Source organism: Lissotriton helveticus, chromosome 6 (assembly GCF_964261635.1).
Source record: "Lissotriton helveticus chromosome 6, aLisHel1.1, whole genome shotgun sequence".
NCBI classification, from domain to species: domain Eukaryota; kingdom Metazoa; phylum Chordata; class Amphibia; order Caudata; family Salamandridae; genus Lissotriton; species Lissotriton helveticus.
In genome coordinates, this window is record NC_136067.1 from 1,114,859,283 (window position 1) to 1,115,435,998 (window position 576,716).

The following is a 576,716-nucleotide window of genomic DNA, read 5'->3' on the forward strand; positions in this document are numbered from 1 at the left end:
CCTTATTAAATGCCCATGTGGCATGACATACATTGGAAAAACGGAAAGGAAAATAAAGACTCGCATCAACGAGCACAAGTCCAACATCAGAACACGGAATCCGAAATCCAATGTGGCCGTGTATTTCACAGAATCCCGACACAATGTCTTACAGCTTAAATTTTTGATACTTGAGACAGTAGAAAAAGTTGAAGGAAAGGATAACAACAAAGAACTCTTAAGAAGAGAGATGGCATGGATTTTTAGATTACAGTCCATGGAGCCAATGGGACTGAATGATCGTTTGGAATTTGCATGTTACTTTTAAAGGCACCACCAGGGTGCTTGTCGCCTACAGACCTTCTTACAGTGCAACTGTGTAGCCATTCATCTATTTTCATGCCTATTTTTTATGTGATTTGTTCATGTGATTTTTTATGTAATTTTCCCATGTGATTACACACTTCCATTTTTATTTCTTTGTCACCGTTATGTTTTGCAATCTTCAGCACACACCACCTGTTTAACCCACCCTTTTAGCTATTCGGCACAGTACTCACTTAAGATGGCCGCCACTTCACCTTTTTTCTATTTCTATCACTCGGAATCGCGCAATCACTTACTCACTTCCTGGTTCCCCGGGAGAGGAGAAGACCGACACAGACGCCGCTTGAAACCGCTGCACACCCTAAACTTAAGTAAGTGCTGTTTTGGATACTTGCAAAACAGAGCTGGATAGGCGCGTGACGCGCAATCCACAAACTAACCTGGTTTACCGATTGTAACATCCCGTGACCATTTATTTTTTTTATAGACGCCAAGCATCACAGGATACACGTGAGTGCCCCGCACGAAGGTTTCCTACCGTATATAGGCACATAACTACACTTCCGAGCACCTAGCTGAATTAAGTTCTTATCTGATCACCTTTATGCTGACACAATGAGCACAATATAATTCACATGTTTGAAGGTTAGACACATTTTTATGATGAGCCGAGCACTTCATCTCACCAGCCCTTCCCGCATGTTACGTTAATCACAACATCTTACACACACCCTGAGCCATATCCTCTTTCATGTTGTCCACAGGAGCTCCCCGACGAAGGGTTCGGTACCCGAAATGCATTGGAGCCACTAAATGAGATGTGCAATCAATTGAATGAACGCAATTAACCCACATTGAAAAGAGTCATGAAGTTAATGACACAAATGTGAATACATTTTCAAAAGTTTATCTTCATGGAAGCTTGTTTTTCAAGCACCAAAGGTGTGCACAAAACACAGGGATGTCATCAAATTGCATGGTGACACATCCACAATATTCATTATAAACGTGTGTTGGACGGACAGACTACCTGTTTGTAGCACCCAACCATTCGAAACAACAAAATAGCACGCAAAAACGACTCGACAACATAAGCTGTGCATCCCCTACCCATACTATGAAGTGCCACTTCTAGACATTGGTGTGTGTGTGCAGTGAATGTGCTGGCGTGTGATTGGCTGGAGCTGGCTGGGGTGCCAGGCTCCGTGAGTCATGATGGGTCTGCCCGGTGGAGAGTGGAGAGATTAGCATGAGTGATGTGAGGGAGGGGTGCACCTGGGTCCTGAATACGGCTTGGCTTTCCCCACACAATGCTGGCTCTGCCCCCTGTGATGCGTCTAATGTCCCTAGCCCTGCCAGTGAATGGAGTGAGGGGCTGAGCACATCAAGAGTGCTCACAAACCAGCTGCGACTGGTTTTTCCCCTCACCCTGAGCAAAGAAAAAGGATTTTACAGTATAAGAAGGGGCTGTGCCCCCTTACAATTTGTTCTCTTCCAGGATCCTATCTGAGGGGGGCTGCTGCTGCTGCTGGGCACCAGGAGGACCGCCACTTGGACTGCCTCCCTGCCTGGAGGCCCAGTGAGCTGGCTCTGGGCCCAGCCTTGCACCCCTGCCTGCCTCCAGAACTTTGCTAGAGCTCTAACTTGCTGATAGCGCCTGGGAGCGCTTTATTTTACTGATAGCGCTTGGGAGCGCTTGATTCGGCCCCTAAGCGCTTGGTAGCGGTTTTATTCCTCTTTCTCATCAGCCCACGCTGCGTGTTGCCGTGTGCCTGCCCTTTGTTGACCCCTGACGGGTGCCCACCCCGCCAGGGATGGTGCCGGCATCATTATTTATATAATTCGAGGGAGCCCACTCCTCGTTTAGCCAGAATAAATCACCGCCGCCGGATTCTCAGTGAGGCGCTGTCCCGCCTCACCACCCCAGGGCCGTACTGCTATTGGCCGCAGCCGCAACCCCGGGCCGCGCTGCGATTGGTGCAAGAGCCCCGGAGCCAGGAGGCTCATCGGAAGGGCTGCGTAGGGATTGGCAGCCCCGCCCGCCGCACCAGAGAGAGGTTCGCGAGGGGAGCGAGGCCTCGGAGAGGAGGAGCCCCGCCCGCCAGCGGAGGAGAGCCCAGTGTGCAGCTGTTTCCTGCCACCACGAGACAGCAGACCCCAGGGAGACCCGGTGAGTGTGACGGGCCAGGGGGAAGCTCCGGGGGCCATTGAAGTCCGAGGGAGGTGACGGGGCACATTGCCGGTGCCCGCCCTCCCCCAGTGTGCTCCCTCCGTGCGGGTATTAGGTATTTAGAGCCTGTCGAGGCTCTGCTGGCGCCTTATTTGTAAGAGTCCCAGAGCGGGACACCAAGAGGGCACATTTGTGACGAGCCCCGAGAGGCTCACGGGGCATAGTTGCTTCGAGTCCGCGAGGGACTCCAACGAGGGCCATATTCCTCTTACAAGCTCTGAGAGGCTCAGGGCGCCGCAGTTGTTTTGAGAGGCCACGAGGCTCGTGGGGACATAGTCGTTTTAGAGCCTGAGAGGCTTCCCATCGCCCCAGTTGTTCTTGAGTCCCACGAGAGGGACTCCAACGTAATTGGGGGCCTTGTACATTGTTCCTTGTGTGGTAGAGTGGCCCCAGCAGTCAGCGGGCCGCTACCACTCGCCCCCCCCCAGTTGTTCTACAGCCACGAGACTCACAAGTGCTTTGGTGGCCAGAGCCTGCGAGGCTCCACCGTGTTGGCCACATCTTGTCTACTACAGCTGCCCAGCACTTAGTGGGCAACTGCCACGTTTAGGTTTGTTCTTTGCTGCCTGCGCAGCCTGCCCTGACATTTTGGGACTAAGGGCATTTCAGCCCTTGCGAGGCCAGTGGCCTGAGGGACAGTTCTAGTGTTGTGCCTATGTGCACCTTGCGCAATTTGTGATGTACGTGCCAATGTGATTTCTGCGCAATTGTTATTACCTGCACCTCTGAGTGTGTTTTTATGCATCATGTGTTTTGCTTCTTTCCCTTTGCTATGTGTTTGATGCTTAGGTGAGTGTTTTTCCTTCTAAAGGTCCTGCTAGTAAGGTCCTAGATCCCTGCGTGATTTTCCTAAGGTGGTTAGGGTTGCGTAGGAGGTATTTACCCTTTACCAGTAATTACTGGCTGTGTGCTACATGTACTATTTTGGTGCTACAGTCATTATATGTTCTATGTGCTAAGTGTTATACCTACAAGAATTATTATTCCTACAAAGTGCTAATTACAACAAGTGCTAGTTCTAAAAGTGCATACCCCTGACAGTGGTCCAGGTGGCCCTGTCCTGTACATAATCCCCTGTAAATTCTGCCCGTGCCTGTTGGCACATTGTAAAGTGTGTGTTTTTATCTAATGTGTTTTACTATAACACAAAGGCTATTGTTTATATAACCTTGTGTGGAGTTTCCTTTGTGGTGGGCCTTGGGTGTTGTTGCTGGGTGCGCGTGCAAACGCTTTACACATCGCCTCCGAGATCAGCCTTGCTGCTCGCGTCACGTTACCTAGAGGGTGAGCAGGGGTTATCTTGGTGTGTAACTCCCTTGCCCTGACTTGGGAATGGTGATCTCTGACTGACTTTGGCGCAAGCCTTGGCCAGCCAGGGACCCCGTTTCTAACAGGGTGGAAGACTGTATGGAACTTCTGTTTGATCCCTAATCCTTTCAGGACATACTCGACTACATGCACAATAAAATTAAGTCCGTTGTCACTCCACAAAAGCTTACAAACACCATATCCAGGGAAATACTCCTTCAGAAGCACTTTTGCTGTAGTAAGAGCAGTGTTATCCTTCGTAGGGTATGCCTCTATCCATTTACTAAAAGCACATACCACCACTAGGACATACTTTACATTATTGCAGCGTTTAAGTTGGATGTAATCCATCTGCAAGACTTCAAAAGGTGCAGTTGGTGTAGCAAACCCTCCTGTGGGAGTCCGTGTCCCTTTTCCAGGATTATACTGCCAACAGATCAAACAGGACTGTACCACTCTTTTAGCTGTGCTGGTAATTTCAGGATGCTCCCAAACTTGTGTAAGCAATTTAGTTATTGCTAGAGCTCCAACATGTGCCAGCCCATGTGCCATTTGAACCATAGGTTGTAAATAGGCTGCAGGCAATTTCCATTTATTAATTTCTTTGTTACGCCAACAGCCCTCATCGTCTAACATTCCTTCTTTAGACCATTTCTCAAGCTCTTCCACAGAGGCAGATCTCTGTATATCCAATACTTTCTCTCTAGCATCATGCCAATGCTCAGCTTGTGATTTCACTACGTACATAGATGTAGTGCTTCGTTGCATCGCAGTTTCACGAGTTACGCGTTCTGCAAAGGCATTGCCTTGTCCTACTTTGTCAATGATTTTCTTGTGTGCGCTACACTTCATAATAGCAACTTTCTTTGGGTATGTAAGTGCAGTCAAGAGGTTATGTACTAATTCTCAGTGCATTATCTGCATCCCGTCGGATGTAAGAAAGCCTCTTTCTTTCCAGAGTAGGCCAAAATCATGAACCACTCCAAAAGCATAGCGGCTATCCGTGTAATTGTTCACACACAAGTCAGTGCTAAGTTCACACGCTCGTGTCAAAGCTATTAGTTCAGCTGCTTGAGCCAATTTCTGAGGTATGTGAGCTGTTTCCACTACTGTCTCAAGTGTCGTGATTGCATAAGCAGCTGAAGTCGTGCCATATGGTAACTTCAAACAGGACCCATCAAACCATAGTTTCCCATCTACATCTGGAAGGGGCGTATCTTGAAAATTGATGCGACCCTTTGTCTGTTCCTCAGTAAGGAATATACAATCGTGAGGTTCCTTTGATTGGGACTGAGTCACAGGATATGGCAACAATGTGGCTGAGTTCAATGTCTCGCACCTCTTCAAGGTAATATGAGGTGCTAACAGTGTCAATTTGTATCCTGTCAGACGAGCACTAGTTAAATGTTGTGTTTTAGTCTGATTCAAAAGGGCATCTACTGCATGGGGTACTAGCACCAACAGTTTGTGTGGAAAACCAACCCTTCACTCTGACGTATGGACACAGCTGTTGCTGCAACTGAACGGAAGCATCCAGGCAACGCACGAGTAACAGCATCAAGAACTGCAGAAAAATATGCACTAGGGCGCGACTTATCACTGTGTGTCTGTACTAAAACTGACAATGCACACCCATCTTTCTTGTGTACATAGAGTGTAAAAGCTTTCGTATAATCTGGTGTGCCTAACACTGGTGCAGAACAAAGAGCTTATCTTAACTGACGAAAAGCATTTTGGCATTCATATGTCCATGGAAGGGGGATCGGAGTGTTTTTAGTCAAAAGCGTTAGCAGGGGTTTAACAATGTGTGAAAAGCCCAATATCCATTGCCTACAAAACAAAGTCAAACCAATAAATGCACGGACATCTTTCTGTGTGGAAGGTACTGGGGTGTCTAAAATTGCTTGAATGCGATCTGGTATAAGTGCACGGCCCTCCTTAGACATAAGGTGTCCTAAATAGGTCACCTTCGGTCTACAATATTGCAATTTCTTTCGGGACACTTTATAATGGTGTGTAGCAAGAAAAGAAAGCAAAGACAAGGTACATTGTTCACACTGCTTAGGTGTATCAGCTGCGAACAAGATGTCATCAACATATTGTATGAGAGCCACTCCTTCAGACAAAGTAAAGGAATCGAGTTGTCGTTTTAAGACTTGACTATAAATTCTTGGACTCTCAGTATAGCCTTGAGGAACTCCACAAAATCTGTATGATTTATTATTCAAAGTGAAACCGAACATATATCGGCTATCAGGATGAATAGGAATTGAGAAGAAAGCATTCTTCAAATCGATTACAGAAAATGTAGTTGTTTTCGGAGGGACCAGGGTATGCAATGTCGTTATGTCAGATACTACAGGGTACTGCGGTACTACAATCTTGTTGACTTCTCTCAAATCGAAGATAAATCTATAAATCCTAGTGTCAGTATCTTTTTTCAAAATGGGAAGAATCTGACTATTGCAAACATTGTAAGGAACTTCTTCCACAACCCCCACCTTAATCAAATCTTGCACAATGCGTGTGAGTGCTTCTTCTCCTTCTCAAGAAATCTTATACTGAGGCAGTCTTGGCAATGAAGCACCCTCCTTGACACTAATAAGCACTGGTGGAATAACCATTTGCCCTACATCGGTGTCTGAAGTAGCCCACAAGGTATAGGGGAGTGAAGCTAGTGCAATGTCCTCTTTTACAATACAAGAGCTCTCAATCACAGGGTAATTGTCATTCAAAATAACCCGTACTCCTTCCGGAGAACATCGTTTTATAGCCCTGAAGTATTTCAGCATATCAAGACCCACAATATTGTCTGGTGTGTATGGAGAAAGCAAAAACGGACATGGAGCAGTAAACTTGTCAACATGGAATGCGAGTGGTTGTGATAATGGGCTAAGGGAAGGTGTTCCATTAAAACCTATCGATATAATGGCTAAGCCAGAGAGGGGAGTTCTTGGAACCAATTTTTTAGACAAGGCGCTACGAGTAGCTCCTGTATCAACCAGAAACTGATCAGTAGAACCCAAAACATGTGCTGTAACATAGGGACCCCTCTGATCTACGGGAACTTCAACTGATTCCTTACCCCATCCTAGGCAATCCTATGCATAAGCAGAATCTTGCAAATCAGACGGCACATATTCGGATATTTGATATTGGTTCCGCCTATCAAAAGCATTAGACCCATCCTGCCCACGTGTATTTGCATCAAACCTAGCGCGATCATTTGTGCTTCCTCTAGGCCCTGAATATCCTGAACGATTTCTCATTTGTCCCCGACCACGTGAACCCTGCTGAGCACGCAGTACTGGACAGTCAGAATGCCAATGTCCAAATTTCTTGCAGTACGCACACTGATCAACAGACAAATTCGTATAAGGAGGAAAAGATGAACCATAAGATCCACGTCCGCCTCTATAATTACCTCTAGACGGTGGGCCATAAGCTTAAGCCAGCATAACCTTTGTTTTCAACTCTTTAGACTTTTTATCCTCATTATTTTTAGCTTCTAATTATTGTCGCTCATAATACTGAGCCATAGTTAGAAGAGAAACCGGAGAAGAGGTAGTCCATGAACTCTCACTGCCCTTTAGGCGACTAGCTATTCCTAGCAAAAGGTTTGCAACATATTTATCGACAAACAGATGCCTACCCGTGTCATCTGTCAATGACTGGCCACTAAAATCGTGGAATGCCTCTTCAAAGCGTGTAAAGAAATCTGAAACGATTCGTCTGCCTTTTGCTTACACAACGCTAATACAGTCCAATTTATCTTTTTAGGGGGAATAATCATTTTTAACTTAACTAATATAGTTGCCGGAAGATGTAAAATTAATTGACACGGTTTCTGTGCAGGTTCTCTGTCTTCATCTAACTGCTCTAAATCTTTCCATAATGCTCCAAATGTCGCCCGGTCATCAATTTTACGCACAGCTCTCCACATATCAGGTGGTAATATTAGCCCAAAAAACAAATCAATATCAGGCAAAGTCATAGTGCAAGAACTAATTGCACCCTCAACTTCCTCATTAAAAGCTGCTGGATTCTTTCGCGGATCAGGCAATGCATTTTTAAGGGCCATAGCATCTGCTCTATTCCAAGGAGTGTAAACCCAATTATAAATAAATACCCTTTAGCATCTACAGAAGTCTTATCATCATTTGTACCCGTTCCTTTAGAAGGAACATATAAAGGTGCGGCTTCCCGCATGGGTTTCACATTAATTACAACATTCTTATCTGTTTCAAGAGTAGAAGTTCGTGCCATGCTGATCTGAGATGTTGGTGCAGCTGAGTCTGCTGCCTTTTTCTCCTCTCGCAAACGGGCTGCGTCAACACGCATTTTAACCAAGCGTCTGATCATGTCAGGCACCTGGGAAAAGACAAAAAGACCGTCACGTAATTGTTTACAATCAGCTGCTATATCATCGGGCTCCATTTCTACCAAATGTTTCCTAAATCGTTCAATAACTTCTACAGCAAATACCTCAGTAATATATATCTGCTCCCTTTCCTGCCAACTTTCTATACTATCTAGAAGTTCAGAAGCAGTAGTAGTACTACGAACAGCTTTACGCGCAGCAGACCTAATCTGAGACGCACGTTCAGCAGATAACATTGAGCGAGTTTCTCTAGCTTTATCCTGATCGGTAGAAGAGTCCTCATCTGACTCATAAGGAGCAGAAGGAAGAGTATACGGAGGTGGACAACGAATTAATAAGAGAAAGTCATCTTGGGGTTTATTAAGAATAGGATAAAGAGGTCTACGAACAGCGTATTGGCCATTTACCTGTAAATGACGCTCCCTATCTTCCCTCTCTTTAATTTTTTGAATTTCCAATGCTTTCGCATGGATACTCTTTCGCTGTTCTTTTTCAATCAAGGCTTGCTCACGCTTCATTCGTTCACGCACTTCTTTCTCCCACATTCGTACACAGTCAAACATATCTTGCCTAGCCTTTCGCTTAAACATCTGTTGCTCCACATAGTGAATCTTTCGCAAATCAAATGACCCATGCGTAGGCCAACGCAACTCAGGATCTTTACTAGTATATTTATTCCATAACGTGCTGTACATTATGGAAGAAATACCATACTTAACATACATGTCCCTATTAGGCGTCCCCTCCGGGGGGGGGCGGTTGTGCTTCGTCGAGTTTCAAATTGGTACCACTACAAAAGCAACACATCCTACGAAGAGTGCTGGAAACAGTCATGTCAAAAATAGTGCAAAATATGCAGTATTATGATCAAAGTAGCGCCTAAAGTACTCTTTGTACGTTGCACCATTCAAACAAATTAAAATAGAGAGAAAAATCTCCTCATTACCTCCCTATATGTATTGCAACACATATATAATTGTCAAACAGAGTTCAATATTGGCCAATCATACAAAGAAAGCCGCAGTAAGTGTTACTAAACTACCTTACCAGTCAAAGGCATCAAAAAACAACAGCAAGTGCCGCAAAACGGCTCTTACCAATCAAATGGTGTCCAGGTTCCAACTGCCAAATTCTCAAATCGACCAAATGGTCACTGCACGGCAAATCAACAGAAGAGATCTCAGTCGAGGACTGGCGCCACCTGGATGGTCAGATCAGAAAGAAAGGAAAACGGCCGTGGGTGCCAAGATTCGGGTCTCCTCAGGCAGCAATCGCGTCCAATAGTGAGATTCCAATGCTTCGTCTCGACCAGTCCTTCGGGCATCCGAGTCGCCGATGAGCCCCACGTTGGAAGCACCAATTTGTGGTGGTGAGCCTCAGCAAGGCCTACCAGTGCAAGGGATTCGCCCTTCTCTGCACAGAGTCCTCAGACCAATAGGAAGAAGTTGGCACAGAAACTGGAATAGAAAGTACAGAGTTTATTAAACCTCATGATGTGGAACCACATTCACACAACACCCTTCGGTAGTGTATGACGTAGCACACTGACTGGAAGGAGCTTGGTCCTTTTATACCCACATAGGGGCTCAAATGAAGGCGGTACAAGTACAGAATGCTGGTTGTAGTTGCATATTAGGTCATACAGAAAGTGTACAGGCAACAAGTGGGAGGGGATGACAGTTAGCTAATTCTGGTGGACACATCCTGACAGTTACAAGTTGAGGACAGCTGTAAGCTCAACTGAGCATGTGCGAAGCAGAAGAGGCTAAACATATCTCGTCTCTAGGCAGATTTCAAGAGCAGTTAACAGGAAGGTAGGACAGAGCACATGGTGAGCACAAGGCAAACAAAATGGCTGACAGAAATACAAAATGGATTCCACACAACGGACAAGATAGTTTCTAAATACAAGATGTCTTCTGCTAATGCTTAACCTAATTGCTGCTAAATTACAACACCATCATTATTTTGCTTGCCACTTCATCCCAGTATGGATCCAGCCATATGCAAATCAGTCTTGACCTTGCCCCCCAAGGGAACAATCTGGCCCAAACTGCCTGGCCAAGTCCTCCCTGGACCTGAAACAAGCATCCTGGGACCGGGTTCGGGGTTTCACCCCTCATCAGCTAGGATAGCTTGAGTTAAGTGGCACTGCGAGCAAGGGACCAACATCGGGGCATACCCTTTTTTTATATGTGTATATTACAGCAGTGAAACTCACTGCTTGGTCAAACATACACAATAGAGGGAATAAGAGCTGTTTAGGAAAAATACATTAAAGAAAAAAATGACTGCAGTCAAGCAGGTTTTTTTTAATTGATAACAGCTCATCTCTATTCTTAGCAACGCTTAATTCGATTTGATCTTTACTGGAATCGTTGGTTGGGGGTGTTCCCTTAACATCACTTACTTGCAGTGAGTGCATAATTAGTGTGTGATCTCCAGACACTGTGTCGAATAGGTGAGTTCTCTGAAACGATGATGAGGGGCAAATTCATCCACTGGGAAACAGAACTTAGGTGGTCACTCATATGAATGCTCTAAAAGTCCCCACACTGTTTTTTCCAAATATAAGTAACTAATTAGAACTAATTTTTTACAGGCGTTGTTAGATCTGGGGATCTCTAGCTGGCAATGGTATGCACCTTTGTCCAAATAGGGACCCTTACTTCTAAGTCAGTATAAGGTGATTACACTCCTTAATAACCCCTGCTCACCCCCTTAGTAGCTTGGCACGAGCAAACTGGCTTATCTCAGAGGCAGTGTGTTAAGCATTTGTGAATATACACAGTAATACAGTGAAAACACCACAGATGGACACAACACAGGTTTTATAAAAATAAGTATTCTTTATATAGACTTAAACACAAGACCACAAACGACAAAAATCCACAATACTACACTTAAGATTGCTTAAAAGATGATTAAAGTTGCTTAGTTCAAGTTGACGGTAAATGCGACAAAGTTCTCAACAAAGTACCTGGATGCGTAACGCAAAGAAAACAAAAGGCTCGCACAAGGGGAGATGAGTCGGTTCCGTGATCCGGGGAAGATGATGCGTCGTGCCTCAATGCTTGCTCAGAGTAGGGGATGCGTCGTGATCCTTACCGGTGCGGAGGTGATGCGTAGATTCTCGGTCTGCGGGCCCGTTGCGGTGCGCAAGATGGCGCCTTGATGCAATGATCCGGTTGCGATGCGAGAAGATGGCGCCCTTGATGCGGCATTAATTGCTTAAAAGATTATTAAAGTTGCTTAGTTCAAGTTGCTGGTAAATGCGACCCCAAAATCCTTTCTTCTCTGAAGGCAGAGAGACCTCTGCCTAGTCCAGACCAGTTCCTGAGCACTTTGTTTACATGACCCTCTTCTTCCTTGCACTGTGCAGGGCACATACATCAGCAGCCCCACAGGAGGTGGAGCCAGCACAGGGGAGGGAAGATACAGCTCTGGAGCACTCTGTTGACATGATTCCTCCTCTCCTTTCACAGTGCAGGGCAGAGACATCAGACAAGCCACAGGAGGTGGAGCCAGCATTGTAGAGGGAAGGCCCAGCCCTATTCAGGTCCCAGATGCAACTCCTCCCTCCCATCTAGATGCAGATCTCTCTATTCACCACCGGGCTGTCCCAGCCTGTCTCCTGGAATCCCCCAGCCCTATCACTCACAAACCCAGACAAGGAATACACTACCTAGCAGAGGCAGGTCTGGACAGTTAGGCAAGAAAATACCTACTTTCTAAAAGTGGTATTTTCAAACACAGTATATTAAAACCAACTTTACTAAATAATGTATTTTATTATTCTGAGTTCAGGAATACTAAAATTTCTACCATGTTCCCTGAGTCAGTTAGGATTATAACAATGTAATAATCTACTTCCCATTCTGGACTATGGAGAAAAGGTAGCCTTCAATAGTGAAAAACGAAAATGGTTGTAATTCACTATTAGAACATGCTACACCGATCAGAGCATGTCCTACCTTATATTTACAATGCACCGTGCCCTTGGGTATACCATAGGGGTGTCTAATATGAAGCAAAGGGAAGGTTTTAGGAACTGGCAAGTGGATGCACTTGGCCAAGTTGACATGGCAGTGCTCGACTGAACACAGTCCTTGCAATGGCAGGCCTGAGACACACTTTACAAGCTGCTTCTGTGGGTGGCACAACCAGTGCTGCAGGCCCACCAGCAGCATTTGATTTACAAGCCCTGGGCACAGATGGTGCACTGTACTAGGGGCTGACAGATAAATAGAATAACCCAATCATGGAATAACCAATTAGTGCATAAATTTAACATAGGGAGCACTTGGACTGTGGCACTGATTAGCAGTGGCACAGTGCCCAAAGCATAAAACCAGCAAAAACATATCAAAACAGAGGAGGCAATCCGTCAAAATGGAAGGGAGACTCACGCCAATGATGCCAGGTCTAACACGTCTCCCCTCCAGCTGAAATGTGGGGAGAACTACCCTTCCCCATGGGAGTTCTCTTTACTAAGGCGGAAAAATCTGGACAGACCATCACCGTTGGCGTGTTCTGTACAAGGGCGGTGTTCCACCGTAAAGTCCATAAACTGTAGGAAAATGGACCACCTCAACAACTTTGAGTTCTCTCTCCTCATCTGCACCAGCCTTCTGAGGGGCCTGTGGTCAGTCCGAACCAGGAAGTGAGTGCCAAGCAAGTATGGTCTCAACTTCTTCAGTGCCCAGACCACAGCAAATGCCTCACGCTCAATTGAACTCCTCCTCTGTTCCCGTGGAAGTAACCTCCTACTGTTGAAGGCTACAGGTTGGTCTAGGCCCTCTTCATTAATCTGTGACAGAACAGTCCCCACACCATGCTCTGAAGCGTCTGTCTTTACAATGAATTATTTTGAAAAGTTGGGCGCCTGAAGCATGGGTGCTGTGCACATGGCAGTCTTCAGGGCGTCAAAAGACTTCTGACAGGTGTCAGTCCAGTTCACTTTCTTGTGCTGCTTCCTGGAAGTCAGCTCAGTCAAGGGTGCAACAATGTTTCCATACCCCTTGTCAAACCTCCTGTAGTACCCCGTGAGTCCTAAAAAGGCTCTCACCCTTGTCTGAGTCTTTGGGGGTTCCCATGCCAGGATGGTATCAATCTTGGGTTGTAGGGGCGCCACCTGGCCACTTCCTACCTGGTGACCCAAGTACACCACGGAACCCTGCCCGATCTGGCACTTACTCACCTTGATCGTGAGGCCTGCCTTGCGCAGTTCCATCAAAACTTCTCAGAGGTGCTGCAAATATTCTTCCCAACTGGCGCTGAACACTGCAATGTCATCCAGGTAGGCGGCACTGAAATCCTCCAGTCCAGCCAAAACCTGGTTGACCAACCTCTGAAAGGTGGCAGGTGCATTCTTCATCCCAAAGGGCATAACCCGGAATTGGTAGTGCCCATCTGGTGTGGAGAAAGCTGACCTCTCCTTAGCCCCATCAGTCAAGGTGATCTGCCAGTACCCAGATGTCAAATCAAACGTGCTGAGGTACCGTGCAGCCCCTAACCAATCCATTTTTATTTATTTTTATTTATTTAATGCATTTTTATAAAGCGCAAACTTTACCCGAAGGTGTCAGAGCACTGTACAATAGAACCAGTTACGTTACATGAGAGAACTGTTGCAGGAATAAAACAAACAAAAATAGCAGGCCATAGAATCGGAGCGACGCAGGCAAAAGGCACACAATCTGAAGCACAGCATGAACAGATTGTACAAGCAAAAATAAGAATAAATATGACAAATTATACAATGACTAAAGAACATCCTGGCAAACAATAGCAGGCCATAGAATCAAAACAATGCAGGCAAAAGGAACACAATATCAAACACAGAAGCACAGGATGTACAAACAAAAATAAAAATATTTGTGGCAAATTTACAATGACTAAAGAACTTCCTAGTGGGGTCTGAGAAGGAGGGAATTAGTTCTGAAAGTGTCTTTGGAATAAAAGAGATTTGAGGTCCGCTTTGAAGATCTGAATGGAGGTGATGGCACGGAGCGAAGGAGGGAGAGAGTTCTCACTGCATTACCTGAGAACGATTGTGCCAACAATCTTTCCCTTTTGAAGGAGGGGGGTTCAAGAAGGAACTTTTTCGCATTCCGAGAAGGTCTTGAGCCTCCAGACAGTTAGAGTTTATTCACCAGATAGCGAGGGGAGGAAGAGTGCAAAGCTTTGTGAGTGATGCACGCTGTTTTGTAGATAGCTCTAGCCTTGATGGGAAGCCATCGGAGAGAAGACAGGATAGGAGTGATGTGGTCACCACGTTTGGACCCTGTAATGAAGTGAGCTGCTGAATAGAGGACGGATTTGAGGGGGGAGAGGTGAGATTTGGGAAGGCCAGTCAGAAGAGAATTACAATAATCCAGTCTAGAGAGAACTAGCGATTGGACCAAGGTTTTTAGGTCCTTCTCCGGGAAGAACCGACAAATCCCCCATAAAAGGCGCAGTTGATAACGTGCGCTCTTGGCCATGGAGTTGATGTGTGAGATTAGGTTGAGTCTTTTGTCAAGTATGACACCTAAGGATTTAGCGCAGTCCAAAATGATGGGTTTACTGTTGAGTAGATTCGATTGATCCATCCAGGATTGAACAGGAGGCGGAGAGAGAGAGCTAGATAAGAGGAGGAATTCTGTTTTGGAGGGATTGAAAATGAGTTGGTGAACTAACATCCAGTTGTGAATAGTATTGCGAGTAGAGCTGAGTAGTGAGAGATCATGAGAGGAAGACACCTTGAGGTAGATTTGGGTGTCATCCGCATAGAGATGGTAGCGGATTTCAGATTTGCTTAAAAGGTTCCCTAATGGTTCCAGATAGAGATTGAACAGAGTGGGAGCAAGGATAGAACCTTGAGGGACACCTTGACCAACCACCAGTGGAGAAGAGAAACTGTTTGCAATCTTGATCATTTGGGATCTGTCCGAGAGGAAAGAGGCAAACCATTTGAGTACTGTGCCTTCCACGCCCATTCTCTGTTGAAGAATGTTAAGGAGGGTGTTGTGATTAACAGTGTCAAAAGCTGCAGAGAGGTCAAGAAGAATCAGAAGGCACGATTCCCCCGAGTCGAGAATATACAGTGCATCATCGATCACTTGCAGCAGGGTTGTTTCTGTGCTGCAGTTTTGAATAAAGCCCGACTGGAACATGTCGAGGAGATTATTGTCCATAATGTGTTAGGAGAGTTGTTTTGCAACACATTTTTCTGTGATCTTTGAAAGAAAAGGGAGATTGGTGATGGGGCGGAAGTTATTGAGGTAATTTGCATCTGCAGAGGTTTTTTTTAGAAGGGGGGTAACCTGTCCTGTTTTGAGGACAATTGGGAGGGATCCTTGACTGAGGAAGAGATTGACCAGCCTGGTCCAGTAGGAGAGAGTGTTAGTATAGAAATCAATGGTGATGCCACTGGGAATGGGGTCGGAGGAATGGTTGGAGGGTTTAATTTCGCGGATGCATTTGAGGAGATCAACCTCTGAGATGGTGGCAAAGTTCTGCCAAGTGACTACGGATTTTCGCTCCTCGATGGGGGTGGGGTGGTTGACCTGTTCCACCAGAGATTTTACCTTTTGATCGAAGAATATAGCGAACTCAGTTGCTTTCTTAGAAGCATCCTCAGGCTTGATGGTTTGGGGAGAACAATCAGGGTTTTTGATGAGGTCGAAAGGTTTTTTGGGTCTGTTTTTAGCTGAACCGAGGAGGGATCTGAAATGTGATGTTTTTTCCTGGAAGAAGTGCTTGTGTTATATGCATCTTGCTGAACGTAAAAGAGAGAGGTTGGGGTGAATGGAGATTGTCTCCAGTGCTTCTCCAAGATTCTAAGGTTTTTCCTTTCGTCATAAAGAGCTTTGTTGAACCAAGGAGCTGATGGGGTGGGTCTTTTCCTTTTGCTTTGGAGTGGAGCAACCTTGTCGATTTCAACTGCAAGGATTGAGAGGCAAAGGGGAGTGAGATCGTTGACATCCGTATTGGGGTCTAGACTAGGAAGAGACTGCATAGCAGAATCACATAGAGTCTCAAGATCAATGTTTTTTGTGTTGCGGAACCATGTAGAGGCTCTTTTGGGTTGGCCGAGAGTTAAAATGTGAGAGAGTTGAAAACAGAAGGGAATGAGGAAATGGTCAGACCAGTCAACACGGATGGGTGAAGCAGTGGTAATCTGGTCTGATTTGGAAATCACAAGGTCCAGAATTAAGCCCTTGGCATGTGTAATTTCCGAGCAGTGTTGTGCAAGATCGTTAGCTGAGAGAAATATTGCAAGCTTGTTGGCAGCCGAGTGTGCTGGGTGTGCATCAGTCCTGGTGACTGAATTGAGCCCTCTGTAGCCACTCATAACCGGAGTTCAGGTGTGGCACCTGGCGAGGCAGCCTTTGGGACTAAGACCACTGGGCTGGCCCAAGGACTGTTTGAGGACCCAATGACCCCTAAAGCAAACATCTTAGAGATTTCCTCCTTAATGTAAGCCCTAACCTTGTGAGTCATTCTGTAAGCCTTGTGGTTCACAGGAGGACTAACTCCAGTGTACACATCATGGACGCACCACTTTGTGACACTAGGAACCAAGGAAAATAGATCAGAGAATTGCCCCAACAGTTGGTGACAATCTTGCTGCTGATCAGGGGTCAGTGTGGCAGAGAGGCGGACAACATCCACTGACCCATCTTGCTCTGTTGCAGACAGGAGGTCAGGAAGAGGCTCAGTCTCCTCCATTCCATCATCTGTCGCTAGGAGCATGCCCACTTCGGACCTTTCTAAGTGGGGCTTGAGGCGGTTCACATGCAGGACCCGCAAGGGGTTCCTGGGAGACTGCAAGTCCACCAGGTAAGTGACATCACTCTTGCGCTCCACCACCTCATATGGACCGGTCCACCTGTCCTGGAGCACACAAGGCTCCACAGGGGCCATGACCCAAACTTTCTGTCCAGGCTGAAGCTCAATCAGAGTGGCATTCTGATCGTACCACCGCTTCATCTCCTCCTGCCTGGCTTCCAGATTCGCCTGAGCGAGATCTCTGAAACGAACGCCGAGTCTGGTTCCTGAAGGCCAGCATGTAACTATATACATCCTGGGAAGGTTTCCTGGGAGATTGCTCCCAGCCTTCCTTGACCAAACTCAAAGGTCCTCTTACCAGGTGACCATACAAAAGCTCAAAGGGGCTTAACCCTAGAGACTTTTGTGGTACCTCTCGGTAGGCAAACAGAAGGCATGGCAAGAGGACGCCCCACCTACGCCTCATTGGTTCTTCAAGACCGATGATCATGCCTTTAAGGGTCCGGTTGAATCCTTCAACCAGCCCATTTCCTTATGGGCAGTAAGGAGTGGTGAACTTGTAGGTAACACCACACTCCTTCCACAGAGACTTCATGTAATTAGAAATGAAGTTTGTACCACGGTCAGACACCACCTTTCTGGGGAACCCCACATGGTAGAAGATCCCCACCAGTGCACGTCCCACCACGAGACCGTCACTGTCCTGAGCGGAATGGCTTCCGGGTACCGGGTAGCATGGTCCACCAAAACCAGGATAAACCTGTTACCCATGGCTGTCTTGGGGTTCAGTGGCCCCACAATGTCACTCCTCACCCGTTCAAAGGGGGTACTGACTACAGGGAATGGTTGGAGAGGGGCCTTGTGCCTTCTTCCACTTTTCCCACTTGCCTGGCAAGTTTGACAGGTCCTACAATGAGTATCTGAACTCTTCCGCATCTGGGGCCAATAAAAGTGGGAGAAAAGCCTTTCAAAGGTCTTGTTCTGCCCCAGATGACCAGCTAAAGGAACATCATGAGCCAAACCCAGTAGGAAGGCTCTGAAGTGCTGGGGTAACACCAGCACACAGGCTGCTCAGGCTCAGCAACATTAGGCTCGCTATATAGGAGACCGTTCTCCCAGTAAATCCAATGTGATCCAGACTGATCACCTGCTGCCTGGTTTGTGGCCTGTTGCCTCAAACCCACAAGAGAAGGACACTTCTGCTGCTCTTCACAAAATTCCTCTCTGGAGGGACCCCACCTTGCTGCCAATGGGTCAGCTCAGGTAGGTTCCCCAGTTCAGAAACTTGCTCCCCTATAGGTTCCAGGGCATCCCCCTCAAGGTCTGCCTCGCCTGGACTGTGGGAACAATGGGGGCTGGTTTCCCACGCCCCTACCTCTTCTCTTCAAGGCAGGTACCAGGGCCATACTTTCAGGCCCCAGGATTTCTTGAACACCCTTAGCTGCCATAGACTGAGTGGTCACACAAGCCCACTCAGGCAGACCCAACATCTCTAAATGCGCCTTCCTCTCCACCTTAGCCCAAGGGGAGCTTTCTAAATCATTGCCTAAGAGACAATCAATAGGCATGGATGGCCTCACAGCTACTTGAAGAGTACCAGAGAGCCCAACCCACTCAAAGGGAACTTGAGCCACCTTGCAATGGCTCTCTGTGTTGTCAGCGGCAACAACTGGGAAGAATGCATGAGGGACTACCTGCTCTTCAGACACCAAGTGACACTTGACAGCTGTCACACTTGCTCCAGTGTCTCTCAGAGCCTCCACTCAATGGCCATTGATGGTCACCCACTGCCTGTATTTCTTAGTGTTATCAGGCAGCTGAGTTCTAGGGACCATCTCAAAGTCTCCTAATGAGACAAGGAACATTTCTGCGGGATCCCACCCAACTTGGGCACCCATCTCCTCCCCACCCAGGGCTACACAGGCCATCTGACGGGGTGATGCACGGGGTGGCACATGCTGACCCTTTTGGGGACATTGGGGGTCATACCAACGGTGTTCCACCTGCTTACACTGAAAGCAGGTAACAGGCCCCCTATGAACAGGTTTAACTGTTGGGGGTCCTGACTTCTTCTCAGGGGGAGGCTGAGAACCCTTACCTTGGTTCCCTTGGGAATTACTTTGGGGACCTTTTTGGAACTCCCTCTGTTTACCCTTGTCCCCCCCCACTCTTCTGCTGGGGACCCTGCCCACCTTTGGCGGAGTCTCCCACAAGACCCTTGTGGACCCTGATTCTGAACCAGGGGTCCGTCTCTTCAGCAAGCTTTCTAGGGTTAGTCAACTTGCTATCAATAAAGTGCTGGATATAGCTCTGGAAAACAATTAGCGGACAAGTGCTCCCTAGCAATCAAATCATAGAGCACTTGAAAATTATCAACATAGAAACCCCTCACCCAACCATCCATAGCTCTGCAAAAGAAAGACACATATTCTACCCAAGTGGTTCCCTCCAGCTTCTTACAATTACTGAACCTCTGTCTATAGAGTTCTAGTGTTAAACCATACCTTGTCATCAGTGCTTCCTTCAGGTGGGCATAAGACATCCTATCATCACTGGGTACGTCTAATAAAGTATCCCTACCTTCAGTTAAAAAGCAGCCCCACAACCCCGCTCCCCGATCCTTCTCAGGGACCCAGTGGGCCAGCATTGCTATCTCATAGGCTGCAAACTACTGCCCAATATCTTCATTTTTGTGGAAATCTTTGATGACATCCTTGGGAATATGTACCCTGCCTTCTAAAGGCACAGGCGGTGTGCTGCCACCAGAGGGATTCATTTCTAAGCCCTTGGCCTTGATCTCTAACTCCCTCAACATTTTCTCATGCTCCATTCTCATTCTCTCCCTTTCCAAGGACAACCTATTATTCTCTGTTTCCCATTTTAAGCTTAGCCAACTCCAGCTTCAGTGCCCTATTTCTCTCCCTGTCTTCCAACTCTCTGGGGGACAGGCCTTTGGGAGAGATACTGCCGCCAGGTGGAGAGAGTGCCCCTCCCCTAGCTGAAAACACTGGCCTCTCAATAGGCCCATCTACATCCACAACTGGCTCCACCACAAGATCATGGGGCATTTCTTGCTTCTAACCAGGCCCTCAGCGCCTTTTGGTAGACTTCCTTTTTTAGAAATTCCTGGTGTAGCAACTTTCAATTTCCTGCACAGATGTTTGATCTGTTTCACAGTGTAGGTATCCAACCTCTCTTCCTCAAATTCAAGATCCATAGTTGCAACAGATGCTGGTTTACTCATGGTAGTAAAAAGTGGGAGTTTTCAGGAAAAACTAACAGTCCAAGGAAAAAGATTGTAAAAAAAACAAAGTATGTGGTCGCGTTAGGTCTGCCCTCACTAGTAGTGTACACCAATCACTGTATATGAAACACAAATGCAAAGTCCAAATCCTCACCGCTGACCACCAATGTTAAATTGGGGGTCTCTAGTTGGCAATGGTATTCACCTTTGTCCAAATAGGGACCCTTACTTCTAAGTAAGGATAAGGGGATTACACTCCTTAATAGCCCCTGCTCACCCCCTTAGTAGCTTGGCACGAGCAGACAGGCTTATCTCAGAGGCAGTGTGTTAAGCATTTGTGAATATACACAGTAATACAGTGAAAACACTACAGATGAACACAACACAGGTTTTATAAAAATAAATATTTTTTATATGGACTTAAACTCAAGACCACAAACAACAAAAATCCACAATACTACACTTAAAGATTGCTTAAAAGATGATTAAAGTTGCGTAGTTCAAGTTGCTGGTAAATGCAACAAAGTTCTCAACAAAGTACCTGGATGCGTAACACAAACTAAACAAAAAAGGCTTGCAAAAGTGGAGATGCGTTGGTTCTGTGATCCGGGGGAGATGATGCGTCGTGCCTCAATGCTTGTGCAGAGTAGGGGATGCGTCGTGATCCTTACCGGTGGGGAGGTGATGAGTAGATCCTCGGCCTGCGAGCCCGTTGCGGTGCGCAAGATGGCGCCTTGATGTGATGCGATGATTCTATTGCGATGCAAGAAGATGGCGCCCTTGATGCGGCGATGCGATGACGATGCGATGACGCCTTGGCAGCCTTGCGACGACTCTGTACTTTGGAGCCGCGACACGCTTCTCCGGTGATGCGATGGCGACTCTCACGATGGAGTCACGCTTCTCCGGTGATGCGATAGCAGGCAGCTTCGATGAACACAAGCTTCCAGGGTGATGCGGCGAAGGCTCGCTTCTCCGGCGATGCGACGATTTCAGCTGTGTTGGCAACACACTTCTTCTCGATGCGTCGCGCTTCTCGCTCCCAGCGGCACACAAGTATCTGGAGTCAGAATTCCCAGCAAGGAAATTCAGTGGGGAGCTGGAGGTGAAGTCTTTTGTCCCTGAGGCTTCAGCAGGAAGCAAGCACAGTTCAAGCCCTTGGAGAATATTCTGTAGATGAAAGTCCTTACAAAGTTCTTTCTCCTTTCCCTTGGCAATGAAGCAACGACTGCAGGCCAACCCAGCAAACAGCACACTGGAGGCAGAGGGGCAGTACAACTCCTGCAGCTTCCTTGGTTCTTCTCCTTGGCAGAAAGGTTTCTTGTCCAGAAGTGATCTACTTTCTTGGGATAAGGGTCCCATTATTTATACCCCAAAATCCTTTGTTCTCTGAAGGCAGAGAGGCCTCTGCCTAGTCCAAACCAGTTCATGAGCACGTTGTTTACATGACTCTCTTCTTCCTTTCACTGTGCAGGGCAGAGACATCAGCCGCCCCACAGGAGTTGGAGCCAGCACAGGGGAGGGAAGATTCAGATCTGGAGCACTCTGTTGACATGATTTCAGGTGCCAGGTGTAACTCCTCCCTCCCATCTAGATGCAGATCTCTCTATTCACCACAGGGCTGCCCTAGCCGGTCTCCTGGAATCCCCCAGCCCTGTCACTCACAAACCCAGACAAGGAATACACAACCTAGCAGAGGCAGGCCTGGAAAGTTAGGCAAGAAAATACCTACTTTCTAAAAGTGGTATTTTCAAACACAGAATATTAAAACCAACTTTACTAAAAGATGTATTTTATTATTCTGAGTTCAGGCATACTAAATTCGAATTCTTACCATGTTCCCTGAGTCAGTTAGGATTATAAGAATGTAATAATCTAACTGCCCATTCTGGCCTATGGAGAAAAGTTAGCCTTCAATAGTGAAAAAAACGAAAATGGCTGTAATTCACTATTAGAACATGCTACACACATCAGAGCATGTCCTACCTTATACTTACAATGCACCCTGCCCTTGGGCCTACCGTAGGGGTGCCTAATATGAAGCAAAGGGAAGGTTTTATGGACTGGCAAGTGGGTGCACTTGGCCCAGTCGACATGGCAGTGCTAGATTGCACACAGGCCTTGCAATGGCAGGCCTGAGACACACTTTACAAGCTGCATCTGTGGCTGGCACAACCAGTGCTGCAGGCCCACCATCAGCATTTGATTTACAAGCCCTGGGCACACATGGTGCACTGTACTAGGGGCAGATAAATCAAATAAATCAATCATGGAATAACCAATTACTACATAAGTTTAACATAGGGAGCACTTGCACTGTGGCACTGATTAGCAGTGACACATTGCCCAAAGCATAAAGCCAGCAAAAACATATCAAAACAGAGGAGGCAATCCGTCAAAATGGAAGGGAGACTCACGCCAATGATGCCAGGTCTAACAGGTGTGCTGATCAGTCTTTGAAGATCTGTTATTTATGAACTATTCTCTTTGATTTGGCATTATTGTATACAATAGTTTTTTCTGGCCTGTATATTTCCAAAGAGTGTGTGTTTCCTTCAACATTAATGTTACTTTGACATAATTCTTGGTGTTTTAACACTTGAACTCCGCTGCTGTACACTTCTAGTCACGCTGCCCTGATCGCAGATGCAGCCTTCAGAAATTGTCAATTGGTAAATTAAAAAATACATTCTGACCTATCTGAGGGACACCATGCTGTAGAGTACTTTAGATTTACTTAACATTTGGACTGAATTTCTTCAAGGAATATTATTACAGCAAACAAAATGAAGATATTTGAGAGAGCAACTTGGCAGCTGTTCCTCTGAAAGTGAATATATGATATAATAGAGCACTTTTATGATTGTGTGATGTCTGTAATGAGAAATGATATTCACCCACATCTTTGTCGGTGGAGAATCTGAGTCATGGAAACTAGTAATAATGTGGGTCTGAACAAATAACCTATGTTGAATATGCCTTCTAGATGCCCCTAATGCCACTACAAACCAATCTATTTTTGGGATATGAAACAGTAGAGAAATGTTAATGTATTGTAAGCTGTTTGGTGTATTATATCGGACTTTCTAAAAAGAGGTGCTTTACATTTGTGGGGTTGGAGTTTGGCTTCTGACTAGACCAAACGTGGCTAAGGTTGGCACGGCTAGTTCCACAGTGTCCCTACTCAGAAGGTGCGTGCAGTAAGATACACCTTCACAATAAGCAGTAGCTATAGCAGCAGCGGTGGTTTGATGTATAATTTTCTTCCCTTAAGGGTAAAACCAAAACCCAAGAGAGATCGGACTAGGCACACATTGGCAAACAAAAATAATTCTATCCCCTTTAGCCTTTTATTCAGTGCTTAATTTGTGCTGTGAAGGGGACCTGCACTCATTTTGAGGGCCAAGACATATTTTTCATCAAAGTTTAACCCAGGGCAAGAGAATGAAAGGTACAAAGAGAGAAAGAAATAGCAAAAGATAGGTGAAAAGTAACAAAAAGGCGAAGCTGCGACTGATATAAAGAGATGGGTGGTGGAATAAAGAGGCAAGAGTTGAATCAAGAAAACCCCCAGAACTTATTTTAATACAATATAAACACTGCTTTCACCCCCCTGAAGTTAATAAATTGGGTAGAATAAAAAAAAATGGCAGTAGTAACATTTGTTAAATGGGGAAACTGCTGAAGCAAACCATGTATAATAAGCATTTGCAATGCAACAGATCTCACATGTACTCGAGTTTGAGCTATTGGCATTTTAAATTACAATGCCTTTTAGTTTTGTTTTTAAAACATAAATAAAAGGCATTGTCATTTACAATGCCAGTAGCTTAAACTCGCGTAAATGCGAGACCTATTGCATTGCAAATGCTTGTTTTAGGCAGGGTGGGATTAAGTGGTTTGCCCAGAATCACAGGATGTTGAACCTGCTCGGACAAGTTCCTTATAGTTTCAAAGTCAGCAGTTGTGGGTATTGGCACCTCCTACGCACTTAAAAAGATACTACATACGCACAAGAAACAAATCCGTCTGAAAATATAGCCAGACCATAACTTTCTCAAGACTCCATTCTAATTCAGGGTGTAACAAACATGCTGTATCGCGGAGATCGAGTAAGGATAGCCCCTGGGTTTGGCATTGCTGAACAGTCCGTCTTCTCTATGGATGGCGCTGAGACGGGCGCGCGCTCTGTGCTTCCTTATGTATGTACCGTGTTGTCGTGGAGACACGGATGACGCTTAAATACAATACAGGGAGGCTCTACGGGTGCTGCCCTGAGCTCGCACTCGATCCTGTGCCGGCGCTGCGTTGCCCTGGGATCCCGCGCGTTACAAAAGCATGAGCGAGATCAGCAGCATCGCCAGTGGGGCAGCAGCCAGCGGCGCAGTCCGAGCCGAAGCCTCCAGTGCAGCCAGGATCATCGATGCTAACAGTAACGTCGCCTTCCGTTGCTACTCTCCCAGCATTTCTCCTTGGAGGAGCTACACTGAGGTAACACGCCGAGCAACCATCCCTACTCACGGCCCCGCTAGCATGCCCGTCGCCTTCAACACCTGGTCAACTGCAGGCCAAGTCACAAAGTCGCAGGCTGTGCCCTCTTCCACAGCCCCCCCACCCCACACACACACAAACCCAATGAGTGGTGATCTCGGTTAATCCGGACATGGTTTGTTTTCATCCCATTTCGATACTTCGACTTTGGTTTTAAAAGTAGTTATACTCAGGGCATTAAGTGGGATGAAAAACTGGGGGGCGGGGTGTCTCTCAAAGGGGCGTGGCTGATGTACGTAAGGGCGTGCCGTGGCTTAAAAATACATAAACTAAAAATCTGTGCTTAGTATAGTGTGCTGCTCGACTGGTATCTTGCTGCTTTTCTGACTGAATCCAGATGAATTATACATCATTAACATCACACGTTCAACAGGCCAGGGCTATTGGTTTTGTCAATGGTTGTTCGTTGTATTAGTCAAATAAGCAACAACTACGGTCACGTTGTATATAACAATGAACATGTTTCATTTCAGACATGATGAGATTGTGAAAGAACTATAATGAGCCTCTTTGAAGTTACCTCAAAGGCAGTGAAGGGTGGCACTGATGCAGAGCTAAGACTTGTTTTCAACCGGAGGGTGAGGGCGAAATTGGAGAGCCCGATAGGGACCCCTCTCAGCACCTGCTTTTTAGAACTGCCGGTGCGGAGCACTAGCATGACCCGGCCCGCTTAAAGCCCTCGTTATACGCCTCTCTGTCACCTGTCCCTCCCATCACCCTAACCCCACTCTTTGCGCCTGCTGCCCTGCATGAGTATGTGTGATGCTCCCAGAGTGACAATAAGAGACAATTTCTTGCATCCCAAAGACCGGCTGTAAACAGCCTGTGCTTTTCTTTATCTGGTGGACTGTTGCAGAAAACCTGTACATGGCTATAGGGCAGTGTATAAACACTATCAACATGTGCTAAACATGCCTGCACCGAGCTCTTGTATGTTCTGATGACTGGACCGTCACCGACCTGACAGGCACCGGGCAGTGTGAGACTCGCGTTTGCCCATTAATGCTTGTATTCATTTCACAATATACTTTCTAATTTTCTACAATTTTATTTCAGGTGCCAGAGCAGGGTTACCCAATTAGGAGACAGATGGATGAAAACGAAGATTTCACTATGACCCGCAGGGCAGGAAGGTCTGTATACTGTTTAAGTAAATTAAGCGAAATAGTAGAAGTTCCCAGAGTTCTTAGATACTTACTGTGATAGTCTTTTGGAATCTTACTCTTAATTACATGCAAACCTTTCCACCTGTGCCTACATATGCTATGACCCGTTGTTGTCTTCAAATGCCTCATACCATTCAGAACTCAGTGGCCAGAGTCACTCATCCTCCCACGCTGCACTCACATCACACCACGTCCGAAGGAGCTCCACTGGCCCCTCATTCACAAACCATCACCATTCAAACTCCTCACCCACACTTTTATGGCACTACATAACACTGGCCCAGCATACCTCAACAATCCTATCTTCATTAACAATCCTCCTAGACACCTTTCCTCCTAAAGCATAGAATGCAATGGCGGCCCCTCCGCTAAGGCAGAGGAGCGTCTCCCAACTACTCATTGAGCAGTGCAAAAGGCAAATAAAATAATAGTAAGAAGAAGCTATTATCGTTTTATTTTTCGTTGCTCCAACCAGTTCGGGCGGAGCGGGGCTGGCTCGCCGCAGAAGGAGCAAGAGTGCTTTGCAGTCACATGCATATGACGGCTTCACTGGCCCTCTAGGTGCGGCCAAACCGTCATGCGCACCATTGGGCTGCATTGCACAGCCCATGGAGAACATGCCCGGCCTCCCAGGCACTGCCTGAGCAGTCAAACAGGCCGTTCAGACCAATCACGGCACTGCTCAGGCAGCGTTGTGATTGGCTGGAGGAGTGTGGAAGCCTGGGTGCTTCCGGTGCTACCAGCAAACGTAGGAGAGGCGTGCTGCTGTGGGAGAGGCGTGCAGCAACTGAAAAGGTATGTTTTTTTCCAGCCTCCACCCCTCCTACTCACCACCCCACTGCCACTGATATCATGATCTGCCATTTCACATAAGAGCCTCATCTTCACTTCTTGAATTCCGCAAGAATATGAACTCGTGGCTTTTTGAGTAGTCCCACTAGGTGTGTCTAGACACACCTTCTCAGCACCAGGATACCCTCTCAGGTGATAATGCTCTCTACAAATCTGTATAACATAACATACTGAGTCCTCTAGATCAGGGTGTGAAGACAACCAAACAGCCTATCAATGCCATATCAATGGCAGTACAGTGCTGTACAAATCTGTGTTAAAATATAACATAGAGCAAATCTATCTACAAAGGAATGGACTGCTGTAAAAAACAGGAAGCTCATCTATGTGCATCTTTTCTGCTATGTAGCACAGAGGGTACAAAGTTCCCCGAAAGTGTCTAAAGACGAAGAAAGGTGAGGGAAAGGGGAAGGAGTGTGCAACCCAAAGCGGGTGGAGTCAGGGAGCGGAGGGCTCCCTTGTTAGAACTCAGAGGCCTCACACACCCAGCGAGCTAGATGTCAAGCTTCATCATTGGCCTCTTGCTCCTCGTCAGGCTGGCGCTGCAATGCCTGACGGGCGCCTCAAGGGCGCTCTTTGTCGGAGATCTTCAGTTCAAGCCAACGGTTGTGTGCGTGTGAGGGGGAGACAAGGGGGTGTAGTCATGTGGGGAATGTGAAATTAAAAAAGGTGAACCAATTCACAAGGATTTTTATTGGCGTGACTGATTCCCTTGGTTAAAAGGTGGGAGGGGAGATAGAAGCTGTAGGGGGCACAGTGGTACTACCTCAACCCTCAGATCAGGTCGACATGTTTCTTGCTTAATGGCGCAATTCTTCAGGACCTCAAATAATCTGTACTACACAGTGAAAAAAACAAAAGTGAAAAAGAAACGATACAACCTCTCTGGGTCTGTAAAGGTGCAGGCCAAGTGGTTCTGCATTGAGGGGTTGACCTAGAAGAAACATGAGAAAACCAGCCACAGGGTTTATACTGGCACCATCATCTCATATAATAGTAGGTAACACTCAAATCTTAATGTAGAATATGCACACTCCAAAGAAGGTTAAAAGCAGAGGCCCTGTCAAAAAACAAGGCCTTAGCACGTTAAAATATAAATCATGACGATGACAACAACACAAACGGCTGAAAGCATAGGCTGATGCTTACCCCAAAGGAAGTCCCTATTGGGCCTCGCAGTCTGTTCCCGTGGGGCAGCACAAAAGGTAAGGTACCCTAGGGGGGAAAAAATAATCGAAAAACACACTGGTTCAAGGTAGTGGGAAAAGGGGAACTGGGAGGACCAATGTGAAAGGAAAGGCTATGGGAGCTCCACGGTATCAGGTGGTCAGGCGGTGACAGCGCCAAAACCGGAGCCCGACATCCGGAGCATCCCAAGCCAGATCCGAGCCCATCGGACCCCCCTGGTATAAGGGTAACGTGCAGTACGGCCCCAAAGGTAAGCATGTTAGCACCAGGAGCATGCCGCTATGGCACAAGTGTCCACAGAGCCTTACTTCTTACTTCAGCACAAATTACAGGATAGAGGTTACCCCACTAAGCTTATTCGGGACTCACGTAAAAGGGCTCTCAACAATCCCAGAGAGGCACTGCTGGAAACATACCCAAAAGAACGTGATAATTTGATTACCTGTGTGACCTGTTTCACAAAAAACTCGGCCTTCTTTAAAAAGACTGTGAATAGTAGCCCCTGATCACCCTAGTTGAAATCGGCTTAAAAATTTGTAATACTATGCTGTGGTTTATTGTTATGATTTTTGTTGCCCATTGTCCTGATGAGGCCTGAAACTGCTTGACAGGCCGAAACGCGTCGACAGTTATCACCAATTTCAACACCTCCTTTGATTTGGAAATTGCTTTGATATAATCCCTAGGAGCATTACTGTGATTAGAAGCCAAAAAGACATTGATTATTGCTTCTTATGCTCCTTGTTACTTTGGTGTTCGAAAAGGAAATAAGGCCAAGAAAAGACATTGCCAGTATTTTCCTTGTATATAAATTATTGGGCTTCTTACACAACCCATGAATTAAGGGTTCACAACAAAAAGATATTGTGTTTCTTGGATCTTGAAAAGTACTTTCACACAAGATTAAATATTGCGTGATGAGTTGATTTGTATTTATGATGTAAAAATGAAAAAGGATTTCTAAAAGAAAATTACAATTTATAATTATTGTTTGTGTTTTCTTTTTCTTGTTTTAGTTGGTGTTAATAGCCACTAGATGAACGTTATAAATTGACAATAGATTGATACAATACAATTTATGATGTGATGAGACAGATAATTAGTAGTATCTGTCCCTATAAATAACCTTCCTTAAGAAAATACCGTTGGCATCCTCTGTTCTTTAGTTAGCTGTATTCACCCAGATGCCTATTGGTTTACCGGGTACCCCCTGTTGTTAATAATGCTTCCCACTTATGGCAAGGACCAGTGATTAGAACACCTGGGCTAGTTGGCTAACCTCCTGGTAATCTTCAGGGACACAAAAGCTAAAACGCCCTGCATCTGCAAGAGCCCAACTGACCAGCAACAATGGGACTGGCCCTGGCGTCCACTAGTGCACTCTAGGAGATCGAGTTCTAGCCCCCCACAAGGCACCTAGAAGGTCCCAGGTCCGTGGTTGCCGCTAAAGTGTACTCTTATCCCTGGAAGGACTGCAACTTGTGAGCCTGGAGCACAATTATAATGGTGTTTGACAGAGAACCAGATGCTCATTGTTAGACCTGGCATCCTTGGCATTGTATTCCCCCAAACCTTTTGCCTTGACTCCCTGATTTTTGGGTGAACTAATTTTAGCTGGGATTAGGACTGTATGTTTCCCCTCCTATCCAGTGGCAACCTGCTTTGCTTTATCCTTCAAGGATGGTAAAATTGAACTGCACCTAATTTACACATTTAAAGTACTTGAAGGTCCCTAGAAAATGACATTACATATACACACAGCTTGTAAATTAAATGCTACTAGTGAGCAGCAGCACTCATTGTGCTACTCAGTGAAGTAGCCTTTAAAAACATGCCTTAGGCCTGCCACTGCAGCCTGTTGTGCAGTTTAAAAAAATACTTTTTTATTTGTTTCTGCACAAAGGCAAACACAATAACAATGCACCAGTTAAGCTTATTTTTCCACTGCACATTATGCAAATTAAAACGGCATTCCCAAATGGTTGTTGAGATATGTGACATGTTAATATTATTTCCCTCCTGGAGGGTAGTGTTTTACAGTTTGTGGCATTAAATCTTGTAAATGATAACCTTTAGCTCCATATATTTTTACATTTCCCTGTGCATCCACAGGATTTGTTACTGTGACCTCTGCTAGGGTACAGTAGTCCATATCACAGAGATATTCTGTTTGAAGGAGCTGTGGGTGAGCGCCAGAGCTCAGCAATGGCCATTTTAGCCACTAAGAAGCCAATGTTATACAGTGTTTTGTCTCCATTTCACCCTTCCCGACCTTGGGGTATACCTAGAAGGGCCCTGCGAGAATTGGGTGCCTCTGGGAAACCAAAAATACATTGTACTGTGGTCTGGGCCCTTAACCAATATTTTTAAATTTGAGGGCAGTCCCAGATCATATGCAACAAAGTTCCCACCCCTGGCCCACAGAGGGGGCATACATCAGTTGGGGATTTATGCATTTTCTCAGGAGTGTAATAGATTCAGTGACATTTTCTAAATTGCACCAGGTGCAGCCTTGCTGAGATTGCCTGAGACTTAGCTGACATCTTGGATTCTAGTCAGTCAAAGTCATCTATAGTCCGGAGGTCTGTTAACCAATGCTCCCTCATTAGCAGGAGTGGGTCCAACACATTTATCACTAGTATCCTGTAAAGTCTTGAGATTTCTTTAACTCTTTATCACCTGAAGAGCCAGGTTGGCCTCAAGTGGGCTGTGATCTGGAATTGGATTGAGTGGCCTCTTTGTACCCCTCCAGCATGTGACTTAGCTGGAGAACCTGAAAGAATTTGATTTGTGGAGATCATATACAGCACCCAATTCTGCATATAATTTCATGTGTGAGGCGAACCACACATCTCACAGTGTGGATATTCCTATACTACCCCAGGGCTCAAGTCCCTGAAGATGTGAAACTGAGGTTATTTATTCTCCCACCCACAGGTGAGTTACCCGGGTCCATCATTTCAGCCATTCAATGTATGTTAGGGCCATGTACCAATAATAATTTACTAACTTTGTAACTGGAGAACGTCTTCCAGGAGATCTGGAACCATACAGAAGGGCTAACACCCCATATCTTTCAACCTCTCTCAGTTCCAGGTGGGTCTTGGGGTTGTCTCTGTCGATGTATAGCCAGTCATTGTTAGGAAGCGTATGCGCAGCCCAGTGATATAATTGAATGTCTGTTACCCCCAGTCAGCCATACCATGGTGACTGTACAATTTTCGCAAATGCTTCTTGCAGAGGGCCACCTCCCCATATGTAGGAAGTAAGAGTAGCATGTAAGCCGCTGAAGAAGGGGTGAGGCAACAAGTACAGATTATTTTGGTAGATGAAGAGCAGCAGCGAAAGGGAAATTATTTTCTTCGGAGCCACTTTACCCATATTGAAACTGGTAATTTACCCCACGCTGTCAGATGATACTTAAGTTTACGCAGCTGTGGCTGTATGTTCAGTCCCCAGTACTCTTCCTGTCTCAGCAAGATATACAAGCAAACATACCAAAAAGGAACCAATGACTGCTGGAGAGCTGGGATCGAGGGCAGGACCACCTCCTTGGTCATCCCCACTAGGACCAGAAGTGACTTGTCCCAGTTGGCTTCCCCATATATTGTTAGGATTTTGAATATTTGGCGGATCAACAGTTGTAGGCACTCTAAATATAACGATATGTTGTCTGCATAAAGAGAGGCATGGTCCTAGATGCCCTTCTCCCCAATCCATTTTCCACATCTTGCTGTCACCTCTGATCCATAGTGCCAAAGGTTCAATTGTCAAGGCCAATTGGAGTGGGGAAAGTGGGCAACCCGACCTTGTTCCCATCTCTATCAGGAAAGAATGTGAAATTATGCCATTGATGCACATTTGGGCCCAGGAAGAGAAGTAAAAAAAGCCAGACCAATGAAAAAACCTCATTGCAAAGCTCATTTTCTGTAGTACCTTAAACATAATCGGCCAAGACAATAAGTCAAACACCTTTTAAAAATATTGAGCTAACACAGCAGCTGGTTGCGGTGATCCATGAATGGAGGCAAGGGCAATGTGGAGTTACCTAATGCTGTGCCTGGTTCTACACAATCGCATATAGCCATTTTGGTCAGCACATTGGCTACAATTTTTGCTTCAGTGTTAATAAGGAAGATAGGTCGGTACAAGGCACAGTCTCTGGGGTCCTTCCCCGGTTTAGGAATAATCACTAATGTCACCTGCCCAAGTTTTGTGGCCTGTTGTGGGTTTGGAGAGCTTCTCTATACATGACTTCCAATGGGCCCTCTAAGAGAGTGGAACATTTCTTGTAAAGCTCTGGCGGAAAGCCATTGTGTCTGTGAATTGTCCCAGAGGGCATAGTGCTAACTGCTGCATGAATCTCTGTTGCTGACATAGGCAGATCTAGTGAGTCCCTGTCTGCTGGTTGTAGTGTAGTCAAGGGGAGGTCTTGTATAATGAGGTTCTCACTTTCCACAGTGGGGAATGGCGAGCAACCCATATTACCGCTGTACTAGTCAGCAAATATTTCCGGGATTGTTGTGGATTTGGTCACTAGAGTGCCTAAGGGGTTGCGGACACTGGAAACTAGTCTGTGCTCCATTTCACTGTGAGCTAGTCAATAAAGGAGTCTTACTCCCATGTCATATAGTCGATGTTCGGAGGAAACTCATTGTCAATTTGCCCTCTCATTCATCGTCACTCCAACCACTTCCAATTCTCATAGGGCCTCATCTCCCCATCTGCCTGGAATGTTGCTTCCATACCTTAGAATCTGAAGCCTAGTTCCATTATGTCTCTGCCTTTGTCTCTAAGGTGGCCAACAGTGGGGGAGATGATGTGTCCCTGGAAGGTCACCTTAAGTGCCTCCCATAGTGTTACTGCTGGGGGTGTTGAGGCTGCATTGAAAGTCCTCAGTACCCTTGTAGATCTGGTCTGTAAACTGACCTTCTGTCATCCAGTAAGAATATAGTCACCATTTTCTTTCCTTGGTCAAGGGGAGCCATTGATTCTCACCTTCACCAGAGAAAGTTCGGAGAGGCATTTGGGTGCAGCACTCCAATCAAGTCCGCTGCTGGGAGGACGAAGAAGTCTAACCTGGAGTATGACCCATGGACAACCGAATAGAAGGTGTAAGACTGCATATATGGGTGATGTCTTCTCCATGCATCCGACAGCCTAGTATGGAAGCCCAATCTGGCAAGGCAGTCGACCGGACTCTGTTGCCCAGTGTCCAGCTGTCCAAATCTGGATTCATGGTGGTATTAAAATTACCTCCAATGAGCAGTTTGCCCATGGGGAACTCAAGGGCAAAGCCGGAGAGGGCTTTTAGTGTGTTATCAACTAGTGCCGATCGTACAAAGGCATTCACAATGTACCCGTAGTCACCTTCTAGCAGGCCTGTCATGCCGAACTAGTGGATCAATGCATACTCAGGTGACTGCATAAGGAAATAAGCCATGGAGGAGAACTGCCACCCCTCTGGAGCCAGAGTTAAATCACACATGATAGACCATAGAGTATGTGCGTTTACCCAGAAACCCATTTGGAAACTAGCAAATGGGCTTTTTACATTAATATGCGCTGGGGGCAAAGTTTGTGTGGTGTTGTGAAACTGCACTCCTCTTCACCTTATTATTCAGTACATTCACATTGGAAGATAACATTTTAAAGTCAGTTAACACTGTGTATGATATAGTGGGAATTCTGCTGTAGGAATGTGTATACCTCCTTGATAAATCTGGCTTGATACTGTCTGTAAACTAAATGAACCAAAACCCTCCTCTCCAACCCCCCAACAATCCCTCCATCCCGTAATTCCCAACTAGAAACATCTTTGGCCCCAACTCCAACTGTGTGATCTCCTTCTGGGCTATACAACTAAAGTCACCAGCTACAAAACAACTGATGCTCAAGGTCCCTCGGTGGCAGTGCCCCCAGCCCCAGAATAAATCTCTGTCTCTCTGGTCGCCTGACCACCACCTTCCCTGAGGGTGCCTTCATCTCCTCAACACTCCGAAGACTCAAACTCCATGACTCCAACCTCTCTCTGTCTTCTCAATCTGCGCCTTGTTTGTTGTCTGGTCTCCGGTCAGGAACGGCACAGCAGTCTCTCCATTGCCCTCTGGAGGACATCTGTCATTAATGCTGGCTTTCAACAGTAGCCCTCGGACATCGACATGTTCCTCAGCTCATTCCCACATGCTGTTGGATGATTTGAAGTAGTGCGCTTTCTCTTGATGTATGACTTTTAGTTTTGTGGGATAGAGTAGTATATCTTGACGTTCCATGGCCCTAAATTTTGCTTCACCTCCACAAAAGATCTGCATTGCTGCTGTACCGTGGCAATATAGTCTGAGAAGATTAGGATTTTAAAAGCGCTTTTAGTATTGTTTATACATTATGATATGTGTCAAAAATGAAAAACAATATAAACAAAACTAATATATGTTGTTATAGAGATGATTGTTTTTAGGAAATTCTGTGTTTTTTATGTATTGATGAAATAAAAGAAACAAGTATAACTATGGTGAGACAACAATAATACCTGCAATAAAAAAAGGTTGATAAGAAATACAACATGTCTTAGAATACATTTCTTTCTAATAGCCCTATTGGAGCAGACATTGCCCTTGTACAAAACAAAAGAGATCAAGTGGGAGGTTTTTCTATTAGTTCAGCAACCTCCAACTGCAGCTCAATCCATACAGAGTTTTGTTTAAGTTTAAGGAACTCTGCTGTAAGAGTGTCAAGCTGATCCTCCATGGAGGAGATGCAATTCTCAGCCTCCTTTGTATGGTTAAACAGGTTGTGTAAGTCTTGGTGCAGGAGGAACATTGCCACTGCGTCTCCCCCATATCCTGTCCTCCAAAGTGACCCAGGTATTCTGTATTGCCTGAAGGACCATTTTCTGATGGGGATCTATCTCTTCTCGTGTCGTGATTGCAGTACAAGAAGCCTTTGTATATTTGTCAGTTCTAGTCTGTTGGCACAGCTCCGAGTTCGGAACCATTAAATGTGTGCCCTTCTTGAAGGGGGGGGGGGGGCGGTGCAAATGTCCTGACCTACTCTGGTTTGAAGAGTTTCAAGCCAGGTTCAACCCGGTGGACGAGTACAGCAGGGGCTTTGGTAGTGGTCGGTGGTCCAAAGTCAGTCCCTCTCTTGCCTTATCCATGGCTGGTGCCGCATGTGCCAGTCCTGGCCTCTGGCCTCTCCGGTGGAGGGTGGGCATCTTCTGAAGGTGCAAACAGACAGGGAAGGAAGTATCACAGTCTGTGAACGCTGGGCAGATGCCCATGAGTTCCCCTACTCTGTCGCTCATTGGTTCAGGACAGCCAGGCCCACGGTAATCCCTTGGGAATCATGTGACTTAGGGCAGGTCTCTCTGTGGGGTACCCAGCACGCTGAGTGGATGGATGGGTCAGGCATTCCAGATCCCCAGCCACCTGTGACTCCAGATTCTAGAAGTCAACAGTCGGGGTCAGCAGCGGCCTCCTGGGTGGCTAGGAGTCCCCTCAGCAGCTTCTTCCCTCTTCGGAAGCCAGCTTGGCCACGTCTGATGGTGGGCTACAACACTTCCTCATGGGTGTAATTTGAGGGGGCAAATAGGCGGGGGAGGAAAGGCCTGGTTGGTGCATGCTTGACAGACGCCTACGAGGCCACATCCTCTGCTGCTTAAGAGTTAATGTCCGAGACAGGCCCGCAGTAAACTCTATGACCTCAGGAAAGTCTCTCAGTGGGCTGCCCAGCTCCCTGAGTGGATAGCTGGATTGGGTCCTCTTATTCTCTGGCCTCCTGTATCTTCAGGTCCCAACGGTCGATAGTCTGGATTGTCAGTGGCCTCTTCAGCACAGGGGGACCCCCCAGCAGTCTTCCCCCCTCTTCAGCAGCCTGCCTAGCCATATCTTATGGCCGGTCTCCCACACTCTCCCGCAGGCATGGTTTCAGCTGCCATACACTTTAACCACTGTCAGTGTCAGCCTTCATTTTCCCTCTGAAGGCGGATCTTTGTTGTCTACGGATCCCTCTTGTGTGCGGGGTGCCGGGCCCTGCGGCACAGAGTATGCTGCGTCCCATCAGCCAAAACCAGCAGAGCTCGCCTGCTGTTGCACCTGCTGTGTGTAGAGGAGGCCAAAGTCCCTGTGGGCTCAGACATCAGAGTAGGGCCTGAAAGGGACTCCCTTTGTCACAGATGAACACCAGTATAGAGGATAAAAGTAGCATTGAGGGGAGCCGATCAGAGCTGCTCTAACGTGCTTCTACCATCGTGCCTGTAGTGCAGTTTTAAACTGCAATTTCAACCTGGCAAAACAAACTGTCTGTCAGGCCTAAGCCTTCCTTTTTAATACTTACAGGTCACCCCTAAGGTAGGTCCTAAAGGCTCATAGAGCAGGGTGCATGGGGTTTAAAAAGTAGGACATATGTGTTTTTAAGTTGTACAGGTTCTGACAGTGAAAACTCCTACATTCTTTTTTCACTGAGTTAAGGCCTGTCTCTCCCATTGGCTAACACTGAGTTACCTTATTACATTTAATAAGTGCTTAATGTCAGATTGGGAGCAGATAGATAAATTATGTGTACACTAAAATATTTTTTTATTGAAAATCCTTTTTTATTGGGAAAACTGGATATTAGATTTTAATTTAGAAAATGCCACTTTTAGCAAGTTTGCATTTCCTTCTCAAAGTGTCTGAGGCCTTGGTCTGTCAATGGTTCTCCCATTAAGGATGTATATTGAGCTTAGACAGTGAACAATGGGACCTGGGTGTAGTGGGAGAGGGTTTTCCTGGAAGGATGGCTTGGGAGTAGCTGTTCCATGCCCTGATTAAATTTCAAAGGGACCTTGCCCACTGCATACACTAAGGAACCTGACACCAGGCAGTCCCTTGCCCATGTCACCCTAGACAGTTTGAAGCCAGAATCAGCAGAAGAGGAGGAACAGTTTTGTTGGTAGGTCAGGGAAGTCCCCCACACAAAGGTGGTACCAGGTATAAAAAGAGGACATTCAGGCCCATTTATCAGAACACTCCGGGACCTTTAGAAGATTGAGAAGAAGCACTACCCTGCTGCCAGAAGGACTGCCCTGCTTCCTTGACCCCAGGCTATCCAGAGTTACTCCAATGGTCGGTTGACCAGCTGCAAGTGGGCCTGCCTGGTCCTGCCTGTGCACTGCTGCTGGCCTTTGCTGTAGTGAGGTCTGATCCCCATTATGTAGCCCTCAGGTCCTGAACTCTTGGTTGGCATCCGGGAGAGCTCCTCCTGAATTAACAGGAGAAAATTCTGAAGTTTGGGCTCCTTTCGACTGCAAACAGGTCAGTTTATGGCATGTAACTGCAGCCTGTGACGAACACCAATTCGAAGCTCTGGTGAGACCTGCTCTTTGTGACATAGTGACCCTCTGCAACAGCTGGTAACATGAGACCTGCACTTCACGCTACAGGCAACATGAAACTCCAGCTACAATTGGCTCTTTGCACTTCAACAACGACTGTCTGCAACGCTTAAACTGCTCTTTGTAATGAAAGTCTCCTCCTCCAACATGAATGGGACGAACTAGAAAAGGTAACATTTCAGTGCGCTAACCTGGTTCCTGTATACGGTTTGTGTTCCATCACAGTCGGTCTGAGATTGTGACTTTCCCATGGTCAAGCGCGGCCAGATAACCTTAAAAGGCGCCATATAACAGCAAATGGCTCTTCTTCTTGGTGTATTTTCATTAAAACCTTTACAACTCTTTGCCTACGGTTCTACTGATTGGATTTTTGTCATTCTGATATCATTTTATATATATAAGAAATACTCTATTATTCTGAATTGGTTTGGGATTTTTCTTGTACTCTGTTTTCACTTTATGACTGTTTTAGTGCTGCTTACATACTTTACACATTGCTTCTAGGTTAAGCCTGACTGCTTTTGTGCCAAGCTACCTGAGGGTTAATCACAGGTTGATTTAGTGTTTTATCTGGTTCACCCTGACACGGATTGTGGTTGTTGCCTGAGTAGGGCTTTCACCGCCTCTTCACCAGTTACCCATTTTATTACAGCTAGGTTGCGTAGATTATTCAAATAAATAGACCGGCATTTGTGGTAGCATTATTATGATTATTTGTGACCTGTGCAGAGTCTGTGTGTCTCTCCAGAAGTGTGGCCATGGAAATGAGCAATCCCTCCTTTGTGGACATTCCTGGATAATTTCAGGATTTGGTCCTATATGTGAGGATGTTAATTTACCAAAACACAGGGCGACAAATGTGACATACGCAACCTTTAACTGCTGATGTTGTGAAAGTTTTGACTCCTTGTCACGTCCATAGTCTCTCAGCAGCCTCATTTTTTACTGCTGAGAGGTTAGGGGCTGCCAATGGCTGAATGTTACAGAATTTAAATAGGGCTCTTAATTGTTTGATTGCTGTTGGATCTTTTGACTGCATGGGTAGCAAAAGCAATATCAAAGAGCAATCCTTCTCTACTTGAATCCAATGCATTTAAGCACTTATAAAACAACAGCACAGGTCTCCTTTAGATTAAATATATATATTCATTAAAGCTAAAATGGCATTCTCCAGCTATTCTTCAATTAACTCCTACTTTAAATCTTGCTTGTTAATGACCGTGGGTGAGTCAGTAGGATTTGTTGCCTACTTGGCACTGGAATGTGTTAAGAACACGGCAAGATAGGCTCAGTTTGTCTTTTCTTTTTTTTGGGAGAGGCTCATACTTTCAGTAATGAAAGAAATATTTCAGTTACTCAATGCATGCTAAAAATATGTGTATGCCACATTTGTCGTCCCTAGTGTTTGGTAAATCCGCACATATAGGACTTTATCCTGAAATTATTCAGGACTGTCTTAAGTGCAATTAATAAGATCAGGGTGAGTGGGAGAGTTGAGACACCTATACTATGATAAGATGATGACGGGAAGGGGTAGAGAGACAGAGACCTTGTGGTGAAGGGAGAGACATGGTTAATGCCATGACCTATCATCTGAAGGAATAGAGTGGCAGAGTGAGCATAAACGGGGAGAGTGCAAACTTGTGATAAATGGGGTAACAGGCAGAGGGAGGTGAAACCACAAGCCTGTGTGAAATGAAGGAACAAGGCAAAGAGAGAAGACAAGAGCAACTGTGTGTAGGGAATGCAAGTGAACAGTGAAAAGTACACGAAAGACCGAGCAGCCAGGGCATAACACAAGCTCCTGCAGCCCCTGCAGCACAGGGGAGGCCCCAAATCCTCAAGGGCTCCCCAGTAATTAACTGGGGCTCCCATTTATAGTGAGCCACCCGGCTCATACACTACAATGTATCCACCTCAGCTCCCTGGGCCGGGCGCAGCCCAGGGTGTATATAATAAATGTGACGTCAGTGCTCGTGGCTAGCGGCACAGACCAATACTGGTGTGTCGTAGTGCTTGTGTGTGTCCATAGTTATTCTAGGCCCCAATTTCCCATAGCCCCTCCCAAACCCCTCAAGTGGCCCCCTTAAGCTCAAGCATCACATTGGCGACGAGGCGGAGTACCTTACGGCGTGCCATTGCAACGGGAGATCGCCATTGAAGGCAACCGCTTCAGAAGCCGTGAGTCAGGCAGAGCGGGAGACGGCGACTCGCGACGCCGTGGTTGTGTGCGGTCAGTTGGTGTGACTGTGGCATCGGGGTGGTGAGGAGTGGAGCAACATTACGGTGGGAAGAGTGCTGCAGCAGTGGCCCCTGTTGGTGTGTGTCACATTTGCGGCTATTGCCTTTCCCCGCCACACACATACAGAAAGCCGGGATACTCACTTTCGGGCGGAAGTCGAGTCCCGGTCCAGTCTTTCGCTGCTGACCTTTCCTCACCGAAGGACTTCTGGGGGAAACGCTTAAACATCGCGTTTCCCGCCGGCTCAGTGCTTCGGATTTCTTCCTCCATTCCGGATACGCTACTTGTCTTCGGAGCCCGGGAGACGTATTTCGAAAAGCTGCAGACCTTCACCGCGCAGGAGCGCAAACCGGTTTTCTTGTTCTCGCCGCGCAGGAGCGCAAACTGGTTTTCTTGTTTTCGCCACGCTGGAGCGCTATTCTGGGGTTTTAAGACACTTTGGTCCTTCACCCTCGCCACGCAGGAGCGCTTGTTTTTTTTCTTGCCTTTTTCTCGCGCAGGAGCGCTAAGTTGGTTCCGTTGGACCACACCGCGCTGGAGCGCTATTCTGGGGGTTTGAAACACTTTGGTCCTTAACCCTCGCCACGCAAGAGCGCTGTCCTGGGGTTAAAGTACACTGCGCAGGAGCGCTGCATTTGGTTTCTCCTTTCTATTGTGAATTACCTCACCACGCAGGAGCGCAGCATTGGGGTACAGTTCCTTATGAGCAGGAGCATTATTCTTGATTTACTTTCGCCACCCAGGCATACCACATTATTGTTGTACCTAAACACTTGCATTGTGCATTATAGCGCAGGAGCGCTTTACCTTGGTTTCTCCCTTTGGAGCTTCGTTGGTTTCTTGGTACAGAGGTCTTTTCCTGTTTCCCCAGTTGGCACCACATACCCACCCAACTCCACACCCACACCAAGCCTCTACGTTCCTTTCTGGCTCCCTTCCCTGCTTCCATCTCATCCCTGCTGGGTACTACAGTCCACAAGGGTCAGCTGGGTACAGGGGCGGTGGTTCTTGTCGTCTTTGCGGAATTGCTTCACAAGCAGAAGTAAGTCTTGTGGGGCATCTGACAGAATCCGAAGCCCACGTAAACTATTCCGCCCAGACGACATGGGCGAACAGGAGGTCACCTTGCAAGACATAGCTGTCATGCTGGCTGCCATGCAGGCAGAGAACCTTAGTCTACGCCATGACATGACTGCCCTACAGGGCCAGATGGCAGCTAGTGTTACCAGTCCTTGGGGAACCACCCCTAGCCCCAGAGTCAGACAAGAAGGCCTGTTGAGACAGCCTACGTTCACCTTTGGGGGTCCTCCGCTACCACCAATCAGGACACAGCTATACAAGTCGTCACCCCCCATCCGGTGCAGCTGGTACCACCCGAACGCTTCTACGGTGACAGTACCAAGTATGGCGTGTTCATCCATCAATGCCACCTACATTTCATGGCCAGAACGTCGGCCTTTCCCGATGATGCATCTAAGGTCGCGTTCATTCTGTCATACGTGGGCGGGGACGCTGCTCAGTGGTCTATTGCGTTGGTAGAAAACAACGATCCCATGCTTAACCACCTGCCGACATTCAAGGAAGCCATGCGGCGAATGTTCGCTCGTCACACCTTTGTGCAAGCCGCAGACAACGAGTTGCTCAACTTGAAACAAGGCAACCACGACTTGCTTCACTACATCACCATGTTCAGCAGGTTCGTTATCGAGGCCCATTGACCTGAAGATAAGAAAGTATCAGTGTTCTATCGGGGATTGCGTGATGACCTGAAGGACCTCATATCACAGCTACCCAATCCGCCTAACGAAATAGGCCCTTTCATCGACTTGGTGGTCAAAATGAACTTCCGATTACAGGAAAGAAGAACCGAAAAGGGAAAAGGCAGCGACAACCGCTTCCTGTCCTTTGGGGACAAGGGTGCCGAAAAAGTCAAGGAAGAAACCGCTCCCCAGGGCGACGCCCCTGAACCAATGCAGATAGGCGGCGTCAGAGGTCCCTTGACTAGCCAAGAAAGAGAAAAAAGGAGGAAGCAGAACCAGTGCTTGTATTGCGGCAAAAGCGGACACTTCGTTAGGGAGTGTCCGGTGAAACCTGCCAAACCTCGGGGCAGAAGGCCCTTTGCGATGCCCATCACCAAGTCGGGAAATGAGACAACCCAGTAGACAAAGGGGTCCGTCCTCTGGGTTTTTCTTCCGGCACCTCAGCGATCCCTGCAGTATTCGACGGCAGTCACCACGTAGGCGTGGAAGTGACCCTACAGAACCAAGCAGGCAGTACTTGGCTGGTGACCGCTATGTTGGACTCGGGTGCAACCGGCAGCTTCATTGATACCGCCTATTCACACGCCTTGGGGATGAGCACGGTATCTAAAGCACAACCAGAAACGGTCAAGGCTGTTGACGGAACGGACTTGACTTCCAGCCCCATCAGGCATCGAACCGACGACATGACTATGACCTTGGCAAACCACCATGCCGAATCCATCAGCTTTGACGTCATTGACGCCCCTCAATTCAAGGTCATATTGGGTTTACCATGGTTAGTAAACCACAATCCCCGCATCGATTGGGTGTCCAGGATTATACGCCTGGATTCGGAACATTGCTGCAAGACCTGTTATGCAAAGGACGACCTACTGGGTACTCGTACCGTACAAGCACGCTCGCTACCCTTACAAGGCATGGGGATGATTTCCCAAGCAATTATACCTAAGGTCTATCAGGATCTAGCGGATGTGTTCGACAAAAAGGGAGCCAACACTCTGCCACCACATCGTTCATTCGACTGCCGAATAGACTTGATACCCGGCTCCACGTTGCCATGCAGCAGGATATATTCCCTCACGGAGAAGGAGAACATCCATCTTCGCTCCTACCTGGACGAGTATTTGGACAACGGGTTCATCCGCCATTCCAGGTCTCCGGTGTCCTCTCCTCTTTTCTTCGTGTCAAAGAAGGAAGGTGATTTGAGGACCACCTAGTCAGAGTCCGGAAGGGTGACGAATGGAAGACCGCCTTCCGGACGAAATTTGGTCTGTTCGAATACCAGGTCATGCCTTTCGGACTCTACAATGCCCCCGCAGCGTTCCAGTACTTCATCGATGAGGTGTTAAGGGACTACATAGATGTCTTCTGTATTGTCTACATAGACCATATCTTGATATATTCACAGACCATCACAGAACACGTTCAGCATGTGCGTTCCGTCCTCCAACAGCTGGGAAAGCATTGCTTGAACGTGAAGCTGGAGAAGAGCGTTTTTCACGTTACCTCTGTTAAGTTCCTGGGGCACATCATCACTCCAGCTGGCGTTCAAATGGACGATAAAAAGGTAGAAGCCATCCTCTCGTGGCCTACCACAGAGTCCGTTAAAGGGGTCCAGAGGTTCCTGGGGTTTTCCAACTACTACGGTCGGTTTATCACCGGCTTCTCTGAGATGGTGGCTCCTATCCCACACTTGTTGCGCAAGGGGGTGCGCTTTTGTTGGGATCAGAAAGCAGACAACGCATTCCAAGAACTAAAAAGGCAATTCACCACAGCACCTGTTCTGGTGCATCCAGATACCGAGCAGCCCTTCATAGTGGAAGCAGACGCCTCAAAGGACGCACTAGGGGGCGTATTGTCACAAAGGGATACCAGCACAGGACAGCTCCACCCAGTGGCTTTTTACTCCAAGAAGCTCCAACCCGCTGAACGCAACTATACCGTGTCCGACCGGGAGCTCCTGGCGATCAAGACGGCGTTCGAGGAATGGCGCCACTACCTAAAAGACGCCAGACACACCGTGACCATCTATACAGACCACAGGAACCTTCAGTTCCTCCGCTCAGCACAGGCCCTCACTGCCCGACAGCTACGTTGGACCGTGTTCTTCAACGAGTACAATTTCGTGATCACGTTCCGGCCCGGAAAGGAAAATGCCAAAGCGGACGCCCTTTCACGGCTGGATGAAACCGATGAAGACGCTGGCACGAGCGAGCCTGTTCCCATCATATCAGAACAACACTTCCAGGGCGTGGTGGCGTCCTCCGAGTTCATATCTCTGGTGCAAAAAGATACAAATCTAACCGATCCTGCTGACCTACCTGAAGGACAGAAGAGTGTGAGTCGTGTGAACGGGTTGCTGTACAAGGGAGACAAGCTCTACCTACCTGGGGTGCCTTGTCAGAAACAAGCTATCCGCATGTGCCACGACCATGTTCTCTCCGGCCACCCTGGCTACCACAAGACGCTTGATCTCGTACAGCGACAGTTCTGGTGGCCTACGATGGTGACACAAGAACCCGTGTGTCGAGCTGTGCCGTTTGTCTGCAGGGCAAGAACTGTTCAGAGCCTTCTGGTGGTCTTCTGCATCCCATTCCTGTGCCACCGTATCCGTGGCACACCATCTCCATGGATTTCGTAGTCGAACTCCCGCTCACCAAGACCGGTCACACCACGGTGCTCACCGTAGTGGACCACCTTTCCAAGATGGCTCATTTTGTGCACTTGGTGAAGTTACCCACGGCAGCTGAACTGGCTTTGGTCTTCGTGCACAACGTGGTTCGCCTCCACGGCATTCCATCGATGGTAATTACGGACCGGGGGTCGCAATTCGTGTCCCGCTTCTGGAAGAAGGTGTGCAGGATTCTCGAGATGGACGTACGACTTTCCTTCGCGTACCATCCCCAGACGGACGGGAAGGCTGAAAGAACGAACCACACCATGGAACAGTACCTCCGCTGTTTGCTGCTTATGGTTGAGAAGGAATGGTCTGATGTGATATGGATGGCGGAATACGCGTACAACAACAGCAAGCATTCGGCCATCAGCATGTCCCCTTTCTTTTGCCTCCACGGGCGTCACCCTCGCACCACTGCTTGGGAGGAACCCCTGGACAGCCAGTTGCCAACGGTACGGGCTTATCATGATTCCCTATGCAGACTCTGGCAGCAAGCCCGGTTCGAGTTAGCCAAGTCAAAGGACACCTACAAAGCGCATGCAGACGCACATAGGCAGAAGGAACCCGTATATCGCATGGGTGACAAGGTGTGGCTTTCGATTTGGCATCTCAAGGTGCATGGCCCTAAAAAACTGTTGCCCCGTTTTGTGGGTCCTTTTGTCATCGAGAAGGTGATCAACCCCGTTGCTATGAAGCTCTCGCTTCCTCCACACATGAAGGTACACCCGGTCTTCCATGTATCCCTTCTGCATGCTGTCCATCCTGACAGCGCTGTTCCTTCTCCTCCTTCCCCGGTGGTGGCGGAGGACCATATTGAGTATGAGGTTAGGGCCATCTTGGGTTCTCGTCGTTCCAGGGGCAAGCTTTTCTACCTGGTGGACTGGAAAGGGTACGGTCCCGATGAGAGGTCATGGGAGCCCTTGTCCCATGTGCGTCATGCTCCCGTTCTGGTCCGTGCTTTTTGCCTGAGTCACCCTCTTAGCCCTCGCCCTGCCTCCCCTCTTTGATTCCGGGAGTGTTGGGGGGTTCTGTCTTAGGGGGGGGGGTACTGTCACAATTGCGGCTATTGCCGTTCCCCGCCACACACATACAGAAATCCGGGATACTCACTTCCGGGCGGAAGTCGAGTCCCGGTTCAGTCTTTCGCTGCTGATCTTTTTCTCACCGAAGCACTTCCGGGGGAAACGCTTAAACATCGCGTTTCCCGCCGGCTCAGTGCTTCAGATTCCTTCCTGCATTCCGGATACGCTACTTCTCTTCGGAGCCCGGGAGACGTATTGCGAAAAGCTGCAGACCCTCGCCGCGCAGGAGCGCAAACTGGTTTTCTTGTTCTCGCCGCGCAGGAGCGCAAACTGGTTTTCTTGTTTTCGCCGCGCTGGAGCGCTATTCTGGGGGTTTAAGACACTTTGGTCCTTCACCCTCGCCGCGCAGGAGCGCTTGTTTGTTTTCTTCCCTTTTTCCCGCGCAGGAGCGCTAAGTTGGTTCCGTTGGACTACACTGCGCTGGAGCGCTATTCTGGGGGTTTGAAACACTTTGGTCCATAACCCTCGCCGCGCAAAAGCGCTGTCCTGGGGTTAAAGTACACCGCGCAGGAGCGCTGCATTTGGTTTCTCCTTACTGTTGTGAATTACCTCACCGCGCAGGAGCGCAGCATTGGGGTACAGTTCCTCATGAGCAGGAGCATTATTCTTGATTTACTTTCGCCACCCAGGCATACCACATTATTGCTGTACCTAAACGCTTGAATTGTGCACTATAGGGCAGAAGCGCTTTACCTTGGTTTTCTCTTTGGAGCTTTGTTGGTTTCTTGGTACAGAGGTCTTTTCCTGTTTCCCCAGTTGGCACCACGATCCCACCCAAGCTCCACACCCACACCAAGCCTCTACGTTCCTTTCTGGCTCCCTTCCCTGCTTCCATCTCATTCCTTCTGGGTACTACAGTCCACAAGGGTCAGGTGGGTACAGGGGCGGTGGCTCTTGTCGTCTCTGCGGAATTGCTTCACAAGCAGAGGTAAGTCTTGTGGGGCATCTGACAGTGAGTGCGCGACCCCCGTGCACGTGTAGAAGGATGGCTTCATCCAGGCCCCTGCGCGAGGCTGAAGGCTGCGAGGGCAGAGGCAGCACACGTGTCGTGCTCTGTACTCTTGGGGAGAGGCACGAAGAGGAGAGAAGCCAACAGAAGGGCGAAATCCTAGAGGGAGCCACAGAGAGTGTCAAGGACCCTCACTGAAGGAGGGGCAGACACGCGACAGCAAGGCCAGGAAAGTCCCGGGGCACAGCCAGCAGCTAACACAGCTACCAAGTCAGAAAAGGGGCCACCAGGTGAAGTGAACACACTGGTAAACACAGGAAGGCGTGGAGAGAAGGGGCGCACAGCGTGAAGGCATGGAGTCAGAGGCACCTGCATCAGACGTGCAGAGAGTCAAAGTGCATGTAAAAATGTCAGTGCAAGCAGAGGCAGGTGAAGAAGTGCCTGGAGACACTAGCTCACCCACATTCTTGAATGCGCTACCGCCATTCAGCCAACTGGCTGACCCAGTGACGGCTGCACCAAGGTGGCGTAAATGGATTGGACAGTTGTAAAATTACTTCATTGCTGTGCACGAAACCGATGGCGCAGTTAAACGGTCCACGATGTTGCATATGGGAGAGGATGAGTTGTATGAACTGTTCCAGGATCTAATGGAGACAGGAGACAAAAATGACTACAACAAAGCAGTAAGGGCTTTAGATCGCTACTTTGACCCGCAGGTCAACCTTGATTTTGAACATTTTAAATTGCGGCAGGCAGGCAAAACAAAAGGAAGAAGAAACTGTAGATATGTTTTTCGCATGCCTAAGGAAACTAGCAAGCTCCTGTACGGAAATCGACAATCCGCTCGAGATTAGGGCACAACTAATCCAATGGTGCAAGTCATCAAATTTGTGCAAACTGATTTTGAGACAGCCAGGCATTTCACTAGATGACTTTTTGGTGCTGCGGAAATATCATGAGCTGGCAGATGCCAGGGTGTGAAAGATGGAGACAGCACTGGGGAAAAGATCGACTGGACCTCACTCGTCATTTCCGGGTGCAATCAAGGAAGAGCGGGTTGATGTGATCCGAAAGGTAGTTGGCCGAAGGCGAGGAGGTGTGAGTGGCCGACCAGGAAGTAAAGAATGTCGAAACTGTGGTCTGGATAGCCATCCACTGAGGAGACATCTGGGGCAAAGTAAACCTTGCTTGTGGTGTGGCGAGTTTGGGCACTTCGCCAAAGTATGCATGAGTGCGTCAAGGCCGACAGAAGGTGGAAACAGGCAGAAGAAGCCAGGACCCAGCAGACACATGGTACATGCAGCGGGGGCTACAGAGGAAGTCGAAAGCATGTGTCAGAGGATGAACATCATGGAAGATGATGAGGAGAACGAAGTGTTCATCATATCATACACGGGGAGAACAAACATGAGGAAGAGACCACCACCAATGGGCCAAATCAACATTGGAGAAAACAGAATCATGGCATTAATAGACATTGGAGCCTCTGTAAACATTTGGGATGCTGAACAATATGAGGGACTCACCCCCAAACCACCTCTCCTCAACACGAACGCACAAATCTTCACCTATGGAGGGAACAACCCCATTCCACTCCAAGGCGTGATAGAAGTAAAGGTCACCCACGGGGCCACGTCGGCAGTCGCAAGATTCCATGTGACCAAAGACAGTGCGGGGACTCTATTGGGCTGCCACTCGGCAGAAGATCTGCAATTAGTGATGTTTGCGAAACAAATCCACCAGTCACATGCCAAAGAAATCATTGCGGAATTTCCTGAACTGTTCAGAGGCCTGGGCTGTCTAAAAGGTGTAAAGTGTAAACTCCACATCGACAAAACAGTGGCGCTGCGGAACAGCCGAGTGCCTTTTCACCTGAGAACCCTGGTGGAGGCAGAGTTGGATCCGCTGGAAAAAACAGGTGTAATTGAAAAGGTGTCCGGTCCTACTCCATGGGTGTTACCGCTGGTAATTGCACCAAAACCAAAACAGCCAGGAGCAATTCTTCTATGCGTGGACATGCTTTTGCCGAAAAAAGCGATTAAAAGAGAGCAGCACATAACACCGACCATTGATCAAATAGTTGCCGATATCAACAGGGCGTAATGGTTTTCTAAAATAGACCTAAACTCAGGATATCACCAGCTACTGCTCGACGATAACAGTCGATACATAATCATGTTTTCCACCCATGTGGGGCTGAGAAGATTCAAGCGGCTCGGTTTTGGGGTATCGTTGATGGCAGCGGTATTCCAGGATGCCATTAGGGAAGCCCTGTTGGGCCTGATTGGAGTAATAAACGCCAGCGACGATGTGCTAATTTTCTCGAAGTCCTTGGAGGAACACCACGTACGCCTGTGAGCAACACTAAAGAGGCTCGTGGATCAAGGACTGACCTTGCACAAAGAAAAGTGCACGTTTTACACCAATTCATTTGAGTTCTTCGGGTACAGGTTTCCACACACGGGTTGCAAGTGGATCCAGCAAAGGTAGAAGCCATCTGTGCAGTGGCTACACCCCAGAACCAAACGGAAGTAAGAAGCTTCCTGGGGATGGCAAACTACTGAGGCCGTTTTATCCTGCACATGGCCACCATATCAGAACCGCTGAGAGCACTCACCAAAAAGGATGTAAAGTGGCAATGTTCCAGCGCAGCAGCCAATGCTTTTACAGAAATCAAAGGAGCACTCTTGAAGGGGGTGACAGTGTTGTATTTCAAACATGGGAATCTGACGGAGTTAGTTGTCGACACCAGCTCGGTGGGGGCAGTACTCTTGCAGTAGGATGGCAGTGATGAGTGGGTGCCAATCCCATATGCCAGCCAAGCCCTCACAGCGGTAGAAACCCGGTATGCTCAGATTGAAAGAGAGGTGCTAGCCATCCGATGGGCGTGTCAAAATTTCGATAAATATCTCTGTGGACAGAGATTCAAGGTAGTCACGGACCATAAACCTTTTGTCCCACTGTTTGGAGGTACGGCAAGGAGCGGGCCACCACGGATTGAAATATGGGCGGTGCAAGTTCAACATTACAACTTTGAGATGGTGTACAGACCGGGTGTAAATAACCCGGCAGTCTATCTGTTGCGGCATCCGATGGCCCTCATTCCCGAATCTCACACGGAGGTAGACGACAGTGGCAAGTCATTCATCAATCAGATTGTCGAAATGGCCTGTCCAAGAGGCATATCCCTAGAGGAAATTGTAATGGCAACGGGAGAAGATGCCTGCCGAATGGCAGTCAAAGAGACACTGCAGAACCACCAGTGGAAGACTGGGACGGATCTGGGAAAATAACGGATGAAGAACGAGAAGCGCCTCTGGGGTTGTGGAAGTGTAGAGATGAACTAAATAAAGGTCGTGAAGGAGTAGTCCTGCGGGGGACAAAAATAGTGTTGCCATCCAAATTATGAAAGTGGACGGTAGATCTAGCTCACCAGGGCCACCAAGGAATTGAGAAGACCAAAGCTTGCATCAGGTCGAATGTGTGGCTCCCCAGGATTGATTGTATTGTGGAGGAAAAAGTCAGGAGTTGCCACACGTGTTTGATAATAGGAGTGGACACCCCAGTTCCACTCGTGATCACGGAACCGCCCAGCACCAAACCATGGACCACCATTCCATGGACTTTGGGAGTTTTCTGGTTGGGAGGCACACAGTGGTCATGGTGGACAGTTATTCGAAGTTCCCCGTGGTGGAAGTTGTGACCTCTACGTCATTTGAGACCATCAAACCTGTGCTGGAAAAAATGTTTGCTCTATTGGACATGCCAGGCGAAATACGCACAGATAACGATCCCCCTTTCAGGGACTAGAATTTAGTGATTACATGGAGCTCTACAACATACGTCACTGGACGATAACAACTCAATGGCCCTAGGCGAATGTCGATGTTGAGAAGTTCATGCAAACCACCAATAAGTCATTGAGAATTGGAGTTGCCCAACGAGAAGACCTGGAAGGGTGCCTACACGTGTTTTTGAGGGCGTATCGTGAAACACCTCACAGTACGACGGGATGTGCACCTAGTGATCATCTAATGCAGAGAGCAGTACGTAACGTTGTACCTGTGAGTGAACAATGGGTGCCAGGAAAACTGAACCGTGCGATGGCTCAGGCCAAATGGAAAAAGAACAATGACAAGGCCAGCCACAGAAGGAGAGAAAGAGACATAGCCACCTGGAGAGGAGATCATGTGGTGCTGATTGACAGACATCTGGGGTGGAAATTCAGGACGCCCTTTGAGAAAGAGCCATGGGAAGTGGTCCAGGTGCAAGGAGCAATGGTCACGGTAGTGGAAAATAGCGAGAAATGCATCATGGTTCAAGAAGGTGATGTCACCAATGTTGGTAGCTGCCGGAGAGGAAGAACAGAGGAGCATTTCAAACACTCAAGAAATATATAATGGTACAGGAGTGCAAGCAAGAGACGAGCCTCTAGATGAAAGTGAAGAAACCACTGAGCAGGAGCAACAGCGAACAGGGAACCCCCGAACGTCAGAGGATGTCATGCCCCGGGGGACACATCCATACAGTCTGAGAGACAATCCAAGGCCCAGTCAGAAGCTGAAAAACTTCATGTGCTAAATATTTGGTACCAGAGACTCTGCCACATTCCCAGTGGCTCTTGCTATGTTAGTTTATTTTGTTGCTTTTATTATTTTCACTTATTGTTTGAATCCACTTCAACTCCCTGGGCGGGGTGCGGGCCGGGGAGTATATTATAAACGTGACGTCAGTGCTTGTGGCTGGCGGGACAGACCAATACTGGTGTGTCATAGTGCTTGTGTGTGTCCGTAGTTATACTAGGCCCCAATTTCCCGTAGCCCCTCACAAACCCCTCGAGTGTCCCCTTACCCCCAAGCATCACACCATTCAATCCCAAGGTCACTGAATATCAATGAGGCTAAGAGTCCCTCTTCACAGACGCAGGGGGGGACATTATTTTGCGTTTCGCCACTGAGACCGAGAGTTAGTGATGAGCAGCTAAACATCACGAGGGGAGAATGAGTGGCCATATAATGAATAGACAAGCACGGTGAGATGGAGGAGAGACACACCAAGCCGTAATGTATGGAGAAACAACGTGACAATGGAGACGACTATTTGTATTTAAATGTATGGCGAAGTTGATGAGAGAAGTTCTGCAAGTAGCATCATGAGTTACAGGAAATAATTAGCAGATTAGTGGCGGTTACACCGAGGTAGCCCTATAGATGGTACATGAATAAAAGATTAGTCAGATGCAGACCTAACAGAATTCGTTTACCACGGATAAACTTTTCCTCGAATAATTGCGTGGTGACGTCATACGTCGTTAAGAGAAAACGGCATTTTTTTCCGATTTCTCTTTAACGACGCTGACGCCGACGTGACTTATGGTGAGTTGTTTTATTTGGGGGGGGAGACCCCCCCAAGCCCCCCTTTTTTTCTTTTTACCTTTACCACATATGCCTTTACTACAAACATCGTAGTAAAGGTATGCGTGGTAAAGGCATTAGTGGTAACCACGCATGCGTTGTACTGCATGCGTGGTTAAAGATTTCGGGGAAACGGCTTCGTTGTAAAGGCCGTTTCCCGTTAGTGAAACAAGGATGTGGACACAACTCAATACGACAGCCACATATTTCGATACAACATAGACCTCTTGCTTATAGTTGGCCTGGGCTCTCCCCTCTCTTCATCGCGGTCGGCCCCTCCCTCTCTAGGAGCTGGTGACCCAGAGCTTCTAATGCGCCCTGGCAGCTAGCTACATGTTAGGTTCAAAAGCCACTAACCCTAAACCCTGCTGGTAAGCTACTTCCCAACAATCAGAACACACCTTTGTTAACACAAAGACACTGCTCCTTTGCAAGTTACAAGGTGCATTATTGCGTTTGCTTTGTTTCTGCTTATTTTTATGTGTTTACAAATAGGACAGTTATGAACATCGAATATATTTTCTAAAAGGTTCTGTTCCTTTAGCTCCCTGAGAGTCAGACCTGAACATACTGAACACAACATATGGCCACGAAAAATAAATAGAAACATCTATGCCCACAAACAAAAACAAGTCTTTAAATGTTTCTAGGATTAGCTATGAATAACACTGGCTGTTGAACGCTGATATATTTTCCTGCGGGTGTAATTTACATTTTCTTCTTGAAAGGGTCTACCTGAAATATATCCTGTCTATCAAAGCCAACTCACTTGTCACATATTTAAAAATGTGTTGTTTTTTTCGTAGAAAGAAGAGCAGAAATGAAGCCCAGAAGGTTAGTGAATCATTTTATAGCTCAATTGTTTTCGATTGGTAATTTTAATCCAAAGTGATTTAAGATCACCCAAACTCAAGGATGAGTAGAAACCTAACAAACTAAAATGAATGATGGAATGCAACAAACATTTAAAAAATGTATGATTGCTATGATTTAGTAAGCCTCACGGACACATTACTATGCCCATCAATTCACCCAACATACACATTGTACTGCATGGTAACTGGCTTCACGCTTCATATATAATAAGTACCCATAGTATTCTCTGCAAAATAATAAAGACCCTGTTTGTTGGCCTGCTGCCATCCATACACAATATTAGTGTTGCGGGGGGCAGAATGAGAATGTATCAGGGGTATTGGTTGAAGCAGAAAACAGCTTTGTATGCTGCCATTGAATTTGTTGATGGTAAAATCTATTGGTGATATTTTAATTTGCCATCCAAAATTGTATTTATTGAAATTCAAATGGAAGCCGAGAAAATATATGGTGCAGAACAGTGCTGACATTAAGCAGGTCACAGTTTACTTCCAACGCATAAAAAAGCAGCTGGCAAAATTAAAATACCATTGATAAGAAGTACCTCCTTATCTGCAGAACTGGTTTTTGCCACACATACTTGTAACTATGCAGAAGCTACACTTTACCAGAGCAGAATATTCAATGTGGAAACTGAATGCACATCATGTTGAGTAAATACTTTGGCAGGTGAATACAACTGAAAATTCTTCCCACTCATTCACAAGTCTCGTAGTTCTTGATGGGGCTGGTAACCCTGTTGCCGGTCCGCTCAAGAATTCTGAAGTCCATAGTTAGTACAGGCCTCTCGTAAGCCACAGAGATTTCAGTTGTTAAAATCAGGGAGAACAGTGGGGGGAATGAGGAATTACCTAGGGATTCATGCCCAGAATTTACATACATTTCCCTAGTATTAATTAACCCATAATCTTTGTTCATTCCAGTGGGAATGACCATCTTTTTTTGTGGTGTACCCCCAGAATTTTGCTATGACTGTTTTTGCTGGCTGTAAAACTTTATCCCTGCTAACTTGTGGTACACTTTGTACCATAGGCTGGGGACTTATATCTAAAGTGAATAACCAATTAGGAGTCTGCCAATTTATATTGTTGAAATGCTGATCACAAGCAATTTAGCGCAAAATATCAAGTTTATAGTGCACTGAGTTTTAGAGGCAGAAAAAATAGGGTTCGGCAGAAAAGACAGAAAATCTAAGGTGACGCTGCAGAAAGAGCAAATCTCTTTCACTCAGCATCACAAATCTGAAGAGGATGGGCAAGAAGAAGAAGAAGGCTAGTGAAGAAGTCAAGAAAAGGTACTATAAGATTGCCTTCAGAGCTTGGGAGGAAGTACCTATTCTTCAGTCCACCACACATGAGTAAATGGATGAGGAAGAGAAGGTGGAGGAAATAGGGGAAGAAGAGTAAGATGACATTGCAAGGAGAACAGTGCCAGATGATGACAGCTCCCAGGGAGTAGCATCACCCACTTTGTCCAGAGTAGGGAGCAGCATGTTCTCTCACAGTCTGAACCAATTTAGAGAGGGAGAACAGACAGTCAGAGAGGGATTCACCTTCTCTACAGCTGCTGAAAAGAAGGCTGCTGCAACCAACTTTGTAGTTACGTTAGGGTATTTTTTGTGTTTTTGTGCTATTACCAGCACCTTCACCTCTTCTTTCTGCACTATGCAAGCACTCATTCACCATTCATTCATCAATTCTTGCACTCAGGCACTCACCTATTAATTCTTTCATTCACTTATCCATTCATTCAACTATTGAGTTGACAATTACCCACCCCCAAGTCACACAGCCCCACCAACATTATTGACGTTCAAAGAACCACTTTTTATCATCAAATTGCAAAATTAACCACTTATGGTTAGCTACTAAAACAGACCTTTCTTTCCCAAATACTATTTTTGTGACCTTAAGCATAACTTAACAAATGACATCACTTATGTCATAACATATAACAATATGACTTCACCAACTGCATCATCAATGATGCATACCATCACCAATGTACCAGATGCTTCCATTTGCAGCTGGCATATGAGAAAAGGTTGTTGAGATAAGAGTAGTAATAAGTAGGGGAGAGAAAGAATAAATAGGACTGGTGTTAGAAATGTGGTTTTTGGTTGAGGGGTGTATGAACTTCCCCCAAGCAACAATCACAGTCCCTATCAGGGTGAAACGAAATGTCACAAAATTAACCTGTGCTTAATCCTCTGGTAGCATGGCACAGAAGCAGTCAGGCTTAACTTAGGGGTAATGCATGCAATATTTATACAGCCCTTAAACAGTAATAACATGACAACAACATAAGAAAAATCCCTCACAAATTAGAAAAATATAGTAAATTCTAATAAATTATTGGACACCATAATGATACAAAATTCAATTAGTAGAACCTGAGTTATGAGATTTTAAAGTTAAAAGTGAAAAAAGTGCCTTAAAGATCAAGAGCCATTTGAGGACATCTAGTCAAATGAAATCGTGGCAAAGTCCAAAGTTATGGCCGACCGCGATGGAGTATGGTTCAGATACACAAAGTAGATTGGCCCAGTCTCGGTTTACTTTTGAACTTAAAAGAATTTTCAAAGAACAATGACTGAGCAGGGAAAGTTCAGTGGGGCAAGATGGCCGGTTGCATTCAAGGATGAGGCATCATCATCACAGAGCCGCTGGATGAAGTCACAGTTAAGGTTTCTAAGTTTGGACATAGTGTCTTTTCTGGAAGTCGAAAATTTCAAGCAGGACAAAGCTGCAGGTTGATCTGATGAGAGCTCCATTAGGCCAAATAGACAACCTGCGAGGGGTGACTGAAAAGGATTTGCTGCTGTGGAGAAGAACATAGTGGGATATACTGCCAAATGGTGATGCTCCTTGGATGGGTCAGCAAGCAAGTAAGTCCCGACATCCTCTCATTTTCAGGGCACTTTTTGGCTTTAGAACCACTTCCAAGGGTGTGCAGACCTGGAGTGGCACCACTTGGGGAGGGGGGGGGGTTAGGGGGGGGTCAGGACTCACTCAGGCAGGGTGCAGGTGATGGTTCAATATGGTTGGAGACTTTTCTATCCCTGAAGCTCTGATCAGGAGAGTAGCCAATTAGAACTTGGAGTCACTCTGGAAGTTTTGGTTTCAAGTAAGAAAGTAGGTCTCACACAGCAGGACATCCCTCGGAGGACATCAGACTGGCTTCAGGCAGCAGGGCAGTCCTCTTGGTGCAGCAGGTCAGTCCTCTGAGATACACAGTATGCCATAGGCAGCAGGAAAGGTCTCTGAGAGTCCCTCTGCAGGTCCATAAGTGACTGAAGAGTGGGTCTGAGGGTCCTACTTTTATACCTAGGGCCAGATTTGAATTGGAAGAAACTTCTAGAGTTTTCCCCTCACCGAAGTGTTTGAAATTTCCTGCCTCCCTGCCCAGGTCCCAGTCTGCCTGGGGGCACAGTTGTCTAGTTTGAAGTTCTTTATTTGTGAGCTGAGTCAGGGTCTTTAAAGTGCAATGGGGATGTGCAGAACGCTGCACCCCATTGTGTTCGAATGCTCCATCCTACCAACTCCCAATGCCTCTGTTGTAGCATTTTCAGAATTGTACCTTAAATCCAACTTTATCATTAAACATTTTAAATTACAATTCTTTAGACACCAATTTTGTACCTGCTCCCAAACAAAAGTTTTCACTTAATAAATGGAATATGGTGACCCAATGTTATCCTGCGAGGAAGGTAGGCATCACCGCAGTAAAAAACAAATTTGCGAGATTTTCACTACCAGGACATTTAAAACCTAAAAGTACATGTCCAACTTTTTAGGTCTAGTCTGGGCAGGCCATGCACTGCTCTGCGAGGTGTGCTGTATTCGAGTATGGACTTGAGGCTCCGCCTACTCTCTACCCATATTTTACATTGGCTTGTGTTACTGTCCTATGTAAATGCTGCCTTCTGATTCTTTAATAGGCTGGTTAGTCCCACCTTAGTACCGCCTTGTCTTCATTTGTAACCACCCCTAGGAAGACTGGCTCTTTTACTTTTGTTGTTACATTGTACATCTTATTTAGTCTGTAAGTACTATTTTCTTTAATGAGTTTCTCCTACTGCAGGCATGACATTCTTTCCTGCAAAATTCAGCGCAACATGCGTGCTTTCACTTTCCAAGCAGCCTGGGACAATGGTGGCCGTTTCTTTGAAATGAAATAGGTCTTGCATTTACAAGAGTTTGAGCTATTGGCATTGCAAATGACCATGCCTTTTATTTATGTGTTAATTATCAAAATAAATAAAAGGCATTGTCAATTACAATGACAATAGCTTAAATTCCCGCAAATGCGAAACCTATTGCATTGCAAATGCTTGTTAAATACAATGAACTCTGCCCTATAGGCAGTTGAGAGATTCTTTAGAGGTGACATGCATGTAATAAAAATTGATTTTGTGTTGAATTAGCAGTTTAAGACTGCATACAGGGTGCCCTGACAAGTCTTAGACATGTTTGAAGTAGCTACTGAAGTGGGTGGCACAATAAGTGTTCCATGCCCACTAGTATCATTTAGTTTACCAACCCTGGGTATATAGTATACCACATTACTAGGGACTTATACATTAATTACATTTGCCAATCAGGTGTAAACCAATTTTACCATGTTAAAAAGAGAGAGCACATGCACTGGTTAGCAGAGGTAACCTACACAGAGTCCTAGGGCCAACAAATACAAATTCAGCAAAACAGATGGAAAGAAGGTGGCAAAAAGTATTAGGGAAGACCACCATAAGGCTAGCAGGTTTATTATGTGTCTCCTCCAGCTGAAAGTGGGGAGAACTACTTAACCTCCTGGGAGTTCTCATCACTAAAGGCTTAAGAACCTGTACAGACCAACAGCATTTTGTGTGGTCCGACCCAGGGTGTTGTTCCACCATAAAGTGTATTCCCTGTTGGGAGATGGACCACCTCAACAGTTTAAGATTCTCACCCCTCATTTACATGAGCCATCTGAGGGGCATGTGGTCTGTTTGAACATGGTAGTGAGTCCCAAACAGGTATGGTCTCAGCTTCTTCAGTCCCGAAAACACAGCAAAAGTCTCCATCTCAATAGCACTCCATTTCTGTTCCCTGGGAAGTTACCCACTACTAATGTCAAGTACAGGTTGGTCGAAGCCCTCCTGATTCAACTGTGATAATACAGACCGTATGGCATGCTCCGAAGCATCAATATGTACTATAAATTTCTTGGAGAAGTCATGGACCTTGAGTAGAGGTGCTGTTCAAATGGCTTACTTGAGGGTGTCAAAGGGTTTCTGGAAAGTCTCTGTCCAGGTCCCCTTTTGGGCTGCTTCTTAGAAATCAGTTAAGGGGGCAACAATTGTGCCATAATAACCCTTAACAAACCCGTTCTGCAATAGCCAGTGAGACCCTTCTGTTTGAGTTTTGGGGCAGTTCCCAGGCCAGGTTGGTCTCAATTCTGGACTGGTGGGGCTGTGCTTTGCCCCCACCCACCAGGTGCGCCAGATGCACCTCTGTTCCCTGCCCTATCTGGCACTTGCTGGTCTTGTTAGTCAGGCCTGCCTGTTGCAGAGAAACACCGCCCTGGGTCAGACAACTCCAATGCTGATGGTCTGTACAGGTTCTTCAGCCTTAGTGATGAGAACTCCCAGGATGTTGGGTAGTTCTCCCCACTTTCAGTTGGAGGGGACACATGATAGACCTGCCAGCCTTATGGTGGTCTTCCCCCAAACATTTTGCTGTTTCTACACCAGTTTTACTTGGGGTGGGATGAGCATCAGCCTTTGTGATTAAGTTGAGTACCCTGTAGTTCCCACATAATCTGAATTCTGGGGCAGTGCCTGGTCGGCTGGCTTTAGATACCAGCACTACAGGGCTGGACAGGGACTGTTGTAGGGCTCAATCACCCCTATTTCCAGCATGTTGGAGATTTCCTCCTTAATGCTTGATCTCACCTCCTGTGACAATGTGTACATTTTATTCTTCACAGGCATTCTGTCTCCAGTATCTGTGTCACGGGTACAAAGGTGTGTAATCCCAAAAGTGAGGGAGAACAGAGAGGCAAACTACACCAACAACTGATGACAGACCCACTGCTGTTCTGTGGTTAGGGTAGGGGAGAAGTTGACACCCTTCACTGACCAATTGTTGTCCATAGTGGATAGGTCCGGAAGAAGATCACTTTCCTTTTCCACTCCCTCCTCTGTCACTAGGTGCAAGGTGACCTCAGACTTCTCATAGCAGGGTTTGAGTTGATTGTCATGGAAAACTCCTAAGGGGTTTCTGGGAATCTTGAGGTCCACCAAAGGGGTGACCTCCCCTTTCTTCTACTTCACCTTATAGGCCCCTGCCAGATGGCCCTGGAGGGCCCTGGGCTCCACAGGCTCCATCAGCCACACTTTCTGGCCAGGTTGAAACTCTACCAGAGCCACCTTCTGGTCGTACCAGAGCTTCATACCTTCATGGTTGGCTTCTTGGTTCTCTGAAACCTTTTTCCAGAACATCTGTCTCTGTTTTCTGATGGGCAGCATATAGCCTACTATATCTTGGTGGGAATAAGGGGGTTCTAGGGAGCTTGTACCACTCCTCCTTTACCAGACTGAGAGGTCCCATAGCAGGGTGACCATAGAGGGCTCAGAGGGGCTAAACCCCACTCTTTTCTGTGTTACCTTTCTGTTGGCAAAGAATAGGCACAGCAGTAGGACATCCTTGCTCCACCTCATGGGCTCAGGCAGGCCCATAATCATGCCCTTGATGGTGTTGTTGAACCTTTCAACAACCCCATTTGTTTGAGGGTGATAAGGTGTAGTGAACTTCTAGGTTACTCCACACTCATCCCACATGTGCTTCTACAGGCAGACATGAAGTTGCTGCCCCTGTCAGAGACCACTTCCTTGGGAACCCCACTCAGGCAACAATCCTCATCAGGGCTCTAGCCACTGAAGTTACAGATCTCAGGGTTTTAGCCTCTGGATATTTGGTGGCATGGCCCAAAACAACCAGGATAAACCTGTTGCCTAAGACAGTTTTGGAGTCCAAGGGCCCTACAATGTTGATGCCTGCCTATTCAAATGGGGTACCAATGACAGGTAGGGGAACCGGGGGGCACTTGAACGTTTCCCTGTTTTCCCACTGGCATGGCAGGTGGGATATAACTTACAGAATGCTTCTGAGGCTGTCTTCATTGGACCGCATAGAAGTGGGTGACCAGCCTTGCAAAGGTTTTGTCCTGCCCCAGATGTCTTGTCAGGGGTATATACTATGAGCCAGCCCCAGTACGAACCATTAAAGCAAGCACTGAGAATGTGTTCTCTCAAAATGAGATCATACAGCCCATTAAAAGCACTCACTTTACTTCCCGCTCACCCAACCACTCGGTGCGTTACTGGAGTAGTTCAGGAAATCCACCGAAGACTGTTTTTTAAATTTCTATATGTCCCTGAACCTGATGCGATACTTCTCAGAGGAAATCTCCAAACTGTGTTAATAAAATGGCTTTCATGGGAGTCTACATCATCTGGTCCTCCGCCTCTAATGTAAGAATGGTATCCCAAACTCTAGGGGCATGTGCTTCCACAGGCTGGCTCCTCCTTCTCAGGGACCCTGCGCATCCTCAGAAATATCTCATATGCAGTAAAACGTGTATCTATATCATCCCCCATCACATAGTTGGGCAGCAAGTCTTGGGGCATGCGGACCCTCACTTCTCTGTTGGACACTAGATTGCTGCCACCATTGCTGCTGGAACTTGCTGCTTGTTTTTCTTTCAAGTCCAGCTCCTTCAGGCTCATCTCATGAGCCATTTTCCTTGATTCCAGAGCCAGCTTCTTCTCCTCTAGGGTGCTGTCTGCCTCCGTCCTCCTCTCCTCCATTTTATGTTTGGCCAGCTGCAGCCTGAACTGTCTCTAAGGCTTTCTGTCCACCAACTCCTTTGGGCCAGCTGTGGGAGGACACACTGCTCCCTACATTGGCAAGGGGCTCCAGCTCTGCCATCAATTTGTCCTCTTTGACCCTGCAAAATATGAGATGTGGAAGAGCAGCTACATCTGCTAGCTGCCTGGCACCCTGTTCAGAACAGTGAACGTGGTCACAGGAACAGTTGTCCTCCTTGACATGCTGGACTACTTCGTGGATAAAGGAGACCAAGGACATATCAAAGTTGGCAAGAGCCCTCTAAGAAATATTCTAAATGCAACTCGATTACTTTTCAGGTGTCCGAGACATGCCTCACTCTCAAAAAAGTAGAGCTTCAGGTTAGTTGCTGTTAGTAGTGATCAGGTGGTGAAAACTTATCACCTCTTCAATCTTTCTAGGTCTGCATTATTTTGTGACATAGGACCGGCAACAGTTTCCTGGAACTACAAATGCAAGTGCTAACAAGATACTTGCCCTTCTGGGTACGGTCATAGCCTTCCGTCAGCCATATAAAACTTGAGGGGAAAAGAAGATAGTGACAGGTGACAAGTACCCTACATTCAGCTTGAACAGAAATGGCGTATTTTAGAAGACGTTTGCCTCAACCATTAGAAGACCAGTAACAAATAAAACAAATAAAGTCCCTGAAAGGTTAACAGGATATATTTCTTGCTAAACTCAAAGGACATGTTGAGGCTTTGCATGATATATGTTACATTTTTCATACCTGGAGAATGAAGGGACACTTGGCTGAAATCTTTTTGATGTGTTTTTCAGTTCTGCTGGCCACATTCTATGAAATGTGCTGTGTTCAATAATTGCTACATACTTGAAGGCAAGTCAGCTTGAAGTGAGGTGGAATACACCCCGATCTCTAGAGTAGATTTCCTTTTTAACTCAGAGATTTCAGAGAAGTGAAAGCAGAGATTTCTCACCAGCCCCATGTGGGCTAATTTCACAAACACAGATGTGGGCTAATTTCACAAACACAGATCAGTATAACCACTACTTCAGTTTGAGCCATAAACACCTAAATGGTAATTTTATAAATAGGATCCCTCACCATGCTCTAAGATGACATAAACAAACACAATGATGTTATGTTTAAAAATCTTTAAAACTAAATATTTTACTAGAAAATGTGTAATGATTATACAAGTTTAATATTTTAATCTAAAAACATTGCTTCTTACTTTCTATTATTTACTTCAGTGGACCAGCTTACAGTCTGGTTTTAGCTATTAGTATCCACTGTAGTGTTGCAAAGCAAAACATGAATGAGGTTAATTATACACTATATGTAAACAGTATGAGGCTCAAACTGATCAAGTTTCTTACCAGTTTCTAAACATAAAATACCCACTCATATTAGTCCCTCATGGGACATAAATGGCATTTAATTCTCTACTTACCCACATTTCATTAAGTTAATTTGAGTAATCCTTGATGATCAGCCCCTTAGTACTGTGTGAGTCAAGAACTCCCAGCTAATGAGGGAACATTGAATACTGCTAATTGATAAACAAATGGTTGTATTTGAGTGCTGTTTTATTTCATTGTATCATGCCTCAAAGTGATGCATTAAATATAACCACTGACTGTCCTATATTATTTCATCGTAGACGTTGTAGGCATTGCCATGGCCTGTTTTGAGTTTAAAAGGAAGTAACAAGTGATTGTAGATGATATTGTTGTGCAATTTCTGTAATAACCTCTTAACTGCGCCGAACGTTCCGCGCTGGTGCGGAATGTTCTATTGAGCGGGCGGGGCCGCGAAGACCAACGGACGTGCGCAGCACTACCGAGGTAGTGCACGCGACGGCCGTTGGCTGTCGACAGCAGCGATGAGGTTAAAGTGAAGAGTTCTTCAGCACGTCTGATAGATTATACCTAGGCTTGTACGAAATCCACATAATTATGTGAAGAGGAGAAATCACACAAAATTACACGTAATTATGCAAATGAAAATCCATAATTTATCCCTATATTTTAGCAGAAATGCATGACACGATTTTGCGCCAAACTAATATTGCAAAAACACAGTTCTTGCAAACGTTATTACCATTGTTCTTGTGCTCTTGCGCTACTATAATTTTGCAACAAAAGGGAGTTTGATTATGTGGCGTTGTAAGAAAATGCCCTCTTTTTGCTTACTTCCCCTCACTTTTTGCAAAACTGCTCATATTGAATGAATGAATTGAATGAATGGCTTTATTTCAATATGAAAATATCATAAAAGCAGAAATACAACAATTTTAAGATCAATAAAAACAGTCACATTCTATTTACACAGATAAAATCATGTAAAAACAATTAATACAAGCATTAAATAGTCAAAGAAGGCCTATTCAAACAAATTAACCATGACCATTTTAAAAACTTAGACACACCGCAAACAACCAGGGTGCGAGTGTCAGATTTTTGCTTACTTACCCTCACTTTTTGCAAAACTGCTCATATACTTTTACTGAGTGTACCCTGGGTTCCTGCCAAACAGGTCTCCAGGGTCTATGTTCTTTCCTTAAGACTGCATTAAGACAAAATCCAATTGACACTCTTTGGCCACAGGTCAGTCCCTTGTAAATGGTATCTGTTGAACTTGGCTCTTTTTCCAGGGTCATCCCAGGACATTTTGCCTTCCCCCTGTATTATTTCTGACCATGTTATTTGGTTTTATGACTCTGTGCACTTTACCACTGCTGGTCAGTGCTAAAGTGCATATGCTCTTCCTGTAAATTGTTGTTATGGATTAGTGATTCCATGATTGGAATATTTGATTTACTAGTCAGACCTTAGTACAGTACACTGTGTGTGCCCAGGCCCTTAAATCAAATGCTGCTAGTAGACTGCTGCACCGATTGTGCCACCCACCGAAGCAGCCTGTAAAATGTAACTCTGGCCTGCCATTGCAGGGCCTATGTACAGTCTTGGACTGCCATAACGACTTGGCAAATGCACACACTTGCCAGTCCCTAAACCTTCCATTTTCTACATATTAATCAGCCCTAAGGTGGTCCCAAGGTACCCATGTGGCACGGTGCAGTGTATGTGAAAAGTAGGACATGCACTGGTGTGTGTGGCATGACCTGATACTGAATTACTTCCAATTTCAATTTTTTCACTATTGCAAGGCTACCTGTTCCCATAGGACAGAATGGGGAGTTTGTTTATACCATCTTATAAACATAACTACCACTGCGAACAAGGTAGGAAAATAAAGTTTAGTATGCCTGGACTCAGAATGTTAAAATGCATCTTTTATTGAGGATGATTTTTACATTCTGTGTTTGAAAATAAATACCACTTTTAGAAAGTACGTGTTTTCTTGCTTCACCATCCAGTGTGCCTCTGATAGGTTTGTGTATGGCAGGTCTGGCTTTTGGATGACAGGGGTTGGAAAGGGCCAGTGGCTCCAGAGAGCCTGATGAGTCAGGGCTGGGCTGAATAGACCTGGGCTGCATTTACAGTAGGGGGGAGAGATTTCCTTTCACCTGAATGGGCCTGGTCGGCCTTCAACAATGCTGTCTCCACCTCCTGCTAGGAAGCTGCACCAGTGAGGACAGAACTGGGTTTGACTGGGTACAGACACTCTCTGCCTTCAGAGATAAAAGGATTTTGTGATATAAATATTGGGGCCCACACCCAAGAACTTTAGATCACTTTTTGGAATCAAGAGGAACCTTTGCCAAGGAGAAGAGCCAGAGAAGCGTAAGAGGAATACTGCCCTTGTGCTGTTTTGGTGTATAGGGTTGGCCTGCAGTCGCTAATTGCTGCTAAGGAAAGGAGAAAAGGACTTTGCTGCTTGCTTTGTCCCCTTGCTTGACGAAAAGATCCTCAAGGGCTTGAAATTGAACTTGCCTCCTGTTCTGAAGTCTCAGGAACACAAAGAAGGAAATTACAACACCGATGCTGGGGAGCGATGCTGTAACCTGCACCGAAGCCATGGGCCCTGCTCGTGAAGAGCATGATGCACTGCCCCAGCTTGCAGAGTAGGCTGGACGCCTGCTGATGCAGTACTGCATTGACTCCGAAGCCATTGCAGAGGCTGCTGCCTGCACCTGAGCCGAGGTCACCGCTCGTGACATCCACAATGATTCATCCTGACTTGCACTGCAGCCCTGACTTCACTGACGTGGGTGCTTCATCACCGCGGAGCCGATACTCGACATGGGTGACTCCTGAATTCATCAACACTGTTGTAAGGAACTGATGCATCGCCGCCATCGTGATGACACCTCCCCGACACAGTAAAGAATCGACAACTCAGCTCCCCTGCACCGCAGTAAGAAACCAAGGCTTCACCTCCCCTAGGGTCATTAGGAACCTATCATCTCCTCTACACTTCCCCAATTGATTTTTTTGAGTCATTAGGAACCGACACCGCTCGGCACCAACAAAGCATCACCTCCCCGACGCCATGCACCACCTTTGCTTTCATCGTTGTTCTTCGTGGGTCAGTTTGACTCCGTGCCTGACACCGTTCACCTCATGGTCGGCGCCGTACTTTGGGATTTTGATCTGTCACGACGTTGTAATAACTCCAGGTGGAGATATTTGTTGCTACAAATTTTAATTCGGTGAATAACCTATTTTTGAGGATATGTTGATAAATGTATTGTGGATTTTTGCTGTTGGGTCTTGTTTTGGTTTAGATAAAGATTACTTATTATTTATAAACTGGTGAGTTGTCCATTTGTAGTGTTTTCACTGTATTACTGTATGCGCTCACAAATGGTTTACACACTGCCTCTGAAATAAGCCTGTCTGCTCGTGCCAAGCTACCAAGGAGGTGAGCAGGGGTTATTTTAGAAGTGTACCCACCTCACCCTGACTAGAAGCAAGGGCCCCAAATTTGGACAAAGGTGCCTACCTCTGCCAACTAGAGCCCCCTATTTCTAATATTGGTGGTCAGCGGTGAGGATCTGGACTTGCATTTGTGTCTTACACACAGTGATTGGTGTACACTACTAGTAGAGTGCAGACCATTACGCAACAACATACTGTTTTTTTTCTGTTTGCTGGTGCCCTCCTGGAAGTATTTGTTGATACTAGGACTCTGATTAGTTGTTGCAAAATTGAACTTGACTTCTGGCACATGTTCATCTACACAATGAAGGAGCTACGTGTGTTCTGCAAGGAAAGGTGGCTGCCTATGAAGAGAAGGTCCAGGGAGAATCTAGAGGCATCCCCATTTCATTATGAGTTACCCCACTGGGGGCCAACGGTACCAGTTGAGTCTGAGGAGGAGGAGGACTTCTCTGAATGTGAGGGAGAAACAGGAGCAGATGACTGGCTTTTAGCTTGTGAGCATAGACTAGGAGTGCTTGAGGAGGAGCCAGAGAGAGCTGAGGACAAGAGGTCCTTAATCCTAGAAATGTTTAGCTCAGGAAATGAGCTTGGCTGGGCTGGAGGTTGAGTCCAGCTCAGATGGTGGCAGCAAAATGGTGATATCTAGTGCTGAGGAAGCAGTACACACACCCATAGATGTGGCACCTGACTTGAAGGAGGGGGTTGACATACACCAGGCGGTTCAAGGATATAAGGTAGCTCCAGTGGTGTGCAGTGTCCCTGAGGTAGATTGGGGAACAGGGGTTCATAGTCCTAGTGGTGGGAGGGACACTATACTGACTCTAGATGAGAGGTGCAGGGAGAGGGGTTCCCCCCTGGTAGAAGTCATGGTGTGTGAGGGTGGATACCACCCAGAAGAGTGTGAATGGAGTGACAGAGACAGTCAGACACTGCCTTGCCAATCTCAGGAGAGTGGTGTGTGTCTTCCAGATCAATGTCAACACCTGGTGGAGCATGAGTTCTCTGACCCCAGGGAGCTCACACTGGAGGCAGACCTTTTGGTGCATTCCAGAGGTTCTGAAGAGGCATTTGGGGGTGCTCCTGATGGAGGAAGCTCAGGTATTTCCCAACCAAGCATGGTGGGAAAGGTTCTTAGTAGCCCACATAGGTCCCAGTGTAGTGGGAGGGGTCTAGGGGCCTTCGGCAAGGCTGCTGCCTGCACCAGAGCTGAGGACACCACTCGTGACATCCACGGCGCATCATCCTGACTCGCACTGCAGCCCGGACTTCACCGACACTGGTGCTTCATCACTGCAGAGCCGATACTCGACGTGGGTGACTCCTGAATCCATTGACACAGCACTGTTGTAAGGAACCACTGCCTCGCTGCCACTGTGATGTCACCTACCCAACACAGTAAGGAACCAATATCTTATCTCCCCTGCACTGCAGTAAGGATCCAAGGCTTCACCTCCCCTGGGGTTATAAGGAACTGACGCCTCTCGGCGTCAATGAAGCATCACTACCCAATGCCGTGCACTACCTTTCCTTTCATCATTTCCAAGGTACTATTCTTTGTGGGTCTGCTTTACTCCGCGCCGGACCCCACGTACCTCGCGTTGGTGCCGTACTCAGGGATCTTTATCAGTCACAACGTCATAATCACTCCAGGTGGAGTTATTTGTTGCTACAAACTTTAATTGAGTGAATAACCTATTTTTAATGCTATCTTGATAACTGTATTGTGGATTTTTGTTGTTTGGCCTTGTTTTGGTTTAGATAAGGATTACATATTTGTCTAAACTGGTGAGGTGTCCATATGTAGTGTTTTCACTGTATTACTGTATGTGTTCACAAATGCTTTACACTGAGGTAAGCCTGTCTGCTCATGCCAAGCTACCAAGAGGGTAAGCACAGGTTATTTTAGAAGGTTATCCCCTGTACCCTGTCTAGAAGCAAGGGCCCCTATTTGGACAAAGGTACCTACCTCTTCCAACTAGAGACCCCATTTCTAACAGTACCACAGGTACCAAGGGCAAAGTGTCCAGGGAAGGCATTTAAAGGCTGCATCCCTTATTCTGCCCTCCTTGGAGGCCCTGTGCCTTGCACACACACACACACACACTGTGTTTGCAGGTTGCATTTGTTGGTGCAGAACAAAGTGAAGAGTCGACATGGCACACATCCTTGTGTGCCATACCTATAACCTACTGCCCTGGCATAGGTCAGCCACCCCTCTAGCTGGGTGCACTATACCAGTGGTGAGGGTATAGGTGCATGAGCCCTGTACCCCTATAGTGTCTTAGCCAATTCTTAGATATTGTGAGTGCAGTAATGCCATTTTTAGTATATGGTGCTGGGAGGTTGTCATTACAAACTCCACAGTACCATAATGGCTCTACTGAAAACTGGGAAGTTTGGTATCAAACTTCTCAGGACATTAAACCCACAATGATCCAAGTGTAATCTGGGGGTAATTTTTGATGAGGGCCTGACCTTTGATGCCCAAGTCAATCGAATAATTGATACATGTTTCTATATTTTAAGAACACTCAGAAAGGTGCTTCCACTCATTCCCTCGGAACTACATCGGCCCACTATCATCGCACTGATTACCTCTAATCTTGATTACTGCAATGCCCTGTACCTCAATATCACTGCAACATTACTGAATAAGCTCCAGGTGGTACAGAACGCAGCAGCAAGACTTTTAAATATTCCCAATTATCAGTCTGCCAGAGAGGGGATCTGTACCTTACACTGTCTCCCTATCGGGGAGCGAATTTCATTCAAGGTTTTAAGTACGGTATATAAGGCCATGCATAGTAAAGACTCACCCTAACTCAAATCCTTGTTGCAATGTTATACCCCAGGGAGGATTCTGAGATCATCCACACAGAACAAACTGGTCTCACCCAGATTTCGTAGATCCTGATGGGGTTTCAGTTGCTGCTGTCAAACTCTGGAACCCACTCCCCCCTGCCATTGCCAACACAAGCTCTCTTTCTGGTTTCAGGAAAGTCCTGAAAACATGGCTTATCCCCTCTTAATCAGCTGTTGCTCTTTTCCCTTTGCTTTTGTCAGCCCAGCACCTCGACACCTTCAGGTATAGTGTGCTTTACAAATGCTATCCTAACCTATCCTATTGATGCCAGTGTGGGATTTAATGAAAAATGCACCCAGAGGGCAGATTCCCCTGAAATATGACTCAAAACTAGTGTCCAGGCTGAGTGGCTGCACACCAGAGATGTTTCTGGACCCCAGGGTCGAGAGCCTGCTGCTCTCGGGGGTCTGAAACAATGCACATCCTGGGACGAAGTGCCAAGCTTCCTCCTCCATGATGGGCAGTGTACACGAAGGGGAAGCTTTAAAGGCTTGCTGCCTTTATGAGCTTCCCCAGGCCTTTGCTGCTACCAGCAACTCGCCCACCAGTTCTGACTCCCACTTTGGGCGGGCGAGTTGGTGAGAAAACCAAGTGAGGAAGGGAGGTGTGCCCACCTTTGTCAACCCCACCCCTCAGGTGGGGGAGGAGAGGTAAAGTACAACTCTCAGTCCCCGCCATCTTGCAGATGGGGGGCCCCATCTAACCAGAGTGCGGCATATGTCCACCTCCCACTGGAGGGTGGCATATTAGGGTGTGTACCCACCCCAAGGAAGGGACCCATTGGTTCCAACCTTTTACTTACCTGAAATGCCCCTAATTCTAGTATTTAGGGGCACCCCTGAACCTTGCCTCCTCCGACAAGAACCGACCAAGAAGAAGAGAAGAAGAAGGACCGAAGAGCCATGTTGAAACTAAGAAGAGCAGGATGCCCAGTAACTTGGCTTCAGCCCTACCGGCCTGTCCCCACTTCGAACCTGCTCCAGCGAAATCACGGTCTGTCCTGCAGCCAGCAGCTTCAAGAACCCTAAGGACCTGCCCTGCCTGCCAAACCAAAGACTTGGTCACCTGTGAGCACCAGATTTGCTCACCTACAGACTCTGGATCCGACCAAATCAGTGAGTCTGCACCACACTGCACCACTCTGCACCCGACACCCACGGCCGGAGTTCGAGTGTCCCAACATCACGAGGAGGTCTCCCCGGCGATCCTGACCTGAGATCTTGTGATCTCTGATGTGCCTCGAATCTCCAAGCGAAACCTGAAGCCTCTTTCTGGAGGATCCCCCTACCGCGACCGGAGCTGGTAAGGAAAACTTGATGCCCAATGACACCCCTGCACCCGAAGTCATACGGCCTTGGGTGGCCCAACCAATGGTGTTCCAGCATCCCCAGGCATCTCAACTTGCCTCTCCAACCGGTGGTTACCACCAGACGATCTCCATCCCTGATCCTGCAGTCTTTGTTTAGATCCATCTAACCAGAGTGTGGCATATTAGGGTGTGTACCCACCCCAAGGAAGGGACCCATTGGTCACAACCTTTTACTTACCTATAACGCCCCTAAATCTAGTATTTAGGGGCACCCCTGACCCTTGCCTCCTCCGACAAGAACCGACCAAGAAGAAGAGAAGAAGAAGGACCGAAGTGCCATGCTGAAACTAAGAAGAGCAGGACACCCAGTGACTTGGCTCCAGCCCTACCGGCCTGGCCCCACTTCGAACCTGCTCCAGCGAAATTACGGTCTGTCCTGCAGCCAGCAGCCTCAATAACCCTAAGGACCTGCCCTGCCTTCCAAACCAAAGACTTTGTCTCCTGTGAGCACCAGATTTGCTCACCTACAGACTCTGGCTCCGACCAAATCAGTGATTCTGCACCACAATGCACCACTCTGCATCCGACACCCATGGCCCGAGTGACCCAACACCACGAGGAGGTCTCCCCAGCAATCCTAACCTGAGATCTTGTGATCTCTGACGTGCCTCGAATCTCCAAGCGAAGCCTGAAGCCTCTTTCTGGAGGTTCCCCCTACCGCGACCGGAGCTGGTAAGGAAAACGTGACGCCCAAAGACACCCCTGCACCCGAACTCCCACTGCCTTGGGTGGCCCAACCAATGGTGTTCCTGCATCCCCAGCCATCTCAAATTGCCTCTCCAACCGATGGTCACCACCAGAAGATCTCCTTCCCCGAGCCTGCAGTCTTTGTTTCAACCAGAGTATCCCCATTGAAATCGACAGGGCACCCGACCCCAAAACAGCACACTGCACCCAGCCGCCCCTGCGCCGCTGTGGGTGTCCTTTGGGTGCTAACTAGAATCCCCCTTTTCCCTGAGCCTAATACCAGGCACTTTGGTCCCACAACCCTGTGGCCTGCTTGTGAGCAGCTACCAACCGGAGACCCCCTATCCCCCATTGGATAACATTGGGACTCAACACTCTGCACCCGGCCGCCTTAGTGCCGCTGAGGGTGTTTAAAGAGTGTATCCTTGACCCTGTGGGAAGACTGGTCCTAACCTGGAATACCAAGTCCGACAAACTTGTACTTACCTTTAAACCGATAACTCAGTTTCCTTCTATAGGATTGCATTGACAACTTTTCTTGAAAATAGTTTTGTGTGGAGATGGTTTGTATGAAAACCTGAAAAACTGCAACTGTACAAAAACGATTTACTTACCTTTTGTCTAGGAGATGTCTCGGTGTGATATCTAGGCATATCACACTGATTAGCAAAAGTAACTTAAAACTAATCTAAAAAGTAACGTACAAAGTAATCTGAAAAGTAACTGCAAAGTAATTTCAACATTGGCTTACCTGTATTTAAAACAACTTCATTTGAACCTCCATTCCAATGTAAAACATTGCATAAGATTTAGCAAATAACGTAATAATATTTTTGATAGAAAAAAATTGGTCTGAGTTCAGTCTTTGAGGTGTGTGACATCATTTGCTGCCCGAGTGTGCACGCTCTTCAACACGGTCTTCAGCACTCTCTTTAACACCTACATGGCCCCCTTGCCGCCATCGTCAGACAACACGGGCTCGTCATAGTATCCTTCGCCGACGACACCCAGCTCATCCTCTCCCTCACGAAGAACCTTGAAGACACCAGACTCTGTTTCCAGGAAGGAATGAGAAACGTAGCCGCCTGGATGAAAGGCAACTGCCTGAAGCTCAACACGGAGAAGGCAGAGGTCCTCATCCTCGGACCCTCCACCTCCGCCTGGGACAACACCTGGTAGCCCTCCACCCTCGGGAGTCCGCCCTCCCTCATAGACCACGCACGGAACCTCAGCATCATCCTCGACTCCTCCCTCGCCATGACCCACCAGATCAACTCCATCGCCTCCACCAGCTTCAACTGCCTTCGGATCCTCCACAAGACCTTCAAATGGAGAAAAAACATCAACCAGGCACTCATAACCAGCAGATTGAACTACGGCAAAGCCCTCTACGCCGGAATCAACAGAACTCTCCTACACAGGCTACAGACCATCCAGAACACAGCAGCCAGACTCGTCCTCGGAACACCACGGCACACACACATGACCCAACACCTACGTGACCTCCACTGGCTCCCCGTCAAGAAGAAAGTTACCTTCAAAATGCTCACCCACACCTTCAAATCCCTCCACAACATCGCACCCAAATACCTCAACGAGAGAGTCTCCTTCCACGTACCCAAGAGGAACCTTCACTCCGCAGACTTTGTCCTGGCAGAGATCCCCCACATCCACAGAACCAGAGCAGGAGGAAGAACTTTCTCCTTTGTCGTAGCCAAAGCCTGGAATTAGCTGCCTGTAAACATCAGAGGCTGCCCAACCCTCTACACCTTCAGGAAGGACCTCAAGACGTGGCTCTATGACTGAACCGGAGCTGCAGCCTCCTTCCTCCCCAGCGCCTTGAGACCCTCGCGGGTGAGTAGCGCTCTTTATAAATCCCCTGATTGATTGATTGATTGAGTGTGTACAACAAATGCTTAACACTACCCTCTGATAAAGCCCTACTGCTCGCCTACACTACCAAGAATAGAGAGTCAGATGCTATCTACTTTTTACCTCTGCCTACCTTTGGGGTTCCACTGGACTCTGTGCACACTATACCTCTGTTAGAACCGGGGTCTCTAGTTGGCAGGTGTATGCACCCTAGTCCATGTAGGGACCACTGCTTCCGACTGGGTAGCCTGGCGCAAAGCAGGTAGGCGAAACGCAGGAGGCAATGTGTAAAGTTTTTGTGTAACACACACCAACAGTAGCATAGCTACTATAAAATACATAGCAGGAGAGACGCGCACGTGAAGGAAGTACGGGACGTTTTGAGGTTACAGCGCCACACCGACTATCATCCTAAGAGGCCTGAGGGATGATGATGTCTAGCCCAAGCTAAAAAACGGGCCATGAAGAAAAACGAGGAAACGAGCCCACGCCACAGCCAAGAAGTACAAGGATTCTATAATTGGATTCCACGTGGCCCCACATAAAGCATTACGGTACACAAGTCCTGTTCTGAACATCCACCTTCCCTGACAAAGACCTTCGTTAAAAGAAGCGCCACATAGAAGGTCGAAACGCGTTGGCCCCCTTTGAGAGTGGTTCCCGGCTGAACCGAGCCGAAATCAGGTCCCAAAATTGGACTGAACCAGCCCCTAACTTAGGGTCTATTCTCGTGTTCTGAGAAACTTCTCTGATCTCTCCCCTGGCGAGAAAAGCAGTAAAACCTTGAGGACAGTAGAATATAGCAATCTGCCCTTGCCTTTGTCTATAAGCGACAGAAGTTAATAGGACTGTTTTTAGACGCAAAGTTCATTTCTGTATATGTACCTTTGAACAATTTGTATTTGTTTGACACACGTTTTTGAATGTACAAAGCACTATATGTTTTTCACTGTATATAATTGTCGGACACATTGTTCCTTGGAAACAATAAGGTTTTTTCAATGCCTAATTGTACATATTGAGAAGATAAGAAAGTTTGAGTCTAGCTTGCCCAATGACGGGTATGATTGTTTTGCAAACTAAATAAGAAAAATGAGATAAATATAAATGTATATATCCCAACGCTAATTAAAAAACCGTATGGGAAGAGACACGTTTGCCTAATTTATGGTGTCAGAGGTAATTTGTTTTTGCACACATGTATTTGGATTCCAGCCTCTGACCATTCCTTAACTGAATCAATCCCCTTTGTTAGTATTACACACCAACAGTGGCACAGTAAAAGCACTCACAAAAGGTTACCACACCAGTTTTTATACAGAAATAAAGTTATCTTTATCCAAAAATTATGCCAGATCCAAAAATACGACAAGAAAGTTCCATGTTTAGTGTAAGGTTTACAATAAATAAACTCTCTTATGTGGGAAGTACTAGGGCAAACGAAAACAGTTTCCACCTGCAGTAGATTAGACACTGCCCGCAGTCTTTATGAGCCTGTACCACCCAGGGGAGTAGCCTTCTGGATATGAAAGCTACTGTTTGGCCGAGGCCCTCCTCATTGAGTTGCAAAAGTACTGCCCCTATGCCATGTTCAGAGGTGTCCGTTTGAACAATGAACTATTTAGAGAAGTCAGGGACCCTAAGCACAGGAGTGCACATGACCTGCTTGAGGGAATCAAAGTCTTTCTGGCAAGCTTTGGTCCAAATCCCTTTCCTAGGTTGTTTCTTGGAAGTTAACTCGGTCAAGTAAGCCACAGTGATGCCATAACCCTTGACAAATCGGCAGTAGTAACCAGTGAGGCCCAGGAAAGCCCTGACCTCAGTCTGAGTTTCGGGGGGCTGCCAGGCTAGGATGGCTTCTATCATGGCCTATAGGGGTTGCACCTTACCCCCGCCCACCAGTTGTCCTAGGTATACTACGGACCCCTGTCCGATCTGGCATTTGCTGGCCTTGATGATCATGCCCGCCTGCTGCAGGGCCTGAAGCACCTCCCGAAGGTGACAGAGATGTTCTTCCCGGCTGCCGCTGAAGACGGCTATGTTGTCCAGGTAGGCAGCAGAAAAGGCCTCTAGAACGGAGAGTACCCGGTTCACAAGCCGCTGAAATGTGGCAGGAGCGTTTTTCAGTCCAAAGGGCATCACCTGAAACTGGTAGTGGCCCTCCGGGGTGGAAAAAGCAGACTTCTACTTGGCTTCCTCCGTCATGGTGATCTGCTAGTAACCTGACGTGAGGTCAAAGGTACTCAAATATCAGGCAGCCGCCAGCCGGTCAATGTGCTTATCCGCTCTAGGGATGGGATGAGTATCTGTCTTGTTCACGGAATTTAGTCCTCTAGTCCACACATAACCTAAGTTCAGGTGTGGTGCCCGGTGGGGCCGCCTTGGGTACCAGAACCACCGGACTGGACCAGGGGCTGTTGGAAGGCTCTATCACCCCCAACTCCAGCATCTTAGCGACCTCACTCCGGATGCTGGCCTTCACCTTATCCGACAGCCGGTAAGACTTGGTTTTGACAGGGGGGCTGTCCCCGGTGTCCACATCATGGGTACACAGGTGGGTAATCCTAGGGATAAGGGAGAACAACGAGGAGTACTGCTCTAAGACTTGAAGGCAGTCTCTCTCTGTTGCTCCGGCGTCAAGGATGGTGAGAGGACCACTCCTCCACTGATCTGTCCTTTTCGTGGAAAGCAAAGAGGTCAGGGAGAGGCTTGCTTTCCTCTTCCTCTGCCCCATCAGTCACTATCACCAGGTGATCTCACACCTCTCATGGTGGCGTTTGAGGTGGTTGGCATGCACCACCCTGTGGGTTGCCTAGGCGTCTTAAGATCCACAGCGTAAGTGGCCTTACTCTTCTTTTCAAGTACTTCATAAGGGCCAGTCCAACAGTCCTGAAGGGCACTGAGCTCTCCGGGCGCCATGACCCACACCCTCTGTCCAGGCTCCAACTCCACAGGGTGGGACTTATGGTCATACCATTCCTTCATGACCGTCTGGCTGGCCTCTAAGTTGTCAGAGCCCTGTTTCCACAGCTTAGCCATTTGGCTGCGGAACGCCAACATGTAGCTCACTACATCTTGGGGAGACTCCTTGGAGTCTTCTCACACCCCTCTTTCACCAGGCTGAGAGGTCCCCTGACCGGGTGACCATACAGAAGCTCAAAGGGGTTGAAGCCCACCCTCTTCTGTGGTACCTCCCTGTAGGAGAACAATAGGCAGGGCAAGAGGACGCCCCACTTTTTCCTCAGGCCCACAGGCAGACTCCTGATCGTGCCTTTCAGGGTCTTGTTAAGTCTTTCAACAAGCCCGTTGGTCTGGGGGTGGTGAACTTATAAGTCACCCCACACTCCTTCCACATGGCCTGTATATAGGCCCCTGTCCGACACCACTTCCTTGGGGAAGCCCGCACAGGTAAATATCCCCATCAGGGCCTGAGCCGCCACAGGTGCATTGAGGGTCCTCAGAGGGATAGCCTCTAGGTACCGAGAACCAGGATAAACCGGTGACCAGAAGAGGTCGGCGGATCCATCGGGCTGACAATGTTGATGCCCACCCTTTCAAAGGGGGTACCAACGACCGGTAGTGGTTCCAGGGGGGCCTTCAATTTGGTCCCTGTTTTCCCACTAGCTTGGCAGGACACACAGGTCTTGCAAAATGTATCAGAAGAAATCCTTATCATGGGCCAATAGAAATGTGGAACTAGTCTAGTAAAAGTGTTGTCTTGGCCCACCCGCCAAGGGGATCTCATGAGCTAACTCCAACAGTAAGGCCCTGTAGCATCGGGGGACCACTAAGGCCCTAGATGACCCATGCACAGGAGCCTTGTCATCCCAGTAAATGTGGTAGTTTCCAGAGACGCTTCATGCTGCCTGGGCTTCGGCCTGTCGCCGCATGCCCTCAAGGGCTGGGCACTCCTTCTGTGCCTGACAAAACACCTCTCGGGTAGGCCCTCCTTCCACCTGACACTCTGCAGGGGTTGGAAAGTCTCCCAAGGGAGCACCGTCCCGCTCCGTGGATTCCGGTGCGAACGCAGCGGGTGCCCCATCCATCTCACTGGGTATGCCCTCTGGGGCGGGTTCCCCATGCCCTCGGGCGTTTCCCTTGTGTTAGCAGCTGGCTGGGTCATTATTCCAGGCTTCAGCCCTGGTAGACTCCCTTCCCGTGCAGCCATGGACTGTGTGGTAGCACCGGCCCACTCTGGTAACCCCAGCATCTCTGCATGTGCTTTGAGCTCTACCTCCTTCCAGGCAGTATTTTCCGGATCATTCCCCAGTAGACAGTCGACGGGCATGGCAGTGCTTGCAGCAACTCTTAGAAGGGCTGAAACCCCTCCCCACTCAAAGGGAACCTGAGCCACCGGATAGTGGCCCTCTGTGTTGTCAGCCATCACAAGTGGGTGGAATATATTGGACACCACTTGCTCCGGGGACACCAACTAACTCCTTACCATAGTCATGCTGGCACCTATGTCCCTCAGAGCCTCCACCCCCTGACCATTGATGGTGACCCACTGCCTATTCTTGGTAGTATTTGAGGGCACATGGGTCTTTGGGACCATCTCACTGCCTCCCAGGGATACTAAGGTCAACCCTGCCCACTAACCCCTATGTTCGAGGCATGAGGGCTGCGGAATTCATATCTGTGCATAGATCGCCGCCTAGTGTTGGGTCCGGATGATTGCATATTGTTGTCCTGGAAGAGTCTTCGAAGTATCACGAGATAGGTGGCTCCTCCCCTGGACTACAGTGAGCATGGGCATCCTCTCCATCCTCAGATTTTTTTCCGCCATTGGGTTCGGATGTACTTTCTTTACTCAGTTGGAAACTTTTCTAAAGGCCAAAAGGCCTTCGGGGTCGTCGGTATTGTCATTTTGATCGGTGCCGAGTACTTTGTTCCAGTTCTTTTCGAGCAGGACGTCGAAGAGAGCCGCGTGGCCTTTTCGATACCAGAGGCCCAATCTTCGATGGAATGGAGCCCATTCAAACGATGCCCCCTTTGTAATTCTAAGTACCCGCACATCGATGTACACCCGGTGTGCAACAAGTGCCTATCTCCGGAGCACAATGAGGCCAACTGCCTAGCTTGTGCTCAATTCAGGTCAAAGAAGACGCTTCGACTTCGACGCGCAGCCAGGCAGACAATGACGAGGCCAGCGCCCGACCCGGTGAATATCTTCGATGAAGAAGACGATGAGGTCGTCGACACTGAGGATCCAGAACAGCAGTCGGATCCCGGTTCGGAGCATGACTCCAACTATTATGAAGACGACGAAGGAAACGTCGAGGATGAAAACGTCGTCGAGGTAAGGGACGACGCATCGGCCATCGGAGCCGTCGATGACGACTCGAGCGATGAACCAGGCCCAACAGTGAGTACGGGGCCCGAAACAGACACGCAGAGACTTCCAAGGGCTCAGGTCGAGGCATCGCCAACAGGCCCTAGCCAAGATCATGACGAACATTCTATAGCCCCGCGTCTCGGCCCGGCTAAGAATAAATCACACGAGCCATCGGTCGAACATTACCAGTCACTGGTTAAATCGAAACCGAAAGCCATGGAGTCAAGAACAAAACCGAAACTGCTGGAGACAGTATTCGGATTGAAGAGTTCGGATCCATCGGATTCGACAAAGAAGAAAGGTGTCGGCGACCCTGTGGGGTCGCAAATAAGGGGTGTTGAGCCGAAGATCGGTACGCTAAAGTCCATAACTAAAGTCAGGCACGTCGAACCGACAAGGTCGACGTCGACGGACAGCGACACAAATAAGGGACTCGAGTCTCGGAAGGTTCTCGATCCGAAGCTACGAATCGACAGGCCACAGTTCGTCAAAGGCCTCGAGCCAAAGTCCAAGAGCGGCTCGAAGGACCACGTCGAGTCGAGGCAGAAGAGCGTGCCTCCAACGCCACGGGCGCCTAAGTCGACGCAAGGTCAAAAACATATTGGCGAAAAGACAAAGTTGGGTGGACCAATGACGACGCCAGCCCCACAGAAGGTCAGTCTGTCTACAAATACTATGCCACCGATAATATTCGGACTGCGCCCAACCGTACGGCCTAAGGCGCTCGATCCGAAGACAGGGATCGAAACGTCCAAAAAGGTGTCGATGGGGAAAAGGAGTCATTCTCTAGAAGGGGACGTTGTGTACCCAGAGCCCTCCTATGATGAACAGTCAAAGCTTCATATCGACTCCGACTCTGGCAGACTTACTATTTATCAGAGGAAGATCAGGTCAGAAAATCCTCTAGAAACATATACAATTCCACTCAAAAAGAAAAGGGATTCTTCCACATCACCTGTCCTTTTTGAGACTGTAAGGTACCATGGCCAGGACACCTCTGCATACCCACCCACACGCACTGATGAGGATATGGGGTATGACTACAATGAAGAATTTAATTACCCTGTGGACACGGATCAGGATGACCAGACTCAAGCCTGGACAGACCCTGTTGACCCGGGGGAGTCACAGACTATTCCTGACACTCCTTCTTATCCTGTCAAGACTTCGCCAACAGAGGATACAGCTGCGTTTAATGCATTAATAGAAAGGGCAGCACACAATCATGATGTGGAAATGCATGCTGACCCAATTGAAGAAGACTTCCTATTTGACACTGCCTCCACTTCAGAGAAATCAGTCAAAACATTGCCAATGTTGAAAGGTGTCCTTAAACACGCAGGAGACATTTTCAAGGAAAACCACAAGAGCAAGGGTTGTTAACTCCAGAATCGAAAGAAAATACAGACCGGCACCTGTGGACCCTACATATATTAAGGGACAGCTGCTATTGGACTCTTTGGTGGTATCAAATGCTTGTAAGCGTGCCAACTCACAAACCACTGGTAATGCTCCTCCTCCAGACAAGGAGTCTAAGATATTAGAAGCTTCTGGAAAAAGGGTGGCTGCTCAAGCAGCTAATATATGGAGAATTTCTAATACACAAGCCCTATTAGCCAGGTATGATAGGGCTCATTATGACACACTAGAGCAACTGCTACAACATTTGCCTGATGCCTACAAGGAGGGAGCAGAAACACTGATACAAGAGGGAAAACTCATATCTAACGCATCCATTAAATGTGCGCTAGACGCAGCAGACACCGCAGCCAGGGCCATCAATACAAGTGTCATGCTCAGGAGACATGCTTGGTTACGCATCTCTGGGTTCAAACCTGAGATTCAAACCACATTATTAAATCAGCCTGTGAACCCTTATTATTTATTTGGTCCTGATGTGGACACAATATTAGAGAAGAATAAAAAGGAGACAGAGACAGCCAAGTCTATGAGTGCCTTGCAGTCACAACAATTCAGAGGAGGCTCCTTTCGTCGCTCCGGTAACAGAGGAGCTGCACGAGGCCAGGCATCCCAGCAGACTCCATACAATAAAGGGAGCATGCAGACCACCTATATTAAAAATAATAGAGGCGGATACCGTGGCAACAGCAACAAAGGCAGAGGACGAGGGAATAACAAAACCATTTCCTCCGCCAATACTAAACAGTGACGCCTTGTCACTGCCCCCAGACCATGTAACACCGGTCGGGGGACGATTACAACAGTTCCTGCCAGTCTGGGAAACCATTACCACAGACAAGTGGGTGAGACAACTTATCCAGTTCAGCTATTGTCTAGAGCTAACCACCACTCCACTCAACATACCCCCAAGACACCGTCTTATGTCCGCAGAGCACATACACTTATTGCAGCAAGAAGTCATCAGCATGCTGCAAAAAGGGGCCATAGAACTCATACCTGTACAGCAGCAAGGTACAGGGGTATACTCGCTGTACTTCTTAATCCCCAAAAAGGACGGGTCTCTCAGGCCAATACTGGACCTCAGGCCCCTAAACCAATACTTCTTGTCAGAACATTTTCACATGCTCACTTTACAGCAGGTTCTACCATTGATCAGTCAGGGAGATTTCCTCGCAACACTAGACCTAAAAGATGCACATTTCCACATACCGATACATCCAGCACACAGGAAATATCTCAGGTTTACCATACAGAATCAGCACTACCAGTTCAAGGTCCTGCCTTTTGGGGTGACAACAGCCCCCAGGGTGTTTACCAAGTGCCTAGCGACAGTAGCTGCGCACCTACGGAGGAACCATATTCACGTCTACCCCTATCTGGACGACTGGCTTATCCAAGCAAAGTCAGCCCAGCAATGTATCAACCACATGTCCCGCACTATTCACCTCCTACACAGCCTCGGATTCTCATTAAACTACCCAAAATCTCATCTTCAATCCGCCCACGTACAGCAGTACCTGGGAGTAACAATAGACACTCAGGCAGCAACTGCGCAGCCAAACTCAGCACGAATCAACAGCATTCAATTACTGATTCAGAAATTCCGACCCCAACACTCGCTCACAGCACGGGTGTTTATGCAGTTAATAGGCATGATGGCCTCCTGCATCTTCATAGTCTCTCACGCGAGACTACACATGCGTCCGCTTCAGGAGTGCTTAGCACGGCAGTGGAACCAGTCTCAAGGACAATTGAAAGACCTAGTGTTGGTGACCAGTCGTGCATACAACTCTCTGCATTGGTGGAACCCACAAAACCTTTGCAGGGGACGACCGTTCCAAGAGCCTGTACCACAAATAGTACTGACGACGGACGCATCTCTCCTGGGATGGGGAGCGCATGTCCTCCATTACACAGTGCAGAGACTATGGACGACACAGCAATAGAGGATGCACATCAACCTGCTGGAACTGATGGCAATCTTCATGGCAATGAAGGCGTTCGAAGTACATTTGTGCAACAAAGTCGTGTTGATCCGTACGGACAACATGACTGCCATGTACTACATACAGAAGCAGGGAGGGACACACTCTCCACAGTTGTCACATCTAGCGCAAAGCATGTGGAAGTGGGCCATTCATAGGAACATATTCCTCATGGCGGAACACCTCCCAGGCAGGGACAACCAGATGGCGGATCTGCTCAGCAGACACAGCCACCAGATGCACGAGTGGGAGATACATCCCTCAGTGCTACAACCGTACTTCCAGCAGTGGGGTCACCCAGAGATAGACCTGTTCGCCACAAGGGAAAACGCAAAATGCCAAAGCTTCGCCGCCAGGTTTCCACATCCGCAGTCTCAGGGCAATGTGATATGAATGAACTGGTCAGGCATATTTGCGTACGCTTTTTCACGAGCCCCGCTCATTCCACTAGTGGCACGCAAACTACGACAACACTCAATGACCCTCATCCTAGTTGCTCCAACGTGGGCGAGGCAACCGTGGTACACCACGTTCCTAGAACTTTCCGTGGTGCCTCATCAAAGGCTGCAATTAACACCCAGTCTTTTAACGCAGAGCCATGGAGACATTCAGCACCCAGATCCGCAACAGTTGAACCTTGCGATCTGGCTCCTGAAGTCATAGAGTTTGGTTACCTAAACTTGCCTCCTGACTGCATAAATATTATCAAGGAGGCAAGAAGACCTACAACCAGAGCATGCTATGCGGCAACGTGGAAACGATTTGTCATCTATTGTAACAATAATGACGTAAATCCGCTAGATGCATCAACTCAAAACATCATATGTTATCTGTTGCATTTACACAGATGCAATCTAGCATACAGTTCCATACGTATACATTTAGCTGCGGTGGCAGCTTATCTTCAAAACAGGCAGCACCTTTCACTCTTCAGAGTACCTGCTATTAAGGCTTTCATGGAGGGACTCAAAAGAGTAATTCCTCCAAGACACCCACCTTCACCTGTCTGGAACCTGAACGTGGTTCTAACCAGACTGATGGGACCACCTTTTGAACCTCTACACTTGTGTGAAATACAATTCCTAACGTGGAAAGTGGCTTTTTTAGTGACGATTACATAACTTAGAAGAGTTAGTGAGCTGCAAGCCCTAACTATTCAGGAGCCATTCATCCAAATTTACGCAAATAGGGTAGTGCTACGTACAAACCCAAAATTCATGCCAAAGGTGGTATCCCGGTTTCACATCAATCAAACAATAGAACTGCCAGTGTTCTTCCCAAATCCAGATTCAGTGGCAGAAAGAGCTCTACATACACTAGACGTTAAGAGAGCTCTCCTGTACTATATAGACAGAACGAAACATTTCAGGAAAACTAAGCAACTGTTTGTTGCCTTTTCACCACAGCATAAAGGCAACCCCATTTCCAAATCAGATGTAGCCAGATGGATTGTTAAATGCATACACATTTGTTATCAGAAAGCTAAACGCACATTAGCAGTTCCCCCAAGAGCGCATTCAACACGCAAGTTAGGGGCATCCATGGCTTTCCTAGGAAACATTCCTCTAGAAGAAATATGTAGAGCAGCCACATGGTCTACCATACATACATTTATTAAACACTACTGTGTAGATGTACACTCAAAACAGCAAGCAGCTGTAGGACAAGCTGTTCTCAAGACTCTTTTTCAGACTGCTGCAGCTGGCACGGGCAACCACCGCTAAGGAGGAGACTGCTATCCATTCTATGCACAGATACGAATTCAGCAGCCCACATGCTCTGAACGGAATATGCTACTTACCAGTATGCATCTGTTCTTGGCATGTAGGGCTGCTGACATTCATATTGCCCGCCCTCCTCCCCGGTGCCTGTCGCAGCTGTAGCACTCAGAATTAATCTCTAGAATGGACATCACTTACTGTATCATACTCCATCTCTGCCACAATGGCGAAAAACAATCTGAGGATGGAGAGGATGCCCATGCGCACTGTAGTCCAGGGGAGGAGCCACCTATCTCGTGATGCTTCGAAGACTCTTCCAGGACAACAATATGCAATCATCCGGACCCAACACTAGGCGGCGATCTATGCACAGATATGAATGTCAGCAGCCCTACATTCCAAGAACAGATGCATACTGGTAAGTAGCATATTCCTATCTAGGGACAGCTCCTCCCCCAGTGCTACACTAGCCACCCCGGGGTTTTTGTAAGTGTGGGCCGAAAATTCGTTCCGCTGGCAGAATTTGCGGATTTTCTGCAATTTCGAGATCCGCGAATTTCGCGAAATCACAGAGAAATCCGCGAATCCGCGAGCAGGACAAATTTTCCATGAAGCACTTACAGGGTTACAGCAGCAGGTGCCCAAGTTGAAGCCAAGTTCTTTGTAACCGTTTACAAAAGGGTTGCAAAGGAATTAACTTCAACTTGGGCACCTGCTGTAACCCTGTATGTGCTTCCTGAGCGGCGCCTCGTTGCATACTTGCAACTATTCTCTGACCCTGCTCTGACCCTCGAAGCAGGGTCAGAGAATAGTTACAATTAGGCAACAAGGCTCCTGTCACAAAAATTAAACCTCAGCAGGAAGCACTTACAGATATAAATAAAGCAGGTGCCTGAGTTGAAGCTAAAATTCAGTAATGCATGTTAATAATCAGCCCAAGAATCTAGTGAGCATGGTCGATGCTAGGCTGGTGTGCTTTCTCCCCAAATCTACCATCTACAAATAGCTGTAATCTGTGATGGAGGTCTAGGCATCCACGAGATTCTCGAGCGGAATCCCCCTGTACTTCCAGTGACCAGGAGGCTGCTTTCTCCTCATCTGCTGCTCTGATCGGTCTCTGACCCTTTATAAACAAGAGGCATGTGAACTCGCACAGAAGCCCGGCCCCACACACACTAGGCTGTGCAACCTCTTCCTGCCCTTTCCCCCACTGGGATGAACAGCTCACTCGAGGGACCTCGGCGCCTATGGGCGCGGTGGCAAAGTTACAGACACACGTGGTACCTGGACAACTCTTCTGGGCCTTTACGCAGCTGTAGTGTAGGAAAAGCACGATGCATTTACCCAACGAGGTAGCATTTACTGATTAGCCAGTAGAAATACTCCAGTTGAGTATAGTGCAATTGAAAAAAAATCTGCGATTTCGTAGGGAAATCCGCAGATTTTTTTGCGAATTTGCGAACCGTGAATTTGCAAAATTCACCCATACTTAGGTTTTTGCCTCCTGTGGGAGGTGGTGCTCTCTTCTGACACTGGGGATCCCCCTTATAGTGTCCACTTTCACCACACTCATAGAACCGGACAGTTTTGGGCTGCTGACCTTTGTCAGGATAAGTCGGCTTCTGGTGGCCAGATTGGGGCAGGGATCCAAACCCTCTCCCTTGCAATCTGTTTTGGGGGCCTTTGAAGAACTCCTTCTTTTTATCTCCCCCCTCTTTCTTCTGATGGAAACCCTGTCCACCCTTTTGGGGGTCCCCCCAGATCCCTTGTTGGAAACCCTGGTACTGACCCAGGTGTCCACTTCCTCCGCAAGCTCCCTAGGATCGGTCAACTTGCGGTCAACCAGGTGTTGGCGCAGCTCTGGAAAACATTTCTCTAGAAGGTGCTCTCTCAAGAACAGATTATACAGCCCTTCATAATCAATTACCTCGCTGCCCCGCACCCAACCCGCGAATGCTTTACTAGCGTAATCCAGGAAATCTACCCAGTTTTGTGTGGGAAGTTTGTGGCTATTCCCAAACTTCTGCCTACACTTTTCAGAGGTAAGACCAAACTTCTTTGACTAACGCATCCCTCATAACAGGATAGTTGGTCTGGTCTGCCTTGTCTAATGTAAGGAGTGTGACCCTCCCCACCGGAGGCATGTACCTGTATAGGCTACCCCCCCCCCCCCCAGTAACTCTCGGGGACCCCATGGGCTCTTAAAGACACCTCATAGGCTGCTAACCACTTGTCAATATCATACCCACATTAAAACTGGCCACAACATTTTTACGCATTTAGAACCTGGACTCATGTGAAGCTTAAGGAGGTATGCTGCCACCATTTGTGTCGCCGTTAGCCCCTGTTTGTAGGGCTCTTATTTTCAGCTCCTTCAGCCTGAGCTCATGGGCCAGTTTCCTTTCCTCCATGGCCAGCCTATTTTCTTCATGCTCCTTCTCTAACCTGGCAAGCTCTAACTTAAGCTGTTTCTCTTCCCTCCTGTCTGCCAATTCCTCTGAGGACAGGCTCTTTGCTGAGACACTACTGCCTGCTCTGGAGCGCATTCCTGTGCCTGGCAATAAATTGTCGCTATTATCTGTAAGCAGTAGGTCCAGCTCTCCTGTGGTGTCATGCTCTGATCCCTGCCCGTCCCCTTCTCCTTCTAGGTGGGCCGTTACCCATGCTCTCAAGGCTTTCTGAAGCTCTGACTTCTTGGTGCTTCGCTTGAAGGGCACCACTTTTTCCTCGCAGAATTCCTTGAGCTGCGCCACCGTGTAAGCTTCCAGGTTGGCCAGCTCAAATTCCATCTTGCTAAGTAGGACCTCAGACATTTGTAGCGAAAACCAAGGGGACTTGGCAAAAAGGACTTTGAAAAAGAGCAGCCAGTCAGGGCGCATTTAAAAATAAAATGCCAATTGAAGAGGGTATACAAAAAAGTTTTCAGTGGAGCCAGGTGTAGGGTTGTGGTGTACACTGAGTCACTGCGTGGCGTTACACAAGCACAAGTCTTTATCCCACCGCTGAACACCAATGTTAGAACCAGGGTCTCTAGTTGACAGGGGTATGCACCCTAGTCCAAGTAGGGACCACCGCTTCCGACAGGGTAGCCTGGTGTAAAGCAGGTAGGCAAAACGCAGGAGGCAATGCGTAACGTTTTTGTGCAACACATACGGACAGTGGCACAGTAAAAGCACTAACAAAAGGACACCACTCCGGTTTTTATACAGAAATAAAGTTAACTTTATCCAAAAATTATGCGGGATCCTAAAATATGACAAGAAAGTTCCATGTATAGTGAAAGGTTTCCAATATGTAATGTCTCTTATGTGGGAAGTACTGGGGCAAACAAAAACAGTTTCCACCTGCAGTAGATTAGACACTGCCCGCAGTCTTTATGAGCCTGTACCACCTTGGCAGAACAGTTGTTTACATTCAGAATAAAGCAGTTCCTTAAGCAATGGTGATTTTGCAGTTTCTCTGAGCCTGTGTGTTACTTTTGTTTTTCCCCTGAGTGCGCTGTGAGTTACTTTAGGCAGAAAAGATGCAGAGTAGTTAGACCCCCACAGGTCCGCCCTCCGTAATGCCTCCACACAGAGTTAGTTCCAAAAGGACCGGTCCGCTCTCGAGAATGCCCCAAAACCAAGCCAGTTCCAACAGCGGGTTCATGGGAGCCGGCCCGCGCCCGAGTAAAGGCAGTCCCGGGCAGGCTCGATCACAGGGGGAGTGTTCAACAGTCCCTCAGCAGCTCCGCCTGTGGGAATTCCCCCCCCCACTCTGAGCGTTACCTGGCACGAGGTTCCTCCGATCGCCGAGAAGGCAGTAGTCCACACAGCCTCTATTCCCAGAAAGTCCAGCGTTACACCGGGCACAGCAGCTGATCCTTGAAACGGCGACACCTCGCGTTTCCTTTACTTGGCACTGCTTCCGCTTCGTGATGAGCCCCTCGTTGCCGGGCAACCAGGCGCCGGCACCAATCCCAGCACGGCTCTATCTCTGACAAAATAGGTGACGTGTGCTGGGTTCCCGAGGCTCCCGGCCCGCGGCTGTGTTTTTGTGGTGGAAGTTTTAAAAGCGGTCCTGGTGCACTTTTTGCCTTGGCTGTGGCGGTGCCTTGAGGTGCACACTATCCCTGAGGCTCCCGGGCCGACGGCGGTGATCCTGGGGCCAGCGTTTAAGTCTAGTTTCCAGTAAAGTGCAGACACCTCGCTCAACACCACGGGAGTGATTCAGATATTGTGCTCAGCCCGCGCTTGCAGAGGTGACTTTGGGGACATTAAATAGATGGTTTTCCACACCCAGTGTTGCGGAGGTAGTTTCTTGAGAAGTCACAGGGCCAGCGAGGCTGCACGCAGGGACAACGTTGCAGGGGCAAGTCCTTGAAAACTTTGTTGTCCCAAAGGCAGTTCTTATGAATATTGTGGAGACACTCTGGGGGTGTTATTTCCAGTTCTCCCCAGCAGGGCAAGATCAGCAGGCAGTAGGGCAGCTCAGCAAGTTGGGGCAGCAGTTCCTGGGAGCAGTCAGCCTCCTCACAAGTGGCAATCCTCCTGGCACAGCAGTCCTCACTCCAGCAGAGATTCTTCCCAGTCCAGTAGTGTAACAGAGATGTGTGGTCAGAACCCTCCATATTATACCCTGATGTCAGGTGACCGGAAGGGGCGTCAATTTCTGGAAGAATCTAGGGGGTTGGAAGTCTCTGGTAAAATCCAGAAGGCTCTGGGGTGTTCCCTTTCCTACCTGTGTCAATAGGGACGAGAGGCTATAGTTGCAAAGAGTCCCAGACCGTGCAGACTACCAGCATGCAAATTAAGGGTAGTCCTCACTGTAATAGCAGGGCCTATGACTGATACACTAGTGTCACCATGCTTTTAAGGGAGAGCACCTGCACCTCGGCACTGTTTAGCAGTCGTAAGGGGCCCAGAGTCCTAAGGCCAACAAAAATGTTTGGTCCAGTGGGAGGCAAAGAAGGCAAAAAATGTAGTGGAAGACCCCCCTAGGGCTGACAGGCCTAACAACTTCAGTTTGGTGTATGTGTGAAAATACTTTTATTTGATTTCTTTAAAACCATAAAAGGGTGGAGCGAGTCACCAGTATACATAAGACGTCAAAGCAATTAATCAAATAAAAAGGGATTGGAAGTAGAAGAAAAAAAAACTAACAATGTAAACACATCTGAATTCATATGTGTGAAAGGGTAGAACAAGCCACCAAAATACATAAGGCATCAAATCAATTAATCGTTTAAAAAATGACGTCAAGATTCATATCTCTAAACTAGAGCAAACTTCTGAATAAATAGATTAGAACTAACTTGCTTGATTCTTCAGGATATGACAATCTACACATGCTAAAAGAATATGAGCAACAAGGTTAAGAAATAAGTGAGCAAAGCAATTCTATTTTAACAAATTCAGTTCAGTTCTCTTTTTTGTCTAGTTCTTTTGCCACTATGTTCCAAAGTTTTATTAGTTTGCAGGACAGTTGAACTGACGAGCCTCTGAGGCATTTTTTGCCAGCTGCTCTACAAGTCCTTATTTTTTCTCTCCTCAGCGTTTCCCGAAGGAGGGTTTTCCGAGTGTCTAGTAGCGAAGGACAGATACATAGAAGATGTAACAGAGACTCATCGCCTTGTCCGCAGAGGTGGCATTACTTTGTCGCCCACGTCCGTTTCCATTTTGGAGTGAGATCTTTTGAGGGTAATGAACCCAGCCTTAGTAGTGTCAGGTTTCACTTTTTATGATGTGAAAAATGTTCTTACAAATACGGTTGAGGTTTGTACGTTTTGTAGGATTGCATCACGGCCCATGCATGGGGTTTGTGGGCCAAGGCTGCTTTATCCAATAACAGTGAGGTTCGCACGATTGCTTTGTTCGCTTTGTTTTTTAACCCAGATTAAGTTCCTATTGTGAGCCAAGCCACGTCTAACTGTAGGGCAGAAAGTGACTAGAATAATGGATTTACATAGCCTAGATTGTTTTTCGATCTTCTGCCAACAGTAATGGGCTAAGATGTTGTCTTCTGCTGCCTTCATCCTCCAATATTATTTGCCCAAGGCTCCTTGTCTTGCAGGTGTCTGATTTTTTATACCATATTCTAGTCTTATCTGTGCTTGTGAGATGTGACGTGGAATTAGGAACAATTTCTTGAAGAAACTGGATTGAGCTGTGTTTAAAACTGTTAAGTCCTTTGGGCCTTATTTATGAAGGCCTTGCGCCGCCGGTGCGTCACTTTTTCCCATTTTAAAAGTGACACACCGGCGGCGCAAGACCTTCATAAATAAGGCCCTTTGCATTTAGTATTTCTGATCCATAAGATATGGAGTGCAAAAAGTATGCCGCAATGGCCTTCAGCAGGTGGCTTGTTAAACAGCTGTTGAGTTTTTTCTGTATGGTTTTGAATGCGAATAGCAATTGTTTGGCTTTTGTTAATCCTTGGTCCAGGTGTTGCTTAAACTTGAGTGGTGGTCTAATTGGAACCCCAGATATTTATACATATCCACCTGGGACAAAGGTTTATCCTTTAATGTCCAGATGAATTTGGGTCGAATTTATGACTGTTGGAAAAGCACATGACCTTTGATTTTTGATGGTTAATTAAAAGTTCAGCAGAGGTGGTGTATGTTCCTAGATGAAAGATCAACGGCTGCAGGCCTATGGGTGTTTGAGATAGGAGGACCATGTCGTCCGCATATTGGAGACCTACTATTGATGTGTTCCCCACTTTTGGGGGATCGCCTTGTGATGAGCGAAGATGTTTCTCTAAGTTGGCTGTGTAGATGTTAAATAAACAGGGGGCCATCACTCACCACTGTTTTAGTCCATTGCTAGTTGGAATTTTGTTTGTTAGACTTCGCCCGTCTCCTTTCTTTATTTAAACTCATGTGTGTGAATAAAAGTTGTTATTTGCCTCTAGAGGTTTGGTTGGGGCTCCCCATTTTTTCATTTTTGCCCATAGCTTGGTTCTCGGGACTTTGACAAATGCTGCTTTAAGGTCTACGAAGCATGCTTACAGAGTGTTTGATTTTGCGCAGGCTTGCTTGGCTAAAAGGATGACTGCAGATATATTTGTTAGGGTGCCCATCCCTGCCCGAAATCTTGTTTTTGTATTTGGAATGAGGTTTATATGGCTGACCCAATCCTCCAGGTGTGCCAGCAAGTTTGATGCATATATTTTTGCCTCTACATCAATACATGCTATCAGTCTATAATTGGACGGATTGGAGCCTGTACCTGATTTGTATATTGGTTGTAGAATGCTTCCTCGCCAGGAGTCTAGGATCGTGCTGGACTATAGGATGTATGTGAACAGAGAGGTGAGATCGCCGGACCAAAAGGATGGATCTTGTCTGAATAATGTCTATGGCAGACCATTTGGCCCTGTTGCTTTGTCTGTTTTAAAGTTTTTTATGGTCTTCACTGCCTGCTCTTGTGTAATCTGCGGGAAGAACTCCTATGGTTGTAACCTAGTTGTCTCCGACGCTTCTGGACGGGGATTATCCTCTTTTTGATTATTCCTGTAGTAGGGTGGATTTTTAATTTGTTGTGTACCATTTTGATGTGTATTTTATCTATAGCAGTTGGTTTTTGGACAATATGAGATGTTGTCACCCTGGCGTCCATCCCCGTCAGTTTTGAAGATTTAAAGGTGTTTGAATCGCCTTTGAGTGAGATCGCATTATATGGAGCTTCGATGTGGGCTGTCCATGTGTCCTCCATTATATCTGAGTTGTAGTGTTGGTTTTTGCCATTTAATTAAGAGGTTGATGTTTTCCCCAAAAAGTTTGGACTCTCTTTGCTTACTGGCGTGGAGAAGTATACGCTGTCTTGGCCACCTTGATATCTTTTTTAAGGTCTTTTTTTTATTTTTGTTATTAACATAAGGGTCTGCTGTGAAAATTCTGGGCTCCAGGTTCGCAGTAATCTTAAATGTTTATTCAGTTGTTTTTTTTTTTTGTCCTTAGATCGTTTGTGTACCATGCTGCCCCAGCTGGTCTAAGGGCTTTATGACCATTACCCTGTTTGGAACTTTTTTTTTTAGGTCATTGATGAACGACTCCCAGGCCTTTATGCGCAGAGGGTCTGCTTTTGGTAATGCCAATAATGTAAGGCATATCCCCATAATATTGTCTATGTTGTTCTTATTCAAGATAAGGCGTATCAAATCATAAGACTGGGTTGATAATGACATGGCCTTGGCTGGTACAGACCTTATTGGTGTTGTGGTCAGTGTAAAAGTTTAGGGATGGTGGTCACTTCCCGCTCTTTCCTTTATTTGGAAATCTGGGATAAGAGGGAGGTCTGGAACCGTCAGAGTGTAATCAATGATTGTACCTGTTTTGTTTGTCACTTTGGTGAATGCTGTGGGGCTATCCGACTGCCCTTGTCCATTAAGCGTACACAGCGAAAGATCATCGAGACAAGCCGTGCATCTCTTGCCCTGTGTGTCGCTTCTGCCTGTGTTGCATTGTCTTGCCTGGTGTGTTTTTTTTCCCTACCTTTTAGTAGGTTCATATTGAAGTCCCGGAAAATATTATGTTTGTTTGTGGGTGCATACGTTTTAATGTTTCTAGTGCGGCAGTCAGTAGCTCAATTCTTGGCCCCTTATGCTTTACAGCGGGGTGGATGTAAATGTTTAAGATTAGCTGGCTGGGAGGGCGAAGTGTCAAGTTTGATGCATTGCATCCAAGAGGAGTCGAGATCTATGGCAGAGACTTTGTGTAAAATGCCTGTCGAGATAAAAATCAAGAGGCCGCCTTTTGCCCTTCCATACTTTGTATCTCTCTTGGCTAGTTAAAGATATTCTTTGTAGCCTACTATTGATGCATTATTCATCTGCCATGTTTCTTGTAGTAGAAGTATATCAAGCTGTATAATGGTATTTTTCCTTACTGTTTGGTCATTGCCATTTGTTGTTCTGGTATCACCCGGGCCTTTAGCGCATTTTAAGATGCCCTCTGTCTGATTGTGTTGTTGCAGCGGGCTTGGATAGTAAGGGTGCTTAGCCTTTTTTAGCTCAATATCCCATTTGGAGAAGGACTCCTTTTGCCACCAGATTTGTTCAACTAAGCCTCATTTTGGTGTAGCATATACAGAGCCAGCTTCCTACATGCATGGCATAATAGTGTATTTTTGGGAATGCAGCTTAACAAATGTAACTCAAAGTTCTGTGAGTTTTGCCAGTGTCATTTAAATTTCCCCCAGCCCAATTATGGTTCAAATCTTTTTAAATATAATTTTGAGTCACATATGCTGTCATCTACATCCAATGACTGGCGAGGTGCATAGTGAAGAGTAAGGGAAAGGCCGGGGGGATGAGGGAGGAGGTTGGGGGGGACAGGTTCTGTGAATTTGGATGAAGGGGAGGTGGGAATTGGTCCATCTGTTAAAACTTGGGGCCAGATGCAGGTAGCCAAATACCGGTCGGTAACGGCCGAAAATACCGAATTTCGGCCGTTATCGACCGGTATTTGGATATTGAGATGTAGGGGCCCAAAAAAGACCGATTCGGTAAATACGAGTCGGTAATTTACCGAATCGGAAATTACCGAATCGGAATTTACCGAATCGGAATATTCCGAATCGGTAAATACCGATTCGGTAAATATCGAATCGGTAAATACCGATTCGGTAAATTCCGAATGGCAGATACCGAATTTTACCGACTCGGTAAAAATTACAGATTTTTTACCTACATCACAAATACCGATTCTAAAATACAGAATCTGTAAAATTCGGTATTTTAGAATCGGTATTTTGAAATTACCTACATCTAGCCCTTGGTCTTTCATTAAGTGTTCAAAGTCTCGGTATTGGATCAATGGGATTGATCTACCCACTCACAGTCAGGATCTGTATAGTGATGTTCTTGAATCCTCACCTTCTCCCTTTCCGAGTACACAAATGTTATCAAAACGGGGAAGTGGGTGGTCTATGAAGGCCATGAGTTTCTCCATTGAAACAATATTCCACAGTTTGTGTAGCCATTCTTAATGGACAATAGTGACGTCTGTGCCCCACCTGGATGTGATGATTTGGTTGGCTGCTCGGAGAGTGATTGTCCCTGCCTTTCCTCTGTCTGAGTTGAGTGGGTAGGTCAGTGGGTACAGGAGCCCCATTGCACATAGCTAGGGAAACGGGGTATATCTGTAGAGAAAGTGAAATTAATGTCTTTCAACACCTCCTTTCAATGTCTTTTTGTTTAAGGCAGTAGTGGCTCTTCCATGTTGGTGGAGGAGCGTCGCCACACTACTTTCTTGGAGTGCAAGAAGCAGAAACATAAAATGGTATAATAAATATCATTTTATGTTTCTGCTTCTTGCACAGCGAGAAAGTAGAAGGGTTTGGTGGGGGGGGGGGGGCGGGTGGGCCGGTGTGCTTGAGGGCAGAGGAGGAGTGGCTTACCCAATGCTGCAAGCCCTGACTGCTTGGTCTTCCCTCTTGGGCTGACCAAACCAGTCATGCGCACTCTCCCTTTTCTCCATGTAGGCTGCATGCAGCCTACATGGAGAACATGGCCTCCCCATTGACTTTCATGTGGTTGGCGTCCCAACAAATCACAACGCAGCCATTGCTGCATTGTGACTGGCTTAGGGGAGGAGAGGGACGCTGCCTGCTTCCTGTTCCTGCAGAGGCAGGAAAGCAGGAGCAGACCGAGCAGTGAAGACACGGGACCCGGGAATGGTATGTTTTATTAATTTTAAATTATTATTTAAACCCTCCTCCCTGCACAGCCCCCTACCCTCGCGACCACTTGCCCTTCTCCCATCCCACGCAACCCCGCCCACCCACCCTCAAGCCATGTCGGCATCAACTGGTTTAAGGTATCCCTAAAGTAGGTGTGTGTGAGTGTGCCTGCTTGGCCAGAGTTCCACCAGCAAGTGTTCGCGCTGCTGGATTTCCATTTTACTAGTTTAGCTGGAGTGTAGTACCAGTAATTAGGGGTGGGCGGAGTTCGTGGAATTTCACTCCGTGGAATTCCACACAGTTACTGAAAATCTCTGCGCGACTCCGCGGTCTTCTGCGTACAGTCAGAGTACTCTGCTTTAATTACAACTCACTTTTTGCATGTGTTAGGTAAGATACACTAGTCGATTTCCGAGCCATGCAAAGGACATCCCATGCCAAGGCATGCAGTCAGAGTATGAGCGGCACACACATCGCAGTATTTGCCTCCTTTGAGACCCAAGCCTCTAGAGGGCAAGGCAGATGCCAGTGGGAGCCTTCTATGACTTCCTTCCTGGAAGCTAAAACCATCGGGCTGAATGGCTCCCTTCCTCTTTCTTCCTGCCAGTCTGCAAGGCACACGTGCTGACAGCAGACAGCCTCTTAAAGGAAAGGCAGCCCGGCACAGGCTGGGCTCCAATCTATGTGGTTGCAGTGCAGTGCACACTGCACAGCCAGGCAATAGGCACACCACAGGGACACGCAAGAACAACATGCAGGGGCACATGAACAGGCACGTCACATTGCTATTGATCATGCACACCAGATGGGGTATGTGAGCAGGTGCGGTATGTGAACAGGCACATATGGTAGGCGTTCACTGTTCTGTGGTTCGTGGGTCGGACCTGCACTGCCACCTTCACTGATGCCATGGCTGCTCATCCCAGGTGACCGCCACCAGCTACTATTTCCTGCTGCAGGCCCGACAAGCTCCTGCAGCCACTGGAAGCCATGAGTACCGACACCTCCTCACTTCCTCTTGGCTCCTCCCCTCGTTCCCAGGAGGAGATGTTCTCATTGAAACTGCAGGTCTCTGCGAATAATTCTGTTTCGCAAAGGCCCAAAAGACACCTGCCCCTTCCGCCCAGCAATGGTTATGCCAAGGCTACTTATTTCCGCCATGCTTCCCATATCCATAAAGCCAACAGTAATTTGTTTCCTTTAATGAAATCATATCTTCTCGCCCTGGTGTGTTCACTCGTTGACACCCGGTGTGATCTTTACTGACTCCAAGGGATATGGTGAGCCTCGATGGACACTGTTGGCAGTTTTTAGGGTGGGAGTTACTGGCTGGCCTTAGAGTCTCAGCACTACTATGTGTCATGAAACAGTGTGCGTTAAGCTTTACTCTGCGGCAGAGGTATAAGACCCTTCTTTGGGCATGAAGTTACGGTACATTTCAGATTCCCATTGTCTCTGGGCTTGATATTTGTTAGAGTTCTTGGGTTTGTTGAAGAAGTTTTATATGTCAGAAAGTATGCGTCTATCGTCTTTCTTGGTGAGCAGCCATTTTTTCAAATTTTGTGAGTTGTCTACAAGCTTGTGGGTGAATCGCTGGCTGAGTGGCCCAATGTTTGATGGCTGTGTACCGCCAGTGTTCACTGGTGGAAATGCTGCAATGAATTTGGATTTGCGGGAAGTCTTGAGTACCTGTTTGATCAAAAGGGTCATCAATTCATTTGCAGTTAGATGTTTGCCAAGCATGAACCTCTGAGCCCAAGGGAGCAGGTGGAAATGCGGTGTTGCCTATAATAGGAGTGAAAAGGGAGATAAGTGTAGTTAGGCCATGTGCAATCATGGTTCTATCTCAAACTTCCATCCTTGCCTGTATGGCCGGGGGCAGTATACCCCCGAGAGGTGATGTTTTTAGGGGGCCTGGGGATTTTTCAGGCATGCAGCCCTGCTTGTCAATTAAATATTAATGCTTTTTCGAGAGTGGCCTGTTCCATTCCACCATGTACCTGAATTGGGCAGCTAGGTAGTAGTAATTAAGTTGGGGAATTCCTAGGCCTCTTTTTTAAATGGACAGCTAGGCCCACTTTCTGGCCATGAGGGATTTCTTGCCATCCCAGATGGATGTTTCTATAATTTGCTATAGTTCGCTGTGATCTTTCCTACCCAGGAGAGGCTTCCATCTTTCCGGCATTGCATATCCCTTTCTGCAGTGATGATGAAGTCAGCGTAATTACATTCTACCTTCTTGCGACGGCAGGGGAGTAATGAAAATCCTGGGTACTTGACCCGTGCACTCTCCCATGGTGAGTGAAAGAGGCATGCTAGTTGACACTTGTTCTGTGGTATGGTTAAGTGAAGGGCTTGTTTTTGTAAGGGTGTTTTGAAGCCTGAGATCTCTCTGAATGTGTCCAGCTCACTCAGGAGGGCTGTGATTGAGTTGTGCGGCTAGATCAGGGATACTATGCCATCATCAGCGTAAAGTGCTAGTTTGTGTTCTTCCTTACCAAAGGTGATGCCTTTACTCAGTGTGTTTGCCTGCATCCTCTCTGCCAGTGGTTCCATGTGTAGCGCAAAAAGGAGAAGGGACAGGGGGCATCCTTGGCCAGGGCCTCTGGTTATCGCGAAGGGTCAAGAGGTTAAGCCAGTAACCCGCACTTGGGCCGTTGGGTCAGCATAGCTGCTCCAGACCATTTCAGGATGCCCTTCCCCAGACCTACACTATACAAAACATGTTGGAGAAATGGCCAGTGTACTCTGTTGAAGGCCTTCTCTGCATCACTAGACATGAGTAAGGCCTGGATGTGTGTGCGAACAGTTTTGTTTATGAGGTGGAGGAGGAGCTTAGTGATATAGCTGCAGCCCTGCTCCACCCCGGATGATCCCCACATGGTCGGTGTCTACAGGCCCTGCATTTATTGGTTTAGGTGGTCAGCTAAAATTCCTGGAATCAGTTCGGCATCAACGTTGCAAAATGATAGTGGAAGGTATGATACACATAGTATAGAGTCTTTCACAGGTTTGGGTATCACTGCGATTCTCAGCCTAATTAGGGCACACAATGCAGACAATGTCTAATGTTCTCAATCCTACTATGAAAACTTAAAAAAAAGACACATATATGCCAAAAGAAGGTGAGCAGAGATGATGAAAAAATGTGCGACACACACAATCCACAGATTTGCCTATTCCTGGAACGCCACAGAGAATTTTGGAAGATGGTTCACATACATAATTTGTATTCAAAAACATGCGTGATGCAAATACATGGGTAAATAGGAAGTGGCTTTAGTCATGAAACTAAACGTAGTGTGAGATATCTGTGCTACATGATATATTGGAGAGTGGCATTTCGGGAACGTGAAGCTGAATAAAGCTTGGCATACATGTTTAAAGAGTCACTTGAACGTTTTTCTTTCCTAGGATTACCTTTCAGAAGTACCCATCACACGAGAACAGATGAATCACTATCGACATTTAGCAGAAAGTGCTCGCAGCGAGCTTGCTGCACTGCATGTGAAGTATGAGTCTTCACAATCTGAGGTAAGAATTGATTAAAATAAGCCAGCAGTTGTATTGTTGTATTGAATAATCCTTTCAGCCTTATGACCGCAACAGTTGCAAAAAGTAATTTTGGGGCAGATTAACAAGCCCCTTGCACCTCCGGTGTGTCATGTTGCATGATGCACCAGCGATGTAACCTGCTGAGTGATATTTACAAGCACACGTAACTTTACCTGTGCAACACTTTGCGTGTTAGGGGCATGACATGTTTGTTGCTGTGGGTGTTCCCACACAATACCCATGTCCACAGATGCATTTCTAGATTTATGAAGAATCAGAAATCTGGAAATGTATGAGAATGCTACGCCGCCCTAGGGATGGTGTAGCAATATGGAACGAGGAAAAATGTCTTCATTTCTCCTCGTTTTTTTCCTCTTTCAATGCGTGCAGCATTCTATAGTATACATTGGAAGAGGAAATCACGACAAATTATTGTTTTTGTGCAGGAAGGTGCCCCTTCCTGCTCAAAAACAATCTCCCCACGATGCAGGCATCCCTGCACCATGGTGCAATGGTGTTCGTACGGCGCATGGCAGCAGTTTGTGCACCAGCGCAGGGGTAGCACAGAGATGCTACATATTGTTGTGAATATGTGCCATCCCTGTGCTTCAAAACTAACGCAGTGCTGCGCAGCAAAATGACATGCGGCACCGCGCAGCCTTAATTTCTTGTAAATCTTCCCCTTAAGGTTTTTGGGTATTTTTTTATGGCGTTACATTTTCTATAAAAATACATGAAGCTTAGACTTAACAGTAAACATCATTCTGAACACAGTTCCTTGTAAACATGGGGTAGGCCAGGTATATTTCTAATGGTAAAGGATTAAAATAAAGAGATCTTAGAATTTTAACCTGGTTACAAAGATGAATTTGACATCATTCCTACACCTTAAGAAAGCAATATGTAACGTTGACTTGGGTTCTAGATCCATTCTTTAACTATACATTTAGATGAAGGTATATCCGGAACATTTGGTCACAGCTAATGATATGCAGTCACTCTAAAGTTGCCATCTCTTCCACCTGTAAATGAATGGGCTCTCCATCTGGTTAAACATCATGTAAATTGCTGTTTTACCTTTATTTACAGCTGCTTGATCTCAGATCAAGGCTGTCGTCTCGCGACGTCTCGATTCAAGAATTAAAAAGTGAAGTGGAGAGCTATAAAGAAAACAATGCCAGGCAGGCCTCTCTCATCAGCTCCCTCAGAGGCAGGGTCCAGGAGACAGAAGAGGAATCGGGCATACTTGCAACGTCCAAGAGCCGAGCAGAACTAACAGTCCATGCTGTACTCCAGGAGAACCAGGAACTAAAGGAGAAGATCCAGGAGCTAGACGAGAGATTAAAGTAAATTAGTTGAATTGCTGATTTTTTTAATTTATTTAGCCCAAATGTCCTCAGAACAGTAATGTGTTTTTAGAGATTCGCAAGCGCTTTGTTAAAAGACAAAAAACGTGAAGGGCGACAATATTTTCCTCAGGAGCCTTCTGCAATGCTTCTGGCTGCTGAGGTTGCCAACTACCAAGGCTGTCTAGGCTTGATTTCATCCCATGCATCTTTTATCCACCATCCCACCCTTACGCTTTCCTATCTTATTCTTGCATGTTCATTTTCATCCCTACTTTGTCCCTTTGTTACACTATCTATTTCATCCCCCTTCTTTCTTATTTTCTGCCTTTCTCTCTATTGCTCGAGGTCAAGGTCTGTTCATGAAACATTACAATTGGTCCCCCGAAAAAGTGCCAGTGTCCACCGCCTGCAGCCACTTGCACAAATTAGGCACTAGGCCCATAACTTCATTAAAGTGCTTCATGTTGCTATGTATGCAGCTGCCTGGGTTCATTGATTGGTGATGCCTTTACTGCTCGTGAAGATTGTTGCATGCGTCCCTGTCTGGACTGAAACAGTGGTACCATTCCTACTGAGCAATTACTACACACACAGATAGACTGTTCTGCAATAGGAACAAGTCAAATGAAATGAAATTACCACACAGTATACACTAAGAATACGTTTAGATTATACAATAAACGTGTTACCGCCATTTGATGCAAATTTCAGTGTGCAGCTTAGACTGCCAGGTCTATTCATGAATGCCATATACAGTCCCTTGTCCCGAGGTTTCATTTATCAGATCAGAGCATTCTGTTGTTGTCTATGCTTTCTTTTCCCTAATGGACTAATACAGGTATTAACCATAATTTACAAAAAGTAAGGATAGGAATATGGACGTGTACATGGACAAGTTAGGCAACTGAAAATGTGACATATTAGTGCTGAAGAGGTGCTGATACTGAATTATAATGCTTCATCTGTATGCTTTCCCTTTTTCGATTGGTCCTCCTATAGTGGATTCCTTACTGGAGGACCATCACAGGGGGGGGGGGAGCTCAAGCAAAATTCCACCCACTAGAAACCATCGATTTCTGTAAAAGGAGTTAGTGTTCCCCCGTGCATGGCCAATTTCACCCTCCAACCAAGATCCTCTACAGAATACCAGAATTTCTCCCCCAGCTATGGTAGAATGGGGGGTTCACCCCAATCTTTCGTCAATGGGGAAGAAAGCCTACTAGAAATCAGCCTTTTTTTTAACTGAACTTGGTGGGGGCAAGCCCATCCTAGCACTGGACCACCCAAACCACTGATCCACAAGCAGTCTTTCTGCCCCTTAAGCCCTCTATATACCAGAGATGGAAAACATTTGAAAAAAAGGAACTCGTAGGGTGTCCATCCTGTCCTGGCATTGGCCTGCTCCACTACCCCTGTGGACCAAGACAGTATTTCAGCCCACCTGGGGGGAGTCACTAGGGGATGGTCTCCCCCAGTCTACCATCGCCAGGAGGTTAAATGCCCTCCAGACATCAGGGAAAAGTTGTTGGGAAAAATAAGTATGGAGCAGGGTGGCTCTCCATCTCTAGGCTCAAAACGGTCTTTCAGTCTTCCTAAAGTGGGCTGAGTGGTCAGAAAGATTTATTCGTCCCCAGGTATGTGTTATGCATCCCAGTGCCAGGATGACAATGGAGCATGCCATTTTGTTTCTAACTTTCACGCCAAGTCATCTGGTGGACTTTCGTCTCCCCAGGGTGGACAAGTAAGGGGTAACGTCCCAGTCTGATACTCTTTGAGGCAGTAATCCCCCTAGACCACCTGGGAAAAAAATCAATGTATTGGGTGGTGAGTTGGCTTGTACTCCCGGCATGAGACAGCCTCCAACTACCTGGTTCCTAGACTTTCTGGGCACCTCATTGGCCAATTGGTGCATTAACCACCAATCTACCCTTCACAACGGGGACAGGAAGCCCGCCATACCACTAGGGAAAAAGAGGCTCAGAAAGTATTTCTGCCACCAAGGAGACAGGATGTGATTGTATCCCCTCTCAGCAGGCCATACCTCAGTGCTGTGCCCAAAGAATTTCTAATGTCCTTTCAGTTGCAAAGGGCCATGGTTTCAGATTTTGAACTCTGGTTTGACCAATGCCAGGGAATATTACCAACCCTGGACATTTCTGAAAACTGCAGACCCATACGAAACCACTGCGGTGGGGCTTGTGTGTATCTCAGTACGTTTTATTACCCAGAATGGCCAGCAAATATCATAAATGTCAGTAAAATGTTCTCCATTTTTATATGCCTGAAATCTCAAACACTTTCAACCAATGGCAAAAGTCTCAATATCCTGCATGCATTCACACATGTCTCCACATAAAAACAGTACCCAACATGTGTGGGCGGGCCTAACATCTGTGATATTGACTTCACACGTTAAAAGTTTTTAATCGGCTGTAGTCTAGGACGATAGGCCCACCCACAAATTCAGATTACTATTTTAATCAGTAGAAGTTTGGAAATGCAGGAAAGTAGGAATTGTAGTTTGGCTGCAAGTTCTGAAACTTTTTTTACATAATTATGAGAACATTTTGTTTTTACCAAAATGGCAACATTTATCAGACATTCCGGCTACAAAAAAGAAGAGGAATGCCCACTAGCTAAGACAATTTTTGGCTCCCCTGGTTGTCAGTTTTTCCGGAAATTATGGGGTTGATAGGATTTCCGGGTTGTGGTTCAAACCAGGTCCAATTTTGCAGGCCCTCACCCATGGAAGCTGTGAGGAAACTAAATTATTTTAGGCATAGTTTAGACATTTGTAGGGCATTCTGAGTAAGTACACATATTGGGATCTCTATTATCCACAGCACCTTGGATTCCACTGGGTGTTTAGTTTTCAGAAGCAGCCAGGGTAGGTGGAGTGTCTTAGTTGTCAGCTGCTCCTGGCCCGAATACTGAAGCCTTCCACCATGGGTAGTAAGAGGAATTTGGGTATTTTATGCAGATTTATAGGCCTGGGATTATTTTTATATTATGCTGGGATAATTGGAGTAATTTCACATTATTCTTGTGACACAATATTACTGAAAATTATGCGATAATGCCCAATAGCGCAATTTAGAGTTATTTATAGAAAAAATACTTAACAGCAAAAGTAGTTGCTGGCTCCTCCTGTTCATCTTCTGTTATATTTAGTGCTATCTTCTTACTGTAAAATGCACCATCAGCTTATTTTAGATGCAAGGGTGCATTTTATGCTAAGATAATAGAGCTAAATGCTGGGTTGTGCTCCTTGTGTAACTCCATGTAATCTTACGTAATATGCTGTTATTTCCCCTGAATACACTACAGAATATTACAAGAGTTACTCCCACCCCTATATATTTATGACTTTGCAGGGTATTCTGGGTAGGAAAGCACAGTGGGATCCTTGCAACTCACACAATGCTGGATTCCCCTGGGCACTTAGATTTAAAAAGTGTCTGAATTTAGAAGGTTTCCCTGGTTGCTGGCAGGTCCTGAGCCCAAATACCACAGCTACTCACATTCTAGAATGATAGACATTTAAAGACAAATCTTAATGTTTCCTTTTTGTATTTTGGGGCTTTCCTGTCACAAGTGATAGACCCACACACTTGAGTGGGGTACCATTTGTTATCAGTAGAAGTGTGGAAACACTGGGTGGTAGGCCTTTTGTCTATCCCCACAAGCTCGGGAACTTTCCCTCACAGAAATGTGAGAACATTTTGTGCTTTTAGCCAAAGATTGATGTTTGCAGTTCATTCAAGTTAAAAAACCGTGATATAATGCACACAAGCCACATCATTCCAACTCCTCTGGGTGTCTATTTTTCAGAAATGTCTTAGCTTGGTAAAAGTCCACATTTGTAAAGCGCACAATCACCCGTAAGGGTCTCTAGGCGCTGGGGGGCCGTCGGGAAGATTAAGCGAGCTATTGCCCAGAGTCACATGGTGCTGGGCTGACCTGCCGCCGGAGCCGGGGATCGAACCGTGGTCCCCAGATTCCAGCGTCAGTCGCCCTGGCCGCGGCGCCACACCTCAGTGAGGTCTGACCCCAGCCACTCATACTAGAACTATCCAATTCCAAAGAATCAGTCTCATTCAAAGGAAAACTCTTGATTTTGTAATTGTGTGTTTTGGGCTTTTAATGTCCCCAGTGCAATAGGCTCTATCACATATAAGGGGCACCATTGTTATTGGGAAGAGCATGGGAATACAAAATAGTAGGGCATTTGGTATAATCCCATGGATATATGTACTTTTGTGGATTCCAGCTGAAAACTAGTCTGTAATTATTACAAATTTTGTCAAATGGACTCAAAACAAAATCACCAGATGTTATAGGTAACCAAAACTCACCGTGGTACAAATAAAAACTATTCTTAATCTCGTATGCTTGGGCAAATTAAAAAAGTAGATTTCCTTAATATAATTTTTTACTTGCTTATTACATTTTACATTATGAAATGATGCCTGATTGAAAAACAGTGATAAATCATTATAGTTACAGCTTAGTTAAAGGGCCTTTACAAAACGTGAATTCACATGTTTTTTGTAAATCAGCGACTGGTAGAGTCTGACCAATGTAGAAATCACACCTTGATGAGTCCAGCATTTTTTTGCATTTCAGAAAAGTATAGCTTTTTGGTTTCACCCATGGGTCTTATACCAGTTTGTTCACAAACTGAAAGTTGGTAGAAACTGAACAAGTAAGAAATATTGACTTACACTTTGAAAATTTTAAAAACTGTATTGAAAAACACTATTTTTTCACTAGATTTCCCTGATTCTGAAAGCCAGGAAGAGGACATTAATTGCACAGCAAACCTTTTGTAAATGGCATTTTTTAGAAAATAACACTTTCTTGCACTGCACTTTTTCCCATTTTTGGATAAAAAACACATTGAGTCATATTGTGTCTACTTTATCAGTCTTTTTCTGGAGGAAAGCATGTGCCCTTTAAATTCCCTAACACATGGGGCAACAGAACGAAAATGTGGCTTGGATATCTCTTGTGGGGAAAAGTTATGGAAAGTACCCTAAATATGAAACAAGTCACATGCTGTGAAAAAGCCTCAGCACTTTAGGAGTTATTATTGACTTTTTCATTTGATACATTTTTAATTGTAAAACATACTTTCCATTCTCAGTTCTTCAGCTTGCGATTTCCTATTGACACATGTTTTGCTTAATACTTTGACTAGTACTAATACAATGGGTCCTATTCACAAATGGCAATTTGATTGTAAACTTGAGTTTTACTACCAAAAGTATTTCGCATGGTAATTATCACTCATGTTGGCATTCTCATTTGCCTACCTGAGCCCTTTTCACCCTAGAAAGGGTTAATGATCTTACTCCATCTATAGGTTGAAGTAACCACCCTTTCGTGATCGGAAAGGGAACAGATCACCCAAAGACTTGCTGGGGATGGAGGAAAGGTTTTCCCAAAGGTGAAATATTAGACTCCATTCCCCTTGGTGGGTTTCTCCTCTGCAGGAGTGTTCAGAAAAAGTCACATGAAATTCTCAAAAGTATGCTTGGAGATCTGTGCCTGCCACAGATTTCCAGGCATACTTCTGGGAAGGTTAGTGAATACCAAAAGTGGTAAGTCTGTGCCCCATTTCTAGAGGTATTGTAGGGTATTGTAGGTGAATATTTTCTACTTTTTGCAGAGTAGGGACTTCCTTTTAAATATGAGGTGGGGGTCAAGACATTTGGGAAAGTTTCAGCAGTTACTTTTTTCATCTCAGTTGACCGAAACAGAAGGAGCATTTTAAAATTCCAAGGTCAGCAGAGGTTAAAACTGACAGGTTGGGTAAGTTTTTTTGCATTTATTTACTGTTATTTGCCTGCTCGTTTATTGGGAATGGCGAAATGGCTTCCTGTGGTCTTTGCCCAACTATAGGGTATATTTACAAGTTGATAGTGCCACCGTAGCACCAGTTTTACAGAAGTTCTGGTGGCACTGTACCCTTCTCCATATTTACAAAGTGGACTTACTTGTTGTGGGTTAACGCTGTCTTATATATATGGCTCCTTTACACATATTGCTTTGTGTGAAAGGGGCTTGCAATGGGAGTTGCTGTGGGCATTCCACTGCAACACCCATTGCATTTTGACGCTTCCCCAGATTTACAAGGATGTGTACATCTGAGGCAGCGCCAAAAACTGTACAATAGCAGCCGTAAGAATGATGTAAAGAGGAGAAATAATTTTGTTTCCCCTCGATTTACCTTTTTCTCATAGAAAATCAAACTCCACTAATGATTGTTTAGGCGCAGGAAGGAACACCTTCCTGCACATAAACAATCATTTAATAATGATGATTTGCTACCTGTATGTGTCCTGCATTCAGCAACACACATAGAAGTAACAATTCGCCATTATTGATTTTTTTATGTACAGGAAGGGACACTTTCCGGCGCATAAACAATAATTTCCTACAATGAAGGCACTCTTGCACTATGATGCAAGGGGGCCTGCATTGGTGCTAGTCAGCTATTTTTGACGCCAGCACTAGGGAAAACGAAGGAGTGCACTGTATTGTTGTATATACAATGCATCCCTGGATTTTGGAAATGGCGGAGCAGAGTGTCAAATTTGCCACCGCTCCACCTTTTCCTACTCACTTGTCCTTTCCTGGGTTCTAGGGTTGTTCAGAACTACCATTCCTTAAGGGCTCAGTATTCCATGGCTTGATCATCCTGCTATTTTCTCCTTCCCTTCCATTCTCAAGGTTGATATGCCATAATTCATCAGAGCCATTTTCCCTATTATTCTTATTATTCACTGTTCTTTCTTGCTGCCTTGTCTTGGAGTTTTGGTGTACTTGAAGAATAGGGCTAGTCATACCTGAGATCACCAAACTGGAACAGATATGTCACTGGGAATTGCAAGGCCCTCACCCACAAGACTGTGCCATGCTTCATCATTGGGCATTCACATACCTTGACTCATAAGAGTTAAGTTGGGTACAACCACCAAATGGTGGGAGAAAGACTTTTGTGTCAATGTCCCAGAAGAAGTATTCTTCCATTGCCAGGGAGAGCAAAAATTAAATAGATTTCGTTAATTGAATCCAAATGTTATAATTTCTGGTCTCCTTGACTGGGTTAAAAACTAGTACAAATCCACCAAATGGTATCAACGATGAATGTGGGCTATTACTACTCTTCCATCTGATGTGGTCTACATGTTTCTGCAATTCTTTCATAAGCTGATTGGGTCTACAGTTTTCTTCAGGACCTATGCTGGCCTCTGGATTGTTGGAACTGGCCCTTCTTGCAGGGTCATAGACAAACTTTTTGCTTCCTCCTCCCTTAATTTTCCTGACCCGTGGCTGTTGGCAATAGGACTCTGCGCACTTTACCACTGCTGATCAGCGCTAAAGTGCATATGCTCTCTGTGTAAATTGTTATTATGATTGGATATACATGATTGGCATATTTGTATCACCATGAAGTCCCTAGTAAAGTGCACTGGGTGTGCCAGGGCTGGTGATGAAAAATGCTACTAGTGGGCCTGCATCACTCATTGTGCCACCCACATGAGTAGCCCTAAAATGGTGTCTCAGGCCTGCCACCGCAGTGCCTGTGTGCAGTCTGTGAACTGCCATGTCCTCCTGGTCAGTGTCCCCCCTGACCAGGCCTAGCCCTTCCCTTTTCATGCACATTAGTCACCCCTATGGAAGGCCCAAGGTACCCCCCTGGGCAGGGTGCAGTGTATGTGAAAGGTAGAGCATGTACTGGTGCAGGTGACATGCTCTGGTAGTGAATGGCAGCCATTTTCGTTTTTCACTATTGTAAGGCTATCTTGCTCCATAGATTATGTATTGACTATCTGGTTTGAGAGTGAGAGGGGCTGGGGATTCCCCAGGAGGCTGGCTGAGTCAGCCCTAGGCTGAATGACTGCATTTGCAACCTGAGTGGTAGGAGGAGTTAGCACCTGGGCCTGAATAGGGCTGTGCCTGCCTTCCACAATGCTGGCTCCACCTCCTGCTGGGCGGCTGACAACCCTGCCCCTCACTCTGAAAGGAAAGAAGAAGCCAGGCAAACAAAGTGCTCAAGCAACACCCAGAACTGGTTCAGACCGGGCTCAGGGCCCACTTGCACAAAGAGAACAAAGACTTTTAGGGGTATAAGTACAGGACCCCTGACAACAGAAAATTAGATCATCCTGGAATCGAGAAGGAACCTCTGCCAAGGAGAAAGCTGACTCTGAAGAAGGAAGACTGTCCTGCTGTTGCTCTGCTGGACTGACCTGCTGTTGCTTTGCTGCCAAGGGGAGGGGAAGGACTTTGCTGTTGTGCTGTGTCCCCTGTCTTGAAGGAATCTCCAAGGGCCTGAGAAGAGCTGGCTCCCTGTTCTGAAGTCCCAGGAACAAAAGGACTTCACCTCCAGCTTCCCTGAACTCTGCTGAGAGAGTTCTGTCCTTCCTAGAGTGCTTGATCCAGTTGTGGGGCCTCTGGAAGTTGTACCTGTGCTGGGAAGCTTGAAACTAAGCTTGAGAGACTTTTGCAATTGAAAAGTGTCGCATCGCTCGCTTGCGGAGCGCATCCCCGACAGTGCGAGAAGATTTCCGCCACTACGAAGGCCGAGATCGTCGCAGCACCTGTTGCCGCTGCCAGAGCCGTCGCATCCTTCGTTTGCGGGACGCACCAGACCGGTGCGGGAAAGTCTAACATCGCTGCGAGTGTTGTCGCAGAGCCTGCCGTCGCTGGGTGAAATCGCCGCACCGCTTGCTTGCGGACCGCATTACGTCACTGCGAGTATCGTCGCAGAAACCATCACGTCGAGGAGCTGCGAGAGAGAAGATCACCGCTGGTCCGCGCATCGTCGCCCCGGAGATCGTCGCAACTCCAAAGATCGTCGCATCGTGCCTTTTGCGAGAACAAACTTCCTACGGAACCTATGCACCAGAATCCATATAAGTGGCCTTCCTCCTCTTACAGACCGGATTCGTCGTAACACGCCCGCTGCTGCAGCGGGGCTGTCGCAAACGCCTCCCCAGGGTCTCAGGAGCAACGCATCGCTTGTTTTCCACCGCACCAGCTTCTGCTTTTGGAACTTTGTTGCAACTAAAAGGTACTGTGAGTAAACGTGACGCAACTGTGAACTTTTCACGTATCTGTGGTTTATTTTATCGCAACCTGAAGAACTTTATTGCAAACTTTAAGAACTCTTTTGAAACCATATCCTTGAACTGTGTATGTTGGATTTTTGTCATTTTGGGCTTGTGTAGTTTAGATTAAATACCTTTATTTTTTTAAGCTGTTGTGGAGTCAGTTTGTGGTGTTTTCACTGTGTTACTGTGAGTGTCAGTACAAATACTTTACACATTGCCTCTGGTTAGCCTAGACTGCTCGTGCCAAGCTACCTAGAGGGTGAGCAGGGGTTATCTCGAGAGGGTTTCCTCCTTACCCTGACTAGAAGCAAGGGTCCCTATTTGGACAGTGGTACCTACCCCTGCCAACTAGAGACCCCCAGTTCTAACATGGATGTCTTTTTTTTTTGGAAGATCTTATATGTAACACCTTTTGGTCATTAGCACGTGATATTATCTATGCATCCCTAGTATCTATCAAAGTATGGACGCCATATACCAAATTTAAAAAAAACATTGACTGCTATTACATAAGGCTCATGGGACACCTCATTATGGGCTAATCTAATGGCATTTTAGTGGTCTGATGCAGTTATGAGAAACAATTTCTGCAAAATAATCCAGCATTGCTATTGCCATAAAATACAATGTTCCATTATCATTTGTACAAGAAGGTTTACATTGTATGTAATGTGATGAATCTTTCAAAGTTAATATAATTTTTTAAGTACATTTATTGTTAAATCGTTTAAATTACATATGCTTACCTATTTAAAGGCAAAAGTTTGGTCAAATGTATTTTTGTGATCTGTATTTATATAGTAAGTATGGAAAGTTGATATCTGTGAACTCAATATGTTGTGGCGATATTTAGTCTCGCAATATTTTTGACATTGATATTGTGACATCAAAGCTTTGCATTACACTTTTTCTTTGTCTGCTACCTTCCTTCACTTTCCTTAGCCAGACTCTTCACACACACATTTATGCTGCCAGATTGAGCTAAAATACTAACACATAATTAACATATTAGATTGGGGAATATAAATATACATTACTGGTGGATGTACATAAAACCCCCTGATTTTAAGATCCTCATGCATGGAGCTTTTGCATATAAACTCTGATGATCACAGGGATTCATTCCTATTTTACACTTTTGACTGTTCCAAAATAAAGTAAATGATTTTCCCCCACATGCATCATCCCGGCCGTTTGCGAATTCTAAATTGCGAAAAATAGCGAAACGCAATTTAGAATTCGCAAACCGGGATGCATGAATATTTTCTAATAATAATAGCGATTCGGTAAAATTCGAATTTTTTTCCGAATCGCTAATATTATGCGAATTCTAATTTGCTAATTTGCATTTACCATTGATTCCTATGGGCCAAAAGGCCCATAGGAATCAATGGGAATTGCGAATTAGCAAATTAGAATTCGCATAATCTTCATGCATTCCATGGGTGCAGGGGGGGGGTCCAAAGGACCCCCCCCTGCACCCCTGAAATTTATTTTTAAGTGGATGTTTCACACACACATGTCCTATGGACATGTGTGTCTGTAACATGCAAGTTTTAAAAATGTTTTTTTTTGCTTTTTTAACAATTTTCGCAAATTAACACGAGGGTCAACCTCGTGTTAATTTGCACTTCCAATTTTCAAATTCGCTATTTTAAAAAAAATGATGCATTGCATTTAAGGAATCTCACAAATGCGATTCCTTAAATGCATTCGCAATTTTTAGAAATGCTAAAAATAGCGAATTATGCACAGAAGTTTGATGCATCCCAAAAACGGATTTTGCATTCGCAAACGGCCGATTTTTCCGAATCGCACCGTTTGCGAATGCAAAAAACGTTGATGCATGTGGGGGTTTATCACGCCAATTCTCTGAGTTGATAACAAAGTAAAGTTTTTAGTTGTCAATTGGTTTTGTTAAAAGTGACATTGAATTTACAGACCACATTCTGCAGAGGATGGGGTCTCTTTATGCAAGCAGGGTGGATGGGACTAGACTTTCTTAATTTACTGGGTACGCAGGAGCTTTACATTCTGATTTAACAGACACGAAATTGTGTCTTTCATTAAGCTTTTTACTATCTTTCACTGTGTATTCATCTAAACCTATAATTCTAATATTCATGTTAAAATAGATAAACATGAATGACGTCCAGTAGCGTAGACATGTGTGTGGTGTAGGAGCCAGCTACTAAAGAGTTTTTTTATTATAAGTTGTTGGTGTATTTCCTAGTTCCTACTCATTATTGATTCCAAATTCCCATCTTTCTCAAAAGAAAATTTGAAAAATCTTTGCTCAATCCCATAACGAATCCTAGAATTAATGATTCACTCCAGATAAAAGGATTGTCTTCTCAGATGTGATTATGTTTAATGCATTTTTCAGCACTGTCACGCCTACCATTAAATAAAGTGAATAGCAATTGGTGCAATGGCATATGCAGCAAGTGTAGTTTTACAATTATTAAGGTAAACCTTTGCATCAGATGAAAGCCAGCTACACAAATCAAAGCTTTTACAAAATGAGTGGCAGGTGAACCAAGAGAACGGACAATGTGTTCTGCAATCTATTTAGCTTTCCCTGGCCAATGATATCCTCGTCTGCACCAAAGAAAGGCACAGCTCTTTGGAAAGGGTGTCTGTCTCTGAGCCCCATTGGCTCCCTCCGTGGTAAATCTATTTAATATTACTTTTGCCCGACTTCACTTCTAGCCTAATCTTCCAGTGCCTAATTGTATGTATAGTTTTTTTTTTATAACCCTTTTACAATTATTGCCAATTTTTTTTTTATTATTATATACCAACTATCCTTTCATTCTCGGTTTCACCAGAGGGAGCACGCAAGAAGCGGTTACCATTTCTCACCGGATGGATCTTTCTGGTTGGCTGAGAGGCAAAACGGAGTTGAACTTCAAATAGAAAATTTAAAGTTTGTACAACTCATTTAGCCACACAATAATGACTAAGAATGAGGAACTAACGTTAAGTGGATTTATTACAATTTTATAATCATCCCAGTAACTGCAAAAATCAAGAACATGTTATAAACATAAAGAATTACGACATGCAAATTAAGGCTGGGAAGCAAATTTTGACTCGGTAGCATTAAGCATAGAACGTCAGAGCAAAACAGATTTCAAGAATTAGAAATTGGTGTTCAATTAAATAACTTTGGTCCTCCTTCCAAATATCAAAAGATTTAAGAGTCATCTAAACCAGGGCTCGAGTCGGGGTACCACGTGGGTGGACGGCGTCCCCCCACTTATTTTACAGGGTGGACGCCGTCCCCCCTGCCAAACAGCTGTACTTCACACCTTTTTGGCCTCTCTGGGACGAGATCGGAGCCATCTTTCGCGACGTCACTTCCTGTCGTGACGTCACTAACGTGACCGCGTCCCCCCACTTCTTTTTGTAGGACTTGTGCCCTGATCTAAACCATGCACTAAGCTAGAATGAGAATTATTTAAAATAGAGGGTCTTAAAGGATTCGGGAATAAAGGAAAAAGGTGGCAGCATTGTGAAGTCTCTACTAGAAGTCTTCCGGAAAGGGAAATTAGTGTTGAAGCTGAAGCTACACATTTACAAGGGCAGAAGGAAGCAGAGAGGCCTGTACCTCACAAAGCCAAAAGGAATCTGCCGTACACGTCTAACCTTATGAGCACTAATTGAGATCAGAAGGTTCCAGAAGTATCCATTTCTCTCAGCACATCATCAAAACACAGGGGCATATTACCGAGGAGTGCGTTGGAAAACGCACAACGCACATTCCCGTATCGCCGGATTTCATCGCCTTTTTAGCGCGCAATTATCAACGCGCATCAGGCAGGCGAATAGAAATCCGACGATAGTCGGCGATATGGCTCATTAGCGCATGAAAACAAACGTTGCTTTCATGCGCTAATGTGGGCCTTGATAATATGGGGGGGTGGATTCAGCTTTATGATTCACACCCCCATGTTATCAATGCCTAACGCCTGGTCAGAGCAGGCGTTGGGAGACCTGCGATAAATGAGTTTATCGCAGGTCTTTTCCTCCCATCGCCTTCCTTGGTAATAGGGTGTTCCCACCTCCAACCACATTTTTCATGTGGTTGGACGTGGGCACGCCCACTTTGCATGTCATTAGCGATGTTTATCGCCGACATGCAAAGCGGGCTTGGGACAGGCTTTAAAATGCCCTTGTTAATAGGGCTCTACCAGTATCGCCGCTTTCTCGGCACAATTCGCCGAGAAAGCGGCGATACTTGCCCTTGGTATAATGCCCCTCAATTTGTTCTCTTTCTCACAGTGTGCATCTGCAACATCCGTTGATTTTCCTACCTCACAGAGCTCGAATGACCAAGTTAACCGTGGGCTCCCTCTTTTCTGAAACGTGATGAAAAGGAGGCTTCTTCTGATCATTAAATCGTTCCATTCTCATCGAGATTTCTCTTCTCAGGCCTCACTATCTGTAATACCCAATACTTACTCCTTTCTCTAGCCATGAAATCACTAAAACACAGCTACAGAGGAAAAGAACATACAGAGCAAGGACACATTTTTTTTTTGTTAAGAAATAAAGGTCTATTCAAGAAAACTATAGTTAAGCATTTTCAATGTGCACTTCAAATGCATGACACTAGATGCATGTATAGCTTCAAAACAACTGCAAAATTAATAATGCGTTCATGATTACGTATGCAATATGATTAAAATGAATGGAATAAGACTTGAAACATAAGTATAAATATAAATGAGAACTACATCTTTTCATGACTAAGCTAAACATTAATGGGCACACGTTCATGAGTGTCTAGGTTTTTCACAGCGAATACACTTTAGGAGTACATTTGAAGTCATTACTCCATGTTAATAAAGTTAGGCACACAGAATATATGTAAAACAACGTTACTTTGTTATGTAAAGGTGGAGCTAAAATTACGCGGCTCCACCAGTTTGTGATTGTAGTACATTTTTATATTGTGTTTTGCTGTCTTATCATGACCCTAATTGTGTTCTCTGGTGTTTGTCTGGTTAGGAAATATTACACTCAGTGGGAGGAGAGCAGGCATCATGCTTCTAGGAACAGCCGGAATTTTGAAGAGTTTCTAACACACCTTTCTGGCTGCCTGGAGATGGATATGAGGGGCAGAGAGCAACCCCAGGAACTTCTTATTTCAAAGGTGCAGGAACCACTTTTTTCATTTGCTGTCCTCCTATTAAATGCAACAAAGTTTTTTGCTGCTTTGTGCTGTTCTGTTTTGTCCATAAGATTCAGTTTGTACTGCTAGCAGCAATGAGAATTTTAGGGCCACCATGAAAAAATATGCCTCTCTTACACGCAGTGGACCCACGTTACAAAGCCATTTACTGCCATAAACCTGCCCTTGTAGCTATAAATGACTCTATTTATGCCTGACCGCTGCTTACAAAAGTATACCTTCAAGGAGTACATAGGTTGTACTATTGCATAATTCTCTTGTCACAAGTGCAGAGTGTTATGCAGTAGTGATAGGTGGGAGCTGAGTAGAACAAACCATGGGTTGCCGCATGGTCAGCGACTAGCTGCCGCCTCCCCCCCAATCCGGCACCCAATACCCAGGAACGTGGACACGAGACGTCTTTACTTTTTGGAAGGCGGGCGCTAGTCGCCCGGCCGTATTTATTAAAGTATGAAATTAAAAAAGGTTTTAATTGCATAATCAACAATTTATACAAAAATTCAGCAGGACATTTAGGTACATACTCTTAGCAACAAGTTTGAGAGCCTGACTTTAACAAAACTCTAATACAAGTTATTCCTAACTTATACTAAACATCCTCATCTAGAATTTTTGTACATTTCTGGCCATATGGCAGGGTCACTACCGGTGTCAGGTCCTACAAGCTGCGCCTCCCCTCTGGATGTGCGCATGCGCAGTGTTACCCCGGGAATTGCCCGGTCTACGCCCTGAACTCCATTTACCCACTAAAGGAGGGCCCTTACTCTGCGCCGGTGGCGTCATGAGTCCACGCGCGCGGGGTGGCTACCAGCCTAAGGAAAGCGTGAACTACTCCTACCCGCGCTCCTTTGCTTTGCAGCATCTATTACCTTGCCCCTGGAGTTGTGGGAGTGGCCCGCAGGCTCCTCCCCCTGGGCGGGAACCTCCATAGGATGATGCCCGCCCCCTCAGACCTCAAAATATGTGCTCACCGATAATGACCTTACCGCATGCCCCATACCTAATAAATACGACGACCTATGGGAAAAAATTCTAAAGGACAGCTACACTGGCTAATAAAACAGTATCAACGTATAGCTACCAAGGGAAAAAAGGCCTAAAGACATATAGCAATAAAATACAGTACACTTCACTCAGTATCAACGTAGAGCTACAAAGGGAAAAAAGGCCTAAAGACACATAGCATTAAATACAGTTCACTTCAAACAGTATCAACGTATAGCTACAAAGGGAACAAAAGGCCTAAAGACACATAGCATTAAATACAGTTCACTTCAAACAGTATCAACGTATAGCTACAAAGGGAAAAAAGGCCTAAAGACACATAGCATTAAATACAGTTCATTTCACACATGACTTGCTAAAAGGGGGAAAAAATTCCTAGCCAAAAGCATCAACAAAATACACCAACCGTTCATCTCTATTACCCTGTGAGACCCGTGGACCGTACATCCAGAACTTACCCTTCAACCAGAGATAAGAACTGCTACCAAACTTTTTGTTCCAAGGGATGGTGGGTGGGAAAACAAAGAAGCCCCGAGCGCGGGGCACACCGTTTCGGCGAGGGAGCGTCCAGGGACAAGGGGGTCTCCTGGGCGCTCCCTATCTCTTTATTCCTGAGGGGCCAGGTGGCCCCTCCTCTAGCCCGCCCCCCCTGACCCGGACCTGTTTCCCAGGATCCGGGTCAAGGGGGCTGCCAGCCAATCGGCGGTGGGCCGCGCCCCCCAGGGCACGCCCCCACCGCCGAGTGGCAACCAAGGAGACAGTGGGGGCGACGGTCGCCGCGCCGCCATGCGTGCGGGGGGGCCGAGGGCCCCCCCTTTTCACATGGTCAGCGACTAGCTGCCGCCTCCCCCCCAATCCGGCACCCAATACCCAGGAACGTGGACACGAGACGTCTTTACTTTTTGGAAGGCGGGCGCTAGTCGCCCGGCCGTATTTATTAAAGTATGAAATTAAAAAAGGTTTTAATTGCATAATCAACAATTTATACAAAAATTCAGCAGGACATTTAGGTACATACTCTTAGCAACAAGTTTGAGAGCCTGACTTTAACAAAACTCTAATACAAGTTATTCCTAACTTATACTAAACATCCTCATCTAGAATTTTTGTACATTTCTGGCCATATGGCAGGGTCACTACCGGTGTCAGGTCCTACAAGCTGCGCCTCCCCTCTGGATGTGCGCATGCGCAGTGTTACCCCGGGAATTGCCCGGTCTACGCCCTGAACTCCATTTACCCACTAAAGGAGGGCCCTTACTCTGCGCCGGTGGCGTCATGAGTCCACGCGCGCGGGGTGGCTACCAGCCTAAGGAAAGCGTGAACTACTCCTACCCGCGCTCCTTTGCTTTGCAGCATCTATTACCTTGCCCCTGGAGTTGTGGGAGTGGCCCGCAGGCTCCTCCCCCTGGGCGGGAACCTCCATAGGATGATGCCCGCCCCCTCAGACCTCAAAATATGTGCTCACCGATAATGACCTTACCGCCACAGGCCAGCATTGTTAACCGACGATCTGGCCTCCCCCTGCCTAGACCTACCCTAGAAAGTTCTCACTCTAGTAAACCTTCCACCCAGGCCCAGACCCCAGGCCACTTCCTTCCTCCGTCAAATGGACTCCCCTTACCAGGTAGGACAAATACACCCATGTTGGATCATCTGGAACCGGGGCTTGAAATAACTTGTCCCGCTGTGTGTTGATCCTCTTTATCGAGTGATTCAACGCCCCGACCGGGTCCTTGCCACCCTGGGATCAGTTGAGACCCACCCACTGTGCCACCCGGGCTTGTCCTGAAGACCCACCCACAGTGGAGATGAACCCATCAATGAGTAATCGCCTCCCCAGTTTGGCCCATTCAGTCCCCCCTAGGTGAGGTATCACCATTGACAGGGGGTCGGGCTGCTGAGCTAAAAGTCCCTGAAAGCAGTTCCTGAACTGACCATGGCACAGACCCTCAAACCCACTCTTCCCTGTCCTGCGTCCGGCACGTTGTTTGTGCTGGCACATTTTTAGCTCCTCAACTTCTAACGAGGAGTTCCTCCCCTGCGTGGCAGGTTTGAGAAACTGCAAGAACCAGAAAAAGACCAAGAAAAACCTGGGCAACCATTTTTTGGCTCCTCAACTTCTGGTGAGGAGTTCCTCCCCTGCGTGGCAGGTTTGAGAAACTGCAAGAACCAGAAAAAAGACCAAGAAAACCTGGGTAACCATTCCCACTTCCACCTTAGGGAAGGGGTAACACTAACACCTGCCAGCAATACTTGGGCCCTTGGTGTCTTCTTTCTCGACGTATGCTTTCCTTTTGCCGTCCACCCACTGATGATGTTGCGGTGTGGAGTACTCCTCAGATATCCGCCATGGACCCAGCCGTGACTGACGTAAGCATCCCCTGGGCTGTCCACCTGTTGCAGCTGCTGTGATTTGGAGCACTCCAGGTATCAACCATGGACCCGGTCATACATAAATTGGAAAGATAGACACGCACCATTAGTCTTTCCGGCAATAACTGCTGTACACGTGTCAGACTTACATTACCATCAGTCGCTAAACTTAGCTAATCTTAATGCCTCAGTTTGTCTGCTTCCTACCCCCGTCTTTATGCATAGGATCTATGTGTTAAAACAAGACGGCTTACTTTAGCAATGCAGTATCACAGTTGTTGGCTAAAGATTTAGCACAGCCCAAACTCCGCTAGGCCCTAAGCTGGCCCCAAGGACCTTTTAAGTACGCCACTTTGGCTTCTGGGAAATATCATCCCAGCCACCCGGACATGATCACATGCATCCCCAGTACTATGTGATGCCGCAACTAGGCTCTTGGGCACCTTTTAGGTGTGACATCAGGGTGTGTATCTTTATCAGGACCCCCATTATTCGTTCTAGAGGCTCTAGGCCCTGTCTCCATGCCATTCGTGGTTCCCCCACCATATTATTAATATATGGCTTTGGTGTACCCCTAGAGCTCAACGTATATGGTGGTAAATTACTGTGTGCTATAGAGGTCTTTACACCGAATCATTTGCCTCCAATCTCATCCTAGGCTCAACGTATATTGGCCCATTTACCTGTGTGAAAATTAAGTTTTACTGACTGAACCACAGGGGGTGTGTTTAGTACAAATACATACATTTGTTGTTATACACCTGCCCTTTTCCATTTCCTCATTCATGACATTAAAGAGTGGTAAAACAAGTAGCTCTATATTCCCTCAAGACTTAGCCTGAAGGCTGCAGGCAATACAGCTAACCCTAGGATAGTTTACTACTGTTGGTTTAAACCTACCATCCATGAAGGGGGCGTTTGGACAGGTGCAATGTTAGGACTGGCGTATATCCCCCCTATATTAGTGAACAGCACCTCATATGGTGATTAGCTCCACAATGAAATAAGTCCATTGTTTGGCTTTCTGCTTCAGCTTGCAAAGGAAAGTGGGACCTGGGAAACTGTCCCTCAGTCTCGCTAAGCCCTACCCTTAGATGACGTTAACCCCCAGGTTGACCCCAATGGAAGGTGGTATACCCTATTCATGAATGGTTCCATGATTGTTCCAACTATCACCTAGCAGACCACTGATAGTCGTTCTATAATGACAAATTTGACTTATGGCAATGGCTGTTCCTCGCGTAAGAGAACTAAGCAGCAACCATGGCTTCGATAAAGTATAGCAAGTGCTTGTGAGACATGAATAAGCAGCCCAGGCATGTCACCAACCATCCCATTCTCTAGGTGAAATTTAATGTCCCCATGTAGCGTGAGCTCTGATTTAGACAATGAGTTTTTCAGAACTGAACTCATCAACCGAATGCCAACAGAGTATATTTTGGGTAACTCACCACCCCTGGTGGGGGCCCATCCCATCAGGGAGCTGCGTCTGCCTTGTGAATTCTAACCAAGTACAACCCGAGCATTTTAAACGCCCAAGCTCCCCGTTGCTGGGTCCCCCCCGGCACGTGGATGCGATCCAGTTGATGGGCATTGGTGACTTTGTGTACCTCGGGTCACCTTGACTACAGCGGATACCACCAGTGCCAATCTAAGATGGCGTAGGTGCCCCCGTGTTTTGGGCTGACTGGATTCTTAAATGCTTGAAGAGCTGGGGATGTGTTACCTTACCACACTTGTGTTACACTGGTTACTCATGAAAGAAATTTTTAAAGGTACAAGTCTAATTTTGGCTAGAAAGGCAGCAGCATGCCCCCCAATAACCTTCATGAAACAATATACCCCGATAATATACACAAAGTAATATAACAATAAAATTAAAAATTTTAAGGCACAACATCGCGACATAGTAAGATCTGCCTCCTGCCCAACAGCTATAGCCCAGCGCAGCATTTTTGCAATAATGAAGTACAAACACTGCAAAACCAAATTTATCAGAACACATCGCCTTCCTCTTAAGATGTCACACAATTTGGTAATGACCAACCCTGAAGTATTTATTTAACACCCACCCGAATGTCTCAATTTACTACGAAGGACATAACAATGTTCCGTGATCCGGGACATTCTGTTTTGTCAAGCACAGGGAGATTACGCGCTTTGTCCAGACTCACGGGATGTTGAGCGTCATCACAGAGTCTCGAACCCAGTTCCCCAGAATTGAGAGCAACCACCCTAGCCGTTACAGCCACTTTGTCTGTGGTTGATCTATATCCTGCCCAAACTTCACAAACACCCTAATGGTAGTCCAGGCAGACCCGTCATCTCTGCATGTGGTTTCCTAGCAGAACCCGCACACAATATCTAGACACCCTTTTCAAACCGTTTATTGTACTACTGGGGCAGCTTGTGATGTGGGACTCCCTTCTCTAATGTCACCCAAGACGAGACCATATCTGGGAATAAAGATGTGGTGAACTCAAGGACACTGCCACCCCAGGCCCCTCTAGAATTTCTGTTGAAATGGCATCACAAGTGGTACCGCTATATAAATTATGGCATATGATTTGGTAAGTTGAATGAGCTTTAGAACTGACTTAACAATCAGACTGAGTATTGACCATGATGCATGGTACGGAGAAAGCCAATTCCTTGGACCTAGCCATGTTAGTTATAGAAGGCGAATAAGCGTGTAACTTGTACACAAAACCAATAAAGCTCAACACATTATTACACGTCCCCGAAGGGCACCCAAGGACACTGGAAGGAACTCTACCCTTTGAGCAAGTCCCCCGTATCCGAAAGTATTGTACCATTGAAGAGGACTCCCTCACGGATGCCAATTCGCTCTCTAATAAGCTTAGCATTGGAGGATAGCGCAAGGAATTAGTTCAAACTTCTTTAAAAAAGGACATGTTTTCCCTACGAGACCCTTTCAGTATACCAAGGCAAGTACTAACTAATCCAATTATTAGTGTACTGACGTCACCACTGGTCGTCAGACTAAGGGACAGTCAAGCCATTCAAGTATGCAGCGAGCTGCCGAGGGAAAGTGGGGCTCGGGGAGACATTCATTTTCATTTGAACCGTGAACTGCCAAAAGACGAAAATGACCCCGGCCCTGTCAGAGGTATGCAGCTCTATTTCACTCTACACTGTATTACAATCGAGGTATTTGATCACTAACGTTCAAGGCCACAATCTGGTACATGAAGTCTAGCTGGTAAAAGTAACACAATTGCACTTCAATAATGGTACGATAAAATGGTTCACAGAACTGCCGCTCAAGGTACGTTTAATCATGTCTCTAACGGCTGAGCTAGCCGGGCTCCCTGACCGGCAAAACTATAGAACTGTATACGTTTTAAACAATTAAATTAACTAATAAGGATGTGGCCCAGTACTGCATCCACCGATGACTAGAGCTAAATTATTCATGGGAGGGACATTCTGCCAGAGTTCACACAGATGGTGTGTGTCCATCCTGTCCGCTTTCCTGTCCTCATGAGATTTTTTGCGAAGGGAAATGACTGCGGCCTGCAGTCCCCCCACCCCCTTTGTTCTGAATTATCCAAAGGGCCTCCGGAAAACAGCGAACAGCCAAAACCAAGGTTTTGCCATTTGAACGTTAATCCACACTTTCCAGCTGGCTGACATCTGCTGCTGAACGGGCATGCACTTAATTTTTTTTTTTTTTTTTTTTTTTTTTTTTTTTTCTGTGAAAAACACGTGGTTTTACATTTCAAACCCACATGCTCGAAACAGCTTATAAAGGGTAAGCAAAAAAGTCAGCGGAAGTGCAATAGTACGTATAAAATAGATGTTTTGTTTTAACCGAACATCTGAACTAATATTACGTCAAATCAACATGCAATGTACTCACCTTACCCTGACCAGCCCCCTTCCCCCGCAATAAATACCGGAACATATGCAAGGTCCAGTCCTAGCAATGCCAAATTAGCCCTCCATCCTTCCAAGGTTGGTCAATTAAGTACTATGACATCGGGTAATATAGAACCATTTCATTTACTGTGTGTAGACAAGTAAGAATTGCGGTATGACGCACTATATAAAAATATTAAGGTTCATTACAAATTTACAGTGATTTGTCAACGATCCCACAGGGCAAGCCAGTATGAATATATCTGCCAACTTGCTTCAAAGGTATGAAAACTCAACCACACATGCCCTCGTTTACATCCATGTTCAAATTCACATGCAAGCCTTTCACAAATAATCAACATAGCGTGCGTGGACCCGGTAGTCCATTTGTGCGTGGCTGCTGCCGGCGGCGCACAAAGGCTGGGAAGAGAGGAGGCGGCGCGGGCACCGGACGGGGGCTTTCAAGGGGGGGCACACCGGCTGCGAGGTCTATTCATGAGTGTTGTTTTGTTGCAAATTAGCCAGCCTTCGCTGGAGGGAGAGGCCCGCACGGATTGCATTTATATTGGCGGTCTGCCTCCTTCTCCACATGAATTATGGGTTATTGGGCCCATAACGCTATATAGCGCCTATATAATTAACCGCCTTCCCAGTCTGGCCCTGCTAATACACCGGATAGCCACTTACCAGCACGGGAACTCTCTCGGTTCTTTGTCCGAGTTTGCACGAGCGGCCCGAGTCCATTATTCCATTTTCGGCGGGGTCCCGTGTGTGCGCTCCCGGTGCAGACCGCTCTGTGCGTCCGGCGTGGGCCCCAGGCAAGGCCGAGCTCGCAACCGCAATCCCCCTGATCAATGAAAACGGCCACAGACGCTCTCCGCCCTCACGAAGCCGCTCCCGACGCTGTTGATCCTTCGCGGGGCTCCGATGAATCCTGCGCCTGCTCGCAGCCAAAAACCTGAAAAATAAACCCAAAAGGATTATAAAACAAAGAAGCCCCGAGCGCGGGGCACACCGTTTCGGCGAGGGAGCGTCCAGGGACAAGGGGGTCTCCTGGGCGCTCCCTATCTCTTTATTCCTGAGGGGCCAGGTGGCCCCTCCTCTAGCCCGCCCCCCCTGACCCGGACCTGTTTCCCAGGATCCGGGTCAAGGGGGCTGCCAGCCAATCGGCGGTGGGCCGCGCCCCCCAGGGCACGCCCCCACCGCCGAGTGGCAACCAAGGAGACAGTGGGGGCGACGGTCGCCGCGCCGCCATGCGTGCGGGGGGGCCGAGGGCCCCCCCTTTTCATATAGGTTTGTGAACTGCCACAACCTTCTATCTAACTCATTCCCACCGTAGATAAGGTTGAATTTTTGCTGTAGCAGAACATTTAGTTACTCCCCTTCCAGGTTTATAAGAGAAATGGGTCACTCATGCACTTGGGTTGCCAGGGAAGGGTTTTCTTCAAGGGGAGAAAGGTTTTTGCTTTGGAAAAATAAGAGCAAACAAAAAGGTGTATTTGCATGCCGGGCTGCCTTTCCATAGTGCGCAATTGTACATTTACTCGTCGGTGCAATGGCAGTTTTTATCAAATGCCCCCCTCGATAATACCTCTGGAAAACTGTACGAGTCTCAGCTTTCCTGGTATACTGCTAGAGTGTTTGGTGAATATGGAAAGATCATAAATGTGCATCAGAGAGGATTAATACTTCTACTACTGCAGGTTTACAATCCCCTTTGTGAATCTGGCCTTGTGCGTTTTAACCAAGACTGGAAAAGATCACTTTTACAGAAAAATAATCCCTCAAACAGAACTTATTAGAGCGACTGTACTACATTATTTATTTATTTATTTTATTTATTTAATGCATTTTTATAAAGCGCGGACTTTACCCGAAGGTGTCAGAGCACTGTACAATAGAACCAGTTACGTTACATGAGAGAACTGTTGCAGGAATAGAACAAACAAAAATGGCCTGAACACAGTGTACAAGCAAAAGTAAGAATACATATGACACATTTTACAATGACTAAAGAACTTCCTGGCGAACAATAGCAGGCCATAGAATAAAAAAAAACGCAGGCAAAAGGAAAACAATTTCAAACATAGCAAGCACAGGATGTACATCAAAAATATAAACATATGTGACAAATTTACAAAGACTAAAGAACTTCCTGGCAGGGTCTGAGGAGGAGGGAATTAGTTCTGAAAGTGTCTTTGGAATAAAAGAGATTTGAGGTCCGCTTTGAAGATCTGGATGGAGGTGATGGCACGGAGTGAAGGAGGAAGCGAGTTCCAGGTTCTCACTGCATTCCCTGAGAACGATTGTGCCACCTTACAATTGAAGGATTCATTGGTCCTATTTACTCTGTAAAATTATCAGTGCCTCCAAGAGTTGAGCTTTGTGGGTTTTGGGTGTACTCCGAATAGCATATGCTATAGTGGACTTCACCTTTATCTATATAATGCACTCTATTACCTCATCACGTAGTATACCGACTAGCCCTTAAATGATAGGTATGCACAACCATGCCTATTCTCGCACTTTGTAGAACACTTAATTCTTACCTGCAACACCTGGCTTGAAGCACATCTTTGAAGCTTACAAACTGCACCCAACACCTTCTTTAAAGACCAGCCTTCATCCAACTCACCATCAACCGTGCATTCTGAAAGAGCAATGGGAATTCAATGCAAACCGCAGTGTTTGTGCCCTCCTCAGAGGTGAGAAGTGCTATATAAATGTTAGCATGTATCTCCCTCTTGTAAAGTTCTCATAGGTTCCTACTTTGTTTAGGAATCGGTGTTTTTGTTGGGAAGACATCAGGGGTGGTGGTGACAGGCAGTGGCATCTGGACCACTGCCTGCCCCCCCTGGGACTCTCAACTGGTTCAGAGGGTTAAAAAAAGGAGTATGTAGAAAGGGCAATAGCCAGTTTTAGTCACAATATAAATTGTTTGTTGCTGGTGCAGTTTTAATTTTAAGAGTTGTGGTAAGTTCTGAGGCGATTCTCACTTGTGTTAAATGCTGAACCTCTGGGGTTTGAGCCATTTTTTGAGAAAAAAGAGTCTTCTCTTTTGTTTTTCATCTCATGGTAATTATGGAATGTGCTGCAGAAGCCAACATTATAATACATTTTCTGTAAGTAATTTCCTGTGGAACAGAGTACAGTAAATATACACAATTAGAGTTTTCATTCTGCATAAAAAGTATGCTTACTGCTCTAGAAAGCTAAAATGAGCACCTCATTCTATAAAGTCACAAAAATCTTCCGCATCCATATCAGGAAAAAGTCTGATATTTTCAGTGAAAGATGTACTTCCAACACCAGCAGCAGTCTATTAGTTGAATCCCCAGTTCGCTGCAGCTTCACCCTAGAGTTAAAATGAATAACTGGAGTAATAACAAAGATCAGGCACCCCTGAATGCCATTTTACTGAAACAGGAGCAGCTGAATTTAAAGCATTTCCTATGAAGCAGGTTAAAGTAGATGAGCTTTGGGATGCTTATAAAGATATGTGATCAATATGAGGAGACAATTGAGCATATGATTTGCACATGTCCTAAGTTAGTTAAACAGCGAAAGTAGTACCTCAAACCAATTTTTATTTTTAATGGAGTAAGAAGAACTATTAAAGACACAAGGCCATTATGTGTCAAAGGTCTGACAGATAAATGCATTGGTTGTAAAATGAAATTCCGAAAACCCGCAGAACATAATTTCAAAGATGTCATGAATGTTCAAAAACTATTCCTGCTTAATTCTATTTTTTATGTTTTTTCCAACGTACTATACACTTTAATGAGAAATCTGTTATATACTAATATTTTAGGTTGATTGAGAAGGAACAAATCATTCTGTTTTATTGTATTATTGTCCAACGATGTTAAGTAAACAAATGAAATAAAGAATAACTCAATTCATTTCGGTCACTCAGTCATCAATCCATGCAATCACTCAACCACTCATTAGTTGACACATTCTCACATATATTCACTCGCCTATCCACACACACATCAGTGACTAAGCACCTTCCCCCAGAAAAAGATAGAACTAACCATTTTTTAAATGCTTGAAATAATTGCTTTGTTCTTACTAGGTGAGCGAGCAGCACAAGGAAAATGCAGTCCTCAAAGGCCGAGTTTTCACTCTTGAAGAAACCATCAATGTCCATGAAACAGAGTCAAAAGCTAGCCGAGAGACCATAATGAGATTAGTTTCAGAAGTTAACAGAGAGCAAAAGAAGTCTGCATCAAGCACCCAAGAAATTGACATTCTCCGTAAGGTACATTTTTTTTACAATGATATGCAAGATTACGAAGAAAATGTACTATGCTGTTTTTGTTGAGGTGCTATATAAAAATAGATATTATTATTTTGGAACGCACATCCATTTGTGTCTACTTATTTGCTTATTTTATGTATTTTATGCCTTAGGTAATTTTAATTTAAAAAAACAAGTCACAAATGTAAAAGCATAATGCATCCATTAAGAACATTTACGGGCACATGCATCAAAGGAAATTGCATTCGCAAACGGTACGAATCGCAAAATTCGGCCGTTTGCGAATGCAATTTCCATTTTTGGGATGCATTATGCATTTTGTTGTTCTCACAGTTTAAGAGTTCTGGAGACCCTGGCTCCTCTGGATTTTTTCAAGTTGGAAGCAAGATGTGGTAACTATCCCAGATGTATGGTTTCTGTGATCCTTAAGCATACCTCCTTATTCCAGCCGCAGCAAAGGCCTTGCTCCACAGGGACAAGAAAGATAACTGGGGTAAATAGAAAGGAGCTTTTGTAAACTATTCAGGCTTCCCTAAAGGCTGAGGTCTGTTGTGTCTTGGTGTGTCTTCAGGCCACACATGAGCATGAGTCTGAAGGTAGAATGCAAGACACACAGATGATGGTCTGAATGCAGAGCAAATCAAACATAAACCCCAGTCAAGAGATCTGGGTTAAATTCATTGTTCTTTTGCTCACCATGCCACCCCAGCCATATGCAAATCAGTCTTGACCCTGTTCCTCATGGGAACAGTCCAGCCCGAACTGCCAAGGCAGGTCCTCCCTCGACAGGAAACAAGCATCCTGGGACCGGTTTCGGGGCATCACCCTTCATCAGCCAGGCTAGCTTGAATCCAGTAACACAGTAAGCCCGGACCCACGTCTGGGTATTCTGGATGGGCTCACAACAACAATGTCAGCCTTGTGTCTCTATCAGGGCTCCTGGTGAGGTAAACATTATTCTCAGCTGACAGCAGTGCTGCTCAGCATAGAAACTCAGGACCGTGAAGAAGAAGGGGCCACATAGGCAAAGGGTAAAGTCTGCTAACGTCAGCAGGGAAGGAAACATTCATCTGTAGAGTAACGGTTTGCTGGTAAGTCTCTTGAGCTCTTCTTTCACCCCTTAAGGTCGCTGCTCATAACAAAATTGATTTTTTCTTGATGTTGAGAGTGATGGAGAACTTCCTCAATACAGGCAGCAGGTATTTACAGCAGGATAAAAAGTAGCTGAGCTTTTAGAAGTCTGTGCCAAGAGTCAGGCAGGTTGTCAACTTCCAGAGAGGTGGACCATTATGCACATAGAGAAAGGGGAGATAGCTCCTAGCAAGGCTCACAGCCCATGGCGATACACAGATACATGGGCCAGACCCAAACCAAAACACCTCACATACACACAGGCCCACTGGAAAACATACATCTGCACTCGGGTAACAGTGAGGCATTCCTGTAAAGAGAGACTACAGTGCTTTATCAAGAAGAATCAGTAGACAACTTCCCTAATTCGAGTGGAGGTAAAAAGTAGGCCCGAATGAAATTCAAACGCCAACAGGGTATTTTCACATAATTTCTATCATTTTGCATTGCGCTGCTCATGCAAAATGGCTGAGAATATTACATTACGACAAGACATGATTGAGAAGTCGTTCTGGGTAAACAAAGCAAAATCAAAGGGGATGATGGACTGAGTGTTGAACATTGCAATCCAGTGGAAAAGTGAGCAAGGGACCTACGTCTGGGCATACCATGCCAACTTAGGGCGAACAAAGCAAAACCAAAGGGGATGATGGACGGAGTGTTGAACATTGCAAGCACTCACCCCCAGTCAACTGATCTGGGTTTAATCCATCATCATTCTTTAGCTCACTCCGCCACCCCAGTTCAGACATGGCCATATGCAAATCAGTCAGACCCTGTGCCTCACGGGAACAGTCCAGCTCGAACTGCCAAGCCATGTCTTCCCTGGACCAGAAACAAGCATCCTGGGAACGGTTTCTGGCTAATCAGCCGTCATCAGCCAGGCTAGCTTGAATCCAGTGGCAAAGTGATCAAAGGACCCACGTTGGGCATACCCTGCCCTGATTGATTGATGCTGCAATGGGAACTTCAATTGTTATTTTTCTTGTGAAGGTGTACAAGTCCCAGAGTGCTGCTGGCTAAAATGCCAAGACTGGTTGAATGTTCTCCAGATCACATTCGCTCAAGTACCCCACAAGTGCGATGTTTAATTGTCAAGCTTGTTGTTTTAAGTTGACTCATTTTTAATTGGTCTGCTTTAAAGCATGTTGGGGACTTGTTGAAATGTGATCTTTCAGAACACAGGTTCACCCCAGTGCTTTATTTGTGCCACGGTCCATAGTTTTGGTCTGTAGCCTGTAACAAGAGCCACAAACATCAACAGTATCACATGCCAAGGCTGTGCAGTCTTCATTCGACCATATGCCTCTTTTATCCACTGCCAGACACCTTCTGCACCTTGATCTCACTCTAGCAAATTCTTTTTCATCATTGCTTTTTTCCTTTTGTCACTGTTTTTTCCTCTCTCGCTCCCTCTTTCCCCCTCCCCCTTTTTTTTTTTCCCCTCTTGCTCCGGATGAAAGGTTGAGGAGGAAAAATGAACACCATGCGCCCCTGTGACCACTGGCTCAAATTAAGCACTGACCAACGCTGGAAGATGGGTACCTTAGTCTCCTTAACCCACTAGATTCGCAGGGGGCCTGTGAGATTCACTTTCAGAAGGGTTACCAGATAACTCCATATTTCAGTCCTGAGTTATCACACAACAGTCTGCTGCAGTCTGGCAGAGGTAGTCTTGGCGAACCAGGTTTGTAGAAGAGAGGTCAGGTGTGGTGTACAGCATTCTGTCCCCAGGGCCGTGGAGTCTTCCGGTGACCCTGTGTATGCGAGAACACTTGCCGCTGTAAATCCTTAACTCAACTCTGTAACCAGCACTATCTGGATCTTGTTCCAGGAGCGAAGCCTGCCTGACAGTGTTACCATGCATTATATCTTCTTCCGTTCATTTCAAACACACCCTCACCATGCAGTGCGGCTTTGATGGACTTCGGGTGGCAAGGGTGAACCATTTGAATCTCAACAGAGAATGACTGGCTGCCTTATCCTGAGATTTCTTTTATGCCAGGAAATCCCGCAATACAAGGGGTTGGAATGGACGAATCTAAACTGCAGAGGGCAACTGTGGAGGCTTCCAGCCATGGCCGCCGAGTAAGAGCTCTACCGCAGAGCTCCGGGGTTGGGGAATACAAAATCTGTATTTATCCTCTGTATACCTAACCATCTGACCACCACCTTGCAACCTTGGATTTATTGAAAGAACTTTAGGATAACATTGCAGACGAAGATTCGACTTACACCAGAAGTCGACCGGACAGATGCACGTCCTCCTCGCGGCCTGGCTCTCTAGTTTCGCCAGCCGTCCACCACGATCGGGACCCCACGGTCCTCGCCAGAGACCTGCACCGCTCGGCTCCTGGAGTGGGCCGTCCCTTCCACTGACGCAGATGCAGAGACTGCCCTGAGGATTTTGTGGGGCCGATGCCGGAGTCCGGGCCGATGTGACCCCATGGCCCTCGCCTGAAGCACGCGGCATGGCAGGATCTCGCTGAGACTGCCCAAGGTCCCCTGTTGCAGACGCCGGAGTTGGTCACGCTGAAGTCCCGTGTTCTGCGCCCGGGCCTGCTAGTCCCCCTCGACCCTCGCCTCACCTGAGACCGACGCCAGAGTCGGTCCAGCTGTGGAGCCCCCGGATCCGTGCCCGGGACCTGGTGAGTCTGAGCGGTTACTCCCCCACTGCTCGCCGGAGACTCGCCGTAACGTCCTGCGTCCCTCCCTGAGGTCGCCTGAGCCGATGCAGTGACCTGACCTGCGGGTGATCTTTGCCTTGCCGGTGGTGCTGCCTGTTGCTCTCCTCCCCAATCAGTCCGGCCCCCCACCGATATTGAGGCACGCGCGAGGTCCCGGATGACACTTCCCTCTAACGTTGGGGCGGTCGCGGGAGCTGATCTGTTCCCGACCTCCTCCTCTTATCACATCTCGGCCCCAACGCTGTGATCCCGCTGGTGGGCCGCCAGCATCGCGTTCTCCTGCCCCCTCTTGACCAGCTGGAGGTCCCGCTCGCGCTGGCTCCTTGTGTATAGTGCGAGATGGGCTGGCACTGCACATCCTGAGCGGAGGCATCGCTTGCTGCCAGCTGACACAAGTCCAGCTTACATGCTGGAGCTGCTTGCTTTTCAAACCGTGTAGTAGATTTGTGCCTGTTCAAAGGGCTCTGACTTGACCAAAGGCCACTCAACTAAGCCCCCATGTTGTTGGGAGCTTTGACCTCCATTTTGTACTCATCTTTCTAACTTGATGACTCTGCCCGCTACCCTGAAACCTAAATTGGTCAAATAGGTGAAACTGAAAAGAGACATGCCCCTGTACACCCTGATGGAGGCCATCTTGAAATGGAGCTCACTACAACTATAAGATAAGTTAAATTACGCTTCCTGAACTGCTACAAGATAATACCTTTAATCTTTCTATTAATGCATCAAAATTTCCCGCCCCCACCATTTGAGATTCGCTCCAAATACCGCTCCAACCATCCTTCTTCTCATGGTGTGCTTGATAGCTCCATACACCAGTGGTTTCCAAAATGTTGACTCGTGAGGACCCCCACTGAATCACTACTGAAGCCGGAGACCCCCAAGCAATTCGTACAATTTAAATTCTCTTTAAAAAAAAAAGCAGAGGCAATTTCAAGAGAGAGACAACCTCAATTAGTTCTTGTGGTAGGGACATGTATGCTTACATCTGTGTATTATTTAGTGGTACAAGCCTTTTCCCCCCAGCCATAACAGCACCTCTACATTTTCATTCCAGAGCCTGGGAGTGGTGACCCTTCCTTACAGCAACAGGCTAATAGATTGTGAACCTTTTGCATTTTTACCTGAACGTACTTTATGATGCGTCCCTTTTTCGTTATATATTTTGTATTATATTGTGTATTTTGTACCTGTTTGACCTGCCCCTTCTGATGCTCCTCTGTTTGGTTCACCATCACCTCTTATTGTTGTTATTTATTTTGGCTAAACATTACTCCATTCTCCCTTTTCCCAACTCCTCCGTTTACTCTTTTTGGCTGTCCATTTTTGTATTGTACTGTTGATTTTACTTGAATATGCTGCCCCCCACAGAAAATCAGCCTGTGTGGCTTCTCCCATACAAATGTGCAGAAATTCCTAGGCAATCACAATAAAAATACGGGAACTAGTACAAGGAGGGGCGGACAATGAGGTAAATGCACATACATTCATGTATTATTTATTAAACAACAAAAGTATAGTACACATAATTATCAGGTAAAAATTATTTATCACAATTTCAAATACACAATTAAAATAAACTTAAAATGATGATGAAATCACCAACAATAATAGAAAAAACAATTAATATTAAAAGAGAAGAGGTGGCAAGAAAATGTATTCGACGCGCGTTTCGGCGTGTAAGACAACGCCTTCCTCAGGAGCCACACAAATTTTAAAAACAGGGACAGGGTGCATCTGTCTTTGATCTTTTACTCGATATGAAAGAAGCCTATAGTGCATACGGCAGGATTTTCATAAAGACAATTGCAGTCCTTACATCAGTGTTGTAAACGCCTTTATAAGAAAATGGCCGCGATCATACGTTAAGACATCCAAATGATGAGACACGGCTCAAATTGAAAAACCGTGTGGACGGACAAACAGTGCCAATGATGTAAAATAACAGTTTTATCAAAAAATATAAAACGTATACGTAACGGACGCTAGACGCCAGCAGGATTTTCCCCCCGGCCTTCACCATTTTCTTTTAACTTGACTCGTACATTCGGCATCACCCTGTCAGGAAAAACGAGCAAATGCGGTAGAAAATATTTCCGCTTCGCATCGACGAAGAAAATCCATTTTATAATACCGCCTCGGTAGTCTCGGCTCACTGAAAAATTTAGAGACTCTGCCCTTTATATTTTTTTATAAAACTGTTATTGTGTGGCTCCTGAGGAAGGCGTTGTCTTACACGCCGAAACGCGCGTCGAATACATTTCCTTGCCACCTCTTCTCTTTTAATATTAATAGTTTTTTCTATTATTGTTGGTGATTTCGTCATCATTTTAAGTTTATTTTAATTGTGTATTTGAAATTGTGATAAATAATTTTTACCTGATAATTATGTGTACTATACTATTGTTGTTTAATAAATAATACATGAATGTATGTGCATTTACCTCATTGTCCGCCCCTCCTTGTACTAGTTCCCGTATTTTTATTGTGATTGCCTAGGAATTTCTGCACATTTATTTATTTCCCTGTCCTAGGAATTGTAACCTTTATTCAGGGGGTCCTTGTTTTTCACATATGGCTTCTCCCATACCTCTCACTGTTTGAATCTGCTTTGGTTATACAGTATCTGTTGGATTTGTGCGGTCAAACTAGTTTGCTTCTTCTTTCTCTCCCTATACTCCTAATCATGCCTCCCCTCACTCTCCCCCCTCTATCTCAGCATCACCCATATCGAAACTTGGCCCTAACTCTTGGTCAATCCTCTACCCCTCCCATCTCTCCAAACACGGTAAGAAAAACTTCAAGCACAAACTTCTCTGTCTCCACCCAGAAACCTTATTTGCTGTTCACCATAATAGCCTTAACTCCTCCATTATCACTAACTACATCTTCTTCACCAAACGCCCATCTAAATGGAAAAGCCTATTCCTCCGACACCTCCCTATCACTAATTCCCCCAACATCACATACGGTCTGAAACTCTCCACCACTCCCTCTCCCTCCTTTCTGGGTGAAATAGATATCTCCACCTTCAAATCTGGAAACATCCTCATCCAAGCATCTGAAAACCACCTCCACATCTTTGAATATCACTTCAGCGCTCTATCCCATTCTCTCACACAATCCTTGAACCCTTCCCTCTCACCTCCTCAACCCCTAGACCCTACTCCTCCCATCTTGTCCCCGGCCCCCTTGTCTCTTCCCTCGGCTTTACCCCAACCCTCAGTTCTTTCATCACCCATCGTGTCTCCCACCCCCTTATCTCTTCTCCCTGATTTACCTTCCTCCCTTCTTACACCCAACACTGGGGCCCTTTCACAACCGCAATTAACCTCCATCACCATTACAAATACTAATTCCCTTCACCCCCTTCCAACGCTATCCCCTCTCACTTTATCCCACTCCTCTTCCCCCAATCATTCTGTTGATTCCCAATCTCTACTTACCACCCTCGCTCCCAACATTATAACCTGTTACGACACCCTTCTCTCCCAGTCCCCTATTGTACACTTCTCCCTTCCATCCTCCTATACCAATGACTCTCCCACCCCCCTTCGTGATTACCCTAAACTGCCTAATTCCCCTACTAGCCGCATGACTACCCTGGCTTCCTCCTTAACTCCAAATTCTCCATGCCCTGCTGCATGCTCCTCTCCTTTTGATCACCTCTTGAACAATCCCCCCTCATCTTCCACCATACATAACTCCTCAGCGACGCCTCCATCCACCCCCACTTACCCCCTTACATCCCCCAATCCAATAATGCTCTCTCTTCTTTTCACCTCCCTCTCTCTGACTCCCATATCACGCCATTTAATGCCATTCCCAGGTCTACCTCCTGTATACACCCTCTCTCCAAAAATTATCCTCCCACACATTATAATTCCCCCCTCCTCCCTCCTCCAGGTGTTCCTCCCGTTCCGCCCCAGTCTATCCCCCCTAGATTACTCTAACTCTACCAATCTCCTAAAAACTACTGATCCACTTCACTCCTCAATTTTCATTCAATCACTCCTTAAGGTTGAACCACTCCTTTCATCCCTCGTTTTTGAACTCTCCTCACTCGGAAGTGAGATCTCACTCCTTGTAAAAGTCCACTCCTCAGGTCAGGCCCACACACCGATCGCCTCACAATACACCTTATCGTCGCACATTAACATTCATCTCAATCCACCCATAAACAGCCTACCAAGCGTTGTTACCAACACCAACACCAACACTCCTGCCCTCCCTTGTAACCACACTACCCGACCCAAACACGCTGAACCTACCTTAATCATCCCACCTTACAATGCCAACACGAACTCCCCTCCACAACCTGATACTTCCCCTAACTTTTCTATGAATTCCACTGTCTCTCCCTCATCATCCTCATCCACTATCCCCCCTATCTGTCAGTCTACAATCCCAGTTCTCCTAGGAACTAGCCGACTCCCCCCTCATCCGACATCACCTAAACCCCCCTAACAACTTCGACCTATCCCCCGCTGTCCCCCCACCCAAGTACCTGACCCTACTCCCCTCTGTTGCATGTTGATAAACTGCAGATCCGCCTCCTGCCACGCAACTGAGATTGCGGAAACCATTCTTAGTGAAAACATAGACATCGCATTCCTAACTGAAACTTGGCTCAACGCCCACTCCACTCCTATCCTTGACTTGCTCATTCCCCCAGGCTATTCTATCATTAAGAAAGATAGAATCGGTCAAATAGGAGGTGGCCTTGCCCTCATCTTTAAAGATGAACTTGACATCTCACTTATCGCGCCTTCAAGACCCTTCTTCCTTTGAATACCTTTGCGCCGATCTCACTATTCCCGGCTCTCCTTCCATTCGGATGCACACTATTTACCACCCCCCTGGAAATTATCTCTCCTTTACTGAAGAGATGTCTGACCTTATTATTCAAGCATCGCTCTCCCCCTCCAAGAATCTTTTCCTTGGTGATTACAACATCCATTGGAACATAAAGGATGGCCCTGCTGTCATCCTTCTAAAAGACGCCTTGGACCTCACTGACCTGACCCAACTCTGCCATTCCCCTACTCACACCAAAGGTGCCACCCTTGATGCTATTGTGACGAGCAAGGATCTGGCCTCTCTCTTTAATATACTTCCTGTGGACTGGTCTAATCATCACCTTATCCTCTTCACCTTGAATAGCTCCATTACTCGCCCCACCCCTACCAACACCTTACCTTTGAAACCTACCCACAACCTTCGCCTTATTCCTCCTGGCGAACTGGAATCCACAATTAAAACTCATCTACTTCTCCCCCCTCCCTCTCACAGCACCAACGACCTAACCGATCATTACAATAATTCTATTCTTGAAGCCCTCAACCTAATTGCCCCAATCAAACTCAAAAAACAAAAAAGCATCCCACCCAAGTCCTGGTTTAATTCCCATCTCAACAATGAAAGACGGGCCCTCAGGCAATCAGAACGTGCTTGGAGAAGTCATCCCACCTATGATAATCTGGCTCTCCTTAGAAAAGCCAGTGCCCAATACAAAAAACATATCTTCAACGAAAAGGCCTCCTTTCTACGGTCACAACTTGACCAGGCTAGAAACCGCCCCAGAGAACTCTTTAGCATCGTCAAAAAGCAAACTTCCTCTGGCCCTCCTAAATTAGTAGCTTGTGTGGATAGATGCGAAGAAATTGCCAGCTTCTTTACGAATAAAGTCAACAAGATCGAATTATCCTTCTCTTCCCCCCTCTCTCTCCAACCTCCCCTCAACCAACACACCCTCCCCAACATTCCTAACCCACTTTTGTCCTCTTTTCCCCCACATCTCGATCCCTCTCAACTAAGCATGGGCGGATTTTGCGGATCCACGATTCGCGGATTTAGCGGATCCACGGATCGTGGATCCGCAAAATCCGCCTATTTAGCGGATTCAGCGGATTTGCGGATTGGGGGCGGGGCTTCCTCGAGTGTGTGGGCGGGGCCAAACGGACGGGGCTTCCACGCGAGCGCACATGCCTCTTGTGTGTCTAAAAGGTCAGAGACCGATCAGAGCAGCATCGATGGGATATTTGGGAAGAAGGCACATCTGCCCAGCCTCCCAACGCTCACGATTTTTTTTGGGCTGATGAATGAGTCGCTACATTTGCGCTTCAACTAGTTCCAGCGACCAAGTGTGTGTTACTATGCAATCGCGCCGAAGTGCGCAGGGGTCCCTTTAGTGAAATGTCCATCATAGTGGGTAAATGGCGGGAAGACGGTGCACACCTCGAGTGTGTGGGCGGGGCCAAACGGACGGGCCATGCGAGCATGCCTCTTGTGTGTATAAAAGGGCAGAGACCGATCAGCAGATTAATTTTTGGGCTGATCAATGAGTCACTGAATTAAAGCTTCAACTAGGGCACATGCTTTATTGATATCTGCAAGTGTTTCCTGTTGAGGTTTATTTTTTTGTGCCAGGACCGTCGTGCCCGAATGAACCCTGCCCTTCATATTTACTCAAGAAGACACCACCTTGAAATAATTTACGATGGCGCCGGCAAGCTGCCAGCGCCATCCTGCAATAGTTACTTAATTAGCTTCAACAGGAAGCTCCAACTGTTAAAATAAAGCAGGCGCTCGAGCCCCTGCTGTATCTTATCTATTAGAGCTTCCTGTCGAAGCTAATTAAGTAACCATTTGAGGATGGCGCTGGCAGCTTGCCGGCGCCATCGTAAATTATGCAGGCTTGAACTTTTGACCGCAAAATCCGCTCCGATCGCGGATTGCGGATTCTCGGTAAATCCGCGAGAGTTCGCGGATCGCGGATTTACCGAAAATCCGCAAAATCCGCGATCGGAGCGGATTTTGCGCTCATGCTTACTCTCAACCCCTCCCTGCTCTCCCCCATCTTGACTCCTCCCCTACCTGTCATCTTGCTAAAACCAATGCCTCATGGACCGAATTTAGTCCAGTATCTGAATCCACTATCATCAACATCATTTCTAAACTCAAACCATCCTCACACTCCAAAGATCCTCTTCCCGCCCATTTGGTCCAAGAAATCAAATACACCATTGCCCCAATTTGGACCGATATCATCAACTCCTCCTTTTCCACTGGCTGTGTTCCTGCCTCCCTTCAGCTAGGTCAAATCTCCCCCATCCTTAAAAACACTTCTGCTGACCCTAATGACCTTAACAATCTTCGCCCTATCTCTAAACTTCCCTTACTCTCTAAAGCCCTGGAAAAATATGTCCTCTCTCAATTAGATAACCATATCGTATCCTTCAATCTTCTTGACATTTTCCAATCCGGTTTTAGAAAGGGATGCAGTACCGAAACTACAATGCTCAACATTACTGATGACATTCACCGCTCTTTAAACAAAGGTTAATCCTCACTACTAATCCTCCTTGACCTCTCGGCTGCATTTGATACTGTCCACCATCCCACCCTTCTTAACACTCTCAAAGATCGCTTTGGTTTTGAAGGCACTGTACTCAAATGGTTCTCCTAGTTCCTTCAATATAGATCACAACAAATTAAGCTCAGTCAATGCCTCTCTAAACCTCAACCTGTCTCACTCGGTGTCCCTCAAGGGTCTATCCTCTCCCTAACCCTATTCAATCTTTTCATGGAACCACTCACCCTCATTCTCAAACAAGCTAAAATCAGTTATCACCTCTATGCTGATGATACTCAACTATACTACAAAATCAAATCCCACAATGACATCCTGCATCTCAATGATACCCTGATGAGAGTCCAAGCCTGGTTCCATCTTAATCATCTCAAACTGAATCCTAAAAAAACTGAAATCATCCTGTTCACTCCCAAAAACAATTCCCTTCCAATTCAACTCTGGATTAATGATATCAAAGCACTTAGTTGCTCCCTCTCCACCTCTAACTCTGTCAAATCCCTTGGCATCAGCATCGATCAGAATCTTAATCTCACCCCCCACATTAAAAATGCAGCCAAAAGTGCTCTTTCCTCCCTTCACCACCTCAAAAAAATGAAACCTTTTATTCCAGCTGATGATTTCAAAATCGTTGTCCAATCTCTTGTGCTTTCCAGGATTGACTATGGCAACGCCACAATGACTGGCACTCCTAAAATCCATCTCGCACCGATTAAATCTGTTCTCAACCTAGCAGCCAGGACTTATATCGGACTGTAAAAGATTTGACCACATCTCTCCCCCCCTCAAAAATCTCAATTGGCTCCCAATAGAAGGACGATCCACCTACAAGATTGCTTGTATCACGCATAAAGCTCTTCACCAAAACACCCCCTCTTACCTTTCGGTCAAACTACATAATGCTGGGTGCTCCAGGTCCCTGAGGAGCACTAACTCCCTTGTCCTGATCCCTCCTAGACTTAAATGCAAAAAGACCCAATCCCGTGCATTCTCTGGTAACGCGCCTCACAATTTGGAACTCTCTCCCCAAAGATCTTTGCTGCAACCCCTCTTACCCTCTCTTCAAAAAAAGACTCAAAGTACTTCTCCTCAACAAATATTGGGGTACCTAATGTCTCTGATTCTGACTCTGTTCACTCTTTCTCCTCTCTTGCTCACTCTCCTACCCACCCCCTCCTTTCATACTCTCACTCCCCTTCCCCACACCCCCTTCTCTCCCTTTAATTTTAACATTCATCATCCCCTTAATTATCTCTCTGTTTCTTTGCCCCCTTCACTCCTTTATTACAGTGTTTTAGCTCTTGTGAATTTTCTGCACATTGTTAATTGTATCTTAATATGTTTACCTACCTTGTAAAGCGCTCTGATACTCTTGGGTCCAGCAGCGCTATATAAAACCTTTTGAATAAATAAAATAAATAAATAAATAAATAAATTATAAATAAATTTGATTTTGGTTTGAGCAGGTTAGAGACACGTACAATGACATTACAGATAGTATCTCAACATTCAAGACTTCTTGCTGTGGTCATAGTATGTATTCTTTTTCTTTTAGCTATTCACTGTCCTGTCTAGTCTAAAAATCATTTACAACCACAGGCAGCTAAGTTAATTTCAGTTTTATTCTACATGTACAAAGCTTTCAGTGATAACAGGTTTAAGCCAGTTCCTCTATTTACTTAATGCTTCCAGGGCACTCCAGTGATTTTTACATGTTTCATGTGTAGCTTATCCATTAGGTTGTCTACCTTGACATGGTTAATGCAAAATAAGGGAGCCGGCCTTGTATAGCAGGGAAGGCTAAACCTAAAATTTTAGAGTAGTGAACAGAATACCTTTCTTGCTTAACTGGATTCTAAATTGATGTACAAGAGAACAAACCTGATTGCTTTAGGCGAGAAATAATGTAACTCGTCAAACATTTGTTAAACTGGACAACACAATTATGCAGTAAAATTGAGACCTATAGGTAGGATAAATAGGATCTTGTAGCCCCCACTATTCAATTCATAAGTTACTGGTCATTGGGTAAATAGTCTTCATGCTCCTGAGCCCTGGAAGAGAATGATGATGATGATGATGATTACGCACTTGTATAGCGCACGACTACCCGTAGGCATCTCGGCGCTTGTACGAATACCACCGAGGAACCCTTCCTGGCCTTTCCCTGTGAGGAGCCCACTCCTGGGCACCCCCAAGGTGAAGTCAGGCATCCTCAGTGTTGTTGGGGCCGTTGTAGAGATTAAGCAAGCTATTGCCCAGAGGTGCAGAGTCGGACTCATGATTAGAATAGGCACCGAGGCGAGAATTATCAGGTCCGAGGAAATTGAGACCAAGACCCGCCGAGGTGGGAATTGAACCCTGGTCCCGGCCAGACTACTGCATCAGGGTCTGCCGCTCTAACCATTGAGCCACACTTCTCTACAAAGAGAATGTTGATGTGTTTCGACCCCCTCCTCCCCCAATGGTTTTTGAAGTGTACTTGTTTCTTTAACGGTTTCTGGTGGCTTTGCAGTTTGGTGCTTACTTCCCCTCCATGTTAAAGAACAGTAGATGTTTCAGCTCCCAGGCTAATGTGCTGCATAGCTAAATACGGGAAACATCCTTTACAACGTAACTGGTACAACGCGGTACCGTTACAACGCAGCTTTAACAACGAAAGTCATTACAACGACTTTCGCTGGAGGGCGCTCTAGGATAGGGGATAGTTTAATTTACTATCCAACACCTTCCCTACTATCCACGGGGACTGGTGTTGGAATAGTAAATTAAACTATTCACTATCAGCGCCCCCCCAACGCAAGTCGTTGTAACGACTTGCGTTGTTAAAACTGCGTCGTAAAGGGACGCGTTGTAACGGTACGCGTTGTACCGCCATACATCCGCTAAATACACATAAGGTCCCAAATGCGTAACTGATTGCATTGCAAATGCTTGTTTAATTCTGCTTTTTACTTTTGCTAGTATTGTTTTATTATGCCTGCTTTTCAAGTGACTACCACCAGGTTGGGTGCAGAGTCAGGAGTTCCTTCTCTTCTGTTGGCAAGGCTCTGTCTGCCTCTGTGTCCATTTAAATGGTGGCCGCAGAGCCGATGCCCTGCTAGCACCGAGAGCATGGCAAAGACAAACCCAACTGCACCAGTTTGTGCCCAACCATGTCCAGCCACTATGCTGGTGGCCCAGAATTACGGTAGAAAGCCACTCATGTTCTCCAGGTCACTGCCATCCACTGCATCATTTGTGGCAGAAAATGCTTCTGCCGAGCAATCCATCAGTAGAACCATCATCCTCTTCCACTCTGCCTAACAACATCTTTTTACTGATTAGAATGGCACTTCAAAGTAGTCCTTTGTTTCACTACTTTGTGCTATGTTTCCACTAACCACACTATTCACACAATGCAAATCCTCGTACTCTCTCACACAGAACCTATCTTACAAGCAACGAACAAGAAAATCAAGTCACAAAAGAATTGTATGCACTGTAATGTTCATAACCATGTCTCATAATGATCAGAATTCTGCCTAACTATTCCTAAAGTAGGTTCAATAATGCTTATTATTTGAATGTAATATTTCCACAAAGGCTCAATGTTAAATTTTTATTTACCAACAAAATTTCAAATCTTTATCAGAATTCTCCCTAATTTAATTCTGATTCCTCTAGTTGTTCCTCTTATTTGCTTTCTGGGGTCATTGGGAAGTAACTGAGTGGGTGTCAGGTCTCCTAGAGAAGCACATAAGAAACCAGGGTGGGAGAAGAAATTCAAATAGCATGTTCCTCCTTTCCCCACAAATTCTGATTCCTCAGGGTATATTTCACTACCATTTCTTCCTAAACAGTTAAGCCCGGGAGCTACTTTGTCTACTCTTACCTCCTTCGGTTTTATTACTACATACATAACAGCTATATAAGCATAGCACGTCAGATATAGCCTGACATGTAAATTGTTGTAGTCTGGTATACTGCAGAAGGAATATCGAGTGGTCATCGTAGTGTGACCAACATATTGAAAACTAAAAAATCGAGGAGGTAAGTGCAGAGAAACAGACATAGATGTACTATTCTTATCCTCTTACCTTGATGAGATACATATATTATCAAGTCACTTGGATGCGGAGTTAGGTACAGAAAATCTATACTTACTTACCTGTAGATATATTGGTCCTGGATATTCTGGTTGCGATATTGAGACCACTCAGTATTCCTCCTGATAATGTGTATACCCAGAGAACAAGGACTTTACCTAGCTACACTTGTATGAATTTACGACAATTTGCTTAATTTAATAGACTCTTTTCAACACATTCTTATATCATGATAGATAACCGTATTTGATCTTGCCTTAGGACTTGGAGCTTGTCAAAGAAGCTAAACAAAATCTGGAGCGGGAGGTGAACATACTGCAAGATAGGCTAGCGGCTAGCCAGCGAGCATGGGAGGCATGCAAGCAAGAGTTGACCCATGTGAGGATGAGCTCCAGTGAACTGGGTGGGAGCCTGAAGAGCATTCAAGAAGAGGCAAAGGCAACTCACGGATTTCTTAATGCATTCAAAGAGCGGATGGCATCCCTGCTGAGCAGCAGTTCTGTAACAGTCAAGCCCACCGAAGAAGCTATTGTTGAGAGAATCAGAGATGTGTACAGCAAAGGAGAAAGCAAGAAAATGGTAAGTTGGCAATTTGTTTTATTTTCGTCATTGCCATCTGCCTCCTGTGGCAAACCTGGTTACATTTGTTGAATTCATCATAGTAAAATATGTGTTACTTTGTTTTCTCGTTCATGTTTATTGCTCAGTTGCTTTTTGATTGAGTACTCCAACTCCATGTGTAGAATGATGATGTGTAAGCGGCATGTACATTTACAATCGGTTCCTAGGGGAAACATCTATTACAACGCAGTCATTACATCGCACTGCTTTTACAATGCAACTGTTACAACGCAGCTGCCTTTACACTCAATGCCATTACAAAGCATGCCATTACAACGCATGTCACTACTACGCATGCCATTACAATGCACACCATTACAACGCATGCCATTACAATGCATTATAAGGAAAGTAATGGAGATTTTTTACGATTTAGGGTGGGTATGGGTGTTGGGTTAGTTGGGAATAGTAATTTTTACCCCTACGCTATCCAACACTTTATCTACTGTTGTACTCACTGGAGTGGGAATAGTAATTTTTACCCCTACACTATCCAACACTTTCCCTACTGTTGCACTCAGTGGAGTTGGAACAGTAATTTTTACCCCTACGCTTTCCACCACTTTCCCCACTGTTGAATCACTGGAGTGGGAATAGTAAATTTTACCCCTACACTAGCCAACACTTTCCTTACTGTTGCACTCACTGGAGTGGGAATAGTACTTTGTAGCCCTACACTATCCGACCAAAAACACGAGGAAGCTACCCCTCTATGTTATACAGGGAGGGGGTAAGTGCAGACTTCTAAAAAAACCTTTTCCCTGTCAATTCTTATTATACATTCAGTGGTTACTGTACCAAAAGTACAAGAGTCACCCGTTTGGTTGTTACAGCGAACTCACTAAGCATTTGGGCAGAAGACAGGCAAGTAGACTAAAACATCAAATTTTGGGTTACTGTACATATTACAATCACTTCCAAAGTTGTATTTAAAAACTTTTTATTCAAAGAGAATTTGAATCTTGAACCTGGGACCTCCCTAACGATTACAATCTAATTCACAATTAAAAAAGCACTTTAATACACTTGATATAAAAATCCTTACAACAATTTTTACCCCTGCACTAGCTAACACTTTACTTACTGTTGCACTCACTGGAGTGGGAATAGTACTTTTTAGCCCTACACTATCCAACACTTTCCCTACTGTTGCACTCACTGAAGTGGGAATAGTAATTTGTACCCCTACACTATCCAACACTTTCCCTACTGTTGTACTCACTGGAGTGGGAATAGTAATTTTTACCCCTACACTATCCACCACTTTCCCCACTGTTGAATCACAGGAGTGGGAATAGTAATTTTTACCCCTACACTATCCAACACTTTCCTTACTGTTGCACTCACTGGAGTGGGAATAGTACTTGTTAGCCCTACACTATCCCCCACTTTCCCTACTGTTGAATCACTGGAGTGGGAATAGTAACTTTTACCCCTACACTAGCTAACACTTTCCTTATTGTTGCACTCACTGGAGTGGGAATAGTACTTTTTAGCCCTACACCATCCAACACTTTCCCTACTGTTGCACTCACTGGAGTGGGAATAGTAATTTGTACCCCTACACTATCCAACACTTTCCCTACTGTTGCACTCACTGGAGTGGGAATAGTACTTTTTAGCCTTACACTATCCAACACTTTCCCTACTGTTGCACTCACTGGAGTGGGAATAGTAATTTTTACCCCTACAATATCCAACACTTACTGCACTAAAAGTATTATGCAAAGTAATGGTATTTGTTGTAATGGTATGCATTGTAATGGTAGTTCTCAAAAATGCATTGTAATGGCATGTGTTGTAAAAACATGCAATGTAATGGTAGTTGCGATGTAAAAACCGCTTTGTAAAAGCATGCGTTGTAATTGTTTGTGTTGTAACGCCATAAATTCGTTCCTGGTTATGTGAGTCGTACATTTACAATTGGTTCCTGGTTATGTGAGTCACATCTATGTAACAGCAATTTATATTGTAGCAAATCCATATGTCATCTTAGCTCTCTTTTTATGTCTTCTAGTCCCACATTTTCAGCATTCCAAAGGTTGCAGAAAAAAGCAGTCCATGAGTACTCGGATCTATTCCCAGAACACATCCTGTAGGGCGTGGACTTTCCTTGCTTGATACATGTGCATGGCTCTCCAGTCGAAGCACCAATCATCAAACATAAAAGCTTTTCTGCTTCTCTATTTATCCCAAGCATCTCGTAGTTGTTTGAATTCTCTTGTCCTCCCCAGTGGTGGAAGGACAACACTCCTCATGCCCTTGAACACTGTCTGCCCCTGTAGTGAATAACATAGGACTTTATATTGTGCCTAAGCAGTTGATGATTGAAAGTAGCAAAGAATAAGCAGGAGCGAACTACAGATTTTGGAGCCAGTACTGAGAATATCGCCCTCTGATTGATTTCTGTGTATACCTAAAACCAGACAACAGAAGGAGTATCTTTGAGCGCTACACTCGTTGTTATAAAGCTGCCTTTGGGGCTGATGCACACAGCAGAAGCATGTTCCAATTTCACTTCACCACAAATTAAGCTAGCATTGGGCCTTTACCAAATACAGTGACTAGATTGCCAGTGACCATCCATTTTAACATTTAGTGATAAATACAGGGCTCAGGTCATAGAAGAAAAGGTTCGCCCTTTACAACTGGATTTTCCTTGACACCTTACCACAAGGTTCACAGAGAAGTACTTACTTATGTTGGGTAATTTTCACCATTAACAAGATTGTATACAGAGTATGAAGTGCCGGCATTTGCACAATGAACTCATTAAGCAGGCAGTCCAATGTTTAATGGGCAAATCAAACAGTGTAAGGCCAAGAGAAAAGGAAATGAAGGTTGAAATCAGGAGGAACAGTTTGTGGTTTGATGAAGAGTGCTGACGTACAAAAAGTCGGATATGAACATTAGAGCAAGGCATTACACTTTTAATAAAAATAACTTTGTTTATTACATTTTCAGTGGTAAATAGCAAACAAGAACATAATTACCGAGGATTACAAGAGTTATCCACAGTACACATGACACATCAATACATTTAAGAGCATCATAATTAAAGTTTCTTATAACAGAAAGAGACATGCAGGCAAGGCAAAATATGGCACAGTTGTTGAAAAATCCAAGTGCAGTAATGGCACTGGTGTGAGATAGGTCCATACTCCAAGGACCTGGCAGGTCAAAATCAAATCAAAAGGACTTTATTCGGTTATATTTCATGAATAACCATAAAAGTACATCAATCACATCAAAATATTACATTAAAATGTTTAAAAAACAGTATACATGATATTAACATAGGCCAAATAATAGGATTCATATAATCATTGTCTTATGTAAATAGAATATGCTGGACGACACTGTCTCATATTCATATATTTTAAAATGGGCATGATCCATCTCTTCCTAGGTATAACATAAAATCTACAAAAAAATAAAATATGTATATCCGATTGGGTGGAGACATTATCACACGGACAATTTCAGATTACCTTGGACCAATCATTTATAACGGGAAAGCTCAGCAGTCTAAACAGAATCCCAAACCGAAATCTGGTCAACAAGAACCTTTCTTGTTCTTTCATTTGGAGGTTTAGATAAGGCTGGGTAATCCTTGGTTTAATTATCATCTGGTGGGCAATTACTGTCTTTTTTAACAATTCTATTTGTTCTCTTTGATTCTCGAGGAAGTTTAGGCTTAACTGTTTCAATGCTTTCCTGGTAATGTCAAGCATTGACGTAGGGTCAGTAAAAAATTCCGGGTGCTTGATGTTGTCACAGACGGCTTTTATATAGCACAACCATTTTATCCTTTTTCCCCCGTCTAGTTTCAAAGCATCCCCTAGAATGAGACGATTTAAGTGGCATTTCTCAGTGGTCCATACCCGATACCATAAAAGAATTGGTTGCACCTTAATTAGATCTTCCAAATAGGAAATGCCCAATTCTGTATGGCAGTTGTAACTGGACATACTCTTTGGGAGTGCTAAGAGATATCGCAGGAAGCCATTTTCGGTAACTTGTAGGCAGCTAACATTTGAATCGCCCCAAATTCCTGTCCCATATAGTGCCACCGAAACGCAGTTAGCTTTATATATGTATAAAAGCTCTTTAACTGGCTTTTTACCCATCTTCTTGCTAAAAGACCTAAGGGCCATTATGGATTTAGAAAACAATAAATTCCTGGTTTTAATTGCACAGCTCCATTTGCCAGTGCGATCATACAAGATCCCCAAATAAGGGAATGTTGGAGTATGTTGTAGAGGGGTTGATCCTATGTACATGGTTTTTTTCTTTTGGTTCACGTTACCACCACAATTCATAGCAAAACTCTTAGTACAGTTTACTTTTAGTTCCAGTTTGGCCATGAACGAACTAAAAGAAGTAATCAGGGTCTGCATGGCTATGGGAGTTCTTGCCATAAGAACGGCATCATCTGCATAGATGAGAGCAGGTATACGGCGGGCTGAGGCAGTTGGCATATCAGTGCAGTCCTGTAGCAAAGTATCCTCCAAGTTGTTTATATCAATAGAAAATAAAAATGGAGCAAGGACGCACCCTTGCCTCACGCCCCTCGCAACACTGAACTCCCTTGTACACTCCCCATTTTTACCGTATCTGACCATTGCACTAGGCCCATTATACAATTCTCTCAAAAATTTAATAATATTTACTTCTACTCCCAATCTGGTTACAATTATCCATAATTTCCCATGATTAACAAAATCGAAAGCAGATGTCAAGTCTAAAAAAGTTAAAAAGAGTCTTCCTCCCTTGGCCGTAGTATATTTCTCTATCAGTATAGATAGATTGAGTGCTTGTTCGATGGTACCGACTCCTTCGCGAAAACCATATTGGAGGTCGCTAATAATATGGTGTTCCTCTGCCCATTTGTGCAGTCTATCTAAAATGACTCTACCAATAATTTTGATGGTGGAGTCAAGCAAAGATATGGGCCGATAGCACGCACTACTTGCTCTATCTCCCTTTTTAAAAATAGGGATTATGATCGACTTGTACCAGGTACCAATCAGTCCTATTGAGCAAGCAGCATTAAAAGTTCTAGTCAGCAAAGGTGCCCAGAGCGATATATTATTCTTAAAAATGTCCACTGGAACTCCGTCGGGGCCGGGTGCCTTTCCCGCTCTGCTGGAGTTAATGCCCTTAATTGTCTCCTCCAGTAAAAAGTTAAGTTGCAGCCCTACAATGCCCTTCCCCTTGCACGTGGGTTCTCTCACTATGTCAGTGTTACTTGCTACTGGGTTATAAAGTGTTTCAAAGTGCTCAACCCATTCATCCTCGGTGATAGCTATCTCAATACGAGCCTTTGTACTGTCTTTAAAAAAGGGAGCATTCACCGCTTTCCAGAAGGCCATCATATCCTTTGATTCTGAGGCCTCCATAATAGCTGTCCATGCCTCCCTCCTCATCATCTGTCTTTGAACTTTTAGTGCATTTTTATACTCCTTGCGTAGAGCCCTTATCAAGGTCTGGTTTCTATCTTGCTTATGCAAGGCCAATTTTAATTGTTTGTGTGCCTTACTACAAGCTGACTTAAACCAGCCTCCAGCTTTCCTTTGGATCTTCTGTTCCTTGACATTTACCCATAGATTCCTCTTTATACAGACAGTTATTTCTTTAAAATTATCTATGATGTCTGAGTCATTAGATGCCAAGTCTAAGCAAACACCAAAGTTTGTGCTGCAAGCGTTGACTAGGTTACTAAGAAACTCCTCGGGGACCACCCTAGTCCATTTTAAAGCATATCCATTTTGCCTGGTTATTTCTAAGTTTTTAGAGGAAACCTCAGCTCTATTGTGCACTATTAATTGTGGGTCCAATAGTTCAATCCTAATAGGGAAGTGATCGCTTAGGGGAGATTTTAAGACTTTATAGCTATCAATACATTCCCTATAACACGAAGACATAAGGATAAAATCAATTGTAGACAATAAACCTCTACCATAAAAAGTTGGAGAGAAAGGGGTCTCAGAGTTACATAATTCATTTGAAAACCCTAGATCGTTGTTAAACATGATCTCATTTAGAGCATTTCCCGTTAATGTGTGCTCAAAATGTGTAGGGGTGGTATCCCTATCTATTGTTAGCGCACAGTTTCCTGTTCCTGATCTTTCGCATAGGGAGCAATTAAAATCACCACCCCATATAACAATAAACTGTTTATGGGAGCTATTGTTATGCTATTAAGTTTCATGTTCAGGGTTTTAAGAACCACTGGTATATCTTGTACAGGGATATTGTTATAAAAATGTACTATTAGTATGCAAACAGTGTTAATAAAATGTAGCCCAACAATATGATAAAAACAGTTATAAAAATACAACTCGATTTTTTTTCAAGTAAGACAATTGTAAATAAACATACATAATCCCCCCTTTGCTCGGCCATGTGCAGAGCCTACGGCAGGGATAAAAACAGTTTTAAAACCACACATATGATATTCCTTCTCGGCCCATGTTTCTTGTAAACATATAACATCACATTTGTCAATGAAGTTTTCCCAATTTGGATTATCTAATTTCGCCTTGAGGCCGGCTATGTTCCAGAATGTAATAGACCATTTTTCTCAAGACCTTCTATTTAACCCTTGATTGGGACGCACCACACTAACTTTAGAGGTTTCAGCGCCCCCCCCCCCCCCGCATTTGCCTTACTAGCAGTATTTTCATTGGGCTTTTTAGGCAGACCTGGCTCAGTTAGTGGCCTGCCAGGTTTGACTCGCCCATAATCAGAACTTTTAGAACCATTGCTCCCAGTAACGATTGCATCTCTTGTCATTTCACTTATCATTTCAACACCCGTATTTACTGGATAAACCATCCCTGGTACAGGATTAACTGCCTCGACTAAAGTGTGGCGAGTTAACGAGTACTCACAGACAGTTCCCTCATAGGGAATAGATGAAAAAAGTCATTTGTTTGCATCTAGACCAGTGAGGGGATGAAATCAATTGTGTAGTGGGATGTTCCAGTACTCGTTTGGATTTGTAGGGTGATAATTATTATCAAACGGGATAAAGTACCTGTTTGAGCGCTTGGGTGGGAAAAAAGGGGTAACATTTTTATTGTGGTATCTAGGGACGATGAAGTTCGGAATTTGTTTTGGTTGATGGGGAGCATCGAAGTTACACAGAGTTGGAGGGTTATTTGGGGGCATCATCAGGGCTTCCGGATAAAAGTAGCTCAAATTTCTCGATGATACTCCCCCTCACTTCTCCCTGGAAACCAGTCACTAATATATGTAACTACTCTATGGTCCCTAAAATTTACTATTACCACATCCCCTTCAATATCTTTAGGACGTAGGCCCACCCAATTGCACCGTCTCACTGATACTATATCTCCGTTTAGATGTGATGGGAGCGGTCTATTATTACACAGCCAGTGGATAACTTTATTTTTGAGACTGATGTTAGTTTCTACATTTCCCGCTGGCACAACCGGAACACCTGTTAAAACAATGACATAATTGGATGAATCCGGCTTATCTTCGTTGGAGGGTCATTTCTAGTAGGAGCAACTTTCGAGGCACCTGTTTGAGTCTTGTCTTTGCCTATTACTTTCATGCCTGGTGATTTGGTGGAATTTATGTCAGCAGGCATGTTTTTGGATATAGAGGGATCTCTTTGTTGCCTAGATGGATTATGAGTATGATGTTTGTTTTTGGGGCGAACTTCGCTTTGTTTAATTGGGTTGGGGTTTTTAATCGAGTTGGGGTCTGTCAAGATAAGATCCAATTTTTCCCCAAGCCTTTTAACTCTCTCGGTGAGAGGAAGTATAAGAGATTTTAAAAGGCGTTCAAATGCCTCCAAAAGCCCTTTATTAGTCAAAGATTTGGGACTTGCAGTTGGTAGCCCCATTAGAACTTCCTTCCCTACTAACTTAGGTGGCTTAGATATTGGGTCTATATCATGTGATGCCGCATGTGAAGTTCTATCCCTTTTACTAAACCCACCCTTTCTCCTACTCTTTTTAGGTGGGGAGCGGGATACTCCTGTATTCTCCTTAGTAGTTAATTTATCGTGTACTACGCTGACTTCTATGGGCAGTTGAGAGTCTAACGTCACAACTGTCGCAACTACGGGTTTAAACACAGGAGAAAGTGTATTTCTATTGGGAGGAAGAACCACATCTATAGGTAGTGGTGTATTTAGGTCTATTAAGAAAGTTGATGTGGCAGTTGACTCCATAGTATTAGAGTCTGTAATGTCTTCCATGTCGTCTGGCACTGATGGGATGTCTTGAAATATTAGTGGGATGTTTTCCGTGCTAAACAGCTCGGCGTCTACGTTGGCAGACATTGTGTTACATGGTGATATACTCATTGCAGTCTTCTGTGGGGTAATTGTTATCTGTTTTTTAAGAAGTTCTATAGAGAAGCTGCGCTCTGCCCGTTTCTGTGCTAAAAAGATCTCCCTATCTATCTCTTTCGTGTCTCTGGCGAAATATTTGTCTAGCGGCCCATGTATGGACACCTCTACACTGGACGGTAAAGAGTTCGAGACACGTGTAGTCATCTTTGGTCTATGGTACAGTTAAAAATAAACAAAGAGCTGAGATTAATAGAGCCTATAAGATATAAAGACCAATATGTAACAACCTAATCAGTGGCACAAAAGGATTAAAGTACATATTTGGCGTAACTTACAGGCATGTATTCCCAGCAGGGGGACTAAAACCAGAATGATAGTACAAATGTCAGAGGGGTGGCCCTGCCCAGCCTCCTGCAGCCCCTGACGGCTTCTCCCGGGACGCTCCCGCGCAGCGGTAGTTGGAGTGGATATTATTGGGTTTGGACCACTCGGGGGGCGGGGCTAGCAGGGAGGGCGGGCCAGGTGTTTCCGATTGGCCGAAGCAGGGACTCCTGGGCAATGGAGTCCCCGCGCTCTTGCTCGCAGCCCTGCACTGCCCCTAAACACCCCGGTGAATTTCACTGTTTCCACCAAAGACCTCCTCCTCGCTGCGGGACCCGCGAAGCGGCTACCGCGAGTTCTAAAGTCAAAAGCACGAGTCACAGCTCCTGAAGGCACACAGAGCAGCCCAGCAAAATTGTCCGCAGCACAGCGCAACACAAGGGATCCCGCCGGTTGTTGTTGGAGGTGGGTTTTTCTGATGTCCGGTACTCGGGGGCGGGGCTAGCAGGGAGAGCGGGCCAGGTGTTTCCGATTGGCCGAAGCAGGGACTCCTGGGCAATGGAGTCCCCGCGCTCTTGCTCGCAGCCCTGCACTGCCCCTAAACACCCCGGTGAATTTCATTGTTTTCACCAAAGACCTCCTCCTCGATGCGGGACCCGCGAGTTCTAAAGTCAAAAGCACGAGTCACAGCTCCTGAAGGCACACAGAGCAGCCCAGCAAAATGGTCAGCAGCACAGCGCAACACAAGGGATCCCGCCGGTTGTTGTTGGAGGTGGGTATTTCTGATGTTCGGTACTTGGGGGGCGGGGCTAGCAGGGAGAGCGGGCCAGGTGTTTCCGATTGGCCGAAGCAGGGACTCCTGGGCAATGGAGTCCCCGCGCTCTTGCTCGCAGCCCTGCACTGCCCCTAAACACCCCTGTGAATTTCACTGTTTCCACCAAAGACCTCCTCCTCGATGCGGGACCCGCGAAGCGGGTACCGCGAGTTCTAAAGTCAAAAGCACGAGTCACAGCTCCTGAAGGCACACAGAGCAGCCCAGCAAAATGGTCCGCAGCACAGCGCAACACAAGGGATCCCGCCGGTTGTTGTTGGAGGTGGGTTTTTCTGATGTCCGGTACTCGGGGGCGGGGCTAGCAGGGAGAGCGGGCCAGGTGTTTCCGATTGGCCGAAGCAGGGACTCCTGGGCAATGGAGCCCCCGCGCTCTTGCTCGCAGCCCTGCACTGCCCCTAAACACCCCGGTGAATTTCACTGTTTCCACCAAAGACCTCCTCCTCGATGCGGGACCCGTGAAGCGGGTACCGCGAGTTCTCAAGTCAAAAGCACGAGTCACAGCTCCTGAAGGCACACAGAGCAGCCCAGCAAAATGGTCCGCAGCACAGCGCAACACAAGGGATCCCGCCGGTTGTTGTTGGAGGTGGGTTTTTCTGATGTCCGGTACTCGGGGGCGGGGCTAGCAGGGAGAGCGGGGCAGGTGTTTCCGATTGGCCAAAGCAGGGACTCCTGGGCAATGGAGTCCCCGCGCTCTTGCTCGCAGCCCTGCACTGCCCCTAAACACCCCGGTAAATTTCACTGTTTCCATCAAAGACCTCCTCCTCGATGCGGGAACCGCGAAGTGGGTACCGCGAGTTCTAAAGTCAAAAGCACGAGTCACAGCTCCTGAAGGCACACAGAGCAGCCCAGCAAAATGGTCCGCAGCACAGCGCAACACAAGGGATCCCTGGCAGGTCAAGGGAGGCCAGGAATAGAGGACAAGACAGATAGGGAGGGGTATGACTTCAGTCTGAGTCCACTAATTCCAGGGTGAGTAAGTAGTCTTGTAATGGCAACCATATGCCCTTGGACCTAGACGTGAGGGCTGTAACAGTGCATAGTCTACGCTAATCTTATTGTAACAAATCATGTTTTTCAGCTTGACAGAGTCTCTGCGGCAGTGGGCAGGCAGGTTCGGTGCAAGTGTGACAGTAATGGCTCTCCGTCAATATCAGAAATAATAAATGTTAATGGTGGGAAGTCATCTGGGACCAAAGGGTAGGAAGATAATTGGTAACATAAGGTATTATGGAGCGGTGGGAGGACCAAGTGGTCCATATGAAAGGCATTTTGAAATTGAGTATTGTCAGCATGTGAAAGTACATGGCCATCCGGTAAAACATCACCCATGGTGTGTAGGTCATAATGATGTAAGGTGCGTTGAACTAGTTTCTAACGTGTAAGGGGGAGCCAGGGGTTATCAATCAATGGTAAAGCTGATGAGGAAAGGATACTCCCACCTAATATACATGGCAAAGTTTTCAACATGCCCAACTTCTGGTGTAGAGTGTTTGTATATTGAAGTCCATGGGAACACCTACAAAAGTATGAAGGATAGCTGCAGGTCTCTGATTTGATCCTTATCTGGCTTGAGATAGCGGACCCTGGCAGAGGGGGCAGCCTTGTCTGGTCCCCCTAGCAACAGGGAAGGGACCTGTGAATGAAGCATAGTCTAGCCACTGGGCTGGAACAAAGGAGCATGCCCATGAATCTAAAACCACAGGGAAGGCCTAGTTAGTCCAACTTCATCCTCAGGAAGGACTACTCCATGGAGTCAAATGCCTTTTAGGCATCCAATAACACTACTGTTCCTGGGAGCGTTGGGGAGATCCTATGTAATACTGCAAATATCGTCCTTAAATCAAGTGAGGTGGACCTTTGTGGAACTAAGCCTGATTGGACGGGAGAGATAATCTGCTTCATTAATAAAGATAATTTGGTGATGAAGGCTTCGGCTAAAACCTTATGATGAAGATTGAGGAGAGAGCGGGCGGTAGGATTTGCATAATTGGGGGGGGGGAGTCTTTGCCTGGCTTCTGTAGAAGCGTGAGCACGGCTTCTCGCAGAGTTGGTGGTAACATACCTGTTTCAAGGGATTTAGCATACATGGCAAGGAGTTGAGGTGCTAGTTCATGTTTATATGCTTTGTGGACTGCCCCAATGAGGCTCTCTAAGCCGGGGGTCTTGTACCCATCAAGGGCATCTATGGCCAGCATGATTTCCTCACAAGTGATAGATTCACTGAGGAAACAATGTTGATTGTCAGATATCCACACTATCTCAATCTCTGCAAGGTCGCCAGAGGAGCGAAATGAATATAGTTGGTCATCATTGGGCAGGAGCTTAGCCCTTATGCCCGCATTATCAGAGATGATGTCATCAGTGGAAGATTGCTTCTGGGTGATGTAGCCGCTAAGATGGTAAGGGCAAAGCAGACATGCCAGAGTGCGGCATTCCCCGTCACCGTATCGTCTAACAATGGCGTGTTTACCCATATATGCTATTTCACTACTGGCCAGGTCTTGGAATTCTGAAATTAAGTGCAGGTGTCTGTAGATGTAGAGAACAATGGGGAAGTGAATCCTCTCGATCGATATCTTTCAGCTCAGATTTGACCCCAGCCTATTGGGAACATATGTGGCACAGTATGCCCTGCATGCTTGGAAATACATACTCTGAGGATTTAGGCCTTGAAGGCCTCCCAAAGGGTGATCTGGGTTGAGACCGAGCCAGCATTAAGGGTAAAATACTCAGTGATTGAATCGTGTATTTCGAAGAGGAAGACTATTTCATGAAGGACCTCCCCTGGGAATTGCCAAGTGTGCTCCAGGCTGCCTCCATATGGGATCTACAACACTAATTGAACAGGGCAGTTATCTGACAGAGTATTTGGTAAAATGCCAGACATCAGTTGTCCAGTGCATGACATTTGCAGAAAGAAGACAATAGTCAAGTCTTGCCCATATGCCATGGGATGCAGAATTTAAATGCATAGTCAGGGGTAGATGAGTGACGTGCACGCTAGATGTCTTGGAGTGTAGAGGTTTCAGCTATGTCACAAAGGACCTCCAGAGTTCATAGTTTACCACTTGCTTGTATACTGGTGGAGACCTCCAACGGGTCCTGAACCTGGTTGAAGTCTCCACCCATAAGGATAAGTTCTGCCTCTACCTGACCCATGAGTGAGTATATATTCTGATTGGGGCGTATTGATATTGGGGCCATAAACATTTATCAACAAGGTGTGCTTGTCAGCAAAAACACCAGCTAATCTGCAGCAATGACCGTATGGGTCAATGAAGCTGGTATTGAGGAAAAAGGGGATACTTTGGTGGATAAGTATGAATACCCCCCTCAAATAAGTGCTATAACAGGAAAAAATAATGGCGTGCGCCCCATGGGGAAGTGAATGTGTGGGAACTGCAGGGAGGAAGATGGGTTTCTTGGAGGAAAGCTATTTTGACCCCATGAGAGGATAGATATGAAAGGACCTGTTTCCCCTTTCACAGGTTATTAAGGCCACATATTCTACTTGAGGAAAGCAACTTCTGCTAATCTCTCCCTGCCTTCACAAGATGCCATCTAAAGGAATGATATGTGGGAGGTTGTGCCATGTCTTTAGAAAATGCAATAGGTAACAATCAGGCAATAAAAAATAAATCAAACAAAAACATACAAAATCTAAATACCTTCCCCCCACCCAAACTACATGAGAACACCTCCAGCGAATCTCCACGACAAACAGAACAAGAATAAACATCCCTTTAACCAACATTGTGGTGCACACCTCTGGGAGGAGGTAGCACTTTGGTTGGCATTGTCCGCATGATGAGTGATACCTGAAAACAAAGGATAGAATCGCAAATGTAATACAGAAGATGAGAGAAACATTAGCACTGTATTAAAGCATAGAGAGGGCAGATACAGTGTTATCTCTCACAGGGGGTGCCCGTGGTGGCTCTGTAAGTGATAGGCATAGACAGTGGGAAAAACAGCCATCACACAGGAAGAGACTGCGTTGAAGAGGTCTAGGAGTGGAAACGCTCCGATGTAGTGTGCCTGGAAGAGGAGTTATTTGCAGCTTCAGCTGGGTTATCAAAAAAGGCAGGTTTCCCTTTGACTTCAGTCCGTAAACGTGTGGCATACAACATTGCATGTTTGAAGCCTAGTTGGTGCAGTGAGTTTTTGACAGCGTGCCTCCTGGACGCTAGGGTAAAGTCAGGGAACAATGAAATGGCAGAGTCCTGGTATTGCAGGGGGCCATGTTCGCAGGCCAGCCTGAGTTCAATGTTTCAATAATTGAGGAGGTTTGTGATGATCGAGCATGTGATGTTGGGACACCTGCCTGCCAGGGCCGTTTCTACCATTAGGCAAGACTAGGCGGCCGCCAAGGGCTGCAAAAGGGGGAAAAATGTGATCAATACAAGTTCTTTTATATCTAATGCATTAATTCTTCTAGCCTGGATGACAGGAGGAGAGAGTGATGGTAGTAAAAGGGAGAGGGCGGCATTTTTCAATTCTCGCCTTGGGTGGCAAAACACCTCGAAATGGCCCTGCTGCCTGCAGTCTCAGACCTAGTGATCTATGTGCACGTTCAACCATGAATTAGGAGCGCTGTAATATAATTTTAATTTTTACACATTTTTGTATATCGCAAACTCAACCCAAAGGTATTGCAGACCTTTTCACCATCCCCCCACATATTTGGAGTGCTGAAGCTCACTCTTCAGGCTCACATAGCCTAACTCAACCCGAAGGTATGGCACTGCTTTACACGTATGTTAATCAGCTTAGGTGTTGCTCCTCATACTCTCCTGGTTTCTGCACTTTTAACCACCCCACCACACATTAGGAATTCTGCTTGCTCTGCACAAACTCAACCCGAAGGCATTGCAGTGCTTTTCACCGTCCCGCCACACCTTAGGAGTGCTGCTTGCTCTGCAGGCTTTTTTTGTTTAATTGATTTTGCAAATTTTTATATAGCGTGAACTCAACCCAAAGATGTGGCAGCACTTTTCGGTGTCCCGCCACACATTAGGAGTGCAGCAGCTCACTTTGCAGTCTCTTTTCGTTTCATTTTTCTTTTTAGAAATGTTACTTCTTTTAACCATATGCAACAGGCCATTGCATGGTAGTTTCAGAACTATTGTAGTCTCTAGTCTCTACCTTTGGTCAGATATGCTGTTCGATGTAATGCACAGCACCACTGCCCAATCTTGAGATCAGGAGGATCCTCCTGCCAGGCTCACTTTATTACACTCTTTAGTATTATTTTAAACAGCACTGAAAACACAAATTATTTTCCACTGCAGGATTGTTGTAGAAACGCATGCAGGGTTTTGTGTGTCGTAGTGATTGCAATAAGTATGAGCTTGGGTATACAGAATAATTTAACAAGTTCACAATCATCATCAAACATAATATTTTTATGAAAAGAACAAATCTCTTAATTTTTCAATCTGTTATTTATATCAATTGAAAAACACAATTTGGTCAGTCAGCCATTTGAAAACATTGTTTAGTCCTAAACCTTCAAGCTACAGAAGTGCACCACAAGCTGTCTACAATGAAACTGTGCCAGAAGTAGGCCGTTTTTTTTAGGTTCAGCCTAGACAGCAAATGCACTGTCTGGAAGACATGCTGCAAACACACAACATGCATCCAATCCTCACCACACAATTCCATATCATGCCACAACATACAATAGCACACCACAGAATTTAACTCTTAATACAAACTACTCCACAGCACAGAATACCATTCCACATAATTACTCTCCATAACACACAATCCACTCCACATAATTCAATACACTCAATACCACATAATTAGTATCCACATAATTCTACTACACAATATGCCACATAATTCAACTACACAAATCCATTCCACACCACACAATTCCACAACTAACAATTCAAATTCAACCCACATAATTCTTCTCCACACCCCATACATCCACTCCACTCCAAAACAATAGACATGGGTGAAAGACATTGTCACTTACAATGCCAATAGCTCTAACACTCACAAATATGAGACCAATTGCATTGCAAATGCTTGTCTATACTATAGCCTTATAGCCCACTGATGAGGGCTAGCTCGATGTCAATGGTCACTTTCGATAGTATTATGTACTAATCGTTTCATTATTGGAGTGATTCATTAGTGGACATGAGAAGGCATATTGAAGAAGACGGATCCACTGAGGTCTTATTATGAAGCTGTGCACCTTATGAGAGAGCATTGACCTGCATTGTGGCCATTACCTCTGGTAGAGCTGAATTTGATTTAATAAAATATATGTAACATTTCTGCACTGAAACAACAACTGCATTTAATAGAACTGTGTTTTACTGTGCTTGACTCAACTAAACCGTGACTTCAATTTGTTTCAATTTGTTTCCTATGTAAGCCATTACAACACTTGCGTTTTCATTCTTCTGTTCGCCACACATAACCAAAATGTGCACTTGTAACTCTTTGTTGACATCCTGTTCTCGAAAGCTAACATAGCAGAAGCTGTATTCGATTGAGCCTGATGCTAATTCCCTATACTGATACATTATATATTTTGATTACGTTTTGCTTTTTGCCTTCTGTATTGCACTTTGAAATATTCAAATAAACCTTCATAGTTTATATTGTATTTCTGACTTTTGGAGATTTATTCTCTTGAAATGCCTTGCCTATAGGTGCTACTTAGCAACTCATTGCCTCATACATGCTTTAGTTTTAATACAGTAACACAGTCCCTGATTCTGCATAGGCGCTTTGTCTGATGTTAACACCTATAGGGGTAGAAGCTGACCTGCCCACCTCCCCGCCCGCATGGAGCTCTCTCTGCATTGCTTCTATTGACAAGTAGGTAGCAATTGCTGTGACATCATGACTACCCAGTGCTCTGTTTGACCTTCAGTCACCTTCCATGGGAAAAGGAAACGTGATATTTAGCATTGTAGTATCCTGCATGGACTACCTTCCTTAGACTCTGGTTGGGTATCTGCCCTGCCTTTTTACAAATGAAAAAATGAATAGGACAAATAACAAGCCTCTGAATGTTCTCATGCTGAGATGATGACTGAGGTGAGCTTGGCGTCATTTGGATCAAATTCAATTCCGACCCTTAGATTGGCTGATTTGACAGGGGGTATAGAGAGCCTTGATACCAAGAGTGTGTGCAATTGTGGGAGGGCTAGCGAAATGTCAAGTGTTTACTCTTTCTGTAGTCCTGAAGGCCTATGTCGTGCTGCTGCCAAGAAGCCTGAATTCTACCTGGCGAAGTGTGCCTCAAGGGACTGAATGTGTTTGGAACTGCAGTGCCCTGTCTGCTACTGCATGCCTACATTTCAAGCTTACATCTTACTGCTGATTCACAGAAAGACTGCAAGAACTTTTCTTTCCTCCTTTTCTGTTAGCTAGGGATCAGATGGAATAATACAGTACTGAACTGCAAGGAAATGCCATTCATCCTAATAAGGGAATGATCTAGATCAAATCCTAGTGTGTGATCCCTCATAAACTCTGAGAGACTTTCAGCCGCCTGTTTGGTAATTATCTTTTGCCATTCAACCCTTGTGGCAAAAGGCTTTCTTGGAGCTAGAGCTTGGACTGCTTCTTCGACCATCTGACACCACTGTGAAGCCCTAAAATCTGCCTCATCTTCTAACTGAAGGGACCCAAGCCCTAGAATCTTACTCATTAACATCTGCATCTCCTTAGGACACTGCTTTACATCTAAGTCTCAATCGTGCTCGACAACAGACCTAACAATTGGGGCAAGGCTTGCACGCCTCGGTCAGGCTGAGGCAGGATTCTCTTTGCAGAGCACTTCAGTGTCAGTGGAAACAATTATTTGCTCCTCGACCAGTTTCCTGCATTATGAAGGATAAACCAATTTTTCTTTATGTTCCTTAGATTTTTATTGTTTATTACTAATAAGCTTAATATTAGCTTGTGAATGCCTGGAAGGTGCCTTCTATTCTTTTTCTCTGTAGGTCCTGTGCCTAGCTCATTCCAGTGTACTGATTGCCCAGGCGAGATACCTTTGCCTAAATTAATACAAACACATGATATGGAACTTTGTTCAAACTCTCCTGGTGGCAAATAGATGAACACACTGCTTCCAAGCTGAGTGCAGGATACCTGCCCCTCAAAGGGCAAGATAAAAAAACAGTCGCACAGTTTTTTTATTTGATTCCATTTCATTAACAATTCTCTTATTTATCAGACCAGCGTTCTTGTTTTTGGTTTTAAAGACACACATTGTTTATTGTTATACTATGTTCGTTTTGCATATTTATCTGACGTTAACATTTCTATATTGCTTGTTTCTCTAGATGGTGTCACAGCTGGAAACCCGTATATCCAAACTGAACGAACAGTTACAGAATCAGACCGATTTGCACCAGGAAGCTCTAATGAGAGCCAGGAAAGCTGAAGAGCAGCTCGAGGACATTCACCGTCAAATGAAGCGCATGGAGGGAGAGCTTGTTTCTGGTGATGTGATGAGAGACAGCCTGAGCCTTGAGAAGCAAAAAGTAATCATAATAGTTTCTTTATTTCTTAACACATATTCAAATGTATGTTACGTGTAAGAAATTGGTAAGAAAGTCACAATGCAAAATCATACAAATTCCAAGAAAGAATTGGAAAAATATAGTTCATTTTAATATGCAAAATCGCACCACAATGACAACAATCCAATAAGGAGATATGATTTTTTAAAGTTTTAAGTAGAACTAACCCAAAGAAGCACAAAGTGTCAACGGTAGTCAAAGGTCGAGATAGCCAGGACCTAGGCATAATTTAGTGCTGACCACAATTGAGACATACCAACAAGTTTCATCCTGTTCAAAGATTTCATCTTCTGACCCTAGTCTTTAAGTCCCTATCCACTGCAGGAGTACACTTTAAAAGCTCCAAGGACCTCAGGGGAGGCATTTGGAGTCTCACAGGGTGATAGGCAGAGACCGCTCTGTATCTAGTTGACACAGATCAACTATGCAGTTGCAGGAAAGGCCTCTTATATCTTGTTGTATCCCTGTAGCTTGAAGACGTAGTAAGCATTATTACCCTTGGTGTCCATTACTTTGCCCCGGGTACAAGTGGGAGAGCAGGTCCAAACTTTAGTGTTCTTCTCAGGTCTCAGACTGCACGGCAGTCATCTTCTGTTCTTCCACAGGTCCAGGAGTATTCTGAAGTGGGTGCCTGGAGAGGCCCCATTTATGCCTGGCACCAGCTTGCGGGTGAGGTAATTTTCCCAGGTCTAAAATACCCCCTTTGGGTATTGTCAGGATAGCCAAAGTCTTTGCCCACACTATACTTGGGCTCTGAGTGCTGGGGGTGTTTGTGGGGAATGTACTATGGTAAGGCAAAAAAAGTTCAAGGTGACCCTACAGAAAGGGCAAATTTACGACATGAAGCAAATCTAACATGAAACTTCTATGTATGTCAAACCCACAAAATGTGATCAGAAGAATGCTTACAATAAGTCTAACCACTGGCAATCACTCAGGATAGCAGTCAAACCTATAGTTATTTTGCCCACTGTGCCTCATCAGTTTGCACCTACCCATATGCATATGAGTCATGAACTTGCTTCAGTCCATCCCAAGCAGCCAGACCAGGTCCTCCCTCAACCAGGAAAACAAGCAAACAATCACCGGTTTTGAACTGAATGGGGCTTGTCAGTCGGACGCAGCTTGGTTGAAGAGGCACAGTGAGCATGGGATCCATGTCTGGGCATACCCTTGCCACTTAGGGGTGTAAATCAAATAAATAAAAGGTGATGAGATATATGTTGGCATCAAATCCAATCAATAGTTTATCGACAAAACAGTGATAGTCAGTCAGTCAATAGTTCTTTATTCGGCCATTATGACCATAAAATCACATATAAAAGCATAAATATAACTAAAAAATAAAAAATTTGGTACATATGTAGTGGTTTTAATAAATGGCATAGAACGCTCGTTCAACTGGAACCTGATAACAAAAACCTCAATGTTGAGTCGTCTATGTTAGTAGGAAGTAATTAGGCCACCTAAAAATCATCAAACTAGTCATGTCAATTAATATTCCATTATGAAAGTTCTTTTGAGTGATTTCCAATATTGCACTAAAATGTAGTTTATAACAAAACATTCGCACAAAGTGCAAGTGCAATGTCACAGTACCAAAAACACAAAGTACAAACACCGGCCCTCCCCTGTCCTGACCCTCAAGTCGGTATCCATGAAAAAATAAAAATATCACAATACAAATGTTAAAACAGTTAAAGCAAACAACTATGATAGTTAAAAATGTGCAACCCTAAAACATACCAAGGGGGAAGAAAGCAGTCGAATATACAGCAAGATGGGCCTCACTTGTAGAAATTGCAGAAAAATACAAAAAGTGTAATGTCTTGCTCAGAAAAACTGTCACAAGAGCATGATTTTATGTCTCCCGGCTTACAAAATCCTCTAGGGAAAGCTAGAAACCAGTGTATTCTATTGATGGTGAGCGTTGTTAACAATTGACAAATAAGGTTACCCCCCGAAGATATGTGTTTTGCAATATATATTGCTTCACAGTTGGTTTAATAAGTTCCCATTTCTCTGTTTCACTTTGTCACTTGGCTACAAGCATGTTTTTTACATCCAGCATCTCCCTTTGCCGTAATGGTCTCAGATTGGTAAACATTACTTAACAACCTGCACTCTTCAAAATATCCCTGACGTACCGGAGCCATAGCATAATCAGTGCCCCTGCAAGTGATCTGCAGTCCTCAATCACAAGTTGGTTTAAATTTAGAGCGGGGCTAGACCAAAGTGCCAAAGCAATAAGATCGGAGATATAGCCTAATCTAACCTTCTCATGAACCATAAACGATGGAGTACTAGCGGGAACGGTGAGGAGACTGCCATAAATTTATTTTCAACCACCTGAAGCTTCCCCACATCTTTATTCCCCAAACCTCACACCCATAACTTGCCAATGGAATACACTTATCTCAATATACCTTTACTAGGGCTTGCACCATTTTGGCCCGGAGTCTCTTGGCAAAATCCATTGTTGTGCCTACTGCCCTCATTAAAGTGTCCTTTTTGAGAACTTTTTGTGCAATCCAGGACCCTCTATCATCGAAAAGTACCCCCAAATAGGGGAAAGGGCGACTGTGGTGAGTTTGACACCTTTATCAAAAAACATAATCCCAACAGCCTTCCGACGGCCAATTGTCATAGTGTGTAATTTAGTGTAGTTGGTTGACAAATCTAGAGTATCCATCAAATCAATATAGACATTCAAGAGCATGCCGTAGGCAGACAGTGATCCATGCAATCAGGACTGCATCATCTGCGTATAACAATGTAAGAAATACGTTTAGAACCTACCCTGGGATTAACCCTACAAGCAGCTATGAAACAACTCCCAAAATATTAATTTATAGGGTAAATAGCAGGGGTGCCAAAATGCATTCCTGCCTTACCCCCCTTCTGTACCCACCAGAAGGCAGCCAAGCTGCCATTCTCATCATACCTTGTTGAGGCAGAGAGATTAGAATAAGAGCTGTTAAAAAGCCACTAGCTCAGCTTCCGTGCCCAAATCCAGAAGAAGAGGCCAAAGCTTGGATCTGTTCACACCGGTCGAGGTCCATAAAAGCCATATGCAGACAACTCCCCTTAGCTATAGTGTATTTGCCCACAATCAAACACACTTGTTCAACGTCCCTCTCCCCTACCTAAAGCAATATTGTAGCTCAGATATTACATTGGTGTTATCAAGCCAAGAAGTTAAACGCTCCAGAACAACCTTCCCCAAGATTTTATAAGTCAAATCTACAACAAAGCAGATCATCCCTCTTCCCTTTTTTAAAGATTGGTAAAATAATGGCAATTGACCAAGATGATTGAAAACCACATTTACGTACTATCCAGGTTTGGGGGTCGACTTTATAGATGTCTTGAGGAAATCTATACGGGCCCAGCTCTTTACCCCAGCTGTAGCAGAGATGGCTTCACACACTTCTTATGTAATAAAGGTCAGTGATAAAATGTCACTCCCAGGTACCCACAAGGTAGCAGAGCCCTCCAAGTCTCTCCCACTATGCATCCCCTAAAATGGGAGACCTCTTTATTGGTTCCTGTTCTCTCTTGGCTTGGAAATACAAGCTAGCCATTCACCTAATAATCAACCTTCCCAGGGCCTCTCCATTCCCCATTTAATGGCCCCTGAATGGCTGCATTTGTAGTAAATGTTAGAACCGCCGGTTTATTTAATTGTCTAAATTAGTCCCCATTGTCAATGGTTGTTCCTCATCCACATGCTGTTTAAGATTTGCTGACAAATACACAATTACACCCTAAAACCCCTCCTTTTGAATATATTTCGCCTTTGGTCTATTAAAATTGTCACCTACTTCCTCCTCATCATAGCTAGGGGAAGACCGGGAAAAATAAATAGACGTTGAGAAAGTACAGGATCTCTGCTAGGAGCCAGATCCATTAATTGAACAACACTAGTTCTCCTGATGCTTGGTGAAGCACTCTGAAATAGATTTCACCCACAATTCAACCACTGCAACTAGTTCTCTGATATGGTGCTATCAAAACTTTGTCTCTCTGACAGGAAAGCTTCTTAGAACTGTCATAATGTCTTTATTCTCCTTGAAGAGTAGGCGATGTATGCTTTGTTTCCTTGATTGCTTTCCTCACCTTTTAATTAGAAGTAATGCACACTGCTTCCACTCATTATATATAGGCCTCCTCGTACTTATTTTTTTAACCCTAAAAAAGCTTAAGCTTTTTATTTTTTTATTAAACAATAAATTGTATCCTTCTAGAATAGCATTCAGTTCTGTCAAAGAATATTATCACTAATACATTTCAAAAACTTGTAGTTCATTACCATAACACTCATAAATAGAAAGAATGAAAATATCTCCCAATTTTCGATGAAACTGCGTGCGGGCCCACTTGAATAAGTGTGTCAACGAGAGACACCTCTAACTAGTCTTTCTTTGTTTCTCCTACTGTGATTCACACAGCAAGGCCAGTCTCACCTTGATACACACAATATGATGGACATTCACCCCCAGTCACAGATCTGGGTTTAATCCATCGTTATTTTGCTCACCAAGCCACCCCAGTTCAGACATGGCCATATGCAGATCAGTCTTGACCCTGTGCCTCATGGGAACAGTCCAGCCCGTGAGCAGTGAACAGTGAGCAAGGGACCCACGTCTGGGCATACCCTTCCCACATAGGGTGAACAGCAAAACACACAAGATGATGGACAGAATGTTGCACAGTGGCAAAACATTCACCCCCAGTCTCAGATCTGGGTTTAATCCATTGTTATTTTGCTCACCAAGCCACCCCAGTTCAGACATGGCCATATGCAAATCAGTCTTGACCCTGTGCCTCATGGGAACAGTCCAGCCCAACTTGCCAAGCCATGTCTTCCTAGGACCGGAATCTGGTACTGGGGTGAATGTATGACATTGTTCTGCATTCTGTCCATCAACTGTTGTTTTTGCAGTCTCACCTTAATACCTACCATCTGTGTTCTCAAATTTGAATGCTTCCCATTGTTTCATAACATAGGCCCATGCACAGATACAGAAATGAGAGTCAGCACCCTAACGGTGCATCTCTCTCCCTCCCGTAGGACGATGAACTATCAGGGAGAGAACACCATACTGGCTCCAAAGTAGTGGCTCCCACCCGCATATAACAATACTTGTGGGTATTCTTTAAGAGGGCCCATGCACTGCTACTCTCAAGCTGCCTGTCAGCTCTTGTGTCTCTCCGCCTCTGACGAACCGATGCTCCGGCCGGCACACAGTTTCAGAGAAAATCCTTCACAACATTCAGACCAGTGCACTGTGTACCAAAAGAAGATGCCCTAGAGGGATGCACGATAAAGTTCTATGGATATCAGTCCCCTTTACATAGTAAAAGGATAGGGACATAAACCATAATAAATGGAGAAGGAAACTTGGAGGAGGGCTGATTGGTGGGGATGCAGCACCTCTGCAGTTAGTAAGGAATGGTATGAGATAAATTGAGAAGAAGTTAATGTTTATTCTATGACCAGTCATTCATTTATGGACATAAATATTGAAAAGGCAGTTCCTTTCCAGTTATAAACTTACATTGATAAAGCAAGCCTGCTAAGGTCCTTTAAGTCTTGTCGAGGTAAGACGATGGCTACTCTGCAGGTGGTTGATGATATCCCATGAGCCACTGATAGGAAGTGCACTACTACTTGTGCTTCTGGTTCTCTAGGAGGTTTTTAACACTGTAGAACGTGGGACACTCTTGTCTATTTTAGCCTTTATGATGAGCATGTGTGTGGTAGTGTAGAATTGGTTTAGATCATTTCTTACAGATCTCCCAGTGCCTCCAGATGGACCCTTCCAACTCCTTCCTCTTTTCACTACATTGTGGAGTGGCCCAGGGCTCTAACCTTTTGCCAAAGTTGGGGGCCAAAGTGTTGTTTGATGGAGACTTCTAACTGCAGATTCCTCACCTTTTGAATATCCCCTGTGTAAGACTGCATCAGGAAACTTTTGTCATGCTGTGGCGTTCTACCTCATGCTGTCCTGTCCCATGTAGATATGATCAGCATATATACCCCACCTTTATGCACTGGTATCTATTCATTTCTTTCTTTGGCAACTGATGTGGAGACAAAGCGTCAACTGTTATTCAACTGTTATTTAATTTTGTTGAACAATTGTGTCATCATTGACCATACATCACCTAAACCATCAGGGTTTAAGCTGCGTATGACATATAATTCACAAATGTCGGTTACAGATCCACACAAATTCTTCATTGGCATCTTGGTACAGATTGTCACTCAAAGTCATATTCGTTATGTGCCAAAATGAATATAAAGGCCATTTGTGACCATGAAACAAAGCTAGTGATCATAGAGTTTAGTAAGTTGAAGACTCATTCTAGATCAAAATCTATGGCGCGCAGATCATGGACAAGGTCAAGAGTGAGGACTCACTCTCGTTCCGGAGGTCGTTCTCAAGACTGGACTTCCTCCAAGTTAGTCAAATCAAGTCAATACTATTTTATTCAGCCATATTATGGCCATAAAAGTAACATTACACATAACAGAAGAATAAACAAATAAAATTATACAATACATGATACTAAAGGGCGAATCCGATATTTCATGTACAAATGCTATAAAACCATTTCTTTGCCCTTAAATGCATTCTGTTTATCATGGCAAGACAACAGTATCAGCAAAATCCTAGATAAAATGCACTTTGTACAATATCAACATAGAATTAAAAAGAGTACTTCCTAAAAGATTACATTACTAGTCCCAGTTTGGTGGCTAATTAAAGTTTTCCTTCGGCATGAGGCACCTGCTAAGAAACTCACCACTCCATAACACGTCGAGTGTGAGGACAACATTCACAGATATATCCATGCAGGTCTCGGTTGTGCAAAAATAGCAAATTTTAAAAGGACCGGCACAGACCTTCATAAAGTCCATTTTATACAGTACTAACCCGACATTAAAAACGATACTTCCAACAAAATTTCATTTTTCATCCCAATTCGGTGTTTAGTCAATTTCTTTCCTTCAACGTACAGCCCCTGCTAAAAACCTCACAACCCCATAACATATCAAGGGAGAGGACAGCATTTGCAGATATATCAAAGCAGGTCTCACTTGTGCAAAATGGCTATTTTTTTTAAAGTGGTAGGATATATTTTGCCCGGAGATCATTATAAAAACCACAGAAAAACATAAAATGCAATAAGTCTTGATCCGAGAAATCATTGCAAGAGCAATGCTTTACGGCCCCTGATTTAGAGAAACCCTTGGGGACCGAGAGACACCAATGAATGCAATGAAATCTTAATCTAGTTAAAAGAAAACAACGATGCAGGTTTTTAATAAAAACCAGAAGGGTTGATCCAAAATCCCAGGCAACTGATGAGCAAGAGCAAGGCTTTACGGCCCCTGACTCAGAGAAACCCTTGGGGACCGAGAGACACCAATGAATGCAATGAAATCTGAATCTAGTTAATAGAAAACAATGGTGCAGGTTTTTAATAAAAACCAGAAGGGTTGATCTAAAATTCCAGGGCTTAAAATCATATATTGTCTGATCGTAGGTTAAGTAAGTTCGCTGTTTTCCCTTTCCATCCTCATTTAGGTTAGAAATTGACTTTTAATATCCTTCAGCTATCCGCGATGCGACTGTCCGGGATGCCTGAAATGCTAGGGGCGCTCTAAATTCGCTAACTGCTGAGAAATATATCCGAACCAGGGAATATTTGCAGCCCTAACTAGCCTCATACAATCTTCCAAAATTATTTTATTTAAACAGGATGTGGGGCTTGATCAGGTTTTTAACCACCACATAAGGGGCCAAAACTATACAAACAGAAATATAACCCTTCCCATATTCTGCATGTACCATAAAGGAGGGTGTACTGGGTGATACAACTAAAAGTTTCCGTAGATATTTAATTTCCACCCCTTGCAGATCATTGACCTCCTTATAGCCCCAGACCTCACTGTCATATGTTGCAATTGGGACGCATTTCTTGTTATAGACCTTAAATAATGGTCGTAATGGTTTACTCCCCAGTCGCCTGGCAAAATCTATTGTTGCTCCTGCTGCTCTAGATAGGCTTTTTTCTTGTGTTCGCTGTGCCACCCATGACCCATTATTGAATAGGATACCCAGATAAGGAAACGTTGCGACATTGATCAGTATTACCGCCTTTACATATAGGCGTACTCTTATCACATGTTATATTACCAGAAGACATTATACGGGATTTTGAGAAATTAATAGAAGGGTCGAGAGAAACCATAAAATCAATAAAATCATTTACAAGATGTTTCAGCCCAGAGGTGTCCTAGCAAGCAAAACTGCATCATCAGCATATAAAAGAGCAGGGATGACTTTAGAACCTACTCTAGGAGTGTCCTTACTGGCAACGGACAGTGCAGCCCCCAGGTTAATAATGTATAGGGTAATTAGGACCAGGGCCAAAATGCATCTCTGCCTCACCCCCGCTTAACCTCCCATGATTTAGTAAGAGAGCCATTTTCATTATGTCTTGCAGAGGGAGTCAGATTACGGTGGGACAAGTGCAAGAAGGCCACCCGGTCTCCAACCATGCCCATTTCTAACAATAAAGGCCATAGTTTTGATCTATTTACTCTATCAAAGGCGGCTGTTAAGTCCATGAATGCCATAGCAGTGAATATTTGCTACTCATCATAAGTAGGTTCATATATTGGTCCACTGTCCCCATGAATTTCTAAAACCATATTGCAGATCTGATATCACATTGCTAACATCTAGCTAAGTGCCTAGGCGATCTAAAATCACCTTCCCCATACCTTTAGCTGCCGAATCCAGTAAAGAGAGTGGGCGATAACAAGCAGGATCATCCCTAACGCCCTTTTTAAAAGTAGATAGGATCACCGCCGTTGACCATGATGGGGGTGGGCCACCTGTTGTTGCAGCATTAAAAACCCTCACTTGGATCTTTGCCCATGTCCATGGATCAGCCTTATAAAGATCCGCAGGTACCCCATCAGGTTTCAGTGCCTTTCGAGCTGAAGAGGCCATGATGGCTTTCTGATCTTCATCTACCCCAAAACATAACGGTGATGACTCAACACTGGATTGTAGATCTTGACGGGGATAACACAATCTATTCTCGAAAAGTTAATGTCTAAGAAAAGGGACTATTTACTATTTTCCAAAGTTCTGTGCTATTGGCCAGAACACTAGTCTGGTTTAAATCTTCCCATTCCTGTTCCCGTATGTTATCTTTCCTTTAATTTAATGCCACTTTATATGCTGTTCTGCATGCTTTAATTATTTCTGCCTCACTGGGCTTGTGTTTTAATGCAATTAAGAGAGCCTTGTGGGTTTTAGAACAATCTACATCAAACCATTTTTCCCCCTTAGTAGCACAAGATCTTCCTCATCTTGCAAGATTTTTTGCAATTCGTTTTGCCAGCTTGTCAAAGGCCTCTATTACCACACCAGGCACAGTGTGATTGTCAAGGCACTGCTTGATATCTTCTTCACCCTTCGTGTATAGCTGGTTTAGAAAAACTTCCGGCATTATCTTTCCCCACCTAATTTTGCGAGCCTGATCTATTGGATTCAAATCCCTATTCGAGAGGCTCTTTGTCTCAACTCCACGCAAGACCAGCACCCACGTTATTTCTAGAGTCATCAGGTTATTCATATGATCACAATAACCGCTCCGAAATTGGCTTACTTTTAATATTTTTAAGAGCAGAGGGGAGAAAACACAATATAATCTATGGTTCAGTCAAATACCCTACCAATAAAGGAAGGTACAGAATCTATATCGTTCAAGTGCTCAAGATAATGTAGGGTATTAATGGAAAGTAAGCTCTATCACTGGTGGCCTTAGGCCAAATGTTCAAATAGGGATGGTGGGACAAAGCTATCCAAAGAATCGCTACCTAATGTGCAGTTCGGGGAGCTGAGATGTACATTAAAGTCCCCCATTAGGATAAATTCAAAATAGGAGCAACTATCCTCTCTAACCTGCTCTAAAATTTCTCCCATGTGCTCATTATCGTGCTTCCTACAAAAGGAATTATAAAAATTGATTACCACCTAGGTGGGACACTTAAGAAAAGTTAGTTCTACTACTAACAAATGAGGGGAAGGACTAGACAGTCTCTTCATTGTACAAGCCAAGGTAAGTGATATCAAGGTGAGCAGGCCGCCCTTAGCGTGTCCTATAGAGGAAGGGGAAGCAGCTTTATAAAAAGAAGCAAAACCATCCATAACAAATGAGTCTGACATATTCCAGGTTTCTTGTAGTGAGACAATATGACTGGACATTATTATGTTCAACCACTGCTCATCATCCTTTTTTGCCCTTAGTCCTGCAATATTCAAATAAACCAAGCAAAACCTTAACCATTCATTAGCGCTAAACATTAACTTCACTTGCAGTCACAGTGTGTCCAACCTATTAACTGGTCTACCTTGAATATTAAGCCTGCGGGAAAGTAGGTGGAACCAAGCTCTCTTGAAGTATTTTTTCTACAGAAATATTGAGGAGCTAAGTATGCTAGAAAAGCAAGTTGATGCAGATTTGTTGATTTATGTCTCCAATATTGACTTTTGTGAAGATATTTGGGCTCATTTAGGGTTCGTTGGGCAGTTCTCCATCCGGCCAGCATGTCATAGATCAAAACCTTTACTACAATGGTCCATGAATGCCTACCATATTTAGTGATATACCGGCCTGGGGAATATCTTTATGCTTTCAGAGGATCCACTGGCACGGAATTTCTTCGGAAGGAAGTGCATCTTTGCAGAGTGGTCACACTGTTTAATGCGGGTGCTCAGCAAAGTTTTGGTATTTCTTGAAATGAGCTCCTATAGTGGGAATTTTTGTTTTAGAAAACAAACAACTAATACCTTTGACATTCTAGGAGTTTTCTCCAAGCATGTGGGAGTCATTTTTATTTTACCTACCTGGTTCAAGAATGCCAGATTTTCTTGCAGGTCCCGGACTGGAAAAAAGATGGTTGAATGTCTGCACTAGGTAGGGAAGATGGTCTAATATCTATTGATTAATGGACCATCACTTGATGGGTTGTTAGTCAACACTTTCCACAGGTAGACCCAGTGGAGCCTCCGACAGCGGAGACATGGCAGTTCGCCTGACTAATAGAAGAGTGAGCGGACAGTCTGTTTGCCGGATAGAGTAATATGCCTTGCTTGAATTGGATTACTCAGTGTGCCAACCTCTAAATAAAGCCAATTGCCTGGTTGGTAAATTCACTGTTAACTCTTTTTATTCACTTACTGTATTTAACCCTACTCACCTTATAATTCTTTGAATCAGTACCTCAGGTTCCTGGAACAGCTTTCTGACAAGATGAGGTTGAGCAGTGTGACAGCTGATATTGGCTTCGATATGCGGCTAGAGGCATGTTTAGCCCGTGCAGAGCAACTCGCAAAGCTTGAAGGAGACGCTATTATTGAGAATAAGACTCTTGCGCACAACTTGCAAAGGAAGGTAGGAAGCCATTACCATAAATGTGAATGATGTACTTAAACAGATCATAAGATACTGGTAAGTTTCTAAACTGTTGTGGTTTGCATTGTTGGGATGGACAAGGCCCTCGCATAATAATGGGCATGCTCCAGCTGCTGTGATACCTGCATCTTTGGTAACAATTTATTGGTCATGTGGAAACCGAGATCATGCATGTACTTCATGTCCTAGGCCTGTCTTACTATATTTTGCTTATAATTGGTGGGACTACCCAAAGAGCTGCCCCTGGGTGGTGGTAGGCACTTGCCTTCACCTGGAGTTAAGTAGGATGAGTGTGGTGGTGGCAGCATACCGTGTTTTCAGTAATAGTGATCAGTGGAGTGATCGGGCCTTTTTACCCATTTTCACTGGAGTGTAAAGGTCTGCTGCGGTGTGCGTACCACACACTTGGCCTACATTGGATTGTATGCAATGCTAGACAGCAAGTTTGGTTGTGTGTGCATGCTAGAATGAATGTGTGGCAGTGTAGTGGTACAGTATATGAAAATCAATGCATGTGGTTGCGTGTGCACGCTGGTATATATGTGTGCCTAGGAAGTGGACAGTACATGCAAATCAGCAGGCACAGTTGAGCGTGTGCACTGGAACGTATGTGGGCCAGTTAAAGGGTACAGTCCAAGAGAGTCAGCATGCACAGTTACGTGTGTGCACTGGGGTGTATATGTATCTGTGAAGGGCACAATACATGAAAGTCTCTGGACTCCATTTTAAAGCCCCAGGGCTTTCTGGAGGACCTTGTGGCCGTAGAAGAGCCCCCCTACAGATGATGGAACAGGGACCCTTGAATCCTAATCTCTTAGGGAAATCTTCAAAGAGAACTCTCCGCTGGTTGTAAATAAAGCGTTGAAAGTGGGGAGAGGAAATTCTATGAGGAAGGTTTCAGCATCAGATGAACCAAGTTAAAGTTTCAGGGCGGATAAAGCCTGAGTGTTCAAGAATGAAGCCTAAAACAGTCAGGGAAATCAGCAGAGTTGAGAAGAAGTCTTCTCTCCATGAAATCAGGAAAGGGTCTCCTAAAGCTGAAGCATGAAAGAAACTTCCAAAATACTGTCCATATTAGTTCCCTCCAAAAGGACCACCGGAGGCCATGTTCTCTGGGAGCAGCCATGCTCCCTAGTTTTCCAACACTGAACATAGGACCTTGGGCGTAATATCAGTCTGGTCTGCCTGGTACAGGAGGATCTCTCTCATAGTCTCAATCTCCATTTCTGAGGTCAACTTCTCATTAAGTTGCAGCTACTTATCATTCTAATACAATAACCAATAAGCCTATTCTAACTTAATGAAAGCAATGATAAGATGCCTGCAGATGGATTATGGAGCACTCTCATGTAAGGTAAATGTAGCCACCAAATAATCTTCGTTTATGTAAGGCACACAAATGAATACTGTTGAACACATTGAATATATGTGTCACACATGAAGAGGTGGAGTTCTAATGTATGCTGCTCCAAAGATTTGTGGATTGCTGTAGTCCTGAGGGCAAGCTAAGGCACACATACTGGAGGAAGGAGAGCCCAGCTATTCAGTATACTGCAAAAGAGGCTCTTTGATTCTAAAGAGAGGTTACTGGCTACAGGAACCTGAGCACAACTCAGGAAGGAGGTGAGTGAAAAAGCAAATCATAAAGAGTAAGGTTAAAGGGGCCTTTGTAACCCTTGATACACATATCACTTAGACTCACACCCTGGTGTGATCCCCTAGTCACTCTGATGTCCTGTGTTTGTGGCTATCAGTCCTGGAGATGCTCGTACCTTGATAGACTGCTCTTTGGGAGAACAGCAAGACTGTGGAATGGGCACTTCAAAGTGGGAAACTCCCAGAACGTAAACTTCAAAGACAGAAACACTAAATAAAATGTTTGCTCTGCAATGGATTATATAACTGTGAGCTTGAGACACCTAAATAATCAAACTGAAGCTGTACGTCAGCAAGGAGAATGCCTTTTGTGACCATGACTGATGACTAAAAAGCTGATAGTCTCCCATGGTGGGTGAAGGGCATTTGCCATGAGAATCAAGTACACTCGCCCTAGAGCCTAGATCATCAGCTTCTATCTGAACCAAGATCTATGTACCCTGGTGAGGAAAAGGAGATCACCTGAAGGGATCGAGGTCCAGTGGGAATCCTGCCGAGAGGATCCCCGGAAGAGGAGATTCTGATTTGTTCTAATCAGTGCACCAATCAGGTTGGGTACCTGTGCATGCTGTGGTGTCTCCCTTAATGCTCAGTGGGAGGGTTGCAGAGAAGATTAGAAGCCCACACAGATTGGACTATCTGCCAATGTGTGTTGGATTTAAACCCCATACCACAGGTGGGGGCCGTGGTAAAGCTTAGGGGCCATCTCCCTGGTGCAGTGCTGTGGTGGAGAGAGCTGTCACCTGGTGAAGTGCTGCGACCTGAACAGAGACTCCGCCTTAAATGCATGGAAATCGACCCCCGTATGCCAGCTGGGGGCCACAGTGAAACTGAAGGGTCATGGCCCTGGAGCAGCGCTGTGGTGAAGAAAGGGCTGTCACCATGTGCAATTCTGTGACCTGAAAGGAAACTGCCTGAAATGTGCGGAAAGTGACCGTAGTATGAAAGTTGGGATTCGCAGAGGAAGTAGAGGACCATTGCCAATGAAGAGAATGCAACTTTGAACTCAGAGCAGCTACTTCCTCAATTCAAGTAGCACCCCAGGTCTGTCATCGGAGACCAAAGACACTTACCGCAACAACTTAAGAGCGCCATTGAGGACCAGACTGTATGCTGGCCTCAATGAGACTACTGCTCATTGCCAAGCACCAGCCACAGTAGAGCTTGACCCAGGACGCAGAATGTTCCCAGGGCTTCCATTGCGCCTCCAATGAGATCAGATAAGACTAAACTTTGAGTTGCAGAATACATGGGGCGGTAATCACCTCTCACTGAAGTGCCGAAGATGCTGGGCCACTTGGACTTTGAATAGTCATAGTGGGACTTCAAAGACTTATGTTCTCTTGTGGGGTTTATCCTGGATGTTGCCTCACATTAATGGAGAATAACCCCTGTAGCTAGAAGAGTGGACCCTGGTGCCCAGTACTAGAATACAGACCTTATAAAGAGTTTTTTATTTTGCTTTGTTTGTGTATAAATACCACTTTTCATAAACATGAGTAATTGGCTGGAAGTTTTATTTTTTGAGGTTGATGAAGCTACGTTGACTTGTCAGCTTGTGTACTCCTTGCACCTATCTCCTTCCCGAGAAAGCTTTGACAGCTCAACTCACACTACCACTGAGAGTCAAGTGCTGAAGGGGTACTTGGCCCAGTTGCTCAAAGCTGACAGTAAGCCAGGCCCTGGACATCAGATGTAAACGGCCTCAGCCATCACAATTGGGCCAAGTAACTCCTGCGTGCCCCGTGGTCCTTTGAAAGGTGTTCTGACACACGATGCCCTCACATTATTCTGTCTTTTCTAAGTATGCAGTAATCACAGGCTAATCATTTGTCAAATTTGAAATCAGTAGTAATTTTTTTAGTAAATCATCAGCAGGGATGGAATAGAAAAGTAAAATAGCCCTTTGGTAAATGTCAGCTGCAAATTGTGTGGAAAGTGTGCTGCAACAGAGCTTGATCCTCTCCATCTCAAGGAATTGTGGAGAAAAAATGGGGCCAAGCAATGTCATTTACAGCATAATATTTTAAATATATTGCCTGTAAAGTAACATGTTGCACAAACTGTCATATGGTTCCTACGAATTACATAGGACTGTGTATCCAGACAACATAACCGTCAGAATATGGGGACTGAGTCCATACATATCACCAGCGTATTTGGGCCGAATTCCTAGCTGGCTCACAGTACCCCATCGGAACCCATAACAATACCAGGGTGCCAGATGGTATATGCAACCTCAGAGCATGACCACTCCAATTCCCCAAGGAAATTGTGGAAACAATTCTACCCTTTTGTTGTTTCTTACGCATGCCCAAGGGAGACACAAGAAAGATACAAATTAGCTTCTCAAACATTTATTGAAGCAAATGTATCTTGTGTGAAAAGCGTGAGCTGCAGTTATTAGTAGGATGAAACATAACATTGTAACCAGCATCACAACAATGGTGAAAAAGATAAACAGTTCAAGCATTATAACATTATTATGTGATTATACCATTATATTAATGCTCACACTCCTGTCTAATTCTACCTAGACTAGCTAGAGAATAGTGGGAGTACCTGCTGCCAGATCTCTTGGGACAACCCAACCCCCATACCTGTGTATGATGTACCAGAAAGCAGATCTGGTATAGAGCAGGCTATTGTACTTTCAGGTACAAGGCTAAAGTCAGCAGGGCCGCTTCTCAGACACGGTGTATAGTGTTCCAGGACATTACCAGCAGAAGAAGTGCTCAACTGCAAAATCAGGCTCAGAGGCGGTTTATATATGTTTATAAAATAAAAGCGCTGTTCCAATCACATTATGTCAAAGGTGCAGAGCTGATGTGATTGTTTGTCTTTCGACTCAGAGTCTCCAACCAGACTTCAAAGACTTATGTTCTCTTGTGGGGTTTATCCTGGATGTTGCCTCACATTAATGGAGAATAACCCCTGTAGCTAGAAGAGTGGACCCTGGTGCCCGGTACTAGAATACAGACCTTATAAAGAGTTTTTTATTTTGCTTTGTTTGTGTATAAATACTACTTTTCATAAACATGAGTAATTGGCTGGAAGTTTTATTTTTTGAGGTTGATGAAGCTACGTTGACTTGTCAGCTTGTGTACTCCTTGCACCTATCTCCTTCCCGAGAAAGCTTTGACAGCTCAACTCACACTACCACTGAGAGTCAAGTGCTGAAGGGGTACTTGGCCCAGTTGCTCAAAGCTGACAGTAAGCCAGGCCCTGGACATCAGATGTAAACGGCCTCAGCCATCACAATTGGGCCAAGTAACTCCTGCGTGCCCCGTCGTCCTTTGAAAGGTGTTCTGACACACGATGCCCTCACATTATTCTGTCTTTTCTAAGTATGCAGTAATCACAGGCTAATCATTTGTCAAATTTGAAATCAGTAGTAATTTTTTTAGTAAATCATCAGCAGGGATGGAATAGAAAAGTAAAATAGCCCTTTGGTAAATGTCAGCTGCAAATTGTGTGGAAAGTGTGCTGCAACAGAGCTTGATCCTCTCCATCTCAAGGAATTGTGGAGAAAAAATGGGGCCAAGCAATGTCATTTACAGCATAATATTTTAAATATATTGCCTGTCAAATGGAAGGACATTGCATTCAATGTTCTTATCCTTTGACGGAGTTTACGGCAACTTGATAATATGCCTACTGAGAAATGTACTGCATGCAGAATAATTTCTAAGTATGCTTTCATGTACATGCAAAGCATGTATAAAGTCACTGTTAAAAATATGTCAATTTTAAACGTGTAGTTTATAATGGAGACTTTGTGCGCTGGACCTGTTAAACCTTACAATGGAACACTTCTGAAGTACAAATAATTAAATATTTAATATTTACATATGTAAAGCCCCATGAGCAACATTGTTCCAGGATGACCAGCACTAAAACAGATCTCTTTTTGCAATTTCCTACCTTGTGACGCACACCAACAAAGCCAGTATCTACATCAAGATAACCAAGGCATAATTTGCCTGGTATGCAAGTACCATCCATCACTAGGCATGTTTCCACAATTTATTTATTTATTTATTTATTAATAACATTTATAAAGCGCTAACAAAGGCCCGTAAGCGTCTCGGCGCTAAAGTATCTGCAGAAATCAACCCAAGAGGGAAGCACAGTGTTTATTAATTACGGGCTGCGTTTACTGATAAAAAAGCCAGGTCTTAAGTTGTTTACGGAAGGACCATAGTGAAGGGCTTGTTTTAATCGAGTAAGGCAGGGAGTTCCAGAGCTTGGGGGCAGACACCAAAAATCTTCTGTCACCCCATGTGACGGTTTTGGTCCGAGGAATCACAAGGTCGTTTAGACTGGAGGAGCGTAGGGTTCTGGAAGGACAGTAGGGGGTGAGATTTTGGGCCAGGAAGGCTGGTCCCAGTTGATGCAAGGCTTTGTAAACTATACAGAGGGATTTGAATTTTATCCTATTTCTGATAGGTAGCCAATGTAAGTCTTTGATGGTATTAGAGGCAGATTGATATTTGGGAAGTTTTCCCAATAGCCTAGCAGCGGAGTTTTGAACAATTTGCATTTTGTTCAGAACTCCTTCCTGAGCATTTAAAAACAAGGCGTTGCAGTAGTCAAGGGTGGACAGTACCAAAGAAGAAACCAAGGTTTTGCCCACTGCATCGGGAAGGAAGGGGAGGATTTTTTTGATAAGTCTTAGTTTAAAAAAATGCCGAGGAGGTAATCTGGTTGGCATGAGAAAGAAAAGTGAGGCGATCATCAAAAATGACTCCCAAATTCCTGACTCTGCTAACCGGCTCGGGAGGAGGGCCAAATGACAAAGGCCACCAACGTGGGGACCATTCCGGGATCAAGTGCCCAAAGATTACTACTTCCGTCTTTTCGGAATTCAATTTTAGGCAATTGGAAGCCATCCAGGTCCCAATTGCCCGCATGCCTAAATTGAGATCATCTGCTCTTTTGTGGCCGTCATTCTTGATGGCTAGGACTAACTGGGTGTCGTCTGCATAGGACGTAAGGCTCATCCCATGGGCCCGAATGATATTGGCGAGGTCCGACACATAAATGTTAAAAAGTGTCGGACTTAGGGATGAGCCTTGCGGTACTCCACATGGCAGAGACAAGGTAGGCGAATGGAAAGATCCCAGTGTAACCGCCTGCGCCCTGTCAGCCAAGAAAGAGGCCAGGAGTTTCTTCGCTTTGTGAAGAACACCCATGTTCTCGACACGGTCGATCAAGGTGGCGTGATCGACCGCGTCGAAAGCTGCCGATAAGTCGAGGAGTATTAAAACTGCTGTCCCCCCCCGCATCACGGATGGTTCTAATATCATCCGCGGCTTTTATCAGAGCCGTCTCTGTCCCGTGGCATTGGCGAAAGCCAAACTGGGATTCATCCAGAAGATGATGTTCCTCTAAAAAAGCCGAAAGTTGCTGGTTCAGAGCCTTTTCGGCTATTTTTGCCAAAACTGGGAGGCTGGCAATAGGACGGTAATTCTTTAACTCCTCCATATTAAGGTGTGGCTTCTTTAGCAGTGGCTTGATTAGTTTTTTTTTTAGAGGGGCTGGATAAATGCCGGTACTGAACATGGAGTTGCAAATCTGTGTAATAGCAGGAAGAACAGCTTCCATAACAGGAAGTAAAACTTTAATCGGACATGGGTCCAAGGCGGAACCCGATCTGATGGTGGATAGGATATCTGCAGTCTGGGTGTTGGAGATATCTGCGAACTGAGAAAGAGTTGGACCAGTGCAGAATATAGTGGATGGCTTGGAAGAAGTGTTAATATTATTGGCAAAAACCGAGTAAATGTCATTCACCTTACTAAAGAAAAAGTTGGCCAAGGCATCGCAAAGAAATTGGGAAGGAGGATTTTGAGAGAGCCCGGCTAACTGTTTGGTTGTTTCGTATAGTGCCTTGTTGGAATTTACATACACAAAATTGCCCCCTTACTCAATGATTTAATATTTAGTATTTAAAGACTAAATAAACAAATTCGTTAAATCTAGTCCAGTATATTTATTTATACCTTTTTTTTAAAGAGAAACTATTTAAGAAGTTTTGAATGGCAAAGAAAGGATACACAATACAAAAGAGTTACAAAAATTTGCTACACAATTAAATTTAACAAAATTAAATTTAACAAAAAGAAAACATAAAATATTACATCCAACATACAATACACATAGCAGTGTCACAGTTTTGTGATATATTCAACCATTTCATAATCAGAAAGAATTATTTTCATGAAAAGAGCCAATTCAGTTGTAAGAGCATAAAAGCATGTAGCAGTTTTATTTTGAAACACACTAAATGTTGTAGTTAGCTCTTGCTCGATAAGCCGACGCGTTTCAAGTTCGGGCCACGAATGTCCAAACTATCATCAGGGCTCTGTTATTTCTCTATTGGGATGTAAAAAAACATTGTTTTAATACAACCTATTCACCTCTTTTCAAGAATAGCACCGTTTGGATAAAAGTGATCAATGTACCTGTATATTTCTATGAGGTTGACCTGTCGTGGTTTTTATTCATGGACACAGTCCTTATTTCAGGTATCAACAGGGGACACTTTCGCAAAAAATAATCTGAAGAATGAACAAAAACATTGTCCATATTAGCAATGCGTAATCATGAGCATTGCCAGCCTTGTCGCAAAACAATCAAGGAATTCCTACCTTAATAAAAACGATCTTGCAATATAAGGAGGGGCGGAGGGATGTCTTTTCTTCAATCCTATTTAAAAAAACATATGACCTATTTGTCATAACCTGAGATACTTTTTTTTAAAAATCCGGATACTTATATACGAAAATATATATAGCGTACCTGTAGGGAGCACCGGTGTGGGGAAAACGTTGTCTTATCTTCAAAGATTTCACGTGTACCTGAATGGGCAATACCCTCGTCATTAATTCATTCTTTTTTAGGAAGATTGCCACTTTGTCAAACATCTACTTTTAACCCCAGATTAAAATCATTCTCGTACCTGTAGATTTAATAAACAGGGTGCCGCCTCACGCCCCCAAGCCACGGCCCCAGCCGGGGCTGTAGAACGTCGGAAACGCCTTTCTCTTTACTCTTAGTGCATTCCGATTACTAATCCGTAAATCTCTAAAGAGAAAATAGAAAAAAACGCGTTTTGAGTCAACGCGCGGTAGAATTACAAACGTTAAGCTCACACGGAGCCGCCCGAATTTCCTACCTTTAAGAGCGGTTTGTTTCTTCCGCATACAGACAGTGTTCATCAATCGATTGCTGTTCGTTAGTGACAGCGGCGGCCATTTTCCCCGGGTAAAAGAAGGGACCATTAGCAATGTTGATGCATTCTGGGGTTTTGAGTGCAGTCAACTTTAAACAAAGTCTATGAATGGTATGACGTGTTAATCTGTAGGTGCCCACATTTGACCTTGATGAGGTGCAAGTCTATTCCACTACAGCCACGCAGTGTGGCAATTAAATACGCACCTCAATGAGAGGAATAATGTGGCCTAGTCAGTATCGACGAAAATTCGTCTTGGTAGTGACAACCTAGCAATATGTCGCAAAGTCTCAAATTCTTGACAATTCCGACATGTTATTCAAGCCGGTCATTGTGCAGTTAAATTTCAAAATGAGGTATGCCTCTTTTTCGAGCAGCATCTTGTCAATATCCGCAGGGCGCTTTACGTGAGTCATTGTATATAGGACGGTCCACCTGAAATCATTCTCATTGTGGGACATCTCAATGAAATGTTCGACCACCGGGGCTGTAAGGATTTTGTTTCTAATCCTTGACCTGTGTTGTCCTATTCGGAGATTGGCCTGCTGGTTTGTTTTACCTATATAAATCTTAGAGCATGGGCAAACAATAGCGTAAATTACATTTCTCGTTTTACAATTTGAGAAACCAGGGTGTTTCCATTTGGTTCCTTGATGTTGAAATTCGGTGCCTTCAATGCTGCTGGCACACGAGACACAATTGCCACACCCATGGTGCCCTTCTAATGGTTTCATGTCCCATAGTACTCGCAAATCATGTTTTGGTGGAGGCTTTGGGAGATCTGCTCTTACGATTTGTTGTCCCAAGCTCTGATTCTTTTTGTATGCGAAAATGGGGCGCGGAAAGGGGCATTCTAGGTCTTCTAACAGGTGCCAGTTTTTGAGCACAGCCTGTCTAAGCTTATGTGTGTCAGGACCAAAGGTCGTGACGCATACCAATCTCTCCAAATCTCTCTTCTCCTTGATTTGTAGTAATGTATCCCGAGGGGTGAATCTCGCCTTTTGTAAGAGTTTTTTAAAAGTTTGCGTGGGTATCCTCTATGGATCATTTCACTACAGAATGTCTGGGCATGTTGGTCATAGTCCCCTATCTCGGAGCAGTTTCTCCGGATGCGTAGCAATTGCCCGTACGGCAAATTAGCTTTCAGACTTCTGGGATGGTAGCTTTTATGATGGAGGATGGTATTCTTGTCGGTTGGTTTCTTATATAGAGATGTCTTTAGTTTGCCATTCTCACAGGTGACCTCAACGTCCAGGAACGTCATTTTCTTAGTACTTGTCTCAATAGAGAATTTGATGTCAATATGTCTATTATTGATCCAATCATGGAACGCCAAGAGTTCGGTCTGGCTCCCCTGCCACAGGAGCCAGACGTCATCTATGTATCGTAACCATTGCAGAATGTTTGCCTTATATGGGTTATTGGTCTCTACAAACATGGTCTCATATTGTGCCATGTAGAGCACTGCCATCTCAGGAGCATAAGGACACCCCATGGCAGTGCCCTTGATTTGATATATAGAACCGGTCATTGAATGTAAAATAGTTCTTCTGTAAAGCTATCGCTGCCAACTTAAGGATGAATGCCGTCGGCACTCTATGCGGTTTTTCCCTTTTGTCTAAGTACACTTCCATAACCTCTAATGCTTCTTCTTGAGAGATTTGTGTGTACAGAGACGTAACATCCATAGTTGCCATGATATGTTTGGATGGGTCAAAACTAATGCCCTCCACCTTGGTTAAAAAATCTGTAGTGTCTCTGAGATACGATTTTACCTCCGTCAAAAAAGGCTTCAAAAAGAAATCTACGTACTTGGATATTGGCTCCAAGCAAGAGTCGCAGCCCGATACAATTGGGCGCCCTGGTGGTTCGGCTAGGTTTTTATGTATTTTTGGTAGAAGATAAAGAACCGGTATGCGCGGAAATTTCTTATTCAGAAATTCGAATTCTTTACTACGAAAAAAGCCTTCTTCTTTCCCTTGTGTTAGGACCTCGGTGATCAATCCCTGGATATGTTTTGTGGGATCCTCATTTAGAGCTCGATACCATGTGGTATTATTAACCTGTTTAAGTCCCTCAGCGACATACTTGTCACGGGGCCAGATAACAACAGCACCGCCCTTGTCTGCCTGTTTTATGACAAGGGAGGGATCTTCTTTCAGGCTTTGTAATGCATGTAGTTCACCCTTACTGATGTTTGAAGGCACATATTTCTTAGTTTTTTCCATTTTAGTAATAGACGAGAGCATGATTTGCTCAAAGGCTTGTATTTGCTTCGGGATATTTTGATGTGGGACAAACTTAGACTTGTTTCTCAATCCCGTTGTTTCCATATTCTGAGAAGTTGGCTGATTATGGAAGAAGGCTTTAAGCCTTAGTTTCCTGCAAAACTCTAAGGTTTCTATTTTCAATTTTGTGTAATCTGTGCGTTTACAGGGGACACATTTTAAACCTAAATTCAATAAGGATTCTTCCTGTCTTGTTAATATCCGGTCGGATAGATTCACTACCACGTCAGGTTTATTTATGATTGGTAGAACCGTTTGCGTGTTCGCATTTGCCAAGGGGCTTTGGGCTTGGTTCTTCCTTGCTGGCCCTTCTCTAAAAAAGAGACCTGTTTACGTGAATTGTTGCTTCTTGAATCAGGATCTGATGAGTCTGATGACGAAGTCTCAGAGAAGGTGGAAAACCGGTTTCTAGATCTGCCTTGGTAATCGTAGAGCGCCCTGCGTGACTCGGCCTGGGTATAGTAATCCTCTTTTAGAAAAGGATATACTTGCTCGATTTTGAAGGATTTACTGTCCTTCTCGTATTTCAAACTTTTGTTGTTTATCGTAATATCCTTAAAGACCTGTATGTCTTTTTGGATTTTGTCAAGAAGAGTCTTTGCGTCAGTGACTGCCGGATTGTCTGCTATAGCTTTGGTCAACTCCTCTATTTCCTCCAATTCCTTTTTGCATAACCTTTGTGCCGTCTCAATAGTATGGACCATCAGGTCTCGGCTGCACTTAGTATTAATATAGCTGAATCCCTTTTTGTATTCAGTGTCTTCCACAAAAATGACAGGCGTATTTTTCACCTGGAGATCCCAGGGAATTGTTCCACCCTGTAGATGTTTTAATAAGAAATACCCGTGGAGTTCTGTTCTCACGTGTTTTTTGCACAGTCTAGTTAGTTTTTCAGACTCGTTCTGTTGCTTCGCAGTGGTACTCAAAGAGATAGAGCCAAACGGTGAAGAGGCTATGAGAGACTGGATATGACTCTCACTAAAGGAAAGTGTATCTTTTTCGGCCATATTATTTGAAGGGTATATGACCCTTCTACTTATCAAGTATACGTTGTGTCCCTAAATCTCTCGCGGATTTGGTATCAATTTTTAGCTTGTTCAATTCTATTGCTGTAATAGTTTTTCTTGGCGTCGCTAATCATGTTTTTATATATAGCCAACGTTTCTTTATATTTTATTCTAGTCTCTCCCGAATAATCTTTCCGCCAGTGCCTCTCCTTGTTTCTGCACTGCTGCTTCTGTAATCTTAAGGCCTCAGAAAACCATGGGGCTGATGGAACGAGCCTATTACGGGAGTGTTGTTTGATTGGGACCAGGGAGGTAGCAGCCGAACCGACCCACTTATTGAATTGCAAAATAGCAATGTTGGGGTCGGCAGATAAGTGGGGGGTAGATTTAATCAGAAGTGTTTCAAGGCTGGAATGATTAATGTCGTTCCACGCCTGAAAAGATTGTCGAGAAGTGAGAGACAGTTTAGAAGCTCGATGGGCCCCAAGGTTGCTAATGGTCAGTGTAGCCAGGATAGCGTAGTGATCTGACCATGTTAGGGGAAGAATTTGTGAAACATGTAGATCCATCAGATTATTAAAAATGCCGTCCAATATATGGCCACCTTCGTGTGTGGAGGTTTTGACTAGCAATGGAAGACCAAAAGTTGTCATATCCGCTAAAAAAGTGGCGGTGTCTTTATCCTCGGTTTTATCAAAATGTAAATTAAAATCACCAAGGACAGAAAAGGAACTGTCCAGAGCTGATGATTCTAAGATGGTCCTAAACTCGGAGATAGATCCAGTCCTTGACCCGGGTGGTCGGTACAAAAGGATCCCTTTAAAATTGTAGGAAGGAGTTAACTTAATAGAAAATTGTAGAGCTTCGCAGGACAGTATTGTAATAATGTTAGTTCTGACGGTGAGTGCGTCACGTGAGATAATGGCGATACCACCGCCTTTCTTACGTTGTCGATCTAATATATGGATGGTGAATCCGCTAGGCACTGCGATTACTAAATCCGGATCGGACGAGTTGTCCATCCATGTTTCTGTCAGAAATAAGATGTCTAGTTTTCTATCCTCTATGAGATCCGCTATATCCTTTCGGTGTTTACCGAGCGAGCGGACATTGGCGAGAGCCATAGAGTAGGTTTTAGTTGGTATGGCCTTTATGATAGAGGGAGTGTTCATGACAGTTGGTAGAGAGGTTTTACAATGGGGACAAAGTGGAATGGCGCTTCCTACCAAGAGAAAAGGGTCGAGAATACAACAGGACTGGTAAAGAGGAGGGCGTAGCTCCAGAAGCCAGTCCGATGTGTAACATCTTTGCGGAGCCAAAGGGTCAGAACCAGGGGGAGTGGCCCTTGGCCCGGTACAGGCGCGGACGGGCGCAGACGGGCTTGCCTTTGGCGCGCCCGCTGCGCCCGCCCGCTGCGCGTTCGGGCAGGTCTGTTGTTTTTATCCATGGTTGTAGTGGGCGGGAGGAGGGTGGGAGGGACGATAATCTAAACCGTCGACCTTCCCCTACCCAAGATGGCGGCTACGGTGGGTGGAGTGAGTGACCAGCGTCTCGCAAGAGCGGCGTTGAGTGAGGCCGGTCGTGACGCTACCTAGGGCGAAGCAATCTCGCACCAGGTGGGGAACAAGCGTTTTGTTTTAAAACTGGGAGTTAAAATATATACAGTTCTGGTTTGGAAGAGGGACTGGTGGCAATGAATTAGGGGCAGGGCATTTGGGCGACTGGATTTTTTTCTCTTCTCCAGTGCAGCATTCGCAAATTTTAGGATACATGGTTCAGTTTTTCTTCATTTTACCCATAGGATTATGCTGATATACTCATACTGTCAGTGCACTGCTGGGATTGATTTATCTCACTAGGGCTGGAACTGTAACCCACAGGTTACACACACATCTGTGCAATGAATTAATTTACCCACTGACCTATCAAATCACAATTGTAACGTGACTTACATGCTACTAACAAACTTTGGAAGCAGGTAAGTTGACTCACTACGCTATCTCACTGGTCAGTGACCTGCTGGATGCATACACATCTCTGCAGCAGATGAATATGCTAACAGGTTTATGACCTGCAAGCTAGTCTGTCTGTTATAGGTATCTTACCGTACAAAACTAAAAACTCAGAACTAGTGACCTGCACATCAAATTCGACAATAGCTAAATCAATCAGTCATATGTGGTATCTCACATTTTAACCTGCAACATAAATAGCTTGTTTAAATATTTGATAGTTTTACTTATAGATTGGTTCTTTTTCGGTTGTCTTCTTTCTACCTTTTGAACAGGGAGTCCTTTCTGTCTTCAGCATCTTCATTCGTCTACTTTCTTTTATTCTTTTGAGGTAATTATTTATCTTGTACACTATTATTGAGTCTACTACATCCTAGCCCTGTGCCCTTTGTTCTAAACCCCTCTTCTTTCATCTTTAAAACGTTGTTGGTTTTCACAGTTGTTTTCCACTTCCTTTTATGGTGTGTGTGAATCTTTTCCTGTAGTTTCTTTTAATTTCTTCTAATACAATTTTCTATGTTCTGTCTTTACTTGCTGTTTCCTTTCTTCCTAAATTCCTTTATTTTTCTTCATCCTATCTTCATTATATTCTTTCTCTCCCTCTTTACATTTTCCTAACATTGAAGGGTACTGGTGAAGTGACAAGAACTTCAGATTCTATTTAAATTCTCTGTTCAGTATGGATTGTTTTTGTCCCTCCTGCAACATCACTCAGATCATCAAAACCAAGTCTATCGGTGAGATATCCTTTTCCCTGCTCTGGCAGGGCGCTGGCTGGCACCAATTTTAGTAACCAAGAAGGTGCACTAGATGGGTTGTATCATGATGGGCCCGCGGACTACAGTGCAACCCCGAGCACCTGTTTTTAAGTGCCTGCAGTGCATAAAGCCAATTCAGTTCACCCGAAATATTTCTGAGTTAGATTCTCTGACACTACAGCATGAACCAGTGAGCAAGGTTTGCCTCTCTCTGTTTCTGAGTTGTGTTGTCTAACATAATGCACTAATTTGCAGGTTAAATAGATTGACTTTACTCATTGAAGATGCATACAAATAGGCAATCTGCTCTGCACTGAGCCAGAGGACACCATCAAGATACAACCCTTGGAGTATGGACTTGGCCAGATCCTGCACAGTGGCTTTGAGGACTCTATAGGGAGCCCCTCCTGCACTAAAAACTGCTTCCCATTCCTCCAGCGTGCATGTAAATGTCCAGTATTTGTAAAGCGCAACCAATTACCCAAAGGTGTCAAGGCACTGGAGGCCCTCGGGAAGATTAAGCAAGCTATTGCCCAGAGTCACATGGTGCTGGGCTGATCTGCCGCAGGTGCCGGGATCGAACTGTGAGCCCCCGGGTTCCAGAGTTAGACGCCCTGGCTGCTGCGCCACACCTCTTCCTCCAAATTGCCCTGTTTCCTCGTGACTCAGTTCACTGTTAGCTAGCAATGGCTCACCTCTCATCCATCTTTGAGAATTTGGAGACTACAAATGGCAATTTTGGCATACAATTCTCGAGGGTGCAATCAAAAATCATGACGACAGCATTTTGACTGGCTGCGAGAAGAAACAGCTGTCAGAACCATGACACATTTTTGCAAGGACATCCTTTACTAATCCTAGTACTTAGGATCATAAAATACTTTACTGAATCAAAAGCTACACAGACTCGCCATTTATGTCATCGGGAATTTCCCCTGGGGATACAGCCATTGGAGGCTGGTTTTGGAAGGACCTGGGCTACCACTGGTCATTCTCTCCAGTTCCCCAGTATTTATTTCAGCAGGCACAAAGGGCCATATTATCAAGAAAGGGTGATACATTATTGCCGCTTTTATCGGCAGGAAACAGCCGCTAAAGCGGCGATAATGGGCTTGATAATATGCACTTGTGAATTCCCATAGAAGCCCAGGTTGACACCAGAACCTGGGCTTCTATGGGAATTCACAAGGGCATATTATCAAGCCCATTATCGCCGCTTTAGCGGCAGTTTCCTGCCTATACAAGCGGCGATAATGTATCGCCCTTTCTTGATAATATGGCCCAAAGTTCGCATTAGCAGAGAGTGAGGGGATGGAAAAAGGGATAGAGTAAAGACCAAAGATAGAGCGAGAAGAGAAGACAAGACAGAAGGAGACAGACAGAGCATGATGAATGGAAAGAGAGAGAGGAGAGAAAGGTAGCGGGCTGCTTTGTAGATTTTAGCTGGGTCTACTTTTGGTTCCCAGTCTAGCCTTCTACAAAGACCTCTAAGAGGCACAGGTAGTCTGTGATTTCCACCGAATATCCTCCACCTTGCTCCTCAGCAGTGAATGGAGACTTTGAGAGTTTAACTGTGAAACAACAGGTGAACCATGAACATTCTGTGGGGTTCAAAGGGTGAATTATGTAACTAGCCCAGGCATATTAGTGAATCAACATCATGGTCCCTTGCAAGGATGTTATATGTTTTATATTACAACAAATGAGGGATGCTTATACATTGATATTAAAAACAAAATTCAAAACTAAATGCCTGATTTTGATTTTGGTAGATAGTATTTACTCCATCAGGGTGATGAAATAAGGTACTCTGTTGCCCTGACTGAGTACCTGCCACCACGTTTGAGATGTCCCCCAGCCCAGCAGACGTTCTTGCATAGACAGGGATTGCCATTAAGGCAGTTCCTCTCAATGCATTGGAAGTTTGATGGACGACCAACATTGTGGAAACACATTGCAAACTTTCAATGTCCCACTTTTCCTACATTCACTAGTTGTATAAGCCAACCCTAATATGATCTTTTTTTGGCTTTGTGATCTGGCTCGAGGGTAGCGGCACTGTTTGCACCAGTTCAGTTAGCCGATTGACCAGATGTTGGTTGTATGCAGGTGCTTCTTATTGACTAATGTCTGTCTTCAGGAGTTACCACCCTTGAGCCAAACCACAAAGTCAGTATATGCCCATATTAGGTGGCTTATACAATTGGTGAAGGCAGGACATTCCTTATTCACCGGGTATGGATTTGCCTAGTACTATCTATAGGGAACATTGTATAGCCGTGATGAATACCCCAGATCTGTTTTAAGCCACACAAATGGGCAGAAAAATGTAAAATGTAAGCAGCTTAATAGATGTAAGGGGGAGTGTTCCCAAATCACATAGGACAGGTTTTTAACTATACTTAGGACACCTACAAATAAAGGGGATTCATTTGGGTTTACTCTGAGGTAGTTTTAATTTTATCTGGATGTCCATTTGATCCTGGCATAGGTTTTATCAACTCCCTCAAAGATAAGGTTGAGTCTGTCCTGGTGGTATCATCTTACCAGGGTAAGGTAAGTTTGCCAATGATGAAGCATGCCACATACTGTGATTGAAGCTTCCTGTTCCAGAAAAACAGGATACCATTTGTTCCTAAGGTTCAGATAGGATGTGAAAGGTAACACATCCCCCTTTTGCACATCATACCAATTGTATTTTTGAGGTCTCAGCCCAGAGGACATACAGTGGCTTTCCATCTGTTCTCTCCTTGCAAAAGTATAGTAGCGTAGCATCGTATGAAGACATTCTTAACATCTTGCAGGTCTAACAGGCTTCCTGAAGCTCTGCACCTCTCCTTATCTCCTTTGCTGTGTCTTTTCCTGCCTTTTTCCACAGCCCCTGTCTCTTGACTCTTGCCCATCTTCCCCAGCTGCCTTGACCTGGCTTGCCAATGTCCCTCCCCATACCTGCCAAGTTTGCCATGTTTGTATGTCGGGTGCTGCTCCAGTCCAGGTTTTCTCTTTTAATTCTAGGACTTGTAATCCTGTTTTACAGTGACATGGAACAAAAAGACTACAAGTCCCTGAATTCAAAGAAAAATACTGGACTGGAAGAGCACATCATGTATGGACATGCGGAACTTGAAGGCTGTCTTTCTTTAGCATGCGGGGATACTCGCCCTCGTTTCGTCGCCTTCAGGGCCGGTCCTAAGACTTTTGGGGCCCTGGGCGAAAGGGAAGATGTGAGGCCCCTCTAATTTGGGACATCCAGCGCCGGAGTTAGTGCTGGTGGCCGTCGGTGCAACAATGTTAGTTGGTCGCCTCGCCAATGAGCTCCTTCGCTATGAATTCCCTCACTACCACCGTGTAACAGTGCTCCTCAAGTTATTCTATGTAGATTTATTCTATGCAGATTTATAAAGCAGATAGCCGCCTGAGGGCTTCCCAGTGCTGCGTGAGTGGATCACCGTGTACACTAGTGGGATTCTGAGGCGGTACATGTCTAGAGCAAGTGGGGGTAAAGCCATGTTTTAAGCCTTTTTTTTATTGAGTCTTGTTCATTTTGTTTCTAAGCTCAGTGGGCAAAGCATTCCAAAGCTTAGGGGTCAAATGCGAGAAGGATACACCCCCCCAAACTGATCCTTTGGACCTTTAGCAATCAAGCATTGGAGGATGTTAAGGTACTGCTAGGAGTGTAAGGTACCAGAAGAGCCACTATCGAGGAGGTTCCATTATAATTGATTCCCCTATGCGCCAAGTAAAGTGCCTTGAATTCTACCCTTTCCTCCACTTGAAGCCAGTGCAATTTTTGCTGAGCTATGTTTGGGAAGCTTGAGGATAGTCCTTGCTGCCACTCTTTGGACTAACTGGAGTCTCTTGCTGATATATTTGGGTGAGCCCATATACAGGGAATTTCAATAGTCCAAGCAGGAAAGAATCAGCACTTGGGCCACTATTCTCCTAGATTGTGTAGGTAGGAGGTCTAGGATTTTCCATAGGGTTCTGATAAAGCCAAAGCAAGATGCTGTAAACATTTTTACTTGGGCCTCCATAGATAAAGAGCTATCCAACCACATACCTAAGATCGTAATGGGAGAGGAAGAGAGATTGGCAGTTCCCCCAGACACTCTGGCCATCGAGGGATGTTTGCAGTGTTGGCTTGTTTCTTAAAATCATCAGCTTGTCTTTGTTTCCCTTCAATGTAAGTGAGCAGTAAGCCATCCATTATGCAACTTTCTCTAAAAAAGGAGCTAGTTGTTGTAAACCTGTTTCCAGGTAAAGGGAGACTGCCAGTTGGGTGTTGTCGGCAAAGGAGACCATCAACACATAAAATTCCTTGACGATGTCTGCCAATGGATTTAAATAAATGTTGAAAGGTGTAGGCCTCAATGCAAAGCCCTGCGGAACCCCACACATCAAAGGGAAGACCTCTGAATAGCAGGGAGGATTGCAAAATTAAAAGAACTCTTCTTTTAGGAACGAGGAAAGCCAGGTCATAGCATCATTTTCTATTCCTTTTTCACTTATCCTGAGGACGAGAGTCTTGTGGTCAACATTGTTGAAAGTTGTCCACAGGTAGAGAAGGATAATGGTAGGGAGCCTCCTTTGTACAGTAATATTTTCAGCTCCACTGTTATTGCTAATAATGTGGTTTCCATGCTATGTTGTGGAGGGAAACCAGTCTGAGTTGAGTAAAGAAGAGAGTTCTCCTGCTGAAACAGGGAGAGGTTTTGATTGATATGTTTTTCTAGTACCTTCCCCATGGCTGGAAGCAAGGAGATAGGTCTGTAGTTCCCGGGACATGAGGGTTCAAGGTTGGGCTTCATTAGCAGGTTTAACTACTGCTTGTTTCCAAATCAGGGCACTACTCCAGTGGAAAGGGATAGATGGAAATCAAGAAGTGTGGTGAGAATATCTTGTGCTCCTTGTAGCAGAATGTGAGGTGGTGCCGGGTACACAGGGGATCCCAATTCAACTTTGCTAAATAATGCTGAGAGTGACTCCCCTGTGATAGGGGGGAGTTTGAGATGCCTGTCATCTCCTCATGCAGAACATGTATTTCTGGCTGAATAGACAAGGCTTTTTTTTGTCTGTTGTAGGTTACTGTAGATAACATCAACTTTATCTTGGAAGTACACTGCAAGTTTGTTGCAGGGTGATACTGTAGGGGTAGGTAGCGTATTTTTAAATTTTGGAGAAGTGAGTGACTTAACACTACCGAAAAGTTCCTTTGGGACATTGACTATATTCATCATTACATGTTTGTAGTATGCTGCCTGTACCTTTTTAATTTCCTGATGGAAATGTCCGATAGCCATCAGGTAGGAGAGTTTTACGTCTTTTAGGGGGACCAGGTGGGCGGTGAAACAAGGTGCGGATTTCTTTTTATTTCCATTCTTTATAGTCGTGATAGGAATCGTTTCATTTAGTGAATCCTTAATCCACTCTTCAATTATGGAATTCGCTGCTGAGGGATGTTTACCTATGGCCGGTTCTTTTGAGGCTATGGAGTTCATTCATATTTCTTTATTCAGTTTTGAACAGGGTCGTCATAGGCTGATTATGTTCTTATTGCAGTAGCGTCTGGTGTCAGAGGAGAGGGGAAGGGCCATGGGGAGAGACAACGGACAATAAAAAAAGGATAAAACAAAGAACTTACCTGCCGCCAGCCGCATCGCCATCTTTTGCTACTCTCAGACCTCCACTGCAAGCAGCTTCTCCCAGACTCCCCTGCGCCCAATCCTGAAGCTGCTCTCACCCAGGGGAGCAGCTTCAGGATTGGCCTGAGCAACGATGATTTGCGCTCCCAAGGGGACTGGGAGCCTGTATTTTGCTGTCTCATACCCAGCAAAGCAGCTAGGGTGCAGAGAGCATTAATGCTCATGATGGTTTAGCCGGCCTGAGACAGCCAGCCAAGGCTACCCTATGACTCACTGTAATAATCCTTGGTCATTTTTTGAACAGCCCTAATGTAAGGTGTGTTTAACGTCCTGTTACAATAAAAAAGATAAATAAAAAAAAAACAGTGCACACCACTCCCCTTGGACAACTGTTGCCCCCCCTGGCCCGGCCCCCAGAATCATGTAAACAAAATAAAATTATAATAAACGCCAGGTTATTGCCATTTTATTTTTATTTTTTGCGCTGCTGGCAGGGATCGACGCCCCTCCCCCATAGCGGAGGAGCTTCCCATGTCTTATTTTCCAAAGGGGATGGGATACCCTCCAGTGTGAATGAGATCAGAGCATGGTCAGTCCAGGTATTGGGCATAGGTTTACAATTTTTATGTTAGTGTCATTTCTAAACACTGGATCTAGAAGATGTCCTTTGTCATGGGTGGGACCTGCTACTCTTTGAGTGAGCTGCAGACAGCGTAGGTCATGTAAGCTGCCTGACACCGTAGGGTTGTTGATTATATCCACATGAACGTTGAGATCCCCTAGGAGAGTGACATTTGGTTTATCGATGGTAATGCTAGCTACTATCTCAGGTAAGGCTTCTGTAAACTTAGTACATGGGCCTGTAGGTCCATACATAAGTAATCCTGAGATGAAAGAAGTGGGTGACAAGTTTATAGTAAAAGAGAAATTCTCAGAGTCTGGGATAGACAATCAATGAAAATCTACATCTATGTGTGTCTTTTAGGATGATAGTGATACCCCCACAGCGTTTGTGCACGCAGTTTTTCCTACATACATAATATGCCGGGGGATGTCTAGTCTAGAGATGTCATGTAGCCACATTTCTGTTAGGAACAAGACATCTAGTTGTTTATCATCCATTAGTGTTAGTAGCTGAAACTTATGATGGTACAGGGATCTACAGTTGATAAGTGTGAGTTTCAATGTCATGAGCTCAGGTATTTTAGCCCTGACTTCTTGGGATTGCAAATCGAAAAAATACAGAGGGGGCAGCTCAAATCCCTGTTCCCTGGCCGTATTGGGAACAGGTGAGCAGGGAAGGTTTAGGCACGAGTGAGTATAGGGATTGAGCTGAATAAGTTACCATCTTTTTGGGGATTCAGGCAGGGTTCCTCGCCCCTGGTCCCATTCGTGCGCAGATGAGCAAAGACGGGCTTGCCTTTGGTGCGTCTTTGGCATGTGGAAGGGGTAGTGGCCTTTAGAGTGACAGAATCATTCCTATTGTCCTCTTCATACTACTTTCCTCTGCCACCTTTCTGCGAGACTTAGACTTTTCTCTACCCACATCTTTCTGAAATCTTCCATCTACATATTTCAGCCCTACTCTTTCTTTTCTGAACCCTCGTTTCACTTTCTCCTTCTGCACATATTCTCTTGCATCTGCTTCACTTTACCATTCTCCCCCACAAACACACATCACAGCCATTCACTTATGAACACTGTATTTTCATTTGGTCGGTCAATTTTCAACAGTAACTTTGTACCTCCTTTGCACGCTTTTACACATAATTACAAGTACAATTAGTACGTGCCATCATTGCCCTCTGCCCTCCACAGAGGAGCTAAACAAGATTGGTGAGCAGGTATTCTAAACACATTTGTGACCCACTGGCAGGCACTGTGAGAACTGTACACGACCTTTAGACTCAAATCCAGGGCTCTCAGTCATGGCCCATTTTACTCACTCGCCCAAACCTGAACTAGCACAAACACCTATAATTGAGTTGATAGTATGCAGAACGATAGGTTGATATGTTGAATAGAAAAAATACAGAAAAAGGAAATGCGGGGAAAAACGAGCACATATAGGGAAGTATATTAGGCAAGACATGTGAAATTTAAATATGGGCAACTTCATTGTCATGATTGACATTGGTTATTGTAATGTTTTTTAGGTCTCACTGAGCCAGCGCATGCACTGCTCGGCAAGATATTTAGTGTGTGGGTTTTCAAAGTGCTACCACACGCTTTTGGCAGGCATAGAGCGTGCGTTTACGCGCACAATGACGAGCAGAGGCGCCATATGGCTTTCCTCTCTCGTCATGGTGCGCGCACACCACTCGCCAGCCTGCTTTTGCCGTTGCGCGCATTCCCCGCAGCACACTTTCTTTTCCTTGATCTTCCAAGCGCCTTGCTCCGCCCCTCCCTCACCACAGAGCGCGTCCCCATGATCACTTTTGCTTTTACTGCTGCGTTACTTTAACGGCCGCGCGGCCAATGCTTGTTATTTGTTACCCTTATTTTTAATTCACTTTCTCCTCTCATATTAGCTCTCAGTCACTTTCTTTTCTTCATCAGTTTTCTCCTCTCACGTTTTCTTCCATCAGTTCCCTTATTAGTTTTCTCCCTTCACATTTTCCTCTCACTCAACCTTCCCCAAATAGCTTTCTCTTCTCACACCCTCTTCTCCCTTAATCTCAATATCCTCCCTTACTTCCCCTTATTAGTCTTTCCCCCTTTTCTTTGCCTAATTGCCCTCTCTTTCCACCACTCTTTCTCCCCAGTTCATCCACATGATTACTTTTCTGGACTTTCTCTTCTCACTTCCTCCTTACTGGCTTTCTCCAACATCTCTCTCTCCATCACGTTCCCCTCTTCTCTTCTTCAATGATGCCCTGGCCACACTTTCTCTTCTTCTTATGTCATCCTCCTCTCGCTCGTGCTACCCTCCATCCATCACTTGCTCACTCACAGTGGCGCAGTGATTCTTCGATGGGCCATAACGCAAGCAAAGAAAAGTGTTCCACGCCCCCTGGTTGGGTAGTAAAAGACGACCATAAATGTGCAATGGATCCTTCCCGCCCTCGGTCCTGGTGCCACCACCCAAACATTTACTTACTTGTCCATTTACATTTATCCTCTCCTTTCAGTGTCCACCCTGTCATCTTCACAACCACCTCAGCTTCTCTTCCTGATATTTGCTAAATGCTCAACTTCTCTTCTACCCTATTATATTATGTGCCGTCACCCACTTTTTCATGTTTCCCTTGGTATGTATCCTTTCCTTCACATCCACATATTTACTTTTCTCCTACTCCGTCACCTACCTTAATTACCCTCTCTCACGCTTTCCAGTGCTTACTTTCCCTTTTCAGCGAAATTCTCATGCCACTTTCGCGTGCACTTCTCCCTCGCCAAAGAGCCGGCGGTGATGCTGTTAATATGATGAATGGTGTAATTTGCACTGTTGACCACGTTCCCTGGGGCCCGCCTCCCCACTGTAAAATGAAAGCCCACCACACAGTGGCGAGATTACGGACCATAATGCCAGACACGAGGATTTGTATTACCATCTCTGAGCGAGTCAGCGATTTAAGAACAACGCGGGCCCGATATTATAAATATTTCTGTCGACTAAATGAGGTGCCTGGCAGAGTGATGCGGTCAGTTATGTACTGGGGTAGTGAGGTTTTATTACATACAAGCCATCAGTGAGATTCATCTGTTTAACAAAAAAAAAAAGGAGACGTCCTACATTCAGTCCAGTCAACTGTTTTAAAACGGGGAGGATTTTATATTCAAATAATAATGAGGATCCCCATTTCTGAGTGAAGTAAATAAGAGGCTCCAGGCCTCCTCATATTCAAAGAGAGACTGGTCTAACTTAATGGTAGTCAATTACCGACCTCGGAAGGATTATTCGGGCTTCGAGGATTAGAACAAGTTACTTGCAAGCTGCCACATGTGTTAGCAACGAGTGTCTAACAGTGATCCATCCTGCCGTGGAATGCAGTGCGTGCATTCATTGAGCACTGTGCTGGGAAGGGTAGCGCAACTGCCCTACTGCGCTTGCTCCGCCCCTCCCGCTCCGAACCCGCCACTACTCATTCAACAAAGCCCAGCATTACATTCCACTGTTTAGTTGGAAGGCTCAAGGAACAGCTTGGTGTCAAAAGGTTACAATCATTTTTATTATTTAGAGATTTTTCTTTACAGCCTAGCGCATGAGCATATATTCCACAGTCCGAAATTAAAAATTGATGACTTCATGTCAGGAAACTGCCCTGCGATCAATACTGGGTGTTACAATCCCCCCCAATGACAACAACTGCGTTTGCTAACCTCATATTAAAGGCAATTTGAAAATCTCTGCCCGGTAGTGATATGTGGCAGCCCAGTTATTTTTGGCACTTGCCACCCCTCTGTTCTGTCCCAGAGGTCTATATACTTCAGACCTGGCAACTAAAATGGTGCCACTGCATATGTGAACTCAGCTCTAAGGCATTAGAAAGCTTTACATGATCACCAGTTACCTTACAAAAGGATATTTTCATTTTTTAGGGGCATGTGGAAATAGTGATATGCCCAGAATCACAGGATGTCCAGCAGATGCTGGTACTCTAACCTAGTTCCTCAGTTCTATTGAGCTGCTCAATGCGCACAAAGCCCAGGGGAAAGTGTTTGTCCCATGGGCTTCAGAACCATACTTTAGTGCTAAAAAATTCAGGAGATGGGGAGGGGGGCCCTACCCTGGGTGTCACAGTTCTGAATAATGACTGTATGTCCGAGGGCAGGGGGCCCCACACTTGGGCCTAGAGGTCTGATCCATTGCTGCACGGCACAAGGGGCATCTCCTACCCTGGGCCTCTTTGCGCTGGATAAGGTATGTGAGGCGAGAGAAGGGGGCCCCATACTTGGGCCCTGATCCAGTGCATGCAAGCCCAGGGAAGTGGGGACCACCTCCCCTGGGCTTAGAAGAGGTGTGTTGCTTTGACAATAAACTTTACCCAGCCACGGCTTCTCCCTCTTCTATTGTGCCGCCTCTCCTCACCTATTACTGTTCAGCCGATCCTGAAAACAAAAGGGCCATTTGTTGCGTGGAAACGCAAATGGCACCTTTTCAACAGAGCACAGCCCCGCCCTTGACCTGCTCACACACAATAGTCTTCCCTGCTGTCCCAAGACCCCTGGCCATTCTTTCCATCCCCCATGCCCGTAATCCCAGGACTGACACCACGCCTTTATAACTGCTGAGGTTTAGGCACTTCATTAGCAAAATGTAAAATTGCAGTGATTGGAGTGAAGGGGGAGAGGGAGGGGTCCCAGAGGAGCAGGTGGCCTGACTTTAATGATGCCTTTCATGTGAAAGCGAGGCCGAAGCGAGGCCCCAGTGAGGCCCCATGTTTTTGAGCTGAGCTCGAGGCACTGGGCAGCTGCCCATACTTCCCATGCCTAGCGCCGACCCTGGTCGCCTTGCCTCTGCAGAGTGTGCTTTGTCTCTTTAGCAGCAAAAAAAACACTCAGAGCAACCACAAACACTCCAGCTTATCTGAGGTGCTGATTGTTTGATGTAACATCTAAACACCCCTTTCTCAACCTGCCTCTCTTCGATGTCAGATCCGAACATGCTGTATAATCAGACTGAGCAAGCTGAAGGATCATCCCAAAACAGTTCTTGCTTGGCTTGGAATGTTAAAGGAAAGGTAGGGAAAGACTGTATGACAAAAAACTAACTAAAGTGCAAAAAATATGGATTGAGAATACTGTAAAAGAAAATGAGATTTATGGTTAAATTGATAAGAAAAGGCAATGTTATTTTTCGATATCTGTCTAAACATTCAAAATTGTTATTTTTAAAATTTGCAGTAGTCTGTCATTAGACATTATGATGTTTCTTACTAAATGCTTGCCCTATTGCAGTTAAAAACACAGAAAGAGAAGTTGGAAAGCAGAGACCTTCACATGGACCTACTACGTAAGAAAATTGCGCAGCTGGAAGAGGAGAAACAAGTGCGCTCAGCCCTAGCGGTAGAGAGAGATGATGCAAACCTCACTGTCAGAAAGATGCAGAAGAAAGTTGAGCGACTACAGAAGGAGCTTAGCGGAGCACAACTAGCGAATACTGAACTCAAAGCCAAACTCTCTGACACCAATGACCTTAAGGCAAGTAACAAAAACACAATGCCTATTGCTGCTTTCTGGAGGGAGAATGTAAAACAAAATAATTTCTGTGATGGATATCCAGATACATTAAATATGTGTTTATAAAAATATTCATTGCAGCAGTTGGATATATATGAAAGAAAATGTTTTTTATATTTTGTTCTTTACTCCTCCCGTGCTGTGTACTTTTTAAGATCTTTGTGATCTAATATATATATATATATATTCACTGAAAAAACCATAGGTTATAGACCATATATAGTTAGGAATTAGCATTTAAAAAACCTTTTTTTACTCACACAAAACCATTGAAATTCCATATATAGTTAGTTGTACTAACTATATATCGCGCACCCGCAATCCACTGCTGATCATGTCACATATTACATCATTCATGACATGGTCAGTGACTTCACTAATGACATCACTGATGACATCTCAAATGACATCACTGATGACATCACTGATGACAACATCCAGTGACTGTATATTTCTGTAAAGTTAAAATATGTCTTACATATTGAAGAATGAGTGGATGTATAAGTGTCTGGATGAAGGATTTAGTAGGTGCATGATTGACTGTATGAGTGAGTGAATAAATGTGTGTCACTGAGTGCATGAGTTAGTGACTAAACTGTCTTAATTTGTGCATCATTATGTCTGTTGTTCTGTAAACTGCTGCATGTGTTGATCAGTAGCTATATGAGTAAGTATATGGGTTATTGATTGGTTGCCCAAGTATTTGTATGGGAGACTGAGTGTGTGTGTGTGGGTGGCTGGGAGGTGTATGACTCTGTGCATAGATGTGTGAGCAGTTGATTCACTAGATGTATGGGTTCAAAAGTGCATGTGGAAACACCTGTATGGGCGGTTGACTGAGTGCATTGGTGAGTGAATGGATATCTCAGTGCTACATGTCAAAGTAAGTACATATGTAAAACACAGTACATGTGACAGTTGACATATATAAATAACTGTGCATAAGAGCCAGTGAATGTGTGAGTGGCTGTATTGATCATTGTGAACTTGTATCAGGCATTGTAAAAGAGAGTAAATATGTGTTAGTATATGTTTGAATAAGTAAGGTGTGTATAACTGTATAGTTGAGGAAATGGAGGTGTGATTGATTCTTTGCATGACTGACTAAGTGTGTGAGTAACTCCATGGATGAGTGACAGTCTGTGAGTGTCTGTTTACACTGAGTGTATCTAAGGTTATATTAGAGTCTGAAGAGGTTCATCGTATTATCACATGAATGATGTCATCAGTGATGTGATCAGTAATGTCAAATGAGATGTCATCTGTGATGTCATCAGTGATGTCATTTGAGATGTCATCAGTGATGTCATCAGTGATGTCATTTGAGATGTCATCAGTGATGTCATCAGTGATGTAATTTGAGATGTCATCAGTGATGTCATTAGTGATGTCACTGACCATGTCATGAATGATGTAATATGTGACATGATCAGCAGTGGATTGCGGGTGCGCTATATATAGTTAGTACAACTAACTATATATGGAATTTCAATGGTTTTGTGTGAGTAAAAAAAGGTTTTTTAAATGCTAATTCCTAACTATATATGGTCTATAACCTATGGTTTTTTCAGTGAATTTTCAAGGTTTTGTAAATGCTAATTCCTAACTATATATGGTCTATAACCTATGGTTTTTTCAGTGAATTTCATTGGTTTTTTAAAAGCTAATATCTATAGCTGTAAAATGTATTCTTCTTTAAATCAAAAAATATATTTTATATGTTTATTAATAATTTTTTTTATTATAATTTTTTTTTGTTCGCTCCCGGTTCGCGAACCGGGAAGCTTCCCGTTAGCTCAATTTGGTGCCGCGACCCGGTCCGCGAACCGGTAAACGTTCCGTTTGCGCAACTGCCGCGTTAGAAATCAACATCGTGACGCGTCGCGGAAGCGCGACGTATCACGTTGTCGCGTAATGCGTCTTATGACGCGCCGCGTTAGCGCACCCGGAAGTGCTCTGGTACGCGAACCGAGACGCAAAGCGCAGCTCCCCGGAAGCGATCCGGGGCGCGTCGCAAAAGCGCGACGTATCGCGTTGCCGCGTAATGCGTCTTATGACGCGCCGCGTTAGCGCACCCGGAAGTGCTCCGGAGCGTGAACCGAGGCGCGAAGCGCAGCTCCCCGGAAGCGATCCGGGGCGCGTCCCGCAGCGCGTAACATAAGCGTAACAGGTCCTGTGACTTGTTAATAAAACTTTTCATTGGTTCATTTCACTTTTGGTTTCCTAATGATGTAAGGCTAGGTCATGTGACCTAAAAATAACACTTTTCATTGGTTTAGAACTATTTTTTTTCCAAAATGATGAAAGCCCCCACCTTTTTTCTCACTCTGACTTTCAACTTTGTGAAAGGAAGACCTATTTTGCTGAGTAGAAAATGGCTTCACTAGTAGCTGCAGCTGGTGCACCCCCACCACCACCACCCCCTCCTCATAGGAAGAGAGGACCACCTCCACAGTTCCTTCCCAACACAGAGGAGGAAGAGGATGAAGAAGAGGAAGAGGAAATACAGGCAACACAGTTTTTACAAGAGGAGCCCCGGATATCTCACCATAAAAATAGTTTCATTTGGCAGTTTTTTTCTTTTCCTGAAGGACAAAAAAAAGTTAATGCTCGCTATGTGACGTGCCTCATATGCAAAGAGGACTTATCTAGAGGCACAAATAAGAAGTATAGTTACGGCAACTATACTATGCACCGTCACATGCAGAGGTGGCATCCACTAAATTACAGCAGGGTAGAGATGCGTGACCTCCAGGACAACCCACCAACTCCTGTGGCCAGGACATCGGCACAGGTAACTCTGTCGGGGCCAGAGGCACGGGAAAGAGTGCCAAACATTCAAGACAACTTTGTCCACATGAAGATAGTGTGTTTATATTGCGGTACCTTACTCTTATGTGGCAATATGAGTATTAATTTGATAAACAGAGCATTTGAAAACCACAAGTGCTAAAAACGCTCCTGTTGAGCCCTTTCCAATGCCTGTTTTTCGTTGTTTCCCCCCCAAAAAACCAAAAAAAACATAAAATTGTTCAAAAAATACAAAAAAAACAAAAAATGTTCAGAAAAATAAAAAAAATATAAAACAACAAAAACATTAAAAAAAAGTTATTCTCAGAACTACCTCCCCTTTATAAAATAATTGCTAGAATGTTTAGCACTCTGGCAACCTCTATTTCTTTTAGTTGGCTTCCCGGTTCGCTCTCCGGTACGCGAACCGGGAGAGAACCAAAAATATTTTTTTTTTAAAAAAGAAGAGTAAGTATAAGGGAAGTAAACAGAGAGTAATGTTAAAAGAAAGACAGCTATAGGGACTAAAACAGAGATACTGTTTAATAGATTTATTTGCCGAAGAAAAGATGGAAGAGGATATAATTGTGAAAAACAAAATAGATAAGGAAGTGAAAGAAAAAAAGGAGAGTAGAAGAATAACAAAGAAGAGTTTCTTAGAGAATGTGAGTGAATGTTCAAAATAAGATTAAAACATGTGGAATAACAGAGAGAAAAAACAGAAAGCAGAAAAGAAGAAGTAACAGAAAAAGAATAATTGAAACAGCAAAGAAATCTAAATAACATAGGGGCATATTATCAACATAGGCAATAAAAGTTTTGCAGCTTTTATCGGCAGAAATGTGTCGCTAAAGCCGCTTTTGCGGCAGAAAACTGCAGCTAAAACCACTTTTGCAGCAGTTTTCAGCCGATAAAAACAGCAATAATTTTATTGGCTGTGTTCATAATATGCCCCTTAGTGTGCTTCAACTACACAGAGAAAGCATAATGAACAAGTAGTGAAAGAGTGATCAGTCAGAGACACTAAGAGTAATAGAGACGGAGTGAGTGAACAAGAGTGAGGAACTATGAGAAGAGAGAGACTGAGAAAAGGAGTGGAAGGAGTAGAGTAAGTAAGTAATAGAGAAAGGAATGAGGGAAGTAGCAAAGGCAGGAAAGTGAGGGTTAAAGAAATGAAGCAGTGGAACTAATAGTAGTTAAATGTGATAGAAATGTAACGAAAAGAGTACAAAACATTTACCTTATAATTGTTATTAACTTAGTCATTTGTTATTTTTATACTTTCAATCTGTGAAAGAGAGAACAAACATTTGAAAAATATTAAAATATGTATTTAAAAATTAGAAAAGACAAGGGAAAAGATTGAAGGACAAACAGTTTTTCAACAACTTTGACACTTACAGAAGCTTCTGCTTCTCCAGGCCCCCTACACAGTCCTAAAGATATACATTTTAAACTAACAGTATCTTGATGCAGATGAAGTGAGGCCTATCTTGGAACATGGTGCATCTTTTGCACTGCTGTTGTCTCACAAAAGTGACGCAACGGCAGCGCAAAAGAGGTGCACAGCCATCATAAAACTGTCCCTAACATTTTAAATGATTGTTTCAGGATGCCAATAAGGTGTGTCCTATCCAGAGGTTTGTTTGAGGTGAGGCCTACTCAGGGTTGCAGATGAAATTTACGCTTGTTGAAGAGTACAGAGGAGATAATACATGTGCAGGCCTACTAACGAAGTGAGTCATGTCCACTGCACTCTTGAACAAATGTCAGACCTCCTCTGTCTCCTGGAACAGGCCTAAACCTCATCTACACAATGTGATGTGTAATGTTAGGAAACACAGGTAATATAATTGAAAAACGTGCAATTTTTTTTGCTCATTCCACAATCACATCACCTGTGTTTCCTTAGCTTAGGTATCTCATTGTGCAGATGTAGTCCAGCATATGAAAGAGTACATAAAATGTGAGCACTGTATACAACAACTTTGACACTTATAGAAGCCTCAGCTTTTCAATGCCTACTACACAGTTCTAAATGTATATCATAAATACAAAAAGTACAGAATTAATTATACATGTTAAATGGTTTATTTTTGCTGTTCTCAGAATTTATCAAATTTCACTAAAAATAGTGACTTGAAGGTATTCATCATATAACAGCGGGGAAAAAAAAACACAATCAAAATGATTGTGTTTAAAAAACCCATATAACATAACCAAACAGAAATCAGAACTCCTGAAAAGTAACTTACTTTCCATGACGTCGAAGGATATCCTATGAACAGCTTACACTCTGTTGTGCTGCTATTATTTTCAGCCCGCCACTTTCTGAAAGAAAAGCTCCATCGTTTTGAAAAATATGTTACATACAATAAATGACTTCTCGCTCTCTACCGCACGTTTCCACAAGGCCAAATCGTGTAAGAGCCATTTATAACTCTTGGAATTCTTCTAAGCAAATCCCGTCATTTTGTATTTCCGCAACTTTGAGAAAGAAAACGTTCCAAGATCACTTTCACAATCCTGGACTAGTAATATCTTACCCTTCTTGCTCACTCATGTTCTACATTTCCTATGACACTGATACTGCTTACTATGAAGCAGACTTACACTACCTCTATGAGTACTACAATTATTTAATTCTCTACATCACTTTTAATCACAAAGCAGTATAAAACAGTAGATAAAATTATATCAACCCCTAGAATCATTATACGCCAGTTACCTACCCTAAATTCTCTTTTCTGAAAACAGAAAGTAAGAATATTTTTAAATAAAAAGGCAACATTGTATCGTAGTCAAATGGGAATAATTTCCGAAACAGCAAATTTTTTTACATTTTCAATAAGCTGTGTAATAAGCGGATCTGTCAAATGACCATCATGCCATATAATAGCTGCAGTTACAAATGTTCTTCCTAAAATCAACGACTGTGTAGCCACAACATTTGTAATTAAAGTTGAAGACTTACTTTCATCAGGTTTATATAGTTGGATTTTCAAAATGACATTATAATCAAAAGTTTGGACCAATAATCTAGACAGCATTGCAGACTTACATTCCCTCTACTCCATGTTTTGATTGGCTGCTTGAATTAGCTTATAAAAAGAAACAGTTTTTCTGAACTCATTCAAAGTGCAGTTATTTTTCCATGACGTCAAGTGTTATGGTAAGAACACCGTTTGCTTTGGGAAATACTCTGTTGTCCTTCAAAAAATCAAAAATAACTTTTGACTCTGTACTACACTTATCCTCAAGGCCAAATCGTGTAGGAGCCATTAGAACCTCTTGAAATTCCTCAGAGCAAATCCTGAGATTCCTTCCCTAAAATTTTGGTTTTAAAAACACCAGGTAAGAATTTTTAAGGTCAAAAGGCAATTTATTTTTTAAAGTTAAAACAGAATCATTGCAGAATGACCAGCCATTTCTAGACTTTAAATAAGCTGTGTAATGTCCTGATGTTATTGAAGGACCGTCATGATATATAATTGCTGCAGTTACAAAAGTCCTTCCTGATATTGACAACTGTGAAGCCACAAATTTTTTTATTAAAGTTGTCAATTTTGTTCCATCAGGCCTACATCGTTGGAACATTAAAACGACATACTGGCCATATGTTCGTATAAATAATGTTGACAACATTTCAGACTTACATTGGCTACACTCCATGTTGTGATCAGCTGCTTTTACTAGCTTATTAAAGGACACTGATTTACTGTCTGGCAAAGTTAAATATATAAATCTTTCTGAGTGTACACTAGAAGTACTTGATACCCTACAGTTCTCGCAGTCATGCTGCCATTGATAAGAAAGCCCAAACAGGTGATCTACATTTACACCTTCAGCATGCAATACATCAAGCATATACATTAAAAACTCTCAATCTTGCTGAATATTTTGAGAGAATTGTGTTTGACCTGAACATCTGTCTAACAGATTTTCGAATTTCAGACACACTTTATATTTTTGTTCTATCAGTGCTACATTTCTCTAACACAGAATTTAACAAACTGCAAAATCTTTGATCAGAATTGACCACAATCTCTTCTTTTACATTTTCTAGAGAAAACAAAACATTAACCACTACATTAGCATAGCAGTTGACACCAGAACTGTTTTCAAATTGAAAACCAACAACATCTTCAACAGAATCCTTTTTCTTTCTGCTTATAATTTCAGGTTCATCGACTTTTCGTCTTTTTGCTACAACCTCCCAACCTCCCTACTATTGGTCACATTTCTTCGTTTCCGGCCTACCACACGTTTCTCAAACAAAGGATATTGAGGCAAATGTGGCGCATACTCTCTTCTTCTTAACCTATTGTATTCCTTAACACAATCTAGATCCGCACAAATGTTTGTGACATCACACTCAATCAAGTACAATCCCGATAAAGTTCTAACTCGTGACAATGCCACATATGCCATACCCTCCTTGAACACAGAACTGCCAATATTCACCAATGCACTGTCTACACTTAAACCTTGCGATTTATGGATTGTCACCGCTTATGCCAAGCAAACAGGAAACTGCTTACGGCGAACATATAAGTCTTTTACAAGCAAAAATCTAGCAGAACAACGACCAATTAGCTGTACTTCCTCAATGCCATCAAATTTAATTTTTAAAAATTCAATTCCATCTCTATTTCTGTATTTCACAAAATCAACAACATTACCCATTGATCCATTTACCAGACCTCTTTCAACATGTAAATTCCTTCTTAAAATTATACGGCAGTTTAAGCACACATTCAGAGTCTTTTCAAAACCTGCAGTTTTAGATATAGTCTTCTCTAATGAATCCAATTTTGTTTTCAAATTCTCAGACAACATAATTGTTGATCCCATATGCTCTACTCTGTCAATAGCTTCCAGTTTCACAATCTCTTGGTTTTCTAAATGCAACATTTTGTTGTTGAAGATGGCACATTCTGCAAGAGTTGGCATCAAACATATTCCAGATTTCTTCTCAGTAATTTTCTGAAAAATATTCTCAGGCACAACGTCTTGTTCTGGATATAAATTTGACAGTAATCGTGCATGTAAAGCTTCTTTCCCATGCTCGGTCACTTTTCCAATTCTAACATCTTGTAGAATATTCTTGTAATCTTCATCCTTCGCCTGACGCATATTTTCATGCAGTTCAGCATAATTGAAGTTTAACCATATATTGACGTTGCCAATGCTCCCTAGGCACTTCCTGGTATCTTCATGCGTGAGCATTTTGAACACAGGTTGTCCTTTCACTGGTGTCAGCTGCAGAAGATCTCCGAAAACAATGATGTGTTTGCCACCAAATAACACATCATACTCTGTTTTAAGAACTTCTTGCATTCTCAAATGCACAAAGGCAAGCATGACATTAGAAACCATGCTTACTTCGTCAATGATAAGAAGTTTAATTTTTCTCAAGACTCTTGAAACTTCACAACAAGCATCTCCAGATAACTTGTGGTATTGTAATTTGTTATCATGCTCCACTGGCAGCATCAATAGACGATGCAAAGTAATACCTTTAATGTTATGTGCTGCCAGTCCAGTTGGAGCGGTGACAACACAAGACAGCGATGACTCAGTCCTTTCCTGCAAATAACATGAAATTGCTTTAATGAGGAAACTTTTTCTAGTTCCCGCTTCTCCACTCACGTACAGTCGGACAGGCTTCAACGACATACATGAGCACTCTTTCTTCTCATGACTTAATCCATGATCAATTTGCTTGGTAACTTCGTCATATATTTTCCTCTGCTCAACGTTGAGTTGTCTTTCCAAGTCTTCTAAGTTAACCACATCCTCTTGAGCATGTGCCATGGCTCTTTCCACTTCATTCATGGCAGTGGCAGCTTCATTTTCGATAACAGGTCCTCCTAATGGATCCTGACTCAATGAAACAGAACTCTGACTGTCCTGAGAACTGTCTCTGGCAATCTCGGCTGCAATCGTTGCTTCCTGCTCGATTTCCGCATTCAACATTTCAAGATATTTGGGAAAAGCAGGACATTCTATGGTCTCCTTGGCGGCAGTGAAAGAGTCTTCGTAACAGAGGAAATCTCCAAGCAGTTCCTCTTCTGCACGCCAAGGCTTAAAAAGTTGCAAAAGTGCTAAATAGAAAAACTCTTTTTTTTCAGGAGATTCGCCACTCAATTTTCGATGGTTTACCAAGTGGCATTTTCTTTGCTTGACCAGACATCCCTCACTTCCAATTACAACATACACTCCTTTATCAATATCTTCTTTGATGTTCCTCTTGAATATGTAATTTTGTAGAACCTCATACAGACAAACATTCTCGAGGTGACTGCTTCGATTTGGATAATATGTATCCAACATGTTGATCTTCAAAATATCGGTACTGTTTGGCTCCTTTTCCGCCAAATACTCAATTTCCCGCACAGGTTTCAGAACTCGATTACGCGTTGCAGCAAGACCAAGACTCGCCCAAACGATACTCCTAGATTTGGCATAGAGACTTGCTGAAGACAACCGGTCAGAACATTCGTAAGCTCCGATTTCTCGATGCGACAACATCTTCAGACTGAAACTGTACAACTTCTTACTGAGGCACTTTTCATGGGAAATGTCCTCCCACATATCCTTCAATTCTGTCTTTTCTTTTTTGGTGATGTAAGATGTCACATACCGAGCCACAGCCATACAGTTATCAGCCACAAATTGTATATCCATGTTAGCATTCCACATGGACAAAATCACTGGGTTGTAGTCGTTGATGTACTTGGACTCTTCGTTCCTTTTCAAATTGTATGTGTTTTTAGGTGATTTCTTCATCACATTATGTCGCAGCGAAGACATCAAACTGTTCACTCTTCCTTTAGAAATCACCGGTCGTGGAAAGGCGAAACGACATTTGGTGTAGAACTTGTCCTTGTTTCTGAATTTACGACGACAGTACTTTCCGCAACGATGGCTTTGGAAGCTTAGAACTTGTTCTCTTAGGCTTTTGTCCTCCTTTGCGTTTGGAACAGCACATGTAGAATACTGTTGTATGAAACTCATCACTAAGTCTTCTGGATCTGTTCCAAACTTAGGTGCATCCTTGATCCACAGCAGCATATGTATATGAGGAGCACCTCTTGCTTGGTACTCCTTTCTCCAGAAGAAATCCAACACCTCTCCAAGAGGTGGATTCTTCTTATTCATGATGAAAGACATCATAGCTTCAAATCTATGATTGAAGTACCTGCATACATTCACTGGATCCAAAGAGCACAGTTCTCCGGGTGTCTTGAATTCGATGTTTTCAATGTTTCCATTTGCCTCTCGTAGAAATTCAAGTAAGTCTTCCCAGCCATACTCGGCACAGCTCAGAGTGAGGAACCATGTGGGAGTTCCTAAGTTCCTCAGCATACATTTTAAATCACCATGACGATGGTACCAGTACTCATTAGTACCACGCTGACACGCCATGAGATTAATCAGGTGACAATCCAAAATACTGTCTTGGACATTGACTTTATCCATAAAGTCACTTGCCGAGATGTTTTGCATCTGTATACCACTTTTCAAGATGTGGTTCACTGCATATGACAGTCCAGACAGATCGCTTTCAAACAGGAGATGAAACAAATAGGGAATGCATTGTCGAAACCTAGCATCTTCTGCATACAATCGTAAAGTCCGGTATTCAGAAGCAGGAATTTGATGAGGTCGCTCATCATATCTTCCTCCTTGACCTGTTGGAAATAGCTGTGGGAAACACCGAGCTTCCAAACTTTCCTCCCAAACACTAATGGGACTCCCTTTGGCTTGTTTCATTTGAAACAACTCAATAGCATTCCCCATGACTTCCTTGGAATGCAAAGGATGAACACTATAATGTTCATATATTTCTTCACTTTTAGAGGGTTCTACTTTCTCAATTTGACCAGCACACAAATCGCTATCCTCTTCCTCACTTACTTCCTCTTCTGCAACATATACATTCTTATAGTACTTATTATTTTTTTTCAAATACAATGTTGCCTTTTTGACTTTCCTAACATCTACTAAATCTTGCCATATTTTCTTATTCTTTGTCGGAACTCCATTAACTAAGATAACCAGAGGTTCCTCTTCCACTTTTTCTACTCCAATTGTGTTAATGTTTTTCTTCAAATCTAGAGGCAAATAAACAACTCTTCCCTTTAATCCTCTCTGTAAATCTGATGGAGGCAATTTCCCTGTCTTTGGCTCCATTCTTACAATAGCCTGAAAGGGATGGATACTTTGAATCAAAATAGATTCATAAGTATTTAAATCCTTCAATTCAGAAGGAATCTCAACCAATTCCAGATTATTATGAACCGCTCTAGCAGGCATCTGGTTTTGATTTAATTTATTACAACAATAAGTACACACACGTTGATCCAATCCCAAATCAAAACAATTTTCTACCATCAAGTATGTTGCGAAATCCTTCCATTCACTATTATTTTCCCTTTCACTTTTTGCATATAAATCCACTAACTTAGTCTGATTCTTATAATAAGTGCGTCGACAACACACACAAGTGAAATTAGGCCTCTCACTTGATTTCACCTGAAACGTGGCAATTTCCTTCTGAAAATTATCTGTACTGGAAACCTGTACACTATCTTCCACATTACCCTCTTCTTCTGGGTCAATTTCAACATTCTCCTCTTTACTTCCAAAGTAACAAAACTCAATTTCTTCACACATATTCTTCACATCTATTTCAGAACCATGCAAAAGAGCAGCGCATAATTGTTTAAGCATAACTGCTGGACTCTTAGCATAATACAACATTCTAACTAATTTCCTCACTTTATTATGATGCACTGCTAGCATCCTGAAATGATGAAAAACACTCTGGCATACTCTCCTGGAAGGACAAGCCAGTGAATGACCATGCAAACCTGTCACTTCTCTCACTCTGCAAGGATCTAATTCTTGCAACAACTTCATTTTCTGCTTCAAACTTTTCTTATAAAATGTCCGTTCAAAATCACAAAGCAAATTGATGGAATCCTGTCGCACACTGCAAATACTACTACACTTCCAGGTGTACACAGGTCCCTTAGGACGTCTTCCTAAAACCTCATTACCTAACACCTCTTCTGTCTCTGTTGTCACAAGTTTTTCTTTTTCAACTGGACAACCATCTTTCACCTCATAAGCTCGACCATTGGTGTCAACTGCATGCACCAAATCATTATCCTGGAAATAACTCTCCTCATTAAAAAATGCCTCACAACTTGAACTATGCATCCATTTTCCTGAAAAAACTTCACAAAAATTACTACGATTAACTGTTCTCTTCCATCTACTATTTGTTTTGAAATCATAAATTGCCTTGTTTAGCTTCCTAATTCTATTGATTATCAAAATAAATAACTTTCGTTTAATTTCGAATGCCTGATCAATAACTTTCTCAACTTTTTTTTTTCTCTTATAAAAAACCACTTTCTGTTGACCTTTCTTAATATTTTTTAACAAATTGCCAATTATCCTGTTGCGGAACATTCGTTTACGAATGTCCCTAAACTGTTGTTTCCTTCTACTATCATGCACAGAGTTATCTCTTGCTCTAGCAGTAACATTTTTGATTGGCCTTTCCTTTCCGTTTAAATTGCTTCTCTTTTTCTGGACTAAAACATTTTCTGTAGTACTACTTTTTTTTTTACAAATGTTTCTTATGAATGATTTCGTGGTCTTACCCGGTGCTTTCTTGGTGACTTGACGATTTTTTATTGTAGAGGACTGCTGCATTAATTGATTAACCTGCTGTCTTTGACGTTTTGTAGCCTTTCTGATTCTATCCTTAGACGGCATTCTCAAAATTTGAAATGATCTGCAGTTGAATCTGTGGTAAAATATAATAAAAAATGTTATTAACCACTATTACCAAACAGTAAATCAATAACAGTCATCAAAAACTTAACACACTAATTGACATTTTTACATAGAATATTTTTTAGTGCATTGGCAAATTTAGTACAAATAGTAGCAAAGAAATAGAATGCTTCTACATTTGACCTTTGCTCTTTTATATGTGAATCTGAACTAATTTTATGAGCATATTTTAATATTTTATTGAAGACACAACACATAACCTGTTTTTGAAGGTGTGTTTAATTTTAAATGAAACGGTTTACATTTTTACTTTTCATTTATTGTAAATTTTAAAAATAAATGTTTATAGTTCCATAGGCTCAAGCAGGTCAGCTTCCCACCCTATGTCATACAATTCTGACAAATCGGCATCCTCATCATGTTCTTCATCATCCTCAGGATTTAAATCATCCAAGGGATCTACTTCCACTGATGTTTCAATCACAATTTCAATGATAATGTCGAGATCAACAGATTGATCATTATCACTCATGCTTGATGTTGTCGTTATCTTTAAAGAAAGAGAACAACAATGAGATGTTGCAGAGTAAGAGACAAATCTCAGAGACTATAATAGTAAAATTGTTTAACAAGAGTAACATTTTGCAGCTATTATTTAGCCATGTCCAGTGATGCTGAGGAGGTGAGGCCTATGTCCAAGTTTTCAGTGTACAGGACTCATCTCTTCTTAACCTTGGATAACCCTCACCGACTCTGTGTCCCCTGCTCATACTTAAATGTAAAGGGGCAGATTTATGTTAACTGGCGCATCCCCACGGATGCACCAGTTAATGTGCACCGCTGCTCTGCCACCCATAGTGTGCCGCATTTACAATGTGGAGCACCATTGAGCAAAAACAGCACAGATGCGTCACGCATCTGTGCCGCAAAAGCAGCACATTGCAGGAATCACGTCATAAGCGCGACATGTCTACTGCAATGCACAGGAGGAAGCCTCACATTGCATGGTGCATCACTTCTTATGCCTGTTTCAAACAGGCGTAAGGATTTGATTCAGCAATGCTATAAAGCTGACTCAGTGAAATCTTCTAAATTTCACTGTGTTAGTTTTACAGGGCTTTCATGCAAATTAATGCATACCTTGCAACAAAACACCTATATGAAAACTGACGCAGGTTTCATGTGGCACAGGACTTTACAGCATGACACATCTGCCTAGATGCATCAAGTTGTAAATATGTCGCCACATAGCAAATCTTTTGCACCGCCGCTGCGTCACAAAAGTGACGCAAAAGAGACATAGACCTATCATAAATCTGTCCCTAACATTTTAAATGATTGATTCAAGATGACGATAAAGTGTGGCCTATCCAGAGGTTTGTTTGAGGTGAGGCCTACTCAGGGTTGCAGATAAAATTTACGCTTGTTGAAGAGTACAGAGGAGATAATACATGTGAAGGCCTACCAATGAAGTAAGTCATATCCACTTCACTCTTGAACAAAGGCCAGACCTTTTCTGTGTCCGTGGACAGACCTAAACCTCATCTGCACAATGTCATTCGTAAACTTAGGAAACACAGGTGATGTAATTGAAAAATGTGGAGTTTCTTTTCCTCATTTCACAATCACATCACCTGTGTTTCCTTTGCTTAGGTATCTCATAGTGCAGATGGACTCTAGCATATCAAAGAGTACACATAAGTTGAGCAGTGTATACAACAATTTTGACATTTACAGAAGATTCAGCTTCTTATCTTGTTGGAGATGAAATGAGGCCTGTCTTGCAACATGGTGCATGTTTTGCATCACTGCTGCATTGGTTTCATGTGGCACGGGACTTTACAGCATGACACATCTACCTAGATGCATCAAGTTGTAAATATGTCGCCACATAGCAAATCTTTTGCACCGCCGCTGCGTCACAAAAGTGACGCAAAGTGACGCAAAAGAGGCATACACCTATCATAAATCTGTCCCTAACATTTTAAATGATTGATTCAGGATGACGATAAGGTGTGGCCTATCCAGAGGTTTGTTTAAGGTGAGGCCTACTCAGGGTTGCAGATGAAATTTACGCTTGTTGAAGAGTACAGAGGAGATAATACATGTGAAGGCCTACCAATGAAGTAAGTCATGTCCACTTCACTCTTGAACAAATGCCATACCTCTTCTGTGTCCGTGGACAGGCCTAAACCTCATCTGCACAATGTCATTCGTAAACTTAGGAAACACAGGTGATGTAATTGAAAAATGTGGAGTTTCTTTTCCTCATTTCACAATCACATCACCTGTGTTTCCATTGCTTAGGTATCTCATAGTGCAGATGGACTCTAGCATATCAAAGAGTACACATAAGTTGAGCAGTGTATACAACAATTTTGACATTTACAGAATATTCAGCTTCTTATCTTGTTGGAGATGAAATGAGGCCTGTCTTGCAACATGGTGCATCTTTTGCATCACTGCTGCATCGGTTTCATGTGGCATGGGACTTTACAGCATGACACATCTGCCTAGATGCATCAAGTTGTAAATATGTCGCCACATAGCAAATCTTTTGCACCGCCGCTGCGTCACAAAAGTGACGCACAGTGACGCAAAAGAGTCATACACCTATCATAAATCTGTCACTAACATTATAAATGATTGATTCAGGATGACGATAAGGTGTGGCCTATCCAGAGGTTTGTTTAAGGTGAGGCCTACTCAGGGTTGCAGATGAAATTTACGCTTGTTGAAGAGTACAGAGGAGATAATACATGTGAAAGCCTACCAATGAAGTAAGTCATGTCCACTTCACTCTTGAACAAAGGCCAGACCTCTTCTGTGTCCGTGGACAGACCTAAACCTCATCTGCACAATGTCATTCGTAAACTTAGAAAACACAGGTGATGTAATTGAAAAATGTGGAGTTTCTTTTCCTCATTTCACAATCACATCACCTGTGTTTCCTTTGCTTAGGTATCTCATAGTGCAGATGGAGTCTAGCATATCAAAGACTACGCAGAAGGTGAGAACTGTATGGAACATGACTATGTAAGTCAAATAATCAAAATCTAAATTTGCCAAGCACACATGGGGGCGTATTTACAAGGACCTTGCACCAAAGGGAAAGGTCTTAAATTAAAATGGGAAAAATAACATCAGAGAGACTCAAAGGCCTTATAAATATGCCCCAAGCAACCTATGAAGCTCTAGCATTACATATCAAGAAACCTAATTGATTTCAAAAATCGTTTTTAAACACATCATCTAAATCAATTATATACCTACATTCATCAGGAAGTGACTTAAAATGCCCTAAGACACATGAAAGCGTTTTTTTTAAGCCCTTGCTCCATTTTTAGATCACTTTTAACATGGCTATGTAAGTCAAATAATCAAGATCTAAATTTGCCAAACCCAGATGGGGGCGTATTTACAAGGACCTTGCACCACAGGGAAAGGTCTTAAATTAAAATGGGAAAAATAACATCAGAGAGACACAAAGGCCTTATAAATATGCCCCAAGCAACCTATGAAGCTCTAGCATTACATATCAAGAAACCTAATTGATTTCAAAAATCGTTTTTAAACACATCATCTAAATCAATTATATACCTACATTCATCGGGAAGTGACTTAAAATGCCCTAAGACACATGAAAGCGTTTTTTTTAAGCCCTTGCTCCATTTTAAGATCACTTTTAACATGGCTATGTAAGTCAAATAATCAAGATCTAAATTTGCCAAGCACAGATGGGGGCGTATTTACAAGGACCTTGCACCACAGGGAAAGGTCTTAAATTAAAATGGGAAAAATAACATCAGAGAGACACAAAGGCTTTATAAATATGCCCCAAGCAACCTATGAAGCTCTAGCAGTACATATCAAGAAACCTAATTGATTTCATAAATCGTTTTTAAACACATCATCTAAATCAATTAAATACCTACATTCAAGGGGAAATGACTTAAAATGGCCTAAGACACATGAAAGCGTTTTTTTAAGGCCCTTGCAACATTTTTGGGTCACTTTTAACATGGCTATGTTAGTCAAAGAATTAAAATCAAAATTTGCCAAGCACAGATGGGGGCATATTTACAAGGACCTTGCACCACAGAGAAAGGTCTTAAATTAAAATGTGAAAAATAACATCAGAAAGACTCAAAGGCCTTATAAATATGCCCCAAGCAACCTATGAATCTCTAGCAGTACATATACAGAAACCTAATTGTTTTCTTAAATCGTTTTTAAACACAACATCTAAATCAATGATATACCTACATTCATGAGGAAGTGAGTTAAAATACCCTAAGACACATGAAAGCATTTTTGTAAGACCCTTGCACTATTTTAGCGTCACTTTTAACATTGCTATGTAACACAAAGAAACAAAATCTATTTGTAAAACACTTGACACAAATCAAAATTTTAAATACACAACTTTCTTCATAATGTTCTCCCTAAACCATACTATTCTCTATCTAAATTAAATGAATCTTTTCTCACCTTAGCAAATACTTTATGAGTTTCAAAACAGTCTCAGAAACACACCAAATTGTCTTTAGCAGAGCAAAAGGTATGCACTCCAGAGTCTGCAGCTATAAAAAGCACAGAAAAGCTGTAATTCATCACACATATCTCTCATGTCACCCAAAAAAAAAAATCTTCCCTCACTTTTTTCAAATCAACACCCTTCCCCCCTCTACCCTTTCTGCCTTTTTTGCATAGCAACCACCTCCTGAAAGACCTCTCATGTTTGCAAGTTCACACAACAATGTTTCAATTGAACTCTAAACTCTCAGTACACCTGCATATCCAGTGCAATCTTTCATAAAATGATTTTTTTTTGACCATTCAAATTACATCTTTCAAAGAACTCATCCATGCACCCTAACTTTCTGTTTTCAGCAATCAAAATCCACCAATCACTGCTACTGCTTCATTAACACAGAAACTCCACAGTTTTTTTCATTTTAAATTCTTATTTTTTCAACTCCCATTTCATTGCCACACTTCATCTGACTGCAGCAGAACCTCCTCTCACCATGTTTTCTGTCTGGATTGTTGGACATAGTTACATCTACTGGGCTCAGAGGTATGCTGATAACAGAAATGTACCTAACCTCAATTTACAAGATGTGGAAATTAAGTGGTTTGGCCACAGAGGATTAAAATGTCACCAATTGATACCATTGGTGAAAACCTTTATGCATTTGCCTAAACCTGACCTGTTGATTGTGCACTGTGGAGGAAATGACTTGGGCACTTTGACTGGGGTAGGTCTGGAAATGCTTTTAAAGGACACCTTTGAGCAATTGATGGCACTTTTTCCTCCAACTGCCTTGGTATATTCAAATATATGCCAAAGACAGAAATGGAGGTGGTCGAACCAATTTTGTCCACAAATTGAGAAATCGAGGAAGCATGTAAACAAATCTGTTTCAGCTTACATGAGAGACCATGGAATGGGCTCCATCTACAACAATAACTTACGTTACTACATGCAATATATCTACAGAGGAGATGGAGTTCACTTCTCAGATGAAGGGAACAGAATTTTCATACTGAATTTAAAAATGTGCATTGGTACCTACTTATAAGTACCTAAATGTACCATAAACCCAAAAGCTCTTCTCAGAGCTACCCTACATCTGATCACTCACAATTATTATTTTACTCTAACTTTTTTCACTAATTTTCAACAAAGTACGCTCCCCGGAGCGCTACCCGGTACGCGAACCGGAAGCTAACCGCGCGAAATTTTTAAAAAAAATTATTTTTTTTCACACATATGGGCCTCCTCAGCCACCCTCAGAAAACCTAGGGGGTCAAAATACGTCTACCGTGCCCCCTTCTACCCATTCTGAACATTATTTGCCCTCCATCTTGTATCTTAATTCAACCGAAACACAAAATGGTGGACTCCCGTAACGCTGCTGGTTCGCGTACCGGGGCGCTCACCGGGAAGCGCTCCATTAAAAAAGGTGGGAAAGTAATTTACAGAAGAAACCCTGGAGACACTTTCACCAAATATAGATTAGCTCATACTACATACCAATCCCTACCATTTTCACACATTTGTTTGGAATTCCATTTAGCCATTTAGCCTGTAGACCTCTCTAAATACCCTGAGGTAAATTACTTCACAAAACACATCTGAAGTGTTGGAATTGACAACCAATTAAAATGTTACTTTCATTTTCTACTTTTTTTACCTGACATTTGATTGGTTATGTACCTGAATATATATAAAAAAGAGAGAAAAACACAGCCATTTTGACTACTACTTCCTGAACTACATTGCAAGATCATTTTCACTCACAACTTAAACTTGTTTTTAAAAGGTAAGATATTATTTTATAAATTTGAAAACATTTTCAGATAGTTATATACTATCCCTCTGTAAGAGTTAGACATTGAGAAAGGCTTGTTTATTATAATTATGGATTGATTTAGGTTTCTGTGGTATTATTATGAATTTACATAGGCTTTCTCACAGGCACTTTTTAATAGTACTACTTCATGCCTCAAAAGTACCTGTCTGAACTTAAACCCAACAGTGCCCTATCTCTACTGATATATTTATTTTTTATTCAAATTTCAGCACAAAAATGCAAGGAGAACAGAACGTTTTCTTTGAAATTGTCCTAGACATGAACAATGAGGAAATAATTGAACCCATTGACTTGGAATTCATGGATGAATCACGAGACCATGAACTTCTACAATGTGTAGAATCTGTGGATCATTTACTTCATTATGATGACGGTCAAATGTGGGAAGTTATGTTCACTCAACAAGAGGACATATCGGACAGTCAAATGTTAGACGTTCTATTAAATTTTGAAAAAGAATCGGAAAAATAAAATTATATTTAATATTAAAAAATTGTTTGAGTCTTTAATCATTTTATATGTAATTCATAAACTAGTACCAAATTGATTATAATGTAAAGTCAGACTTATAGTATACTGTGCACAATTCCAAAAATAAATTTATATTTAATAATCATAAATACTGCTACTTAAATAACAAAAAAAACTAAAAAAAAACAACAAAAAGAACAATCAATAAACATACAATATTTCAAAATATCATAGTCTATCATTCTTTTTTCCTTATAGTACGCTACCCGGACCGCTTCCCGGTGCGCGTACCGGGCGCTACCCACGCAAAAAAAACAAAAAAAAATTATTATTTTTTTGCCCCGCGGGGCCCTTTTAAAGCCTCCACATCAAACCTAGGGGGTCAGGAAGGATCTACTATGCCCCCTTATGGTCATTTCCCCCTTTGTTTTGGCCTCCTCTTGTCTCTCGATCCTACCGAGAGACAAGATGGCGGCCGCTCCGGACTGTTTAGAATGTTGACAGACACCGGAGAGCGAATCAGCTTCGCTTCGCGAAGTTCCGTTACGCGTCAGGTACGCGAACCGGGGCGCTGCCCGGAGCGCGCTTACAGATATATATATTTTTTTGAACGTTAATTTCTCAAAATCCACTGGAACACATATATTGAGACCTAGCAAAGGCACATCGGGCTACCAGTCCCTACAATTTTGCCAAGTTTCGTGCAAATCCATTCAGCCGTTCGGGCTAAAAGTGAGGCCAACCGCCCTATGGAAATTAACATGGGAAAAACGCGTTTTGGGACCCCCTTTTTTCTCGGCCCCCCCTTGACGAACCCCCCCCAAATTTTCAGTGGCTGCTCAGAAACAAAATGTTCCATTTTCCTGAAAATTTCAGCCAATTCCGTCCACAAACGCCAAAGTTATTAGACATAGAATTTTCAAAAATCCCATAGAGAAAAAATCCTAACTATATATACCTACTGGCGACCGCCAGTAGGTAATATATATATATATATATATATGTGAAAAGCAAACGCCCTATATATAGCAGCACTTATCAACAAGTCCAGTCGATAAAACAGCAAGCACACAGGTATCCAGTTTCAAAATCCTTCATTACAAACCCCCTTCACCCTCGACAGATGCGTTTCACAGTAAAAGCTTCGTCAGTGTCAGTTTGTGCATAGGAATGATCGCCATTTTAAACCCCACCGGACATTTCATTTTTCAACAACATAGAAGATGGTAAATCTCAGTGAGAGTGGTGGCCATTTTGAAGTGTAGTCTTTTACATATACTGCATTGGTTATCATGGCAATATAAAGTGCTCTAGTGCAAAATTAAAAACATTAACAGCAACAAACATTTCATTATTGTCGTGCACACATCATTTCATTGAATTAGTCAAGTTATAAGAACCCAATCAGAAAATATATTCAAATATAAGTTTTTCCTAGCTCTTGTTTTTGTTATGAGGGGGTGTATCCCCTAGGTATACTTTTTTAAGTTATCAGGACTTCATAACTTGTTGATTATTTTAAGTCGTTATCTCGCCCTGTATGGGCTTGAATCCAACTAGTACTTTCATAGCTTGCAATGTCACATTATTGGAGTTTCTAAGTATAGTCTTGGTGGTGTATTTTTCTATTTTCCAGTTTAGACCCATTGGAGAATTTTTTTTCCCCTGGAACTAAAGTTGCACCAACATCTCCTCATCATTGTTAAGACCCCACGGTGTCATTGTTTTGAGGTCGATGATGTACCTAGATTCTGCGACGCGGAGTGCCTTTTCCCTGTCCCCACCTCGTTCTAAACGCTTGACTTGGTCTATGCAATAAAAACTGAGGAGATCCCTATTGCTTCGATGATATTCGGCAAAATGACGAGCTACCGGATAAGATTTATCCTTATTCGCGATAGCTCTCATGTGTTCCAGGATCCTCAGTTTTGTGGGGTTAATAGTACTACCTATGTAACGTTTCTTACACGGGCACTCTAAACAGTAGACCGTATAATCGGAGTTACAGTTGAGATGTTTAGTGATTTTCCTATTCTCTTTTTCTTCTCCCGTTCTTCCTGGATATTCTTTGACTTTTTTACTATACTTACAGGCTTTGCAGTGAAGGCATGGAAAGAACCCCTTTATAGTTTTATGGCCGGGGATTCAATGAGAGGGGAGAAGTGGCTGTGGATTAGATGGTCTGATAAGGACTGGCATCGTCGATAGGTTATCATCGGCCTATCTGACAGGTGTTTTTTCAAGATGTTGTCCGTATGTAGGATATGCCAGTTTTTCTTGAAAGTGTGGACTAGATCACCTGATTTGATATTAAAGGTGGTGATCATTCTTACTTGGTCATTTTTTGTCTGCGCCTCTTTCACCACTAGGAGATCCCTCCTGTTGATTACTGATGCTTTCACAGCTGCCTGTTTTAGGATGTTGTTGGAATAGCCCCTAGCTAGGAATCTATTGCTTGCATCATTTTTTGCATTTTGAAAATCTTTCTCAGCTGAACAATTTCTTTTAAGGCGTAGATATTCACCATATGGTACGTTCTTGATAAGACTCCTAGGATGGTGGCTTGCCGCGTGCAACACCGCATTGCCCGCCGTCGGCTTTCTATAGAGTCGAGTTTGGAGACTATCATTCTCCACAAATACCTCCAGATCAAGATAACATATGCTTTTTTCACTGATGGTACTGGTGAATCTTAGATTAAGACCATTATTGTTTAGGGTGGCGATGTATTCCTCCACAGAGGTTCGATCACCACGCCACACAATAAAAAGATCATCCATGTATCTTGTCCACATCAAAATCCTTTCACTCCACATTTCATTGGTATCACCCCATGCCTCGTGCCTCTCCCACCAGCCCACAAACAAGTTCGCGTAGCTGGGGGAGAAGCACGAGCCCATAGAAGTGCCCCTTATTGGTTTATACACAGTTGTCCGGAAAAAAGGAAGAAATTGTTATACAAACAGAATCTCATCATACCTAATAACATGCCACTGTGTGTCTGAAATTTATCAGGTTTCCTATGCAGGAACCAATTGGTCGCTCGCAGTCCACTTTCGTGATCAAAACACGTATATAAATTGACAACATCTAGTGTTATTAGAAGCATGTTTTGTTCCCATGAGATACTGTCCATTATGCGAAGGAAGTCTTGTGTGTCCCTCACATATGAGGTAGGTCCTTCACAATAGGGGCAAGATAAGAATCAATGAAGCGGGAAGTGTTCTCTAAAAGGATGCCGATTGCCGATACAATCAGCCTCCCTGGTGGTCTTTTGGCATTCTTGTGAATCTTTGGCAAGTGATAGAAGGTGGGCAACACTGGTGATTCACATTGGAGAAAAGTATATTCATCTGTACTGAGCATACCTTCTTCTTTCCATTCATTCAGTAATGTCTGATATTCTATGATGCTCTTTACATATTGTTCTTTCTTTACAGTGATATAGCACTCAGTGTCTTTTAATTGTCTTAGTGCTTCTTGTTCGTAATTTCCCTTTCTGAAAATCACAATATTACCACCTTTGTCCGAAGGCTTTATCTCAATTGTCTTATCGTTTTTTAGGGATTTGATCGCTTTCCATTCCCTTCTTGTAATATTGGAAGTCCTCATATCCATTTTGCCACTTGCCATTTTTTCCAAGTCTGCTATTACAGCTTCATTAAAAACATCGATTGCATCATGGGACGCATTATGCAGTTTTCTAGATTTATTCTTCAGATTGCTTGGGTCTCTCACTTGCGTTACAGATACATAGTTAATCTTCTCCATTTGTAGCCCCTGGTTCTGAGTTTCTTGTGTAGGGGTCAATAAAACATTCAAAAGAGTATCTTCTGATGTTTCCTCCAAGGATTCTACCGTGGTTGAATCTGAATGTGTTCCCACTTCCACATTTTTCGGATGTTGGAGAAATATTTTTTTAAATTTCAGTTTTCTTATGTATCTGAACAAGTCTGTCTTTGTGTCCACAAGATTAAATTTGCTTGCCGGGCAGAAGCTTAAACCCTTCTTTAGTACCTTAATTTCATCTCCTGTCAGAGTTCTTTTTGACAAGTTGATGATGTTGTTATCTTCCACCTGAGTTATCTTCTCCTTCGATTGGAAACACTCCGTGTCACCATCGGAGTAGTTGTTGCCGGCCCAGGGAAGGCATGGCTTGGCAGTTCGGGCTGGACTGTTCCCATGAGGCACAGGGTCAGACTGATTTGCATATGTCCATGTCTGAACTGGGGTGGCAGAGTGGGCTAAAGAACGGTGATGGATTAAACCCAGATCTGTTGGCTGGGTGTGAGTGTTTGATTGGTTCAGATGCTCCGTCCATCACCACCCCCCTTTTGTACCGCTTTGTTTGCCATAAGTTGGCAGAGTATGATCAGACGTGAGTCCCTTGCTCACTTTGCCACTGGATTCAAGCAAGCCTGCCTGAAGACGGCTGAAATGCCAGAAACCGGTCCTAGGAAGCTTGTTTCCGGTCCAGGGAAGGCATGGCTTGGCAGTTCGGGCTGGACAGTTCCCATGAGGCACAGGGTCAGACTGATTTGCATATGGCCATGTCTGAACTGGGTGGCAGAGTGGGCTAAAGAACGGTGATGGATTAAACCCAGATATGTTGACTGGGTGTGAGTGTTTGATTGGTTCAGATGCTCTGTCCATCACCACCCCCCTTTTGTACCGCTTTGTTCGCCATAAGTTGGCAGGGTATGCGCAGACAGAGTCCCTTGCTCACTTTGCCACTGGATTCAAGCAAGCCTGGCTGAAGACGACTGAAATGCCAGAAACCGGTCCTAGGAAGCTTGTTTCCGGTCCAGGGAAGGCATGGCTTGGCAGTTCGGGCTGGACTGTTCCCATGAGGCACAGGGTCAGACTGATTGCATATGGCCATGTCTGAACTGGGGTGGCAGAGTGGGCTAAAGAACGGTGATGGATTAAACCCAGAACTGTTGACTGGTTGTGAGTGTTTGATTCGTTCAGATACTCCGTCCATCACCACCCCCTTTTGTACCGCAGTACTCCAGAACAGGCACTGAGTGCACCTTTGTGGGCTCTTCCCATGCGATGCCCTTACACCACTCAAGGTTTCTCCTCCGGTGTTACTGCTGTGGCCATGAGTAATGATCCCAGTGTAGCAAGAGCTCTTTCTCCCTGTCTCCAGTGTTGTGAATCATGCTGGACCGGCCTAACACCTAGCCAGAGACTGAATGGTCATCTTTTTGCATGGAACACACAGACTAAGCATCAAAGTTTGTGAGAAGGGCCACAAGCGGCCCTAATTCTCTTTATTTATACCCTATGGCTACCCCCAGTCATAAGGTTCTTACAATAACAGGATGAGGTTAGGGGTAGAAAAATGAGCCAGCCAGCTCACTACAGGGTTTAAGGCACAAGCGTGCTGCAAGGCCGTTCGTTGGCAAAAACAAGTTAAGCCAGATTTTGTGTCATAATGAGAAATTGAGTTAGCAGTAGTTGCGTAAGGTCCTGAAAAGAGTGATGCTTGGGACCAGGGCACAAGTTGAGGGTACACGTGGGTGGACGGCGTCTGCTCACTATTGTTATAAGGTGGACGCCGTCTACCCTGCCAAGAGGTTGGGCCCCACAGAAATATGCAAAACTTGTCCCAGTGTAATTTTCAGACGCTGCGACACTTCCAGCAGCACCTGCGCATTGACTGCTTTTGTTCAGACAGGGAATTGGCTTATCAGATTCCAGCTGGACCCTTAACAAAGGCTGAAGTTTAGGGACTTTCAGGCCTCCTTTTGTTGAAGTATCCTGACTGGTAGCCATCTGGAGCCTCACACCTAAATGCAATGGAGGGGGAACAAAGGCTCACAGCTTATCACTTCACAGATACTTAAGACAGGCATGCTTTTCACTGTGTTTCGTCCCTGTATATAAGAAATATGCAAGCTCTGTAAGAATGTCAGATTTGTTGGTCTGCCCTGTTATTTACACACATAACAATTTAATACAGAGATTGTTTTGTTACTTCCATTTCATTAATTGTAAGCCTTCTAATACAGCATAGTGAGCTATAAAGGACACGTGACCCCTACACCTTGTAACCCTCACTGTCTTATGTAACACATCCTTTACCTTGATTTGCACACATATGATTTGTTGTCAATGTGTAATGTGTACGTGTGATGTAAAGCACTCTGACACCCTGCATTAGGGTGCGTAGCGCTAAAGCACTATAGTTGGCCATTCACAGCACCAGGGAGGAACTGCTCCTGTTGGCCGTTGGCCTAAAAGGTACTAAATGTGCATTCAGCGAGGTATATTCCGGGCCACTAGAATTAGGTATTTTTGCACCCGTGGCATTTTCTGTATAGTGATGGATTTTCTGCATTTGCTACATAAATCAACATCTTCTGAATAAGTTGCAGATTTTTTTAAAACAGGTCTCTAACTGAAATGGATCCCTTACTGCACAGGCATGTCACGATTCCTGTGCTCATTCCTGAATACAGTTACTAATGAAGAATAACCTCTGCCTAAACAGTGATAACATTCTACAAATGCCAAAATAAAGAAGTATTACTGCCATAAAATGTGCTGCTATATACTGCATAATTTGTATTTTCTTGCCACATAACTTTGCCAACCCTGCTGCTGCATAATTCCAGTGGCTCTGGTTATAGTGTTGGTTCAGTTCAGTTCAACCAATAGGAACTATACATCTGAAAACATCGATTTGAAAAGAGAAAAGCCCTAGAACCTAAGGTGACATCATTTAATTCGCTTTTAGTAGGACTGTGCGACTGTGTTTTAAATGGCCATCTCTCCACTGATTTCACAGATCCGAACTTTGGAGCAGCACAAAGCAATCGAGGGTCTGAGTGAGTCCCTGGGCAAACTGGAGAAAGTGAAGGAGAAGACTGAAAAGAGACTGGTAACTGTGAAGTCGGAGTTAAGTTTCAGAGAACAGGAAGCAAGGGAAGAGAGAGACAGGTACAAGAGTATGCTGGAAGCTGTCAGTAGTGAGCTGCAGACACTGAAGAAAACCATGGAGGATGTTGTCAAGAGAGAGCGACAGGTAAGTCTAGCTTTTATTGTACACATTTACTTTCTATACATCCTTTAAACTACACATAGATTCTGTTCGCTGTAGAACCCTTCCAGTTTGCGAACTCATATGTTTACTACTCCATATCAATTGTACTGAAGTTCAGAGGCACTGTTTTGATTGAGTGATAGATAGACACCAGCCCCTCTTAGTGATACATCTCGAGTGCTCATATTTCTGCTCCTCACTAGATACAGGGCAGGAATAGTAATGCATAATTCCCAGTATCTTGTGCATCTAAAATTTTGGGAAGTGGGAAATGATGGGATTCAAACAACGCCCCTGTAGAGCCCACAAGGAATGGGTTAAGGGTAGTGAGACAAGATTGTGTGATGGCCCCAACTTTGTTTTCCATTTTCATTAATGGGATTGGGAAATTCTTGGAAGCTAATCCCACGGACGCTCTTATTCTGGTGGGTGTAAAAATTCCTGTTCTTATGTACTCCGACGATACACTGTTAATCGCAAAAACACCGAGCGGCTTACAGCGAACCCTAATGCTCTTCGAGGAATGTTGTCATCTGCGGGGTTTTGAGATAAATGCAAACAAAACAAAATTCATGACATTTAACCCGCATAGATCCTTTAGAGGAGCGATGGTGCTGAATGGGCGCCCTCTGGAGCAGGTAAAATATTTGACCTAACTAGGGGTCCTCATGCAGGGCGACAGGAGATGGGGTAAGCAATTAGACATGGCCACCTTAAAACATCGCCAGTTGGCAGGTACCTCACTGGCTGAGCTCAATGCATCATTCACAAAACAAGTTAGCCCTGTCTTGACTATTTATAATATGAAAGTAGTTAGTGCAGTGTTATACGGGGCAGAGCTCTGGGGATTCAAAAATCTTTCTAAACTGACTGCAGTAGAAAATATTTTTCTACGAAAAATTGTTAGCCTTCCCCAAAGCTCCCGAACGCGGCCATTACTTCATGATCTAAGCAGAACGGCACTGGCTGACAGTGCCAGATTACGCCCCTTGCTGTACTGATAGAGAATTTGGTCAACGCCTGAACTGACACCCTATGTTGAGGACCTAAAAGATCTAATAAGAGTAGATTGTTATAAGAAAATCCAATGGTTACAGAATGTTAGGTCTACTCTAGTAAACATTGGTATGTCTGCCCTTTGGGAAAATCCTGAAAACACCCTATTTCCCTCCAAAGCACAACTGAAGGAACAATACTGGGGAAGGTGGACGCCACCCTTTTCAGGAATAGTGACCCCTCGACATTAAGGGCCAATTCTTAGTGGCCAAACCAACACAAAAGCTAGAATCTTACCGGGACATTATTACGAAGCCTCATGATAGACAACTCTTTTTCCAAATGAGAGTGGGTATGTTACCTGTCATGGCTTTCACTGCAAGTTGGGGCACAGCAGATGACACCTCATGCCCTATTTGTAAAGCAAACTTGGAGTCTTTTGCACATCTGCTATTTGCGTGTCCTGCTTACACGGCTCCACGGCGTACATGGCTGGCCCCAATTTGTAGAGTTCTGGGTACTCAGAAATGTGAGATAGCACTTAGACTAATCCGTACCGAAACATGGCTATCCTTAGCTAAATTCCTAGAATGGGCATGGATTATTAGATCTAAAGCGATTGCCGCTTTATAAGTAATGTATATTGAACGCAGTATTCTCTATTTCTTGGCTGCTAAAATAAGATTGGGGTTGTCGTCTTCCTCATATTTTAATATTTTAATGTTTTAAATGTATAAAGTCTCCCTTGTATATATGTATATATTCTTGAGTGGAGCATATGAATTTTTATTCTTGTTTTATTCATTTATATGGTAGGAAATTTCCCTTTTTACAGTTTTGTATACTCTGGTCATATATTTTGTATTGGATTCAGCTTTCATGACTATTTGTCGAATAAAGCTATTATGACTGACTGACTGGGTTATCACTAACCCTGGGCAAAGCACTACATTACGCTCGCGTACTTTGCGAAGTTTGCACTACTTCGCACTATGCAAATTGCACGTAGCACAGTGCAAACATGTGTAGCGTAGTGCAGCGGTCATTTGTTGCTTGCTCCCGGTCCTCAACGTCAAGTTGGTGCCCACGAGCAAACAAAATGACATCCCGGCGAGACTTTTTCCTCATTCGCGATCAGCAACATCAAGTTGCCGATCGGGAGCATGGAAAATAAACTTTCCAACGAGATTCTCAACGCGGGGAGGTCAGGTTTCTCATTGAGAGTGGTCGCGTATGCTCGCAACCGCTCGCGATGAGAAACTACCAGTCCGGGTTGAGAAAGCTCCCGCTCGAGTAGAAATCTACTCGAGCGGCAGAAAAGGACCGCCTGCACTGGGCAAGATGCAATTTGTACTGATTGCACAGTGCGGACAAGCATCCGGCACTGTGCAATCAGTGCGAACAGCATTTTGCACAGTGCACTACGCAGTTCGCGTAGCTACGCGTAGCTCGCGTAGTGAGAAGTGCCCTTTGCGTGGCTACGTGTAGCGCTACTTCGCAAACTACGCCCAGGCTTAGTTATCACCCTGGTAATGATTTATACTGCACTGAATTCCTGCAGTAATTCTCCATCTTCCAGACGTTTCCTACCAGGGAAATTCACTGTCTTTTACCTGGTGAAATTTCTGGGGTGAATCATCAGGGGCGCGCTATTCCCCATGGAATTTCTCCAAAAGTAGAATCGAGGCTTTGTGTGGTTTTTTCTTTTAGTAAAATCCCCAAATCTGTTGCAAGATGTCTGTTGATTTTCATTGCTGTCACCCCATTGATGAATCATTATAAATAGGCCATGGTTAAGAATGAAAAATATTTCAATTATAAAATATTATTAAACATATCTAAATCGTTATCTTGAAAATGTTACTCGATTTCAGTGTGTACCCTGGAGAATGTATGTTGGCACCGTCAAATATAAAACCTAAACACACTCAACAGTGGAGATAAGTGACTAGAAGTCATGAGCCAAGTTTTTAAAAATGTTTCTGTAATTGAGAAAATTTGGTTCTTCTATCAATTGAATAGGCAAGGATTTCTAGAGTTTAGTCACAATTGTGTGGCATGAACTGTCCCCCCTATTTTGCCTGGTGGGCTTTGAGAATACTAATCAGCTAGAGAAGTGGTGTAGAGTGCAGTGTCAGAGTGCAGTGGTGCACAGTAGATTAGTGTCACGTAGAGTGTAGTGGCGCTGAGTGCATTTGCGTACAGTGCAGTAGAGTGGCTTAGAGTGGTGCAGCGTAGAGTGCAGTTGCATAGAGTAAAGTGACATAGAACAGAGTGACAGTTCAGTGGCATCGAGTTAGGTGGTAGAGAGCGCAGTGCTGCAGAGTACAGTGTTGTAGAGTGCATTGGTGTAGAGTGCAGTGGCGTACAGTGGTGCAGAGTAAAGGGATATAGAGTTTAGTGGTGTAGAGTAGAGTATAGAGGCGTACAGTGCAGTGGTGCAGAGTAGATTGGCATAGAGTGCAGTGACATAGAGTGTATTGGATTTGAGGAAAGTGTAGTGTGCATTGTTGTAGAGTGCAGTGGTATGGAGTGCAGCTGTATAGAGTTGAGTGGCATAGTGTGGAGTGGTGTAGAGTGAAGTGACAGAGTGGTGTAAAATGCAGTGGCATAAAGTAGATTGTTTCAGAGTGAAGTGGCATGGAGCGCAGTGGTATAGTGTAGAGTGTCATACGGTGCTATGGTGCAGAATAGATTAGAGTGGCTTAGAGTGGATCGGTGCAGAGTGCAGTGGGGCAGAGTGGAGCAATGCAGAGTAGAGCAGCATACATTGCAGTGGCATACCGCCTGATTCATCAAGCTAAATTGCACTCGCAAAGGGCAAGATTCTCAGAATCTTGCCTTTTGCGAGTGCAATATTTGCATTTGGGATTCATCATCCCAAATGCAAAAATCGCTATTTAAGAATTCACACATTTGCGAAGAATTGAATTTAAGGAATCTCTATTTGAGATTCCTTAAATGCAATTCATGAAGCATTTTAAAATTGCGAAAATGCAATTTTGGGCCGCTATTTACCGAGAGGTCAGACCTCTCGGTAAATAGCAAAAACTTAGAAAAATGCATTTAAATGCATTTTTCTAAGTTGCATGTTACACACACACATGTCCTTTGGACATGTGTGTGCGCAACATCTGTTTCAATTTGCATTTAAGGGGTGCTACAGGGTGTCCTTTGGACACCCCTGGCACCCTTTAAATCGCTATCTTATTTGCGAGTAGCAAATTGCTAATCGCAAATAAGGAATAACTCCCCATGCATTCCTATGGGCCTTTGGCCCATAGGAATGCATGGGGAGTTATTCCTTATTTGCGATTAGCAATTTGCTACTCGCAAATAAGGATTGTGTAGGAATCGCTATTTATTTAGCAATTCCTACATGAATACCGTTTTGCGAGTCCTTAATAGCGATTCGCTATGAATCGCTATTAGGGGCTCGCAAAACGGCCCGTTGATGAATAAGGCTGATAGAGTAGAGTGACATAAAGTAGAGTGGCAGAGAGTGCAATGTAGCAGAGTATACTGTAGTAGAGTGCAGTGGTGAATAGTAGAGTGTTGTGGAGTGCATTGGGGTAGAGTGAAGTGGCACAGAGTAGAGTGGTGTAGAGAGCAATGGTATAGAGTACAGTGATGCAGAGTAGAATAGCGTGGTGTAGAGTGCAGTGACAGAGTACAATGGCATAAAGTGAAGTGACATAGAGTATAGTGGCAAATAGTGCAGTGGTGCAGAGTGAACAGATGTAGAGTGCATTGTATTTGAGTAAAGAGCTGTAAGGTCATTGGCATAGAGTGCAATTGCATGCATTGAGTGGTGCAGAGTAGAGTGGAGTGGCACTGAGTGCAGTGGCATAGAGTAGATTGTTCCAGAGTAGAGTGCAGTGGTGCAGAGTAGATTAGAGTGGCATAGAGGGGATTGACAAAGAGTGCACTTGCGTATATTGGAGTTTGTCCAGAGTAGAGTGCATTGCCATAGAATTCAGTGGCATAAAGTGCAGTGTTGGACAGTAAGGTGTCATAAAATGGAGTGCTGTGGAATGGTGTATTGTGCAGTGGGAAGAGTGCAGTGGTGCATAGTAGAGTAATAAGGGTTTATAGTGCATTGGCATAGAGTACAGTGGAGTGGTGTAGAGTAGAGAGGTGAAGAGTGGAGTGGTGCAGATAAGAGTGCAGTGATGAAGTGTGGAGTTGAGTGGCATAATGTGGAATGGTACAGAGTAGATTGCAGTGGCGTGGAGTGGCGCAGAGTAGTGTGGAGTGGGGTAACATGGAGTATGCATGGTAGGGTAACATACTGCCTTTACAGACAACCCGTCTTAAATTGAAATGACAATTACATTCGCCAAGATACTGATTTGCTCATCAGCACAGTTAATTTATAGGCATTTAAAGGTTGTTGTGTGCTAGTAAAAAAATAACATTGTACAGCCCTCCTCATGCAGACCCCCAATAGCCAACCTAAATGTTACATAAATCATCTTGCTTTGAAGTCAGAAAAGTAAAAATAAACACATCGCTCACTGGAAGACACAGCCTGAAATTTGACCTCCATCTTTGAATGCACAGCAAATGTGACAAGATAAGAAGACAATATTTAAAGGCCTGTTTACAGAAAGCAATTTTGTGAAAGAATACAGTAAACAAGGTTTGGGCAAGAGGAGAGATGAACTGAAGCTGTACAGCCAAAAGCAAATGAAGCCAGCAAATTGAAAGCCAGAAATTGTGAGTTAAAAATCACAAAGCCAATGGTAAGCAACAGGCAGAATGCATTCCTAGGTCAACTTTCTGAATGTCCCCAATGCTTCTTTAGCAAACCAGACAGCTGTGCTATCTGGTAGGCTGCGGACTAAAACACATTAGCTTGCCTAGACACAGTCAGGAATAAATATTGTTCATTTTTTAGTTGGATAGAAGTGCCGCCAACTTTAAAACTCTGGCTTTTAATGAGAGATGTCTGAGTTCATGATCAAAAACTCAGGTATAGATTAATTGAATATCCACTCATTACTATATTTCTATGGATCATTAACTAGTCAATCTAAAACCTTGCTGCCATCAGCACAGTTGTGAAAGTTGACTGAACTATTGAACAAAACGTCATGCAGAGGCTTGAAAGAAATGCTGAATTCGACTGAGGCGACAGGCAGAATTTTTCTGATACTCCCGATGACACCTCTTCTGCTGGTGACAAAGCTTGGTCTTCACTTGACCTTGCATTTATCTCTGATACGAAATCGTTGAACTATCTCTCTGCCATTCCCGATGCTTGCCTTAGTCATTGTGGTATTGTTAAGATCAGCACCACTATCACTGAATACTTCAGACAGCCTAATACTACATCACATGATCTGTACTAATATGGAGCCCACTTAGGATGCTGCTGGGATGAAAGGAAGCTCCCAATAAAACTTTGCTTGAATCCGAAGTGGTTTGGACCTGTCAAGCAGAGTATTTTATTCAAACTATTCTTCACATGTATATTACTTGCCTGTACCGATTGTCAAAACTCTAGCTACATTTTCAATTGCATCTGTAAAGTGTTTATTGCAAATTGCTAGTTATCTGTTTTGTCACAGAGCTTACCAACAAGAGGATTCCTCTGTACCAGCAATAGAGGCTAGCTACTGAAACAAAGTCAAATTACAACTTTACGCTACATTTCAGACAACTTATACTATCAACAGCATGTTTACATTCTCAGTAAAATACATTCAGTTGGATAGCTGAGAGCTGGTAGGTAGCCTTTTACATCTCAACTGTTAAACTACTACTCACCTCAAAGATGGCCCCCTCTGGTAAGCAAAGTTGCATGAGGTCATTGGAACACAGGAGGTGTAGATTTCACAGTGGTGTGCTCTACATAACCTAAAAGATGAGGAAACTGCAAGAAACTATAACTTTGCTAGGATCATATACGACCGACTCTTAAATAATTAATACTATCTCAAAATCTAAAATCTTAGTCTTATTGCTCATTTTATTATTAATATTCAGGAAGACTGAGTTATGCCTCAGGTATTCATGGGTGTACACATGTTGCTTCTAACCCTACAAATCTGCATTACTTGCAGTGCGGAAATTCCGAAGCACTATGATTAGTAGGAATGCATACATATATAATTTTGTTTATGTTTATAGTGGAAAAAGCATTGTGAAAATTATGACAAGTCAATGATTTTTCAAACCCTATACCTAAAAGGCATGCAAATACTCATCCATCAGAATGGCCGTAAGATGGATAGGAATTCCTCTTTAAAGGGGGCTGGGTAGTCAAATGGATTTTGACTTGGTTTGAAAGGCCGCCATCCCTCAAACTTTGACCCTTTCTAATAATTTTGCTTGCCGAAGCATCTTGTTATAAAAGGGGAAGAGGGGAGGGGTTTCTGGGACTTGTAGAATTATGAACACATTCAAGGTACTCAGTGCTGAGCCGTTAATTGATTTGTGCAATATGGTGAGCCTATTGAATGTTATACTGACTGCAACTGGGAACTAATGTAGATTTACTAGGACCAGTGCGTATGGATTTTGTGGCTGTATATTTGTTACAATCGTGACTGCTGAATTTTGCAGGATCTTCAGTTGCTTGTTGTTAGCTTTCGACATCACAATGTAGAGGCATGGCCATTTCGTGTTTCATTCCACAGTAGTTCTGGTGCCAGTGACCCATTTTGCCTGGGGCAGTCGTGGTTGTTTTTATTCTCAGAAGCTTAAGATGACAATTAGTACTTCTGACTATTGAATTAACGTCATTCATGTTTAATCTAGATTAAACTATGACTCTATAGTGTTCATTTTTTAGTTGGATAGAAGTGCCACCAACTTTAAAACTCTGGCTTTTAATGAGAGATGTCTGAGCTCATGATCAAAAACTCAGGTGTAGATTAATTGAATATCCTCTCCTTTCAATATTTCAATGGATCATTAACTAGTCAAACTAAAACATTGCTGCCAGCACAGTTGTGAAAGTTGACTGAACTATTCAACAAAACGTCATGCAGAGGCTTAAAAGAAATGCTGAATTCGGCTGAGGCGACAGGCAGAATCTATCTGATACTCCTGACGACACCTCTACTGCTGATGACAAAGCTTGGTCTTCACGCGTCCTTGCATTTATCTCTGATAAGAAATTGTTGAACTATCTCTATGCCATTCCCGATGCTTGCCTCAGTCATTGTGGGATGGTTGAGATCAGCACCACTATCTCTGAATACTTCAGACAGCCTAATACTACATCACAGCTAACTTCCATGGTTGATCCTTGTGCCCCAAATGAAACAATAATATGCCATTAACCAGACTTTCACACATATGTACTTATCCAACCTATAAACAAGGAGCATGTAATTTAACTAATGTTCATTAATGATCAATGTCCGAACTGTTTGCTCTTCCTACAAAACCAAGAAAATCTTGACAAACGCTTGTTGGTCGATATAACAATTCCAATTGTATTCAATCCATCAGACATTAAAAAGTACAAGTTCCAAATAATCCGATCAGTGGGCAAATTCAATCAGCTGAACAAATTCACAATAATCCAGCCTGTAGTCAAATTTAATCAGCCGACGCGCTTCATCCTATGCGGACAGCATCCGGGCTCGCAAACATATTAGAAAAATACATTCTTTCATTTCATGTATATTATCTACACAGTTTGTGACTTTGTGTGCCCATCTTGGTACATTCACTCTAGTTATGGCATGTTTCTATTCTTTCATTGCCGCCATGTCCTCATGTACGTTTTGAGAACTGCAACCACATGTAAGGTGGGTTTAGGCCTGCAGGCGATACACGGCTGCTTTCTCACTGCCTGTTTTTGGAGGAAGAGCATACAGTTCGGACATTGATCTTTAATGATCATTAGTTAAATTACACGCTCCTTGTTTATAGGTTGGCATTTCACTTGACGTGGCCCTTTGGCGGTGGGAACACAATAGGTTGAGCGTGATTGGAATTTTATAATAAATTACCCAGAAAACACGCCGGTGCACACTTGTTCTATGCCCCTACTTCCAGAACGTTGTGGTTTTGCACATATATACTTAGTTGACAATAACTATGCACTTTTGTCAGAATGCTGTCCTTATATTCTACCTCATCCGGACTGTTGAACTTCCCACTACCTCACTGTTCATATATATTGCATGCAATAGTGCACAGTATTTCTGATAAAAATGTCAACAAAATGTTGAAGTGCAGGTAAATAAAAATAAATAACTGCTTTAGGGTTGATCTAGCCTCCTTTCTTTTCGGAAAGCAGGATGTTTGTTATCATTGTTTGCATAAGTAGCATAATAGTTAGAACTTGTCAAGTTGTATCCAAAGCAATCTTTGCATATTTTATGAGGAGTTCCAGCATCCCTTTGCAGGTTTTTGCCATGAATACTGCTCATTCATTTAGAAGTTCGGATTGGGTTTCTCGTAGGTGGGGATGCCCGGTTACTCACCGGTAATATCCATTACTCCGAGTCCTGGTCTCCCCGTCCCATTCCTGATAAGTGAGCAGCTAGTCTGCTCCACAGAAACCCCTACCTAGCTGAGCTATTTGCACTTCCCCCTAGGATGATGTCACCATCACGTGACTACAAAGGGGGAAGTGCATCAACAAACATCCTGAGAATACCAAAGAACCCAGAACGAAAAACAGACAATCACCCAAAGAAAATCCAAACCTGGGAGGGAGGGAAGGGATCAGGAATGGGACGGGGAGACCAGGACTCGGAGTAATGGATATTACCGGTGAGTAACCGGGCATTACCTCCTCGTCCTGTCTCCCCGTCCCATTCCTGATAAGTGAGCCCATACCCAAGCACACGGTGATTGTAAGAAAAAAACAGACCAAGCAGTGTGAGAAAAAACAGATCCAGTTTTAATCAACAGAAAATAGTACAGATCACAAATCATGTACCGCAGAAAGGACACTAGCCCCAAAAGTAGCAGAGGCTGCCATCCCCAACCGAAGCCGATAATGGGTAACAAACGTATGGGGAGAAGCCCACGTGGCAGCATTGCAAATGTCCCTCAAAGAGGCCCCCTTGAACATGGCCCAGGAGGAAGACACGCTCCGAGTCGACCGACCCTGAACAGAAGAAGGCAGAGGACAGTGGGCAGAATCGTAAGCAGAAATCACAGCGACCCTGACCCAATGAGACAAGGTGGACAAAGAAGGCCGAAGCCCCAGCCCCGAGAGGCCATAGGTGACAAACAGGGAATCCACCTTACGGAAACCAGCCGTACGCTCCAAGTAGATGCGGAGAGCCCTCAGCACATCCAACGAATGGAGGAGCACCTCCTCAGGAGAGGCAGGAGCCGGAAAAAACACCGGGAGAACAATATCCTCCTGACAGTGAAAAGAAGACACCACCTTAGGAAGAAAGAACTGACTCGGACGGAGAATGACCTTATCATCGCAAAAGCGCAAGAAGGGGGGGGAAGCCAACAGCGCCCCAATCTCACCAACCCTCCGCCCAGAAGTAATGGCCACCAGGAAAATAACCTTAGCAGAAAGGAATTTCAGGGCCACGGAGTCCAAAGGCTCGAAAGGAGGACCCGTCAAAGCCCGGAGAACCAAGGGAAGATCCCAAGGAGGCACAGGAGAATGAGAGACAGGACGCCGAAGCAAGAAACTCTGTAGAAGGCGAGCCACCAATGGGGAGACAGAGGAAACAGAGGAACTCTGAAAAGCAAGAATGGCAGCCCATTGGGCCTGCAGGGAGGAAACCGCAAGCCCCAAGACGAAACCATCCTGCAAGAAGTCCAAAACCTTCACGGCCTCACAGGAGGCAGAAGAGAGACCCCTCACAAGACACCAGGAGGAGAAATTCTTCCAGTGACGGTCATACGACTTCAAGGTGGAAGGACGCCGAGAAAGCTGTAGGCACCGGGCAACCTCAACCGAGCAACCCAGACCCAGCAAACTCAACCTCTCAAGTGCCAAACCCCCAGCCGGAGGCGACGCAGGGAGGCAACCCCGAGAAGAGGAGTCCGCAGCGGGGAGGGAGACAGGGGAAACCGCCAATGCGGGCAAACAGAAAAGGTCAGCAGAAGGGGGAACCAAGACTGCCGAGACCATTCCGGAACCACCAGGAGAACCTCCGCCCGATCCAATCGAATCTTCCGGAGGACCCTCGGAATTAAGGCAAACGGAGGGAAGGCAAACAGCAGACCCCTCGACCAAGGAATTGAGAAAGCATCGGTAGCCCACGCCAACGGAGAGGGAACTATGCTGCAAAACTGAGGAAGAAGGGCAGACTCCTCCGAGGCGTAAAGATCCAGCCAAGGAAGGCGGAACCGGAGGACAATCAGATCGAACAGATCCGGGGACAGACAAAGGGACACCGAGGAGGGGAACACCCTGCTCAAAGAATCCGCAGGCCCATTCTCCTTCCCCGGAAGATAGACCGCCGTCAGAGACAGGAGACACTACTCGGCCCAAAGGTCGATCTCCCGGGATAGGAGAAACAGAGCACGACACATGCCCCCTTGGTGATTCACATAAGAACGAACCACCTGATTGTCCGTCTGCACAGAGACCGCCCGTCCCCGAAGGAGAGGAGCGAACCAAAGAAGAGCCAACCAAACCGCCCTCAACTCCTTCCAGTTCGAGGACTGGAGGGATTCGAAACTGGACCACCGACCCTGAGCCTTGGAGGCACCCAGAACGGCACCCCACCCCAAAGCACTGGCATCCATGGACAACACGACCACAGACTGAGGAGGACGGAGATCGAACCCCCGGGAAAGAGAGAGAGGGGACAACCACCACTGGAGATCCGCCCGAATCCCCGGAGTGACAGGGATTGGAGTCTCGTAATCCAAGGAGGCAGGATCCCAGTGTGACAGGACATGATGCAACAGGGGGTACAGATGTAGCCTGGACCAAGGAAGGAGATGCAGAGTGGACGCCATCTCCCCCTGACTCCGCAACCAGAGACGGGCAGTCACTCGGGATTGGGACAGAAGCCAGGAAAGGTGACGAAACAAAGTCAACTGGCGCTCCTGCGAGAGAAAAACCATGTCCATGTCCATGCGGAAGAGAGCCCCCAGGAACTTCAGGGACTGGGAGGGCACCAGGAAGGACTTCCTGTGGTTGATAAGGAACCCAAAGGAACCCAGCAGAAGACACACCTGGTCCACATCTGACAGAGCCTGTGAAAAAGAAGGAGAGACAATCAACCAGTCATCCAGATATGGAAACACCAGCAGTCCCCTGGAATGAAGGATACCCACCAGAGGGGCCAAGAGCTTGGTGAACACCCTGGGCGCCGATGAAAGGCCGAAAGGGAGCACCCGGAACTGAAAGTGCATAGCCCCCACAGCAAATCGGAGAAAACGCTGGTCGTCTGGGTGGACAGGAACGTGCAAATACGCATCCATCAGATCCAGGGATGCCAGGAAGCCCCCCGGCAGGACCAGAGGCAGGATGGACTGGAGCGTCACCATCTTGTACGGACGGTGGACAATGAAGCGATTGACCCGCTTCAGATCCAAAACAGGACGAAGATCGGAAGTGTCCATCTTCGAGACAAGAAAGAGGATTGAATAGCAACCCCTGCCCCTCTCCAGAGGAGGAACCTCCACAATAGCCCTCTTCTCCAACAGGAGCCGGACACCCGCCAGCAAGGCATCCCTGTGCAGAGGAAGACGGGGCAGGGGAGTCTGAACAAAACCCGGAGGAGGAGGAGAGGAAAACTCGAGCCGGCAACCTTCCGAAACAGTCTGAACCGCCCAGGCATCCGGAACCGACAACCACTGGGCGCGGAAGGACTGGAGGCGACCACCAACTGGCAAAGGCAGACAGTCATTGAGAAGAGGAGGAAGCGGGGGTGGCAACACCAGCAGCGGCCCGGGGCTTGGCACCTCCAGGAGCCCCCTGGCCACGACCCCTGCCACGAAAGGGCTGAGAAGCGCCACGAGCAGGAGGCCCAAAAGCGCAACGGTAACCAAACCCACGACCCCGAGAAGGAGGGCGGACCGGAGCCACCAGCTTGCGGTACTCAGCAGACTGCTTGACCATACCCTCCAGCTGAGGACCGAACACATTGGAACCGTCAAAGAGCAACTTAAGGAGGACCGACTTCTGGGACGAGTCCGCCTTCCAGAAACGCATCTAAATATGACGACGAGCAGCTATGGAAGCACCAGAAGCAGCCGCCGCCGCCCCCAGATTGTCAAAGGAAATATCCGGCAGGTAACACACCTGCAACTCCATCAAAGACAAAAGAGGTGTGGCATCCTCGCCCTCATTCAGCAGAACGGACAGGGACTGGAAATCCTTAAGGAGCGACTGAACCATGTAGTTGGAATAGGCAGTCGCCCGGACAGAAAAATTAGAAGCAGCGTAGGAACATTTCACCACCCCCTCAACGCGCTTATCCACAGCGTCTGCAGGAAGGGCGTCCTCAGAAACCACCAAACCATGAGACGAAAGGCCAGCCATCAAATTGTCCACCTTCACAGCCTGAGTGAACTCAGCCGCAAAACCCTCAAGAGGGTAACGCCTGGACAGGAAACGAGGAAAAGTAGACTTGTCCACCTCCTTCCATTCGTGAGACAGCACATTGCACACCGCCCCATGCAAAGGAAAGGAGTCAGGAGCAGGCTGGACATACTGCGTAAAGAAGTCATCGTCCAAAACAGCATCCGCAGGGGGAGAGAAGCCCAAATTGGACCGCACATGGGTGAACAGTTCAGCGAGCTCAGCACCCTGAACAAATCGACCACGTACACCCTCATCATCATCAGGACCAACATCATCCCCAGGAGCAGTCTGCGGATCCAAAGAGACACGAGGCACCTTGGGAGGAGGCCCAGCCGCGTCCCTAGCCAGGAAAGCAGCAGCCACAGCCTCATTAATAAGGAGGCGCAGGGCATCAAGAAGGGCAGCAGAGGAAGAAGCCTCGGAATCCATGACAGCAACCAGCCCAATCCAAAAACATCAACTGCAGGCAGAAGCAAGGACAAAAACCATGCAGGAAGGACCCCATATAAAGGACACGGAGTCCTGAGGCCCACGAGAGCAGGAAAAGTGGGCCGGCACAAAAGGCACAGCCAACAGCCAGACTCGCCCCCCAAACGCACCGTGAAGACACGAGCGCCGCACCTCCACACTCATAAACCCCTGCCCGCTAAAGCAGGGCACACGGGGACTCGAAACAGAACCAGGAACAGCCGCTCAGCAGGCCAAAGCACCAAGGTAAGAGCGGGATTTGAAAAACGGCCGCTAATGCGAACCGCGTATCAAAGGGCAGACCGCCGGCAGAGACAGCGCGGGGGGAACACACAGAAGCACACAACGGGCGGCCGCTAGAGCAGGCCGCCGAAATAAAGACAAACAGAACTTACCAAAACGCGAGGCAAACTCCGAGACAGCACAGCACAGCCAGGCAACAGGCATCCGCCGCAGAAAAAAAAGAACAGGATGTTTGTTGATGCACTTCCCCCTTTGTAGTCACGTGATGGTGACGTCATCCTAGGGGGAAGTGCAAACAGCTCAGCTAGGTAGGGGTTTCTGTAGAGCAGACTAGCTGCTCACTTATCAGGAATGGGACGGGGAGACAGGACGAGGAGGTAATGGTGGAGATTCTCAAACCCCTGGGTATTGTTCCCACTTCCACATAGTCAGTCAAGGAGGTACCTCCCACCACTTATTCAGTTCACGTTTTGCTAGTTTTTCCAATAATGCCAGATTCTGTTTCAAGGATGAGTCCTGTATATTGGTGGTAACACTCGTTTTGGTGCTCGTTTCATTAAAGTTCAGTTCCTCACTAAAAAGGGAAATTGCAGCAGCTTGCCTATCAGATTCCCAATCATCCATGTCTTCCCTCACGTACAGATTCCAACGTGTGTTTCACTGGAATTAATGTCCAGCGGAGCGCGCTGGACATTCATTCCAAACAAACCATGAAAATAAGACGATCACTCAGGGGGTAAATCCAATGTTAGATGTATTATCCAGTAATGCGTTTCAACTGTCTTGCAGTATTGCTCACAAACTGGTAGTAAGTTTCATAGCTGAATACATACACAATTTCCAAAATAAAAGATGGACAACAAAAAGGCTGTAATTGCACGTAAACATGGCATCCATTTTGAAGAATCTAACTACATACAGTCTGAATAGCAATGACTTCATTGCCAACAGTTCAAAGCTCAATGGCCCTTGTGCAAATATAAGATTGACGAAATACAAATGACATTATGATATTATCACTATTAGCCTTTTGAAAATGGTTGCAGCGAGGTATGCACATGTTAACAAGTGGGAGTAAAATCGTAAATGGGAGGTGCAGATGTAGATGTTTCTCTCCAGAGTAATTATGCGTGAGGCGATGTACGTAATGTATATAATGACAGCTTCCCCCACTTACAATGATGTTGGGAAAACAATTAGCTGCTCCGGGATTGCTTATGCCGAAAATGATTTACCCTAAAATTCTGGCAGAAATCAATATGTGTTTTGACCAATAAGGGACTCATTCACATACTCCAATGATGTTTCAAGTCCTCATTTGAAACAAAATAGAAGAGTAACACAGAAGGCTTCCTCCTATGCCAATCTATGAGATCACACAAATTGTGCATAACAATATGGATAGGCAATCCTTCACATTGTGTATACATTTTTATTATACAATATATCGTCCTGTGTTCCAGAGCATTTATTTTAACTTTTTTTGTTTTGTCCATTAGATTCTTAGAAACAAAAGACTCCAATTTGTGAATTGATTTCCAAGAGCAACACGTTTCTTCGTTACTATTGGCACAAGCAACTCAATCAATAATTAAGCATCAGGGGTTATAGTAACACATTTTAGTGCACATAGCCACATTCCTGTACTGAAATGCAATTGTTACACTATTATAGCTTCTCTTAGCATTTCTTGAGGTGCTTTACTTTCAGCTTGCTTGAGTACAGCCAGCACTCATTTGTTTTATCTCTAGGCAGTGTGAGTCATGCCCCACGAAGAGATGACTGCGGTTACTGTGAAAACCTCTTCATGGCCCAGCTAGTTACAATTTAAATACATTGTTTCTGGCACTCGTTACTGAAACATCAACGATCAAAGTGTCTCTGCAGAGACACACAGACTCTGAGCCGCATACAGCTCTTTGGAGCAAGTGTTCCGTACTCTGCTCAGTCCACTAATCCAAGGACGGAATGGCCTTTAGGTCAATCTGGCAGAAGGGCCAGTTTTACAAAGTCGGGTGAGCCAGTTGATGGCTGTTTGTGGATTTGTTTTACAGATTGCTTCTAATGTGTTTTTACTGTTCTTGCTTGCAGTATGCTGAAGTGCATGTAGTCTACCATACCTTGCAAACAACTATACACTTTGTCTTTACATGTTTAAAACTGCCCTGATTTGCAAATATGGTCCCTGATTTTAGCTATCTAATTTGCCAATGGGCATCACTTTTATTTTGATGCCTGAGACTATTTACTATCCCTGTCCAACTCTGCTATTGGGAAATAAGCTGCACCGGGTTAAGTGCTGAATATTTTAGCTGCAACTCATGACCAAGCGACAGGTTATTCAATCAAAATACACAAAGCAATATATAAAAAAATATATTTTTGATTTATTATTTTTATATCTTATTAAATTCATTTTTCAAAACATTTTACAGACAAAACAATTATTTACATGAAAAAATCAATATATACACATTATTGGATCAGAACATGATTATTCGTAAATTAATTAACCACCGATTAATACATAACAAGAGACCCTACTTAAATCTACATCCGCACTTGAGGTACAATTGTGGATTGTTAAACACTCAATTAGGTATAATATGTAGATAAAAGAGACGGAAACAAGATGATATTATAAAATCCAATCTCTGAACATTGGTCAAGATGGTTGGCTACCTGTCCAACTCTGCTCCAGTACTAGACTGTGAAAGATCCTTCTCACAGAAGCTGCTAGACCAGTGCACCCAAATAGCTGCTTGGATTTTTAGCCACCAGAACAGCGTCCCCAAGTATATAATTCATTGCTTAATCCAGACAGCGGCGGCTCCTCCATGTAGACAGAGGAGCGTTGCCCCACTGCTTTCTCGCAGTGCGAGGAGCAGTATCATTAAATTGTATAAATACCAATTTAAGTTACTGCTTCTTTCACTGCGAGAAAGCAGAAGGGTTTGGTTGGGGGCTAGCGGGTGGTCCTGCAACAGGGCAGGGGAGGAGTGGCTAGCCCAATGTTGTGGGCCCGACTGTTTGGTCTGCCCAGTAATGCGCATTCTACCATTTTCTCCATGCAGGATGCATGCAGACTAAACAGATAAATTGGCCTCCCCATAGATGCCATAGCTGGGTGCTGTCCCCACCAATCACAACGCTGCCATTGCAGCGTTATGATTGGCTTAGGGGGCTTAGAGGGAGGCTGCCTCCTACCTGTTTCCTGCGAGGAGCAGAGAAGCAGGGTCAACGGTGGAATGGATTGGGCCAGCTAAGGTAAGTTATTTTTTTAATAATTAAAATGAAACCTTTCCCCGCCCCCAGTGACCCCCCCTACCCACGAGTCATGCGGGTCTCGACTGAATCTAGGTAATCCATGTGAGAGATGCTGTGCTGTTTTACCTCATCTTGAATTCTGGATAATTATGCAATTTTAATAGACATGCTTCTGTAGTTTATTCCCATTCAATGTGTGACTCTTGTATAGTGCATAAAAGGTGAACTGAGTTACTTTTAAATGTTTGTGTAAATTCACATTATGGGTGATGTGCATTATGGCACACGACTGAAAGATCTTGGGTGAGGTTTAAGGCAGTGGAGCGTCTCACAGTACCTGTTGGTGGCTCATAAAGGTGTTCAGACCACACATTCGTCCAATCATTTGCCTCTCTGCAGAGTGCACAGAAAGACAGTAAACCCGTTGCTTCTGTTAACCCAATTCAGTGATGGAGTCCCTATTTACATTTTACTTCATCTAGAATTCCCTAAGAGTACATTTTTTGTTATGTTTGTGTATTTTTTAATGCAATGCCGGACTGATGTATATGCAAACTTTCAATAGCGTTACCCCTAGGTAGTTGAGTAAGTTCAGGTTGGTGTGCATGACAATGCACAATTGATTGCTCTGGAGCTCAGGCTGACATCGGAGAAAGTTTCTCACAGTGCCTCTCGATGGGTTATTGAGTTGTTTCCAATAAAATCTTATCCAATCTGTACCTTTTTCAGCACACACAGACTGATTGTCGCATGTGTGACAATTGAAATTATCATTTTGTGTGAAGGAGGTATAGCTCTGCAAAAAATACAGCTCTATTTACAGGTGAGGAGAGTGTTTTGTGTGTGTGTGTTTGTGCGTGTGCATGTGTGTGTGTCTGTATATATATGTTGTTACAATTTGTCACTGTCCACATGCTAGAGCCCTAATATCATCACACTTCTTAGTCATCAATCCTATTTACCTGTTTACATTTGCCCAAGACTCAGTCTAAATATCATGGAGTTTCAGTTCTGCTTGCTCACTTAAAAAAATACCACATATTTTATGTATGTTTTTCTTAGTAGATTCATACCCTTGTTTCCAACAGTTATGTTTCGGCAGTTTCCTCATTACTACCCCTGTGCTACAAGTGATTTGGCTAATATATATTACTTTATGGTAACATATATTATTATTATATTGTTATAATGTTATATTATTATAATAATATTATTATTATTATAATGGTTACTTTAAGTCCTATTATGTCATCATTCAAACCTCATACACATACTGTATCCTGCTTCTAGCTTATGGCTTCTTTGAGAAGAAACATTTGTAGTACAATTAAAATACATGACCTTCTGTGCCAAAATTCAAATTAACCAGAGTTCTTTTTAATGCTTTTCACTTCATGTCTAGAGTCACATATATAGTTCCCTATCTACATTGAGCCCATATTGAATGATTTCTATCTTATTTATCCACAATGTTTCTCTTTATTTTATTTTATTGTCTAAGTCCCCACCTCTCCTATCCAAAGTGACAGGTTCTATCCCCATGAAGCATATGCCTCCTAGTTCTGTAACTGAATGGTTATCACAAAAGTGTATAGCCATAGAGTATTTGGCATCACAGTTCTTAACTGCCCTCAAAAGTTCCATCCATCTAATTTTTTGTTTCCTTGCTGTAGATCCTGTGTACATCTTCCCACATATGCACATCATTGCATATAGTAGTAGTAAGCTTTATTTCGATATATAAAAACATATCATAAAAGTAGCACGTCACAGTTTAACAATAAACAATAAAACAACTTACAATACATTTATACAATAAAAGGAAGCTGTCCATTGGGATAACAACATATTAAAAGCAGGGGAGACCTCATTGAATCATCAGTTTTTTTGAGGTTCTTGTGCGCCAGGCCCATCCCAAGAACTTTGCCATACAGATTGAATAAAAAGGTCTTGTATCTGAAAGCAGTATTCGCAAAGCTTCAAGATGTGAGCGGGTACCTAGGCTCCTGAACAGGGGCTTCAACCATCTCCGTCTGGGAGCTAGATAGGCTCGACACTCAAATAAGAAGTGGGCCACGGATTCTGTTTTTAGCTCACAAAAAGGACAATCGGAAACAGTTTGCAATGGTGGTTTCCAAGTAGAGGTGAACTGGCACAACGGTAGGACCCCAACCCTGAATCTAAAGTATAAAGCCCTATCATAAGAGTTATGTATCAGGTCCAGATAGGCTTCTCTGGAGGGGTTACATTTAACCGTCAGGAAGTTGGCAACAGTTTTTGGGTGGTTTGGTTTACCCATCCTCTCGCTATCGACCCAGGCCCAATATACCTTCTTTAATTCTTGTTTGGGAAGTGCAGTTTGATTTTCCCAATTGCATCCTAAACCCAGCAAGGTAAGTGCCTTCTTAACCTCTCTAAGCCAGGGGATCTTATACCAGCCAGGGAGGGACAATACATCCTTTAGGGCATCCGCATAGCTTCGGAGTTCAGGGACATTCCAAATTCTGGACCACAGTAGCAAAGGGCGTAGTTTAGCTTGGTCACAGATAGGGCGAGTACCGGTGTCTAACAAGATTGGAATGGTGGGAGTACTTTGGGGTAACCTCATCAGATCTTTAAGGAATTTATTTTCTAGGTGGGCCAGAGTGTCCACTCTCTGGGTTCCCCAAAGTTCTGCACCGTACAACGCTGCACTAACCACCCTAGCCCTATAGATGTCAAGCAGTGCCCCAATCGGTTTTGTAGTGGAGGCACGTTGTTCTTTAAGGAGAGCACCAACAACCCTTTTGTGGGATAGGAACACTTTCTGGTGGTGGGCCTTCCAGTTCACACTGTCACAAAGGCGTATCCCTAGGTAGTCGAATTCTTGGACCCGCTCTAATGGGACGGAGTCTAGGGTGGGGGGTTTTACAGCTTTCTTCGGGGGGTTCAGAACAAGGAATTTGGTCTTACCAATATTTATTGCTAAGCCCTTAGAATCGCAGAAGACTTTAAAGCTGGTGAGTAGCGCTTGTATGCCTGCAGGTGTCTTCGAAATCAGGAGGGTGTCATCAGCAAACAGGAGTGTCGGGATTTTCCTTCCAGCCAGGGATGGTGCGTCTGCAGGATGTTGTAGAAGATGCTCCACCACTCCGTTCACGTACAACGAAAACAGAGTGGGGGCAAGCACACACCCCTGGCGCACACCCCTGTCGACTGGGATACACGGTGTTTTTTCTCCCTGAACACCCCATCTGATTTGGGCAAAGTTGTTAGCATGGAATTTTATCAGTAAGGCCAGGAGGTAGGGGGGTAGGCCTAGACCGTCAAGGACTTCCCATAATAGTGCTCGAGGAACCAGGTCGAATGCAGTTTTCAAGTCTATAAAGACTAGATATAGACTGCCTCCTCCTAGCACCACTACCTTCCAGTAGAGCATTAAAAGGCGGAAGGTCTGCTCTACGGTACCTGTCCCTGTTCTGAACCCCGCTTGAAGATCGGATAAAATCTGATTATCGTCCACCCACTCCAGAATCCTACCCAGTACTACTTTCCCCGCCATCATTGCATATAGGCAACTACAACTGAGTGAGTGTGTGAGTACCTCTATGGGTGAATTAGTGGGTGTGTGAGTAGCTCTATGGGTGACTGACTGTGCTCCCCTTTTTTGGTTCAGCTGCTCTGTTGAAATTTGGGGTGATCCGTCAAGCAGGGGCCAAGAAAAAAGGGGGTTCAAAAACACATTTTCCCCATGTTATGTCTATAGGGATTTTCCATTTTTGTAACAAAATACTGCCCAAACCGCTGAACGAAATTACACTAAATTTTTCAGAACGCTAGAGGTTGGTCCAGAGAGCATGCTTTTGTGATTTGATATAAATCTGTTTAGTAGGCTCCCAGATATTTTAGTTTAAAAACTATAGATATCTGGAGACACGAGTGCTTGCGGTGAACTGGCAGATCTTACTGAAATTGGATTGGCTGCCAACACTTCAACCAGGAAGTGTTGGCAGCCATCTTGAATATCGTCTTGAAGCCAAATCCCACAAATTGTTTTTTAAAGGAAAAGAGGACAGGGTAGAAATTCCCTGACACCCGTGGTCTCTTAGGGTGTTCCATGTAATATGTGAGGTAAGCAGTGCATTGTGGGGCCTAAGTTATAGTTAGCTGTGCTAACTATAACACATGAATTTCTCTGGTTTTGTATGAGTGAAATGTCAGTCTAACTATAACGTCCATGTAACCTTTGTTTTTTTCAGTGAATTTCTATGGTTTTCCAACTCGTTGTCACGTTTGTAGAGTGGTGGAGAAAGAGGGTGGGGACTCTGACCAGCTGTGTCACACTTAGTAGAGGTAACAGGATGGCTTCTTACCACCTTAGGACCCGCAGCTTCCAAGAGTACTTCATCTCCCCAACTAGTAGTGCACCAGAAGGCGCATTTGCAGAGTGGTGGAGAAAGGGGTTCCCAATCCCCTGGGGCCTGGCACCTCAAAGGTGGATGCCCTGATGCCCTCCCAGGGCACACACCACACTATCATTAGGGGCTACGGACAGAGTCCCAAAGCCCCAATTGCCGCAGCCAGCTTCCCACATCTAACTAGAGCCAGCATTGCTCCCACTTGGAGGTACAGCTAATATTGCCAGTGGTAGGGAGACATTTTTAGATCTGCTTCCCTGCCCACATTGATGCTGGCAGGAGAACAGATCAAAGGTCCACTCTAGCCAGTCTTGACATTCTTGAAGCTCGCACTAGCTAGGAGTGGACTTGGTGAGTGCTTCTGCTTGGCAGGAGATGTAAAAATGCTCCCACCAAGCAAGATCAAACACAGGTTTTCCTACCCACACTGGGGCAGGCAGGGCAACTGCTATGTCCCGGAGTTGGGCACCCTGGGACAGAGCCAGAGAGCCAGCCGTGTGGGATTGGGTCCTAAAGACCAGTAAAGTCTGGGAGGGCTGTGCAACCCCCCCCCCCCCGTTGAAGGGACCAGCCCCGGAGGTGAGTTCACTAGGGCCTTTTCAGGCTCAGAGGGCGCGTTGCATGCCCCACATATTATGCATTTTCATTCCGAGGGTTGAGCACCCTAGTGCCTTTAGAGGCTTTGGGAGGGGAGCCGCGTTGCCCCAATCCCAATACAAATCCATGTCAGCCCTGAGGGTGGGCTTCTTGGGCCCAATAGAGGCACAGAGAGGGGGACGCACTACCCCCTCATAAATAATGATATTGACCCCAAGGGGTAGAACCCATGGGGTGGCTAATGCCTTGGCGAGAAGGGCCACACACCCCATCCCCTTTCTAAACACAGCCCTGGGGGTAGGCTCCCCGGGGCATAATATCATTAAATGCAGCCTTGCTGCCATTTTTTTCTTTTTTGATCCCACGAGAGTCTTGTGAGATTGTAGCCATTTTGCCATTTTCTTCTTCTTTTTTTGGCCCTGGGGGTCCCTCTGGGTCTCCTCCATTGGGCCTGGGTGGTCAGGGTATGTCTACCCTGCCACCTCATACTTTTTGATTTACAACTTCAGGACAGGGGACCAAGTCCCAGAGTCCTGTAATGGCTGCCAGCAACAATTTTCTCATGTTGCGGGCAGCCAATCAGAGTGCTCGCCTTTGCAAGCATCTGACTCCTGTAGGGGCAAGATGGCCCAGGAGAAATAACGCTCCCTGGGCCAATCAGATTGCTCTGTTTTTAAACTGGCGCACCTGTGAGAGTCTCGAAGACTCTCCCGAGCCCACCTGCCAAAATATACGTATATTTCTGACCTTTTATTTCTCAAAAACTGCTGAAGGGATTTACACCAAATCACACGAAGCACAATCTGCGGACCAAGATCTACCTTTCTGCTGAATTTGGTGTAATTCTGTTCAGAAGTTTTTGCTATCACCTCTGTTAAAAAAAGTCTGTGGAAAATGCATAGGGATTTTAAGTTTTGGGACCCCACTTTTTTCTTGGCCTCCTCTTGACGGATCACCCCAAAACTTTCCAGGATGGAGCTGAGATTGATGAACTGTTTTTTTGGGAAGGTTTGTGAATATTTTTCAAATGGGGCTAACATTTTTATTAAACCAAAAATTCTCTGTCTATGGAAAAGCAGATCGTACTATAACTGCCTAGCGGCAACCGCCACAAGGTAATTGAAAATGTAACCAATACAAATACCAGAAAAGTGCAATTCATTTAATTATTCATAATATGTTCAGGATTTGTTTTTTGTGTCTTACAACCCCCAGCTTATCACAGGTAACTGACTAAAGATTGATCTACGAACAGGTAGAGGTTTTAACAATTTCTTCTTTTGGAATGAATAGCTGTAGCACAAAATAGCAAATACAGTATTGCCTCTAAAGATGCCCATTGCAGGTACAGACTGCAATGTATAAATAACAACCGCGGGTACAGACTGCGATCTATAAAAGGAGACCACCATCATTTCACCAATTCTCACTTCACACATTAACCAGGACCTTTTATGTATAATATACTTATAGGGGCCTTCAGCCAGCCCTCTTTATCCATTGGTTTGTCATTGTGTAATTCATATTTTTCTTTCACCCACTATAGCATACAGAATGGGGCAATGGGCCAGCTCATTTCAGCTTGCTTAACTGTGAGTGGTGGCATTATGACCTTTCTCAACGAGCACATATACAACCAAAGTAATTCCCTTCTCCGCCTGGGACTACTATGGGAAATGTGTGGTTTTTAGATCAAAAACATGTTTTTGCTTTAAGACAATTTTGTTTTTAGATTGATGAGGGCCGCGATGCACCCTCAACAACAAAGTTTTGCGATAATGGTGACATAAGAAGCATTGACAAAGCCAAAAGAATGTCATCCAAAGCCAGTCTATTGCCTTCATTCTCAGATGGCACTCAACCAATAAGTGTACACTAAACTTACATGAGGTTTTGATCAAAGCATCACAGGGGTACTGCTTGTTTCCTTAAATGCAATGTAAACCAATTCCCTCAATCTTTCATTCTAAGTTGTCTTAAATAGAATTCTGGAGTTTGACACTTTCTGCAAAGATAGAAGCAGACACACACCTGCCAGCTATTCATAACACAACTGATCCCAGTTCTACCACACGGACTCTGAATATGACCTGTGTCAGTGCACACTTTTTCATCGTTTTTTTGGGGATGTTCACTTCTTTGGTATTTTTGTCTCATGACACAAAACAGGATCTAACCATGTTACCAGTCATTTTGGCCCCCACTAATTCTTCAATGTCAGGCTACATTAAGTTCCAGGACTGAGACTGAATGGCAATTACTGGGGATAGTATTAGAGCCTTTTTAAAAATATGAATAATAGCGATGAGATTGGCAATTTTCCATGTGGAAAGGCAGAGCCTCAAGCCCAGGATTACATTTTTGAGGTTCAATATGGATGGAGCAAAAATCTCTTCCTCTTATTTGTCAGTCAAATGGAATTCAACCAGGCATAGGAACTCAAACTGGTGTCTGTTTCATTTGTGCAATATTTTTCTCTTCTTAAGTGAAAAGATCAAATGACAAGCATGTATTAAAGAAGAGGGCTCCTGAAACATCTGTAAATCAGACTCCGAATTGTGCTAGCTGTATAAGTATTCTATATAAGTTACCAAAGTGATCCACCCCATCTCACAAGTAACCTTTGAAGTGAAATCTGTAATGCAGTTCTTAGTGTTCCTACAGGTTTACAGAAACACCAACATGGGGTCCTCGTGTACTAACCACACCTGCCCATGCATACCCTGTTTTTTTTTAACTGCTGGTTTCTTACATTCATCCTTCAAACAGGATAACTTGGATGATCAATTGGGAGCCCCTGGAACAAGGGGATGGTTTGTATTGGCGATAAGTCTCAGTTGGCTTTGCCGGAACTGTGTTAACAGCGATAATCTTCCCAGAGATTTTCTGATTTTTTCTTGTTTGTCTAACGTTGTTTCAAAACTAACAACTGAGTCTGCACTGCTGTGTCTACATAATAACATAACACACAAGAATGGCTTGAAAATATATCATAAATGTAAGTAAAAAAACCAAAACCGAGTGCTCAGCTCGATGGGCTCAGATTTCTGAACTTTGACTTTAGTTACATAAATATACATGTACAACTTGTTTACATTTTATGTCATTTAGAACATATTTACATCGCATCCACTTTGTAACAGTATGCATTGCAAATCTACTTTAGACTTTAACGTGCATTTTATATGCCTGCTTGTAAAAAAACAACTAAAAAGGAAATGATGCATAGTAACTGCATTTGTAGTTATTGTTTTCTAACTATTGACTGATAACCTTGTCCAATGTTTAAATATCACAATTCCAGCCAACTCAGTGTGCATTTGTTAAAATAGTTTGGTACCCTATACTTCTGCTCACTTGACATTGACTAAGACATTGTCAAGGATGATTACATCATTATACTATCCTTTTCAATTTATTCCTTAGAATGCTCCCTGAACTTGTTTTATTTGGTAGTCTACTTCGATTTTGATTTTCGACCACAGTGTTCTGAGAACTGGGAAAGGTCATAGTACTTTTTAACATTCTTTGCTTTTTGAACTACCTTTTTTGGAAAGGTATCTATAAAACTAAACCTTTTGTTTAAATGTTATCAATTAAGTCATATATAGCCAGCCAGAGACTGTTAAAGTATTTTATTAGCCATACACTTGTGCTTTCTTTGGTTTTTTTTAAGCTATTGTGTATTGGTCCCATATCTCTGTTTGTGATCTGTACTGCATAATAGACAGTTGTACAACTGACACTGGACTCAAGTTGATGATCGCCATTGATGAAGGTGTATTTAGAGTGTTGCTGATAAATCCAGTAGCAATGAGAGAGATGATCTTTTCTACTGTTCCCAGTTTTCCTTCTGCAAGGAGCAGGAGGTATATTCAAAGTTTTCTGGAATCCCTGTGTTTTGAGGGCAGTGCCACCTTAAATCACTCTTTCTAAAATGTGGTGCACGGTTTAAAGAATATCCCTGATTGGACCTTTAGCAACCTCATCTTGCCTGCAATAAACTACATATTTCCCTGCAAAAAGAGGTTTGGTTCTCTGAAGATTCCTGCTACTATCTTTAGAGGCTTTTGAACAGTGAAATGGTCTTCCGGAAGATCACGACTTTGGTCTTGTTGGTGTTCAGCTTTAGGCAGTTGGTCGATATCCAGTGGGTAATCACAGTCATGTATTGAACTTGATCTGGGTACTGAATGTCAATCATACCTGTGAGGGAGAGGATGAGTTGTGCTTCATCGGCGTAGTAGAGGACGGTAATGTCAGGAGAGCAGATAATGCTGGCTAGAGGTATCATGTATGCACTGAAGAGGGACGGCCACAGGGAAGATCCTTGCGGAACTCCGCAAATGAGGTCAAAGGACATCCAAGGTGTTTGGTGTCTGGATGACTGACTAGAAGAGGAGATCCATTGGATTGTGTGTCCTTGGATTCTTATGTATTGTAGGCATTGGATAAGGGTTGGAAGGGAGACCATGTTGAATACTGCTTAGAGGTCCAAGAGAACAGGCCTGCTCTGTCTCCTCTGTCCAGAGTCTTGCGCATGTCATTTGTGGCGGCGATGAGGGCAGTTTCCATGCTGTTGTTGGGTATGAAACCAGACTGAGTGGTGTTGAATAGTTGGTGGCTCTTGAGATAATCAGTAAGAGGTCTGCTGTTGATTTTCTCGAAGACCTTGACTGGTAATGGTAGCAAGGAGATTGATCTGTATTTGGCGAGTGTTGAAGTTTCCGCTGAGGGTATCCTCAGCAGTGTGAGGATATTTTCGTGTTTCCAGACATCTGAGAAGGTCGCTAAATACGTGATGGCATTCAGAATGTCTGTTAACACAGCACTGATGGGTGGCATACCTCTTTAGCATGTGTGGTGGGGCAGGGGTCCAAAGGGCCCCTGAATGGATGGACTTCATTGTTATGGTGGTTTCTTCTGGGGTGATGCTGGCCCATGTGCTGATCATTATTTCTTTGGATAACTTCAGAAGGTGTTTGGTGAGGTCTGTAAGGTTTGGTTACGTGTGATGTGGCTGAAAATGGAGGTAATGTTTATGCTGAGAGAGATTGTTGCAGAGGTCCTGTGAGGTGGTGATTGAGTTGGGGGCGGATGCAGGTGAGGTGAAATTGTTTACAATGGTAAAGATTTAATTGCTTCTGTTGGTGCTGGCATCAATGTGGTCCATCAAAGCGGTGCATTTGGTGGACCAGATCATTTGGTGGCAGCATCTCAGGGCAGATTTGAATGTGCTTCTCTGTGCATTGTCTTTGTTCATTTTCTGTTTGTGCTCCAGTTGTTTGCTGTGGCTTTTCATCATTCTGAGTTCCTCCATGTACCAACTGAACTGGGGTCTAGATCCTCTTGTATGTATGTGTATGAGGGGGTCAGGGAGTCAGCACAGGAGGTGATCCAATTGTTGAAATTTGTGATGGGTTTGGGGAACCTCTTGCTGTGTTCAGGTCTGAAGGTGATGAGAGCAATGTTCCAGTCCCTTTTCGTGATGCTGTTCTAGTTTCCACAGGCTGGTCTGTCAATGGTGCATGTACATTGAACTGAAATGGGGATATTGAACTTGATGAGGGTGTGGTATGTCCAGGAGACTGGTGTGGGCTCATCGACTATGATTTTGTCAAAGGTGGTGAAAATATGATCCAGAAGGTGTCTGATAGTGTGGGTAGGTCTCTTTGCTCATTGGGTAGGGGCCCGACATCCAAGGTCTTCTTCAATGAGTGCTTTTGAGTTAAAGTTGGCGTGAGCTTGCAGATGGATATTCAGGACTGTTTGACGAGAGAATGGGTGTTGAGGAGCATGCATGTGAGTGTGAAGAGTTGTGTTGATGGATAAGAACTGTGAGGGAGCAAGAGAGTAGGGTGGTGTGTGTTGTCAGTGCAGATGCTATGAATGTTTGGTGTGGGTAAGAGCATGAAAATTTGTATGAAGCACCGGAGAACAATCCCTTATTGTTGTGTGGTGCATCGAGGCAGCAGTTTGCAAAGTGGCAGCCAGGGTTGATTGAAAGGAAGTCAAAGCGTGTATTGGGGGATGGTGGAGGGCTCACGTTCCTCTACACTGCGCTGTCCTGGCGCAGATGGACGCAGACAAGCTTGCCTATGATGTGCCAGCAACGCACCATTGAGTGTCTCTGCTGCACGTCCATGCTGCAGCTACTATTAGGTAGGTCATGGGACAGATGAGGAGTGATGTTGCTTCCTGTGCAGATGGTTGATGAAAAATCCAATGTCACTTGCTTTGCAGATGAATGATTTGAAATCCAGTGATGTCACTTCCTCTGTAGATGTATGATGTGCAATCTAGTGATGTCACTACATGTGAAGATGGATGATGAAAATGAGTCCTCCTGCTTGATTTCTTCTTTTAAAGACACTTTTAGTGGGAAGCCAATAATGTTGCTATCTGTGCAGATGGCTAGTAGTAGTAAGAGTGACAATTGTGGTGCTATTGGTGGTAATAGAGTTAGTGGTACTTGTGGGGGTAGTGGTAAATCTGGTTGGTGGTAGTGGAAATGTTCAGTCTGTGTGTTGGAGTAGTAGTCCCTGTGTTAATGATGTGAAAATGGTAATAGTAGTGGGGTTGGCAATAGTAGTGCTTTTGGTATTATTGGGATGGTACTGGTAAACCCCTGGCCCATTATTATTGATTACCACACCGACCTCTTGATAATTGAATTGGTTCATGTTGTGATTCTCTTCTAAAAAGTGATGATTTCAAATTCTACAGTCATATGTTACTCTTCTGCTAATTAAGACTAGTTTTCATTTTCCTCATAGCCCACATATGCCAAACTACATGGACACCATTTTGAATGTCACATATTGCTTAGTGGTTACCTTTTTTTTTTCATGTTTGCATTGTGTGATAAATTTCCATGGTATTGTAGCACTTCTATGGCATAGTTTTGTAAATAATATGGACATTCAAGTATCCTCAAAAATATTGCCTTCCCATACATAAAACTCAAATGGCAACACTAAAAACATTGCAATCAAAACAATCTTGAGTACCTAAATAGAGAAAATAAAAATATAAATATTGAGATTACAATAAAACATAAGATACATAACCAAGACCATGAAAATAAAAAAATGTGATCAAAATAATTGTAAATGTATTTAAACACGCATGTAATGGTGTAGTGATCCGCCGCCTGAGCCCGGCTACAGCCCTGGTTGATGTTAGCAGGCGCGTGTAATGTCGTTGAATGAAAGAGTTCAGTAACAGCGCGCAGGAGAGGCTGCAGTAATGTTATTTACCAGGCCTCCAGCTGAACGCGTTTGTCATGACCCCAGCACACGGCCACAGCAGACGATCTTCTGATTAATGTACGACCCACATGGCATGTAGGGCGGAACGTAGCACACGCCCCCAGCGTGCCCCTTGATGCGGCTCAATTGCATTCACATGGCATGAAGGCCGGACACACGCCCCCAGCGTGTCATGCCCCCAGCGTGCCCCTTGATGCTGCACTTGCAAACACAACAATGATGGACAGAATGTGGATCAATGTCACACATTCAACCCAGTCCAAAGATCTGGGCCCAAATCTGCACAGCAACGTAGTTGGCGCCTGTATGTACGACTCACATGGCATGAAGGGCGGACACACGCCCCCAGCGTTAGTCACGCCCCCAGCCCACGCCCACAGCACAACGCAGACACGCCCACAAGGGACTACTTTGCTGGCACGGTTCTTTTACCTTTTAAATGTATATGGTGTCCTACAATACAATTGTATGTCTTGCACTGTATGATTGTGATGAACACCATTGTTTCTTGAAAAGTTAACAAAAACAATAAAAAAAATGTATGTGGTGGCCTTCTGCATAGCCTATGTCCTTCTGCTGCAACTGCCCTTTCCAACGCTGTATTGGGTGTTGTGATTGGTGCTGTGGTTACTGAGATTACCCGCCTCAAAGGTTTGGGCTCTCTCTTCATAATATTAGTATGGATATATATATATATATATATATATATATATATATATATATATATATATATATATATATATATATATATATATATATATATATAAATATATATATATATATATATATATATATATATATATTTGTACGTGACCAAGGCATAAAACCGAAACGCATCATTTTGAACTTGCCAATAAAAGATTTTGCAGCATGTTGAAGAGTCCAAGTGGTTCCTGTGATTTACAGAGACTTGCGAAGAGAATACTTGGGACTTCCGGCGTCCCACCTCAGACAGCCCGTGACAGCCTGTCACTTTCCGACCAGAATTCTTGTAATGAATATACAATATGATTTCTCCAACGCTGCACTTCGTGGTTCCCTGCCTTTGTCGGCGTCGGTGCCAGATAGCGGCAGCAGCAATCGCTTTACGATGCAAATGAGCTCCTGTAGATTTGACGCAATCAGCAAAAAACAAGAAACGGCACACCAGAGGACTGCACAATAACTTTATTGTGCACTAGTTACAAGACTACTTTTCCATCAATAACCAATATCTTGCCATAGGACAAAAGGCACTTTGCTTGCATATCCTCCTATACCATTTTTTCTAGGAGAGTAAAGAACTGGTTTGGGAAGAAAAGAGCAGAAATAACACATTTCAAGGCCTACAGAATGATAACAGATTTAGAAGAGCTAGAGATTAATGAAGTTGGTGTCTGACACATCCTTAGGCTATTCTGCCATGGTCCTTTGCAGGCGCAGATTCCAGAGCTGAAGCGTGGTGGAAGGAGTGAGCTACGCCTTATTCCTCACTGTTTTAATCAAATTATTGATCACCCTTTTCTCTTCATTCACTTGGACTCCAGCCTTATAGATTGGATTAAACAAATGACAAGCGAAGTTCTTGAATGGGGACAGCTGCACTTACCCTGTGCATATTTCTGTAATGTCTTGTGCAAGTCTAATTAAGCATGTACCTGCCTTCATAAAACTAAGGTTTCCCAGCACCAATAAGCCTCCTTAAAGGCACAGAGTGACACTGTCTCTCCCTACTTTTAACTCTGTAAAACCTAAAGTGTACACTGTGTTATTTCCTCTTTCTACCAACTGGGGTATCTTCAGGGATATGAAGATGGACTGGCCTATCCATTTCTCTCCCTTATCCAACTCACAAGAACATAGCTACTCTCAACTGCTCCTTAGGCAACAGCCAGCAGGAAGGGTTCTGGGATTCTGTAGTTCTATTTGTTTCCCAGCTGGGTGATGGCACCAGAAAGTAGGGGTGCTGACTGTCTGGGAGCCTAGTTGCCCTACCATACCTACTTGTTCAGCCTTGCCTTCCCACAATGGGATGGTAAACATTGTCACTTTAAGCCAGCCATCTGAAGTAAACTGTGATGAGTCAAGTGTAGCTAAGGCCATGTTATCAACAGTCACAATTGCGTGACCGCTGTGACATTGGATATTGCATCACTCCTCCCCAAACCTGTCCATATCAGTTTTGTGCTGATCCAAGTTGTCATGTGGTGTAGAGTCAACATACAGTTCAAGGCCGGTTTGATTTATTACTACCATTTTGAAATGCAGTGACTATGCTGTTTAAACTATACTGAATTTCAATGATATTGTGCGCCGTCTTCTGACCAACATTCAGTGTCAATTGCTGCTCCTGATTAGGGTGGGCGGAAAACACTGCTCAACCAGAGAAGTTTGCAGTGTTTTTCTACTTCGCGCTCCACTTGGAGCACAGAGTTTAGCAAATACTCTGCATTCCACTGCATAGTAACATTTGCCACCCACCTGGTGTGGCTACTGTTATTACGGACATGACCAGTACCAGCTCAGGATGGACAGGATGCTGCATTGAAACTAGGCCGGCTATGTATCTGGAAGGTGCTAGGTGTCGCTGTGAACTGGGTTGGTATTGGTAAACTTGTATGTTTTTTGGGTCGGGATGCTCCGGCCACTTGACCTCTCCCCAGTTCCACAGAGTGGCAGCAGTACCAACAGAGGCTGCACAGTAAGGCATGTGATGGCAGCCTGGAGGGCTCAGAGTGCCAAAAGAGACCCACACACAGGCAGCATGATGTAGGGATCCCTTTGCCCTTGTTTTGAGCACAGTTTCAGCAGCACACCTGTTCCTGGTGCTGAATGATCTGTTTGCTGGTTGCGGGCAGTGTGCACCGACATGGAAGGCGAGTCCAGTGGGAATGAGGACTGTGTTTATGACATGTGCTTAGGCATTTGTCCACCAGACTGTGTCCATCAGTGTGTCATGTGGATTTATAGATATTTTCCTGTGATGTAGTTATGCTGCTCTGCTTTCGCACTTGTACAGTTGATGACTTAGAGAAAGTGAAATCTGAAGGGGGCCTTCCGTTCATACTCTGGAAGTATTCCAGTGCTTGCAATTCGATTTAGCTACTCAACTGAAGTGAGCGATGGTGGTGCATACTTTGAAGGTTTATAAGGCACCACAAGTACATTGAATCTGAAAGAAGGCATGCTGTCATCTATTGTACATGTTGTTATATTCAGTGTATTCCAGGGGGAGTATTGCAGAACCCACAGACTCCTTTGAGTAGCCACACCCTGCCGGCTCTCTCAGCCTTCACTGAGTCTAATGAGGTAGTCTTTGACCTTCGATGACTTGTCTTGATGTGTGGGAGGGGTCTGTCATGGTGCGTGAGCACACACACTTGAATGGTCTTTACCAGGTCCGCTCCCTTGTCCTAACCCTTGGCAGACCAGGTGCTGCTACTGGCAGAGTATCTGTCTGCACGATGCCCTCTGAAAGCCACCAATAATTGGACTAATCCTGGTTAAATCCCAGAAATTCGCCATGAAATCACATCTTACTAGGTAGTGCCTGAATGCGAGGCACCTGCTGGAGTGTGTACTTAGTAACGAGCTCTGGTACTAACTGTGATGCAATGAAATAATAAAGGGACCTGCCTTATGATAAAAATGAAAGCAGCCAGGCAGGCGGAGCCCCAAACATGACAGAAATCGCAGTAGCCACTGACATATGCACCTTAAGGCAGAGTGAGGACACTGCAGAGGGTAAATCACAGCGCATACCTGGCAGACGTTGCTTGTGCTACTGTGCACATGGCTTGGTTCCAGCTCCCCACACCCCCATTCTTGATGTTGCTGTTTGACAGCTCATTCTTAAGCCCAGTTGTGTTAAACATTTCTACGTAGGGGGTGGCTGTCAGTCTTGCACCAGCTTGACTGCACCATACAAGCAGTGGTTGCAGCAATCTCCTGGCTGAGAAAGGCCAATGAGATGCAATGGCAGGATGAATACAAGCTGCAGCCATGGAGGCGAAGCTCTGTAAAAGGAACTAAACAAACAAAGTTAACTAAATGAACCTGCAAATGACAGCTGATTGCAGGCATTACAGGGTGTACTTTTTTTATGAGGGCATTGGAATGGCTTGAGGGGTTAGCGGAACTCTGCCTAATCTCATGGAGTTTTTTTGCAATTCTGCGGAATTCCGAGGAATGAAACTCTGCGAGTGGCACCCGGCCCTACTGCTGATTCAATTGCTAATTACAATTACAAACATTTTCTAGTTTGGAACAAATTATGGAGAATATGATCTACCTAATCTCCAACTGATTGGTGGACTGAACCTGATTTTACCTCTCTGGATCTAAATAGTAGGTAAGTGGATTATTAGTAGGTGGGGGTATTCACCTTGAGCTAAAAATAATACCACAATCACTAATGGGTCCAGTCAAGTCTCAGTAAATAAATCCTTTGTCAACCCTTGGTAGATTAAGAAATGAACAGTCAGGCTTAACTTAGTAGAAAGGTATGTGTAAAGCATTTAATATTACCAAAACAATAAATAAGTAAAAGACACAACACAATAAAAATCTAACACCAATTTATACAAATAGAGAATCTTTTTATCTTTAAAATGACACAGAACAACAAAACTCCAAACTAGGGAACTGGCTATATACATTTTTAAAGATTAGATCAAAAATTGTGCATTCTAGGGTTAAAAAGCTTAAAGTTCCACTTGCTGTTATCTGGTTGCCCTGGACTGTGACAAAGTCAAATTTTTAGGCCAACCACAAAGGAACACGTGCCGGTTAGATTGAGGGCTAGGTCCTGGTCAAAAGTTTACCTTCAGGCATAATATTTTTCTTGGATATTTTATTTGTCAATAAGCTCACCAGCAGGTCCTCAGGTAGGCTTGGATCTGACATTCCGGTCGATGATGGCAGTCTGCTGAAGCTTGGTAACTCAGTGAAAAGACAGGCATCACATCCTTGGCATCTAATGTGAGGAGCATCTGGAAGCAGTTGTTGACAGCTTCCCTCTTGACGTGGAGTTGTGATCTGCCTGGAGCTTTTCAGCGGGATGACCAGCAAGGTCAAGCCGATCGGCGAGTCGCTGTCGACAGGTAGACTCTTTACGTCGAATGGGTTTCCTCCTTGATCTGTTCTGTAAAAATTTGCAGAAAGTTTTCAAACTTTTAAATCTTGTAGTTTCTTGGTTCCTTTGGGGAAAACAAGGATCCAGTAGCTTCAGCCAAGGTTTCAGAGACTCTGGATTGCCTGTTGGTGGCTAGGAATCAATTTCCCACAATGCACCTGCACAGTTGATTAAAAAACAGGTTTCGCTGGGTTGATGCTCTCTTTGGCTTGGCAGGTGTCTTCTTCCAGCTCTGTTGTACCAGTTGCTGAACAAGAAGTCCACTCCTTTTCCTTTAAGTCAGGCACATTCCTTTCTTTGGGGAGCCTTGTGAGTGCTGAAGGTGCAGACCCTCTGAGTGCAAGCCTTCTATGGTGCAGTCCAAGGGTCCAGCAAGGCAGTCCTTCTTCTTTGGATGTGCCAGGCAGTGATCTGAGAAACTTCTGCAATTATCCCCTATGTGTGCTTCATTCTTGATAGGAGAGGGGACAACTTAACCAATATGGTTAAGGCTGCCACTGCGAGGACCACTTTCTGCGAAGTGTGCCATATTTTTGACCCAGTATGCACTGTTCTCTCAAAAATAAAATTGGAGAAATTGTATTCTAGATGTGTGTGTCTATTAAGCATGGGCGGATTTTGCGAATTGGCAATCCGCGAACTTGCGTATTTACGGATTCGCAATCTGCAAAATCCGCGAACTCTCCCGAATTTGCGGATTTCTTTTTTTTGTGTTCGCAAGGGTTTCTGCCAGTTCGCGAGGGTTGTGTACCAGTTCGCAATTGCGAACGTACTTGTCGGCTCGCAACGGCCGCGACTATGTTGTTTCTACGTCTGGTTCATCATCACAGGTTCACAGCACCCTCTGTTTCACCACTGCCACCCTCTGGTACACCCATGCCACCCTCTGGTACATCACTGCCACCCTCTGGTTGGTTTATCACTGTAGATTATGGGGGTGAAAAAAAGCAAGCACACATGCCCTGCTTCAACTGACATGAATTAATTTGGGGTTGATTAATGTGTCACTGAATTTAAACTTCCAGTCTGGCTGGCACCTGCTTCCTTATCTGTAATTTGCTTTCTGTTGCAGTGCAATTTTTTTTCGCAGGACCTTTGTGGCCTACTTGTAGCTATTCTCTGAGCCTGCTGTGAGGGTCAGAGCAGGGTCATAGAATAGTTGCAAGTAGGCAACTGAACTCTGAAGGGGCCCCTCAGGAAGCACTACAGGGAATGGTTACTAATGATAAGATTGAACGTTTGCACCTGCTGAGTGCTTTCAGTTTTGTCTGTAATTGCTTTCTGTTGCAGTGTAATTTTTTTAACAGGACCTTTGTTGTATACTTGTAGCTATTCTCTGAGCCTGCTGTGAGGGTCAGAGCAGGGTCATAGAATAGTTGCAAGTAGGCAAATGAACTCTGAAGGGGCCCCTCAGGAAGCACTACAGGGAATGGTTACTAATGAGTAGATTGAACTTTTGCACCTGCCGAGTGCTTTCAGTTTTGCAAAAATCCAAATATCCAGCAGCATCCACAAAAAGTAATCCTTCCAGGTCAAGATCCAAATCAAAGTGACCAGCACATGAAGAAAGCACTGGGAGGAGCCTGCTGGACAGGAACAGGAAGTTGGAGACTGTGGGGTACTTCCTTCCTCCCACCCCTCCCCCCCCCCAAAATGGACTCCTTGCAAAGAAAAAGTGCAGGCAAATGTCAACCTGAGGAGTTATTCTGATAAAAATCATAATTTTCAAGCTTTATGCTGCCTGCTGGTGGATTTCTTGTGCGAAATTGCAAATTTTGCAATCTCGCAATTGCGAGATTGTCGCTGCCCGCCGCATCTACGTGTTCGCAAGTGTTTACTCCCGCAAAATTGTATAGTATTCTAGTTGGCAAGTGCGACCAAGCAAAAAATCCGCTTCGCTCGGATTTTACGAATTTTCGGCAAGTTCGCGAGAGTTCGCGGATTGCGAATTTGCCGAAAATCCGCAAAATCCGCGAGCGGAACGGATTTTACGCTCATGCTTAGTGTCTATGTAATGCAACCCAGAGGTATGGCTAACATCTGACTACACTCCCCTTCCAGTTCCTCTTCTAATCTAATTAGGAGGCACTCATCTGGCTGGGGATAAAGGAAGTGGGGGCTGGCCTGGGTCCTATGACATCTATTCTCCTTCCTCTGAAGTCCAGCTTATCTCCCCAGCCCCCTTCCTTTCCCCAGCATCTCCAGGGAGCAAACATCCTCCTACCAAATGGCTGTATTGTTGCAGACCCAGGCCTCTTCACACCTACTCATGCAGCCGCTTTGCTCAGGCTGTGTAAGACAGACCAATCAGAAGAGGCAGCTTCAGGGCTGCTTTAGGTAACTTCAGGATAATATGTTCTAAAACGATTTTCCTGTAACGTTTTAGGGCTAAACCAGCCTAGAAAAAAAAATGCATCAATCAAACGTATCAGGTTATGGTTGAGTGAGAGAGACATAGGCACAATTTCATGCTCACCCTACGTTTTTACGAGGTAACTTAATCTAATTTTTAGAGTTCAAATTCTTTCAAGAGGGCAAGGGTTAAGGATGTTGCTGACAAAGGTCCATTGAAGCCAGATACATCATTACAGTAGTGTCATTCTGAAATCTTTGTTTTCAACACCTCAAAGGATCAGTGAGACAAAGCTGAATTTTGTAGCTGCTAAGATTGCTTCGCTGTTGCAATAGATTTGCCACCTGGGTCTGTTCCAAGGCTTTACCTTTTTTACATTTACCTTTACCTCTTGGTTCTCAAAATGCACCAGCAGAACAAGGTTAAAACATGTAGTTGTTCAGGGTCCATGAGGCCAGATAATCTTACCACAAGGTCTACCTGAACTAATTTTATTTGCCGGCAAAAGCTCCCAGCTGAACAAATCTGGTTTTCTTTCCCACTGATGGTGCACCGTCTCTAGGAATGCCTCAGCGCCTTGTCCCAATCCCCCAGCAGTGAAAATAAAGTGGCTAAGTCCCACTTTTATCCAGCTGCTGGGAAAGTTCCTCCTGGTGCTTCCGCCATCCCTCTGGACTTTGGGCAGGCTTTGTTGTATTGCGTTACAGATTCCAAATGGATTTTCCCTATTCATGCCCTTATATAGGTACAATTCACGTTGCCCTTATATAGGCATAGAAATCAAGCCCTTATTTAGGCATAGCCCATGCTACACAAATACAGGCATGGCTACTTCCATCCGTTCACCAAACGTCACAACGATTTCTTGGAAAACCAGCTTAAGCCGTTAGGGACTTCCCCTTGCTTGAATATTTATTTCTCCAAGAACTCAGTTACTTTACAATGAACAACTATTCCCCAGAGGTTCATTCATGACGTTCATATGCCCGACTTTGCGTCAAACATAGCATTCTTAAACACCTTCAAGGTATAAATATACCTTCACTTGCTATAGCAAAGCACGGTGGTTCGGAGCAGTTCGACGGCCTACTTGCCCGACGCAGCTCACTACAGCAAGTGCCGAAGGAAGCCGACTCTCCAGTTGACGCACTGATCAGGAAGCTGCCCTTCTCTGCCGAGAATCCAGCTCCAGTGTTTCTGACTCCCCTTGCGGGGTGTTGGGAAATCGAGTCTCAGACAGAGATACCAGACCTCCTTCATTCTAACAAGGTATGGAGTTGATTAGAACCTAGAGAAACCTTTTGCTAGATTCTTGGCAAAACTAAACCTATGCAAGAGACCATACTTACTTCCTCCCTCGTAGTAGACTTAGGTTAGGTACATTGGGGTAGGCGTATTTTAAAAGCACCATTTGAGTATTTTAGTCTATGTTATTTATGTATGTATTTTTATATGGCTTAGAAACCATACAATGCTCTTACAGTATTATTTCATAATACTATTCTTGTGGTACGCATTATACTTTGCATTCTGTCTAACGATTGTAGCAGTTCACCTCTCTTGCATGAGAAAGAAGACTATTCAATAAACCTTTTATTGAAAAACTCCTGTCTCACTATCTCTCTGCAACTCTGTAGAAATGAAGCATGCACGATTGACTGGATGAACTAGTTATCTATTGTTTCCACAACTCTGAGAGATATATTCTTATTCTTGGGAAACAAAGTTGTCATGTTTATGCGGTTGCCAGAAACTAATCTCTTCTTGTGAATTCGAGAAAGTTTCTAGTAACCTCTGAGCTAGCTGGCACTCACTATTAAGTATAGTATATTCGATAGAGACCTATTGACCTAAGTCCTGCGTCGAATCTATAGGATATATTATTCCAATGCGCAGAGCCTATTGGGAATATAGGAACTACACTACAGCTTCTAGGCACCATGCCTCTCTTTAGCCATAGCTCCTGCAGGGTCCAGTCAAAAGTGGTCAACATGATCTTATTGGAGGCAGGACTCATGTTTATTGTATGCCTGGAGCAGACAACCAGGAGGCCATCTGATTGAGACTTGGAGAGAAGTTCTACTTACTGTGACAGCAGAAGTCAGGAGTCCTTGAGTCATTTTTGACAGCAAAGTGTTCTTTCTTCAAATGTTGTCTTCCTAGGTTCAGGAATGTTCTGAAGTGGTGGTAGTGAAATACTAGTCTTTTGCTGTGACATGCCAGTCAGTGAAGAATTTTCTACACCAAATTCTGTCTTCTTTTTTTGCCATCTCCACCTCCTTTTTCCACACTTCCTCTTTGGTTTACTGTAAACATGTACAGAAGCCTTAAATCCAAAATTATGCACCCCTCCTTCCTTCTTCATGACACTGGATATCCTCTATCTACTCTGCTATTTAGACTGGGTGCCCTCCCCTATTTCATGATAAGAAAACAAGTTTCCTCATGCTGTGATTGGAGCCAAATGTCTAGGTTGGCCCTGGGAATTAATGGAAGCAGATCCTCCCAGCTCTATTTAGCACCACCAGGTCAAAAGAAGAAGTGCGAAGTTGTCCTTTGTCCTGCCAACAGTTCCTACCCCCTCTTTCTAGATGGCTAAGTGGCTAGTTGTCCCTTCCTGGGCCCAAGGGCAAAGAAGCTGTCCCCTGGGACCAAGGTCTTTAACTCTCTGTCAGGAATGCATCTTAGGCTTTTGGAATGGGGCTGAGTGAGAAATTGGTTCTGAAGCAGTTTTCTCTTTCAAGTAAACAACAATTGATGGACTGTATGCTAGAATTAATCTCAGCCACTGTTAACTACCCAGGCCACATCCCAGCCCATCACTATTTCGCACACTATGCCACCTTAATTTGGACACATTCTTGTTAAGGCTTGTCATTCAGGTGCAGCTTGGTTCCAGTGGCACAGTGAGCACAGGACCCACAACTGAGTAAAACCATCACACATAGGGTGTCTCACTGAAGTAAAACAAAGGTGATGAATGGAATGGTTGAATTAAGATCATCCACTGTTAATTACTCAGGCCGCATCACAGCCATAATTATTTTGTACTCCATGTCACCTCAGTTTGGACCCATCTATATGCAAATCAGTCTTGTCCCAGCTCCAATGGGAACAGGCTAGCCCGAACTACCAGGCTAGTTCCTCCCTGAACTGGAATGCCAGCAACCCAAGACCAGTTTTACCAACTAGCGCAAACCTTTTCTGCTGTTTCTTGTGGTCTGTTCCGGAGGGGGACTTGCCTGGCAGTTTGGGAAGGACAGATCCCAGGAGGAGCATGGTTGGCACTGATTTGGTTAAGGTGGGGTTTTCTGTAGAGCGGAATAGTGGGTGAAAAACTATGAACTGGAATATGGCACGAGCGATTGCCAATGGCTGAGATTAATTAAAATATTTAATCGATCCCCTTGTTGTTGCAATTGACACCCTAAGTACAACAGGTATGCCCAGACATAGGTCCAGTACTCACAGGCCAAAGGACTCAAGTTTAACCCTATGGATGAGTCCCAATTTGGGCGAAACTGGTCTGAGTTTGCTAGTAGTCCCTTTGGGAGGAGGCCTCACTTGAAATTGTGTAACTGACTCTTCTCATGAGGAGCAGTGTTGGTACTGATTTGCTTAGAGCAGGCCTGTGTCTAGGGTGGGTGAAAAATGATGGACTGGAATGTGGCTTTGAGTTCAGGATGGACTACTCCTAAGAGGAGCAGGACGGTACTGATTTGCATAAGATGGGCCATTGTTTATAGTACTAAGGTGGTAAAAAATAATGGACTAGAAAGTGGCCCCAGTAATTCCCAGTGGTTAAGATTTCTCAAGCATTCCGTCCATCACCTTGTTATTCCAGTTTTCTCTCAGGCAAAAGAATATATACGTTTTGAAATCTAGTTTTTCTGCTGAAGTTACCGAAAATGTACTTTCACCATTGAATATTTTTATTTTACCTAAGCTGAAAATAACTCTGAATTAGTTTGCAAGCATTTCCCATGTTTAGATTTAAAATAGGGATTTTATTCACACACGTTCCAAATACAGCCTTACTTCCACAGTGAAAAGGGTGTTGGAGTATTTGTTCATTGGGGGGTTAGTCCCAATATGTGGCATGCCAATATTTATATGTTAAGCACCTAGCCTTTGGTGCTTAAAAGGCACACCATTGGGATGACGTATTTAATATATATAAAAAAATCCTAAATGGCAAGGGCACTTATCCCTGATATGTTTCTCCACAGTGCCTTTAAAATGGAGCCTGGCTAGAGGTCTAGCTGTCATATTTATTGTCATGTGTGTGGGTGATGCAAATACATACTGCAACCTGAATATGGCAAATAACTATCATGCCATTGGTGCATTTCTTTCACCATTTACTGTGGCCTTACAGGAAAATTACAAAGGCCAAATTGGTAAATGCAATGCCCAGTACATGATTTAGAGAAAATGCACATGTGCTTTACCACTGTTAAGCAGTAGAATAGTGCATAGAGTTCTAAAGTCACAAGAACCAGACAGGTAAAAAAACATAGTGGTCCAGAAGCAAATCTCCAACCATTCCCAGGTTTGGAGAGAGTTGGAGAGTAGTTTACGACTGTTTACAAATTCATGAGTTTGTGGGAATTCACGAACTTGTGGGTCCAGTCCCCATCCCTTGCGTGGGTTTTACTCCTTCATGATCTATATGCAGTCAGGGTGTACAGTTACATAGAACAAATTAATTTACGCCCACTAAGTATCCTCCTGTGAATACATGACAAGTGTAATTCCAGTTATTACAGCTGTAAACACGTCTGCAGTCAGAGATGCCTTTGTGAATCAGGCCTACTGTGTTCGCATATCTTTAGATGCGCAGACGATGATGAGTTGTATAAATTGCCAGATTTTACACGTCACAAGAATAGATGTGAAAGACATGTAATCACATATGTTTCTGACCAAATCTGTTTAAGGGAGATGTAATTATCAGGATGCCTAAGGATTGCCTTTGCTGTTTATTGGCTAGCTCAGTGTACTTCTTTTGTGTCGAGACTAGGAACTGGCAGCTCTGTTTTCCAATAAGAAATAATTGAGAAAGGTTGGTGTCCAATACATTTCGAGTCCTTTGATGACTCCTGATCAATTTGGGGGCTACAATGACCTCAGTGGAGGGCCTTCTTGCCCTCAGATATCGTTTTCATGCCATTAATAGCATAGTTTCAAGGAACCTATAAAGACAGTTAGTAAAAAGGACCTCAATTGCATCGGCACCAATAATTTGCTGCCAAAGCACAAATAGTTCTAGCACAAATTTTCTTTGTTAACTTTTATGGCAGACTTTTTATCTTAGACTGTCCATAGATAAATAGAGGCTGAGTGCGACTGACACAATTGTAAAATCGCGGTTACAACAATTATTTCTCTACGTTTTTCTCAAATAGGTATTATTTTATTAAAGCTAGTAAAATCTGAGAATCCTTTGCTAAATAACTTACTATGACGAGTAAAATCCTTCTCTGCGCAGTCGATAAAATATGGGGCATGAACCAATAGAAGAGCGCGATTGTGAGTATTTGAAAAGTGCCCAGCGCACCTAGTTGACATTTCAAATAATAAAGTCGCAAATCTTGAGATTTAAAAAGATTTTATGTAGCAACCTTTTTTCATAGAACAGCGGGGCAATCTTACCCTAGAGCGGTGACTTCATACGACGTCCCACTTCGCTGTATTTTGGAAAAGATTACACGTTATAAAAAAATATATTTGAGCGAAATGTGCACATTGTTTGTCGTCTGTGACATTTATTACTGGAACATAGTAATCCAACGCGTGCAATATTAGAAGGTGCTGTGCATGTGGTATAAAGACTAGAAATATGACCCCTGCACAAATTATACAACCCATTCTTACACTCTGCTACATTGGATTTTTACGTGCCTGTCCTGCAGTATCTGGTTTACCTATGGATCATGTCGTTTTACTATTCCCGGTCCACAAAATCTTTTATAATAATAAACCCGGTATTTGTTAAGCCCGAACTAATCGCCTCTCAGGGGGTTGCTGGGGCTGTCGGGGAGATAAGGGGGCAGATGTATCATCCGTTTTTTTTGTCGCAAAAGCTGCGATTCGCAAAATAGCAGCGTTTGCGACAAAAAAAATGGGTTTTAGAATGTATCATGCAAAAAGCATCGCAATATTAAGGAATCGCAAATTTTGCGATTCCTTAATATTGCGAGGCTTTTAAGAAATGGCAAATTGCGATTTCTTATTTGAAATGTATTAAGCATTTCAGTGTTGCGATTTTTGACTGAATGCGCAAATTACCACCAAATAGTAGTTGGTGGTAATTGGCGAATTCTTTTCAATATGCACTTTTTTAAAATTCTAAAGGTGCCATATGACGCTCATACATGCCCTTAGGGCATGTATGTGCGCCATATGCGCACACGTGTCAAATTCAGGGGTGCAGCAGGGTGTCGTTAAGACACCCTTGCACCCTTGAAATGATTCTCAAATTGCGATTAGCAAATTGCTAATCGCAAATTGAGAATAATTTCACAATCATTCCTATGGGCCTCCAGGCCCATAGAAATGAATGGGAAATTATTCCTTAATTGCGATTAGCAATTTGCTAATCGCAATTAAGGAATGTTAAGAAATCGCTAAAAAATAGCGAATTTCTACATACATACCATTTTGCACTTCTCAAATAGCGATTCCTTATGAATCGCTATTTGAGAATCGCAAAATGGTATCTTGATACATCTGCCCTTAGTGACCTATCGTCCAGAGTCAGTTGGGGCCTTATTTATGAGGCCTTGCGACAGTTTTGCGCTTCCGTTGGGTCACTTTTTGTGACGCATCGGTGGTGTAAAACATGCCTCCTGTTACGCCCTATTTACAAAGGGATGCATCTAAGCAGATGCGTCACTTTGCGCTACATTATACCTGCGTTGGGTATAATGTATGCAGGGTGGCCGTTCCCACGTAAGTAAGCCTCGTAGAAGTGACGCAGTGAAATCTACCAGATTTCACTGCGCCACTCCTAGGGTACAAATACGTCAATATCTTACGCCTGCCTCACAGCAGGCGTAAGACTGACACAGGCCCTTTCACATGGGGCTTGCCCCATGTGAAAGGACACATTGCTGGAGTTGCGTCACTTTTGTGACACACTTCAGCAATGCGTCACTTTTGCGCCTACAAATATGTCAGAAATACTGACGTATCTGTAACTCCTTGCGACATGATGCGTCATACAATAAATATGACGCATCCATCATGTCGCAAGGAGTGCACACTGAGAAGTGACACATCGCTGCTTTCACGCAGCGATGCGTCACTTTTCATAAATGAGGCCCTTGGTGTTGTGCCATCGGCACAAGGGATCGAACCATGCTCCGGAGACCGACTCTCTGGCCACTGCGCTACACCTCTCTCTTTATTAGTTTTCAGGGGCCTCATTTATGAAAAGTGACGCATCGCTGCGAGAAAACAGCGATGCGTCACTTTTCATTGCGCCCTCCTTGCGACCCCAATGATGCGTCATATTTACAATATGACGCATCATTGCGCAAGGAGTTACAGATACGTCAGTATTTCTGACGTATCTGTAAGTGCAAAAGTGACGCATTGCTGGAGTGTGTCACAAAAGTAACGCAACTCCAGCAATGCATCCTTTCACATGGGGAAAGCCCCATGTGAAAGGGCTTGCGTCAGTCTTACGCCTGCTGTGAGGCAGGCACAAGATTTTAACGCAACAGCGTCCTAAAAGTGATGCAGTGTAATCTCATAGATTTCACTGCGTCACTATTACGAGGCTTTTTGCAGGGGAACGCACCCTCTGCATACATTATACCTGACGCAGGTATAATGTAGCGCAGGGGTTTACAAAGTGACGCATCTGCTTAGATGCGTCACTTTGTAAATAGTGCGCAACAGGACGCATGTTTTACGCCGCCGATGCATCACAAAAAGTGACGCATCGGAAGCGCAAAACTGATGCAAGGGCTCATAAATGAGGCTCCAGTTTTTATTCTATACTTTTTTTTGCCTACATTAGTGGTCATATTAACAGTTAATTAGTCAGTCCTGCACGCACAAGAAGCCCAGATTGAATGACAGATTAAACATGCACGGAGTATACTCTATATAACTGACAGTGAGCATTTTAGGAATGTACACGCTTCAAATATCAAAATATTTGCCTTATTGATTTATTATCTTTTTTTTAGTTTGTCAGCAGCATCACAATTATCTGATGTTTTGCGTCTTTTCGTTCTTACAGCTGGCTGATTTCCGGGAGGTGGTCTCTAGGTTGCTGGGCCTTAACGTCAGCACTCTGGCTCTGCCGGACTATGAAATCATCAAGCGCCTCGAAAGAATGGTCTACAGTCATCCGCACCATGTTGTCTCGTGCGCGTGAATTTCTGCTCCAACACGTTAGACAACGACAACGACAAAGTCATGCACAGCTATTGCACCGAATAGGCTCACTGGGGCCCATGCTTCTGTTCTGGTTACTAGTACTGTGTTCACTTTATGAGCCAAAATCTTGAAACTTTACCAAAGTGCCTGATAACACCATGCAAAACAATTCTTCATGCTTCGTCACCGATGAAGTATTAACTGAATATGCCATATGGCATGAATATTCATGATACTAGATAATGGTTTTGATGCATTTAAATCATTGAAAAATCAATAGATTATTTAAATGTGAAAGCAGCTAGATGTTGACATCCACTCAAGTAAATACACACATTTTCTACGTGCAAGAGCTGTTTTAAAGTAAGGACCACTAGGGTGGGAAATCCTTGGGTATTGATAATCATAACATATAAATCTTAGAATTGCACTTCTAGATTATTTTACATTATAGTAACAGGGAGATAAATTAATTTGTCCAAATTCACACAATTTTTAGTCAAGTGCCAACACTGGGATTCAAACCTGTGCCTCCATGGCAGCACAGCTATTTTACGAATTTAAGTTTTAAACAGTAGCGGCTGGCATCAGGGAAAAGTGGTAAGGCAGCGCGGAGAGACAAGAACAAGCAAAAAATAATGAAATGGAATGCAGGCCAGTTGGTGTAATATCTCGTGCTTCAGACTCTTTCAAGCATTTCTATCAGTAACTTTTGTGTTGTTTATCAAACACACAAGTATAGACTGTATCTGCTCAAACTAACAAAGTCTTATGGAAAGTTATAATATATACTACACCATGCAACAAAAGCGGACAAAGATACGCACACACAAGGACCAACGAGATTGAATTAGATGCCTTCTCCTACATTACGACACATTTGCAGACGTAGCTGGACAGTACATACATACACTTTTTCAGACAGCTGCCGCAGATACAGACACACAGGTTTATATATATATATGGGAAACATCCTTTACAACGCAACTTTTACCACGCAGTGCCTTTACGACGCAACTTTTACAACGCAAACCATTACAACGCATTGCGCTGGGGGGCGCTCTAGGATAGGGAATGTGTTTAATGTACTATCCAACACCTTCCCTACTATCCACGGGGACTGGAGTTGGAATAGTAAATTAAACAATTCACTATCCAGCGCCTAAAAGCACTATGCGTTGTAATGGTATGCGTTGTAAAAACAGCGTTGTAAAAGCATGCGATGTAAAAGCATGCGTTGTAATGTCATACATCCTATATATATATATATATATATTTATTTTTTTTAAGTTTAAGTTTATTGAAGAAAAAAATGGAATAGACAAAAGAAAATGTCATACATATATAAGGAAATATAAACTAATAAGATATACAATTTTCATCAATAACAAACAGGTTTATATGTTTAATAATTTAGATTGTGTGGATTTCATCCAGTAGGGTTTGAGAGTGCTGTGCACGGGCGAGTGTGAAAACATCAGCCACTTAAGTATTTAATTATAGATTAATAATAGTCTCATAAGGAAAGTATCCACAAAACCACAGATAAGACTACCCATACGCTTGCATTTACTGTGTCAGTCACAAGTACACACACATATTGAGGCGACATGTACGAATCTGTGATGTATTCCTATAGGTACTGTATCGATTCCCCTATTCCTGACCCTGGTTTGGTTAATAATTAACTAGCAGCCATCCAACGGTGCAAAAACCGTTATCTGATTAAGCCACACCACGGCACAGAAGCGCGTTATCTGATTAGGTCATAACGCATGCCATCTAATTAAACAAGCGATATTCCTCCAGCCCCTGATAAGGCATACGGAGTTCTCAAAACAAATCAAACCTACAGCGACCTGGGAAATTCCCATAGCCATTGTTTTGATTTCACCGAGAACTTCAGCAAAAGAATGTGCGAACGAGCCCGTTCATATGACATCCTTATTGACGTATATATGTCCATCCTAACGTCAATCTCGGCACCTTTCAGGTATAAATATTACCGACATTGCCTTAAGCAAACACATGCGGTGGTGACGTGATCGGAGCAGCGAGACGTGCTGAGGAGCCCAGCAGAGAGCGAAGCCCACAGACGCTGCCCCGCCTTCCTGACGCGCTGAGAACGAGACGCTGCCTTTCTCCTGCCGAGAAATCCAGCTCCGGCGCTTCCAAGCAGCCCTCGCAGGCAGCTGGAATATCAAGACCTGGGATAAGAGATACCAGCCCTCCATCATTCTAGATCTCAGGTACAGAACTGAATAACCCCTTGCAGAGAATTCTCGAATCAGTCCCTTGGCAAAACAAACTTAACTTAAACTGCTACTTATCTACTCCCGCCCACGTATTAGGCTTAGGTCAGGTACATTGGGGTAGGCGTGGTTAGAAGCACCAGTTGAGTACGATTAGTCAAATGTATAAATTTATGTATCTATTTTATCCATTTTAAAGTATCATATGGCTCAGAAACCATATCAATGCTTTTACAGTATTATTTTATAATTCTGTCTCTACTGTATGCACTTTACTTAACTACAAGTATTGCAATAATAGCGATTCATTTCTCTTGTATGAGAAAAGAGACTGATCAATAAATAACATCTTTTATTGAACCACGCCCATCTCTTATTTCTCTACAAACTGGTGAAACTAAGAATGCACGTACTGACTGAGTAAAATAAGTTGTCTTTTGTTTTCACACGACTCTAGAGATACACTCTTGATTAGGGGAGAGCAAAGTTGTCATGTTCTATGGTTGTCAGAAACTAAATCCCTTCTTGTCTATCCAGGGAGGTTAAAATCCTCCTTGCCTATTCGAGAAAGTTTCTAGTGAACTCTGAGCTAGCTGGCAAACACAAAACTTTAAGTCTAATATCGTCGGTAGAAGACCTAGTTAACCTCTGCCCTAGGTCTATACTATTGAAGATATTATTCCAATGCACAGAGCCTATTGGGATAATAGGAACTACACTACAAATCCAGGAGCATATTATCAAGAAACGCCGTTATAATTATCGCCGCTTTATCGTCAGGAAACTGCCGCTAAAGCAGCGATAATGGGCTTGATAATATGCCGTTGAGAATTCCCATAGAAGCCCATGTTCACACCAGAACATGAGCTTCTATGGGAATTCAAAAGGGCATATTATCAAGTCCATTATCGCCGCTTTAGCGACAGTTTCCTGCCGATAAAGCTGTGATAATTTTAACGGCGTTTCTTGAAAATATGCCTCCCAGAGACTAAGGCACGCCTTGGTTCACTCCTGTATCATAGCGAACCCAAGTACAGCAAAGGAATAGCACAGTTGCAGTTCGATAGCACCAGGAGGTATACCAGGCAATAGCAAAAAAGCAGAACAAGTGGTCTGACGGAAAAGGGTTTGGAGCCTTCATATGATGCAGTGCACTTTCATGAGAGCAGGACTAAGCAGACGATATGAAACCGGCATACAAAGAAAAATAATTAAAGAGTAATTATGAGCACAAAAGATTAAACGGTAGAAAGACAAAGGAAAGAAGTGGGAAAAGCAGTAAAGTAATGAAGAAAATAACTTACCTGTGGGAAACAGCCTTTACAACGCGGGCTGAGCCACTCATGCTGGTTCCCCAAAGCAGAACCACACTAGCCTTATCCCGCATATGCCTTAACCACACATATGCGTGGTTAAGTCAGTGCACGGTCTAGATGCTGGGATGGGCGGGCACAGGAAGATGAAGGATCGGGAGGGGTTGCAATAAGTGGGGCTGAGGCTGGGTTTTGAGGGTTAGTAGTTCTTGAGGGCTGAGGTAGTTTAAAGGGCTCATGCTTGGGGGTAGTTATTAGGGCTCAGGGGGTTTGAGGTTTTTCTTCGGGCTAAGGGGGGACATTTTAAGTGCTCAGGGGATCGAGGTACTGTTTTGGGCTTGAGCGGGTCGGAAGGTTTTAGTGGTCAGGGGGTCAGGGTAGTGTTTAGGGCTCAGGGGGGGTCTGGGTAGTTTTTAGGGGTCAGGGTATTTAGGGCTCAGTGGGATCGGGTCAAGTCTAGGGCTCAAGGGGGTTGGGTCCGGCTATCGTTTAGGGCTCAGGGGGGTCAAGGTAGTATTTAGGGGTCAGGGTAGTTTTTAGGGCTCAGGCCTGAGGTGTGCTCTTTACCACGTAGATCCATTTACCACAAAATTGCATAGTAAATCAATGAGTGGTGAAGGCATGTGTGGTAAAGGAATGCATTGTTTAGATGCATTCGTTGTTCAGGCAGCATTGTAGAGGCATGCATGGTTTAGCCATGCATGCCTCTGTCATATAACCCTTACCTGCTGCTCATCGCTCTTCTGCTCCTTTGCCTCAACTACTGCTAGTGCACAGGCTGAGGCTCCCAGACTCCCCTATTCTGAATCCAGATCCTGCAGTCATGCTGGTAATACTATTACCCAACACTAGGGAAGCTTCGGGATTGGCCTGAGCAGGCTGAGTTTGTGCTCCAATAGGGTCTGGGAGCCTGTGCCTACTGTTCTCATCCCGGAAACACAGCTAGGTTGGAGAGATCTCAGTGCACATGTCGGTTTGATCGTCTTAAGACAGCCGGCTAAACCGAAATGCGCACTTGCAGTAGTTCCCACCATTCCTCTTCTTTTCCCGCCATGCTGCTGTCGTCAGGATGGCCCTGCCAAGACTTAGCACAGTGAAGAAAAATAAAATGATAATAAAACTAATTAATTATCTTTTTTCCCATTTTGCCCCTGCTGGCAAGTCGATAGCACTCCTTCACCAGAAAGGAGTAGCCACCGCTGCATACGGACATCCTTTGGTCTCTAACAATGTATTTTTTTTATTTTTTTTTATTGAGAGTTCAAATATAACAATACAGTACAAGAGACAAGACATATTTGAAATCCAATTAATACAATCTAGAAGCAAAGAATATTGAAAACAACCATACAGTTTTTCATTATAACATTTAAATTATAAAGTGCAAAATTGTGTAAGAGCAAGCAGGCAATCGTCTTTCACTAATATTCAAAAGATTTTGTTAGAATTAAAACAATATAAAGCCTTTAAATTCCCTGTGAGAATTCTCAGTTAATTTTTCATAGCTAGATTTGTAAAGTGCATCGTGCATATACATAACGAACTCAATAAACCAATTTTAAATCCGATTAAATAGTAGTAAGGCAAATTTAAGGATCAAACCCCCTCCAAAATGTATCATATTAATTCAGAGCCCCTGATCTTAGAGCGTATTTTCTTTCCCTATCCTGGATTTGGAGTAATTTTATCTTCCATGCTTGGAAGGATGGAACAAGATCTGTTTTCCAGGACTGTAATATAAGGGATTTAGCTATTAAAGAAGCTATAAAAAGGGACTCATCATGTTGGGTGTGAATAAAAGAGCAACCTAGGACGGAAATTAATTCATCCAATACAATATTAGTTTTAAGGACAATTGAGAGATATTTTTCTATTTCCTTCCATAATACCTGGATTTTGGGGCATTCCCAAACAATGTGTTTCCACGTACCTTTTCCTTCACATCGGAAACATTTGTCGGCTACTTGGGGGAAAATATAATGCAAAAAGGACGGAGTTCTATATATTAACCATTTGTTAAAGAATTGCATACGTTTAAAATTTGCTCCTCGAAAAATGGTTTTATTAAATTTATTTATTTTGTCCCATACCTGTTGATTAATTGTAATATCTTCCCTCTTTTTCCATCTTTCAGTAATCTTGCTGTAAAGGTCCTGATCTTTACCTTCTCTTAGTGTTTTAATCCAAATACTCATTTTCTTTTGTGTTTTGTTGTTAAGGATAGTGGAAATATTTTCTTTCATGAATAGATTTCCTATAGTGAGGTCTATAAGTTTTGGATTTATCCTGATAAAGGACCAGTTCAGCATGCAGTGCGAATGGATTAACTGACTATTGATTTCATCCCAGGATTTCCATCTGTTGCCCAACAGGAAGTCTTCAATTTCTCAAAGCCATTCTCCTTCCAAATAGTTAATATATATTTGTCCATACATCCAGCATCTCCTAAGCTAAAATTCATTAAATTTGTTTTGCTGCTAAAATTAGGTAATCCATAGAATTAAAAAAACTGAGTTTTCACCTTAAAGATCCACTGCAGGGATTTATAGCGTACTTTTTTGGATCTTTAGTGATTCTCACTGGGTCATAGATTTTCAATTCCAACAGCATCCTTTTAAGAAAAAAATCATCCAACTCATGGAAATCTAAAACAGAAAACCTGTGACTATAATGTGCAAAAGACGCAAAATAATATTCTCTAATATTTGGGAGGGACAGCCCTCCTTGTGTAAATGATAAATACAAAGTGCTCAGGGCAAGTCTGGGAGATTTTTTTGCCCATAGGAAAGAAGAAATCAGAGCTTCTACTTTTTTAAAATAAGAGGCCTGGATTGCGCAGGCAATTGCACTAAAAAGGAAATTAAAAAGGGGTAATACCGACATCCGAATTAGCGATGCCCGCCCTATAATAGACAGGGGTAACAAATTCCAACGGTCTAAGAGTGAGCCCACCTTTTTTAATAAAGGTAAAAAATGTAGTACAAAAAGGTCATCTAGGCTATCCGATACAAATATTCCAAGATATCTTTTTGGATTCATGTCATATATCCGCCTGAATTCCGGAGCTAAAGTGTCTATAGTGCAGTTAACCAGAATAATTTCCGTTTTGTTTACATTAATTTTATAACCCCCTAGCTTTTGAAAATCAGAGAAGATTTTTAAAATCCTCCGTTGACTAGAGGGTTTAGAGTCTATAAAAAGGGCAATATCATCTGCATGCAGTTTTATATTTGTCATTCCTAATATTGGGGCTGTGTCAGCTTTAATATTCCTAATGGCGATTGCGAGAGGTTCGATAACTAATGCAAATAAAATTGGCGACAGGGGACATCCCTGTCGGGTGCCTCTAGTGACTTTACAGGACCCAATATTTGTATTATTAATGATAATTTGTGCCCTAGAATTCACATACAATTGTCGTAAGCAAAAAATAAAAACATTCGGGAAATTAAAACTACGTAAAATTGCAAACAGGCAATCCCAAGACACTAGATCGAAGGCTTTCTCCGCATCTAAAAACCAAATTTGAGCCTTCACCTTATTAGTTTTAAAATAATCTAGTGCCTCCAATAAAAATGTAGTGTTGGAATGGAGGTGTCTGCCTGCGATGAAACTGCACTGATCGTGAGCTACCAGGGATCCTACTATTTTATTTAATCGGTTTCCTAAAAGTTTTGTAAAAATGTTATAATCTGTATTCAGAAGGCTAATCGGGCGGTATGAATTTATATTTTCCTTGTCCTTTCCTTTTTTTAAAATACTGACCACCACCGCTATATGGAAGGAATCCGGTGGGGGACCTCCTTGGAGTAAGTTATTAACTAATTTCAGAAGTTCTTTGCGCAGTGTTCCCCCAAATCTTTTAAAAAATTCAATGGGAAGGCCATCCTCACCGTTGGCCTTACCGTTGGGGAAAGACTCTATCACTTCCTCTAATTCCAATAATGTGAAATCTTGAGTAAGATAATGTTTGCCCTCAGGGTCTAATTTAGGTATTTCAAGTTGCTCTAGAAATTCCAAGATAGAGTCAGATGTAGCCCCCTCAGATACTTGATAAATTCCCTCATAGTGTTTTAAAAACAGTTCGCCAATAGAGGTGGTGGTCTTAACTTGTATTTTAGTAGTGGGGTCTAATAGCTGATCTATTCTATTGCGGACCTGCTTTTCTTTAGATTGCCAGGCCAAGAGCTTTCCTGTATATTCACTCTCCTCATATATTTTTTGTGCATGTAGGTTGCTATTTGTCTCGCCTAAATCATAATAAAAATTCTTCATTTTGCCGCGTTGAGTTTGTGACCAGAGATCTTAGATCTGACCCTAAAATGCTCTTGGGCTGCCTGTGAAAGTTCAGTTTGGAGTTTGATTTTCTCCTCCCTTTTTGCCCTCAGCGTAGGGATTTCTTTAGATGTAATTATTCCACGTAGAGTGGCTTTAAAAGCATCTCAGATTATATTTAATGGGGCTGAACCTCTATTCTGTGTAAAAAATTGCTCAATCCTTTCGTTAATATCTGTGCACCATTGCTGGTCAAGGAGATTACATTTATTAAAAAACCATCTACTTTTAGGTCTAGCTTCATAATTCCCCAGATTGACCTCCATGGTCTGAGAAAGCATTTGGTAGATGTGCATAATTGTATAATACTAAATCATGGGATGACAGAAAAAAATCTAACCTTGACGCTGAATTGTATTTTGCTGAGTGGCATGAATACTCGCGCTTGATAGGATTTAACTTTCGCCAGTGGTCGATAAGATCAAGATCTATTTTACAACTTTGGACTGCTAAGGCAACTTGGGGTTTATTCTGTCGACGATCTTTCTTAGTCGAGTCCAATCGTGGGTTTTGTAATAGATTAAAATCTCCCCCCCCCAAATTATTGGCCCAGACAGACCAGTTATTGCCTGTTTTACTTGTAGAATGACTTGAGGGTCGTCAAGAATTGGTGCATAAACTGTAGCAAGAATAACACTAACGTTATTTAATTTACCGTGTGCAACTGCCCATCTACCTCTGAGGTCCGTGCAAGTCCCTTCAAGATTAAAACCTACGTGTCTCCCTATTATTATGGAAACTCCTCTCTGAGCCATCCCAGGAGGGGCAGATATGTTATAGCCCACCCAGCTTTTGAAGAGTTTAGCTGACTCTGCATGGTCTTTATGATGGGTTTCTTGCAAATAGATGACATCTGGTGAAAGGTTTTTCAGCCAGCACTCAATAGCATTCCTTTTACGAACGTTATTCAATCCATTAACGTTTAAAGAAATAAATTTCACCATATTATTTCATGTTCGAGATGTTGGGCGTGACCATCAACTAATGCGCTAGTGTGCAAATTTGCAAAAATAGAGTCAACAGTGACAACACATATAACCAATAAATAATATATATATATATATATAACAGTCTAGACCCATAACATAATAGCAGCGGATATTCACAGGAGCATTCGTGAAGAGACTGGATTTAAATGTGGAAATATACAAGCAAACATATACGAGATGTTGAACGTGGCCCTCAGCCAATGTGCAAATCTGCAAATAAACAAACAACAGCAGCAGCAACAAATATAACCAATAGGTAATATGTATGTATATAACAATATAGGCCAATAGCATAATAGCAGCAAATATCCATAGAAATATTCCTAAAGAATCTGAGATTAAGTGTTCCAAACTGCAAGCGGACATACTCGAGATGATGGACGAGGCCCTGAGGAAATTTGCAAGTGTGCAAATCTATGAATATATAATCAACAACAACAACGTATATAACCGATAAGTAATACATAATAATATAATAGCAGCAGCAGATATTGATAGAAACATTCATAAAGATCTAAATTGCAATGTGCAAATATGCAAATGAGCAGCAAAAATGTGAAGTGATGCTATTTGAATAGTCCATCCATTCATTGTGCAAAGCATGCAGATAGACAACGCATTGTGCAATTTTCTCCTATGTATACATTTAGAGATATACTGCATAAATATGAAAGATCATTGGATAAGAATAAATTACCATTGTCTGTGCAAATATGCAATTAATCAGCAGGCTGATACAAATAGCAGCACGGACTTGAAGGATTGAGAGCCCTCTAGTACAGAATAGGCAAATATACTTAAAGAAACTTGTCAACTTATCATGATCCATACGGGCAAAAGTGACGAGTGCAAAATATTATTAGTGCAGGTTATAGAAAAAAGAAAAAGATAAATGAAAAAAAAGAATAACATTGCTCGTACTGTAGTCATACAAGTGTCGAGAAACATATTGGATCTGAACTCTAGTTTTTTCTCTTGCAACACCTCCCTTCACCACCCCGGACCCCCCTCCTCCCCCCTCAGTTGGAGGGATACCCCCATGTTCCACGTCCATCCTTTCCTTCTGTTTCTTCTTGTTGAATGCCATTCCATTGCATCCTTTTGTGCTTCCTGTTATGCGCTACCCCCCCCATGTCGATCAGAGCTGTTATAGACTAAACTCTTGAATCTGCTAGGAGTATGATGATACAGCTGGAGATCTGCTGGGCTATCCTCCTAATCCTTCCAAGAAGGACTGGGCTTCGTGGACACTTGTAAAAATAAAAAACCTCCCTTTAGCCAGGACCTTGAGTTTTGACTGTTGCACAATCATAGCCTGGGCTCCCTTGCTTTTGAAAGAGTCTATCATTTTGACAACGTCTCTGCGTCTGTGGGCAGAAGCCGCTGACATATCCGAGAAAATTCGAAAATTGTTTATTCCTTCTGCATTAAATGATTTCTTGGAATATGCTGTGTTTAAAATTCTCTCCTTCACCCTAAAATCTGAAAAGTTAAGCAGAATTGTACGCGGATATTTCAAGTTATTGGGTTTATATGCCGGGACTCTGTGTGCCCTAGTGATAGTCAAATCGCCTTGGAGCTCCGGTATGGCTGTTTTCAGGAGAGACTCCGACCACTTGACTACGTCCTTGTCTTCCACCCCCTCTGGTATACCTACCAGGCGTAAATTTGATCTCCGATTGTAGTTTTCGAGGTCCTGCATTTTTTCCACTAACTGGGCCCTTTCCCTATTGGCCACTGATAGATCTTTCTGCATTGTTGATAGTGAATCCTCCAGGGATGAGATCCGAGTCTCAGCCTCAATGATCTTTGAAGGAAGATTCCAGAAACACTCTTCCATTTTTGTGAGCCTAGTATGTAATTGTGCAATCTCCTGTGCCTGAGATTCTTTAAAATCTCTTAGTTCCTGAAGGATAGTTCCAAGCAGAAATTCAATGGAGTTCGTTTTTGTGGTGTTAGGAAGGGAGAGTAGGTCATCCTCTTTTGATATTTGCGATGACTGCAGGCTTAACTCTTGGCTTAACTCTTGGCTAGCGGTTCTCATAATCAGCTCGGGGCTTTGGCTGGTATCCAGAGCCGATGTTATAAGTGCTAGGGGAGCCGCAGATATGATTTCCTCGGAGTGCTCCAACTCCTTATCTACCCCCTTTGATGGGGCTGTCTCGGGCATCTCAGGCAGCTCAGGCGTTATGGAGTTGTTTGATACCCCTTCAGTGCTCAGAATTTTTTGTCCCGGGGTATCTTTTTTCCCCTCCCACTTCGGCCCACCCCGCATCACTTAGCATGAACTACAAGGCCAAGGATGATTGAGATTATCTAGGCAGGTGGAAGCCACAATCATAAGTACGAACCAGCTAGCAACAATAACTTACCAGTACAATGGTGCAAGGGTGAGTGCGTAAGTGGCAGGCACCAGTGTGTGTCCCTGCAGAGCCAGTAATGGGTACTCTGGAGTGACTGAACAATCACGACTATACATGTAGCATCTCTTACATACACAGTGCTACGGTAGGTGATTATCTTTGTTGGGCTGTGCATCAATTTACACAAAGATGACCAATGAGATTCCCTAAAGAATGGTGAAGAGTCCTTAATTGACTAATTGTGAGGTTGATTGATTCTTGTCCGTAGGCCTTTCACGAAGTAACCCATATCTCCAAACACTGCAGGGAATTGCTACATCATGTACTTAAATCAAATTATTCCATGCTAGCAAATCATACTTAAGAAATGATGACAAAGTAGTGAAAGTAGAAGAATTGTTACATATATCTTAAAATCTAGTCTCACTACACCTATCTAACCTAAACTAACTAAACTTAACAATGCATTACACTAAACTAGCTAATTAAAAAATACCTACACCTATCTAACCTTTCCTAACTAACCTTCACTCTACCCTACACTAGCCTAACTCATCATAAACTGTCTTAACTATTAAACACATACATCAGCACAATACAGAAGACAACATACACTACCTATACATTTAAATCTATCCAAAATATACATTTTTGGGGTATTTTTATTCTAAAACACACATTAAACATCAACCCCCACCCACTAAAAACCTAAGCTTCTAAAATCACAGCTAAAAAACTACGACTTAAGAAAATATCTAACAGACTTACACTAACCCAGTGGTGTAACTAGAGGATGGTGGTGCGGGGGGTCTGCCCCGGCTGGACTATTTTTTGGGGCAGCGAAGGTGAGCAATCCGTCTGTCGACTAACACCCCCCCCCCCCCAGAGACGAAGTTGTTTGCTGACCAGCACCTCACACCCCACCATTGGCTCTTACCTGCACCAGGCTGAAAAGTCAGGGGCCACCCCAGGAGGCAATATTTCTAGCAAGGTCATTGCACTAACCTACACTATACCCATTTTAAATACTAAGCTACTCTATACTTTAAAAACTATTCCTAATAAACAACATGTAAACAAATGGGGAAAGAGAAAAGCCGGTAGAGTCAGATCTGTGCACTGATGTGATCAATTGCCTCATGTAATGTGAGCATGATGGCCTGCAGGGTTGACCGCTCACCCTCAATGACTGCCATCTAAATGTTGAGTTCCTGGGTGTCTTTTAGTGCCTGTGCCTCAAATAAGGAGCCTATGGTAGGAGTTGCGTCTATGGCCTGTTTTGCTTACACCAGATGGGCAGATGAGTCCTGGAATGCCCTGAGGTACTACCGTCAGCTGCTGGGCACTCTCTGGTTGTGGTTTGGCCTTTAAAATGTCCTTGTTAATCTCACAGGCCTGAGTTTCGGGTTCCTGCCACCTTTCCTTGTTCATAGAAGGAGCCCATTTTCTTGTATGCCTTTGTGACATGGTGGATGTGGTGGTGTCATGTTGTCTGAGGAGGTAAAGGAAATATGTATCAGCTAAAGTTGAAAATGTACATGAGGTCTGCAAAAATAGGCTCACATTTTCAGACCATTACATTTGGCAGGTCAGCCCAAAACCAAATATTTTGAAAGAGCTATGAACAATATATCTTCTAAGCATATACTTTTCCTAGTCAAATAAGACAAACCTACTCTATTGCTCGCAGGTTAGGTATACAATATGGCAGTTTCAACACAAATTTACTTGTAGAGATATCATTCCTAAGTCTGAGCTGCAGGCATGATATTGTGTCCACATGGAATCGGACACATGGTCCACATATGGACACTTTGGTATTGGTATTGCAACATGCACCTGGGTTTCTTCTTGGTCACTAACATATGTGAAATGAGTTACGTCAAGCAAGTAGAGAAAGTGTACACCTGCATTGGTTAACTCATCTGCAAATGCACAAGACAACACACATTGCTGTGTTGACTGACTCTGTGCCAGGTATTCAAAACATAAATGGAGTGTGGGTAGCTACCTCCTGTAAAACAGACCTACTGGACCCTTCATCAATATACACTCAGGCAAATACCAGGAGCCCTAATATTAAGCTGATGGTATTCAGTTGTAGCAATACCATGGTAACCTTAACATATCCTAGTGTCTGCACACACTTTTCAGCAAGGCGGTTTTCCTTGATGCACAATAACAAAAAGGCTATCCATGTCAGGAGTGTGTGCATGCATGCTGCAGTTCTCATTTGTACAAGTTCTTAGTGCTGTATTTAGCAGGGAACCTTCCACCATGAGTCAAGGGTGCAAGCCAGTAAGAGTAATGCCACCAATAGGTGAGCGGTGTGATGGTCTGTATGCTGCTGACACAGTGTATACTTGCATGTGGTCCTTTCCACATTGCATTAAAAACAACTGCCTGCCAACATATGAATGCCTCCCAGAAATGGTACATCAGGTATATGAGGCCATGAATGAGGCATTTACCTGCATTTCCATGTACAGACTGGTGAGATGTGCCTAATGTACTCCAACCAAATCTACCAGCACTGAGGTAGGATTCCTTACACCGTGTCACAACCTGCCAAGCCATATGCCCATTCCCTGCCGTGTGGACATCAACACTAGCAATGTGCATCAGAGAGGCAGTTTGATGATGAATCGTCCAACACCATGGTAAAAAAGAGTTTCTGGTCTACTTCCTCATATCCTCCCTGGCATCTGTGTAATCGTTCCTCTGTCCCCCATCTCACATATGTATGATATAGACTACTCTGAGGATTGCTCAGGTACCCCTGAGGCTGGATTACAGCTGCCATGGCTCAGATTAGTTGTTGCAAAGTGGTGAAAGAAAGTAAATGATTTCTACTGACTATGTACTAGCATCCCTACAGCAACATATGTTGAGATACCATATGTCAGCTGTGATGACTCTAATCAATGATTAGGAATAACCTTGCCCAATCACAACAACATTTGCTGTGTCTATCACAGGAAGAAATGTTGGTTTGCGATGACTAGCCTGCTGACATGGTCACACAAGTTTGTTTGCATTGGAAATTTGGTTTCACACATAGCTACTGGCACAGGTATGAATCACAAAACATTTTAGTTGTTGATCAGCATGAATGTCTGATAACACCTATAGTCTTTAACACTGAGCTCATTTTTCTAACAAAGGTAAATATATGCAGCCTGAATGACCATAATATGATGCTAAAAACAATAGTATAAGTTGTATTTTGAAAACACATTTACTCCAATTCTGATTACATGAGACTGCAATGTTGACTATTGGTAATGCTGCCTGGGTTGTGTGTTCCGCCACACCAGCACCTGTCTCATGCTCAAATATGGACATGGGCAAGCATAGCATGTCCAGGCAAACTCAGTCTATCTCACTTTACTTTGCTGCAACATTTGGTGAACCATATGTTGTTACGTTTGGTCATGTTATGGATGTAAGGCAATAGAAGTTTTGACCATCTGTAGATTTGGTGCCTGATGATGGTACATGTGTCATAAGCATCCAACAGTAGGTGGGAAAACATCACCACAGCAGGTAAAGAAGCTTGAATTATGTGAGCCTACATACATTGCGCCAATATGCACAATGACATACAAACGTGTCCATTTTACATTTACTGTATACAACTTCAGTTGTGTTTGTACACTTACTGTAAATTGGTTACAGGTGAATGATGCAACCCCATACACATCACAATATGATTACTATCATAGATCACACACAAGCCTCACAGAGTTACAAAGATGTACTATTTACACTTACTGGTAGCATTGGGATCCCTGAAGGTATCCACTTTGCCCTGGGTGTATGGTGCAGGTCCATCTACAAGAAAACATTTTGAACATTGCTTTGTGAATATTGCAAATACACACGTTCTACATATTATACACAATACTATGACATCCAAGTGATCTGGTATATTCAGCACGTTGGGCACACATATGTATACGTTGTTGTATACATGTGATGCAGCTAGTCACCTTTCATGGAAGAGGTGGCTTGATGTTGATGCGCAGATGTATGTGGCATGTGATGCTTTTTGTACTGCAAGACAGCAGCATCTCATGCCAGCTCGAACCATGACACAGGGCACATTTGCAAAATCAGGTCATGTTAAAAAATACATGCATGTGAATCAATTTAAAAACACCACAACAGATTGACCAGCCCCCTGGTCCAGGACAGATGTACACTGGAGTTTTGTATCCTAATCCTCAAATGAGTTGCTCCTTGCATGTAAAAATGAGTTATACATTTATTGTGAAAGGGACACAACTACATGCATATGCAGATGGTACATAATAAAATACCTACCTATGGGGCCACCAGCTTACAAGTCAAGGTGGTGTAGGAGATATGCCTCTCATGAAACCACACCCACCCATCAGTGCTTCAGCTGGAGGAGGGTTCAGTCGTCCCCATAAACCGTACCGTAAATATTTACGCTCCCATTCACAAAGGGGAAGGGGTCCCCTGGGGATCCATTCCCGTTTGCGAGTGGTTTACCATCTACATGAAGTAGGTGGCAAACTGCAAGTGTTTTGCGACCGCAAATGCGGTTGCAAAACAATAGTGAATGGCATTGAGTCTCGCTATTAGGAAGGGACACCCCTTCCTAATAGCGAGAGTCGCAAATGCTATTTTGCGAATCACTGTCTTGCAAAATAGTGTTTGTACATGCAATGACTAATTTTTGCGGTTGCAAACGTGCCGATCTCCCGTTTGCAAGCACCAAAAAGGGCCGTACATCAGGCCCTAAATCCTATTACACTTACATGAGTGAGATGACAACCGAAAGGATCAAAACAATCTTTAATTTGGGATTTCTATTCCAGTGCCATTTATTTGTCCCACTGAAGGTAAGAGAACTTGTATTCTTTTTCAAGCAAGTAATTGAGGAAAACATACAACACATTTGGAGGTGAAAGAGAAACAGCTACACAGCCCTGCCCAGCAAATTCATAGTTTCCTAAGCAGTCAAAAGACAGGGGATGAAAATCAATTCTACTTTCTAAATCCCTCCTTTTATATAACGACGTGAGGAAGAACTGTCTCAACCATAACAGACAATGGATACACACAAATCAACTAAAACCAGGGTTATCGTGTTAGGATCCCATTCCTAAGGCAGACTCCAACATTTCCACCCCCGTGAGAGACCGAAATTAAGGCATTGATTCCTACAGACAATTCTTAAAGAAATGTGTCCATTTATATTCTAAAGGGTTGTGTTGAAAATACTATAAATGTTTCAAACAAAGGTAGTTGAGCGTAAAGAGAATGCTATTTTTTTAGGGCCACTCGTCTAATCCAGATATACGAGTGGCCCTGATTCAGTACTACCAGGCTTTACAATTTTATCAATTCTCATGTTTCCATTCAAGGATTTTGCACCTATGACATTCATTTGGTCAACTTTACTTTTTTTGGTCATTGAGTGATCTGCACACATAACTAGACTACCCTTTAACTGTAAATGTGACACTACATCACTTGTTGGATGGTGTGCTGCAGTATATAGAGGCTCATTCCCAGCATTCACCATCGCTTCCAGAGTGTGAGCCTAGTAGCTTATAGACAGAGGGGGAAAAGGATGAGTGATACCATAAGGATTTCTAGGTCCCATGGTACAGAAATTATTTGTGCCTCCAGCTAAAATCATTGAGAATCAATTTGTGTTATAAATTGCACTGACATACAAGAGATTCTGAATGGCCAACCTGCATACAAGAAAAATTGTTCAAAAGGCATTCATTTAGGATCTTCCCTTAATTTTAACATATTTAGCATATTGGGGCTAATTTTAAACTTTTGTTCACTGCATGTTTCATGAAGTTGAAGAATAGCTTTTATTCTTAGTGCTGAGGTTTCTCCCCCCCCATGCTGAACCCTTTTTTGAAATTTGTTTTATTTTCACTTTTCCCCACAAGCTATCCAGCTCAAAAGTGAGTCCTTTTTCATGGTATTTTATTAATTTTAAAACATCCAAACGTTGTTATTCCCCTTCGAAGGAACTGAGAAAATATAAAAAATGTAAGCAAAGTTATGTGCACAAAGGTGTGTGTTTTTAAAACAAAATGACACCAGGAAAAGTTTTGCTGTGGTTGATCAACCTTTTTCAATTAAGCAGACATAATAAGACGATGGACTGAGCGCTGAAACTTTTCAGACACTTACCCCCAGTCACAGATCTGGGTTGAATCCATCATCGTTTGTAAGCTCACCGCCACCTCAGTTCAGACCCAGCTATATGCAAATCAGTCTTGACCCTGTGCCTCATGGGAACAGTCCAGCCCGAACTGCCAAAACAGGTCTTCCCTGAACTGGAAACAATCATCCTAAAACCGGTTTCGTGGTAGCACCCCTCTTCAGCCAGGCTAGCTTGAATCCCTTGGCAAAGTGAGCAAGGGACCCACGTCTGGGCATACCCTGCCAACTTGGGGGCGACCAAAGCAAACACAAGGAGATGATGGACTGAGTGCTGAAACTTTTCAAAGACTCACCCCCCAGTCACAGATGTGGGTTGAATCCATCATTGTTCTTTAGCTCGCCACTCCAGTGAGTGCAACATTAGGGTAAATGTTGGATACTGTAGGGGTAAAAAAATACTATTCCCACTCCAGCGAGTGCAACAGTAGGGTACATGTTGGATAGTGTAGGGGTAAAAATTACTATTCACATGTACCCCAAAACCCATACCCACCTTAAAACTTAAAAAATCCCCATTACTTACCTTATAATATGTTGAATTGGCATGCGTTGTAGTGACATGCATTGTAATGGCATGCGTTGTAGTGACGTGTGTTGTAATGGCTGCGTTGTAATGGCATGCGATGTAAAGGCTGTTGCGTTGTAACAGCCGCGTTGTAAAGGTAGTGCGTTGTACTGACTGAGTTGTAATGGATGTTTCCCTTCCCAAGCAGGGGCCCACTAGGAAAAGGAACCATAGAAAAGAGATGATCTCCCTTTTCCATTTATAGCTTCTCTCTTATGATCAGTGCACCGGGGCTTAGATATGCACCAAGCAATGATCAATCTGACAGCTGACAGAGCCTTTATGCTCTGGCTGCTTCAGTTTCACTTTTGGCTTGTTGCACGTCACTGAAGTTTAAAAAAATCTATCTGAAGCTACAAAGAAAGCTCATCTCCTGTAGTCTAAAGTAGGGGCCTGGAAGGGAATTCCCAGCCCTTGGAGTGGTGATGTGATATTCAGATCTGTTGCACTGCAAAGGTAGTGCAAAGAAAGTAAGCATCACAGAGTAGTGTCTGCATTCACCACCATACTTCAAGAGGAAGCTTTGTTGCACAGCAATGACCTCCTCAACCTACTCTTACCTACTCTTGATTCATGCATTTATTCATTTACTTTGCTCTTGTCTCATCTCTCCCTCCACAAATATATATACTTTATATCATTGGTATTAATCAATAGGAGAGCAATCAGCTGGGTGATTGTAGCTACACATTCAAGTGAGGTAAGTAAAGGGATAGTGACTCCATTGCAATACATTTTAATGGTCATGCCAATACTGCTCAAAAAGGTAGTCATTTAATGTGATACAAATAACACTGGTTACCAAAGCTGCAACAGTTTCACACGACAGACCCAACGCATCCAAAAAGGGCTGATTCAGGGAGAGGTCACTGTAAAGGTTCCTGGAAACATCCCAGGAAGGAAACAGGGATGATAAGAGAATTATAATGTGTAGGGCTGGGGTTCTCTGATAATATTTTAATGCATATGTCCCTGTGACTGACATCCAAGTGTGAACTTCTTGTCACTCCAATTGCTTGTGTTGTGCGGCTTTAAGTTTTGGAGTCGCTCCTTCCATGACAGACTGCGTTCTGGAAAAAGGGCAAGACAGAGGAGTGAGCACTTCCATAGGAATCAACTCCTCATAACAAGCTGCCTAGACTCAGTCCCTAAATTACATTTGCTGTCCGAAAATAGAGTATAAGAAGGGGAGCTCAAAGCCCCCAAAGTTATCAACTGTCAAGCAGCCAGTTGGGCTGTGCCAGGAAGAAAATCTTAGCAAGACCTCTACCTGTAACCAGGACGGTGAGCTAAGGCCTGCCAGGCTCCAAGCTGGAGGGGGACCATGTACAAAAATCCCCTTTTTACATGATGAGGGCCAATTTTAATTAATCGACGCAGTTGTTTTTTGGACTCCGTACACTAGGCCACTGCTAACCAGATCCCAGTGAGTCTGCATGACCAACTCCCTAAAACGTTGTCAAATTGGTGAAATTCCTAATTGGCAGATTTAAATTACCTATAGGTCCCTAGTATATGGTAGCCAGTGTACAGAGGGCCTGTAAATTAAATATCACTAGTGAAGTGCAGCACTCATTGTGACACCACTAAAGTGACAATGCAAAGCATGTCTTCAGGCCTGCCCCTGGGGTATGAGAGGGCAGTTTTAAAATTACTAATTCAATCTGGCAAAATAACCTCTCTGTCAGACCTAAACCTTCTGATTTAATACTTTAAACTCACCCCTATCGACGCTAAATGTTCATATGGCAGAGTGCATGGAGTTTAAAAAGTAGGACATATGTCCTTAAGTTTTACATGTACTGGCAGTGAAAAATTGGCATAGTAATTTTTTACTTTGGCACTGGTGGCTCCATCGTGGAAAAGCACTGAGTTACATTATGACACGGCATAATGCAAAACTTGTGTTTGTCATATTAATAACAATTTAAAATCCGATATAGTGGTCAAGTTAGATTTTAAATCACAATTTTAAAAAGAATTCACTTTTATAAAGTTTGAGAGAGGGTAAGTGACTGGCAAAGAAATCATTTTATGAAAATCGTATTAAATAATTTGACTGAATTATCTGTCCCAGATAGTGATAACAGGGAATGAATCACACCTATTTCAAATGATGTTGTGAAGAAATTAAATGTCAAGAAAAAGGCACATAAAAACTAAGAAGTGATCCTTATATAAAGTTCATATGATTAGGGGTACAAATGGAGTCATTCCATGAGGTTATTACCATTGTCAGGTCAGTTACAATGTCAAGATGAAAAAAACAGAGATTAGTGTCCATAAAGTCCACTCAAATTTTACACAATGAAGATCAAAACAACAGAATGGTGAATATCCGAAAATTTTATATAAGTAGAGATGGACGTGTCACAGACATTTCGGTCTCTGATGTCACTAGTCCACATGACCATCCTCAGGAACACCATAGACAGTTGGAAATAGAAATATGACTCCTTATTCACTAAAATATTAATATCAAAACTATATATTAAATTAAATAGACTTGTGTGCCCATATAATGATTCACAATGCCCATATAAAGCAAAATAATTGTCAAACAAACATGTGACACAGAAGAAAGAAAAAAAGAGAAAGTTCTTTAAGTGATAGAAAAACAAATATGTAATTATTACTAAAGTATAAAATTATGACAAAGGTATAGACTCCCTGTGCAAATCAAATAAAGATGTACTCAGTTGAGTACAATACTTAAGACTGGCGACCAAATTTAAATGAATTTATAGAATCTTTCTCCAAGCTAAAAAAAAGCGAACAGGAAGTTAGCATCAAGACATGCAATAGCCTAGAAAGGATATTGTTCAGACTCTGATAGTGACCAATCAGCCCTTACCCCTCAAGCCTTTAGTTACAGCGAAAAACCTTCTACCAGACAATTTCTTTTAGAGCAAGGCCAGAGGGATCCAGACTCTCGGCAGAGGAGAAGAGGTGGCAGGAGAGGTTGGTTCAAAAACAAATACACAGCAGGACAAAGACAAGCTCAAAATCAGTTATATGAACTGTAGACAGTGAACAATCAACCCCAATATATAATCTTTCCACTCACTCTCTAATCAAGATGGAGACTTCAGTGCTCAGCAATTGGTTATCTTCCGTTCCCACTCACAAAAATGATCCATTTGACACACATGTTGAGATGTCCTGATTCTTTTATTCCATTTGTTCTAAATATTTTTTTGCCAACAATGAGCCAGTGTGATTTTGTTTTCACTACAGGTTTACACTACCCCTCTAATTTTTATCCAAATAATCAGATGGTATCCAAAGACATCATCACTTTTGAGAATGTGGTAGTAATTGAGCTAGACCTAATGTTCAGAAATCACTATCATAAGTTCGACCTATGTAAAGATGAACAGTTAGCTCTTCACAGTTTACAGTCCAACAAAGATCTCTTCATCAAACCCACCGATAAAGGTGGTGACATTGCTTTGTTTAAGAAATCAGATTATAATGAAGAGATTTTCAGACAACTTAATGCTATTCAACATTACAAAACATTGGCAGATGGATTGACTCCTGTCTTAAAAAATCCATTCTAGACTTTAGTAAGTGCCTTTTTCTTAATATTTAATTGCTTCAGAACATCATTTGACATAGGTATGATTCATTCGCTCTGGTCACTATCTGTGACAGTCAGTCAGTCAAAGTACTTTTATTCGATTTTGATTAAAATCATAAAAAGACATTTCATACAAAAATTCATGAATACGTTTACAAATACATCAAGTGCAATCATATTAAAAAAGATTAAAATGCATGACCAAGGCTTTACAATACAACCTTATAAAAAGCAGTTTACATATTTAAAAGTCTAAAAGTATCCGCAACGGCAAGTGCAGTGCAAATAAGCGATTTAGTCTACGATGAAAGAAAGTCATTATATGCTGTCGATAGATACAAGTTTGCCTTTAATGCGCGCTGCTGCGGCCAAGAAACTTCCCATACAAAAAATTATACAAATAGTGCTCATCGATTGTAAGTATAGGAGTGCCGGTTTGACTTGTTTGAAGCCTGCTTCCCTTAAAATTGGGAGCAAGTATTTCTTTTGAGGCACTGAAAACAGTGTGCAAAACAGGGCAAAGTGCGTGGTATCCTGTATTGAATGATTGTCACAAGTGCACAGAGGAGCTGACTCTGGCTTAGCCCAAGATGGATAATTTCCCAATAGATAAGGGATCAGATTTAATCTGAATTTAGTCAGGAGGTACCTATGGAACGGTCTTGTGACTATTGTGAGATAAGGTTCCATAGCGGGGGAACATTTTGTTAAATAATAAATCCTGATAGAGGGCTTCAGCAGTTCTATTTCCTCTCGGTTAGTTCTTGCCAGGGACAAAAATTGCCTTTTAATCGAGACTACGTCCTTGTGTGTTATGCTTTTAGGTGATTCAAAAAGTTCCAATCTTCCTAACCGATCGAATGACCTCCTCAAATAGTCCATCCAGGGGATTTTGTTATGATGTTCCAGTGACATAACGTCCTCCATAATAGAATGATTCAAGATTACCTCTTTGTTAAGCCACGTTTTCAGCCAATAAATCAATGGGGCCAGGTTTATCCTGTCAGTTATATAATCCAAGCCCACCTCCGAATGAATTGAATAGGTTGGGGTGGATGGGGGGACTGATAGTAATGAACGTAAAAACCTGTTCTCTGCTCTTTGGATCGGATCAAGCTGTGCATAGCCCCAGATTGGTGCTCCATACATGGCTATTGACAAGCATTTCGAGGTGTAAACCTTCAGTAGGGCCTCCATTGGCCTAGCACCCAGTCTTTTGGAAAAGGCCATGAGGGCGGCCGATGACCTGGACACCGATAGGCTTTTTTGCTCTAACCTGTGGGCCCCATGTCCCCCTCTCATCAAAGAGCACCCCTAAGTAGGGAAAAACTGCTGTTCTGGAAACCTCCAGGCCCTTGCATCTAAAGGTTTTAATCGTGTTTTTGGGCCTGAGTACTCCTACTACCATTGTGTGCGATTTGCCCATATTAACGTTCATGTCCAAATCGTCCATGAAGGTACCAAATGCATCAAGCTGGCACTGCAGGGCATTGCCAGTACGGGCGATTAGGACTGCGTCGTCCGCGTATAGGAGTGCTGGAATCTTAGATACTCCTACACACGGAACATCACCCCCAGTCTTCTCTAGGCACTTCCCCAGTCCATTTATGTATATGGTAAACAGGAGGGGGGCTAGTATACATCCCTGCCTTACCCCACGCCTAGAGTTGAATTTGGCGCTGCATCTTCCCTCCCTGGTGACCCTGACCTTAGCGGACAGCTCCTGATGTAATGAGGCCATGAATCTAACCAGGGCCTCGTCTATCCCGATCTTCAATAACATAGCCCAGAGCTTTGTTCTGTTCACCAAATCGAAAGCCGAGGAGAGGTCCATAAATGCTAGAAATAAGGACCCCTCCTTGACCACCGTATACTTGGCGATCAGGAGATGGAGATTGGAGCACTGTTCCACTGTGCCCCTCTTTTCCCTGAAGCCATATTGTATTTCGGCTAGCCCACCATGTTTCTCTATACTTTCCCTCAGCTTGGTTAACAGGACTCTGCCTAAGATTTTAACGGCAGAGTCCAGGAGGGATATGGGCCTGTAACAGGCTGGGTCGTCCCTGTTGCCTTTCTTAAATATTGGGACGATTATAGATGTTGCCCAGGAAGATGGGTAAAAGCTACTGGTGGCCGCGTTAAATACGTTGGTCAGAACGCCTGCCCAGGTACCAGGGGAAGATTTATACAGATCGCCCGGCACTCCGTCAGGGCCTGGTGCTTTGTCCTTTGAGGTTTCGTGCATAGCCTTTTCCACTTCACCTATATTGAAGATCAGGGCATAAGACTCCGGGGCGGGTGATGAATTGGGGGTACTGTCCATGCTCTCACCGCCATATACCGCGCTAAAGTGACTAATCCATTTTTCATCCGGAATCACGCAATCCAAAACTGAATTGGGGTTGTCCGCGAAAAAGGGCTGGTTTATTACGTTCCAGAATTCTTTGCTGTCCCTGAGAATGTCTACGTTCAAAAGGTTATCCCAGGCAGTTGACTTTATCTTTTCTTTCCTTGATTTAATGGCCAACTTGTACTGTTTCCTAAGGTATGCTATATTTCTCTTGTCCCTTATAGGTTGCTTTAAGGCAAGCATCAACAGACTAAGGGCCTTGGAGCAGCTTGCATCGAACCAGCGATGGGGTTTGCTGTTTCCCCGTCTCGTGCTGACCGTAAGATCTGTCACAATTTGGTTACAAATTGATTCAAAGGCCCCCTTGATTTCAATGGCTGGAGATGCGGTATTTTGGCAGACCTCTAGATAACCTTTGATTTTTGGTAGAAGCTCAGTGTGAAAAGTGTTTGGCACTACGTTAGCCCACTTCAGCCTTCTCCCCTGGTCGGTTGGGCGTACTAAGATATCTGCCTCTTGTGGGTGGGGTATAGGGCCCATATGCTGTCCCCAAGCTACCTCCGCTACTACCGGGTTATGGTCACTATGTACCGACACCAGTGTTATATGATGTTACCCTGTTCAGGATCCCTGGGGTCATGAATATGTAGTCGATGGTGGACCCAGGGATAGTACCTTTGTAGGTATGAGATCTAATGGTGCCTTCGGGTGAGTTAGGTTCGTACAGGTTATGATAAGCCACTAAGTCTTCTAACTCTGCCCCCATGGTAGAGTGCTCAAAATGTGGCCCTACTGGCCATGCAGGGTCTTCCCTGATCGTTAAGCCGCAAGGGCCGTTGCATGGGTGAATATTAAAATCTCCTAAAAGGATAATTTCATAAGTACGACATGTGTTTTGACTGACAGAAACTAAAAAAGCGTCCAGGCTGGCAATGCTGTTGTTACTAGTGGCCTATATATAGGTAAATTATTTGATAGTTTTTTCACAAAGTAAGTCCCTTGTCAGTCACTTACACTTTCGCATGGTTGATATCCAAGCTCATAAGGGACTATTGGGGTGCCCTGTTTCTTGATTAACTTTTATAAAGTTGGCATTTTACTGCCTAAAGCCTCTACTAGCCTTTCAGAATTAATCTAGACTGTCACTTGGCAGTCTGTTGCCATCCTGCAAGGAGGTATGAATGGCTCCTGGGCAAAGTAACTAAAGGGCCTGAGCTGGGAGGATGTGCAACTCCATCATGACAGGATGCTCTGGGTGATCTGCCCACCAATTGCACAAGCTTCAAGGGGGCATTCCTTGTCACAGGTAGATGTAACTAGCACCTAGGCCTGCCTCTGCCATTGTCCAAGCAGCTACAGTGGCATAAATCTCAGTGGGAGGAAACCTTGCTCTAAGACGTGTTTGCTCATCTCTCTAGATACACCTCAGGGGAGTGCCCAGAGCTCTAACCAGGGAAGAAAGCTTCTGTGTTTTGGGATTTGGCAGGGTAGGATACTTTGGGATTGTTTAGGGCCAATACCTCACAAAATGATGTAAAAGTAGGTACAGTTGCCACAGGGACCTTCTCGCTATTGGCCACGGAGTTTCTCCCAACAACAAGATGGTGCCTTGCATGAAAGGGGATACCGTGTACTTATCTCAGAAAACCTCAGAGCTTGAGGAAGGTGGAATAGGGACAAAGTCTGCAACTGCCGTTCAACCTGTAGAGGGAAACCCCAAGGGCTGAATCTGCTCCCCACTTGTATCCAGATCTGAAACGAAGACTCCAATGACTATTTGACTAGCCTCCTATTGCTCCAGGATGACAAAATCTGCAAGCAGCCCAAGAATCTGCAGAGCCATCAGACCCCTTCCATCTTGATTTTCCCTGGACAATGATGGTGGCTTCATGCAGATTGGGTCCTATCCTCAAGTGGTGCTCAAAAGGTCCTGGACCATTGGCTGGGCTTCAAGTCTACTCTTTTTCCTTCCTAAATTGCAAGACTGGTCACTTAGAAACTTCTTCTGAACTTTTCACAAAAAGAATCAGAGGCTACCACAGGACCGCCACCGAGCTGCAGCCACTGACTTCAAACTGCTGGTGAAACTCAACTTGCAGGTTTGCCCTGCTGAATGGATTCTGATTTCCTGAAATGTTTCTAAGTCAGAATGTAGAGGACTCCACCAGGACCAATTGTGAGCAGCACCTTGCTGATGACAACATCTTTCTGGGCCTTATCTTTATGATTGTCCCACTCTGGGTTTTCAAACCTTCCAACTCAAGAGCCTCAAACTTCTCACCAATGCCGAGGCTTGCACCGAGATCTTAAACTGAAGCCAGTCACTGTCAACGGGTCCCTCTAAGAATCCAGCTGGCACCCTGATATGCTAATGTGCTTGCTGATGAGGACTTTCTCCAAGAAAAAGACTAAGTTAGAGGGTAAACTTTCCACTGAGCCAAATCTGATCTATGTATGCAACGCAAGCACCATCGCAGCAGGCCTTAACTTTTGACTTTGACCTGGTCTAGCACAAACATATAACCGAGGTTGGAGCCTTGTACTTTTTAATGCGAGAAACATTTACAATTTTGAAAAATCATATCGCTGGTTTCCTGCAACTGATGTTTGTCATTTTGGTGTTTATTTGTTCATTAAAATTTCTCTATTCTCCATCGAGCTGTTAGCGGCTTGGGTGCGACTGGATGGGATGTGCAAGGGTCTGGTTTGGTCCCCAGATTACACTGATAAAATTGCACTCTACGCGGACAACGCGCTATTCTTCTTCTCTGACCCCGAGGTCACAGGTCCTAGAGTGCTGGAGATACTCTGGGTGTTCAGCGAGACGTGGGGGCTCCGAGCTAACCCATCTAAATCGACACTTTTCCAGATATGTGGGGAGCAGGGGCGTCAGGACTGGGCCTCGCAGCTCTTTGTGGCCGGGGAAGGGTTTAAATACCTTGGCATTTATATCACTAGAGATCCCACCTCTGCGTGGTCGCTTAACATGGTCCCTCTGCTTCCTGCGGTCCGGGAGGAGACGGCTGTATGGTCCCATCTTCCCTTGTCTCTTTACGGCAGGTCCGTGATTTTTAAAATGGTATCTTTGCCGCACCTATTGTACAGATTGCAAAATTACCCATATGGCATTCCTCCGTCCTGGTTCCGCCAAGTTAATGCTCTCCTAACAGCTTCCTGTGGGATGGCGGGCGGTACGGGTGGCCCTGGCCACCTGTGTCCAATCTACATACTGTGGGGGTATTGCGGCCGCAGATGTGCGATCTTATGACTGGGCATCCCAATTGTTGGTCATCAAGGAATGGTGGTATAATCCACAGGATGACCCGGCTTATGCAGTGGAGAGGCTCTTCTTCGAGGTCTATACACTGTTGGATCTCCTGTATAGTGCATCTGCCATAGGCACCCTCCCCCTAGCCTGCCGTACTGTGATTCAGATATGGAGAAGTGTTTCGATGTCCATGGGTTGGTAGGACATGCTGACACGCGAGACCCCCTCTGGCGCGGCACATGTCTTGGATCGGTCGCGCGCTACCTGGGTTCCATCGGTGGGATATGATTGGGATCTCGACACTGGGAGACGTGAGGCGCGGTCCTACCCTTAAATTCTTCCAAGGGCTGCAGGAGGATTTTGACCTACACAAATCCCAATTCCACAAGTATCTCCAACTTCGACATGCTCTTACTCCCTGGATTAAAGACCTTATGACTTTGCCCGAGTTCCATCCCCTGGAGGGTAGACTACTGCTGGGTGACTTGGGGCACACAAGATCCGTCAGATTTATCAGACGTTGACCACACAGACTAAGACTAACCTGCATCGAACACAGGTGGCTTGGGAAGCTGACATACCGACCCTTACTGACGACGACTGGACCGAGGCTCTTGCTAGTCCTAGGGGCTCAGCTGTGTCAACTAGGTACAGACTGATACAGTTTAAGTACCTGCATCGGGTGTACTATACCCGTGTTTGCCTTTGGAAGATGGGAGTTATTTCATCCCCCACATGCCTCAGATGCCAGTCTGATGACGGATCTTTTCTACATACTGTCTGGGGCTGCACAGTGTTGCGCCCTTTTTGGTCGGGGTTCTGTCTTGCCTGGGGCAAGTGCTGGGATGGGACCTCCCTGACGATCAACTACTGATTCTCCTCCACAGTACTGGCAATATAGGAGGGAATATCTATAAGAGACAGCTTCTTTTCCTGGGGCTCACTCTTGCTAAGCGCGACATAGCTCAGCAGTGGAAATCCTCTTTTCCCCCAGGAGTGGCAGCCTGGAAGTCCGCGTTAGATAGATGCATGTCTGCCGAGGTGGTGGTCTTTCAGGCCAGGGGTTGCCCACAGAAGCACAGGATAATCTGGGCTGCATGGGCCAAGTACCGGGGTATTGCCCTTTCGGAGTCTCACACACCCACGACTCAAGAATGTATAGACAGTCTTACCGTCACATGAGGCACTCCTATTCATGGAGCTGTTGGAGCGGAGATGTGCTTTTATGTATTTATGCCTGTTTAGTCTTTCAGGCGGGTTGGATGGTGCAGGGATGGGGGGTTGTGGGTGGGGGGGGTTGTTGGGTTGGGTGTTTTATAGCTTCCCGAAGGATACCCTCAATGACACCTAACATATGTATGTTCATTGCCTTATTTGCATGTGATTTGTTGGAGGATCTCCCCTTTGGATGGAAACTCAATAAAATCTGTTGTAAAAAAAAAAATCTCTATTCTTATAAATTGGAGTGGGCTTTTTATTTTGTTCTGCTTTCTACTTTTTAACAGTTTTGGTACAGATAAATACTTTATAAACTTTTCCTAAGATAAGCCTATCTGCTTTGTGCTACAGCTATCAAGGGGTTAGCTCCGGTTTCAATTAATGAGAACTGGACCTAGCACACAATAGTGCCATTATTACTTGTAGGGGACTACCACCCACTTCAACGAATACCCCACTTCCTCACAGTTACTTAAATTATCCCTGGGATAGCTCATAGAATAGATTGTTACCTGAAACGCTTCTCACTCAGGTAGTACCAAGTGGGTTGCAGGGTGGTTGCAAGCCAACTGACTTACGTTAGTGCCAGGTGGGCTAGAAAACTTATCACTGGCTGTGTTCTGGAACACTGATCCAGAAAATGTATCACTGCATCTTGTAATAATTTCTCACTATGTCTCGGCCAAGAAGCAAATTATGTGGTAAAATGTAACAAATGAAAATTGGGTATGAAGGGAACTTATGCATTTTGAAAATGTGCACAAGATACTGAATTTAGGAGTAGTGGATATTTTCAACCCCCCAAAATGGGGTTACCCATATTATCATATGGCTCAGTGGACATTTTAAAAAATGTGCTTTTTATTATCCACTGGCTTATATTTGGAAACCAAAAAATAGGCAGAAATCCTATTGGTAATAACAAATGTGCTACTATTCTATATTCACAACCTTCTCCTGCTAGAAACCGTACCCTACTTGTGGTGGTGGGTCCATTGTTCATGACAAGAAAATACCCAAAATGGGACTTGAGAACACATTTTTTGGTATGAAAACCAACTCTTATTTTGACACTTGGACAGCTGTGGATTTTTTACCAGGGCTCAGACGCCAAGCAGGGAACCCACCAATCAGGCATCTCCAAAAACTAAACATCAAGGGAAGTGCAGGATGAGGAAACATACAAGGATCCCTCAACATTTGTTCACCCACAGTGCCCTGCAAACCTAAAATGTTGCCTTAACCCAGTCCCTTGCATTTTTAGTTTTAATTTCTAGGTAAAATGTGAGGTTCTCAGGGCATTCTTTGTAAGAAAACATTGGGATCCACACAAGTCACATGACCCTAGACTCTCTTGGGAAGACTAGTTTACAGAAATTAATGGGTTTAGTACGGTTTCCTTGTTCCCGGCTGACCCTGAGTAAGAATAGTGCAGACATTCAGCATGGCAACTGATAAGAAATTGGGCGTTGCTCCCTGTCTGCAGGCCCACATGTCAAAACTATGTTTAAATAATCTGAATTTCCTGTAAGCTGTACACCCTAGGTAGTATAGAAAAACAATTGGTCCTATGCTTACTTAACACGCACTTAAGTAAAAAAAATATATATTTTTGATTCATAATACAAGTCAGGCATACATAAAGTCAGCACAACGTACTAAATACACATAAAGCTTTCAAATGTGCACCTTCAAAAAAGAAGAACAACCTCACCCACTGATTCTTCAAAAGACTTTCTGTTTTATTCACAGAAACATACTCAGAAGGTAAACACATTACCATGTAATACAGTGGTTACAGAGAGGTTGCTCCAAGGGAAGGGAGTGAAGGAGTAGTGCTCATGTGTGAATAGATAAAAGAGATAAAGGCAGGTATTACACAGAGTGAAGGTAGTTCAAATAGCGGAAAAACTACAAAAAATTTGAAACAGAACTGTTTTTTAAGTAGCATTAACACCAGTTAGTTACGGTCTGCCCTTCATTGATCATTTACGCTGAGGTATCATCTGTAGGCTGGATGGATGTCTGCGTTTCGACCCGACTTAATGCGTTGAGGGTAATTAGATCCTCAGCTTGCGGGTCTTCCTCAGGACAGGGGAAGAGTAAGAGGCAACCTACTATGGGTGCCTGTAGGTTGACGGCCCTGGTCTCAGTTCCCTGGGTTGGGTTGTCCCCATCATGGTTGCGGTGTAGTAATTATTCCATATTCAGGGTAACAAGGGTATCAAGGGACCCAGTTGAAGCCAGTCAAATTACCGGTAGAAAAAAGTGGGATAAACTCCACCTAAGGGGAACAAATCACCCCCACAAATTTTGAAGGACTTCTTTAGAGCTGCCCGGGGAGTCGGTACATTGCTCTTCAGAGTACGACACAACCGCAGGCAAAAATACCTTGATAGCCCAACCACACACCATACCATTTTCCTTAAAAAATAACTACAGCCCTGGTCCCTAGTGGCCTTTCTGCCCTTCTCAAGCAGATTTGTGGGTAAGCGCATTGGGCTTGGGCCCTTTCTTGGGTGGGCACACAGCCTGATGCCTTTGTGAGCTGCCCACACTATTTCCTTTTCTTTCCCTTTTTCTTGGTGTCTACTAGTCTGTCTACCACGTCCGGGGAGGGTTGACTGATAAGTGTCTTGTAACTCATTCACCTTTTTTTCCAACTGCTGTGACAAATTCATCATCTATACCTACAATATATTGGGATGTCTACCTGAGTTTAAATAGAATGGGGTATACCCCGTGGAGTCATGCCTAGAGTTGCTACATGCAAATTCAGCAGTCTAGATTATCTCAGGCCATTCACCTTCTTGATCTAGGAGGTAAAGGTCCAAATATTGTTCCAATTCCTGATTGACTCTATTGGTCTGTCCATCAGTCTCAGGATGATAACGGGTGGAAAACCAAGCGTCTATTCCCAACCTCTTTGCAAATGCCCTCCAAAATGTGGACACAAATCAGGAGCCATGGTCTGTAATTACAATTGTTAGAATCCCATGGGCTCTGACAATATGCTGAGTAAATAGTTGAGCCTTTGGGACAGATTTGAAAGGGACTCATTTTAGAAAATGTATCAACGAAAACTATAATGGTGTTGAACCCTTGACTAGAAGGTAGACCCACTATTAGGTCCATAGACACAATGTGCTAGGAAAGGGATTTACGGGATTAAGGCTGCAAAAGTCCCTGTGCGGCTTACCTACTGGGCTTTTCCTTCATACACTTATCACAAGTTGACACATACTGTCTCACTCAAACGTCCATGCCAGGCCACCAAAACTAAATGCGTTTGTTTCCAGCCAAGGGATGATCATGACAGGTCTTTGAAGATCATTCTTGCAATCTCTCTGTGGCATCTCTACAGACTGGAAGTTAAACTCTGATATTTCTTGATGGATCTAACTTAATCCAGTTCATAATTTCTTTACCAGATAGGACTACACGAATCTCCTTTGTGAATTCTACACATTTGGTGGCACATACAAACTTGGTGAATGGAATGATGGGTTTGGAAATTGGGATTTTAGTGTCTACTTCAAAATTCAACTATGACAGAGCATCTGCCTTGCTGTTAACTACTCCAGGTGTATAGGTAATCACAACATTTAATTGGGAAAAATACAAGGACCGTCTTGATGTGGTGTTAGAGATCTTGCAGATTCTCAAAGTATAAGATTGCGGTGATCTGTAAAAATGTTCAAAGCATGTTTAGCTCCTAAGAGATAATGTCTCCATTTTTAAAAGGTATCTTATATGCCAATAAATCCTTGTCGGCAATGCTTAGTTTATTTCTCGATCTGTCAGTTTTCTGGAAAGAAATGCTACAGGATGTAGCTGACCTGTTAATCTGGTCCTTTGGGAATGCACGCCTCCAGAGCCAAGTGTGACGTATTGGTTTCCAAATAGGAGTTTTTTTCTGGTTTGGATGCATCAGAATGGGTGCTGTCTTAAAAGTTTCTTTTAGGAACTGGAAAGCCTTATCAGCTTCTTCTGACCACAGGAATTTGACTCCTTTCTTTAGCAGCTGAGTGATTGGGCTCACTTTGACAGATAAATTGTTTGGTTTTTTTTGTTGGTTTTTTTATTTATTTTTTCCACAGTAACTCAATGGACAAATACATAGAGTAATAAAAACTTCAAATAGACATACAATCAGAAAACAACCCCCAAATTCCTAGACCAATCTTTCGTTTCTTTGCCCCTTTAACAAAGTACAAACTAAACTCTAAGTGAAATAAATTATACATCTTTGCCCTCCATCATTCAAAGGAGGGAGGTTCAGCCTGTAACCAAACCGCTTCAATTCAAAGCCGGGCAACAGTCATTGCTATGACAATAAATTATCTGTGTTTATGTAAGGGGGTACCCTTCCCCAATTCATGTCCAATACCCAAAAGCATAATTATTGGTGTTATGACAATCTGAGCCCCGATGACTCTAGACAAAAAGCGCTCAATACCATTAATATAATTTGTCAAAGGGACCACACATAAAAAAAAATGCAACATATCCGCATTGTCCCCCCCACACAGAAAACATTTCCCATCTTGACCAATCTCCCATTTTCGCATGCGTGCCGGAGAATAGTATAAATTAAAAAAAGTTTTGAAACATTGTACCTTCAAGTTGGCGGACAACAAGGCCTCAATTGATCAAATTATAGCATCCTTTAAACATACATTATCAATTCCTAGAGTCAATACCCATTTAGCATTATGTCTGTCCAAATCATCCTTTCTAAATGACAACAATAATTGGTACATCTCACCAATTTTAACATGGCGTTGAACAGCCATAACTACTGTGTTAGGATCGGATCTAATTTTTTTCCGAAAAATTAAATCTCTAATCTGAAGAAACTTAAAAGTTGATTTTTAGACACACTATGCTGTCGAGTCAAGTCTTCATAAGACATCAGGGAACCATCATTGTCAAAAAAATACCCAAGTTGAACAATGCCGCTTGCCCTCCAGCCCGCAACAATAGTGTCCCAAAAAATAGGAGGAAGAAGCTTTACGGCATTTGTAGGGGCATACCGGCACAATTTATCAACTAAACAAAGCTTCTGTATTCTTTTCCAAACATTGAAGGCTGATATCAACACCTTAAACCTTGTTCGCTTGTAATAACTGCCATCAATTTGTTTAAAAAAACATTGACGTGCCTCTGAACCCAACACAATCTGAAAAATGAAGGGGACCTCTGCAATATTACCAATATCTTTCCCCGTTAATAAAAGCAGCATTTTTAACAGGAAACAGGCGTAAAAATACAAAGCAAAATCTGGAAAAGCAAGCCCCCCCCCATTCAATTGATCAAGTAAGAAATCCCATGGCTCGTCTAGGTTTACCCGAAGACCAAAGAAACTTAGAACAGATAGATTGTAAGTGTTGCAATTGGGCCACAGAGATTTCCAGGGGTACAGCTCTAAACACATAGAGAACTTTGGGTAAAATATTCATCTTAATGATATTGGCTCTTCCAATCACAGTAAGATGCAATCTAGACCACTTATCCAATGTTTCCTGAATACTACATATTAGAGAGGTCCAATTGACATTGGCTAGTTCAGGTAGAGATGATCTGATTCTAATACCCAAGTACGTTACTTCTTTTACCACACGAATGTCTTCCATGATCACCTTATCGGTAATTAAAACCTGTGTCTTAGTAACATTTAATTTAAAGCCTAATACCTGGCCAAATGAAGAGGCGAGCCGCTCAATCTCTTGGAGCGCTATAAGAGTATCCGGAGTGGTGACTGCAATATCGTCTGCATATGCAAACACTGAGTAAGGAACATTATGGACCATGAAGGGTTTAATCAAAGGGCTATTCCTTAGTTGTTCAATAAATGGATTTATGTAAAGCGCAAACAGCAGTGGTGAGCAGGGGCAACTCTGCCTTGTGCCCCAAGTAATATTGACTGTTTCGGAGTGTAGACCCATTGAAGCAATCTTAGCGACCTGTGAAGTGTTCAAAACCTGTAGGGCAGTTATAAACCGTGTACCAAAACCCACACATAACATCAAATCCCACAGGAAAGCCCACTCAACACGGTCGAACACCTTTTCTGCGTCCAATAATATTAGGCCTAGTTCCCGCTTCTCAGTTTGGGCTACATCAAACAACTTCACCACTTTGTTAACATGTGATACCGTGCTACATTCAGGGATAAAACCGTGTTGAGTCTGGGATACTAAAGAAGTAATGATTTTAGACAATCGAGTGGCGAGAAATTTTTGAATAAATGTTACCGTCACAGTTCATTAATGAAATCGGCCTATAAGAACCCACCAGCTCCGGGTCTTTACCCTTTTTACTAAAAACTACAATAGTGGCTTCTGCCCACGATTTGGGGGCAGATCCCTCCTGTGCTGCCCTAAATGTACACAACATATCATGTTTTAATACGCTAAAAACTTGCTTATATATTTCTGTCGGAAGTTTGTCAGGTCCGGCAGCTTTCCCCAGAGCTAACCCATTAACTGCTGCTTCCCTCCTCTTCCATACTAATCGGACCATCCAACATCTTCACTAGAATCAAGCTGTGCTATAGCCCCATCAAAACAATGTGGGGTAAATGCACTAGAGGCTCGCTGTTGTGTATTTAGTTCTGAGTAAAACTGATGAATAACTGCTAAAATCCCTTTAGGATCCTGACAAACTATCCCGGCATTATCCTTCAAAGAACCAATACGGCTCCAGGATTCTTTCATACGAAGACGAAGCGCCAGACACCGACCAACAGTTTCACCAAATTCATGAATTTGTTTTTTGTAGGCCAGATATTTCCTGACATTATCCATATTCCAAAGCCCCTGAATCTTAGACCTTGCTAGCTCCACTGCTTCCTCTAGTACTTGAATATTGCCTGCCTGTGACATAGCCCCCTGAATTAATTTATTCTCTGCATCTCTAAGCCTCGAATACAACTCCAAAATCTCCTGCTTTCTTTTCCTGTTCTGATGATAGACAAAGCGTCATACCTCACCTCTAAAACATGCCTTTAATGAATCCCATACTATTGCATAATGAGTAGATTGTTTATTAATAGAAAAAAACTCCTTGATCCACTTAGACATATGTCCCTGAAAGTCTTCATTCAAGCAAAGTTTCTGATCAAAAGAAAATGTTTGTGCCGGAAGAAAATGAGCGGAAGCGAATACCCCGAGTACAAATGGAGAATGGTCAGATGAAATCCTCAGCAAAAATTTAATTGAAGCCCCCCCGAATAATGAAGCCGCTAGAAAAAAATAATCTAGCTGTGCAAAATTTTTATGGGGCAAAGAGTAATAAGTAAACCCAGGGTCTGCTGAGTTTAAATGACCCCAAGCATCCATCAAACCATGATCTTTTACCAAATTGTATAAAGCTTTAAACACTTTTGGCTTCCGCCCCTTATAATTCTGGGGCCCCTTCTGCAACTCTACAGTAGATACATTAATATTTATGTCCCCACAGACTATTAAGGGAGTCCCCCACATCGCTAATTCTGTATTTAACTCTACTAGAACAGAAGCATCGTCCAAATTGGAACCATATATTGTAAAGAGGGTGTACTTCATTTCCCCAATCAAACACTCCGCAATGGCCCATCTACCTACTTTATCCGCTAGTCGACGTCCAACGGTAACCGTATTAGTTTTGGCTAAAATCGCTACCCCCCTGATCATTGATGATTGTTGAGAAGCTACTACTAAAGAGAACCCCAATGTTTCTAAGATTGCCCGCTGTGACCAAGGTATATGTGTCTCTTAGAGACATACCAATTCTGAACAAATACTACACAACTCTGTTGAAACTCTGTTTCTTTTATGCCAGTTATTAAGACCACACACATTTAATGAACAAATCTTTACCCCCTTAACTGTCATAATAATGATTAAAAAAAACATCACTCCACACCGTCATTCTAACCAAGATAACAACACATTTTACCCGGCAAACCAAAAAAACAAATCTGACTTTATTCCCTCCTTGAGTTACTGTGATTTTTTTGACCCTTTTTCCCCACCTAAGTGACCCACCCCAGCACACCAACCCTCCCCTCCCACCCCCCCAAAAACAAGGCTTTAGGACACATTGTCTTGTAGATGCAGGTGATCGTACTCCCCCTTGCCCTCTCTCATGACTCTACCACATCCAATATTTCAAGAAAAATAGAGATAAATCGATAACCGGCTATGTACCCACAGATAATTTGCTGCTACAGTGTTCTTTGTGAAAATGCCCAGACCATCTAAATCGATTTCAAAAACTCATTGGCGGGACCTTCGTTGGATAAAAAATGAGTGCGATCCTTAAAAATCACCTTCAGCTTTGCTGGATTCAGCAAATAAGCTTGAGCATCTTTAGCCTGAAATCTAGGAATTAGCTCACGCAACTGCCATCTGAGCTCAACAGTATGTCGGGAAAAATCAGGCTGCACAAAGAACTCAAAGTCCCCCCCAGATCTTTTTATGTTGGGCCGTGCTAAGCGAAACTCATCCTCACGTGTCAAAAAGCTATTAAATGCAATTAAAAGAGCTCTAGGCCACTCGTCCTGCTGAACATTACCAGAGTCAACATGAACATGCCTATTGAATGGAAATCGATGAGCTCTCTCAATTTCATGGTCCCAGTCCCACTTAGACAGCTCCGGGAAGGATTTTGTAAAGAGTTCAACAATGTAACGCCGTGGATCCTGTCCTTCCTTCCCCTCAGGGATCTGGATCACTCTTAAATTATTCCGACAAGCGTGGTTTTCAATATCAGCCATCTTCCATTGCATATCGTCCTTAACCATTTGAATAGAAGCAGTTTTCGTTTTTTGCTGAGCCATTTCATCCTCCAAATTGGAGATCCGTGTTTCGGCTTCATTAAACCTGGAGACAAAATCCGCATGTGATTTTGACATCCGACGAACGGAATTCTGCAACTTCCTGCATATATTCTGTACTCTCTGATTCTCTTCGCGTGTTTCAGCCCGATGAGACATAATTGGCTGATAGATAAGAGACAGAGAAATCTCATCTTCCCCAATAGGATGCGATTGCTCAGCAGGATATTCTGCGACTTTACCATCATTTAGCTCTAATTATTTGCAAACAGGAAGTGTTTGCCCTTCATTGAGGTCCTCCACTTCCTCAAGGAACGAGCTGCTGTGCTCACTACCATCATTAACACTCATCTTCATTGCATACTGCAGTACAAGATCTTCACAGGATGAGTTTGAGTGGTCAGACAGTGAAAAGAAATTGCCAGATTCTGTATCAGGCAGCTGCGTTTGATCGTCTAATGAAGAGTGAGGAGGCCCCCTAGGACATTCACTCCCTTCAGCTACCTCCGCTTCTGTGACCCCCAGCCTCACGGATTTACCAACACTGGCACTCTCTCCCCATTTAGTATCTCCACCAGGGATAGGGGGTGTAGCGACAGGATGAGGTTCAAAATCAACTTCACCATTCCCCCATCCAATCCCATCTATCACAGTGCCGGGTATATCAACACTTTGCCTAGGGGGTGCACAGGCCTCATTTATGGAGTCTGAATTTAAATTCAATTGAGCACAGTCTTTTACATTGAGCGTAGGCTGTTTACCCTTGCGTTTTTCTTTGTTTGCAGAGAAAATTGCTGGTATTTCCTTCTCTGCCCCATCTTTGTTTTTAGTAATCGGAGGATCCAAAACAGCGCGCGGACCAGCGCCAGCACCTTTTACAGTTTTACCGGGATCTTCTACCATAGCCTCACTCACCTCCATATCAGTGCTGTTACCATCTGCATTCACTGTATCTGGTGCCCGGAGTCTCCCACACGTACCTTTTGGGAGCATCTCGAAGATCTGCAGTCACTTTTGTCAAAGCTTCCACACAGAGATCAGAGAGCCTCAGTGATATCCCCCGGGCACCGATACTACCGCACACAGCGTCGGCCGCCGACCACCAACAGTCACTCTGGCCAGACGCCGAATTCCACAAGTCAAGTGCTGATAAGCGGCTTGAACGCGTTCCCTCCAACAAATGAGCCGACCTGGATGAGCGAGTCTGGGTCCAAGCCGCAAAGCAAGGGAAACAGCTGCCGGCAGTCAGAGCTCAAGTTCCGGCCCCACGCTAAACACCTTACGCTGTACTGCACCAGCTGAACACCACGCGCTAAACGCCACACGCTGTGCTCCACCGGCTGTAGGTAATCAGCACGGACCGATTCTCCCCCAGAGCTGAACCAGTCCGAGCCGCAAGAGAGAAGAAAAGAATCACACAAAAATCAAAGCGACAACATTGTAGCAGGTTTCTCTTCTACAAGCCGTAGGAGGGAGCGAGAACAATCCACCTATGCGTCCGCAACGAGCACCATCTTGCCTCTCACCTTGACAGACAAATTGCCAATGAAATGTGGGTGAAACTTGGAAAAGCCAATGAAACTCTGAATTTCGTTAACGTTTCTGGGAGTAGGCCGCTCTTTAATCACTGCCACATTAGATGGACCCATGACAACACCTTTAGAGGAAAGAACAAAGCCTAAAAATATTCCACTGGATCAGCAAGAAAAGAGCATTTTTCCAATTTAATATACAGATCGTTTTCGTACAACTTCTAGAAGATAGATGTCACATGTCATTAAGGTACACCACTGCCACACAGTCCAAATATGATATCAAAATATCATTTATAAAGTGCTGAAAGGCACCCAGAACTTTACACAACCTGAACGGCATCACTTGATATTCATAGAGACCATATTTTCTTCTAAAAGCTGTCTTTCACTAATCGCCCTCAGCAACTCTCATGTGTTGGTAAGCCTCTCTTAAATCCAGCTTTGTATAGAACTTAGCACCTTTTATGAGGTCCAACAATTCAGAAATCAGAGGTGGATACCAGTTTTTAATGGTTACTTGATTTAACCTTCTATAACCTATGCACGCGCGGAGGATTTCATCCTTCGCAGGGATGAAGAATAACGGCGATGAAGCTGGGGATTGCGAGGGAAGAATGAAACCATTTTCCAAATATTATCCTGAATATTTCTTGAGATACAGATTTTTAGCTTCCGTTAAGGCATAAATACGGGCTGCAAGATAAGATTGCAAATGGCTTTAAATTAATTTTGCAGTCGTAGTCCCTATGGGGAAGCAGTTTTTCCGCATTCCTTTTGTCAAAAACGTTTGCCAGATCTTGTTACTTGACTGAATCTCCTTTAATTCCAGAGCACAAATCATGTTGGGTTGTTGGGCCAATACTGTAGCGGGAGAATAAAAGAAGTCTCTTCTTCTGATCTGATAACAATGTTCCTTATGGTAATCTAAGTTAATTTCCACAGTACGGTTTTTCCAGACGATTTTCTGATTGTATTCTGTTAACCACGGTAATTCCAAAATCAACTGGAAAAGAGGTTGCTCAATTAGATTGAATCTTCAAAATGATCGATGTCCACCCATACCCAGTAACTCAATGGTTTTCAGTCTCTTCAAAAATTGGTCCTTAAGGCAGATTCATTCCATCTACAACTCAAACTGTTTCAGGGTTCTTTTTCTTGGCAAGATCATATTCCCATCTTCTTGGCGTATTTCTGATCACAAAAATTCCCAGTAGCTCCAGAGTCAATCATTACTGAGATGTTCTTGGTTTTGAAGTTTCCAAATGTTGCCGTTAAGGAAACTACCAGATGTGGGGCTGCAGCCTTACGTGTATTTGCCGTTAAGTTTCTGGAATTTTGGAGTTTCTAAGATTTCTGGAGTTGACTCTTCAAGTTTTCTCACTAGAGCACCTCCCTCTACTGGTGAGATTTGTCTTTTCCCCAAAAACTAGATTTGGGCTTTTTTCGACACTTTCTCACAAAATCCTCCAGATTTCCGCTATACATGCATAAGTGTTTAGACCTTCTCTTCTCCTTTTATTCTTTGGACCGTGGGCTTTGTATAGTACCTATCTGCATGGGTTCTTCACTAATAGATGCTTCTGCTCTGTTACCTTTTGTCTTAAAGCCTGTTGAATCTTGAAAAAAGTGGGCGAAAATCTCTTCTTTTTTCTGATTTCCTTTAATTTAATTTATGGTCGATCTGTAAAACCAAGCCAATCAATTCTGAAAGTAAAACAGTACAAATGCCAACTTGGGCTGATCTGCAAATACTATGGGTCTACACGGAAAATGTAGGAACACAGAAATCTGTGCCTTATGAGGCTCGCCACTAAATTATTCAGGATTAGCCGAAGGAATAATTGGGGAAATAGAATTATTCACCTGAGTGGATATCTCAGCAGCTGGTGTAGATGCTGCCTTAGGAATTGTTTCTGGACCTTTGTGTGAGGGCGAGGTATTAGCCATTAATTCATCCATCTTTTTATCTCACCTTTTATGTTTTTATTTTCTTAAAGTGAGCTATTTAACTGTATTTGCATGCTATCCAAAATCTTTGCCAAAGCCTTAAAATCCAAAACTTCAGCCATTTCTGCTAAGGTGGAACTAGAATGGGAGACACTTCAAGCTGGCAAGTACCTGCTTAGCAATCAGACACGAGCAGAAGATGGACCCTATGCCCCTTCAACCGTAACCCCTTTTTCTTAGTGTTTACTAATGTTTCTACCATCTCGGGGAGAGTGTAGATTGGCGTTAAACACCAGGGGGCAGATTTATGAAGGCCTTGCGCCGCCGGTGCATCATTTTTAACATGGGAAAAAGTGACGCACCGGCGGCGCAAGGCCTTCATAAATCTGCCCCCATGTTTGCATGCCCACGATGCTAGAAAGAGGGTTTTGTCTCCTCTGGTCATGTACCTGCTTAGAGAATTCCACAGGAGCAGAAGCTGGACCAAATGCCCCTTGACCAGTAACCACATTAACCGTAATTGTAACCGTAAGTATGGATATAGCAGGGTAAAAGGGGAAGTGTATAGAGAAACAAGATTGACTGTCTTGCTGGGGTTGACATCACCTATGCTAGAACCTTGTTTGTCTTTCTTCTACAAGGTGTTGTGGCATCTGGTACCTGCAGAGGGGATACAAATCAAATATACACAGACTGCATGTTTTATATTTTCAGAACATATATGTATTGATACGTTAATCTAATTACCCTATAAACACAAGGCTTGAGCTACTCTCTTATTAAATGATACTGATGAAAGGTTGAGAAATTATGAAGTCAAAAGGGAATTGAAATGATAAGTGGCAGACTACTGATAGGAATATTCTGCTCTTTTATAATTCTCAACAGTGTTTCAAGTCTCTGCCAAATGAACCAATAAATGTGAAATCTCAAAGTCTTACCAAATGTACGTGTGAACATAGTTTCTCTCCAAAGTAGAATAAGATCAATACCTGAGCGGGAGAATAAGCTGAGACACTACTCTCTCTGAGACAATGGAGTCTTGTCAGAAATGTTCGTGGAATCTTCTCCAGACTAGTTGCTCAGTAGCGGAGTTGAGACACAATTCTTTGTGCACAGACATGCACCAAGATGAGGAAACAATTCCTCCTGGATTCCAGTCTTAAATCTTCAGAAGCAAAGCACTATGAAGAGACGCTACTACCGCCTCAGAATCACAGTTGAATGCAACAGTTGTTATCAGAGCACCCGCATAGGAACCTTGCACTTGGTGCGTGCTGAAGAAAACTAGACCTATAACGTTTTTTGCATGTCCAATGTTGTCCAATTAGGAAGTCGGAATCAATTGAGACAGACAGTAAGTGAAGAATGGTCCTCAAAAATAACTTTGCTGATGGATTTATTTGTTTCCAATGCAGTTATTTCTGTGCTCACACCTATCTTGGGTTTTTATTGTTTTTTAACTGAAAAACACTAGTACCTGCCAACATTTTCCTGACAGTTTTGAAGTGGAGCAATGACTTACTGGGCCCCCCTTTCTTTTTTCCTTTGGTCTAAATTTTCTCTGTAATCTAGTGGGATTTCTGCCTCTATCTCTGGGAGGATGGATTGAGGGTAAACAGACTCTTCCTGTCCACCTAGGTTCAGAGAAAGCCTGCCTTGTCCAGGAGTGACAGGGAGCACGGGTCCTTGTGCAGGGGGGCTGCTCCCATCGACAAACAGTAAGCCCAACAATTTCCTGGCATTCTAGTAAGCTACTTGCTTTCATGGGAGATAGATTGGGGATACACATCCGTACCCACTCCCAGAGGGCCTGGCGGTGTGGGGAACGTTGGTCCCTGCTCAAGGAAGGCCAGTCTTCCAACACATTAAATCCAATTGCCTGGTGGGCTAGTGGACTTTCTTCGACCACAATGGGCAGATTTTGGGTAAGCACTCCCTATCTTCCTCTAGTGGGGCAGAACGTGTACTGTACCAGGGGTGCTGGGGAGCAGAGGTCCATGCCTGGGGAGACTACACCCCCCCAAATTAGTAATCATAATTCCTTGGAGGTCTAGTGTGCTTTCTATGCCCCCTCTATGGCAGGCTGTGGCTAAACATCCCTTATCCATCCCCAGGTGGGACAGAAAGACTGTTGCGTGTCTTGCCAGGGGAACATGTCCATGCAGACGGTGTTGCAACCCCAAAAACCATTAACACAATTTCCTGGCGATCTAGTTGGCTTTCTCTTTGGGGTAAACACCCCTATCTGAGTAGGCAACAAGGCTCTTGTGTCTAGGAGTATGGGGATCCCAGCCCTATGTACAGATGGGCTTCTCCCCACCCCCAAAAACAATTATCACAATCTTCTTGTAGTTTAGTGGGCGTTGTATCCATAAAGGGGGCAGATTGAGGGTAAAATACTTTCTGCCACCCAAGAAAACAGATTGGAGGTAAAATTCCTCTATCCACCCCTAGGTCGGGCAGAATGAATGCTGCACCAATGGGTAGAGGGGATACCACATCCAACTGGCTGCTCCTACCCACAAACAGTATACCTGATGACTAGTGGAGTAGATTCTTGCTTGGGAGGTCGCATGCCTTGTGCAATCCTCAAGAAGGGATCCATTTGAGGAAAACAGGGTAGGAAAGGTGACAATCTCTTCGCTCCAGTTGATCAGTGCTCAGGCACAGAGTTATAGTCCCTGGTACTGATTAAACGTGAAAGCAGACTATGCTATATATGCAGTGTGCTTTTACTTTTGTTTTGCTGTAATATCTGCTTGCTAAGTGCTTTGCTCATTTCAACGAATCAAAAACAAATTTAAATCTTTGTGAGAAGTTGCCCTGGTGTATGATGCCCACTAATTAAAGTAGTACAAAAGGGGGTGGTGATGGACGGAGCATCTGAACCAATCAAACACTCACACCCAGTCAACAGATCTGGGTTTAATCCATCACCGTTCTTTAGCCCACTCTACCACCCCAGTTCAGACATGGCCATATGCAAATCAGTCTGACCCTGTGCCTCATGGGAACAGTCCAGCCCGAACTGCCAAGCCATGCCTTCCCCGGACCGGAAACAAGCTTCCGAGGACTGGTTTCTGGCATTTCAGCCGTCTTCAGCCTGGCTTGCTTGAATCCAGTGGCAAAGTGAGCAAGAGACTCACATCTGAGCATACCCTGCCAACTTATGGCGAACAAAGTGGTACAAAAGGGGGGGGTGATGGACGGAGCATCTGAACCAATCAAACACTCACACCCAGTCAACAGATCTGGGTTTAATCCATCACTGTTCTTTAGCCCACTCTGCCAGTTCAGACATGGCCATATGCAAATCAGTCTGACCCTGTGCCTCATGGGAACAGTCCAGCCCGAACTGCCATGGACGGAGCATCTGAACCAATCAAACACTCATTGGTTCAGATGTTCCGTCCATCACCAACCCTTTTGTACTACTAATTAAAGTAGGCACCTTGCACCAGTCCAAACAACCCTTATGGGGATTTAAGAGGTGAAAGGTAACCTTAGAAAGCTATCCAAGTGGTAGCTGTGGAGAGCAGCCTTCAGTCTTAGTCTTCAAGGAATGTTAAGCAGCTAGTTTTACCAGAATGCAACCTTATAGCATTGGTTAAATGAAAGGAGAACCACACAGTAGTTATAAAAATATGTATTTATTGTTATAACATAATTTAAATACCTCACAGTATCTGCTACACACAAAGTACACAATACTGTAACACAGAAACAATCGTAAGTAGCACTAATACACAGTGGGCTCCCGGGGGAACCAAACCATAGGCTAAAATAGTGGTATAAGAACCATGACTCGAGTCAAGACAGTGTCTAGAGAATGTAGAATTGCTGGGTCCCCAAGAAACCACCCAAGGTGAGTAAGGAGGGACCCCACGGAGGATGGGTGCAGTGTGTGAACACTACCGCGTGTTACGGACAATTCAATGGAAGATTTGTGGTTGCAATATTAAAGTTTAAGGACCCTTCCCAGTGGATTACGAGGAAACCCTTCGGAACATAGAAGGTTGGAGAGCCACCCCACTCGAGGATACCAAAGTACCAGAGTTACCTATCCCAGGGAAGTTGGGCGCATAGGGCCGAAGTGGCATCTGAAACTGCTGTTGTTCTCAATGGGAGTCTTCAAGGAAATGCCACTGCTGGAAAGAAAAACAGTGTCCAGTGGAACTCACAGGTGGATTCTTGATGGAAGGAACCTGAAAGCAGAGGAGACAGAGTTTGGGTCACTCAGGAGTGACCAGGGGCTCGGTAGACGAATGCTCACCGATGCCGGTTGCTTCAGGTGTGAAGATGGAGGCCTTGACTCTACAGCTGCAGGGACTCTGGCTGTTTCACAAAGTCACAACTTGCAGGGCACAGAGTGTGAGGAGGCCAAAGTCCTTTGTAGGAAATGTGCACAGAGGTTGGGGCTATTGATTGCTCAATGCTCTTATTTGGAATAAGCCAACAAGCATATGCACTTGCAAAAGTATGTGGTGCACAGGGGTTCAGGGTATGCAATCCCTGCAAGGGATAATGGCCTCAAACTCAATGAAAGGGTAGCTCAACCTCAAGGAATATAGGAACCCACCTCTTGTGTTGCTGGAGATTTTGGAGTCTGCATGAGCTTGGGATCAGTAGACCAGTCATTTGCGTTACGATACCTACAAATGCAGGGGAGTGTCTCCTTCACCCAAAGGGAGATACTTCAGTTGTCCTTGATGCTCAGAGGTCCTGCACAGAGCATGTATGGTGCACAGGCACAGACAATGCTTTGGATGGAGAGAGAGATAAAGTCGGGTCCAGTCAAAGTCCAGAGTGTGCAGACAGTCGAAGGTCAGTGGTTTCTTGATCAGATTCTTATCCACGTCGAATCTAGAGTCCTACAGCCAGGTAGGCCATCTTGTACACGCAGGAGAAGGTTGGACAGATTCAAGGGACCCTCCCTGGGGAGGGTCAGGACAGTGGGGAGGTTACTCCCATGTCCTTTTTCCAGTTTCATGCCAGAGCAGGAGCCAACGGCTCCCAGGACTGGTTTGAACTGGACTTTGCACAGGGACACCAAATGTCCCCCTCGTGCAGATTTTCAGGCACTTTGGAAGTGTCCCCACCCAGTTCCAATACACTAAATCCTGTCTGGAAGGCGGCCACACCTTCTTGTGTAATGATGCCCATTGTGTGCCTTCCCTGCTCACGCTTGGCTCAGCAGCAGGAGGGCAAAAATGTGTCTCTGGTTGGTAGCAACCATTTTGTGCTGTCCAGGTCAAGCCGGCTGGTACTGAGAAGACCAGGGACCCTACGAAGCTCGCTTCTGAAGGGTGGAATCATACCTCCGGTGTGGGGGTATGATTCCAAGGTGTTTGAGACCAAACACAACATGGTTTGTTACAGCCGTTTTCGAGATAACATTTTACGCAAGCATATAATGCACCTCTACCTATATGTCTGCCTGCGTCACTGACAACCCGGGAGAAGGGTCTCCGAAGGCTGCAGGGGTGTTCTGCTCATGCAGGGGCACCCTCTCACGTAAAATCCAGCACCCTGCCTTCAGGATTGTCAAGGCCTGCTATAGGGGTGACTTATAGGTTTTAAGTGTAGTGACCGGTTCAGTGACTTAATATCGAGGGACATAATATCGAATGACCACAAATATTGACTCCAAATATCGAAGTACAGAATATAGAATCCCTATCTACCATCAGGTAAGTACTAAAATATCGAATCCAAAATATAGAATGTTAAAATATAGTTAACTAAAATATCTAATGGTTTAAATATATTAAAAGTAATATAAAATTAGTTAAATATTAAAAACAATTAAATAAAACATACTTAAAATAATGTAAAAAAGCCTAAAATGTAAAAATAATAAATGTAATGTAAACAAAAGTAGAAAATTTGTTGGATAGTGAGAGGGTAAAAATCACTATTCCCACACCATTGAGTGCAATAGTAGGGAAAGCGTTGGATAGCGGGGGGTAAAAGTTACTATTCCCAATCCAGAGAGTGCAGCAGTGTGAGAAGTTGGCCTGTTATATGATGTCCACAGTTCTGTGGGCACCTTGTATCAGTCCAAACAATCCCTTATGGTGGTGGTTGTAAGTCAACCTTATAGACAAGCTATCCTAGGGGTAGCATGGACTAAGCAGCCTTAAAAGGCTTAACTCCAAAGGACATGTGAAGCCAGCTGTTTTACCATATGCAATCCTGTAATACCAAATGAAAGGACACCACACAAGTTATATATTATCAAAATATATGTATTTATTCTTAGAATAATCCCCACTACTCTTTATGAGCAATGAAGCACAAGCGTTTAAATAAAAGGACAGTTAAACATAGACAAGTTGCACGTTTTGAATGAGGCCGGTGGCCATTCAAACCATATATCAAAAAAGTGGTATAACAATCACTAATCGATCTGGGGTAAGGCCTAGGGCCTTGTGAATCGCTGGGACAACACTGGACTAACAGCAGTTAGGACGGGAGTAGCCCGCGGGATTCGGGTGCAGTGCGGGAAGCACGGCTTGCACCAATGTAAAGTCAAGGGTGCGTAAAAGTTACAATGTTATTGCAAAAGGAGTCTTCCGACTGGACTAGGACTACCAAACTTTAGACTTAGGCACTAGAGGTGTGTACCAGTGTGGGAACACCGGCGCTAGTAAGTTACCTCACCCACAGGACGCGGGTGCACAGGTGCCAACCTGTGTCGGGTTTCGTCACGCAGTTCGATGTTGCCTGAGGATGAAGATGCTGCAGGCGTCCAGAAGAGAAGTGTCCGGTGTGATCCAAGGGTGGATCGAAGTTGAAGGGTACCTGAAAGCAGAGGGGACAGAGTCTGGGTCACTAGCCAGTGACCAGGAAGGAACCAGGAAGGAACCAGGCAATGTTGGGCACAGTCAGGTCGTTGTCAGGTGACTTGTCTCCACTGCCACGTGGACTCTGGGGCACCGAGGATGTCCTGGAGTGAATCACGAGCTGTCCCATGAAGGCTCTTGCTGTCGGCGTTGTCGGCTTCTAGATCGGAGTCAACAAGCCTTGGCAAAGGCAACCCACGCAGGATTCAAAGAAGGCTTAACACTCGGACCAGCAAGGTCTGAGCGGGTGCTCCTTTTCAGAGTGCCAATCTGGAGGAACCAGATCAGCTGTGTAAATGTGTAGGTTCGTCGGTTCTGGGGCCACTAGCCAAGGGGCAAGCGACCGGACCAACGCGTCAAGCAGGAAAGTGCAAAAGGGCCCCACGCAGCACTCATCGAGTGAGGAGGGGTGAGCTTCGGTGCACAAGCTGCTCGGGGATGGAGCTTCTCAGACTCCAATGCACAGCTTCGAGGGAGCCTCGGGTGCTGCACAGTCAGCGCTTCGTTGTTTATTCAAGATGGCCGCTCCCACGCTTCAGGTCACCTCCACGGGTCCCAGCTCTGCATGGACAGTGGATCGGGCTCTTGGAAGCCAGGAAAGCTGGCTCTTGTTGATCTCTGTTGCTCGAGTTCCGGCGGGAACTGCAACAAAGCAAATGCCGAGGTGCTGGATGGTGCCTGTTTGCACAGGGTGGTCACTCCTTGACCACAAGGGAGATTCTTCAGTCTTCCACGTCGAGTGGGATGTCGAAGGGTCCAGAGTTTCATTTCATAAGTTTCACTCAGGATAATCTGATGTGCATTGGCACTGCTCCCACCTATATTCCAAATCTGGGGGCTGGATTACCTGCTAGGTCCCTCCTATGGGTGGGACCCAGGAAGGGGGTGGTTACACCCCTTTCCCTTTTTCCAGGTTCGCGCCAGGACTGGGGCAGGATGGCCCCAGAACCGGTTTGACTGGAATCTGCCCAGGGACACCTTGTGCGCCCCAGGCAGTGTCTAGTTTCATTCAACCCTCCCTGCTACAATCCACTATCTCCTGTCTGGGGTGGTGTGACACCTCCCTGTGACAGGAAACTCTTTGTCCAGGCGTCCTCTGCCAGGTTTCGGCCAGCAGCAGGAGGTCAGACATGTGTCTGTGGCAGCAGCTTCCATTATGTGATGCTGGGGCTCTGGTTAGGATTAACCACGTTTTCAGCAAAGTAACATGTCTTCTCCCTCTAGAAGGGTGGAATGCTACCCCCATCACCAGAACTGGCGAGGGGGTAGTATTCCAAAGTGTATGACACCAAACACGACATGTTTTGATAAAGCCAAACCAAAGTTAGCAATAACCGCGAGGATTATAATGCACTTAAGAGTATATGTTATGGCAGTATCACTAGAACAGCTATAAGGAAATGGTTCCGAAAGCTGCAGACAGGCTCAGCTCATGCTAGAGCACCATCTCACATAAAACCAAGCACTCTGCCTCCAGGATTGTTAAGGCCTGCCATAGGAGTGACTTATAGGTATATATGTGTCCAGATATAGGTTTCGACATAGGTATACTATATCTAAGCAAGGGGTGATTACACCACCTTGCCCCAGCTGTGTGAACAGCCAGTTGTGTCGATTTAAGTACCAGCCAGGGGTGGCAAAAGATATGCTGCAGCCCCTGGTAGGCCTTGGATGCACCTATGCCCATGGCACCTATAGTGCACTGTATAGGGGCTGACAAGGTGTCCAGTACCAAATTGGTTATGTACCTACAGTACATGTCTGTGAAATTAGAGAGAGAACAGCAGGCTGTGGGTCTGATTAGCAGGCCCACAGCCACATTAAGTCGAAAACCAGTGAAGCAAAAAGCAAAAATTGGGGTGACCATAGGATAGCAGACCCTACTCTCCTACATAACCCCCCCCCAAACGCAGGGACATTAAACTTAACCTTGACCAGATAAGTCTTCATGTTCTAAGTGGAAATACCTGGAGAGACCATCTGCATTACCATGGTCAGTCCCTGGGCGGTGCTCCACTGTAAAGTCCATCCCCTGTAGGGAAATGGACCACCTGAGCAGTTTGGGATTTTCACCCTTCATCTGATTAAGCCACAAGAGGGGCTTATGGTCTGTCTGAATTAGGAAGTGAGTACCAAACAAGTATGGCCTCAGCTTCTTCAGGGCCCAAACCACAGCAAAGGCCTCCCTCTCAATGGCTGACCAACTTTTCTCTCTAGGGGTCAGCCTTCTGCTAATAAAAGCAATGGGCTGGTCTTGATCATCTACATTGAGTTGTGAAAGCACAGCTCCCACCCCCAACACAGAAGCATCTGTTTGAACAATGAACTGTTTGGAGTAGTCAGGACTCTTAAGGATTGGTGCAGAGCACATGGCCCTCTTCAGGTCGTCAAATGCCCTTTGACAGCTAACTGTCCACTGAACCTTTTTTGGCATCTTCTTGGATGTCAAGTCATTTAATGGTGTCACAATGGACCCATAATTCTTTACAAATTTTCTGTAATACCCAGTCAGGCCCAAGAAGGCTCTGACTTGTGTCTGGGTAGTTGGAGGAGCCCAGTCCTGTATGGCCTGGATCTTGCTCTCCAATGGTTGAACTTGACTCCCACCTACTAGGTGGCCCAAGTACACAACCTTGCTCTGCCCTATCTGGCACTTGGTAGCCTTGATAGTCAGGCCTGCCTTTTGCAGGGCCTCCAGAACCTTCTTCAGGTGGATCAGGTGATCCTCCCAGGTAGAGCTAAAGACAGCAATATAATCTAGATATGCTGCACAAAAGTCATCCAACCCAGAAAGGACGTGATTCACCAACCTTTGGAAGGTGGCAGGTGCCTTCTTCAAACCAAAGGGCATCACCACAAACTGATAATGTCCACTGGGGGTAGGGAATGCTGTCTTGGCCTTTGACTCCTCAGCTAACCTGATTTGCCAATAGCCAGCTGTCAGATCAAATATGCTCAAAAACTTGGCAGAAGCCAATTTGCCAATGAGCTCATCTGCCCTTGGAATGGGATGAGCATCTGTCCTAGTGACAGCATTGAGACCTCTATAGTCCACACAAAATCTCATTTCTCTCTTTCCATCTTGGGTATGAGGTTTTGGGACAAGGACTACTGGGCTGGCCCAGGGGCTCTCTGATGCCTCAATCACTCCAAGTTCTAACATTTTCTGCACCTCAGCCTTGATACAATCTCTGACATGGTCAGGTTGCCTGTAAATTTTGTTCTTTACAGGTAGACTATCACCAGTGTCCACCACATGGGTGCACCAGGTAGTCTGACTGGGTCTGAGTGAAAACATATGTCTATGGGCTTGCAAAACTTGTCTGCAGTCCATCTGTTGCTGGTCAGTGAGGCTGCCTGCCAAGCCTACTCCATCAACTGAGCCATCATCAGGGTTTTGGGAAAGCAGGTCTGGGAGAGGGTCACTCCCTTCCTCCTGTTCCCCATCTGTAGCCATGAGCAAGCCCATGCTTTCCCTGTCAACAAATGCTTTCAGTCTGTTCACATGTATCACCCTGTGGGGGTTCCTGGGGGTTTCAAAGTCCACCATGTAGGTGACTTCCCCCTTCTTTTCCATTATGGTGTAGGGTCCAGACCATTTGTCCTGGAGTGCTGCTGGGGCCACTGCCTCCAACCCCCACACCTTCTGACCTGGCTGGTACTCAATCAGAACAGCCTTTTGGTCATGCCAAGCTTTCTGTAATTCTTGGCTGGCCTCCAGGTTTTTGGATGCTTTCTCCATGTATTCAGCCATCCTGGAGCGGAGACCAAGTACATAGTCCACAATATCAAGTTTGGGCTTTTTGAGAGGTAACTCCCATCCTTCCCTCACAAGACACAATGGACCCCTCACAGGGTGGCCAAACAAAAGTTCAAAAGGGCTGTAGCCAACCCCCTTCTGTGGGACCTCTCTGTAAGCAAAGAGTAAGCAGGGTAAAAGGATATCCCATCTACGCCTGAGCTTTTCAGGTAATCCTTTTATCATTCCCTTGAGGGTCTTGTTGAACCTTTCAACAAGCCCATTGCACTGTGGGTGATAGGATGTGGTGAACTTGTAGTTCACTCCACCATCCTTCCACATTGCCTTTAAGTATCCAGACATAAAGTTTGTACCTCTGTCTGAAAGTACCTCCTTTGGAAAGCCCACTCTGGAGAAAACTCCAAGTAGGGCCCTTGCCACAACAGGAGCTGTTGTGGTCCTCAGGGGAATTGCCTCTGGGTACCTGGTGGCATGATCCACTACCACCAGTATAAATCTGTGCCCAGATGCTGTTTGGGGATCCATTGGTCCAACAATGTCAATCCCTACTCTCTCAAAAGGAACCCCCACCACAGGTAGTGGTATAAGGGGGGCCTTTGTTGTGCCACCTGATTTGCCACTGGCTTGGCAGGTGACACAGGAGCAACAAAACTCCTTGGTATCCTCTGACATATGAGGCCAGTGAAAGTGAGGGACAAGCCTGTCCCAAGTCTTGTTCTGGCCTAAGTGTCCTGCAAGGGGAATATCATGGGCCAAGGTTAGAAGGAAGCCCCTAAATTGCAAAGGTATGACCAACCTCCTGGTTGCACCAGGCTTGGGGTCTCTAGCCTCTGAATAAAGGAGCCCATCATCCCAATACACTGAATGGGTACCTTGAGCATTCCCTGCAACCTCAGCAGCAGCTTGCTGTCTGAGGGGTTCAAGTGAAGGGAAAGTCAACTGAGCCTGCCCCAGGTCTGCCCTTGAGGGTCCCCCTGTCCCCAGAAACTCAACCTGATCAGGTTCAAGCTCTTCAGAGACAGTCTCCTCTTGGATCACAGAATCACCCTCCTGTGAGGGCTGATCCTCAACCTGGGGCAAGTGGGAAGGCTCTGCCTTGACCCTCTTGCTCCTTCTCTTGGGTTGTGGTTGGTCTATAGTTTCAAGATCCACCACAGGTTCAGGTAGGCTCGTCTTGGCCTGGGACCTGGTTACAGCCAGCACATGTGCTGAAATCCCTAGCATTTCTGCATGAGTTCTATACTCCACTTCTGACCATAATGATTCCTCCAGATCATTGCCCAACAAACAGTCAACTGGGAGGTCTGCACTAACAACAACTCTTTTGAGGCCAGTTACCCCTCCCCAGGAGAAATTAACAACAGCCACACTATGTGTAGTGGTGGTGTTGCTAGCATTGGTCACTAGGTAATTCTCACCTAGTATCATCTGTTCAGGGTCCACAAAGTTAGGTGTCACCATAGTGACACTGGCACAAGTGTCCCTGTAGGCCTGAGCCATTTTGTCATTGATTAAAGGCGTCTGTCTGTACTTGCCTAGGTTACTAGGACTCAAAGTAGAGGACATTGCTATGTCCCCCTCACAGATCAGAACTGCCTGAGTAGGGATCCTGACTAAGCCAGTCTCCCCCTCAGATCCCAGGGTTAACCCTACTATCCCCTTGGGTTGTGTACTACCACTGCTTACTGTACTAGGGGGTGCAGGTATCTTAGGGACTGCAGTAGTAGCCACTGGGTTCCTTTTAGTGCATTCACTTCCTCAGTGAGAAGTGGACTTACAAGTATTGCACCAAGGTTTCTTTGGGCCATCATTCTTCTTCTTTTTTCCATTTTGGGAACCACCCTCCTTATTATTAGTTTGGGGGCCTGTAGAAGACTTCTGGTCTTTATCTTTCTGATTACGACCCTTCTGATCTGCTTTCTTCTGATCACCTCCTTGGTTCTGGGGTTTCTGCTTAACCCTTGTTCTGACCCATTTGTCTGCCTTCTTTCCCAATTCTTGGGGAGAGGTCAGATCAGAGTCTACAAGGTGTTGATGCAATAGCTGGTTTTGACAGTTATTAAGGATCTGCTCTCTCATTATAAGATTGTACAATTCTGTATAGTCTGAGACTTTACTTCCCTGCAACCAACCCTCCAGAGCCTTAGTGGCACAATCAACGAAATCAGTCCAGTCTTGAGTCTGTGCTTTTGGGGTATCTCTGAACAACAACCTGTATTGCTCAGTGGTTAGGCCAAACCCATCAATAAGAGCACTCTTCAAGACAGAGTAGTTTTTAGCATCCTCAGGTCTAACTGTGAGGAGCTTATTTCTCCCTTTCTCAGAAAAGGAGAGCCACAAGATTGCTGCCCACTGATCCTCTGGGACCTGCTGTACCATGCAGGCCCTCTCAAGAGCAGTTATCCATTTGTGGATATCATCCCCATCTTTGTAGGGGGGCACAATCTTACTCAGGTTTCTATTATCATAGGACCTGTCTTTATCTCTTGGGAAAATGCTGCCACCAGTGGGAGTCTCCCCACTCAATCTTTGCTCTCTTGCGAGAGCAAGTCTAGCTGGCCAGGGCTAATTCCTCTCTCTCTATCTGGAGATTCACTGCTCTCATCCTGGCTTTATGCTCTCTTCTTTGAGGGGAAGTCATTCCTCTCTGTGATTCCCTTGAGGCACTAGAAATGTGGGAATCCCTGGAAGGGCTTCTCTTTCTCCTATTGCCTGGGAGAATCCTGTTATGTACTCTGGGGAGGTGCTGGCCCACTCCATTTCCATGTAGGTCCAAGTTGGCTTGGCTAAGCCTCCCCACTGGTACCTGGGTATCCCCTTGCCCATGATCTGACTCTTCACCTTCTGATTCAGGGTCTACCTCCTCATTTTCTACTTCTGGGGAGGTGTTCTCAGTGTCTGGGGGAGTCACTCCTTCTCCTGATCCTGAGGGAGCTACTCTAGCTTTCTCAAAGTCATCCTTTTCTAAGATGGCTATCATGATAGGAATGGTAGGGTTGTGACCCTTTCTCAGCTTCCTTGCAGTGCACAAGGCACTCAAGTCTTTGTAGCTGAATTTGTCATAGCTGGAGGTTGCCTATGGAGGGTCAACCCTCACAGGTAGAGACCCTGTAGGTTCACCTGTGCCAGACATGACTCTAGTGTGGTGTAAGTGATGCACCTGAGTTGTAGTCAGGGTGTGCTAAGCCCTTCTACCTACAATCACTAAGTTCAGTAGAACTTAAATATGCTAAGCTTTTATTTATATGTACCTATGGAACTTAATGTGATCTTTCAATTTGATAAAAAGATTGCAAAGGTAAAACAACAGCAAGCTCAAATCCGTACCGCTGCTCACCAATGTGAGAAGTTGGCCTGGTATATGATGTCCACAGTTCTGTGGGCACCTTGTATCAGTCCAAACAATCCCTTATGGTGGTGGTTGTAAGTCAACCTTATAGACAAGCTATCCTAGGGGTAGCATGGACTAAGCAGCCTTAAAAGCTTAACTCCAAAGGACATGTGAAGCCAGCTGTTTTACCATATGCAATCCTGTAATACCAAATGAAAGGACACCACACAAGTTATATATTATCAAAATATATGTATTTATTCTTAGAATAATCCCCACTACTCTTTATGAGCAATGAAGCACAAGCGTTTAAATAAAAGCACAGTTAAACATAGACAAGTTGCACGTTTTGGATGAGGCCGGTGGCCACTCAAACCATATATCAAAAAAGTGGTATAACAATCACTAATCGATCTGGGGTAAGGCCTAGGGCCTTGTGAATCGCTGGGACTACACTGGACTAACAGCAGTTAGGACGGGAGTAGCCCGCGGGATTCGGGTGCAGTGCGGGAAGCACGGCTTGCACCAATGTAAAGTCAATGGTGCGTAAAAGTTACAATGTTATTGCAAAAGGAGTCTTCCGACTGGACTAGGACTACCAAACTTTAGACGTAGGCACTAGAGGTGTGTACCAGTGTGGGAACACCGGCGCTAGTAAGTTGCCCCACCCACAGGACGCGGGTGCACAGATGCCAACCTGTGTCGGGTTTCGTCACGCAGTTCGATGGTGCCTGAGGATGAAGATGCTGCAGGCGTCCAGAAGAGAAGTGTCCGGTGTGATCCAAGGGTGGATCGTGAAAGCAGAGGGGACAGAGTCTGGGTCACTAGCCAGTGACCAGGAAGGAACCAGCAAGGAACCAGGCAATGTCGGGCGCAGTCAGGTCATTGTTGGGTGCCTTGTCTCCGCTGCCACGTGGACTCTGGGGCACCGAGGATGTCCTGGAGTGGATCACGAGCTGTCTCACAAAGGCTCTCGCTGTCGGCGGTGTCAGCTTCCGGATCGGAGTCAACAAGCCTTGGCAAAGGCAACCCACGCAGGATTCGAAAGAAGGCTTAACACTCGGAGCAACCAGAGCAGCTGTGTAAATTTGTAGGTTCGTCGGTTCTGGGGCCACTAGCCAAGGGGCAAGCGACCGGACCAACACGTCGAGCAGGAAAGTGCAAAAGGGCCCCACGCAGCACTCATCGAGTGAGGAGGGGTGAGCTTTGGTGCACAAGCTGCTCGAGGCTGGAGCTTCTCAGACTCCAATGCACAGCTTCGAGGGAGCCTCGGGTGCTGCATGGTCAGCGCTTCGTTGTTTATTCAAGATGGCCGCTCCCACGCTTCAGGTCGCCTCCACGGGTCCCAGCTCTGCATGGACTGTGGATCGGGCTGTTGGAAGGCAGGAAAGCTGGCTCTTGTCGATCTCCGTTGCTCGAGTTCCGGCGGGAACTGCAACAAAGCAAACGCCGAGGTGCTGGATGGTGCCTGTTTGCACAGGGTGGTCACTCCTTGACCACAAGGGAGATTCTTCAGTCTTCCACGTCGAGTGGGGTGTCGAAGGGTCCAGAGTTTCGTTTCATAAGTTTCAGTCAGGATAATCTGATGTGCATTGGCACTGCTCCCACCTATATTCCAAATCTGGGGGCTGGATTACCTGCTAGGTCCCTCCTATGGGTGGGACCCAGGAAGGGGGTGGAAGCAAAAAGCAAAAATTGGGGTGACCATAGGATAGCAGACCCTATTCTCCTACAAGCAGTAGGGAAAGCATTGGATGTCAGGGGGTAAAAATTACAATTCCCACTCTAGAGAGTGCAACAGTAGGAAAAACGTTGGATAGGGGGAGGGTAAAAGTGACTATTCCCACTCAAAAGAGTGCAACAGTAGGGAAAGCATTGGATAGCGGGGGGGGGGTTAAAAATTACTATTCCCACTCCAGAGAGTGCAACAGTAGGGAAAGCGTTGGATAGCAGGAGGGTAAAAGTGACTATTCCCACTCCCAAAGAGTGCAACAGTAGGGAAAGCATTGGATAGCGGGGGGTGGGGGGTAAAAATTACTATTCCCACTCCAGAGAGTGCAACAGTAGGGAAAGCGTTGGATAGAGTAGGGGTAAAAATTACTATTCCCACCCCAGAGAGTGCAACAGTAGGGAAAACGTTGGATAGCGTAGGGGTAAAAATTACTATTCCCACTCCAGAGAGTGCAACAGTAGGCAAAGTAATGATTTAATATTAAAATTAAATTACATTAATTATCAATACTAATAAAAAATGTATTAAACATAATTACCATTTAATGAAAATGTATTACCAATTAAAAATGTAATTACCAATTAATTAAAATGAATTACCAAATAATAATTAATTATTAATTAAATATCAATACATATACATAAAAATACATATTTACTTTATTACAATTAAATTGCTTCCCACCCTATTCCCCTATAAACCCACAACCCGCTCCAAATAATAAATAATACAAGTAACGTAATTATCAATTAATCAATTAATAAAAATTAATTGCCAATTGATGAAAATTAATCACCAATAAATAAAAATTAATTACCAATTAATAAAAATTAATTACCAATTCATATTTAATTATCAATCAATTAATTACCAATACATATAAATAAAAATTAATATTTAATTTACTATAAATTATTTACTTCCCACCCTATTCCCCTATAAACCCACAACCCGCTACAAAATTAAATTACGCAAAAATTAAATTACATAACAATCATTACTTTAAAAAAAATTAAACATACATTTCAAAATTAATACATAGTTTAACACATATACTACCATGCATAACACTAAAAAAAATCGATATTATTTAAATTGATATTTTAAATTCGATAATATGGAAATCGATATTTCCTTCCCCAAATTCGATATCCTGACTAACTATATTTTGGTAATTCGATATTCTGTCCTATCTATATTTTGGAGTCGATATTCTGTCCATTCTATATTTTAAATTATATATTTTGGTTGTTTACTGTAGTGACCTATAGATATAGTAAACCTATATCTAATGTAAGTGGTGGAGGCACCGTCTTACACAGGCTGCAATGGCAGGCCTGTAGTTCCATTTTGCATGGCCTCTCATGGGTGGCATAATACATGCTTCAGCCCATGGGAGGCCTCTGGGTTACTTATGCCATTGGCACATGTGTACCATATACAAGGGACATACAAGGGTACCCCAATATCCAATCTGGAGTGTACCTAAATACATGACATAACATTTTAGGGAGAAAGCAGATAGACTTGGGTCCTGATTAGCAGGATCCCAGTCAGACTAGTCAAAAACTGTGTAACATCAATCAAAAAGTTGGGGTAACCATAAGAAGCAGATCCTACTTTCCTACAGTCTTACCTAGGTCTGGGTTAAACTTTATTTACAACAGTGTATTTGGTATAATTTGGGTAATTGTGCGTAACAAAATGTAGGCAAAATTACCAAGATTATGCAAATTGTGCCATGTCGCATAATTTCAGGGAGACATTTTTGATGCACAATGTACAGTTCGGGTAAAGTTTGCACTCGAGTGGCATCAGGTAGATTTTTTACAAGAACACCATTCAGATAATGTTTGAGCACAAAACTACAAATCTGAATGCTAGGGGGAGAATTGTAAATGCGAGCAGCAGTTCCTTTAAGGCGGATATTCAACAAACATTTTAGGTACATTTTTTACTCAAGCGAACCGTTCGGATACTTTTTTTGCCTAAAACCACAAGTTTGAACAACAGCAGACGTGTTTTGAACATGAGCAACTGGAAATCAAAGCGGAATTACATTGTTTTAGTGTGGCGGCAGCAGACATGTGGAGTTTCTACTACCAGAGAGAGTACAACCGAGAACAGCCATGACCTGTTGAGACCAGCCTGAACTCACCAAACCAAAAACTTTAAGAAAACCCCGGATCTCGAAAAAAGAAATGCAGTAGTTTGTCTGCGGTTTAACAAAAGCAGATGTGTTTGCATACATTAAACATGATGAAAACAGCAGAGGGAGTCATAGATAATGCAACAAAGGCAGAAGGCAGTCAAAATCAATTTGTGGTTGCCCCAGCAAAATGATGCCTGATATTGTGTAGACAGGTTAAAAAGACTTTACATCCTACAGTTGGTGGCTTCCTAATAAAGGCACACATTAGAATATGGATAAATCCTGGCATTTGTCCAAATGTGGCTATTTATTCTTAGAGTAACGTTTTTGGTTGCACATTTTTCTAGATCTCTTAAGATTGCACATATAACATGCAATAAGAAAACAGTACTGCTCCAAGAAAGCCACAATGGTTGATCATCAATGACTACTTAAAGAAATGTTGTGAACCGATTTTTGCACCACTTTCGAAATTTTTACCACTTACGCGGTATTTATTTGGTTTTAAAACTGATTCCATGAAGAAAAAAAAATAGAATGACAGTTTTTCATTGACTTCTTACCCAAATTGATTGTTCAGGTAAATTTTGGGAGTGTGAGATGTGTTTTGCGTAATTGAGGGTAATTGCTGCAATTTCACATAATTACACTATAACAAATTATGCACTCTTCTCCCACACCCCTATTCTTCCCTTGTGTCCCAACTTTTACTTAAGAAATGAAAACGTTTCAGTTGCTTTGACCACAAACATTTTATATTTCAGGAAAACGGAGTACCTGTTGACATCTAGCACACTGTGGACGTCAATGGGTCAGCCACAAAACTAAAGCAGTTAACATCTAACAATCAATCCAGTTACAACTGTTGGGCAATTACGGTTGACAGAATATGTCATAATCCTATGAAAACCAGGGGCGAATACCATCATGCCTAAGAGTGGGGAGGTTTACACTTAGAATGCCTGCTGTAAATATTAGTGAACTGACCCTCCCTCTCTCACTCACACCCTTCTACATTCCATATTCCTTCACCTCCTTTCGCGCAGCTTGTGCCTTTCATACTCTCCCCCATGGCTTTCTGCCCCCCTTGCTTTCATCTGTGTTTTGTTCTATTTTTTTAATTTCTGCCACGCCGAAGTGCATGTGCCTTTGTCACCAACAGAATGTATACGTTAATTTGCAAAATTGGGCACATATTTAAAATATAGTTGAAATAATTATTGCAAAAAAGGGTTGTCATAGAAAGAAGAAAGGAATGTGTAACCTGACAGAAAGAACTGCACTGCTCCTTCACTAGGGTGTCACCACACAGGGGATTTCCAATTATACACGCCCTAAAAGGCTTGTTAACTTTCTTGGATATCTTTTCTTTTTATGGAAATATTGGGAAAAGGAAGATCTGCTCCAAGATGCCCCTTAATTGCCTCATGTCACTAGCCGGCTTTGGTAAAACCCTTGTTTTGTGTTGTTTAGCTCCACTGAATAGTGACCGTCAGTACAATGTGATGAAAGGTGCTCTTTGTGTCACGATGACCTGTTAGTCATTCAGTACACAATTATGTCCTAAACGGCACAATGCGAATTCTGCACACGCGCGCTGTCTGACAGAATGCAGATCACTATTCTTGGCGCTGGTTTTGCTTCCCCCCCCTCACAACCTTGTCTCATTCACACAATTCCCTCTTTTAGACCCCACTTCTTTGGCTACTCTTGCCACTCGCGTTAAGTCCGGATCCCCTGACGACTGTTGCCCCCCGTCCATACTCCGGGCCATCTGCCATTCTCTACCCAACTGCATCCTTCCTCTGTTGAATTCCTCTCTCTTCTCTGGTACGGTACCTGGCCCCTTCAAGGAAGCCGTTCTGGTGCCTCTCTTGAAGAAGCCAGGGGCGGATCCCGCCGTTCCAGCAAACTACCGTCCCATTTCCCTCTTACCCTTCTTTTCTAAAATCCTGGAGGCCCACGTTACCACCTGTCTCTCACAGTTTATCGAGAGTTCCAACTTTCTCGAGGCCAATCAGGCTGGCTTCAGACCCGGCCACTCTACGGAGACTGTGATCTTGGCGGTGCTGGATGCCTTGAGAGACGGGGTGGACAAGGGTACCCCCCAGGCCCTGGTACTACTAGATCTGTCTGCCGCCTTCGACACGGTGGACCATAACATCCTTCTCCGCCGTGTCGAGCAGGCTGGCATCCAGGGCCTGGTGCTGGCCTGGGTCAAATCTTTTTTGACCGGCAGGTCTCAGACCCTTAGTCTAGGCACTTTCAGGGCCCCCAGGGAGGGCTTGCCCTGTGGGGTCCCCCAGGGTTCCTCTCTATCCCCTCTTCTTTTCAATCTCTATCTTCGCCCCCTTCTTTTTTCTTTGAGGCAGTGGGACGTTACCGTGTTTAATTACGGGGACGACCTGCAACTCATCTTTTCTCTCAACTCCCCTTCTGCTATTCCTAATTTCCAGGCAGTCATGTCCCACATTCTTCAGTGGATGGGCCACAACCAGCTGAAATTGAACCCCGGGAAGACGGAGCTCCTCCTTCCCGGTAGGAGCGCCACCTCCTGGGGGCCACAATTTTGGCCGGCGGAACTTGGTCCCTCTCCCACCCCCGTGGCCATGGTGAAGAGCTTAGGGGTCACAATTGACTCCGGTCTATCCCTTGGGCCACAGGTGGGGACGGTGGTCTCGTCCTGCATCTACCAGCTACGCAGGATCAGGAAAGTGGCATCTCTTTTCACACCCGATGCCCTCCTACAGGTCATCATGGCCCTCGTCCTCTCCCGCTTAGATTTCTCTAACGCGATCTACCACGGTCTGCCTAAAACATCGGTGGCCAGACTGCAAGTGGTGCAAAATCAAGCGGCGAGACTGGCCCTAGGGATCCCGAAGTGGCAATCTGCCAGGCCCCTTCTTGTCAAACTCCATTGGCTCCCCGTCACTGCCAGGTCTGCCTTCAAGATCGGCTGTCTTGTTTTCAAATCGCAAACCGGGCCTTGTCCCGCGTTTGTGAAATCTCTGATTACACCCTATTGTCCGCCCCGGAATCTGAGATCCTCCCATCTTCACCTTCTCACTGTTCCCTCTTATAAACTCTGTAGATCTGGAGGCCGGAGATTTGCATACCTGGCCCCCAAGCTTTGGAATTCTTTTCCCCCTTCTCTTAAAGTTTCTAACTCTTTGATTCTTTTTCGTAAGTTTCTAAAAACCTGGCTCTTCCCTCAATCTGTCTAGTCCCTCTGTACTCTCCATGTCCGCCCAGCGCCAGGAAACCCATGGTGTCAGTGCGCTCTATAAGCACCCCTTACAATACAATACAATACAATACAATACAATACAGAAAAGTACAATATTATGCACGTTTGGGTATTTTAAATAGTTTTTGAATGAGGGCTTGTGACCCTTCTCAGCTAATCCAACGGGGACACGAAGGCGGCACTGGCAGACTTTTGTGAGCAAGGAATGAGGATATCTCGTGAAAACAGGTGGGTGCTGGTTGTGACATGATCGTAGCATGATTCTTTCAAATGTAGCTACATACATGTATTTACTTTATATAGCCATGGGGAAGTAAGTAACACAATAAGAGAGACGAGGCATAACAGCCTAAGCTGAGAACTGTAGAAACAGGCCTCTGATCAATGTATCCTATGGGTTTTGGCACAACACGTAATTCCGTACCTAAAAAAAACCGAGAACATGTCGTGTGAACTGGTACCCAGTATAGCGCTTTAATGGTCTTGGGCGCTATATAAGACTGCAAAAAGCAATTAAATATTCGACTATTCAACAAATGCAAAGGTGTCAATAAACAACAATGCAAACTCTAACCAATTCATGTATCATCAGCTACCTTTTAATTATCCTTAGCATGGTTTACTAGTAGGAAGCTGAGCTGGCTATTGCATGTTTGAAGATCAAGAACCCGATAACAAAAAAAACAACAACAAAAACACGAGATGTGTGAATCAGCACTGTCAAAAGTGCGATAGTTGCAACAGCACAGGGGCGTTATGACTGTATATTTTTTTCACCCATCCTGGGTTAAGTGGGGCTAAGAAACTTGCTTGCATTGAGGACCATGAAACACTTGCTACCCCACGGAGGTAAGCCCGACCTATGCAGGTAAATAAGTTGCAAGGCATGTGTACGTGATTTATCAGTTGTTCACAAAGGGTGACTGGCCGACAGTGTAGTGGGAGAAGTCTCACCTATAAATTAGGGACATAGGGGCATATTATCAAGGGGATTTATCTCCGCTTTTTTGGCTTTAAAAGCCAAGAAAGCGGAGATAAAATTATCTCCCTATTACCTAGCTGTCGCTAACACCAGTTAGCGACAGCTAGTAGGAGATAGCGACCATCTTGGGCCCCACTTTGCATGTCAGTGATATTTATCACTAATGACATGTAAAGTGGGCGTGCCCATCGCTATCTCCTATTACCAACTTTTGGAGATATTCGCGCTAAGCGCGAATATCTCCAAAAGCTAACACCTGCCCTGAGCAGTTCTTAGCCATGTTATCCAATGGGAGGTGGATAACATGGCTAAGAGCATTAGCTCAGTAATGCATGAATATCGCTGACTTTTCAGCGAAATTCATGCATTGCGGCTGTTTTTTATCGCATTTGCGATAAACCTTGGTAATACCAAGGTTTATCTGCGGTAAAAATCGCCGCAGCTCAGCGGTAAAATTTTGTCTCTAACCAAGCAATAGCGATAATTATCGCTATTGCTTGGTCATATGCCCCATAGAATTTAGAAGTTCCACGTTCTTAAACAGACATACCAATTTCTAAACAAAGCGGGGACGAGGCTTTAGAGGGCGGGATTTTGTGCCAACAACTACTTGTTGGACACTTCTACCCTAGCCACCCAAAAAAATATACATATCAACGCTCCTCGGGTGGCCTCCTTTGTCAAGGGGTTGTTTTCATACCCTGTAACGGACATTGGCTGTGAATACTCCAAACGTGAGCTGGAAACCCACTCTCAGCATGGATTTCCAGCCCTCCTTTTGATCTACTGTGTGATAACAGCTCCTCATCGGGTGATCGTGTGATGGTGCCAGTATCATGTGACACACGGTGACACCGTCTGTGTTCTGTGGTCTGTGTAGGTGACATCAAAATGTGCGGAAATAGGTATTGAAAGGGAAGTCATGGTTGGAAGGGACATTCACGGGAAATGAGGTGACCGCCCACAAACAGTCGTAATCTAGTGGATTTTCACAAGCATTTGACCTTATAAATGGATCTACCATAAGTGGTGTAGAAATTACCACAAAGTGTTCCATGAATCCCAGTTTGTAGAGTGATGTTCAGGAGGAAAAGATTTTTCATGGAAACATACTGAATCACTTGTGATACAGAGATTCTGTATGCATAGGCTTAGCAAACACAGGATTCTAGCAGGGTAGCAAAGCGTGAAACAGCCTTTACAATGCGGGCTAAGCCATGCATGCCGTATCCCTGAAAGCGCAACCACACTTGCCTTAACCTCGCATATGCCTTAACAAGGCATATGCAGGGTAAAGTGCATGGGCGGTCAAGATGCTGGCATGGGCAGACCCAGGAACAGGAAGGATTGGGAGAGGGTACAACGAGGTAAGTGAGGCTGGAGCCGGGTTTTTTTGGGGGGTTGGGGGTAGTTTTTAGGGCTAGGGGGTCAGGGTTGTTTTCAGGGCTCAGGGAGGGTTGGGTAGTTTTTAGGGCTCGGGATGTTAGGGGCAGGGTTTAGGGTTTGGGGGGGTCAAGGTACTTTTTAGGTTTCAGGGGGGCAGATTAGTCTTTAGGGCTGGGGGGTCGGATACGTTCTTAGGGCTCAGGGAGGTCGGGCTCATTTTTAGGGCTCGGCGGGGTAGTTTTTAGGGCTTTGGGGGGTTGGGTTATTCTTTTGTCTCAGAGGGACGGCCAGGGTAGTTTTTAGGGCTCGGGGAGGGGGGTTAAGGTAGTTTTTGGGGCTTAGGGGAGATGGGGGGCTCAGTGTAAACTTTACCACATATATCCCTTTACGAGTCATGCCCACAAAATTGAGTGGTAAACGCATGCATGGTAAAGACGTGTGGTAAAAGAATGCGCTGTTCAGAGGTATGTGTGGGTTAGCCATGCATGCTACTATCATAAAACCTAGCAAAGCTCATTATAAACTTCACTCCTGTACAATTTGTTTTACGTGAATCACTTACAGAGGTATACATCTTTGCAAAGTAAAAGCATATGAAATACATGCTGGGCTGGGTATATTATTTTCGAATAGGGCTCCACGATTGCATTTTCACCTCTTTATGACTCTGGCTAAGATTGATGTCCACCTCAGAAAAATAGAATTAAAGATGAGACTGACTGGCTCCTTCCTGTTCCAGACATCGCTAGATCCCTTGGAAAGGTAAGTTGGGTACACAATGTTCTTTCTAGGCACACATAGGGCACCTAATAGTCCCTAGTTTATGTTAGTAAGTATCGGTCATAGTAACTTGCAATTTACCTAAATTCCAAAAGTAACTTTAATTATATAATCCAACAACTTCATTGGCTCTGTTTTATGACTGCATGAACAAGCCATGTTTTTATTTGCAGTCCATAGCCAGTTTGCCCTTGTGAGGTTTTTTACCATTGGGTACTTCATGATTGTGGCCTGCTTTAAACTTTCAAGCTACACCTGTATAAGGTACTCATTTATGCAGGCTAAGCTATCCGTAAATCACTTCCATTGTGAAGTGGGTGAATGGTCTTTGTCTACTGAAGCAACAAGAGGCTTCAGTAAGCAGATTTGTAAGTGGACAAGATCCTAACAAAGTTCTTCACATGTTTCATACGAGAAATGGGCTGCTTGATGGTGACTGACTTGATCATGGGGTGCACTAACATCTTTATAAATGCATCTTAATGCACTGGTAGCTTGTAAAAAATGGTGTATGCAGTGTAGCACTGTGCCACATTTTAACCAACTTCTATCATCACCAAAATAATGATTGATTGGTTACTCTGTAGATAAAGAACCGCCTGTGTCATCTAACAAGGAATTTAATGTATCAGCCCTTCAAAGAGAACTTATTAGATGTGTTTCTTTTCCAAGTAGAGAACAATACTGAGAGTAAAGGAGAATAGTGCTTGTTTCATCATATTGACTGTGCTTTCAGAAACTCAAATCCACTCATTAAATCTGTGGGTAAAAATGGTTTACCTTCTTACTCCTCAGGAGCAGTTTCATTTGCCTGCTGGATTTATCCTTCGGTGTAGCCTCTATCCAGCTTGAACGCTTAAAAATCACTTAAAGAAAATACTGCAAGTTACTACAGCTATTGTCTATGACTTTCTATGTTCCACACTTAAAAGCACTTACCTAAGGAGGGTAAGGATCATTCTGACCCTAGGAATTTTCACCCCATTTCCCTTCTGAATATGGAAGCGAAAATGTTCGCCAAGATTTTGACCAAACGCTTAGTACTGTATATTCCTTTGCTTATTCACCCCTCTCAGACTGGCTTTGTTAAGGGCAGGCTGGCTAGGGACAATATTCAGACTTTTTGTCATATCCTGGGGAAAGCAAAGTTATCTAGCCTCCCTTCGGCAGCCATAGCCCTCAACGCAGAAAAGGCCTTTGAAAAGGTCTCTCGGCCATTCCTAAAAGCAGTACTTCAATCACACAATCTAGGAGATTCTTTTGTTAGTATGGTGATGTCTTTGTATGAGTAACCTAAAGCAAATATTAGAATTAACGTGGCTACCTCTTCCTTTTTTAATCTGTGTCAGGGCACTAAGCAAGATTGTCCGTTATCACTTCTTCTTTTCCTGTTATCTATTAACCCTCTCCTTCGGCAACTTAATCTAAATCAAAATATTAAAGGCTTTCTATTTGGCTTGAAGAATATCAATACAGCCGCCTATGCGGATGATGTGCTCATCTTTTCTGAAGATATAGGTAATACAATTCCTGCCATTTCCGATAATATTAAAGAATTTTCCCGTGTTTCAGGGTATACTCTGAATAAGGATAAGACGGAAATGTTTCCTCTCAATGCATTTTGCTATCCTTCCCACATGGAGGATGTTGGCTTTAAATTGCAATCAAAGCGCATTAAGTACCTAGGGATTTGGCAGGAACAGGGGTGGGAGCACACCCCTTAACCTCCCAGCAAGGTTCGCCCCTGGCATTGTGGTAAATGCAGTTTCAGTTACTTGCTTTCTTCAAGAGTGTTCGAGTGTTTTGCCACAGTTGGCCCAGATAGTGCTGATCTCTAGACATGTGTTTCTGGTTCTTTAACCATCATCAATAGCGATTACAGTCTTTGAAATTTGGGGTTTGCTGAGTAGGCTGCCAACGTCTTTCTCAGGTCAGGTACCTCTCACAGGCATGCAGGTGCTTCAACCATGAGCTCGTCAGCTCAATGACTCACAGGAGTACTATTAAACAGGTACTGGAGTGGGAGCACACTGCTTCACCTCCCAGCAAGGTTCGCCCTTGGCATTGTGGTAAATGCAGTTTCAGGTACTTGCTTGCTTCAAGAGCATTCAAGTGTTTTGCCACAGTTGGCCCAGATAGACACGTGTTTCTGGTTCTTTAACCATCATCAGTAGAGATTATAGGGATTTGGTTCTGTAACAATTTAACAGAGACTGTCTTGTATAATGAATCTCAAACTATAGCTAAGGTTAAACAGTTGTTGGATACATGGTCACCTAAATATATATCTTGGTGGGGACATCGTCAAACTTTGAAGATTATGATAACTCCCATTGTTAATTTTGTGTCTTCAATGGTCCCTATCAAGTTGTCTTCATCTTTCTTTCAAGAGATCGACGCCCTTACTTCAAAATTCCTATGGAGTGATAAGTGAGCTAGAATGCCTATAAACATCTGAGGAGCCTTATGATATGGGCGGATGTAATTTCCCAGATTGGAATTTGTACCAAGTGGCATTCATAGCCTCTCAAGGTGCTCTTTTGTTCTCTACAGACTCTCGAAGTTTTCCGCCGTGGTTGTCTATAAAGCAGGAATTGTCTTCTCCTCTATCTACCTCTTCTTTTTTAACTGCGTCCACATTAACTGTACCTTTTTCCCAACGTATTATCTTAGATACCATCATTGCCTTGATGGCTACAGATAAAAAAGTTTGTAGGCCAACCCATAGTCTTCGTGGTCTTCTTTGGGGCACAATTCTAAAATTAAACTTGATATTGACTCTGCAACACAGGCATACTGGTCTAGCAAAGGTATCACATTGGTTAAGCACCTTTATGGTTCAAATCATGATCCCTTGCCTTTCTCTTCCCTAGCTCAGCAGTATACTCTCAGTAATTTGGATTTCTATCCATTTTTAAAAATAAAGGTTTCCCTTCTGACTATGTGGTATAAAGCAGGTCATGTTGCCTCTAAAATATATACATTTTTATCCTCCACTGCCTTTGCAGACTACGGTTACACAACAGAAATGGCTACATCATTTTGAACATGACCTTTTTAAACATATTTCACCAGAAATCTGGCAACTTTTTGGGAAATTTTCCCTATGAAATAAAATTGCTCCTTCTCTTATTCAGTCTAAATGTTTCTCTCTCAATCTTTTACATTGGACCCCAGCTCATTTGTATACCATCAAACTCAAGGATAATGATCTCTGTTGGAGTTGTAATTTAGCTGCTGGTAAATTCTTTGAATGCTCTTTACTCCAATCCTTTTGGGAGCCGGTTCACAACCATCTCCTACTAATTTTCAATATTCAATTTGAGCTCTCGATACCTCTAATTTTGTTGGGCCATGAGCTACAAGATCGCCATTGCCTTTGGATCCTATTGATATGCAATTGCTAGACTTGTTGCTGTCAATTGCAGTCAAGATTATATGAACAGAATGGAAATCCTTTGGGTCGATATCTTATCATACATGGTGGGCTTTGATATCTTTTCTCCAAGGGGCTCATACTTCTGTGGAGGAGAAACACTATACACCCTTTGTTTCTAGTGGGGTCTGGAGATCTCTTGATAGATATATGTACTTAGCCTTACAAGGCCTGGTGGCGCAATATCCCTTTGTGTCTTCTCCTTAAATTACCCTCCCTATTGTAGCAGGGGTCTCGATTTCTCTCTCTCTCTCTTGTTTGCTTTATTTTTACTTCTCTTTCTCTTCCTCAATACTTTCTTCTCTCTTTTTCTCTTCCTTTCTCTCTTTATCTTGCTGATTTATTTATACAAGTGATACAACAGTATTATAAATAAGATATTTCTTGTAGTCCGAATGCAATGTAGATAAATAAGGTAGATTTATTGTCAAGATAATCAGATCAGTAAATCACAGGAAGATGGTAAATCCATATAACGCCCCACCAGGAGCAGCCTCTGTCCTGCTCAGCCTGCCACCAACTGACACTCCACAGCTCCCCAAGCACCTAACATTCCATGACTGCATCATACCTCCAACATTCCAGTCATCTTCAGGCACATCCATATACACACTGGCTGAGCAGTAGATAGAGGAACTATAGAGAAGGGAAATGTGGCAATAGATTATAACACATCCCCCTCCCTAAGGAAACCAAACATAATGAAGAATAATATAAAGATGCATGAAAATACACTGAACAATTGAATCAAGTACATAAAACAAAATGAAAAATGTAAGCCAATTCAAATGTCAATGAAATCACACACCTTAAGTCACAATAAAAGAGTTCTCTGAAATCATTAGATACAAACAGTATTAATGTAATCAATTTAACTCAACGTAGGTAAAACAAGAAAATCACAAAAATATTCATAACCAGGTAAAACCTAGGATTGCTTCAACTCAAACATTTTATAGATAAGAAGCAGTGAAAACCCACAAGAATGTGTCATATGCAACACTATTAAACTTAGGATGGCACTTAAAGAATGTACCGATAAAACCATTCACCCACCAACCAAACAGTGAGTGTAAGCGTAGAGAACTTCATGTGAAGGAGTTTACTCCACGCAGACCAAACCACAATAATTAATCAGGAAAACCATTCACTCACCAACCAAACAGTGAGTGTAAGTGTAGAGAACTTCATGTGAAGGTGTTTACTCCATGCAGACCAATTTACAATAACTAATCAGGAAAACCATTCTCTCACTGACCAAACAGTGTGTGTAAGCATAGAGAACTTCTTGTGAAGGTGTTTACCAAACGCAGACCAATTCACAATAACTAATCAGGAAAAACATTCACTCACTAACCAAACAGTGAGTGTAAGTGTAGAGAACTTCATGTGAAGATGTTTACTCTACTCAGACCAATTCGCAATAACTAATCAGGAAAACCATTCACTCACTAACCAAACAGTGAGTGTAAGCGTAGAGAACTTCATGTGAAGATGTTTACTCTACTCAGACCAAAACAGAAAGTCAATCATTCACTCAAACTAAAGTGAAGTAGATTGGCAAACCAAAAGTAACTTGAATGACTTTTAAGTAACACAGAAAATGTGAAACCATAATCTCAAATAAGGAACACACAGAATGTGAATCCAAAACCTACAACACGGAAAACCATGCCGAGACACAACATACACTCTCCTCCTTTCTTCCATATAGATTAAAAACAAACAGAAAATTTTGCAACACTTGCAATATGCCCCACTATAATATTGTGAATACCCAGTTGTAAATATGAACAAAACAACAGCAACATAACAAATTGAAACAAGGAACGTGGTCACCATAGTCTAGGATTGATGAGCGACTTCTCACCCGAAATCCTTAAAAACTCTCACCCGAAGTCCATGTGGTATAGGTTAGACCCAGTGTTTTCACATAATTGTGCCACCAGTATCACAGTCCAAGACTTGACAGCAACATCCCAATAAATATCCATCGTTTGAGTGACTTCCGATAACCTTCTTTGGATGAACTCAAGATCTCCCATCGTAAAGTTCATAAAAGTGGTTCCTATTAGTCTACAAGGTAGAAGTTCATAAAGTCCAGAGTCAAGTAACGGTATCAACAAGGACACGATAAATCCACTGTCAATTAATGAGGGACTGAAAGACATTATGGATAAAGTTGAAATACCCAATGACTCAACGTCGTGATCCTCAGTAAAGCAAAAAGATCTTTCCCAAAGTGTAAAGATGGCCGCCACAGCGTCGTTTAGCGTCGTTTTCCAAGGGAAATCGGTCACGTTTTCACTTTTAGTGTGAAGACACTTCGGAACACCCTCGTAATTATACGTCACTAGAATCGCCAACTCTCTGAAGCATTCACACAACGTCATCAGAAGGACGTTAGCAGAGAAACAGGAAAGAGCTCTGCTGACCAACCGCCACAACCGTCACAGGCGCAGCATATGGTGAGTTAACTACATTGTTCAATTCATTAGCGTATTTCAAATGCCCCTAGAACACGTTACGAGAAGTCACTCAGTCCCCGACCTTGTTTTTTTTTTTTTTTTTTTTTTAGCTGCAGTCAGTCTGCTTTACTCACCAGCTGCCGCTTGCCAGATCAGATCTCCACAGTCTGCTTCACACACGAACTCCATACTCACAGTCAGACCGTTTCACTCCTGCCGCCTCAGGTCCCTGGTCAAATTCAACAGGCAGCGGGACAGTCAGTATGTGGAAGCCATCAATTTTAACCAGCAGGTGGCAGCAACAATGCTCGATTCAGTCCGAAATCGCTGATTTTCTAAGCAGTCAAAACGATGTTAATATACAGAAGACAAGTTATGTTTCCAATTGTTACTCCGTCAGTCACAGGGTTAGACTGTAGGCAGACCTTCAAAATCCAAGTTGCACACAAGCAAATAAAGGTCAAGCGCTCTGGTAGATAAATAAGGTAGAATTATTGTCAAGATAATCAGATCAGTAAATCACAGGAAGATGGTAAACCCATATAACGCCCCACCAGGAGCAGCCTCTGTCCTGCTCAGCCTGCCACCAACTGACACTCCACAGCTCCCCAAGTACCTAACATTCCATGACTGCATCATACCTCCAACATTCCAGTCATCTTCAGGCACATCCATATACACACTGGCTGAGCAGTAGATAGAGGAACTATAGAGAAGGGAAATGTGGCAATAGATTATAACAAACAGATTCTTTCGTATTGCTTCTTTATTGCTTTTTCCACCATATTAATTGATATGTCGGTGATATATATGACATTGATTATGTCTATACTGATGAATGCTTATTTATCTATTTATTTATTGTGTAACTCTCTTTTTGGTTGTATTGCTTATTAGGGTATTTTAATTGTTTATATTTCTTCTCTCAAACTAATAAAGATATTAGAACAAAAAAAGCACTTTGTAGTATCCTGCATTCATATTGTAAGGTTTTTCCAAAATATGTAGTGATGAAGGTCCATGCAGGAAGGATGTAACACATGAAGTCTTTTTTGTAGTTAACATCAAGTAAATAAGATCTTTCAAGAAGCCCTACCAGGAGTAGCCTGTCTGCTGCTCAGCCCATGCCTAACTGTCACTTCCACTCTCTCAGTACCAACATTCCGAGGCATCATCAGACTCCAACATTCTAATGAGTGAGTCAGAGCACAGACACTGGCTGAGCAGGGGTAGTAAAACACCTTACATTATGAATGCAGGATACTAAACACTTCACAACATAAGCTTATATCATACTATACTTTGTTGGCATTGCTTGATGTCCAATCATTTAATTGTGTTGAAGAAACCATCCTTCTATAGGAAAAAAAAAAGCTCTAGCTATCGCTTAAAAATGTGCACTCTCAAATCTCACAATGTGTCAAGCTATGTATATTGGCAGCATTTGGGGGTGCGTGTGTGTGTGTAAATATATATATATATATATATATATATATATATATATATATATATATATATTCACGCTCCAGGTTGTTCACCTTGTGAGTAGCACGCGAGCAGCAGCTTTATTTATGTGTAGGTGAGGATGGGGATCCGCTCGTAGACGCCGCTCCGTAATGGATCTGCCCGACGCGTTTCGAAGCTCCATCTGCTTCTCTTCAGGGGCTTTAACGGAAGCGATGTGCGCACCCGCTACACTTCTCCAATTTCATATAACTCACCCGCCAATGGGAGGCTCCAATGAGACTTCTGGGAAGTGTAGTGCGGAAAGCACACAATCAAGTCCTGTATGGACTCCACGAGTGGGCCCGTCCTCGATCCCATGTACGGCTGCTACTTCACTGCCGTGACCCCCACGTTAACGGGGTGGTGCATACTCTGCGGCTGGACTGCCGCATATAGATTCACGCTCCAGGTTGTTCACCTTGTGAGTAGCACGCGAGCAGCAGCTTTATTTATGTGTAGGTGAGGACGGGGATCCGCTCGTAGACGCCGCTCCGTAATGGATCTGCCCGACGCGTTTCGAAGCTCCATCTGCTTCTCTTCAGGGGCTTTAACGGAAGCGATGTGCGCACCCGCTACACTTCTCCAATTTCATATTACTCACCCGCCAATGGGAGGCTCCAATGAGACTTCTGGGAAGTGTAGTGCGGAAAGCACACAATCAAGTCCTGTATGGACTCCACGAGTGAGCCCGTCCTCGATCCCATGTACGGCTGCTACTTCACTGCCGTGACCCCCACGTTAACGGGGTGGTGCATACTCTGCGGCTGGACTGCCGCATATAGATTCACGCTCCAGGTTGTTCACCTTGTGAGTAGCACGCGAGCAGCAGCTTTATTTATGTGTAGGTGAGGACGGGGATCCGCTCGTAGACGTCGCTCCGTAATGGATCTGCCCGACGCGTTTCGAAGCTCCATCTGCTTCTCTTCAGGGGCTTTAACGGAAGCGATGTGCGCACCCGCTACACTTCTCCAATTTCATATAACTCACCCGCCAATGGGAGGCTCCAATGAGACTTCTGGGAAGTGTAGTGCGGAAAGCACACAATCAAGTCCTGTATGGACTCCACGAGTGGGCCCGTCCTCGATCCCATGTACGGCTGCTACTTCACTGCCGTGACCCCCACGTTAACGGGGTGGTGCATACTCTGCGGCTGGACTGCCGCATATAGATTCACGCTCCAGGTTGTTCACCTTGTGAGTAGCACGCGAGCAGCAGCTTTATTTATGTGTAGATGAGGACTGGGATCCGCTTGTAGACGCCGCTCCGTAATGGATCTGCCCGACGCGTTTCGAAGCTCCATCTGCTTCTCTTCAGGGGCTTTAACGGAAGCGATGTGCGCACCCGCTACACTTCTCCAATTTCATATAACTCACCCGCCAATGGGAGGCTCCAATGAGACTTCTGGGAAGTGTAGTGCGGAAAGCACACAATCAAGTCCTGTATGGACTCCACGAGTGGGCCCGTCCTCGATCCCATGTACGGCTGCTACTTCACTGCCGTGACCCCCACGTTAACGGGGTGGTGCATACTCTGCGGCTGGACTGCCGCATATAGATTCACGCTCCAGGTTGTTCACCTTGTGAGTAGCACGCGAGCAGCAGCTTTATTTATGTGTAGGTGAGGACGGGGATCCGCTCGTAGACGCCGCTCCGTAATGGATCTGCCCGACGCGTTTCGAAGCTCCATCTGCTTCTCTTCAGGGGCTTTAACGGAAGCCCACTTGTGGAGTCCATACAGGACTTGATTGTGTGCTTCCCGGACCACACTTCCCAGAATGCACAGTCTCATTTGAGCCTCCCATCGGTGGGTGTGTTATATATAAAATGGGGAAGTGGGTCGGCGGTTGCGCACACCGCTTCCGTTAAAGCCCCTGAAGAGAAGCAAATGGAGCTTCGAAACGCATCGGGCAGATCCCTTACGGAGCAGCGTCTACGAGTGGATCCCCGTCCTCACCTATACATAAACCAAGCTGCTGTTCGCGTGCTACTCAAAGGTGGACACCTTCGAGCATTGATTTATACGCGGCCGTCCAGCCGCGGAGTATGCACCACCCCGGCACCCTGGGGGTCACTAAAGTGAAGCAGCAGTCGTACTTGGAATCGAGGACGAGCCCACTTGTGGAGTCCATACAGGACTTGATTGTGTGCTTCCCGGACCACACTTCCCAGAATGCACAGTCTCATTTGAGCCTCCCATCGGTGGGTGTGTTATATATAAAATGGGGAAGTGGGTCGGCGGTTGCGCACACCGCTTCCGTTAAAGCCCCTGAAGAGAAGCAAATGGAGCTTCGAAACGCGTCGGGCAGATCCCTTACGGAGCGGCGTCTACGAGTGGATCCCCGTCCTCACCTATACATAAACCAAGCTGCTGTTCGCGTGCTACTCAAAGGTGGACACCTTCGAGCATTGATTTATACGCGGCCATCCAGCCGCGGAGTATGCACCACCCCGGCACCCTGGGGGTCACTAAAGTGAAGCAGCAGTCGTACTTGGAATCGAGGACGAGCCCACTTGTGGAGTCCATACAGGACTTGATTGTGTGGTTCCCGGACCACACTTCCCAGAATGCACAGTCTCATTTGAGCCTCCCATCGGTGGGTGTGTTATATATAAAATGGGGAAGTGGGTCGGCGGTTGCGCACACCGCTTCCGTTAAAGCCCCTGAAGAGAAGCAAATGGAGCTTCGAAACGCGTCGGGCAGATCCCTTACGGAGCGGCGTCTATGAGTGGATCCCCGTCCTCACCTATACATAAACCAAGCTGCTGTTCGCGTGCTACTCAAAGGTGGACACCTTCGAGCATTGATTTATACGCGGCCGTTCAGCCGCGGAGTATGCACCACCCCGGCACCCTGGGGGTCACTAAAGTGAAGCAGCAGTCGTACTTGGAATCGAGGACGAGCTCACTTGTGGAGTCCATACAGGACTTGATTGTGTGCTTCCCGGACCACACTTCCCAGAATGCACAGTCTCATTTGAGCCTCCCATCGGTGGGTGTGTTATATATAAAATCGGGAAGTGGGTCGGCGGTTGCGCACACCGCTTCCGTTAAAGCCCCTGAAGAGAAGCAAATGGAGCTTCAAAACGCGTCGGGCAGATCCCTTACGGAGCGGCGTCTACGAGTGGATCCCCGTCCTCACCTATACATAAACCAAGCTGCTGTTCGCGTGCTACTCAAAGGTGGACACCTTCGAGCATTGATATATATATATATATATATATATATATATATATATTCAAACAATAACACTCCAAACCACCTCCGGGCTTGCAAGCCGGTGAAGAAGGAGACGGACCACTTCAAATGAGGCAAGATGTTTTTCTTTATTCAGCCAAGTTCCAGCAGTGATGCGTTTCAGGTTTAGAAGCGCTTGATCACACATCAATGTGATAATGAAATGAAATGTTTTTAAATGCTTGAAAGTGCACTCCCACCAACAACACGTGATTGGGTCATGTGACCATAGATAGTGAGAAAATACTAAGAACTACAATATATAAATTTTACTCGTAGCAGCACTTTTCATGATGTTGAACTCACTGTTTAAATACAAAGATTTTTATACCAGGTTTTATGAAAGAGAGACCTACTAGACATAGCTTTGTTAAAACTCAGTCATAAGCAATAATAGTGCACACCTAGTCTATCAATCCTGTATATATATTTCAATAGAGAATACATATATATTATTCTTTTAGATTGTCTATATCTGTATAAATACTGTCATATATTGCGCACATTTTGACCCCAGAATCACATCTTCTTAGTCATACTGGGGTATATTGCTGTATGAATACAAAAAGCTAATGTCTCATATGTAGTCTTCCCCCCAAGAGAAATTTGTTATGGCTGCATATTGCATTTGGAGTCCCTGTGCAAAATGCATAAAGTGCAACAAGTTCACTGTGCAAAACTGTGCAATATTGTGAAAATAAGGGTATACAGTCAAAATATCGAGTAAAAATATAGAATTACATTAATATCGAGTTAAAAATATGGAATGGACAGAATATCGAATGGACAGAATATAGACAACAAAATTATCGAATGTAATGGACGAAATATCGAATGGACAGAATATAGACAACAAAAATATCGAATTTGAGGTAAGTAAGTTAATATCGATTTACATAAATATAGAAAGTCAAAATATCGAAGTATTTAATATAGATGTTAAATATATCGATTTCTTAATAATATCGAATTTTTGAAAGTTTTTTTATGTTAGTATATGTGTGAAAAGTGTATATTTATTTTATAATTTATTTTAAGTAATGAATTTTATGGTATTTCATTTTTGCGTAATTTAATTCTGTAGCGGGGTGTGGGTTTATAGGAGAATAGGGTGGGAAGTAATTTAATTATAATTGATTAACTGGTTTAATTTATTTATTGGTATTTATCTTGAATTAATTGTTAAATAATTTTTAATTGGTAATTCATTAAATTATAATTGATAATTAGCTTTTATTAATTGATTAATTGATCATTATGTTAATTTTATTAATTTAGTTACTGTAGCGGGCTGTGGGTTTATAGGGGAATAGGGTGGGAAGTCATTTAATTGTTATTAATTAAATTTTTAAATGTATTTATTGGTATTTATTTTTAAATAATTGTTAATTATTTTTCATTTGCTAATTAAATAATTGTAAATTGGTAATTCATTTGTATTAATAGGTAATGATTTTTAATAAATAACTTTTATTTGTATTTTTATTTGATTAATTATTATATTATATTAAATTTGTAATTATTTTGTAATTGGTATTAATATATATATGTTTTATTAATAATTGAAGTCTTTACTTTCCCTACTGTTGCACTCACTGGAGTGGGAATAGTAATTTTTACCCCTACGCTATCCTACGCTTTCTCTACTGTTGCACTCTCTAGAGTGGGAATAGTAATTTTTACCCCTACGCTATCCAACGCTTTCCCTACTGTTGCACTCTCTGGAGTGGGAATAGTAATTTTGACCCCCTACGCTATCCAACGCTTTCCCTACTGTTGCACTCACTAGAGTGGGAATAGTAATTTTGACCCTCCCACTATCCAACGCCTTCCCTACTGTTGCACTCTCTGGAGTGGGAATAGTCATTTTAACCCCTACGCTATCCAACGCTTTTCCTACTGTTGCACTCTCTGGAGAGGGAATAGTAATTTTGACCTCTAGAGTATCGAATGCTTTCCCTACTGTTGCACTCACTGGAGTGGGAATAGTAATTTTTACCCTCCCACTATCCAACGCCTTCCCTACTGTTGCACTCTCTGGAGTTGGAATAGTAATTTTGACCCCTACGCTATCCAACGCTTTCCCTACTGTTGCACTCACTGGAGTGGGAATAGTAATTTTTACCCTCCCACTATCCAATGCCTTCCCTACTGTTGCACTCTCTGGAGTGGGAATAGTAATTTTTACCCCTACGCTATCCAACGCTTTACCTACTGTTGCACTATCTGGAGTGGGAATAGTAATTTTTACCCCTACGCTAACCAACGTTTTCTCTACTGTTGCACTCACTGGAGTGGGAATAGTAATTTTTACTCTCCCGCTATCCAATGTTTTCCCTACTGTTGCACTCTCTGGAGTGGGAATAGTAATTTTTACCCTCCCGCTATCCAATGCTTTCCCTACTGTTGCACTCTCTGGAGTGGGAATAGTAATTTTGACCCCTACGCTATCCAACGCTTTCCCTACTGTTGCACTCTCTGTAGTGGGAATAGTAATTTTTACCCCTACACTATCCAACGCTTTCCCTACTGTTGCACTCTCTGGAGTGGAAATAGTAATTTTTACCCCTACGCTATCCAACGCTTTCTCTACTGGTACACTCACTGGAGTGGTAATAGTAAATTTTACCCTTTCCTGTATCCTACGGGAAAAATATTTTATATTTTTTATTAATATTATGTTCATATATATATATGTATTAATAAATCAATTTCTATGTTTTTTTTAACTTACATTAATTATTTACTAATTTTAAGGTTATTTAAGTATGTTAAGTATGTTTAAGTTAATTATATTTATAATTTCATTAGTTTTTAATGACTTTAAAGCATTTAAAAAAAATGATATTCTGACTATATTTTTTACAATGATATTTTGATTCAATATTTTTGTACTTACCTGTTTGGAAATAGGAAGTCGATATTTTTGCATTCTATATTTTTTACTCAATATTTAGGTAGTTCTATATTTGTGTCATCGATATTGGTATAGTGATCCGCAAATAAGCTTAAATAGTGCAAACCATTTAAATGACAATGTCTAAATATTGTTAACAATAATAAACCAAAATTTTGGATAAAATTGTTAAAAGCATATAAATATCAAGTAAAAAGATATCTATCATCATATCGGTAAAATAAGTGCAAAAAGGAGGTAATAAATAATATATTATTTATATTAGGTATGCTTTCAGAGCTATATAAATGTATTACCATGGGAAAATCATTGTTTCATGTACTTGGTACTAGGTAACCTATATATCAAGACCCTATCGCGAATGAATTTAAACCCCTACTCATAATTTACATTGATTAATTAAGGAGCCATATTAACATAGTCTTTATCAGAAAGTGGATATAGGGGAGCCTGAAGATCTACAAATAATTATGCATCTCTTCTGTATTATTTAGCCCGGTTGGCCATTTGCTGTCAAACTCCAATATCATCTTTGTTTCGAGTTGACGCAGCTGGCGCTCACGATTCCCACCTCTACGTGATTTGGTATTTGCCCCTATTACAAAGTATTTTAGACAGGCAACATCATTGTTGTGATTTCTCTTGAAATGACGTGCCACTGGATAAGCGGGGTCACTGTGTCGTCTCAGGGCTGCTCTTGTCTAGCACCGTACCCATATGTTTTGCTCTTCTGAAAGTAATAGTGTGGGTACTGGGAAGCCTAGGATTGAGTATACCATCAGTTAACAAGATCGGCCAGTTTTTCTTTACAATTGCCCTGATCTTTTTTTCTTCACTGCTATATGTTGTTATGGGTCTAGGATTGTTGTTGTTTGCAATCCCTTCCCCTGTGGCCAAATCTGATTCAATACCAACATCATTGGATTCATTGGATTTGAAAAGGCTCTCTCTAGGTCTTAATTTTGCCTTTTCAACAGCCTGTTGTAATAATCTGTCTGAGTACCCGCGTGCTTTTAGTCTTTTAATCATTTCATTGAGGCAATGATCAAAATCCATATTTGTACTGCATATACGCTTTAACCTTAAAATCTCACCGTAGGGAATACTGGCTATTAGGTGTTTCGGATGCATACTAGTGGCGTCGAGCGTGGCATTTCCAGCAGTGGGCTTTCTGTTCAGTGTTGTTTCTATTCTCTCCTCTTTGATGTACAACTTCACATCTAAAAATTCCACACTTGTTTTATTAATGTGAGATGTGAAATGGAGATTAAGGGAATTCTGATTAATTTCATCCACAAAATTAAGGGCCTCTGATTCATCGCAAACAGTAGTCCAGGCAATGGTCGTTAGTCGGCTCGACTGTGGAAACACCCTATTGGCTGAAGGAGGGGTGACTTCTCTAACTAAACTTCAGGTGATACAGAATACTGCCGCAAAGATGGTCCTAAACCGCCCCCAGGATCTCCATCCCTGCCCCTACTTAAAGAACTGCACTGGCTTCCTGTAAAAAAAAGATCTTTCTTTAAGGTCTGCTGTCTTTCCTTTAAAGCACTTAAGGGTTGGGGGCCCTGCTACCTTCAAAACAAACTCTTCAAGCAGATATCCGAATGCAACTTAAGATCTAATGCATTGGCCCTCTTGAAGGTCCCTCGTATCCGATTAAGTCGCACAGATGGCAGAGATTTTCCTATATCTCCCCCAAATACTGGAATTCGTTACCAGAGGCCTTGCGAAAATCCACCTCCTATCTCTCTTTTAGGAAATAACTAAAAACCTTTCTGTTCTAATCTGGCTCACCTGAGTAATTCCAACCCTGTCTCCATTCATGGTATCCCCTAGGTAAGCGCTGAGATGCCCCTGGGTGAGTCATGCGCTATACAAGAAATATATATATTTTTTTTAAAATACCCCTGCCATAGAACGAAAATGTCATCTATGTATCGGAGATAGCAGATTATATTTTCATTGACCCATGCTATGAGCTGTATATTTAGGACCTGTTCCTCCCACCAGCCTACGTGTAAACACGCATAGCTGAGGGAGAAACAGGAACCCATCGCCACTCCTCTGAGTTGTTTGTACAGTTCTAATCTGGCTCACCTGGGTAATTTCAACCCTGTCTCCATTCATGGTATTCCCTAGGTAAGCACTGAGATGCCCCTGGGTGAGTCATGCGCTATACAAAAAATCCCCCCCCAAAAAAATACCCCTGCCATAGAATGAAAATGTCATCTATGTATCGGAGATAGCAGATTATCTTTTCATTGACCCATGTCTTGAGCTGTATGTTTAGGACCTGTTCCTCCCACCAGCCTACGTGTAAACACACATAGCTGGGGGAGAAACAGGAACCCATCGCCACTCCTCTGAGTTGTTTGTACAGTTCTTCCTAAACAGAAAAAAATTGTTATTTAAACACCACTCAATAAGCTTAACAATGGCCTTGTTATGCTCATGATATTCACATGATCTATTCGATAAAAAATGTTCAACAGCAGCTAATCCTTGTGCATGATTGATACTCATATAAAGAGATTCAACATCTAATGTTATAAGCAACATGTCATCACCCCAGCAAAGATCTTTAATTTTCTCTAAAAGTCACTTGTATCTTTCACATAGCTGGGTAATTTTTTAACCAAATCCTGTAAAAAGAAATCAATATACTGACACTTTTGTTCCCCGGCACTTTTAATGGCCGATATAATCGGTCTTCCAGGTACTGGTATTGTTTCTTTATGGATCTTTGGGATCAAATATAGGATAGGGAGGACTGGGAATTCATTGTTCATAAATTTGAATTCATCACTTGAAATCCGTCCCTCCCTACGCCATAATGCCAGTTGTTTATACAAAGTCTCTTTAGCTTAAGAATATTCTTTAAGCGTTGTTTTCTCATAGCAATTACTGTTGCTTAGGTGCCAGTTGGCCTCTTTAATATACTCCTTCTTAGGCCAAATAACCAGGTTTCCCCCTTTGTCTGAGTTCTTTATCACAATTTCATTATTGTCAAAAAGATTCTATATATATATTCACTGAAAAAAACATAGGTTTTAGGGGTGGTATAGTTAGCTGGACATTTCACTCGTACAAAACCATTGAAATTCGTCCGTTATAGTTAGTTGTACTAAATATAACTCGCGTGCCCGCAATCCACTGCTGATGATGTCACACATTACATCATTCATGACATGGTCAGTGACATCACTGATGACATCTCAAATGACATCACTGATGACATCACGGATGACATCATCCAGTGAATGTGGTTTGGTTCCATATTTAACCCCTCCCATGCTTGTGACGGAACCGTTCCGTCACGAGCCTCGGGTGGGCTGTGCTGGTGACGGAACGGTTCCGTCACGGCCCCGCCGCCGCGCCTGCGTGGCGCTGATTTCGCGCCTGCGTGGCGCATTCTATTGAGCGGGCGGGGCCGTGACGGAACCGTTCCGTCACAAGCACAGCTCACCGCCGTGACGGAGCGGTTCCGTCACGAGCACGGGAGCGCCGTGCTGCCGCCCCGCCCCCTTAGCGCTGCGGCAGAATAGCCGCCGCAGCGAAGGGGTTAAATAAGTATTATATATATATATATACATATATATATATATATATATATATATATATATATATATATATATATATATATATATATGAAAAAACGAAGGTTGCCCTCTGTGGAAAGGCCGCACCCGGGGAGCTTACACCTCCTTCGTGAGGACAGCCGTTGAGCCAGCCTCCCCCTCCAAACAAGCGCCAAACATGTTTCGGACAACAAAGTCCTTGATCACTGGCAAAATGAAGGACGGACAACAGCCAGTATTGGGACAAGCCTCTTTATTTGAATAAGGTCCCGCCCCAGTGGGCGTTGAGGTCTCGCCTGGTGGGCGTGTGCAATGTTGCACGCTGGTTAATGTAGTCCCGCTACAAATATCAAACCAAGTGGGTGCTGCTGGACGCCCTTCATTAAAAACAATGTTCACCCCAGTGGGTTTGATGAAGGTTGAAGCATGGCTCTTCCGCCTGTAACAGAGTCACTCACAGTTGGGTACTCCTCGGCCCAGTCGGGTCTCCATGTGCGAAAACCCTGGATCCGCTGTATCAGCGCCGGGGCCTCTCCGCGACCGGGCAGGCCGCTAAACATGAAAAAACGAAGGTTGCCCTCTGTGGAAAGGCCGCACCCGGGGAGCTTACACCTCCTTCGTGAGGACAGCCGTTGAGCCAGCCTCCCCCTCCAAACAAGCGCCAAACATGTTTCGGACAACAAAGTCCTTGATCACTGGCAAAATGAAGGACGGACAACAGCCAGTATTGGGACAAGCCTCTTTATTTGAATAAGGTCCCGCCCCAGTGGGCGTTGAGGTCTCGCCTGGTGGGCGTGTGCAATGTTGCACGCTGGTTAATGTAGTCCCGCTACAAATATCAAACCAAGTGGGTGCTGCTGGACGCCCTTCATTAAAAACAATGTTCACCCCAGTGGGTTTGATGAAGGTTGAAGCATGGCTCTTCCGCCTGTAACAGAGTCACTCACAGTTGGGTACTCTTCGGCCCAGTCGGGTCTCCATGTGCGAAAACCCTGGATCCGCTGTATCAGCGCCGAGGCCTCTCCGCGACCGGGCAGGCCGCTAAACATGAAAAAACGAAGGTTGCCCTCTGTGGAAAGGCCGCACCCGGGGAGCTTACACCTCCTTCGTGAGGACAGCCGTTGAGCCAGCCTCCCCCTCCAAACAAGCGCCAAACATCTTTCGGACAACAAAGTCCTTGATCACTGGCAAAATGAAGGACGGACAACAGCCAGTATTGGGACAAGCCTCTTTATTTGAATAAGGTCCCGCCCCAGTGGGCGTTAAGGTCTCGCCTGGTGGGTGTGTGCAATGTTGCACGCTGGTTAATGTAGTCCCGCTACAAATATCAAACCAAGTGGGTGCTGCTGGACGCCCTTCATTAAAAACAATGTTCACCCCAGTGGGTTTGATGAAGGTTGAAGCATGGCTCTTCCGCCTGTAACAGAGTCACTCACAGTTGGGTACTCCTCGTCCCAGTCGGGTCTCCATGTGGGAAAACCCTGGATCCGCTGTATCAGCGCCGGGGCCTCTCCGCGACCGGGCAGGCCGCTAAACATGAAAAAACGAAGGTTGCCCTCTGTGGAAAGGCCGCACCTGGGGAGCTTACACCTCCTTCGTGAGGACAGCCGTTGAGCCAGCCTCCCCCTCCAAACAAGCGCCAAACATGTTTCGGACAACAAAGTCCTTGATCACTGGCAAAATGAAGGACGGACAACAGCCAGTATTGGGACAAGCCTCTTTATTTGAATAAGGTCCCGCCCCAGTGGGCGTTGAGGTCTCGCCTGGTGGGCGTGTGCAATGTTGCACGCTGGTTAATGTAGTCCCGCTACAAATATCAAACCAAGTGGGTGCTGCTGGACGCCCTTCATTAAAAACAATGTTCACCCCAGTGGGTTTGATGAAGGTTGAAGCATGGCTCTTCCGCCTGTAACAGAGTCACTCACAGTTGGGTACTCCTCGGCCCAGTCGGGTCTCCATGTGCGAAAACCCTGGATCCGCTGTATCAGCGCCGGGGCCTCTCCGCGACCGGGCAGGCCGCTAAACATGAAAAAACGAAGGTTGCCCTCTGTGGAAAGGCCGCACCCGGGGAGCTTACACCTCCTTCGTGAGGACAGCCGTTGAGCCAGCCTCCCCCTCCAAACAAGCGCCAAACATGTTTCGGACAACAAAGTCCTTGATCACTGGCAAAATGAAGGACGGACAACAGCCAGTATTGGGACAAGCCTCTTTATTTGAATAAGGTCCCGCCCCAGTGGGCGTTGAGGTCTCGCCTGGTGGGCGTGTGCAATGTTGCACGCTGGTTAATGTAGTCCCGCTACAAATATCAAACCAAGTGGGTGCTGCTGGACGCCCTTCATTAAAAACAATGTTCACCCCAGTGGGTTTGATGAAGGTTGAAGCATGGCTCTTCCGCCTGTAACAGAGTCACTCACAGTTGGGTACTCCTCGGCCTCGGATCCAGGGTTTTGCACATGGAGACCCGACTGGGCCGAGGAGTACCCAACTGTGAGTGACTCTGTTACAGGCGGAAGAGCCATGCTTCAACCTTCATCAAACCCACTGGGGTGAACATTGTTTTTAATGAAGGGCGTCCAGCAGCACCCACTTGGTTTGATATTTGTAGCGGGACTACATTAACCAGCGTGCAACATTGCACACGCCCACCAGGCGAGACTTCAACGCCCACTGGGGCGGGACCTTATTCAAATAAAGAGGCTTGTCCCAATACTGGCTGTTGTCCGTCCTTCATTTTGCCAGTGATCAAGGACTTTGTTGTCCGAAACATGTTTGGCGCTTGTTTGGAGGGGGAGGCTGGCTCAACGGCTGTCCTCACGAAGGAGGTGTAAGCTCCCCGGGTGCGGCCTTTCCACAGAGGGCAACCTTCGTTTTTTCATGTTTAGCGGCCTGCCCGGTGGCGGAGAGGCCCCGGCGCTGATACAGCGGATCCAGGGTTTTCGCACATGGAGACCCGACTGGGCCGAGGAGTACCCAACTGTGAGTGACTCTGTTACAGGCGGAAGAGCCATGCTTCAACCTTCATCAAACCCACTGGGGTGAACATTGTTTTTAATGAAGGGCGTCCAGCAGCACCCACTTGGTTTGATATTTGTAGCGGGACTACATTAACCAGCGTGCAACATTGCACACGCCCACCAGGCGAGACCTCAACGCCCACTGGGGCGGGACCTTATTCAAATAAAGAGGCTTGTCCCAATACTGGCTGTTGTCCGTCCTTCATTTTGCCAGTGATCAAGGACTTTGTTGTCCGAAACATGTTTGGCGCTTGTTTGGAGGGGGAGGCTGGCTCAACGGCTGTCCTCACGAAGGAGGTGTAAGCTCCCCGGGTGCGGCCTTTCCACAGAGGGCAACCTTCGTTTTTTCATGTTTAGCGGCCTGCCCGGTCGCGGAGCGGCCCCGGCGCTGATACAGCGGATCCAGGGTTTTCGCACATGGAGTCCCGACTGGGCCGAGGAGTACCCAACTGTGAGTGACTCTGTTACAGGCGGAAGAGCCATGCTTCAACCTTCATCAAACCCACTGGGGTGAACATTGTTTTTAATGAAGGGCGTCCAGCAGCACCCACTTGGTTTGATATTTGTAGCGGGACTACATTAACCAGCGTGCAACATTGCACACGCCCATCAGGCGAGACCTCAACGCCCACTGGGGCGGGACCTTATTCAAATAAAGAGGCTTGTCCCAATACTGGCTGTTGTCCGTCCTTCATTTTGCCAGTGATCAAGGACTTTGTTGTCCGAAACATGTTTGGCGCTTGTTTGGAGGGGGAGGCTGGCTCAACGGCTGTCCTCACGAAGGAGGTGTAAGCTCCCCGGGTGCGGCCTTTCCACAGAGGGCAACCTTCGTTTTTTCATGTTTAGCGGCCTGCCCGGTGGCGGAGAGGCCCCGGCGCTGATACAGCGGATCCAGGGTTTTCGCACATGGAGACCCGACTGGGCCGAGGAGTACCCAACTGTGAGTGACTCTGTTACAGGCGGAAGAGCCATGCTTCCACCTTCATCAAACCCACTGGGGTGAACATTGTTTTTAATGAAGGGCGTCCAGCAGCACCCACTTGGTTTGATATTTGTAGCGGGACTACATTAACCAGCGTGCAACATTGCACACGCCCACCAGGCGAGACCTCAACGCCCACTGGGGCGGGACCTTATTCAAATAAAGAGGCTTGTCCCAATACTGGCTGTTGTCCGTCCTTCATTTTGCCAGTGATCAAGGACTTTGTTGTCCGAAACATATTTGGCGCTTGTTTGGAGGGGGAGGCTGGCTCAACGGCTGTCCTCACGAAGGAGGTGTAAGCTCCCCGGGTGCGGCCTTTCCACAGAGGGCAACCTTCGTTTTTTCATGTTTAGCGGCCAGCCCGGTCGCGGAGAGGCCCCGGCGCTGATACAGCGGATCCAGGGTTTTCGCACATGGAGACCCGACTGGGCCGAGGAGTACCCAACTGTGAGTGACTCTGTTACAGGCGGAAGAGCCATGCTTCAACCTTCATCAAACCCACTGGGGTGAACATTGTTTTTAATGAAGGGCGTCCAGCAGCACCCACTTGGTTTGATATTTGTAGCGGGACTACATTAACCAGCGTGCAACATTGCACACGCCAATCAGGCGAGACCTCAACGCCCACTGGGGCGGGACCTTATTCAAATAAAGAGGCTTGTCCCAATACTGGCTGTTGTCCGTCCTTCATTTTGCCAGTGATCAAGGACTTAGTTGTCCGAAACATGTTTGGCGCTTGTTTGGAGGGGAGGCTGGCTCAACGACTGTCCTCACGAAGGAGGTGTAAGCTCCCCGGGTGCGGCCTTTCCACAGAGGGCAACCTTCGTTTTTTCATGTTTAGCGGCCTGCCCGGTCGCGGAGAGGCCCCGGCGCTGATACAGCGGATCCAGGGTTTTCGCACATGGAGACCCGACTGGGCCGAGGAGTACCCAACTGTGAGTGACTCTGTTACAGGCGGAAGAGCCATGCTTCAACCTTCATCAAACCCACTGGGGTGAACATTGTTTTTAATGAAGGGCGTCCAGCAGCACCCACTTGGTTTGATATTTGTAGCGGGACTACATTAACCAGCGTGCAACATTGCACACGCCCACCAGGCGAGACCTCAACGCCCACTGGGGCGGGACCTTATTCAAATAAAGAGGCTTGTCCCAATACTGGCTGTTGTCCGTCCTTCATTTTGCCCGTGATCAAGGACTTTGTTGTCCGAAACATGTTTGGCGCTTGTTTGGAGGGGGAGGCTGGCTCAACGGCTGTCCTCACGAAGGAGGTGTAAGCTCCCCGGGTGCGGCCTTTCCACAGAGGGCAACCTTCATTTTTTCATGTTTAGCGGCCTGCCCGGTCGCGGAGAGGCCCCGGCGCTGATACAGCGGATCCAGGGTTTTCGCACATGGAGACCCGACTGGGCCGAGGAGTACCCAACTGTGAGTGACTCTGTTACAGGCGGAAGAGCCATGCTTCAACCTTCATCAAACCCACTGGGGTGAACATTGTTTTTAATGAAGGGCGTCCAGCAGCAGCCACTTGGTTTGATATTTGTAGCGGGACTACATTATCCAGCGTGCAACATTGCACACGCCCATCAGGCGAGACCTCAACGCCCACTGGGGCGGGACCTTATTCAAATAAAGAGGCTTGTCCCAATACTGGCTGTTGTCCGTCCTTCATTTTGCCAGTGATCAAGGACTTTGTTGTCCGAAACATGTTTGGCGCTTGTTTGGAGGGGAGGCTGGCTCAACGGCTGTCCTCACGAAGGAGGTGTAAGCTCCCCGGGTGCGGCCTTTCCACAGAGGGCAACCTTCGTTTTTTCATGTTTAGCGGCCTGCCCGGTCGCGGAGAGGCCCCGGCGCTGATACAGCGGATCCAGGGTTTTCGCACATGGAGACCCGACTGGGCCGAGGAGTACCCAACTGTGAGTGACTCTGTTACAGGCGGAAGAGCCATGCTTCAACCTTCATCAAACCCACTGGGGTGAACATTGTTTTTAATGAAGGGCGTCCAGCAGCACCCACTTGGTTTGATATTTGTAGCGGGACTACATTAACCAGCGTGCAACATTGCACACGCCCACCAGGCGAGACCTCAACGCCCACTGGGGCGGGACCTTATTCAAATAAAGAGGCTTGTCCCAATACTGGCTGTTGTCCATCCTTGATTTTGCCAGTGATCAAGGACTTTGTTGTCCGAAACATGTTTGGCGCTTGTTTGGAGGGGGAGGCTGGCTCAACGGCTGTCCTCACGAAGGAGGTGTAAGCTCCCCGGGTGCGGCCTTTCCACAGAGGGCAACCTTCGTTTTTTCATGTTTAGCGGCCTGCCCGGTCGCGGAGAGGCCCCGGCGCTGATACAGCGGATCCAGGGTTTTCGCACATGGAGACCCGACTGGGCCGAGGAGTACCCAACTGTGAGTGACTCTGTTACAGGCGGAAGAGCCATGCTTCAACCTTCATCAAACCCACTGGGGTGAACATTGTTTTTAATGAAGGGCGTCCAGCAGCACCCACTTGGTTTGATATTTGTAGCGGGACTACATTAACCAGCGTGCAACATTGCACACGCCCACCAGGCGAGACCTCAACGCCCACTGGGGCGGGACCTTATTCAAATAAAGAGGCTTGTCCCAATACTGGCTGTTGTCCGTCCTTCATTTTGCCAGTGATCAAGGACTTTGTTGTCCGAAACATGTTTGGCGCTTGTTTGGAGGGGGAGGCTGGCTCAACGGCTGTCCTCACGAAGGAGGTGTAAGCTCCCCGGGTGCGGCCTTTCCACAGAGGGCAACCTTTGTTTTTTCATGTTTAGCGGCCTGCCCGGTCGCGGAGAGGCCCCGGCGCTGATACAGCGGATCCAGGGTTTTCGCACATGGAGACCCGACTGGGCCGAGGAGTACCCAACTGTGAGTGACTCTGTTACAGGTGGAAGAGCCATGCTTCAACCTTCATCAAACCCACTGGGGTGAACATTGTTTTTAATGAAGGGCGTCCAGCAGCACCCACTTGGTTTGATATTTGTAGCGGGACTACATTAACCAGCGTGCAACATTGCACACGCCCACCAGGCGAGACCTCAACGCCCACTGGGGCGGGACCTTATTCAAATAAAGAGGCTTGTCCCAATACTGGCTGTTGTCCGTCCTTCATTTTGCCAGTGATCAAGGACTTTGTTGTCCGAAACATGTTTGGCGCTTGTTTGGAGGGGGAGGCTGGCTCAACGGCTGTCCTCACGAAGGAGGTGTAAGCTCCCCGGGTGCGGCCTTTCCACAGAGGGCAACCTTCGTTTTTTCATGTTTAGCGGACTGCCCGGTCGCGGAGAGGCCCCGGCGCTGATACAGCGGATCCAGGGTTTTCGCACATGGAGACCCGACTGGGCCGAGGAGTACCCAACTGTGAGTGACTCTGTTACAGGCGGAAGAGCCATGCTTCAACCTTCATCAAACCCACTGCGGTGAACATTGTTTTTAATGAAGGGCGTCCAGCAGCACCCACTTGGTTTGATATTTGTAGCGGGACTACATTAACCAGCGTGCAACATTGCACACGCCCACCAGGCGAGACCTCAACGCCCACTGGGGCGGGACCTTATTCAAATAAAGAGGCTTGTCCCAATACTGGCTGTTGTCCGTCCTTCATTTTGCCAGTGATCAAGGACTTTGTTGTCCGAAACATGTTTGGCGCTTGTTTGGAGTGGGAGGCTGGCTCAACGGCTGTCCTCACGAAGGAGGTGTAAGCTCCCCGGGTGCGGCCTTTCCACAGAGGGCAACCTTCGTTTTTTCATGTTTAGCGGCCTGCCCGGTCGCGGAGAGGCCCCGGCGCTGATACAGCGGATCCAGGGTTTGCGCACATGGAGACCCGACTGGGCCAAGGAGTACCCAACTGTGAGTGACTCTGTTACAGGCGGAAGAGCCATGCTTCAACCTTCATCAAACCCACTGGGGTGAACATTGTTTTTAATGAAGGGCATCCAGCAGCACCCACTTGGTTTGATATTTGTAGCGGGACTACATTAACCAGCGTGCAACATTGCACACGCCCACCAGGCGAGACCTCAACGGCCACTGGGGCGGGACCTTATTCAAATAAAGAGGCTTGTCCCAATACTGGCTGTTGTCCGTCCTTCATTTTGCCAGTGATCAAGGACTTTGTTGTCCGAAACATGTTTGGCGCTTGTTTGGAGGGGGAGGCTGGCTCAACGGCTGTCCTCACGAAGGAGGTGGAAGCTCCCCGGGTGCGGCCTTTCCACAGAGGGCAACCTTCGTTTTTTCATGTTTAGCGGCCAGCCCGGTCGCGGAGAGGCCCCGGCGCTGATACAGCGGATCCAGGGTTTTCGCACATGGAGACCCGACTGGGCCGAGGAGTACCCAACTGTGAGTGACTCTGTTACAGGCGGAAGAGCCATGCTTCAACCTTCATCAAACCCACTGGGGTGAACATTGTTTTTAATGAAGGGCGTCCAGCAGCACCCACTTGGTTTGATATTTGTAGCGGGACTACATTAACCAGCGTGCAACATTGCACACGCCAATCAGGCGAGACCTCAACGCCCACTGGGGCGGGACCTTATTCAAATAAAGAGGCTTGTCCCAATACTGGCTGTTGTCCGTCCTTCATTTTGCCAGTGATCAAGGACTTTGTTGTCCGAAACATGTTTGGCGCTTGTTTGGAGGGGAGGCTGGCTCAACGACTGTCCTCACGAAGGAGGTGTAAGCTCCCCGGGTGCGGCCTTTCCACAGAGGGCAACCTTCGTTTTTTCATGTTTAGCGGCCTGCCCGGTCGCGGAGAGGCCCCGGCGCTGATACAGCGGATCCAGGGTTTTCGCACATGGAGACCCGACTGGGCCGAGGAGTACCCAACTGTGAGTGACTCTGTTACAGGCGGAAGAGCCATGCTTCAACCTTCATCAAACCCACTGGGGTGAACATTGTTTTTAATGAAGGGCGTCCAGCAGCACCCACTTGGTTTGATATTTGTAGCGGGACTACATTAACCAGCGTGCAACATTGCACACGCCCACCAGGCGAGACCTCAACGCCCACTGGGGCGGGACCTTATTCAAATAAAGAGGCTTGTCCCAATACTGGCTGTTGTCCGTCCTTCATTTTGCCCGTGATCAAGGACTTTGTTGTCCGAAACATGTTTGGCGCTTGTTTGGAGGGGGAGGCTGGCTCAACGGCTGTCCTCACGAAGGAGGTGTAAGCTCCCCGGGTGCGGCCTTTCCACAGAGGGCAACCTTCATTTTTTCATGTTTAGCGGCCTGCCCGGTCGCGGAGAGGCCCCGGCGCTGATACAGCGGATCCAGGGTTTTCGCACATGGAGACCCGACTGGGCCGAGGAGTACCCAACTGTGAGTGACTCTGTTACAGGCGGAAGAGCCATGCTTCAACCTTCATCAAACCCACTGGGGTGAACATTGTTTTTAATGAAGGGCGTCCAGCAGCACCCACTTGGTTTGATATTTGTAGCGGGACTACATTATCCAGCGTGCAACATTGCACACGCCCATCAGGCGAGACCTCAACGCCCACTGGGGCGGGACCTTATTCAAATAAAGAGGCTTGTCCCAATACTGGCTGTTGTCCGTCCTTCATTTTGCCAGTGATCAAGGACTTTGTTGTCCGAAACATGTTTGGCGCTTGTTTGGAGGGGAGGCTGGCTCAACGGCTGTCCTCACGAAGGAGGTGTAAGCTCCCCGGGTGCGGCCTTTCCACAGAGGGCAACCTTCGTTTTTTCATGTTTAGCGGCCTGCCCGGTCGCGGAGAGGCCCCGGCGCTGATACAGTGGATCCAGGGTTTTCGCACATGGAGACCCGACTGGGCCGAGGAGTACCCAACTGTGAGTGACTCTGTTACAGGCGGAAGAGCCATGCTTCAACCTTCATCAAACCCACTGGGGTGAACATTGTTTTTAATGAAGGGCGTCCAGCAGCACCCACTTGGTTTGATATTTGTAGCGGGACTACATTAACCAGCGTGCAACATTGCACACGCCCACCAGGCGAGACCTCAACGCCCACTGGGGCGGGACCTTATTCAAATAAAGAGGCTTGTCCCAATACTGGCTGTTGTCCATCCTTGATTTTGCCAGTGATCAAGGACTTTGTTGTCCGAAACATGTTTGGCGCTTGTTTGGAGGGGGAGGCTGGCTCAACGGCTGTCCTCACGAAGGAGGTGTAAGCTCCCCGGGTGCGGCCTTTCCACAGAGGGCAACCTTCGTTTTTTCATGTTTAGCGGCCTGCCCGGTCGCGGAGAGGCCCCGGCGCTGATACAGCGGATCCAGGGTTTTCGCACATGGAGACCCGACTGGGCCGAGGAGTACCCAACTGTGAGTGACTCTGTTACAGGCGGAAGAGCCATGCTTCAACCTTCATCAAACCCACTGGGGTGAACATTGTTTTTAATGAAGGGCGTCCAGCAGCACCCACTTGGTTTGATATTTGTAGCGGGACTACATTAACCAGCGTGCAACATTGCACACGCCCACCAGGCGAGACCTCAACGCCCACTGGGGCGGGACCTTATTCAAATAAAGAGGCTTGTCCCAATACTGGCTGTTGTCCGTCCTTCATTTTGCCAGTGATCAAGGACTTTGTTGTCCGAAACATGTTTGGCGCTTGTTTGGAGGGGGAGGCTGGCTCAACGGCTGTCCTCACGAAGGAGGTGTAAGCTCCCCGGGTGCGGCCTTTCCACAGAGGGCAACCTTTGTTTTTTCATGTTTAGCGGCCTGCCCGGTCGCGGAGAGGCCCCGGCGCTGATACAGCGGATCCAGGGTTTTCGCACATGGAGACCCGACTGGGCCGAGGAGTACCCAACTGTGAGTGACTCTGTTACAGGTGGAAGAGCCATGCTTCAACCTTCATCAAACCCACTGGGGTGAACATTGTTTTTAATGAAGGGCGTCCAGCAGCACCCACTTGGTTTGATATTTGTAGCGGGACTACATTAACCAGCGTGCAACATTGCACACGCCCACCAGGCGAGACCTCAACGCCCACTGGGGCGGGACCTTATTCAAATAAAGAGGCTTGTCCCAATACTGGCTGTTGTCCGTCCTTCATTTTGCCAGTGATCAAGGACTTTGTTGTCCGAAACATGTTTGGCGCTTGTTTGGAGGGGGAGGCTGGCTCAACGGCTGTCCTCACGAAGGAGGTGTAAGCTCCCCGGGTGCGGCCTTTCCACAGAGGGCAACCTTCGTTTTTTCATGTTTAGCGGACTGCCCGGTCGCGGAGAGGCCCCGGCGCTGATACAGCGGATCCAGGGTTTTCGCACATGGAGACCCGACTGGGCCGAGGAGTACCCAACTGTGAGTGACTCTGTTACAGGCGGAAGAGCCATGCTTCAACCTTCATCAAACCCACTGGGGTGAACATTGTTTTTAATGAAGGGCGTCCAGCAGCAACCACTTGGTTTGATATTTGTAGCGGGACTACATTAACCAGCGTGCAACATTGCACACGCCCACCAGGCGAGACCTCAACGCCCACTGGGGCGGGACCTTATTCAAATAAAGAGGCTTGTCCCAATACTGGCTGTTGTCCGTCCTTCATTTTGCCAGTGATCAAGGACTTTGTTGTCCGAAACATGTTTGGCGCTTGTTTGGAGTGGGAGGCTGGCTCAACGGCTGTCCTCACGAAGGAGGTGTAAGCTCCCCGGGTGCGGCCTTTCCACAGAGGGCAACCTTCGTTTTTTCATGTTTAGCGGCCTGCCCGGTCGCGGAGAGGCCCCGGCGCTGATACAGCGGATCCAGGGTTTTCGCACATGGAGACCCGACTGGGCCAAGGAGTACCCAACTGTGAGTGACTCTGTTACAGGCGGAAGAGCCATGCTTCAACCTTCATCAAACCCACTGGGGTGAACATTGTTTTTAATGAAGGGCATCCAGCAGCACCCACTTGGTTTGATATTTGTAGCGGGACTACATTAACCAGCGTGCAACATTGCACACGCCCACCAGGCGAGACCTCAACGGCCACTGGGGCGGGACCTTATTCAAATAAAGAGGCTTGTCCCAATACTGGCTGTTGTCCGTCCTTCATTTTGCCAGTGATCAAGGACTTTGTTGTCCGAAACATGTTTGGCGCTTGTTTGGAGGGGGAGGCTGGCTCAACGGCTGTCCTCACGAAGGAGGTGGAAGCTCCCCGGGTGCGGCCTTTCCACAGAGGGCAACCTTCGTTTTTTCATGTTTAGCGGCCTGCCCGGTCGCGGAGAGGCCCCGGCGCTGATACAGCGGATCCAGGGTTTTCGCACATGGAGACCCGACTGGGCCGAGGAGTACCCAACTGTGAGTGACTCTGTTACAGGCGGAAGAGCCATGCTTCAACCTTCATCAAACCCACTGGGGTGAACATTGTTTTTAATGAAGGGCGTCCAGCAGCACCCACTTGGTTTGATATTTGTAGCGGGACTACATTAACCAGCGTGCAACATTGCACACGCCCACCAGGCGAGACTTCAACGCCCACTGGGGCGGGACCTTATTCAAATAAAGAGGCTTGTCCCAATACTGGCTGTTGTCCGTCCTTCATTTTGCCTGTGATCAAGGACTTTGTTGTCCGAAACATGTTTGGCGCTTGTTTGAAGGGGGAGGCTGGCTCAACGGCTGTCCTCACGAAGGAGGTGTAAGCTCCCCGGGTGCGGCCTTTCCACAGAGGGCAACCTTCGTTTTTTCATGTTTAGCGGCCTGCCTGGTCGCGGAGAGGCCCCGGCGCTGATACAGCGGATCCAGGGTTTTCGCACATGGAGACCCGACTGGACCGAGGAGTACCCAACTGTGAGTGACTCTGTTACAGGCGGAAGAGCCATGCTTCAACCTTCATCAAACCCACTGGGGTGAACATTGTTTTTAATGAAGGGCATCCAGCAGCACCCACTTGGTTTGATATTTGTAGCGGGACTACATTAACCAGCGTGCAACATTGCACACGCCCACCAGGCGAGACCTCAACGCCCACTGGGGCGGGACCTTATTCAAATAAAGAAGCTTGTCCCAATACTGGCTGTTGTCCGTCCTTCATTTTGCCAGTGATCAAGGACTTTGTTGTCCGAAACATGTTTGGCGCTTGTTTGGAGGGGGAGGCTGGCTCAACGGCTGTCCTCACGAAGGAGGTGGAAGCTCCCCGGGTGCGGCCTTTCCACAGAGGGCAACCTTCGTTTTTTCATGTTTAGCGGCCTGCCCGGTCGCGGAGAGGCCCCGGCGCTGATACAGCGGATCCAGGGTTTTCGCACATGGAGACCCGACTGGGCCGAGGAGTACCCAACTGTGAGTGACTCTGTTACAGGCGGAAGAGCCATGCTTCAACCTTCATCAAACCCACTGGGGTGAACATTGTTTTTAATGAAGGGCGTCCAGCAGCACCCACTTGGTTTGATATTTGTAGCGGGACTACATTAACCAGCGTGCAACATTGCACACGCCCACCAGGCGAGACTTCAACGCCCACTGGGGCGGGACCTTATTCAAATAAAGAGGCTTGTCCCAATACTGGCTGTTGTCCGTCCTTCATTTTGCCTGTGATCAAGGACTTTGTTGTCCGAAACATGTTTGGCGCTTGTTTGGAGGGGGAGGCTGGCTCAACGGCTGTCCTCACGAAGGAGGTGTAAGCTCCCCGGGTGCGGCCTTTCCACAGAGGGCAACCTTCGTTTTTTCATGTTTAGCGGCCTGCCTGGTCGCGGAGAGGCCCCGGCGCTGATACAGCGGATCCAGGGTTTTCGCACATGGAGACCCGACTGGGCCGAGGAGTACCCAACTGTGAGTGACTCTGTTACAGGCGGAAGAGCCATGCTTAAACCTTCATCAAACCCACTGGGGTGAACATTGTTTTTAATGAAGGGCGTTCAGCAGCACCCACTTGGTTTGATATTTGTAGCGGGACTACATTAACCAGCGTTCAACATTGCACACGCCCACCAGGCGAGACCTCAACGCCCACTGGGGCGGGACCTTATTCAAATAAAGAGGCTTGTCCCAATACTGGCTGTTGTCCGTCCTTGATTTTGCCAGTGATCAAGGACTTTGTTGTCCGAAACATGTTTGGCGCTTGTTTGGAGGGGGAGGCTGGCTCAACGGCTGTCCTCACGAAGGAGGTGTAAGCTCCCCGGGTGCGGCCTTTCCACAGAGGGCAACCTTCGTTTTTTCATGTTTAGCGGCCTGCCCGGTCGCGGAGAGGCCCCGGCGCTGATACAGCGGATCCAGGGTTTTCGCACATGGAGACCCGACTGGGCCGAGGAGTACCCAACTGTGAGTGACTCTGTTACAGGCGGAAGAGCCATGCTTCAACCTTCATCAAACCCACTGGGGTGAACATTGTTTTTAATGAAGGGCGTCCAGCAGCACCCACTTGGTTTGATATTTGTAGCGGGACTACATTAACCAGCGTGCAACATTGCACACGCCCACCAGGCGAGACCTCAACGCCCACTGGGGCGGGACCTTATTCAAATAAAGAGGCTTGTCCCAATACTGGCTGTTGTCCGTCCTTCATTTTGCCAGTAATCAAGGACTTTGTTGTCCGAAACATGTTTGGCGCTTGTTTGGAGGGGGAGGCTGGCTCAACGGCTGCCCTCACGAAGGAGGTGTAAGCTCCCCGGGTGCGGCCTTTCCACAGAGGGCAACCTTCGTTTTTTCATGTTTAGTGGCCTGCCCGGTCGCGGAGAGGCCCCGGCGCTGATACAGCGGATCCAGGGTTTTCGCACATGGAGACCCGACTGGGCCGAGGAGTACCCAACTGTGAGTGACTCTGTTACAGGCGGAAGAGCCATGCTTCAACCTTCATCAAACCCACTGGGGTGAACATTTTTTTTATTGAAGGGCGTCCAGCAGCACCCACTTGGTTTGATATTTGTAGCGGGACTACATTAACAAGCGTGCAACATTGCACACGCCCACCAGGCGAGACCTCAACGCCCACTGGGGCGGGACCTTATTCAAATAAAGAGGCTTGTCCCAATACTGGCTGTTGTCCGTCCTTCATTTTGCCAGTGATCAAGGACTTTGTTGTCCGAAACATGTTTGGCGCTTGTTTGGAGGGGAGGCTGGCTCAACGACTGTCCTCACGAAGGAGGTGTAAGCTCCCCGGGTGCGGCCTTTCCACAGAGGGCAACCTTCGTTTTTTCATGTTTAGCGGCCTGCCCAGTCGCGGAGAGGCCCCGGCGCTGATACAGCGGATCCAGGGTTTTCGCACATGGAGACCCGACTGGGCCGAGGAGTACCCAACTGTGAGTGACTCTGTTACAGGCGGAAGAGCCATGCTTCAACCTTCATCAAACCCACTGGGGTGAACATTGTTTTTAATGAAGGGCGTCCAGCAGCACCCACTTGGTTTGATATTTGTAGCGGGACTACATTAACCAGCGTGCAACATTGCACACGCCCACCAGGCGAGACCTCAACGCCCACTGGGGCGGGACCTTATTCAAATAAAGAGGCTTGTCCCAATACTGGCTGTTGTCCATCCTTCATTTTGCCAGTGATCAAGGACTTTGTTGTCCGAAACATGTTTGGCGCTTGTTTGGAGGGGGAGGCTGGCTCAACGGCTGTCCTCACGAAGGAGGTGTAAGCTCCCCGGGTGCGGCCTTTCCACAGAGGGCAACCTTCGTTTTTTCATGTTTAGCGGCCTGCCCGGTCGCGGAGAGGCCCCGGCGCTGATACAGCGGATCCAGGGTTTTCGCACGTGGAGACCCGACTGGGCCGAGGAGTACCCAACTGTGAGTGACTCTGTTACAGGCGGAAGAGCCATGCTTCAACCTTCATCAAACCCACTGGGGTGAACATTGTTTTTAATGAAGGGCGTCCAGCAGCACCCACTTGGTTTGATATTTGTAGTGGGACTACATTATCCAGCGTGCAACATTGCACACGCCCATCAGGCGAGACCTCAACGCCCACTGGGGCGGGACCTTATTCAAATAAAGAGGCTTGTCCCAATACTGGCTGTTGTCCGTCCTTCATTTTGCCAGTGATCAAGGACTTTGTTGTCCGAAACATGTTTGGCGCTTGTTTGGAGGGGAGGCTGGCTCAACGGCTGTCCTCACGAAGGAGGTGTAAGCTCCCCGGGTGCGGCCTTTCCACAGAGGGCAACCTTCGTTTTTTCATGTTTAGCGGCCTGCCCGGTCGCGGAGAGGCCCCGGCGCTGATACAGCGGAACCAGGATTTTCGCACATGGAGACCCGACTGGGCCGAGGAGTACCCAACTGTGAGTGACTCTGTTACAGGCGGAAGAGGCCTGCTTCAACCTTCATCAAACCCACTGGGGTGAACATTGTTTTTAATGAAGGGCGTCCAGCAGCACCCACTTGGTTTGATATTTGTAGAGGGACTACATTAACCAGCGTGCAACATTGCACACGCCCACCAGGCGAGACCTCAACGCCCACTGGGGCGGGACTTTATTCAAATAAAGAGGCTTGTCCCAATACTGGCTGTTGTCCGTCCTTGATTTTGCCAGTGATCAAGGACTTTGTTGTCCGAAACATGTTTGGCGCTTGTTTGGAGGGGGAGGCTGGCTCAACGGCTGTCCTCACGAAGGAGGTGTAAGCTCCCCGGGTGCGGCCTTTCCACAGAGGGCAACCTTCGTTTTTTCATGCTTAGCGGCCTGCCCGGTCGCGGAGAGGCCCCGGCGCTGATACAGCGGATCCAGGGTTTTCGCACATGGAGACCCGACTGGGCCGAGGAGTACCCAACTGTGAGTGACTCTGTTACAGGCGGAAGAGCCATGCTTCAACCTTCATCAAACCCACTGGGGTGAACATTGTTTTTAATGAAGGGCGTCCAGCAGCACCCACTTGGTTTGATATTTGTAGCGGGACTACATTAACCAGCGTGCAACATTGCACACGCCCACCAGGCGAGACCTCAACGCCCACTGGGGCGGGACCTTATTCAAATAAAGAGGCTTGTCCCAATACTGGCTGTTGTCCGTCCTTGATTTTGCCAGTGATCAAGGACTTTGTTGTCCGAAACATGTTTGGCGCTTGTTTGGAGGGGGAGGCTGGCTCAACGGCTGTCCTCACGAAGGAGGTGTAAGCTCCCCGGGTGCGGCCTTTCCACAGAGGGCAACCTTCGTTTTTTCATGTTTAGCGGACTGCCCGGTCGCGGAGAGGCCCCGGCGCTGATACAGCGGATCCAGGGTTTTCGCACATGGAGACCCGACTGGGCCGAGGAGTACCCAACTGTGAGTGACTCTGTTACAGGCGGAAGAGCCATGCTTCAACCTTCATCAAACCCACTGGGGTGAACATTGTTTTTAATGAAGGGCGTCCAGCAGCACCCACTTGGTTTGATATTTGTAGCGGGACTACATTAACCAGCGTGCAACATTGCACACGCCCACCAGGCGAGACCTCAACGCCCACTGGGGCGGGACATTATTCAAATAAAGAGGCTTGTCCCAATACTGGCTGTTGTCCGTCCTTGATTTTGCCAGTGATCAAGGACTTTGTTGTCCGAAACATGTTTGGCGCTTGTTTGGAGTGGGAGGCTGGCTCAACGGCTGTCCTCACGAAGGAGGTGTAAGCTCCCCGGGTGCGGCCTTTCCACAGAGGGCAACCTTCGTTTTTTCATGTTTAGCGGCCTGCCCAGTCGCGGAGAGGCCCCGGCGCTGATACAGCGGATCCAGGGTTTTCGCACATGGAGACCCGACTGGGCCAAGGAGTACCCAACTGTGAGTGACTCTGTTACAGGCGGAAGAGCCATGCTTCAACCTTCATCAAACCCACTGGGGTGAACATTGTTTTTAATGAAGGGCATCCAGCAGCACCCACTTGGTTTGATATTTGTAGCGGGACTACATTAACCAGCGTGCAACATTGCACACGCCCACCAGGCGAGACCTCAACGCCCACTGGGGCGGGACCTTATTCAAATAAAGAGGCTTGTCCCAATACTGGCTGTTGTCCGTCCTTCATTTTGCCAGTGATCAAGGACTTTGTTGTCCGAAACATGTTTGGCGCTTGTTTGGAGGGGGAGGCTGGCTCAACGGCTGTCCTCACGAAGGAGGTGGAAGCTCCCCGGGTGCGGCCTTTCCACAGAGGGCAACCTTCGTTTTTTCATGTTTAGCGGCCTGCCCGGTCGCGGAGAGGCCCCGGCGCTGATACAGCGGATCCAGGGTTTTCGCACATGGAGACCCGACTGGGCCGAGGAGTACCCAACTGTGAGTGACTCTGTTACAGGCGGAAGAGCCATGCTTCAACCTTCATCAAACCCACTGGGGTGAACATTGTTTTTAATGAAGGGCGTCCAGCAGCACCCACTTGGTTTGATATTTGTAGCGCGACTACATTAACCAGCGTGCAACATTGCACACGCCCACCAGGCGAGACTTCAATGCCCACTGGGGCGGGACCTTATTCAAATAAAGAGGCTTGTCCCAATACTGGCTGTTGTCCGTCCTTCATTTTGCCAGTGATCAAGGACTTTGTTGTCCGAAACATGTTTGGCGCTTGTTTGGAGGGGGAGGCTGGCTCAACGGCTGTCCTCAGGAAGGAGGTGTAAGCTCCCCGGGTGCGGCCTTTCCACAGAGGGCAACCTTTGTTTTTTCATGTTTAGCGGCCTGCCTGGTCGCGGAGAGGCCCCGGCGCTGATACAGCGGATCCAGGGTTTTCGCACATGGAGACCCGACTGGGCCGAGGAGTACCCAACTGTGAGTGACTCTGTTACAGGCGGAAGAGCCATGCTTCAACCTTCATCAAACCCACTGGGGTGAACATTGTTTTTAATGAAGGGCGTCCAGCAGCACCCACTTGGTTTGATATTTGTAGCGGGACTACATTAACCAGCGTGCAACATTGCACACGCCCACCAGGCGAGACCTCAACGCCCACTGGGGCGGGACCTTATTCAAATAAAGAGGCTTGTCCCAATACTGGCTGTTGTCCGTCTTTCATTTTGCCAGTGATCAAGGACTTTGTTGTCCGAAACATGTTTGGCGCTTGTTTGGAGGGGGAGGCTGGCTCAACGGCTGTCCTCACGAAGGAGGTGTAAGCTCCCCGGGTGCGGCCTTTCCACAGAGGGCAACCTTCGTTTTTTCATGTTTAGCGGCCTGCCCGGTCGCGGAGAGGCCCCGGCGCTGATACAGCGGATCCAGGGTTTTCGCACATGGAGACCCGACTGGGCCGAGGAGTACCCAACTGTGAGTGACTCTGTTACAGGCAGAAGAGCCATGCTTCAACCTTCATCAAACCCACTGGGGTGAACATTGTTTTTAATGAAGGGCGTCCAGCAGCACCCACTTGGTTTGATATTTGTAGCGGGACTACATTAACCAGCGTGCAACATTGCACACGCCCACCAGGCGAGACCTCAACGCCCACTGGGGCGGGACCTTATTCAAATAAAGAGGCTTGTCCCAATACTGGCTGTTGTCCGTCCTTCATTTTGCCAGTAATCAAGGACTTTGTTGTCCGAAACATGTTTGGCGCTTGTTTGGAGGGGGAGGCTGGCTCAACGGCTGTCCTCACGAAGGAGGTGTAAGCTCCCCGGGTGCGGCCTTTCCACAGAGGGCAACCTTCGTTTTTTCATGTTTAGTGGCCTGCCCGGTCGCGGAGAGGCCCCGGCGCTGATACAGCGGATCCAGGGTTTTCGCACATGGAGACCCGACTGGGCCGAGGAGTACCCAACTGTGAGTGACTCTGTTACAGGCGGAAGAGCCATGCTTCAACCTTCATCAAACCCACTGGGGTGAACATTGTTTTTATTGAAGGGCGTCCAGCAGCACCCACTTGGTTTGATATTTGTAGCGGGACTACATTAACAAGCGTGCAACATTGCACACGCCCACCAGGCGAGACCTCAACGCCCACTGGGGCGGGACCTTATTCAAATAAAGAGGCTTGTCCCAATACTGGCTGTTGTCCATCCTTGATTTTGCCAGTGATCAAGGACTTTGTTGTCCGAAACATGTTTGGCGCTTGTTTGGAGGGGGAGGCTGGCTCAACGGCGGTCCTCACGAAGGAGGTGTAAGCTCCCCGGGTGCGGCCTTTCCACAGAGGGCAACCTTCGTTTTTTCATGTTTAGCGGCCTGCCCGGTCGCGGAGAGGCCCCGGCGCTGATACAGCGGATCCAGGGTTTTCGCACATGGAGACCCGACTGGGCCGAGGAGTACCCAACTGTGAGTGACTCTGTTACAGGCGGAAGAGCCATGCTTCAACCTTCATCAAACCCACTGGGGTGAACATTGTTTTTAATGAAGGGCGTCCAGCAGCACCCACTTGGTTTGATATTTGTAGCGGGACTACATTAACCAGCGTGCAACATTGCACACGCCCACCAGGCGAGACCTCAACGCCCACTGGGGGGGGACCTTATTCAAATAAAGAGGCTTGTCCCAATACTGGCTGTTGTCCGTCCTTCATTTTGCCAGTGATCAAGGACTTTGTTGTCCGAAACATGTTTGGCGCTTGTTTGGAGGGGGAGGCTGGCTCAACGGCTGTCCTCACGAAGGAGGTGTAAGCTCCCCGGGTGCGGCCTTTCCACAGAGGGCAACCTTCGTTTTTTCATGTTTAGCGGCCTGCCCGGTCGCGGAGAGGCCCCGGCGCTGATACAGCGGATCCAGGGTTTTCGCACATGGAGACCCGACTGGGCCGAAGAGTACCCAACTGTGAGTGACTCTGTTACAGGCGGAAGAGCCATGCTTCAACCTTCATCAAACCCACTGGGGTGAACATTGTTTTTAATGAAGGGCGTCCAGCAGCACCCACTTGGTTTGATATTTGTAGCGGGACTACATTAACCAGCGTGCAACATTGCACACGCCCACCAGGCGAGACCTCAACGCCCACTGGGGCGGGACCTTATTCAAATAAAGAGGCTTGTCCCAATACTGGCTGTTGTCCGTCCTTCATTTTGCCAGTGATCAAGGACTTTGTTGTCCAAAACATGTTTGGCGCTTGTTTGGAGGGGGAGGCTGGCTCAACGGCTGTCCTCACGAAGGAGGTGTAAGCTCCCCGGGTGCGGCCTTTCCACAGAGGGCAACCTTCGTTTTTTCATGTTTAGCGGCCTGCCCGGTCGCGGAGAGGCCCCGGCGCTGATACAGCGGATCCAGGGTTTTCGCACATGGAGACCCGACTGGGCCGAGGAGTACCCAACTGTGAGTGACTCTGTTACAGGCAGAAGAGCCATGCTTCAACCTTCATCAAACCCACTGGGGTGAACATTGTTTTTAATGAAGGGCGTCCAGCAGCACCCACTTGGTTTGATATTTGTAGCGGGACTACATTAACCAGCGTGCAACATTGCACACGCCCACCAGGCGAGACCTCAACGCCCACTGGGGCGGGACCTTATTCAAATAAAGAGGCTTGTCCCAATACTGGCTGTTGTCCGTCCTTGATTTTGCCAGTGATCAAGGACTTTGTTGTCCGAAACATGTTTGGCGCTTGTTTGGAGGGGGAGGCTGGCTCAACGGCTGTCCTCACGAAGGAGGTGTAAGCTCCCCGGGTGCGGCCTTTCCACAGAGGGCAACCTTCGTTTTTTCATGTTTAGTGGCCTGCCCGGTCGCGGAGAGGCCCCGGCGCTGATACAGCGGATCCAGGGTTTTCGCACATGGAGACCCGACTGGGCCGAGGAGTACCCAACTGTGAGTGACTCTGTTACAGGCGGAAGAGCCATGCTTCAACCTTCATCAAACCCACTGGGGTGAACATTGTTTTTATTGAAGGGCGTCCAGCAGCACCCACTTGGTTTGATATTTGTAGCGGGACTACATTAACAAGCGTGCAACATTGCACACGCCCACCAGGCGAGACCTCAACGCCCACTGGGGCGGGACCTTATTCAAATAAAGAGGCTTGTCCCAATACTGGCTGTTGTCCATCCTTGATTTTGCCAGTGATCAAGGACTTTGTTGTCCGAAACATGTTTGGCGCTTGTTTGGAGGGGGAGGCTGGCTCAACGGCTGTCCTCACGAAGGAGGTGTAAGCTCCCCGGGTGCGGCCTTTCCACAGAGGGCAACCTTCGTTTTTTCATGTTTAGTGGCCTGCCCGGTCGCGGAGAGGCCCCGGCGCTGATACAGCGGATCCAGGGTTTTCGCACATGGAGACCCGACTGGGCCGAGGAGTACCCAACTGTGAGTGACTCTGTTACAGGCGGAAGAGCCATGCTTCAACCTTCATCAAACCCACTGGGGTGAACATTGTTTTTATTGAAGGGCGTCCAGCAGCACCCACTTGGTTTGATATTTGTAGCGGGACTACATTAACAAGCGTGCAACATTGCACACGCCCACCAGGCGAGACCTCAACGCCCACTGGGGCGGGACCTTATTCAAATAAAGAGGCTTGTCCCAATACTGGCTGTTGTCCATCCTTGATTTTGCCAGTGATCAAGGACTTTGTTGTCCGAAACATGTTTGGCGCTTGTTTGGAGGGGGAGGCTGGCTCAACGGCGGTCCTCACGAAGGAGGTGTAAGCTCCCCGGGTGCGGCCTTTCCACAGAGGGCAACCTTCGTTTTTTCATGTTTAGCGGCCTGCCCGGTCGCGGAGAGGCCCCGGCGCTGATACAGCGGATCCAGGGTTTTCGCACATGGAGACCCGACTGGGCCGAGGAGTACCCAACTGTGAGTGACTCTGTTACAGGCGGAAGAGCCATGCTTCAACCTTCATCAAACCCACTGGGGTGAACATTGTTTTTAATGAAGGGCGTCCAGCAGCACCCACTTGGTTTGATATTTGTAGCGGGACTACATTAACCAGCGTGCAACATTGCACACGCCCACCAGGCGAGACCTCAACGCCCACTGGGGGGGGACCTTATTCAAATAAAGAGGCTTGTCCCAATACTGGCTGTTGTCCGTCCTTCATTTTGCCAGTGATCAAGGACTTTGTTGTCCGAAACATGTTTGGCGCTTGTTTGGAGGGGGAGGCTGGCTCAACGGCTGTCCTCACGAAGGAGGTGTAAGCTCCCCGGGTGCGGCCTTTCCACAGAGGGCAACCTTCGTTTTTTCATGTTTAGCGGCCTGCCCGGTCGCGGAGAGGCCCCGGCGCTGATACAGCGGATCCAGGGTTTTCGCACATGGAGACCCGACTGGGCCGAAGAGTACCCAACTGTGAGTGACTCTGTTACAGGCGGAAGAGCCATGCTTCAACCTTCATCAAACCCACTGGGGTGAACATTGTTTTTAATGAAGGGCGTCCAGCAGCACCCACTTGGTTTGATATTTGTAGCGGGACTACATTAACCAGCGTGCAACATTGCACACGCCCACCAGGCGAGACCTCAACGCCCACTGGGGCGGGACCTTATTCAAATAAAGAGGCTTGTCCCAATACTGGCTGTTGTCCGTCCTTCATTTTGCCAGTGATCAAGGACTTTGTTGTCCAAAACATGTTTGGCGCTTGTTTGGAGGGGGAGGCTGGCTCAACGGCTGTCCTCACGAAGGAGGTGTAAGCTCCCCGGGTGCGGCCTTTCCACAGAGGGCAACCTTCGTTTTTTCATGTTTAGCGGACTGCCCGGTCGCGGAGAGGCCCCGGCGCTGATACAGCGGATCCAGGGTTTTCGCACATGGAGACCCGACTGGGCCGAGGAGTACCCAACTGTGAGTGACTCTGTTACAGGCGGAAGAGCCATGCTTCAACCTTCATCAAACCCACTGGGGTGAACATTGTTTTTAATGAAGGGCGTCCAGCAGCACCCACTTGGTTTGATATTTGTAGCGGGACTACATTAACCAGCGTGCAACATTGCACACGCCCACCAGGCGAGACCTCAACGCCCACTGGGGCGGGACCTTATTCAAATAAAGAGGCTTGTCCCAATACTGGCTGTTGTCCGTCCTTCATTTTGCCAGTGATCAAGGACTTTGTTGTCCGAAACATGTTTGGCGCTTGTTTGGAGTGGGAGGCTGGCTCAACGGCTGTCCTCACGAAGGAGGTGTAAGCTCCCCGGGTGCGGCCTTTCCACAGAGGGCAACCTTCGTTTTTTCATGTTTAGCGGCCTGCCCGGTCGCGGAGAGGCCCCGGCGCTGATACAGCGGATCCAGGGTTTTCGCACATGGAGACCCGACTGGGCCAAGGAGTACCCAACTGTGAGTGACTCTGTTACAGGCGGAAGAGCCATGCTTCAACCTTCATCAAACCCACTGGGGTGAACATTGTTTTTAATGAAGGGCATCCAGCAGCACCCACTTGGTTTGATATTTGTAGCGGGACTACATTAACCAGCGTGCAACATTGCACACGCCCACCAGGCGAGACCTCAACGCCCACTGGGGCGGGACCTTATTCAAATAAAGAGGCTTGTCCCAATACTGGCTGTTGTCCGTCCTTCATTTTGCCAGTGATCAAGGACTTTGTTGTCCGAAACATGTTTGGCGCTTGTTTGGAGGGGGAGGCTGGCTCAACGGCTGTCCTCACGAAGGAGGTGGAAGCTCCCCGGGTGCGGCCTTTCCACAGAGGGCAACCTTCGGTTTTTCATGTTTAGCGGCCTGCCCGGTCGCGGAGAGGCCCCGGCGCTGATACAGCGGATCCAGGGTTTTCGCACATGGAGACCCGACTGGGCCGAGGAGTACCCAACTGTGAGTGACTCTGTTACAGGCGGAAGAGCCATGCTTCAACCTTCATCAAACCCACTGGGGTGAACATTGTTTTTAATGAAGGGCGTCCAGCAGCACCCACTTGGTTTGATATTTGTAGCGGGACTACATTAACCAGCGTGCAACATTGCACACGCCCACCAGGCGAGACTTCAACGCCCACTGGGGCGGGACCGTATTCAAATAAAGAGGCTTGTCCCAATACTGGCTGTTGTCCGTCCTTCATTTTGCCAGTGATCAAGGACTTTGTTGTCCGAAACATGTTTGGCGCTTGTTTGGAGGGGGAGGCTGGCTCAACGGCTGTCCTCACGAAGGAGGTGTAAGCTCCCCGGGTGCGGCCTTTCCACAGAGGGCAATCTTCGTTTTTTCATGTTTAGCGGCCTGCCTGGTCGCGGAGAGGCCCCGGCGCTGATACAGCGGATCCAGGGTTTTCGCACATGGAGACCCGACTGGGCCGAGGAGTACCCAACTGTGAGTGACTCTGTTACAGGCGGAAGAGCCATGCTTCAACCTTCATCAAACCCACTGGGGTGAACATTGTTTTTAATGAAGGGCGTCCAGCAGCACCCACTTGGTTTGATATTTGTAGCGGGACTACATTAACCAGCGTGCAACATTGCACACGCCCACCAGGCGAGACCTCAACGCCCACTGGGGCGGGACCTTATTCAAATAAAGAGGCTTGTCCCAATACTGGCTGTTGTCCGTCCTTCATTTTGCCAGTGATCAAGGACTTTGTTGTCCGAAACATGTTTGGCGCTTGTTTGGAGGGGGAGGCTGGCTCAACGGCTGTCCTCACGAAGGAGGTGTAAGCTCCCCGGGTGCGGCCTTTCCACAGAGGGCAACCTTCGTTTTTTTAAGTTTAGCGGCCTGCCCGGTTGCGGAGAGGCCCCGGCGCTGATACAGCGGATCCAGGGTTTTCGCACATGGAGACCCGACTGGGCCGAGCAGTACCCAACTGTGAGTGACTCTGTTACAGGCGGAAGAGCCATGCTTCAACCTTCATCAAACCCACTGGGGTGAACATTGTTTTTAATGAAGGGCGTCCAGCAGCACCCACTTGGTTTGATATTTGTAGCGGGACTACATTAACCAGCGTGCAACATTGCACACGCCCACCAGGCGAGACCTCAACGCCCACTGGGGCGGGACCTTATTCAAATAAAGAGGCTTGTCCCAATACTGGCTGTTGTCCGTCCTTCATTTTGCCAGTAATCAAGGACTTTGTTGTCCGAAACATGTTTGGCGCTTGTTTGGAGGGGGAGGCTGGCTCAACGGCTGTCCTCACGAAGGAGGTGTAAGCTCCCCGGGTGCGGCCTTTCCACAGAGGGCAACCTTCGTTTTTTCATGTTTAGTGGCCTGCCCGGTCGCGGAGAGGCCCCGGCGCTGATACAGCGGATCCAGGGTTTTCGCACATGGAGACCCGACTGGGCCGAGGAGTACCGAACTGTGAGTGACTCTGTTACAGGCGGAAGAGCCATGCTTCAACCTTCATCAAACCCACTGGGGTGAACATTGTTTTTATTGAAGGGCGTCCAGCAGCACCCACTTGGTTTGATATTTGTAGCGGGACTACATTAACAAGCGTGCAACATTGCACACGCCCACCAGGCGAGACCTCAACGCCCACTGGGGCGGGACCTTATTCAAATAAAGAGGCTTGTCCCAATACTGGCTGTTGTCCGTCCTTCATTTTGCCAGTGATCAAGGACTTTGTTGTCCGAAACATGTTTGGCGCTTGTTTGGAGGGGGAGGCTGGCTCAACGGCTGTCCTCACGAAGGAGGTGTAAGCTCCCCGGGTGCGGCCTTTCCACAGAGAGCAACCTTCATTTTTTCATGTTTAGCCGCCTGCCCGGTCGCGGAGAGGCCCCGGCGCTGATACAGCGGATCCAGGGTTTTCGCACATGGAGACCCGACTGGGCCGAGGAGTACCCAACTGTGAGTGACTCTGTTACAGGCGGAAGAGCCATGCTTCAACCTTCATCAAACCCACTGGGGTGAACATTGTTTTTAATGAAGGGCGTCCAGCAGCACCCACTTGGTTTGATATTTGTAGCGGGACTACATTAACCAGCGTGCAACATTGCACACGCCCACCAGGCGAGACCTCAACGCCCACTGGGGCGGGACCTTATTCAAATAAAGAGGCTTGTCCCAATACTGGCTGTTGTCCGTCCTTCATTTTGCCAGTGATCAAGGACTTTGTTGTCCGAAACATGTTTGGCGCTTGTTTGGAGGGGGAGGCTGGCTCAACGGCTGTCCTCACGAAGGAGGTGGAAGCTCCCCGGGTGCGGCCTTTCCACAGAGGGCAACCTTCGGTTTTTCATGTTTAGCGGCCTGCCCGGTCGCGGAGAGGCCCCAGCGCTGATACAGCGGATCCAGGGTTTTCGCACATGGAGACCCGACTGGGCCGAGGAAAACCCAACTGTGAGTGACTCTGTTACAGGCGGAAGAGCCATGCTTCAACCTTCATCAAACCCACTGGGGTGAACATTGTTTTTAATGAAGGGCGTCCAGCAGCACCCACTTGGTTTGATATTTGTAGCGGGACTACATTAACCAGCGTGCAACATTGCACACGCCCACCAGGCGAGACTTCAACGCCCACTGGGGCGGGACCGTATTCAAATAAAGAGGCTTGTCCCAATACTGGCTGTTGTCCGTCCTTCATTTTGCCAGTGATCAAGGACTTTGTTGTCCGAAACATGTTTGGCGCTTGTTTGGAGGGGGAGGCTGGCTCAACGGCTGTCCTCACGAAGGAGGTGTAAGCTCCCCGGGTGCGGCCTTTCCACAGAGGGCAACCTTCGTTTTTTCATGTTTAGCGGCCTGCCTGGTCGCGGAGAGGCCCCGGCGCTGATACAGCGGATCCAGGGTTTTCGCACATGGAGACCCGACTGGGCCGAGGAGTACCCAACTGTGAGTGACTCTGTTACAGGCGGAAGAGCCATGCTTCAACCTTCATCAAACCCACTGGGGTGAACATTGTTTTTAATGAAGGGCGTCCAGCAGCACCCACTTGGTTTGATATTTGTAGCGGGACTACATTAACCAGCGTGCAACATTGCACACGCCCACCAGGCGAGACCTCAACGCCCACTGGGGCGGGACCTTATTCAAATAAAGAGGCTTGTCCCAATACTGGCTGTTGTCCGTCCTTCATTTTGCCAGTGATCAAGGACTTTGTTGTCCGAAACATGTTTGGCGCTTGTTTGGAGGGGGAGGCTGGCTCAACGGCTGTCCTCACGAAGGAGGTGTAAGCTCCCCGGGTGCGGCCTTTCCACAGATGGCAACCTTCGTTTTTTCATGTTTAGCGGCCTGCCCGGTTGCGGAGAGGCCCCGGCGCTGATACAGCGGATCCAGGGTTTTCGCACATGGAGACGCGACTGGGCCGAGGAGTACCCAACTGTGAGTGACTCTGTTACAGGCGGAAGAGCCATGCTTCAACCTTCATCAAACCCACTGGGGTGAACATTGTTTTTAATGAAGGGCGTCCAGCAGCACCCACTTGGTTTGATATTTGTAGCGGGACTACATTAACCAGCGTGCAACATTGCACACGCCCACCAGGCGAGACCTCAACGCCCACTGGGGCGGGACCTTATTCAAATAAAGAGGCTTGTCCCAATACTGGCTGTTGTCCGTCCTTCATTTTGCCAGTAATCAAGGACTTTGTTGTCCGAAACATGTTTGGCGCTTGTTTGGAGGGGGAGGCTGGCTCAACGGCTGTCCTCACGAAGGAGGTGTAAGCTCCCCGGGTGCGGCCTTTCCACAGAGGGCAACCTTCGTTTTTTCATGTTTAGTGGCCTGCCCGGTCGCGGAGAGGCCCCGGCGCTGATACAGCGGATCCAGGGTTTTCGCACATGGAGACCCGACTGGGCCGAGGAGTACCGAACTGTGAGTGACTCTGTTACAGGCGGAAGAGCCATGCTTCAACCTTCATCAAACCCACTGGGGTGAACATTGTTTTTAATGAAGGGCGTCCAGCAGCACCCACTTGGTTTGATATTTGTAGCGGGACTACATTAACCAGCGTGCAACATTGCACACGCCCACCAGGCGAGACCTCAACGCCCACTGGGGCGGGACCTTATTCAAATAAAGAGGCTTGTCCCAATACTGGCTGTTGTCCGTCCTTCATTTTGCCAGTGATCAAGGACTTTGTTGTCCGAAACATGTTTGGCGCTTGTTTGGAGGGGGAGGCTGGCTCAACGGCTGTCCTCACGAAGGAGGTGTAAGCTCCCCGGGTGCGGCCTTTCCACAGAGAGCAACCTTAGTTTTTTCATGTTTAGCGGCCTGCCCGGTCGCGGAGAGGCCCCGGCGCTGATACAGCGGATCCAGGGTTTTCGCACATGGAGACCCGACTGGGCCGAGGAGTACCCAACTGTGAGTGACTCTGTTACAGGCGGAAGAGCCATGCTTCAACCTTCATCAAACCCACTGGGGTGAACATTGTTTTTATTGAAGGGCGTTCAGCAGCACCCACTTGGTTTGATATTTGTAGCGGGACTACATTAACAAGCGTGCAACATTGCACACGCCCACCAGGCGAGACCTCAACGCCCACTGGGGCGGGACCTTATTCAAATAAAGAGGCTTGTCCCAATACTGGCTGTTGTCCGTCCTTCATTTTGCCAGTGATCAAGGACTTTGTTGTCCGAAACATGTTTGGCGCTTGTTTGGAGGGGGAGGCTGGCTCAACGGCGGTCCTCACGAAGGAGGTGTAAGCTCCCCGGGTGCGGCCTTTCCACAGAGGGCAACCTTCGTTTTTTCATGTTTAGCGGCCTGCCCGGTCGCGGAGAGGCCCCGGCGCTGATACAGCGGATCCAGGGTTTTCGCACATGGAGACCCGACTGGGCCGAGGAGTACCCAACTGTGAGTGACTCTGTTACAGGCGGAAGAGCCATGCTTCAACCTTCATCAAACCCACTGGGGTGAACATTGTTTTTAATGAAGGGCGTCCAGCAGCACCCACTTGGTTTGATATTTGTAGCGGGACTACATTAACCAGCGTGCAACATTGCACACGCCCACCAGGCGAGACCTCAACGCCCACTGGGGCGGGACCTTATTCAAATAAAGAGGCTTGTCCCAATACTGGCTGTTGTCCGTCCTTCATTTTGCCAGTGATCAAGGACTTTGTTGTCCGAAACATGTTTGGCGCTTGTTTGGAGGGGGAGGCTGGCTCAACGGCTGTCCTCACGAAGGAGGTGTAAGCTCCCCGGGTGCGGCCTTTCCACAGAGGGCAACCTTCGTTTTTTCATGTTTAGCGGCCTGCCCGGTCGCGGAGAGGCCCCGGCGCTGATACAGCGGATCCAGGGTTTTCGCACATGGAGACCCGACTGGGCCGAAGAGTACCCAACTGTGAGTGACTCTGTTACAGGCGGAAGAGCCATGCTTCAACCTTCATCAAACCCACTGGGGTGAACATTGTTTTTAATGAAGGGCGTCCAGCAGCACCCACTTGGTTTGATATTTGTAGCGGGACTACATTAACCAGCGTGCAACATTGCACACGCCCACCAGGCGAGACCTCAACGCCCACTGGGGCGGGACCTTATTCAAATAAAGAGGCTTGTCCCAATACTGGCTGTTGTCCGTCCTTCATTTTGCCAGTGATCAAGGACTTTGTTGTCCGAAACATGTTTGGCGCTTGTTTGGAGGGGGAGGCTGGCTCAACGGCTGTCCTCACGAAGGAGGTGTAAGCTCCCCGGGTGCGGCCTTTCCACAGAGGGCAACCTTCGTTTTTTCATGTTTAGCGGACTGCCCGGTCACGGAGAGGCCCCGGCGCTGATACAGCGGATCCAGGGTTTTCGCACATGGAGACCCGACTGGGCCGAGGAGTACCCAACTGTGAGTGACTCTGTTACAGGCGGAAGAGCCATGCTTCAACCTTCATCAAACCCACTGGGGTGAACATTGTTTTTAATGAAGGGCGTCCAGCAGCACCCACTTGGTTTGATATTTGTAGCGGGACTACATTAACCAGCGTGCAACATTGCACACGCCCACCAGGCGAGACCTCAACGCCCACTGGGGCAGGACCTTATTCAAATAAAGAGGCTTGTCCCAATACTGGCTGTTGTCCGTCCTTCATTTTGCCAGTGATCAAGGACTTTGTTGTCCGAAACATGTTTGGCGCTTGTTTGGAGTGGGAGGCTGGCTCAACGGCTGTCCTCACGAAGGAGGTGTAAGCTCCCCGGGTGCGGCCTTTCCACAGAGGGCAACCTTCGTTTTTTCATGTTTAGCGGCCTGCCCGGTCGCGGAGAGGCCCCGGCGCTGATACAGCGGATCCAGGGTTTTCGCACATGGAGACCCGACTGGGCCAAGGAGTACCCAACTGTGAGTGACTCTGTTACAGGCGGAAGAGCCATGCTTCAACCTTCATCAAACCCACTGGGGTGAACATTGTTTTTAATGAAGGGCATCCAGCAGCACCCACTTGGTTTGATATTTGTAGCGGGACTACATTAACCAGCGTGCAACATTGCACACGCCCACCAGGCGAGACCTCAACGCCCACTGGGGCGGGACCTTATTCAAATAAAGAGGCTTGTCCCAATACTGGCTGTTGTCCGTCCTTCATTTTGCCAGTGATCAAGGACTTTGTTGTCCGAAACATGTTTGGCGCTTGTTTGGAGGGGGAGGCTGGCTCAACGGCTGTCCTCACGAAGGAGGTGGAAGCTCCCCGGGTGCGGCCTTTCCACAGAGGGCAACCTTCGGTTTTTCATGTTTAGCGGCCTGCCCGGTCGCGGAGAGGCCCCGGCGCTGATACAGCGGATCCAGGGTTTTCGCACATGGAGACCCGACTGGGCCGAGGAGTACCCAACTGTGAGTGACTCTGTTACAGGCGGAAGAGCCATGCTTCAACCTTCATCAAACCCACTGGGGTGAACATTGTTTTTAATGAAGGGCGTCCAGCAGCACCCACTTGGTTTGATATTTGTAGCGGGACTACATTAACCAGCGTGCAACATTGCACACGCCCACCAGGCGAGACTTCAACGCCCACTGGGGCGGGACCGTATTCAAATAAAGAGGCTTGTCCCAATACTGGCTGTTGTCCGTCCTTCATTTTGCCAGTGATCAAGGACTTTGTTGTCCGAAACATGTTTGGCGCTTGTTTGGAGGGGGAGGCTGGCTCAACGGCTGTCCTCACGAAGGAGGTGTAAGCTCCCCGGGTGCGGCCTTTCCACAGAGGGCAACCTTCGTTTTTTCATGTTTAGCGGCCTGCCTGGTCGCGGAGAGGCCCCGGCGCTGATACAGCGGATCCAGGGTTTTCGCACATGGAGACCCGACTGGGCCGAGGAGTACCCAACTGTGAGTGACTCTGTTACAGGCGGAAGAGCCATGCTTCAACCTTCATCAAACCCACTGGGGTGAACATTGTTTTTAATGAAGGGCGTCCAGCAGCACCCACTTGGTTTGATATTTGTAGCGGGACTACATTAACCAGCGTGCAACATTGCACACGCCCACCCGGCGAGACCTCAACGCCCACTGGGGCGGGACCTTATTCAAATAAAGAGGCTTGTCCCAATACTGGCTGTTGTCCGTCCTTCATTTTGCCAGTGATCAAGGACTTTGTTGTCCGAAACATGTTTGGCGCTTGTTTGGAGTGGGAGGCTGGCTCAACGGCTGTCCTCACGAAGGAGGTGTAAGCTCCCCGGGTGCGGCCTTTCCACAGAGGGCAACCTTCGTTTTTTCATGTTTAGCGGCCTGCCCGGTCGCGGAGAGGCCCCGGCGCTGATACAGCGGATCCAGGGTTTTCGCACATGGAGACCCGACTGGGCCAAGGAGTACCCAACTGTGAGTGACTCTGTTACAGGCGGAAGAGCCATGCTTCAACCTTCATCAAACCCACTGGGGTGAACATTGTTTTTAATGAAGGGCATCCAGCAGCACCCACTTGGTTTGATATTTGTAGCGGGACTACATTAACCAGCGTGCAACATTGCACACGCCCACCAGGCGAGACCTCAACGCCCACTGGGGCGGGACCTTATTCAAATAAAGAGGCTTGTCCCAATACTGGCTGTTGTCCGTCCTTCATTTTGCCAGTGATCAAGGACTTTGTTGTCCGAAACATGTTTGGCGCTTGTTTGGAGGGGGAGGCTGGCTCAACGGCTGTCCTCACGAAGGAGGTGGAAGCTCCCCTGGTGCGGCCTTTCCACAGAGGGCAACCTTCGGTTTTTCATGTTTAGCGGCCTGCCCGGTCGCGGAGAGGCCCCGGCGCTGATACAGCGGATCCAGGGTTTTCGCACATGGAGACCCGACTGGGCCGAGGAGTACCCAACTGTGAGTGACTCTGTTACAGGCGGAAGAGCCATGCTTCAACCTTCATCAAACCCACTGGGGTGAACATTGTTTTTAATGAAGGGCGTCCAGCAGCACCCACTTGGTTTGATATTTGTAGCGGGACTACATTAACCAGCGTGCAACATTGCACACGCCCACCAGGCGAGACTTCAACGCCCACTGGGGCGGGACCGTATTCAAATAAAGAGGCTTGTCCCAATACTGGCTGTTGTCCGTCCTTCATTTTGCCAGTGATCAAGGACTTTGTTGTCCGAAACATGTTTGGCGCTTGTTTGGAGGGGGAGGCTGGCTCAACGGCTGTCCTCACGAAGGAGGTGTAAGCTCCCCGGGTGCGGCCTTTCCACAGAGGGCAACCTTCGTTTTTTCATGTTTAGCGGCCTGCCTGGTCGCGGAGAGGCCCCGGCGCTGATACAGCGGATCCAGGGTTTTCGCACATGGAGACCCGACTGGGCCGAGGAGTACCCAACTGTGAGTGACTCTGTTACAGGCGGAAGAGCCATGCTTCAACCTTCATCAAACCCACTGGGGTGAACATTGTTTTTAATGAAGGGCGTCCAGCAGCACCCACTTGGTTTGATATTTGTAGCGGGACTACATTAACCAGCGTGCAACATTGCACACGCCCACCCGGCGAGACCTCAACGCCCACTGGGGCGGGACCTTATTCAAATAAAGAGGCTTGTCCCAATACTGGCTGTTGTCCGTCCTTCATTTTGCCAGTGATCAAGGACTTTGTTGTCCGAAACATGTTTGGCGCTTGTTTGGAGGGGGAGGCTGGCTCAACGGCTGTCCTCACGAAGGAGGTGTAAGCTCCCCGGGTGCGGCCTTTCCACAGAGGGCAACCTTCGTTTTTTCATGTTTAGTGGCCTGCCCGGTCGCGGAGAGGCCCCGGCGCTGATACAGCGGATCCAGGGTTTTCGCACATGGAGACCCGACTGGGCCGAGGAGTACCGAACTGTGAGTGACTCTGTTACAGGCGGAAGAGCCATGCTTCAACCTTCATCAAACCCACTGGGGTGAACATTGTTTTTATTGAAGGGCGTCCAGCAGCACCCACTTGGTTTGATATTTGTAGCGGGACTACATTAACAAGCGTGCAACATTGCACACGCCCACCAGGCGAGACCTCAACGCCCACTGGGGCGGGACCTTATTCAAATAAAGAGGCTTGTCCCAATACTGGCTGTTGTCCGTCCTTCATTTTGCCAGTGATCAAGGACTTTGTTGTCCGAAACATGTTTGGCGCTTGTTTGGAGGGGGAGGCTGGCTCAACGGCTGTCCTCACGAAGGAGGTGTAAGCTCCCCGGGTGCGGCCTTTCCACAGAGAGCAACCTTCATTTTTTCATGTTTAGCCGCCTGCCCGGTCGCGGAGAGGCCCCGGCGCTGATACAGCGGATCCAGGGTTTTCGCACATGGAGACCCGACTGGGCCGAGGAGTACCCAACTGTGAGTGACTCTGTTACAGGCGGAAGAGCCATGCTTCAACCTTCATCAAACCCACTGGGGTGAACATTGTTTTTAATGAAGGGCGTCCAGCAGCACCCACTTGGTTTGATATTTGTAGCGGGACTACATTAACCAGCGTGCAACATTGCACACGCCCACCAGGCGAGACCTCAACGCCCACTGGGGCGGGACCTTATTCAAATAAAGAGGCTTGTCCCAATACTGGCTGTTGTCCGTCCTTCATTTTGCCAGTGATCAAGGACTTTGTTGTCCGAAACATGTTTGGCGCTTGTTTGGAGGGGGAGGCTGGCTCAACGGCTGTCCTCACGAAGGAGGTGTAAGCTCCCCGGGTGCGGCCTTTCCACAGAGAGCAACCTTAGTTTTTTCATGTTTAGCGGCCTGCCCGGTCGCGGAGAGGCCCCGGCGCTGATACAGCGGATCCAGGGTTTTCGCACATGGAGACCCGACTGGGCCGAGGAGTACCCAACTGTGAGTGACTCTGTTACAGGCGGAAGAGCCATGCTTCAACCTTCATCAAACCCACTGGGGTGAACATTGTTTTTAATGAAGGGCGTCCAGCAGCACCCACTTGGTTTGATATTTGTAGCGGGACTACATTAACCAGCGTGCAACATTGCACACGCCCACCAGGCGAGACCTCAACGCCCACTGGGGCGGGACCTTATTCAAATAAAGAGGCTTGTCCCAATACTGGCTGTTGTCCGTCCTTCATTTTGCCAGTGATCAAGGACTTTGTTGTCCGAAACATGTTTGGCGCTTGTTTGGAGGGGGAGGCTGGCTCAACGGCTGTCCTCACGAAGGAGGTGTAAGCTCCCCGGGTGCGGCCTTTCCACAGAGGGCAACCTTCGTTTTTTCATGTTTAGCGGCCTGCCCGGTCGCGGAGAGGCCCCGGCTCTGAAACAGCGGATCCAGGGTTTTCGCACATGGAGACCCGACTGGGCCGAGGAGTACCCAACTGTGAGTGACTCTGTTACAGGCGGAAGAGCCATGCTTCAACCTTCATCAAACCCACTGGGGTGAACATTGTTTTTAATGAAGGGCGTCCAGCAGCACCCACTTGATTTGATATTTGTAGCGGGACTACATTAACCAGCGTGCAACATTGCACACTCCCACCAGGTGAGACCTCAACGCCCACTGGGGCGGGACCTTATTCAAATAAAGAGGCTTGTCCCAATACTGGCTGTTGTCCATCCTTCATTTTGCCAGTGATCAAGGACTTTGTTGTCCGAAACATGTTTGGCGCTTGTTTGGAGGGGGAGGCTGGCTCAACGGCTGTCCTCACGAAGGAGGTGTAAGCTCCCCGGGTGCGGCCTTTCCACAGAGGGCAACCTTCGTTTTTTCATGTTTAGCGGCCTGCCCGGTCGCGGAGAGGCCCCGGCGCTGATACAGCGGATCCAGGGTTTTCGCACATGGAGACCCGACTGGGCCGAGGAGTACCCAACTGTGAGTGACTCTGTTACAGGCGGAAGAGCCATGCTTCAACCTTCATCAAACCCACTGGGGTGAACATTGTTTTTAATGAAGGGCGTCCAGCAGCACCCACTTGGTTTGATATTTGTAGCGGGACTACATTAACCAGCGTGCAACATTGCACACGCCCACCAGGCGAGACCTCAACGCCCACTGGGGCGGGACCTTATTCAAATAAAGAGGCTTGTCCCAATACTGGCTGTTGTCCGTCCTTGATTTTGCCAGTGATCAAGGACTTTGTTGTCCGAAACATGTTTGGCGCTTGTTTGGAGGGGGAGGCTGGCTCAACGGCTGTCCTCACGAAGGAGGTGTAAGCTCCCCGGGTGCGGCCTTTCCACAGAGGGCAACCTTCGTTTTTTCATGTTTAGCGGCCTGCCCGGTCGCGGAGGTGCCCCGGCGCTGATACAGCGGATCCAGGGTTTTCGCACATGGAGACCCGACTGGGCCGAGGAGTACCCAACTGTGAGTGACTCTGTTACAGGCGGAAGAGCCATGCTTCAACCTTCATCAAACCCACTGGGGTGAACATTGTTTTTAATGAAGGGCGTCCAGCAGTACCCACTTGGTTTGATATTTGTAGCGGGACTACATTAACCAGCGTGCAACATTGCACACGCCCACCAGGCGAGACCTCAACGCCCACTGGGGCGGGACCTTATTCAAATAAAGAGGCTTGTCCCAATACTGGCTGTTGTCCGTCCTTCATTTTGCCAGTGATCAAGGACTTTGTTGTCCGAAACATGTTTGGCGCTTGTTTGGAGGGGGAGGCTGGCTCAACGGCTGTCCTCACGAAGGAGGTGTAACCTCCCCGGGTGCGGCCTTTCCACAGAGGGCAACCTTCATTTTTTCATGTTTAGCGGCCTGCCCGGTCGCGGAGAGGCCCCGGCGCTGATACACCGGATCCAGGGTTTTCGCACATGGAGACCCGACTGGGCCGAGGAGTACCCAACTGTGAGTGACTCTGTTACAGGCGGAAGAGCCATGCGTCAACCTTCATCAAACCCACTGGGGTGAACATTGTTTTTAATGAAGGGCGTCCAGCAGCACCCACTTGGTTTGATATTTGTAGCGGGACTACATTAACCAGCGTGCAACATTGCACACGCCCACCAGGCGAGACCTCAACGTCCACTGGGGCGGGACCTTATTCAAATAAAGAGGCTTGTCCCAATACTGGCTGTTGTCCGTCCTTCATTTTGCCAGTGATCAAGGACTTTGTTGTCCGAAACATGTTTGGCGCTTGTTTGGAGGGGGAGGCTGGCTCAACGGCTGTCCTCACGAAGGAGGTGTAAGCTCCCTGGGTGCGGCCTTTCCACAGAGGGCAACCTTCGTTTTTTCATGTTTAGCGGTTTGCCCGGTCGCGGAGAGGCCCCGGCGCTGATACAGCGGATCCAGGGTTTTCGCACATGGAGACCCGACTGGGCCGAGGAGTACCCAACTGTGAGTGACTCTGTTACAGGCGGAAGAGCCATGCTTCAACCTTCATCAAACCCACTGGGGTGAACATTGTTTTTAATGAAGGGCGTCCAGCAGCACCCACTTGGTTTGATATTTGTAGCGGGACTACATTAACCAGCGTGCAACATTGCACACGCCCACCAGGCGAGACCTCAACGCCCACTGGGGCGGGACCTTATTCAAATAAAGAGGCTTGTCCCAATACTGGCTGTTGTCCGTCCTTCATTTTGCCAGTGATCAAGGACTTTGTTGTCCGAAACATGTTTGGCGCTTGTTTGGAGGGGGAGGCTGGCTCAACGGCTGTCCTCACGAAGGAGGTGTAAGCTCCCCGGGTGCGGCCTTTCCACAGAGGGCAACCTTCGTTTTTTCATGTTTAGCGGCCTGCCCGGTCGCGGAGAGGCCCCGGCGCTGATACAGCGGATCCAGGGTTTTCGCACATGGAGACCCGACTGGGCCGAGGAGTACCCAACTGTGAGTAGCGGATCCAGGGTTTTCGCACATGGAGACCCGACTGGGCCGAGGAGTACCCAACTGTGAGTGACTCTGTTACAGGCGGAAGAGCCATGCTTCAACCTTCATCAAACCCACTGGGGTGAACATTGTTTTTAATGAAGGGCGTCCAGCAGCACCCACTTGGTTTGATATTTGTAGCGGGACTACATTAACCAGCGTGCAACATTGCACACGCCCACCAGGCGAGACCTCAACGCCCACTGGGGCGGGACCTTATTCAAATAAAGAGGCTTGTCCCAATACTGGCTGTTGTCCGTCCTTCATTTTGCCAGTGATCAAGGACTTTGTTGTCCGAAACATGTTTGGCGCTTGTTTGGAGTGGGAGGCTGGCTCAACGGCTGTCCTCACGAAGGAGGTGTAAGCTCCCCGGGTGCGGCCTTTCCACAGAGGGCAACCTTCGTTTTTTCATGTTTAGCGGCCTGCCCGGTCGCGGAGAGGCCCAGGCGCTGATACAGCGGATCCAGGGTTTTCGCACATGGAGACCCGACTGGGCCGAGGAGTACCCAACTGTGAGTGACTCTGTTACAGGCGGAAGAGCCATGCTTCAACCTTCATCAAACCCACTGGGGTGAACATTGTTTTTAATGAAGGGCATCCAGCAGCACCCACTTGGTTTGATATTTGTAGCGGGACTACATTAACCAGCGTGCAACATTGCACACGCCCAACAGGCGAGACCTCAACGCCCACTGGGGCGGGACCTTATTCAAATAAAGAGGCTTGTCCCAATACTGGCTGTTGTCCGTCCTTCATTTTGCCAGTGATCAAGGACTTTGTTGTCCGAAACATGTTTGGCGCTTGTTTGGAGGGGGAGGCTGGCTCAACGGCTGTCCTCACGAAGGAGGTGGAAGCTCCCCGGGTGCGGCCTTTCCACAGAGGGCAACCTTCGTTTTTTCATGTTTAGCGGCCTGCCCGGTCGCGGAGAGGCCCCGGCGCTGATACAGCGGATCCAGGGTTTTCCCACATGGAGACCCGACTGGGCCGAGGAGTACCCAACTGTGAGTGACTCTGTTACAGGCGGAAGAGCCATGCTTCAACCTTCATCAAACCCACTGGGGTGAACATTGTTTTTAATGAAGGGCGTCCAGCAGCACCCACTTGGTTTGATATTTGTAGCGGGACTACATTAACCAGCGTGCAACATTGCACACGCCCACCAGGCGAGACTTCAACGCCCACTGGGGCAGGACCTTATTCAAATAAAGAGGCTTGTCCCAATACTGGCTGTTGTCCGTCCTTCATTTTGCCAGTGATCAAGGACTTTGTTGTCCGAAACATGTTTGGCGCTTGTTTGGAGGGGGAGGCTGGCTCAACGGCTGTCCTCACGAAGGAGGTGTAAGCTCCCCGGGTGCGGCATTTCCACAGAGGGCAACCTTCATTTTTTCATGTTTAGCGGCCTGCCCGGTCGCGGAGAGGCCCCGGCGCTGATACAGCGGATCCAGGGTTTTCGCACATGGAGACCCGACTGGGCCGAGGAGTACCCAACTGTGAGTGACTCTGTTACAGGCGGAAGAGCCATGCTTCAACCTTCATCAAACCCACTGGGGTGAACATTGTTTTTAATGAAGGGCGTCCAGCAGCACCCACTTGGTTTGATATTTGTAGCGGGACTACATTAACCAGCGTGCAACATTGCACACGCCCACCAGGCGAGACCTCAACGCCCACTGGGGCGGGACCTTATTCAAATAAAGAGGCTTGTCCCAATACTGGCTGTTGTCCGTCCTTCATTTTGCCAGTGATCAAGGACTTTGTTGTCCGAAACATGTTTGGCGCTTGTTTGGAGGGGGAGGCTGGCTCAACAGCTGTCCTCACGAAGGAGGTGTAAGCTCCCCGGGTGCGGCCTTTCCACAGAGGGCAACCTTCGTTTTTTCATGTTTAGCGGCCTGCCCGGTCGCGGAGAGGCCCCGGCGCTGATACAGCGGATCCAGGGTTTTCGCACATGGAGACCCGACTGGGCCGAGGAGTACCCAACTGTGAGTGACTCTGTTACAGGCGGAAGAGCCATGCTTCAACCTTCATCAAACCCACTGGGGTGAACATTGTTTTTAATGAAGGGCGTCCAGCAGCACCCACTTGGTTTGATATTTGTAGCGGGACTACATTAACCAGCGTGCAACATTGCACACGCCCACCAGGCGAGACCTCAACGCCCACTGGGGCGGGACCTTATTCAAATAAAGAGGCTTGTCCCAATACTGGCTGTTCTCCGTCCTTCATTTTGCCAGTGATCAAGGACTTTGTTGTCCGAAACATGTTTGGCGCTTGTTTGAAGGGGGAGGCTGGCTCAACGGCTGTCCTCACAAAGGAGGTGTAAGCTCACCGGGTGCGGCCTTTCCACAGAGGGCAACCTTCGTTTTTTCACATATATATATATATATATATATATATATATATATATATATATATATATATATATATATATATATATATTCACTGAAAAAACCATAGGTTATAGACCATATATAGTTAGGAATTAGCATTTAAAAAACCTTATTTTACTCACACAAAACCATTGAAATTCCATATATAGTTAGTTGTACTAACTATATATATCGCGCACCCGCAATCCACTGCTGATGATGTCACATATTACATCATTCATGACATGGTCAGTGACATCACTGATGACATCACTGATGACATCTCAAATGACATCACTGATGACATCACTGATGACATCACTGATGATAACATCCAGTGACTGTATGTTTCTGTAAAGTTAAAATATGTCTTATATATTGAAGAATGAGTGGATGTATAAGTGTCTGGATGATGTATTTAGTAGGTGCATGACTGACTGTATAAGTGAGGGATTAAATGTGTCTCACTGAGTGCATGGGTTAGTGACTAAACTATTTTAAATTGTGCACCATTGTGTCTGTTGTTTTGTAATCTGATGCAATTGTTGATCATTAGCTAACTATATGGGTTATTGATTAGTTGGCCAAGTATTTGTATGGGAGACTGAGTGTGTGTGTGGGTGTCTGGGAGGTGAATGACTCTGTGCATAGATGTGTGAGCAGTTGATTCACTAGATGTATGGCTTCAAAAGTGCATGTGGAAACAGCTGTATGGGCGGTTTACTGTGTGCATGAGTGTATTAGTGAGTGAATGGATATCTCAGTGCTACATGTCAAAGTAAGTACATATGTAAAACACAGTACATGTGGTAGTTGACATATATAAATAACTGTGCATAAGAGCCAGTGAATGTGTGAGTGGCTGTATGGATTATTGTGAACTTGTATAGAGTAAATATGTGTTATTATATGTTTCAATAAGTAAGGTGTGTTTAACTATATAGTTGAGGAAATGGAGGTGTGAGTGATTCTTTGCAAGACTGTGAGTGTCTGTTTACACTGAGTGTATCTAAGGTTATAATAGAGTCTGAAGAGGTTCATCGTATCATCACATGAATGATGTCATGAGTAATGTCAAATGAGATGTCATCAGTGATGTCATCAGTGATGTCATTTGAGATGTCATCAGTGATGTCATCAGTGATGTCACTGACCATGTCATGAATGATGTAATATGTGACATCATCAGCAGTGGATTGCGGGTGCGCGATATATATAGTTAGTACAACTAACTATATATGGAATTTCAATGGTTTTGTGTGAGTAAAATAAGGTTTTTTAAATGCTAATTCCTAACTATATATGGTCTATAACCTATGTTTTTTTCAGTGAATTTCATTGGTTTTTTAAAAGCTAATATCTGTAGCTGTAAAATTTATTCTTCTTTAAATCCAAACATATATTTTATATGTTTATTAATAATTTTTTTTTAATACTTTTTTTTTGTAAGCTCCCGGGGCGCGGACAGGTGAACGCACGGGTAAGCGCAATCTTGCGGCGCGCCCCGGGGCGCGTACTAATACGCGTCCCGGAAGCGCTATTGCCGCGAACGAAAACAACATCGTGACGTATCGCGTAGCCGCCACGCCTTGCGTCATAAGACACGTATCGCGTAGCCGCGAGATGCGTCTTATGACGCACCGCGTAAGCGCACCCGGAAGCGCATACGATCGCGCAACGTAAGCGCCCCGATGCGCTTACGATACACGCCCGAGGCGCGCCCCGGGGCGCGTAGCGTAAGCGCGTCAAACCATGTGACTTTAAAATAACACTTTTCATTGGTTCAGAACTTTTTATTTTCCAAATTGTGTGAAACCCACCCATTTCTCTCACTATTGCTTTGTACTTGGAGAGAGCAAGAGCTGTTCTGTCTACTCTATCTCCTACTTTTCTGATCTCCAGCAATGGCTGCAAGAGAGTCATCCAGCAGTGATTCAGATGGATTTTTAGATGAGGACCCTCCTCAGCAAAAGAAAAAAACCCATTTCATCTGGAAATTTTACGACATCCCTGAAGGACAGAAAAAAGTCAACGCTCCCAAAGTAACCTGCAAAATATGTGGGAGTAGTTTATCCAGAGGCAATCCTCTGAAAAAATATAGTTTTGGGAATGCTAATTTGATCAGGCATGTGAAAAGAAGACACCCTAACAACTTTGCCAGGGAGAGTGTCAGAGAACTAGCACGGAATGTACCAACAGATGGCGGCAGCACCTCCACTGGTGGAGCAACACCTTCGGGACCACCCCGTGGAAGAATGGTCCCTAACATTCAGCCGGTGTTTGCAGGCATCAAATTTTTGTGCACGGAGTGTGACGAACTGCTCTGCTATGGGGAGCAGAGTGTTGAACTGATTGCCCTAAAGAAGCAGCAACACCGCTGCTCTGCCAGTCCCTAAATTTTCAAATTTTTTTGCTCCTGTTGAGCAGTTTTGCAATCCCTGTTTTTGTTTTTCCCTTGACAAAAATCCAAAAAAAATATAAAATTGTTTTAAAAAGTCTAAAAAAAATATAAAACAACAAAAACAAAAAAAATATATAAAACAACAAAATAAAAAAAAAAGTTATTTTCAGAACTACCTCCAATTTATAAAAAGAAACTTTTTTTTTAAAAAAAAGTCTGTCATTTTTAATCTCCATGGTACGCTCCCCCGAAAGCTCCCCGGTGCGCGTACCGGGCGCTCCCCCCCGCGAAAATCGAAATTTTTTTTTTCACCCGCGGGAGCCTTTTATGGCCCCCACATCAAAAGTAGGGGGTCAGGGGGGTGTACCCTGCCCCCTTTTGCTCATTTCCCCCCTTTGATTCTTGCCACCTCTTGTGTCTCAATCCCACCGAGACACAAGATGGCGGCCGCTGCGGACTGTTTCGAATGTTTACAGACACCCGAGAACCAATCAGCTTGCCATGCGCAAGTCGCGTGGCGCGCCTGAAGCGCTCCCCGGTACGCGTACCGGGCGCGGCTCTAGATATATATCTTTTTTTAAACCTAATTTACTCAAAATTCACAGGACCACATATCTTGAGACCTAGCAAAGGCACATCGGGCAAACAATATCTACAATTTTGCCAAGTTTCGTGGAAATCCATTCAGCCGTTCGGGCTAAAAGTGAGGCCAACCGCCCTATGGAAAACTCAATGTTAAAAACATGTTTTGGGACCCCCCTTTTTTCTCGGCCCCCCCTTGACGAAACCCCCCCAAATTTTCGGGGGCTCCTCAGAAACAAAACGTTCCATTTTCCTGAAAATTTCAGCCAATTCCGTCCACAAACGCCAAAGTTATTAGACATAGAATTTTCAAAAATCCCATAGAGAAAAAATCCTAACTATATATACCTACTGGCGACCGCCAGTAGGTAATATATATATATATATATATATATATATATATATATATATATATATAGGAATCTGCATTGAAGATTGAGTGGATGTATAAGTGTCTGGATGGAGGATTTAGTAGCACTGTGATTGACTGTCTTTGTGACTAATTTAAAGTGTCTCACTAAATATATGGGATAGTGATTAAACTGCGTGATTATCTATATCACTCTGTGTCTTGTTGTGTAAACTACTGCATATGTTGGTTACTAGCTACTTGAAACTCTATATTAGTTTTTAATTAGTTAAGTGAGTATTTGTATGGGAGAGTGAATGTGTGTGTGATTGGGTGGGAGTTGTGTGACTGTCCAAAGATGTGTAAATAGTTGATTTTGTAGGTATATGAGGTTAAGACAGCATGTGGAAACAGGTTGTTTGGGGCGAGTGAATCTCTTCGTGGGTGTGTTGATGAGTAAATATATTTCTCAATGATACATGTCCAACTAAGTAGAAATATATAAGGCAGTGTATGTAACAGTTGATGTATATAACTAAGTATACATAGATGTCAATGATTGTCTGAGTGTCTGTATGGAAAACTGTATACTTGTAATACTGATTTTATAACACAATAAGGGCCAGATGTAGGTAATTCTGTATTACCGATTCTCAAATACCGAATTTTACCGATTCGGTATTTTTAGAAATGGAAAATGGGATGTAGCAAAAAAATCCGTAAAACTTACAGATTCGGTAACATTCGGAATCTCCAATAAGTAAATACCTGGCCTGGCCTAGCCTGGATGCCCATAGGAATGAATGAGAATTACCGAATCAATATTTACCGATTCGGTAAATACGTTATGTTATGTTATGTTATGTTAGGGCTATTTGTATTGCGCACGGCTGCTCCAGCGAAGGAGCGTCCCGGCGCACCGACAAGGTGGCGAACACAACACAACAGAAAACAGAAAATATTATTTAAAAATGGGGGTATGGATTTTAACATAACTCAGAGAACAGAAGGGTTTTAGCGGCCTTGCGGAAGGAAAGCAAGTCGCCAAGGGTCCGGAGTTTCAAGGGGAGAGCATTCCAGAGCGCGGCTGCCCGCACCCTAAAAGAGCGACCCCCCGCCCGACTGAGTTTGAACCGAGGGGCTGCCGCTAGTTCTTGGTCCAACGAACGCAAAGTGCGGCCCGGGATGTAAGAGCACAAAAGTTGGCACAGTAAGGGAGGCGGTAGGCCCTTCAGAATCTTGAAAGATATGCACAGTACTTTAAAATGGATCCGCTGCCTAACGGGTAACCAATGCAAGGCTCGCAAGGTTGGACCGGCCGAGCAAAACCTAGGAAGACCTACGATTGCTCTGGCCGCTGCGTTCTGCACTCTTTGAAGTCGGGTTAGCTCGGCCTGGTTTAACCCTATGAAAAGGGAGCTGGCATAGTCCAGCCGAGCCAAAACCGTTGCTTGTACCACAAGTTGACGGGTTGCGGCATCAAAATATTTAAGGGCAGGTCGCAGATTGCGCAAGATGCCAAAGCAGCACGCCGCCGTCCTTTTAGTGTGACCAACAAAGTTGAGGGAAGGGTCCAGCCAGACACCAAGATTTTTGATCTCCGCAACCGGAGTGGGGGTGGGACCCAACTCAGGGGGCCACCAGGTATCTCCCCAAAGGTCCGTCCGCTTCCCAAAGACCATCACCTCCGTTTTTTTGGCGTTAAGTTGGAGACAGTTGGACGTCATCCAACCAGCCACCGCCCTAAGTCCTTCTCTGAATCTTGGGGCATCCACCCCAGAGTCCCCGCTGATCGTGACCGCTAGCTGGGTATCATCTGCGTATGACACCATGGTCATACCACAGAGCTTCACCACCTCAGCCAGCGGCCTCACGTAGATGTTAAACAACGTGGGACTCAGCGAGGAACCCTGCGGAACCCCAAGAGACAGAGGATGACATTTGGACTGATAGGGCGGGGACGCCACACAGAAGGAACGATCCCTGAGAAACGAACGAAACCACTGGTGTGCAGTGCCAGTCACCCCTATCTCCTCCAGCCGCTGCAGGAGAATTTCATGGGAGACCGTGTCAAAGGCGGCGCTTAGGTCTAACAAAACAAGCGCCGCCGTTTGACCTGCATCCAGAACTGCCCGCAGGTGCTCGACCATAAATAACAATGCTGTCTCCGTACTGTGGCCGGCCCGAAAACCATTCTGGGTGTCGTCCAGAATGTTGGCACGCGACAGATGATCAGTGAGGGCGGTGTTAACATGCACCTCCGCGAGTTTGGCTGGCCACGGGAGAAGCGAAATCGGGCGGTAGTTCTCCGATTTTAAGGGGTCGAGAGATGGTTTTTTCAAAATGGGCATAACTACCGCATGCTTCCATTTCAAAGGCACCTGGCCAGATGATAGCGACATGTTGATTAAGTCGCAGACCGGGCGAGCAAAAGTCTGGTCTCTGAACATTGGTGGCTTGAGCGGGTCAACCGGCGACCCAGACTTGACTCGAAGGGCCAATGCCGTGTAAGACTCCAAAGAGAGACAGGGGAGAGAATCTAGCACCACCTGATCCTGCTGGATGGGTGGCCCCGTACTGGTTTGTGCAGTGGTGGGGAAAGCCCTATAGATGGTCTGGACCTTCTCCAGGAAGAAAGCCGCCAGCGCTTCACAGTGGGTATTGGAGCTGATGGAATTGCCGGCAGGCTTCCTAGCCACAAGGTCTTTAAGGGCCTTAAAGATGGTTTTAACAGGATTCCCACTGCTGCGAAACTCCAGAGCGTAATATGCCGCCCGGGTTCTACAGACCGCGCGGTGATAGGACTTAACCGCAGCCATATACAGGTTTTTTTTGCTGCTGTCATACCTCTTCCTCCAGTCTCTCTCTGCACGTCTACAGACACTTTTTAGAGCCCTCAGATTGCCATCATACCAGGGGCTGGGGGCGCGGAGGCCACACTTACTGGAAACCATCGGGATAAGGGAGTCGAGGGCTCTGGTTACCCATCCGCAGAAATGGTCATAACCAGATTCCACGTTCTCCACTGCACCCAGAGGATCATCAGTGAGAAGGCGATGGAGATCTTCCGCCTTAAGTTTGCTCCAGCGCCGTCTGGGCATAGCTCGCAGTGGCGCCTTAAGTGGGGCTTCTATAAGAGGACAGTAGATAGTCACGAGCGAGTGGTCTGACCAGGTCAGGGGGAGAGGGGGGGCCACTGTAGCCCTCTCTAAGTTGGAGAAAAAGGGGTCCAGAATGTGGCCACCCTTATGAGTGGGGTCCGAGACCAGCTGGAACAGTTGAAGGGCCTCGAGATCCGCCACCATCCCTCCCACTGAAGAAAGACACAGAGTGTCAAAATGGAGATTCAAGTCTCCAATGATAGAAAAATTGGCAGACCCTACTGCTAGTGAACTAACAGCCTCGGGAAGAGCCTCCCTAAATGCCACGGAACTACCAGGTGGGCGATAAATAAGCAATCCTGACATGGTAAAATGCGATGTAACTGCAACCTTGAACAGGGCGCTCTCGCATCCCGTGATGTTCTGCACTCTCCAGGCGCAAGGATAACAAGATTTAACTGCAAGAGCGACTCCACCCCCTCTCGAAGAGCGGTTGAGCGTGTAGATGGAATACTCCGCGGGGAGCGCCAAATTCAATACAGTAGAATCGGTATCCTGCAGCCATGTCTCTGTCAGACAGAAGATGTCAGGGGGGTCATTGTCCATAAGATCAGCAATATCCTGATAATGCTTGACCGCCGATCTTACGTTCAAATTCCAGATGGTGAGATGTCGCGGAGAGACGTTGCTGCTTATGGCAGGCTGCACTATACTGGACCCCAAGCAAGATGGTGCTTCGAGTAGCCAACCACCACAAGCACAATGGTGGGGGCCGATTCGGTCAAAAACAAACAATTGACCTAACAACCAATCACATGCCTCCACCCCACCCCTCAATCAAGCAAAAGAGGAACCAACCAATCCTGTGCATCCACCCACCCCACACACAGGAAGTGGCCACACCCATGCAGGTGCAGACTAACTGAACATCCAGGAGAGCTGTGAGACACTGACTGGCTGTTCTGAGCTGAGCTGAGCAGAAGTGCAGGATGGATTCACAAGACTCCCAGAGGGAAGGTGCTGACTGGAAAAGAAAACTAAAGTTCAGCACAGGTGAACTGCAGGTGCTGGTGGAGGAGGTGATAAAACACCACACCCAGCTTTTTGGAAAACAGTCTCTGCAGGTAGCAGAGGCTGTGAAGAGAAACACCTGGCTGGGTATCCCGGCTAAGGTGAACGCCATAAGGATGACTACAAGAGAAGTGGATGACCTCAGGAAAAGATGGTATGATCTGAGGATCATCACTAAGAAGAAGTCATCACAGAGAAAAGAGGCCAATGTCACAGGTGGAGGAAGGAACAGGGCACCTGCCCTTAAGGATCTGGAACAGCTAGTGGAGTCCACCCTGGAGCCAGAGAGCAAATTTGGGACAGCTCACCGAGCTGCAACAAAACAAGGTAAGGGACAAGTCCATTATTCCTCCCCCCTTGCCTGTCTCCCTTCCCCAATGTGGCTGTGTTTTACACACGCCAGTACAGGCTTTTGTATCCACCAGCAATGCATCATGGGAGTGGTAGTCATTTCAACATACATCAGTGCAGTCATCATGAAAGAATTCCAGGCATACCACACACTACATTTAGAGGCAGTTGAGGACCATGAAATTGTGTGACTGAATTGTAATTTAATATTGGAATACACGGTTGCAGCACCAGTAAGCCAATGTCCATATCTGTCCACAGGAGAGTCATCGCGCAAGACTGTGTAGGAGAGGGAGAAGAGGGCACCCAAAAGGGAGAGGAGTGAGGATGGAACCAGGAGTGCAGGGCCCAGCACTGTAACAACTCCAGCACCCAGTACACATGCAGCTGTCACACCAGAGGCAGGCAGCATACAATATCCATCATCGCCTCTGCTCTATGACTCTCCACAGCAGGACCCACAAGCACAGTCTCCATCAGCAGCCTCAGAGGTGTCGGAAGTCTTCAGGCCCAGGAGGAATGATGTACCCCCTACAAATCCTTGCAACCTCCTCCGATGAGGAAAGGGAGAGCGAGAATCAAACTGAGCCAGTGGAGGCAAATATTGCTGGGCTTCCATCCACTCCTGTAGTCCTGTAGCTGTGCACAGAGGCGCAAGACGCCGTAGGGTCCGGGAGGGAAGCACAAGTGACCATGGCGACGGGGTCTTCTGTGGGCTGGAGGGCACAATGGTGAAGGTGCAGCGCCTGCAGGCAAAAGCAATTACTGCAGTACTAAGACAAATGCGCCACCTGAACAGTAACATGGATAACATGAACCGGGGCATCACCTCCATGGCGGAGAGCATGAGGGACATGGCAGATGGGATGAGGGACATGTCCCAGTGCATGATGTCACTTTGTGAAGAACTGCATGAAGACCGCACACAGAGGCGCAGGGAGAGACACTGCATGCAACATCAGACAAAGGCCATGAACCGTCTTGCAACAGCAACTTCCCTGTTATGTTGCCGTTCTGTTGCAATGCAGGAGGGGCTGGTGCACTGCTGCACAGATCTTACCAGGGGGATGGGGAGAGTTAGAACAGCGATGGAAGTGCTGCTGACAAACCAGTCAGCCAAAGCAGGAGATGAAGGTGTAGGGTACACTGATGACACCACTAGCAGGAGCAGCAGCATCACCCCTATACAGGACATTAGGAGGAGCAGCAGATGCCAAACTACAGGCCCTGGCTTAACAGCCAATGTTCAATCCCAACCACAGGCCTCCCGCAGTGTTGTGCATAGGCGCAGACAGTAATGCTGCCCACACTCTAGAGGACATGTTAGGGCGAGGTAACCAGTGTCCGCCTAGTTAGGCTAGGCACAATTCGGACTACAAAGATGTGTCATTTGACATTTACCGTAGTGCCCATTAAACTACGTCTTTCATATTGAACCCCTGGCTGTGTCTCCTTACTTACTTAAAAATAGCTGCATGTGATCTCTGCCCGTCTCATTCTCCCATCAGTATCTGGCGGTACTCCTGCTGCATAGGGCTCTGACGGTTCAGTTCCATCATCAATGTCCTCATGATGTGTTATTTCCACTTCTGTGCATTTCTTAGTGGCCAAGTTGTGCAGCATGGCACAAGTCGCAATGATTTTACAGCAGATGATAGGAGTGAGCTGCTGTGCACCTCCACTCTTGTAGAGGCAGCGGAACCTGCTTTTTAAAAGGCCAAATGTGCATTCAACAATGTTGCGTGTTGCTCTGTGTGCCACATTGTAACGTCTCCCACTCCTTGTAGATGGATTCAGGTAGGGGGTAAGAACAAAGGACCGCACAGCATAAGCGCTATCGCCTAGGTGGAAGAGAAAGAGCCATGAGTTACATACTCAAAATACATTCATGTGCATTATCAATCAGGGTGTGTCACACTTATTTACCTAGCAGGTATCCTTCCCCAAATTCACCGGCAGCAAGGCATGTGTAGATCCCACTGTTCTGGAATATGTACGAGTCGTGGGTGCTCCCCGGGATTTTTACCACAATGTCTTTTATCATGTTGCCAGCGTTGCATATCACCTGCACATTGATTGAGTGGGTTGACTTTCAGTTCCTGTAGATGTATTCTGTGTCTGCAGGTGGGTTGATTGGGATGTGGGTGCCATCTATACAACCTATGACGTGAGGGAACTGTGCCAGTTGATAGAACTCAGTTTTGGTCATGAGCAGTTCTGCATGTGTGTCAGGGAAGCTGATGTAATGATGCATTCTCTGCATCATGGCCTCCAGGAACTTATGGAAGAAACGGGACAGGCCACTCTGGGACACCCCACCTACCACAGCGATCACACTCTGGTAACTCCCAGATGCAAGCAGGTGTAGGCTACAGAGCACCTGCACATGGGGTGGGATGGTGTGCGCCCTTGGTGTTGGGTGCTCCAGTAGTGGGTGCAGGTCCCTGATCAACTCCAGGATGGTTTGGGGGTGTAATCTGTACCTTTGTAATATCTCTGGCTCAGTTAGTTGGAAGAGCGTAATCCTCTGCCTGTAGATTTGCTCCTCCCTCATCCATACCCTCTCTCCTGCTGCCTGTAGCCGTAGCCGCCTTGCAAGCACATAGAAGGCCGCCATTCTGGACACAGTGTTGCATTTTGGGGCCTTTTTTATAGCCTGCACCTGGTTACCATCTGCTTTCACTCCATGATAAATACCAACTCTTAAATACCGAATTTCACGAAATTCGGTACTTTTGAGGATTCCTACATCTCAAAATAGATTTTTTACCATTTCCTATTTACCGAGTCGGTAAATAAGAATTCGGTAAATAAGAATTCGGTAAATTCCGATTTGGTAAATTACAGACTCGTATTTACCGAATCGGTAAATTTTTTACTCCTACATCTCCAAAACACAATTCCGTTCTGTAAAGGCCGAAATTCGGTAATTTTGGCCGTTACCGACCGGTAATTGCCTACCTACATCTGGCCCTACGTATGAGTTCCTATCTATATGAATAAATAAAGTGATGTTTGTATAAGTGTGTAGCTGAGCAAAGGTAAGTATGATCAATTATTTGCATAAGTGAGTAGGATGGTTGCATTAGTGAATAGGATGTGTGTTGGTGTGTAATGTCGAAATAGGTGTATAATTATATTTAATAGTGTTCTATTGATCATTGACAGTATGTATGAGTGAATCTATAGGTAAGTGTTTAGATGTGTGTGTAGATCTACAAATCACTGAGTGTTTTTTTATTTACAAACTTGTATTGGTGTGTCAATGGTTTAAACATGGTACTCTATATTTTATAGTGAGTGATGAAAGGTTATACTAGTGTATGATGAGGTGTATCAGATTGTCACGTGGATGATGTCATCAGTGATGTCATTTGACATGCCATCAGTGATGTCACTGACCATGTCATGAATTATGTAATATGTGACATCATCAGCAGTGGATTGCGGGTGCGCGAGTTATAGTTATACAAGTGAAATGTCCAGCTAACTATAACACCCTAAAACCTATGTTTTTTTCAGTGAATTTCTAAGGTTTTTGAAATGCTAATTCCTAACTGTAACATGTCTGAAACCTATGTTTTTTGCAGTGAATTTCAAAGGTTTTTTCAATGACAATTTTTAAATGTATCAATTGTTATATTTATTTTTTTGATACTGATTTACTAATTTTTTTTAATCTATTTATTTTTATATATTTAAAAAAAACATAACATTACATATTTTTTCATAAATTGAAAAAAAAATGTTTAAAAAAATATTGAAATTCTATATTTTATTTTAATTTGTATTTTTTAAAATATATTTATAATATTTCCGTAATTTCCCCCCCAAACTTTTTGGAGGAGTCGCGCACCCAAAACGCACCTTCCTTGATTACTGCGCAGAACATAGCCGCCATTTTAGGATTGCTCTGTAGGATCCGCGTACGGTGTGCGATGGGTGCATATTTCCTTGCGCGATCACTATGCAGCCTGTCCGCGACTTCATGTGCATACGCAACATGTACGTATAATGCTACACGATGCTCGCGCGTTTCCGCGTGACGTCATATACGTGTTTGACGCAGGTGGTGCGCGACTCCCCCGAAATGTTTTAATGTCTAAAAAGATATATATATGTATTTAATATAAATACTAAGGCAAGACATTATCTGAGCTAATTATAAAAATAATATTCTTTTAGTTTTAGTAAACTTATATCACTTTTAAATGCAATTTCACGAAGTCACGCTGGGTGCGTTCTGGCTGTTCGCACCCTACACGGACCCCATGTGACTAGAAAAAAAGAGATTTGATTGGTCCATAACATTTCCTATTCGAAGTATTGAAGTACCCCACCCATTTCAATCACTCTTCTTAGACCTTCCTTGAGAGAAGACCTGTGCTGAGAAGAACTTCATTTTTTTGGGATTGCAGACCTGGTTTTGATCTAATCTTAAAAAAATAGCTTCACAAGAACAATCTTCAGAATCTGAACACTCCAATGAAGACGGATTTGTTCCAGAACCACCACGTCCCCAGAAATATGTCTCTATTGTCTGGAAATTTTGTACCTATCCAGAGGGACTTCAAAAAGTAAACACCACAAAGGTAACTTGCAAAATTTGCAAAGCAGTTTTATCTTGTGGAGACCCCAACAAAAAATATTCTTGTGGCACAGCAAGCATGCTCAAACACCTGCAATGTTTGCATCCGCAAGTTACTTTTGGGGGCCAAGCTTTGCTCCTTCTGGAAACGTCTCCAAAGCACTGCTCTCGCACTTCCCATGTTTTTCCTCTGTCCTTTGCCAGCTCTTCTGGTATGCTCCACTAGCGCTCTTTCACTCCACAATACTGTGGATTTTCTGGTGCAATTCTCGACTAATTTGAAGTATGGCTTGCGTCCTGGAAGATAGCTCCTTTGCTATGTGAATCTGGTCTTGCATTTTGATTCTTAACCCACTGTATCTCACCTTCTCACAAGCTAGCCTATTGCACACTGGCTTTCACTTTGCGGGGCATGACTGCCTGGTCCCTGCTGCTGGAATCACTGTTTTGTGGAGTCCTTTGAGACAAATTGGTGAAGGTCCCAAAGTTGGATTCTGCATTTGGCCACCTCTTGCCTGTTTGGCATTTTGACCTGTCTGAGCCACTTTAGTGGTGCACTGAAATTGAGTAGGGCTAGGGTATCTTCGTCTCTATTTTTGGAGGGGGTTAAAGGGCAGTGAAGAGGCAGAGGAGGGAGGGCAACTGTTAGGAGCAGGAAAACATTCCAACCATAGGCCGAGGTGGCAGAGAAAAACGTGCAGCTCTTACTGAAGCTGGTGAAAATGGTGCAATTGCAGCAAGAGGGACTGGGGGGCACTGCATTTATGCAGTTGCCTGACTTGAGGGTAAGACTGTGGGCACTTCTCTCACCGGAAGCGTGGGGTCGGCTCCCTTGATCTTTCAGGGTTCTGACGATTGACAATGAGAACGGACAGTGGAGGACTGCTGACTGTCGGGTAGTAGTTTAACTCCTTCCCTATTGGAGTAAGCGAATGGAGAGAATTTATCCGAGGCTGGCTCAGTGCGGGAGCGTTTGTGACTGGTGACCTATTTCACCACAAATATCCTCAAGCGGGAGTTGCTGCGGACGAATCCAATTGGGAAAGCACCTGACTTGAGGCAAACTACTCCCAGGGGAACGGGTAAGACAGTGGTGCCCAACGGCCCGGTGAGTGACATCTGCACAAATCAGGCAAAGACGCGGCCTCCGTTTTCCCCTCGATGCTGCACAGCATGGGGAGAGGTGCAGGCCACCCAGGAAGGCATTGCAATAGCTATCTGGATGCTGCGGCAGGCACAAATACGGGCGTGAATTGCCAGGGCAGTGTATATATTCAACCCATCTCTGATTCAAACTGGAATTGGCGCTGCCTGACTTCAAAATGGCGCCTGTGACTGACATAATGCCTCAAGATAACTCTGGACCCTCTCAGCAGCCAGTCCCTCTACAGTAGCAGTGGGAGGTGTCCCCTATTCCCCGACGGGCGCTCCATTTGAGTCTTCAGCAGCCCATAGCCCTTCCACACTACGGAAAACATTCCAGCTTTGAGAACCATGGAAAGATGCAGATGCCCACCTGACACTGGGGACCGGCCAAATGGAACACCAGGGGCAGAATCTCTTGCCTGACCCCATGTTGGCCCCCATGAGATCAATCTGACTCAACTTCCTGACTATAACATGGCAGCCTATCCTCATTCCCTTTCCTATCCTGCCACCCTCGTCTTTTACACTCGCCCGTCTCTGGACTCAATGACCGTCGATCACTTCCTGATCGTAACACTAAGCTGGCTGAGCATGAATCGCATGGCCGATTCCTGGTGGAGCTGCTCAGACAGCAATAGGGGAGATTGGCTCTGGCACACCGCTATGGCCATCACCTACCCAGCCGGACTTCGGACATATGTCTCGTTAGTTTCCCCGCTGCTGTCTCCTTCCTGTGGTCTCCCAACTCTCCTTGGTACTTTTTGGGTCTTGATTTTCTTGTTCGCTAGTAACTGATCTTCACTCTAATCCGGCTGAGCACGAATCACATGGCTGATTCCCGGTGGAGCTGCTCCAACAGCTATAGGGGAGATTGGCTCTGGCACACTGCTATGGCCGTCACCTACCCAGTCGGAATTCAGACATATGTCTCGTTAGTTTCTCCGCTGCTGTCTCCTTACTGTGGTCTCACAACTCTCCTTGGTCTTTTGTTGGGTCTTGATTTTCTTTCTCGCTAGTAACTACTGTCTTGACTATGTAATCATGCTGTAACTAATGTGAAAGATTTGTAACTTGTAACATGCTGTTTCCTTATGTAAAGCCCTCTGATACCTCCGGGTGTAGCCAGCGCTATAGAAAACTCAAATAAATAAATAAATAAATAAACTTCTGGGGTGCCCACTTTTTGCTCCAATTTGGACATACGTCCCCAGCTGGCCAACGCAAAAATTCACAGCGTGAAATGCAAGAGATTTCCATGCTATGGTGAGCAGTCTGTTGATTTAGTTTACAGGGCACTCGATAACCATCGATGCTAGATTTTGTTTTTCACCCAAAGTTCATGGTTTTGTTTGTCCCGTTGACTTTTTGTTCCTTTAAAAAAAAAAACATTCAAAATATCAAAAAAAATGTATAAAACTACAAAAAGAAAAAAAAGTTATTTTCAGAATTAACTACTCTGGCTAAAAAAAGAGCTGAATTGTATGCTAGTGTGTGAAAGTTTAGATGAATGTATGTGTAGTGCTGCAGCATGACACTGTAAGCTCTTTAGCTACAGCGAGCTGTGGTACTTCCAAAGCACAGGGATACAACATATGTCCATAAATATGTTGCAAGTCTATGCTTCCCTCTGCACTGCTGCTTAAACAGCAGCCATGTGTTGACACAGGTACCCTTGCACCATGGTGCAAGGATATCTGTGTCATGTGAAGTTTGTTTTTTGTGCAAAAAGGCACACCTTCCTGCACAAAAACAATCAGTGAATGCATTTTTCTCTTTCAATGTATGCTGTGCATTGTAGCATATCTTGAAAGAGAAAAAATGAGGAGAAATGACAATAATTCTCCTTGTTGTGCCTTGCTACATCAATTTGAGGATGGTGCAGCATTCACATACATGTCTACATTTATCATTTCTGATAAATCTGGTGATGTGTCTTGTTCTATCAGTGTTCTGTGCAAACATGCACAGCAACACCTATAGAACGCCTTTTCAACGCAAATTGGTGTGTATGATGAGATTGTATTTACATGGAGAAGAAAAGGTACACAGAGTGCCCTTTCCTCTCCTTGTAAATATGAAAGAGTGGTGTGCACTATTACTATGTTACAAAAAGTGACATATTGTTGGCACAGGATGCTTTCTACACGTATCTGGTGGGTTAGTTGGCCCCCTGTGGCACTCAGTATTCATATTAACTTCTCCCTGTAACTTAAAACGCCCACAGAGCATCTTTCCACACATACCTACTCCCTCCCTCGCCCCTTTCTTCACCTGTGTGCAAACACAGGCCATTGAGCATTTTAATACTTAATTAAACTTACCTTCACAGTAATAGAAATAAAAATAGCTACACATATTTTTTCAGTTGTTTTTTATAATCTAAATTTGTGAAAATTTGATATTTTAGAATTAAGATCTGTGGAAGAGAAGAAAAAATAGTTATAATATATAATATTATATTTTTTACAATGCAGCATAATTTTAGCATTTTACAAATAATTTTTTTTGCCTTTTGCTGTTCTCAGAATATATTGATTTTCACTAGAAACAGTGGTTTCAATCATACTCATCACATAACAGCGGGCAAAAAAAACAATTAATAAGATTGTTTAAAAAAAACAAGACTACATCCGCAATAGCATACTATATAATGCAAATCACACACATATAAAATGCTTACTCCTAAGAAAATATTCTAATTTTAATTTATATACGCTGTAAATGTTGTTGTTTAAAAATATACACTGAGAGAATGTGCAAGAAAAAGCCCTTAATTCAAATATATCCTTTTCCTCTAGGCCAAATAGTATTCTTGAAATCCTTTATTTTGAAATTGTCCAATAGTAATCGTATTAAAACATATTAATAAATTCCTCAGACGCCGAATTATGTTCCTAAAACTTTGGTTTTAAAAATATTAGGTAGTAATTTGGTAATTCGCTTGGCAAACTTTGTTTAAAAACCAACTGAGCATCATTACAATATGTCCAGCCTTTACCACATTTTAAATAGGCAGTGGAATGTTCAGATGTTGTGGAAGGACCATCATGGAAAATTATTGCTACTGCTACAAAAGTCCTTCTTGATATTGATAGTTGACTTGCTACAAAATGTTTTATTAAAGTGTCCAATTTTCTTCCATCAGCTGTACAACGTTGCATCATTAAAATGATATATTGTCCATATCTTTGTATAAATAATATTGATAACATTTCTGATTTGCATTCGCTACACTCCATGTTTTGATTTGCTGCTTTAACTAGTTTATTGAAAGACACTGATTTACAGTCTGGTAATGTCAAATATATAAATCTTTCAGTGTATATGTTAGTGCTACATGTAAACATACAATTTTCACATTGATGTTCCCATTTATAACAAAGTCCAAAAAGATTTTCAATTTCTATGCCTTCATTTTCCAATATGGTAAGCATATACATTAGAAAATCCTGAGCCTCTTGTAGGATATTCTGCGTAAATTGTGTAGAACCAGAACATACACCCAAAAGATTACGAATATCACAAACACTTTGTATTTTACTTTTATCAGTTCTCTATTTTTCATAAACACAATGCAACAAGGAACAAAGGGGCAGATTTATGTTGCCTGACGCATCTCTGCAAATCAGCAGAGATGCGCCAGGATAGATACGGCACGCAAGTTTATCCTTGCGCCACCCATGATATGCGGCGCACCATGGCGCAGGAATAAACAGATGCGTGTTAAATCTAGGGCGTGAAGTTGACGCACTGCTAAAGTTGTGTTGCGTGCGGCATGCAACTCCAGCACTTTTCCAACTTGCCCTATCTGTAATGTGGTGCGTCAAGCCTTATGCCTGCTTCAAGCAGGCGCAGGGTTTTGACGCATCAGCGTTGGTAAAGTGACTCAGTGAAATCTTGTAGATTTCACTGAGTCACTTTTCAGGGGCGTTCCTGCTACGGAACGCCCCCCCGTGCGTGGAAACACCCACATGAAACCTGATGCAGGTTTCATGTGGCGCAGGGCCTTACACAGTGACGCATCTCCATAGATGCGTCACGATGTAAGTATGTCACAACATGGCACAGGGTTTACGCCGCCGCTGCGTCACAGAAGTGACGCAACGGCGGCGCAAAAGTGGCGCAAGTCCCACATAAATCTGCCTCAAAATCTTTTTTCCCGAGTCTCCATAATTTGCTGTCGCTAACCTTCTAGAAAAAAAACAACGTTGACCATTACATTAGCATAGCAGTTGACACGTGAACTATTTTCAAACTGATAACCAACAATCTCTTCAACAGTGTCCTTTTTAGGTCTCGCCTATGCAGCGCGCATGTGATGCTTAGGAGAGAGACCTAATGCCATCGGCACAGCTTTGGGGGCAAAAACATGCACGCGTTGTATTGCTTGCAATGACAACGCATGCACGTCTGGCCATTTCCTTGCAGGAGCGCATGGCACCATATGGTGGTGCCATATGGTCGCACGCTCCCGCAAGGGAATCGCACAGGCCCCCTCTCCTGCTGCCGCCCGCGCTTGTTGATGTTGAAGGTAAATCCAGCGAGCCACAGATGAGCTGTTTGGAAATAAAGGGCCTGTCCCCTTCATGTCACTGTCTTGAATGTGGGCCGTAATGTTAGTAGGGAGAGGAATATAGCGATTGTATTGACCATAACTGTAATGAATGTGTCATTCGCTAAACAGAAGCAAGTTTGAGATGCAGCAAAATAGGACCGATTGAGCTCAGCATGGCATCTGAGCAAGGGGCATGGGGCTGGGATCCCTCAGCGTAGTGAACAACTTTAAGGGATGGTGGAGACGCCAGTGGAGTACTCCGGGGTCGATGACAAGGGTTGGGCATTGTTCTTCCTTTAGTGATGGGCTGTGCCAGAGCAATACAGTACAATGTTAACACGCGGGAGCCTGCTTGCATGTAGAATAGCTGCGGCAGGGCGAGCTCTACACGGCGTTATTGACGTTGCCCTGTCTTGATATAATGGGTGTGCGTATTCGACAGCAGCACCAGCCTTGGAACACTCTCAGATTTCCCCTCTGATTCCACAGATCCGCTCTGCTCAGCCTCATTTGGCAGTAATATTGACACATTGGGAACGTAAAGTACAATGTTAAAACATTGGGCCTTATTTATGAAGGTCTTGCGCCGCCAGTGCGTCACTTTTTCCCATTTTAAAAGTGGCGCACCGGCGGCGCAAGGCCTTCATAAATAAGGCCCATTGTTTTTGTGTTAAAAAATATTATTGAAAATACAGAAATAAACACTGTTTTATACTGTGAAAAATTGGTTTATATATTGGTGTCAGTACACCAGTTGAAGTGTGCGCAACTAAGTCAAGCCTTGATGCTTGTTTTAACCAGGTATTACTAGTAACAAGAGTCGACAGCTCTTGTATGTTGCAGCACTCCATAATTATTTTTTTGAGATTAAGCAGGAGTACAACAGGTGTGCAACTCTACAAATAAATACATCATGCTATAATTAAGCATGTAAATGAGGGGAAAAGAGGTCTCTAATATTTACTAGCATTATGCTCATTGCACCCTTGCAACGCTACTGCTCAATGCTCTAAGCATATGGGTGGAAAAATAAATGTGTGTGTGTTTTTGCTACAATATTCACACCGTGGGCTGGTGGGTAACTGAGGCATCACACGTAAGACTGAAAGAGGTGGGGGAGGGTTGGAGCGGTATCTGACTGAATTACTCAAAGGAAGGGTGGTGGAGCGAGGTGAGGATGGAGAGGTTGGAATCTGTTGCAATCTGTTGTATGACCCAATAGGTGGAGTATAGAGGGGAGAGGAGGTCGCGTTTCTGTAGGGCTCACATCGTCGACGGGGTAAAAGTGGAGCTGTAACGCAAGGTGATAGTAGGATGTAGGCTCTGGGGAGATAGAAGTCTGTTCACGCCCCAGTACTCATGCACATGTCCTGCCTGATTGATCAAAATGCCTGGGGTAGCGCTAGTGACATAACATGCCCTTTTACCTTAATGACATCACAGGTAGTTACATAATATGACTTTTGACCGTAGTTTTCTCAGGATGTTATTGAACATGACCTTAACCCTGATGATATCACAGTTACTGACAGAGCTGAAGTTCCATAATAACTGCATGATTAATATAACAACACCACACATATGCGTCTGTTTTCGATACCATCTATATTAGGATGATGATACAATCTTTGAAAGTTCTGGGCATTTTTGTAGCCCTGCTTTGTAGTAAGGAAGTGAAGCAAGTGAGCCAGACCTCTTCTAGAGAAAAGAACATCTCACTGAACAATGAAAACACCATAAAGACATACAAAGGACACAGTGGTCTGCCATCTACAGGTGTCTAGGGTTCTTTGAGAGTAAGTGTTACACAGGGTGCACAATCGTATGGCATTCCCTTTCTGCCTGGGATGAGCCAATGCTGGAAATCCAAGAAGGAAACTACTGCCATTCATGAGTAACTCACTACTAATTCCTTCACTGAAAGAGCAGCCCTGCCCTTGCCCACGATCCCACCCCGGGAGATGTAAAATATTTCCACATTAGCGTGCACGCACTACTGCCATGTGTGTACCTCAGATTGGCCCATGCTTTCTTTTGCGGCTGTGCACGATATGTTCTCCAGGGTAGTGGGCTACTGTGCTGCATACATATATGGACTCGGCTGCAAACCAGTGAGGGCTTAGAAGGCTACCTCTGTAGGGAACTGACAGTCTGGATTATCCTGAGAACCTTCATCTACTGACACTAAAACTACCCCTTGAGCATCTTTTCCCCTCACTGTACCACACTAGTGTAGGAGAGTAGGGTCTGCTTCCTATGGTGACTCCCACTTTTTTGCTGATGTTTCACTGGTTTTTCGACTTTAGTATGGCTTTGGTGCTGCTAATCAGACCCATAGCCTACCTGTACTCTCTCTAAATTGATACCATGAACTTTAAGTACATACCAAATTGGTTACTGGGTCACCCTTGTGAGCCCCTGTACATGGTACCCTAGGTACCCAGGGCATAGGTGCACCCTAGGCCTACAAGGGGCTGCAGCATGTATTGTGCCACCCCTGGTTAGTCTTCCAAACTGACACGACAGGTCTGTACCTACAGCCTGGGTAAGGTGGTGTAATCACCCCTTACTTAGATATTGTATATCTATATCTACCTTATATATAGATACATAGTAACCTATAAGTCACTCCTATGGCAGACCTTGACAATCCTGGAGGCAGAGTGCTTGGTTTTGTGTGAGAGGGTGCCCTAGCATGAGCTGAGCCCCTCTGCAGTTTCGGAACCATCTCCTTATAGCTGTTCTATGATATAGCCATACCATATACTCTTAAGTGCATTATAATCCTCGCGGTTAATGGTAACTTTGGTTTAGCTTTATCAAAACATGTTGTGTAAGGTGTCAACAAATTTAGAATACTACCTCCCACCCACCAATTCAGGCAACGGGGGTAGCATTCCAGACATGTAGTTACTGTCAAACCCAGTTAAAGTTATACAGAGCCCCAGCATCACAAAATGGATGCTGCTGCCACAGACACGAGTCTGGCCTCCTGCTGCTGGATGAAACTCTGGAAGGGGAGGCCTGGACAATAGGTTTCCTGTCCAGGAAGGTGCTGGCACCTCCCCAGACAGGTTTTAGTGTATTGGGGTAGGAAGGGGTTGCATTCATTGAATGCATTTCAGACACTGCCTGGGACACACAAGGTGCTCCGTGCATTTCCCAGTTCAAACCGGTCGCTGGGGCACTCAGCCCCAGCTCTGGTGCGAAACTGGACAAAGGGGAAAGGGTGTAACCACTCCCTCTCCAGGTCCACGCATAGGAGGGACCTTAGAGTTAGTCCAAACCATAAACTTACTATAAGTATAGAGCCCCAGTCCCTAGGACTTTAGATTACCCTGGATGAAACTCTGCAACATATATCTTGGACCTTCGCATTCCATATCAACGGCAAGATGGACACAATCTCCCTTGTGGTCAAGGAGTGACCACCCTGTTCTAACAGGCACCAACTGCATCTTTGCCGGTCTGCATTTTCGAGACTCCCGCCAAATCCCGAAGAATCTGCGATAAAGGACATGGACTTTCAGACATCTCTGACACTGACCTGTGCTCCTAGCAAAGCTGAGACCTGTAGCAGACACGAGAGACGTGGGACCTAAACTCCTGGACATCCTGTATTTTGCAACCTGCACCTACTTACCGAGGTATTTATGAAGTTGTGCATTGAGGTGCTTGAAGCCTCAGCCCCGAGCACCTTTTGCACTGAAGCTCAGAGGCCCACACTCCACGAGTGTCCCATGGGCCCGCTTTGTGCATTTTAGCTTGATGCGTCTTCACGGTTCCTAGTCTATTGGCTAATGAGCCCCCATGAAGACCAATCTTCACTTTCTTCAGCTTTCCCGGTTTCTTAAGGCTTTCTCCAACTCCTTTCCAAAGGGGGAGTGCCTCAGACCTTGCTGGTCTGCAACGAAGCCCATCTCGACATCTTGTGTGGATTGCGTTTGCCAAGGCTTGTTGGGTCCAATCTGGATACTAACACTGCAGTGAACTAGATCCTTTATGGGTCAGTTTGAATCCCGCTCCTGGTCATCGTCGACACCTCCTGGTCCTCGTGGCTGAAGAGACAAGCTTCACCTTCTCACTTGAAATCACCTGACATCGGCTGGCATATTCCTATCGCCATCCTGGTCACTGGCTAGTGACCCAGACTCTGTCTCCTCTGCTTTCAGATTCTTCACATCTCCGATCCACCCTTGGATCCACCCAGATTCTTTTCCTCTGGTCGCCTGCAGCACTTCTTCGCAGCTCTCCATTGGATTCGACGACGAAACCCGACACCAAAAGGCACCTATGCACCCGGCTTCCCTGGGTGAGGTAACACGAGTACTCCAGTGCTTCCATGGGTCTTGGCTCTCGAAGTGTCCTAGTCAAAAAGGGTTCCATCGTAGTTCATCTAGAAGTACCTTTAAATTGTAAATTTGTTACTTGTTCGTTCTCCATAGAAAGTCAATGGTAACCCGCGGCTGTGTTTAGACACTGCACGCATCTCCCATGGTCCTCCTACATCCTAACCTTTGGTGGTTCTAGGCAGCCCCAGCGATTCCACAGGCCCTGGGCCTGCTTACTAACTCTCATGTGGTTCTTATACCACTATTTTAGTATATGGTTTGTGAGGCCCCTAGGGCATAACGTATACTGTGCAACTTATAGTATGCTAATCAAGTTCCTTGTATTGTACTTTTACCTCTCACCTCATAAAGAGTGCAGAGGGGTTGTGTTTAGAATAAATACATATATATTTAATATATACCTTGTGTGGTGTGCTTTCATTTGATCATTCAAGAGATTATAATTGGTAAAACAACTTGCTTAACTCGTCTCCAAGTTTTTGCCTGAAGGCTGCTCTCCACAGCTACCACTAGGATAGCTTTCTATAAGGTTGACTTTATAATCTACCATGAATAAGGGTCATTTGAACTGGTGCAAGGTGGCCACAAGAATAGTGGACATCATATACCAGGCCAATTTCTCACAACTAGTACCAACAGGGCAAGCAGCGTCTGTGGTTGTAGACTGTTTTAGACAGTTGTTTTCTTTCTGCAGACTGCATACATTTTAGGTTGACCCATGTCTGATGCTCTGCTTTTTCCAGTTCTGTTATTTGTAGCCAACAAGAGCAGGCCTCCTCTGTTCACTTTTCTTCTGGGAAGATAGGTCCCACTGGCCCCAGCATGCTTCCTGTTGTTGGAGTGTGTGGGCATGCGAGTGGGGGATAATGTGCTGCTTGGCCAAACACTTATAAGGTCCCAAAGGCGAGACCTATTGGCTATGCCAATGCTTGTTCTTTTTGCTTGCAAAGACAAAATTATCTTGTTTTTTCCCTTCTCTATACCTTCACTACAGATATTCTCATACCTTCTTTTTCAACCTACTACACGCTTTTCAAATGCAGGATATTGACCTAAATTGGAAGCATACACCCTTCTTAACCTATTATACTCTTTTACACAGTTTGCATCTGTAGTAACCTTTGTGTCATCAAAAACAAACCAGATAAAATTCTGACTCGCGACAAAGCAACATTTGCCCTCTTTAAACACAGTATTTTCAATGTTCACCAAAGCACCGTCTACACTTAAAAATTGAGATTCATGAATAGTCACTGCATATGCCAGAAAAACTGGACACTGTTTTCTACGGACATATAAATTAAGTATGGGCGAAATTTGCGAATTCGCGATACGCGGATTCGTGCGAAAGCAAATTCGTGGTCCGCGTAATCCGCAAATGTATTTTTTTGCTTGTTCGCGGGGCGCTTTGCGTGTTCGCGGGCCACTTTCAGCGCGCCGACCGCGAAGTTACCAATGCTGTCGTACATGGGCGCACCCATTTTGTTTGCGTTGCGTATTTCCGTTTCCGGGCGCTAGTTGCATTCTCGCGTTGTGCGAGGGGCGGGATTATGTGGTCGTGTGCGTTTTTGCATGCTCGCGGGGGAAATATCGCGCAAACTTACCCACGCCGTCCTCAATGGGCGCGGCCATCTTGTTTTTCATTCATTGCTATGGTTCTGGGCATGCTTTTTCAATCCTCCGCTAATCTTTGCAATCCTTTTTTTTGATCTTTTTTTACTCATTATCTATCCCTCTCTTTTTCTACATCTATATTTTGTGTTTTTTTCTACTTTTGGTTACTTTAAAACTACTTTTTTTAACTCTTTTCTTTTATTTACTTTTTCACTATTCTCTTTCTATTATTTCCATTCCTGTCCAGGACCTGGCAAAGGGAGCCGGGAAGAACAAGGGGAAGGGTCCCTCACCCCGTACCCGGCTCCCTTGCGACCGATTAAGTGGGGAGGATGTATTGGCCTGGGAGATTTTCAGCGTGGTGGAGGTGGCCGCACTTATCTTTTATGTTCAGCGCCACCTCCCGAAGACCGTGGCAGCAGGAGGCAGGCCCGGTTCAGGGTATGGCTTCCGGGAGCGTCGCCAGCTCTGGGATAAGGTGTGCCGGGCACTGCATAGGGAGTCGCGGGTCCGGCGCACCTACCATCAGGCAACGCACCGGTGGGCTGACCTCCTTGACCGGGAGCAGGACCTGCTCCACCTGCTAGGCGTGGAGATCCCTGGCCTTGGTGAGTAGCTATTTAATAACTACTTTGTTTTCTTCTGCACTGTGTTATATTGCTAATATATGTTTTTTCCCGAAGAGCAAGAATGCTGCCAATTTGATTACATTGCCGGTAAATTAATGTTTAAATAGCTTCTGTGATTGCAGGTGCTCGCCTGCTCAGTGGCGTTGCTACTATGCTTACTTGTTTGCAACTTTGTGCTCATTTGAGCAGAACTGCGTAATGCTAGAGAGACTAGAGACTCAAGTCTAGTCCTTCCTTTGTACTCCTGCTGCCACTAAGAAGAGATAGTGGTGGATTGATAGGTTGAGTATATTATGACTTGTTATTTAGTAGTAGGCCATTTTTTAGTGGTCTACAATCATGATGACGGACTGTGTCTGTCACGTCGCGTGCTGCTGAGTGCTGGCAGTCGTAGTAGAACCTTTTTGTTGTTGGTTTAGTTAGTGATTTACATAACTTTCCAAGTAGACGGTCTGCGAATCCAGCAATACTGTACTATCTATCCTAGTTGAACAGATCAGATAGGTCAATCAATACATGTAGTGCAATTGTTGGTAATTTGTTTCCCCCGAGATAATTTTAGATTGTGGTCAAAGAAATCAAATATTTCAAAAAAACAATCACCCAAGTTTGTGTTTAATTCATGATCATCAGCACCTCCCAGGGGCAAGAAGACCACACCTGAGACTCCGGCGGAACACGGTGGGCAGGATAGGTCCTCTGCAGGCTATTCTGCTGGCCCCAGTAAGATGTTCTGTTGTTAATATTAATAATTATACTTTTACAGCTCCTATTCATTCCAAACTGTTTCCTAACTCTATTTTTTACAAAATAGTCTTCTTGTAGACTTTTTCTACATTCTTATCCTGCCTCTACCATCACTCTCTGTGCTACTACTATTTACTATTTTTATTATGAGTCGGTCTGTGTAGGCAGCTAAGCTTGCCCAGTCGGCAAACGGTGTTAAAAAAACTCTGATCCAGCAATAGCTCTAGAGGCACTGAGTGCAGTCCTCTGGGTTGCCCTTGCTGTCTATTCCAGTCTTCTTAATGTTAGTGCTTTGACAATTTCCAACAACAAAATGTCAATGTCCACCAAGAATAAGCTAGTAGTTGGCTTTTTGATTTGATAGTAGCACATACCATACCACTAGTGTTTCAGAGACTATTCTGCACATACAGAAGTATGGACAAGAGAAATAGGACATTGTTGATTTTAGGTGCAGTTCGACTTTCCACATACCTCAGTCAGAACAGAAGTTGAACCCCCAATCCCCTGACCGACTATCTAGTGTGTCTGACCAATGATTATACGACCCAGAAGAACAGAAGAAGACTACCGAGTCCCAACCTATCAGAGTCACGGAAGCATGCTTGCAAAGTGCTGTAGTGCAACTGCAAACCGTTCCGCACACTCACTCGTGAACAAAAACCACACAGTGTTTTTTAGTTTTAAAGTTTTATTTTCAAATAAGAAATAAAAAAACAATTTCTTTATTTTTAATAGCGCAGTATTCCCAGCGAGCAGTGGTGATAGATGATGTTAAAGTTTAAACACCCTTCCCTAGTATATAATTCAACTTAACACATCTAATTATTAATAGTACCTGTGCGGGACTCGGGAGCCCTCACCTTGTTGGAACTTCAAGTCCTCCTGGTGGTGATGAGGAGTAACTGGTTCTGTCTGTAATTAGAAAAATGTTGCACGTTAAAAAGCAAGCATTCATCAGTTGTGCCAAAAAGTGTTGCATGTTATGGCTAAGCATATAAGTTAACACCCTCCCCAAAACCGTGACTTGTTTGGAGTCCCAATAATTACAAATTGTTTATGTATTAACTATTCATAAACTTTATTCGACAATTAAGCCATAAAAGCAGTATATAAAATACACATTTTACAATATAAAATTCCGTTAAAATTTATACAATAAATATTTAATACATGATTAAACTTAAAGAGACTATAGTCGAATGTCTTATATCCTTAAAACTCATCAATATATACAGTCCAGGGTAATATTACTCAAAGCTCAATTAAAAGAATACATCCCCTCTTTTCCACAACTAATTTGAGTGGATGAATATAAAAATCCTCTATTTTATTGCCGTAACTGTTTTAACCGAATTACCCAAGCCCATTTTAGAAACTTAGCCACAGCTATAGCAATTGGGAGACGGGGTCAGTACATAAGATTCTTAATGCCTCTTCATGTCTGCAGGTGCCTATTAATTTACAAAGAGGTTTCACCCACATTGATCTAGGAGCAGCATATAAGCGACAAAAGAACAGAAGATGACTTATAGATTCTTGTCCGTCCCTGCACCTAGGACATTTATCATTGTTGTTTTCTCCTGCCCATTTCGCTGTGAATGACCTTATTGGAAGGGTGCCTACTCTAAGTTGGAAATAGAGTTTTCGGTCATACTGCTTCTCTATGGCATTCCAATATAATTCCAGCTTCGGTTGTGCCTTAAATTCAAGGAAACGACCTGTTAAATGAGAAGAAAACCCCTTTATACATGCTTTTGAGTTAACCATCTCCCAATACTTAGCCTTCAAGATTTTTTTAAGCAGGAAATATCGCAGTTGCGGGATCATCCCACAATTCTCCCATTCCCAGGCTGACTAGCAAGGACCTAATGGCCTTCAGCCAATGTATTTTATGGAAGGAATCATTAGCAATCATTTCCTTTAGGCCCCATGCGTAATGCTGTAGTTCCTCTGTGGTCCATATCCTACGCCAATACAATAGCGGCCGTAGGGAAGCAAGATCTTGGACAGCTTTTTTTCCCAGGTCCCACATTAATGGCGCCAAGGGGGTACTTTGCGGAACGCTAGCCGTTTTTCTCAAAAACTCATTTTCCGCTAGCATCAAATTTCTTAAATTTTCAAACCCCCAAAGTTCAGCCCCGTAAAGGGCCGAACTTAACACCTTCATCCCGTATATCTCCAATAATGGGCTAATAGGTTTCGATACTGAGGCATTAAGCTTTTTCAGAAGAAGACCTGCCTGCTGGTGATGTTTTAATACTGCAAGGTCTAATTGGCTAGTCAAGCCCATGTCTCTCTGGAGGGTGACCCCCAGATATGTGAAGGCGTCAACCCGCTCAAGCGGGGATTTATTCATTTATATGCTTCCTCTGAAAGGTTTAACCGGCCTGGTCCGTTTATGTTCAGTAAGGACCATAAACTTTGTTTTTGCTGTATTTATGTCTAAGCCCCGGTCCAAGCAAAAATCTTCAAAATGCCGCAGGGCACATTGGAGCCCACTTGGTGTTTTTGAGATTATCAGGGTGTCGTCCGCGAACATGAGGATATGGACTCGCTTACCAACCAACACAGGGGTATCGGTTGGGACCAGGGAGAGGAAGTCAGCCACCCCGTTCATGAAGAGCGAGAACAAGGTAGGCGCCATGACGCAACCTTGCCGCACTCCCCGCTCAACAGGGAAGGTTTCCGTAACCTCGTCCTGTCGTCCCCACCGAACCCGAGCGAACGTATCCTCATGTAAGCGAACGATCATACTCAACAACTCAGGGGCCATCCCTAGCTCATCCAGGACTCACCACAACTTATTACGTGGGACCAGGTCAAAAGCTTATGCATTAACATTTTCTCTTCCATTACGAGACAAAATAAGGGGTGGTGTATGGCATCTAAAAATATGACATGTTTTTTCTAGGAATCATCACAACATCGGATGCGGCACTTCCCATCACCAGTGCCGGGGCCAGAAGCGCGGGGGGTCTACTCCAGGGGCGGATGCGGCAGCGCCATAAGTGCTACCAGGAGGAGCTGCTGTGGGGGATGGCTCAGCAGCGGCGGACGGTGGTAAGTTATTATACTCCTTACTTATTGACATTTTAGAGTAGGCTCGCAAAGGGGTGTAGGATATACTGTACAGTAGACAGTACACTAGTAGAAGTACACTGTACTGTTATGAACAGTTACTAATTTAGAACTACATTTTTGCTAATCACGGAGAAGACAGTCACCCTTGACTTAGCCATAGCATCAGCGGCGGTAGTTCTTGAGTAAGCAATGGCCCCCTCTATTTGACTTCAACTCAGCTGTGAAACTTTTATTGTGAAGCCAAGTCAGATCAGATGAACTTGAGGGATGAGATGAACTAAAAGGGAAAGAAGGGTGTAAGGAAGGACGAGCGAATCGTAACATTTATGACTGTAAAGAATGATACGTGTTTTTGAATGCATGCAGAGGTGGCTGATAGGAAGGAATCAGATGCATGGCTGCTTGAAGCAAGGATGGTTGGAGGAGAAAGAAAAGATGACTGCCTGTGTGAGTGAATCAGAAAATGCATGTGTGGTGTGCATTGCAATATACCATTTGGGTGAAACTGGGTGAAACTGAATTTGCAAGTCAAGACGGTGGTTTACCAAATAAAATGAAAAGGGTGTTAGTTGGTTGTTGAGAAAAAGTAAAATTGGTACAGTTGAGACATTTAGAAGAATGATAGACGTTTACTTTGGAAGCATGGATGGTATCTTCTTCCTCATAGATAGCAGAGGTGTATGTACAGCAGACGCTCAGTGGATGAAGAGTGTTACTTTGTTTGAACAGCATGTCCGTGCCAGAGCAGCAAAGCAGAGGAAATCCAAATACTAGAAGTTGTGATTGATCAGAAATTCTCCCTTGACTAACAGTACAGTAGTTTACTTTGCAAGCACAGCATATATTGTGTATGTATTGTATAGTTGACATTATATCAAGTCAAGTCCCTTCCTCCGGCAATTATGGGTACCACACTCACTCCCTATGTTAATAATTTTCTTTCAGCTGTGTCAATCATGGGTGGACTATTGCTGTTGTTCACTCAATCTATCACAACATAGCACCTAAAGTCATCCATCATATAAGCAAAGATCATGTGATCGGCTGGATACATGATCAGAAATCTTCATTTTCCTATTGTAGTACTGAAGGCCCGGGGGGGGCAGTGCGAAATATAAATTACATTGAGCAGTAGCCCTTGATGTAACCGAGTATGGCCAGTGCCACTCCTATAGAAAAGTAAGAGCTTCCCTATCCCCACCTGCATGTACTGCTTAAAGTAATGCGAGTCGGCGTCATCATGGCTTGTGTATGTTTTTCTTGGGTGCAAGCTGACTGAGCTGGCATTATGCCGGCTACCACAAGTTCACATACAAGTGATTTCTTTCACAAAACTAGAGAAAAAAAGAAGAAGACTGGTGTACTCTCTGCTCTGACTCTCTGACTATGTAGTGAGTCCATAGTGCTGCTAGTAGAATTCCTGAAACTCCCACTAATTTTACAGGCCTACAAAGACGGCGGAAAGATACATGCCAAAATGTTATACTGTGCTTGCAAGTTGGTAGTGTTACTGTGAGACAACTTTCTGTTGAATTATTTTGTGTTATTGTTAAAGAATATTGGTTACAGTATTTTTCTTTCTTTCTTCATATAGATGCTCCACAAAAGCTCACCAGAAAGGAGATGGCTGTCCGGGCCAGGGCCCGGAAGCTGGAGGCCATTTGTGCAGAATATCGCCGGCTGTGGGCTCGGGAACAGGAGGAGGAGGCGGCAACAGCTGCATCCTCCTCCAGTGCCCCCGGGTCCACCAGCCAGCAGCCTCCAGTACGGCGCCGTGGTCCGACAGCCTCCCGCCACCGCCGCTGCCGCCGCTCAGCTGCAACAAACCCAGCAGCTGCCCCTCACCAGAGCCTGGATGGCATGCCTGTGCCGGCTACGCCGCCGAGTGGACTACCTGGAGCTCACGGTGGAGAAGCAGAAGCACCAGCTCCAAGACCTCCACAAAGAGCTGTGGGACCACCTGTCCACAGGACACCGCCGGAAGTGACTGTGTCCCTTGCCCCTTTTTTAAAGACTGTTGGGGGGGGGGGGGAATTGGGAGTTGTGGATTCTGAGGGACTTTTTGCGGGACATTGAAATGGAATTTTTTTGGGGTTAGGGAGGGGGTGGTTTGGGTCTTTGGGCTAGTTTATTTTTGTTAGCGTAGATATATAAATATTTATTTTACATACTTTAACACAGTGTACGTGTTCATATTACTTTGTGGGGTGGTGGGCGGGGGTTACAGCACGTTTCGTTTCCTCAAACTTACCCGCATGAATTATCTAAAACGTCCAAAAATGTACAAAAGTGCCACTAACAGAGTTAGTGAATTCAATTGGCCTACTAGTACTCTACTAGTACTACTGTCAGTCTCTCCTCTACTCCGAGACCTAGCCCATTATTCTACCTCCCCAAAATGCTTATCTTACCTGTGATTCGTGTTTGAGAATAGAGCTAGGCACAGCGCTGGCTGCATGGCAAATGGCGATTACGGTTGCCCATGAAATCCATCCAGGACAGAGCATATGAAAAACAAAGGAAAAAAATGAGACATTGAGTGGCCTGAGAGGAGTCTTATAAGGAACAGTATATTTGTAGCCTAAGCAATGATGAAGATAAGTATGGGAAAAAAAATGTGCATGGATGATTATGGCTACGACAAGAACAATGACACAGCAGCGTAATAAGTCTTGACATGTAGGAAGATGATGTTGACGATGGATCCAATCGATGGTGGGCATGAAATTCAGAATTGATTTGAAAATACTCATTGGTGTTTTTTTAAGCAGAATTACAATATCCTAGGATTCATCTAGCTGCCTTAAAATTGATTTGAGGAGGTTGCTTGCACATTATCCTCCCAAGCAAGTGTGTGGAATTATTGCTGTCATTTAGTCACACCTCAATAAAACCACACAGCCCGGGGGAAGAGGGTTAAGGTTTGAAAATTGGATGGTAATGGGGTTTTTGGGGAACGTTTTGTGGAGAAAGGGAAAAAAAACACAGCATGGACAAACAACAAATGAAGAAAAACAAATCTTTGGATACGAAGATATCCAGAAATCTTTTAAGGGACATAAAGGAAGTGCATGCATGAAGTTGTTTGCTAAATGGATGGTTCGGTTACTGAAAAGTAGTACTAAGTACAACTTACTAAGTGGTACTAAACTATTAGAGAGTACCGGGCTGCTGTAATTACGCAATTTCACTCAGAGAGAGAATGACTTAGTAGTACATTACATTAGTTTTTAAAAATAGCAAAGAACGTTATGAAATAGCTGTAGGGATGAATTTGAAGCAGACAGTCACACTCATAGAAGTTCACAACAATAAGTTATTTAAAAGATAAGCAGAAGTGAAGAGGATACTGTAACTGTATGTTGTTGTTGTCCTGTTCAATTTGGTTGAGTTGCATGCATCCAGCTATTCCTCTTATTCACGGTACTCCTCCATTCCATCTGAAGCTCCGTCGATCAATCTTGGTGACCAGACACACTGTCCACTGCCTGCCTGGCGGATGTGGAATTGCAGATTGATGTTGTTCCCATGGCACAAGGTAAAAGCTGGCCTGCAATTGTTAATGGAAAAACAGGAAGGGATATTAAAACAGCGCTGAGAAAAAATATAAGGTACGGTGTGTAGTGCAAAAATAACACTTTCAGAGGCAACAGTATTACATACAGGCATCATTTCTAAAGTGCGTACTTTTCAAGGATAGTAATTGCACACAGCAGGCCAGAGCCATGCAGATGGTCAAGGCAGGCACCACTGAGTGAACCAACCTGATAATGAAGCATACCGCATTTTATACAGACAGACAAAGCATATCTAATTTTATGCAGCAAGCCACATAGCCACAATTTTGCATGAACTGCTATCTGGTCTCTGGCATACACTACACTGGCTCGACCACTCCCATACCACGACTAGTCAGACATGTAGGAATGCTGTGGTTGTTGTTGACTTGTTTACCTGTTGTTTGCCACTCATGAAACGGCCATATTTCTTCCGTAAACCGACAATGATGATGATCCATCCATCCCTGTGAGTGACTGTGTAAAGAATAAAGATAATATGTAACTTTAATCATCAAGACTCATCATCATCATGGTATGTTATTGGCAAACTCAATGTTGTCTACACACTGAGTCCAAGAACATTTTCCAAAAAACGAAAAATGCAACGTAGTGGCTGGCCCCTGCAGTAGAAGTACAATTTGTATTAAACAAGGTAACAGAGTACACTTGAGTTACATTTAGTGTGTAAAAGATTAAATAATAATAACAGAACACATAGCTAGGATTAACTTCATATACAACAAACAACCAACAATTGCTTTCAGAGCCAGACAGCCAGTGTTGTCCACCACTGCATGCCATCTCATCATTCATTACCTGTTCCACTTGTCATCATCTTATTCTTAAGTGAAGGGCCACAGGGCAGCCTCTCGTGTCAATTTCAGAAGGTGCAGTCAGCATAGTGAGTCATTCCAGTCCCACTTCTTTTGAGGGGACTCTTGTACGGACTGAAGCGACAGTTTCTAGATTCTTCGTAATCCGGATAGGATAGGGGGAGTCTGTAGGAGGAGGATAGAGGAGCATGACTGAGCTGTGAACTTCAGGAATGCAGACAGCGGCACCTTCAATATGGAAAATAAGAAGAAGACAGTGCTGATGAAGGATTTGTTGTGATTAAAGTTTTGTTGTGCTAAAAGTTGCAAATCAAAGAAAGACACACAGAAATAAAAGTCGAAAAGGACAGAAGAAAACCAGAAGGAAGTTTTTCAAGCCTAGTTGTCAGGGAAGTAGAGCTCATCCGACAAACTCTGTGAATTGAACATGGAGTAGGGCAGCTAACAGAGAAGAGCTTCCGTCACCTAAGTCGGTGTCTTCTTCTTCCTGCGTGGTTTCACGTATTTTGTAATCTGGTGGTATGAAGTGCTGATTCATCTTGATCATTGTTAACCTTTCCACATTTTTGGGCGAGAGGCGGGACCTTTTTGAAGTGACAATGGCACCAGAAGCACTGAAAACTCGTTCTGAAGAGATGCTTGCGAGTGGGCAAGACAAATAATTTATAGCCAGCCTCCTGAGCAGTGGCCAGTGAGGCCTTTTCCCATACCAATACACCAATGGGCCACGATCAATGAAGACCTCTGTTGGGTCATCCAGATAGGCCTGCACCATCCACTCAAGGGCCTCCCTGGGTGGTGCTCCACTTTGCGTACCATGTGTTGCCTTTGCATCAACACTGGAGCGAGCAAACCCTTGCTGAGTTATCCAATCCGCTTCTGACAATATTATGGCTGGGCCTGGTGCAGGTGATGATGACGAGGATACTGTTGCTGCTGTTAGTAACGGCTGTGAGGGAAAGTGACTGCCTTCGGCCACAGAAGTGGACCTTGACGCCGGATGGCCTGCTGCTTCAGTAGTACTTGTGGTGTTTCCTTCAAATTCCTGCCGCTCTTTTTCGAACCGAGTGGCTGACAGCTAGTCAATGTTTGTACTTCGAAACATCTTCTTCATCAAAAGGAATGAATACTTTGCTGCTCAGTGCCTTTTTGTACCATGGATCCAGAATAGTGGCACAAATATAATGTTGTTCTGAATGTATTTTTTTAAGCCTTTCATTGACAAGTAGGCAGCTTAATAAGCTCTCCGCCAACCAATATGCCTCTTGTTTGTGAACCTCAGCTCGGAACATTGAAGACACTGCCTTCAGTTGTTGCTCTAGCATGAACAACAATGGGATAGCTTTGCCCAAACTACAGTCCTCCCTGCTGACTTCACGGATGAAGACCTCAAAAGGTCGAAGCATGTTTGTCAGGCTTTTAACTAGGTCCGATTCCTCCGGCTCTAGCCTCATGTCTTTCATAGCAGCAGACCGTATGTTAATGCTATTGACATGCTCATTGATTACCAAGTACTGCTCAAACAGACGTTCAAGCATGTAGAAGGTTGAGTTCCAACGTGTTGCCACCTCCTGGATGAGTCCTTTGACTGGCACTCCACGGCTACGTTGAATGATCCTCATTTCCTTCCGTGCCTTAAAAGATTGGCTGAAATGTGTGCAGATTCTTCGGCAGGTGGTCAGTAACTTGCTGACTGTGTTTTCTCTTTTCAAGAAATCTTGAACAATAATGTTAATGCAGTGCGCCAAACACAGCACTCTGAAGTAGCCACCATCATGCATGGGCTTCACTATATTACTGCCATTATCTGTGGAAACATAACCAATCATGCGACTTCTTGGCACCAGCCATTTAGAGACCTTACTCTTAAACTCATCCAAAATGTTTAATGCAGTATGAGATTTCCCCATGGCAAACATGGCTACTGTTGCATGTTTCCGACTCGCTTGAAAAATTGTGGCATGGTCAACACCTGTAGACATCTTTTCTCTAACCCTTGCAAAAGAGACGCAGTGTGCAGTGATGCACATGTAATCCATGGCTTGGCAACTAGTCCAGATGTCTGTTAGGTGGATAGTGTGAACAGCACTCTTCTGCAAAGCTGACTCAATCACTTCCAGCACATCTTCATGTAGTGCTGGAACCGCAACTCTGGCAAAATAGGACCAGCTAGGAACCTTCCATTTAGGGCAGACTGTTGCCACAAATTCTAGAAAACCCACCCCTTCCACGAAAGAAAAAGGGAGAAGGTCCAGCGCTAGCATTTTAGTCAGCTTTGCGTTATACAGACGTGCCGTTGGGTGGTTGCGTTCAAATGGCGCCTCCGACCAAAACATGCTTTTAATGGTGATCTGGACCATTTTCATATGTGATGATGATGATCTAGACTTCTTCAACCCAGTTAGGCTCATTGATGTACTTTTTCACATTGGTGTCTCTCCCAGACTCTTAGTGTGCCTCATACATGTTGCTGGGGTAGAGGGTGTGGGCGCTACCACTGCAGTGCTGCTGCCAGGTGTACTGGGTTTACCAGAAAAAATGTCTGTTGCTTCTTCTCTTCCCCCCTGCACGATCAGCCCCTCGTCATCATCAGATGCAATATGAATCGATACATTTGGATTTGTTGTACTTGTGGCTTCCCGGATCTTCCGTATGTGCACCTCCCAAATGATAGTGTGGTGTTTTTGGAGATGACCTCGCTAGCCTCCGGTACCATAGTTGGTACCAAGCTTACCCCGACTAACTACAGTTTTACAAATCAAACAAATGACCATGTTTTCCGCCTTTTTGCTAACACTAAAGAAGTCCCAAACTGGGGACTGGAGATGTCTGCTGATGGTGTAGGTGCTACTTTCAATGCCAGATGAAGTGGAGGATGGGCGTGGCTGAATTTGACTCTGTTGTGCACTTACAGCACCAAAACTTGAGGTAATGGAGGTTGAGCTGGATGGAGGTCCCTGCCGGCCCTTCTGCCGAGAAAATATGGAAGCTGTAGGTCGTGTTGGTATAGTAGTTAACTGCCTTGGTGGTGGTACCAGTGCCACGCCGCCCATATCACACTCAGCAGCAATTCGAGATAGGGTCAAAATATCTGTCTGCTGCATGCCCGCTGGGGCTGGAGTGACAACTGTGATGACTGGGGGCCCAATTCACAGAATGAACTTAAGACTCAATCCTAAACTTACTACTATTTTGGTATTCACAGAATGCACTTACTACTTTTGGCATTCACAGAATGCACTCACTACTTTTGGTATTCACAGAATGAACTTACTACTTTTGGTATTCACAGAAGTTAGGGTTTTGTCTTAAGACAAACTTAAGACAGACTTAAGACAAACTTAAGACAGACTTAAGACAGACTTAAGTTAGGATTTTGTCTTAAGTCTGTCTTAAGTCTGTCTTAAGTCTGTCTTAAGTTTGTCTTAAGTCTGTCTTAAGTCTGTCTTAAGTTTGTCTTAAGTCTGTCTTAAGTCTGTCTTAAGTCTGTCTTAAGTTTGTCTTAAGACAAACTTAAGACAAAATCCTAACTTCTGTGAATACCAAAAGTAGTAAGTTCATTCTGTGAATGCCACAAGTAGTAAGTGCATTCTGTGAATACCAAAATAGTAGTAAGTTTAGGATTGAGTCTTAAGTTCATTCTGTGAATCGGGCCCTGGGTCATTGTCAGACTGTTCACCAGCAGCAGAATACACCACTTCTTGTTCGTCGTCATCATCAGCCATAAGTGAAAGCCTTGCGGGAACCTTGCTTTTAGGCTTAGCTACCTTTGTCGGCTCATGGCGTGCCTCACTCTCAGACTGCATTGGTGGGTTCCAATCAACATCAAGATCATCAGAAGGAAGGGGGCTTGAAGAAGAACTTGTAGGTGTAGCCCTCCTTGACCCTTTTCTTGCTGGGGATCTGGAATACAATGGATCATCATCAGGAGGAGTGGCTTCCTCAGATGATACCTCTGCTTGAAACTCGATTTCCTGATGTGCCCCTACTTCGGGAGGAACAAGCATTTTGGGCAGTTGTGCCGCTCCATGCGCCTCTAGTTGGGCCTCTCCATGCGCCTCTCCATGCGCCTCTACTTGAGCCTCTCTATGCGCCTCTACTTGCGCCTCTCCTTGCGCTTGTACTAGTTGCACCTGTGGTTGTCATTGCTGCTGTGGTTGTTGAACACTCGTCAGATGAGTTACAGCCTGCGTTGATTGGATGCTACTTTATTGCGATGAGCCAACATCCCTGGTCAATGGTGATTGAGCAATTAAAGTGGCTGCCTCTGAAGCACTCATGGACTTGGACCTAACTCGGCGTGTTGGCACTGAGCCCAATGAAGCGGAGGTGCTGCTCCCAGCTTGGTCCCCGGCGGACACCACTGCTGCTGCAGGCGTAGTTTTTTTTCCTCCAAAACAAGTGTCTGTGGGCACACCAGTCTCCTTGGTAAGTGGCGCCACTTGCTTCTTCTGCTCCTTCTTACTGGCAGTGGCAGTGGCAACTTTTTTACTAGAGGAGCTATGGCCACCTTTCTTTGGGCCCATCTTCTTGAGATGTCAGAACAGCTGGCTGCAGTTGCACGAGTTGCAGAGTTGTCTGTGGCCACAGGTGACGTCACGTGACGTTGTGCTGCACACACCGCTGCAGGACTTCTTCCTGGCATGGATGATGATGAACGATGACTGATGTGATTCTCTTGTGCACCTAAAAGGAAATGAAGCCAGTGGAACATCAGTTAAATAAATGTTGCATATGTCATGCTTCAATTAATATTTGCAACTAGGCATTGCATTTATTATTATTACAACAACACACCCAAAAACGGAAAGACACAAAATAAAAAATGCAATTCTAATCTAAAATGGATGTTTAAATTAATAGAAGAGAGACCACACAGAAAGACTTGGTGCATGCACCACTGAGTACCCCTGGGCATAATGGATGAAAGCAAGGCAAACTGGGTGCAGGCCTGAGCACACTTCCTGGCTTCAAAATGGCCCCTTGAGCCTTTACCCCCACCACATGGCCAGGCCCTGCCTGTACCAGGGCACAAAATGGCCCCCACCCACACGGCCAGGCCCCAACAACACCCCAAAAAGTCGAAAAACACACAAAAATCACCCCAATCCAATGCCATCCATGCCCCCAATGGTGTTTAAATTCAAGACACCCCACAGAAAGACTTGGTCCATGCACCACTGAGTACCCTATGGCATAATGGATGAAAGCAAGGCAAAAAAGGGTGCAGGCCTGAGCACACTGCCTGGCTTCAAAATGGCCCCTAGAGCCTTAACCCCCCCCCACATAGCCAGGCCCTGCCTGGACCAGGCCTCAAAATGGACCCCACCCACATGGCCAGGCCCCAACAACACCCCAAAAAGTCAAAAAACACATACAAAATCACCCCAATCCAATGTCATCAATTCCCTCAATGATGTTTAAATTCAAGAGACCCCACAGAAAGACTTGGCCCATGCACCACCCCTGGGCATAATGGATGAAAGCAAGGCAAACTGGGTGCAGGCCTGAGCACACTGCCTGGCTTCAAAATGGCCCCTTGAGCCTTGACCCCCACCACATGGCCAGGCCCTGCCTGAACCGGGCCTCAAAATGGCCCCCACCCACATAAGCCAGGCCCCAACAACACCCCAAAAGGTCAAAAAACACATAAAAATCACCACAATCCAATGCCATCCATGCTCTCAATGATGTTTAAATTCAAGAGACCCCACAGAAAGACTTGGCCCATGCACCACTGAGTACCCCTGGGCATAATGGATGAAAGCAAGGCAAACTGGGTGCAGGCCTGAGCACACTGCCTGGCTTCAAAATGGCCCCTTGAGCCTTTACCCTCACCACATGGCCAGGCCCTGCCTGGACCGGGCCTCAAAATGGCCCGCACCCACATGGCCAGGCGCCAACAACACCCCAAAAAGTCAAAAAACGCATACAAATCACCACAATCCAATGCCATCCATGCCCTCAATGATGTTTAAATTCAAGACACCCCACAGAAAGACTTGGTCATGCACCACTCACTACCCCTGGGCCTACTGGATAGTGTGGATTTACAGGCACCCCAACATTTTTTTTAAAAATCCACATATAACAGTGAGCTAAAATTCCATGACATAAATGAGATTTAAGTTCAACAAAACTCACAGAAACAGTTGTATCATGCACCTACGACTAACCCTGGGCCTACTGGATACTGTGGCTACCCACAATATATATTTTTTTAAGTTGTGAATCAGTTTTAAAATTGTAGTTGCAGCAACTGCAATGCCCCAAACAAACAACACCAACTTACTTGTAATATCTCAAATCCAAAACTGATCCAAAGTCCAAAGTCCAAAAAGTCCTCAAATACAAATATCCAGCAGCAGCCACAAAAAGTAATCCTTCCAGCTCCAGATCCAAATGAAAAGTGACCAAGACATGGACAAAGCACTGGAAGGAGCCTGCTGGACAGGACAGGAAGCTGGAGATTCTGGGGGACTTTCTTCCTCCCACCCACCCCAAAAAATGGACTACTTGCACAAAGAAGTACAGCCAATGTCAATCTGAGGAGTTATTCTGATCAAAATCATCATTTTCAGAAGGTTTATGCTGCCTGCGGTGGATTTCTTGTGCAGAATTGCAATTTTTGCAAGTTCTGGAAAGCGAGCTGTTCAAATCTCCCACCGGAAGTCAACTGCGCGCTGCATCTACGTGTTCGCAATTGTTTACTCCCGCGATGCGTGATCGCGGGCCCTTATAACGTACTCGCGTTGTCAAACTCTCACTGTGCAAGATGGCATCTTGCGAATTGCTGATTTTTGGGCAAATTCGCGGGAATCGCGGACCGCGAAATTGCCAAAAATCCGCAGATTCCCGCGAGCAGAACGGATTTTACGCCCATACTTAATATAAATCTTTAACGAGCAAAAACCGAACTGAACAATGACCAATTTGTTTTACTTCTTCAATCTGATCAAATTTAATTTTTAAAAATTCAATTCCATCTTTATTCTGATTATTAAAAAAATCCACAACTTTGTCCATTGCTCTATTAACTCCATTGCTCATTCTGCACACATATACATGTAAATATCAAATCACATTGCTTCCCACATTAATTCAAAAGCTAACACTCATTTCTATTGGTTACACATTTTAACCCTTTTCAATTGACATAACTGTGAACCTTACCCCCAATCTGTTTACTGCTTGTTACCATAGTAACAGTTCATGGAACACTCAACTGAACTCACAGGTCACAAGTTCAGCACACAATGTTGCTAATGCAAACAGCAAGTGTGCTTGACTATTCAAAATATCAGCTTATCCTATGAAATGTTCCTTTCACACAGTGTTCATTAACCATTAAAAAACATGCTTTTACAACTCAGAAACATGCACCCAACTTTTCAGTCTATAATGTTCTCAAACAGCCAATCATTTCTTTTTTTTTACTGCATCTTACTCATTTTAGAAAAACCTTAGTTGTCAAACTGCCATTTCACATACGGGCACCTTCTGAGTGCATCCAGACCTCCTTTCAGCATGCTTAGAGTTTGGATTGTGGGACACAGCTATATTTTCGGGAGACAGAGGTATGCAGAAAACAGTGGCATTGACAAAGTTCTAGCTTTGCCAAATGCAGACATTAAATGGATTGGACAGAGAGGATTAAAGTGGCACCAATTGATGCAATCGGTTAAATCCTTTTTGCATCTCCAACACCCTGACCTCATAATTGTACACTGTAGTGGCAATGACCTAGGCACTTCGACTGGGGTAGGTCTGGAAATGCTTATGAAGAACACCTTTGGAAAATTGATGTCATTATTCCCACAAAACTGCCTTTGTCTACTTCAACATATGCCAAAGGCAGAAATGAAACTGCTCCAATCAATTTTGTCCACAGATTGAGAAACCTAGGAAACATGTCAATAAAACAGTTTCTGCTTTTCTCAGAGATTATAAGATGGGGTCCATTTACCACAACAAATGGCGTTTCAATATGAATGGCATCTATAGTTAAGATGGTGTACATTTTACAGATAGGGTAACAGAGTCTTCCTCATGAACTTCAGACTCTGCATAGGTACTTACTTGTAGGTACCAACATTTCTCAATAAACACAACAGCTCTTTTTAGAGCCACCCAAGATCTATACACACAAGCTTGATGTATATCTGAAAAATATTACTTTTTTTTTGCTTGGAGTCGTGCACCCGAAGTGTTAGAATTGTGCACCCAACGCGACAAGATCGTGCATCCAACGCACTGAAATTGTGCACCCTACAAGTTAGGAATCGTGCACACAATGCGTGCACACCAGGGGTCCTAATTTAACCGTAAAAACAAAAGATCACCTATTACTAATTTCAATTCTCCCCGGGGACCCCATCCCTCGGGGCTTATATATAACGTTGGGGACCGTGGGGGGAGCCCCAATCCCCCCACGGTCCCAGCCGGCTCCCGCGTCCTTTGGGAGCCGCCATTGCTTTTCCACTCAAGGAGCTGCTAACATGCAGCTCCCCATGCGGAAAAGCAATATGGTTTGCATTTTGAAAGAGAGAGCAAGTTTCCCTGCTCTCTCTTTCAAAATACAAACCAAGTTTGCTATAACAGGGTGGGAACCTCGGCTCCCACCCTGCCATAGCAAACAACAGTATCCCGGGTTGGGCACCCCTGGACACTGCAGGAGCCGGCCCTGGGGGGTGGGGTTTCCCAGGGCCCTCGATGGCTCCATGTGGGGGGTCACGTGGCCCCCCTGCCACAATATACAAAGCCCAGGGGGGTGGTGGTCCCTGGGGGCTGGGGGGGCCTTTGCCAAATGGCATCAGTGATGTAATTTGAGATGTCATCAGTGATGTCACTGACCATGTCATGAATGATGTAATATGTGACATCATCACCAGTGTATTGCGGGCGCGAGAGTTACAGTTAGTACAACTAACTATAACAGATGAATTTCAATGGTTTTGTATGAGTGAAATGTCCAGTTAACTATAACATTCCAAAAACCTATGGTTTTTTCAGTGAATTTCTAAGGTTTTTTAAATACTAATTCCTAACTATAACCTGCCTGAAACCTATGGTTTTTTCATTGAATATATATATAAATATATATATATATATATATATTCCCAATGCCTGCTCCAGGAGAGCGAAAAGCACGGCACACTCCGGAGTTGAAGGCAAGTGCTTTATTAAAATACTATGCGCGTGGTGCTTGCAGTCCCTTGAAACACTTAGGCAGACGCGTTTCAAGCCTTCCAACGGCTCTCATCAGTGCCTGTTCCAGGGTCTCACGCTCTCTGTGATGGTCAAATGAGGTGCAGTGAGTAGAAAACAGCTCCCTTTATGATGTAAACACGCTCCTCCTCCAATGGGTGGTATGCTGACCACTCGCGATTTCAGCCTGCCTGGCAGGAGCATGCTGATAAATGCAGTCCAGACGGGTGTCCATACAGTGCCAGAGACACTCATCACATAAAGTGATGTCCCAGATTGCTGGATATGGGCCGCACTCCAGATCAAGTGCCCAGCAGGGTGACCAAAGCCTCTCACCTGACTCCTTGATCAGGCGAACACCGTCACCTCCTCTCTCCCCAATGCAGCATATCACACTCTAATGGCTGTCCAAGCCGCTGGGGGGGCACCATTTGTTTGCAATTTCATGCAGTTGTCCCAAAAGATGTGCTGGTCTTGTCGCGGTGCACCAGACCGAGAGGGTGTGACGTTAATCAGCGACCTGCTTGCTGACAACACACAAACCCAACGCCTCCTCCGGGATAGGAAAAAGCACGGCACACACCGGAGTTAAAGACAAGGGCTTTATTAAAATACTATGCGCGTGGTGCTTGCAGTCCCTTGAAACGCGAAGGCAGACGCGTTTCAAGCCTTCCAATGGCTCTCATCAGTGCCTGTTCTACGGGCTCCATGATCTCTGTGATGGTCAAATGATGTGCAGGTGAGTAGAAAACCGCTTCCTTTATGATGTCATCGCGCTCCTCCTCCAATGGGTGGTATGGTGGCCGTTCGCGCTTTCAGCTGCCGGGCAGGAGCATGCTGGTAAATGTAGTGCCAGACGGGTATCCGTACAGTGACAGAGACACTCCTCAAATCAAGTGATGTCCCAGATTGCTGGATATGGGCCACACTCTAGCTCACGTGCCCAGCAGGCCAACCAAAAGCCTCTCACCTGGCTCCTTGATCAGGCGAACACTGTCGCCTCCTCTCTCCCCAATGCATCATATCACACCATAATGGCAGTCCAAGCCGCTATGGGAGGCACTGTTTGTTTGCAGTTTCATGTAGTTGTCCCAAAAGATGTGCTGGTCTTGTCACGGTGCACCAGACTGAGAGGGCGTGCCGTTAATCAGCGACCTGCTTGCTGGCAACACACAAACCCAACGCTTCCTGCAGGACATGAAAAAGCACGGCACACTCCGGAGTTGAAGGCACGCGCTTTATTAAAATACTATGTGTGTATGAATATATTACCTACTGTCGGTCGTCAGTAGGTAGTTATAGTTAAAACCTAGTTTCCATAGGAAAAGCATTTGTTGATTTGCTAATAACTTTGGCGTCATTTGACGAATCTTCGCACAATTCTTTTAAAAAAAAGTCTATCCAGGTCAGCTCCTATCCTGAAATTTGGGGGTGATTCTTCAAGCGGGGCCTGAGAAAAAAGGGGGGTCCTAAAACATATTTTCCCCATGTTAATTTCCATAGGAAGTTTTGCGACGGCTACAGCCCGAACTACTGAATGGAATTACCCCACATTTTTCAAAAAGGTAGAGCTTGGTTTAGAAAGCGACCTTTTTTTTAAATGGTGTAAATCCGTTCAGTAGTTTTTGAGAAATGTAAAAAATAAGAGTAAAAAAATCAATTTCTCATAGGAAACTTTGGGCAAGGCTACAGCCGAAACTACTGAACGGAATTAACCCAAATTTGGAAAAAAGGTAGTGCTTGGATCAGAAAGCAAACTTTTTTTAAATGGTGTAAATCCATTCAGTAGTTGCTGAGAAATTAGAAAAATAAAAGTTTGGATATCTGGGCGGAGCCCAAGTCCCGAGTACGAGCTTCACTGTGATTGGCTGCCAACACTCCAAACCAGGGAGTGTTAGCAGCCATCTTGTGACTTGGTAGAAGTGAATCACCAGAAAACAGAGAAGCAAAGATAAAAAACAAGAGAAGGGGACAGGGTGGAAACAACCTGACCCTCTAGACCTGCTCAGGGGGTCCCCCAGGGTAAAAAAAGCATTAAAAAAAAGATTAGCCCACCCAGGCCCCTGGGTGGGCAAGGTTCTGGGAGCATTTCTAAAAAAAAAAATAGCACTGGATTGCTGGGGCTGCTGGGGCCCGCTGGGGCATTTGGCGTCGTTCGACAAATCTTTACAAATTTTCTGAAAAGTTTCTCTTTTCGATCAGCTGCTATCTTGAATGTTTGTGGGTGATTGGTCAAGGTGGGCTGAGAGAAAAAGGGGGTCCCAAAACGTGTTTTCTCAATGCAATTTCCATTGGTAACTTTAGACAAGGCTACAGGTCAAACTGCAAAAAATCTTTTGTTTGAATGGCGTAAATCTGTTCAGTAGTATTTGAGAAATATCACATTTTACAGATATAGATATTTGAGAATTCTGACATCCGATTGGCTGAGGGTTTACGAGCAAGAGCTTGCTGCTCACTGGCTGTGAACTGCTGAAACTAGGAAGTAATGGCGGGCATTTTGTGATTTAGTCCGTCAGCTCGCATCTCTTCCTCTACAAGCCATCGGGTTCGTAGTTCTACCTCTGCGAGCCAACACTGAAAATATACCACAGCTCAGTCTCCATGAGATACCCCCTTCACGGTTCCTCTCTCCACATCACAAGTTCGCGGTTGTGGTTTTAGAAGCCAGTGCGTCGGCTCGCAGCTCTTCATCTGCATGTTGTCAGACATTTTGTAACTCAGTCTGGAAGCTTGCATCTCTCCCTCTACAAGCCATTGGGTTCATAGTTCTACCTGTGAGAGGCCTAACTGAAAATATTCAGCATGTGTGTCTGTGTGAGATCTACCTTTCACGCTGCTTCTCCCCAAATCACCAGGTCGTGGCTATGCCTTTAGAAGCCAGTCCATCGCCTCAGAGCTCTGTGAGTCAGTCTGTCGGCATGACTCCCACACTACCCAAACACCACTGCACTACCCTAAACACTAAAAGTACTCCCAGCACAACCTCCTACACCACTGCACTAGACTAAAACACGACTCCCAGCATGACATCCTACACTACACAAACACCACTGCTCCTCCTACACTACACAAACACCACTGTACTACTATAAACCCTAAAAAACTATTCCCAACACAAACCTTCGAACAGTACACAAATACCACTGCACTACTTTAAATCCTAAAACATGACCCCAACACGACCCCCTACATTGACCAAACACCACTGCACTACCCTAAACCTTAAAACACTCCCCCCAGCAGGACCCCCTGCACTACACAAAAAACACTGCACTATCCTAAACCCTAAAACACCATCCCCAGCATGGTCCCCTACACTACACATACACCACTGCACTACCCTAAGCCCTAAAATACTACTCCCAGCATGATCCCTTACACTACCCAAATACTACTGTACTACCCGAATCCCTAAAACACTATCCCCTACAATATCCAAACACTACTGCACTTCCCTAAATGCTAAAACACTGCCCCGACAACCCCGCTACAAGCCCCTTGTCCGCCATCTCCCCCTCACCCCCCCACTAACAAATGTGACAGCAACCTTAGGAAATCTGAAACATACCAAATTGGCTGATGTTGCACAATGATAATTAAGAAGATGCATGTGAGGTTGGACTAATAAGAATCACAGTCATGCATGGATTTACATATACAACATATTATTTAAACAAAACAACAACAAATAAAACTATGTACAGCCATGGCGTGTCATCCGTGGACCATTTGTGAATCACAGTCTGCAAGACAAAAAGCAAAATAAGATTGTGCGTCATGCGTCCATCAAAGGAGAGAGAGAGAGAGAGAAAAAGAGAAAGAGTGGTAGAGAGGAAGAGAGAAAGAAAGAAAGATAGAGAAAGAGAGGGAGGCAGAGAAAGAGAGAAAGAGTCAGAGAGAGATGATGAGAGAGAGAAAGAGTGAGATACAAGGAAGAGAGAGAGAAAGAGAGAAACAGCGTGAGAGAGAGGAAGAGAGAGAAGCGTGAGACAGAGAGGAAGAGAAAGAGAAAGAATGAGAGAGAGGAAAAGACAGAGAAAGAGAAAGAGAAAAAAGAGTGCGAGAGAGAGAAAGGAAGAGATAGAGAGTGTGAGAGAGGGAAAGAGTGTGAGTGACAGAAAGGAAGAGATGGAGAGGGAGAGTGAGAGTGAGTGTTGACGCTGGAGAAAATCCCCACAGCTTACCTTTCTGCCACCGGTGAATCTCCAACCACGTGCCGGTATATAGGGCAGCCCTCAGGTGTTTGCGCACCCAGGCTGCTGCACCCCATCCACTCCCACTGCCCAGAGATGTATGACAGCTGCTGCGCACCCAGGCTGCTGCACCCCATGTACTCCCACTGCCCGGAGGTGACTGCCTGCTGCTGCGCACCCAGGCTGCTGCACCCAATCTACTCCCACTGCCTGGAGATGACTGTCCGCCTCTGTGCAAACAAGCCTCTCTGTCCACCTTCCGCCACTGGCGTGTGTCTAAGAGGGTCCTACACGTGCTGAAGCAACCTCCTCACCCATTGTGTACAGGCGGTGAAGCAGCGCTCACAGTTCAGGATGAGTTTTGATTGCAGGATGGCCACACATCATCGCAGGCCTGCTAGACAAAAAGCAAGATAAGATTGTGTGTCATGCGTCCATCGAAAGAGAGAGAGAGAGAGAGAGAGAGAGACAATGAGTGAGAAAGAGGAAGAGAGATAAAAGAAAGAGAGAGGGAGAGGAAGACAGAGAGAAAGAGTGAGAGAGAGAGGAAGAGAGTGACAAACTGTGAGAGAGAGGAAGAGAGAGAGAAAGAGAGAAACAGTGTGAGAAAGCGGAAGAGTGAGAGGGAGAGAAAGAGAGAGAGAAAGAGTGAGAGAGGAAGTGATAGAGAAAGAGAGAAACAGTATGAGAGAGAAGAGATAGAGTGAGAGAGAGAGGAAGAGAGAGAGAAAGAGTGTGACAGAGAGAAAGGAAGAGAGAGAGAGCAAAAGAGAGAAAGAGTGTGAGTGACAGAAAGGAAGAGATGGAGAGCAAGAGTGAGTGTTGACACTGGAGAAAATCCTCACAGATCACCTTTCTGCCACCGGAGTGTCTCCAACCACGTGCCGGGATATAGGGCAGCCCTCAAGCTTAGTAATCTGGAACATAGTATGGAATTAGTAATGGAAGAGTACATACAACTGTGCACACCTAAATTGCTGTCCCGCCTTTGTGTATCCAGGCTAGTGTACCCCATCCACTTGCACTGTCCAGAGGTGCCTGTTCGCTGCTGCGCACCCAGGTTGCTGCATCCCATACACTTCCACTGCCCAGAGGTGTCTGCCTGCTGATGTACACCCAGGCTGCTGTACCCCATCCACTCCCACTATCCATAGGTGTTTGCCCACCACTGCGCACCCAGGCTGCTGCACCCCATCCACTCCCACTGTGCAGAGGAAAATGACAGCCACTGCGCACCCAGGCTGCTGCACCCCATGTACTCCCAATGCCCGGAGGTGACTGCCCGCTGCTGTGCACCCAGGCTGCTGCACCTCATGCACTACCACTACCAGGAGGTGACTGCTGCGGCTGCGCAAACAAGCCTCTCTGCTCACCTTTCGTAACCTGCATGTGGAAAAGAGGCCCTACCACATGCCGCTGCAAGCTCTAAGCCCGAGGCCCGTGGACAGGGTACCCTGCATATCATGCACCCCTGCTCCATAGGTCAACAGGTCTCACATTTGGTGCTGGGTCTTGATTTTGCCATGGCAGAGGACATACCAGTGCACTTGGATTTTTATCGCAGGCTGCACATCCGCTTAGCCTTTGCGGTGCCACTAACTCAGTAACTAGTGAGACGACGCCACATGGCAGTATGGCTGCGCCGTCTGATGGCTCAGGCCTACACTACGGTACAGCAGGGCACACAAATCCTGAGCTGTCCAGACCGCTGGGAAGGGTCATCATGCAGGCTGCACACCCGCTCAGCAGTTACGGTACCCATACCTCAGTGGACCGAAAGTCACCGTCCTGTGCCAGTGTGCCTGTGCCAGGCGTAGTGCATATGGTGCGTGCAACTCTGAAATGGCGTAGCGCACGGGCGCACGGTCTTTTTTATTGACAGAGTCAAGAGCTCTTCAATCCGCACGCCAACAGCAAGGACATCACACCTTCACAAGACCTCTGCAACTCCCTCGCCACGTTCTTCCACCGCAAGATCGCTGACATCCACAACAGCTTTGGCGCCCAGACTCCCCCCCCTGCCACCGAACAAACACCCCCTACAACCACCCTCAGCGCTTGGACTCCCATCAGCACCAACGACACTGCCCACGCTATGAACACCATCCACTCCTGCTCTCCTTCCGACCCATGCCCTCACCACATCTTCAACAAAGCCGACACCATCATCGCTCCCCACCTACGGAACATCATAAACAGCTCCCTCACGTCTGCCACCTTCCCAGAGAGCTGGAAGCACGCAGAGATCAACGCCCTACTGAAGAAACCCACAGCGGACCCCAAATACCTCAAAAACATCTGCCCCATCTCTCTTCTTCCCTTCCCGGTGAAAGTGATCGAGAAGATCGTCAATAAGCAGCTAACCGCATTCCTCGAAGCCAATGGGTCCCTCGACCCATCCCAGTCTGCATTCCGAGCCAACCACAGCACCGAGACGACCTTCCTCGCAGCCACCAACGACATCAGGACCCTACTCGACAACGGAGAAACCACCACCCTCATTCTCCTAGACCTCTCAGCTGCCTTTGATACAGTCTGCCATCGCACCATAATAACCCGCCTCCACAACGCCGGGATCCAAGGCAAAGCCCTAGACTAACTCACCTCTTTGCTCTCCGACAGAACCCAACAAGACCGCCTCCCTCCCTTCCGCTCCGCGGCCACCAAGATCATCAGCGGTGTACCCCAAGGCTCATCGCTCAGCCCAACCCTCTTCAATATCTACATGAGCCCCCTCTCCACCATCGCACGCAAACACAACCCCCACATCATCTCATACGCCAACGACACCCAGCTGATACTCTCCCTCACCAAAGACCCAGCCACTGCCAAACTTAACCTCCAGGAAGGAATGAAAAACGTCACGGAATGGATGAAACTCAGCTGTCTGAAACTAAACTCAGACAAGACGGAGGTCCTCATCCTCGGACCATCCCCATCCACCTGGAACGATTCCTGGTGGCACGCAGAACAAGGCACCGCACCGATACCCACTGACCAGGCACGCAACCTGGGATTTATCCTGAACGCCTCTCTCATGATGACCAAGCAAGTTAACGCCATCTCATCTTCATTCTTCAATACCCTGCACTTGCTCCGTAAGATCTTCCGGTGGATCCCTACCGAAACTAGAAAGACCGTCACCCAGGCCCTCGTCACCAGCCGACTTGACTACGGGAACGCCCTATACGCAGGAACCACAATCAAACTTCAGAAAAGACTCCAACGCATACAGAACGCATCCGCATGACTCATTCTCGACATCCCCCGCCACAGCCACATATCAGCTCCCCTGAGAGACCTGCACTGGCTCCCTGTCAGCAAAAGGATCACGAACAGGCTCCTCACCCATGCACACAAAGCGCTCCACGACATAGGTCCCGAATACCTCAACAACCGCCTCACGTTCTACACTACAACACGCAAACTCCACTCCACTAGCCTCGCCCTCGCCACCGTCCCACGGATCCGCAGAACCACCGCCGGAGGAAGATCATTCTCCTACCGGGCAGCCAAGACGTGGAACTCCCTCCCCGCCCACCGGCGTCTGACCCAGGATCACCTCACATTTAGGAAACACCTCAATACCTGGCTCTTCGAGCAGTAGCGGCACCTCCCCCCCGCCCCAGCGCCTTGAGTCCCTCCCTTGTGAGTAGCGCGCTTTACAAGTGTACTGATTGATTGATTGATGTATCCTGTGACGCCTGTGTTGGATGGGTGTGGTGTGGGTGTATACCAACTGTGAAGGAGTGGCTGTGGCGTACTGACAACTAGGTTGTGACCAGTAGAACAATACAATGAAAACCTGGACCATGTAGTGTTGTTGTCCTTCCCTGTAAGTGTAAGCGGAGTGGGCTGGCCTGGCGTATGCCAGTCCTGCGTGAGGCTGTGAATAGTGAGTTAGTTTCTCCGTTTTTGTACGAGTGAAATGTCCAACTATCTATAACGACCCTGAAACCTATGTGAATATATATTATATATATATATATATATATATATATATGTATGTATATATATATATATATATATATTACCTACTGGCGGTCGCCAGTAGGTATATATAGTTAGGATTTTTTCTGTATGGGATTTTTGAAAATTCTATGTCTAATAACTTTGGCGTTTGTGGACGGAATTGGCTGACATTTTCAGGAAAATGGAACATTTTGTTTCTGAGCAGCCCCAGAAAATTTGGGGGGGGTTCATCATGGGGGGGCCGAGAAAAAAGGGGGTCCCAAAACACGTTTTTCCCATGTTAATTTCCATAGGGCGGTTGGCCTCACTTTTAGCCCGAACGGCTGAATGGATTTGCACGAAACTTGGCAAAATTGTAGGGACTGGTAGCCCGATGTGCCTTTGCTAGGTCTCAATATATGTGCTCTAGTGGATTTTGAGAAATTAACGTTCAAAAAAAGATATATATCTGTAAGCGCGCTCTGGGCAGCGCTCCGGTTCGCGTACTTGACGCGTAACGGAACTTCGCGTAGCGAAGCTGATTGGCTCTCCGGTGTCTGTCAACATTCCAAACAGTCCGTAGCGGCCGCCATCTTGTCTCTCGGTAGGATCGAGAGACAAGAGGAGGCCAAAGCGAAGGGGCAAATGACCATAAGGGGGCATAGTAGATCCTCCCTGACCCCTAGGTTTGATGTAGAGGCTTTAAAAGGGCCCCGCAGGGGAGCGCCCGGTCCGCGAACCGGGAAGCGTTCTGGGAAGCGTACTAAAAGGAAAAAAGAATGATAGACTTTTCTAATATTGTATGTTAATTGATTGTTTGTTTTGTTGATTATTTTTTAATTTCTTTATTTTTTAAGCAATTATTTATTATTGTGATTGTGTTTCAAAATTTAATAAAATGTCTAACATTTCACTGTCTGAAATGTCGTTATTTTCATTGAACATAGCTTGTAATGTTTGAGTGTGTAAAATGTCCTCATTTTCAAGGAGGACATCTACTGCTTGCACACATTGCAGTAGTTCTTGCTCCCAAGTTTCATCCATAAATTCTATATAATTTGGATCAATTATTTCTTGGTTGCTCTCTTGCAGGACAATTTGAAATGAAACTTTCTGTTCGCCTTCCATTTTGCCTGAAATTTGGATAAAAAAAAATATATTAGTACAGATAGGGCACTGTTGGGATTAATTTTAGATAGGCAGTTTTTATCAGTGAATTTATCTTTGGGCAGTGTACAGTATCAGAGTGGAAGTAGGAATATAAAAAAGTGTATGTGATTTAACGTAAGTAAATTCATAATTATACAAGAGAAACCTAACTCCATCCATAACTATAACAGAGAAGTCTATCTAAATCTATAACTACTACAGAGGGATAGTATATAACTATCAGAAAAAGTTTACCATATTAACTTATAGTGCACAATATACTTCAGTTTTTAAAATAACAACTTACCTTTACAAAGAAGTTGAAGTGATTAGTGAAAATCCAATTGAAATGTACACCAGGAAGTAGTAGTCAAAATGGCTGTGTTCCCTTCTCTTCCTTTAAATATATTCAGGTATATAACGAATCAAATGTCAGGTAAAAAAAGTAGAAAATGAAAGTAACATTTTCATTGGTTGTCAATTCCAACACTTCAGATGTGTTCTGTGAAGTAATTTACCTCACGGTATTTAGAAAGGTCTACAGGCTAAATGGCTAAATGGAATTTCAATCAAATTTGTGAAAATGGTAGGGATTGGTATGTAGTATGAGCTAATCTATATTTGGTGAAAGTGTCTCCAGTCGTTTTTCTGTAAATTATTTTCCCACCTTTTTTGATGGAGCGCTTCCCGGGGAGCGCCCCAGTATGCGAACTGGCGAGCGCCCCGGTACGCGAACCTGAAGCGTTACGGGAGTCCACCATTTTGTGTTTCGGTCGAATTAAAGATACAAGATGGAGGGCACATAATGTTCAGAATGGGTAGAAGGGGACACGGTAGACGTATTTTGACCCCCTAGGTTTTCTGAGGATGGCTGAGGAGGCCCATATGTGCGAAAAAAAACATTTTTTTAAAAAATTTCGCGCGGTTAGCTTCCGGTTCGCGTACCGGGTAGCACTCCGGGGAGCGTACTTTGTTGAAAATTAGTGAAAAAAGTTAGAGTAAAATAATAATTGTGAGTGATCAGATGTAGGGTAGCTCTGAGAAGAGCTTTTGGGTTTATGGTACATTTAGGTACTTATAAGTAGGTACCAATGCACAGTCTTAAATTCAGAATGAAAACTCTGTTCCCTTCATCTGAGAAGTGAACTCCATCTCCTCTGTAGATATCTTGCATGTAGTAACGCAAGTTATTGTTGTACATGGAGCCCATTCCATGGTCTCTCATGTAAGCTGAAACAGATTTGTTTACATGCTTCCTCGACTTCTCAATTTGTGGACAAAATTGGTTCGACCACCTACATTTCTGTCTTTGGCATATATTTGAATATACCAAGGCAGTTTGAGGAAAAAGTGCCATTAATTGTTCAAAGGTGTCCTTTAAAAGCATTTCCAGACCTACCCCAGTCAAAGTGCCCAAATCATTACCTCCACAGTGCACAATTGACAGGTCAGGTTTTGGCAAATGCATAAAGGTTTTCACCAATGGTATCAATTGGTGACATTTTAATCCTCTGTGGCCAAACCACTTTATTTCCACATCTTGTAAATTGAGGTTAGGTAAATTTCTGTTCTCAGCATACCTCTGAGCCCAATAGATGTAACTATGTCCAACAATCCAGACAGAAAACATGGTGAGAGAAGGTTCTGCTGCAGTCAGATGAAGTGTGGCAATGAAATGGCCGTTGAAAAAATAAGAGTTTAAAATGAAAAAAAATGTGGAGTTTCTGTGTTAATGAAGCAGTAACAGTGATTGGTGGATTTTGATTGCTGAAAACAGAAAGTTAGGGTGCATGGATGAGTTCTTTGAAAGATGTATTTTGAATGGTCAATAAAAAAATCATTAAATGAAAGATTGCACTGGATATGCAGGTGCACTGAGAGTTCAGAGTTCAATTGAAACATTGTTGTGTGAACTTGCAAACACCAGAGGTCTTCCAGGAGGTGGTTGCTATGCAAAAAAGGCAGAGAGGGCAGAGGGGGGAAGGGTTTTGATTTGAAAAAAGTGAGGGAAGAGTTTTGATTGGGTGACATGAGAGATATGTGTGATGAATTACAGCATTTCTGTGCTTTCTATAGCTGCAGCCTCTGGATTGCATACCCTTTGTTCTGCTGAAGACAAATTGGTGTATTTCTGAGACTGTTTTGAAACTCATAAAGTATTTGCTAAGGTGAGAAAAGATTTATTTAATTTAGATAGAGAATAGTGTGTTTAAAGGAGAAAATTATGAAGAAAGTTGTGTTTTTAAAATGTTGCTTTGTCTCAAGTGTTTTACAAATAGATTATGTTTCTTTGAGAAATTGTAATGGGAGAAAATGTGAAGTATTAGTACTGACAGGGTGTTTTTGTGCATAGGAGCTGTGCAGTGTTTTCAAATTATGACTTGAAAATAGTTTTTGAGGAAAAGGAATGCTTTTAAAATTTATGACAAGGAAATAATGGTGTCTGCTTCTTTATAAGGCATTTGAGTGTCTCTGATGTTATTTTTCCCATTTTAATTTAAGACCTTTCCCCGTGGTGAAAATTCCTTGTAAATATGCTGGCACCTGTGCTTGGCAAATTTAGATTTTGAGTCTTTGAGTTACATAGCCATGTTAAAAGTGACCCAAAAATGCTGCAAAGGCAATCAAAAAACGCTTTCATGTGTCTTAAGGACATTTTCAGTCATTTCCCCATGTGCAGTGTTTTCAAATTATGACTTGAAAATCGTTTTTGAGGAAAAGGAATGCTTTTAAAATTTATGACAAGGAAATAATGGTGTCTGCTTCTTTATAAGGCATTTGAGTGTCTCTGATGTTATTTTTCCCATTTTAATTTAAGACCTTTCTCCGTGGGGCAAATTCCTTGTAAATATGCTCGCACCTGTGCTTGGCAAATTTAGATTTTGAGTCTTTGAGTTACATAGCCATGTTAAAAGTGACCCAAAAATGCTGCAAAGGCAATCAAAAAACGCTTTCATGTGTCTTAAGGACATTTTCAGTCATTTCCCCATGTGCAGTGTTTTCAAATTATGACTTGAAAATCGTTTTTGAGGAAAAGGAATGCTTTTAAAATTTATGACAAGGAAATAATGGTGTCTGCTTCTTTATAAGGCATTTGAGTGTCTCTGATGTTATTTTTCCCATTTTAATTTAAGACCTTTCTCCGTGGGGCAAATTCCTTGTAAATATGCTCGCACCTGTGCTTGGCAAATTTAGATTTTGAGTCTTTGAGTTACATAGCCATGTTAAAAGTGACCCAAAAATGCTGCAAAGGCAATCAAAAAACGCTTTCATGTGTCTTAAGGACATTTTCAGTCATTTCCCCATGTGCAGTGTTTTCAAATTATGACTTGAAAATCGTTTTTGAGGAAAAGGAATGCTTTTAAAATTTATGACAAGGAAATAATGGTGTCTGCTTCTTTATAAGGCATTTGAGTGTCTCTGATGTTATTTTTCCCATTTTAATTTAAGACCTTTCCCCGTGGTGCAAATTCCTTGTATATATGCTCGCACCTGTGCTTGGCAAATTTAGATTTTGAGTCTTTGAGTTACATAGCCATGTTAAAAGTGACCCAAAAATGCTGCAAAGGCAATCAAAAAACGCTTTCATGTGTCTTAAGGACATTTTCAGTCATTTCCCCATGTGCAGTGTTTTCAAATTATGACTTGAAAATCGTTTTTGAGGAAAAGGAATGCTTTTAAAATTTATGACAAGGAAATAATGGTGTCTGCTTCTTTATAAGGCATTTGAGTGTCTCTGATGTTATTTTTCCCATTTTAATTTAAGACCCTTCTCCGTGGGGCAAATTCCTTGTAAATATGCTTGCACCTGTGCTTGGCAAATTTAGATTTTGAGTCTTTGAGTTACATAGCCATGGTAAAAGTGACCCAAAAATGCTGCAAAGGCAATCAAAAAACGCTTTCATGTGTCTTAAGGACATTTTAAGTCATTTCCCCATGTGCAGTGTTTTCAAATTATGACTTGAAAATCGTTTTTGAGGAAAAGGAATGCTTTTAAAATTTATGACAAGGAAATAATGGTGTCTGCTTCTTTATAAGGCATTTGAGTGTCTCTGATGTTATTTTTCCCATTTTAATTTAAGACCTTTCCCCGTGGGGCAAATTCCTTGTGAATATGCTCGCAGCTGTGCTTGGCAAATTTAGATTTTGAGTCTTTGAGTTACATAGCCATGTTAAAAGTGACCCAAAAATGCTGCAAAGGCAATCAAAAAACGCTTTCATGTGTCTTAAGGACATTTTAAGTCATTTCCCCATGTGCAGTGTTTTCAAATTATGACTTGAAAATCGTTTTTGAGGAAAAGGAATGCTTTTAAAATTTATGACATGGAAATAATGGTATCTGATTCTTTATAAGGCATTTGAGTGTCTCTGATGTTATTTTTCCCATTTTAATTTAAGACCTTTCTCCGTGGGGCAAATTCCTTGTAAATATGCTCGCAGCTGTGCTTGGCAAATTTAGATTTTGAGTCTTTGAGTTACATAGCCATGTTAAAAGTGACCCAAAAATGTTGAAGAGAAATGAAATGAAGAAGCAGACACCATTATTTCCTTGTCATAAATTTTAAAAGCATTCATTTTCCTCACAAACGATTTTAATTTCATTTTAAGTCATTTCCCCATGAATGTAGGTATACAATTGATTTATATGTTGTGTTTAAAAACGTTTTTTGAAATCAATTACATTTCTGGATATGTACTGCTAGAGCTTCATGCACCTTAAACAAACCTCTGGATAGGCTACACCTTATCGTCATCCTGAATTAATCATTTAAAATGCTAGGGACAGATTTATAATAGGTGTATGCCTCTTTTGCGTCACTGTGCGTCACTTTTGTGACGCAGTGGCGGTGCAAAAGATTTGCTATGTGGCGACAAAATTACAAATTGATGCATCTAGGCAGATGTGTCATGCTGTAAAAAACCTGTGCCACATGAAACCGATGCAGCAGTGATGTAAAAGATGCACCATGTTGCAAGACAGGCCTCACTTCATCTCCAACAAGATAATAATCTGAGTCTTCTGTAAATTTGAAAATTGTTGTATACACTGCTCAACTTCTGTGTACTCTTTGATATGCTAGACTCCATCTGCACTATGAGGTACCTAAGCAAAGGAAACACAGGTGATGTAATTGTAAAATGAGGAAAAGAAACTCCACATTTTTCAATTACATCACCTGTGTTTCTTAAGTTTACGAATGACATTGTGCAGATGAAGTTAAGGTCTGCCCACGGACAGAAAAGAGGTCTGGCCTTTGTTCAAGAGTGAAGTGCACATGACTTACTTCATTAGTAGGCCTTCACATGTATTATCTCCTCTGTATTCTTCAACAAGCGTAAATTTGATCTGCAACCCTGAGTAGGCCTCACCTTAAACAAACCTCTGGATAGGCCACACCTTATCGTCACCCTGAATTAATCATTTAACATGTTAGGGACAGATTTATGATAGCCGTGTGCCTCTTTTGCGCTGCTGTGCGTCACTTTTGTGACGCAGCGGTGGTGCAAAAGATTTGCTATGTGGCGACATATTTAAAAATTGATGCATCTAGGCAGATGTGTCATGCTGTAAAGTCCTGTGCCACATGAAACCTGCGTCAGTTTTCATATAGGTGTTTTGTTGCAAGGTATGCATTCATTTGCAAGAAAGCCCTGTAAAACTAACACAGTGAAATTTAGTAGATTTCACTGAGTCAGCTTTATAGCATTGCTGAATCAAATGCTTATGCCTGTTTGAAACAGGCATAAGAAGTGATGCACCATGCAATGTGAGGGTTCCTCCTGTGCATTGCAGTAGACATGTCGCGCTTATGACGTGATTCCTGCAATGTGCTGCTTTTGTGGCACAGATGTGTGACGCATCTGTGCTGTTTTTGCTCAATGGTGCTCCACATTGTAAATTCGGCACACTATGGCTGGCAGAGCAGCGGTGCACATTAACTGGTGCATCCGTGGGGATGCGCCATTTAGCATAAATCTGCCCCTGTACATTTAAGTATGAGGAGGGGACACAGAGTCGGTGAGGCTTATCCAAGGTTAAGAAGAGATGAGTCATGTTCACTGAAAACTTGGACATAGGCTTCACTTCCTCAGCATCGCTGGACATGGCTAAATAATAGCTGCAAAATGTTACTCTTGTTAAACAATTTTACTATTATAATCTCTGAGATTTGTCTCTTACTCTGCAACATCTCATTGTTGTTCTCTTTCTTTAAAGATAACGACAACATCAACCATGAGTGACAATCAGCAATCAGTTGATTATGACATTATCATTGAACTTGTAATTGAAACGTCAGTGGAAGTAGATCCCTTGGATGATTTAAATTCTCAGGATGATGAAGAAAATGATGAGGATGCCGATTTGTCAGAATTGTATGATATAGGGTGGGAAGCTGACGTGCTTGAGCCTATGGAACTATAAACATATAAAAATTTATAATAAATGAAAAGTAAAAATGTAAACCGTTTCATTTAAAAATAAAGACACCTTCAAAAACAGGTTATGTGTAGTGTCTTCAATAAAATATTAAAATGTGCTCATAAAATTAGATCAGATTCACATATAAAACAGCACAGGTAAAATGAATATGAATTCCATTTCTTTTCTGCTATTTCTGAATTCTAAATTTGCCAAGCACTAAAAAATATTCTATGTAAAAATGTGAAGCAGTGTGTTAAGTTTTTGATGACTGTTATTGATTTACTGTTTGGTAATAGTGGTTAATAACATTTTTTATTATATTTTACCACAGATTCAACTGCAGATCATTTCAAGATTTCAGCATGCCAACCAAGGATAGACTTAGAAAGGCTGCAAAACGTCAAAGACAGCAGGTCCATGAAATAATGCAGCAGTCCTCTACAAAAAAAAGTTGTCAAGTCACCAAGAAAGCACCGGGTAAGACCACAAAATCATTCATAAGTAATATTTGTAGTAAAAAAAGTATTACTACAGAAAATGTTTCAGTCCAGAAAAAGAGAAGCAATTTAAACGGAAAGGAAAGGCCAATGAAAAATGTTACTGCTAGAGCAAGAGATAACTCTGTGCATGATAGTAGAAGGAAACAACAGTTTAGGGACATTCGTAAACGAATGTTCCGTAACAGGATAATTGGCAATTTGTTAAAAAATATTAAGAAAGGTCAACAGAAAGTGGTTTTTTATAAGAGAAAAAAAAAGTTGAGAAAGTTATTGATCAGGCATTTGAAATTAAACGTAAGTTATTTATTTTGATAATCAATAGAATTAGGAAGCTAAACAAGGCAATTTATGATTTCAAAAGAAATAGTAGATGGAAGAGAATAGTTAATCGTAGTAATTTTTGTGAAGTTTTTTCCGGAGAATGGATGCATAGTTCAAGTTGTGAGGCATTTTTCAATGAGGAGAGTTATTTCCAGGATAATGATTTGGTGCATGCAGTTGACACCAGCAGTCGAGCTTATGAGGTGAAAGATGGTTGTCCAGTTGAAAAAGAAAAACTTGTGACAACAGAGACAGAAGAGGTGTTAGGTAATGAGGTTTTAGGAAGACGTCCTAAGGGTCCTGTGTACACCTGGAAGTGTAGTAGTATTTGCAGTGTGCGACAGGATTCCATCAATTTGCTTTGTGATTTTGTACGGACATTTAATAAGAAAAGTTTGAAGCAGAAAATGAAGTTGTTGTAAGAATTAGATCCTTGCAGAGTGAGAGAAGTGACAGGTTTGCATGGTCATTCACTGGCTTGTCTTTCCAGGAGAGTATGCCAGAGTGTTTTTCATCATTTCAGGATGCTAGCAGTGCATCATAATAAAGTGAGGAAATTAGTTAGAATGTTGTATTATGCTAAGAGTCCAGCAATTATGCTTAAACAATTATGCGCTGCTCTTTTGCATGATTCAGAAGTAGATGTGAAGAATATTTGTGCAGAAATTGAGTTTTGTTACTTTGGAAGTAAAGAGGAGAATGTTGAAATTGACCAAGAAGAAGAGGGTAATGTGGAAGATAGTGTACAGGTTTCCAGTACAGATAATTTTCAGAGGGAAATTGCGACGTTTCAGGTGAAATCAAGTGAGAGGCCTAATTTCACTTGCGTGTGTTGTCGACGCACTTATTATAAGAATATGACTAAGTTAGTGGATTTATATGCAAAAAGTGAAAGGGAAAATAATAGTGAATGGAAGGATTTCACAACATACTTGATGGTAGAAAATTGTTTTGATTTGGGATCGGATCAACGTGTGTGTACTTATTGTTGTTACAAATTAAATCAAAACCAGATGCCTGCTAGAGCAGTTCATAATAATCTGGAATTGGTTCAGATTCCTTCTGAATTGAAGGATTTAAATACTTATGAATCTATTTTGATTCAAAGTATCCATCCCTTTCAGGCTATTGTAAGAATGGAGCCAAAGACAGGGAAATTGCCTCCATCAGATTTACAGAGAGGATTAAAGGGAAGAGTTGTTTATTTGCCTCTAGATTTGAAGAAAAACATTAACACAATTGGAGTAGAAAAAGTGGAAGAGAAACCTCTGGTTATCTTAGTTAATGGGGTTCCGACAAAGAATAAGAAAATATGGCAAGATTTAGTGGATGTTAGGAAAGTCAAAAAGGCAACATTGTATTTGAAAAAAAATAATAAGTACTATAAGAATGTATATGTTGCAGAAGAGGAAGTAAGTGAGGAAGAGGATAGCGATTTGTGTGCTGGTCAAATTGAGAAAGTAGAACCCTCTACTAGTGAAGAAATATATGAACATTATAGTGTTCATCCTTTGCATTCCAAGGAAGTCATGGGGAATGCTATTGAGTTGTTTCAAATTAAACAAGCCAAAGGGAGTCCCATTAGTGTTTGGGAGGAAAGTTTGGAAGCTCGGTGTTTCCCACAGCTTTTTCTAACAGGTCAGGGAGGAAGATATGATGAGCGACCTCATCAAATTCCTGCTTCTGAATACCGGACTTTGCGATTGTATGCAGGAGATGCTAGGTTTCGACAATGTATTCCCTATTTGTTTCATCTCCTGTTTGAAAGCGATCTGTCTGGACTGTCATATGCAGTGAACCACATCTTGAAAAGTGGTATACACATGCAAAACATCTCGGCAAGTGACTTTATGGATAAAGTCAATGTCCAAGACAAGTATTTTGGATTCTCACCTGATTAATCTCATGGCGTGTCAGCGTGGTACTAATGAGTACTGGTACCGTCGTCATGGTGATTTAAAATGTATGCTGAGGAACTTAGGAACTCCCACATGGTTCCTCACTCTGAGCTGTGCCGAGTATGGCTGGGAAGACTTACTTGAATTTCTACGAGAGGCAAATGGAAACATCGAAAACATCGAATTCAAGACACCCGGAGAACTGTGCTCTTTGGATCCAGTCAATGTATGCCGGTACTTCAATCATAGATTTGAAGCTATGATGTCTTTCATCATGAATAAGAAGAATCCACCTCTTGGAGAGGTGTTGGATTTCTTCTGGAGAAAGGAGTACCACAAGAGGTGCTCCTCGCATACATATGCTATTGTGGATCAAGGATGCACCTAAATTTGGAACAGATCCAGAAGACTCAGTGATGAGTTTCATACAACAGTATTCTACGTGTGCTGTTCCAAACGCAAAGGAGAAGAAAAGACTAAGAGAAAAAGTTCTACGTTTCCAAAGCCATCATTGTGGAAAGTACTGTCGTCGTAAATTCCGAAACAAGGACAAGTTCTACACCAAATGTCGTTTCGGCTTTCCACGACCGGTGATTTCTAAAGGAAGAGTAAACAGTTTGATGTCTTCGCTGCGACATAATGTGATGAAGAAATCACCTAAAAACACATACAATTTGAAGAGGAACGAAGAGTCCAAGTACATCAACGACTACAACCCAGTGATTTTGTCCATGTGGAATGCTAACATGGATATACAGTTTGTGGCTGATAACTGTATGGCTGTGGCTCGGTATGTGACATCTTACATCACCAAAAAAGAAAAGACAGAATTGAAGGATATGTGGGAGGACATTTCCCATGAAAAGAGCCTCAGTAAGAAGTTGTACAGTTTCAGTCTGAAGATGTTGTCGCATCGAGAAATCGGAGCTTACGAATGTTCTGACCGGTTGTCTTCAGCAAGTCTCTATGCCAAATCTAGGAGTATCGTTTGGGCGAGTCTTGGTCTTGCTGCAACACGTAATCGAGTTCTGAAACCTGTGCGGGAAATTGAGTATTTGGCGGAAAAGGAGCCAAACAGTACCGACATTTTGAAGACCAACATGTTGGATACATATTATCCAAATCGAAGCAGTCACCTCGAGAATGTTTGTCTGTATGAGGTTCTATAAAATTACATATTCAAGAGGAACATCAAAGAAGATACTGAGAAAGGAGTGTATGCTGTAATTGGAAGTGAGGGATGTCTGGTCAAGCAAAGAAAATGCCACTTGGTAAACCATCGAAAATTGAGTGGCGAATCTCCTGAAAAAAAGGAGTTTTTCTATTTAGCACTTTTGCAACTTTTCAAGCCTTGGCGTGCAGAAGAGGAACTGCTTGGAGATTTCCTCTGTTATGAAGACTCTTTCACTGCCGCCAAGGAGACCATAGAATGTCCTGCTTTTCCTAAATATGTAGAAATGTTGAATGCGGAAATCGAGCAGGAAGCAACGATTGCAGCCGAGATTGCCAGAGACAGTTCTCAGGACAGTCAGAGTTCTGCTTCATTGAGTCAGGATCCACTAGGAGGACCTGTTATCGAAAATGAAGCTGCCACTGCCATGAATGAAGTGGAAAGAGCCATGGCACATGCTCAGGAGGATGCAGTTAACTTAGAAGACTTGGAAAGACAACTCAACGTTGAGCAGAGGAAAATATATGACGAAGTTACCAAGCAAATTGATCATGGATTAAGTCATGAGAAGAAAGAGTGCTCATGTACGTCGTTGAAGCCTGTCCGACTGTACGTGAGTGGAGAAGCGGGAACTGGAAAAAGTTTCCTCATTAAAGCAATTTCATGTTATTTGCAGGAAAGGACTGAGTCATCGCTGTCTTGTGTTGTCACCGCTCCAACTGGACTGGCAGCACATAACATTAAAGGGATTACTTTACATCGTTTACTGATGCTGCCAGTGGAGCATGACAACAAATTACAATATCACAAGTTATCTGGAGATGCTTGTTGTGAAGTTTCAAGAATCTTGAGGAAAATGAAACTTCTTATCATTGACGAAGTAAGCATGGTTTCCAATGTCATGCTTGCCTTTGTACATTTGAGAATGCAAGAAGTTCTCAAAACAGAGTATGATGTGTTATTTGGTGGCAAACACATCATTGTTTTCGGAGATCTTCTGCAGCTGACACCAGTGAAAGGACAACCTGTGTTCAAAATGCTCACGCATGAAGATACCAGGAAGTGCCTAGGGAGCATTGGCAACATCAATATATGGTTAAACTTCAATTATGCTGAACTGCATGAAAATATGCGTCAGGCGAAGGATGAAGTTTACAAGAATATTCTACAAGATGTTAGAATTGGAAAAGTGACCGAGCATGGGAAAGAAGCTTTACATGCACGATTACTGTCAAATTTATATCCAGAACAAGATGTTGTGCCTGAGAATATTTTTCAGAAAATTACTGAGAAGAAATCTGGAATATGTTTGATGCCAACTCTTGCCGAATGTGCCATTTTCAACAACAAAATGTTGCATTTAGAAAAGCAAGAGATTGTGAAACTGGAAGCTATTGACAGAGTAGAGCATATGGGATCAACAATTATTTTGTCTGAGAATTTGAAAACAAAATTGGATTCATTAGAGAAGACTATATCTAAAACTGCAGGTTTTGAAAAGACTCTGAATGTGTGCTTAAACTGCCGTATAATTTTAAGAAGGAATTTACATGTTGAAAGAGGTCTGGTAAATGGATCAATGGGTAATGTTGTTGATTTTGTGAAATACAGAAATAGAGATGGAATTGAATTTTTAAAAATTAAATTTGATGGCATTGAGGAAGTACAGCTAATTGGTCGTTGTTCTGCTAGATTTTTGCTTGTAAAAGACTTATATGTTCGCCGTAAGCAGTTTCCTGTTTGCTTGGCATATGCGGTGACAATCCATAAATCGCAAGGTTTAAGTGTAGACAGTGCATTGGTGAATATTGGCAGTTCTGTGTTCAAGGAGGGTATGGCATATGTGGCATTGTCACGAGTTAGAACTTTATCGGGATTGTACTTGATTGAGTGTGATGTCACAAACATTTGTGCGGATCTAGATTGTGTTAAGGAATACAATAGGTTAAGAAGAGAGTATGCGCCACATTTGCCTCAATATCCTTTGTTTGAGAAACGTGTGGTAGGCCGGAAACGAAGAAATGTGACCAATACTAGGGAGGTTGTAGCAAAAAGACGAAAAGTCGATGAACCTGAAATTATAAGCAGAAACAAAAAGGATTCTGTTGAAGATGTTGTTGGTTTTCAATTTGAAAACAGTTCTGGTGTCAACTGCTATGCTAATGTAGTGGTTAATGTTTTGTTTTCTCTAGAAAATGTAAAAGAAGAGATTGTGGTCAATTCTGATCAAAGATTTTGCAGTTTGTTAAATTCTGTGTTAGAGAAATGTAGCACTGATAGAACAAAAATAGAAAGTGTGTCTGAAATTCGAAATCTTTTAGACAGATGTTCAGGTCAAACACAATTCTCTCAAAATATTCAGCAAGATTGTCAGGAGTTTTTAATGTATATACTTGATGTATTGCATGCTGAAGGTGTAGATGTAGATCACCTGTTTGGGCTTTCTTATCAATGGCAGCATGACTGCGAGAACTGTAGGGTATCAAGTACTACTAGTGTAGACTCAGAAAGATTTATATATTTAACTTTGCCAGACAGTAAATCAGTCTCTTTTAATAAGCTAGTAAAAGCAGCTGATCACAACATGGAGTGTAGCCAATGTAAATCTGAAATGATGTCAACATTATTTATACGAACATATGGCCAGTATGTCATTTTAATGTTCCAACGATGTAGGCCTGATGGAACAAAATTGACAACTTTAATTAAAAATGTTGTGGCTTCACAGTTGTCAATATCAGGAAGGACTTTTGTAACTGCAGCAATTATATATCATGACGGTCCTTCAATAACATCAGGACATTACACAGCGTATTTAAAGTCTAGAAATGGCTGGTCATTCTGCAACGATTCTGTTTTAATTTTCAAAAACAAATTGCCATGTGACCTTAAAAATTCTTACCTGGTGTTTTTAAAACCAAAATTATAGGGAAAGAATCTCGGGATGTGCTCTGAGGAATTTCAAGAAGTTCTAATGGCTCCTACACGATTTGGCCTTGAGGATAAGTGTAGTACAGAGACATAACTTCTTACCATAACACTGGACGTCATGGAAAAATAACTGCACTTTGAATGAGTTCAGAAAAACTATTTCTTTTTATAAGCTAATTCAAGCAGCCAATCAAAACATGGAGTAGAGGGAATGTAAGTCTGCAATGCTGTCTACTGTTTTATATTGCTTTGTGATTAAAAGTGATGTAGAGAATTAAATAATTGTAGTAGTCATAGAGGTAGTGTAAGTCTGCTTCATAGTAAGCAGTATCAGTGTCATAGGAAATGTAGAACATGAGTGAGCAAGAAGGGTAAGTTATTAGTAGTCCAGGATTGTGAAAATGATCTTCAACATTTTAATTCTGAAAGTTGCGGAAATATAAAATGACGGGATTGGCTTACAAGAATTCCAAGAGTTATAAACGGCTCTTACATGATTTGGCCTTGTGGAAACGTGTGGTAGAGAGCGAGAAGTCATTTATTGTATGTAACATATTTTTCAAAACGATGGAGGTTTTCTTTCAGAAAGTGGCGGGCTGAAAGTAATAACAGCACAACAGAGTGTAAGCTGTTCATAGGACATCCTTCGACGTCATGGAAAGTAAGTTAACTTTAAGGAGTTCTGAATTCTGATTTGTTATGTTGTATGGTTTTTTTTTACCCCCGCTGTTATATGATGAATACCTTCAAGTCACTGTTTTTAGTGAAATTTGATACATTCTGAGAACAGCAAAAATAAACCATTTAACATGTATAATTAATTCTGTACTGTTTGCATTTATGATGTACATTTAGAACTGTGTAGGAGGCATGGACAAGGAGAGGCTTCTGTAAGTGTCAAAGTTGTTGCATACAGTGCTCACATTCTACGTAGTCTTTCATATGATAGACTACATTCCCACAATGAGATACTTAAGCAAAGGAAACACAGGTGATATGATTGTGGAATGAGCAAAAAAAATTGCACGTTTTTCAATTATATTACCTGTGTTTCCTAACATTACACATCACATTGTGTAGATGAGGTTTAGGCCTGTTCCAGGAGACAGAGGAGGTCTGACATTTGTTCAACAGTGCAGTGGACATGACTCACTTCGTTGGTAGGTCTGCACATGTATTATCTCCTCTGTATTCTTCAACAAACCTAAATTTCATCTGCAAACCTGAGTAGGACTTACCTGAAACAAATCTGTGGATAGGTTACACCTTATCGGCATCTTGAAACAATCATTTAAAATGTTAGGATTAGATTTATGATGGCCGTGCGCCTCTTTTGCGCCGCTGTGGGTCAGTTTTGTGTAAAAGATGCACCATGTTGCAAGATAGGTTTCAGTTAATCTCCAGCAAGATACCATCAGTTTGAAATGTATATAATTAGCACTGTGTAGGGGGCATGCAGAAGCTGAAGCTTTTGTAAGTGTCAAAGTTGTTGCATGCAGTGTGCATTTCTGGGTACTGTTTCATATGCTGGACTACATCTGCACTATGAGATACCTAAGCAAAGGCAACACAGGTGATGTGCTTGTGAAATGAGGAAAAGAAACTCCACATTTTTCAATTACATCACCTGTGTTTCCTAAGTTTACGAATGACATTGTGCAGATGAAGTTTAGGTCTGTCCACGGACACAGAAGAGGTCTGGCCTTTGTTCAAGAGTGAAGTGGACATGACTTACTTCATTGGTAGGCTTTCACATGTATTATGTCCTTTGTATTCTTCAACAAGCGTAAATTTGATCTGCAACCCTGAGTAGGCCTCACCTTAAACAAACCTCTGGAGAGGCCACACCTTATCGTCATCCTGAAGTAATCATTTAAAATGTTAGGGACAGATTTATGATAGGTGTATGCCTCTTTTGCGCCACTGTGCATCACTTTTGTGACGCATTGGCGGTGGAAAAGATTTGCTATGAGGTGACAAAATTACAAATTGATGCATCTAGGCAGATGTGTCATGCTGTAAAAAACCCGTGCCACATGAAACCGATGCAGCAGTGATGCAAAAGATGCAGCATGTTGCAAGACAGGCCTCACTTCATCTCCAACAAGATAAGAAGCTGAGTCTTCTGTAAATGTCAAAATTGTTGTATACACTGCTCAACTTTTGTGTACTCTTTGATATGCTAGACTCCATCTGCACTATGAGATACCTAAGCAAAGGAAACACAGGTGATGTGATTGTGAAATGAGGAAAAGAAACTCCACATTTTTCAATTACATCACCTGTGTTTCCTAAGTTTACGAATGACATTGTGCAGATGAACTTTAGGTCTGTCCACGGACACAGAAGAGGTCTGGCGTTTGTTCAAGAGTGAAGTGGACATGATTTACTTCATTGGTAGACCTTCACATGTATTATGTCCTCTGTTCTCTTCAACAACTCGAAATTTCATTTGGAACCCTGAGTAGGCCTTACCTCAAACAAACCTCTGGATAGGACACATCTTATTGGCATCTTGAAACAATCATTTAAAATGTTAGTGTCTTGCGACACTTTTGTGAGACAACAGCAGTGCAAAAAATGCACCATGTTCTAAGATAGGCCTCACTTCATCTGCATCAAGATACTGTTAGTTTAAAATGTATATCTTAGGACTGTGTAGGGGGCCTGGAGAAGCAGAAGCTTCTGTAAGTGTCAAAGTTGTTGAAAAACTGTTTCTCCTTCAATCTTTTCCCTTGTCTTTTCTAATTTTTAAATACATGTTTTAATATTTTTCAAATGTTTGTTCTCTCTTTCACAGATTGAAAGTATAAAAATAAAAAGTGAGTAATTTAACGACAATTATAAGGTAAATGTTTTGTAGTCTTTTCGTTACATTTCTATCACATTCACCTACTATTAGTTCCACAGCTTCATTTCTTTAACCCTCAGTTTCCTGCCTTTGCTACTTCCCTCATTCCTTTCTCTATTACCTACTTACTCTACTCCTTCCACTCCTTTTCTCAGTCCCTCTCTTCTCATAGTTCCTCACTCTTGTTCACTCACTCCGTCTCTATTACTCTTAGTGTCTTTGAGTGATCACTCTTTCACTACTTGTTCATTATACTTTTTCTGTGTAGTTGAAGCACACTAAGGGGCATATTATGAACACAGCCAATAAAATTATTGCTGTTTTTATCGGCAGAAAACTGCTGCAAAAGTGGTTTTAGCGGCAGTTTTCTGCCGCAAAAGCGGCTTAAGCGACACATTTCTGCCGATAAAAGCTGCGAAACTTTTATTGCCTTTGTTGATAATATGGCCCTATGTTATTTACATTTCTTTGCTGTTTCAATTATTCTTTTTTTGTTACTTCTTCTTTTCTGCTTTCTGTTTTTTCTCTCTGTTATTCCACATGTTTTAATCTTATTTTCAACAAAATGAAAAGGGAGGTCTCCTCACAATCCGTTAGGGGACGAGGAGAGAAGCAATTGTGACAACTGACAAGTAGTCCCTAGTTGGCCTATAAATCAGGCAGAGAGGGAGGTTCCTCAGTTAGATTGACAATGGGGTAAGGGGGAGGGAGGGGGAAGCCAAATAGCCAGCAGATGCCATAACCACATGAAAAATAAATCACAAATAATGAGGGAAAATTATAAAAACACAATTCAAAACACAAAGTGTATGTACTTGCACAAATTTTTAATTCACGATATACAAAAGTTGATATAATACCAGTTTAAAAAAACATAAAAATGTACTTGTAAATGTACATGGGTACAAAGGAATAATTTAAAAACACAAGAACACAAGTTGTCGACGCAGCGTTTCGGTATCTAGATTCGTGGACGGAGAGACGCGAGGTAGCAGGGAGGCCGAAGCGCATTCTCAAGCCTGGTGATATTACGTACCCAGTGCAGAGATATATCATTTCCCCGCAGCAAGTTATTTCCTGCGACGCGACACCAGTCTCTGGACCACTATTTTTTTTAAAAATACATTCAAAATGGTATAGACTTGGAAATAACCAGTGACCAATGAATTATCGGTGGCTACCTGCACTCTCCCACTTCGTTTTGTAAAGGCATAAGGACGCCTGAGGACTCCGGCAGAGCATTACTAATTGATGACAGTAACCTCTAAAGAGATCCACCTGACCACACCTGAGCAATGTTTAATATCTACACGTACATCAGGAATACCAAATTTATTTAAGGGTTCCCACAGAGACTATCCAATTGAAGAAGGTAGCCTCCACAAAGTTCGCACTTGAACCATCTCATTGGTGAACAGAACTAAAGGATACACCAAAAAGACTAACTGTAAAGAACGACCCCATCATCCAAGGAAACGTGCTTCCACAAGGGTTAATCTTATTTTCAACATTCACTCATATTCTCTAAGAAACTCTTCTTTGTTATTGTTCTACTCTCTTTTTTTTCTTTCACTTCCTTATCTATTTTGTTTTTCACAATTATATCCTCTTCCCTCTTTTCTTCGGTAAATAAATCTATTAAACAGTATCTCTGGTTTAGACCCTATAGCTGTCTTTGTTTTAACATTACTCTCTGTTTACTTCCCTTATACTTACTCTTCTTTTTTTTTTAAAACATTTTTTTGGTTCGCTCCCGGTTCGCGTACCGGTGAGCGAACCAGGAAGCGAACCAAAAGAAATACAGCTTGTCAGAGTGCTAAACATTCTAGCAATTTTTTTTGAAAGGGGAGGTAGTTCTGAAAAGAACTTTTTTTTATGTTTTTGTTGTTTTATATTTTTTTTGTTTTTTTGGGAGGGGAAACAACAAAAAACAGGCATTGGAAAGGGCTCAACAGGAGCAAAAAAAAAATTTACTTTCTGGGGCGTTTAGAGCACTTGTGATTTTCATAAGCTCGGTTGATTAAGGTAATGCTCATATTGCCACATGAGAGTAATGCACCGCAATACAAACAGGTAAACTTCATATGGACAAAGTTGTCCTGAATGTTTGGCACGGTTTCCCGTGCCTCTGGCCCTGACAAAGATATCTGTGTTGATGTCCTGGCCACAGGAGTTTGAGGATTGTCCTGAAGGTCACGCATCTCTGCCCGGCTGTAGTTTAGTGGATGCCGCCTGCTCATGTGACGATGCATGGTGTAGTTGCCGAAGCTATACTTTTTTAAGGTGCCTCTAGATAACTCCTCTTTACATATGAGGCACATCACATATCTAGCATTAACTTTCTTCTGCCCTTCAGGGATTGAAAAAAACTGCCAAATAAAACTGATTTTACGATGAGAAACCCGGGGCTCCTCTTGTAAAAACTGTGGTCCTTCTGTCTCCTCTTCCTCTTGTTCATCCTCTTCCTCCTCTGTGTTGCTGATGAACTGTGGAGGTGGTCCTCTCTTCCCATGAGGAGGTGGTGGTGGTGGTGGGGGTCCACCAGCTGAAGCTACCAATGAAGCCATTGCTCAAATATCAAAAAAGGTCTTCCTCTCACAAAGATGAAAGTCAGAGTGAGGAAAGAAGGAGGGGTTTTCATCATTTGAGAAAAACAATAGTTCTAAACCAATGAAAAGTGTTATTTTTAGGTCACCTGACCTAGCCTTACATCATTATGAAACCAAAAGTGAAATGAACCAATGAAAAGTTTTATTAACAAGTCACATGACCTGTTACGCTTATGTTACGCGCTGCGGAACGCGCCCCGGATCGCTTCCGGGTCGCTGCGCTTCACGCCTCGGGTCGCGCTCCGGAGCACTTCCGGGTGCGCTAACGCGGCGCGTCATAAGACGCATTACGCGGCAACGCGATACGTCGCGCTTTCGCGACGCGCCCCGGATCGCTTCCGGGGAGCTGCGCTTCGCGTCTCAGTTCGCGTACCGGAGCACTTCCGGGTGCGCTAACGCGGCGCGTCATAAGACGCATTACGCGACAACGTGATACGTCGCGCTTCCGCGACGCGTCACGATGTTGATTTCTAACGCGGCAGTTGCGCAAACGGAACGTTTACCGGTTCGCGGACCGGGTCGCGGCATCAAATTGAGCTAACGGGAAGCTTCCCGGATCGCGAACCGGGAGCGAACAAAAAAAAATATTTAAAAAAAAATTATTAATAAACATATAAAATATATTTTTGGATTTAAAGAAGAATACATTTTACAGCTACAGATATTAGCTTTTAAAAAACCAATGAAATTCACTGAAAAAACCATAGGTTATAGACCATATATAGTTAGGAATTAGCATTTACAAAACCTTGAAAATTCACTGAAAAAACCATAGGTTATAGACCATATATAGTTAGGAATTAGCATTTAAAAAACCTTATTTTACTCACACAAAACCATTGAAATTCCATATATAGTTAGTTGTACTAACTATATATCGCGCACCCGCAATCCACTGCTGATCATGTCACATATTACATCATTCATGACATGGTCAGTGACATCACTGATGACATTACTGATGACATCTCAAATGACATCACTGATGACATCACTGATGACATCTCAAATGACATCACTGATGACATCTCAAATGACATCACTGATGACATCACTGATGACATCTCATTTGACATTACTGATCACATCACTGATGACATCATTCATGTGATAATACGATGAACCTCTTTAGACTCTATTAAAACTTTAGATATACTCAGTATATATATATATATGTGTATATTACCTACTGGCGGTCGCCAGTAGGTATATATAGTTAGGATTTTTTCTCTATGGGTTTTTTGAAAATTCTATGTCTAATAACTTTGGCGTTTGTGGACGGAATTGGCTGAAATTTTCAGGAAAATGGCACATTTTGTTTCTGAGCAGCCCTTGAAAATTTGGGGGGGGTTCGTCAAGGGGGGGCCGAGAAAAAAGGGGGGTCCCAAAACGTGTTTTTAACATTGAGTTTTCCATAGGGCGGTTGGCCTCACTTTTAGCCCGAACGGCTGAATGGATTTGCACGAAACTTGGCAAAATTGTAGGGACTGGTAGCCCGATGTGCCTTTTGTAGGTCTCAATATATGTGCTCCAGTGGATTTTGAGAAATTAACGTTTAAAAAAAGATATATATCTGTAACAGCGGACCGGGCAGCGTCCTAGGACGCGTACTTTTCGCGCAACGGAGCTTTGTGAAGCGAAGCTGATTGGTTCTCCGGCGTCTGTCAACATTCCAAACAGTCCGTAGCGGCCGCCATCTTGTCTCTCGGTAGGATCGAGAGACAAGAGGAGGCCAAAGCGAAGGGGCAAATGACCATAAGGGGGAATAGTAGATCCTCGCTGACCCCCTAGGTTTGATGTGGAGGTTTTAAAAGGGCCCCGCGGGGCAAAAAAAAATAATAATAATAATAATCGAACACCTGAATGGATTTGCACGAAACTTGGCAAAATATTAGGGACTGGTAGCCCGATGTGCCTTTGCTAGGTCTCAATATATGTGCTCCAGTGGATTTTGAGAAATTAACGTTCAAAAAAAGATATATATCTGTAACAGCGCTCCGCTTCGCGTACTTTTCGCGTTACGGAGCTTTGCGAAGCTGATTGGTTCTCCGGCGTCTGTCAACATTCCAAACAGTCCGTAGCGGCCGCCATCTTGTCTCTCGGTAGGATTGAGAGACAAGAGGAGGCCAAAGCGAAGGGGGAAATGACCATAAGGGGTCATAGTAGATCCTTCCTGACCTCTTAGGTTTGATGTACCATTTTGCCAAGTTTGGTGTAATTCCGTTCAGCCATTCAGGCTGTAGACGTATGTAAATGTCCTATGGAAAATTGCATGGGGAAAACACATTTGAAAGTGTTGAAATTTAGAACCAATTAAAATGTTACTTTGGTTTTGTATTTGTGTGTGATGAAAGTTAATTGGTTATGTATATATGTCAAATGAGAGGAAACCACAGCCATTTTGTGATACTACTGTCTGAGGTACATTTGTGAGGAATTTTTGGTGGTGAATTTCTGGTGTTTGATTTACACAGTACTAACACTTCTGCTACTTTTAAAAAGGTGAGTTGTTAATTTGTAAGGGGAACTATGTTGTACACTTGAAGATAATTTGAAAAATGTTTTCTGTTATTTATTTGCAGTCCTTCTGTTATACTAAATAGTTGATGAAGTTAGTTTTATATTATGTATTACTAAAAACGATAAATGAAAGTGATTATTTTTTTCTGCAATTTACAGCAAGCAATTTCAAAATAAAATGGCTCACAATGAAGAGACCGTGGCAATTTCTTTTGAATTGTCCACTACATTGATTGAAATTGAGAGCACCAATAATGAAATATTGTCACAAGGAGGACATGACTTGTATGATTCCATTAGATTGATTGAAATGGACAGCACCAAGAATGAAATATTGTCACAAGGAGATGACTTGAATGATTCCACTACATTGATTGAAATTGAGAGCACCAATAATGAAATATTGTCACAAGGAGGAGATGGCTTGTATGATTCCATTAGATTGATTGAAATGGACAGGACCAATAATGAAATATTGTCACAAGGAGGAGATGACTTGAATGATTCCACTACATTGATTGAAATTGAGAGCACCAATAATGAAATATTGTCACGAGGAGATGACTTGAATGATTCCACTACATTGATTGAAATGGACAGCACCAATAATGAAATATTGTCAGAAGGAGGAGATGACTTGAATGATTTTTTTGATCAATCTCTTGATGGCGAATTTATCGAGTGTTTGGAGACCATAGAGTTACAAGAATCATCATTGCAGACTTTTAATGAGGAGATTCCAGATGAGATGATTGAAGAGGAAATTACTGATGAGGACATGTTACTAGTTGTTTCAAATTTAGAAAATTTTGAAGAATAAATTTATATTTAGAAATCAAAAATTGTTTGAGACATTATTTATTTTTATTTTTAATTTATGAGGTTGTAGCGAAGTGATTGTAGTATAAAATGAGACTTATAGTATAGAGTGCAACATTTTTATGTTACATGGTAAGTTTACTCATATTTACTTCCCTTCTGCCACTATATTATCTCCAATGTGTATTTGACATGTCTTCTTCATCTCCGGCCTCCTTTCTCTCACTGTGTGTCTCCGATGCATCTTATCGCTGGTATTTTGTGTAATTACAGAAGAGAGTAAAATAAAATAGTTCGGAACGTGAAAAGGGGGCAAAGTAGAGTACTCCTCACCCCCTAGGCCTTTTTAGGCGGTCCCAAAAGGATCAGTTTCTGCTTTCCTGAGAGATTATGGTATGAGTTCCATATACCACAATAACTTGCATTACAACATGCAAGATATCTATCTCCTATTACCAACTTTTGGAGATATTCGCGCTAAGCGCGAATATCTCCAAAAAGTAACACCTGCCCTGAGCAGTTCTTAGCCATGTTATCCAATGGGAGGTGGATAACATGGCTAAGAGTATTAGCTCGGTAATGCATGAATATCGCTGAGTTTTTAGCGATATTCATGCATTGCGGCCGTTTATTATCGCATTTGCGATAAACCTTGATAATAGTAAGGTTTATCTTCGATAATTTCTGACGATGCTTAGTGGTAAAAAATTGGTTGGTAAGCATCGTTAGCGATAAATATCGCTTAACTTTGGTAATATGCCCCAACGTCTGTTAACGTTCGATTCGAAGGAAATGAGGAAGTGTTGAAAAACATTGTCTGCGCCATCTTGCCTTTTTTGAAATGCCACACTTTTGTCGTGCACGGCAGCCATTTTAGATGTCTTGACCAGACCCACTCTCTGCACGCTGTCGATTCGTAGCATGGCTCCTCACCCTCGCAAGCATCTTCCCCAGGCACTGGTCACCCCCGCTCTCTGTCTTATGCATGGGCAATAAACCTCCCCCCATCTGCGCTGCTCTTCCCTGAGAATCACACTGTGCCCGCCCGACACCTCCCTTTCGCCCTATTCACTACCGCACCCTGTGACACTCCTCTTCCTCTGTGTCCGATTGTCCAGGCTATCAGCTAGCCCTGCAGATGTAGTTTATGGCCCCAGCTGTAAAGAATCACCCCTCTTCAAAGGAGTTATAGTAGATCAAGGCCCACACCCGATGAGATCCGTCACACCACACGTGTTCCTACTATCTGAAAACTATCCTGTATTGTGATTGGGGAGGGGACCGAGCCTGAAGCGGAAGATTCCAGGAATGACTCTTTGTACATCAAAGTTTTTACAATTATGTGTCACATAAAAAATATATAGCACTCCAACAAAGTAGTAGGAATATAAAACTTTAATAACATATAAATATATACAACAAAACAAAAACAGTAATAGATTTATTGAAATTGACAGCACCAATAATGAAATATTCTTGTCAGTAGCGGTCTGTTGTGCGAATAGTTCCAAGGCAGCAGAACGCGCTGAAATCTGGATGTCACGAAGGTGATGTCTAGCAAGTTGCCGCCCAGCAAATAACGGCGTGGGGCGCCGCGGGGGTGAGTGAGTCCAGTAGGCACCACAGCTATTCTTACCGGCATTGCAGAATTACTGCTGGGGACAATGCCTGTGCTGGAGCAGGGTCACAGCAGAAACAAAAAGGATTCTGTTGAAGATGTTGTTGGTTTTCAATTTGAAAACAGTTCTGGTGTCAACTGCTATGCTAATGTAGTGGTTAATGTTTTGTTTTCTCTAGAAAATGTAAAAGAGGGGGAGGCAGTCCAAAGTTCCGTTAAAAGGGCAAAGGAAAGGATCGGTGGTTTGAACTATCAGTCAAAAAGGGGAGGGGGTGCAACAATTTTTCCTACGGGGTCACACTGTGCTTTCACCGGAAGTGAGGTCTGCAGGATTCTAGTAATTCAAAGTGAGGCTGGCGCCGACGTCCCGCGGATACAGTTTCGTCACTCCACGGGTGATCATGGCAGTCATTCCCCATCGGGGGTGGGAGACTCCCGCGGCTCCTCTAGAATCTTCAAGGTCGTGGAGGACTACGGTGGTGGAGTCAACCAGTGACCGGGCCATTTCTTTATGCTGGGCCCGCTCTTGCCAGGTCGACCGCCATTTTGAGAGTTCGGTAGCTACTGGCGATCGCGGGGTCAAATGAACGGACGGGCTCCACCCTGCCGGGCGAGACGTTGCAGCATGGCCACAGTGGAAGAACTCTTTTCCGGGCGCCTGGACCGCTGAGGGTGCAGCTGGGAAGCCTACACTGGGGAGGCGGGAGAGGCCTGTTCGCACCGTCTCTCCCTCCCAGTGCACCCCACGGCGTCTCGCTTGAGATTTGTTATGGCCGGACCAGGCGATGAGGACGAGGGGGGGGTCGGAGGCATGTGCAAGACATCCCCCCCCAGTGTTGTCGCAGCCATTATAAAAGAAAGAAGTGTCCCGTCCGTCTTCGGGCCGGGCTTCCGGTGGATGTCGGCCGGACGCCCCTGGCTCTGGCCCCATGAACGGGTTTCTTGGTTTATCGGCTGCAGCCGGATTCCGTCGGCCTCGGCCCCCCGACCGTTGGTGGCCGGACCGGAAGAGCATGTGGCGGGACTACCTGCAACTCTCAAGGGCCACCGCGGCCGGACTGGGAGAGAGAGGGGAGGGTCGAGGAGACATTCCCCCCCCCCTGCAACTGTTCAGCGTTGTAAAGGCAATCCCCTGGCCGGGTCCCGTTGGTCTCGGCCTCTCCTCCGGCTACACCCTACGTTAGGATCTCCTGGCCGAGGCGTGGCAGCAGGACCTGCCTTATATGGGCTGCTCCCGGCTGGGCGTAGCCGGAACCCTGCCCCACCTTGGAAGTTTCCAGAGTGGGGGCGGATGTTCTACTGACTTGCATTTTCCCTAGTCTATCGATTTTTTTGGCGTGGCAGGCGGTGGGACAGCGAGGGGTGATTTGGTTTCTCTTACTGTTTTTCTGGTCTCTCACCACTGGCATATTTTAACGTTTTCTTGTTTCTAGGACATTAATAGGTTTTATCATTACGTTATGTTATCGTTTCTTTGTTCGTTGTTTAATAAAAGTTCATGTTCATCAGTGGCCTACTGATTTTCGTTTTCCTATTCTTTTCTTTCCAGGTTGTTTCATGCTAAAGTTTCTGTTAACAGGATACAGTGATCACTTCGTTATTATTGCATATGTCCTTTTCACTAGGGGTGCTCTCTGGTCGGGCCAGATGACGTATGTCTAGTAAATGGTCCGGGTGAAACAGGTGCATCAATCAGTGGGGATAGGCATGATAGATTACAACGGGGGAGAAAGGTCCGCATTACGTACCCTTTCACTACTTGCAAAGATTTTCCTACGTTTATTTGCAAACAGGGAATACCTCCAAAAAGAACTAATTCCCAAACAGTCAATGTTCGGACAATCAATCAATCAATGAGGAATGAAATAGGTACGACGTGTTAAAGGCTTGCGTTACCTACCCTTCACTATCTGCAAAGGGAGAGAGAATATTCCTATTCTTCCTCGTTTGCAGGTAGAGAAGATCCTTAAGAGAATTAACATCGAACAATTCAATGCTCGATTGAAACAATCAACAAGGGGTACTGTGAACACAAATGAACGCCGCTTATGTACATACGCATTGCTATTTTCAACAGGTTGTTCCTAATGTTTCTATTTTAGCGAGGTCAAAAAGAGATCCCATTAGTGGCCTACTGATTTTGCTCGATTCCTTTTGTTTTTTTACACGATTTTTCGCTATCTGCAAAGACTAAACAGAGTATTGCGACTCTGTGCTTGTTTGTAAATAGAGAATGAACCAAAGAGAACAATCAATCAAATGGAGAGAGAAGCAGGCACGACGGATTACAAAGGGGGAAAGGGCTGCGTTAACTACCCTTCACTATCTGCAAAGAGAGAGTACTCCTAATAGAAATGAGGGGTGGGGGGCAGCAATCAAAGCAGATCAGTGTGCATAAACACGAAAAAAAAAATTCTTACCACGTACTTGACATTCGACAGCTTATGATATTTGCTATTAAAAAACCATTGAAATTCACTGAAAAAACCATAGGTTATAGACCATATATAGTTAGGAATTAGCATTTACAAAACCTTGAAAATTCACTGAAAAAACCATAGGTTATAGACCATATATAGTTAGGAATTAGCATTTAAAAAACCTTATTTTACTCACACAAAACCATTGAAATTCCATATATAGTTAGTTGCACTAACTATATATTGCGCACCCGCAATCCACTGCTGATGATGTCACATATTACATCATTCATGACATGGTCAGTGACATCACTGATGACATCACTGATGACATCTCAAATGACATCACTGATGACATCTCATTTGACATCAATGACCACATCACTGATGATATCATTCATGTGACAATACAATGCATCTCCTCACATTTTAATATAACCTCTGTTTCACCCAGTGTTAAAAACAGAGTATAATTTTTGAAACCATTGACACACCAATACTAGTTACTACATACGTACTCACTGATTCCTACGTCTACACACACATTCACTCATTCACCCATACAATCATTCATACATACAATCACTCATGTTTACAACACAATCATATGCACTCATACACCTATACAGACACTCACACTCTGCCACTCATCCATGGAGTTACTCACACACCTAGTCAGTCCTGTAAAGAATCAATCACACTTCCATTTTCTACTCTATACAGTTAAACATAGAGCACCTTACGTTTTCAACCATATACTAACACATACTTACTCTCTTATACAATCATTGATACAAGTACACATTGATCTGTACAGAGTCACACACCTCCCATCCAGCCACACACACACTCAGTCTCCCATGCAAATACTTGGGCAATCAATCAATAACCCATATAGTTACTCATATAGCTACTGATCAACACATGCAGCAGTTTACAGAACAACAGACATAATGATGCACAAATTAAGACAGTTTAGTCACTAACCCATGCACTCAGTGAGACACATTTAATCACTCACTCATACATTCAGTCATGCACCTACTAAATCCTTCGTCCAGACACTTATACATCCACTCATTCTTCAATATGTAAGACATATTTTAACTTTACAGAAACATAGTCACTGGATGTTGTCATCAGTGATGTCACTGACCATGTCATGAATGATGTAATATGTGACATCATCAGCAGTGGATTGCGGGTGCGCAATATATAGTTAGTGCAACTAACTATATATGGAATTTCAATGGTTTTGTGTGAGTAAAATAAGGTTTTTTAAATGCTAATTCCTAACTATATATGGTCTATAACCTATGGTTTTTTCAGTGAATATATATATATTTTCCAACGATAAAACCCCCAATTCTGGGTTTTTCCAAATGAGAGCACTCCAAGTCAATACAGCGTAGGTTTGTCACGATTTTTATTAAACAGAAACCTCAGCAAATCAATCCACAAACGCGTTTCGGCGTTACCGCCTTCGTCAGTGTAGATTGACACTGTTTTTGGATTGTATGTGAACCAGAGACCGTTAATGACTAACTAAAAATAAAAATAAAAAAAAATAAAAAATAAATATATATATATATATATATATATGTATATATATATATATATTCACTGAAAAAAACATAGGTTTCACCCATGTTATAGTTAGCTGGACATTTCTCTCATACAAGACCGTTGAAATTCCCCTGTTATAGTTAGGAATTAGCATTTACAAAACCTTGAAAATTCACTGAAAAAACCATAGGTTATAGACCATATATAGTTAGGAATTAGCATTTAAAAAACCTTATTTTACTCACACAAAACCATTGAAATTCCATATATAGTTAGTTGTACTAACTATATATCGCGCACCCGCAATCCACTGCTGATCATGTCACATATTACATCATTCATGACATGGTCAGTGACATCACTGATGACATTACTGATGACTTCTCAAATGACATCACTGATGACATCACTGATGACATCTCAAATGACATCACTGATGACATCTCAAATGACATCACTGATGACATCACTGATGACATCTCATTTGACATTACTGATCACATCACTGATGACATCATTCATGTGATAATACGATGAACCTCTTCAGACTCTATTAAAACTTTAGATATACTCAGTATATATATATATATATGTGTATATATATATATATTTTCCAACGATAAAACCCCCAATTCTGGGTTTTTCCAAATGAGAGCACTCCAAGTCAATACAGCGTAGGTTCGTCACGATTTTTATTAAACAGAAACCTCAGCAAATCAATCCACAAACGCGTTTCGGCGTTACCGCCTTCGTCAGTGTAGATTGACACTGTTTTTGGATTGTATTTGAACCAGAGACCGTTAATGACTAACTAAAAAAAAAAATTAAAAAAAAAAATATATATATATATATATATATATATATATATGTATATATGTATATATATATTCACTGAAAAAAACATAGGTTTCACCCATGTTATAGTTAGCTGGACATTTCTCTCATACAAGACCGTTGAAATTCCCCTGTTATAGTTATACTTCACTGATGACATCATCCACTGAATGTGTGTCTTTCTGAAAAATAAATATTTTTATATATGTATATCTAAAGGTCGATGGAAGAATAAATAGGTAAATAAGTCTCTGAATGGATGTTTTTTTTGTAAATTTAATTGTATAACTGACTTATTAAGTATATCTTAGTGAATACATGTATTAGCGAGTAATGTTTAAATATGTAAATATCTGTATCAGTGTCTCACTTTGTGTATAAATGGCTGCATGGGTTGGTGAGTAGCTACACGAGTGTCTATATGGGTTATTAGTTGTTTTTTTGAGTATCAGAATGAGTGTCTGTATGGTTTGGTGGCGGGTATTACTTAGGGCACAGATGCATGAATGACTGACTCACTGTTTGTATGTGTTTTGAAGACAGCATGTGTGTAGGACTGTACGGGTGGATGAATGTGTGTATGGGTGTGCTAGTGAGGTATTGACTGCCTCAATAGTGTCTTTATGAGTAACTACATATTTTTTAAACTAGTGTATGTGAGTATTGATGTATATAAGTAAGGATATTTGACAGTGACAGATTGAAAAAGTTCCTGTGTAAATAAGTATGTGTTTCTATAACTGATTGTTTAAGAGAGTAAGTATGTGTACGTTTCTGTAAAAGTAAGTGTACTGGTGTGTGTATATAGCTGTATATGCAAACAAATGGATCTTTGATAGTTTATTTGCATGTGTGAGTATGTGTGTGAGTAACTGTATGGATGAATATCGGTGTGCAACAGTATGTATAGGTGTATGAGTACATATGATGAGTGAGTACATGTTTAAGTGACTATATAGAACTGTTAGTGGATGAGTGGATGTGTATGTAGATGTTGGAATTACTGAATAGGTTGTTGTAACTGGTATTGGTATCTCCATTTTTGTGAAAGTTTTACTATCTATTTTTGAATGTGTGTATTATAGGTTATATTAGGGTGAGAGGAGGTCTGCCACTCTTTCACATTGATGATTTCATCAGTGATGTAATTTGAGATGTCATCAGTGATGTCATCAGCGATGTCATTTGAGATGTCATCAGTGATGTCACTGACCATATGATGAGTGATGTAATATGTGACGTCATCAGCAGTGCATTGCGGTCGTGCGAGTTATAGTTAGCTGAACTAACTATAACGGGGGAATTATAATGGTTTTATATGAGAGAAATGTCCAGCTAGCTATAACATGGGTAAAACCTATGGTTTTTTCAGTGAATTTCTAAGGTTTTTTAAATGCTAATTCCTAACTATAACGTGGCTGAAACCTATGGTTTTTTCAGTGAATTTCTAAGGTTTTTTAAATGCTAATTCTTAACTATAACGTGCCTGAAACCTTTGTTTTTTTCAGTGAAAATATATATGCACTGGAAAACTAAACACCCACTTCCTTTACAAAGAAATGGAAAGTTTGCATCTCTGCAACCTCTCTATTTTGTCACCTTAGTCATCTTCCACTCAATGAACACAACAACCACAAATACACACACCTACTTGCTACCATTCATGCCTAAGCTTATCAATTATTCTTCTTTAATTCAAATTCAAAGTGCAGGCCCTTTATTTATCCTTCTTGGTAACTACTACCCATGAATAGCAGTGGGTAATTTGCACACTTCTGTCCTTTCTTGCGTCTTTTCTACCACACACTGCGACAGGTTTACAAGCCCCTTGTGCCACTTTTGCATCATTTTTCCCATGACCTTGTAAATCTGCCCAACTGTGTGTACTTTATGCACTAGCTTTCTTCCTTAGTTGTTGTACTAGGTCTCTTGCTCCAACTGTGGAATCCAACACCCTATCTGTGTAATGACCTGGAAATTCAAAGATCCACTGCACTGACAATGCAGTGGGTAGTTTGCATCTCTCCTACCTTTCTTATTTTTCAAGTTTTTCATCTTCCACTCAATCTACACATCATCCACACATACACACATCTAATTGCTGCATTCCTTAGCTGTGATTATCAACTATTCTTCTATTTTATATTCATATTCAAAGTGCAAGCCCTTTATCGGGCCTTTTTGATGTAACTACTGTTACAGGAATTCTGCTCATACACAGAACTGTGCATAAAGACTTAGGACCTCGGTGAATTACGGTGTTTCAAAACCACCTTACTACACAAACCCCCTACCAAACTAGCAATCAGTGACTCATTGGTTCTTCGCCCTAGAGCAAAAACACCAATGACTAGTCAACCCAGAACATGCGACTTAGATTACATGAAGTGGATAACAAAAACACTCTTTATATAGGCTTACACCAGTCCAAAACAAGATATAAATAAAGACACTTGCAACTTTGAAATGTTTATTTCTAACGCCATAATCTCATGCACAGTACCTTAGAAAATACAACAAAACATATTATCAGAAACAAGGTTGTCAGCATTGTTACTATTCTATGAAATACAAACGGAAAAAGCATCCTATAATGCTAAAGGTAAACAAATTTAAAAAATACCTACATTTCACCCTCCCTACCTAGCAGATTAGTTTATAACTACAGAAAGTCTCATAGGATTACATGGGCAGACCCATACCTCTGGCAGTAGTGGATCACATTCAGTGCTCCACAAACTGTCAAGATTCAAATGTTCTCCAACTGTGTGTAACTTTGCCTCTACAATGGATTATGAAACACGCAAGTGTCAGAGGTGGCCACAGCTCCATATGTATTATGGCTCGAACGTGCGAGGATCATTCTGAATAACAGACACAGTATTCAAGATAACCTTGATGTTCCATGCTCTCACTATACACACAAAACTAGCGAGGCAGTTTACAAATCTAGCATACCAAATTATTCTCATAAAGCAAAATACTCAGCCTTCTCTAAACAATATCACAAGTACGTGTCGTGTGCAAAGCAGAGCAGGAAAGCAAAAATAGCGTATAAGCTTTTAATAAACCCATGCTAACTTAACAGGGTGTGAGGGCAACGCTCAGCCCCACGGCACCCTTTCTTGATCAAAGCACGTGATATAAACGTGGGCGAATAAGAAACGCAGAGTCCAAGCCTAAAATGCAGAGTCAAGTTCACATTTCCCAAAAAAAGTTATTCGCTCTTTGATAGAAAGCAGTCGCTAAATAATAAAGAATACGGAGAAAAATCAAAGAGTCTTAATCCAACAGCGTGTAAGCACAGTATGTAGCAACAGCCTCCAACAGGAAGTCATTGTTCTCATCTGAAAACATTTCAGCCATCCAATTCAATAGTGGGAATGAACATACATGTTCCTCAATGACCGGAGCCTCTATCACCATCGGAGGAAAACTCGGGTCATCTTCAATGTAACTGCGTGCCAAGTACTCAAGCGCCGCTGCAAAAACATTCAAACGTCCCATTATTCCATGTGTCGCTGCTAAAGCCATAATCCCGCCACCAGAACAGAGCACGTCATGAACCAGTAAGGGGCTCATCAGCTGGTCATAATCCGCGTTGGGAGACACCGTACTGCAGAGACACAAATCCAGGGCCCAGTCGAAATCTCAGCTCAGGCAATTGAAGACAGGTTGAACGCATGTGAAAAAGGAGAATCAAAACGATAATCCATAAACTGCACTCAACGTTGCAAGAGACAGCGCTCCATAGTAACTAATCATTCGGTTGCGAAGCAGCAACAGCCGGGATATATTATCGTCTGCTGCAGGATGTGCATCCATATTTATGTAAACAAATTAATAAAAGCACACCGGCAACTAATGCGAGTATTAAGCGCAAACCACCAAAGATACTGGAAAAAATCGAATGAAAAAATCCCAAAAAGACCCCAAATATACTTTCTACAGAAGTCACAAGGCCACTGCTTCTAACTTAAAAAAAGTAAGGTAACCCCGAAGTCAAGGACACATTAAAGATACTCTGAATTAACTCTCCAAAATTCAAGAGCACGTCTGTATTTAATAAAGCATGCACTTCTGTGCGGGTCTTTGCTACATGAATGACAAATGTTTCTGTACCAGATATAAGAGCGACCTCTTTTTGAGACAATAGCGCTCTTATACGACTCATTTCGTTGACTCTGCTTTCAAGGTCAAAATCGACAGCCAATTGGAAACATCCAGCTTCCCATACAGAGGAGTTAACACAACTTTTTTTTTAATCAAACCACACGCTCAGTTACCGTAATCATGTAACAGATGCCTGCTAATATTGCACAACAATCTCCATTATTTCAAAGTAAATAACTCCAGTTTACAGTAAAGTGAACGTTGTTATGATAGCAGGTGTTGGACTACCTTTCAAAACTCAGTCCAAATTAGCCGAATCTTGATTACAAGAGCCATGCAATTGTATGTGTCTACAAACTAAGTAGGGATCTGGTACTATTGTGCAATACTCGCCATTCACATAGACTTCTTTTACCTCCCTCAGACACCTATATGTAAATGGTAATAACCAAGCTTCATGCAGATAAGCGCTCCCTAAACATCCATATCTGCCTATAGCATAGTATTTCATGCAAACCTCAAACTTAACCAGGTTAAAAAATAATAACATTATGATACTGTGGATAATACACACACCTGAATTGGATCTCCAATGAGTCAGCACTTCTAACCATTCTCATAGCGCGCCCTGTTCTCTGATTTGACAGTGAGAGAGTGATCACACCATAGTTTGTACTGCTAATCATTCTCAGCATACGCTACGAATACCCTTTGACGTTACTTGTCGCATCAAAGTTTCCATGTGACATCATGTACGGCGCCCCGTACAAAAAAGATGCAAATGTTTTTAATTGTTTAAAAACATATATTCATGTATTTAATGAACATACTAACAGAAGACTTAATCTAGGATAATTATGGAATAACTTTTTTTTAAGTTTTAAAAATCCTATATTACTTCTATATTGTATGAGTGCAGCTGCGTGCCCCTCTGCCTGGTACCCTAGACTCCACCACGCCCAGACCTGGTTCATAAGCACGCGTGATCGTCACCACAAAACCATTACCACACATATCGCTTTTCCACACATGCTTTTACAACTAGTATGCATTTACCACACATGATAAATGCATAATCTTAATAATGTTTTTTTTTACCAACACGTGTTGTAATGCCTGTGCCTTACGTCCTTCAAATTAGTTTCTAGCTATGCGTGTGACAAACACCGTGGTATCTGTGGCACAAAATCTCATCGATCACAGAGAAAATATGCACAGGGTAAAATGAAAGTAACAGGTATAATAAAAATAATGGAGAAAAACTACTAAAATGGCGGTTGGACGGAGTATTTATTCAACGTTTGGCGCCTCGACACTACATTTCAAATAGATATACATACAATATGTTTAATAATATATTACAAAAGTATAGCACCAAATGACACACATGACCCGGAAAAAGAAAGCGGCAATTTTAATACGCAAAATCAGGAGAGGTTTGCTTGGCGAACTTGAAGAAAAAGAAAAAAAGTGCACTTGCAAACAAGGCTGCGCATGCGTAGAGTACAACTGATGCAGGGAAAAAAAACGAAAAGTGTTACATACTGTCATAGAAATATAGCTCTAAAAATTGCCCCCGTAATTTGCCCCCCCCCCCCCGGAACCTAATAAACAAAACGGACTTCTAGTTTTTTTTCTCCTTTTCCACCGCGTACAAGTACTGCACGAGTACCCCGCCATTTTTTATTTTATTTAAAATAAAAATTGAGCCTAAAGATCCATGCACCATCCCCCTGACCAAGACTATAGGGTCAGAATGTTTCTACCCTGCCCCCTTTCCTTAATTCTCAACTTTGTTTTACTGTTTTCTTGTGACTCGGCTATCACGACAAACAAGATGGCTGCCAACATATCCTGTTTTGGAGTATTGACAACCAATCAGCATGCAGCTCTTGCTCGTAATTGTATGTGTTTCCATACGCATATGCCGCGATTTTCCTTTAAAAAAATAAAAATAAAAAATAGAGCCTAAACATCCATGTATGACCCCCTGAGCAAGCCTAGAGGGTCAGAATGTTTGAAGCCTACCCCCTTCCCTTATTTCTCAACTTTGCTTTACTGTTTTCTTGTGACTCGGTTCTAGCGAGGCACAAGATGGCTGCCAACACTTCCTGGTTTCAAGTGATGACAGACAGTTAACAGTCAATCAGCATGCAGCTCGCGCTCGTAATTGAACGGATTTCCGTACGCGTGCTGAACTCCTTCTCTAGATATCGCTATGATTTTACTTGCAATTTTCTCAGAAACTACTGAAGGCATTTACACCATTTAACAAAAAGCACAATCTTTGAACAGAACTCTACCTCTCTGCCAAATTTCGTGTAACTCCGTTAAGCCGTTCGGGCTGTAGCCCTGGCTAAAGGTCCCTATGGAAAATTGCATGGGGAAAACATGTTTTGGGACCCCCCTTTTTTCTCGGCCCCCACTTGACGAATCACCCCCAAACATTCAGAGAAGGAGTGGAACCAAGCAGGCCATTTTCTTGGGGAAATTCACGAAGATTCGTCCACCGGCGCCAAAGTTATTCCAAATAGAATGTTGTGGATTTCCTATGGAAAGTAGGTCCTAACTATAACTACCTACTGGCGACCGCCAGTAGGTTATATATATATATATATATATATATATATTTGCTCAATAAATGGTAACCAAAGAAAATCTGCGTGTGGTCTACTCTGAAACAGGCAAACTTTTGGTTTGGATATTCAGCGGCCTCGCCTGAGTCGCAGGAGTGACCCCGCTGCGCTGAGCGCAGTCCAGCTGAGGTGTCAAGCGGCACTTCGGCAGAGGAACAGAAACGGTGATTGAGCAAAATTAAGCGGCAATCTGGTAACCTGCATGCAGCCTTTCACACCCCACTTGGGATTTATTATCATTTAACAAGCGTGGAACCTTGCAGCTCACTGTAGAAAGTAAGAGCACTACATCGACCATCAGGCCGCGGGGGCGGCCACGCCCATCTGGGCGGGGAAGTTATCATAAAATGTCGTGCTTCAAACAATGCCGGTTCCTTCGCCTGGTAGTCCAGAACCTCATGAAGAAGTGCTCAAACAGCACGAAACGCGTCAGGAGGACTATGAGATGTGAAACCATGTTCGTGGCTATGACTGCCTTTGCTCAATAAATGGTAACCAAAGAAAATCTGCGTGTGGTCTACTCTGAAACAGGCAAACTTTTGGTTTGGATATTCAGCGGCCTCGCCTGAGTCGCAGGAGTGACCCCGCTGCGCTGAGCGCAGTCCAGCTGAGGTGTCAAGCGGCACTTCGGCAGAGGAACAGAAACGGTGATTGAGCAAAATTAAGCGGCAATCTGGTAACCTGCATGCAGCCTTTCACACCCCACTTGGGATTTATTATCATTTAACAAGCGTGGAACCTTGCAGCTCACTGTAGAAAGTAAGAGCACTACATCGACCATCAGGCCGCGGGGGCGGCCACGCCCATCTGGGCGGGGAAGTTATCATAAAATGTCGTGCTTCAAACAATGCCGGTTCCTTCGCCTGGTAGTCCAGAACCTCATGAAGAAGTGCTCCAACAGCACGAAACGCATCAGGAGGACTATGAGATGTGAAACCATGTTCGTGGCTATGACTGCCTTTGCTCAATAAATGGTAACCAAAGAAAATCTGCGTGTGGTCTACTCTGAAACAGGCAAACTTTTGGTTTGGATATTCAGCGGCCTCGCCTGAGTCGCAGGAGTGACCCCGCTGCGCTGAGCGCAGTCCAGCTGAGGTGTCAAGCGGCACTTCGGCAGAGGAACAGAAACGGTGATTGAGCAAAATTAAGCGGCAATCTGGTAACCTGCATGCAGCCTTTCACACCCCACTTGGGATTTATTATCTTTTAACAAGCGTGGAACCTTGCAGCTCACTGTAGAAAGTAAGAGCACTACATCGACCATCAGGCCGCGGGGGCGGCCACGCCCATCTGGGCGGGGAAGTTATCATAAAATGTCGTGCTTCAAACAATGCCGGTTCCTTCGCCTGGTAGTCCAGAACCTCATGAAGAAGTGCTCCAACAGCACGAAACGCGTCAGGAGGACTATGAGATGTGAAACCATGTTCGTGGCTATGACTGCCTTTGCTCAATAAATGGTAACCAAAGAAAATCTGCGTGTGGTCTACTCTGAAACAGGCAAACTTTTGGTTTGGATATTCAGCGGCCTCGCCTGAGTCGCAGGAGTGACCCCGCTGCGCTGAGCGCAGTCCAGCTGAGGTGTCAAGCGGCACTTCGGCAGAGGAACAGAAACGGTGATTGAGCAAAATTAAGCGGCAATCTGGTAACCTGCATGCAGCCTTTCACACCCCACTTGGGATTTATTATCATTTAACAAGCGTGGAACCTTGCAGCTCACTGTAGAAAGTAAGAGCACTACATCGACCATCAGGCCGCGGGGCGGCCACGCCCATCTGGGCGGGGAAGTTATCATAAAATGTCGTGCTTCAAACAATGCCGGTTCCTTCGCCTGGTAGGCCAGAACCTCATGAAGAAGTGCTCCAACAGCACGAAACGCGTCAGGAGGACTATGAGATGTGAAACCATGTTCGTGGCTATGACTGCCTTTGCTCAATAAATGGTAACCAAAGAAAATCTGCGTGTGGTCTACTCTGAAACAGGCAAACTTTTGGTTTGGATATATATATATATATATATATATATATATATATATATATATATATATATATATATATATATATATATATATATATATATATATATATATATATCCAACAATAGCAGGTACTCAAAGTGAGGGAGACCATACAAGGAAAGGTAAGTTCAGGGTTTAATCGTCATCTGCCAGCACATGATGAAACAGCAGCACTTTTCAAAACCAAAGTGAAACGCCGGACGCGTTTCGGGAATCCTCCTTCCCTCTTCAGCGGCGTCTATTGGAAGTTGCAGCAAGCACTGAATCACGCACCTGGAAATGATACCTGCCCATGGGCGTGGCCAAAACCAATGTCTTCTGGGTTTCGTAGTGCGTGAAAGTGTTCCCGCTTGCTGTAAAATTACCATGTTTAAATCCCAAGTGGGTGGATGGAAAGGCAATCTGCCATCGTGTGCCTTGCTTTATGTATGACGATCTCTGGTGAGTAGGCGTCGTCCTGCATACTAAGCCAGCTCACTTCCTCGTGGGGCACGGAATGACGGCGGCTGCCCGATCATCCCACTTGGGCAAGAACTTTGGTATTTATTATTGCAGGCGCACCCACTGGGGATGATGAGTAGCGGACCACAACTCCCAAGAGGCTTTGCATTCAGCCACGCCCGTGGCAGGCAATGAATGCAGGTGCGCTTCAGCTCCACAGCGCTTGCAGTAACTAACCAGTATGCCGCAGATGAAGGGACGTGGAAGTCCCGAAACGCGTCCGGCTTCTAATCCTGATGGGGTGCTGTCGTTTTACCCTGTGCTGGCAGTGTGACCATTAAACCCTGAACTTACCTTTCCACGTGTGGTCTCCCTCAATTGAGTGCCTGCGAAAGTTATATATATATGCCACAAGCCTCGCACCTCGCACAGCTGCTTCCAAACTTCTAAAAGGCGAGCGTATACCCAGGTTTGGTGCTATTATTTTATTCGAAAACACCACCAGTCATCACGATGCGTTTCGGCAGATCCCTGCCTTGCTCACATGACAGCATTGATGTGTACCACCTCCATATTTAAAGTGACAATGCATACATAGACATGGAAAACATACTCTGTAAGGGCTCAAATGTTTTTGTCTTTGCTTTTTACAACATAGAATTCAAATGTTACGTATAAATACATTTTTGAAAAAGAGAAATACATTTTTTTATCCTGACAAGATACTCAATAGTATTGTTAATTTCAACCAAAATGTGTTTGTCGATTATGTGTAAACCGATTGATTTTAACAATTTTTAGCACAAATGCAAGATTGCTCTTTACTGACCCATATTGTTCTTATCCATGCCCATGAAAATAATTGAAAGTGATAGTGTAGAACCCTTATGATACCCTAATAAAATAATTTAAAGTGCAAAATGTGTTGGAAGTATGGCTCCCTTGCTTTTACTTCTGATGTGCACATTTACAAAATTCAAAGTGCTACTGTGCCTATTGGAAATGTACTGTACTTATTCCACTCCTGCTTTAATTTGATGGTCTTTGACAGGAAGTCTTGCCACTAAGGCATAATTATGTGCAATATTAAGTACAAAAAACAGCTTGTGCAAAAATGCATATTGGTTTCCTAAATCGGAGGTTTCAACCAGAAAAATAGAAATAGATAAACGATTCTCACAATTATAAATATGAGCCTTTTAAAATCAATCATAAGTACTTAATAAATAAATAAATACATATGATAAAACATCACATAAATATAATTCATTTATCATGAAAAACCTTTGTATAAAAACCAACAATGCTAAAAATATTCATAATCAATAAAATATTTCATATGATAATTCATGATTCTCAAAGTGCAAAAATAGTTGTGAACCTTTTTTATTTCCTATTACGTATTCACATTTGTACTGATGGTTAACAGGATTTAAGACAATCAAACTTTTCTCAGTGTGGTGCAATATATACATATACATTAGCTATCTGGGTAGGGAACAAAGATTTTCTTGTTATTCTAAATATGTGTAAAGGTCCTCACTCATATTTAGCCTGTTCGGCTGTTTTGTATCGAGCTGAAGTATGTAGTGGGTTTCCAAGCGTCTTAGTTTCCCTTCCCTAGCTCCTTCTCTTATTTGAACTGGGACAGTGTCAATGACATAATACTTCAATTCCTTTGTGTAACCCCCATGATATTCCTTAAAGTGATGTGCTACTGGGTAGTTCGGGTCATTGTTAGTTATGGCCTTGATGTGTTGTAGGACCCTTTTATGCACTGCCAACTTGGTGCTCCCGATATATTTTAAGTTGCAGCTACATTCAAGCATGTATACTGCAAATTCACTTTTACAGGTTAAATGATACTTAATCATTTGGGGTTTTACACTAAAAGCTATCAGGAATAAAGTTTTGTTGCACCCTTAATTACAAGCCTTACTGTTCGAACATTTGAAAAATCCCTTCCTGGCCATAAGCCACCTGGCTTCTTCCTTGTACTCAGGACTACTTTTAACCAGTACATCGGCCATGGATGTTGATTTCCTATATGTTATCAACGGGAATTCTGGGAGCGAACTGCCTATAATGGGATCGTCCTTGACAATGTGCCAATTGCGCTGAATAATATTGCGCAAAACATATCTATATATTCACTGAAAAGACCAAAGGTTTCACACACGTTATAGTTAGGAATTAGCATTTCAAAAACCTTAGAAATTCACTGAAAAAACCATAGGTTTCCACACGTTATAGTTAGGAATTAGCATTTAAAAAAACCTTAGAAATGTACTGAAAAAAACCATAGTGACAAAGATGGAAATTAGGGAGAGAAAAATGGATGAAAAAAAAGTGAGGGAAGGAATAAGTGAAGGGGAGTAAGTAAGATGGAGAGAGGGAGTGAGGAAAGGGGAGGGAGGAAAAGTGACTGAGAGAAAATTACTAAGGGTGAGTGAAAGGCTTTAACACTGAGAAAAGTGGTATTAGGAATACGAAATGGAATGAGAAAGAACAAAGGAGATTAAGACATCTCAAATGACATCACTGATGACATCACTGATGACATCATCCAGTGAATGTGGTTTGCTTTGATATTTAAATATGTATTATAAATACACTACTTTGCATTGAAGAATGAGTGGATATATAAATATAAATGTGTGAATGGTGCATTTAGTAACAGTGTCATTGATTGTTTCCTTAACTAATTTGTAGAGTCTCACTATATATAATATGTACTTATTTAATTGTGTCAAAGTCTTTATTGCTTTGACTTAATTGGTATATTAAAGACTATATTTGTTATTGGTTTCTTAACTGAGTATTTGTATGGGTAAATAAATGTATATGTGGTTTGCTGGGGGGTATGTAATTGCCTAAAAATGTGTGAAAAGTTCATTCAGTAGGTAAATGAGGTTAAGAGTACATGTTATAACACTTGTTTCAGTGAGTGTATATGTTTATGGGTGTGGTGGTGATTAAACATGTCTCTCAATAGTATATCTCCATTAAATTTGCATAAAAAAGCAGTGTATGTTACAGTTATATCTAATTAGGTGAGCCTAAGATTTAGTGATTGTATGAGTCACTGTATGGAGAACTGATTATTTCTAATAGTCATTTTATAACACACTAAGTGTATAGATGAATAGATGAAGTGGTGTTTGTAGAAGTTTGTAGGTGAGTAAATGTAAGTATGATCCATTGTTTGCATAAGTCAATAAGATGTCTTTATAAGTGAATATAATGTGTGCTGGTGTGTAATGTTGAAATAGGCGTATAAGTATATTTGTTAGTGTTCTGTTAATTATTCACTGAATATAACACTGAAGATATAGGTAAGTGATTAGATGTGCATATAGATCTATGATTCACTGAGTGGATGTTTAGAAAATACTATTGATGTGTCAATGGTTAGAAATAGGGCACTTTCTATTTTACAGTGAGTGAAACATATTATACTAATGTGTGATGAGGTGTATTTCATTGTCACATGGATGATGTTATCAGTGATGTCATCAGTGATGTTATTTGAGATGTCATCAGTGATGTCATCAGTGATGACACTGACCATGTCATAAATGATGTAATATGTGACATCATCAGCAGTGGATTGCGGGCGCGCGAGTTATAGTGAGTACAACTAACTATAACGGGGGAATTTCAATGGTTTTGTATGAGTAAAATGTCCAGCTAACTATAACTGGTGTAAAACCTATGGTTTTTTCAGTAAATTTCTAAGGTTTTTTAAATGCTAATTCCTAACTATAACGTGTGTGAAACCTATGGTTTTTTCAGTGAATTTCTACGGTTTTTGAAATGCTAATTCCTAACTATAACATGTGTGAAGCCTATGGTTTTTTCAGTGAATTTGCAAGGTTTTTTAAATGCTAATTCCTAACTATAATGTGTGTGAAACGTATGTTTTTTTCAGTGCATTTCGCGATTTAAAAAATAAAAAATAAACATTTATTTTTTGCCTTTAGGGGTTCTTCAGGGACCCCCTGAGAAAGCCTAGGGGGTCAGGGAGACTTTACCCTGCCTCCTTTTCACGTTCTCCACTATTGTTTTTGGGTGACTTCTTCCTCGTGGGTGCGCGCCACATGCGCGCACCTCGCGATTGTTTAATTAAAAAAAAGGTTTTTTTTTTGTTTATCGGAGTCTTTCAGGGACTCCCTGGGAAAGCCTAGGGGGTCAAGGAGTCTCTGCCCTGCGTCTTTTTTGCGTTTTGAAACTTTTTGGGAAATATGGGCAAAACGCCATTTTGAAGCGACGGTAAAGTCATGTAACTTGAAAACAACACTTTTGATTGGTTCATGGCAGTTTCTGTTCTAGAATCTTCAAACACCCCACCCACTTCCCTCACTATCTCTTTCACTTTGTTAGGAGAAGGACCTCAACAGAAATCCTGCTGATTTCCAATCTTAACATGGCACAACAACAGTCTTCATCGGAGAGTGATGTGGATACCTTCCTTGTGGAGCCTCCAAAAGATAAGAAAAAAATATCTTTGATTAGGCAGTTTTTTACCATCCCAGAGGGGCAAAAAAAGGTGAATGACCCCAAAGTCACCTGTGTGATCTGTGGGGCTGTTTTATCAAGAGGAGACCTCCATAATAAATACTCATTCAGTATATACACTATGGTGAGGCACATCAAGAACGTGCATCCCCACAATTATGCTTGTGCTGCAACTAGAGCCAAGGCCAGGGAGCTTCCACCAGCTGTGCCGACCACTTCTTCGGCAGTTCAATCGCAAGGTTTAAGGGAGCTGGACATCCATCGTAATTTTGCGAAAGTCCACATTTCGTGTAATGACTGTAATGAAATAATTTGTTATGGTGAACAAAGTGTGGACCTAATTGACATTAGGATCTCGGAGCATAAATGCAGCCAAACATAATTTTTTTCATTTTTGATTTTTTTTCCAGCTATACAATTTTTTGTTGCCTGTTTACTGTTTTTGTTTGAAGAAAAATCCCCCAAAAATATAAAATTGTTAAAAAACTAAAAAAAAATACAAAACAAAAAAAGAAAAAAAAAGTTCTTGTCAGAACTAACCTCACTTCTCAAAGAAGAGCTATATCTTTTATATACTGTGTCATACTTTTTTGAATGAAAGTGTAGTGTATAAATGAATGACTGAAATGACTGAGTGAAAAGGAAGAAAGGACTGATGGAATGAGTGAGGGAAGGGTAGTATGGTGAGTGAGAAAAGGGGAGTCAAAGAGTGACTGAAACAAGGGGACTAAGGGTAGGGGAGTGAGGTAAGTGGAGAGAAAGAGTAAAGGAAGGGCAGTAAGGAAAGAAAAGTGAGAGAGTGAGAAAAGGGGAGCATGGAACAGAGACAGAGATGGGGAGTAAGAGATGGAAAAGGAGAAGTAGAGCAGAGTGAAGGGAGTGAAGGTAAGAGAAGTGGGGTGAGGGAAAGGGTATGAGGGTGAGGGAAGGGGAGTAATGGAAAGTGACAGATGGGAAGTGAGGGAGAGAGAAGTGGAGTGAGGAGATGGAGGAACTTAGAAAACGAGACTAAGAGAAGGGGAGTAAAGAATGGAGTGACAGAAGGACAGTGAGGGGGAGTGAGCAAAAGGGAATGGTAAAGTGAAAGGGCAAAAAATACAGACAGGAGGAAGTGTAGTGGGGTAAGGGGAGTGACGGTGAGTGAAGGACAGTGACACTTATGGAAGGTGTATGAGGGTGAGGGAAGGGAAATGAGAGAGAAGGAAGGAGATTAAGAGAGAGGAAAGGGGACTGAGGGATAAAGTAGGAGTGAAGGAAAAAGAAAGAGAGAGACAGGAAGGGTGAGGGAGAGACAGTGAGAGAGTAAGAGAGAAAGAGAGGGAGAACAAGTGACTGAGAGGGAATAAGGCGGTTACACTGAGTGAGACAGAGGAACAGAGGGAGAGAGAAATGGAGTAAAGGAGAATGGGGGAGTAAAGGAACTTCATCATCTGACTCAAATGTGGAGTTTGTTGAAGTGCAGTCACGTGGTACCAAGACCAAGGAGTTCTTTATCTGGAAGTTTTTCAGCTTTCCAGAGGGGCACAAGAAAGTAAATGCACCAAAGTTAACCTGCAAAATGTGTGGTAGCATGCTATCTAGAGCATACCGAAAGTAACACTAGTCTTTTAGTATACACACATTGATTAGACACATAAAAAATGTATAAATGTACATTCTAACAACTATGCAAGGGCATCTACCCAAACCCTTGCAGCGAACCCTCCAGTTGCTGTTCCCAGCACTTCATCTGCAGGAGCATCTCCTTCATCGACTGCTCTGAATATCCAGCCACTTTTCGCCAATGTCCACCTCCGATGCAACTTCTGCGATGATATTCTTTGTTATCTGTAAACTAAGAAGCAGTAAAGCAGTTACAGTGAGTAAGACAGAGGTAGACAGAGCGAAAAAAAAGAATTAAGAAAAGTGAGTGAGGGAATAAACGAAGGTGAGTAAATGAGATGGAGTGAGGGTGTGATGAAAGAGGAGTAAAGGAAGGAAAGTGAGGGAAGAGGAGTGAGAGAAGCAGAGTGAGGGGGAGTAACGAAAAAGAAGCGGGAAAGTGAAGTGATGAAAAATATAGATAGGATGCAGTGCAGAGGGAGAGAGTGAATGATGGTGAGTGAACAACAGTGATAGTTAGGGAAGTAGTAAGTGGAAAGATGAGTGAGGGAGAAGGAACAAAACTAAGACACAGGGAAAGTGAGTGAGGAATAGAAGAGGAGTGATAGAAAGAGAGAGAATAGGAATTTAAGGGTAAAGGAGAGAGAAGGATAGAGTGAGAGACAGGGAGAGGGAGAGCAAAGAACTGAGAAGCAGTGAGTCAGTGAGACTGAGTGACAAAGATGGAAATTAGGGAGAGAAAAATGGATGAAAAAAAAGTGAGAGAAGGAATAAGTGAAGGGGAGTAAGTAAGATGGAGAGAGGGAGTGAGGAAAGGGGAGGGAGGAAAAGTGACTGAGAGAAAATTACTAAGGGTGAGTGAAAGGCTTTAACACTGAGAAAAGTGGTATTAGGAATACGAAATGGAATGAGAAAGAACAAAGGAGATTAAGAGAGAGGAAAGAGGACTGAGGGATAAAGTAGAAGTCGAGGAAACAGAAAGAGAAAAACAGAAAGAGTGAGGGAGAGAGAGAGAGAGATAGAGTGAGAGAAAAAGAGAGGGAGAGTAAGTGACTGAGATGGAGTAAAGCGTTTACACTCAGTGAGACAGAAAAAGAGACGGAGAGAGAAATGGAGTGAAGGAGAGTGGGAGAGTAAAGAAACTTCATCATCTGACTCAGATGTGGAGTTTGTTGAAGAGCAGCCACGTAGTAAGAAGACCAAGGTGTCCTTTATCTGGAAGTTTTTCTCCTTTCCAGAGGGACACAAGAAAGTATATGCAACAAAGTTCACCTGCAAAATCTGTGGTAGTGTGCTATCTAGAGCACACCAAAATAAACACTAGTCTTTTAGTATAGACACATTGATTACGCATGTAAAAAATGTAAAAATGTACATTCTAACAATTATGCAAGGGCATCTACCCAAACCCTTGCAGTGAACCCTCCAGTTGCTGTTCCCAGCACTTAATCTGCAGGAGCATCTCCTTCAACGACTGTTCTGAATATCGGGCCACTTTTCGCCAATGTCCACCTCCAATGCAACTTCTGCGATGATATTCTTTGTTATCTGTAAACTAAGAAGGAGTAAAACAGTTAGAGTGAGTAAGACAGAGGTAGAGAGAGAGAAAAACAAGGTTAAAAAAAAGTGAGTGAGGGAGTAAAGGAAGGGGAGTAAGTGAGATGGAGTGAGTGTGTGATGAAAGAGGAGGAAAGGAAGGAAATTGAGGGAAGGGGAGTGAGTGAAGCAGAGTGAGGAGGAGTGACGAAAAAGGAGCAGAAAGGAAAGTGGTGAAATATACAGATAGGATGAAGTGCAGAGGGAGAATGGGATGATGGTGAGTGAAGAGCAGTGACAGTTAGGGAAGTAGTATGAGGAAAAGGGAAGATGAGTGAGGGTCAAGGAAGAAAATTAAGAGACACAGAAACTAAGTGAGGAATACAAAAGGATTGATAGAAAAGAGAGAAAAAGAGTTTAAGACTAAGGGACAGAGAGGGACAGAGTGAGAGAGAGGGAGAGGAAGAGTAAGAAACTGAGAAGGAGTGAGCCAGAGAGACTGAGTGACAAAGACGGAAACAAGACGAGAAAAATGGATAAAAAAAGTGAGGGAAGGAATAAGTGAAGGGGAGTAAGTGAGATGGAGTGAGGGAGTGAGAAAAGGGGAGTGAGGCAAGGTGTCTGAGGGAGAAGTACTGAGGGTGAGTGAAAGGCAGTAACAGTGAGAAAAGGGGTATGAGGGTGACGAGAGAGAAGGATGGAGATTAAGAGAGAAGAAAGAGGACTGAGGGATGAAGTACGAGTGAAGGAATTAGAAAGAGAAAGACAGAAAGGGCGAGGGAGAGAAAGAGAGAGAGAGAGTGAGAGAAAAAGAGAGGGAGAACAAGTGACTGGGAGGGAATAAGGCAGTTAGACTGAGTGAGATAGAGGAAGAGAGGGAGAGAGAAAAGAAGTGAAAGGAAGTGTGGGACTAAAGGAATGGGAGTAAGCAAAAGTGAAAGAGGAGTAGGGGAAACGGACTGACGGACAGAGTGAGATAAAGAAAGTGAGGGGAGTGAGAGAAGTGGAGTGAGTGAAAGAGACTGAGGGATGATATAAAGAAAAATGAGTAAGGAGAGACTGAGAAGAGACTGAATGATACAGCAAGACAAAGGTAGTAATGGAAGAAGATAGAAAGAGAAGTGAGGGACAGAGAGGGTAAAAACAAAGTTGGATGCACAGTGAGGAGAACATGAAGTGGGAAAAAGGACTTGGATTAAATGAAGGGCATTGACTGTGAGGGAAGGGATATACGATTGAGGGAAAGGGAGTAATTAAAAAAGAAGCATATTTATAGAAAGAGAGAAACAAAATAAAAGGAAGAGTACTGAAGAGAGAGGAAAACAGTGAAAGAGACAAACAAAAAGAGAGTGAGGGAGTGTGAAGGAGTAAATCAGTTACAGTGTCTAAGACAGAGGAAGAGATTTAGAGACAGATGGAGGAAGGCGAGTGAGGGAACGAATAAAGGAAGAGAATTGAGCAAAAGGAGGTGAGGGAGTGAGAGAAATGGAATGAGTGAAGGTCAGTGAGGGTTAATGTTATGGAAAGAGAGTAAGGAGGGAGTGAGAAGAGACTAAATGATACAGTAACACAAAGGTAGTGATGTAGGAACATAGGAAAGAGAAGTGAGAGACAGACATGGGAAAGAGGGAGTTGGACAAGGTGAGCGACGGAAAAGAGAGAGTACTGATAGTCACAGAAAGACTATAAAAGTGAATGAAGGGCAATAATGAGAATGAGAAAAGGAGAGTAAAATGAGTAGAGGAAGAAGAGTAAAAGAGAGGTTAAAGAATAGGAAAGAGAGAAACACAAGTAAGAGAGTGAAGAAAAAGTATTTTCTGTTTCTCAAACTTTCCTTATAAATAATGACAACTTAATAGATTTCCTTTGTATAAATATAGTATCTGTAGAAGACAAGAAAAAATTGAGTTACAATATATTTTTCATTATACAAAAGAAAGTAGAAGTGAAAAAAGCAGAGGGAGAAAGAAAGGAAGGGTGAGGGAGAAACACAGAGGAAGAGAGGAACTGAGTAATGGAGTGAAAGGAGTGAGAGACTAAAGGAATGAGAGTTACCATAAGGGATTGAGAAAACAAGATTAAGGGAAGGGAATTGACGGATGGAGTGAGCGAAAGAGTGTGAGGAAGAGTGAGGGAATGGGTGCAGGAGAAGCATATTAAGAGAAAGGAAAAAGAAGTAAGTGAGAGAGAAGAATTTATGGAAAGAGAGAGAAAACAAAAGGAAGACAGCTGGAGAAAGAGAGAGACAGTAAAAGAGAGAAACAGAGGGAGAGTGACGGACTATGAAGTAGTAAATCAGTTATACTGACTGACACAGAGTAACAGACTTAGACACGAATGGAGAAAAGGGCAGTGAGCAAAAAGGAGTGAGGAAGTGAAAGAAGTGGAGTGAGTGAAGGTCACACAGTGATCATATGAAGGAAAGAGAGTAAGGGGGCAGTGACAAGAGACTGATCGATACAGCACGACAAGGGTAGTGATGGAGGAAGATAGGAAAGACAAGTGAGGAACAGACAGAGGAAAGAGGGAGTTGGACAAGATGAGTGAGGGTGAAGGAAGAGTACTGATGGTGAGAGAACCAGTGTAAAGGTGAATGAAGGGGAGTAAGTAGAATGAGGGAAGAGGAGTAAGATGAGGAAAGGTATAGACGTAAGAGAGACAGTGAAGAAAGGATAGAGAGAAGGAAAAGTAAGAAAGCAAAGAAAAACTATTTTTTCTTTGTTGTACTTACCTAAATATAATATCTTTGGAAGAGAAAAATCAAATGAGTTACAATATATTTTTCACAATACAAAATACAAAATAATTTGTACAATATGTTATATATTTTATTTTGCTGTTCTCAGAATATATTGAATTTCACTAAAAACAGTGACTTCAATACAACTCATCATATGACAGCGGGCAAAAAAAAACACGATCAAAAAGATTGTGTTTAAAAAACCCATTCAACATTTTCATTAACAATAAAACAATTAGAAAAAAACATATCTTAAATGTCTTTTTCAAACAGCTATTTCTTACGTAATTAAAGAATGTGAAGGACAATCACAAAGTAACAAAACATTACTACTTCTTTCCTATACACTCTAAATAATGTAATGTCCAAACATATGCTAATAACATTTACCCAAAATAGTCATTTGTTTGTGATACTATTCCTCATGGCCAGATAGTATCTGCGAAATCCTTACTTTGGAAGTTACTTAATAGTTCTCTTAAGCGTTCGTTTCCCGACCTTCTGAAGCAAAAGCACCCACATCTTTTGGACCATCTAACAATGGTTATACCTCCACTCTATGCTATTTATCATGTACATAGAAACTTAAACAAATAGCATGCTATCAGAACCTCAACATCATCTGTTATGCCGATCACACTATGCTCATCCTTTATCTTACCAAGGAGCTGTATACCATTAAAAGAAACCTCTACAAGGTAATAAAAAATGTCACCAACATCTCCAACAAGTACAACAAATCTAAAACACCTCTACCTCACTCATGATCAACATTTCCTGTAATACTCATATCACTCACTATGTGATACACTTACACTACCTCTATGACAAGTACAAGTTTTTTTTATCTTGATCACCCTCACTTACAAAGTAATTCTCAACAGCAAATTAACCTTTTTTTACAGCACTAATCTTCCTACGCCAATTGTTTTCCCTAAAATTTTGGTTGTAAAAACACTAGGTAAGAATTTGGTAAGTCAAAAGGCAAACGTTGTTTAAAAGTCAATTGAGTATCATTACAATGAGTCCCGCCTTTTGCACATTTTAAGTAAGCTGTATAATGTCCTGATGTTGTAGAAGAACCATCATGAAAAATAATTGCTAGGTACAAAAGTACTTCCTGTAATTGATAATTGAGAAGTCACAAACTTTTTAATTAAAGTTGTCAATTTTGTACCATCAGCTCTGCATCGGTGGAGCATTAAAATTATATACTGTCCATATCTTTGTATAAATAATGTTGATAACATTTCTGAGTTACATTGGGTACAGACCATGTTTTGATTTGCTTCTCTAACTAGATTATTAAAAGTCATTGATTTGCAGTCTGGTACTGTCAAATAAATAAATCTTTCAGTGTGTATTTCAGTACTACTTGAAAACAAGCAATTATCACAGTCATGTTGCCATTTATAAGAAACACCGAATATATTTTCAATATCTATACCTTCATATTGCAATACAACAAGCAAATACATAAGAAATTCTTGACAATCTTGCTGAATATTCTGAGAAAATTGATTTACTCCAGAACATATGTCTAAAACATTTCGAATATCAGAAACACTTTTTTTTTTTTTTTTATCACTGCTACATTTCTCAAAGACAGAATTCAAAACAAAATCTTTGATCCTGATTTTCAAAAATCTGTTGCTGTAAAGTTTGAAGAAAAAAAACAACATTAACCACTACATTAGCATAGCAGTTGACACCAGAATTGTTTTCAAACTGAAATCCAACAACCTCTTCAATACTATCCTTTTTCTTTTTGCTTGTGTTTTTAGGAACAGCACATGTAGAATACTGTTCAATAAAGCTCATCACTGTGTCATCCAAATCTATTCCAAATTTGGGGGCATCTTTGATCCATAGCAGCATATGTATGTGAGGAGCACCTCTTGCTTGACACTCCTTTCTCCAAAAGAAATCCAGAACCTCTCCAAGAGGAGGATTTTTTTTGTTTGTGATAAAAGACATCATAGCTTCAAATCTATGATTGAAATACCTGCATACATTAACTGGATCCAAAGAGCACAATTCTCCAGGTGTCTTGTATTCTATATTTTCTATGTTTGCATTTGCCTCTCGAAGAAATTGAAGTAATCTTCCCAGGCATACTCAGCACAGCTTAGAGTAAGGAACCATGTAGGACTTCCTAAGTTTCTTAGCATACATTTCAATTCCCCATGACGACGGTACCAATACTTGTTAGTACCACGCTGACATGCCATGAGATTAATTAGCTGAGATTCCAAACCAGTGTCTTTCTGTTGGACTTTATTCATAAAGTCCCTTGCCAAAACATTCTACAGATGTATTCCACTTTTTAGTATGTGGTTCACTGCATAAGAAAATCCAGACAAGTCACTCTCAAACAGAAGATGAAACAAATATGGAATACATTGACGAAACCTAGGTTCTTCTGCATATAATCTTGATGTCCGGTATTCAGATGCTGGTATCTGCACAGGTCGGTCATCATATCGTCCACCTTGACCTGTTGGAAATAACTGAGGAAAACAACGAGCTTCCAAGCTTTCTTCCCATACACTAATGGGACTTCCTTTTGCTTCTTTCATTTGGAATAACTCAATAGCATTCCCCATTACTTCTTTGGAATGCAGTGAATGAACACTATAATGTTCATAAGTTTGTTCACTTCTGGACACATCCACTTTTTCAGTTTGTCCAGCTGACAAATCACTGTCTTCTTCTACAGTTGTTTCCTCTCCTCCTACATGTACATTTTTGTAGTATTGATTGTTTTTTTTACCAAATACAATGTTGCCTTTTTAACTTTCCTAACATCCACTAATTCTTGTCAGATTTTCTTACTATTTGTAGGAACGCCATTAACTAGAATAACTAGAGGTTACTCTTCCACATTTTCAATACCAATTGTTTCAATATTTTTTTTAAATCTAGAGGCAAATATACAACTCTTCCCTTTAATCCACTCTGTAAATCAGAAGGAGGCAATTTCCCTGTCTTAGGCTCCATACGAAACATAGCCTGAAATGGATGCACACATTGAATCAGAATAGACTCATAAGTATTTAAATCCATCAGTTCAGAAGAAATATTTACCAACTCAAGATTATTATGTACAGCTCTAGCTGGCATTTTGTTTTCATTTAATTTATTATAACAATATTTACAAATACTTTGATCAGAACCCAAATCAAAACAATCCTCTACCAACAAATAAGTTGCAAATTCCTTCCACTCATTATTATTCTCCTTTTCACTTTTTAAACATAGATCAACTTTCCTGGTCTGATTTTTATAATGAATTCGTCTACAACAAATACGAGAAAAGTTTGGCCTTTCACCTAAAATGATCTTACACTTTGTAATTTCTTGGTCAAAATTTTCTGTACTAAAAATCTGTACAACTTCTTCCACATTTCCTTCTATTACTGTATCAGTTTCTTCACTGTCCACTTTTTCACAAAAGTAACTAACCTCAATTTCTTCACAAATGCTCTTTACATCTAATACAGATCCATGCAAAAGAGCACTGTTTGACTGTTTTAGCTTAAGTGCTGGACTTTTTGCATAATACAACCTTCTCACTAATTACCTCACTTCAGTATGATGCACTGCTAACATCCTAAAATGGTGAAAAACACTCTGGCATACTTTTTTAGAAAGACAAGCCAGAGAATGCCCTTGCAAACCCGTTTTTTCTCTCAATCTGCAAGGATCTAATTCTTGCAACATCTTAATCTTTTGTTTAAGACTTTTCTTAGTATACTTACGTATGAAATTGCAAAAAAAATCAATTGAATCCTGTCGTACACTACAAATACTACTACAATTCCAAGTGTACACTGGAGCCTTAGAACGTCTCCCTGAAACTTCATCAGCTAACACCTCTTCTGCACTTCTTGGGACAATTTTCTCCTTTTCAACCGGATAACCGCCCTTCACCTCATATGCTCGACCACTGGTGTCAACTGCATGCAACAAATCATTAGTCTGAAAGTAAGTCTCTTCATTAAAAAATGGCTCAGAACTTGAACAATGCTACCATTCTCCAGAAAAAACATTGCAAAAATTTGTTCAATTAATTAGTCTTTTCCACTTACTTTTCGCTTTCAAAAGATTGATTGCCTTGTCTAGTGTACAAATTCTATTGATTACTAAAATTAATAACTTCTTTTTTATTTCAAAAGCCTGATCAACAATACTTTTATTCTTTTTGCTTATGAAAAGCTGTTTTCCTTTTAGAAGTCTTTAAATTTTTTAATAAATTTAATACAACTCTGCTATAAAACATTCTCTTCCGAATTTGAAGTACTGATTTTTACGTCTATTACTATAGACATTTTCATTGCCACACACTTTTCCAACATTCTTCTTTTTTAACTGTTCTTTCTTTGTTCTTACAGATACATTTTTATCTTTTCCACATTGTTCACATTTTTTCTTTCAGTTAATTTCCTTATAAAATTCTTTGTTGTCTTACCAGAAGCATTCTTCTTTTTCTCTGTATAATGTTGTTTAGAGAAATCTTGTAATTGTGTTTTCTTGGAAATGTAAGCCTGTTTATATGTTCTCCTTTTGGCATCCTTTGTAGGCATGTTGGTTTTTCTTTCTGTAGATAACAATCTATTGTAAAGAAAAAGAAAACATGTTATAGACCACTACTAACATACTAAATAGCAATTATAACAGCTAAATGATGTAAACACTGGTTCACTTCATAAGTAAGTTTAAGGTATAGCAACAGTGTCTGGACAGAGTAGGAAATCATGCAGTGAGTGTTTTCTCTGACTTTATAGCAGTGCAGTGGTGTTTTAACATGATAAGGAAATTTGCTGAGAATGGTATTTCAGGGTTTTATACAGTGCAGTGGTGTTTAGGCAGTGTAGGGGGTCATGGTGGGATTGATATTTCTGACTTTAGAGCAATACAGTTGTCTGTACACAGTGTATGGTATCAAGCAAGGCCTACGAGTAAAAAGCATTGGATGTTCTAAAGTCTAATTCACTTCATGAGTACATGTATTCCCATGTCTTAAAACACATACACCGAGCAAGTGATTCTGACACAATATTTAAAAAAACACACTCACTTGCATTCTTAATGAAAAAAGATAGAAATATACCTTGAAATTAATTGAATTGATTACTACTAATACAGAAAGAGTTAGTATGGTATTTCTACAGCACAGCCAGGATCTTCAGTACACACCATCAAGACTATTTGCAAATTAAGTGGCCTGACAAACGTACTGCATAGCAGTTTCTGGTACTACATATCCTAAACCCTGACTCACTTCATCAGAACATGTATTCTTATATTTTTATAGAACAATTGAAGTGATGTGCTGCACTACCCGGTAATATAGTAAACTGAGTAAGTCTTCAATCATAGAAGGTATACGGCTTTTGGGTGCCACAGGAAAAAGTCCCACCTGGCCTTAGAGGACTTGGTATTTCAACAAAGTCAGGGCAGGGGGTAGAAGATTTGGGGTGGCGGCAGCTAGGCTGTGGAACACTCTACCTCTTGCACTGCGGCAACATGGGGAGTTGCTTGCGTTCAGAAAGAACCTTAAAACCTGGCTATTCCCTATGAGCTAGCCTTGCGCTTCAACTACCTCCTGTGCTGACATGGTCTCAGAATTACTAGCGCCAAGATGCATGTTAGGTGGTAGTGCGCTTAAGAAATTGGATAAATAAATAAATAAATATTTGAACAAAAAATGAGAGAAGTGTCGAGACTTGTGGTACTGAAAATTCTGGACCCGTGTTATAAACATCGTCGCGTCATGACGATTTTGGTATCAGCAGACCGAGAATGACGAGTATACTATATACAAGCATTTCAGTCGTATTCCAGAGACCTGTCCCGAGAAAGAGAGAGTTGCTAAGTAATAGGATTATGCTTCAGCAACATCTTGATGATTTGATGAATATAGACCTGGACTCAGATTAGCGTGAGTATAGGTTATTGCCTATGTAAGGGCAAAAGGAGGGTCTGTGGTACTGAAAATTCTGGACCCGTGTTATAAACATCGTCGTATCATGACGATTTTGGTATCAGCAGACCGAGAATGACGAGTATACTATATACAAGCATTTCAGTCATATTTGAGTGGCGAGATCACCCTGAAATCAGGGATTCCGTTCTGAACCCCCGGGTTCCATTTTGTGCACAGCAGCCATTTTGTGGTTGCCCTCACATAGGCCGATGACTAAGGCCAAGCGAGTCTTAAGGACACGTACACCATCAGCTGACTTCTGTGTGACCTGGGCAAGCTGACTCCACTGCCCGAAGCCAAACCTGTTCGACCAGTTCCTTTCCCAGTAGCTGATCAAGATTAAGCATCAAGGCACAGGACACCATAAACCTTTATTGCATACAACTATGTCTTATCTTACTCACACCTGTCTCTGCTCCTTTCTTTATGGCCTGTTTACGATGGGGATGTGCCCAGTTTTATTATAGGTCCGATCGACCTGTCTTATGAAAAATGTTAAGTTTAACCAATGATTGATTAAGGGCTGGACAAACTGAAAAATTGGCTTGTCATCATGATCCTGCTTTTGTCGTGGAAACATGTGAATGATCAAACTGTAAGGAAGGAATGTTGGATTTGTTTTTGCATGCTTGCAAAAGCTAGGACTGCCCCTTACTTATGTGTTGAGTCATGTAACCCTAAAACATATAAAAGGCCTCTGTCCTCGGTATCCCGCAGACTACCTCATTCAGTTGCTTTGGCTTCTGTGTGAGGTGGCCCCACTATGTTAAGTTTAATAAAGATATCTTTTCATATTACAGCTTCTTTGCCAAGTTCTTTGTTATATGAGTAAGTATTCCCTGAGAACAAAAATTGCAGTTCTTCAGTTGGCGCAGCCAACGCGGGGCTCATCGGAGAAGTGGCTTTCTGTGGGAGTGATCGTGTCAGGAGACTGAAATCTACTGAGGAGGACAGAACAGGATTCTACTAAGAAGGTACTCTGCGCACAGGGATTCTGGAGATTCTTTGATTCTGCAGCCTAGTATATTTCTGATCTTCCTGATTTTGATCCTCCACATGATGTCGCTCCTGACTGAGAACCTTTTTGGCGTGAGTATTCTAAAAAGACGGTTAGGTCATGTAGAACTTGACAGTTAGAATTTGTATAACCTTTTGATTAATAAAAGTAAGAGTTAAGTATAAGTGGGTCGCTCCCAGTCCTTTGTTCTTTGGTTCCCTAGTCTGGTTCTTAGTTTGATTTGCCCTCAGTTTTTGTTTGAATATTGCAATTTTCAAAAACCGAGGGTCTTGTATATTTACGAGTGTATCGATAGAGATAGCCCCTTGAAGTTGAAAGCTAGATTAGTGAGCTATAGGATGCCTGATCTTAGCAGATTTGGAGCTTTGTGTTGGCCAACTTTGTATACGTTTGGATTAGCCGGTTTCCCCTAAAGGGAATATCTAAATAGGTTTAGATTTAAAAACATATTTCTTCCTTGGTGATTTTGTATCCCCAGGGAATTAAAATATGACATAATACAAAACAAGGATCCTTTGTTCTGCGCAGTTTTGTGAATGAAGATATGCAGAACGATTTTTGGTGTTCTGCTAGCCAAAGCTAGTGAATTAAGTGTATTGTGGCTTCGTGCACATACAGCAGTCTGTTGGGCTGTGTTTTTTGCAGTCTTTTGGAACCCTATTGAGACGTGTTTCTTGTAAATATGACTTACAGCTAGTATTCACAAATGGTTTGGTTTGGGTACAGTCTGTAGGCTGTCCTTTGTTTTCGTCCTGAGTGTTGATTTGTGGGTTCAATGTGTGTTTTAATGTCTATGTGGGTTTTGCTCATTAGTGTACCTTTATGAAACAATAGGTATAGCGCTGTATTGCGTGTCCTGAGTGTTTGAATTCTTTCTCTTTATGTCTGCAATGAGCTCAATGTGTGTTTGTGGGTTTCTTGATGTTTTCAGTCTGTTAAGTAAAATGTCAGATTAATTAATATTAAGTAGACATTAAATAACACTCCAGCAATTTACTATGTCACATGCTAAAATGGCTATATGTTGCTATTCAATTTACAGACTAAGCAAAAACGCATATGTGCAAACTGTTAAATGCTTAAAATAGATAAAGTTAAAATCCACATTCACTAAGAATATGAAGGGCCTCAAAAATAATTGTGTGTTTTGTAGCAAAACGAATTTAAAGCATTTTTTACTTACATGCATTGTAGTACATGTAAAAGGCAAGCACTTCAGCTAAAGTGAATTTTTGCTAGATTTAAATGCATCTTATTGCACGCGCATTTTTAAAACTTGAAATGTCTGTTTTCAGTAAGACTGAAAGCGTGCTCAGGTTTCAGCACTGTGCAGGGCCTTTCGTGCCGTTAAGGCAGCAAATGTTGTTTTTCGAAGGCCATGAATGGCATCGGAATGTTTATTTAGCACAGTTGGACTTTTTCATTTCAGAATAGTGTTGTAGAGGGTTACAAAAATAAGGTTCATCACTTTGTATCACTGGAAGACATTCCAATTGCGGTTTTCCTCTCTTTAAGCATTTTTAAAGTATATTTTTGGTTCTGTTGCTAAATACTGATCGTCCTTTTTTTAAAAAGAAATGGCGCGAAAAATGTCATGTTTTAAGTTAGGCTTTTGTGCTTAGGCGCATAAATGAATGCATCTAAAAATTATAGGCATGGGATGCAGCTTACCTTTATATGTGGAATTATCATAAAAACAGATAATTGGTTTCATTGAACGAAAAATTATTAATTATGGAAAAAGTATTTGAGAAAAAAATAAGTGCTTTTTAAAATCGTTTTTTGATATTTATAAAGCTTAGTACTGATACTATGACCTCCTAGTATTAAAATTTGATTTAAGTTATGTGTTACTGTATAATTAGGTAATTTGCATGTTGGTTTTCACTTGGCGCAGGCGTAAAAACTAATTTTTTCAAAGGCATTAGATGTGATATGCTTAATGTCCAATCTTTGCAATCTGTAAAGCACATTCTGAGGATGATTAATAAGTAATATAATTGTAGGATTTTTTTTTAAGTGCCCCAAAGATAAAAGTCGAAATTGAGATAAATGGATTTTTAACACAGCATTCTTGTCATTTACCATAGCTTGAAAGTGTCTCTGGCTTCAGTAAATGCATACATTTGTGTATAATACAAGCTTGCGAGTTGTTATTAAGGTTGTTTTTCATAGCTCAGTGAGCCAATGTGCCCGGTGCAGAGGTTTGTGTTTAATATCAGGGTTGAAGGTTCTAACTTTAGCGGGGCCCATTTAGGCGTTCATCCATGTTAGGTTGCTAAAATGAGTACCATTGTATAGGATGGTAGCAAACATTTGTTCTAAAAACTGGTATGTGTGAATCATTCACAGTAAATGTAGTAGGCCTTCTGTCTTTGTCAGCCTCGGAATGAGCAGAAATTGTGGGCTAGGAGAACAGGCTGCTCAAGTTGCGCTAAGATGCTATCTTTAGTTTTCCTGTAAACAATGGAGGAGGCTGTCATGTTGACATTTGTGACCTTTTAAATTCGAGCCTTGTCTCTGTGAAATACAGAATAATCTTGCTAAACAGGCCCCTGAAAGGTGGAATTTCTGGTTTCTCCATAAGAACATCAATAAAATTAAAGAACTTAATTCCAAAAGGGAAATATAAAAAAGGTTTCTTTAAAAGTCCCAACATCATGACATTTGTATTTCTGCTCTAAAAAATAATGTCTGCTAGTCACTTTTATTTGACAGAAAACGAAGTGTTGCATTACGTCTTAGACAAAAAAATAAGATGCAGCCTTTTACTAAAATTTTGAAGCCTACATGAATAAGTAAGAACGATTTGCCAATTAAGATTGTTTTTATCGTGGAGACTGTGGCACAAGGCTAACATGCAGTGTCAGGGAAAGGATTTTACTTTTGGAAAGTTAAAAGGGCTTCATGTTGCAAGGTGACTGACAAGATGGAAACAGTTAAGTAATGGAAATTAATTTTTGTGTTTCTTAATATGTATCATGTTTTGTCTTCTGATTAAAAGTTATAATTAATATTCGATTTTTATCAGAAATGTCTTTCTTTTGTGTGCTGTGTATTTTTTTTCTTTTCGCTTCTGCTCACAGATCATTCATGGATTGCTCTGGGGGATTTTAAGCCTAACAAGACACGTGAGTTTGGTTGGTTGAAATGAGATGGGTTTTTTTTGCGCAACTCCTTTGGAAAGAAATGTCCATGCGTTTTTTATGTTTGTGTATTTGGTTCTATCATGAATTGTTCTTGCTGGTTCCTGTGTCTCTCAGTTGTATTTGACAGCAGATACCCACTAATTGGTGATCTACTGTCAAAAAGGAGGGTAATGATTTTTAAACCTGACACAGTATTATGCGTCACCGCTCATTTATATATGCTATTGTTTTACAGCGAGTATATCTGATGGCTTGACCTCCGTTTTGTGCGTTTTTGCTTGTTTTATGTTTTATGATTGCTGCTTAAGAAATTATTACAAGTTCACCTATGTTGTTGTGAGGGGACATGTATGATGATACGTGTCGCTGTACAACAGTTGGGTAAAATTTTCCTGATACTAAAATTCACAGATATGATTTTTTTCATTTTGTGAACCAGACAGACAACAGTTCACCAGTGTATGTCAAATTTGGCTATAATTATTGAAGAAATAAACGTGTCATTTGTAGTCACGATACTGCCCTTTCCTGTAAGGAACAGGCAGCCCTAAAATTATATATCCTGATTGGACGTAAGGATAAATTATAGATTTGTGACTCTTGTACATGGTGACCTAATTTCTATATTACATTATTCAGTTTTATTCTGCTTCCTAAAGTAGTATATGGCTTTGGACCGTAAAGGAAACCAGGTTTCATTTTTTCCTGAAGAAGGAACTGGAACATTAGATGAGATTCCCGTGTATGGTGTAGCGGCCAGCGGTAGAGTTAAATTTGTATACTATTGTGATTTTTTTGTGTATCACCCATACTCTTGGTATTGTGTCACATGCCTGACTATCACCCAAGCACATCATGCCTAGTTATTGGGGGATTTTAGCTGTGTCCTAGTCCCATTTCTGCTTTCTGTATTCCTTTCACCAGTCAGCTTTTATTATTATTAGGGTATTGTTCAGGTTCACACTTTCAGATTGTAGTAATGTACCATGGACCCCCATTTTATGTATAATTCCCTGTTGCATAACTAGACTGGTTTCTAAGATAAGCTTTCCACCTCAATAGGAGACACCTTACGTTTTTATGACAAATTCAATGCCTATTCTAATTTGGTTTTTAGTTCCTTTTTCTACTGCTTTAATTTTTGATGGACCAGATGTATTTTAAATAATGGAAATATCAGGACTCTCTAGTTCTTGTCTTTTGTTTCCACATCTTGATCATTAGCTTTTGTATTGCATAGTCCACCTGATGCAAAATTATTAAAAGAAGGTATCTACATGTCCCTGATAATATGTATTACGCGATTTTCTCTTTTGAGATGTTCTAGATGAGGAATTTAGGAACATCTATATGTAATCATTGAGATAAAATGTGTTTACCCCATTAGACGATGCCACTATGTGTGAGGACATCCATTCAGATAGAATTCCCATGTCGCTATCTACCCTTAGATGGTGAAGGATATGCTCTCACACGGAAACCCAATTGAAGAGCCTAGAGGCACTGTTTTGCCTATTGCCTTTGCTTTTGTATTGCCTTTGAGAATGACAGTGTATTTCAACGCAGAATTGTCCCATGGCGTGTGGCCACTCCTTTGAAGATCGCAGGACACCTGTTTGCAGTCCCCTTGTTATACAATGAACTGTTTAAAGCATCGCACTTGCTTCATCAGAAGGCGTTCAACATCAGAAAAGAAGGAGGAGCTGGTTTTGCCACAGTACCAGAATTTCATTGCAAAAGAGCGCCTGTCATGTGCTGGTTAACCTCGGACAGTGTGCAGTCCCTTGAGCCCTTGGCCTGAGTTTTGTCCACGCACCGAGCGCCTGTCATGTGCTGGTTAACCTCTGACAGTGTGCAGTTCCTTGAGCCCCTTGGCCTGAGTTTTGGCCACGCACCCCCCTTTTTCCTTTGCTCCAACGGAAGTGCAGTGCACCGGAGGATCCAAGTTTGGCAAAAGGCACTACATTCTGGTTCCCATGAAAGAGCAGCCTGAGCGTCCTCTGACACTGAATGATGAGTGTTGGAGCCTGAGAATGGTCCCGGGTCTGCACGAGATGATTTGTGCCCATGACCAATGAAGTGCACAATAGCTGTAGTGTCTGCCGCAGAGGAGAGATACGGTGCACTGCCTTGAGACATTGAGACTTTTTGAATGAGCTTTGAGTGTTTGCCAGGAGGGCACTCCAACAGATACTGAGAATTTTTTCATGGGAGGCCTGAATCCAAAGGCCCATGCAACAACGGGAGCAGACTTGATGGACAATAAAAGCCTGCCAGAGAGGCTTTTTGAACGGACTCTGGGCATAGTTGGTTTCACAAGAGGTTTCCGTGTGATTGTATAGACTAAGTGTTAGGAGAATGATTCTTATTGTTCTGCTGGCATTGTTTTAAAGTACTATTCTGTTTAGTAAGAGCAGAATAAAGTCCATTCTCTGTGGAAGAGTATGCATTTTCATCTGAGAGCTTTAATTAGGGTCACCACTGTTTCACTTGAACATATAATAAATTAGTGAAATGCATTAGAAGCCCTAAAATGTTACTAGATAATTTTAGGATTTACTTTTTGCTTAGGGTTGTGAAAAATTATGATTTCATTTGTAATAGCGGTCACTACTTTATCATGTTGTCTATATGTTCTTAACAATGTGTTTTCTAGTGTTGTTAAACATGACATTATCTTTTATGGGTGGGATTGTTTTTGCTACCCAATTCACATCTGTACCCACCTCCCAACCTATGTCTCTTCATACTACTACTTCTTTGCATTCTTTCCATATTTTACCTGAACATGGACTAGTTAGGAGGTCAGAGTTTACTGATAATTCCTTTTGTACAGTTTCTGCATCAATACCAGTTAGTAGTGAACATCACTAATTGTTGGGTGTGTGGTCTTATACCACATACTACAGATAGAGGTATTCCCTATTTGGTCCTGCCATATATGGCCTTTGTGCTACTACGTGTGTAAGGAGACCTGTCCCGAGAAAGAGAGAGTTGCTAAGTAATAGGATTATGCTTCAGCAACATCTTGATGATTTGATGAATATAGACCTGGACTCAGATTAGCGTGAGTATAGGTTATTGCCTATGTAAGGGCAAAAGGAGGGTCTGTGGTACTGAAAATTCTGGACCCGTGTTATAAACATCGTCGTATCATGACGATTTTGGTATCAGCAGACCGAGAATGACGAGTATACTATATACAAGCATTTCAGTCATATTTGAGTGGCGAGATCACCCTGAAATCAGGGATTCCGTTCTGAACCCCCGGGTTCCATTTTGTGCACAGCAGCCATTTTGTGGTTGCCCTCACATAGGCCGATGACTAAGGCCAAGTGAGTCTTAAGGACACGTACACCTTCAGCTGACTTCTGTGTGACCTGGGCAAGCGGACTCCACTGCCCGAAGCCAAACCTGTTCGACCAGTTCCTTTCCCAGTAGCTGATCAAGATTAAGCATCAAGGCACAGGACACCATAAACCTTTATTGCATACAACTATGTCTTATCTTACTCACACGCGTCTCTGCTCCTTTCTTTATGGCCTGTTTACGATGGGGATGTGCCCGGTTTTATTATGGGTCCGATCGACCTGTCTGATGAAAAATGTTAAGTTTAACCAATGATTGATTAAGGGCTGGACAAACTGAAAAATTGGCTTGTCATCATGATCCTGCTTTTGTCGTGGAAACATGTGAATGGTCAAACTGTAAGGAAGGAATGTTGGATTTGTTTTTGCATGCTTGCAAAAGCTAGGACTGCCCCTTACTTATGTGTTGAGTCATGTAACCCTAAAACATATAAAAGGCCTCTGTCCTCGGTATTCCGCAGACTACCTCATTCAGTTGCTATGGCTTCTGTGTGACGTGGCCTCACTATGTTAAGTTTAATAAAGATGTCTTTTCATATTACAGCTTCTGTGCCAAGTTCTTTGTTATATGAGTAAGTATTCCCTGAGAACGAAAATTGCAGTTCTTCAGACTAATGGCACTTGTCCGAAATGGCACTCCTGGTGAGACTCAGTCTCCTTAGATATCCATTTAATAAAGGTCTGAGAAGTATGTAGCAATAACCAAATTCATCAAGGTTCAACTCAAAAAGTTTTAATTGGATTAACTATGAGTCTCTATCATAGTACTGTCCTCCATTGGAATAGTATTTCTTCTCCTTACCAATTCCACATCATCCAGTCGCAATAAATCTGTCCCTATGCATTTCGGGACTCATGCCCTTCGTCAGGAGACTTAATCGCAATCTGTGAAAAAAGGTAAGTTCATTCAGGAAGGGGGTCCAACCTCACAAGCATATATACACAAATGTAACAGAGTGCACTAAATCATATACGAACATTCTCATGCTGACTCCAAGGTCAAACAGGTGGGTATAAACCTTTTGAAGGTCGCCACATAATACACGTTACACCTATGCCCATTGTTAAATCTTAATAGTTAAGTGGGAAAAATCACGATGTGTAATCCAGTATATATAACGTATCCTATGTATCCGCTGGAAAAAAATAAGCATGCTATATTCTCACTGCTATGGAGAATATCTTCTAATCCATAATAGTGCCCGGGTGAAAGATCGTGTGAATTATACCAAACGGGAACGTCAAGTGCCTGTGGACCCATGAGTGTGAAAGGACACCAAATTGTGAAAGTTATGACACACTCGGTATAGTGCTGATTAATCTCCAGCGTTGCGGGTGAAATGGAGTGTAAAAAGGGCTTACCGTGGATGCAAAACCTCATACTTGCGATCTCCCCCAGGGCGCTGGTCTTTAAAGTGACGTGTCACAGGTACGTTTTATCTTTGTTTACTATTGCTCGCCTATGTTTGAGCACTAAGTGTGAGTTTGGAGTTTTGTGCTCCCAATATAGTGAAGACCACATTGGCCATAGTAAAACGTATATTATACAATCAGTTTTGCAAGTCAGTAGTTTGGTAATTTTGTGTTCCCTTCTACTGAACGAGGTTTGGTATGTGGTTTTATTATTACCCTGTTGGCATGCCTTGCAGGTTTTAAATTTATAGAAGCCCTTGTGAGTCTGTAGCCAGCTAGTCCCTTCTATGACTTTAGGAATGATTTTGACCAGACTGTCCCTCATGGATGGTCCTCTGCAATGTGTGATTGATACCCTATGTGGTAGCAGGGGTCCAATAACAGTGTCGTTCTAGGGGCCAGTTGTGTTTGAATATTGATGGCAGATCCTTTTGTTGCCTGCTAAAGCCCATGATTATTTGGAACTCATTTACTTTATGTTCCTTTGCAATGCTGGTTCTTTAGGACACTTCGTAAAGTTGGAATGTTTTTCCCTGAGTAGTTCTTCCCTCTCATGAGACATATCTCCCCTCTTTTCCTTTGTACCAGCGGGCCCCATTTTAACTGGTTGTCAATAACATTCCCAGGTAAGAAAATTATGTAGTCAGGGGAACCTTCTCTGCATTTACCACAAACGAATACTGTTTCTTGGGACGCGCCCCTACCTGCATAATGTACGATTTGGTGTTATTAATGGCCAGATCGCGGTCGGCCATAAAACCTTGAAAAGCATTTAGTAGGGACTGCAGCCCCCTGGCAGTTCTTGCCAGGAGGACGGCGTCGTCTGCGTATAACAAGACGGGCAAACCCCTGCGCCCAACATAGGGGAGATCAACTCCGGTTTAAACCAGGAATGCATCTAAGTCGTTAATATACAAGTTAAAAAGTAAAAGGGCCAAAATACAGCCCTGCCTCACTCCTCTCTCAACAGTAAAATCCCTTGATATCCTGAGATCAAGTGAGTATCTAACATTGGCCTTTGTATCCATGTGAAGGTCCCTCAGGAAGTTAACCAGGTAGACTCCACCCCCATGGCGCCCATGATTTCCCACAATTTCCCCCGGTTTACACAATCATACGTGGAGGAAAGGTCCATGAACGCCATGTAGATGGTGCCCCGTCGGGCTACAGTGTACTTCCCAAGAACCATGTATAGGTTTAGGCATTGTGCTAGTGTAGAGTGGCCTGGGCGAAACCCATATTGGATGTCCGATGTGAACCTATTTTCTTCGGCCCAGGTTGTCAGTCTATTCAGCACCACACCTCCCACGACCTTGACAATGGAATCAATCAGGGAGATCGGTCTATAGCAGGTGGTGCTATTACGATCTCCCTTCTTGCAAACCGGCATGATTGTGGAGGTACCCCATGACCGAGGGCAGCCGGATACTACTGCAGCGTTGAGCACTGCTGTAAGGACCGGCGCCCATAATGACATTTATGATTTAAAAAGATCCGGGGGCATGCCATCTGGGCCCGGTGCTTTATTACTCATCAACCCCGTGATTACTTTCTCAATTTCTCCTAAGGTAAAATGCGGTGATGCTACAGCCTGGCCACCATAGTATAATTCTAACTGAGAAGTGTTGCTCTTAAATATGGAGCTGAATTGAGATACCCAATCGTCTTCAGGAATATTGGTACCTACTTCAGGTTCTCTACCCATGTCAAACAGTGGTCTGTTAATTATGCCCCAGAATTTCACGCTGTTGTTCAGAGTGTTGGGGTCTAGGAGATCTTTCCAAACCAACTCCTTTAATTCAGCCTTTAGCCTTGCTAATGCTTTTTTGTATATTAAACATAATGATCGAATCTGCAGGTGGTCTCTTGGGATGACTTTCAGGGCTGCCTTAAGTTGATGCCTTCCGTCCGTAAGTTTCAACATGCCGGAGGTAGTCGACTTGTCCTTTGAGAGCAGTACATTACCACCCAATGGATACAAACAGGATTGTGATCACTGTAAATACTATCTAAAATGTTAAAACCCAATATGCGGGATCGTAGGCCCTTCGTGATTAGAATATAATCTATAAAGGACTCCCCGGTATGGCCCTTAAATGTGGGAACGTCCTGTTTACTGCAGACATCCACCACAGACATGGTGGAAACCAGATCGTATTCATTCATTAGATGGTTCAGTGCGTCACCCCGACAAGTATGTTCGAAATGAAGGCCCCCCATTCTACCGCATCCCAGTTCTCCCATGGCAGTTTTCAATGGATTACCACACGGGTGGACATTAAAGTCCCCTGTTAGCATAATACAGTGTGAGGTGATTCCACGGTACTGTTTGACAAAGTCGCCCAATTGTGCAATCCGACATAACCCTGTGGTATTTACTGCATTATAGACATTGATCAAAAACAACTTTGCATTCCCTCACTTCAAAGTAACTGCTTGGATATCAGTGTTGGAGCTAGATATAAAGTTAATAGGGCATTTCAAGGCTAAAGCGGTATATATAACCAGACCTCCTTTAGCTCTGCCACTAGGTGATCGTGAGGCCGGGACAAAAAAGGCTTTGTCCCCCTCTAAAAGAAGATCACAATCCACCGACGAGTCTCTTGTAGTCAGATCACGGGAAATAGCCTGATAAACTCTATCAACTTAGGATCTTGAAGTTTTCCCGCTAGCCCAGCAATATTCCAAGAGATAACGTTATGGGCTACTTTGTTTATTGGGTCTATGGTAGGGGCCATTTTTAGACTCTCGGTATGGATGACGATACATTCCTCAACCAGAGACTCTCCTGGGCGGCCCTCTCTTATATGTTGGGAACTAAAAGGCGGCGTGTGCTCTCTAGAGACTACAGGTGATTTTAGTCAGTCGCAATCCTCTAGCGAAGAGAGAGCTGCAATTCTGTTACTCATTAGAGGGATGGCTAAAGGGTGAAAATCCCCCCGAGGACTATGGTTGGCTGTGTGGGGAGTCATATGGCTAGCTCTAGTGGTTGCTGTCGGTCCATATGTCTGCCATCTAGTGTGTGAAGGTAAATTGCTACTATTTGGTGGATCGAGTTGATAGAAAAAGCCCAGGGGGAGGATCTGGATTCCGGAGCCAGTATTAAAACGACCAGCTCTAGTTCCTCTGAATAGTCTCTCGACGATCGTGCAGTCATTAAAATTTACAATAATACTGGACCCCCTCCTGACTTTTTTGAGTTTCCCACCCAACCCACACGATGGGCCATTATGATATTACGATCTATTCCTGGGCCTACTGAGGTGTTATTGCAGAACCAGTGAGTCACCTTATTGTTAAGTTGATAATAAGCCTCGGTGGAACCGTAGGGAAGAGGTGGCACATTCCCAAGGATTACCACCAGAGGTGTAGATTGGGGAGGTAGATCTATTACTGTAGAATTTAAAGCATTGGTGAGCGTTTCTCCCTGTCTCCTGCTACTAATATTCCTCAATCCCTGAGGTCTGTGATTAGGATGTGTCGTTGGAGGTAGCCTATTAGATGTGATACCCTCAGTAGTGCCCCCACCAGCTTCATTGGTGTTCCGTTGCCCAGGCAGCCCCCATTAGGCACCCCAGTGCTAGAAGGAATGTCAATATTGGGACCACCTGGAGAATGTACAGGATCAACTAGGGATAGACTTACTTAACCGGCTGCTTGTGATGGCTGATGGGCAAGATAAAGCCTTGTGCCTATTTAAGGCAACAAGGCTATGCTCTATGTCCTGCAACTTGGATATGATGGGGGACAGTCTTGCCTCCAACACAGAACTCAACAATGATTTAAAGGTATCAATTTGTTTTATCAACCCCAGAAAGCACCCCTGATGTAGAGTTTAATATTGGCAAATCGTTAGGTTTGGAATATTTTTGCTTGGCCCATGGTGACTTTACTTTTTCTCTTGCCACTAACCACTGGGCTACCGGCTGCCTTAAATGATGGAAGTGGACTAGGGCCTTTAAGAACCTCGGAAGTGCCAACAGTATGTTTCCCTCCATGCCCTCCCTCACCCATAGTTGCAACATTCACAGGGCCTTTTCTGTTAGAGATTATTATCGCGGGAGACAGGGGCTTCGGTAATGCCCTTCCTGTTACTTCTAAAGGGTTAGACTGTGAGTCCGCAGCCACTATTTCACTGTCTGTTCCCAAATAATGTTGGGTGTCCTCTAATTCTACCAATATATCATTATGGCTAATAACAGTGGAGCTTACCCGAGATTGATGAAGAAGGCCGACTGGCGATCTGGAAAGGGCCTGTTCACCAGCTCGATCTCTTTATCAATAACCAAGGCCGCCCTCAATAAGAATGCTTCCATGGTTGTCACAGTAAATTTTGTTGTAGGTATTGTCCCTACGGGTACTGTCTGTGTCTTCCTTCTAACCATGATTGCTAGCCTGTAGGGCGATACAATTGATTCACTAAAGAACAACTGACAGACTAAATAAAGCAATCAGATAATTAAAGAGTATACAATAAAGAATACTAGTAGTGTGAGCAAGTTAAAAAATGATACACAGGTAACTAACCAACCATGTAATGGCTCAGATCAATAAACGAAATAACGTGGCCCAGCCTGGCCTCTTCCGACCCAAGATGGTCCCGCCCTTGTCCCAGGCTTCTCCCGGCGCCGCCCGCGACGCAGGTTCTCTGCGGGTCTTTTAAGGATTGCATGCCCCAATGAAGGATGCTGGGAAGTGTGGTCTTTGTGGGTCACAGCACCCAGCAGCCCGTCGGCGAAGAAGTAGCGAGCCTCCTGGCTTCAAGGTCAGGTCCACAAACAAATAAACATCCCGCGCTGCGGGGGTTCCAGGGCGATTTTAAGCGCCTGCCGGTGCTTGCAGATGACGCCGTTAGCAGGCGCCAATGAAGGATGCTGGAAAGTGTGGTCTTTGCGGGTCACAGCATCCATGGCAGTCCAGCAGCCCGTCGGCAAAGAAGTAGCGAGCCTCCCGGCTTCAAGGTCAGGTCCACAAACAAAGAAACGTCCCTAGTGGTCTTTGCAGTTCACACAGCACAATGAACGCCAAGTGGGAGTTGTTGCCATCCTTTAAGATCAGTGGATTCACTATTCCAAGTGGGCACGCTGAAAGTAAACAGTCTGCTGAGAGTAAAATCCCTCAATCTGGAGCATTCTCAGTCCTTTTACACTGCGCCAGGTCCTCCTGGGACAGCAGGTCTGCACTGACTGTGCTGCAGGTCATCCTCGCGGCTAAGGCGCCGCCGCTAAATATCCAAGCAAAAGGTTGCCTCACATGAGGATATCCCTCTGAGAACTTGCCTCCTTAAAAAGTGACGATTACAGCTTCATTGCATATTCAGCTTTATTTCATCTTGGCTCAACACGTTTTGAAAATCCGTTCTTGATCACTAGCCCAAACAAAGGTTAGACAGCAAACTACTTTGTGCAGACACCTGCCATTTAATGAAAGAGTCCTGCCCTGATAGGCATAATCTCCCACCTTGTGGGCGTGTGCCACTGAGAGCATTCTGGTCTTTGCAGTTCACACAGCACAATGAACCCCATGTGGGTGTTGTTGCCAACCTTCAAGATCAGTTGATTCACTATCCCAAGTGAGCATGTAGAAATTATACAGTCTGTTGTTAGTAAAATCCCTCACTCTGGAGCATTCTCAGTCCTTTCACACTGCGTCAGGATCTCGTGGGACAGCAGGTCCAAACTGACTGTGGGGGGGGTCATCCTCGCAGCTAAGATGTCGCCGCTAAACATCCAAACAAAAGTTTGCCCCACATAAGGTTATCCCTCTGAGAACTTGCCTCCTTAAAAAGTGACGATTACAGCTTCATTGCATATTCAGCTTGATTTCATCTTGGCTCAACGCGTTTCGAAAATCCGTTCTTGATCACGAGCCCAAACAAAGGGTAGACAGCAAACTACTGTGTGCAGACACCTGCCATTTATTGAAAGAGTCCCGCCCTGATGGGCGTAATCTGCCGCCTTGTGGGCGTGTGCCACTGATAGCATTCTGGTCTTTGCAGTTCACACAGTACAATCAGGCCCGGACTGGCCATAGCGGGCACCGGGCAATCCCCCGGTGCGCCGCACGGGTGGGGGCCGTTTTTGAGCTCCTGGGGGCCAATTTTGTTAGAGGGCCGTTTTTGCAGCATAGCTGCAAAATCGACCCTGCAACAAAATCGGCAAAAAACCGGCCCTAGCAAAGCGCTCTGCGGCACCTCCAACCCCCCGAGGGGGGGAAGGGGGGGCCGGCCGAGCACTTTGCGAGGGCCGGTTGTGATTCCCAGTCCGGCCCTGAGTACAATGAACCCCATGTGGGTGTTGTTGCCAGCCTTTAAAATCAGTTGATTCACTATCCCAAGTGTGCATGCTGAAAGTATACAGTCTGCTGTTAGTAAAATCCCTCACTCTGGAGCATTCTCAGTCTTTTCACACTGCGCCAGGTCCTCCTGTGACAGCAGGTCTGCACTGACTGTGCAGCTGGTCATCCTCGCGGCTAAGGCGTCGCCGCTAAATATCCAAACAAAAGGTTGCCCCACATGAGGATATCCCTCTGAGAACTTGCCTCCTTAAAAAGTGACGATTACAGCTCCATTGCATATTCAGCTTTATTTCATCTTGGCTCAACACCTAGGGGCAGATTTATGAAGGCCTTGCGCCGCCGGTGCGTCATTTTTAACATGGGAAAAAGAGACGCACCGGCGGCGCAAGGCCTTCATAAATCTGCCCCCTAATCTCCCGCCTTGTGGGCGTGTGCCACTGAGAGCATTCTGGTCTTTGCAGTTCACAGAGCACAATGAACCCCATGTGGGTGTGTTGCCAGGTTCATTGTGCTGTGTGAACTGCAAAGACCAGAATGCTCTCAGTGGCAATAACAGACATATAAGAGCAATGACTTGGTTCCGGTGTGTTTGTTGCAGCCCCCAGATGCTTGAAACTCCTTCTGCTCAGAAGAAGGCCAAAGTGTTGGCCGAAATGCATCAGGTACAGCAGAGCGTGCAAAGAGGAAATAAAATCTTTTAATTTCACCTCGATGTGTGCGGCTCACTCTTTCCTTTGGGAGAGGCTGTGGTGATATAATGCGGTTCGGTCTCACCGTGGAACAACGCACGAACAATTAAAGCACGCCTACAACTGCCCAAAATGGACCCTCCTGGACTCTGCTGAAAGGCATTAGGGCAGTGGCAGCCACCAGGGACCGACCCCTGGCTTGGACCCTCGCATGCTTGAAAATGGCATGAAAGGGAATCGCGGAAGAAACCTTGTTGTGGAATTATGCAGTCATCGCCCATTGAAGGGAAAAAATTACGAAGCGGGCAAACTCACTACAAGAACCAGAAGGCTCCACACTGCGGCACCCACTAGAGGGCAAACACAGACATATAAGAGCAATGACTTGGTTCCGGTATGTTTGTTGCAGCCCCCAGATGCTTGAAGCTCCTTTTCCTCAGAAGAAGGCCAAAGGTTTGGCCGAAATGCATCAGGAAAAGTGGAGCGTGCAAAGAGGAAATAAAATCTTTTAAATTCACCGCGACTTGAGCGGCTCAGTCTTTCCTGTGTGGAGAGGCTGTGGTTTTTTATATATATATATATATATATATATATATATATATATATATATATATATATATATATTTCCTTCCTCTCTGGTTCCATTCGCCGTTAATGCAGTGCTCAAATCGGGTGCGGCGCCCTGCAGCTGAACCACGCTGCTCACAATTCCCACACCATTCCTCCAGCTGGAGGAACAAATCGGGTGCACTCCACAGGTCGTTTTGCAGTTTTTCTTTAATTTTCTTACATTCTCTTACAAACAATGCGACCTATTTACAATGCGACGCATCTAGGAGATGCGTCACGTTGGAAAGCCCTGTGCCATAAGGAGGCGTTCCTGCGCAGGGGGGGCGTTCCTGCGCAGGAACGCCTCCTAAAAGTGGCTGAGTGAAATCTATGAGATTTCACTCAGTCACTTTCTACGTCAATTCCTTATGCCTGCTTGAAGCAGGCGTAAGGGTGACGCACCATGCATTGTAGGGGTGGCCCCTGTGCATTGCAGGAGTCATGTCGCACTTGCGACATGACTCCAGCAATGCGCCGCCGGTACGCCAAAAGATGCGTCATGCATCTTCTCTGCCTTGCACCATGGTGCGCCGCATTGTATATGCGGCGCACCATGGGTGGCGGAGCTGAGGCGCACTGTGGTGCACATTAACTGGCGCATCCCTGGGGATGCGCTAGTTAACATAAATCTGCCCCTTAGAGTTTTACAAGGGCAGCTGTAACGATCTACACGTTTCGGTATGCCAGATACCTTGCTCACGATCAACCGACCACTTGGCTCCCCCTCCTTGTTATACTTAATCACATTCCACATCATTTCCTGTTTGGGGTTTGCCAGCGCCTCTATGCTTTCTGGGAGATGTAGTTTTTATGTTACTTATTCAGTTCTTTTCATTTCATTTGCTCATTATTATACTTATTACCATTCATTTTATATTCATTAAAACTTATGTGTGTTGGCGAATTGCAAAATTCTTCCAAATTGGTTCCCTCTAGTGGGATTACTTTACTTTTCTATACGTTGTTGACATCATTAATCAATTATTTTCAACATTGTACATACCCTCCAGTGGGTTAACTGTGTTTACACGTATTTAAACCAAAGGTTCACCACTAATACCTACCAGCAGAAAATCTACTTTTATCACACATAGTTTAAAGTTAATATCTGTTGTCATACTAACAATTAGTATGTTACACAATTAAGTATAAATATTAGCAATTATATTTCTCAAAGCGAAGTCATTATAAATGTATATGTAACTCTTCTGACTGATTTAGCCCGTACGGGCTCAGGGTTCTTAGGTTTAGGATGTGACGTGACTCCTTCTGTCTTAAGAGTCTTTCTCTGTCACCCCCTCGTTCTTTTTTGGGGACACTTCCAATTCCAAAGAATTTCAGTTGGTTCCAATCACTTTGGTGGTACTGTTCCATGTGCTTGGCTACCGCATTTGCCCTGTCTTGATGGATGGTAGCTCGAACGTGCTCCAGTATTCGTTTTTTTAATTCACACACAGTGCTGCCCACATACTTCAGAGGGCACGGGCATTCCACTACATATACTACATGTGTTGTTTTGCAGGTAATAAGTTCTCTGATCTCCCATGTTTTTTTGTTTGCCATTTGCACTTTCTTTGTGGGTTTTGCTATTTGGCACGCCTTACATGCATAACATTTGACAAATCCTGTTGATTTCAACCATTTGTCTTTTTTTGTCTTTGTAGATTTCCTAAAGTGGCTGTGAATTAGGTGATCTTTCAAGTTTTTTGCCCTTCTATACGTAATTGTTGGATGATGCCCCACAGTGTTTTTAACTGTTTCATCCAATTGTAAAATTTTCCAATTATGTTTCAGAATGTTTGCAATTTCCTTTCTTTCATTTGAGAAGTCCATTATCATTTGTATTGGTTCTGATTCACTTTTGAGATCCTTCTGTTTTTTTACTAAGCAATCTTCTCTCGTTTTTTGATTCGTTTTTTCCCAGCATTTTTTGATTACGCCAGCATTGTATCTCCGCCGTTTGAACCTGTCTGTGGTGGCAGCACTATGTTTCAGCCATTCCTCATTTTCACTGCAGATTCGGCGAATTCTCAAGAACTCCCCGTAGGGGATACTGGTAATCAAGGATTGTTGGTGGAAGCTCGTCGCTTCTAGTGTGGCATTAGTGGCAGTACATTTGCGATGTAGAGTGGTATGTATTTGGTTTTCTCTTATGTAGATCTCTGTATCCAGAAATACAATTCGATCATTACTTATTTCACAACTAAATTTTAGATTTGGTATGCTGTTGTTCATGATTTCAAAGTATTCTAGTATGTCTTCTTTGCTCCCATCCCAAATGATTAGTAAGTCATCGATATACCTTGTCCAACTGATGACTTTATTTAGTGATTCTTCATTACTGTTGTTCCACGCCACCTCCTTCTCCCACCATCCCATCGCTAAACAGGCGAAGCTGGGACTGAAGGAAAATACCATCGCTGTTCCATTGTTCTGACAATATACCTCGTCCCCGAACAAAAACACATTTCTCGTCAGACATATGGTGATCATTTCCAATAACATTTGGTTATGGTTTCCAAATTTTATTTTTCTTTCATTTAAGAAGGAATTGCATGCTTTAAGGCCCATGTCATTCCCTATGTTGGTATAAAGAGATATGACATCCATCGATACCAATTGGTATGAATCTTACCAGGGAGTGTTTTCTAATTTTCTTAGTAAATCGCTTGTATCCTGTATGTAGGAATCTAGGCACGTCACAAACGGATTCAGAAAATAGTCAATATAGTTGGCAATCGGTTCTAGGAGAGAACCCTTCGCAGACAGAATCGGGCGTCCTGGGGGCATCTTTTGGTTCTTATGCAATTTCGGGAGGAAATATATGGTAGCTGTTACTGGATGTGCTACCGTAAGATATTTCCTCTCCTCCTCATCAATCAGGCCTTTCTTTGTCCATTCTGACAATTTCGCAACCACCATATCTTTTATCTCATTTGTTGGGTTTCTTTTTAGTTTGTCATAATATTTGGTGTCTCTTAGTTGGCGATGTGTTCTGTGATATATGCTGTTTTTTCCAATATCACGATGTTCCCGCCTTTATCGGCCATTTTGATTTATATTTGATCATTTGTAGCTAGTTCTAAAAGTGCCTCCCTCTCGTTTTTTGTTAAGTTGTCTTTATAATTCATGTTTTTCAGTTTGTACAAATCTTGGGTTACTGCTTCCTGGAATAGGTCGATTTTATTTCCTGGGACTAGTTGGGGGTAAAATTTCGATTTTGGTTTTTTACCACTTAGACCAGCTCCTTCTTGTTTGCATGCTGATAAAGACACTAGTGAGACAGTCATTCACTCACTAACACACACATATACACACTCACCCACCCATACAGTCCTGCACATATGCTGTCTTCAAAACACATACAAACAGAGAGTCAGTCATTCATGCATCTATGTGCTAAGTAATACCTCCACCAAATCATACAAACACTCATACTGATACTAAAAAAACATCTAATAACCCATATACATACACATGTAGCTACTCACCAACCCATGCAGCCACTTATACACAAAGTGAAACACTAATACATATATTTAAATATTTAAACATTACTCACTAATATATGTATTCACTAAGATACACTTAATAAGCCAGTTAACCAATCATTTTTTTTTTTTCAAAAACATCCATTTAGACACTTATTTAAGCATTTATTCTTCCATCAACTTTTACATATACATATATATATAAAACATATTTATTTTTCAGAAAGACACACATTCACTGGATGGTGTCATCAGTGATGTCATGAGTGATGTCACTGACCATGTCATGAGTGATGTAATATGTGACGTCATCAGCAGTGCATTGCACGCGCAAGTTATAGTGAGTCCAACTAACTATAACGTGGGAATTTCAAAGGTTTTATGCGAGTAAAATTTCCAGCTAACTATAACTGGTGTGAAACCTATGGTTTTTTCAGTGAATTTAATAGGTTTTTTAAATGCTAATTCCTAACTATAACTGGTGTGAAACCTATGTTTTTTTCAGTGAATATGTATATATATATATATATATATATATATATATATATATATTACCTACTGGCGATAGCCAGTAGGTATATATAGTTAAGATTTTTTTCCTATGGGATTTTTGAAAATTCTATGTCGAATAACTTTGACATTTGAGGACAGAATTGGCTGAAATTTTCAGGAAAATGGAACATTTTGTTTCTGAGCAGCCCCTGAAAATTTGGGGGGGTTTCGTCAAGGGGGGGGGCGAGAAAAAAGGGGGGTCCCAAAACGTGTTTTTCCCATGCAATTTTCCATTGGGCGGTTGGCCTCACTTTTAGCCCGAACGGCTGAATGGATTTACACCAAACTTGGCAAAATTGTAGGGACTGGTAGCCCATTGTGCCTTTGCTATGTCTCAAGATATAGGCTCCAGTGGTTTTTACGAAAATTACCTTTGAAAAATATATATTGGGCTACATTGGGCTATATATATGTTGGAGCCCAAATGTAGCCCAATGTAGCCCAATGTAGCCCAATGTAGCCCAAAGATGGCCACCAGAGACAAAAAAAACAAATGTAGCCCAAATATCAGCCAGATGTAGCCCAACTATAGCCCAATGACAGAATGTCCCAGAGTGTTCTAAAGAACAACTAGAGTGCTAACAGTCCTACTTATTACAAAGGTATGGCACACCTGAAGCCATCTTGATTGGAATAAAGTGGTAACTCTTAAAACATTTAATTTAAAAAGGAACAAAATGAGGGGGTTCATTTTGCCATAGAAAGTATGATTAGCGAATATATGACGAAATCCCGCATACCACAAGTCCGCCAAAAAAATCCCGCATGTACTATTAGCCCCAGCATGACCCTACACTACGCAAACACTACAACACTACCCTAAACCCTAAAACACTACCCCCAGCATGACCCTACACTACGCAAACACTACAACACTACCCTAAACCCTAAAACACTACCCCCAGCATGACCCTACACTACGCAAACACTACAACACTACCCTAAACCCTAAAACACTACCCCCAGCATGACCCTACACTACGCAAACACTACAACACTACCCAAAACCCTAAAACACTACACCCCAGCATGACCCTACACTACGCAAACACTACAACACTACCCTAAACCCTAAAACACTACCCCCAGCATGACCCTACACTACGCAAACACTACAACACTACCCTAAACCCTAAAACACCACCCCCAGCATGACCCTACACTACGCAAACACTACAACACTACCCTAAACCCTAAAACACTACCCCCAGCATGACCCTACACTACGCAAACACTACAACACTACCCTAAACCCTAAAACACTACCCCCAGCATGACCCTACACTACGCAAACACTACAACACTACCCAAAACCCTAAAACACTACACCCCAGCATGACCCTACACTACGCAAACACTACAACACTACCCTAAACCCTAAAACACTACCCCCAGCATGACCCTACACTACGCAAACACTACAACACTACCCTAAACCCTAAAACACTACCCCCAGCATGACCCTACACTACGCAAACACTACAACACTACCCTAAACCCTAAAACACTACCCCCAGCTTGACCCTACACTACGCAAACACTACAACACAACCCTAAACCCTAAAACACTACACCCCAGCATGACCCTACACTACGCAAACACTACAACACTGCCCTAAACCCTAAAACACTACCCCCAGCATGACCCTACACTAAACAACCACCACAACTCTACACTACACTAACACAACACTACACTACACAACACTACACTACACAATCACTAACCCACGAAAAAATTAACACAAACCCACTTACCTCTCTCGTCATCGTGGTTTTCACAACGCAAATGCATTTACCATACATGCCTTTAAAACGTAATTCTTTGTAAAGGCATGCGCGATAAATGCACATGCGTTTTGAAAAAATGCGGGATAATGGTATGCGAGGTCAATGACCTTGCGGGATAATGGTATGCGGACTGAAAGTCTGCGGGATAAAAAATGCGGGAAAATGGATGCAAACCATGATTAGCAGCAGACTTCCCTGGTGAGCACTAGCTTTACTACAGTGATCTAATGAGCAACTAGAGTGCTAACATTCAGAATTTATGGCAAATGTGTGACACATCTGAATGCCTTCTTGATAGAACCAAAGTAAACAAGCATTGAAAATGCAATAGATCTCGCCCTCGTTTAAGTTAAAGCCATTCTGTTTGTAATGAGGTGGCTTTTTAGCTTTGCTTTTATTAGTGTGTTTAAAACTTTCATGTAAATAACATGCATATGTATGCATATATGTATATGTATGCATGCATTTATATTTATATAGATATGCAGATTATATATGTTTATATATGTATATTACCTACTGGCGATAGCCAGTGGGTATATATAGTTAGGATTTTTTCTCTATGGGATTTCTGAAAATTCTATGTCTAATAACTTTGGCGTTTGTGGACGGAATTGGCAGACATTTTCAGGAAAATGGCACATTTTGTTTCTGAGCAGCCCCTAAAAATGTGGGGGGGTTTCGTCAAGGAGGGGCTGAGAAAAAAGGGGGGTCCCAAAACGCGTTTTTCCCATTCATTTTTCCATAGGGCGGTTGGACTCACTTTTAGCTCGAACGGCTGAATAGATTTACATGAAACTTGGCAAAATTGTAGATATGGTTTGCCCGACGTGCCTTTGCTATGTCTCAATATATGTGCTCCAGTGGATTTTGAGAAATTAACGTTTAAAAAAAATATATATCTGTGACAGCGCTCCGGTTAGCGCCCCGGTTCGCGTACCTGACGCGTAACGGAACTTCGCGAAGCGAAGCTGATTGGCTCTCCGGTGTCTGTCAACATTCTAAACAGTCCGGAGCGGCCGCCATCTTGTCTCTCGGTAGGATCGAGAGACAAGATGTGGTGAAAAAAGAAGGGGGCAATGAAGGAAAGGGGGCAAGGTAAACCCCTCCTGACCCCCTAGGATTGATGAGGGGGATATTAAAGTTCCCTGCGATTTTTCGCGGTAGAGGCGCTTCCCGGTACGCGAACCGGGCAGCTAACCGGCAGCGTAACGGGAGTCCGCCATCTTGTGTTTTTGGAGCGTCCGGTTCGCGTACCGGGTAGCGTCCCGGTAAGCGTAACAAGGGGAAAACCAAGAGAAACAGTAAAAAAAAATTAAGGGAATAGATTTCCAGCAAACTTGGCAAAATTGTAGGGACTGTTTGTTTGATGTGCCTTTGCAAGGCCTCAAGATATGTGCACGTGTGGATTTTGTCTAATTAAGGTTAAAAAAAATATATATATCTGTAAGCGTGCTCCAGCACGCTTACGTTACGGGTTTTGTTTGCGCTGCAGAGCCGATACGTCACGGTTATGCGACGCGTCATGAGGCGTCTCACGTGGCTACGTGATACGTCACGTAATAAAGAATATATTTTACAGCTATAGATATTAGCTTTTAAAAAACCAATGAAATTCACTAAAAAAAACATAGGTTATAGACCATATATAGTTAGGAATTTGCATTTACAAAACCTTGAAAATTCACTGAAAAAACCATAGGTTAGAGACCATATATAGTTAGCTGGACATTTTATTGACATAAAACCAATGAAATTCCATATATAGTTAGTTGCCCTAACTATATATCGCGCACCCGCAATCCACTGCTGATGATGTCACATATTACATCATTCATGACATGGTCAGTGACATCACTGATGACATCACTGATGACATCTCAAATGACATCACTGATGACATCATGACACACCAATACCAGTTACTACATACGCACTCACTGATTTCTACGTCTACACACACATTCACTCATTCACCCATACAATCACTCATACATACAGTCACTCATTATTACAACACTATCATATGCACTCATACACCTATGCAGACACTCACACACTGCCACTCATCCATGGAGTTACTCACACACCTAGTCAGTCCTGTAAAGAATCAATCACACTTCCATTTCCTCATCTATACAGTTAAACACAGAACACCATACTTCAGTGACATCACTGATGACATCACTGATGACATCTCAAATGACATCACTGATGACATCTCAAATGACATCACTGATGACATCATGACACACCAATACCAGTTACTACATACGCACTCACTGATTCCTACGTCTACACACACATTCACTCATTCACCCATACAATCACTCATACATACAGTCACTCATTATTACAACACTATCATATGCACTCATACACCTAGTCAGTCCTGTGAAGAATCAATCACACTTCGATTTCCTCATCTATACAGTTAAACACAGAACACCATACTTTTTCACACATATACTAACACATACTTACTCTCTTATACAATCACTGATACAAGTACACATTGATATGCACAGAGTCACACACCTCCCAGCCAGCCACACACACACTCAGTCTTCCATACATCCACTCATTCTTCAATATGTAAAACATATTTAAACTTTACAAAAACACACAGACACTAGATGATGTCATCAGTGATGTCATTTGAGATGTCATCAGTGATGTCATCAGTGATGTCATTTGAGATGTCATCAGTGATATCATCAGTGATGTCACTGACCATGTCATGAATGATGTAATATGTGACATCATCAGCAGTGGATTGCGGGTGCACGATATATAGTTAGTGCAACTAACTATATATGGAATTTCATTGGTTTTATGTCAATAAAATGTCCAGCTAACTATATATGGTCTCTAACCTATGGTTTTTTCAGTGAATTTTCAAGGTTTTGTAAATGCAAATTCCTAACTATATATGGTCTATAACCTATGTTTTTTTAGTGAATATATATATATATATATATATATATATAATATTTATTTTTTTCCCACGTAATTAACTTTATTTGCATATAAAAGTGTGTGAAACCATTACCTCCCCGACGTTGACAAAGGCGTGTAGCCGAAACAGGTCTGTCGGGCCATTTGTGTTGCAAAATAAATAACTGAAATTACCTCCTTGTGTGCGCCTTATTTGATGCTCCTGAGGAGAAAGGAGCGACGTACAGGAATATATATATATATATATATATATATATATATATATATATATATATATATATATATATATATATATATATACACATATATATTTATATATTACCTACTGGCGGTCGCCAGTAGGTATATATAGTTAGGATTTTTTCTCTATGGGATTTTTGAAAATTCTATGTCTAATAACTTTGGCGTTTGTGGACGGAATTGGCTGAAATTTTCAGGAAAATGGCACATTTTGTTTCTGAGCAGCCCTTGAAAATTTGGGGGGGGTTCGTCAAGGGGGGGCCGAGAAAAAAGGGGGGTCCCAAAACGTGTTTTTAACATTGAGTTTTCCATAGGGCGGTTGGCCTCACTTTTAGCCCGAACGGCTGAATGGATTTGCACGAAACTTGGCAAAATTGTAGGGACTGGTAGCCCGATGTGCCTTTGCTAGGTCTCAATATATGTGCTCCAGTGGATTTTGAGAAATTAACGTTCAAAAAAAGATATATATCTGTAACAGCGGACCGGGCAGCGCTCCGGTTCGCAGACTTTACGCGTAACGGAACTTCGCGTAGCGAAGCTGATTGGCTCTCCGGCGTCTGTGAACATTCCAAACAGTCCGTAGCGGCCGCCATCTTGTCTCTCGGTAGGATCGAGAGACAAGAGGAGGCCAAAGCGAAGGGGCAAATGACCATAAGGGGGCATAGTAGATCCTCGCTGACCCCCTAGGTTTGATGTGGAGGTTTTAAAAGGGTCCCGCGGGGCAAAAAATAATAATAATAATAATAATCGAACGGCTGAATGGATTTGCACGAAACTTGGTAAAATATTAGGGACTGGTAGCCCGATGTGCCTTTGCTAGGTCTTAATATATGTGCTCCAGTGGATTTTGAGAAATTAACGTTCAAAAAAAGATATATATCTGTAACAGCGCTCCGCTTCGCGTAATGGAGGTTTGCGAAGCTGATTGGTTCTCCGGCGTCTGTAAACATTGCAAACAGTCCATAGCGGCCGCCATCTTGTCTCTCTGTAGGATCGAGAGACAAGAGGAGGCCAAAGCGAAGGGGCAAATGACCATAAGGGGGCATAGTAGATCCTCCTTGACCTCTTAGGCTTGATGTGGAGGTTTTAAAAGGGCCCCGCGGGGCAAAAAAACAAATAATAATAATAATCGAACGGCTGAATGGATTTGCACGAAACTTGGCAAAATTGTAGGGACTGGTAGCTCGATGTGCCTTTGCTAGGTCTCAATATATGTGCTTCAGTGCATTTTGAGAAATTAACGTTCAAAAACAAGATATATATCTGTAACAGCGCTCCGCTTCGCGGAGATAAAATTATATCTGTATTACCTAGCTGTTGCTAACACCAGTTAGCGACGGCTAGTAAGAGATAGCGACCATCTTGGGCCCCACTTTGCATGTGAGTGATATTTATCACTAATGACATGCAAAGTGGGCATGCCAAGATGTTAGCGACTGGAAACAGTCGCTAACATCGCTATCTCCTATTATCAACTTTTGGAAATATTCGAGATAAGCGCGAATATCTCCAAAAGCTAGCACCTGCCCTGAGCAATTCTTAGCCATGTTATCCAATGGGAGGTGGATAACATGGCTAAGAGCATTAGCTCGGTAATGCATGAATATCGCTGAGTTTTCAGCGATATTAATGCATTGCGGTCGTTTATTATCGTATTTGCGATAAACCTTGATAATAGCAAGGTTTATCTGCGATAATTTCTGACGATGCTTAGCGGTAAAAAAATCGTTGCTAAGCATCGTTAGGGATAAATATCGCTTAACTTTGGTAATATGCCCCAACGTCTGTTAACGTTCGATTCGAAGGAAATCAGGAAGTGTTGAAAAACATTGTCTGCGCCATCTTGTCTTTTTTCAAATGCCACACTTTTGTCGTGCACGGCAGCCATTTTAGATGCCTTGACCAGACCCACTCTGTGCACGCTGTCGATCCTTAGCATGGCTCCCCACCCTCGCAAGCATCTCCCCCAGGCAGTGGTCACCCCCGCTCTCTGTCTTATGCATGGGTAATAAACCTCCCCCCATCTGCGCTGCTCTTCCCTGAGAATCACACCCTGTGCCCGCCCGACACCTCCCTTTCGCCCTATTCACTACCGCACCCTCTGACACTCCTCTTCCTCTGTGTCCGATTGTCCAGGCTGGTCCTAGGGTATCAGCTAGCCCTGCAGATGTAGTTTATGGCCCCAGCTGTAAAGAATCACCCCTCTTCAAAGGAGTTATAGTAGATGAAGGCCCACACTCGATGAGATCCGTCACAGCAGACGCGTTCCTATTATCTGAAAACCATCCTGTATTGTGATTGGGGAGGGGACCGAGCCTGAAGCGGAAGATTCCAGGGATGACTCTTTGTACATCAAAGTTTTTACAATTATGTGTCACATTAAAAATATACAGTACTCCGACAAAGTAGTAAGATTATAAAACTTTAATAACTTATAAATATATACAAGAAAACAAAAATAGTAATAACATATAAACATTTTTAGGGAAAAACAACGAAGTAGCGGTCGGCTGTGCGAATAGTCCCAACGCAGCACAACGTCCAGATTTCCGGCGTGGGGCGTCGCGGGGGGTGGGTCATCAGTAGCAAACTGTTGTGCGAATAGTTCCAAGGCAGCAGAACGATGGCACCAAGGTGATGTCCAGTAAGTTGCCGCACTGGTTTTGGTATCCTACAATGCTGCTCCGAATAACGGCGTGGGGCGCCCCGGGGGAGGCGGCGTGAACGGGCCTCTCCAGGTGGAGTGTCATCTGTTGTAGTGGGGCGCCCCTTTACCGTTTCAGTTGCCATTCCGTCCGTTTTTGGTCCACTGTGTCAAAAGCCGCAATTCAGCTGAGTTGCGCCCACTCTTGCGGTGCAGCGATAGGCGGCTGTCACAGGACTCTCAAAATGGCGGCAGGCTCTTTCCTTTTTGGGCCTGATCCACTGAAATGGCCCTGGGACACCTTGGAAATCGGACGCTTGTCTGCTAGGTCTTGGACCCCATTCTCGAAAGCGTCCCCTCCGCCTTGAGGATTCATCAAAAGTTTTGGGGGCCCCCGACTCCTGTAGGCTTCTGGTGGGGAGCGGTTGCCATGATTGCTCGCGGAATGACCACGACGGAGCTACGAGATGGTGGTGCTCTCATGCTGACGCCAGCTTCAGTCTGAAACATCCAGAAACAAGGTGGGGCTTTCATCGTTTGGGAAAAAAAAAAGTTTTCATCCAATGAAAAGTGTTGTTTTTAGGTCATATGATCAAGCCTTCCATCATTAGGAAACCAAAAGTAAAATGAACCAATGAAAAGTTTTATAAACAAGTCACATGACCTGTTATGCGGCATAGGGTATAAAATGCGGAGAAAATACGTTGGCACGTGAGGCGGCGTCAGTAGCGGACCGATGTGCGAATAGGCCGAAGGCAATACAACGCGCCAAGATCCGGATGGCACCGAGGTGGTGTCCAGCAAGTTGCAGCACTGGTGTGGCCATCCTACAATGCTGAAAGTTGGCGTGGGGCGCCCCGTTGGCCTGTGAGTTTGCGTCAGTAGCGGACCGATGTGCGAATAGGCCGAAGGCAGCACAACGCGCCAAGATCCGGATGGCACCGAGGTGGTGTCTAGTAAGTTTCTGCACTGGTGTGGCCATCCTACAATGTTGAAAGTCGGCGTTGGGGGGGCGCCCCGTTGGCCTGTGAGATGGCGGCAGTAGCGGACCGATGTGCGAATGGGGCCAAAGGCAGCGCAACAATATTTTCGGAATAGAAGACACCACAAGGCGCTGAGATGCCAAGATCCGGATGGCACCGAGGTGGTGTCTAGCAAGTTGTGGCACTGGTGTGGCCATCCTACAATGGTAAAAGTCGGCGTGGGGCGCCCTGTTGGCCTGTGAGATGGTGTCAGTAGCGGACTGATGTGCGAATGGGGCCAAAGGCAGCGCAACAATATTTTCTGACTGACACCACAAGGCGCTGAGATGCCAAGATCCGGATGGCACCGAGGTGATGTCTAAGTTGCGGACCGATGTGCGAATGGGGCCAAAGGCAGCGCAACAATATTTTCTGTATGGAAGATACCACTAGGCGTTGAGATGCCAAGATCCGGATGGCACCGAGGTGATGTCTAGCAAGTTGCTGTACTGGTGTGGTCATCCTACAATGCTGAAACTCGGCGTGGGGCGCCCTATTAGCCTGTGAGATGGCGTCAGTAGCGGACCGATGTGTGAATGGGGCAAAGGTAGCGCAAGAATATTTTCTGAATAGAAGACACCACAAGGCGCTGAGATGCCAAGATCCGGATGGCACCGAGGTGGTGTCTAGTAAGGTGCACTGGTGTGGTCATCCTACAATGCTGAAACTCGGCGTGGGGCGCCCCATTAGTCTGTGAGATGGCGTCAGTAGCGGACCGATGTGCGAATAGGCCGAAGGCAGCACAACGCGCCAAGATCCGGATGTCACCGTGGTGGTTTCATAGTTGAGAGGCACTTCATCTGCAGTGGGGCGCCGAGATCCGGATGGCACCGAGGTGATGTCTAGCAAGTTGCTGTACTGGTGTGGTCATCCTACAATGCTGAAACTCGGCGTGGGGCACCCCATTAGCCTGTGAGATGGCGTCAGTAGCGGACCGATGTGCGAATAGGCCGAAGGCAGCACAACGCGCCAAGATCCGGATGTCACCGTGGTGGTTTCATAGTTGAGAGGCACTTCATCTGCAGTGGGGCGCCGAGATCCGGATGGCACCGAGGTGATGTCTAGCAAGTTGCTGTACTGGTGTGGTCATCCTACAATGCTGAAAGTCGGCGTGGGGCGCCCCATTAGCCTGTGAGATGGCGTCAGTAGCGGACCGATGTGCGAATGGGGCCAAAGGCAGCGCAACAATATTTTCTGAAGAGAAGACACCAAAAGGCGCTGAGATTCCAAGATCCGGATGGCATCGAGGTGGTGTCTAGCAAGCTATGCAGTTGAGTTGTGTGCGCACTTGCGGCGAATAGGTCGAAGGCAGCATAACAATGTTTTCTGAATAGAAGACACCACAAGGCGTTGAGATTCGGTTACCACCGAGGTGATGTCTAGCAAGTTGCCGCACTGGTGTGGCCATCCTACAATACTGCTCCGAATAACGGCGTGGGGTGCCCGAAGGGGGGGGGGGGGCGTCCTCGCCCAAAATGGCGCCGGAATAAATGGGACTCGTAACTCCTTGTTGTGTACTGGTTGCAGAACCTTGAAATCACGAGATACGTATGCAGTTTTGAAGCACATGGCGGGCGGGGACGAGAATTGATTGAATATTTCGACATCCCTATTGATATTAAGTTCTGATGTGTTATTGATTACTGTACTATTGAAAGTTCGAATTAACGTCACCCATGGTACTTGCCCGCAAATGTATATCTAGATAATTTTATTGTAACTGGCCCTGTCGTATTTTAATTATAAAATGTACGTCCACCAATTCCGTAACTGTTAGACACCTTAGTTCTTGCAACCTAATGGCCCGCCCGTTACGTTCCTCTACAGTGTAAATGTCTACTCATCATATACGATTACAGTTTGCTCCGTGGCAGGCCCACGTGGTTATAGGCTCGTATTTGTATAATGAAATTTTCACAATAAAGGTTTTTAAAAGAAAACATGGTAGTAGTATATACATTGGTAAAGTTTTTAATAATAGTCACTGTTTTAGAATCATTAAAAGGCAAGTGAAATAAAGCAGACCAATTACATGAAGGGTAAAAGGTATAATACGAAGGAACGCAGTAAAGATAAATGGTCAAGGGCTGTTGTGTTTTCTATTCCTGCAACATAAAGTGATCGATAAGAATCTCATATTCAGGCGTATCGGCGACTAAGACAGCAGGTCGACCCTCTTTTGGTCAACGGCTCCGTCATGGGACGAAGAAACACTCTTTTTTTCGAAAAAAGAATATATTTTACTTGCAGGACAGTTGTAAATTTTCCGGGAAAGTACATTAGCCTGGAACATTATAACATATATTTAAGAAAAAATAATGTTCGGAAGTAATAAAAAGCGTAATTTGTAGGTCATATGACCAAGCCTTTCATCATTAGAATAAGAAAAGTAAAATGAACCAATGAAAAGTTTTATTAACAAGTCACATGACTTGTTATGCTTACGTTACGCGCTGCGCGCCCCGGATGACTTCCGGATGCGCTAAAGCGGCACGTCATATGACGCATTATGCGACAACGCAGGTCCAGAATATAGTCAAAATGTCTCCACCAACCAGCGGTCGGAACACAACCCCTTTCAGCAGGCTAAATAGTTCTGTTAAATGACAACAGAAGGGACAGGGAACAAGAACCATCAGTCAAAGAGGGGAGGGCTAGTTCTTCTCTACCGGGTTACATTGGGGCGCTACCGGAACTGATCGAATTGGTAGTCTACAGTGTTTCTGGATGTTTCAGACTGAAGCTGGGGTTAGCATGAGAGCAGTACCATTTCGTAGCTCCGTCGTGGCCATTCCGCAACCAATCATGGCAGCCGCTCTTTATCGTTATTTTGGGCGGGGTGGGTGGCGGAGCCGAGCTGTTTTGCAGCCATCATTGTGTGGAGTTCAGTTCATTTCACTAGTTTTGTATTTGTCATGAGGGGTTGTTCCTAATGTTTCTATTTTAGCGAGGTCAAAAAGAGATCCCGTTAGTGGCCTACTGATTTTGCTCGATTCCTTTTCTTTTTTTTTTTACACGATTTTTCGTTATCTGCAAAGACTAAACAGAGTATTGCGACTCTGTGTTTGTTTGTAAATAGAGAATGAACCAAAGAGAACCAATTCTAAAACAGTAAATACTTGGATAACAATCAATAAAATGGAGAGAGAAGCAGGCACGACGTATTACAACGGGGGCAAAGGCCTGCGTTAACTACCCTTCACTATGTGCAAAGAGAGAGTACTACTAATAGAAATGAGGGGGGGGGGCACCATTCAAAGCAGATCAGTGTGCATAAACACGAAAATGTTTTCACTTACCACGTACTTGACATTCGACAGCTTATGATATTTGCTATTAAAAAACCATTGAAATTCATTGAAAAAACCATAGGTTATAGATCATATATAGTTAGGAATTAGCATTTACAAAACCTTGAAAATTCACTGAAAAAACCATAGGTTATAGACCATATATAGTTAGGAATTAGCATTTAAAAAACCTTATTTTACTCACACAAAACCATTGAAATTCCATATATAGTTAGTTGCACTAACTATATATCGCGCACCCGCAATCCACTGCTGATGATGTCACATATTACATCATTCATGACATGGTCAGTGACATCACTGATGACATCACTGATGACATCTCAAATGACATCACTGATGACATCACTGATGACATCTGAAATGACATCAATGACCACATCACTGATGATATCATTCATGTGACAATACAATGCATCTCCTCATATTTTAATATAACCTCTGTTTCACCCAGTGTTAAATACAGAGTATAATTTTGAAACCATTGACACACCAATACTAGTTACTACATATGTACTCACTGATTCCTACGTCTACACACACATTCACTCATTCACCCATACAATCATTCATACATACAATCACTCATCTTTACAACACTATCATATGCACTCATACACCTATACAGACACTCACACTCTGCCACTCATCCATGGAGTTACTCACACACCTAGTCAGTCCTGTAAAGAATCAATCACACTTCCATTTTCTTGTCTATACAGTTAAACATAGAGCACCTTATATTTTCAAACATATACTAACACATACTTACCTTGTTATACAATCATTGATATAAGTACACATTGATCTGCACAGAGTCACACACCTCCCAGCCAGCCACACACACACTCAGTCTCCCATACAAATACTTGGACAATCAATCAATAACCCATATAGTTACTCATATAGCTACTGATCATCACATGCAGCAGTTTACAGAACAACAGACATAATGATGCACAAATTAAGACAGTTTAGTCACTAACCCATGCACTCAGTGAGACACATTTAATCACTCAGTCATACAGTCAGTCATGCACCTACTAAATCCTTCGTCCAGACACTTACACATCCACTCATTCTTCAATATGTAAGACATATTTAAACTTTACAGAAACAAAAAATCACTGGATGTTGTTATCAGTCATGTCATCAGTGATGTCATTTGAGATGTCATCAGTGATGTCATCAGTGATGTCACTGACCATGTCATGAATGATGTAATATGTGACATCATCAGCAGTGGATTGCGGGTGCGCGATATATAGTTAGTGCAACTAACTATATATGGAATTTCAATGGTTTTGTGTGAGTAAAATAAGGTTTTTTAAATGCTAATTCCTAACTATATATGGTCTATAACCTATGGTTTTTTCAGTGAATATATATATATATATATCATGCCACAAGGTTGCCCTTTTAGAATGTCACACACCTCAGGGTTTCCGCACACTGAATCTCAGGCGGCAACAACGATAGCGTGCCCCACGTGGCACGCTTTCACGGAGCCATACGCGTTTCGAGCTTCTTGAGCTCTTGATCACTGGCGGGGAATGAGGCAAGAAGCGATGCTCTGCAGAACATGTTTTTAATAGAATATAAAGTCCCGCCCCAGAGACTCGTTTGCTGTTTCCTTGCATCATTGAGTGTGGAGCCTGCCAGTGAACAAGAGCGCCAAGTCGCTTGAAACGCGTATGGCTTTAAGGCTGCTATCTAGGAAGCGCAAGTGACCTGTTGGGAGAGCAGCCGCCTGGGGCATCAGTGTGCTTACCCCCTCATGCGAGATGGCTTCAATGGGGCAACTCTTTTGTTTGATGTATAGCGGCTTGTCCAGCCGCGAAGCCGTCCCGCCGCCAGGAGAGGCAGATCCCAAGGCCCGCAAACGCGAACCTGATGTGGAATGAGGGGGACCAGAGCCTCAGGTACATATTGGTCTGTACCCTAGCAAGTCTACATAGCGCTCTCACCTATTTTAGGATTTATCATGAACTTTGACTCAAATGGGCTTTTTTATCATGAGTGAAATATGCAAACACCCACTGGGGTTCTTTACGGGACTACAAGCATGGCTGCATATTAATGGACTACAATATCCAGAAAGCCACGGCGACGCCCATGGGGGCGGGGCTTGTCTCATTAATAAATTAGTGTCCTGAGACTCGTTTGCTGTTTCCTTGCATCATTGAGTGTGGAGCCTGCCAGTGAACAAGAGCGCCAAGTCGCTTGAAACGCGTATGGCTATAAGGCTGCTATCTAGGAAGCGCAAGTGACCTGTTGGGAGAGCAGCCGCCTGGGGCATCAGTGTACCCCCTCATGCGAGATGGCTTCAATGGGGCCAACTCTTTTGTTTGAGATATATATATATATATATATATATATATATATATATATATATATATATATATATATATATATATATATATATATATCACAAAATTTCCGTATCAAAAAACCATCAATCCAATCCTGGTCTTTTTTGAAAACACGGACACGGACCACAATATAAGTGCTTCTTTCTTTTAATTCAGTGCAAAGACATCATGACGCGTTTCGGCCCCGCCTTGGGCCTTGATCACATGACACAGTGAGACAGATTACATTGGTTTATATACACATTGATGGGTGACGTCAATAAGGTGTAATACACCGCCGTTTCATAGACATGAAAGATTTCTTTAAACCACATCACAACAATAGGTATATTTGAATAGAATAAAACCCATTGAATAATTGCAAAATGATTATTAATCATATTAACAAGTAAACCAATGTATACAATTGATAAAGTAAAATAGAGTGAATACGAGAATAAAGTGCAAGTGCAATGTGCAAGATTAGTGTTTATTGATTTTATTTCTTTTTCTCTCTGTCTAACGCGTAACAGTCAGAAGAAATAATCCCAATCTGGTAATTTGTGTCAATTGTTCAAAAATATTTTATAGTGTTATATGAACAAGAGAAGGAAAGTGTCGGTTTAAATACCTATAGACTTCAGTCTATATACTCATATAGGTGATTGGAGCCCCAATGCGGTTGACTATATGAGTAAGCTAAAAGATAAAAGATAAGCAGCAGAGTATGTGCAGTAGTCTCAAAGATTTAGGACGTAGGGAAAATCATATGTTGGTAAAAGGAATGTACCATCTAGGTCAAATAGATCAGTTATTATTTGAGTAGTGTTATTTTGTAGTTATGGATTCAATTAAAGTTAAGTGGTATGTGTGGTTACTCTAGGGCATAACTAATTGAAATACCAAAGTATCAATAAATATGTATATAACATTTCAAAACCATGATAAAATGTTCCATAGAAAAGTATCAAATGAGAGATAAAATTCATATTATTTAAACATCCTAAAATTTCATATAAATATAAATATAAATATATAAATAGGAGAAATGTATACATATTTGAGTAAATAACCATAGATATATCGCAAATACCAATTGAAATCATCGCCACATAAATAAATACACATATTTGAAATACATTCATTTACAACGACTGAGACATATAAACGAGGTAAAAATTGTATTTGTGATAACTAGTGTCAGAGGAAATCTTTTTCTTATGTTAACCTGAGTGTCTCGAGATCTGAGCTCTGTGGAACGGGAGTTAGAGGGAGGAATAGACACCACCTAAAGACATGTAGACAAATCTTCTGTCATATTGAGACCAAAAGGCTGTTTGGTGTTAAGCTCCAGGATGTATCTTGTTTCTAGTTGAAGTAGTTTTTCTTCTCGGTTACCTCCCCGCCTGCTTGCTAGTACTGAATCAATCACATAAAATCTAAGATCCCGGTTATTGGATTTGTGTACAGATTTAAAATGTCTAGCTACAGGATACGTGTTGTCCTGGTTAAAGATTGCTCTCAGGTGCTGTAGAATACGCTTGTGCACCTGGAGCTTTGTACTTCCCACGTACAAAAGGTTACAAGGACAAGACAACACGTAAACAACAAATCCAGTTTTACAAGTTAGCAGCTGTTTGATTCTGTGTTCCTTTTGATCAAAAGGTGAAACATATGTTTTGGTGTTTACACCTTGCTTACAGGCTTTACATATTTTGCAGTTATAGAAACCACTGCGATTTTTCAGCCAATCAGTGGATTCAATTACCTCAGGGCTAGTTTTGATAAGCTCATCTCTCATTGAGCGGCCTCTACTGTAGGTAAATGACGGTCTCTTAGGTAAATTAGAACCTATTACTGGATCACATAGTACCAGTGGCCAGTGTTTCTTGATTATTGATTCTATTTTCCTGTGTTGTTGGCTGTACTGAATCACTAGTCTAAAGGGAGCATCCTTCTTTGAGACTGTGTTCACAGGGGTGTCAATACTGATAGGTATTTCCAAATCACTCTCACTATTCATGCCTGTTATATATATTTATTTATTTTCAGTGACAAAAACACAGGATTCAGGGACGTTGTCATGAATGATGTACTACTATTTGATAAACCCCACCTTGTTCACTCTAATGAAGGAAGAAACCCTGCACTAACCTCAGGGTCAGAGTTGTCAACTAACCTCCCTAATCTAAGATTTGTTCTAGAAGAAGGTGTCTCGGCCATTTCCCTAAGTAGCGAGGGCAAGGCGCCTGGGCCCGATGGCATCCCGTGGACCTTTTTTAATTTGATATAGAACTTTGGGGCCCTATTTTAACCCAAGTTATCTACGCAAGTAGCAAGACAGGTCCAATTTCATCTTGGATTTTTTAAAAAGGGGACAGGTCCAAACCAGCCAATTATAGGCCCATATCATTGCTTGATTCCACAGTGAAAGTAATCAGAAGAGTCCTTTTAACAAGGCTTCAAGTTTGGGCGGAGGAGAGCTCAATTATTAGCGAAACCCAATGTGATTTCCGCTAGGGACTAGGGACGGTAGAGCAAGGCCTGAACCTGGATATGTTGATTAGCAAATACAAAAGAGCAAAAAGGGGTAGACGTTTCCTGGCCTTCGTGGATCTATCCGTGGCATTTGACTGCGTGATCAACGAAAAGCTTTGGAAAATTCAATAAACTTTGAGAGTGGACCCACCTCTTTATAGCACAGCTCTATCAAGGGGCTAACGCAACAGTTAGGTTTGGGGAAGGAGGCAAAAGCACTAAACATTTTGACGTAAATCGAGGAGTGCAACAAGGTTGCGTTCTCGCCCCTTTCCGATTTACCTTACATATAAATGAGTTGAGAAGGGTGAGAGTGGATGAGTGTCAGGATTTACCCCTTACAGGTAACCGCCCAATCCCCGCTCTGATGTATTCAGACGACGCGGTGTTAATGGCCCGCACCCCGGTAGCTTTAGAGAGGGTCATCACCTGCTTTGCTAAGTACATGTCTAATTTAGGCCTGAGCATCAATATTCCAAAGTCCTATGTTATGAAGTGCGGGCTCAGTAGTAGTAAAACCCGGCCTTTTGTTTTAAACTCCAATGAAATCAAAAGTGCAGACATATTTTCATATCTTGGTATTCTATTTGATAGAAGGGGGACGTGGTCTCAGGCGGTTAAATCGAGGAAGCTAATATTTCTTAAAGCTGTAGCCGCCTTAATACATTTTAGTAGAAAGATCAGCAAAAGGGCCCCAATAGAATTACTACAAGTGTATAAATCTAAGTGTGTTGCAATTGCTATTCACGGAGCAGGCATATGGGGCAACAAGGACATGTCAGCTTTGCAGATCATAGAGAATAGGTTCCTGAGATACTTATTGCCGCTACCGGCCAGTACCTCCTCTTTTATTTGTCACACTGAATTAAGCATTTACCATCTTACGGATATTATAAAAATTTAACCAGCACTGTTGTTGTTTAGGATCTGGACCACAGGCCAGACAATTTTAAAAAGACATATCCTAATGGATTGTCTTAATTTAGATGAGGTTAAGAACATGAAACGGCTGGAATATATCAGAAAGATTATGCTCAACATAGGCCATCCTGAGTATTTTGCCGATCCGACTACAATAGGCTCCATATCAAGGAAGGATTTTAAAAATAATTGTTTGGCTTTTATGGAAGACCTTAGAAGAGGGGTAGAATTTAAAAAGTCCACAGTTGATGCCCATTACTCTATAACAACTTTTAAAATCCACCCTTATCTAGGGATGCCCATAGGAGATCATAGTTGATTTTTACTAACACTCTTCCGGTTGGGATCTATACATAGATAAATCTTGTGATGGTTTATCGAACCGGTCGACTATCCATGCATTCTTTTTTGTAGATTCTATTTGCGGGAAAGAAAGAACTGGATTCTGCCCCTCTAGAGGAAAATAGGCTAAGGCAATGTCGTCTGACTTTTTTAGCTTTACAATTCTTGGAAGATTAATTTACTATTATATCTGTTTTATCGTTTTTAAAGAGTGTTTTTAAATGTATGAAATCAATTTTAATATAAACCATGAAGTTTTTCATTGAAACCATTTCCTCCCAACTGTGAGTGTTATCATGTATGTCACAAGCTTTGTTATATCTTTATGTATGTTGCTTTTATGATTATCAAGTGATATTATCGAATAAAGCATGTTTGATTGATTTAGTGATGTACTATGTGATATCATCAGCAGTGCATTGCGGGGGTGCAAGTTATAGTTAGCTCAGCTAACTATAATGGCCACATTTCTCTGTTTTGTTATGAGTGAAATGTCCAACTAACTATAATATCAGTGAATTTCTAAGGTTTTTTAAATGCTGATTACTAACTATAATGTCCCTGAAACCTATGCTTTTCACGGTGAATTTCAAAGGTTTTTTAAATGCTAATTATTAACTATAATGTCCCTGAAACCTATGGGTTTTTTCAGTAGATTTCTAAGGTTTTTTAATGCTAATTTCTAACTATGAAGTCTCTGAAATCTATGATGTTTCAGTGAATTTCAAAGGTTTTTTATAATGGTCATTTCTAACTATAATGTCCCTGAGACCTATTTTTTTTTCAGTGAATTTCCAAGGTTTTTTAAATGCTCATTTCTAACTATGCCTAGAGAGGTAGTACATGTGCAGAAAGTGGAAGAAGGGTGCAGAAAGAAGAAAGCGAAATGCAGAAAGAGGCAACAGAGGTGCAGACAGAGACAAGAGAGGTGCACAAAGAGAGAAGAAGGATGCAGTAAGAGGTAAGAGAAGTGCAGAAAGAAGCAAAAGAGGGGCAGAAAGAGGCAAGAGGGGAACAGAAAGAGGCAAGAAAAGTGCAGAAAGAACCAAGAGACATGCAAGAAAAGGATAGAAGGGTGCAAAAAGAGGCACAAGGGTGCAGCAAGAAGCAAGAGAGGTGTAGAAAGAAGCAACAGAGGTACAGAAAGAGGCAAGAGGGGTGCAGAAAGAGGCACGAGAAGTACAGAAGGAAGCAACAGAGGTGCAGAAAGAGGCAAGAGAGTTGCAGAAACAGGCAAAAGAGGTGCACAAAGAGGGAACAGGGGTGCATGCAGAGGTAAGAGAGATACAGAAATAACCAACAGAGGTATAGACAGAGGCAAGAGAGGTGCAGAAATATGCAAGAGAGTAGCAGATAGAATCAGGAGCAGGCAGAAAGAACCAACAGAGGTCCGGAAAGAGGCAGAGGGGTGCAGAAAGAGGAAAGAGAAGTGCAGAAAAAAGCAAAACAGGTACAGAAAAAGACAGGAGGGGTACAGAAACGTACAAGAGAGGTGCAGAAAGAGGCAAGGTGGTTTGTAAAAATAAGCAAGAAAAGTGCAGAAAGGAGGAATAGAGGTGCAGAAAGAGGCATGAGGGGTTGAGAGAGAGGCAAGAGAGGTACAGAAAGGGGGAGGAGGGGTGCTGAAAGAGGCAAGAGGGGCACAGAAATTTGCAAGACAGGTGCAGAAAGAAACCAGAGCAGTACAGAAATAACCAGGAGAGGTGCAGAAAGAGGCAAGAGGGGTACCAAAAGAGGCAAGAGAAGTGCTCATAAAAGCAACAGAGGTACAGAACGAGATAAGAGAATTGTATAAAGAGGCAAGAGAGTTGCAGAAACAGGCAAGCGATGTGCAGAAAGAGGGTACAGGTGTGCAGAAAGAAACAACAGGGGTACAGAAGGAGGCAAGAGGGGTGCAGAAAGAAGCAAGAGCAGTGCAGAAAGAACCGAGAGACGTGCAGGAAAAGGGAAGAAGGGTGTAGAAAGTGGCATGAGCAATGCAGAAAGAAGGAAAAGAAGCACAGAAATAAGCAACAGAGGTGCTGAAAGAGGCACTGAAGTTGCAGAAAGAGGCAAGAGAAGTTCAGAACGAAGCAGCATAGTTATAGAAAGAGGCAAACGTGGTACAGAAAGAGGTAAGAGAGGTGTAGAAATAGGCAAGAACAGTATCGAAACAACCAAGAAAGGTGCAGAAAGAGGCAAGAGAGAGGAGGGGTGCAAAAAGAACCAACAGAGATGCAGAAAGGCAAGAGGCTTGTGGAAATATGTAAGAGAGTAGCAGATAGAAGCAAGAGCAGTGCAGAAAGAAAGAAGCAAGAGGGGTGCAGAAATCTGCAATAGAGGTGCAGAAATAAGCAAGAGCAGTGCAGTAAGAAACAACAGAGGTACAGGTTCAAGAAGAGTAGGATGGGAGGCTCTAAGTTCTCCGCCCTGGCGCCGCAATTTTGGAACTCTCTTCCTCTCCTTATGAGATCTACATCATCTTACCCGGAGTTCCGCAGCACCCTAAAAACCCATTTGTTTTCACAGGCTTTTAAAATCTAACCCTCCCCTTCCACCCAGGAACCATTGTCTTTCCTCAACAGCGCCATGAAACCGCCTGGTGTACGAGCGCTTAACAAATATTTTTAAATTCAAATTCAATTCAAGAAGGGTGCAGAAAGAGGCAAGAGCAGTGCAGAAAGAACTGAGAGACATGCAGGTAAAGGGAAGAAGGGTGCAGAAAGAGGCATGACGGGTGCAGAAAGAAGAAAGAGATGTGCAGGAAGAAGCAACAGAGGTGCTGAAAGAGGCATGAAGGGTACAGAAAGAGGCAAGAGAAGTACAGAAAGAAGCAACAGTGGTACAGAAAGAGGCATGAGCGGTGCAGAAAGAGGGAAGAGAGTTGTAGAAAGAGCAAGAGGGTTGCATTAAGAGGGAAGAGGGGTACAGAAAGAGGCAAGAGGGGTGCAGAAGGAAGCAGGTGAGATACAGAAATAGGCAAGAGAGGTGCAGAAATAGGCAAGTGAGGTACAGCAACAGGCAAGAGAAGTGCAGAAAGAGGCAAGAGAATTGCTGAAAGAAGCAACAGAGGTGTTGAAAAAAGCAAAAGAAGTGGAAAAATAGGCAAGTGAGATGCAGAAAGAGGCATGAGAGGTGCAGAAAGAGGGAAGATATGTACACAAAGAGACACCAGGGGTGCAGAAAGAAGCAAGACAGATACAGAAAGAAGCATGGAAAGTGCAGAATGAAGCAACAGGGGTACAGAAAAAGGGAAGCGAAGTGCAGAAAGAAGCAACAGAGGTGCAGAAGGAGCCAAGAGAACTGCAGAAAGAGGCAAGAGATTTGCAGAAACAGGTGAAAGAGATACAGAAAGAGGGAACAGGGGTGCAGACAGAGGCAAGAGAGGTACAGAAACAGGTAAGAGCGGTGCAGAAAGAGGCAAGAGGGGTGCAGACATTTGCAAAAGAGGGGCAGAAAGAAGCAAGAGCAGTGCAAAAGAACTAAGAGGTGAAAAAAGAGGCACGTGGGGTGCAGAAGGAGGCAAGCGAATTGCAGAAAGAGGCAAGAAAGTTATAGAAGTGGTACAGAAAGACCAGTGCAGAAAGAACTATCAGAGGTGCAGAAAGAGGCAAGAGAGATACAGAAAGAAGCATGTGAAGTGCAGAATGAAGCAAAAGAGGTGCAGAAAAAAACAACAGGGGTGCAAAAAGAGGCAAGAAGGGTACAGCAAGGGTTAGGAGAGGTGCACAAAGAGGTAAAAGGTGTACAGAAAGAGGCAGGAGGGGTGCAGAAAGAAGGAAGAGAACTGCAGAATGAAGCAGCAGAGGTGCTGAAAGAGGCACAAAGGGTGCAGATAGAGACAAAAGAGGTGCAGAAAGAAACAACAGAGGTACAAAAAGAGGCAAAATGGTGAAGAAAGAGGGAAGAGAGGTGTAGAAAGCAGCAAGAGAGTTGCACAAAGAGGGACGAGGGGTGCAGAAAAAGGCAAAAGGGGTGCAGAAAGAAGCTAGTGAGCTACAGAAGAGGCACAAGAGGTGCAGAAAGAGGCAAATGAGGTGCAGAAAAAAGCAAGAGAAGTGTTGAAAGAGGCAGTAGAGGTACCAAAGGAGGCAAGGTAACTGCAGAAAGAGGTAAGAGAGTTGCAGAAGGAGGCGAGTGAGGTGCAGAAGGAGGCAAGGGAAGTGCAGAAAGAAGCAAGAGAAGTACAGAAAGAAGCACCAGAGCTGCAGAAAGAGGCAAGCAAAGTGTAGAAAGAGCCAAGAGAGGTGGTGAAACAGGCAAAAGGTGTGAAGAAAGAGGGAACAGGTGGACAGACTGAGGCAAGAGAGGTACAGAAAGATGGAAGATGGTTCCAGAAAGAGGCAAGAGGGGTGCAGAAAGAAGCAACAGACGTGCAGAAAGAAACAATAGAGGTGCAGAAACAGGCAGGAGAGGTGCAGAAAGAGGGAACAGGAGTGCAGAAAGAGGCAAGAGAGGTGCAGAAAGTAGAAGAGATGAGCAGAAAGAGGCAAAAGAAGTACAGAAAAAAGAAAGTTGCAGAAACAAGCAACAGAAATGCAGAAAGTGGCAAGAGAGGAGCAGAAAGAAGCAAGAGTGGTTTGCATACCATTAATACCAATTTAACACCCACATTTAGCAATAAGTAACAGGTAACCATTTTAGGTTTGCAAAGGGCCTTCCACCACACTATAACGCTTGCCGCTGTATTTTTAGTAGCGTTTGAGCAGTTTGAGCTAGAAACAAGTTTTTTTTGTTCAAATATGTAGATTATGCAGCAGATGATGGATTATGTGGCAAATGCGGAAAATGTATAATTGTGCGAAAGTTGGTGCAGCCAAAGAGTCGCATAATTCCAGTGGCCCTGCTCATACCTCTGACTAGGTCCAGAAGTGCTCCTCAGTGGTTCCTTATTTTTTTGTCTCATTGAGTTTATAGTTTAGCTTTGATGGAAACTAGGAAGACTAAACCTGAGGTTACCACTCCACAACACAGACTACCGTACCACATAATTACTCTCCATTAAACATAATCCCACTCTACATAATTCCTATACACTAAATACCACATACTCTCTATCCCCATCAAAGTCAAAGTCTATCCACATAATTTCACTGCACAGCATACCACATAATTCCACTACACACAACCTACATCCACTCTACTCCACGAAACATTAGTAAAAAACTTTTACATTTACAACGCCAGTGTCTCTAAATCTCGCAAATGTGAGAACCTATTACATTGCAAATGCTTCTTTAACTAGAAGTCATGTTTGCAGAGAGGTGGAGAAAGGGGGCTGGAACTCCAACCAGGGCTCAGGAATTCCGCTGCGTAGGACTTCCATGAGGTACCAGGAGGGCTTCTTGGCCCCCAAAGTCCCTCAGGAGTAAAGTGGACCTGATCCCCCCACCAGTGCTGTGCCAGGAGGCGCGTTTGCAGAGTGGTTGCAGAGAGTTGACTGTGGCCTCTGATGACCTCTTCGTAATCCCACTGTGTGGGACTTAGTGGAGGTAACAGGAGGGGTAGTTAGCCCCCAAGAACATCCTTGGGGGCCAATTACCCCACCTATTACCTCCAGTATGTGCCACACAGCAGGATTGCTAAGTCCTCATAGCAGGCCATGCCCCCTTTCCCCACCACTCTGCAAACGCGCTCTCTGGAGCGCTCTTGGATGGGGATTAAAGTTCACTTCGCTGTTAGGGTTCCTTAGGGGCCAACTAGCCTACCTGATACATCCAGTATGCCACAGATAATTGGATTGCTAACAAGTGGACACAGGCCATTCGCCCTTTCCTCACAACTCTGCAAACGTGCTTTCTGGTGCACTCTCGGTTTGGGAATGAAGTCTCCTTGCCTCCTGAGGGTCCCTGGGAGCCAACTAGCCCACCGTGTACCTCCAGTAAGCCCCACACAGCTGTATTCCTGCAAGTGGTCCGAGGCTACAACCCCTTTTTATACCACTCTGCAAACGTGCCTCCTGGCACTTCTACTCTGGGGATGAAGTCCACTTGTGTCCTGAGGTCCTTAAGACAAAAGAGGACCCCATCGCCTCACCAACAGTGTGCCAAGAGGAGCTTTTGCAGAGTGGTGTAAAAAGGGGCGTGGCCTCAGACCACCTCTCAGCAATCCCACTGTGTGGGGCTTACATCAAATACCTGGTGGGCTAGTTGGCCCATAAGGACCCTTAAGGATCTAGAGGACTTGATCCCCAACCCACAACACACCAGGAGGCGCGTTTGCTGCAGGGAGGGGTAGGGGCCTACGGCGAGATGCCGTATTGTTTTCCCTTTTGGGGGGTGTGGCCCCCCTTCTCTCAATATTATTTGGGCCCTGGGGACATCATCCCCCAGGGACTACCACTTTTCATTTAAAAACAAACGTGAAGGGGGCCACGCGGCCCCCCTCTCAAGGCCGATTTCGGCCCAACAGATACAATCCCCCGGGGCAAGGCCACATATATTTTTTTTATCCTATTTTTAAGGAGGGGGCCGCGCGGCCCCCCTCTAGAGGCCATTATTGGCCCCTGGGACCCCATCCCCAGGGGCATTGCCTTATTTATTTAAATTATTTTCGGGAGTGGGGCTGCGTGGCCCCCCTTCCCTGGGCCACTTCAGGCCCCAGGGACCCCATCCTCTGGAACCTGGCCTCAGCGTTGGGGACCGTGGGGAGCCCCAATGCCCCCACGGTCCCAGCAGACTCCCTGCCCCCTGTGGGAGCAGGCATTGCTATAGGACAAGGGGAGCCGCCAACATGCTGCTAACATTACTGAAAATACGGGGACGTACAAACTTCTCTAACCATAATGTCTGTCAAAGTCACAGATATAAAAGTTGCGAGGCCTCCTCTAGCTTGGCCTGCTCTTGACGGAGTTTCTGGGACACAATAAGAGGGATATCCATCTATATAAGGTGAGTTTATTTGCCAGGTCTCTTGGCAGCAGATGACTGTGTGTTGCTCTACCAGCGTTTTCCAGTCCCTGTTGTCAATCTTGGAGGGAAGAACCGCAATGTTCCATTAGATCATACTAATGCGCTCCTCCCGGGTGATTCCTGGATTAGACACAGAGTGAATGACAAAGCAATATTACAAAGTGTTCTTTTGAAAATATGCCCTCCGAGACCAGTGGCTGTCAATGTTGTAATTCCAGGGTAGACAGAACCTCAAATCTATTTGACAGGGGCAGCTCATTTTGTGATGTTGAAAATATGGATTTATCTGTTTTGGGACTTAGCTGTGGTGGTCTGTTTGAGTGTTCTGTCAATGCACAAACTCTCGGCTGATAGAAATATCCTAGGGGTTGTGCTCTAACACCCTCAGTGAAAGAAAGTGTATTTGAGAAACGATGTAAAAGAGTTTAAATCAAACACGGTGGTAATAATTTCCCTGGAGAGGTCACATTCTCCAATACTATTATATAGGGTGTACACGCCAGTGGAATATGGGGTCGTATGACCTGTGAGTCAGGTTGAACAACATTATCTAATACATGAGGCACCCTATGATCAGTGTCCCAAGATTCTCATATCACTTATTTAACTAAGATCTGCACAGATGGCAATGGGCTTTCAGAACCTGAGACTTGCATATGCCTTGATTCTACTCTTTGTCGAGTGACATTCTTTATTTAAAGGCCCAATGTTCGCCCTTCAAGTTCCATGAGAGTTCACCTGCTCTTCCAGGGCAGCTACTCTATTTATTAGCTTTTCTTGATCGAATATTACTTTCTCAATAATTTTCCAACTGTCCCAGAACATAATTTGACTATAGAATGTATCTTATTCACCCAGTTGATCAAAAGAGGCTGAATAATTCATGTCAGCCTTTTTTATATCAAGGTCTCCCTTGGATGTCTTTCTTGTGTGTTTTTTCCCTGGATTTTTCTTTTTATTTGTCCCTTGTATGGACAGAGAATGGGAATTAGGTTTAGGGTGGATGAGGTTTTGTGTTATCGTTTTCGGGTCTTGTCTACTTTTCTTGCATGAGGGGATGTCCAGCCGAGATTTGACTTCAAGTGCAGATAACGATTGCGTATCTGTGACCGCACAGGGATTAGGAGTCAGGTGAGGAGTGCATTCGTGGATCTCTGAGAGAGATAGTGATTCCACGCTCTTTACAGACTTGGACGTGGTCTGACTAACAGAACCTTTCTGTGTGGATTCAGTATGGTGGACCAGTGTAGTTTTGAAGATAATAGAACCAGTAGTTTTTATTGCTGAGTCCATCCTTGCCTCAATCCTATCAATCTTGCTTTCAATGACACCCATAACCGAAGTCAAATAGCTTTTAATTGAATTGGATTGGGCCTCACCCTTTTCCCTTGTTGGGTCTAAGTGACTCCCCTTTCTCTTTCCCATCTTGGGGTCGCAACAGATTTAACTTTTGGAAACTTTTGCCGAGTCTTGGAGCACTTCTTCACAGATGATCATAACAAGTCCAGTAGCAGAGATGCAGAAATGGGAAACCAAGAGACTGGACCCAGCCCAGCCACCTCCAGATACTGACGGTCGAAGAGGGGCCCGCCCTTGGCCTGGGCATGGCCCGGGCATGCCCACAAGTGTCCCAAGCTGCAGGAGACCGGCATCTGTTTAAAGGGAGTGAGGCCCCTCCCACTCGCAGGAGCACAGGTGCAAGCTGCTGGACCGAGTCCCACCGCAGCAAAGGACTGCAGATTCAGTGTTGCAGGCTGTACACAGCCTGATTTAGTCTCCCGTGCTGCGGGAGACCTGTGTCTGTTTTAAAGGAGAGTGAGGCCCCTCCCACTTGCAGAGGCACAGGTGCAAGCTGGAGGACCGAGTCCCACTCCAGGACTGCAGATTTAACATTGCGGGCTATACACAGCCCAATTTAGTCTCCTGTGTTGCCGGGAGTCAGGCATCTGTTTTAAAGGGGAGTGAGGCCCCTCCCACTCGCAGAAGCACAGGTGCAAGCTAGGGGACTGACTCCCACCCAACAAAGGACTGCATATTCGGCTCTGCGGGCTATATAGAGCCCGATTTAATCTACTTTAAAAAAACTTCATTAGAAATGAAGAAATATGGGAGTTTGATAAAAAGGAGTACCACAGTGATGTGAAAAAATATATACGGTGAATAGTATCTATTAGAGGGTATGTATTTAAGAGGTAAGTGGTGAATGTTTTGGGAAGTAAGAGAAACATTAATTAGTGCCTCTTTGTTACATTGTGCACTTTATTGCAAACTAATAGCATAGTCTTGTGGAAAGTTGGAATGAGGAACTAAGAATGTTTTAAATGTCTAAACACTATATGCATTCTGGGAGTTGCAGTACTTTTAGTAACATTATTAAATAGGGTAGTGTAGTCACAAACAAAAGATGAGAAGATGTTGTCTATCTGTATATAACTTGTACAGAAGTATTATTTGTTAGGTATGTACTGGGAAGTGTTTGTCAATGCGGTTTTTAACTTCTATGACCACTCTGCATGTGCTTAGATGGTAAGATATGGTTTTTGTGCTTGCACATAGCTATATATACAGTGGGAGTTTTTGAGTTTACTTAAATATCTAGAGAGGTATATATTTTTGGAAAGATGGCTTGAAGGTATACATCTATTAAGAAATTGTATATATGTTTACATGGTGATCTATGTTCAATAAGGCTGATAAAAACGTCATGTATGAGGTGAGGGTGGTGTTTGTTCTTTAAACAAGGATTGTTTAAAATTGGGAGGATTAATAGTGCTGAATGCCCCGAGAGTGTAACTTTTGTTTGAAATATGTTGAATGTATGTTTTAGAAGCAGAATATGTATTTGAGAAATGATGTAGGTATGCCATTTGCAACAAGTTTTGTGCTTTGAAAAATTTCAAAATGTTTTCCATTTTAGAAACTTACTGATGCATGTGTACTCTCAGTAACAAAGCAATGTATGTTTCTAGAGAGCCATGTGTGCAATTATATATTAAGTGTGATAACTAGATTTCACTCACCCATAGCTCAGAAGAAAAGCATACACCCAGTAAAACAGGTAGTTTGATACTGACAGAAGGAGATAACCAATGAGTCAGAGATATATTGACAACTGTTATGTAACAGTAATGAAGGTACTTTCACAGTCAGTCAGGAAGTATTCAGGCACTCATGCAATCAACCAGCCACTACCTAGGCAGTCATTAAATCAGTGATTCACTATCCATGGCGTTATTTAATTACCCAGACACTACACATGTACTCTTGCAATCAGGTAGGCAGAAATTATGTAGTTATTGAACTGTGCAGGCACTACCCATACATTAATCTAATCCCCTAAGTACTAACTATTGACTTATGCAATTAACAAGGCCGTAACCATGCAATCATTATAACACTTGTGCACTGATGAAAAACTCTGGCACTACTCATGCATTCATCTAATTACATAGGGGCCGATTCACAGAACTGATCTGAGACAAAATCCTAAACGCACTACTGTTGGTATTCACAGAAGTCCCTTACGATTTATGGTAATCACAGAAATCACTTACGACTACTTCCTTTAAGTCCTCACTCGGACCGGAATTTCCGCACTCAAGCCGGAATTTCCTCTCCCGGGTCAGACTTCCCTCACTTGTGCCGGAATTTCCGCATCTGGGCCCGAATCTCCGCTATCAGACATGAATACCTGCATTTTGGCTGTTTCAGCATTACCCTCAATGCTAAACACCTGTTCAAGTGTCTACCATCCCCCACCATGCATCAGCTGACATACTGGAGCCCAACAGCCAATCCCAGCCCTGCAGCAAATATGAAAGCAGAGCAGACAAACACAAACTCTTTCAACATGGCGCTGCATGTGTTTGTTGCTCTGCCCCATGTCATGCGGCAAGGTGACTTGAGGAGGAGGAGGGGGAGAGTAGAGAGGGTCTTCAGACAAAAGATCAACCTATTTGGGATATCTAGCCAAGATGTCAGGGCCAGATACCGTTTCCCTGCAGAAGTCATCTTGGAGATGGTATGTGATTGGGAGGAGGAACTTGACTCTGTGACCTGCTGCTGCCATGCCAGCCCTTTCTGCTCTCCATTTCTTTGTGATAAGGTAATTCCAAAGGGTCACCAGTGATGTTGTGGGCATCTCCCAGGTAAGCCAGTCGCAGTGCTTGCATCAGGTACTGAGCTGCATCAATTCTAGAGCCCATTTCCACATATGAATGCCCCCACACACTGGCCAGCAGACAAAGGGCAGCTCGGGATTTTTATTTATTTATTTGCAAAGTTCTATATAGCGCTGGCTAGACCTGGAGGTATCAGAGCGCTTTACATGAGGATCAGCGAATTACATCAATTACAGGAGCCAAGTTTAGACACAGGAGAAAAACATGAGATTACACAATAATATGGGTAATTAGCGCGTAGTATAGCCAAGACACATGTCATATGGGAAATGGGAGGTAAAGGGGAAATAGTAAACGGGTAAGGAATGCAGATAGAGTCAGACGGACCAGCAAAGAGGAAGAGTAATCAGGGGAACAAGCAGTCAAGGCAGTCAAAGTGAAAGACAGACAAAAAGAGCGGGGAGATGAGGAAAACAATATCAGATGTCCGGCTGGGTAGGTGATGATCGAGGGGGTGAACCAGAACCAAACTCCTCTATAGCTGCATAGGAAAGCTCCACCGGGCATCAGCCAAGGTTGCTCGGGCTCCACGGTAAATACAAACCATTTAGGTATCCGCGCAGGGGACATCGTCATAGTACCATCGAAAACACCAGTCTCAGGGTTACTGGAAAGCGCCATCCGCCTCATCCACCAGCTCGCCCTCAGCTCAAGAGTGGGGAGATGAGAGAAGCAAGGGACAGATCCAAAATCTGCAGAATTGTGGGACAGCCCATCGTTCTTGTCTTCAGTCCTCTTGGCATGAGAGAAACTGAAGAGGAGTTGTGCATAAAAAGCTGATCCTCATTAGATGTTGGTCCTCTGTATGCCCTAAGGTGACATTGCAAATATTGTTCTGGATGCCATTTTAGAGTCAGGCAGCCCGGGCCTTACCTTTACTTGAATTAGCAGGTCTCACTATCATCAGTCGCCATGAACCCTCTTAGGGTCAGGCAGCCACTGCTGGCATTGGGGATGCTCACTCCCATGATTGTTTCCACTGGGATCAAGGCAGATGTTGTGGTGCGGACTGTGGGGGATCCCAAACCCCTCTAGGTCAATTGCGCACTTTCCCTTGCACTCAGCAGCTGATCAGCTTTGGGTTGAGGGGGCCATATGTTTCGCCGCACCGCCGGGTGCCATCTTGGGGTCAGGCAGCCTTGTGCAATTCTATGGGGGGCCCCCCTTTCACAGTCAAACTGGATTTAACGGTGACGCCTCGCTAATTTTTCTGGTCGGGGGATCGCTCCACCTCTACAATACCCACTGCGCACTGCTACCTGTTGGTATTGGAGAGTGGTGTGATCGGCTTCGTCACAGCCTCAATTTTGCAGAGCTGACTGTGGATCTCGTTCTCACAAACTATGAATCAGGGACAATCCGGTTGACCCATCGGACATATCTCAATGTTTGCGAGGTGTTTGGGGAAGGCCAAGGTCTAAGCCACGACGTGGCTCAAAGCAGGCTATCGGGCCTCCCAGAGTCCCCACCCCCACAGCTTCCTCACCTCCTTTTGTATGGCCTTCAGTCAGGGCGTCTATCCTCACGCTGAGTTTGCTCTGGAGCCCCAAGGCCAAATGCCAGCCTCCACTCACTGCCTGTTGCTGTCCCAGGCATGTCTTGGCACTGCAGGCATGTCACCCAGTCGGGCCGGGTACCGATCGCCTCACCGCCTCATGTCGCCCCGCACTAGGAAGTAATCGGCACCTGTCCTCCGATCTGTATGTTGCGGCCAGGCCGCCAGGCATCGCGCCAACCCAGGGCCCTCCCCTGATCTTTGGGACAGACCAATGATCTCCACCAAGACCCAGCATTGTCTCTCGCCTCCCGGGCTCCTTCTCGATCCGGCTGCTCAGCCTGCATCTCCCAGGCCTCCCTCGCTGTCTCGGGTGGCATCCAGCCCTTTGTCTCCTCCTCTCTCAAGGCCACCTTGTCTCCTCACTGAACCCCCGCCCCAATTGTCTCCAAACTTAGACCCCGGGAGCCGGTCAGGAAGGGGAAGCTAGAGGAGTCGTTTCCCCGGTTAATTGATGGGGAATGCTGGTCTCATAAGAGACTGAATGAGCTAGATCAGGGTCAAGGATCAGAGACTGAAAGAGCTATTACAAGATCAGAGAACAGAGTTTAAAAGAATACACAAGCAGTGATCTTAGACTGAAAGTGCTGGGCCAGACATCAGAGATTTATCTCATCTCTCACTTCCCACGTGTGCTGGGTGCAATTGATTGTACCCATGTGGCCCTTCAGCCACCCCGCAGTATTGAACATATAATCTGCAACAGACACCAATGGTATTCCATCTATCTGCAGGCTGTCTATGATGCCAGTGGGGGGTTTATAGATGTGAATGCATCGTTTCCAGGCAGTACCCATGACAGCTTCATATTCCGCATGTCACCTCTTGCCAGGCAGATGGCTGCGGGAGAATTTGGCAACATTTGGCTATTGGGTAAGTACCAAGAACTAAAAATGAGTGATATGTGCAAATGAAAGGGCTTATTTACAAGCCCATTGCGCTGTCAGTACATCACTTTTTCCCATATGAAAAGTGACGCACGGGCAGCTCAAGGGGCTTGTCAATAAGCCTCGAAATGTATGAATGCCACCTTACATTAACAACTATTGTACAATAAGAATCACCTAGCCATTCAGAGGCTCCACAGACACTGCATGTACCAAAGTGTAGATCATGTTCTGTTCAAATTTAATATGGAAATGTAACCTAATGCCCTGTCTTCCCTCATCCTCTTTTTGTGTTGCATTTTCACCCTAAGTGGGAAGGGTATGCCCAGACATGGGTCCCATGCTCACTACGCCACTGGAGTCAAGCTATCTTGGCTGATGAGGGCTGAAAGTTCGAAACCGGTCCTAGGATGCTGATTCCTGTCCAGGGAAGACAGTTCCCATGAGGCACAGGGTCAAGACTGATTTGCATATGGCTATGTTTGAACTGGGGTGATGTGGTGAGCAAAATAACTATGGATTAAACCCAGATCTGTGACTGGGGGTAAATGTTTGACAATGTTCAACATTCCGTCAATCATCTTTTTTGTGCTGCATTTTCACCCTAAGTGGGAAGGGTATGCCCAGACGTGGGTCCCGTGATCACCACGCCACTGGAGTCAAGCTATCCTGGCTGATGAGGGCTGAAAGCCTGAAACTGGTCCTTGATGATTGCCCTATCTTCCCTCATCACCTTTTTGTGTTGCATTTTCACCCTAAGTGGGAAGGGTGTGCCCAGACATGGGTCCCGTGCTCACTACGCCACTGGAGTCAAGCTATCCTGGCTGATGAGGGCTGAAAGCCCGAAACCGGTCCTAGGATGCTTGATTCCAGTCCAGGGAAGACATGGCCTGGAAGTTCGGTCTGGACTGTTCCCATGAGGCACAGGAACAAGACTGATTTGCTCACTGTAGCGCATTGACTGTACAGGGCAGAATGCATTCTGGGAGTTGTATTTTCATCATGAGAACTGGGGAATTGAGCCACACAATTGCATACATACAGAAATTTGCACTGCCAGCACCACTAACAGTGAACCAAGGGAATCATAACTGATGTGTGCATTGGATTAGGAATGCCACAGACACTGTCCAGTGTGTGTATGAGAGGTCATGGGTATTGGATGCTGTGACCTGCATTGCTTTCAGTGAGTTTGGGTTCTGATTGATACAGATCATCATGTGCCATGGAGTGAAGACAGACTTTGAGATCCTTGCCTTACTCTTAAGTGTTTCCAATGTTACCAAATGTGTCCACAGACACACTTCTTACCCCCAGTGGCGTGTATGTAATTTGTATGTACAGGTAACTGTAACAACAAGCCACTACTGTTCACCAGTGCACAGCACTACCTGATCAGTCTCCAAAGCCAATATGTAGCACTGGATTGTCAGCTTTTGTGAGGGAATATAGAAATGTTAGAATCACAACTTAGCAAACCTAATTGCCCAGACCCTATTGATGTGTGACCCCCAATCGGCTTTTGTGTTGTCCCATACAATGCTACACCTCAGATTACATTTGTCCAGATGTAAAATTGCAGAGACTCCATATTACAGGCCCATTTCAATTCCATCTGGACTCTCTCTGATCTCCTTTGCAGAACGGGTTTGGAACCTGCCCATGTATCAGTGACAGGATACACAGGTCACAGGAATGCCAAAGTTGAGGGTTGATAAGATAGAGCCTATATGTGCCTCCCTTCGTGCACCAAGCTGCTGCACTGCTTGTGAAAGAGAAGTATCAGGGTAAACCATGTCATCCATTGTGAACCAATTTAATCCGCTGTAAACCATCCAGTGCACTACATATTCATCCGTTTCTGCATTTCTCAGTAGAATCATTCCGGAGACAGCAGTATTGACCAGATTACTTTATTTATGCATTTTCAAATGCCTTCTGTCGCCCATCCAGACTTGTACATTGGCACGTGCTGTCAATCAAATTTCGATACGGACAATAATATTAACCCAATGCATTTCAAACTATGTTATGTTCTTCGTCAGGGGTTTGCTGAAAAAAAATCAGAAACAGTTCTTTAACTGACCACTCAAACAAGAATATTTTGAGTCTCAAAGATTTTGTAAACACTTGCATTTCTCCAAATGTTGCCACTTTAAATCAACAAACTATAAATCAAACATACTATTGATCTCATCCCCATTGTTGTGAAAAAGAATATGAAAAAAATAAAAAATAAAAAAGATATCACCAACCCGTCAGATTGCCCACTGCCTGAAAAAAACGTTCCCATTACCTTAAACAAGCCGAGTCCAGCATACTCTATCTTTTTATGCCCCGCTGCTGCGTAAATGGTCAAACATCAAGTTCTCTCCCTAAATGGCTCAGCTTTTAACTGGCTGGTGCACCTGTGCCTAATTCCATTTCAAAATTAAACAACCCTTGCCTCAAACCTGCTTACGCGTGCACATTTACTAAAACAAAATCCTGCCGCTCCCATAATGCAGTTTACCCAATGTGCAAAACAAGGATACTACCCTAACTATTCCCCCATGTTTAAAAATGATCACTGCTCATCACTGTAAACATAGAAGTACTACATGACATAAATCAAATTATACATGCTGTAGCCAACATAATCTTACAATACCTTAGTGTACTACTACTTCGGAAAAAGTGTCCAAAGAAAATGTCATGTTATTCATCCAAATGCAAATGCAAGTTCAGTTGTTCAGCAAGTTGAGGGTTGGCCAGAACAGATGTGAAAGTCACAAAAAATCTTGTGAGATGTCCATGTCAGACTCAAATCAGGAGATGAAAGTGAACATACACGTAATTTAAGCTCATAAACACTGACAACTGTATAGTGTGATCAGAGGAGAACAAAGTTTGACCTTGGCTCATCTAGGTATGTGTCTTGTCCTGATGTGTACAACCACTACATAATGATTTGTCTTACATTTCAGTGGTCTTAGCTGGCCAAAAGGAACAACAGCAGGACTCAGTTCGGAGCTGGACATCTTTGGTGTGCCGGCGGCTACAACCTATTTCTACCAGTGAGAAAGAAGAGGATGAGACAGGACCCTCAACATCAGGCAGCAGGTGGGGCATGCCCCTACCCGGACTGACCAGGAAGACAACTCTGGTGCTACGGACCAGGTGGAGGCTGAGGACATTGAAGTCGGGGGGAAGAACTTGACACCTCTGGCCAGGGGGTTGGAGAGCTACTCTCCCCCGGATCATTCACCTGTTAGTTTTGGCAAGGTGTCCATTGGGCAGGCCACTACACAACCTGGGCCTGCCATCAGCCCCTCCCTAACTCTAGAGGCCCCCATTTCATTGGGGTCTCTAGCTGCATCCACTGCAACCAGTCTCCCTCATCGTAGCTGCCAGGTCACCACCAACATTGGCTCCGAACCTGAGGCACCACACCCCTCATGTTCAAACCCAACCCCCTGCCTGTGTTGTTCCTTCTCTGGCTGTACCAGAGGACTTGATGTGGGCATGAGAGGGTCAGCCAGACATGTCCTTTCGCATCATGCTGCAGATGTTTCCAGAGGTGCGCATAATGCGAGAGGGAATTGCCTAAGCTCTGGCCACCCTTACTGCCAGTGTCAATTCCCTGACTGCAGCCATGTGGTATTTTGTATCCCAACCTCCTTCCCACACCACCATCAATGTATCGCCCTCTCCATTGCCCCACACTGTTTCTCCCATACTCCTCGTGTGTTCTGCCACATGTGGTGCCTGTTCCTTCACCGGCCAGCCAGGAGCTACATCGGACTCAGAGGATCTGGACATTGTGGCACTAGAGGATGACCAGAAGGACACTTGACCTGTTGGACAGATTTTTCTTTGTGTACAATTATTTACTTTAACCCTGGTAAATAGACTGGTTCCCCTGATGCTCCCTGACGTGTTATATTTATGTTGCACCACCCCAATTCAAATTCCCTTCTCCTTCTGCAGTAAGGACATCATTTGTTTTCCTTTCTCTCTTCCAAACAGACTGTTGTTGTTTTACTAACCCCACACATTTTTTTTACATAAAATCTTATTTTGAATCATACTTGTTCTAACTTGTTTAACTTCATTGTGAATGTCTTGTACAAAATATGGACAAGTATTTTGGAAGTCATCTGCTCTGCACATGAAGGCTTGCAGCAATGATGGGGTTACAATTTGTACATTTGTCACTCACACACATACATCCTCACATCTCTAGGCCACCAACATTGGTGAATATTAGCCTATCAGGATATGACAAGCAACAGAGTTTTGACTTGTGAAGAGAATTTCTTTTTATTTACACATATTCACACTGGTCAAAAAGTTCCGGGGATGTGATCAATGGGGATCATGCTTGTGGCTTCGCAATTTCGTCCTGCCACTATTTCTTGATGTCCTGGACTGTGCGCCTATCCTCCCCCAATGCTTTGACAGCAGTGGCTAAATGTTGGCATAGAGCTGCCTTCTGTGTGCCACTGGGGCAGTAAGGTGGGAGACCATATAGTCGTTTGTGGTGTCTCACAATGAACTCCACAATCATGGTGGTCTCCTAGTTGTGAAGTTCTTCTTACTCCTCATTTTGTACATTTTCCTGTAGCGATGAACAGCAAATGAAAACAGGAACTCTCTGTGGCTAAACTTGTCCCTTGAATGAGTGCTGCTTTGATGTGGTTTGTGGTGCTGGTCTTGCAGTTAGTGTTAATTGAATTCAGTTGGAGCATGGTGGGGGATGGTAGGCACTTGAAATGATCATCAAACCCAAATGCCGGTATTCAGCACTCAGAGAAGAGATTCTGGCTCGGGTGCGAAAATTACGGTATATGTGCTGGAATTTCGCCCCAGGTGTGGAAATTCCGCTCCGGGAAATTTGGCCAGAGTGTGGAAATTTGAACCTGAGTGCGGGCATAAAGATAGTAGTCATAAGTGATTTCTGTGAATACCATAAATCGTAAGTGTCTTCTGTGAATACCATAAGTATTACATTTAGGATTTGTTCTCAGATTAGTTCTGTTATCCCACATCCAGTACCTATGCACTCATTTAATTACTGAGGCAATAGTCTTGCACTAATACAATCACCTCAGCAGTACACTTACTTTCATGCAATCTCTAAAGCTTTAACAGTGGACTCATGCAGTCACTCAGACACTAGTCATGCCCTTATCTAATTATCCAGGCACTACTGATGCACTTATTCAATTATCCAGGCAGTACCAATGTAGTTATCGAAACATCAGTGCACTACCTGAAACAAATGAACAGCATCGCATCGCTAAAACACTATTCATGCACTCATCCAATAGGCTAGGTGCTAGCATGAACTTAAACAATCATGTTTAACCAGCTATTCAGTAGTATGACTGCCGAGCTGGCGATAAACCATGCCAAAATCCTTATCAAAGGAGATTTCAATTATTGGCCCCACGATCAGCGCGAAAGCACCGGGTTGACGGATTTTACGGAGCTATTAAATGGTCTTAACTTCACCCAGCACATTAAAGGGGCCACCCATATTAAAGGTCATATCTTGGACCAGGTTTGGACTTCAAACCTGTACATCACGGATCTCTAGATTTCCCCCTGTGCTTGGTCGGATCACTTTCTCATTTCTTTTTCTCTCCCTAAAAACTGTCATCACCAAATCCCGCATTTTCGACCCCCTCACGATCAGGAATTTGGGTCAGGTAGACATTCCTTCCCTCTGTGTTTCCCTCGCCGCTTTCATACCAAGTCCCCCCCAGCCCTCTGGGCCATCACTCTCAGTCCATGCCCAGGCTGAAGACCTCAATACTTGGTTGGCCGAGGAAAGGGACATCTTTTCCCCATTGAAAACACTTAAAAACAAACGGCCGCAATATGCCCACCTCTGGTTCACCAAGGACCTGAAAGATAGGAAACTCGCTCTATGTCAAACTGAGCGCAAGTGGAGATTGGACTATGGTCCCCTTAAGAAATCTACTTTTCTCACTGCTCTAAAAGATTACAAATCCACTATTCTTGCAGCAAAAACTGAATACTTCTCCGCAAAAATCTTGAACTCTTCTAATAAAGCTAAAGATATATTTTCAACAGTTAACGAATTAGCGAAACCCGACGTGTCACCATCAAACCTCTGTCATCACAGTCTCTCTGCCACTCCCTTAACAGTTTTTTTATTGAGAAGATAATCAAAATCAAAACTAGCATCCCTAAGGCTGTCTTAAACCCCAATTTCGGCGATGTACCTGGTAATCCCTCGTCCTTCTCCAACTTCCCCCTGATTACTTAGGAGGTCTTCTTTTCCCTCCTTCGTAAAGTTTGCTCTGGCTCCCCAAGGGACAGTTGTCCCCCACACATTGCTCCGGAGATCTTTCTCAACTTCCCCGATCCTCCCATTTCCCTCCTCAACAACTCCCTTATCTCTGGGGTGGTCCACAGTACCTTTAAATCAGCTATTGTCTTGCCTATCCTCAAAAAAACAGGAGCTGACCCTGAGGTATTGTGCAATTTTTGCCCCATCTCATTGCTTCCCTTTTTGGGAAAAGTTCTGGAGGCCTTTGTAGCAAACTGCCTTAGCACTTTCGTGGAAAACTCTCACTTTCTAGATCCCCACCAAGCCGGGTTTAGGCCTCAACATTCCACCGAGTCTATTGCCCTGGCTGTTCATGACGAACTTAGAAAGGGGGATGACCAGAACACCTCACAAGCCCTGGTGCTCCTGGATCTGTCAGCGGCATTTGATACCGTTGACCATGCTATTCTCCTTGATCTGGTTGAGAATGCCGGCATCCGGGGCCCCCCGCTGAGGTGGCTCACATCATTCCTCCAAGACCGAAATCAAGCGGTCTGTCTCTCCACTTTTATGTCGGAGGAAAAAAGCCTCACTTGTAGAGTCCCTCATGGCTCCTCCCTTTCCCCCCTATTGTTTAACCTGTACATTTTTCCTTTGATATCAGAGCTCCAGAAAAGATCAGTAGTCATCTTCAATTATGCTGATGACCTTCAGCTCATTTTCAATATCGATTCCTCCCCCTCCTCCACAGAGAACGTTCAATCCACTATGACTTTTATCAGTAGTTGGATGAACGCGAACCAGCTCAAGCTTAATCCTGATAAGACTGAGCTGGTCCTCACGGGGCCTCCAGGAAATCCTTGGAACACCAACTTTTGGTCACTCTCCGTGTGCAGTCCACCATCCCCTGTCAAATCTGTTAAGAGCCTAGGAGTCACCATCAGTAATGACCTCTCAATGAGGGCCCAAATTAAATTGGTGGTCTCGGTTTGCTTTTTCCACCTTCGTCGAATTAGGAAAATCAGCAAATTCCTCTCTCATGACGCCCTCATCCAAGTCACTCTGGGATTGGTCATATCCCAGATTGACTAGGCAAACGTGCTGTACGCCGGAATACCCGCATACCAATCTCATCAACTCCAACTTATCAAGAATCAAGCAGCCAGACTTATTCATGGCCAACCAAAGTCTAGTCATACCAAATCTTTCCTTAAGAGCCTTCATTGGCTCCCTGTGGCTCAGTGTAGCCTCTTTAAACTGGGTTGCTTGATTCACAAGTCCCTTTCCTTCCAAGGCCCGGCCTTTATTGCCTCTCAAATCCACCGTTATGTCCCTTCTACGATCTTCCTGCACTAATCTTTTGTCTGCATGTACCTTTAGAAGCAAGAAGCATGGTGGCCTGAGATTTTGCTCACAAGCCCCACTCTTTTGGCACTCACTCCCCCTAGATATGCGTCTAATCTCCTCCTATTCTCAATTAAGGAGGTCGCTAAAGTCCTGGCTTTTCTCTCAAGCCTACAATTAACTTCTCCATGTTGCTGCATCCTCAGTCCGTCCTCGCAAGTGCCAAGAAACCGCTGGTGTATGTGCGCTTATCATAACATGTATGTACTATCCATGCACTCCCTAAATATACTAGTATGCCCTCTTGAAATCATCCAGGCACTAGAGTTGCACTCATTTAATTATTCCCCCAGGATCTATGCATGTATTCAATTATTGAAGCATTAGTCACGCATTTGATTAATCATTCAGGCTCTACTTATGCACTCATCCAAACACCCAGAGACTAGTGGTATACTCATGCAAACACGCAGGCAGTAAGTATGTAGATATGGAATGACCCATGGAGTTATGCCATAGTCAGGGAATCATCAGGGCACTACTTGTATCCTAAGGAAATCACTTAGGCACAATCTATGCACTCATTTAATCATCCAGGGAGTATTGATGTATTTGCAAGTCTTACTGAAGAATATGTAGACTTTTAGAACCATGTGGGGAATTATATATGCAACCTGTCACCCACTCTTTGAAAGTATTTGAAAGAATCAGGAAGATATATGTTTGGATATAGATTAATGTGCAGATCTGTATATGCTGTGTTTCCCAAAATTTAAGTCCCACACATTTAAGTAGAAAAGTACTGAGATACTAAATACACCAGTTACACAGAGGTGGAAGGGGCACACAAATAGCTCATATGGTGTGTTTTTGGATTTACAGTGTTGAAACACTTTATGTACTTCTACACTTAGGTAATGCAGCGCAGAGCCGCAAGCCATTTGGCTGCGCTGTGCTACATTACTTTCAAAGCACAGTGATACGTGATATTTACAACAATATGATGGATCCCTGTGCTCTCCCCTGTGCTGGCCCACAACTGGATGTTATGCTCCAATGGAGGCACACTTGCACCATGGTACAAGGGTGCCTGTGTTGCTGGGATGATCGGTTTTGTGCAGGAAGGCACACCTTCCTGCACAAAAACAATCCTGAGAAGTGTTTTCTGATTTCTGTGCTGCACCCCTAGAAAGAGGAAAAAACGAAGAGAAAAAAAAGTATTTCTCCTTGTTGTGCCTCCCTACACCTCCACTGGGGAGGTGTAGAAATCGGACGCATTGATGTTGTGTGAAAACACCCACAGCAACACCCATGGCACACTCCTTTCACACAAAGTGCTGCGTAAAAAAGGGACCTGTTCACAAGGTCCTGAAAAGCCACGCAGAATGGCTTTACGTGGCCTTTTCAAGCAATCAACGAATCAGGGGATTTTAAGTGTGCTACTCACCCGTGAGGGTCTCAAGGCACTGTAAATATGGAGCATCACACTATGCCAATGGTGTATCAAAAAAGTGAGCCTTTCATGCATCCGGCTTGTAAATATGCTCCCTTGGCTTGATGTTAATTTTTTTTATAAATTGGTCTTTCACCATGTATAAGTTAGAAGGGAGATATGGTACAGCTGTGTTTTAGGATGGGGTGCTAAAATGTTAAAAGGTAACTAACAAATAGTTTTGTGTTTTGCTTTGGGTTTGCTATATTGAAGTAAGTGCATGTAGTTATGTAGCTAGGTTCATATGTAGATTCTGAAGTGCAAAATTCCATAAAAACAGTTTTTGTATTACGTGTAAGTAAGTAGTAAGGCAGTTTGTACGTTGGCTAGGGTAAAAATTAAAATATACTTATTTTTATCACAGAACAAGATATACAGATCTACACACAGTTAGAATGCCTACAAAAGCTCAGGCAAAAAAGCAACATAAGCAACCCAACCACTGTATCGCTGCAAAAATGAGTTACTAAAGGGGCAAAATGCAGAAAAAGTGCTGGGAGAAGAAAGAGCTACTGGTAAAAGGACAAAGTCATTTCTTAACCCATTCAGTGCTCAGGACGGCCCCCGGCCATCACGCGTCATGGTGGGCTTGTGCTATCAACTGCTGGGGGGGCGTCCGAATCCCGCCCACTCTCTAGTTCGCCTGCACAGTGCGAAAATTCAGCCAGCGCGCAAGGGATTAAAAATAAATGTGGACATTTGCAAAGATTACAAAATAAAGAAAATACAATTATGACAATGAAAAACAATAAGAGTGGACAAAGTGCACATTGGAAGAAGAGAATAGATTGTAACAAACATGGACACAACATAACCAGGAGACAAAAGCAGTTTTAGGAAATCAGTGGCAGGATGTCTCATAGTGGAGTGGTTGTAAATTTAGTGAAAATTGTAGAAGACAGAGAGATAAATTGAAACAGAAAGTACAAGTTGACAGAGTAGTTGATAAGGCCTTTGCTTTGAAGAGGAAGCTTTTCATTTTAAATAGAATGTAGTCTCTTGACAAAATAGTGCTGTGCATGAGAAGACAAAACGAAAAGAAAAGATCAGTGAATAGAAATAACTTTTGTACAGTTTTTAGTAGAGAATGTATGCATACTTCTAGTACGGAGCCTTTCTTTAGTTAACAAAGCTATCTTCAGGAAAACAGATTAGTTCATAATTAATGAAGGAGGAGGATGTTATGAAATGAAGAATGGTAGTCCTATAGCAAAAGAAGTGATGGTACCTAGAAATGTAAAAGAAGTTATTGCACAAGACGTACAAGGAAGGCGTAGTCAGGGTCCTGTATACAAATGGAATTGTAGTAGTTTTTGTAGTCTTTAAGAGCAATCCATTGATATATTTTATGAACATTACTACTTATCTTTGCAAGGCGAATTTTAAAACATAAAATAAGTTATACCACTCAATAATACAAACTTTAGTTAGGCGCCTGTACTATGTGAAAAGTCCTGCTTTATGTTTAGGAGAAATGAATAGAGCACTTTTGCATGGTAGTGTGGCAGACAACGAGAAGGTTGGTGGTAATGTGCAGTTTTGTTTCTTTGGTCCTGAGCACAATTCTAGGGAAAATGAAGATTTGTTGAGAGGAGAACTTGCAGAACAGAACTCATATATTATAGTTGATAGTTTTAAAGAAGAGGTTACAAAATGTAACACTGTGTTGTCTAAACACCCGAGTATGATTGTATATGTTGTAGATGCACTCACTGGAAGATTTAAAAAAAGACTGTTGACATATTTAAAAAGTTAAAAAGTAAGTAATGATAACTGGCAACAGTTAGCTGTGCATTTATTTGTAGAGGGACAGTTTGACTTGTCTATACAGCAAGTTATATGTAAGTAGTGTTACAGTAAATTAGAAGATAATAAAATGTACAAAACATAGATATTAGATACCCATTTTGTAAGATAATAAAATGCCTGCTAATGTAGAAGAACTATGAAGTCCCAAAAATGTTAAAAATCTATGCTTATTATTCTTTGCAGCATTGTGAAGGGCTGTTATGGACTGCTCTCCAGCACTCACTACAACTCCACAATTCATGCAGTATGATGTAATCGGAGAAAACTGTGGAGCCAAAACTTGAAGTTGAGATTGAACTTTTAAATGGACTCTGCTTTGGTGTTGTTGTGACTGCTATTGAAGTCGATGGTCCTCAAGCTTTGCATTGCTTTCTTGCTGCTCACTATGAACTCCTCTTAAAGAATGTTCTAGATAGATAAATGGGTGTGCTCCTCTTATTCTTTTAGTTGAAAAATATATTATTCAATGATATTCCTTTATTTACCGGTGACATGATTTTCTGTATTGTTTTTGAATTTTTTTGGGGGTGGTTTTGTAAAGTTTAAAACAAATGTGCTCTTTTTATGATAACAAAAATGGCGACTGGGACAGGAGGAATTCAATAAATGTGCACTGAGAAATGTGCAAAAAATATAGAGTGGAAAAATAGCATGTATGATTTTTGGCAGCATTGCGAATAGCAGTAACACACTGCTCATCAGCTTTTATAACAACACTAAAGTCTGTGCCATACGTAGCCATTCTTGACATCTCTGGAGCCATATCTGTTGTAATAATCTGTACCTCTGAAGGGAATTACTGGCTGGGAATTGTTGCTGCTGCCACTGATGTAGATGGTCCTCCAGCTTCCCTCTGCTTGATTGGCAGTTGGGACATTGTCTATGATGGGTTTAAGATGATATAACATGAACGTCATCCCACGTGAGTCCAAAAACGTCTCCAGACAAATTCTACCACCTGCTCACAAAAAAATTCTGAAGAAGAAGAATCAAGAAGGAGTGGGTGCATACTTCCTATTCATTTTACTGAAAATGATATTATCCAATAATATTCCTTACTTTCCCAGTCATGTGATGTTTACAAATTGTGTATTACACTAGTTTTTGCAGCAGTTTTTAATTTACCATGGGTTTGGGTAACAATGGGTAGTTTGATGGGTGTTTTGGTAGTTATGCTGTACTTGTGAGTTCAGAAGTTAACAAATTGATTGTCACTGTTCTTTGTTTTAAATATGTTTCCAAAATAAAGTTAAACCGATATGTTACTAAACAGCTAGAATCAAACTTTGTGTAAAATATGTATTTATATCTGTTTTTCACTTTGTCATTTGTATTTGTGACTACCGATGTCATTGCGACCTCTGGTGTGGCTGTGAAGAAGGAAAATGCATTTTTGATGTTGTTATTTTGACAAATGAATACAAAAGGGAAAGGTAATTTAGTATCTTACTATATAGCTACACTGAAACCTTACATAAAATATGTCTATATTTGCTTTTTACACTTTGTTAAAAACACCCGGTATTCGCAGTGTGTCCTTGGCAATGGCACTCATAGAATAATACAGGCACTACCTGTGCCATCATCAAGGAATGTTCTTTCTCAACCACTCTGCAAACGCTCCTCCTGGCATAGTACTAGTTGGGGGATGAAGTCCCATTGGCTATTGAGGGTATTTGGGGGCCAACTATCTCTCCTGTTACCCCCATCAAGTTCCACGCAGTCAGTTTGCTAAGAGGTCTTCAGAGGCCATGCCCCTAACTGCGCCACTCTGCAAACATGTCTCCTGGCACACTACTGGTTGGGTAAAAAGTTCTCTTGGATGCAAAGGACCTTGGGGACCAAGAAGCCCTCCTGGTACATTCTGTAAGTCCTATACAGTGGGATTCCTGAGAGCTGATCAGAGGCCCCTCCCCTTTCCACACCATTCTCCAAACATCATTGCTACATAAAAAAAACATGGAAATTCACTGAAATAAAGAAAGGTTACAGGTAAGTTATAGTTAGGAATTAGCATTTAGAAAACCATTGAAATTCACTCTAAAAACCATAGGTTTCAGGGACGTTATAGTTAGTAATTAGCATTTAAAAAACGTTAGAAATTAAATGAAAAAAACCACAGATATACAATGATTTTTACTCTAAACTACTGGCATGGAAAACAAAAGGTTTAATCAATATGAAAGAATTTAAATACCTGAAAAGGGAGTGCCCCCCAATACCCACCATCTGTTTGATTTCAAAGGTGCTCAAAGACCCAATGGGAGACTGGTTATTTCGGCCAGGGAGAGTCTGCTTGAACATACATCCCAGTATATGGATTATTTTCTGCAGGAACATGTGAAATCCTTGCCATCATATATAAGAGACACTAGTGACTTCCTAAACAACTTATACAACTCTGAATGGAAAAGTGACAACCTCCTTATGGCGCTCGACGTGACATCTTTGTATACAAGTATAAAACATCAGGATGGAGTCAAGACACTAGAACTTAGTTATGAAAAAGGATTAAAAAACCTTAGATATTCACTAAAAAAAACAAAGGTTACAGTGACATTTTAGCTAGGCTGAGATTTTATATACACAAAACCAGAGAAATCCCACAGTTATAGTTATCGGAGTTAACTATAACTTGCACCTCCACAATCCACAGCTTAATACAAAGTATGGGCAAATCAGTGATGTCATCAGTGATGTCATTTGAGATGTCATCAGTGATGTCATCAGTGATGTCATTTGAGATGTCATCAGTGATGTCATCAGTGATGTCATTTGAGATGTCATCAGTGATGTCATCAGTGATGTCACTGACCATGTCATGAATGATGTAATATGTGACATGATCAGCAGTGGATTGCGGGTGCGCGATATATAGTTAGTGCAACTAACTATATATGCGAATTTCAATGGTTTTGTGTGAGTAAAATAAGGTTTTGTAAATGCTAATTCCTAACTATATATGGTCTATAACCTATGGTTTTTTCAGTGAATTTTCAAGGTTTTGTAAATGCTAATTCCTAACTATATATGGTCTATAACCTTTGGTTTTTTCAGTGAATTTCAATGGTTTTTTAATAGCAAATATCAAAAGCTGTAAAATGTATTCTTCTTTTAAAGGAAAAATATATTTTATATGTATTTAATATAATATTTTTATGTATATACATTTTTTGAGGGAACAAATTTATCAACTATCATGCTGAAGAAGAGTGTGGGGAAAAAAACCAAAGAGGGGGACTAAGAGGAAAGAACAATCAGTTCAAAAATACAATTGCTTTAAAGCATGAAGTGCTTTTCCACACATTTACATTTAAATAACCCATATTAGAACATACAAAATATCTACAGAGGAGACGGTGTACATTGAATTTTAGACTCTTCATTGGTACCTACATGTTGGTACTTACATCACCCACACAACACAACAGCTCTATTCAGAGCTACCCTACCTCAAAGCACTCTAAAATATAATTTTAATATTTCCCTTGGTTTTCCCCTTGTTACGCTTTCCGGAACGCTACCCGGTGCGCGGACCGGGCGCTAACCGTGCGAAAATTTGAAAAAAAAGGTGTTTTTTTTACATATATGGGCCTCCTCAGCCACCCTCAGAAAACCTAGGGGGTCAGGATATGTCTCCCGTGCCCCCTTATACCCATTCCCAACATTGTTTATCCTCCATCTTGTGACTAAATTCGTCCGAAACACAAGATGGCGGACTCCCGTTACGCTACCGGTGAGCGACCTGGTTCGCGTACCGGGTAGCGCTTCCACCGCGAAAAATCGAAAAAAACAAATATTTTATTTTTTTGCCCCGCAGGGCCCTTTAATAGCCCCCACATCAATCCTAGGGGGTCAGGAGGGGTCTACCTTGCCCCCTTTCATTCATTTCCCCCTTCGTTTATTTCCACCTCTTGTCTCTCGATCCTACCTAGAGACAAGATGGCGGCCGCTCCGGACTGTTTAGAATGTTGACAGTCACCGGAGAGCCAATCCGCTTCTCCTCGCGAAGTTCCGTTACGCGTCTGGTACGCGTACCGGGGCGCTAACCGGGACGCTGTCACAGATATATATATTTTTTTGAACGTTAATTTCTCAAAATCCACTGGAGCACATATCTTGAGACCTAGCAAAGGCACATCGGGCAAACAGTCTCTACAATTTTGCCAAGTTTCACAGAAATCCATTCAGCCGTTCGAGCTAAAAGTGAGTCCAACCGCCCTATGGAAAACTCAATGTTAAAAACACGTTTTGGGACCCCCCTTTTTTCTCGGCCCCCGCTTGACGAAACCCCCCCCCCCAAACTTTCAGGAACAAAATGTGCCATTTTCCTGAAAATTTCAGCCAATTCCGTCCATCAACGCCAAAGTTATTCAACATAGAATTTTCAGAAATCCCTATTCAAAAAAATCCTAACTATATATACCTACTGGCGACTGCCAGTAGGTAATATATATATATATATAACATTTCTATGGCAAAATGAAACCCCTCATTTTGTTCCTTTTCAAATTAAATGTATTAAGTGTTACCACTTTATTCCAATCAAGATGACTTCAGGTGTGCCATACTTTTGTCATAAGTAAGACTGTTAGCGTTCTAGTTGTTCTTTAGAACACTCTGGAACATTCTGTCATTGGGCTATAGTTGGGCTACATCTGGCTGATATTTGGGCTACATTTGGGCTCTTTTGTCTCTGGTGGCCATCTTGGGAGACTGCATATCAGATTTTTTTTAATGAAATATAAGAGGATTTGAGAAGTCACTCAAAATGTGCCCTAATTTTTCTTTCTTCAGTACTAATCATAATTTCTATGGCAAAATGAACCCCCTCATTTTGTTCCTTTGCAAATTAAATGTTTTAAGTGTTAACACTTTATTCCAATCAAGATGACTTCAGGTGTGCCATACTTTTGTCATAAGTAAGACTGTTAGCGCTCTAGTTGTTCTTTAGAACACTCTGGGACATTCTGTCACTGGGCTATAGTTGGGCTACATCTGGCTGATATTTGGGCTACATTTGTTTTTTTTGTCTCTGGTGGCCATCTTTGGGCTACATTGGGCTACATTGGGCTACATTTGGGCTCTAACATATATATAGCCCAATGTAGCCCAATATATATTTTTCAAAGTTAATTTTCGTAAAAACCACTGGAGCATATATCTTGAGACATAGCAAAGGCACATCGGGCTACCAGTCCCTACGATTTTGCCAAGTTTTGTGGAAATCCATTCAGCCGTTCGAGCTAAAAGTGAGTCCAACCGCCCTATGGAAAACTCAATGTTAAAAACACGTTTTGGGACCCCCCTTTTTTCTCGGCTCCCGCTTGACGAAACCCCCCCAAACTTTCAGGGGACGCTCAGATACAAATTGTGCCATTTTCCTGAAAATTGCAGCCAATTCCGTCTATCAACGCCAAAGTTATTCAACATAGAATTTTCAGAAATCCCTATTCAAAAAAATCCTAACTATATATACCTACTGGCGACTGCCAGTAGGTAATATATATATATATATATATAACATTTCTATGGCAAAATGAAACCCCTCATTTTGTTCCTTTTCAAATTAAATGTATTAAGTGTTACCACTTTATTCTAATCAAGATGACTTCAGGTGTGCCATACTTTTGTCATAAGTAAGACTGTTAGCGTTCTAGTTGTTCTTTAGAACACTCTGGGACATTCTGTCATTGGGCTATAGTTGGGATACATCTGGCTGATATTTGGGCTACATTTGGGCTCTTTTGTCTCTGGTGGCCATCTTGGGAGACTGCATATCAGATTTTTTTTATGAAATATAAGAGGATTTGAGAAGTCACTCAAAATGTGCCCTAATTTTTCTTTCTTCAGCACTAATCATAATTTCTATGGCAAAATGAACCCCCTCATTTTGTTCCTTTGCAAATTAAATGTTTTAAGTGTTAACACTTTATTCCAATCAAGATGACTTCAGGTGTGCCATACTTTTGTCATAAGTAAGACTGTTAGCGCTCTAGTTGTTCTATAGAACACTCTGGGACATTCTGTCACTGTGCTATAGTTGGGCTACATCTGGCTGATATTTGGGCTACATTTGTTTTTTTTTGTCTCTGGTGGCCATCTTTGGGCTACATTGGGCTACATTGGGCTACATTTGGGCTCTAACATATATATAGCCCAATGTAGCCCAATATATATTTTTCAAAGTTAATTTTCGTAAAAACCACTGGAGCATATATCTTGAGACATAGCAAAGGCACATCGGGCTACCAGTCCCTACAATGTTGCCAAGTTTGTGGAAATCCATTCAGCCGTTCGAGCTAAAAGTGAGTCCAACCGCCCTATGGAAAACTCAATGTTAAAAACACGTTTTGGGACCCCCCTTTTTTCTCGGCTCCCGCTTGACGAAACCCCCCCAAACTTTCAGGGGACGCTCAGATACAAATTGTGCCATTTTCCTGAAAATTGCAGCCAATTCCGTCTATCAACGCCAAAGTTATTCAACATAGAATTTTCAGAAATCCCTATTCAAAAAAATCCTAACTATATATACCTACTGGCGACTGCCAGTAGGTAATATATATATATATATATATAACATTTCTATGGCAAAATGAAACCCCTCATTTTGTTCCTTTTCAAATTAAATGTATTAAGTGTTACCACTTTATTCTAATCAAGATGACTTCAGGTGTGCCATACTTTTGTCATAAGTAAGACTGTTAGCGTTCTAGTTGTTCTTTAGAACACTCTGGGACATTCTGTCATTGGGCTATAGTTGGGATACATCTGGCTGATATTTGGGCTACATTTGGGCTCTTTTGTCTCTGGTGGCCATCTTGGGAGACTGCATATCAGATTTTTTTTATGAAATATAAGAGGATTTGAGAAGTCACTCAAAATGTGCCCTAATTTTTCTTTCTTCAGCACTAATCATAATTTCTATGGCAAAATGAACCCCCTCATTTTGTTCCTTTGCAAATTAAATGTTTTAAGTGTTAACACTTTATTCCAATCAAGATGACTTCAGGTGTGCCATACTTTTGTCATAAGTAAGACTGTTAGCGCTCTAGTTGTTCTATAGAACACTCTGGGACATTCTGTCACTGTGCTATAGTTGGGCTACATCTGGCTGATATTTGGGCTACATTTGTTTTTTTTTGTCTCTGGTGGCCATCTTTGGGCTACATTGGGCTACATTGGGCTACATTTGGGCTCTAACATATATATAGCCCAATGTAGCCCAATATATATTTTTCAAAGTTAATTTTCGTAAAAACCACTGGAGCATATATCTTGAGACATAGCAAAGGCACATCGGGCTACCAGTCCCTACAATGTTGCCAAGTTTGTGGAAATCCATTCAGCCGTTCGAGCTAAAAGTGAGTCCAACCGCCCTATGGAAAACTCAATGTTAAAAACACGTTTTGGGACCCCCCTTTTTTCTCGGCCCCCACTTGACGAACCCCCCCCCAAACTTTCAGGGGACGCTCAGAAACAAAATGTGCCATTTTCCTGAAAATTTCAGCCAATTCCGTCCATCAACGCCAAAGTTATTCAACATAGAATTTTCAGAAATCCCTATTCAAAAAAATCCTAACTATATATACCTACTGGCGACCGCCAGTAGGTAATATATATATATATATTTATATTTTTTTTTTTTTTTTTTTTTTTTTTTTTTTTTTTACTCCGAAGGTGAAAGAGAAGGCACCCGACGAGGTGCGAATGATCACGGAATTCAGCACCAAATCGGCAGAGGTAGTTAACATCTTCCAAAAACACTGGCACATACTAACGGCTGACAAAACGTTGAAAAACAGTCTGCCAAAAAGACCCCTAATAACGTACAGGAGATGTCCTTCGCTGGCAGATCACCTGGTCCACAGTCACTTTAAACCATCAGTCCAACCCATCAAGGTGACAAATATAGTTGGTTTTTTCCCGTGTCTAAAATGTAAGGCCTGCAAATTCAGTAGCAAAGCACAGGATTATCCCAACAGAACAGGGGAGAAGAGACCCAATATCAAAATCAAACAGTTGCTCAATTGTCATTCTGAGTATACTGTATATTGCCTGACCTGTCCCTGCAAGCTGCGATATATCGGCAGCACAATCAAACCGGTAAAACTAAGAATTCTTGAGCACATGCGGGCCATTACAAATAATGATAAGTCTTATCCTGTTGCCCGCCATTTTGCTGAGCACCATCAAAGCAAATGGGAAAAACTTAGTTTTTACTGCATGGATCAGGTTCCCAAATCAGAAAGAGGAGGGGATAGGGAAAAATCCCTCCGAGTGCTAGAGTCAAAATATATCATCAGTCTTAAAACCATGACTCCTTGGGGGCTAAACAATAATGAAGAGCTTTGGGTGCACCTGTAAGTTCGGTACCTTATGTATCTGTAGAAAACCTTCACTTGCTTTGCTAACTGTATATAGAGAAGAAGTATTCTCAAAAAACGGGAATTTGTCCTTACGAGATATGTTTGTATTGCTTATGGAATTGCCCATTCAGGGCGTAATGAAGACACTGTTGCACTTTAGTGAATGTGAACACATCAAAAATGAAAGAAATATATCTTTTTGGTGCTACAGAATCCATTATAGCAAAAAGTGATTCTTGCTGTGTATATAAACGAAATGAATTAATGTACATAGAATGGTTAATCCATATGTTTTTAAACACGCACTATGCACTTTTCACTGTATTCGCCACTTTCAAGCCAACAATGTAAACGCCATTTGCACGTTACAAGATGGCCACTGTAATTTTGCAGAGTTGTTGTCCTTCTTTTATGTTGATCAATATGTAGAGGGCAACTGGCTTTATAAATGGCGACCTTAACCATACACTGTGTTACACTGACGAAGCCTGCGAAGGCGAAACGCGTCTGTAAGGGGTGAGGGGGGTTTGGTGCTATTAAATTTTGTAAATCGGATTCCAGTGTGCCTGCCATTTTATTTCTGCAACCCATGGGATTGGATACAGAAACGTGCATTTATATATATTTATATATATATATATATATATGAAAACTCAGCTCCTCCTCGGCTCTCACAGCGTTTCAAGCCGCAGCAGCGCACGCTTGCAGACGAGGGATATATATATATATACACACACACATATATATCTGTATTTATATACTTCTATGCTTCACATATTTTACAGGTCACTGCATAGTTTTTATATGTTATTTTATTAGATGCCCATGGGTTACTGTTTTATTTATCTGTCACAGTATGTAAATATCATAACTATCTATTTTATCTACAAGTGCTTCACTATTGAATAATTCTGAAAAACATAAAACATTTTTTTAAAGTAGCTAGAGAAAATACACAAATAAATTACCTTCAAGTACAGCAACACTTCTGAGTCTATACAATACTACCTTAAATCTCAATATTTTATCTTACTTATACATGTATACCATTTCTATGTGTCATGTATCTACATATTCTTACTTTACCCCAGCTGTAGAAATAAAAAGAAACTTTCACACACTCCAATGCACTACTCTGCCTCACACTGTATCTCTCCAATATACCTCTACCTCCACGCCCTGACTCATCACACACCTCATTCTACTACTATGATCTCCAAAATAACCCTTTCTATACTCTTCCCTCCTCTATCTCTCCTGGCACACCCCAAGCCTTATTTTACTACTATGATCTCCCTAATCCCTTTCTAGAGAATCTTCCCTCTACAGTCTCTCCGTTTTACTCATTTCAAACATCAACTTACTACTATGATCTATCAAAGAACACTTTGTAGACTTTTCCCTCTTCTATCCCTCCTTTATCATATTCAACCCAACTAACAGTCTCACATGTCTACTGCTCAAACTAACTCATATTTCCCTATACTAATCCATCACTAATCCCTTTAGGTTCTGCAGTAGCGTGTTACTCACTAAAAAGCACTTCAACACCTTGGTAGGGTTATTAAGCATTATATAAATATAATTACAATACCCAAAATATGTAACCATGAGGCAGCAGCTACTGCCTTACAGCTCACACAACTTAGTACTGCACAAACTACTACCCAAAATGTCGCCCCCTAAAAATACCTATATGAGGAAAATGTTTTTATTTGTAATAGCTGGGTGAAGGCTGAGGTACATTCCCCATTTCGCCTTTCCAAAATGTCTCCTTACTTTTTTAGAGTGCAGATGAAGCACAGTGAACTCTGTCCAGAAATATTGATTCATGAATAAATAAACTCAATTCAATTAAAATGTGTTAATTGGATCTTCAGAGGACAGATATTAAACAATATACACAATAATAGATAGAAAAAGATAAACTACATTATAATCACCACATGTTAAAAAATAGCATCAACATTTTTCGTTTAAATATATAAACAGATATAACAGCACAAGAAGACTAATTTAGCAGCAAATAAAGTGACTGTGCAACAGTACTGGATCCAAAAGTAGCAGCAAAGAGGCAAATGAGTAAAAGATTTATGAAAATTAGCATCAGCAATGAGCCTATAAAAATAATTTCCAGAGGGGTAATTGATCAAAAGAGCACTAGAATACATTTTGTGACAATAAGTAGTGAGAATTAGTGAGAATAATTAACATTTAAAAAGACATTTCAAATACAGTGATTACTGGAGTCACTAAAGTGCTTTTGTATCAGAACAGCATACTCTTTCTCTTGGCTAAAGTGCATTTCAGAAAACCTGCAACTGCAAAGCAGACGTTACAATCATTGAGTAGCTGTTGAAAATAAAGGGCCGCTTTACACTTAGAAAATGTATGTCTGTGCAGCAGCAGTAATAAGAACTTCCTAGAAAAAGGGAGATAACATTGGCAGAAAAAGACAAAATGTAGAATAGTTTGACTCAATTGCTCATCACTTGGACAGATGACAAAAGTTTCAGAAGAATGCTGACCTAGAGGGAAACATATCATCCAACGAAAAGACCCCAACCGGAATCTTGTCAACAGGTTCTTTCATTGACATTGGCCACATATAATAAATACGGAGCAATTGAAGGGGAGGCTTGAATGAGGGAATAATCTCTGACTGAGGGTTTACTCACAGTTTTGACTGCACAGAAAAATTTAGACCCTAAAACCAGTGTGATATGTTATTATTAGCCAGGGCAATTAGCAAGCTGCTATTCTGTGACCATGGCATTTCAGAATAATTGTGGATCTGCCATGCTTGCCAGAAATTTCACAACCTGATTCACAGTTTATAGATTTCAGGATAAAAGTTGCTGATTAAAAGGTGAGCATTGAGTGTAAAGCAGATCTCAACGGATGCCAAGTTAACTGGATGGATTTCAGTGTGTTTACTAAATTTTCATGCACCGCACAGCCAAAATACTGCGATGCATGGGTAGGAAGGACAGAGCATATCCACATAGATTTGTCACTCTCCTCCTCTCTCCCTAGTGCTGGCACACAGTCAGGCTTTTGAGCACCATGAATTCACATTTGCACCATACTTTAAAGGTTTTCAGGAGGCTAGTAAAGGTTTTGTACTGGAATTGTACCCTTCCAGTACAAAGTACTATGCTAACAGAAATTATAAAACTTTTCCTACTTTGTATGTGTGCTGTACAGTTCAGCACTCTTGCAAAGTTGGAAAAGAATGGAAAAATGAAAGCAATTCACCATAATAGCATTTATTTGAAAAGGGCATTAACTCTTGACTCTTGATGCAAAACCCTGTCTACTTTGTTTAGTAGATGGAATTTTGCATGAAAAACCATTTGTGGTTGGATAGGAACAACCATGCACCACCCATGGAGCAGGCCCTGGTCATTAAATAATGCAAAGCACCACTAAACACTGCTCCGCACTACTTTCAATTGAATATCCAGCACAGAATAAGCTTTGCACTGAAAATTGGAGAAAAAGGTGTTGCATCTATTATGTCACGTGTGATGCAAACAGGACACGACATCTTAGTATATGTACCCCTCCATCTTTTGATTGCAGCACTCAGCCTTTTGAGGTGTAAGGGTTTTGCCCAGAGTTTGCTAATTCAATTATTTAGATGGACAGTAACATGTTTACTGTGTAAAGGTATTGCAAATGACTACATCAGATATTTCCATGTATAAAACAATAGAGCCCAGAATAAATATGAACTCTCTTTACACAGAAACCAAATTTCATAGTTAATTCCACTTTATGTTGTGCAAACTTTAAATTCAAATTGATGCCAACTTAGTCATCATTAGCAAAAAATACAATACTTCAACAGTTTTTCTTTAAGAGTGATAAATTATCTCACCTAAACCACTCAGTCCCTGATTTGATAGGCATGTATAAACGTTAACAATATTAGTGCTGCTTGGCTATATATTTCTGTATCTCAAGGCCCAGACTTATACAACTTTTGCATTGTCCTTGTAACGCACAATTCAACGCAAGGTGATGCAAATCCTTAAGTCACATTTTCAAAGTGATGCAGAGTTGGATTTGCATCACCCTACATAGCATAAAGTCTGCATTACGTCCAGAAGCGGCCGGTGCAGGTAAAAGTGGTGGGCCGGGTGGGAGGGAGTTGACAGACGACGAAAAGGGAAAATAACATTAAAAAAAAGAAAACCACTTACCTTGTGCTTGCTGCTTTGCAGACTCAGTGACACTATGAGCGCAAGATAAGTGGTTTTCTTATTTGATGTTATTTTCTCTCATTGTACTCTGTCGACTCCCCCTCCACCCTACAGATCTTACCTGCACCCGTCGCTTCTTGTTGTGTCTCAGTGCGTTAAACATATTTTAATGTATGCAAAGTGGGTTTTCCCACAAGGAAGTGATACACATACATTAGCCGCCTCCTAAGAATTGGAGACATTATAAGACCAACTTCACATTATAAATGTAGGCTGTAAGCCCACACTTTTCCACTTTTCTGGTTGGAGGATGATAAAAACACACTCCTTTATCATCATGAATACATTGATGTTGGTATTTACTGATTTGTTTGAACTATATGTTTCAAATTGCATATAATCATTAAATAAATGTCAGTGTGATGAAACATGATTTTAAAAATCATAATAATTGACACATTCCAGATTAAAGACACAAAAAGCTGGACGTGCACTTTGAACACTTAAGATAGAGAGACACATGAAACCAAGACAAGTGTAGTAGAAGCACCCTAAAAGCGTGTTTCAAAATGTAAGATGAAGAAAAAATACATACAAAGTGATACTAGTACATATAAACAAGTTGCACTAATGAATTTCTAATGAACAAATTGTTTATTAACGATTACTGATTAAAATGTTGCTATTAATAAAGTGGCCTAGTGAGTCTAATGCCTCCTGTTAGAATGCAGCATTTAGAAATGTTGGTGCAAAAATGTGTAGAAACTAGGTACGATATTGAACTTTTGGATAATAATAAGAGATACTATAGTTTATGAAAAGTAAAAAACAAATTTTGTGGTGTGGATTTAGAAAATTAGATACTTTATATGAATATTGAACAAATTGTGGTAGTGAGGTACTTCTTATGTTAGCTATTTCCATATGATACTGCGTGGCGAACGTTCTACATATTCCTTATTTGAATTGATTTTATGACATTATATTTGATATTGATTTAGAATTTATTTCATTTGAAATGTGCAATGTCAATTTAAAGGCTCTTTCGAATATGCTTTTCTCTAATACTGACCTTCCCCTGACCTTATACAATGGTCTTTTTTCATTTAATTTTGTTTGACTTTATTTGGTTTAAGTAAAAACCCTAAAAGTATACATACAATCTTTACAATATTTATAAAAAAGAGTACAATAGTGATGCAATAAAATTGGCGAACACTGATTGGCCAGAGTATAAAAATTATATAAACATAAAAGCAAAATCTGCTCTCAAAACTAGGCTACCGGGGCCTCACCAAATTTCTACCCGGTTGCTTCAAACATAAAGAAAAATCATTTTTGTCAAGAGCGGGCAGAAAGTGCAAAGTGCGATTCCTACAAAATGTATTTGAGAATAAATTACCTAAAACCCATTGTAACCGAACAATTGTAAAATCATCACAACCAATAATACATCTTACTTGGCTTGTCCAGATTGAATATCAAATCACACTAATATTTATACAATTATATAATTTCCTACTCCATGGTTTCCAACAACTTTCACTCTCAATCTGCAATCTTTATAATCACATGGTTTTAGCCCTAATACCCCAGGACCATCTCAGATATTTGGCCACTGCACAGACTGTTACCGTTCCTGTTTCGGTGCACAGCAGCCTAAGTGAGGTGCAATACAGCTTGCATCCCATCTACCTACATAGAGGCGTATCCACGTTTTCCTTGGCTGAGGATTGCCTGGGCAAAAAAGGAAGTGGGCAAGAGACTCATCAGCACCACAGCAAACTGGGAAAGGGACCCTAACTGCTGTCTGGGGCTGCCACTTTTTGGTGAAAGACAAAATGGGAAATGTGCCATGTTGTATTTTAAGAAACAGTTGTCTGTCCCCAGGGAACAACAGGAAATCAAGAAAGGACTCGAAAGCACAGTGAGGCTTCATGTGCAAAAAAGCATCTGTTGAAGAGCCACAGTCATGTCTTCAAAGGCCTGTCTACCCCAACCAATTTCTACTATACATTTTTCAAGATCTCTCTAGGCAATGGTGGGGAACCATCTGCCCAATATGGTCCCAGGCCAGGTTCTGTCAGCATATTCTTGACGGAACTCACCCATTTCATAGCACAAGACTTATCCAGGGTGACTATTTCTCTAAATGCCAGAGAGCACCCTGAAAGGGCAGGTGTATGTTTGAGTCTCCGCCAAAAAGGAGGGGCTGTAATTTGTCCTCGGTGGCCGCTGGGTTTAGCCCCAGTTCATATAATAATGGGGCAAGAGGAGTCCTTTTTGGTAGATCAACCAAGGGTCATAGAAATTAATGTTCATCTCTTCTAAGATCAGTTACACTGGCGCAACCCCAAATCTCTCCACCATGTAGTTCACTGGTCTCCGCCTTGGCCCTATAAACTTTCAAGATGGGTGAAATCCATTTAGCTTTTGCAGATCTAAAAGGTCTGAGGACAGCCGCTGCATGATGGGTCAGACTCAGAGCACTTTTACTCATCTGTTGTGTTCAAGACACATTTTGTGACAATGGAATGCCTAAGTAGTTAGACCCTGTTACTCTGGTAGTTATGTGAATTGTTTTTTTTTATAATAACCTTACAATAAAGATATGCCCAAATGTTTGGCACTTTACTGCAAGCTGTGGTATTCTTACCAGAAACTCTCAAAAGATTGCTTACTGATATGGATTTTGACTCTTTAATGCAATAACCAAATTAATCTAATATCTGCTGAATTTATTACTGAGTTTTGCTGGTTCTTCCATTTAACTGTGCTATTATACTTGTAGCTTAACTGCGTTGTAGGGAGAATCAACTATCTCTGTCAGAATATCAAGTATTACTTCTTCTGTTCTGTGTTGGTGTTGCAGAGCATTTGGTCTGCATTATTCTAGTCCGACTCAACTTCTTCAGGAAGTTGGGTCTTCATTTCCTATTGTTTATTTCTACCACATGGTCTTAATAGTGGTGTATCTAAATCTTGTCTCAAATTTCTGAGTTAGCTGTCAATTGATGGTTCTCGTTGGACAGTTAATGTGGTGTTTTGACCATCCTAATTTACACCCCTCCTATTTGTGGAGAACGATTTATCAGAGGATCATTGCCTCTAGGGTAAATGGAAATGCTGCAGATTGTCTTATCGTAAAGGGCCCAGTACGGTTAGAGTAGTAAGGAGAGTAAGCATATAATAACATTTTACGCTTGTACTGCAACAAGTGTGAGAGTAGGCAAGTTAATACAAATTCACATGCCACACTAGTTACATTGATCATTCTTTATTTGTTGATCAAATTGGGCAGGCATATTTGGAATATTATTTGTCAGGTCTTAGTTAAAGATGAACATGATGCATAGACAATAGGATGTTGTGTCTACTGTCCGTTTTGTGACTGTTATTACAATAATTAATTGATTTATTTACACTTCCATTTATTAGGTTTACTAGCAGCCCGTCCCAACGTTGTCAGGGTATGAAATAGAGTGTGTATAATGTGTGTATTTGGCAAGGGCAATTTATTTTAAAATCTCGCAGGAGACAACTTTTTTTGTTTCATTAGAATAGGGACGGAGAAGGCCCAGCTAAAGCCCTGGTTGATGTTAGCAGGCGCGTGTAATTGGTGTAGTGATCTGTCGCCTGAGCCTGGCTACAGCCCTGGTTGATTTTAGCAGGCGCGTGTAATGTTGTTGAATGAGAGAGTTATCAGCCATGGGTAAATCCGTTTAATGAGAGAGTTGAGTGACAGCGAGTAGGAGAGGCTGCAGTAATTGTCCCCGCAGACACGCTCATTTGCGTGTTCCCCCGCTTGAGGCCCAGATGCAGGCCTGTTTGATGTTAGCAGGCGCGTGTTCTCCCGCTTGAGACCCAGCTGCAGCCCTGGTTGATGTTATCAGGCGCATGTAATTAGTGTACTGATCCGCCGCCTGAGCCCGGCTAGAGCCCTGGTTGATGGTAGCAGGCGCGTGTAATTTTGTTGAATGAGAGAGTTCAGTAACAGCGTGCAGGAGAGGCTGCAGTAACGTTACTTACCAGGCCTCCAGGAGAACGCGTTTGTCACGCCCCCAGCACACGGCCACAGCAGACGATCTTCTGATTAATGTACGACCCACATGGCATGAAGGGCAGAACGTAGCACACGCCCCCAGCGTTCACATGACATGAAGGCCGGACACACGCCCCCAGCGTTTCTCATGCCCCCAGCATGTCACGCCACCAGCGTGCCCCTTGATGCTGCGCAGCAACATAATTGACGCTTGTATGTACGACTCACATGGCATGAAGGGCGGACACACGCCCCCAGCGTTTGTCATGCCCCCAGCACACGCCCGCAGCCCACGATGTGATGGCCGTACCACACGCCCCCAGCGTTAGTCACGCCCCCAGCCCACGCCCACAGCACAATGCAGACATACCCACAAGGGACTACTTTGCTGGCACGGTTCTTTTACCTTTTAAATGTATAGAGGAGTTGGTCTAATGGCTAAGGCGCTCGACCTCGGACCTGGGGATCTGGTTTCGAGTCTTGATAACGACACCAAACATCCTGTGATTCTGGGCAAATCACTTAATCTCCCCGTGCCGAACAAAAATTAATGTGTGTCCTCATGTAACGTAACTGGTGCTATGTAAAGCGCTCTGATACCTGATTTAGTTCGGGTCAAGTTCGCGCTATATAAAACTCGGCAAAAAAAAATTGATGGTGGCTGTCTGCATAGCCTATGTCCTTCTGCTGCAACTGCCCTTTCCAACGCTGTATTGGGTATTGTGATTGGTGCTGTGGTTACTGAGATTACCCGCCTCAAAGGTTTGGGCTCTCTCTTTATAATATTAGTATGGATAAGATAAAACAAATGAAAAAACAACATTTACAGCACAGTGACAAGATTGGGTTACACAAGTCACAAACATACTGGCCAATTGTATACCACTTATCCTGAATAGCCTATAATTATCCTAAATATAATATAATTTCAGCTTAGGTGTATATGTTAGCTGTTATGGAACACGGTCTGAAAATGTTTTCAACATTTCCCCCATATCCTGGCTTGTCTTTCCAGGCACCTTCCAGTTTTGTACAGTGATTTCTGCACATCAGTCCATCTGCCAAAGCCATTCATTTGAGGATGGGGCAGTATTTGCTCTCCAATAACAAGCAATATGCCTTTTAGCT

General features: G+C 44.3%; 1 protein-coding gene across 1 annotated transcript; it reads left to right on the forward strand.

The window, feature by feature from the left end:
- Positions 1-24,567: 24,567 nt before the first annotated feature.
- Positions 24,568-269,065, forward strand: CCDC170 (coiled-coil domain containing 170). The gene is made up of 13 exons (XM_078646946.1): positions 24,568-24,735; positions 25,852-25,928; positions 52,311-52,338; positions 96,417-96,536; positions 97,647-97,903; positions 112,045-112,189; positions 123,570-123,755; positions 139,298-139,615; positions 157,461-157,661; positions 169,011-169,184; positions 195,707-195,949; positions 222,242-222,478; positions 267,937-269,065. The coding sequence occupies exons 1-13, from the start codon at positions 24,583-24,585 to the stop codon at positions 268,072-268,074; spliced, it is 2,277 nt and encodes a 758-aa protein (XP_078503072.1). The 5' UTR covers positions 24,568-24,582; the 3' UTR covers positions 268,075-269,065.
- Positions 269,066-576,716: the final 307,651 nt, after the last annotated feature.

What these genes read in the sequence shown, in the direction of transcription:
- CCDC170 (XM_078646946.1), top strand. Translation starts at nt 24,583, where the DNA reads ATGAGCGAGATCAGCAGCATCGCCAGTGGGGCAGCAGCCAGCGGCGCA. An exon ending in CTTGGAGGAGCTACACTGAG is followed by an intron (nt 24,736 to 25,851) that starts GTAACACGCCGA and finishes ATTTTATTTCAG; the next exon opens with GTGCCAGAGCAGGGTTACCC. An exon ending in AAGGAGAAAGCAAGAAAATG is followed by an intron (nt 139,616 to 157,460) that starts GTAAGTTGGCAA and finishes TTGTTTCTCTAG; the next exon opens with ATGGTGTCACAGCTGGAAAC.